Source organism: Microcaecilia unicolor, chromosome 2 (assembly GCF_901765095.1).
Source record: "Microcaecilia unicolor chromosome 2, aMicUni1.1, whole genome shotgun sequence".
Lineage (NCBI taxonomy): Eukaryota > Metazoa > Chordata > Amphibia > Gymnophiona > Siphonopidae > Microcaecilia > Microcaecilia unicolor.
Genome location: NC_044032.1, coordinates 226,581,339 through 227,158,054, shown reverse-complemented (window position 1 = coordinate 227,158,054; position 576,716 = coordinate 226,581,339). Strand labels below are relative to the sequence as shown.

The following is a 576,716-nucleotide window of genomic DNA, read 5'->3' as shown; positions in this document are numbered from 1 at the left end:
GGTTCTCTTACTGTTTCATCCTTCAGAAAATCAGTGATCATGGGAGTGCTTACAACTTGGGCATCTTGCATACCTAAACTTTCAATAAGCTCATTTATTTTCTGCTTCTGGCTTAGAAGATAAGAACCATCATTTTGTTTCTCAATTTCTATACCAAGATAGTATGACACATTACCCAGTTCTTTTATCTCAACATTGAGGTTTAAACACTTTACAATGTCCTTGTACTCTTGCTCACTTTTGCTTGCAATGAGCAGATCATCAACAAAAGCTAAAATGTATGCATATTGTCCATTTGTGCACCTAGTGTACAAGCATTTATCTGCTTCACCTTGCTTAAATCCTAAATTTGTCAATATTTCATGCAATTTTTCATTCCAACATTCTGCACTTTGCTTTAATCCATAAAGACCTTTGTTTAATTTACACACTAGCTGTCTTTGTTTTGTATTTATGAAACCTGTTGGCTGTTCCATGTACAAGTCTTCAGTTATATCTCCGTGAAGAAATGCTGTTTTCACATCAATGTGGTTGACTTGCATGCCTTTTGAGACTGCAATGCTCAGAAGTGTTCTAATTGTCGTGTGTTTCACTACAGGTGCAAACACTTCATCAAAATCTTCTCCATATTTTTGAAGATATCCCTTTGCCACTAATCTGGCTTTATACCTTTCCACTTTTCCTTGTGCATTCCTTTTTAACTTGAATACCCATTTGCATCCTATAGCTTTCTTGCCAGGAGGTAATTTTGTAAGAATCCAAGTATTATTTTTATCCAATGCATCAATTTCTTCTTGTGCAGCTTTATGCCATTCAGCAGCTTCTTCTGCTGGCATTTTCTCAATCTCATCCCATGTTAAGGGCTCTTGAGCTTCTGCTGACTTTGTTAGGTAAGACAGTCTTGGGGGTGGAACACCTTTGTTTTCCCTGGATGAGCGTCTGACAACAGGTTGGTCTGACCTTTCCGCATCCTCTAAATCTGAGAGTTCTTCTCCAATTGATTCCCCTTCTCCAACTGTACTGTCTTCTTCAATGATTCTTTCTGTGTCTGCTTCCTCTGCCTGTTCCTCGTTAGATACAGGTGAGTTGCTTTCAGACATCTGCCTTGGTATGGCATTTATATACACTGGCATGTCTATTATGGTTCTAGTTTCATATTCTGGATGATAAGGCTCATCTGGGATAATCCAGCCTTTATCAACCCTTTTGTTTTCATCAAAATATGTAACATGTCTTATGCCAACAATGCCAGTTTTCAGATTCAAAATTCTATATCCTTTGTGTCCTGGAGCATAGCCAACTAAAATGCCCCTTTCTGTTGTGGAATCCAGCTTATGCCTTCTTTGCTTTGGTACATGAGCATATGCTGTACTTCCAAATGTTCTTATGTGTGACAGGTTTGGCTTCCTACCATGCCATGTCTCATGTGGTGTGCGCTCAGCGCCTTTAGTTGGCATTCTGTTTTGTAGGTACACTGCTGTGAGAATGGCTTCCCCCCATAGTCTTTTAGGGAGATTGCTATCTGACAGCATACATCTGGTCATTTCCACAAGTGACCTAAATTTTCTCTCTGCAACAGAATTTTGCTCTGGTGTATAAGCTACTGTTGTGATATGTTGAATGCCTTCTTGTTCTAGAAATGTGCGCATGCTTTGTGAAGTGAACTCACCACCATTGTCGGTCTGAAGAACCTTTGGTTTTCTTTCAAATTTATTGCTCACCATGGCTACGTATTTCTTCAGCATGTCTGTGACTTGACTTTTTTCTTTCAGCAAATAGGCCACACAGTATCTAGAGAAATCATCCAAGAATATTAGCACAAATCTGTTATTTCCCAATGATGGGATATTAAACGGTCCACATAAGTCACTGTGTATTAAGTCCAGCACTTTATTACTCCTATTTCCTGTGTATGCAGGAAATGAGGGTCTTACACCTTTTTGAGTAACACAGTCTATGCATTTCTCCATTTTACCAGCATCTGCACTTATCTGAATGCCAGTGGCCAGTTGCTTACTGTAAAGATCCTGGATCACCTTAGAATCACGATGTCCCAGGCGGCGGTGCCAGATTTCCAGACTACATTTACCATCATTCTTCCTTACTTGCGCCATATGTGAGGCTTCACCTGAAATGTTCAGCTTATAAACATCATTATGCATAAAAGCTTCAGCATACACTTCATCATTTTTAGAGATTGTGCACTTACTGTTTTCAAAATGAATCACAAATCCCTTCTTATCTAATGTAGATACACTAAGCATATTGCAAACTGCTTGGGGAATATACAAGACATCACTTACAGGAATTTCTTTAACTTCATTAGACACTTTGCATTTTAAGAATCCAATACCTTTTGCTTGGATCTGAGCAGTCCCTGCGTTTGCAGTTTTAAGAATACCTTCCTCTGGACACATTTCCTGAAAGAAATCCTTACAATTGGTTAAATGGCATGTGCTCCCTGAATCCAAAATCCAAGTACTTTCATTTGAATTATTATTTACCATAGTCAAAGATTTTTCTGCCATTAGAAAGCCCTTGTGTTTATCTTTGTCCTTCATACATTTCCTGGTTTGAAAATTCTTTAGTTCCATTGGCTTAGGTGAGCTAGAGGGAGTGTTTTGTGTTTCCTTACACCATTTAGATACATGTCCCTCCTTTCCACATGAGTAGCAAATCAGCTTGCCCTTGGGTGGAGTTTTCCCATAGCTCCGCCTTCCTCTGTTCTTTGCCAAGAAATTTGTTTCATTTCTCTCTGACTGACTTTGAGAACACATCTCCTCAGAATCATTTATTATGCATTCCTGCCTTAGTTTTGATGTTGCCTGTTCAAAAGATTGCCCTTCAATGGCCTCATTTACAGACCTAAAAACATCAAACTTCTTTGATAGTGAGGTAAAAAGAAATGCTCTTTTCAATGCATCACACATGGGAATTCCAGAAAGTTCTAACTTTTGAAATGAAGACATAAGATGCATAATGTGATCATTACATTTACTTTTATCCCTTAATTTGGTTTCATTCAACTCTGCTAACCAAATTGGTTGCTGCTTTGCATATGTAGTTGCATACATAGTTCTCAGTTTATATAAAATGTCCTTTGGTGTATCTTTTCCCTCCACTAATATGGCTTGTTTCTCTGAGAGAGCTTCCAAAAGCATGCACTTCACATAATAGTTTGCATTGTCCCATTCAGCCATATTTTCAGCTGTTCTGTCTTGGTCTAAGCATATATTTAATCTTTTTGCTCGAAGGAGACATATGAATCTTAGTTCCCACTGCCGATAATTAAACTCAGTTAATTTAGGCACCTTGAGAGAATAGAAAAATGGTGAATTTCTTCCCTCAGCCATTTTCTTAGCCTTCTGTCTGCTGTGTGGGGGGAGAGAGAGACAGACTGAATCTTTCCTTTAAAACTTAAGAGAAAAAATGTGGCCTTTTTTTCTGCCTGGTAATATTTCTCTTCTTTTCAATTCCTGAGCCCTGGGCCCATAACCCTTTTGTTGGATTATTTGTAGTAAATAATTAGCAGATTTTAGTACACACAGCTTCAGCTTTAGAAATGTTAATTTCTTTCTTCATCTCTCTCTCATTCACCCCTGAATAATTCACTGCTGAGTCACTTTAAAGTTGAAGTAACAAAACATCTGTTTACTCACAGTTTGTAGTTAGATTATAATCAGACAGGCTTATATATACATATTACTATACATTTGTATTATCAGCTCCTTCCATGTGCTTAGATGGTAATGGATGCTCACACCACCATAGATCCTCTCAGGTTAGGAGAGATCATGAGCTCCATGTGCTCCATGTGCTGCATGTGCTGCATCTAACCCCCACAGGAAGTTGCATAGCTGTGTGACCTCTCTAAGTAATTCACATCAGAGGTCACAGAGTAATCACAGAGAAATAATAGGTGACAGGCAATGCATGTAAAATACAATTACATTCCAACAAACTTATCTCCCACCGTAACATCAGAAACACTCTCCCCGTTGTAAGCACCAGGTCTAGAATAGCTCCATCCTGCATGGGTTCTGTTACCCACTGCTGGAACAATTCTTCCTGTAGAGAATCCAAGATCCCCTTGCGTCTAGATGACCCCGCAGCTGGGACACCCCAATTGATTAAAATCACCTATCAGTAGTACTTCCCCTTTCTTAGCTATCTTGTGAATGTCTTCAATTAAATCCTCTGTCCATTTCTTCTGACTGTGAAGGAGGCCTGTATCACACCAATATAAATACATTTTCCATTCCCTCTTTCCAGTTTAACCCACATTACTTCTTCCTTACCCCATTATGTCCTGCAATTCTGTCACTTTAATATTATTCTTAACATATAATGCCACTCCTACACCATTTTCCCTACCCTGTTCTTTCTGAATAGAATATAGCCAGGTATAACTATATCCCATTCATGGTTCTCCATGAATCACGTCTCCATGACTGCCACTAAATCCAAGCCGGCTTCTACCATTATAGCTCTAGATCTAGAAATTTGTTTCTCATACTACGGGCATTGGTATATAAAGCTCTCCAGATATTATTCTCCCCCCCCCCCCCCCCCTTTCTATATAGGTATTTGATCTCTTAATGACTTTGGAGCTTTTCTCATCCATCCCCAGTGAATTTAGTTTAAAGCCCCCTTTAGTACATTAGCCTGTTACAGCACTACAATTGCATTAAAGTGCCATTCGACTCAATATGTAGGCAAACCCAACCATAATTTTCAAAGGCCTGCTCAAACCACAACATCACAGGGAATCCTTTTGTGGTATAAAAGTATAAGTGCTTAATGTCTACAGTGTTCAGGGTCCACAGTGATCGAAAAGATCTCTGGTCCACAGCATTTAAGACTGACAATCAAACTTAATGACACATACTATCAAGCAAAATATAACATAATAGCAAGATAACATTCACTTATCTGCGACAAAATCTCAAAGGTAAGTCCATAGGGCATCAGGGTTCTACAGAGCTCCATTCTGAGTATTACTCCCCTTCTTCAGGAACCCATATCACGTTTCAAACTGTTCCCTCAAAAAAATATCAATCCCAGTAGTAGTGGTAAAGATGGTGCAGCAGAATAGGAGGGTTGTTAAAACACATGCGGACTGTGAAAAATTGCAGGAAGACCTTATGAAACTGGAAGACTGGGCATCCAAATGACAGATGAAATTTAATGTGGACAAACGCAAAGTGATGCACATTTGGAAGAATAATCCATATCATAGAATTAGAGTGTGCTAACAGTTAATTTCCCCATATTCCCTTATTTGGCAGACTAAACCCACTAGGTTAGTGGGTCCCAGACCTGATCCTGGAGGTACCCCAGCCAGTCAGGTTTTTGAGATATCCACAAATGAATATTCATGAGAGAGATTTGCAAGCAGGAGGCAGTGCATGCAACTATTTCTTGAGAATATTCATTTGTGGATATCCCAAAAACCTGACTAGCTGTGGTGCCTCCAGGACCAGTTTTGGGAACCACTGCACTAGGTGCATCTCAGGTGCTGTTATTTTCCAAGGTAGTGGCATCGGAGGCAGGAGCAAGTGGGCATCAATCCTGCCCTGAGGGGTTGGTTGGAGGATCAGGGAGCCTGGTGGAGGGGTCAGGGTGTGGGAGATGCCACTAGACACTAGGGAATTGTTTTTACAGTCAGTGCAGGGGATGGGATGGGAGACTCCCAGGGATTAAGAGGCCCTTTTACAGAGCAGGCTGAATATTGGCAGGTAGGTTTTCAAATCTTTTTTAAACTTCTGTATAGTTACCTGTAAACAAAGATAGGAAGGAAGAGAATTCCATAAAGCTGGAACAAGATAGTACAAAGCAGAATTATAGGTAGAATTCAACTTTTTTTCTAGTGAGAGAAGGAATTTATTTATTGCAGTTGTATCCCACATTTTCCCACCTATTTGCAGGATCAATGTGGCTTACAGTGTTCCGGAGGAGTGGTTGCCAGCTCCGGTGTAGACAAATACAATGTGGTGCTGTGGTAAGAAAACATTAATGTGGTACAGCCACATTAAGGGATCATGTAGCAGGAGAATTGTGTGAGGTTCTTATCGTACTTTAGTTTTGTTGTGCTGTAGGGTCCAGACATGTTGTTGGATCGGTAGGGTATACTTTTTTGAACAGGTTGGTTTTCAATGCTTTCCGGAAGTCTAAGTGTTTGCTTATGCTTTTCAGAACCTTTGGTAATGCGTTCCATAGTTGTGTGCTTATGAAAGAGAAGTTGGACGCGTATGTTGATTTGTATTTGATTCCTTTGCAACTATACAGATCTGATTTTGTAACCTCAATAAACGCAATGGATAATATGGAATAAGCAGATTAGCCATATAGGGCTAGACTCTATATATGGCACCTTAAAAATCACCGCTGAAAAAATATGCCTAGGCGTATTCTCTAAACTATGCCTAAAATTAGGAATACGTCTAGCTCCCGTCCACATGACCAAATTGAGTTGTGGGCAGTTATGCCAAGTAAAACTTGGTGTAAATGTCTACATCTAAATTATGCACAGACCAGGTGTATTCAATAACACACAGTTTTTAGAAATGCTCATGACAAGCCCATTCCAGAACAGGCTTAGACAGTTCTGTGTGTAAATTCTAATTAATGCCAATTAGTGTCAATTGCTTAAGTGGCAATTATCGGCGCTGATTGGCTTGTTAAATAATTAAGTTGCGCACACAAATCCAGAATACGACCGGATTGTCACACACAACGTAAGTTGCGCTATATAGAATCCAGGGGATATTGAGTTTGCCTGGAAGTGCTGCAAAGAAAAGCTACCAAAATGGTATGGAATTTGTGTTGCAAACCATACAAGAGACTTGCCAACCTGAACATGTATACCCTGGAGGAAAGAAGAAACAGGGGTGACATGATACAGACATTCAAATATTTGAAAATTATTAATCCGCAAACAAACATTTTGCAGAGACGGGAAGGCGGTAGAACTAGAAGACATGAATTGAGGTTGAAGGGGGCAGACTTAGCTTAGCGGAGTTTAAAAAAGGTTTGGACGGCTTCCTAAAGGAAAAATCCATAGACCATTATTAAATGGACTTGGGGAAAATCCACTATTTCTGGGATAAACAGTATAAAATGTTTTGTACTTTTTTGGGATCTTGCCAGGTATTTGTGACCTGGATTGGTCACTGTTGGAAACAGGATGCTGGGCTTGATGGACCTTTGGTCTGTCCCAGTATGGCAACACTTACGTACTTACGTATATGAGTAATGTCAGGAAGTATTTTTTCATGGAAAGGGTGGTAGATACTGGAATGCCCTCCAGTGGGAGGTGGTGGAGATGAAAATGGTAATGGAATTCAAACGTGTGGGATAAACACAAAGGAATCCTGTTTTGAAGGAATGGATCCATGGAATCTTAGCGGAGGTTAGATGGCGACGCGACGCCGGTAATTGGGAAGCAAAACCGGTGCTGGGCAGACTTCTACGATCTGTGCCCTGAGAGCGGCAGGGACAAATCAAACTCGGGTATAAAGTATCACATACCATGTAAAATTAGTTTATCTTGTTGGGCAGACTGGATGGACCGTTCAGGTCTTTATCTGCTGTCATTTACTATGTTAGTATGTGATAAAGGAGTGTGTGGAAGGGTGCAGGGTCGGACAGAGAAGGATGTGTCTGTGTGGAAGGTGGAGAGGGGGGTGTGCAGAGGGAGTGTGTAGGGGGTGTTGAAAGTGGGTGGATGGTGCTTGGGTTTCTTTCTATGCAGGGGTGGGGGGGGGGAGGCTGTGGGTTGGTGAGTGTGTAGGGGTGAAAAGGAGCAGGAGGCACACACTTTCCATATCCCCTTCTTCCCACTATGCTCCTTCCCCCTCTCCCTACACAAACATGCCTGCTGAGAGGCAGACAGAATCTACTAGGGGCTGATGCAAAATGTACCTGAAAAGAAAGGACAGGAGTATGAATGAAAAGTAAAGGTCTGTACAGTCTAAAGGCATGAAGTGCAGGAGGCAGAGGGTGAAAAAGTGAGCGGACTTTTCAGCTGCCACTGATTTGCAGGAGCACTGGGAGGAGGAGAAAGAGGAGGAGGCAGCCCGGTTTGGGTTACACAGGAGGCAGGAAGTTGGCAGAGTTGAGAGAGGAGAGAGAGAGCCAGCCTCAGTGCGCCACCACTACCACCACAGGCACCGGGGCTGCCCAGCACATCATTCCCGCAGCCCAGCACTGCTCCAGCCCATGTCAGGAGGCAAATACAAACCCGAGGCGGAAGGACGGACCCTTTCTGTCACCACTCCTGCCCGGCCACCAGGTTCACTCCCTTGTGGTCTTTGAACAGAAACACGGCGCAATCTGCACTTTGCCGGAGAGAGGAGCCGGGAAGCAACAGCGGGGAACTCAGCGTGACCCTCTTAAGCCCCTTTTACACAATGATCTTGGTCCTTGCACTTGGTCCCTGCCACACTGGTGAACTTGCAAAGTGAAGACAGACAACTGACAGTTCGCAAAGGAAGATTATTCTACTGATTCACATTTAAACAGAGGGAGAGAAGCAGCTGGAGAGGGCTTGATCCGACTCTCCCCAGTCTGTCGGCAGAAGAGCGCACTGGTGTGTCCTAGGTAAGAGGAAAGTGGGGTTCACTGGAGCCCTGGGGGTGAATGGGGAGGAAGGTGGGTGGCACTAGTTCTTTAAGTGTGAATTTCTGCCTTCCATTCATCACGTGTCTCACTCACTCTTCTGTGATAATGGGTGGCCGATCTCTGAGAAACCTCAGCGGGGAGTCTGAGCCCCAAACACAACTTTAAAGGAAAAGGCAAAGGGAGGGAGGGGGAAAGTTTGAAATCAGAGGAGGGAAGGGGAAATTTATTACATTTATTACTTTTCTCGTGTGGATAGCGATCTGGAAATTGCTCGGGGCTGCTTTGCTTTTGATGATCTCTGGAGGACTTTAGTGCAGGATAAGGGCAAGAAAACCTGACAGCGAGGGAGGATGCGTTTCAGATGCTGGCCTCTGGCTCTTTTATTTGACCTGTCTTTGTAGCTGAATTTACTCGCATCTAACGCAGTAAAGGGGATCCCTGCACTGCCTCCTTTTACCTAATTCCTTCCTGGCTTGGTCTTGTTATGAAGAGAAAAGTTTAGCTTTTTTTTTCCACCCTGGGAGTCTGAAGCGTTCTAGGACTGGTGAAAGGCAGAACCAGAAGACAGGGATCTGCCTTGAAGTTTGGTAGCTTAAGTTATTCTCCTGGGATAATGCTTCCAATCCGTTTAGGTTTGTGCGCTGCTAGTCTTTGATGCTCTGTGTGCTTTGATGTTGAAGTCTACCAAATGCATCCTGCACTTATTTCTGCCATCCTGACAGAGGTGGCTGCTGCTGTGTGAAGGGATTCCGCCTTCAGGGGCGCTAACCCTTTCACTGCCGGATCTTTCTTGCCCCTTTGCAGAATTACTCACACCTATCCATTTGGGTCTTTTATTATTATTATCATTACTGCTGTCTCTCTAACTCTCCCATCTGGCCTGTAATGGAAGGGGGGAGATTTGTCTCCTTAAGAAAAAATATAAATCACACTTTTCCCCTAAATGTTCTTTGCCTTTATGAGTGTCATGACTTTCAAAGAATTTGGGCTTTTTAAAAATTTTATAATTAAGAAAATCTCTGGCATCCTCCACAGATGTGGACATAAGCAGGATTTTTAAGCTCAAGAACTCTGGTCTCATGGGGTGGGCTTAACCTTGGACTGGGCTCTCCCCCCTTGCTGCCCGATGGGGGGGGGGGGGGAAGGTTAGGGTAGAAGGAGGTGAGGAGGGAGAGAGTGAATACAAAGGTCTGGGGGCCTCAGGGGATTGGCTAATTCATGCTTAAGCAGCCTTTCTCGCTGAGACCCCCTTTGGGGATCGGTGAGGGACCCAGGTTGAGTGTGTGGATAGAATCTTACTTAAAGGGGGCCGCCTCTGGGTCGCAGGGTCGTCTTCCTGCTCCTTGGAGGTGGCTTATCCACCCCCCTTCCTTATGTACTGTTGGCAGACAGCTGACCTGATTACTTTGGGGTTTTGTGCTGAGGGATCTGCAATGAGGATCAGGTGACTCAGTAAATTGGCATAGAGGCCCATGCCAGTAACGTTGCCCTAGCTGTTGTGGTGGGGTGGCAAGGTTAAGGATATATTTTCAAAGTTTACGATACGTTATTGTAGCTCAGGTGGGAATTTGGTTAAGAGTGCTTATGGTTTGATGTTGCACTTAATAAACAAAGCTCTGGCCTATATATTTACCCTTGGTGAGTAGCTGCTACAATGTATATCTATATGGATTGTATTCATTTGAAAAGTGATTGTTAGAGGGGAACTCAGGAGTATACCAACTATGTGGGTTTAATTTACCTATCCCTGGAAGCCTCCCACTTACCTGAAGCATTCTTTGGCTGCCTTTAATTTAAAGGTTTGACTGTGTGCAGGAGGATCACAGAAGATTTGTGTGACTCTGCAATTCCCAGTGTTTCCCTGTGGTTTTTTTTTTTTATCACAGGGATAAGAACAGTGGCTTTATATTGCAGTGGAGTTTTTTTCTTTCTTCACTTGAGAACTTGTTGGATACAAAGATCAGCAATGTGTAACATTTGCTACAATTATTAAGAACTGGGTTTTGTGTGCCCTTGTGTTTTTTTAGGGCTCACTGACTGATCTTTATTGAGATTGTGCTCTGATGATACACAGAGACTGAAGAAACTGCAATTTAGGGTTTATGTTCAGTGTTCTTTGTGGGATTTACATATTTGATCAGGGTATGAGTCTGGTGTGGATGGCTGTGTGAGTGAGTTGCAGGGATACTATTTGGTAATTCTTTTAATGCACTGGTTTGTTTTCACTACTAAAGATTTTGTAATTTATTTAGAACAGGAGTACTGTTTGTTGTTAATGTTTTAGGTACCTCCTATTATATATATATTAGGATTAAGACTACATATTTACCACCAATCAGGCTTGTGAGTTTATTGTTTGTGAATGGGACTGCTGAGGAGGGAAGAGGGATGGGGGAAGGGGGTAATGGGCATGACGGGAAATAGTCCCAGATCCAAGAGTTAAAGCAGGCCCAGAACAGAACAAGATTCCATTTGTCTCCATAAATCTGCTGGTCATTCACTTTGTTTCTTTATTTTATTTTTCTTAAGAATTTTGTATTGTATGCTTCTGAGTGGAAGTTTCTGCCAGGCTGCTAAAAAAAATGAACCGACTAAATGAAAATCTATGGAATGCCATTCATGGGACTGTCAACCTTTTCTTATTACCCACTGTAAATATGGACCAGTTTCCTCTGATGAACTAAAGGTTTTCTCTTTTTTTAACATTTTAGGGCCTGATTCACTAAGACTTTTATCCCATTCTCTGTCTATAGGAATCATGCTTAACATATCTGGGGTTCGAGCAGGTCCCCTTTCTGCCATAAGGCACTGGTTAGATCCAGAGCTCTAAAAATTCCTTTTTGAAAATACGCTGCCCTCATGTTAAGCTGGAGCCAGCCTCTGAGTTAGTCACTTCCTAAAGTGCTTTTAATCGCCTTTCATAAGAACATTTAGATGGAAAAAGTGAGCAGAGGTCTGAAATACTCCAGAACAAAATGAGAGTCGAAAAGTTACCCTGCATTAGCAATCAGTCCGTTTACATTTATACTTCCAAACTAACTTATTGCAGGGGCGATGTTTTGTCTGCTGGTAATGAATCACTTTTAGAGCTATGAAATCACATTTCTTTTCTGAGACGAACATTTGCATTAGAGACCTGGAGGCCATGGAATATTCCTGAAGCAGAAACTCTGGAATTCAAGCTTATTCTTTACAATGAGACCCTTTTATTAGCATGTGCTGAGCAGGGTTGGCCCAGCCACCAGGTAGACCAGGCATCCACCTAGGGCAGCAGTGGCAGGACAGGAGTGCAACATCTCTTCTCTTTCCTCTTCCCTTTCTCCTGCCACTGCTGCTGCTACCACCCTTCCTCTTCCAGAGCCATAGAGGCGAGAAGATTCAGTGCCAGCACGGGGCCTTGAAGCACAGGCCCACACTCAAGCATAGTCAGATCCCACTTCATGTCTTCCAAGAGGAATTCCTGTGTCAGATGGTAATGAGACTTAGCAATGCTAGAGCACATCAAGGTCCCATACTGGTGCCAATCCTCTTGCCTCTATGGCCGTGGAAGAGGCATTGGCAGGAGGAAGGGAAAAGAGGGAGATGACATGTTGAATGGGTTGTTGGTAGGGAGGAGAAGGAGAGATGCTGGACTGTGGGGTGTGGAGATGTAGGAAGGGAAAGGGGAGATGCTACACTGTTGGGGAGGTAGGAAAAGGAGATGGGAGATGCTGGACCATGGGGGAAAGGGAAGGGGAGATGCTGGATTGTGAGGCAGGGGCACACGGCTGATACCCTTTGGCCAGCTGTGGTTCTGAGCAGTTAGCATCTTAATTAATGCACAGTAACTGTTATTATTTATTATTAGTTTAGATTTTGCTTGCACCTTTTTCAGTAGTAGCTCAAGGTGAGTTACATTCAGATACACTGGATATTTCTGTGTCCCAGGAGAGCTCACAATCTAAGTTTGTACCTGAGGCAATGGAGGGTTAAGTGACTTGCCCAAGATCACAAGGAGCAGTAGTGGGATTTGAATTGGCCACCTCTGGATTGCAAGACCAGTGCTCTAACCACTAGGCCACTCCTCCACTCCACTGTTAGCACACGGGCATGGTAAGCCTTACAACACTGGTATGAGAGCATATGCTAATTCATGTGCTAACTGCATACCCTGTTATGAGGTTGGAAATGGGTTGAACTGCATATTACAACTAGCACACAGGAACCCATTGCATACTATCATGCTTGCAGACAGCACAGATGCCTAGGCAGTATGTGTATCCGTGCTGTCTGTAAGTGCACTTGCTGCGTGTTAAGGGGGTAATTCTGAAAATGTCGCTGAACTGTAGACACTAGGATGCTGCATGTTCTGCAAATTTTGTGTCAGCCATTACGCGCAGAATTCTCATTGTAGAATACTAGAGAAAGTGGCCATTTATGCACCAACGTTTAAGTATGACCGCTTACAGAATGCCAATGGCTGGTGTACATAGCCATGACTATATGTTGCAGTTGCAAGGATCACGGACAGTGAACCATAGTGCAAAAGTGCTGGGGATGCCCTTAACCCGCCCATGCCCCACCCCAACCCACACCCTCGTTGCAATTGCACACTATAGATTTTCTGTGCTAATTGTCTGGAATAGCGACTAAATGCAGTTGCATGCATAATACAGATTAGTGCTAATTAATGCTGATTAGCTCCAATTGTTGGTGATCATTGGTTGTTAGTGCCAATTAGTGGTTCTTTTGCCAATTTACTAATGCATGTAACTTGCACCATTCTTTAATCTGCGTGAAAATGTGCACTCAAGATGATAGAATGAGGGGGTAAGTGCAAAATTTCACTGCACTTAGGAAAAGTTTTTGTTTTTACATTTTTGCTTTCTATTATGCTCTTATTCCTAGATGTTTTTCATCTGTTATAAGGAATTTATATTTTCACTTGTTGATATTGATTTTTTTCACTTTTTAAGTGGAAGATGTTATAGCATCTAAGCCCTTAGTTTTGTAATAAGGAAAGAAAAAAATGTCTTTCTGTAAATCTTCGCTTCAGCTGTCCATGTGCTTCACATACCTCCATGCAGTGTCACCAAGGCCTCTGCAAGGAATATGTGGAATCTGGTATTTGGCCCAGCAGTATAAATACAGTATAAAAGCAGAGCCCAGGAATGATGAGAATTGTAAGATCCAGTTGCACTGTGGACATTGCAGTTTTGCTTTCCCTCTTTCTTTATAAAATTACAAAACATCAAAACGGTGATAAAAATTGTAAAACCAAATTGAGGGAAGGGTCTTAGAATTGCAGACAGGGGTCGTAAAGTAGGTGAAGAGTGCACAACAGGGAGAGACACAGAACTGTGCTCTAATGTGCTAGCTGCCGTAGAAAAAACATCAAAGTCTTTTGGCAGAAAATTGGGACATTTCTTATAGAAGTTAATGACCTAATTAAATTCATTTTGGTTGGATTTATGGACTAACAAGTGGCTGGCATTTAGCTTGGTTAAAAAGTCTGCTAGTGAAAAGTGCTCTCCGTGAATGTATAAATACTAAAAATATACCATTATCGGCCCTCAGAAAAGTGTTTTCTTGTAGTTTGGGGTCTTTGCTTCCCAGTGTTGTGTATTCAGCTGTCCCTTAAGTCTATCAGGAATGCTGTGGGGATTCCTGACAGACTCAGCATGGTTTTACAATACTCATTTTTATGTTTATTAGGCATTTACTACATCACCTTTTCTGGTTAACAGGTCAGGATGATGTACAGACTAACAACTTTCATGAGCAGGCAAAGGGCTTCTGGTACTAACAAGTTCTTCTTAAGCACATGTACTTCTGTATTTCTTGCAGATATGCGTGGCAAAACATTTTCAGTTTGTGTTTTGAAGCATTTTAGAAATTTTTGCCAGTTATGTTTTTTTTTACCTCATTTCAGCAGTTATATGCACTAATTCAGAGATTTTTTTCATGCACATAAAGTTGGAGTTAATGTTCATTCTTTAGCTGCATAACATTTCCAAACTGAACACTTGCTAACAAATTTTCACCCCTAAAATTTCTGTCGTGCATCTATAGATTTAACATAGTAGGTTTTATGAATCATCTAAGCAGAAGCAATCTTTTCCATATCTTTCAACCATGAACTTGTGTCACCATTTTCAATTCTTTTCCTTAGCACTTTAACATTTGAGAATTCTAGTGTTAAGCATTTCATAAGAACCCAGCAGACGATAGTGAGCCTGCCAGCCTAAATAGTATAAATCAGGCTTGTCCAAATTCATTCTTGTAAGACTAGAAACAAGCCAAGTTTTCAGGATGCCCTTAATGAATGTGCATGAAAGAGATTTGCATATTCATTAGGGTATCCTGAAAATCTATCTTGTTTGAGGCCCTTGAGGACTGAAGTTGGACATGCTGATGATTAACACATGCCCCTGCCTAGGGATGTTGAATACAAGGACTCTCACGTGCCTTGAGGAGAACTTGTTGGGTTTACCAGTGACAAAGAAATAAAGATCAAGAAAAGAGTTGCACACATTGAAACATGGAATATGGTGACAAATGAGGACCATGGAGTCCATCTAGTCTGCCCAAACAGTGATGAGGCCTCCAGCTGATCTCCAAGTTCCCCCTCCACTTCAGGACTGAAAATGTGAATGGGAGAGAAGAGCAGTCAGCCAGGGTGCAAAGCATTTAGGAGCAAAAACAAATGACATTGGTACTGGATAAAAACCCAAGATCTGTGCCAATGACCTACCATTCAGACCTGGAGAAGAGGGAAGGGGGGGGGGGGGATAAAGACCTGGAGATCGGAGTGGATGAGGTGGTGGGAGAGAAGAATAGGGTTCAGGGCGGGGAATGGGGGCACAATGTGCTTGGCTGTCCTGGATGCTAAAACAGGAAAAAGAAGCCAGCAGATCAATATAACATCAGAACGATTTTATTGAAGATACCGTATGTAAACAAATTGCCCGACACAGGCCGCGTTTCGCCCACCAAGGGCTGCGTCAGGGGCTAATTTGAAACCTTCTGAAAGGAGCAACTCTAAAAACGGAAAACTTGTGGTGCATAATAGATTGGAAAAAACCATCTCATACAGCAGATGCCTAAAATGATGTGACTCTTAACACAACGCAAGCAGATGCACTGCTGTCAAACCTTTCAGAAGGTTTCAAATTAGCCCCTGACGCAGCCCTTGGTGGGCGAAACACGGCCTGTGTCGGGCAATTTGTTTACATACGGTATCTTCAATAAAATTGTTCTGATGTTATATTGATCTGCTGGGTTCTTTTTCCATATTGGATTTTGCAGATCGTTTGCCTTGTTGTTTTTTGGGACTCTGGATGCTAAAACATTCAGTTCCAGCTCCAATTCCTTTATTCACATTTGAGGATCCTCTGTGCTTATCCCATTCTGTCTTGAATTCTGCAAATTATTATTGGACTAAATCCATTTTATAACAGCTTTGGAAGCTCTGTTCTCTTTTTCAGGTCAGTGACATGAAATTGGGCAAAACTCTAGCTTATTTCAGTGAGCATCTAATCACTTTTACACAGGGCCTTATTGTTAATCCTTAACGCTATCTACTATCTAAAGTAATGTAAGGAATGCACCATTTGTTGTTCATGGTGTCATATTCAGCAGGGTGAGGAAGGAGATACATATCCAGGGGAGGGGGGAGGCAATCAGGGTAACTGCCTCAGGGTTCACCCTTTTAGAGCCCTGTGCTTTAGTCCTCTTCCTCCCTACTACTACTACTACTACTACTACTATTTAACATTTCTAAAGCGCTACCAGGGTTACGCAGCGCTGTACAACCCTCTAACCCTACCATGATCCACGTGCTCTTCACCCCCTCCATCCAGTAGGAAGAGCACAGTGTTCCTTACCAGGGTTAGTCTCTTCCTCTGCCAGCAAGAACAGACCCAAGGACCAGAACCAAGTGACCCCAGCTCAATCAACAACTCTGCCACTTACCCCACACAAAATCACCTAGCTCTTCTCTGCATCTCAGTACAACTACCCCTTGCCCCCCCCCCCCCCCAGCACAATCATTGTCTCACTTTCACTTACTTTCCCCAGCCGTACCTCCATCAACTTTCTCCCAAGCCCCCCTCTGGTGTAATCATCTTTTTCTACTCCCCCCTTCTCCCCTCTGGTGTGATCGTCTTTCATTCTTTCTCCCCCCCCCCCCCCCCCCTCCACCAAGCCTCTAGCCCAGTGTTTCTCACCTGTGGCTGCCTCCATTTTTGCTGGTTTCATGCAGAAATCTGAGCCGTGCAGAGCCAACAAAATTATGAGGCCTTGTGTGTTTCAGACTTGAGATTGAACCCAGGTGAGGAAGAGGAGCCAGTTGCAGGTAAGAACTGAAACACTACCCTCATAGTTAAGTGAAGCTGTTGATGCATAGTGGTATGATGTACTCCAAAGTGTTGGGCCTGAGGCAGTCATCCCTAAGGACAGCCCTGCTTTTGGCTTCAATCTGATGTCTCAATTGAGTGGGGCTGGTAAACTTGATTTCTCAATTGAGTGGGGCCAGACTACGGGACAATTGGTTTTGGACCTCAGATTGAAGTGGTTGAGGAGGAAGCAAGTGCTCATATGAACTTTCTCCTCCACGGTAGGAGAGAAAGAAGAGAGGACTGTACCTGGGAGAGGAGTAGAGGCTGAAGAGGATCATGCATGAGTAGGGGACGGGAGGAAATCATACCCTAGGTCAGTGGTTCCCAAAACGGGTCCTGGAGGCACCCCAGCCAATCAGGTTTCCAGGATATCCACAATGAATATTCATGAGAGTGATCTGCATGCAGTGGAAGCAGTGCATGCAGATCACTCTCTCTCATGAATATTCATTGTGGATATCCTAGAAACCTGACTGGCCAAGGTGCCTCCTGGACTAGGTTTGGGAACCACTGCCCTAGGTAATGGTTCCCAAACCTGTCCTGGGGGAACCCCAGCCAGACAAGTTTTCAGGATATCTGTAATGAATATTTATAAGTTAGATTTGCATGCACTGCCTCCATTGCATGCAACTCTAACTCATGAATATTCATTACAGGTATCCTAAAAATCTGACCGGCTGAGGTTTCCCCAGGGCAGGTTTTAGAACCACTGCCCTAGGGGGTCCATACAGGCCCCCTAGAATAAACCTTGGAAATACTGTATTCACATCCACACTGCTCTCTCTCTCTCTCTCTCTCTCTCTCTCTCTCTCTCTCTCTCTCTCTCTCTCTCATTCATTCATTCACCCACCCACCCACCCACTAAGTATTATAGTTTTACTTCCAAGGGATAGATAATAAACTCTTCACTTTAAATGTGTTTGATCTTGTGTAGGGGGAATAGGAGGGAGGAGCAGAGCACCTCAGGGAATTCAAAGCAATGATGTGGTTAATTACAGCAGGTCATTAATTTGGAGCTGTTTGAATACAATAGTTCCAATGTTATCAGCCTTGTTCTGCAGGGAATATGGGCCCTGCACACTTCAGTTTGACAAAGCCTCAGGTTTAACCCTAAATGGAAAGGAGCTGCAACACCTGCTTCATTGGTGGAATTGAAGTCTCAAAACGACTGCAGGAGTTTCTATTATTTCTTTATTAATTTGTTGAGTGGAAAGGCAGATCCAGAGAAATGTCTATTTTTTAAAAGGGTCTCAGAGGAACAACCCTTCACTAGAACAAGTTTATTAGTTCTAGGACTGCTTCTTAACCAGAGAGATCACTGCACTATTATGGAGAGAAGCTGTGGGATGGGACCCAGAAGGCAATGCCTAAATTCTCCCTTTTTTTAAATTCCTGTGAACGTAAGTAAATCAAAGTCCCCTCATGTCAAATACCCATCAAGATTATCACAAACTTGTCATTTAATTTAATTTTCATTTAATACATTTATGGCCCGTGTGTTGTAATGTTTCCAACAATAAATACGTGCAATAAAATGTTTATTTATTTATTTAAATGATATTGCCTTCCTGTCCAAATGAGAATGCCCAAGTTGATGTACATAATAAAAGGAAAATATCTATAGTACCTGAATGTACACTGCTTGCAGGCAGTACATAAGAAATAAGAATAAACAATAACCCCCAGATTCTATATGTCATGCAAAATCGGGTACTGATTCAAGGTGTGCACCCAATGAAATTGCACGCACTGTTGGGCGTGTGCCCTCTTTCACGTAGAGGGCATTTTCGAAATGACTTTGGACCTTTTGCTGAAAACGTCCAAAAATCAAGTCATGAAAATGACCATTTTCAAACCAGAAAAACCGTCTATCTTTTTTCTTTGAAAAAAGACCATTTCCTAGATGTTGTTGTGCTTAGTACGTCTATCTTCTTGGACCATTTTCTCCCAAAACACCCATCCAAGTGAGAAACACACAAAATCAAGCCATTGGGATGTAGGAGGAGCCAGCTTTCCTAGTAGACTGGCCACATAGGCATCCCAGCAGAGTAGTAGGGCACCCTAAGGGGCACTGCAGTGAACTTCACATAAAAGGTCCCAGCTAAACATCGTACCATTACCCCCTGATATTACATGGGGAGCCCTCCAAAACCCATCAAAAACCTACTGTACCCAACTATACATCACTACAATAGTCCTTATGGCTGCAGGGGTCACCTATATGTGGGTACAGTAGGTTTGGGGTTTTTTGGGGGGGGGGGGAATGACACTTTCCACCACAAGTGTAATAGTTAGAGTAGATTATGGGCCTGGGTCTCTACAGTGCACTGCACCAATCACTAGGCTAGCTCCTTTGAGCAGGGACTGTCCTTCTTTGTTAAACTGTACAGCGCTGTGTAACCCTAGTAGCGCTTTAGAAATGTTAAGTAGTAGTAGTAGTAGTACTCCAGGAATCTACCTGCTACTCTAATAGACCTGGCCATAACATCTCAAGCTGTCATAGAGGCTGGTATGTACTGTTTCACTTACATCTTTGCGGATGGGAGGGGGTCAGTGATCACTGAAGGAGTAAGGGAGTGTCATTCCTTTATTCCTGTAGTAGTCATCTGTAGGGCACTTTTTTGTGGCTTATTCGTTAATAAAACAGATCTAGACCAAAGCGTCAAACATATAGCCCTGGATGTCTTTGTTTTTGATTTCTTCCATTATGGCAGAAAAACGTCCAAGTTTTAGGAATGCCCAGATCCCACCCTTAACATGCCCCTTGTGATTTGAATGCAGTTCTGATGGACTTCATAGAAAAATGTCTAAAAAATGGTTTCAAAAATATCAATTTGGAAGTTTTTATAAGAAAAACATCCAAATGCAGATTTATACCACTTTTTGGACACATTTTTCTTTTAAAAATGAACCCCGTGGAGGGGCATAATCGAACGGGGCGCCCTTGGTCATGGGAGGAGCCAGCATTCGTAGTGCACTGGTCCCCCTGACATGCTAAGACAACAACTGGGCACCCTAGGGGGCACTGCGGTATATTTCAGAAAAAGCTCCAAGGTGCATAGCTCCCTTACCTTGTGTGCTGAGCCCCCCAACCCCCCCCTCCAACCCACTCCCCACACTTGTACACCACTATCATAGCCCTTAGGGATGAAGGGGGGCACCTAGATGTGGGTACAGTGGGTTTGTGGTGGGTTTTGGAGGGTGCACATTTACCACCACAAGTTTAACAGGTGGGGGGGATGGGCCTGGGTCCGCCTGCCTGAAGTACACTGCAGTACCCACTAAAACTGCTCTAGGGGCCTGCATACTGCTGTCATGGAGCTGGGTATGATATTTGAAGCTGGCATAGAGGCTGGAAAAATATTTAAACATTTTTTTAGGGTGGGAGGGGGTTAGTGACCACTGGGGGAATAGGGGGAGGTAATCCCCAATTCCCTCCGGTGGTCATATGGTCATTTAGGGCACATTTTTGTGGCTCGGTCGTAAAAAAAAGGACCAAGTCGGCCAAGTGTTCGTCAGAGACGCCTTTCTTTTTTCCATTATCGGCCGAGGACACCCATGTGCTAAGCACGCCTTCGCTACAGTTCCGACATGCCCCTGGGAACTTTGGTCATCCCCGTGACGGAAAGCAGTTGAGGGCGCCCAAAATCGGCTTTCGATTATGCTGATTTGGGCGACCCTGGGAGAAGGACGCCCATCTCCCGATTTGTGTCGAAAAATGGGTGCCCTTCTCTTTCGAAAATGAGCCCAACAGTGTACCTCCTTTGCAAAGGATGCACACTCTTGATGACATTCACTCCAGAACAAAAATAAAATAGAAAAAAAAGCACTAACTTGTTTTGGCTGCTTGTCCCTATTCCTTTTCCTATCCTTGTCTTCCTTGTCTTGCTTTAGCTAGCAGGGACCTCCTGCTCCACCATGTATGTATGCTTAGTGAAATCTAGGGAGGGTAATTTCCAGGCAGCCGGTTTATACACAGAAATCACTCTTTTCTGTTAGCAATACGGAACTAATGCTTCTTGCTCTTGTCTTTGGTGTCAAATAGTCATTCTTACTTCATTGTGATTCTCATGTTTAGCCAGGGCTTTTTTTGAGGGGGTATTTGGGGGTACTGAGTACCGGCACCTTTTTCATAGTCTGCTAAAATTGACCCATGGTCCCCAAGTTTTACTGAAAGAGCTCAGGCTCTACTCACCAATTCTGCCTTTTCATAGATTCTGTGACTGGTTGCAGGGGGCCTGGCTATTGTAGGGTGGGTCCCTCAGTGATCACCCAACTCCTAAAGGGTGGTCTGGCATTTGAGTACCGGCACCTTATTTTGCTAGAAAACACGCACTGTGTTTAGCTTGTGATTATTGTAGGAGTGAACGATTTGGATGTTTGAAGTTTATCAGGAAATTGTGCTCAGAGAAGTTTCCTTTCGTGTCCTTTTGCACAGAGGCTGATAAGGCTTAAGATCTCTGGTATTTTCAGATCTGCAGTGATGATCCCATTTGATTAAATATTTTGCTGAAAAAAAGGTCTGTGGGAATCCCAGATCTGACAACCAAACTCCATGTTTCACTCAACATTACAACTACAGGTCTTTATTTGCCGTCATTTACCACGTTACTATGTTACACATGCCTAATTATAAAGTACCCTCAATGAACATTACACTACTTGTATGTTGGAAATACAGCAAAGGGACAGGAGAGCTGAACACAACATACAGATTGACAGCATACCAAAAGATAAATAGAGATATCTGTTGAACCTTCCCATAGGGTCTGCAATCTAATAAACTATTTTGTATGAGTAGACACAAGTAAGTAAATCATAAGCAGAATACTGAAGGTATTCAAGGAATCAGAATAATCTCAGGTGTTGTACACTTGTTATTTTCTATAATCCATGAAGTCCAGCCTGCCTGGCACTTAGTTCAGCTCCATGGACAGTAATTCCCTCTTTTCCATGAACAGTATGTGTTTAAGATTCTTTCATAAATCTATTAGTCCCAAAATTTGCCCCATAAAATAACTCACTCAGATGTGGATATGCCCACATTCTCTCTGACCACCAGTTCCTGCTACCTGATACATTGAAATAAGGATCATAATTTCCGGGTCTGTACTTAATACAATCTGGGGGTAACTTTAAAACAGTGTACATAATATACTCATACTTTTCCCTGTGAACTAGAGAAGTTATTCATATATAAAGTTTAGCATGCACAAACTGCCCTGCTTAATTTACGGACATATATATGTGTATTTTACAAAAGTGTGGTATATGCAAACCCATCACCAGCCCCAATCCCAGGATCACCTTCTCCCAGTTTGGGTAAAATGTACACACATAGGCTGTCTTACCATACTCATGGAGATGACTTGTAAAATTAGCCTCCTCAGGACTTGCTTTTGAGAACTACAATCCCTTCAGTGGGGTCAGCACAGAATCAGTCAAGTCAGAATTCCAACGCTGAAAGGCAGCAGTTTTTTATGCTGCCCGCAAATCTATTCCATATTTTCAGTGCCATTATCTGGATGGCCAGTGGCACTAAATATATGCGGACATGGCATAGGAGCCAACTTTTCAAAATTATTGGGGGTGCTAAGCCAAATGGAAATGACCCCTCCCTGAACACATACAAGGAACTTTTCTCAATATTAGGGGTGCTCAAGCACCCACAGCACCCACAGAGTCGGCTCCAATGACATGGAGAACGATGGTATTCAGCCTCAATCCATATATTCAGTGCCACTTAGTGGCAATATTCAGTCCACTACCTGGGTAACTTCACCAGATAACTTATCGACAACCTTTTATCTGTCCTGAATATTTTTTGACTGCTGCAACTGGTATTTTATCCCTGTGATGGAGTACTGCCTCCATTTTTTGGCTGCATTTCAAAATACCACAACTTTGTGTGTTTGGAGAGTTGTTTTCGACTTCGGCCTCCACCCCAAGTGGCACTGAGGAGAATCTGTAATGATTCATTTCCTACACTGATGCCCCGATGATCAAAGGTAAAAGCGGGCACTAGAGACCACTAGCGCCGGACTAGCGCCCACATTTACCTTCTCACATATGATCAGAGGAATCTGGCACAGCAAACAGTGCCCGCGCCAGGCAATAGCACAGAGCTCATTTACATTAGATTTAAATGAACTCTGCAGTGTTCCGCCTCTATGATCAGAGAACAGCACTCCGATCATAGGGGTGGAATAGCGCCTTAACCCTACACCAGCTCGGTTAAGGCTCCCTCTGTTCCTGCCCACCCCTCATCAGAGTAAAGTAGCCCAGGTTGTCACTGTCAGCCCAGAATGCCACTGTGTCCTTGGGGTCCATTGGAACCCCAACCCCCCCCCCCCCCATCAAAGAGGCCCTGGTGGCCTAGTGGCCCTCCAAGCCCCCCCAGACAGCCTAGTGGCCTCCCTCACCCCCCCAAAATCCTTGGTCACCCAGTAGGCTGCAAATCCAACCCCCCACCAGCCCTGGTGGTCTAGTGGCTCCATTCCCCTGTACTTCCATGATGGAGGAAGGAGTAGCACTCCCTCCTCCTCCCGTGTTGCCTTCAAAGTGGCAGTGCCCTGCCCTGCCCAGTGCATCCTAGGATGCGTTTCCCTATCATATAAGGGATATTTGGGAAGCCACCAGCATGGGTGGGGTGTTGGGTTTGCAACCCACTGGGCCACCAGGGATTTCTTTGGTTTGGGGGGGGGCTAGGAGGGGCTGGAGATCCACTGGCTTTCCAAGTCCCCATTCCCTTGTGTCAGGGGGAGGGGTGTTGGGGAGACTGGAGGTCCACCAGCATCTGAAGGAAGTGTGCAACATTACTACTACTAATCATTTCTAAAGCGCTACTAGACATACACAGCACTGTACACTTGAACATGAAGAGACAGTCCCTGCTCGACAGAGCTTACAATCTAATTAGGACAGACAAACAAGAGATAAGGGAATATTAAAGTGGTATTGCAAGTATTGGAACACTTGGAATATTGCAAAGATCCCCTACAGATGAAGCACATGTTCTCCACTAAGCAAGAGTATTATGCATAGTGACAGATGGTATAGACATAACAATTAAGATTAGTGGATTCAGGAAGATTGGGATTCCATTTACAGACAGCACATTGAACTTTGAATTGTAATTTCTAAGAGAGCAATTACATAAGTGTTGTCATACTGGGACAGACCAAAGGTCCATCAAGCCCATCCTGTTTCCAACAGTGGCCAATCCAGGTCACAAATACCTGGCAAGATCCCAACAAAGTAGAAAACATTTTATACTGCTTATCCCAGAAATAGTGGATTTTCCCCAAGTCCATTTAATAATGGTCTATGGACTTTTCCTTTAGGAAGCCGTCCAAACCTTTTTTTTAAACTCCGCTAAGCTAACCGCCTTTACCACATTCTCTGATAACGAATTCCAGAGTTTAATTAAAAATTGAGTGAAGAACCATTTTCTCTGATTCGTTTTAAATTTACTACATTGTAGCTTCATCGCATGACCTCTAGTCCTAGTATTTTTGGAAAACGTAAACAGACGCTTCACTTCTACCCGTTCAACTCCACTCATTATTTTATAGACCTCTATCATATCTCTCCTCAGCCGCATTTTCTCCAAGCTGAAGAGCCCTAGCCGCTTTAGCCTTTCCTCATAGAGAAGTTGTCCCATCCCCCTTATTTTTGTCGCCCTTCTCTGCACCTTTTCTAATTCCACTATATCTTTTTTGAGATGCGGCGATCAGAATTGAACACAATATTTGAGGTGCGGTGGCACCATGCAGCGATACAAAGGCATTATAACGTCCTCATTTTTGTTTTCCATTCCTTTTCTAATAATACCTAACATTCTATTTGCTTTCTTAGCCGCAGCAGCACACTGAGCAGAAGGTTTCAACATATCATCAACGACGACACCTAGATCCCTTTCTTGGTCCGTGATTCCTAACGTGGAACCTTGCATGACGTAGCTATAATTCGGGTTCCTCTTTCCCACATGCATCACTTTGCACTTGCTCACTTTAAACATCATCTGCCATTTAGACGCCCAGTCTCCCAATCTCGTAAGGTTCTCTTGTAATTTTTCACAATCCTCCTGCGATTTAACAACTTTGAAAAACTTTATGTCATCAGCAAATTTAATTACCTCACTAGTTACTCCCATCTCTAGGCCATTTATAAATATGTTAAAAAAGCAGCGGAACCCCACTAACTACCCTTCTCCATTGAGAATACTGACCATTTAACCCTACTCTCTGTTTTCTATCTTTTAATCAGTTTTCAATCCACAATAGAACACTACCTCCTATCCCATGACTCTCCAATTTCCTCTGGAGTCAATGTATAAGATTGTTGAAGAAAGAAAAATTATTGCTGTACATGGAAGTTTATCAAAGTATAGAAGGATATAATTATATATATGTAATAGGAGATATGATGACTTCCATAGTGTGGTAAAGATTTTAATGAATGGAATGAGAAAGTATGAGTGGTATGAATGCTAGTGTTTATGAATAATATGGAATGAGGAAAGAGGACATTTCAGATTACTGCCATGGCGTGCATTTGGTTTCCTGACAGCATATACTTTTTAACATGGCATTAATTTGCATGCTCATTGCTTACTACATCGAGGCGCTAAACTTTTGCAGCAAGCTCACATTGCTCTAATCCACAGCTTTCTGCATAAGCCCCCAGAGCCTTTGGAGATAGAAATACCTTTTTATTTATAAACTTTGTATTATCACCATCAACATTTAACATCGAAATAGTTATTCATACAACAAGCAATTCAAATACAAGTTAATCATAACATTGTATGAAGAAAAACGTAACAGCCAGTAATGGTAAATAGGCTTTTTCCCTTTCTTTCTTTCCCATCCGAAAAAAGGCCTCCAAACAAAGGGCCAGCCTCAGGATGTTTCTTCACCAGAGTTGAACCTCAGAAAATACAGATTACCTCAGCTCCCCTTCCCACTATCCCATCTGCCCAATTCCCATAGTACCAGTAACCCAATTAAATATTCCACCATGCACTCCTTGCCTTATGCGGGAACATCTCCCTCATGATTCCCTGCCTCTGCCAGTTTATTCCTTTTGGGGTCCTCATTATGCCCTTAGTTCTACTTTGCCTCTGTCATAGAGTCCAGAGTGCTGTTGCCACTGTTAGGGCTGCTTTTTCCCCTCTCATAATATCTTGGAGTGTTCATACTACTATTCAGCCATAATACACAAAATAACTTAGGAGACTAAAACAGCAGGAACGAGTATACAAAGCAAAATAATGAAACATGCACATGCTTACCCAGCCTTACCATCATGGCCAAAGCAGGAGGATTAGTCCACCTGTTAAACAAACAAAAACACACACAGAATGATTAATGAAGTACTCTCTTCTGACCACTGATAATCAACAGATAAATGCGTCTTATGGCCCTAAAGGGCAAAAGAACTGGGAAGCCGTAACACAGTCTCCAGATATTGTTGGCTCATTGTTCTGCCCTACTGGCTAATGCTAACTCTAAGCACATGCATTGATTTGCAAAGCCTTCTATTTTCCAAGGATTTTATCCATGAGAAAGAACCTTTGGAAAATACAGCCTTTAATTACGATAATTGGGCAGGGTGGATGCTGGCACTGGAACGAAATAGCATTCCTTCAAAACAAGACTTTCTATCAGCCAGATTTCTCCTTCAGGGTCTTTCACAAAGGTACCTTGCAAGCTGAATTCTAACTGCAAAATGTTTTCCAGACGCATTGTATGTTTCCTGACCTTTACTGTGGCTCTTGGTGAAAGAGAAGGCACAGAAACTGTTTTAGATAAGGGCATTTTACCTCCTCTATTTATAGGCCACTGAAGTTCTATATTAAGATAGTGTAATTGGAGTTTTGTGGTTTTGGTTTGGCTCAGGTAATTTGTGGGCTTCCTAGGAACTGGCCTGCTTTGTTTGTGGGGATTTATTCACTCTGGCCAATAGAAGAGCTGTTTGTGGGCGTGGTGTAGATTTACTTACACTGGGCCTTTAAGGTCTTCTGTTTACAGAATTGTAGCAAAGTATTGTTTAATGGCTGTTGTAGTTCTCTGTAATTACAAAGGGTACTAATCAGGTTAACGAGACACCAAGGGACACAGGTACCGGTGAGGTTTCTCTGAAAAGGGATCTTGTTTTCTGTTCTGTATCTGGAAGGCCTTGATACAATACAACATTATTTACATGTGCACTGTTAAAAAGAAATGCAAAGCTTGTTTTCTGTCAAAACGTGAGCAATTGTAATAACATTTGGAACATATCATCCTGAAGGGGCGTAGCCAGACCTCAAGGTGGGAGGGGGCCAGAGCCCAAGGTGGGGGGGCACATTTTGGTCATTGCCTCGCTGCTGTCACCCCTCTCCACCACCCACCAGCGCCGAAAATACCTTGGCTGGCAGGGGTCCCCAACCCTTGCCAGCTGAAGACTTTGTCCAGCGCTGGTGTCCGGCACTGCCACCCTGCTTTCTCTTCCCATCATGCCCGGCACACTCCTTTTAGTGAAACTAATTTCAATAAAAGAAGCGTGCCTAACATGAGGGGAAGAGAGAGCAGGGCAGGCAATGCAGCAATGCAGCAATGCAGTCTTCAGCTGGTTGGGGGTTGGGGACCCCCACCAAGCAACCAGGGGCCCAGAGCAAATTTGGGGGGCCCAGGCCCCCATGGCCCCACCTAGCTATGCCACTGCTGAATACATTTGTAGTAAGCCTACACTCACGCTGGTCACCTCACCTAAACAACGGTCACTTCACTACCCGGTTCTTCAACTGTCACAATTTCTTTTAAGTGTGAACTGATCTGGCCCTGCCACTTCCTGACTGGTGATCAGTAGAGCCCGTTTCTCACAATTTCTTCAAAACATATTCTACACTTACCTTCTTCCATCTTTTTTCTGGAAACACTTGCACTAGTCTGTGAAAATCATAACCTTTCTCCAGATACAAATTTTAATAAGGATCAGATTCTCCTGACTGAAAACCATGATAACTGTTTAAAGCAACATGGCGTCTGCACGTATCATGACAATGATCACTAGGTGGTGATGTCATTTAAGTGAGGTGGACAGCGTGAGTGTAGGCTTATTGCAAATTTATTCAGGATGATACATCCCAAATTTTGTTGAAATTGGTCAAGTTTTGACAGTTATTCAGAAAAAAGCTTTGTTTTTGTATAGGTTTTTTTTAAACACAGTGAGCCATGGGTGGATTGACCATACGGGAAACAGGGCAGTGCCCGAGGGCCTAGAGGTTCTCCCACCTGCACACTACAGCCCCCCTGAGCCTCAGTGAGCCCTCCCCGGACCAACCTTGAAGGGCCCTGGGGGTCTAGCGGCCTCTTTTGGGGCAGGAAAGAACCCCCACTCTTTCCTGCCCACTGCCGCTACTCTGCCTTGCGCCGCCTTATTTAAAAAATGGCTGTTGAGACTTCCCTACTGCAGACTCACGAGAGTGCTGAGACCTGAGAGACTACCATAGGAAGTCTCAGCAGCCATTTTGAAAACACCGCAATGCCAGGCAGAGCAACGGCAGCGGACAGGAAAGAGTAGGTTTCTTTCCTGTCCCCGAAGAGGCCACTAGACCACCATGGCCCTTCAAGGTAGGAACGGGGAGGGTGCACTAGTGTGCGGGGGGGGGGGGGGGGGAACGATCTTTACTGCCCAGGGGACCAGAGCACTGTCTGTTTGCCCCTGCAGTGAGTCCAATATTCAAAATGATTTAAACAGGCTAACTGAGCATTTTCAGTGGCACTTAATTGGATAGTGCCACTTTAAATGGCTGGATAGCACCCAAGCTGAAACCAGCTGTTTTAGGGGCATTCCAGGTGCAGATTCAGCACCTACAGCAGGTTAAGCGTCAATATTTAGCACTTAACTGGCTAACATAATTGCATAAATAGGACCAGTGGCTTAGCAACGTGGGGCCATGGGGGTCTGGACCCCTCTGCCGACGACCCTCTCGACCCCCTCCCGCTGCCAACCCGCCATCGCTGTCCTTTGCTGGCGGGGGGACCCCAACCCCCGCCAGCCGAGGTCCTCTTCTTCCCGCAAAGGCTTCGTGCAGGATGTCAGAGTCAGAATGAAGCCTTTGCGCGGGAAGAAGAGGACCTCGGCTGGCGGGGGTTGGGGTCCCTCGCCAGCAAAGGTAAGCGATGGTGGGGGAAGGTTGGCGGCAGCAGGGGGGGATCAAAGTTGTTATTATTAGTGGTGGTGGTGGCGACGGGGGGGGGGGGCTGTCGGCAATGGTGGGGGGGGGGAGTTGTCGGCACGGGGGGGGGGAGCTAAAATGTGCCCCCCTCACCTCGGGCTCTGGACCCCCCTCCCGCCGAAGTCTGGCTATGCCCATGAATAGGACCACAGAAAAGTTAGTCCTATCTTTATGTGGTTCTTCATAGCTGGTTAACTGCTGAATGTCACACTTAGGGGCCTTTTTATTAAGCACCAGGAAGGCTAACATGTGGGTAGCACATGCCAAATCAACACTACCGCCTGGGTAGCGCAGGTGCCTGGCAGTAATTTTCGAAGTTGACATGCGTTGTTTCCCACAGTGGAAAATATTTTTTTCTATTTTCTACCATAGGGGGTGTTCCCAGCAGTAATCAGCAGCTCGTCAACACTGGCGCACGCTGCACGATTACCACGCTGTGAGACCTTACTGCTAGGTCAGGGGGTGGCTGTAAGGGCTCAGGCAGTAAGTAGCCACACACAATTTTTAATGTTAGCACACAGCCATTTATTGCCCCATTGAAAAAAGCCTTTTTTCCCAGTCATGGTAAAAAAAATGGCCCAGTGTGTGCCAATTTCATGTGTCCAAACTACCATAGGCCACTTTTTACCGCAGCCTAGTAAAAGGGCCCCTTAAATGACTATGTTTCGTCAGCTCCTTATACCCAGAACTTCAATGCCGGAGCCCAGACGTGACTTGGCATTGAATTTCTGGGTATAACACCAGTGGAGGTCAGCAAAACACTGACTGCCCTGGCTGAATATCGAACCTAGTGTATATAACATGTTTTCTGTTGGTTGGAAAAAAGTCTGATTTTCCCTGGGACCAGCATGACAGTGAACATTTTAACCTGTACTGATCTCAGAAGACTGACTGGTGACTTTTGAGCAATCTGTAATGTTGCTAACCTGTAAGCCCATGACTGGAATGTGCCCTTTCCATTTGAGGATTCCTATGGCAATTAGGAGGAAATAGGACTGCAGAGATACAATCTGTGGTTTATATCCTCAGGGAAGGGAAGTGATTGTTTCGTGTACAGGATACAAAATAAGTCCATAAAATGGTTTTCTTTGATCAGATATGTCAGCATTTATCATTTTAGGTTCCTGGAGGGATGTTTATGTAATTTTAGAAGGGACAAAAGGGCAATCCAAGCCACACCTTCAGCATTCACATTCAGGTTCTGTTCCTCCTAAATTAATTATGGCTTCTCCACTGGTTTAAATCCACACTACCTTTTTTGATGTGAGCACTTAAGGGTAATGAATGACCTGTATGGGTTTAATTCCCTACACATTTGAATACCAGTGTAGAGCTCTTCCAGTTAAATTGAGTCAGCATTATTGCCAAGCTTAGAGTGCCTTTGGGAATGTCAAAATGCATCTGGCATAAAATTCTACTTGCGAGGTATTTACAAATGAGGAAAAAGAAAAACTTTGAGAAAAACACAGTCACAGGAACCCAGCATCTTATAAAATTATAATTTCATTCAGCAATTTTTGAAGTGTCATAAACTGCACACCTTAAGTGCAGCAAGTAGAAACAGATGTTGAAAGTACTTGCTTGATTGTTTTAGAGCAATGTTTCTCAACTTCTTCAAGCCATGTATCCCCCAAGTCAAATAAATTTCAATTGAGTTCCCCTGAGCTCTGGTCAGTTCTGGCAGATGCACATTCCAAAAACTGGAATACTGCATTCCAATCATGAAATAGAAAATACAATGACTTTTTCTACCTTTGTTGTATGGTCATTTTATTTTTCTAATCATGCTGGTCCCAGTATCTGGTTTTTGCTTTTCTCTATCTTCTCTTAACTGTCTTGCAAGGCTGACCTGTCCATTTGACATTTCTTCTCTTTCCATGACCATCATTGATCTTCTCTATGTGTCCCTGTTTATCCCTATGCCTAGCATCTCTCCTCTGTGTGTGTGTGTCTCTCCTCACCCCACCACCCATCCTCTCTGTGTGTCTCTCCCCCAGCCATGCAGCATCTCTACTACTACTTATCATTTCTATAGCGCTACTAGACGTATGCAGTGCTGTACACTTGAACATGAAGAGACAGTCCCTGCTCGACAGAGCTTACAATCTAATTAGGACAGACAAACAGGACAAACAAGAGATAAGGGAATATTGTGTGTGTCTCTCTCCCTCATAGCCAACCAGAATCTCCTATCTCTCTCCCCCCTTTAATATCCAACATCTCCTCACTGTCCCCCCCCCCCCTTGTTTTGGCCATCTAGGATCTCATCTCTCTCTCTCTCTCTCTTCCCCCTTATCCAACATCACCCCTCTGAAACCATCCTGAGCTAATAATTTGTTTGCATGCTCAGCAATGCTGGCCTTGTTGATAGTTAAAAAATAACTAGATTGCTTCTAATTACTATAAAAAGGTTTCCAGAGGAGCAGAGCCGGGACTAGCAAAATTAGGAGGCCAGCTGGTGCAAAATCCATACATTCAGCAAGCTTCTCACCGTTAAAGCAGTCCACACAGTTTAATATGCTCAGAACTGTGATAGGCAAATAACGGACAAGTTTTCAACAACTATTTAAACCCCATGTATAAGTTTAAGTAAGTAAAATATTAATAGCTACAAGCCTAATAATTCTCCTTAATTCTCCTCTCTTGGGGGGGGGGGGGGTCCTTTACTAAGCCACAGTAGCGTTTTTATCTCACGGTAGAAATCAGCTGTCAATAAACATGGGTGTCTCGGCATTTACAGCCAGCTGATTTCTACCCCAAGCTAAAAACGCTATCACGGCTTAGTAAAAGACCCCCTTAGTTACAGTTTTCATAGTAATTTAATTTGGAAAATTCATAGTTCGCTTAACCATTAAGTTCTAGGCGGAGTACAATCAACTAAGAGCTAACAGTAAGCAGCCTTCTTACTTAGAACTGAATTACATCATACATAATAACTAGTTACATGATTGGGATCATATACAAAACTGGAGAGCACATGATAACTATATGATTGGAGTCATATATAGTTGCCGGCAAATGGAGGTGGACATGGTAGCCATCTTTAGAGCCCTCAGTCATCTCACCCTGTTTCCCTTTGATTACACATGTTGACATCTAATTCTACTTTGTTGAATTATGATACTATTTTTGAGTTTAAATTGACATGTTCCATCAGTTATTATATGCTACAAAAATTCTGATCATTAGTATTCAGTTTCTTTTCCAGTTTAAGCTTGTAATTGAATCGTTTTAAGTTCCTGTCAGGATGAACCTTTTCAAAAAACGTTGCAGCTTGAGTTGCTCAAGCTCTGTAGGGTGAGGTGAATAATGAAATGATTTTAAAATAAAGTATCTTACTGTGGCTTGTAAATCGCTCCCCCCCCCCCGCCCCCTTAAGTCAGTACTGTCTCTTTTCAGATTCAAACAATGTGTCACACCTACCTTCTACCTTCAGATGAAACATGAATTCCCTATCCAGTCACTGTAATGCTGCTGCAATGGCTGAATGTTCCTTGTGAACTTTTGCCTTCTGAGGGTTCCATACCCTCCCTCTACCACCCACCACCAAGTTAATGTCTTCACCTGGCATCAGCAGACAATGACGGGCACACATTTGTGGTGTACTACACCCATAGGAACGGACTTTTCTTAATGATTGGGGGGTGCTACACAAAACACAAATTATCCTTCCAGGACATAGTGAAGGAACTTGCTCAATATCAAGGGTGGTCAGCACCCACTCCGCCCACAGGACTTGCATCTATGATCATACCTTGAACACATTGCACATTTTAGCTGGAGTCAGGGATTTTGCTATTTGGACTTCTAGTGTTGTCCAAACAGCAAAAGCAAGGATTCAGGGGGTTAAAACTCCCATTCAGCAACAGCATAATGACATGGTCTGTTTTGATTGTAAATTCCTAACATTCTGTTGGCTCCCCCCCTCCCTGTTGAACTGATGCTTTTGAAGAATTACTACAATGATTTTCTGAATGGTATAGGCTAAGGCAAAAAAAAAAAAAAAGAGTCCAATACTATGCATGAGAAATTTGGATTGTTTTTCCTATGTGCTTCACTTTGCATCAATGTTGAAACTCATCCACCACTTTATTGGCGAAAGAGACGTGTAGCGCTTCACCGAAAGCTTTGGTTTTGATTAACAGAAATAATTTTCTATCACCTAAACTTTTTGCCACCTCACTGTTTGCTGCCTGGATGAATATTTGGAACATCACTGTTTATCTTCCTCTACTGTGAAAACTGACCACACCCTCCTCCCTCCTCTTTCCTAACTTTCAATCAGTTTTGATCTCTGACAGGATATTTCTTTCAAACCTTGGTTTACAAAGTGTAGAAACCAGAAGACAGGGTGTCCGGAGCACAGCAAAACAAACAAACGAATGAAAGAAGCAAAGAGGACCTTCAGAATTGTGTTGGCGTAGAGATGAATCTTTATTAAAGGACCCTACGAAAAACTTCACACAAACATACTGCTAGTTATCAAAAGCAAGGAAATAAGAACAACATTTAGTATCCTGAAATCTTCACACTTCGCGTTACCAGTGGCAGTCAAATGCAGCATATACATAGCAGTGCAATTTTTCAAATAGAAGGTTTTGTGGCACATCAAACTGCCTCAGGATAAATAGGAACACCATACAGACTCCTGACGCAGAAAGTTTTGCTGAAACACGGGCCGTGTTTCGACCTTTAATAAAGACTCATCTTTATACCAACCCGATTTTGAAGGTTCTCTGTGCTTCTATAACTTGTTAGTTTGTTTTCCTGTACTCCGGACTCCCTGTCTTCTATTCTTTCTTTTTATTTATTTATTTATTTATTTATTTAAATTATTACCAAATATTACACTTGAACAGAAAAGGTACTACATCAAGAAAATGTATACATAAAATAAATAAAGGCAAAAACAATCAGAATAAGTACACTCAAGTCCTCCATTTTTGATCCAAGATTAACTTATATGGAGTTTTACGTCAGAAATATTATAAAGAAAATTATTGAACCTGTCTAATAACTAAGTTCCATTTTTTATATTAAGCTCATTACATGTTAATATCAACCTTATATATCATCCTTGAGATCCTTTGGCTGCAAGAAATTCTGTAAGTTGTGAGGATTCAAAAAAACACATACTTCATCGCAGGGCCGTGCCGATGCGGTAAGCGAGGTAAGCGCTGCAGGGGGGCGCCCACCTCTGGAGGGCGCCGCCGCGGTGCTTACCATCGCCCCGCCGAGGCCTTTAAATCTTTTGGTTGCCCCGGGTGTCACCAGAAAGGGGGTGCCGCCGCTCCCGCTGCTCTTCATCCTGGCACCCCCCCCCCGCACCAGCCCTTTAAATTTATTTGCCGACGCGATAGCGAGCGCAGCACCTCGTGTGGAAGTAAAGGAAGCGGATCCGATCATCTCATTGGGCCTTCCCTCACTGTCCCGCCCTCCTCTGACGCAACTTCCTATTTCCTCTAGGGCGGGACAGTGAAGGAAGGCCCAATGAGATGATCGGATTCGCTTCTTTTACTTCCACACGAGGTGCTGCGCTCGCTATCGCGTCGGCAATTTCTTTTTAAAGACGGGTGGCAGGGAGAAGACGAGGCAGGGTGAGGGTGGGGGACAGATGGGGTGACCGTGAAGGTGGGGGAGGACTCGGATAGCAGAAGGGATTGGGTGGGAGACAGATGGGGTGAGGGGGACTCGGATGGGCAGAAGGGACTGGGTGGGAGACAGATGGGGTGAGGGGGGGGGGCACTTGGATAGCAGAAGGGACTGGGTGGGAGCCAGATGGGGTGAGGGGGACTCGGATGGGCAGAAGGGACTGGGTGGGAGCCAGATGGGGTGGGGGGGACTCGGATGGGCAGAAGGGACTGGGTGGGAGACAGATGGGGTGAGGGTGGGGGGCACTTGGATAGCAGAAGGGACTGGGTGGGAGCCAGATGGGGTGAGGGGGACTCGGATGGGCAGAAGGGACTGGGTGGGAGACAGATGGGGTGAGGGTGGGGGCACTTGGATAGCAGAAGGGACTGGGTGGGAGACAGATGGGGTGAGGGGGACTCGGATGGGCAGAAGGGACTGGGTGGGAGCCAGATGGGGTGAGGGGGACTCGGATGGGCAGAAGGGACTGGGTGGGAGACAGATGGGGTGAGGGTGGGGGGCACTGGGATAGCAGAAGGGACTGGGTGGGAGCCAGATGGGGTGAGGGGGACTCGGATGGGCAGAAGGGACTGGGTGGGAGCCAGATGGGGTGAGGGGGACTCGGATGGGCAGAAGGGACTGGGTGGGAGACAGATGGGGTGAGGGTGGGGGGCACTTGGATAGCAGAAGGGACTGGGTGGGAGCCAGATGGGGTGAGGGGGACTCGGATGGGCAGAAGGGACTGGGTGGGAGACAGATGGGGTGAGGGTGGGGGCACTTGGATAGCAGAAGGGACTGGGTGGGAGACAGATGGGGTGAGGGGGACTCAGATGGGCAGAAGGGACTGGGTGGGAGACAGATGGGGTGAGGGTGGGGGGCACTTGGATAGCAGAAGGGACTAGGTGGGAGACAGATGGGGTGAGGGGGACTCGGATGGGCAGAAGGGACTGGGTGGGAGACATATGATGGGGTGAGGGTGCGGGGCACTTGGATAGCAGAAGGGACTGGGTGGGAGCCAGATGGGGTGAGGGGGACTCGGATGGGCAGAAGGGACTGGGTGGGAGACAGATGGGGTGAGGGTGGGGGCACTTGGATAGCAGAAGGGACTGGGTGGGAGCCAGATGGGATGAGGGGGACTCGGATGGGCAGAAGGGACTGGGTGGGAGACAGATGGGGTGAGGGTGGGGGGCACTTGGATAGCAGAAGGGACTGGGTGGGAGCCAGATGGGGTGAGGGGGACTCGGATGGGCAGAAGGGACTGGGTGGGAGACAGATGGGGTGAGGGTGGGGGGCACTTGGATAGCAGAAGGGACTGGGTGGGAGACAGATGGGGTGAGGGGGACTCGGATGGGCAGAAGGGACTGCGTGGGAGACAGATGGGGTGAGGGTGGGGGCACTTGGATAGCAGAAGGGACTGGGTGGGAGACAGATGGGGTGAGGGGGACTCGGATGGGCAGAAGGGACTGGGTGGGAGACAGATGGGAGAAGGGGCATGGAGCTGGAACTGGGGTCTGAAAAGTGAGCAGGAGGGAGAATGGGGTCATGCCTGGGGCAGGGGTGGATGGGAGAATCAATGGATCTGGAACTAGGGGCAGCCGCAGGTGGGAACTGGGAGCCGAAAAGAGGGGGCAGTGAGAGAGGGGGGATAGATCCTGGATGGAATGGGGAGTGAGAGGGAGGGCAGACCCTGAATGGATGGGAGGGGGAAAGAGAGAGGGCAAATGGTGAATCGAAGGAGCAGAGAGAAAGGGCAGACAGTGGATAGAAGGGAGTGAAAGAGCAGACAGTGGATGGAAGGGGGCAGAGATAGAGGGCAAATGCTAGAGGGAAAGGAGAGAGAGAGAGAGGGCAGATGGTGGATGGAAGGGGGAGAGAGAGATGGCAGACTGGGGCAGATGGTGGATGGAAGGAGCAGAAATAGAGGGCAGATGTGGATGGAAGGGACATTAGAGAGGGCAGACACTTGAGAGCAGAGAGAGAGCGAAGACAGATGCTGGATGGAAGGAAAACGGTGAAAAGAAGATAAGGAAAGCAGAAACCAAAGACAACAAACTGTAAATATATATTTTTATTATTTTGCTTTAGGATATAGTATTTTAGCTGTGTTAATAAATGTTTATAAATAGAACATGTAAATAAGGTAATCTTTTTATTGGACTAATTTTAATACATTTTGACTTAACTTTCAGAGAACAAAACCCTCTTCCTCAGATCAGGATAGGATACTGTAACAGCACTATACTGTATTGACCTGAGGAAGGAGATTTTGGCCTCTGGAAGCTAAATGTATTAGTCCAATAAATTGGTATTATTTTATTTTCTGTATTTGTTTTATTTCTATTTGTTAATTTGTAAAGTGGTGATTGGTATTTGTTAGTTTTTTCAAATTTACATCTGCTGTCTTTATATTTTGCACAGTACTAGGGGACATTTTCTGTTTCTGTGGTGTTGCATTGTATGCAGAGTCTGGCATCGGGGGTTCAGTTTAATTTTTGTCTAAATAGAAAGTTTATGATTACTTATCCTATAGTGGATTTGGGTGTATCTGTGTTTGAAAAAGACATGGCTTTCAGTTGGCATTGACTGTGCAGGATCTACGATCTGTACTATTCTGTCTGGTTTCGTTTTACAATAGGTGAATTGATGTTCTAGTGCTCACAGTGTTTAAGATGCTTTCCTTTTCCTTGTGTAACTCGTAGAAATGACTGCTTATGGTATGGTAAAATTGCTCTATAGGTCGTGAGTGTTTTGTATTCTCGGTATGCCTAGTACTGGATTGGGGGGGGGGGTGTTAAACAATGACCGGCCCCGGGTGTCAACTACCCTAGCTACGCCACTGCTGCCGACGTCTCCCTTCCCTTGCACTCGTTGGTTCCCTCAGTGTCCCGCCTTCTTCTGACGTCAGAAGAAGGCGGACACTGAGGGAACCAAGAGCGCAAAGGGAAGGGAGACGTCGGCAGCGCTCCGCTTTCACTGACGCTGCTGCGACCGGAAGTAAAAGATTTAAAGGCCCCAGGGTGCGGAGGGAAGGGCAGAGAGGCATGGATGGGAGGGCAGGGCCCAGGGAGAGGACAAATTGCTGGAAGGGAAGGGGAGGGGAGAGAGGATTGCTGGCTATGGATGGAGGAGGGAAGGGCAGAGAGGGACAAGGATGGACATGGGGCCCAGGGAGAGGACAAATTGCTGGAAATGGAGGGGAGGGGAGAGAGGAGGATTGCTGGGTATGGATGGAGGAGGGAAGGGCAGAGAGGGACAAGAATGGACATGGATGGGAGGGCAGGACCCAGGGAGAGAGGAGAAATTGCTGGAAATGGATATAGAGCAAGAAATGAAGAAGAAAGGAGAAAAGTAAAGAAATAAATGGAAAGGAAGCCCTGGAAATGGAGTTAAGAGGACAGATAGCAGCAGACTCAGATACTGGGCCAGCATGATTGAAAAAAGAAAGTCACCAGACAACAAAGGTAGAAAAAAATTATTTTATTTTCATTTTAGCGTTTGGAATATGTCCACTTTGAGAATTTACATCTGCTATCTTATTTTGTAATGTATAGCAATTTGTTTCTAAGAATATTGCTGACAATTCCTTTCAGTGTGGCAAGTGGTGAGCGATCATTTTCATGGGGGGGGGCGTGATCATTTTCATGGGGGGGGGGCGCCAACTGATAGTCTGCAGGGGGGCGCCAGAGACCCTAGGCACGGCCCTGCTTCATCGATTGGTAACAGAAGGCTTCTATGCTTTCTAAACCTGGGTTTGAAAGTAATATACTGTCAGAGATCAAAACTGATTGAAAGTTAGGATAGGAGGAGCATGTGATCAGTTTTCACAGTAGAGGAAGATAAACTATGATGTTCAAAATATTCATCCAGGCAAGAACCAGTGAGGTGGCAAAAAGTTTAGGTGATAAAATCATTTCTGTTAATCAAAATCAAAGCTTATGGTGAAATGCTACACGTATCTTTCACCAATAAAGTGGTGGATGAGTTTCAACACTGATGCAAAGTGAAGCACATAGGGAAAACAATCCAAACTTCATTTCAAGCAGATGATACTGTGAACTGGGGACTTCAGTTGAAATGGGTAACTGCTTGAGGCACCACACCGGGGAGAAGACCACAGTGCCATGCTATGTTAACTTTAGCGGTTGTTTCCAACAGTTTTGGAAGTGTTGACATACAGTTAATGCAGAGATAATGTTGTTTAGCCTGAGTGGCTAAATTTTGTTGATCAGCCACACAATATTTAGCCACATAGAGGGAGAGGGTGCAGGAGATGATACGACGCAGTTGCAAAATACTTTCCTGTCTGCGCTGATAATGAGAGCTGCCCTGATCAGGGTGGATGGTTAAGTCTGCTCAGGGACGTGGTCTGGATATCATTATCCGAATATTTTCTAGAAAGTCCAGCTGAACATCTGGATAACTCTTACCTGCTTGCTGAAAATTGAATTCTTCATATCTGAATGTTGGTTTGTCGCGTGGTTTAAAATGCATGCATGCATACATTTAAGTGGAATTAAATAATTTAAAGTTTAATATGCACATGTGTTTTTCAAACATAACTATATTTCTTTAACTCACACCTTTGCACTGATAATTGTATTTCCCTATCCCAGAGGGCTAGTAATCTAAAGATAAAGTTTTGGATTTCAGTTTACTAATATACATTAACAGGTTAAGGTGTGTTCATGTGAGCTATGCACTTAATTAGACCCCTTTGACAATAATGCTGCTTGCATTCAATAATTTGCTTTTAATTACATTAATGCACATTAATACATCTAGTATTGAGGGAAAGGAGGGTAAAGTGAATTGCCCAAGGCCCATCAGTGATGGAGTTGCCTAGTGGTTAGAACACTGGTCTTGCAATCCAGAGGTGGCTGGTTCAAATCCCACTGCTGCTCCTTGTGATCTTGGGCAACTCACTTAACCCTCCATTGCCTCAGGTACAAGCTCAGATTATGAGTCCTCCTGGGACAGAGAAATATCCAGAGTACCTGAATGTAATTCACCTTGAGCTACTGCTGAAAAAGGTGTGAGCAAAAGTCTAAATAAATAAAAGAAGTAGGATTAGAGTCCTGTTTCCAGCCCACCAATGTAGGTGTATAGTTTCTAGCCATACTTTCTTTAACTACTTTCAAGGTGGTTTACATAGTATATACAAGTGCTTATTTGCCCAAAGTCACAAGGAGCTGCAGTGGGAATTGAACCCACTTCCCCAGGATCAATGTCTGCTGCACTAACCACTAGGCTACTCTTCCACTCCAGAAGCTGATGCTGATGTGCCATTAAAAGAAGAGGGAAGAATGTGAGCTGGAACTCCCCTTTCAATAGGGAGTGAAATCTTGGCTGAAGCACTCCCAAATTTCTGTGTATCTATTTGTCTATCTCCTGATTTAAGCATCGTTTTACTTCATACTTAAGATGGCTCAAGGAAAACTAGATGTCAGCTAATCCCAGAAGAAATTACTCACCATCAGCTTTTGCTTATTACACAAGGTGCAGTCAGCCAAAACTAAATCCATTTCTCTGTAAACATTGTGATGAAAGGATTATTATTATTAGGATCCTAATTGTGAAGATGGTTTTCTTTTCAGATATGCTGCTGTCAGTGTGCACAGTCATGTCAAAGAAAAGCAGAGAAATACAGGGATACAAAGAATGATTAAGACAAGATAGGAGGCAAATGTCCTGTTGTGAACCTGGAACTGCTCAAAAGATAGAAAACAGACCATAGCATTGAGGAGGCAGTTCTGTAAGTGGGCAGGCGCCCTTCTATGTTCCTTTATTGAATGCTAGTGTAATCCAGTAACAGCCAGGGCCGCAGAGAAGGGGGGCAGGGGGTCAAAATTCCCCAGGCCTGGGCCTCCAAGGGGGGCCCGGTGCCGGGGTCTCTCTCTCCTGCTTCTGAAGGGACCCGGGTAATCCAGTGGGCTTGGGTGGGCCAGGGCCCACCCATTTATGGCTCAAGCCCACCCAACAGTAGCACATGTTTAGTGGTAACTGGTGGGAATCCCAAGCTCTGCCTGCTGAAGATTTCCCCCTGATGGTAACGAAAATGCTACTTTTCACAACACCGGCACCTGCGCATACTCAGTTTTCAGTGCATGCCTGCTGCCAAGGTGGAAAGAAGTGTTTTCCCACCAGCTGAGATAATTTTTTTTTTTTTGGGGGGGGGACACTTGGTGCCCACCCAATTCTTGCCTAGGCCCACCCAAAATCTGTTGTCTGGCTACGCCCCTGGGGTGATCATGTCCCAACAGGAGCAGGAGAGAGAAAACTCCGGCACCGTGCCCCCTTTGGAGGGCGGAGAGGACCTGGAAGAACAGACACAGCAGGCTGCTCTTCTTCACAGTCTGCCGCATTGCCTTCCCCTGCAGGCTGCTTTTACCCTCAGTCCACACATGCGTGACCTGAGAGAAGAAGCAGCTGTAGGGGAAGGCCACACAGTAGAAGGAAGAAGTGCAGTGCTGGAGGACGAACTCTTCTGCTGGCAGGGCCTTGGGATCCCTGCCAGGTGGTGGCAGCAGCAATCAGGGAGGGTGGGGCGGCCGATCCTGGGGGAGGGGCCGGTGGTGGTGATGATGATCCTTAGGGGCCCGGCGGCGGCAGCGATCCTGCCCCGGGCCCAGCTCAGTTGGAGACCATGTTATCAGCAGTGTGACACTTAGCAGTTCTATGGCTGGCATAAGTGTGAGTGCCTAACGGGGCATCTGGTATCATGAACCCAGTGGAGCAGTAGCCATGCATGTGCATAAGTACAACAGAGATGTACAGTTGTCTATACATGATAGCCCTGCCTATGTCACACCCATGCTCCTCCCCTGTGTACCCTGTCTGAGGGTATTTACAGAGCAGTGCTTAAGTGCCATACTGGCATTTACATGAATAGGTGTATACATACCAGTTGCATAGCTATGGGGGGGGGGGGGGAGTCTGCTGGGCCTGGGCCCCCCACTTTTGTTTCAGGCCCCTCAAAATTGAGTTACTGTCTGCAGCTATGGCTGTTGGGGGTTCTTGAATTTTGAGGGAGCCCAAAGTTGGAAGCACAACATTTTGCCCTACCCCCATTCTCTGCCTCTAACCTGCTCTCCGTGCCACTCCCCATGACCCCAAATACCTGACCTGGTGGGAATCCCCAAGCCATTCCAGCGGAAGTGGTCCCCCACCAGCAGCCTGGTAGTCAGTGGCGCTTTCTATGGGTCACTGTCCCCACTTCACCCCCCCCCTCACGCATGCTAGGTTTTCACTTCACTGAGAATGCATGGGGGAGAAACCCACCTCTTGTATGCTTAGTTTTGCATGGGTTCAAAATTTGAGCATGTGGGGGGGGGGGGGCTAGTTTGGTGGCTGTCCATGGCCAAAGGTCTAGGACCACTTCAACTGACCGGGCTTGGGGATCCCCACCAGGTCAGGTATTTGGGGGTTGTGGGGGGGATGGCACAGAGAACAGGGCAGGGTCAGAAAGTGGAGGGTGGGGCAAAATGTTGTGCCTCCAACTTTGGGCTCAGCTCCTTTCTCAACATTCAAGGTCTAGCTATGCAACTGACACATAGACACATAAATGCTAGTAGTCTAAACATTTATGCATATTATAGGTTACAAGAATTGCCCTCTATCCCCCTCATTCATTAACACATTGCTTAAATTAATGCACCAATGTGTGCATAAATGTATAGAATAATGTCATCTAGGAAGTCAGGCGTACACCTAACTGCATAAATTGCAGCATGTTCTGTTTTCTTTTTTTTATTATTCAATTTTGTAAACTGCCTAGGACCATTTTTTTTGGCTTGTGCAGTATATAAACCTTAACTAAGATAAGAATAAATCAAAGAATAGCATAATGCCTCTGTGTCGCTCCATGACACTGTATCTTGAGTATTGTGTGTACTTCTAGTCACTGCATCTCAAAAAAGATATAGCTGAAATTAGAAAAGGCATAGAGATTGGTGACCAAAATGATTAAGGGGATGGAATAACTGTTCTATGAGAAAAGGCTAAGGGAAGATATCCAAGATGGCCGCTGCCTGGAAGGCTACATAGGCTGTAAGGGACTGTTCGTTGGACTTTTTTCTTCTTACCTTTACCTGAGTGATGTTTTGCAGATAATGGCCCCAAAATGGAGAGGGAAGGTTAGGAGCTACCTACTTAAGCCTCCTAAACCCTCTGCTGGCAAACAGCTGTTGATAACTTTTGCTGTTTCTCCATTATTGGTGTTTCTGGCTAAGGACCCGCTTGTGCAGGAGGCATTGGTTCAACATCTGCTGGAGTGCTCTTTGAGCCCTGATGCAAGGAGCCCTCCCCCCCACCCTCCGGCCTCCAGTCGAGAGAATGCACAGGACACTGTCAGGTCTGCCGAGGTGCAAGTTCCTGGAGTATTGTTCAGTAGGAATTCCAGCAGGTTGCTGGAACATGTGACTCCTTCAGGATCATCTGTATCAGGAGATTCCAGTAAGAGAGGGGAACATGTGCCTGTTGAAGGGATCGAGTGAAATGAGCCCAGTTTGCTATCTTTGGGCTTTAGGGCCCAAGTCCAAACTACTAGTGCTATGGTACTGAGTAGGAATTCGTTGGCTCTGCTGGTTAAGCCACCGGTAGTTACTTTGGATGCCATCTGGACAGCTCTTGTAAGGTTAGATACCGCAGTGACTAAGACTTCAGAGGATCTCGCGACACTTGCAAACAAATTGAAGCTAGATAAGGCCCAGCAGGAGGGAAAAATGGGGTTGTTATCTGGAAAGTTGCAGAAAGTTGAACAGACCCTGGATCAATATCATGGGATTATCAGTACCATAGTGCATGATAGGTTGTCATCACATCGCGGGATGGAAGTGGTGGAGAACAGACTGAGGAATCTCAATTTGAGATTTGTGAACTTTACCAAGGTCAAGGTGCCATATGAGTTATCATGAGATACCTTGATGTTCTTTGCAAATGTTTTGAAGATCACTCCTGATTTGTTTCCTCCTGTGGCTAAATGTGTTTTCTTGCCAATTCGATATGGGCGACGGAGTACTGAAAGAGCTAATATTTCTAGCGATAGTATTGATATATCAGCCATCCTTGAATGATCTGGCGAGGAAGAGATTAATAGGGCTATATTATTAGTAGCGTTTGTATTTGAGCAAGACAAGGATTGAATGTTTACACTATACTGCCATTATCATGCTACTTTATTTCTAGGTCATTTCCTGATTTGTAAAATTACACAGAGAGAGAAGGAAGAAAACTCCTGGCCATAGCCCAAGAGGGCAGGTAGTGGGATGCAAGTTTTCCTTAGATTTCCATTCAAATGTATTGTAACTTGTGGCATTTATAAGCATATTTTCTTTGAGCCCCAGCAATTTCAGAGTTTTGTAGAAAGTGAAAAAAAGGGCCTGTATCACAGTGGGGGGATGGTGATACCTCTGAAGCTGTAGTATCAGGGCCGCCCTTAGATACATAGGGGTGAATTCCATATATGGCAGCAAAAAATTGGGGCAGAAAAAAAGCATTATTCTAGAAACAATGTTTAAAGTTAGACACAGTTTATAGAATAGCGCTTATACCTGAGAATCATGACTAACTTTAGGCGTCTTCCTCCTCTGCTAAGATATGCGCAGAGAGCATTTTCTGACCGCCAGACCCTGAAGCAGGCTGACGAAACGCTAGGTCACGGTCTTTATTGATGAAAAAGGAAGCACCGGAAGAAGCTAAGACAAGCTACGTGAAAGCTAACAGCTGGTTACTGCTCTACTGAATATTTTTGTCTGCACTAGAGCATAGGCTATTAATTTGAAACAATTGTGGTCCAACATAAGATTGTTTGGCTCAACGTTTAAGGGGCGTGACTACGTTTATAATAGAAGTTTTTTTTAAGCCAGTGATGAAGCAGTCCTGCTCCCATAGCTACCGTAGATAAGGCTGGGAGCTCCTTGAGGCTTTTTTCCTCCTTCTGGCCCCTGATTAATCTGCAAGTTCAGACCTTGAGAAGAGTATCTCTTGCATTTTATATTTGTGGAGATGGACTAACTTTAGGCGTGGCCATTTGCACCTACTGAAACATTAAGTTAGTTGCGTATCCTCCTTATTCTATAACATCTCACATAAATGTTAGGAATGCCCCGCTCTGCCCATGACCCTCCCATTTCTGTGCCCCCTTTTTGAACTGATGCGTAAAATTTAGGAGTGGATCCCAGTCCTAAATTTATACAAATACATTTCAATTAAATCTAATTAGTTCCAATAATTGGTTAACAAGACAATTATTGGTGCTAATTAGCTCATTATTCAATTAAATTGTGCATGCATCCTAATTTGCACACAATTCATAGCGACTTTTATAGAACTCGGGGGATAGTGAGATAAGCTTTAATTGTTTATTTGGAACAGCCAAACTTTTTCTTTTTTTTGTTGAAATAATTGTCTCTTTTGCCTTTAATAATTCTCCTATTATCTGTTCTTGGGTCCAGGGATGGACTGACCATTCAGGCAACCAGGCAGTGCCCAAAGGCCCAGAGGCTCTAGAGGGCCCAGAGGCTCTGCCTGGTTGCCCACCACCACAGCACATTGCATCCCTCCCCGGTCCTACCTTGAAGGGTATGTGGGGGCAGGAAAGAATCCCACTTTTTTCCTGCCCGCTGCCTCACTACTCTGCATAATGACGTGTTTTAACAATGGCAGCTGAGACTTCCGAGACCCGCAAGACTACCACAGTAAGTCTCGCCAGCCATTTTGAAAAAACACTCGCTGCCACCGAGCATGCTAGACATAGTGGGCAGGAAAGAGTGGGGTTCTTTCCTGACACCGAAGAAGCCAATAGACCACCAGGCCCTTCAAGGTAGGACCAGGGAGAGTGGCAGTGGTGTGGGATGGGGGGCGGCAGTGCAGAGGTGGGGTGGCAGGCAGTGGCCGGGGGGGGGGGGGTACCCAATGACCTTCACTGCCTGGGGGCCCCAACCACTGTCAGTCCACCCCTGTTTGGGGTCTCTTCCTTTTTTTCCTAGGAGGATAGTCGGTTGTCCCCCACTAAATATTGGCGGATAGCTGGTTAAGCACTATTTAACTGGTCAGCAACTGTTCTGACAAATAGTGTTAAATGGAGTGGAGTGGAGGAGTGGCCTAGTGGTTAGAGCACTGGTCTTGCAATCCAGAGGTGGCCAGTTCAAATCCTACTCTTGTGATCTTGGGCAAGTCACTTAACCCTCCATTGTCTCAGGTATAAACTTAGATTGTGAGCCCTCCTGGTACAGAGAAACATCCAGAGTACCTGAATATAACTCACCTTGAGCTACTACTAATGGAAAAGGTGTGAGCAAAATAAAAATAACAGACAGTTGGCTTTTAACAATTAGGGCTCTGGACCACCCATTTAAAGGAAGATATGTAAGCACATATCTGTTATGCTACATTATTTAGAATTTACTCACACCTTTTTCAGTGGTAGTTCAAGGTGAGTTATATTCAGGCACACTGGGTATTTATTTCTCTCATAATCTAATTTTGTACCTGAGGCAATGGAGGGTTAAGTGAGTTGCCCAAGATCACAAGGAGCAGCAGTGGGATTTGAACTGGCCACCTCTGGATGTCAAGACCAGTTCTCTAACCACTAGGCCACTCCTCCACTCCACTGCATTCTTATTAGGGGGAATTCAGTAAACGGTGCCCAAAATTAGGCACCGGTATAACCTGCACTAAGCCAGTATTCTGCAAAGGGCGCTGTGCACGGAATGACCTTTCCAGAGTACTAGCTCATTGCTCATCTCGTGCCTAACTTTGGGCCTGAACACTTACACCTGGTGTAAATGCTGACACCCAGCTCACGGCAGTTAGGCTCGTAAATGACATTTTTCTAGAACATCGGGCCTAAATCCTGGGAATGCCCCTGACCCGCCCATGCCCTTTCCATGGCCACGCCCTCTTTGGGGTTGCACACCATAAGATGTAGGCATGTTATAGAATAGGGGGTAGGGCAGATCTATGCTGTTACTCCCAATGACTGCCAATTAACACCAATTATTGATTGTTGAATGCCTGATTAATTACTTTATGCATGAATCTGTGAAATTTGCACATCCAACCTTGGGTGACTTATACAGGAGCTGGGGGATTGTGTATGGGGAAGAGGGTGGAGGGGAGGTAGGGGGTTGAAAATCCAGCCCTGTTTTTCTATTGATTAGCCAGGAGTTTACCAAGCAGCTGTGGAAATCTCCTGAACCAGCTGCTCAGGTTCAACAGTTGTTCCTTTGAATCCTGCTGATGTAAAGCTGGAGTGACTCTGGTATGTTTGTTTCCTGTGTTCTGCTGTGTGAAGCTGTTTTTTTTGTTGTTGTTGTTGCTGTTTGAAAGCTGCATAAATATACTCCTTTCTCTGAACCCATCACTAGGCACCTGAGCTGGTCTGTGTATTCATCCTCCCCAGGCCCTTACAAAAACATTCGCCAATCTTGTAGATAACAGAATCTAATAATAATGAGAAGTAAGCCACCACAGATCTAAGCTTCACATAAAACACTGGGTTAAGGGGCCTCTTTATGAAATTGCAGTAAGCAGTTAGTGGGGGTGTTAATGTGTGGCAGCTGTTAGCCTTGACACATACTAATGGCCCTGCATACTAAAACCAGCCAGTAGAACTGGCCTTAAGCAGGGTCCTGTGCTTAACTGAGTCAGGTTTGTAACTGGCTGCTGACCAAAAGTTAAAGCTTCTTTTCTCTTTCCATCCTCAGCTCCTTCTCTCTCCTTCCCCTCCCTTTTGGCAATCATGCTCCTCAGCACTGATGATCTATATTCCTGGTCTGAACCCTTAAGTCCTGGGCAAGGGGGAGGGGCCACCAAACTGATCCACACACAGGGCTGGCCTTAGTGGGTGGTAAACAGAGCAATTACCCTGGACCTTCATACCATAGGGGGTCCCACACTTGCACAAGGCCCCGCTGCCAGCCAGTATGGGTTATCGGCAGAGATAGGGCACGGCCAGCACCCACAGTTAGTGTGTGGTACATTAAAAAAAATGGGCTGTTTTTTGGATAATTTGAGCCTTTTCAAGGTTTTATAGTTTACACTGTCAGGCTGAAGCTGAGCTGTCAATCCACAGCAAGGTGGGACAAGATTTTTAAAAGGGTTTTGCAGCTTTCCCAGTCTTTGATGTGTTAAAGAATCTGTTTACTGAAGTCCATGCTGGTTTTCACAGCTAATTTACGTTCCTTCTATCTTACAGCAGCTGCATTTTATTGTAAAACATAAATAATGGAATGTGAGAGAGTTTAATACTGAAGGAAGAGTTCTTTAAATACTATGATATTTTTCAAACTGCTCTGATTTTACACCCTCATCTTACCATTGAAGTATCAGTATAGCTGTTTGGCTCATTCAGGGGCCCTTTTAATCAAAGAAGGTATGAAAGCTGGGCATAGCGTGTTCTAACATGGGACTTTGCCGCATATGAGTTCAGATTTTTAAAGCTTGTTCATTTTTTCTCGGGTTGTATGCTAAGTTTGCATTAATGTGTAGAACCTGCAGGGAGCACTTAATGACTCTTATTTAATCAGAACACACTAGCTGGATAACGCTTTCATGCCTATTCTCTGCCCATGACACACCCCCTGCAAAAAAATATTTGTAAGAAAATAGCTAATGTGTGGTTTAGCACATGCAAACAGGCAAAATCTGGCAAAACATGTTACATAAGGACATAAGAATAGCCATACTGGGTCATAAGTACATAAGTATTGCTTACCGGGACAGACCGAAGGTCCATCAAGCCCAGCATCCTGTTTCCAACAGTGGCCAATCCAGGTCACAAGTACCTGGCAAGATCCCAAAACAATACAATACATTTTATGCTCTTATTCTAGAAATAAGCAGTGGATTTTCCCCAAGTCCATTTTAATAATGGTCTATGGACTTTTCCTTTAGGAAGCCATCCAAACCTTTCTTAAACCCCGCTAAGCTAACTGTAACATATATAGTAACATAGTAAACGATGACAGATAAAGACCTGAACGGTCCATCCAGTCTGCCCAACAAGATAAACTCATTTTACATGGTATGTAATACTTTATATGTATATCCGAGTTTGATTTGTCCCTGCCTTTCTCAGGGCACAGATAGTAGAAGTCTGCCCTGCACCGGTTTTATTCTCCAAATACCAGCGTCGCCACCCAATGTCTGCTAAGATTCCATAGATCCATTCCTTCTAAACAGGATTCCTTTGTGTTTATCCCACGCATGTTTGAATTCCATTACCGTTTTCATCTCCACCACCTCTCGCGGGAGGGCATTCCACATATCCACCACCCTCTCCGTGAAAAAATACTTCCTGACATTTCTCCTGAGTCTGTCCCCCTGCAACCTCAATTCATGTCCTCTAGTTCTACCACCTTCCCATCTCTGGAAAAGGTTTGTATGCGGATTAATACTTTTCAAATACTTGAACGTCTGTATCATGTCACCCCTGTTTCTCCTTTCCTCCAAGGTATATCTGTTTAGGTGGGCAAGTCTCTCCTCATACGGTTTGCAACGCAAATCCCATACCATTTTTGTAGCTTTTCTTTGCACCGCTTCCAGTCTTTTTACATCTTTAGCCAGATACGGCCTCCAAAACTGAACACAATACTCCAAGTGGTGCCTCACCAACAACTTGTAGAGGGGCATCAACACCTCCTTTCTTCTGCTGGTTATACCCCTCTCTATGCAGCCTAGCATCCTTCTAGCCATGGCCGTCGCCTTGCCACATTTTTTCTTCACCTTCATATCCTCCGACACCAACACCCCAAGGTCGCTCTCCTGGGTCGAGCTTGCTAATCTCTGCCCTCCTATTCGGTATCTCTCTTTTGGGTTTCTACACCCCAAATGCATCACTCTGCACTTCTTGGCATTAAATTTTTAACTGCCAGACCATTGACCATTCTTCTAACTTTCGGAGATCCCTTCTCATCGTTTCTACTTCCTCCAGGGTATCCACTCTATTGGCTATCTTCGTGTCATTCGCAAAAAGGCAAACCTTTCCTTCCAACCCTTCAGCAATATCTCTCACAAATATATTAAACAAAATGGGCCCCAGCACCGACCCCTGAGGAACCCCACTGCTCACCATCCTTTCCTCCGAGTGGATTCCATTTACCACTTAGCAGTAAGGTTTCACACGGTAACCATACAGTAATCATCTACATGTGTAGAATGACAATTATCGCCCGGTTTTTCCTGCGCACCAAAAAATAAAAATGATTTTCCAGCGCGTGTGGCGGTCGCACATCAAAAATGAAATTACCGCAAGGGCCGCACGGTAGCCAGGTGGTAACTCAAAACTGACAATCATTGAGCGCATGTAGGCGCCTACGCAGCGTAGTAAAAAGGCCCCATAATGTGCTAGCATCTGTTGAGAGTTCAGAGAGAAAACCTTAGTGAGTGACCCAGTGCAAGCCAGCATGACACATGATGCCAAGTTTTCTTCTTCAGTCTCCTTAGCCCAGATTTGACTCATGTGCTGTTTTTAAAGTGCTTGACTAATAATTGTTTATGGGTTTTTTTTTTGTGGGGGGAGCTAATACCAGTGTGTATGCTGCAAGTGCTTAATCTGGATAACTGTAATTGAAGCTGCACAGCCAAAACCAATGATGCTCTCTTGGAAGTCTACAAACTATTGCAAACAAAGTACTTTAAAAAATCTGTACTATCAAAACATATCTGATGCAGTAAAACAGTGCTAGATGACCATGTGGAAGCTCGTCAGGAAAGCTGACATTGGAGTTATTCTGCTGTCCATCTCCTGCAACAGCTGTATCATCTCTCCCAAGCATCCATTTGATTTTCATTTTTCGTGTATTTAAATTTATATCCCACAAAAGTCCGAATAACAGTTCAGCTCTATGTGGCTTACAGCACAGTTATACATAGCACATGAGATCAAAATAGATGTATAATCACACAAAAACAGAAATAGAATTAAGCTGAAATTTAAGACCTGAAAAAGGACTCACTAGAGTTCCCAAATCGAGCCTCATCCATCAGGAGTAATTTCCTGAAAAGGAAGGTGTTTAACAGCTTTCAAAATTTCACATAGCAGGAAACACAGCAGTTAGCCTTTGGGAGTTCATTTCACCATTTGGTGGCCTGATATATAAAATCTGCTGAAAAAAATGGATTTATAAATCAGACCTTTACAACTTGGAAAATGGAGGTCAAGGTAATCCCACAAAATAACCAATGATATTCTTTCTGGTGAACGTGCTAAGAATAGTACTTCTAGTATACTTAACCAGGATTTTTCCCCTGAAATGTCCAAGGTAAAGTTTATTTTCTGGTTTGGAGAAAAAAAAACCCATCATGTAGAGCTTTATTGGAGAGACAGAGTGAAAGAACCCCTTTTGGGCCTCACTGCATGAATATCCCCCCATCCCAGAATCTGTGCTGAAGATGCTGCAGTGTATGACCTGCCCTGCATAAAGACAGCTACAGCTGTTTTACAGTGTTTACCGCTTTGTCATGTGACAAGTGTCCCCACCCCCATGGCTCTGATTTCGCTCCCCTTCCCACTCTCTTCTCTTTTCATCTTCAGCACTGCTTGGTGCCCTAGGCTGTCACATGGTGCCAATTAGTGACTTCAGAGATTTTACCGCAGTTTTCAGTGGGTTTGAAGTTATGGTTGCTCCTAGTTAGAGTTCGATAAAATCGAGACAGAGGCAGTAGCCCTTGTAGAGGCTAGCAAATGCTGGCTTCCCAACGTGCAGGCATTCAGGTGCCTCTAAACGTATGGGGTCCATAGAGGTATTTAACTCAAGATCTTGAATCTATATAATCCTGTACAGACATGAATTTGCCTGTAAGGAACAGCCCACAGAGTGGTGTTCCATTGAAATTCTATGTATTGATATAATTGAATATATTAATTAAATCAAGCAACTCTTCTCTCTCTCTCTCTCCCCCCCCCCCCCCCCCCCCCCCCCCGGTGTCTTATATACGTAAGTATGTATTCTGCTTATCTAAAAGAGATTTCTTGTTCATTGGAACTTGACTGCTGAATATCTTTGCAGACTGCCATGGCCATGAGCACATGGTGCCTGGGTGGTCAACAGACAGCGTCGGGATGTAGACCAAAGTTATCTGGGCAGAGTGGATTTTAAGTGCTGTTACTCAGTTAACTGTTTGGATAAACTAGCATAGCAAAAAAATAAAACAAAAACCTATCCTAAGTGTATCCAGATAAGCTATCTGGTTAGCGGTTGACTATCACCACTACCCAAATGTGCAGACTGAATGGGAAGGTGTCTGAATTTTCTTTGTGCATGTTCTAATCCTTGCTACTTGAAATAAGCCCTTGGGAGAGACCGAACTTGCTCTGTGTTGGTGTTGGAAACTAAGCAGAGCAAGCCTGGCTAGGACTGGGACATGGGACCACCAGGGAAGACCAGGGGCCGTGGGCTGTAGAAGGCAAGAGCAGCCCTCTGAAATATTCTGCCAGAAAGGTCACAGACACAGTGGTGGGTCTATGATCACTTAACACCTGGCACCCAGAAATGACATTCAGCAATGCACCCTTCCAGGACAGAATTCCAGCACCCTTATATAGTGTTAATGGTATTCAGAAACATACCTTCTGGCGCCATGAGAGTGGAAAGTTTGGCTTATCATATTAATCTGCACACCAGCTTTCGAAAGGCAGTGGATAGGAATGTTGTGAATATTATTCAGCTCTAGCTACTCAGAAACATGCTGCTAAGTGACCTGAGTCCAAGAGTGCATGGTTTTTCCAGAAACAGAACCCCTCACCCTGACTGTAGTTCTGAAGTCACATTTCCTTCTTTAAATTCTCTGCTTCACCTCCTCTCACCGTTATTCTTCCACTGGAAACACTTGGCAGAAGAAAAGTAAATAATGTAACCTCTGAAGTATTACAGGCACTGGTACAAGAGCCCTGGAGCTAAAAAGTCAAAATTATGATCTTTTCCTCTTCTCAGCTTGTGAAAAGAGCTGAACGTACTGCATTAATCGAAGCCACTGGAAGCAAATTCTATCATTTCTCTGCAAACATTTATGCATGAGGTGATGGTCTAGACTTTGGACCTGTGCTGTAGTTCGTTCTTTGGCCATTGTGAGTTGGTTTCCTCAGCACACCCTGCTCATGAACTTTCAAATAAATAGAGCTTTCAGCTCGCTGAACTGCACGAAACATCTGGAATAGGTTAATCACATCCACCATAAGTAGATGGAATTCTGCAGTGTGGTGTTTCAGATTTCTGGAACATGCCACCTAGTCACCTCATGCATGCAATGTACTTGCCAGCTAGATGTGTTTGCAGTAAAATCTATAAATTATGGAGTAATATTCTGGATAGTAGTTATTTTCATGAAACCACATCCAGGTTGTTTCGGAGGTCATTCTAGAAGCCAGAGGCTTATACGCAGAAATGGCCTCTGTTAAAATTACCTGGACTCTATGTAGGTAAACGTCTGTGTATACAGCCTGTATGTGCCTAAGGTTAAATGAACTGAGTGGATATGTTTCCAGTGGCAGAGTTTTGGAGGATTAAGCATTTATATGTATAGTTTCTAAAATATATGCATATGTGTATATTAAAAGCATAGGAATTTCTGCACACTAAATACTACTACTACTTATCATTTCTATAGCGCTACAAGGCATACGAAGCACTGTACACCATACACCATAAATAGCAGGTGGAAATATCTGTGTGCACTGTGGACTAGATTCAGTAAATGGTGCTAAGAAAATAGCATACAAAAAAATCTGCACAGAAAGCAATTCTATTGCATGCCATTTATAGAATAACATTTAGAGCTCATTTCCGCACAAACCTTTGCTGCCCTTTTACTAAGCCGTGGTAAAAAGTAGCCTGCGGTAGTGCAAGCACGTCTTTTGGAGGTGTGCTGGGCTCAGGGGCCTAGCCAGACTTCGGTGGGAGGGGGTCCAGAGCCCGAGGCGAGGGGGCACATTTTAGTCCCCCCCAGCGCCGCCGACCCTCCCCCCACCATTTTTAAACCCCCTCCCGCCATTTTTGACCTCCCCGCCACCGCCACCACCACCTTTGACCCTCCCCCCCAGCGCCAACCCTTTCGACCCTTTCGACCTGACACAGCTGTGTTTCGGCATCAAAGCCTGCATCAGGGGTCAAACAAATCTTTTTAAGTTATCACTGAATATCAGACCAAGGGAAATGTGGCTGTAGGACTTCCTTAAAACATAAGAATTAAGCAGTGAACTGTGAAATGCCTCGGGTCGCCATTTTATCATTAATAAAGGTTTTTTGGATTTCCTCTTCAACTCGTCCTCACTTTTTGTGTCCATGCTCTAATGTCACCATTAGTGCACAGCCATTAAAATTTTTTTTTCTGCATTAGCCCTTATCGACACCTGTTTTCTAGGCAGTAATCCTGTACTAATCGGTGCACAGTAATGTTGCTGTGCTAAATGATTAGCACAGAAATGCTCAGTCTCTATCCCCAGATATGTCCCCTCTACACAAAAATAAAAAATATTTTTAGCGCGTGGGTAGTGCGTGCAGATTTTACTGTAGGACACCTGAACGCATTCCGCAGTAAGACATTTTAAGTTGCATTAAGTGTCTGCTAGCACTCTTTATTAGTGCATGGCTATTTACACGTGAGTCCGTACTGGCTATTAGCACGTGAGTCCTTACTGCTACCTATTTTATAGGCAGTAAGGGCTCACGCGCTAATCCTGTGCTAATCAGTTAGCATGCAGCAATGCCCATGCGTTAATCAATTAACATAGCCATGCCCCCAAACATGCCCCCAGTGCTAAAAATTGAAATTTTGTTTTTAGCGCATGGCATGGGTAGCATTCGCCGATCCTGAAATTACTGTGGGATGCCTGAGCATGCCCCACGGTAGTGCTTTTTAGCTTGCGGTAAGTACGCGTTAGTGCTTACCACAGCTTAGTAAAAGGACCCCTAAGTATGTTGTGTAAGTTGAAGTCTATGATCCCGATTGACAATTTTAGACCTGTCGTTCAGAGTCATGTACTCTCACGAATGGATTACTGTAATGCCCTTTATTTTGGTATCTCCTAGACACAATTGAAAGACTTGCAGCTTGTCCAGAACATGGTTGAACTATTGGTGACAGGGGTATTGTGAAACCATTATGTAACACGTTATCTTAACACATTACGTAGTCTGCCTGTGCAATTTTGTATTAAGTTTAAAATTTATTGTTGATCTAAAAGGCATTACAGACTGATCCTCCTACTGTATGAGCGTTGTTTTGAAGACGTATTCTCCTAATCAAACCCTGCAATTGGATGGGACGCAGCAGTTAACAATTCTATCTTTGGCAAACATTCACTTTCAGGAAACTCAGGGGCCCTTTTACTAAAGGGTTGCCATGCAGCAATCCGGAACTAACACCGGTGGTAGTTCCGCCCCCAGCACATGGCATTGCCAGACATGTTCAATTATTTTTACCACCGGGTTAGCACGGAAGCCCTTACTGCCACCTCAGTGGGTGGCAGTAAGGGCTCTCCCTGAAATGGCTGTGCGGCAAGTGTGAACTTACCGCACGGCCATTTCTTTTTTTAGCCTTTTACCTGCTGTGGTAGGCTGCGGTAAAAGGAGTCCCGGCACGCGGCAAAACCAGGCACCAATGCTACTGCAAGGCCCCTTTTACTGCGGGGCCCTAACGTAAGTGTTTTACTACTACTACTACTACTACTACTTAGCATTTCTATAGCGCTGCCAGGGTTACGCAGCGCTGTACAAGGGGAAGGACAGTCCCTGATCAAGAGAGCTTACAATCTAAAGGTAATAAGCTATGTAGTCAGTGTAGGTATCAGGAATGGGGAAGGTGGTTAGGCGCCAAAAGCAAGGGAGAAGAGATGGGCCTTGAGTAAGGACTTGAAAATGGGCAGGGAGGGTGCACGGCGTATGGGCTCAGGAAGTCTGTTCCAGGCATAAGGTGAAGCGAGGCAGAAGGGGCGGAGTCTGGAGTTAGCGGTGGTGGAGAAGGGTACAGATAGGAGTGATTTGTCCTGAGAGCGGAGGTTACGGGTGGGAACATACGGGGAGAGGAGGGTAGAGAGGTAATGGGGGGCTGCAGATTGAGTGCACTTGAAGGTCAATAGGAGAAGCTTGAATTGTATATGGTAGCGGATCGGGAGCCAGTGAAGCGACTTGAGGAGAGGGGTGATATGAGAGTATCGGTTCACGCGGTAGATAAGACGTGCGGCGGAGTTTTGGACAGATTGAAGGGGGGATAGGTGGCTAAGCGGGAGGCCAGCGAGGAGAAGGTTGCAATAGTCAAGACGAGAGGTAACGAGCGAGTGGACGAGGGTTCGGGTGGTCTGTTCAGAAAGGAATGGGCGAATTTTGCTAATATTATAGAGGAAGAAGCGACAGGTCTTAGCTGTCTGCTGGATTTGGGCAGAGAAGGAGAGGGAGGACTCGAAAATGACTCCGAGATTGCGGGTTGAAGAGACAGGGAGGATGAGGGCGTTGTCAACAGAGACGGAAAGTGGGGGAAGAGGAGAAGAGGGTTTGGGTGGAAAGACAAGGAGCCCAGTCTTAGCCAGGTTCAGTTTCAGATGCCGGGTTTTCTCATTTGTTGGTCCATTTGAATGGAATAAGTTACCCTTTTATTTGCTCAGGCTTTTGGTGTAAGGTGACTTGGCTGGTTGTTTAGTATTGCTAGCAGTAACAGGTTTGCTTATATCTAGTCCATCTGGTATGCTGGCAGTGCATGTGGCAATTCTTATTCTTCATGGTAGTTCATCAGGAATTTATTGTAGTGATATGTTGTTTATGTGGTCCTTTTCACTATTTTGTTAACTGTAATTCCTTAAAGTGTTGGTTTTATTGTATGGATGTTTTTGTTCAATTTGTTTTGTTTTTAAAGGGCCCCCTTTTTTCCAAGCTGCGGCAAAAGGGGGCTGGTGCTGGCATCGGTGCGTGTTTTACATGCGTGCCGAGGCCCCCTTTTACCGAAGTTGGTAAAAGGGAAGTCTCACTTTCTTACAGGAAATGGCCAGGCGGCAAGTAAAGCACTTGCCACATGGCCATTTGGGGGGCAACCCTTACTGCCACCCATTGAGGTGGCGGTAAGGGCTCCTGTGTTAACCCGGTGGTAAACGGGCAGTGCGCAGCACTGTCTGATTACCGCCGGGTGCACTCTGGTACTGCATAAATAAATAAATTTGTGTAGCTCCAGAAATTATGGCATACTAGAGGTGGGAAGTACCGCCGGACTGCTGAGGTTGCCCAGAGCCCTTAATGTTTTCAATTGTGTGGTTTGTGCTGTAATCTACCAATAGAATAGAAAAGGACAGATATAAACAAATAAATTAATTTAAAGGGTTCTATTTATTTTATTATTTAGATTTTGCTCACACCTTTTTCAGTAGTAGCTCAAGGTGAGTTACATTCAGGTACTCTGGTTATTTCTCTGTCCCAGGAGGGCTCAAAATCTAAGTTTGTACCTGAGGCAATGGAGGGTTAAGTGATTTGCCCAAGATTACAAGGAGCAGCAGTGGGATTTGAACTGGCCACCTCTGGATTGCAAAACCAGTGCTCTAACCACTAGGCCACTCCTCCACTCCTATGGGCATAAATGTGTGACCCACCCATGTTCCATCCAAACTCCACCCATGTGAATGCCCACCCTTAAGTTGCATACCATCACTTTTTAGCACCATTTTACAGAATAGTGCATGGTCAGAATAGCGCCATGTATGTATGCAAATGCCAGTATTCAGATAATTTAGATACGTTCTTGGTGCCCTTCTAAAAAAAAAAAATTACCTCCATAATATTTAAATTAGCAGTAATAGAATCATAACTAACTCTGCTAAAATTTGATCACCCTGTTTCCATACAGTCACAGTCAGCAGAGATCATGATGCCTTCCTCCCCAGTTTCAATGGCAATGATTTAATTATCTGATTCACCTTCTTTTCAAACCATCCAGACAACTCATCTGGTGTAGGTTGGTTTTCATTAGCAGAGGCATCTGGAAAAGACAACACTTTAGGTTGTGATACCACTTTTTACATGCACTCAGGAAAATAATCCTTCTTGGTGTAGCCTAACACATTCTTATGCTCTCTATAAACACCATAATAATGCTGCCCAGATCTAGGTTTACACCATCGTTTGTCATTTTACAATTTTCCTCTTGAAAGCCATGAAAGTTACATTAATTTCAGGAGCATACTTAGCTCATGAATGCCACAATGTGCCATTACACCCCACTATGAACAATAATGAGCAGTTTCATCATCCTAGTATTGAACTAATGGATCAATAGCCACGCTTTCATCAATACCACTATAAGAAAAATTACTCTTAAATAGCTCATAGTCAAAACCGAGATGTTTCATTGGCTTAGGTGACAAAAACAAGACATTATCACGACCCACTGGGAATAATCTCTCAAAACTAATGAGACAATAATCAGATCAGGGAAAATCAAATTTACTAATATTCTCATAATGACTACCAGATGAACCATCACTTGAGCTAAACAAAAAGTAAATTGTCTGTCATTTAACATGTTGGAACCTGAAATAATTGTTGAAATCCTAGCAATGCCATAATATATAATCTATCAGCAACCAGGGGAGAACTGCTGTATTCATCATACTGTAAATTTTATCCATAATTCAAGTGAATGAAGACTGCGACTCAAAAATCGTTCCATAAAAACTAATCTCATCTTGCACATTAATTTTCTAACACAACCTCCACAAAGCATGGGAATCAAAGTCAGTCAGAAAAAAGGAAAATTCTAAAGTAATTACACAGTGTACACATGTATGCTGCAAATATCAAAGACCTTCAGAAGCATAACTCACCCATGCAGCTAGCCAGAAATCTGGTTGCTAAAGAGGGTGGATAAATTTTGTCATTCATTGGGTCCTTCACACTGCAATCCAAGGCAGTTAGCCAACCTTACCTTCACGATAAGCAGTGTGGGAAACAAACAAAACTTGGCCAGGATTCCCTGGGCATGGCTACTATAGCTGGCTCTCAGGTTTTACTGAGGTAAGCCCCACACCTGCCTTCCTATCAGTAGTATGACTCTGCACCATAACAAAGTGTGGCTCAGGCCTTCTGTAGCCCATGTCTGTAACCTCCCCTCATGTGACTCCAACTGTACATGCCTGGTCTTTTCCCCAATACCTTAAGGCAATTTTCCTGTACTAAGCCATGATTCTGAGACAGGAGGAGTGGTACCAACTTGGTGGGGGGGGGAGTTTTGTCGGTTAAACCCTGTTTGTTCTGACCACTTGGCATACCACTGAACTCTGTAGGGGAAGTATTGCATTTTCATAATTCATAGGCGTCATGTGATTAGGCAGCCAGCATTTCACAGGAGTGAATAGCATGCCAGCAGAAAAGTCTTCTTTGGCACTTGTGCCAAGGGTTCCCAAGCCCCCACTCTAGCCTGCCTTCATATGAATTGGCCCAAACCTCACTATTACAGGTCCTGTTTGCACAGCAGAAGAGCTAAAACTGGATGGGGTATTAGTAACATAGTAGATGACAGCAGATAAAGACCTGTATGGTTTATCCAGTCTCCCTAACAAGATTTTAAAAAATCTCATGGCATAAGGTATGATGTGATACTATATATGCATACTTGATCTTGACTTGTCTTTGCTGTTTTCAGGGCACAGACCATAGAAGTCTGCCTGGCAGTGGCCTTGTTCTCCAACTTCTGAAGCTATTTTTATTTTAGTTACATTTGTACCCCGCGCTTTCACACTCATGGCAGGCTCAATGCAGCTTACATGGGGCAATGGAGAGTTAAGTGACTTGCCTAGAGTCACAAGGAGCTGCCTGTGCCTGAGGTGGGAATTGAACTCAGTTCCTCAGGACCAAAGTCCACCACCCTAACCACTAGGCCACTCTCACTCCAGCCCAGTCAAATCTGTCCAGCCTTGATTGGTGCACAGACCACAGAAATCTGCCCAGCTCTGGCTTTGCTTTCCGTATACTGGTGTTGCCATCAAATCACTGCTAAGCTTGTTTGGTTCCATGCCTTCTATACAGGATTCCTTTGTGTTTATCCCACACATTTTTGAATTCCATTAGTTTTCATCTCCACCATCTCCTGCGGGAGGGCACCCTCTCCGTGAAAAAGTACTTCCTGACGTTATTCCTCAGTCGGCCCCCCTGCAACCTAAATTCATGTCCTCTAGTTCTACTGCTTCCTGTCTCTAAAAAAGGTTTGTTTGTATATTAATAACTCTCAAATATTTGGATGTCTCTATCATATCACCCCATCTTGTGGCGCAAATCCAATACCATCTTTGTTGCGTTTCTCTGAACCGCTTTGAGTCTTTTTATGTCCTTAGCAAGATACGGCCTCCAAAACTGAACACAATATTCCAAGTGGGGCCTCACAAACAAGTCAGATAAGGTAAATCAGAGCCTACCAGACACGCACATATATTACATTTGTGTTAATTTTGTTTGTTTTGGTTTTGCATGTGCTGTAAATAGTTTAAACCCTTAAGCCTAATACCACAAGCTTAATGCTTTCCAGCCTAGCTTTGAAGTCCAAATACTTTTGAGAAGTTCCAGGCACAGAGTCTGTGAAGGTCATTATTTTTCTTTGCCAATAGGGAAGGAACATTAGGTCTCTGTTTTCCTCTTGGTGGTAAGCAGCCACAGCGCTTTCTCCTTGGTATTTCTGAACATTGTCTTACAGTCCTCCTAAATCATTTGGAAGTCCGTTGCTTTGTCTTTATATGGAGGCAGGTTCCTGTATGTCGAACAAAAAATTCAGTACGTAAGAAAATGGTTCAGTATCGTAGCTTGGTAACTTGGGTAAAAGCAACTGGCGAACAGGATATAATTTATTCATTTTCTGGTCATCCTCCGGGCACCTCTCCTGGGTTTTTGCATGTGCAATTCAGTTTTGTTGGCCCCATCTGTGGAAATGGACAGAACAGCCTTTGTCAAGAATACCTTGTTAACGTGCAGTTTTCAAAGCCAATGAAAAGCAGCGAATGGTCCATTGCCCCTGTGAATTTTTCTAGGCAAGTTGGCTTTTTCCTACACATCTGCATTTGAGTTATGTTTCTTTCCTTTTGACCACATGGTGTGAGTCGTTCTTACAACATCTGGCACAGCAGGCGCAGGCTGCGAAAGAAACAGGGTTTCTTTTGTGCAGACTGTCCTGAATTGAGCAGATCTAGGAACTGCCAGGGAAGATATGTTGTTTTTTTTAATATGTGTTTTGGAGTGATCACATGGATAGAAAGCCTGTGAGTCTGAAGGTTGGACTGACACATCTGTATTTACACAGCTGGCTAAACTTGGTCGTGGTGTGCAAGACAGAGGATTCCCTTGAATGATGGGTCACATGAATTCAGGGCACAAATTTGGCATCATTTGCCATTGAAGAATTACTAAGAAATAAGATACACTTCATCCACAAGAGGGCACATTTATAACAAGGTGCCTACATAAACATTAAAAAACACAACTATAATATACCTGTTCTCTGAAGGCAACATACGACAGTATGGGAGCAGATGAAGACCTGCACAGTCCATCCAGTCTTCCCAGAAAGATGGCCAGGGTTGCACCTCCCATTCCATGCTGGTCACCCTTTCCCCTTTTGTTGCTGTGTTGTAACAGCTGCTCCATGCAGGTTACCCTCTTCTATATCTTTTTTTAAAACACGAAAGGGTCAATATTCAAAGCGATTTAACTGTCCAGAAACAGCTCCTGGCTAGTTACATCACTTGTCGGTGCTATGCACTGATATTCAGTGGTACTTAATCAGTTACTGCAACTGAATATCACCACAGACCACTAAATCCAAAGCTGGCTATTTTGTGCGCAGTCCATTGGTGGAGTCGGCACTTACGTTGTTAAGTGCCAATATTCAGCACAACCCTATGTTAAGCAGTTGTATATTGACTGCATAAAACTCAGTCCTATCTTTATCAGTGCTGTTTAGGCGATTAAGTGCTGAATACTGTACACGAGATAGCCGGATGCACAAACCTGGACATTCAGTGCCCGTTCGTGGACATGGCCCAGCAGGGGCGGAATGACAGCGGTCGGGGCCCTGGGGAAGTAAGGGTCATTGGGTGCCCTCATCCACTGTTTACTGCACCACCACCCCTTTCCCACACATCACAACCCCCCACCGTCATTGTTGCTGCCCCCTCCCACACACTACAGACCCCTGCAAGTGGGTCTTACTTTGAAGGGCCCAGGTGGTCTAGCAGCTTCTTCAGGGGCAGGAAAGAATCCCACTCTTTCCTACCTGCTGCTGCTACTCTGCCTATGCCTGGTGCCATGGCTGCTGTGTTTTCAAAATGGCTGCCGACATAGGCGTAGACTGGGGGGGGCGAGGGGGGGCAATGCCCCCCCAAACGACGAGGACGTGGACTGGCGCTAGAATGAAAAAAAAAAAAAAAACAAGCAGGCACGCGCTCGTCTCCGTCCGCTTTGCTGCTTCCCTGCCCTCTCTGTCTGCATCCCGCCCGAAAGGAAATGACATCAGAGGAAGGCGGGACGTAGACAGAGAAGGCAGGGAAGCAGCGAAGCGGACGGAGACGAGCGTGTCTATCTACCCCCTCTCTTCCTACCCTCCGGCGCAGGCAGCACCAATCTTCTCTAAGTCTTTCTTGTTCCTGGCAGCGGTAGCGACGTACACGCTGCCTTCAGCTCTGCCCCGAAGCCTTCTCTTCAAGTTCCTGTTCCCGCATAGGTGGGAACAGGAACTTGAAGAGAAGGCTTCCGGGGCAGACCGAAGGCAGCGTGTATACGTCGCTACCGCTGCCAGGAGCACAGAAAGGTTGAAGAAGACTGCTGCCTGCACCGGAGGGAGGGAGGAAGAGAGGGGGTAAACGGAGTCACGATCCTGGACCTCGCGGGGGGGGGGGAGCAGAGGGAAGATGAATGGGACTGGGAGGGTGGAGAGCAGAGGGAAGGAGTAAGAGATGGATGGGACTGGGAGGGTGGGAAGCAGTGGGAAGGAGCAGGAGATGGATGGGACTGGGAGGGGTGGGAAGCAGAGGGAAGGAGCAAGAGATGGATGGGACTGGGAGGGGTGGGTGGGGAGCAGAGGGAAGGACCAGGAATTGGATGGGACTGGGAGGGTGGGAAGCAGAGTAAAGGAGCAGGAGATGCATGGGACTGGGAGGGTGGGAAACAGTGGGAAGGAGCAGGAGAAGGATGGGACTGGGAGGGGTGGGAAGCAGAGGGAAGGAGCAAGAGATGGATGGGACTGGGAGGGGTGGGTGGGGAGCAGAGGGAAGGACCAGGAATTGGATTGGACTGGGAAAGGAGGTGAGCAGAGGGAAGGAACAGAAGATGGATGGGACTGCGAGGGGTGGGGAGCAGAGGGATGGACCAGGAGATGGATGGGATTTGGAGAGGTCAGGCACAGCAGAGGGAAGGAGCAAGAGATGGATGGGACGGAGGGATGGTGAGCAGAGGGAAGGAACAGAAGATGGATGGGACTGGGAGGGGTGGGGAGCAGAGGGAAGGAGCAAGAGATGGATGGGACTGGGAGGGGTGGGTGGGGAGCAGAGGGAAGGACCAGGAATTGGATTGGACTGGGAAAGGAGGTGAGCAGAGGGAAGGAGCAGGAGATGGATGGGACTGGGAGGGGTGGGGAGCAGCGGGAAGGAGCAAGAGATGGTTGGGACTGGGAGGGGTGGGGAGCAGAGGGAAGGAGCAAGAGATGGATGGGACTGCGAGGGGTGGGGAGCAGAGGGATGGACCAGGAGATGGATGGGATTGGGAGAGGTCAGGCACAGCAGAGGGAAGGAGCAGAAGATGGATGGGACGGAGGGATGGTGAGCAGAGGGAAGGAACAGAAGATGGATGGGACTGGGAGGGGTGGGGAGCAGAGGGAAGGAGCAAGAGATGGATGGGACTGGGAGGGTGGGGAGCAGAGGGAAGCCTACTGGAAAGAAGACACTGCATAAAACAGAAGACACTGGGATCAAAGCGAATAGAAAAACTACATGATCAGACAACAAAGGTAAATAAAAGTTTATTTTATTCATAATTTATTAATTGAAATGTATCAGCTTTTTGAAATGTGCATCTGTGATATTTTGCCTGTAAATTTCATTTCCTTCCTCCATATTAGCATATTCATTTGCATATGTATATATGCAAATGATATGCTAATATGCTCCGCCCATTTTTTGCCCCCCCAAATGAAACAGTCAAACTACGCCTATGGCTGCCGAGACGTCCCACGGTAGTCTTGCGAGACTGACGCAGGAAGTTTTGACAGCCATTTTAAAAGCACAGCGGTGCCAGGCACAGGCAAAGTAGCGAAAGCAGGCTGGAAAGTGTGACATTCTTTCTTGCCCCCACAGAGGACAGTAGACCATCAGGACCTTTCAAGGTAGGACCGCCGGGGAGGGCTGCAAGGTTGCCCGAATGGTCAGTCCGCCTCTGTGGCCCAGCACTGAATACCCAGGGATAACACTGCTGGCTAAAAAAAAAATGCTCAATACCACCTGCTGAATATCTACCCGAAAATATTTTGCTTTGAGTAGATTACTCTATAATTTTATTCCATCCTCTTGTCATATAGGAATCCTCTAGGTTTATCCCCATGTCTTTTTAACTTCTGTCACTGTTTTTGTCTCCACCACTTCCTGTGGATGAGCATTCCAGGCATCCACCACTGTTTCCACCATTTATTTCCTGATGTTTGCCTTTTAAATTTCCCTTCTTGCAGCTTCATTTCATATCTTCTGGTTCTATAGCCTCTCCGTTGTTGGAAAAGGTGCATTTGCTCATTAATATCTTTGAAGTATTTAAAATGTCTGTGTCATATCTACCCTGTCCCTCATCTCCTCCAGGGTACAATGGCGTATTTAAGGTAGGTGCATCCTAGCGTATGCATCCCCTGTCAGACCCATCCCCCCTCTTAAAGTCCTCTCGGCATCTTCACCTGGCAGCAGCAGTGGCACTCGTAGGCTGCCTGAACTTCCTCCTAAACAATCCTGCAGGGGCGGAACGGTTTAGGGAGGAAGTCCCAGAACAGGAAGTGGGCAGACTATGAGTGCCACTGCTGCTGCCAGATGAAGATGCCAAGAGGACTTTAAGGTGGAGGTGGGTGTGACAGCGGTGGGAGGGGAGTGAAGGGGAGCGGCAGGGGGGTGGCGGTGGTGCAGGGGGGCAATACAGGGGCGGAGAGAGATGCATTCCCTGTAAAATGTTCCTGGCTGTGCTACTGCCAGGGTATATATATATTTAAATCTTCAAATCTTGACTCATAAATTTTCTGGCTTCCAGTCTTTTAGAGGGCAATTCTTTAACACGGTGTCTCTAAAATTAAGCACCCACAGGGCTCCTGGGAGGAGTCTATTCTATAAAGGGTATATATGTGCTTAATAATTAGGTGTGAGCACTTATGTCAGCCATAATGTCAGAGAGATGCATGGAAATGATAACATTCTAGAATTTACATGTGTAAGTGTGAGCTCTGCCCATGCTCTACCCATATATATGGCCCCCTTGCAAATACACACTATGGAGTTAAGCAGGGATTTACAGAATAATGCTTAGGTGGAATTTTGGCATGTAAAGCACGCACACACACACACATTCCACTGCTCTAAATATTTACGCTTACAGGACTAGATATAATATATATCACGCAGTTTATGGAATACGCCAAGCTCCTGTCTGTGTGACTAAATTCAGTTGCGGGTAGTTATGCCAAGTAAAACCTGGTATAAATGATGACGCCTAAATTAGGTGCTGACAGGGTGTATTCTATAATGCCATGCATAGATTTTAGAAACGCCCATGACCCGCCCATTCCACGCCTATGGCCACTCCCCCTTTCCAACGGTGCAACTTAGAATTTACATGCATCACGATATAGAATACACTTAGACAGTTCTGCATGTAAATTCTAATTAATGCCAGTTAATGTCAAGAATTGCTTGCTAATTGGCAAGTATCAGCGCAGATTGGCTTGTTAACCGATTGGGTTATACGCATTGTTATGGAATACGCTTTGATTTCCACACAGAATTCTTGGCGTGATATATAGAATCTGGCAGATAGGAGTGAATTCAGTAAATGGCACTCAAATTTGGGCACCGAAAACAATAAGCACAGTTTTCTATAAACTGCACTCCGAGTTGGGCACCATTTATAGAATAGCAGTTGGTGAATTCTATAACACTGCGCACAAATTCTAGGAATGCCCCTGACTCATCCATGTCCCTCCCATGGCCATGCCCCCAAGCAGAGCAGAGGCGTTCCCAGTAATGGGGCTAGGGAGGGGTTTGCATTTATACATATACTTTTGAAAATACACACGTGGTGACATAAATCAATCTGGAACATTTGTGCATGGTAAAAAGGATGTAACATAGTAGATGACGACAGATAAAGACCTGCATGGTCCATCCAATCTGCCCTATAAGATAAACTCATAGCATGTATTGCAATATAACATATATTTTCTTGATCTTGATCTGTCCCTGCCATTTTCAGGGCACAGACTGTAGAAGTCTGCCTGGCACTGGGCTTACTCCTCAAGTACTGGAGTTGCCATCGAAGCCCACTCCAGCCCATCCAGATGTGTCCAGCTATAATTGGGGGCACAGGCCTTAGTTCCCAATTATTGGGGTTATCGTCTAAGCACCCCTAAGTTTTGTTTTGCTTCCATTCTCTTTCCGTATAGGAATCCTGTCCCCCCAATATTCAAAACTCCTGGCCAATAAAATAGAATTTAAGCGCCTAGCCACAGATATTCAGTGGGAGATAAATGGTTATCTACCACTGAATATCCCGATCAGCGGGTAGCCGCCAACTGGCTATATCGCACAACATAGCCGGTTAGGCATGGATATTCAGCGCCAAACCGGCTATGTTGAGCAGTCAAAATAGGCATCTTAACGAAATGCTAAATAGTAGTAGTAGTAGTAGTAGTAGAGCCTATCTTTGACTGCTAAAACGTTAACCAGTTAGCGTTGAATATTGACATAGCCGGCAGTGGACAGAAAATGCATGTCAAGCCCTTTGAGGCCAGATTCTATATATGGTGCCTAGATTTGCGCGCAGAAATCCAGGTTCATTCTAAAGCTAGCGCATAACTTAATTGGCTCAACAAGCAAATCAGTGTTTTTAACAGTGCTTAACAAGTAATAATGAGCACTACTTGACAATAATTGCAAGTTATTATGCAACTGGGTAAGCGCATTCTATAATGAACTGCACTTAAATGGTGAAGCGCGCAGTTCAAAATAAATGCACGCAGTTCAAAAGGGGCGTGCTTATGGGCATTTCATGGGCATTTCAAAATTGACACCTGTAGTTATAGAATACGGCGCAGTCTGCCTAAACCTACGTGCTAGGATTTACACCAGGTTTTTGTTGGTGTAAATGGGCACATGAGGATTTAAGCACGATGATATCAATTAAGAGTATGCTATATACTGTGTGTAAATCTTATAGAATGTGCTTAGGTGAAACTGACTTCCACGTGGAATTTTTAGGCACCACATATAGAATCCATCAACTCCCACAGGAGGGCATTCCAGGCATCCATCTCCCTTTCCTTGAAAACGTAGTTCCTAACATTACTCCTAAGTCGATCCCTTGCAACCTCAATTCATGTCCTCTAGTTTTACCGCTTCCTCTTCTCTGGAAAAAGTTTGTTTGCATATTCATACCATTCACATATTTAAATGTCTGTATAATATCACCCCTTTCATTCCTTTCCTCTAGATCCTCAAGTCTATTCTCGTACGTCTTTTGATCCAAACCCCATATCATTTTTGCTGCTTTCCTTTGAACCTCTTCAAGTCTTTTTACATCCTTAGCGAGATACAGTACAAATATACAAATGTAAGTGTACAGAGAAGGATGAAGAAAATGATAGAGGGGATGGGACGACTTCCTTATGAGGAAAGGCTAAAGCGGCTAGCCACCTTATAATTGAAAGAGAAAAACGCCTAGATTTCGACCCAAATCGGGAGATAGATGTTTATCTCACAAAAACGAATAAATCGGTATAATGGAAAGCCGATTTTGGACGTTTTCAACTGCACTCCATCGCGGAAGCGTACAAAGTTGACGGGGGCGTGTCGGAGGCGTGGCGAAGGTGGAACTGGGGTGTGGTTATCGGCCGAGGAGAGATGGGCGCCTTTCGCCGATAATGGAAAAAAAGTATGCGTTTGTAGCTAGAATTTAGGGCACTTTTCCTGGACCCTGTTTTTTCACGAATAACGCCCTCAAAAGTGCCCTAAATGACCAGGTTACCGCCAGAGGGAATCGGGGATGACCTCCCCTGACTCCCCCAGTGGTCACTAACTCCCTCCCACAACAAAACATGATGTTTCACAACTTTTTATTTTCACCCTCAAATGTCATACCCACCTCCCTGGCAGCAGTATGCAGGTCCCTGGAGCAGTTGTTAGGGGGTGCAGTGGACTTCAGGCAGGTGGACCCAGGCCCATCCCCCCCTACCTGTTACAATTGTGCTGCTTAATGCTTAGTCATCCAACCCCCCCCCCCCAAACCCACTATACCCACATGTAGGTGCCCCCTTCACCCCTTAGGGCTATAGTAATGGTGTAGACTTGTGGGCAGTGGGTTTTGAGTGGGATTTGGGGGGCTCAACACACAAGGGAAGGGTGCTATGCACCTGGGAGCTCTTTTACCTTTTTTTTTTTGTTTTTGTAAAAGTGCCCCTAGGGTGCCCGGTTGATGTCCTGGCATGTGAGGGGGACCAGTGCACTACGAATCCTGGCCCCTCCCACGAACAAATGCCTTGGATTTATTCGTTTTTGAGCTGGGCGCTTTCATTTTCCATTATCACTGAAAAACAAAAACGCCCAGCTCACAAATTGTCGAATAAAACATGGACGTCTATTTTTTCGAAAATACGGTTCGGTCCGCCCCTTCACGGACCCGTTCTCGGAGATAAACGCCCATGAAGATAGACGTTTTCGTTCAATTATGCCCCTCCACGTCTCTTCAGTTTAAAGAAGAGACGGCTGAGGGGAGATATGATAGAAGTCTATAAAATACTGAGTGCAATAGAAAGGTTAGATGTGAATCACTTGTTTACTCTTTCCAAAAACACTAGGACTAGAGGGTGCACAATGAAGCTAGTAAGTAGTAAATTAAAACAAACTGGAGAATATTTCTTCACTAAATGTGTAATTAAACTCTGGAATTCATTGCGAGAGAATGTGGTAGATGCAGTTAGGTTAGCAGGGTTTCAAATTTTTTTTTTATAATTTCCTAAAAGAAAAGTCCACTGCTTATTTCTAGGATAAGCAGCATAAAATCTGTTTTTCTGTTCTGGGGTCATGCCAGGTATTTATGACCTAAATTGGCCACTGCTGGAAACAGGATACCGGACTTGATGGACCTTTGGTCTGTCCCAGTATGGCAACACTTATGTTCTTATGCTTATGTTCTTATGTTTTTAACACTTGAGAGCCCAGGAACATTTCCATTTTAAGGAAGTCAAAAATTTTAATTTGGCAAAATGTGAAAGAATTCTTAGAGTTTATGGAGTTAAAAGAGAAACAGGACTGCAAATTAAATTTAAATGAGCAACATGTCATGTCAGTTACTCTTCCTTGTTCTTAGCAGAACGTAATTACAGGATCTGAAAAGGTACAGCTTAGTAAATCCTGGTGACATTTATTAAACCACAGTGACCCTAATAAATGTGTTCACACTTCATTTACCCTTCACAAGTGCTCTTGATTGTGTGTTTTGCTTTTTTTATGTTGAAGCTTTAAATTTGATGTATGTCCAAGATAAAAAGCTTGGTGGTCTCTTCGCTCACTGCAGGGAGTAATTATGCCCAAAAACTTGATCAATACCACTTTGTCTCAGTTATATATTGAAAAGACAAGCAAGAAATTAGATTACTCCTTCAGCTTTGTATAGTGCTCATTTTGGTTCCCTCTCAGGATGCTAAAGCACCAATCCACATAGAATTCTTTTAATCAGTTTGCATTCTATAAGTGTGTTATAGACAAAATAAAATAATAAATATGTTGTATGGTGTTTTCATGTAACTTGGAACAAATCTGAAAAAAACAATTTATGTATTAAGGGGCCCTTTTACAAAGTGGCGGTAATCCCAATAGCTACATAAGTACATAAGTGTTGCCATACTTGGACAGACCGAAGGTCCATCAAGCCCAGTATCCTGTTTCCAATAGTGGCCAATCCACGTCACAAGTACCTGGCAAGATCCCTAAACAGTACAATACATTTTATACTGCTTATCCTAGAAATAAACAGTGGATTTTCCCAAGTCCATTTTAATAATGGCGTATGGACTTTTCTTTTAGGAAGCTAACAAAACCTTTTTTAAACCCCGCAAAGCTAACTGCTTTTACCACATTCTCTGGCAATGAATTCCAGAGTTTAATTACACATTGAGTGAAGAAATATTTTCTCTGATTCATTTTAAATTCAATTCATTTGTAACTTCATTGCGTGCCCCCTAGTTGGTATTTTTGGAAAGAGTAATCAAGCGATTCACATCTACCTGTTCCAGTCCACTCATTATTATATAGACCTCTATCATATCTCCCCTCAGCCGTCTTTTCTCCAAGATGAGGAGCCCTAGCCATTTCAGCCTTTCCTTATAGGGAAGTCGTCCCATCCCCTTTATCATTTTCGTGCCCTTTACTGTACCTTTTCAAATTCCACACATCTTTTTTGAGATGTGGTAACCAGAATTGCACACAGTATTCGAGGTGCGGTCGCACCATGGAGCGATACAAAAGCATTATAACAACTTCGTTTTTATTTTTCATTCCTTTCCTAATAATATTTAACATTCTATCTCCTTTCATAGCCGCCGCCGCCGCACACTGAGCAGAGGGTTTCAGCGTATTATCAACGATGACAAATAGATCCCTTTCCTGGTCGGTGACGCCTAATGCGGAAACTTGTATCATGTGACTGTAGTTCGGGTTCCTCTTTCCCAAATGCATCACTTTGCACTTGCTCACATCAAGCATCATCTTCCATTTAGATGCCCAGTCTTCCAGACTTGTAGGGTCATCTTGCAATTTTTCACAATCCTCTTGCAATCTAACAGCTTTGAATAACTTTGTGTCGTTGGCAAATTTAATGACTGGCAGTAGTTCCAGCCCCAGCATGTGCCTTTTCCTATGCTGGGGAAAATAGAGCTGTATTTGTTAGCACGACGCTAACCCGGCGGTAATCAGGTAGCGCAGGAGCCTTTACCACCGCCTCAGTGGGTGCCAGTAACTGCTCCCCCTCGCATGGCCGTGTGGTAAGAGCAATCTTACCGCATTGCCATGGCTATTTTCAGCCTTTTTTTACCTGCTGTGGTAAAAAGACCCACAGCGAGTGGCAAAAATGGCCCCTGCTGTTTGCATGGGGCCCTTTTTACCTCAACTTTCGTGAAATATAGTATGCCCTATCAGACTGACTCTACACTTGTCTTTTGACTGTACACTTGTCTTTAGATTGTACACCTGTCTTATAGATTGTAAGCTCCTTGAGCAGGGACTGTCCTTCCATGTTAAATTGTACAGCGCTGCGTAACCCTAGTAGCGCTTCAGAAATGTTAAGTAGTAGTAGTAACTTAATACAAGGGCCCCTAAATAAAAAAGAAAAATGTAAAGACAAACTGATCTACCATAATGACCTAAAATTTCCAATATTGATTCACTATGGAAGTAATTTCATAAGAATTTGAGGACCCCTTTTACAAAACAGCAGTAAGCCTAATGCGAGCTTACCGCATGCTAAAATGGAACTACCGCTGGGCTACCATAGCAGCCTGGCTGTAGTTCCCACCCTCAGAGTGCCGTCATATCCGGCGCTACAAAAATACAAAAAAGTAAGATTGCTCTTACCGCATGGACTTGTGAGAGGGAGCAGTTACTGGCACCCACTGAGGTGTGGTAAGGGCTCTCGCGCTAACCTGGCAATAATTGGGTAGTACATGCCGCTGCCCGATTACCGCGGAGTGCATATCCACATCTAAATGTAGGTATTTGGAACTGGGCCTGCTGCAGACACCTACATTTAGGCATGATTCTGTACTTACACTTGCACGTTTTGGGAACACCCCGGAATGCCCCTAACCACACCCCTATATTGTTACACACGATAAAACTTAGGCACCGTTTGGATGCACGTATAACATTATAGGTGCAGATCCAACGCTCACCTAACTCCTAATTAAGCCCAATTAGCACTGATAATTGGTTGTTACCACCCAATTATCAGTGCTGATTGGCTTGCTATTCAATTGTTACACATGTAAATTGGGTGTGCACCCAATTTAATGCACATAGCTTTAGGCGCTATGGGGGGATTCTATATATGGTGCCTAAAAAGTCTGCATGGAAAACATTTCTGTCTAAGAGTATTCTATAAGCATCGCCTAGATTTAGGTGCAGTATATAGAATACGCTTAGTTCATATGTCAGCATCTAAAACTATGTGCATCCATTTATGCCAATCAAAATATGGCATAAATCCCGGCACGCAGATTTAGGAGCACTGGGCCCTATTCTATTGCTACGCACGTAAATTTCAGAACACCCAGGAAACGCCCATTTCCCCACCTATAAGCACGCCCCTTTTGCCTGTACACGTTAGAAATTAGGCACACTGCATTACAGAATACGCTTACTGACTTGTGCGCGTGAATTGTAATTATTGCCAATTAGTGCTCATTATTGCTTGTTAAATTCTGTTATCAACGCTGATTTGCTTGATAAGCCAATTAAGTTACGCGCGTTGTTAAAGAATACACTTGGATTTCAGCACAGATCTCTAGGTGCGCTATATAGAATCCGGGGTTATATACAGAATTTAGGGGGAAGAGCGTGCATTCACATGGCATTGACACATATGAAAGTGGGTTGGTACATAAGTACATAAGTAATGCCACACTGGGAAAAGACCAAGGGTCCATCGAGCCCAGCATCCTGTCCACGACAGCGGCCAATCCAGGCTAAGGGCACCTGGCAAGCTTCCCAAACGTACAAACATTCTATACATGTTATTCCTAGAATTGTGGATTTTTCCCAAGTCCATTTAGTAGTGGTTTATGGACTTGTCCTTTAGGAAACCGTCTAACCCCTTTTAAAACTCTGCCAAGCTAACCACCTTCACCACATTCTCCGGCAACAAATTCCAGAGTTTAAATATGTGTTGGGTGAAGAAAAATTTCTCAGATTTGTTTTAAATTTACTACTCTGTAGTTTCATCGCATGCCCCCTAGTCCTGGTGAATCTAGCCTTTCAGTTTGTACCTGAGGCAATGGAGGGAAAAGTAACTTGCACAAGGTCACAGAGAGTGTCAGCAAGATATGAACTATTGCTTCCATGGTTATCAGCCTGCTGCTCTGCCACCAAGCTGTGACTCCACTCAGGAGTGGAAGAGTGGCCTAGTGGTTAGAGTGGTTCGATTCCCACTGCAGGCCCAGGCAGTTCCTTGTGACTCTGGGCAAGTCATTTAACCCTCCATTGTCCTAGGTACAAATAAGTACCTAAGCCACATTGAGCCTGCCATGAGTGGGACAGCACGGGGGTACAAATTAAAAAAAAAAATTATTTGATGCCATCATTCAACCTGTTCTTCTATATGCTGTTTGGCATGGACAAATTCCCTGGCTTAATTCATGTGCACATTTCATAATGTAATGATGAAACAAAGAGGCTTGGATTTACAAACAATCACTGTATACTGTGCTCATGGTCAGCCTAATCATGCATACATTTCCAAATCTGTTATTCATATAATACAGAGAGGGAGTCATTTAAAAGTTATTTCCAAGAGTAAAAATTTTGTTTTACAGGCAGAAATAAGGTTTCCTAATACCATTCTCCTGATGTGAGCATTAACTTATATTCATAAATGTACCCAGACTCAGCAGAAGTGTTCCCAGGGGATGAGTTAGGGTGTGGATAGCATTTACATGCATACATCATAAAACAGCATAGAGCAGACCAGTAGACGTGGCCACGTTTCGCCTCAACAGGCTGTGTCAGGGGTAGAGGGGATTGTTGTCAAAACTTTCCCCAAAAGCCCAAATCAATAAATTTGGCATTTTCCAGACAGGAGAGCAGTACTTTTCCTTACCAGCAGTAAAGAAGTGCTGTATTCTCTTGTCTGGAAAGCGCTGAGTTTGTTGAGATTTGATTTTGGATTTTGGGGAAAGATGTGACAATAATCCCCTCTAGCTTTACTCCTGACACACGCTGTTGAGGTGAAACGTGGCCACGTCGGGTGCTTTGGTTTTGAATAAATTGCACTTTTTCTACATCTACTGGTCAGCTCTGTGCTCTCTTATGATGAATGCATATAAATGCTATCCACACCCTAACTCATCCCCTGGGAACACTTCTGCTGAGTCTGGGTACATTTATGAATATAAGTTAATGCTCACATCAGGAAAATGATATTAGGAAACTTTATTTCTGCCTGTAAAACACTATTTTACTCTTGGAAATGACTTTTAAATGACTCCCTCTCTGTATTATATGAATAACAGGTTTGGAAATGCATGCATGATTAGGCTGACCATGAGCATAGTATACAGTGAAAAGGCAAATAAGTCTTTTCTATGAAAACTGAGATTGGGTGTTCATCAGAGTTTAGTACAGTGTGGACAGGTTACGTATCTTGCAGAATATTTCACCTATTGTGCTCCTTGCCCCTTCTTTCTAAGGAACAGTACCCCGAACTCTCCTATTTACTTATTTATTTATTTATTTATTTATTAGGATTTATTTATCACCTTTTTGAAGGAATTCACTGAAGGCGGTGTACAGTAGTAAGAATAGATCAAACATGAGCAATAGGCAATTAGAGCAGTAAAAATATTTGAATGACAATACAAAGTATGGCATGGTATGCTACTGGCAATGACAACACAATAATGTCCTAGGTCTGCAGACACCACAGTGCGTTATAATGGCTAGAATGTCTGTGAACTGTTATTTATGGTTAAATGTGACAACATGCTATATGCTTTTATTTCTGGAGTTAGTGATGTAGAAGTTGACAAATAGCTTACTTGTATGTTAGATTTGATGTTCTATCAGCTAACTTTAAAAGGACCTGTGAACATTTTTTAAATAAAAGTTTTGTTCTTGTACCTCAGATTTTGGAGAATGTGCTGTAATGGGAGGATATACATAGAACAGAGAGACAGTATTGAATGGTTTTAAGCTGTTGTAGCATGTACATTGTTTGGCTATGGCATATTTGTATTCATGATAACATACATGTATTAGTATGATTATTAAGGTGTACAAGTGGCATTTTTAAGTTTCACACATACTACTATACAGTTTATTTATTTATTTATTTATTTATTGCATTTGTATCCCACATTTTCCCACCTCTTTGCAGGCTCAATGTGGCTTACAATATATCATGAATGATGGAAATGTATAGGAGAATATACATTTAGTATAACATAAGGATCTTGGGTACTATGATAGTGATGAAACATGATAGTAGAGTAACAAGCAAATGTTGTAAGACAATTCTGGATATATGTGTAGGGATTCACATTTGTTGATCTTTGTGATATGCCTTGTTAAAGAGATGAGTCTTCAGTAGTTTGCGGAAGTTAGTTAATTCGTAGATCGTTTTCAAGCTGCGTGGCAGCTCGTTCCAGAATTGTGTGCTCAAGTAGGAAAAGGTTGACGCATGCGTTAGTTTGTATTTTAGACCTTTACAGTTGGGGAAGTGAAGATTAAGGAATGTGCGGGATGATTTTTTAGCATTCCTGGGTGGTAAGTCTATCTGGTCTGACATATAGGCTGGGGCATCTCCGTGAATGATTTTGTGAACTAGGGTACATATTTTGAACGTGATGCGTTCTTTGAGTGGGAGGCAGTGTAGCTTTTCTTGTAGGGGTTTCGCACTTTCATATTAAATTCACCATCAGTACTTTGTTTTTTAATGGCATCTTTATTCTAATGATGCATTCATGACATCAGTTGCATGTTTTTTTAATTGCCCACCTGATTTTAACAGCGGTTTCTCTGATAACTACTGAGATTGTTTGGTATTGGAGTTTGCAATATTTTGAGAAGAGTCGGACCAGTTGGCCCGATTCAATGATCTAATGCTACACTGCGAGTCCAAGCTCCATTGAGACTTATTTACTTTGCTTTCCTTTTCTGGCACTAGTAAACTCTAGATACATCTGTGATTTTGTTTGTATGCACGGGCTTGGTTTTTCTATCATAAGACCTGTCAGCGCTAGTGTTTTGCATTGTTTTTCATTCTTCTAAACACGCAATTGGGTGATGTAGGCTTTCAGAATCTTTGTACTTATTTTACATTTTTCACCTGTGTACACACCATTTTAATACTGTAGTTTCTTTTGTTCACATGTCAGCAGGAATATTTAATTCATTATGGGTGTTTCCATGTTATAGTGCTTAGTTTGTGTCACTGGTTTTATTTGTGATGCTTAGCACTAGTATAACATTTTTAAAGCGGGTGAATGTTCCCACTGTAAAATGAGGCATTTTTGTTTTACATTTTTGACCCATGATTACAACTCAGAACTCAATATTTCTGACCTCTACAAGGTGTTTTCTACCAAGTATATCCTGATAGGTAAATCTTTGGCTGTTTTCTGCCAAATAAGGGAGATTTCAATCCTTCATTCAAATCCACATTTAATGTAATTGGTGACAAATGAATAAGTCAAATGAATCACTTGTAATAGAATTAAATTGGAGTAGGATTCTGTCCATACAGAACAAGTCTATGTCTTTAACTTAATTCTTTCCCAGAGAGGAGAATTGTCAATGACTTATAAATGAAGTGCTGACAGACAAGCACCAGCAGACAGCAGTTATAGCAGCAGTCAGCAGCTAACAGTCAGCAGGTTAAAAAGCACTATATCTTTCTATGTCTGAGAGGATCATAAGCAACTGTCTGCTGCCTCAGTGTGGAGTGTTCAAGCTCTCTACACACTGGATTAATGCTTAAGGGACAGCTATAACAGCCAGTTATTATGTCCTTCTACGTTTCTCTTCGGGGGGAGGGGCACAAGCAGAGGCACAACCAGCACCTCCCAGCATGATCTGAGGCAGGCATCAAGAGCAAGCTCCAAGTACTGAGAGCATCACAGGTGCCTATAAAGGCAGAAATACAGGGACCTGGTCCATTCTACACAAATCAAATATACAGACCTGAAATCCGTCACACATGTATACAGCAAAGGCTATCCCATGCAATGGGGCCAACACAATCAAGCTCAATAATAGTATAAAGTTATGAATGTTTTGAGGTCTTTTATTTCCTCTGAATGAATAAGTCAATTTTATAGGGCAAATCTTAATGTATAGTTAGGTTTATAACATTAAGCTCATATCCTTGGATTCTATAGATGTCACCAAAACATAGGTACATGAATTTTTGTGCACTGGACAGGTGTACATGCAAATATATTAGTTAATGAGGCATTAGCAATCAATAATTAGTCTTAATTGGCACCAATTTGGTGCACACATCAGCCCTAGGTGCTACTCTATAACATCCATGCCTAACTTTTCTAGCACACAACTCAAAAGGGACATGGCCATGGGAGGAGTATGGGCGGATCAGGGGATGTTCCTAGAAAATAAGCACAATAGGCTTATTTTCGAAAGAGAAGGGCGCCCATCTTTCAACACAAATCGGGAGATGGGCGTCCTTTTCACAGGGTCACCCAAATTAGCATAATCGAAAGCCAATTTTGGGCGTCCTAAACTGCTTTCCATACGGGGATGACCAAAGTTCACGGGGATGTGTCGGAAGCATAGTGAAAGCGGGACTGGGGCATGCCTAACATATGGGCGTCCTCGACTGCTAATGGAAAAAAGGGCATCCCTGACGAGCACTTGGGCGACTTTACTTTGTCCATTATTTGTACGACCAAGCCTCAAAAAGGTGCCCGAACTGACCAGATGGCCACCAGAGGGAATCGGGAATGACATCTCCTTACTCCCCCAATGGTCACCAACCCCCTCCCACCCTAAAAAAAACTTTTTAAATATTTTTTCCAGCCTCTATGCCAGCCTCAAATATCATACCCAGCTCCATGACAGCAGTATGCAGGTCCCTGGAGCAGTTTTACTGGGTGCAGTGCACCAGGCAGGTGGACCCAAGCCCATACCCCTCTACCTGTTACACTTGTGGTGGTAAATGTGAGCCCTTCAAACCCCACCAGAAACCCACTGTACCCACATGTAGGTGCCCCCCTTCACCCCTTAGGGCTATGATAGTGGTGTACAGTTGTGTGGAGTGGGTTTTGGGGGGGCTCATCACACAAGGTAAGGGAGCTATGTTCCTGGGAGCAATTTCTGAAGTCCACTGCAGTGCCCCCTAGGGTGCCTGGTTAGTGTCCTGGCATGTCAGGGGGACCAGTGCACTACAAATGCTGGCTCCTCCAATGACCAAATGGCTTGGATTTGGTCGTTTCTGAGATGGGCGTCCTTGGTTTCCATTATGGCCGAAAATTGGGGACGACCATCTCTAAGGACGACCATCTCTAAGGTCAACCTAAATTTTGCGATTTGGGTGTCCCCACCTGTATTATCGAAACGAAAGATGGACGCCCATCTTGTTTCAATAATACGGGTTTCCCCGCCCCTTCGCTGGGACGTCCTGCAAGGACATCCTCAGGAAAACTTGGGCGCCCCTTTCGATTATGCCCCTCCACGATTTGCATGCTCAACTACTGAAAATTAGGTGCCAGCACTTAACCAGGTTTTAACAGGTATAAATGCTGGTGCCTAAAGTTAGACGGGGGAATCGGCTTTAAGCGCTATTCGGGCACTCATCTTGGAACATTATTTAAATGACATCAGATAAAGACCTGCACGGTCCATGTAGTCTGCTCAACAAGGCATCCAGAGCTGCACCTGCCACTCTGTGCAGGTCATAGTGATTCATTCTTAAACACTAGTTGGCAATTTGCCCTCATGAGAACCACATATAGGTAGTTAAATGTGATGCAGTCTTGGAGCCATATATGATAAAAACAAAAGTATTGCTAACAGTATTTAACTTGCTAATTTGAACATTAAGATATCTCCCCCTCACCCTTGAGCTGCACAGCACCCTCACCCATAGCATATAAAAATAAAATGATATATAATACGCAGACTTGATCTTCATCTGTCTTTTGCCATTTGTAGGACACAGACCATAGAAATCTGTCCGATACTGGCCTTAGTTCCCAGTTTCTGGAGTTGCCGTATATGAACCAAAATTACTGGAATACAGCTGGAACCCCCTCTCCTTGAGGAGGAGGAGCCATAACATGGTTGAACCAATCCCTCCTTCCTTTGCCCATGTGTTGCTACTCATTGGATCGGGGTGAGGTGGGGGGGGGGGAAGCTTGGTGTCAGAGGAGACCAATTGTGATTGGTACGCTAGGACTTTGGTAGTGTGTCAATCAACAGTAAAGGTTTTGTGTGGAGAATCGGTGGGCTGGAGAGTTTTAAGCTTTGAGAGCCTGGGGAGGGGGGTGGCAACCCTCCCTCCGTTGCATGGTGGAGGGATTTGGGTATTTCATGATTCTGTTTTTGGGTGGGTTTAGGAGACAATTATTTCAGCACTGATTTTTTGGTCATTCTACAGAGAATGGTACTCCTCAAGGGAATTTTGTGAGTCTGAGAATTTGGGGAGATATGGGATGAAGCTTTGGGAACATGTGCGGTGCCGCCATGAACCCACAGGGACAAGAACGGGGTTTTGCGTCATTGCAAACCCTGCCAATTTTTTTCCAGTGCAAAAGTATTTGTTAAAGTTCAGTTAGTTCATTACCATCTAACTGACAAATGCTTAACTGTTAAAGGTTTATTATATTTGAAATTTAACTTTTGGTGTGGCTGTGGAATATTTGATGAAAGGATATGATTAATGGGAATGTTTAATAAAGCTCCGCCCTGGAGTTTTGCCTCAAGCCTTCCTTCTTTTCAGTTTTATTTTATGGTTATACGTTGAGAGAAAATGAGGACTGAATGCAAATGCCAAAGTTATGGCTCGTGATTTCTTCCTGTTTCATAATCCTGAGCTACAGACAACGTCCATCATCCTCTCATTGTCACTGATTAGAGGTCGTCTCTCAGAAGCTGTGATGCTGCAATGGCATGAAGTACATTTTTCCCCATAGCAAACATAAACAACACAGGTTTGACTCCTTGTGACTGGTACTCAGCAGTGCCCCACTTGAAAATGAAATCCCTGCCCTCTCCCTATTTTGTTTGTAGTTTCACAAAAAAAAAAAATGCAACTGTCAGCAATTGGGAGGTGAGAACAGCACATTGAGCAATTACAGAGTCAATTTTTTCTGCATGTAGGAAAACAGAGAGAGAGATGTTTCAAATGGGAGTTTTTATGAATGTGCCTGGCAGTTTGAGAATTAAAGGGTAACAGGTTAGACTTCCACTGAGGCTGAAAGATAGAAACACAGAGGCCATAAGGGCAGTTCTATACTCTGGCGCCTCAGTCTAGACGACCCAATGCTGGGTGCTTAGTGCCAATTCTATAACCATATGTTGACGCCAAGAGTCTTTTGAGAATTGGTGCACCCATGTTGTAGGCACCCTCTTACACCATGTCGATAGCAGGCACAAGTTGGTGTGACTCATTTAAATTTATATTTATCTTTTATTACTTGTTCCGAACAATAAGATTTTTAAAACTTTATATATTTTTTAACAGTCTTTTAATGTTTATTGCTGTAATGCTGTGTTTTATGTATTTGTAATTTTATTGTTATATTATTCTATAGACTCCTGAGGCAAGCATGTTTGTGCCAAAACATGGTACCGTGTCAAGTCATCATTAAGAGTCATCAATAAAAGTTTTCATTTCATATTTGGCTGCTCCTTGGTCTGTTTTTGAAGTGCCTTGATCAGTCTCCCACTCCTGTTGTTTTTTTTTCCTGTGTGATTCTCTGTGGGGTTCTGGTGTTTTTTTTTTCCATATCTGTGGTTTTTCTGCACCTCTCTAGGCTCCACTTTATAGCATTTCCTCCATATGGCCAATCCAGTCTGCTTTTCTACACCGTCACTATCCTTTCCTCTCCCTCAGAGAGTCTATGTGCTTGTCCCACTTGAATTCAGATAGTCTTCATCTCCTCCACCTCCATCTCCACCAGTGGCATCCCCCCACTGGAAAGGCTTGTTTGTAGGATAAAGAAATACTTCACAGCTTTTGTTGTGGAGCTGCACTAAATATTCTGAGTCCAAGTAATGGTGGTGGGAGGGGGCTTGTTGGGAAGCTGTAACCTGCTCTGAGCACTTTGATGGTACCCTGTTTTCAAAACATACTCCTCATGCAGTTTTTTTTTCAGTACAGAATTTGATCCAGATAGCAATCCAAGTACCTATTTCTATGATAGGATTTTTGGTTTTTCATTTTTTAAAGACACATTTAAAAATGTCCCTGAAGGTGAAAAACAGAAATGTGCTGACAGATAACAACAACAAACATGATACAGGGGATGGGATGACAGAGAAGGGCGATGAAAATGATAAAGGGGATGGGAAGACTTCCCTGTGAGGAAAGGCTAAAATGGCTAGGGCTCTTCAACTTGGAGAAGATACTGCAGTGGGGAGATATGATAGAGGTCTATCAGAAAATAAGGGTTTAGAAAAGTTTTCGATAATTTCCTAAAAGAAAAGTCCATAAGCCGTTATTAAGATAGACTTGGGAAAATCCACTGCTTATTTCTAGGATAAGCAACATAAAATCTGTTTTATTGTTCATGGATCTTGCCAAGTACTTATGTCCTGGACTAGCCACAGTTGGAAACAGGACACTGAGCTTGATGGATCTTTGGTCTCTCCCAGTATACAATGCTTATGTTCTTGTGTTTTTATAATCCAGATAACGTAAGAACATAAGAATAGCCATACTGGGTCAGACTAATGGTCTATCTAGCCCAGTATCCTGCTTCCAACAGTGGCCAATCCAGGTCACAAATACCTGGCAGAATCCCAAACAGAAGCAAAATTTCATGCTACCAATCCCAGGGCAAGCTGTGGCTTCCCCCATGTCCATCTCAATAACAGACTATGGACTTTTCCTCCAGCAACTTGTCCAAACCTTTTTTAAACCCAGATATGTTAACAGCAGTTACCATATCCTCCAGCAGTGAGTTCTAGAGCTTAATTTTCGTTGAGTGAAAAAATGTTTCCTCCTATTTTAAAAGTATTTCCATGTAATTTTATTGAGTGTCCCTTGGTGGGTCTTTGTACTTTTTTGAAAGAGTGAAAAATCAATTCACTTTTACCCATTCCACCTCAATCATATCTCCCCTCAGCTGTCTCTTTTCCAAGCTGAAGAGCCCTAACCTCTTTAGCCTTTCCTCATATGGGAGAAGTTCCAGTCCCTTTATCATTTTGATCACTCTTCTTTGAATCTTTACTAATTCCACTATATCTTTTTTGAGATACGGTGACCAGACTTGAACGTAATAGTCAAAGTGAGGTGGCACCATACAGAGGCATTATAATATTCTTGGTCTTATTTTGCATCCTTTTCCTAATAGTTAATAGCATCCTGTTTGCTTTTTTGGCCACCGTCGCACACTGGGCAGAAGATTTCAGCGTATTATCTACAATGACACCTAGATCTTTTTCTTGAGTGCTGACTCCTAAGGTGGACCCTAGCATCAGATAACTATGATTCAGATTATTCTTCCCAATGTGTATCACTTCGCATTTGTCCACATTAAATTTCATTTGCCATTTGGATGCCCTGTCTTCTACTTTCCTAAGGTCTTCCTACAATTTTTTACAATCCGCATGTGTTTTGAGAACTTTGAATAGTTTTGTGTCATCTGCAAATTTAATCACCTTACTCTTGGTTCTGTTTTCCAGATCATTTATAAATATGTTAAATATCACCTATTCCAGTACAGATCCCTCCAGCACTCCACTATTCACCCTCATCCATTGAGAAAAAAAGCCATTTAACCCTACCCTCTGTTTTCTGCCCAATAACCAATTTCTAATCCACAGAAGGACATTGCCTCCTATCCCATGACTTTTTAATTTTCTCAGGAGTTTCTTATGAGAAACTTTGTCAAAAGCTGTCTGAAAATCCAGATACACTACATCAATTGGCTCACCTTTATCCACATGTTTATCTATGCCTTCAAAAGTAAATTGGTGAGGCAAGACTTCCCTTAGCAGAACCCATGCTGACTCTGTCCCATTAAACCATGTTTGTCTATATGATTAGTAATATTATTCTTTATAATAGTTTCCACTATTTTCCTTGGCACTGAAGTCAGGCTTACTGGTCTATAATTTCCTGGATCACCCCTTGAACCCTGTAAAAATATCAGCACTACATTGGCCACCCTCCAATCTTCAGGTACTACAGTTGATTTTTATGACAGGTTACAGATCACTAACAACATATCAGCAATTTAATGGTTGAGTTCTTTCAGTACCCTGGAGTATATGCTATCTGGTCCAGGTGATTTATCACTCTTTAATTTGTCAATTTGGCTCAGTAGGTCTTCCAGGTTCTCCAAGATTTCTTTCTGTTTAATGCTGTTTACTCTAACCCTCCCATCTTATTTTTTAGGCTTCTAGCATTTGTATACAGGCACTTCAAATTGTATATTTTCCTGCATCTACAAGCTGCTTAGACGTTGACGGGGATAATGTGCATCCTTTACTCCACTCTCTGCTTACACACACCTGGCTTTCTTTCACCTTTATTGAACCTCTCTATTTGGATTCCCTAAATGTCCTGTTTCAGTACTATCCTTTGAGGATACTCCAAACTGAACCATGTGCTCCTAGGTGACTGTCGACTCCCCCCTCCCCCCCATTTTAGTTTAAAACCTGCTACAACTTTTTTAAAGTTAGCATCATCAGCCTGGTTCCATACCGGTTAAGGTGGAATCCATTCTTTTGGAACAGGTTCCCCCTTCCCCAGAATGTTGTCCAGTTCCTAACAAATTTAAATCCCTCATCCTTGCACCATCATCTCAGTTACTATACTCTCAGTTAGAAAATCAGCCTTTCTCTATTTCTTTGTATACCCAAGAAACTGCACGAGGAAATGGCCAGTTTTTGGACATGTTGACTCTTGAGTTGATAACCAAAATGAAATGTAGGCCATAGTGTGACATGAGGAGCTCAGGCTGAGCATGTTTGTGTTGAAGTATGATTTCTAGCAGCACTTAACAGAGATAACATTCCTGACCTATTACAAAAGAGTTTCTTCAAACATGTAGCCCCTACGTAACTTATAAAAGGGCAGAAATTTGAAATGATTTAACTGAGCAAGAGAGACTTCTGCCTGGTTTAAAGTAGTATGACTGGGCCAAACTCTCAGTGATACTTACCTGAATAGTACCACTGACCATTTATTTATTTTGACATTTGTACCCCACACTATCCCGAACATACTCAAGTTCAGTGTGGCTTACAATATATAAAACAACAGGCAAGATTTAGAAAACCATAAACAAAATATCATGCAAGAGCAGAGTAGCACAAACAAGATACAAATAAGAACTAAATAATAAACAGTTACTATCTAACAGGAAACATCGAAGGTGACTCAAAGAGGAGGATTGGACAGTGCTCTTAAATATAGAGTTTATTGATCAATCTACAGACTCAACATGGCCGTGTTTCAGCCAGGGGGCCTGCCTCAGGCGATTTTAAGTGCTGTAAATGGTGCCTATATCTCGACTTAGGATGGTTAAGTTGGAGTCAGTCAATGCAGCTAGCGGGTTTTGGTGGGAAGTTAAAAAAAACCACCATTGCTAGTGGAGCTGTAGTACTCAGAAGTAATACACTGTCAACTCGCAGATGACACGAACGTCTCTGATCTTTTTTTTTTTAATTTTCTCTTTCCGGTTGCGGTCCTCCATGAAGCACAAAAGAATCCACAGGACCAGAAAGTGGGGTTGGAGGGTTAGTTGACGGTTCTGAGGGAAAAACCCTCACCTTAACCTTCTTCTTCTTCACCATTTTGCAAAATGCTCAGCAGAGCCGACACTATTCTGCTCTCGCCATCTTGGCTCCTCCTGCTTGTGCATTTTAATTGATTAACGAGCAAATTTGCACCAATAACTGGCTTTTTAGCAAGCAGTTGTCGGCCCTGATTAAATTCAATTAACATGTATGCATGCAAATTTAGGTGCAAGATCCGCACCTAAATTTTACGCGCGAGTTGGAAAAAAGGGTGTAGAAATGGGAGGGCCATGGGTTGATCGGGGCGCATCAGGGACGTGACATTTAGTTATGTGCATATAGAATAAGGGAGCTCCACACCTAAATATAGGTAAAGGCATTTGCACCACGTTTTTGTTGGCGCAAATGGCCATGCCTAAATGTAGGTGTGATCCCTGGGCTTAAGCCTAACCGCTCGAGATATATAGAATGCCCCAACCTATCCACCCTATTAGATTAACTGTTCACTCGTCCTCTAGATTGTTCACTTGTCTTTAGATTGTTCTCTTGTCTTTTAGATTGTAAGCTCTTTGAGCAGGGACTGTCCTTCTATGTTTAAATTGTACAGCACTGCGTAACCCTAGTAGCGCTTTAGAAATGCTATTTAGTAGTAGTAGTAGTAGTTAAGCGTTATTCTATAAACTGTGCCTTACTTTAGGCGCGGTGTATAGAATACCACTATGCACCTTTTTTTATGGTGATTTTTTTACATTACATTATTTGCCATTTCTATCCCACATTAGCCGTAAAGTTCAATGTGGCTTTCAACTATAAATTGGAACTTGGTAAAACACAAGAAAATTTAAAGAAAAAGAACCCCACAGTGTTGCATTGTTAATCCAAAAATTTCTGGACTAAAAAAGATTTTAACGCTTTTCGAAACAGTCCGTAAGATCCCAAAGACCTGATTTCTTGCAGCACAGTATTCCACCATTGTGACAACGAATAAGGAAAGCTGGCTGAATGTAAAGATTTATAAATAATATTCCTACAGCTGGGAAAAGAGAGAGTTAAGTAATTCCTAGACTGAGCATTAATATTCCTATCTGACAACTGGATAAGGCCTTGCATATAACTAGGTGCAATTCCATATATTATTTGAAAGATAAACACTCACAGCTTAAAAAATGATCGATCCTCCAAGGTGCCATTAAAAGAATTCCCCCCCCCCCACCATCCCCCGGATTCTATATAACATGACTTAAGTTGCACATGCAAATCCGGACATATTCTGGATTTGCACATGCAACCTAATTAGTTAACAAGCCAATGAGTGCTGATAATTGCCAATTAACAAGCAGTTATTGACACCAATTGGCATTAATTAGAATTTATGCGCAGAACCGTTTTAGCATATTCTATAACATGATGCACGTAAATCCTAAGTTGCACAGATGAAAAGGAATGGGTGAGTCGAGGGGAATTTCTAAAATCTATGCGCATGGTTATAGAATACACCCGGTCTGCACCTAATTAAGGGGCCCTTTTACACAGCCGCAGTAAGCCCAACGCAGGCTTGCTGCTCCCTCTTCCAGGACTACTGCTGGCCCAACGAGCTGCTGGTGGTAGTCCCGCCACGAGCGTACACCATTTTCAGAGGAAAAAGAAAACTCCCAGAAATGGCTTGCATGGTGCTAACCCAGCGGTAATCGGGCATTGTGCTGCCCGGTTACTGCTGGGTTAGCGCAGAAGTCCCTATCGCCACCTTAGTGGGTGGCGGTAAGGGCTCCATGCCGCATGGCCATGCGGTAAGAGTTCTCTTACCGCATGGCCATGTGTGTCTAGGGGCTTTTTTACCCACTGCGGTAAAAAGGGCCCTGGCGTGTGGGAGAAACGGCCCCTGCCACTAGTGCAGGGCCCTTTTTCCTGCAGCTTGGTAAAAGGGCCCCTTAGGCACTAGGCATAACTGTCACACGGACAGGCGCTTAGCGTATTCTATAAACCACACAGAAATTTAGGCTTAGTCTATAAAGTACACCTAAATTTAGGCATACTTTATAGAATACACCTAGGCATATTTTGTATCGGTGCCGATTTTTTAGGCACGATATATAGAATCTAGTCCTATGTGTGCAGATGTGTACAATAATGGCATTTGTGTGAGTATGTGTGCACATACACCCTTAAATGTCAAAATTCCACCTATGTGCTAGGGGCGTAGCCAGACCTCGGGGGAGCCAGCGCCCGAGGTGGGGGGGCACTGTTTAGACGCCTCTCCTCATCGCCAACCCCCCCTCGCAACTTTGGACTCCCCACCGCAAATGCAACCCACCCCGCCACCGCATCAGGTACCTTGTTTGCTGACGGGGGTCCCCAATCCCTGCCAGCCGAAGAGTCTTCTTCAGTGCCAGTCGACTCCGGCGCCTTTGTTCTGTGATCTTCTGTTTCTGACGCCTTACGTCCTGCACGGGGCTACATGTACGGTGCAGGACGTAAGGCGTCAGAAACAGATGATCACACAGCGATGGCGCCGGAGTTGACTGGCGTTGAAGAAGACTCTTCTGCTGGCGGGGTTTGAGGACCCCGCCAGCAAATAAGATACCTGATGCGGTGGCGGGGTGGGGGGCGGGCAGCGGCGGGGGGGCAGATGTAGAGGGGGCCAGGGCGTAATCTGTGGGGGCCCATGCCCCCCTGGCCCCATGTAGCTGCGTCCCTGCTATGTGCTATCCTATAAATAGTCACTTAACTTACAGAGCACGTATTTTACAGATGGACATATTCATGGCTGGACTCACACTTCTGCCTGAAATTTATAGAATACGGCAAGTTACATGCATATCTCTGATGTTTGGATGCGAGTATTTATGCAAACTCTATGGCTTATGTAAGTGCTTCTGTCTAAATCCAAGCTGCATATTTCACCTGTTAGGCTAGTATTCTATACAGTGGGAGTGGGCAACCCAGAGGCATAGCTAGGTGGGTCACCAGGACTTCTGATGCCACCAGCGCCTATTTTTGATGTGATCAGTCACATTTAAACTAAGCCTGTCCGCTCCCCCAGCGCCCTCAACTTGGTAGCGCTTCTGGGGCAACCACAGGCCTCGAGAGCCACAGCCCAATCGGGTTTTCAAGATTTCCTCAATGAATATGCATGAGATTGATTTGCATGTACTGCTTCCATTGTATGCAAATAGATCTCATACATATTCATTGGAGAAATCTTAAAAACCCAACTGGGTTGTGGTCTTCAATAACCTTGGTTGCCCACCCCTACTATAAAGGAAAATAAGCACCCCTGCTTTCTCTTCTTTTTCTTTTTGTCTTTATGAATTTTCAAATATGATCACCACATGATGTTGTGACAATAGAAATTCAGAAAAAGCTAAGAAAAGTACATCTTTATACAAATAGGAAAAATCAAATCCAATCTTCGCCCACAATAATAGAAATGAGGCAACAAATTAGGACATTTAAGAGGAAATAACATGGATACAAAATAAAGTTATCCCAAAGGAGATACTAAATATTGCTCATTGTCTCCAGCCAGCCTTAACAGTAGTATTCTTGGACATCATACAGCTATATTTAATCCTTCCTTAGCCACAATAAACTGTAATAACTGCTTTGGGTCTAGAAATAAGTAATTTCTTACCTAAAACCTCACAATACAAGGACGCTAGAGTCCTATCATGCAAAGCCAGAAACTCCTGATGCCTTTTTTGAGGCAACCTAGATAAATCAGGGAACATTCTAACTTTTGCCCCCCAAAACACAGAATGAATAGAATGGAAGTATAAACGTAGCACAACATTCATGTCATTCTCAAATGCAAAAGTCACTAGTAAAGTAGTTCTCTCAGTTATAACATCTAACGATGACTCCAAAAACTATGTAAGGTTCATTACTGAGGGGGTGTTGTCCCACTGTTCTTCCGTGATAAATGCTGAGCTCCAGGTGTAGGTGGCAATGCCTTTGGTGGGAAAACTTCAAATGAGGAAGAACATGCTGAGATTTTAAGTTTTCCCACCAGAGGCATTGCCACCTACACCTGGAGCTCAGTATTTCCACAAACTCCAATCTTTTATCCACAGCAGTCCCCTCTTTAATCAGAGCACCAGTCACAGATTGAATATCCATCACCTTAGAGTTCCAGTGTGTTGTTCCAGCGTTTGAGCATCAACTTCAGCATTCTGCTTAATAATATTAATATCACCCACAAATTTAGAAGACAGCTGATGAAGGGACCCTTTTATTAAGCAGCACTAAAAAGTGGCCTGTGCTCTTTTTAGCAGGAGGTTTCCCATGGGCTGAGGCACTTTTAGTAAGGCAGTAAAATGGCCGCAGTTCCTAATTTTGCATTCATGGCCACGTGCTAATTTGGAGGGAAAAGTTTAGGGGTGAGTTTGGGGTATAGGTTGAGGGGAGGGGTTGGATGGGTATACTGATGTTTGCTACATTTTCTGTTTTTTTCTTTCTCTGTGTTCTTCTATATCTTGAAATTAATAAATATATTTACCTATAAAATAAAAACTTCCTTGTTTATCAGTGTATTCAGCTGCCACTTTATACATCAGACTACTTGGACTTTGTTAGGACTGACAAGGGCAGCTTGTTATGTGTATCTTTTTCTGTTATGATTTGAATACAATAAAAATTATGTAAAAAATATAAAATAAAATAGTTACCCAGTTGTTATGATTAATAGAAAAAGCAGGTAACAAAACCATAGAAGAATAGAGATTCTACTACTTTCAATAATCAGTTCCTTCCCTTAATGTCTTCCCCTCTCTCAAGAAGGTGCAATAATTTGGTTAGTAGCTTAACAGATCAGAAAGGTCATTCACCTACCTTCAAAAGGTGTGGAGGAAGCATGTTTGGGAGAAGGTTATGCATTATTTGTAAAGTGAAAGATAACCAACAAGGGCTAGATAAGATAAGCTTTATAGTGGAAGGCTTTGAAGGCAGACCTCAAATAAGAGGTTCAGGAGAGCTTTTCTCTTCACTCACATCCAGGATGTGAGAAACCTTTAACACAGTCATCTGGACAAGGATAAAGGGATGGATTCAGGCAAGTTAGGAACTTAGAAAAAGCTGCCAATAGCAAGTTATTGGCCTCCTTCAGTACCTGAAACACAATTTCATCCAGTGGCATCTATGTATCCTATATAATAAAACGCACCTCCAACATTCTGAAACTGACTGCATGGCTGAGGCATTCCTGCTCTCTGTATCCATCTCCTGAATTGACATCACGTACTTCCGGGTTCGTCACAAGCAGAAGTGACCAACCACATGAGGTTTCTCGGCTTCAGAATGTTGGAGGTGCATTCTATTAAATAGGATTGGTCAATTCCTTGAAGCACAGCCAGAGCTCAGCGTCCTGCACACCAGAGAGAGAGAGGGGGGGCCTGACACCAGAGAGGGGGGGAGGTATCTCTGTCACACACACACTCTCTCTCTCACAGTCAATGTCTTTCTCTCTCTCACTCTCACACACTGTCTCTCACACACTCTGTGTCTCACACTGTATCACATTCACTCTCTATGTGTCACACAGTCACTCACACACTCTCTTGGTCTCATACACTCAGTCTCACAGAGAGTCTGTGTCTCACACACACTCTGTCTCGCACACACTGTATCTGTGTGAAACACACACTCTCTCTCTCACACTGTGTCTCACATACGCACTTGCACACACTCTCATTCTCACACACACACTCTCTTTCACAGACACACTCTCTCTCACAGACACACTCACACCCAGACTCTCTCTCTCTCTCTCTCTCTCTCTCACACACACACACGCTCACACATTCACTGTCTCACACACAGTCACTCTCACATACACTCTCTCAAACATACACACTCCGAGGAAAACCTTGCTAGCACCCGTTTCATTTGTGTCAGAAACGGGCCCTTTTTTACTAATGAATATATAAAATCTTTTATACTGTCAATATGGCATTTGTCATTCAAGGTAGTCTTTTGGCACAAACCCCCTAAGACGTATAAGAAGAGGCTTGAAGATCTCAATATGTATACCCTAGAGGAAAGGAGGGATATGATACAGACCTTTCAATACTTAAAAGGTATTAGTATGCAAGCTAAATTTTTTCAGAGACAGGAAGCAGTAAAACTAGAGGTCATGAGTTGAGGTTGCAGGGTGGGAGACTTAAGAGCAATGTCACAGAAAGGGTGGTGAATGCCTGGAATGCCCTCTCACAGGAGGTTGTGCAGACAAAAACAGTGACAGAATTCAAGAATGTGTGGGCTAAATACAGAGGATCACTGTATAGAAAAAGGATAGAATCCAATTCAGGCTAAACTTAAATTATCTCAGGCTTGTATTCTTTAACACCAGACTAGTCAATGTAGATTAGAACATATTGTAAACAATTAAATAATGCCTAAAATATCACCATGCCAATAACAACAAAATTAAAAACCTAAATCCTCACTCAACGTTTTTATTTTCACATTCACCAATTTCCACTTTCTAACATAACTATAGTTGTAAGAATCAATTCTTCATTCAGTACTAATGAGTGCTTTCCACAGCTAAAATGCCTTACCACAAGGCATGGTCAGGCATCCCATGGTAATTTTGGAAATACAGCGCTAACCAATTACCATTTGGTGAATTCATGAGCCCTTTCTGCTTACAAAATAGGGGACAGTAGGGGCTCATGAGCTAATGGGAAAATTAGTACGTGGCCATTAATAGAAAAACTCAGAAATTCAGCCATTTTACCCATGTGGAAAAAAATGGCCGTAGCACACAAGAATGACCCACATAAGCGCACGCTAAGGCCACTTTTTATCACAGTTTGGTAAAAGTGCTCCTTACTTATTTTAGATGAGAGTTCTGTGGATATAACTTAATTTCAACCTTCAGCATGTTGTACTGAATTCTTTGGTAAGTGGGGAGTCAAGCTCTTAAAAGCATGTTCTGTTATCTATGTGCTTCGATAAAGGGAAGGTATGATGGGATTTCTCTAGGAGCATTTATTATCAACGTTAGAACCTTGTTTCAAGGTTTCTCTTATTGGTTTTGAATACTGTCGCTGTTACAAAATTAGGACCTGTGTAAAAGCATTCATAGGAGCCGAATCTGTGGGTGCTGTGGGTGCTTGAGCACCCCCAATATTGAGAAAATTCCTAGTATGTGTCCAGGAAGGGGTTATTTCCACTGGGCTTATCACCCCCAATAATTTTGAAAAGTTGGCTCCTATGAAAGCATTCATTTTGCCACTTTTATTAACAGAAGGATCCAGAATTGCTATCGTCATTCCGTGGGGCAGAATTCAGCTGGTGGCAGGTGAGAGAAACCAGCAGAATGCCCTTTGATCATCGATCAATATCTTAAAACTCCCCTGTATGAACTTTCTGAGGTTTTTCTGTCCCCTGGATATGCATTAATCTTAAGGAGACCGGGCTTTGGTGCCCTTTAAAATTAATTACAGTGTAGCTCCCTGTACAAGCAGAGCATATCTGGTACTGCTATAAATGTGATAAGCAGTAGAGTAATAGCAACGGAATTGATTCTTCCTATAAGGCTGTAATGCCTACACCAGTGGTTCTCAATCCTGATCCTGGAGGCACCACAGCCAGTCAGGTTTTCAGGATACCCACAATGAGTATTCATGAGATAGATTTGCGTGCAGTGGAGGCAGGGCATGTGAATCTCTCTCATGAATATTCATTGTGGGTATCCTGAAGACCTGACTGGCTGTGGTGCCTCCAGGATCAGGATTGAGAACCATTGGCCTACGCTATCCCCCGGATTGTATATATGATACCCGAAATTGGGTGTCCATTCAAGATGTGTGCCCAACTAAATTGGCTAGCAAAACAATTAGTGACAATAATTGGGTGTTAATTGGTAACAATTGGCACCGGTCTGAATTTGGGCGCACATCTTGCTATGCAGTGTTCTATAACAATGCGCACCAAAATCCCATAGCGTGCAACCCAAAAGGGAGTGTGGCCATGGGAGGTGCGTTGGTGGTGAGGTGAGGAACCATGGGAAGTGGAGTAATTGTAATCCCTATGAGCATGGTAGACAAACTGAAAACGTAGGGTGAAGGGTAGACGCTTCCAAAGATCACAGGAAAGATGGAAAGCAGCTTGTATCTGAATTTGATTAAAAGAACACCAAAAAGACTCTTTTTAGTAATCTTTTAATAAAATTCAGATACAAGCTTCTTTTCGTCTTTCCTGTGGTCTTTGGAAATGCCTACCCTTTCACCCAACTCTTTAGGTGTATGTAACATAGTAACATAGTAGATGACGGCAGAAAAAGACCTGCACGGTCCATCCAGTCTGCCCAACAAGATAACTCATATTTGCTGCTTTTTGTGTATACCCTACTTTGATTTGTACCTGTGCTCTTCAGGGCACAGACCGTATAAGTCTGCCCAGCACTATCCCTGCCTCCCAACCACCTGCCCCTCCTCCCAACCACCGGCTCTTGCACAGACCGTATAAGTCTGCCCAGCACTATCCTCACCTCCCAACCACCAGCCCTGCCTCCCAACCACCGGCTCTGGCACAGACCGTACAAGTCTGTCCAGCACTATCCCCGCCTCCCAACCACCAGTCCCGCTGCCCACCACCGGCTCTGGCACAGACCTTACAAGTCTGTCCAGCACTATCCCCGCCTCCCTACCACCAGCCCCGCCTCCCGATCTTGACTAAGCTCCTGAGGATCCATTCCTTCGGCACAGGATTCCTTTATGCTTATCCCACGCATGTTTGAATTCCGTTACCGTTTTCATTTCCACCACCTCCCGCGGGAGGGCATTCCAAGCATCCACTACTCTCTCCGTGAAAAAATACTTCCTGACATTTTTCTTGAGTCTGCCCCCTTTCAATCTTATTTCATGTCCTCTCGTTCTACCACCTTCCCATCTCCGGAAAAGGTTCGTTTGCGGATTAATACCTTTCAAATATTTGAACGTCTGTGTCATATCACCCCTGTTTCTCCTTTCCTCCAGAGTATACATGTTTAGTTCAGGATGGGTATGGGTGGGTATGGGGTGTTCCTAAAATTTGTGTGCAGTGCTATAGAATACCGGGGATGTGCATCCAAGGCACCGGGAATTACACTTGGTTTCAGCAGGAGTAAGTCCTGGCATCCAAATCGGCACTCAATGCTATTCTACAAGAGCGCTCATCTTTCAGTTTCCATTATAGAATAGCATTGAGCACCAATTTTTTTACTGATTCTATCCCTATATATATAAGATGTAATTCCTAAACCGCATAATATAGCAGGGGGCTATTCTTTGGCAGAATTCATTATTAACTGTCTGAAAATAAATTGTTTAGTTATTTTTATGAAAAACAGTATTGATAGTGGTGCGGTTCTGGGATACCTTTGGACTCCCAACCCAAATAACTAAAGAATGGTTTAAAGGAACTCTGTGGAACTATAGAAGTCAATATCGACTGCATTTATGTACCTAGGTTAGGTGCTTAAATTTGTCCCCTAATTTTAGCTAAACTTAAAAGCCTTATGGCTCAGGGATCAATATTCACCGTGGTTTAAGCAGGCAGAAGAGGCCAATATTCAGTAGCAATTAATCTGAGCAATACTGCTGAATATTGGCTGCTCAGGCATAGTCCCTGCAGTGCCGGGGCGGAATCGGGGAGCAGCCAGCCCTTATGTAGGCAGAGGGCATATTCAGCACCAGTGTCTGCATAGCTAACAGGCAGCTGATCAAAAGCCCCATGCTGTTCCAAACAGTGCTCTAAAAATAGCGCTGGAACAGCGTGGGGCGTTATTAGACCTATGATCAGAGATAATGACATACAAATTAAAGCATGCAATTATCTCTGATCATGGGGTAGAAGTGCGGGAGAATTGTACCTGAGCATGCGCTCAGCACAATCCTCCTGCACTTGTTTGACAGGTCTGGGCTGTCAAAAGCCCAGACCTCTCAAATACAGTGTCTGGAGGTTCATGGGACCACCAGACCCCAACTACCCCTTCCCCGAGCAAGGAAAAACAGAGGCTGGAGGTCCAGAGGACCTCCGGTCCCCCCGACGATACCCCCCAGGTTCAAGAAGGGCTGGAGATCCGGTGGGTCTTCAGCCCCCCTACTCCCCTCAGCATTTCTTAAAGGTCCCTGGTGGCCCAGTGGGTGACCGACCCCCCCCCCCTCCCCAGCGACAGGTGGGATGGAGGTCCGCCAGACCTCCGGTCCCCCCGACACCCCCCGTCACAGTTCAGGGAGGGCTGGAGATCTGTTGGGTCTCCAGCCCCCCCAACCCCCTAGCATTAACAAGGGGTCCCTGGTGGTCAAGTGTCAATCCCCCTACCCCCACCACCGCCTACCTTGAGTTGGAGGAGGGAAGTAGCCTGCTTCCCTCCTCTTCCTTCGACGCTGCCTACAAAATTGCGGTGCCCAACCCTGCCCAGTATATCCTGGGATGCGTTGGGCGAGGCTGGGTGCCACCATTTTGCAGGCGGTGTCGAAGGGAGGCAGGCTACCTCCCTCCTCCAAGGTGGGGGTAGGGGGATTGACACTGGACCACCAGGGACCCCTTGTTAATGCTAGGGGGTTAAGGGGGGCTAGAGACCCACCGGATCTCCAGCCCTCCCTGAACTGTGTTGGGGGGGTGTCAGTCACCCACTGGGCCACCAGGGACCTTTTAGAAATGCTGAGAGGAGTTAGGGGGGGCTGGAGACCCATCGGATCTCCAACCCTCCTTGAACCTGGGGGGGATCGTTGGGGGGACTGGAGGTTGGCTGGACCTCCAGTCCTCTGTCACTGGGGGGGTCTTTGGTTGGGGGGTTTGCTTTGTTGGGGGGAATGGGGGCCTGCTAGCATGTAAATGCATGCTGGAAAGGGTTCACCATTCCTCCCCAATGGTCTGCAAACCCTAATGCCAGCTCGGAGCTGGCACAGGGTTTGCCGCAGCCAGCAACCCAATCTTTGGCGCGCTGGTCGCAGATCATTGGGGATGAATAGGTTTAGCCCTGTTTTGCATGCATTTCCATGCTAGTTGCCTTTCAGAGCCCTCGAGCGCGTTGTTTCACGTGCTTGGGGACTCTGATCATGGGGTGGTAGCAAATGCAGGCGCTAGTATGGCGCTAGCAGCCTCTAGCGCCAGCATTTGCTTCTGATCATCCGTATATAAGTGGGCAGATTGGGCTGCACAAAAGGTAGTTCTAATTTGTTCGTTAAACTATGCAGGCGTCGGCATTGTATTGGCTTACACTTGTATAACTTTCATGTCATAGCCTCATCCCCCTACCCATCCCATCCCCATTTCAGTTTCCCACCCCAATCTCCTCACTTTGATCCCCCAAATCACCTCCCCCAATATCTGATCTTACACATATCCCCTTTTCCACTTTGATTTCCTATCCCAATCTCCCTAATCCCCTTATGCTGATCCCTAACCCCCTTCATATCAGATCTTCCCATACCCCCTTTTCCACTCCTCCTGATCCCTCCCCATTCTGCTTGCCTAACCCCGCCCCATGGTTTTAATCCCTTCTCTCAGATCCCTAATCTCCCCCTTAAAAACCCCTTCCTACTTCCTCAATTCTCCATTCTGAAGCCCCAAACCTCGCTGTCCCTCTCCTCCCAAGACCCCCTGCCACCCTTGGGACTTATCTGGAGGTGATCCCTGGTAGTCTAATGATCCAGTGAGAGGGTAGTCCCCCTCCATTCCTGCCCTCTCTGGCTCCGGGTTCAAAAATGGTGGTGACGACCTCTAGTGGTAGTCTCGCAGTAGTATTGATAAGATTCAGCCTTCCATATAAAGCCAGTTTGCCATATTTTGAGGATTTCCTGGGCAAATAGGGGGTAATTTTATAACAGGGTGCCTATGTCCAATGTCCAAAACTGTATCTATTTTAATCCTTTTTTCTAAAGGCAACATTGGCGTCTGTGTACCTTTATAAAGTAGAAATTCTCACATGCAAATATATACCTGCTCCTGAGATGTAAATTTATACATATATTCTATGTGCATACACACAAATGGGGAATCTCTCTCATGTTGTTTATGGACACTCCTAATTTAAATCCAGGCCTGAAAAATAAGCATGTGCTACTTTTAAAGTGGAAGCCAAACCAAACAAAATAGATTTAAACTCATCATTATGTACTGCACAGCCTGCTGTACTAGAGGAAAAAAACATTTGCTTACACAGGATTTCCAGTAATATCGGTTGCATTAAGCCTGTATGAGGTTTTCTGCCAATCCAAATGAATACAACACTTGAAAAGGACAGACAAACTTTTCAGCGTAGCAAGGTTTCTGTTACTGTGATATCCTACTCTGTGCTGCAACATGAATTAGGGCTAAAGCCTGAGAGTGTATTTCCCTTTTTCTTTTAAGCTACAGTAATTTCACAAAGGCAGTGTCTTCTCCCAAACCATGTGACTGTTTATATTTGCCATGAGCTGTGGGCGGAAGGGCACCCTCCTCTATGTTTTACACCCAGTCCTTTCCCTTTAGGATGGATATTTACAGCTTTCTTTTGTATGGAAATTGACAATGGATACCTAAGAAGGAGAAAGGTCAACATCCTCTTGGGTTTTCTAGACCATTTGTGGAGGTTGTAATCATAGTTTACAGCAGGATCTTCATCTCTTGTGGATTTTCCTTTCCTGTAATAAAACTATTTTACTCTCTAGAACTGTTCGTCTCAACCCTGTCTTGGGGGCACGCCTAGCCTATTGGATTTTCAGGATTGCCACAACAAATACGCATGAGATAAATTTGCATCTACTGGAAGCCCTCTGTGTGCAAATCTAGCTCATCTGGTATTATGACCAGAATCTCTGACCTGGAATGATTGTTTAGGGGTCCTTTTACCAAGCTTCAGGGAAAAGGGCCCTCCGCTAGCGGCGGGGGCCATTTTTCCTGTGTGCCAGGGCCCTTTTTAGTGCAGCGGCTAAAAGAGCCCCCAGACACACATGGCCATGCGGTAAGAGGATTCTTACCGTATGGCCATGCGGCAGGGAGCCCTTACCCCCACCCATTCGGGTGGCGATAAGGGCTCCCGCGCTAACCCGGCGGTGATGCCCGATTAGCGCCGGGTTACTGCCGCACAAACCATTTCCAGGGGTTTTCTTTTCCCTGGAAATGGTGCATGCTCGGGGCTGGACTACCGCCAGCGGCCGCATTGGGGCGGCGGTATGCTTACCGCCGCTCTGTCAAAGGGGCTCCTAAGTGGTTTTTATGATCTGTGAGTTAACATCTTTTAGTGTTTTGTGTATTTGTGTTTTATGTGCTTATTGGAATCACCTTGTATAAAGGATGTATAAAAATAATAAACTATGAACTATAAAATGTCTTATAGAATTCCAGCTAGTAGGAAAGTACGTGCTATGTTGTGATGGTGCATTCTTTGCCAGTGGGAATACACATGGATGGAGTTTGAAAATATATTATTGCATTCTATTTATGTATTTGTTACATTTGTAGCCCACATTTTCCCACCTATTTGCAGGCTCAATGTGGCTTACATAGCGCCATGGGGCAAAAGCCTCCTCCGGTGAAGAAACAAATATAGAGTGATGTTATTTTAAATGAAATAGATATGTACAGACACATTAGAGAAACATAGAGAGGGAAGTTATATAAAGTTCATTAAGTTCAAACAAATTTGGGTTTCTATAATGTAGTGCATTCTACCTAACATCTAGGCATGGACATTTACACTAGCCATAGACCATAAATGTACAGGAAGCATGTTTTCTGCGACTAGTATCAATATTCTACATAGACGCCTACTTTTCTTGGTAGAATAGGCTCAAAATAGGCTCCTGCTTACTCTTATCCTAGACACCCTGTTACAGAATTACCTTCTATATGTCTAATTCTGGAGTTTATTTTCCAAAAGGATATAGGCAAAGCAGAAGTAATCCAGAGAAGGGAGACCAAAAGGCAGAGAGTCTGGCCCACAAGCCCTATTAAGTGAAACATAAGGGTGAACATGTACACCTTAGAAAAGTAAAGGAAAACAGCTATGTAATCCCTGGCTGTTTCATGGGCCAATGATCAGAAGCAAACACGGGCTCTAGAGGCTAATAGCACCATACTAATGCCTGCATTTGCTCCCACCCAATGATCAGAGCCAGTGAGCGCATGTAATAACTTGTTTGCCGGCTATGAACACTAATCACATGCAAATGCATGAAAACAAGGGTCTCTCGCATTCCTCCCTCATGATCAGCGGGCAGTGTGCCAAACAAGGGCGCTGCTACCGCTGCAAACTTTATGCCAGCTCGGAGCTGGTGTTAGGGTTTGCTAGCGAAGAAGGAATGAGGGACACCTACTGAAGAGGTTTGACAGGTCCAAGATTTTCTCCCAGACCTGTCAAGTCTAAGCCTGCCCCCCCCAAAACACAAAACCTGGAGATCTGGTGGACCTCCAGGCCCCCCACTCCCAAAGCACAAAAACACTGGTGGTCCAGTGGGACTGCTATCTATCTGCCCCTCCCCTCGGCAGCCTACCTCTCCGTAGTAGTAGTAGTTGGAGGAGGGAGGGACTAACACTCCCTCCCTCCTCTTCAGGCGCCTTCCCAAAATGGTGGCGTCCCACCCTGCTCAGTGCATCCTGGGATGTGGAAGGTGGGGCTTAACCCATATATGGAAGTTAAGCCCCTCCCAGCATATCCCAGGTTGCACCGGGCAGGCCAGGATACCACCATTTTGGGAAGGCTCCCGAAGAAGAGTGAGGGAGTGCAAGTCCCTCCCTCCTCCAACTAACATGACTACAGAGAGGTAGGCTGCTGGGGGGAGGGAGTGGATAAGTGCTGTTATCAAAGCTGATTAGCTTGTTATGACAAATAAGTTATGTGCACTGTTATAGCATATGCCTGGATTCTGACACGGATCTCTAGGTGTGCTATATAGAATCCAGGGGGAAATGCATGTTAAGCTGGTATTCTACAAATGATGCTCTGCACAGAATACTCTTTACAAAATACTAGTTTAGTGCGGATAATCCTGGCATCTAACTGTGGGTGCCATTTATTGAATTTAGCCCTATACGTGTCAGTGGGAGCTCCACCTGTTGCCCACCCATGCTCTGCCTACTTGCATACCCCCTTGCGTATGTGCACTAAGAGGTCCTTTTAGTAAGGCACACTAACAGATTTAGCGTGTGCTAATGATTAGCACACACTAAATGATAAGATGCCCTATCATTTAGCGTGTGCTAATCATTAGTGTGCATTAAACCACTTGCATGCACAATTACAGACCAGCGTTTAGGCACCGCGCTAGCACTTTTGTGGAAAGGGGAAGTTATGAGCATTAGTGCAAGTATTCTGCAAATTTAGGTGTGGAATGAGTGTGAAAATGCAGGTGCCCACTTATTAAAATGCCCTTGATTTAAACCATATCAAACCAATACTGCAACACCAACATTCTTCAGATGCTGCAGAACATGACGGCTGTCAAAGTCTACTGAATTATCTAAAAAAACACTGCCATTGCAGCCAGATAACTTTCAAGACCACATATCTCTCATGCTATCCAGTAATGTTTCAGCATTATATCATTCATGAAATCCATTTTGGCCTTCATGAAACAAAGTATGAGCCTCAATATAGTTTATCAGCTGCACATACATCACATATTCAATTAACAGATGGCAACTAACCCTCATGTAGTGAAACATTAGTAAGATCAGTCAGTACTGGCAAAATCTTCTCCTTCGTATCTTTCAACATTCAAACAGTGCAAGGATCACTGGTACTAGTTGTTTGATACCACTTGCAGCTTTCACCTTCTCCAAGCTCACTTCCATAACATTTGCCGAGTTCCACGGTTACACTTCTAAGACTTTCAATAAATGCGGAACCCACTGCACAACACAGTGTACAGTGAGGGCCTTTGACTGTAGCCAATCACAGATAAGAAACAGAGGACTGAAAATTAGCAATCGATTTCACAGTAGTCAACTGCTTTACAATGTCAATTAATTCTCTTCATTTATTCAAAGCTAGTGAGATTCTAGAAGTAAAAAAAATGTCAATCTTTTCTTCGGGATTTTCTTCTTGTACAGTGTTCTGAATTTACAGTTTTATAAGGTGCTCGATCCTCTCCTTTCTACTTTTATGTCACTTTCTTTCATGTATCTTCAGAGCCCTTTTTTGTTTACCAGAAACAATTTACATAAGTACATAAGTATTGCCATACTGGGAAAGACCAAAGGTCCATCGAGCCCAGCATCCTGTCTCCAACAGTGGCCAATCCAGGTCACAAATACCTGGCAAGATCCCAAAAATGTACAAAACATTTTATACTAACATTTCTCTCCCTCTGTCTCTCCCCACCGACTACCTCGCCCTTAATGTGTCTGTTTGTCTATTACTTGATTGATGTGTCTTTTTATACTGCTGTTAACCTTTTGAACTAATGTAAGCAACATTGAGCCTGCCCATGGGCGGGAAAGTGTGGGATATAAATGCCAAAAATAAATAAATACTGCTTATCCCAGAAATAGTGGATTTTCCCCAGTCCATATTTTACCATTGATCTGTTCAATGCAGTCCCAACATGCAAAATCAGTGGATGCTTCACCATCAGCTCCTAATCAGTAACTATTACACCTAATATACAGCCCCCTTGTATAATTTAATCCAAAGTGCATTTTATACACAGGCAATAAAGTTCCCTTGCTCAGTTGGTCTGACCCTCTATTGTATGACCTACAGCTAAGGAGCTTTAGGGGCTCATTTTCGAAACAGAAAAAACATCTAAACAATGGCACCAAGAAGCAGATGGATTTTTTTATTTTTGTAAAAACATCCAGATTGCTATTTTTGAAACTCATTTGTAAGATGTTTTTCTATACAGTTCATCTAAATCTCAAGGAGGCGTGTTGGAGGCATGTTTTGGGTGGGACTAGCGCGGGCTTATGATTTGGTTGCTTCTGCAATAATGGAACATTGTAAAAACGTCCAGGACAAAAAAATAGGATGTTTTTGGCTAGACCTTTTTCATTAATGACTAAGTACCAAAAAGGTATCCAAACTGACCAGGTGACCACTGGAGGGATAAAGGCATGACCCCCCTTAATCCCCTCCCACCCCGTAAAAGGTACATACAGGCTCTATGACAACTGCAGAGATAATGGTCATTCTTCTTAGAGCAGCAAGCAGATCCCAGGAGTAGCCTAGTGGTTGGTACAGTGGACTGTAGCCAGGTCCATACCCCACTCTAACTTTTACACTTGTGGTAGAAAGTGTGAGTGGTTCAATAACCACAAAATACCTACTGAACCCACATATAGGTAACACCTGCAGGCATAAGGGCTATTGTAGTGGTGTACAGTTGGGAAAAGTAATTTTTTTGCTATTCCTGGAGAGCTCACCACAGAGTATATGGGTGTTATGATGTGATGTGTACCTGTGACCTGTTTTTTGAAGTTCACTGCAGAGCCCCCTAGGCTGCCCCACTGCTCTGCTGGGATGTCTCTGTGGCCAGTCTAGTAGGACTGCTGGCCCCCAGACATCCCAATGGCTTGTTTTTGCGTGTTATTCCCTTGGACGTTTTTTTGTTTGGAAATGGCCCTAAAAGAAAGATGCACTGAGCACTAAAACAGCTAAAATAGGAACATTTTTGAACTAAAAAGATAGTCCAAAATCAGATTTGCACATCATATCAAAAATGTCCCTCCACATGTGCCATTAACTTTCTTTTTGCTAATGTATCATTTTTAGCGTGTCTATCTTTGCACAGCATAGGCCTCATCCTCAACATTAATCTATTGGGAGGATACTTCACCCTGTGCTCCTGGTCAGTAACTTTTCAATCCCAGATATAGCTCTCTGACAAAACTTTATTAAAAGGTGTATTTCTAATAGCAATGAGGCTACCTCTTCCATCTTTTTTTAAAAATTTATATTTATCGGCTTTATAACATATTCAAGACTTTACAAATCTTGATGTGAAACTCTCCAAATCAAAAGAAATAACAAAATTAGGAAATTTAACACATCAAATATGACAGTGTTAGAGATTCTAGTCCACAACAGTAGACATCCAAGAATAAGAAAAATTAGAAAACTATAACAAGGAAATATTACACCATTAAGAAAAACTACTAATTAGCCTCAAGCCTAAATTTATAATTCCCTACTCACAACCAGCCAACCTAAGTGCTGGTGTGCTTGATGACTGACTCTGTACAAAAACCCACAATTGCTCTGGTTCATAAACAACAAAAGAGGCTTCCCTCAGAAACAAGAAAGAAAGTAGTTCTTCCAGTTACAAAATCAGCAGATGTTTCCAGTAATAACCTAGCTAAATACTAAAAGGTTAATTATTCTGCCCCATAGCAGAAGATGATACATAATACACACTATACCTCTTCCTGCTTGACTGCCTTTCCTCCACAGAGACTTTGAAACTACCTTGATCTGATTAGGCTATGCAGTATGTCAAATTTTAATAAACCATAAACTACTAGGTGAATGCTTCAATGTAGCTTCCAATCAGGACCTTTCACGGTCAACACACTACGCTCCTGTCAGCTTCCCAAAAAACACTGTTCTTTAATTGCTTAACAAGATCTGTAGCGGTATTCTTTCCAGGGCTTTTTTTGAGGGGGTACTTGGGGGTACTGAGTACCGGCACCTTTTCCATTGTCTGCTAAAATTGACCCATGGACCCCAAGTTTTAATGAAAGAGCTCAGGCCCTACATGCCAATTCTGCCTTGTCACAGATTCCGTGACTGGTTGCAGGGGGTCTGGCTATTGTGGGATGGGCCCCTCAGTGATCACCCCATCCTGAAGAGTGGCCTAGCATTTGAGTACTGGCACCTTTTTTGCTAGAAAAAAATGCACTGATTCTTTCCATCAAACTCTTACCTTACTTTAGGGTTTGACATCTAAGCCCAAGCATCTTTGAGTATTTCTACTGTCCATCCTTCCTCTTGCTTCTCTTACAAACAATTTGGCTTTTGTTTCATTCCAGCAGTTTTCCAAATTGGTTCCAGGTGCTTATCCACCTTTACCTCTGTTCTTCACCTAAGATGCTTCCTCACTACATCTCACGGACTGCCTTCTCCAATGTGAGCTCACTTCCTGCCAATGTAGAACCTCCTAGACTATTTCCCCTAGTATTTCCATGAGCTAATTTCCATTCTAAACATTTATATGGTCTCTTGAGCTGCCTTGGGCTGTGAGCTGCTATATAAGCTGTAACAAGATGTCCAAAGTGTTGCAAGGAATAATATGTATACTATAAGATCCTTATTTGCATCTCTAATCCAGAGAAATAATCTTATATTTTTCCTTGTATAATGTATATGCTTTATCCAAAGACACAATGCACTCTTCAGTATCCCCTATTCAGAGACACAAAATTAATCATAACTTCTTCTTACATTTGCCAGTCTTCCTGCAGTAGTACAAGTGAGACATTCAGATAATTCAGCATTATAAATAAACACAGAGAAAGCATTTTCCAGTGGAAAGGAAAGCCAAAACCAAGGAAGCATGGGATAGATACAGCAAATCCTTAGTTGTAAGGAAGTAGAGGTATTTTATTTATTTATTTTAAAATTTTATATACCACCTAAAATCTAAGTGGTTTACAAATGAAAACATACATAATCATGCCCTATGTACCATAATCCTTAAGACTGGCATTGTATCAGAAATGGGAAGCTTAGATGGGTTCTGTGACTCTAATCTGCCCTTATTTTCTCTTTTTCAATCATGCTTTCTGCTGAAATCGAATTCTATATAGTGCGCCAAATCCACTTTGGGCTCAGGCCCACTCAGTAGCAGCACACCTATGATGTGTCTGGCAGGGATTCCCAAGCCCCACCAGCTGAAAACTCTCAACAATGGTCCCTCCTGCGTACCTTGTAAATAGCAGATCTTCGCCTGCAGCAAGCAGCGACTGATACATACTACTCGCACTGACTCCACAGCCTTCCCTGTGACATATTCCCGCCTATGCGGAAACAGAAAGTTGCATCAGTGGGAAGGCTGTGGGGCCAACATGAGCAGTGTGTTTTAGTTGCTGTTCACTGCCGGTGAAAATCTACTACTACTACTACTACTATTTAACATTTCTAAAGCGCTACTAGGGTTACGCAGCGCTGTACAATTTAACATAGAGGGACGGTCCCTGCTCAAGGAGCTTGCAATCTAAGAGACAAGTGAACGGACAGTCCGATAGGGGCGGTCAAATTGGGGCAGTCTGGATTTAGTGAGTGGTAAGAGTTAGGTGCCAAATGCAGCATTGAAGAGGTGGGTTTTAAGCAAAGACTTGAAGATGGGCAGGGAGGGGGCTTGGCGTAAGGGCTCAGGAAGGTTGTTCCAAGCATAGGGTGAGGCGAGGCAGAATGAGCGGAGCCTGGAGTTGGCGGTGGTGGAGAAGGGTACAGAGAGGAGGGATTTGTCCTGTGAACGGAGGTTACGGGCGGGAACATAGGGGGAGATGAGGGAGGAGAGGTAGTGAGGGGCAGCAGACTGAATGCATTTGTAGGTAAGAAGGAGAAGCTTGAATTGAATGCGGTATCTGATTGGAAGCCAGTGAAGTGACCTGAGGAGAGGGGTGATATGAGTAAATCAGTTTTGGCGGAATATGAGACGTGCCGCAGAGTTCTGAACAGATTGAAGGGGGGATAGATGGCTAAGTGGGAGGCCAGTGAGGAGTAAGTTGCAGTAGTCAAGGCGAGAGGTGATGAGAGCATGGACGAGAGTTCGGGTGGTGTGTTCAGAGAGGAAAGGGCAAATTTTGCTGATGTTAAAGAGGAAGAAGCGGCAGGTCTTGGCAGTCTGCTGGATATGCGTAGAGAAGGAGAGGGAGGAGTCAAAGATGACTCCGAGGTTGCGGGCAGATGAGACGGGGAGGATGAGGGTGTTATCAACTGAGATAGAAAGTGGAGGAAGAGGAGACGTGGGTTTTGGTGGAAAGACGATGAGCTCGGTCTTGGACATGTTCAGTTTCAGGTGGCGGTTGGACATCCAGGCAGCAATATCGGATAGGCAGGCTGATACCTTTGCCTGGGTCTCTGCGGTGATGTCTGGTGTGGACAGATATAGCTGGGTATCATCAGCATAGAGATGATACTGGAAACCATGAGATGAGATCAGGGCACCCAGGGAAGAGGTGTAGATTGAGAAGAGAAGGGGTCCAAGGACCGATCCCTGGGGAACACCAACAGATAGGGGGATAGGGGTGGAGGAAGATCCATGAGAGTGAACTCTGAAGGTGCGGTGGGAGAGATAGGAGGAGAACCAGGAGAGGACAGAGTCCTGGAACCCAAATTAGGACAATGTGGCAAGAAGTAAGTCATGAAAATCTGCTATTTAAAAGGTAAGCGGGAGATGGGGGGATGTTTGAGAGACCATATGGCATGCAAGTGAGAGGAGAGACCAAATTACCTGTGGGATGGGACAGGGTTCTTCTGCCCACCCATCTTTGGCCCAGGCCCACCCAAAATTGGGTGTCTGGCTACGCCCCTGCACCAAATTAATTAGCAGTTACATGCGGATCTACCCCGCTGCCCTATTCTATAACTTACGCACCTAAATTTCATAGTGCACAACTCCAAAGGGGGTGTGGCACTCAAAAGCTAGGTGCCAATAAGGGACCTCAATGCACAAAGGTACCATTCTATAACTTGGTGCCTAAGTGTTCTAGTGTGTAACTATGAAGGGAGTGTTCATATGGGGGCAGTGGTGTGCTGGAGCAGGCTCTCACAGGCTCGCAAGAGCCGGTTGTTAAGTTTTTAAGAATTTTGGGAGCCGGTTGTTAAAGCAGGGCCCTCCATGGCTTCTTTAACAACTGGCTCCCAAAATGTGGGCTTGGGCCCCCTGCTGAATTATCTTTTACTTTGCTGGTGGGGATGCTGAGCCCTGCAAGCCAAGTAAATAGACTACTGCTGCTCCCCGCTCCTTGTTTCCAGCTCTGGGCAGCAGGCTGGGTCTTCTCCAGCATGTGAGAGAAGTTCCAGCATGCTGCTCAGAGCAAGACATTGGGAGTGGTGACAGTCCATTTATTGGCTGCCAGCAAAGGTATGCCTAGCGTGCCCGCACGAAGGGAGGGAGGGAGGAGAGAGAGGCAAGTGTTGCTCCCCACCCCGGCCACCCCTGGCCCTTCCAACTGCAGAGCTGGCTACGTCCGGAGAAAGAGCCTGTTGTTAAAAATTTACCAGCACACACACCCCTGTATGGGGGGCATGGGTGGGGTATAGATATTCTGACTAGTTTAGTGAATACTGTCAGGCGCTTAGCTGCTGCCTTAAGGTGCGCCATTTACACCTGCCATAGATCAAGGGTAAATGGTGACACCTAATTACTGACTTTGCAGAGTATACAGGAGCATATTAGGAGCACAACCAAATCCTTTTCAGATCAAGAAGAGAAAGCTAGATTGGAAACTTCTAATGCATGGAATGAATACACCTGCCAAGTGTCTGAAAAATCAAGCCAGACATTTTTAGCTGCTGGATAAGAAAACGAAATTCTGATGTCAATTTCAGTTCTTCATTCCCAAATGTCTCCATGTTGTGTGGTTTGACAGACATTGCAGTTTATATTAACTTAACCATACAGACCAACTATATGTCTTCAAATCATTCTTTGCAGTTCGTAAATGCGTCGATATTCAGCACTGTTTGACTTACTCTCACATTAGATCATCTGTGTCTCAATGTATGTCAGCTTTTGTGGTGTTTCATGACATCAGCACCTCAATACTATTCAGTCCTTCAGCTAGTTTTTTTTGTTTTTTGCGGTCTTGGCAGCATGAAGGCATACACATACACAACCACAAGTCTCTTGCCAAGCAAGCTATTTTGACGTGATTTTGTCCAGTTCCCAGGAATCATGTTCATGCTGCTCATAGATCTGCCTTTAGAATATATTCACTCCATGCTGAAGAACATTGAGCTGTTTATAACTAAAAAAACAGCATTAAAGCATGGCTTGGCAGAGTAGGCCCACAACATCTCCAAAGGCTGGAGAGCAAGACCCTGATGAGATCCTACTTCCAAATCCTAACAAAATGCATTGCTAAAATGATGTTTACACCTTTCAGCTTAACTGCCTGCCGAATTTCAGAAGCGCCCATAGTGTACACATTGTACATCAGTAAAGACAGGCAGAATGAGTTTGGATGGCATGCCTATTGGGTATTTCCAATCCCTGAATTTGAATATGTGTTGTTACTTTAGATTGTTTTTGTTTCCTAAGATCTGATGTTTTTTTTTCTTTTTGTTTCTTGTAGACCACAGCCATGAATGAGCCGCAGTGTTACTACAATGAAACAATTGCCTTCTTTTACAACAGGAGTGAGAAATACCTAGCCACAGAATGGAACACAGTCAGCAGGCTTGTGATGGGACTGGGAATTACCGTCTGCATCTTCATCATGTTGGCGAATCTATTGGTCATGGTGGCTATTTACGTCAACCGCCGTTTCCACTTCCCTATTTATTACCTGATGGCTAACTTAGCTGCTGCAGACTTCTTTGCTGGGCTGGCATATTTTTACTTAATGTTCAACACAGGACCCAACACTAGGAGGCTGACTGTGAGCACCTGGCTACTCCGCCAGGGCCTTATTGACACTAGCCTGACGGCATCAGTAGCCAACCTGTTAGCCATTGCTATTGAGAGGCACATTACTGTCTTTCGAATGCAGCTCCATACGAGGATGAGCAACCGAAGGGTGGTCGTAGTCATCGTCGTCATTTGGACTATGGCTATTGTGATGGGTGCAATACCAAGTGTGGGCTGGAACTGTATCTGTGACATCACACACTGCTCCAACATGGCACCACTCTACAGTGACTCCTATTTGGTCTTTTGGGCCATTTTTAACTTGGTCACCTTCGTAGTCATGGTGGTCCTCTATGCTCATATCTTTGTCTATGTTCGGCAGAGGACTATGAGGATGTCTAGGCATAGTTCTGGACCCCGTAGGAATCGGGACACCATGATGAGCCTTCTGAAAACTGTTGTCATTGTGCTTGGTGAGTAGCTCTTAATGGATCACTTTTTCATCTCCACTTTACAGAATTAAAATCTAGTCAGAGAACAGGTGGTAGAGCATTAGTAGAATTAATGAAATGGGCACACTGAGCTGGTCCACAGAATCTCTTACTCCTACCCAGCCTAGCCTACTGCTCTCTTTTCCAGGTGAGGATTCTCCCTGGCTTATGCACAGTCCTCTGTCCCTGCTAGCTGTGAGCTCAGGAAAGGATTCTGCTGATCTTAGGGAGCTGTCAACTTTGGGAGTCATGATTTGGTATTGTATTTTGAGTAGCGAAAATTTGATCTTCCCTAAATTGTAAGGTTTGGAATTTGACAAAGAGATCATGCCCTTTATCTTTTTTTATACATTCATTTCATAGAATTTGTTAATGTGTTAGTAGAACTCAGAAATTAGTCAAAATACAATTTGCTAAATTACAGTATTTTCAACAAAGTAGTTAGGTAAAGATGATACCTTTAAAAGCTAATGAATGCTTAAAGATACAACAGAAGAAGGCACTGAGGATGGGATCTTTAGCAGTCCTACAGGCTTGCAACCTTACTTCACTGCTTTTGTGACTTGCTATCTTCCCAACTTATAGAAATCTGAAGAAGTCTCTGGCAAGGATCCATGCTACGTCTCCTTCATACCATGTAGGCCAACACAGTAGCCACTTGTTTGCCAGTGCCACTAAATGCCTCGTACTGTGTGCGCACATAGCATCTCAATGCCATTCTCCCCAAGGACATCGGCACACAAAAGCTCCTTTACATGACTTCACTGGCTGCCTGGGTGTTTGGCTGAAAGCAGGTTTCTTAAGATGAATTATTGTCTAATCACTGAAAAGGACCTGAAATCAAGTTTCAAGTATATTAAGAGATTTTCTATCCCACCAATCTACAGTGTGTCTAGATGGCGTACCAGGGACATAGCCAGAAAATGGATTTTGGGTGGGCCTAGGCTAGAAGTGGGTGGACACCAAGTGTTCCCCCCCCCCCCCCACCACCACCACCACCATCACGAAAAAAATATCTCAGCTGGCGTGAAAATGCTTCTTTCCACCTTGGCAGTCTGCAGCAGGCATGTGCTGAAAACTGAGCATGTGCAGATGCCTGCATTGTGGAGAGTAGCATTTTCGTTACAATCAGGGGGAAGTCTTCAGCTGGCAGAGTTTGGGAACCCCCACCAGCTAACGCTAAATGTGTGCTACTGTTGGATGGGCCTGAGCCCGAAGTGGGTGGCCCCAGCCCACCCAGGCCCACCTGTGGCTATGCCACTGTGGCGTACAGACTAAGAGAGAGGGAGGAAAAGGAAATAACATGTAGCCACAGCAGAAAAAAAGGACAGACGGGTGCAGGAGAGACTGGGGAGATCTACAATATTGAATAGGAAACAAGAGAGAGGGAAGGAAAACACATGAAGAGATGACAAACTAACAATATATCATGTAACCTCAGCTAGTGGCCAAACGCCTCCAAAAAAGATATGTTTTAAGGCGACCACTTGACATCATCACACAGACTTGCCAGGATATTGAGTGCTGAGACCAAAGCAACGTATGGAGCAGGTCTACCATTTTTACATTATATTTTCTTTTTTTTTTCTAGTAAAATATTTTGCATAGAAAGAAGTTACAGGATTGTCCAAGCTCTAACAAATTTAGATGAAGTGTGCAAAATTAAAAAGAAAACCCCCAGGCCAGAGCTCTTTTCATATACCGCGAGCTTAGCTTGGAGGAGGAAAGAGAATTAGTTTGCACAAACTGTATTTGTTGTATTTAGGTTTGACAGATGACAAATGAGGCTCTAGATCAGCAGCAGTTACAATAAGAGCACGCTTAAGTTCTATATGTGTGTGTTTCTCTTAAATAGAAACCACTCCCTACATTTAGAGAGTTTTTAACAACTCGTCCTAACATAGCATTATGTATCATAAGGCTGCTCTGGTATGATTTTCCTCACAGCAATATACTTTGTCTTGCTAGGAAAAACTACGTAATAAAGTTTTTATTTTCTTTTTTCTATAAATAAGAGCAGCTAAGGGCGTTAATTTGACTAGTGGTACTAAAAATAGTCTGTAAAATGAGTGTAATGGAAGAAAAATACAGTTCTGAGTCTAATATTTCTATGCAAAATATGATAACTCCGATATTAAAAGTTATGTGAGTTAAAGGGGGGAAAAAAGAGTCAGGGAGGTAGATGAAGAAACAGCAGAAGAAAGAGAAGCATGCAAGGGAGGACATGTTAGAAAGGAGATGGAAAAGGAGAGAGACCATGGCATAGAAAAGATAAGAAAATGAGGGGAAGAGAGATGTACAGTATATAGAGAAAGAAAGGAGAGGACAAGCAAGGGAGGAAAAGAGAAGGCATGTAACAATGAAGGTGAGTAAACATGTTTTCCAAGTGAGACTATGGCAGGGCTGGGAGTAGGGGTTGGCAAACGGGGTGGTTGCCTCATGTATCATGCAGCAAGAGACACCAGGCAACATTCTTTCTCCTAAATCCCCCCATCCTTGCCTCCTTTCTTCAGTTCTCCACCCTCCCCATCCTCCCAGGCTGAATGGGCTCCTGCAGGTTACCCACACTTGATCCTCTTCCCACTGTGCATCCCTACAGACTCACAGGAGGTGACATGTTTAATCTGAGATCATCCCCTACTGCCTAGGAGCCAGATCTCACCATAAGAACTATGAGATTTGGACTCACATCAGCAGGAAATGATATTCAATGAAATGCATCTCCTGCTATAGATGGAGTGGGGTTATAATTCTGAATTTCTGCCTTGGATCCCAGTTCTAGACTATGGTGCCAGAGAGAAGATGACTTGGGCCATCTTTTCTGTGGAACAATATCGCATTCATCTCTTGCGCAGATGGAACATTTCAGGGTGTTACTGGGAAATGAAGGCCCATATGACTACAAATGTGACAACTAGTAATCAAGAGTCTTCAGCCTGTAACTTAGGGTGTTTGAATCCTATCATCATTCACATGTGAATTCTCATGTGCACATGTCCTGATTTCCTATATATGACTTCTTAAATGTTAATATAACTGAACATCAAGTTTCAACTAGGAGGCGTATATAAATGAAAAAGGTTTAATACTAATATTTTTATAATCAATGTACATTATTTGTTTGTTTATTGATTGGCATTTATTACCCACCTTTATGAAAATATTCATCCTTTGGAAGCCCAGGTTGGCTTTAAACAGCTGGCTAAAGCTAATCTGTAATGCTGGTTGGCTGTAAGTTAGGAAACTACCACTGCATGCAGCAATGCAGGTAGAGCTGGATGACGTAGCAAAATTTACATTGGGCATTTAAATATCAGCATTTAAACATATGATATGTGCATAGGATGATAAATATCCAGGACACTAAAGAATTTGGCAATGCCTGTGTCCAAATCACTAACAAAATATCATCAAGAATACTGGTGTGTAGCCCCCTCCAGTCTGATCCAGTTCAGAAGGCTCTAATGGTCTAGTCTAGATTATCAAGTATGATTCCGTAGGAGACAGACCAGCTTATTTTCGAAAGAGAAAGACGTCCATATTTCGACCCAAATCGGGAGATGGGCATCTTTCTCCTGTGGGCGCCCAAATCGGTATAATCGAAAGCTGATTTCGGACGTCTTCAACTGCAATGTGTCGCGGAAACGGGCAAAGTTGATGGGGGCATGTCAGAGGCGTGGTGAAGGCGGGACTGGGGTGTGTTTATCGGCTGAGGAGAGATGGGCGCCCTCGGCCGATAATCAAAAAAGAAAGGCGTTTTTAACGCGAATTTGGTCACTTTTTTGGACCCTTTTTTTTCACAAACAAGTCCCAAAAAAGTGCCCTAAATGACCAGATGGCCACCGGAGGGAATCGGGGATGACCACCCCTGACTCCCCCAGTGGTCACTAACCCCCTCCCACCAAAAAAACTTTAACAACTTTTTTTCCAGCCTGTATGCCAGCCTCAAATGCCATACCCAGCTCCATCACAGCAGTACGCAGGTCCCTGGAGCAGTTGTTAGTGGGTGCAGTGGACGTCAGCCAAGTGGACCCAGGCCCATCCCCCCCCCCACCTGTTACTCTTGTGGTGGTAAATGGGAGCGCTCCAAACCACCCCCAAAACTCACTATACCTACATCTAGGTGCCTCCCTTCAGCCATAAGTGCTATGGTACTGGTGTAGAATTGTGGGGAGTGGTTTTGGGGGGGATTTGGGGGGGCTCAGCACCCAAGAGAAGGGAGCTATGGACTTGGGAGGTATTTTACTTATTTTTTTTAATTGTTACAAGTGCCCCCTAGGGTGCCTGGTTGGTGTCCTGGCATGTGAGGGGGACCAGTGCACTATGAATCCTGGCCCCTCCCATGACCAAATGCCTTGGATTTGTTCGTTTTTGAGCTGGGCGCCTTCGGTTTCCATTATCGCTGTAAGAAACCGCCCAGCTCAAATCCGCACAAATCCGATGCATTTGTCCGGCACAAACCGTATTATCGAAAAAAAAGATGGACGCCCATTTTTTTCGAAAATACGGTCTGTCCCGCCCCTTCACGTATCCGTTTTCAGAGATAGACGCCCATGGAGATGGGCGTTCACGTTCAATTATGCCCCTCAGAATGTCCTTGTGATACCCTGGAAGATTTGCGTGTATGGCAGTAGCTTTCTGTCATTAACTCAATTCAAGGTTTGGAGACCCTGTAGGGCAAGTTTAAGCTCCAGGAAGGTTAATGTCATCAGACCTTGCTGGTGTCTCCATTCTGAATGATGCTATGGATAGTTATTCAATACTGAGTAATGTAGGCCTTTTTAGCATAGCAGTAGACGTTGGAGTTACTCAGATTGAAACCAACAGACAGTCCACAGTCGGAAGGTAGTTGGAAAAAAAATCAAGAAACAAAATGGTATGGTAAAAAGTCTTGAATAATGTTTAGTTCATTCGCTGGTCCAAAAGTCATCGACTTTTGGACCAGTGAATGAAGTAAACATTATTCAAGACTTTTTACCATGCCACTTTGTTTCATGATTTTTCCAGCTCTGTCTTCTTTCTGTTACTCAGAACTGAGCAAGGGGTAAGTATGATGCCCTTGAAGTGCCATAAAAGCTGAAAAGTGATAGCATATTGCATCAGGATCAATTGACTTCCACTGTCCTATCTACTGTAGTGTCTATTGTGTGTGAAATCAGTAAATAAAGCAAGAGAACTAGAACTTAATTGAGTGCAGTTCTATGCTTAATTTCATTGTACAACTGTATGGCAATGTTACTAGCAAAGAGAAGAGTGTCCAAGGTCCTCTTCCAGATAGATCTGAAAGACTGATTTAAAAAAAAAAAAAAAAAGAAAAGAAAACAGAGCTATGATAGGAGCTAAAACACTTCCACGGTTCTGGAGCTGTTCCTCTGGAAGGAAATTGACAGAGTAGAGATACTGAAAGAAGAACCACTAAAATGGTGCAATCTTCATTAGAAAAACCTATAAGACAACACTTAAAAATCTAAATACACACATGGGAGAGGAGAAGGAGCATAGGGGGAATAGAACAGGAACATCTAAGAGGCAAGCATTTCGAGGAAGGTCATGATATGAGACTGGGGGAAGGCAAATTCCAGAGTAATATTTTTTAAAAAGCATTTCTTCATAGAGAGAGTGTTGGATGCATGGACCAGCCTCCAAATGCAGATAGCGGTAGAATTGTTGATTCAGAATTCAGGAAAGTACTGGATGAGCACAGAGGATGCTTAGCAGAGAAGGCATATCAGAGATAAGCATGGTGTGCTGAAGGAAAGGGAAAGGAGCAGATTAGTTGCTCCCTGTGGTTTTGTGTGTCATCACTCATCATCATCTCTCTCTCTCCCTCTCTCTTACACCCCCAATGTTTCTTTATGCATTTGGGTACGATTCATCCGGACAAAGGCCATTGGCTACTGTTTGACCTAAAATGCCCAGTTTTCTTCAAGCTAGAGGCTTCAAACTGAGACTGTCTCTGTCTGTCTCTCTCTCCTTCTCTTTCTTTCATTCTCTGAGAAATATATACCCATGAGAAGGGTCATTCTCTTGATATTTTTGCTGTCTCCCCTCATTTTAGCTAATTCAGCTAGATGGCTATAGTTCTAATGATTTCTTACTTCAACTCAATTTAAATGTTTGTTTGTCCAAATCTTTGAATAGAAAAGCTAGTAAAATAATTATGCTGAGCAAGAAAAGAGACACTTATATTTTGGGATGTAAGATCATTTTTTGTTTGTCCCCTGTGACACTTAAGTCTTATTCCCTAAAGTATTATTGGGACTGAGTTTCTACTGTGGTATTAGATGAACTATCCCAATCGATAAAGAAGACAGTAGTGTTTAATAAATTACCTTCCTGGTTTACTGAAGAGCTTATGAATAAAAAAACGTAATTGTAGACTTCTTGAAAATAGGTGGCGAAAAACTAGAGATTTTAATGCTGAAGTTTTATGGAAGAAAGAGCTTAATCAATATAAGAGGAAAACTGCTGAGGTTAGGAGAAAGAGTTATAGCGAAATAGTTGAATCTAACTACTTACATACTGAAAAGTTGTTCCATCTAGTCAAAGATTTAACATGTATTCCTTCCTCAATGAATTTGATTTAGCTGGGCTCTCCAGCTGCTCAAGATGTAGCTGATTATTTCAAGTCTAAGATTGGTCAAATAGGGTTGAATTAAATATAAATAATAATACTCCTGTATTTGCTTCAACTGTAGAAACTTTAGAATGTTTTGATAGGTTATCTATGGCATTTCTTTCCTCCTATTACTGAGGAGAAGGTTAAAACATTATTGAATAAAGTTTCCCACTCTCAGATGTAGTTCCTATGTATCTAATATCAAAAGCACCTGATTACTTTGTTCATTTTGTCATGTTAGGGGTTAATGAATTACTGCAGCAATGTTTCTTACCTTTAGATATGGGCAATATTATTCTGACCCCTATTCTTAAGGGTACTGGTCTTGATTCTATACCTTCTCATTTTCGACCAGTAGCGAATATCCCCTTTCTGACTAAACTAATTAAATCCTATGTAAGTGGAGTATTTTCTGAGCAATTGGCAAGTTTTCATGTTTATATACATCTCAGTTTGGGTTTTGGTGTGTCATAATATCGAATCTTTGTTAATGATGATTGCTTCCCATATGAGGAAATTCCTGTGCCAAGGAAAGTGTTATTACTGTTTGACATATCTGCTGCTTTGACACGGTGGACCATGACCTGTTATTAAGAATGAGTGCTGCTGGAGTGTGTGTGTGTGGGGGGGGGGGGGGGGGGGGGGGGGGGGGGGGATAGTTTTGCAGTGATTTCAAGTATTTCTGCAACATTGGAATTATGCTGTAAGAAAAGACAATGTTCTTTCTTGTTGGTGGTCCCCGGGTTGTGGAGTTCCTCGGTCGCCCCTTCTTTTAATTTTTTGATATGTCTTCATTGGATGATCTTTGTTTTATTTATTTATTGCATTTGCATCCCACATTTTCCCACCTTTTTGCGGGTTCAGTGTGGCTTAGTAGTTCAGGAGAACTACTTTTATCTTACACAGATGATATTCTACTTTGGGTTCCCAGCTTAAAACATTTGCAGGACACCAGGGATAGGCTTTCAGTTTCTATGAAGAAGATTCAAGATTGAGCTGTTATGAACTTGTTGAAACTAAATTCAAATAGATATAAACGTTTTGTGGTTCTGCAACATGGGTTCAGCTGTCCCTAAAGAAATCACTTTAATACGGAATTTAACATTTCCTGTTGAAACTGAATCTAAAGTACTTGGGGTAATTTTGGACTGTTCTCTGTCTTTTGAATTACCTGTGGAAGAAAACATTTTTCAAATTAAGGCAACTAAGATTTGTCAGATCTTATTTTAATCAATCTGCCTATGCTTTACTAGTTCAAATTCAAATTTTAGCACACTTGGATTAATGCAATGTGCTTTATTTATACAGCTTTTCTAGATTGGTGTGAAAATTGCAGTTGATCCAAAATACTGCTATTAGGTTGATTTTTAATCTTCAGAAGTTTGATAATATTTGAGGTTACCGCATTCAGTTGCATTGGTTGCCAGTTCAACAAAGAATATTGTTTAAATGTCTTTGATTAATTTTTCAGGCAATCTATGGGTTTTCTTCTATGTTATTGACTGATTTAATTTGTGTATCTTCAGGCAGATTGTCAGATCAAGTGGTTGTTGATACTTCATCCAATTTCTATGAAGGGAGTATGATTTTCTATGTTCTCCAATTTTTTGATTTCTTATTGGAATGCTCTCCCTGTTTCTATCAGAATAGATGCAAATTATTATTCTTTCCATAAGAAAATGAAGATATATTTGTTGTCTTAATTTGGTAGGAGCAGGGTAGGCTGGGTTTTATACACATTTGTATAAGGTATTAGTTTTCTGTTGATGTTTTAATTTGTTTAACGATCTTTGATGCTGTAAACCACCCCGGACCCATCAGGAAAGGCTGGCGGTATGTAAATCTGTATTGACTTACATACTTTCTCTCTCTGAACTTCTGTCTCTGATGCTCTCTTTGACAAACGTGCACTCACTCTCTATCAGTAAAGCTCTAAGATAGCCTCCATTTAAGCACATGGATACCACACACTGGACACCAATTCTACAATGGCACACGCCAAGATGTCATTTTAGAATAGTAGTGTAAGTCAGCATAAATGGGCGTGCCTACATGCACCAAGTGATGTGCATAAAGAGTACTTAAAGAATAAGTTAACCCTTTACACACCTTTAAGGGTGAAGGATCATCACTATCTGTATCCTCATCAAAAGAAATTGTACGATGTGATACTTGCCAAACGAGCCTTCTCAGAATTAGCCTCCACGCTTTGGAATTTACTCCCAGAGGGGCTACGTATAACTTGAGACTACCTTTACTTCAGGAAGCAGGTGAAAGCCTGGCTCTTCTCCTAAGCCTTTAATACATAGGGTGACTGACTATACACCCATTCTGCACCTAAACTAGGTTTCTACACACATTGTAACTTAGATCAGTTCCTTATCTCTTGCTTAACTATACAAAGAATTTGCCTTGATTTTAGCTAACCATCAAATTATCCCAACTGACTCTGTACCACACATCTTGTTCCCATCATATATCTGCTCTTGGTCCCTCAGATATTCGGGTAAGTTGTATTGTAGAAAGTATTTAGCATTATATCTATGTTAGTTGAATGCTCTAATGTATGCTCATTAGTATTATGCTAACATTGTATTATATCTCTGGTGTTTGAATTCCACTGCTTTTAAATGTGTATATTTTTGATACTGTTCCACTGTAGTTCTATTATTAGGTTTCAATTTACTGTTTTCAAGTTTACTTCATGTATGGTATTTATGTTTATTCTTGGTTATTTTACTATTGTTATACAGTTAACAAAATTGTAAGTTTTATGTTAAAGTGTACCTGCTGTACACTGCCTTGGGTGAATCTCTTCATAAAGGCAGTTAATAAATCCCAGTAAATAAATGATAGTATTCTATGTTATGTGCATCCCTTAGAGACATGCCCATGGCCTACCCATGCTCCACATAATGCAAAAATGATATCCCCTGTTATATCTGATAATTGTTTTTAATTATTGGGAGGAAAAACCTCAAATCATAAAGGAACACTCCTTCGTTGATAACACCAACATTAGGGAGGACCTTTAAATCATCACGGGTAAAAAAAACCTCCTTCTGTTTTTTGTTATTTTACAAAATATATATTGGCTTTTGCGCCTTTACTTTAATATTTCAAAATAACAATAACCATCTATTTAAAATAGTATGGGATAGTTGCACTTATCTTTTTAATCTACAGTCGATTAGACACCTCCCATGCTCCACCCACATATATGCTCCCCTGGAGTTACATTCTAGGCACTACCTTATGGCTTACAATAAGAACCTGATATATAATTTACAAAGTTTATTTAACTTTGACCATTTTATAACATGTCAACTAACACATACTGGATTTCCCAAGCAAAGCTGAATCTCTCAGCTAGTATTCTATGTTTTTGCTTCATTCATCTCTCTTATTTTGCTTAGAAGTATTGTAATGCTTAATAGATTACACAAGACCTGAGCTTTTATTTAGATGTTATCAAAAAAGATTGCTAAATGCTAATCATATGTTGCGCTCCTCATCATAATCATGCAGGAAAAAATGGTAACAATCAACATTACAATTTTTAGTAATGAAAATACTTGAACAAAAGATATGTCCATATACTTCCATTTTATTATTTTAGAACTCTATCTATCTATCTATCTATCTATCTATCTATCTATCTATCTATCTATCTATCTATCTGTCTATCTTTTATGTGATTAGGTCTAAGGCTGCCACTGGATCCAGATTCGCAGGACAGGGTTGATCCTGGGCTTTGTAGTCTTACTTTTCTTAGAAAATGCAATGGGGTAAACCCAGGAAGGGATCAACCCTATCCTTCGAATCTAAATTCAGTGACAGCCTTAGATTAGGTCCCCAGTTTTCCTTCTTCCTGAGGCCATGGCTAGGGCCACAAAGTCTGACCCTTACCACAATATTACTGGGTTCTGGCAGAAACACAAGAAACCAAAGTTAGGCAGCCACGGAGGAATTCAGGAAGCGTCAGTGCTCCTCTTTCTCCTTTTCTGATAATGCTCCAAACCAGAGCCAGCAGTTTAAGAACAAAATAAATTACCCAGACACTTAAGATAAGGTTAGCGAGTATCCTAAGGTTAACAGTATTTAATGTTGCAATATATGAGCAGTTGATTGATGGGCTGATAGAACATGGCAGGAGCTAAAGACCACACAGCCTGTCCAATCTTTAAGACTTTTTCTCTCTTGCTTCAGAATCCTCCCTTGAGTTGCAGGAAGTAACTGGAAACTGTGCATATCCCATTCTCATTTTGTATCTTGCAATTATAAAGATGAATAAAGTTCAAATTAGAATACGTTCCCACTGCAAGATGATTAAAATTTGCATATGTTGTCATAACCAATCCTATAAAAGCAAGGCCCATACCAACAGACACCGATCTCACCCCCCCACACACAAAAAAGCAGATTTAAGAAAAATAATAATAAATTATATTGAACTGCAAATTATGAGCTTAAAACACTTATCCACATCATATATCATCTGTAATACTTATTATATTTATGTAATCATATATCAGAGTCCAGGTTATAACTGTCTACCAGTAATTCAAATAGTCTGATACTTTTTATTTTATTTTATTTTCCTAATAATTACTAGCCTTCTGTTTGCATTTTTGGCTGATGTTACACCCTGAGCAGATTTGTGCCTAGATCCTTTTCCAAAAGTGTCGCTATAATTAGAGTTATCCGTCCCTATATGCATCACTCTGCGCTTGCCCACATTAAATTTAATCTGCCATTTGAACACCCAGTTTTACCCTATCATAAGATCCTCCTGCAATTTCTCATACTCTGCATGCAATTTAATTGTAAATCTGATCACTTCACTTGTTGTTCCCATTTGCAGAAGATTTATAAATATCTTACAAAGCACTGGGCCCAGTCCATATCCTTGGGGTACTCCACAATTTGCCAGCTTCCATAGAGCAAATTGCATAATTTTTGCATAGCTGCTCAGATTATGTACTACTAATTAAAGAAAAAATTCACAGTTATGAACCCTGCCTAAATTCTGGGCAGCCACCAAGCTGAAATGTATTGGGCCATAATCCCAGATCATGATAAGATTCTAGGAAGTTGAGCAATAATAGCAATTTGCTATAATTGCTTTATGGTCTGTGTTGTGAATTGTGATGGACGCATATCAGAATGAGCAAACTATCTTCTTATGACAGAAAGGGTCCTGGATAATAAATGAGACTGCTGGCATAGACTCAAACATGGAAGAAAATGCTGCAAGCCTTGTAGCTAGTGCCAAAACGGCAATTTCACAATCTTTTATATATATCTGACAAGACCTTGTCCCTCTGCAGTATTGCGTGCGTCCCCAAAAATATACCTCTGTTTTTATGTTCTGTATTTAATGTTGGCCAGCCTGTGTGAGAAGTAAGGTGACTAGAGCTGTCGACAGCCATGACTGTGATCGAGGTCTAGACAGAAGTACACTAGACATTTACTTAAACTCTGACGGCCCTTCTCCACTAATAAAAGGTTGTTTGCTGGTCCAAAAACAAAACATAGAGCAGTAGTGGTATTAGGCTACACCTCTCGCAGGAACTTTTAGAGCAGTGATTTTCAGTGTGTCGGAACACACTGATGTGTTCAAAGAGTTGTGAGGTGTGTCACCAAAACTTTAGCATACTGTAAACAGTAAGCCTGTGCTTTCCTTATAAACCATCTCTCTGGGCAAGCTGGGGAGACCAGGGATCCTGAAGGTCATTCTGCTTCCCCACTACACCCAATCATAACTGCTGCTACCAGCCCCAGCTAGATATGTTGTAAGTCTTCTGTCCATTTCTGTTTGCTACATAGTTTCTGAGTCGCATATTTGCAGGGTTTGGTGTTGCTTCACAGTGCCTGGCAGTGGAGGGATTTTGTGTTGCTGTTACTGAGGTGACACCAGAATTTTAATATATATATTTGTTTTGTATGACAAGTAAGAAATTTGGGACTGATGTGTTGCATCCTGTTTTTCTGATATGGGATTGAATGGTAGGTAAATTCATACTAAACTTAGGGCACTATTTACTAAGTTACGCTAAGGGCGTAATGGCGTTTTTAGCATGCACTAAACATTAGCACATGCTAAACGCAAAAGATACCCATACTTTCCTATGGGTGTCTCTAGTGTTTAGCGCATGCTAATTTAAGCACACACTAAAAACACTAGCACACCTCAGTAAACAGGGCCCTTAGTGTCAACAATGAAATATTTAGTTTTTTAGTTCAGCTGTGAATTTTAGTGTTCAGTGTGTCACATACATGAATATTGTCTGTCAGGCATGTCACAACAGAAGAGAGGCTGAGAACCACTGATTCAGAGCTTTAACTTGACATCCTGTGACTCTGAACTGAGGAAGGGGATGTTAGCTCCAGAAAGCTAGTTAAGATAGGTATTAAGTTGCTCCAATACATAGGTATCGCTTTATATTTTGGTATTTTATTTATCAACCTTTGGGGCTGTTTTACTAAGCCGCGGCAAAAAGTGGCCTGCGGCAGTGGAAATGCATCTTTTGGGCACACGCCGGTCCATTTTTTACTATGTCCTGGAAAAAGGGCCTTTTTTTAAGGGGCCGGAAATGGATGTGCGGCAAAAATGAAAACAAGTGCGCATCCATTTTCGGCCTGAGACCTTGACTTAGCAGTAAGGTCTCACACACGACCCGGGCGGTAAGTGTGCATCGTGTGCCCACTGCTGTTTACCGCCAGGTAAGCACCCCACAATCCAAAATAGAAAATATTTTCTACCGCGTGTTTTCAGCATGTGCCAAATTCAGAATTAACGCCCAGGGACACGCAGTAGCTGGACAGTAATGCTGATTAGGAGCACGCTGGAAATGCGTAGGCCAGTGGCATAGCCAGTATGGGGCCATGGGGGCCTGGGCCCCCATAGATTTGCCCCTGGACCCCCTGCCGATGACCCTCTCAACCCCCCTCCCGCCGCCAACCCGCAGTCGCCTACCTTTGCTGGCGGGGGACCCTAACCCCCGCCAGCCGAGGTCCTCTTCTTCCCAATCCCATGCAAGGCTTCGTTCTAGTCTGACGTCCTGCACGTTGTATGTGCAGGACATCAGACTAGAACGAAGCCTTGCGCAGAATTGGGAAGAAGAGGACCTCGGCTGGCGGGGGTTAGGGTCCCCCGCCAGCAAAGGTAGGCGATGGCGATGGCGACGGCGGGTTGGCAGCGGGAGGTGGGTCGAGAGGGTTGTCGGCGGGGGGGGTCAAAGTTGGTGGCGGGGGGGTCTGGCAATGGCAGGGGAGGTCAAAGTTGGTGGCGGGGGGGTTCAGCAATGGCGGGGGGGGGGGTCGGTGATGCCAGGAGGGGCTAAAATGTGCCCCCTCACCTTGGGCTCTGGACCCCCCTCCCGCCGAAGTCTGGCTACGCCCCTGACGTAGCCCCTTACCCACCTTTGTAAAAGGGCCCCTTTATTTCTGTGCATTCAAGTGGACTCATACTGCAAACACATTACTTTATGTAGAAACTCAAGATGTCTTCTGCTAAGTATGTGTGTAGCCTGGGAGTGATTCTGGACTCTGCCTTGATGATGAAACTGCAGATAAAGAAGATGACAATAGACTATTATTATAAGTTGTATTTGTTGTACAGAATAAAGACTATGAGACTCATTTTCAAAGCACGTAGCCTCCCAAAGTTCCATAGAAACCTATGGAACTTAGCCTCCCAAAGTGCTTTGAAAATATGCCTCTATGGGTTTCTTTGACAAAGCTGTGCTAGTGATTCCCGTGCAATAAATGAGAGGAAGCCCATAAGAATTGAATGGGATTTCTCTCATTTGCTGCACTGAGAATCGGTAGCGTGGCTTTGTAAAAGAAGCCCTATGTTGCATCCCAAGGTAGTATTACAAGGTTTGACTCCAACAAAACTTGAATTTTGCAATTCCGTTTACTTGGGTCTGTATGCATCTGCTTTGCAGTCCTTGTAAATGGCACAGAATACTGTTGTGAGGTCTTTGGCTGGTCTCCGGTGCTCTCTGTCACTTCCCAGTTGAGTAAAGGAATCGTCTAGTGGTTTGTACAGTGGGCTTTGATCCTGGTGACCTAAGTTTGGCTCCCACTGCAGATCCTTGTAACCTTGGGCAAGTCATTTAACCCTCCATTTTCCCAGGTACAAAAACTTAGATTGTGAGCCCTCTGGGGACAGAGAAAGTACTTCTATATAGGACTAAAGTCTATATTTGGTGCCAAAAAAATCAGCGCAGATACAATAGGAGAAAAGGCGGCTGAGGGGAGATATGATAGAGGCCTGTAAAATAATGAGTGGAGTTGAACGGGTAGATGTGAAGCATCTGGTTACACTTTCCAAAAATACTAGGACTAGGGGGCATGCACAATGTAAGGGGAAAAGCAGCTGCAGGGCAGGCAATGCAGCAGAGAACAGGGCTGGAGGAAGGCTTCTGCTAGCGGGCCTTGGGGACCCCCACCAGCCAAACCAGAGGCATGTGTCCTCTGAAAAAGAGGACACATGCCCTGCCCCTCTGCCCCGCCCACACCCCACCCATGCCCCGTCCCCTGTCACATATTCCCTTCCCCCCGGGTCACATATTCACCTCCCCTCCCCTTACTTACTATCTACTGCCCTGGTGGTCTAGTGACCTCTTCGGGGCAGGAAAGAGCCCCCTCTTTCCTGCCCGGAGCTCTGTCCTTGCCCTGCATCCTGTTACTGTGATGGTCTCGGGGTTCAAAATGGCCACCGAGAGTTGAAGTCTCGCGAGGCTGCTTCAACTCTTGGTGGCCATTTTGAATCCTGAGACCATCACAGCAACAGAATGCAGGGCAAGGCAGCGCTCTGGGCAGGAAAGAGGGGGCTCTTTCCTGCCCCGAAGAGGTCACTAGACCACCAGGGCAGTAGATAGTAAGTAAGAGAAGGGGAGGGGATGCTAGGATAGGCCCACCGCCCGCCCGCCCGTTTGTCCAGAAATCCGGACAAACATAAATCCGGACGTATGGTAACCCTAAACCAGAGGCCCCAAAGCCCTGTGTGTGCTGCTCCCCAACCTCTAAGGTGGGCCCGGTGCTGGAGTTTTCTCTTTCCTGCTCTTGTCAGGACGCGGTCACCTGGGTCCCGTCAGGAGCAGGAGAGAGACAGACCACGGTGCCAGGCCCCCCTTGGAGGCCGGGCCCGGGGGAATCTTGCCCCCCTGCATCCCCCCCTCGGAGGCCATATTTAAATGCGAGTGGTTTGTTGCACTTCTGCAGTCTCTCAATCCCTGTGGCACAATGAAGCTGCTTGTGTACTGACTGAAGTGTACAGGAAAAGCAAAGCTGCACACACAGAAAGTAGCCTTGGTGTTATACTGCGCTGCCTCTGCTCATGAATGAGCTTCTGTTCTAAGACCTCATGTTTGGACTTTTGGTAGATCTGTATATAGATGTGGATATGTCTGCCAAGATGTGTGTATGCCTTCTTGCACTGCTTAATTTAGGTCATTGCACTCAACTAGAACATTAAAATCTATTAAACAGTTTTTGTTGTTATCATTTATACTTTTATTAGTTTTCAGCCAAAGACATACAGCAAATTAGTCCAACATAACTTGCAACTTACCAAGCAGCAATAAAAGTACCAGCACTTACTGTCCAGAGGAAGGTATTGATGCCAAGATATTAATACATTAAAGGCAGGGTTTAGCCATACTCAGCTGAATTGGGATAGTGCTTTGAGGAGAGGGAGAGGAGGAATGGGGAAGGGTCAACCTGTTTGGTAAGTTGTAAATTAAACTTTTTAATGATCTTATTTTCCAAACAGTTCTGTCAGTACGAAAAATCTTTGAAATGTGGTGTGTTTATAAAGTCTAAATGTATATAATCTTATGCATTAAAATTCTCACTGTTTGGGAATACTTTAACATTTGAAGTGACTTTACTTGTTTCTTGGTTCCATTTTAACCAGAGTTAACACATTTTCAGATAACCCTCTGCCTCTTTTGGGGAAACTGATAATATTTCCAGTGGCCTTTTACTCTTTATCATACAGGATACACTGCTCTTTCAGGACATGGGCTCTTTTCTTGGTTCTCCTCCCCCCATGTAAACTTTTGTGCTCTAGAGAACAGTTAATTATATCGATGCCACAGGGGAAGAAACAGTGAGGTACTGCTATCGACTGGAAGTTGTGGGGTCCTTTTGCTAAGCTGCGGTGCCAGTAAGCACTAATGCATGCTTACTGCAGCTTATACAATACAATACAACAGAACTTATATTCCACTATACACCAACTAAGGGTCAATACGGATTACAATTTAAGTAAAAACTAGGCCATCACTAGGAAAAATACAAAAAATACAAAATTATGTATAAACCAATCAAACTATCTCAGTACAATAAATAAACATAAAATTATGTTAAATAAATAAGCCTTTAACAACTTAAAAAATCGTAAATAGGATTTTACTAGTCTCAACTCCAAACGAAGGGAGTTCCGACATTGCACTGAACAATAAACAAAACCAGAACTATGATAGGACTTATACTTCACATGCATTACAGAAGGAAACTGCGACAAGCAACGGTCCTTAGATCTAAGAGAACAAACTATTAATCCCACAGTGAATAGCTCCACCAAATAATGTGGAACAAAACCATAAAATAATTTGTGGATAAGAATACAAAGCTTAAATTTACATTAAGCTTCAATAGGAAGTCAATGGAGAGATCGTAACAAAGGAGTGACATGATCGTACTTATGTCTTCCACAAAGACTAGGGGACCCTCAAAGAAGTTACATGGAAATACTTTTAAAACAAATAGGAGGAAATATCAACGAATAATTAAGCTCTAGAACTCTTTGTTGGAGGATGTGGTAACAGAAGTTAGTGTATATGGGTATAAAAAAAGGTTTAGACAGTTCCTGGAGGAAAAGCCCATAGTCTGCTATTGAGACAGACATGGGGAAGCCACTGCTTGCCTTGGGATTGCTAGTATGGAATGTTGCTACTATTTGGGATTCCAGAGTGTTGCTCTAACTGGGTTTCTATCGGGTACTTGTGACCTAGATTGGCCACTGTTAGGATACTGGGCTAGATGGACCGTTGGTCTGACTCAGTATGGCTATTCTTATGTTCTTATATTCATAAAATAAATCCGGAAGCCGTATTCTGCAAAATTTGCAAATGTTTTAAAGATGACTGAGAACATCCGGTATAAAGCGCATTACAATAATAATCAAGTTGACACAGCACCAATGCCTGAACCATTACCTGAAAATGGGTTTTACTTATCAAACATTTAATATGCTGGAGCTGTGGTAATTTTGGTATCACTGGGGCAGGTCTGGGGATGGAGAGTAGGCATGTTCTGTGCTAACTGGCTAGTGCAGTCACATTGCCACATACTAACCAATTAGCTCATGATTAGTGCATGAGCACTTACTGCCTACAAACTAGGTTGAGGTAGGGGCTCATGTGCTATTTAGCACGTGGCCATTAATAGAAAAAATTGGAAATTTGGCCATTTTACCCATATAGTAAAAGTGGCCTTAGCGTGTGGGAATGACACGAATAAGGATGCGCTAAGGCCACTTTTTACTGCTGTTTATTTATTTTTATTTTATTTATTTAAAAGCATTTATATCCCACATTTTCCTACTGGATGCAGGTTCAATGTGGCTTACATAAGCTAAATCAGGAATACAATATTCAGTAAAAGGGCCCCTTTATTGTTTGTTCTAATGGTTTCATTGATATAAAAATGCTGATTACTGAATCTGTTCTCCGAAGTAGTCTGCTGATACCAGGCTCTGTTCATTCTAATTTGAAATGTCATTAGCAATGATATTATTTATTCATTCCATGGAAACATCGAGCAAAATAACATAGATATGTGCCAAAGTGTGTCAGTGCTGTGACGTGTAACTGCAAGAGGGTGTACACATAGGCAGAACATGGGTGCGCCATGGGCATGTGGCAAGCAACCTGCACAATTGATAGAATACTATCAGTTGTATGTGTTGCGTAGTGGACTCTGTTGTAAGGGATCGTGCTTAACTTCTGGTGTGCCAACGTGGATTTGCACTCCTCCTACCCTAGCTAAGATAATGTTCAAGCACCTTTCTGACCTCATTTGCAACTTTCTTTAAATTAATCCCCTTATTTTCTTACTCCTGTTACTCTATCTCATCCACACTGTCATCACCTCTCGCTTGGACTGCTGCAACTTGCTTCTCACAGGTCTTCCACTCAGCCATCTCTCTACTCTTCAATCTGTTCAAAATTCTGCTGCACGATTAATATTTCGCCAAAGTCGCTATGCCCATATCACCCCTCTTCTGAAGTCACTTCACTGGCTCCCTATCCGTTTCCGTATACAGTTCAAGCTCCTCTTAATAACCTATAAGTGCATTCACTCTGCTGCTCCTCACTACCTCTCCACCCTCATCTTTCCCTACACTCCTTCCCAGGAACTCCGTTCACTAGGCAAATCTCTCCTAATTGTACCCTTCTCCTCCATCGTTAACTCCAGACTCCGTTCCTTTTATCTTGCCACACCTTATGCCTGGAATAGACTCCCTGAGCCATTACGTCAAGCTCCATCCCTGGCCGTCTTCAAATCTGGGCTAAAGGCCTACCTGTTTGATGCTGCTTTTAATTCCTAACCTGTCACCTGCTCGTAACCTTATCTTGTCTTCCTCTCTTTAATAATCCCTTTCCCCATATGTCCTATCTGTCTGTCCTACCCCTTATCCCTTATTTGTCCTGTCTGTCTGTCCTGATTTAGATTGTAAGCTCTTTTGAGCAGGGACTGTCTTTCTTCTTGTTAAATTTTGAAGCGCTGCGTACGACTGGTAGCGCTATAGAAATGATTTATAGTAATAGTAGTAGTCTATCTTACTTATCTATATGTTCCATCTTTGCTTACATCCTAGGCCTTCTATGAAAATGTTTGATTATGTATTGTAAATGTCTGTTGCTTATATTTGACTTATTTTTGGTGTACACCGCCTTTAGGGACCCTTTTACTAAGCTGCCACAAAAAGTGGCCTGCGGCAGTACGAGCTCTTATTTTGGGCATGCGCCGGGCCAGTTTTTACTTCTTCCTGGAAAAGGGACCTTTTTTTTTAAGGGGCCGGAAAATGGACATGCGGCAAAATAAAAACCAGCGCGCATCTATTTTCAGCCTGAGACCTTACAACCACCCATCGACTTAGCGGTAAGGTCTTATGCGCTACCCGGGCGGTAGGCATGTAGCACACGCCCATTGCCTTTTACCGCTAGGTAAGCACCATTTTCTAACACGTGTTTTTGGCGCATGCCAAATTCAGAATGGTAATGCTAATTTGGTGCAAGCTGGACAGGTGTAGGCCCTTACACACCTTTGTAAAAGGTCCCCCGAGTGAATTCCTTCAAAAAGGCAGTAAATAAATCCTAATAAATAAATAAATAAAACAAACATCTTAGGAAGTGTTGTTCTAGAATTGGCGTTCATTGCAGGGGCGTAGCTACAGGGGGCCACAGGGGCCTGGGCTACCACAAATTTCGTCCAGGCCCCTGGTTTGGCTGGCAGGAGTCCCCAACCCCCGCCAGCTGAAGTCTTCTTCAGCGCCGGTCTCCGGTACACCTGCGTTTGCTGCCTGCCCCCTGCTTTTATTTCTTCTTGTTCCTCCTGTGCATGCGGACGCTCAGCAAAGGTATTTGTTTGTGAGGGGAAGCAGTGAGGCAGTGGGGGGTGGGGTGAGGCGAGGTGGTGGGGCCGAGGAGGTGAGGCGGTGGGGTGGGGCGGTGGGGTGGCACTCAAAATGTGCCCCCAACCTCAGACTCTGGCCCCCTCCCACAGTGAGCTGTGGCTATGCCCCTGGTTCATTATGCTCCATTGTGGTGCCTAATTTCATTCCTGTGCCCTGCTGCTGCCCTTTAAAAACTCACTATCTCACAGTGGTGTTCCTAGGGGGGCTGACACCCGGGGCGGATCGCTGATGCACCCTGCCCCCCAGGTGCAGCGCCCCCCGGATGCAGCGCGACCCCCCCCCTGGCGAAAGGACACCCCCCCGCATGCCGCTGGGGGGGGGTGCCGCGCGCGCCTGTCCGTCGTTCGTTCCATGCTCCCTCTGCCCCGGAACAGGAACTGTTCCGGGGCAGAGGGAGCATGGAACGAACGACGGACAGGCACACGCGGCACCCCCCCCAGCGGCGTGCACCCGGGGCAGACCGCCCCCACCGCCCCCCCCCCCCAGGATCGCCACTGCTATCTCAGTTGAATCTTGAAGATGTTCACATCACTTTCTGAAAGCCACACACAGAGTGATGGAAATGCTGTGCTAAACATGTGACACTGAACATAAAAGTATTATAAAAATTGGTAAGTTTTCGTTGTACTGGTATCTATTTTGAAGCAGTTAAAAAAAACCCCACATGAAAATACTTTCACGATCACACCGAAGCACTTACTGAGGTCAAACATTTGTAGTTTAACAGAACCTTTTGGTGTGAAGAAAGGGGCAGGGTGACATGTAAAGATGGCTCTCACTAACTGTGCTGCTGTGGCAGTACAACAGCTTTGAATTGTCTTTTTCATCAGCTTTGTTTGACCCTCCCTCCTGTCTCTTTCATGGGCCTCCAGTTTGTAACAAAGCCAGGGAGGAGAGCTTGCCTGCCGAGACACCTGCCAAAAAGCATGTTTCATGTTAGAAATATTTACTTTGGGAGAAAATACAACCACTATTAAACATTTTTTATAGTGCACTCCCAGAAAGACTTTGCCTAATGCAAGACTATCTCTGCTTCGGGAAGCAGTGAAAGCCTGCCTCTTCTTCCAGCCTTTAATGGAGAAAACAACTAACTAGCTGGTCACACATGCAAAGACTCACCAGCTGCACTTGCTTAGGGTTACCGTATGGCTCCAGAAAAAGGAGGACGGATTGAGCCAGCCGGGTTTTACTTCCATTGCTTTCAATGGAAGTAATTGAGCCAGCCGGGTTTTACTTCCATTGCTTGAAAGCAATGGAAGTAAAACCCGGCTGGCTCAATCCGTCCTCCTTTTTCTGGAGCCATATGGTAACCCTACTTATGATGCATACGCCATTTATGATTTCATGTGCAACTTTATCAAGTTAATTATGCTTATCAAACTCCTGTTACTCTATTTTATGTCTATATGTTCCTCCTCCACTTACCTCCTGTGCTGTCTACTACAATATTTTAATATGTGTTGCATTGACAGTGGAAGTAGCATACATGCCTGCTTATTTTCGAAGGAGAAGGCCGGCCATCTTCCGACACAAATCGGGAGATGGCCGGCTATCTCCTAAACCTCCCTATCAACCCACTCATTACTTTACCTCACCCATTTCTATTCTTCTATCACCTTCTCCCACTACTCCAACCAGAGTTACACCTAATCACACTGACCACCCTTCAACATCTTCTGTCCTTCTGTGACTGTTCTCTTGTGCTTGACTGCTTAAATATTTTAAATTTAAATGCTTTACTTTTTGTCTATTAGATTGTAAGCTCTTTGAGCAGGGACTGTCTTTCTTCTGTGTTTGTACAGCGCTGCGTACACTTTGTAGCGCTCTAGAAATGTTAAATAGTAGTAGTAGTAGTAGTAAACCCGGCCAAATCGGTATAATCGAAAGTCGATTTTGGCCGGCTTCAACTGCTTTCCATCGCAGGGCCGGCCAAACTTCAAGGGGGGCATGTCAGCAGTGTAGCGAAGGCGAGACGGGGCATGGTTAAGAGATGGCCAGCCTCGGCCGATAATGGAAAAAAGAAGGCCGGCTCTGACGATCATTTGGCCGACTTTACTTGGTCCTTTTTTGTTCACAACCAAGCCTTGAAAATGTGCCCGAACTGACCAGATGACCAGCGGAGGGAATCGGGGATCACCTCTCCTTACTCCCCCAGTAGTCACCAACCCCCTCCCACCCAAAAAAAAAACATTTTTTTGCCAGCCTCTATGCCAGCCTCATGTCATACCCAGCTCCATCACAGCACTATGCAGGTCCCTGGAGCAGTTTTAGTGGGTACTGCAGTGCACTTCAGGCAGGCGGACCCAGGCCCCCCCTACCTGTTACACTTGTAGTGGTAAATGTGAGCCCTCCAAAACCCACCCGAAATCCACTGTACCCACATCTAGGTGCCCCCCTTCATCCCTAAGGGCTATGGTAGTGGTGTACAGTTGTGGGGAGTGGGTGTTGGGGGGGTTTGGGGGGCTCAGCACCCAAGGTAAGGGAGCTATGCACCTGGGATCAATTTGTGAAGTCCACTGCAGTGTCCCCTAGGGTGCCCAGTTGGTGTCCTGGCATGTGAGGGGGACCAGTGCACTACAAATGCTGGCTCCTCCCATGACTAAATGGCTTGGATTTGGCCGGGTTTGAGATGGCTGCCATTAGTTTCCATTATCGGCGAAAACCAATGGCAGCGATCTCTAACGCCGGCGATCTCTAAGGCCGGCCCAAATGTTGAGATTTGGCCGGCCCTGATCGTATTATCGAAACGAAAGATGGCCAGCCATCTTGTTTCGATAATATGGTCGGGTATGCTGCTTTACGGGGCCGTCATTAGAGATGGCCGCCCTTATAGATGGGTGGCCCCGTTCGATTATGCCCCTCCACGTTACCTGAATGACTAGGATATTCATGCTGTACACTGCCTTGGATGAATTTCTTCAAAAAGGTGGTAAAATAAATCCTAATAAATAAATATTTATTGAACTGCTAGATATGCACAGCACTGAACAGACACATAATATAGAAACAGTCTCTGCTTTGTGGAACTTACAATCTAGTGGTTGCAAGGAGGGAAACATGTTTAACTGGAGACAGTCAGGCTCATGAAAACTTTCAGGGGGGATTTGGATGTAAAAGCACTTCAACATGGCCAGAGACAGGACAAGACAAGACACATCCGTTCCAAATGACTACTTGTTTACTTTTTATAAAAAATAGATGCAGGCACATCACATCTGTGAGACACAGGGCAGCATATAACATAGTAACATGGTAGGTGATGGCAGATAAAGACCTGTATGGTCCATCCAGTCTGCCCAACAAGATAGAATCATAGTATAAGGTATAATGTGATACTACATGCGTATACTTGATCTTAATTTGTCCTTGCCATTTTGGGGGCAAGGATAAATCAAGAAGTTTCCGTGATCACTTTGGCTAAGACACATGAAGCAAAACCTTTAACGTTAAGAAAATGAAGCCCTGTGTATGATGACACCTTTTATTCTTTAAATGGATCAACAAGAAAGATATTCTAGTATATGGTTTCTAAGACCACTTGGGTCCCCTCTTTAAATGCAAAAAAACCCCCAAACTCCAAAAAAACAAACAAAATCTAGTGGATGCAAGACTGATGTGAAACCAGATTATAGCCATACTGTATAAATTGGAATTGAGACATCCAGGTTGGGATGTGTCAAATTCCAGAAGAATGTTAAAAAAGACACTGAATTTCCAGGTTTCAGGAGCTGGCTGATGTATAGCCCATAGCAATATTCAACATTTAATCAGCTATGGGTTACCATCTAAAGATAGGACTGACTTTATATGATCCTATTTATGCAGTTAATCTGGTTGGTTGGTTAGTGGCGAAATGCCGACCCTGCCTCGGAACGCTCCCAAAATAGGTGGTTTTCAGTTTGGTGTTAACTGGTTAATTGCCACTGAAAATTAGCCATCAGCCCCGAACAGGCAATTTAACCAGCCAGGAGCCATTTCTAGCCAATTGAATTGCTTTTAATATTGACCCCTTAGATTGTGAGCCCCCTAGAGACAGAGAAAATTCCTGCAACCACTTTGGTTGTACCATAGGTGGTATATCAAATCCATAACCCTTTACCTTTTATTTTATGAAATAGCAACATAAATATTTATGCTTTAGGGATGATGGGAGGTGGGTATTAACCACTAGGAATGACCTCCATAACCCTCCAGTAGAATAGTGCGCGATAGTTAGTTGCTTCTTCCATTAAAGACTTGGGAGAAGAGCCAGTGTTTCACCTGCTTCCTGAAGTAAAGATAGTCTTGTATTAAGCAAAGCCTTTCTGTGAGTATGTTCCAGAGTCTGGGGGCTACTCTGGAGAAGAATCGCTGACGTGTGTCACATTGGAGAGTAATTTAGCCCTGTATTGTACTGGTAGCCACTAAAGGTTTTGTAGGAGTGGTGCGATGTGATCACGCTGCTTACAACCTTCTATCGGTCTTCCTGCGGGATTCTGAATCAATTGGAGCTGGTGTAAGCACTTTGTAGTCGCACTAATGTACAGTGCATCACAGTAATCCAGCCTTGATGTTATCATGGCATCAATCACTGTAAGAAGACTTGCTTTCTCATTCTATGGAGTGAGGCAATGTAATTGTTGCAGAAGAATGAGGCAGCTTCTGAAATTTGCTTGGATTTGAGAGATCAGCGTATTGTTCACTCTAGCTGTACACCAGGGTTCCTGACTTGTGATTTAAGGATGACCACAAAGGATCAGATTCTATATACAGTATGGCGCCTAAAAAAAATCCACATGGTAAAGATTTCCGCCTAAGCCCAAATCTCCGCATGTAGATTTACAATCACTGGGCAATATTCTATAACTGCGCATATAAATTTTGGAATGCCCTAGAAATGCCCATAGCCATACCCCTTTTGAACTGAGCACATTAGAATTAGGCACCGTTCATTCCAGAATACGCTGAGCGAGTTGTGCGCATAAATTCAAATTTTTGCCAATTAGTGCTCATTATTGATTAAGTGCTATTATCAACGCTGATTATCTTGTTAAACCAATTAAGTTACGCACATTGTTACAGAATACGCCTAGATTTTGGCACGGATCTCTAGGTGCATTATATAGAATCCGGGGGAAAGCTCCCAAAAGGGATTTTGAAGTCAGGTATGTGACTGCTTGTGTTAGGTACTCACAGGAGCTCAGATTTATTTGTGTTCAGGCAAAGATTTTGTTTTTAGCCCATTCTTGAATTGTCGAACAGGTATCCAGTTTATTCAGGGCTGTAGGTAAGTTTGGTTCAATGAATAGCTGCATGTCATCCGCATAGATGTAGAACTGAGTATCCTTTCATCAAATCAGTTCAGCTAGTGGCTTGAGGTAGATGTTAAACAAAATAGGTGACAGTATCAAACTTTGAGGTACTCTGAAGGTCAGCAGCACCCATGGTTATAATAAGGTGCTGCCAAATATTATGGATTGCTGTCTATCTGATAGAATCTGAACTAGACAAATACTGTGCCATTGATCCCTGTGTCTGCCAGTCATGCTAGCATGATATTATCCAGCTTATAATCAAAAGTGATTGCCGGCCATCTTCCGACACAAATCGGGAGATGGCTGGCGATTTCTTAAAAGCGGCGAAATCGGTATAATCAAAAGCGGCATTTTTGACAGCATCGCCGCTTTCCCGTCGCTTCGCCAGCGAAAGTTCAAGGGGGTGTGTCGGTAGATTAGCGAAGGCGGGACATGGGCGGGCATGGGCGTGGCTATCAGATGGCCAGCTTTCGCCGATAATGGAAAAAAAAAAGCGGCGTTAAGTAGTATTTCGCCGGCTTTACTTGGTCCTTTTATTTTCACGACCAAGCCTCAAAAAGGTGCCCCAACTGACCAGATGACCACTGGAGGGAATGGGGGATTACCTCCCCATACTCCCCCAGTGGTCACCAATTCCCTTCCAAACTAAAAAAATAAAACTAAAAACCTTTTTTGCCAGCCTGTATGCCAGCCTCAAATGCCGTACCCACCTCCATGACAGCAGAATGTGTTGTATCCTCCGACAGCCTTTCCCTGGTTGCGATATGGCTCTCGGGTGAGTGTGACACCTTTTCTGTTAGGTGCTCTGCAGAGTCACATTAGCAATGCATTGTGGTGGGTGTAGGGTACTGGGCTCTACTCCCATGGTGCTTTTCCCCCCTGCTAACTGGGTCAGAGTGTGCCCTGTTTTGTTTCCTGTTGTTGTAGTCCATGCGGTAGTGGCCATTTTTGTAAGCCAGTTTTAGTTCCCTTTCCTGTGTTACCCACGTTAGAGAACGTAGTTCTTACCTTGAATGGTGCTGAAAGAGGGCATTGTACACCATTGTGCCAGCTCTGACCTACTGCTAATCTTAGTACCAGGGGACTCTTTGCCAGTGGGGCACAACCTCTGATCTGCAGTTAACTGTGAGTAAACGTGGTTATTTCAAGAAAGGACTTTTTCAGAGATTAGTCTTCAGGTGTGAACTGGTGTGCCAAAGTTATACAGCAGCAATAAGTCCTAGAGGCTGTATGCAGGTCCCTGGAGCAATTTTAGTGGGTGCAGTACATTTGTGGGTAGTGGGTTGGGGGGGGGGGGGTTGGGGGGCTCAGTTCCCAAAGTAAGGGAGCTGTGCACGTGGGAGCTTTTCTGAAGTCCACCGCAGTGACCCCTAGGGTGGCTGGTTGGTGTCCTGGCATGTCAGGGGGGCCAGTGCACTAAAAATGCTGGCTCCTCTCATGGCCAAATGCCTTGAATTTGGCTGGGGTTTGAGATGGCCGACATAACTTTCCATTATCGCTGAAAAACAAACCCGGCCGTCTCAAACCCGGCGAACTCCAAGGCATTTGGCCGGGCTAAACCGTATTATCGAAAAAAAAGATGGCCGGCCACCTTTTCGATAATACGGTTCTGGCCAGCTGTAGCGCCACCGCCAACATAGATCGCCGGCGATCTATTTGGCCGGCGACGTTTGATTATGCCCCTCCACGTGTCAAAAGCTGCTGATAAATCCAGTAGTACTAATATCGAGCCAAATCCCCTGACGTGGTTTCTCTGAAGATCATCTAGTAGGGATACAAGGACTGTCTCCATTCCATAATTGGGTCTAAATGTAGATTGCCATGGATCTAGCCAGTTTATCTCTTTTAGCCAGTCACTGAGCTGAATGCAGACTGCTTGTTCTATAAGTTTTCCAAGAAATGGGATGTTAGATACTGGTTGATACCTTTTGAGCTTGGCCTGGTCAAAGTTGTTCTTTACCAGAAGATGCAAACCTGCCCTTTATAATGCTGTTTGCAATTGTCTGTTTCAAGGGGATGAATTCACAATTTTTGTAGCTCCCTTTTATTAAGTCCCTGTTTGCCGGCTGCACTATCTTTGATAGGCAGTAGTGATAGGTAGTCATTAACAACAACTGAAGAAATGAAATGCTTGTTTAGAACCACTGCAATATTAAAACTCCTACTTTAGACGGTTTGGGGAGAAAGTCTGTCACACTTTGCACTGTCTGTGATGTACATAAGTGAAGTCTGACAGATACTTAAGAATGACTAATATAACATCATTATAGGAATTTTATGTAAAAATGTGTATCCTTGTGAATCCACAGGAGAAAGTCTGTAAAATGATGTCACTCCTATTTTATTCCTGAGACTTTTACCTTCCCAAACACTTGAAATCAGTGGTTGAATTTGAGACCACAGTTGATCCCAGACTCTCCCTCAATCTTCACATTTGGGGTTCCTCTATGTTTATCCCAGGCTTCTTCTCTTTTTTTTTAATTCTGTATTTATCTTTTCAAATAGTTAACATATCACCATCCACCTGGGATACAATAGAAATAATAAAAAATACAATACACTTATCATACAAATACAAGAATCAAGGAATTATAACTTATGTCCACAAAAAAGGAAATGGATCCAAGAATCAGATAACATATTTAAGAGTAACTGTGTTTACTCCAGAGGAGAATAAAATAACACCCAGAAAGGACAACTCCCCGAATCACCCTCCCCTGCTGGTCCTTAACAGTAAACATATGAGTCTTACACAATAACATTTACATCTTCCTTAGCTTTAATAAAATCCTCCAGTTGTTTGGGATCAAAAAACTCAAAAATCGTTAAGTATACACAAGGAAATCTGAGAACAAAATTGATGGCCAAGGATTGAACCCTGGACCAAAATGCCAAGAAAACCTTGAGCCTCATCTGCATCTCTCTTGCTAAGTCAGGGAAAACCCTTATTTTCGATCCTAAAAGCAACACACCCAAATACCTAAAGGAACGTGTCAAAATTGTAAAATGGTCCAGCTCCATTGTGATGGATACCAAAAACGTAGTTCTCTTTGTAATTGCATCCAGTGAGAATTCCAAAAATAAGACAAGATTCAAATTGCCCTCTCCTTGGCCTTGATGATCTCCCATCATCAGATCTTCCTGTGCCTAAAAATATAATGGGCTCTTGTAATAAGAGGCAATGAATCACCAGACATTTGTAGTCTCTCAACCAAGTATTTGTTAACCATATCTACAGCAGAAATCAATGGAGATTAACAGTCTCAGATTATGGGGGCTCATTTTCAAAAGAGAAAAATGTTTAAAAAGTGGCATAAAGCAGAATTTGGATGTTTTGATTGCCAAAACTTTCAAATCACTATTTTGGAAACCCAGTTTTTAAACGTTTTTCTATGCTGTTTGCCTGCAGTATGTTCAAATCACAAGGGGGAGTGTCAGGGGTGTGTTAACTGTGGGATTTGAGTGTTCCTAACACCCTTAACACACCCCTGACACTTGGATGTTTTTCTACCATAATGGAACAAAACAAAAATGCCCAGGACTAAAACTATGATGTTTTGAGCTAGACCTGGTTTAATAATGACTAAGCCAAAAAAAGAGCCCTAAATGATCAGATGACCACTGAAGGAATAAAATAATGACTCCCCCTTACTCCCCCATAGATGTGAAAGAAACAGTACATACCAGCCTTTATGACAGCTTCAGATGTTATGGGCAGTCCTATTAAAGCAGCAGGCAGAGTAGCCTAGTGGTTGGTGCAATGCACTGTAGAGAAGGGGACCCAGGCCCATAATCCACTCTAACTGTTACACTTGTGGTGGAAAGTGTCAGCCCATCCCCCCAAAAACCCCCACCAAAAACCTACTATACCCACATAGAGATGACACCTGCAGCCTTAAGGGCTATTGTAGTGGTGGATAGTTGGGTACAGTAAGTTTTTGGTTGGTTTTGGAGGGCTCACCTTACAATATAAGGGGTTAATGGTGAGATGTGCACCTGGAACCTTTTATGTGAAGTCCACTGCAGTGCCCCCTAGGGTGCCCCATTGCACCCTAGGGGGCTTGATTTTGTGTGTTTTTCACTTAGATGTTTTTTTTTCTCCGAAAATGGTCCAAAAAGATAAATGTACAGCAATGTCTATAAAAAGGCTATTTTAGAAACCAAAAAATTAATATTTTTCATTTTCAAAAATCATTGTATTTACTGTTGCCCCAGGTACAACAGTAGTACAATATACTACCTAGATTGTGAGTCCACTAGGGACTGACCCAGTACCTGTAAAATGAAATTGTAAACCACTTATTCTAAGCAGTATATAAATATTTAAATGAATGAATGAATGAATTATACTCGCCAGTTGGATTTTAGACATTTTGAGCAAAACTTTGAAAGTCGGATTTAAACGTCATATCGAAAATGCCCTTCCAAATACTCCAAGTGACGATGAGTATAATTCTCATCCTTTAAAGAGACTGTTTCTATATTTTCCAAAGTCTGAACTTTAAGCTCAAAGTCTCTACTTCCGAGGACTGTTGGTCAAGAAACTGAGCCTCGGTAAGGACAGCATCAGAAAGTAATTTCATATCATTAGAATTCTCCCTTGATATAGTCAGCAAGGAAGTATGCAAGCTATGTATAACATCCCACAGTGACTCTAGTGTCATGACAGCTGGTTTTTCTATAGCCCAAATATCAATGTTGGAAGCAGCCTGGTGCCTCACTCTGGTCAAGCTACTCACAGTTTCCTCACAGAAAATCCTGGTTGTGGCTTGAATCACTGAATCTCCCCCCTAAGGAGGAACCGTACTCATTGCAGCTGTCCCCCTTGCCACCTGATACTCGCTTCCAATTCCTGGGACATCATGGGTAGGCAGTGACCCACAAGATTCTCTAGTTTTCTGGTGCAATCTACCTGCACTATCCCCTGCTACTGACTTGAGAGGAGTAAAGGGGAGTCCTGGATTGCCAATTAGAAGGGGGCTGAAATCAAGAGCAGTTATTGTTGCAGAAACAGTAACTGGAGAAGGAGTAAGAGCTCTGGGAGGATTAGGGGGTCTTACCCAGGAGTGGGACTTAGAGCAGAAAAGGCTGGCGGTGGAGATGACTCAGTGAGGTACACCCAAGGAAGGAGGACAACCCAAAAGAGGCTTGTGCATGATGGAAGAGGAGATATTGGGAGTAAGAGAAATACAGCCCTAGACACGACATCTGCCTACCAGCATAGGCATGGACAGGAGCATGTGTCTATATATAAATAGCCCCTGAGTGAAAAGATTGCCTGTACATATGCCCTGAACAAGGAAAGAAACCAGATAGGGGTTCCCGCAAACATCAATAGTCTTGGCACTAAGTTATATTTTTTTGATGAGAGTTGAATCAACTGACTGTGAAGACGGAAAGTTCATGTTGTCATCTGTGTATTGTTCAAAGTTCAATAATAGTTAAGTTTATTTATAAAACATCCTGAAGTGCAAAGTGGTTTCTGGACTGGTGAACGGAGTGGAATCCTGCCCAGTAAAGTGGCTCCCAAACCCCCAGATCGCTATTCCAGATCATTGACCCACTCCCAGCTCGACTGGAGTTTGACTGAAGGCTCGAGTGTGGTAAGTGTGGCCTGAATGAGCTGTGACTGTTTCATGTAGCCATGCCCAGAGCTAGAACCGGGGGAGAACCAGGCTACACATAGATATATCACTGTCCTTTTCTTTAGCAGAGTCTCCATTTTCTTTTCCCATCACTGTAGTCAGGGTAATTAGTCTTTCCTCCCTGTTACTGCTTTTGTGAAGAGGAGTGTGGTAGCCGTGTTAGTCCACTCTTAAGGTTATCAATAGAAATCAAACAAAATAAAACATGGAAAAGAAAATAAGATGATACCTTTTTTATTGGACATAATACATTTCTTGATTAGCTTTCGAAGGTTGCCCTTCTTCCTCAGATCGGAAATAAGCAAATGTGCTAGCTGACAGTGTATATAAGTGAAAACATTCTTATGTTTTCACTTATATACACTGTCAGCTAGCACATTTGCTTATTTCCGATCTGAGGAAGAAGGGCAACCTTCGAAAGCTAATCAAGAAATGTATTAAGTTATGTCCAATAAAAAAGGTAGTGCACTGGTCCCCCTCACATGCCAGGACACTAACCGGGCATCCTAGGGGGCACTGCAGTGGACTTCACAAATTGCTCCCAGGTATATAGCTCCCTTACCTTCGGTGCTGAGCCCCCCAACCCCCCCAAACCCCACTCGCCACTGTACACCACTACCATAGCCCTAAGGAGTAAAGGGGGGCACCTACATGTGGGTACAGTGGGTTTCTGGTGGGTTTTGAAGGGCTCACATTTACCACCACAAGTGTAACAGGTAGGGGGGATGGGCCTGGGTCCGCCTGCCTGAAGTGCACTGCACCCACTAAAACTGCTCCAGGGACCTGCATACTGCTGTCATGGAGCTGGGTATGACATTTGAGGCTGGCATAGAAGCTGACAAAAAATATTTTTAAATTTTTTTTTTTGTTTAGGGTGGGAGGGGGTTGGTGATCACTGGGGGAGTAAGGGAAGGTCATCCCCAATTCCCTTTGGTGGTCATCTGGTCAGTTTGGGCACCTTTTTGAGGTTTGGTCGTGAAAAAAAATGGACCAAGTAAAATCATCCAAATGCTCGTCAGGGATGTCCTTCTTTTTTCCATTATGGACCGAGGACGCCCATCTCTTAAGCACGCTCTAGTCCTGCTTTCGCTATGCCTCCGACACGCCCCTGTGAACTTTGGTCCTCCCCGCTACGGACTGCAGTTGAGGATGCCCAAAATCGGCTTTCATTTATGCCGATTTGGGTGACCCTGAGAGAAGGACGCCCATCTCCCGATTTGTGTCGGAAGATGGGCGCCCTTCTATTTCGAAAATGCCCCTGATAGTGTACGGAACAAAGTGCTGCTGGAACAGCTCAGAATCCTGCAAAAAAAAAAAAAAAAACTGTATGTGTTTGTGGGCTGCCCAAAGTACTTTCACTGCTTTATGTGGAGCTCTGCTGACTGCATTAAAGCAAAGTGGCATACAAACCTACAATATCAAAAAGGCTCAGGGAAAATCTTCCAGAGAAAAATCTTTCTAAAAAGATTTGGAAATATATTTTTGAGGGGGGGGGGGGGGGGGGGGAGAGAGAGAGAGAGAGAGAGAGAGAACACAGATATCTCCACAAACATCTTCAAAACCCAAAATTTAATAATCACCCACATCCCTCTTAAAAATAATACAGTTAATGCAAAATCGTTTAAGTACACTGCAAACACATGATTGAAATCTGAAGATCTGTATCCAGATCTAATAGAAAGTACACAGAGGTCCTTTTACTAACGTGTGCTGAAAAATGGCCTACGGTAGTGTAGACGCATGTTTTGGGTGCGCGCAGAATCATTTTTTAGCGCACCTATAAAAAAATGTCTTTTTAAAATTTTTGCCGAAAATGGACGTATGGAAAATGAAAATTACCACGCGTCCATTTTTGTTCTGAGATCTTACCGCCAGCCATTGACCTAGCGGTAAAGTCTCACATGGTAACCGTGTGGTAATGACCTACGCGCATCAAATGCCACTTGACGCGTGTAGCTGATGCTCGCCAGAAAATAAAAAATATTTTTTGGACGCATGTAGCGGATGCGCGCCAAAAATGAAATTACCTCAAGAGCCACGCGGTATCCAGGCAGTAACTCAGCACTGGCGCGCTTAGGCGCTTATGCGGCTTAGTAAAAGTGCCCCATGGTGAGGTTCATTTCTGTTACAGTAGGTGCAAAACATAAGATAGTAGATGACGGCAGAAAAAGACCTGCATGTTCCATCTAGTCTGCCCAACAAGATAAACTCATATGTGCTACTTCTTGTGTATACCTTACCTTGATTTGTATCTGCCATTTTCAGGACACAGACCGTAAATGTCTTGCCCAGAACTAGCCCCACCACCCAAACACCAGCCCCGCCTCCCAATCTCGGCTAAGCTTCTGAGGATCCATTCCTTCTGCACAGGATTCCTTTATGTTTATCCCACGCATGCTTGAATTCCGCTACCGTTTTCATCTCCACCACCTCCCGCGGGAGGGCATTCCAAGCATCCGCTACTCTTTCCGTGAAAAAATACTTCCTGACATTTTTCTTGAGGCTGCCCCCCCCCCCTTCACTCTCATATCACGTCCTCTCGTTCTACCGCCCTCCCATCTCCAGAAAAGGTTCGTTTGCGGATTAATACCTTTCAAATATTTGAACGTCTGTATCATATCACCCCTGTTTCTCCTTTCCTCCAGGGTATACATGTTCAGGTCAGCAAGTCTCTCCTCATACGTCTTGTAACACAAATCCCATACCATTCTCGTAGCTTTTCTTTGCACCGCTTCCATTTTTTTTACATCCTGTAACCCATTTGGAGATTCTAGCCATGACATACAGACTGTGTCAGGACAACTAAACATAGAACAATTCAAGTAGCTCTGAAACTCTCAGAGTACAAGAAAATTTCACTTGTGTACACAAGCTTTCATCCTGGTCTACCATGGAATATATAACACTAATGCCCCTTAACATCTGTCAGCATAACCAATTCCCTGCTGTTTGCTCTGCTTGTTTGTTAAAGGTAGTTTCCTTGGCAAGAAAGGCTGAAGAGGAAATCCTCCTCTCCCCCCCCCCCCCCCCTTTTTTCACAAGCAGGGCAGACAGCAGTGAACTATCTAGGCTGATTGATGTAAGAGCCTTTTTTAAAAATGGCTGAAGAATACAGGAGAAAGAGGGAACTAAACAAGAGGAGGAACAGAGGCAAGATGGGAGAAGGCAAAGGATGAAAGGGACTACTGGGGTTGAATGCAAGGAAAACAAGGAGTTGGATTTTGCTGTGAGGAGGAAATTCTAGCTACAAGAAACGCATGCAGACTTCAGGAGGGTAAGAAAAGCTGCGGAAAAATTGAAGAGATTAGGAAAAGGGGAGAAATAGCTGGGCAAGAATGAAATCTTGGCATTATTCAGCATTTTGATGTATCTTGTATGTGGCACATGCCTGTACAAAAGGTGCATGTGAGTGTGAGCCTGCATAGTAATTTCTAGCACTGTTAGATAGACTAGAAATCACTGAGTGAAATTTATCATCTTTCCTCCCAACCTTGCCTTTCAATCTTTGAGCGGAGGAGTAGCCTAGTGGTTAGTGCAGTGGACTTTGATTCTGGGGAACTGAGTTTGATTCCCACTGTAGCTCCTTGTGACTTTGGGCAAGTCACTTAACCCTCCATTGTCCCCTGTACAAAATAAGTACCTGAATACATACAAACCATTTTGAATGTAGTTGCAAAAACCTCAGAAGCATGGTATATCAAGTCCCATTTCCCCTTTTTTTCAAGCTAATGCATGAACCTCAGGGTGAACAAAAACTCATTGGTTCCCAGGTATGCCTTTGCTCCAAGTGTCAACCACAGGCTCTCTGTCCAACATTTATTTATTTGGATTTTGCTCACACCTTTTTTAGTAGTAGCTCAAGGTACACTGGCTATTTCTCTGGACCTGGAGGGCTCACAATCTAAGTTTGTACTTAAGGCAATGGAGGGTTAAGTGACTTGTGATCACAAGGAGCAGCAGTGGGATTTGAACCAGCCACCTCTGGATGTTAAGACTGGTACTCTAACCACTATACTATTCCTCCATCCTATGTGATTTATTGACCCAGTTCTGAACTATGTGATCTCAGGGGGAAACTGTATCAGCAGGCAGCTAGGCTATTCCTTCCTTCAAACAGCCATTCTGTATTCTCCAGGTCTGCTGAAAATAATTCATATAAACTGGTTGAAACTGAGCTTATTTATATGAATGAATCTCATATTTCTGTGCTCCCCCCCCCCCCCCAGTTCAAATATTAACTGTTCATGCAAAAGTTCTGTATTTAAAAAACTGTACCAACTCAAAGTATTCATGTGAGTGTAAATAATTTTTCATTCCCTGTGAAATTTTTCATAGTAAAAAAACGGGCCTGTTTTTGGCACAGTTCCAATTTTCAGTGTATAAAACAGATGACGCAAGTGTTGGATGAGTTCAGCAGTGCTAAATGGCCTTTTCTACAGTACAGAACATACAGCATAAAATACTTCTAATCTGGTATGTATCAAGACATTTTTCATAGTGTCAAACCAACAAAATAAAAGCACAATGGGAACAGTAGCATCTTTGAATTACGTAGGATTTTTCACAATAAATCTTTGCCTGCACACAAAGGCCATTGGGGGAGTGAAGTTATCAATGAGGGCTACCTTAAGTCACTAATAACTAGTTACTAATAACCTGGGGTTAACAGTAAAATAACCCATCTTTATGGTAGCCCAGGTTGATAACTTTTCCCCTTAGTACATGCTAAAATGGCATGCTTTTAACTCCTAACCCCTATTCACTTGTTCAGTACCCATGTCTGTTTTTATCGTTCCCACCTTAAGTAATTTCCTTATCACTTATTTGCCCTGTTTGTCCTGATTAGATTGTAAGCTCTGTGGAGCAGGGACTGTCTCTGACATGTTTAGTGTAGAGCGCTGCGTACATCTAGTAGCACTATAGAAATGACAAGTAGTAGTAGTAGTATGCTCTCCAATGTTTTCATTCTGCATATTAAAATAGTTCTATAAAATGTCTGCCAGTGCATGGTAAAATTAGCGCCTTTTCAAATGTAAATAAAATTTTACCAGGTTCGCTCTCCTCTACATGCTAATTACCAGGGGTCTTATAAAGCCAAAAATTTAAAGGGTCATGGATATGATATACCACTTTTCTATAGGTGCAACCTAAGTGGCTTACGAATATTTATGCAGGTACTTTCTCTGTCCCTAGTGGGCTCACAATCTAAGTTTTGCACCTGGAGTAATGGAGGATTAAGGGGGTACTTTTACTAAGCTGCAGGAAAAAGAGCCCTGCGGTTATGGTGGGGGCCATTTTTCCCACGCGTCAGGGCCCTTTTTACTGCAGCAGGAAAAAAGCCCCTGCAAAAAATGGTCATGCGGTAAGATTATTCTTACCATATGGCCATGAAGGAGGGGGGAGCACTTACCGCCACCTATTGAAGTAGCTGTAAGGGCTCCCGAAGTAACTCGGCAGTAACCAGGCAGCACACAGTGATGCCCGATTACCGCTATAAAATTAAAAAATTTTCACGGCACACACTCAAGGCGGAACTACCACAGGCAGCTGCGTTGAGCCAGCAGTGATTCTGGGTTAGCGTGTGGTAAGCCTGCATTGGGCTTACAGATGCTTGTAACTCCAAAGGTCACAAGGAGCTGCAGTAGGAATTGCACTCAGTTCCCTAGGTTCTCAGCCACACTACACTAAATGTTTGCCTAGGGCCAGATGCTGACTTCTCAGCAGTCACACTAAGGATTAGGAGCACAGAACAACTGTTGGCGTAGTTCACCAGAACTGGAATGCTGCAAACATCTTCTGAATTCAGGAAATGATGACTGAGGAAAAGCAAAAGAAAAAAGCTTTTTCAGCTAATCTTGATTCCAAAAATCTGTAATCAACTACAAAACATTAAAAAGGTTCATTTAAGTGAAACATATTATGCACTAGCCAGTTTACTATCTACACAATCTTTCCAACTGCATCTTGAATACTGTGTGCAATTCTGGTGCCCACATCTCAAAAAAAGGTTTAAGGATTAGAAAAGGGACAGAGAAGGGCAAATGGTAAAAGGGATGGGACAACTTCCCTATGAGGAAAGGCTAAAGAGGCTAGGACTCTTCAGCTTAGAGAAGAGATGGCTAAAGGAAGATATGATAGAGATATATAAAATACTGAGTGGAGTGGAATGGGTAATTGCTTATTTACTCTTTCCAAAAATACAAGGACTTAGGGACACACAATAAAGCTACTAAGTAGTAAATTTAAAGCAAATTGGAGAAAATATTTCTTCACTCAATGTGTAATTAAACTCTGGAATTCATTGCCAAAGAATGTGGTAAACACTCTTAGCTTAGCAAGGTTTAAAAATGGTTTGGACAATTTCTTAAAGAAAAGTTCAGAAGCCATTATTTGATGGACTTAGGAAAATCCATTGCTTATTTCTGGAATAAGCAGCTTAAAGTCTGTTTTACTTGAGATCTTACCAGATAGTTGTGACCTGGATTGGCCACTATTGGAAACAGGATACACGACTTGATGGCCCTTCGATCTACCCCAGTATGGCAATGCTTGTGGTCTTATGGTCACAGGATAGAAAAACAAATTTCTCCTTAAACTGGTTTAAAGATGAAATGTTTGGCTTTTAAGAATGATTTATCAAAGGTTTTGTTTCTGGTTTCCATTCTTTGTCTGTAAGAAAAACCTTCCGTGAATCAGGTTTTTATTCTCTTGCATTCTTATTTTCTGAAGCATGAGGAAAACAAATTAAAAAGAAATTCAGATGAACTACAATTAGCAATGTTCTTGTAAATGGCCAGCTGTACCCCCCACCCCCACCCCCACCCTTTCCAAACTCAGTGTGCACAGAAGGGATGCTCATTTTGTCTGAGAGGAGAAAAGAGTACTGAAAAATTGCCAATGCTCAAGTTAAAGAGCAGAGCACATCTCAGTTTCCATGTAGAACCTGCCAGAATCACATGGAGAAGGTCCAAAGATTTTTTTTTCTGTTTGTTATTGTGGGTTAGATTTTTACTTTTTCATCCCGAGTACTGGATGAAAAAAAAAGTACCATAGTTACTCTAATGCATTTCTCCTGGAGTTCTCTCTGAACTGGGCCTCTATAAAGGATTCTTTGATTTAGAGACTTGCAGGTTGAATTATCATTTTCCTTTTCTTCTCATCAAAGCCCCTAATGTTCTGCCTCATCCCCAGCAGGCAATGGAATTCATACGTTTTTCATATGTGAATTACAGATTTTCACAGCAACCTACCCATTCTTTTCTGTAAATCTCAAATTATCTTAAAAGCTCGGCAGGAATAATAGGGGATTTCTGCAGCTTCGAAGAAGCTGAGTAAGATCTTTTTGCAAAGATCAAAGCAAATGGTCTTGACAGTAGGCTAAGCTGCACATTTTATGAAAAGGCGTATACTCTAACAAAACTGCACACTAAAGTCTAACAAAAGCATGCAACTCAATGGATGATTTCCTCATTTTCTTTCTAATAGCCATGGTGGTGGACCATAGGATATCTAGGACATTTACGCCCTTTTAGAGTTCTGTTTTGAAACCCAAGTCCAGTTTCCAACTGTTTTCTTCATATTTTTTGTGTGTGTTCTATTGTACAACCCCCCACAGTCTGCTCCTAGTGTTCTCTTCCTGCCAACAGCCTAAATTTATTCCACATGATCTCTTTCCATAGGCTTTTTTCTGCTGTAATCTAGCTTTTCACCATTTTTATAACATATACAAATATAATTTAGTTACAGTAGGTTTTTTTTTGCAAATATTCTTGTAATGGAGACTGGAGAAAACTGCAAAAAAAGCGCCATGCTAAGAGCTGAGGGTGCCAATGGGCAAGAAAGGCCAAAAGCAAACCAATAAAAACTGGAACTGTTGACTTTGAAATGAACGAAGAAAGTAGTTATCAGGAAAAGGTATAAACATTATTTAGCATAAAAAGGATATTTTGTTTAAAAAGAAAGCAAATGCCTGCCCCTTTTTGGTCAGATTCCATACAGCGCACCCAGAGACCTGCGCCAAAATCCAGGTGTATTCTATAACAACGCAAGTAACTTAATTGGCTTAATATGACAATCAGCATTTTAACAGCTCTTATCAAGCGATAATGAGCACTAATTGGCAATAATTAGAATTTACGTGCACAACTCGCTAAGTGTATTCTGTAATGAACTGCACCTAAATTCTAATGTGCACATTTCAAAAGGGGTGTGGCTACGGGCAGGGAAATGGACGTTCTGTGGGCGTTCCCAAATTTACATACAGTGGGGGAAATAAGTATTTGATCCCTTGCTGATTTTGTAAGTTTGCCCACTGACAAAGACATGAGCAGCCCATAATTGAAGGGTAGGTTATTGGTAACAGTGAGAGATAGCACATCACAAATTAAATCCGGAAAATCACATTGTGGAAAGTATATGAATTTATTTGCATTCTGCAGAGGGAAATAAGTATTTAATCCCTCTGGCAAACAAGACCTAATACTTGGTGGCAAAACCCTTGTTGGCAAGCACAGCGGTCAGACGTCTTCTGTAGTTGATGATGAGGTTTGCACACATGTCAGGAGGAATTTTGGTCCACTCCTCTTTGCAGATCATCTCTAAATCATTAAGAGTTCTGGGCTGTCGCTTGGCAACTCGCAGCTTCAGCTCCCTCCATAAGTTTTCAATGGGATTAAGGTCTGGTGACTGGCTAGGCCACTCCATGACCCTAATGTGCTTCTTCCTGAGCCACTCCTTTGTTGCCTTGGCTGTATGTTTTGGGTCATTGTCGTGCTGGAAGACCCAGCCACGACCCATTTTTAAGGCCCTGGCGGAGGGAAGGAGGTTGTCACTCAGAATTGTACGGTACATGGCCCCATCCATTCTCCCATTGATGCGGTGAAGTAGTCCTGTGCCCTTAGCAGAGAAACACCCCAAAACATAACATTTCCACCTCCATGCTTGACAGTGGGGACGGTGTTCTTTGGGTCATAGGCAGCATTTCTCTTCCTCCAAACACGGCGAGTTGAGTTCATGCCAAAGAGCTCAATTTTTGTCTCATCTGACCACAGCACCTTCTCCCAATCACTCTCGGCATCATCCAGGTGTTCACTGGCAAACTTCAGACGGGCCGTCACATGTGCCTTCCGGAGCAGGGGGACCTTGCGGGCACTGCAGGATTGCAATCCGTTATGTCGTAATGTGTTACCAATGGTTTTCGTGGTGACAGTGGTCCCAGCTGCCTTGAGATCATTGACAAGTTCCCCCCTTGTAGTTGTAGGCTGATTTCTAACCTTCCTCATGATCAAGGATACCCCACGAGGTGAGATTTTGCGTGGAGCCCCAGATCTTTGTCGATTGACAGTCATTTTGTACTTCTTCCATTTTCTTACTATGGCACCAACAGTTGTCTCCTTCTCGCCCAGCGTCTTACTGATGGTTTTGTAGCCCATACCAGCCTTGTGCAGGTGTATGATCTTGTCCCTGACATCCTTAGACAGCTCCTTGCTCTTGGCCATTTTGTAGAGGTTAGAGTCTGACTGATTCACTGAGTCTGTGGACAGGTGTCTTTCATACAGGTGACCATTGCCGACAGCTGTCTGTCATGCAGGTAACGAGTTGATTTGGAGCATCTACCTGGTCTGTAGGGGCCAGATCTCTTACTGGTTGGTGGGGGATCAAATACTTATTTCCCTCTGCAGAATGCAAATAAATTCATATACTTTCCACAATGTGATTTTCCGGATTTAATTTGTGATGTGCTATCTCTCACTGTTACCAATAACCTACCCTTCAATTATGGGCTGCTCATGTCTTTGTCAGTGGGCAAACTTACAAAATCAGCAAGGGATCAAATACTTATTTCCCCCACTGTATGTAGTTATAGAATATGGTTCAGTGAGTATAAATCTACACACAGGGATTTACACCACATTTTCATTTGTTTAAATGGATGCATGTAGCTTTAAGCACTGGTTGACCTGAATCTGAGGTTCGGACTCTCACTCCTTCCCTTCCTGTAGGTTCCCAGCCAGAGCTTCTCTTTCTCTTCCTGAAAGACATTCCATTCTACATTCAGTTTCTCACAGTAATGGAAAATTCACCTCCCTGGGACACACACTTAACTCCTGTTTGATATTCCAGGGGCACTGGAACGGAATGGCCCATGGGAATTCTGGCCCATCCAAATTTTAAATTCCCCCTCCCCTAGGGTTAACATACGTCCGGATTTACCCGGACATGTCCTCTTTTTGAGGACATGTCCGGGCGTCCGGACGGGTTTTGGCCAGCCTGCCCATTTGTCCGGATTTATGTACAAATGGGCGGGCTGACGCTGACGTGCGTGCGGGCGGTGGACCTCCCCTCCCCTTACTCACAATCTTCCCTGGTGGTCTAGTGACTTCGGGGCAGGAAAGTGCCCCCTCTTTCCTGCCCGGCGCGCTGCTCTGCATCCTGTATGCTGCCTGTGACAGTCTCGGCGAGATTCAAAATGGCCGCCGAGAATTGAAGTCTTGCGAGGCCGCTTCAATTCTCGACGGCCATTTTGAATCCGCCGAGACCGTCACAGGCAGCATACAGGATGCAGAGCAGCGTGCCGGGCAGGAAAGAGGGGGCTCTTTCCTGCCCCAAAGTCACTAGACCACCAGGGAAGATCGTGAGTAAGGGGAGAGGTGGTGACGGGGCTGGGGGGAGGGGAGGTGAGGTGAGAGGGTGACCAGGGGGAAGGGAAAATGTGACAGGGGGGCGGGGTGAGGTATGGAAAGGGGCGGGGAGAGTGCATGAAAGGGGCGGGGTGAGGGCGTGAAATGGGGCGGGGCAACAGTGACCACATTTCACCTACCCAGGACAGTGACAGTAATGAAACATTAGTGCTCACTGCAGAGCCTTTGAGCCCATAAACTCTCAGGCCTGCCGCCCTGGAAACAGGAAATATGCATCAGAGAAATTGCAGGGCAATGATGGTGAGTGGATAACCTGATTTATTATTCAGTGTAGACACTGTTCAGGATTTCCCTAATCAGAGACCACATCTCAGATAGTTTTACAGCTGCAACAAAGTTACCTGAAAGAATTTCTGCTGAAACCATTTTTTTTCCTCACTAGGTTAGGGTTATTTGAGGTCTTCCAGCATTGTTTCCTAGTGGCACACTACCTAGAATTAAGAACAAAAAATGGTGTCCTGAAGAAAATAAATGAATAGGATACCACAGACTCTTCAGGTCTGATTATTTTCTTTGTAACCAAGACCAGAGATTTTGTCTATGTTTTGGGACTGGAATAGGAGTATACAACTTGCCTTATTAACGTTGCAGCCTAACCATTGTTGATACATTTTTTAATTAGTGAGCTTTTTCTTAAGTGAATGATTTGTTTCAGCTGCTGAACATTTTTGAGTTACATTAACAGCCCTGAGGAATGAGTTAGTTTTCCCTGGGCTGTGTGAAATCATTGCATCCCCGTGAGGGGATGAGGGGCCAGGGTAGGTGTGCTGTAAATAAAGATTGTATTCTGTAAAAGGAAGAAAATTATAGAAAGAAAGGGCACGGACCTAGGAACAGTGTGAGGCTTGTTAATCCTCAGAGATTCCCAAATTCCTTCTGGATTATTTTCTTAGTGAACTGGCTAATTGTGTTTCTTTTTCCTTTTCTTCTATGGTGGCTCCACCTCCCATGGCAGCCTGTATCTTTATTGACCTGAAGGGACATCAAAGTTCCTATCTTTCACGTTTCAAAAACTATGTGAAAGATAGAAACCTGGATGACAAGGTTAATCGCGAACCTATCACACAATTATAGATGGTATGTATCTCGATGAATGTCGTCTACATTTTTGGTATTTACTATAATAATTGCATGTGTTTCAAAAGTATGTTCATTGTGTTTTGCAGTGGAATATAGCCCTGATGAAGGCTTATATTGAAACTTGGCCATGATGGGGGTTTTTTTTTGTTACATTTGTACCCCATGCTTTCCCACTCATGGCAGGCTCAATGTGGCTTACAGGTACTTATTTGTACCTGGGGCAATGGAGGGTTAAGTGACTTGCCCAGAGTCACAAGGAGCTGCCTGTGCCTGAAGTGGGAATTGAACTCAGTTCCTCAGGACCAAAGTCCACCACCCTAACCACTAGGCCACTCCTCCACTCAATAATAGGGAAACGTAAGAACCCTAATCATGATAGCTTTCTATTCCTGCTGGCAACAAAAACAATAATGATGATGGAAAAGGGATCTTCAGACAGGGAGCCAAGTGTAAATGCCCAGAGTTTCAAGCTCATTTTCGAAACTGAAAAACATCCAAAAAGTATCATAAAGCACTATTTGGAAGGACTTCTTCTCAATACGTCCAAATCAGTATTTTTGAAACCTGTTTTGCAGTCGTTTATCTAAGCAATTCATGTGCATCCAAATCACAAAGGGGCATACCGGGGGCATTATGAATGTGGGATTAGGGCGTGCCTAACATTTCAGCCATAATGGAACAAAACTAAAATTTCTAGAGCGAAAACCTCAATGTTTTGGTCTAGACCTGTTTTTCTAACAAATAAGACACAAAAACGTGCCCTAAATGACCAGATACCCACTGGAGGGATTCAGGGATGACCCCCCCCCCCCCCCCCCCCCCGAAATGTGAATAAAAATATTACTCTCCATCCTCTATGAAAGCCTCAGATGTTATAACCAAGTCCATTAGAGCAGCATGGAGGTCCCTGGAGCAGTATAGTGATGGCTCGATTTCTGGAGGACTCGTGGAGGAGCATTTTCAATCGGGGATGCCCATCTCTAAGGGTGCCCATCTCCAAGGAAGGCGCCGCGAAGGGGCAGGGCCAACCGTATTTTCGAAATGAGATGGGCGTCCATCTTTCATTTTGATAATACGGTTGGGGGCACCCAAATCTCAACATTTGGGTCAAATGCTGAGATCACCGTCTGTAGAGATGGGCACCCTCAGTTTTCAGCCACAATGGAAGCCGAGGGCGCCCATCTCAAAAACGAATAACTCTAAGGCATTTGGTTGTGGGAGGGGCCAGGATTCATAGTGCACTGGTCCCCCTCACATTCCAGGACACCAACCGGGCACCCTAGAGGGCACTGCAGTGGACTTCAAAAATTGCTCCCAGGTACATAGCTCCCTTACCTTCTGTGCCGAGCCCCCCAAAACCCACTCCCCACAACTATACACCACTACCATAGCCCTAAGGGGTGAAGGGGGCACCCACATGTGGGTACATTGGGTTTCTGGTGGGTTTTGAAGGGCTCCCATTTCCACCACAAGTGTAACAGGTAGGGGAGGGATGGGCCTGGGTCCACCTGCCTGAGGTGTACTGCACCCACTAAAACTGCTCCAGGGACCTGCATACTGCTGCGATGGACCTGAGTATGACATTTGAGACTGGCAAAAAAAGTTTTTAAAGTTTTTTTTTTTAGGGTGGGAGGGGGTTAGTGTCCACTGGGGGAGTCAGGGGAGGTCATCCCAGATTCCCTCCGGTGGTCATCTGGCCAGTTCAGGCACTTTTTTGTGACTTGGACCTAAAAAAAAGGGACCAAATAAAACGGACCAAATTCTCGCCAGGGACGCCCCTCTTTTTTCCATTATTGCGAAGAGGACGCCCATCTCTCCTCGGCCGATAAACACACCCCGGTCCCGCCTCCAACACACCCCTGTGAAATTTGTTCATCCCCGCGACGGACTGCAGTTGGGGCACCAAAAATCGACTTTCGATTATACCGATTTGGGTGCCCGCAGGAGAAGGACGCCCATCTCCCAATTTGTGTCGAAAGATGGGTGTCCTTCTCTTTCGAAAATAAGCTGGATAGTGGCCTTGTGGAATTTGAAGTCAGTTGTTCAATGTGCAGTTGAAGGAGCGCAAAATAAATGATATTATTTGAACGTGGCAGATAGGCATGATTTCAAAGGAAAACTGTATGTACAGCAGTAAATTCTACAATGGGTGAGAGAAAATCCTACAGCACAAACTTTGATGAGTCTATTCTTGTTTCCTGGAAGGAAGTATTCATGTTTTACAAAAGAATGCCAGTTCTTCCTGCTTCCATTCTTACAAAGTTACACAAAACCTTAAGCAAACAAATGCCTCATCCAGGATATGCTTCACAGGCATTCATTTCATGTAGCATCTTCAACTGTACTGCTGCATCAGCAAAACTCAGGGGTGATGTGAGGATGTATTTCACATGTTACGTATCATTTCATGCCAGCTTGTGAATTCTTCACAGGCTGTGATTCCTTTTATTGGACCCAGGGGGGTGTAGCCAGACCTCGCAGTGGGAGGAATCCAGAACCCAAGGTGGCCCCCCCCCCCCCCGCTGCCTCACGCCCCCTGCTGCCCTGCCACTCCCCACCTACTGCTGCAGCAAAGTACCTTGGCTGGCGGGGATCAATTTCACTAAAAGAAGCGAACAGGATGTGAGGGGGAAGAGAGGGCAGGGCAGGCAATGCGGTGGCGCTGGAGACCAGCGCTGGACAAGGCTTTAGCTGGCAGGGGTTGGGGACCCCCGCCAGGAAAACCAGATGCCCAGGGGAAATTTGTGGGGGCACAGGCCCCCGTGGCCCCACATAGCTATGCCACTGATTGTACCAGCTTAAGAATTATTCAAAGAGTGAGTTGACAGAATGTTTCAGGACCAATCTAAGTTCCTTCTGCTTGTCTGACTCAGTCATATACAAGGCCAGTGCAAGGCTAATAAGCACCCTAGACAAAAGTTCAGCCTTGCATTCCTCCTCTCCCCCTCTCCCTCCCCAATATTTTGATAATACAGCTCTAACATTTTGATAATCCTAATACCATTTCTCCCAGAACAGTCCTATAAAACTGCTTTGTACTACCCCCAGAACTTGCCAATATAGTCAACTGCCTAGCTGTGTCCAATGATTGAACCAGCCCTAAGAATGCAATACCAGTATAGGTAAGAGGATCACATCTAAGCCATTTTGTATAATAGCTGATTTTCTAAGCCCTTTATTAGTGTAATAAGACTGCCTTATATATTAGACAGAACATTCCATATAAAGCTATTAGTTATAACAGAGAGTGTTTTAATAAAGATGCCATAAAAGTTTGTATTTTTGTATCATTTTGTTTCACTCTCTAATAGCAAACATGACTTCATTTAGTGCTGACTTAAATAATGCACCTTATTACAAAATGACACAGAACTATACAAATATAAAAATAATGAAGCAAAAGGAAGTAAAAACAAAAACAAGAAAATTAAAATTTTCTGCCTGCACATCCCTATAAAAATTGCCGTATTATTAAAATATAATGATTTTTTTTTGGCACATTTCTCAGGTGAAAATGCCTACTGTTGATGTGTCTCTGTCCCTCTGTGTGCATGCTAGAATGGAAGAGATGCTGAACTGATTTCCCTGAAATTCATCATACGACATCTGTACTAACAATTATGAGGAATTCCAAGTTTGGTTCAGATCAATCCATTTTAGGAATCAAAGAAAATAGAAATGGGCCTATCTATTTTGCAATCAGGGCTGCTGAGAGGTGGGGCAGGGGGGACAAAATTCCCTGGGCCTCCAAGGGGGGCCCAGCGCTGCAGTCCCTGGTCTCACCCGCCCGCCCTCGGCTCTGTCGACAGCCCCTCTCCGTCTGGGCCCCCTGCATTCAAATTGACAGCGCCTCACTTCTGTGTGAAAGCTCAGCGGCAGATCACCTCCCTTCGGGCCTTTCCTCCCTGTTTCCCGCCCTCGTCTGATGTAACTTTCTGTTTCTGTGAGGGCAGGACACAGGGAGGGAAGGCCCGAAGTAAGGCGATCTGCTGCTGCGCTTTCACATGGAGGTGAGGTGCTGCCGATTTGAATGCAGGGGGCCCGATGGCGGATGGACGGTGGCTGTCGAAGGGGCTGGGTGGGTGGAGACTGGGGACTGCGACGCTGGCGGCCTAAGTAGTGATTGGGAGGGCGGCGGTGGCCTTGGGGAGGGGCGGCAGCGGGGCTCCGGGGGCAGCCTTGCCTCAGGCCCAGCTCAGTCTCTCGACGGCCCTTTTTGCAATGCATAACGTTTTCGAACTTGATTGTGGCTAATACTGATCATGACATCTAGAAATATGTGTGCAGCCCTTCACACTTTGAAACCACAGTTTTAATGAAGATATTAATATGGCATAGAGATCCTACATTCTACCATATTTGAAGCCTCTTCAGGGGTCAAAAAAAGGTCAAAACTGTTTGTATTCTGGTAGAGTGTTGCTAGTTCTGGTTCTGTTCCACAGTCCGAACTTTAGCCTCTCCACTATTTATTCATGTAAACTTGATATACTGCTTTTAGCATCCACAAGAGCAAAGCATTGTACAATGAAACAATAACACGAAAGAGGAGACAGGTAGGGAACAGGAAATGGGATGGTGGAAAGAAATGCATGGCTGTAGAGGGTGAGAAAAAGAGGGCTAAAAAGACAGGAGGAAGAGGATGGAAGGAGGGAGCGTGGTATATAGGAGCTTCTAGTCACCTAAGAGTCTGATGGGTAGTTATTACCAAAAGGTTTTCACTGCTTTCTTACCAGCCTCACACTGAAAACCTAGATTGTGGGCAGAGTATATGTTTATAATTCAAAGTTGGAATCCTTTGTTCATCTCTAGTGGAGACAATAAAGGAAAGCATAAAACTCGATTAGGAGGAACACTGATCTTTCCAGGAAAAGACAAAGTTCCTGTTAGGCAGAAATAAACAGCTATAAATTCAGAAAGACTTAACATGTGGTGGCAGAAACATCTTAGTGAAAGTAACGTCAATTTCTTAAACAGCACACACAAATCCTCTAGTGAACCATCCAAACTCACAGCTTAATTATTTCCTGAGTTTGACTAATAGAACTAATATATATACTATATACAGTTTAAATATGCAGCTAGGATGGCTTCTTGTGTGAACTGTATACACATGTACTCATTATCATAAAAGAGTGTGCACTTTTCTAAAAGAGAGCACACACTTCAAGTTGCACATTCTTTCCAGAAGAGGGCACACTACCAATGATATTGCTCTGGTAAGGACAAAATTGAAGATAAATGTGAACAAAATGAAAGCTCCCGGAAATGACACAAGAAATGATACAAAGTTTTTGGGCTTCACAACCCTACTTCTTTGTAATAAACAGTTGGAAATTAACTGGCCGATATTCAAAACCATTTAACCAACCAGGAATGGCACCTGGCCAGTTACATGGTACTTAGCTGGCTATCCGGCAATATTCAACGGGAGAGAGACGGCTATCTCCCGCTGAATATTGCCGGTTAATGCTTTGCACATATCGCACGATATAACTGGCTATCCATCGCCAGCTAAGTTTTGTGGCCAGATGTGGCCATGTCAATAGCAGGTCTATCTTTGGCCAATTCAAACGTAACCAGCCAGCACTGAATATCAGCTTGGCCAGTTAAGTTCATACTGGTCAAAAATAAACCGGATATTCAATGCTGGTCACCGGAAACAGCCCAGCATTGAATATCTGGGCTTAGCGCTGACTGCGGGAGGCAGTTCGGCTACCTCCCACATTCCGAATATCGGCCCCTTAGAGACTAAGAGACCTATTTTCAAAGCACTTAGACTTACAAAGTTCCATAAAAGTCTAAGTGCTTTGAAAATGAGCTCATAAGGGCATAGTTATCAATGTGGGCTACTGTTAAGACGGGTTATTTTACCACTTGTAGTTAGCCCACATGGATAACTTCCCCCCTTACTTTCCCATAGGTGGTCCTGAAGATGATATATATGGTGTAAATATAAGAACCAAATAAACATAAATGTAAAGAGGTGAAAGAAAGGAAAATTAAGGTATATTAGAATTAGAGAGGTGAAATGCATGGTTTAGATGAAATTCTATGGAAATACAGAAGAGCAAAACCTCACAAAGATGAGCACACTCGGGAGACAGCGAAGGTGGTAAATTGAAACGATGATGCTGTATGGCCAAAAGTCGAAAAAAGTTTCTAATCAACAATACTTGAGATACTACATCACAGCAAGCTACATTGACAGATCCATCTACATAACAGAGAAAGACTCCTGAGGCAGGCCTTTTGGCTGTCGAGTTGTACTTACTGATTAATAAATCTTCTAGACCATACAGCATCATCGTTTCATTTTGTCATCTTCACTGTCTCCCCAGTTGGATGAAATTCTCACAGCTGGGGTATACCAAAGCAATTTTTATAATCCAAATGGGAAAGCAGTATTTCAATTGGTATTTTGCATAGAAATGTTTAGCTAGTCTTTAAAAAGGGGAAAGCTAGTGTTTTTCCTGGTGTCATAGGCTGAGAGCACTGCTCCAGCCAGTTTTCCTTGTTTTCCCAAGCATGAAATCACTGCCACAGGTAGTACATAGCACTGTATAGCTTCAGCAGTGCTCCAGCCTGGACATACCCACCACTCACCAGGTCTGGTTGCTGAATTTCTTGGTTACTACCTTGCCCAGAGCTGGTGTGCAATTTTGTGCAAGAGATCATGTTGTTCTCTCTGGTGGTGTGCTACCATTGATACATTTTTTTCTCTACTCACTCCAACGCATTGTTAACAATTAAGATCCCCGAGGAAGACTTGCAGCCGAAACATGGTCTGTGTTAGGTCAAAATTGTCCATGCGACCTGTATACTTTGGAGAATTAAAGTTTTAATTCTAGAATATGCAGTGGATTTTCCAAAGTCCATCTTAATAACGGCTTATGGACTTTTCTTTTAGGAAATTATCCAAACCTTTTTTAAACTCTGCTAAACTAACTGATTTTATCACATTCTCTGGCAACGAATTCCAGAGTTTAATTACTCATTGAGTGAAGAAATACTGTATTTTCTCCGATTCATTTTAAATTTACTACTTAGTAACTTCTTTGTGTGCCCCTAGACCTAGTATATTTGGAAAGTGCTGACTCTGTCCCTGGAATACCCTGAAATAGCCGGTTTTGCTTTTGGCACTAACCAGTCATTTTCATCAGCATTAACCAGTTAAGTACTGCTATAAATGGCCAGCTAGCCTCAAGCAATCAATTTAACTGGCCAGGAGCCATTTCTGGCTGGTTACATCACGTTGAATATTGATCCCATAAATGTCAGTGGGTCATGATTTAAAATGGCTTTTTAAATGAACTCTTTCTCCCTTATATTCCAAACATTTGATTTTTGGATCATTTTTTGAGAAGATGCCATATATCTGCTTTTATAATAGTTTGCCTATATTATCCTCATAGAGCTCAAAAAGAGTGTGAATTGAGCATAATGGTATTTTCTGATGTGCCAAGGTTTAGCTTTATACAGACAAATCCCTGCTGCCGACAGCACAGTTTCCGCAGGGATTAAGCTATTGTGAGTGAGTAAATATTTCGAGGAGGCACTGGGAGTCTCTTTGAAGCCCAGGAGCCATGAAGAGCATGTGTAACAAATTGAGTCTTTGGTTGCCCTGCTGTAGCTGGCCAGTGTACCATCCTAAGCATCTGTGGTATGTCAAGAATTGTTTTCCAGGTGCCAGATTGATGTTGTGGTGTGCGGCAGAAGGGGTGCATGGGGGAAGGGGGAGTGAGGAGCTGACAATGTAGAATATTATATTCTAGTGTGAAATTTCAGAAATCATTGTAGAAATAGTTTGCTATATTTTGAAAATAACAGTTTCCAGCTAACAAATTACTCATCAATATTACATTAAAGGCATTTATTGCTCAGAAAACCACTTTAGTAACTACTATATGAAATGTGATGGAGGAAAGACGGAGAGCTAGACTGTTCTATGTATGCATGGTAATATTTAAATAAAGACCATACTTTACATAAATTTACTATTTATTTGGCCTTGAAGCCTAAACAGAATACAGAATCAAGTGCTGTGGTTGGTACAAGAGGTGAGATAGATGTGGATAGGCTGTGGAAAGATGCAGGAGCACAATTAATCCAGTTACTGCTGGAATCGCTGACCCCAAATCAAAAATTTCTGTCTTGGGGAAATGCGATCGGTAAAATTTTGGAAGAACATTAAAAAGGATAGATGTCATATATATCCCTGTATTCCCCAGAATTAGCTTTATTGAAGTATAAATGTAGGCAATTAGAACGGTGTTGGTCCAAGGTTTTTTCAGCCTTTACAGAGTCGCGAGGGTGTTTGACTGGTTTCACGTCACCACTCTTTATGATTATTCAGTTGAGCTGTTTTTTAACCTTATATTTGAGAAGATCTATGACCTCAGTCCCCTATACATTTATTTTTCATCAGTACATATATCCACTGATTTTGATAATAAAGGATCATTGTGTAGCCCCTGACCTGCTGGGCGAAACACGGCCTGTGTCGGGCTGATCTGAACATTTGGTTTTCATTTAATAAATTTGTGCTTATCTCCTACTGATCTGCTCTGTTGTTTTTCCATCTTGGAGTTTGCAGATCGTCTGCCTTGCATATTTCAGTATAAGACACAGGTAAAAGAATATAAAAAGAGGGGGCGGGGGGTTCCCGGATTGCATAAATGAGAGTACTAACCCAAGCAGAGAGTTATTTAAGATGGTTAAATCTCTCACTTCCCCACCTATTAGTAGAGTTTCCAGCACTCTTACGGCTCAGGATTTTGCAGACTCTTTCCAACTTTAAATTGCTATGATCCTGAATGCTATACTGACTGTGAATTCAGAAACTGCTGTATTTAAACCAGATATGGAAGACGTTATTCAAGATGTTCCAGTAGATCATATGTGGACTACTTTTAGGTCGGTGGATGAGGGGTTTGTAAGAAAAACATTAACTCTATTTGCTGAGGGATGGTGTTATTTAGATCCTAGTGCTGTTGATCTGTTGAGAGACTTACCTAAACAACAGAATTGATACATTTTTTTCTTGTTGTTCTTAATCCTTTACTAAATGGGGAGAAACTGGATCCCAAGGATTGTGATTAACTACCATCTGATTGCTAATTTGCCTACAGTAACAAAGATTTTGGAAGTGGTTGTGACAATCCAATTCTAAGAGTATCTTGATCAGTATGAATTGATGGACCCATTTCTATCTGGGGTCCATCAATCTCTGTATAGTACTGAAACAATACTTTGGCTCTTTTGTCTTACTTATACGGTTATCTGGATAAACAAATTGAAGTACCGGTAATGCAGCTAGACTTATCAGCCACCTTTGATGTAGTGAATAATGATTCACTCATGTGCAGTGGGTATTGGAGGAACTGTGCTGAGATGGTTTGAGGGCTTCTTGAAGAACAGGCATAATCGAGTTCGCTGGTAGGGTGCTTCATCAAACTCTTGGCATATGACACAGGGTGTGCCACAAGGTTCACCCTCTTTCTCCTACTCTTTTAACTTGTACATGAGTGAATTAGGTTATTTGTTACGGAGAAGGGAAGTTAAGCAGATGATATAGTTTTGATTTTTCCTATTATTTCTGATGTATCAATTGTGAAAATTTTGATGAATGATATCTTTATGGAGATATTTGTTTGGATGTCCAATCGTTCTCTGAAAATCAGTCCCAATAAAACAAATGTGCTATGGGTAAAAACTAACAATAGTGATTTGTTATTGGGATAGTGTGACTGTTTGATACTGATGTTACTATAAGAAATGAGATAAAGTCACTGGAGACTGGATGGAAGCAGATTTAACTACGGAGACTCCTATTGCAAATTTGGTTCAAAAGACTTATTTTAAACTGAAATTGTTATGTAGATTTAAATATTTTTTTGACTACCAACATTTTCTAATTATTATTCTTCTCATCATTGGATTACTGCTATATTTGCTATATGCACAGAGTATAGTCCCTTCAAAATGTGGCTGGCAAATTGATTTAGGGGGGGGAGAAAGTTTGACCATGTGACCCCCCCCCCCCCCCCCCCCCCCCCCCGTTTTTATCTGAATTACATTGGTTCCCGTTGTGAGCATGAATAGATTTCAAAGCATTGTTTTTTTATTTTTAAACGACTGAACCCAGGTTATCTGAATCCTATGATATCAATTTACCAGCCTCATCGATGTCTTTGATCGTCACAGGAGCTTTTGTTAGATTTTCCATCTGCTAAGTCATGCTGGCTTCTTAGTACGTAAAGCAAGACTTTGAAATTCATTTTCAAAGCACTTAGGCTTACAAAGTTCTGTAGTAACTTATGGAACTTTGTAAGTCTAAGTGCTTTGAAAATACACCTCTTTGTATAAGAAGGCCCCGGAACTCTTGAATGGCCTACCATCTTATATCAGGGGCACTGCACAATATATACCTTTTTGGAAAGCACTGACATGGTTGTTCAAGAAATTCTTATCCTATTAATGAATTCTGTTTTTATGATGTTTTTTAAATTTATGTGTTGACAACCTTGGTCATAGTATTAATCTTATGGTTAATCTTGGATGTAAGGTGCTTTGAATTTGAGGGTTTAGCAGGATATAAATGTTGATATTAAATTATCAAAAATAGAAAAATTATGTTGACGAAATAGATAGTCAATGCTCTAACCTCCAGCTCAACTAAGAACATTAGAAGAAACGGCGTCTCAAGGATCCAGAAACACAGATACATTTCTTTATATTCCCAAGATGTATGATACTAGTTTGGTTCTAGATAGAACTTCAGTCAAGATAAGTGTCACAACCAACACCAAATCTTTATTAGGAATTTTTCAGTTAGCTGGAGAAACTTGCAGGCCTTTGGATACTTCGTAATGATGGGCCTTTTGATTTTCAAAGGAAATTTCCTACAGAGTCCTCCTTTGAAAGCTGTGGTGGGTTGTTTCTAGAGGGGAGCCCACAGGGCATCTTTCACCCACAAGACAGTTAATTCCTTTCTTACCAGGCAAATCATATTGAAAATTGTTTTCATGAACTGCATCAGTGTCCTTGATAGATCAGAATGTCACTTTCTTTAACCCTTGTCAAAATTAACTTCAAAGGGCAGTTTAATCTACACTACTCATCTGGCCACATATAAATGGGAGGTTGGTGTGTTCAGGTGATGTTTGTCCACTTTCTGCACCCTGGCTCAGAGAGATCCAGCTGCAGACTCTGCAATTATCATCATTTATGCTTCTGTGGGTCAGGGGTCCCTAACACATTTGGACACATACCTGAAATCAAAATTCCTTTTTAGAGCTATGAACTGCCCCTTATATCACAGGTATTGATAGATTGAACACTTATCCTGATCCTCAAAATCTAAGCAACCTTTAGGATCTGCCTCTATCATCTGCAACAACTGTACTGTCTCTCACGGTACTTTCAGATGGCAAGTTTTGTCACTGTGGTTCATACCATGATAACATCGAGGCTGAATTATTGTAATGTACTCTACATTGAACTGATTACAAATGGTTTGTACCAGCTTCAGTTGATTTAGATGCTGCAGTAAGACTCATAGAATGTTGTAAACAATATGACGACATAACACCATTTCCGCAGAAATGTCACTGGCTACCAGTAAAATAAAGGGCTAAATTTAAAACTTTGTCTGATCTTCAAGGCCCTTAAAAGAAATGGGCCAAAGTTCTTGAAGAACAGGATCTCCTTCTTTACACCTCCAAGGTCTCTAAGGTCCTCCCAAGGAGTATCCCTAACCACACCCTCTCCAAAGGGAATCACAAAAAATGCTGTAAGAGTAAGCAGTGCAGGAATGCTGATTGATCTGACACCTTGAAGCAGCTTTTAGCAATACTTTGGCCAAAATCAGTGGGGGTCCGCAGAGATTTATTCCTTGATCACATTTTTTGCAAGCTACGTCTTTATTGAATTGAACTTTAAAGTATAAGAATTGAGGGTTACCAGTGAAACAAAACATTGCACAGAGTTTTAGTGCTGTAGAAGGAGGATTTTTATGCCAATGATTCACCCCTTAAGTCTTGTTTACTGCATTAGGAGGAGACGGGGTTCTGAGGCTTTTTCCTCCTATTTTTAGGGTACTCTGTTGCAAAGTTTGTAGTATTGAAGTTAGAGGGATGCTGTTGATGCTGGCTTATAAGAGTATTGAATGGGAAAAAAATACATTCAAATACCATAAAATCTATGTAGGGACTGTGTTGTGCAGTGAAGGAGGGATGGAGCCACACAGCCGGTAAGGAGGCCAGGCCTCACTAATGAAAGAGACCTCAAAGCAGGAAGGCCATATTTTCCCTCAGTCTAGGATGGGTGCCACTTTCCCCCCTTTTAATTAATATGAACAGCTTTAGGAGAGTGAGAACGGTTGGGATTCATGTTACTGTATCTATCTGGAAAATAAAATGGAGGAGAAAGAAAAAGAAACTTCTTTGACTGGGTGAACAGAGAGTTGGATCAAGGGAGAGTCTAGATGTGGTGAATTTAAATTTTATTAAAGTCTTTGACACAGTTCCACATAGACGACTAATAAATAAATAGCCATATAGTACTTGAGTCTATTTCAGCTAATGTGGGGTATAAATGTCTTGAATAAATAAATAAATAAATTGAGTGTCCTTGGTATGGGTCCTGCAGTGACTGACTGGGTTAGGAACTGGTTGAGTGGAAGGTGACAGAGGGTAGTGGTAAATGGAGTTTATCCATCTGGAAAAGGATGTTACTAGTAGTGTGCCACAGGTTCGGTTCTTGAGCCAGTTCTTTTTAACATTTTTTTTAGGCAATGTTGCTGAAGGGCTGACTGATAAGGTTTACCTCTTTGTGGATGATACCAAAATCTGCAATAGGGCAGACACCCCTGATGGTGTGGATAACATGAGGAAGGACTTAGCAAAGTTAGAGGAATGGTCATGCATTTGGGCTGCAAAAACCCAAGGTAACAGTACAGTTTAGGTAGTGAAGAACTTTTGTGCACAAAAGAGGAGCATGACTTGGGTGTGATCATATGTGATGACCTTGAGGTGGCCAAACAGGTAAGAAAGGTGACGCAAAAGATAGAAGGATGCTTGGGTGCAAAGGGAGAGGAATAGCCAGTAGGAAAAAGGAGGTGATGATGCCCCCCGTATAAGACTCTCATAAGACCTCATTTAGAATATTGTGTACAATTCTGGAGACCTCGACTTCAAAAAGATATAAACACGATGGAATCGGTTCAGAGGGCGGCTACTAAAATGGTCAGTATTCTTTGTCATAAAGCGTATGGGGACAGACTTAAAGATAACCTAATACAAAATTGAAGTTCCAGTGACGATTAACGTGCTCGTTAGAAAATGAAGAAAAAGCCCTCAGAAACCGTGGGTAAAATACCCAGGGTTTAGTGTGCGGTTATATAAACTTTTATGACACGCACCACGATTCGATCATTGGGCTAAAAAAACTTCATTCTATAGTGAGCTTGCAATTTTATAGCTTTTTTTACTATATTGTGATTATTATTTTTTTAAATTATTTTCTTATGCATTCTTATTCTTTCCCACGTTGGAATAATCAATTCAAATATCTAATCACTAAAAAGTGGTAATAAGACATGAAATGTTACGCTACTTAGCTTTGGAATCGGGCACTCTTAATTGTCCGTTCGCGCTGCTTTGGTTTAGAATCAGGCACTCTTCATTATCCGTTCTACGGGAACCCGTTTCGCCTAGAAATGTGGCTTCTTCAGGAACGGAGTGCTTTAGAAGTATTTAGGGAAGCACAAACATAATTCAAATACTTAAATATTAAAAAAAATAATAATCACAATATAGTAAAAAAAGCTATAAAATTGCAAGCTCACTATAGAATGAAGTTTTTTTAGCCCAATGATCGAATCGTGGTGCGTGTCATAAAAGTTTATATAACCGCATGCTAAACCCTGGGTATTTTACCCACGGTTTCTGAGGGCTTTTTCTTCATTTTCTAACGAGCACGTTAATCGTCACTGGAACTTCAATTTTGTATTAGGTTACCTTTTTGCTCCAGTGTTACTGCTACGTTCTATTGTTTAGTCTTATACAGACTTAAAGATCTCAAAATGTATACTTTGGAAGGCAGGCAGGAGAGGGGAGATATGACAGAGACATTTAAATACCTATGTGGTATAAATGCACAGGAGGCGAGTTTCTTTCAATTGAAAGGAAGCTCTGGAATGAGGGGGCATAGGATGAAGGTGAAAGGGGATAAACTTAGAAGTAACCTGAGGAAATACTTCTTCACAGAAAGGGTGGTGAATTTGTGGAATGGCCTCCCAATGGAACTGGTGGAGATGAAAACAATATCTGAATTCAAGAGAGCTTGGGACAAGTACATAGGACCTCTAAGAGAGTGATAGGGAGAGTGGATGACATGGCTGGGCAGACTGGATAGGCCATATGGTCTTTATCTGCCTACATTTTTCTATGTTTTTCTGCTTCTAACCAATCCATGTGGTTCAGTTTAAGAAAGGAAATTCCTGTGTATTATCTTTGTCTCCCAGGCATGATAAGGCTGTGATCACACTCCAGCAGAAAGTGCATTGCAAATAGCCACTACATATATAATATATAAATGTAGCGATTATGCGGCTATTTGCAATGCACTTTCTGCTGGAGTGTGATTATATATTATATATATATACACGCACACATACACACACACACACACACACACACACACACACACACACACACACACACACTTTTTCACTGGATAGCATCCCAGAAAAAACAAAAAGGCATCCCCATTTGCTAAAGAGATTCCAGGAATTCCTTGTGTACCCTGTTCATTAAAGGCACATGCCGCCTCAAGGTGATGTGCATACTATGGAAAGCTGGCTTCTTGCCAAAGAGACCTTGAACCAGGCATCAGTCTGCAACTGATTTGAATCTGTCAGATTTACCAGAAAAGCTTTATAGTTCTATACACACAGCTTGGTCACAGTGACAGATCTGCTCAAGGGTTGGTTCCCATTGTACACTATTGAGAGAAAAATCCTCAGGAAAATTAGTCCAGAATATGTTGGTTAGTGATGACCATATAAATATATAAAAATATAACCACAGGCAGTATTTGTTCATGTCATAATAGGGCAATTTCATTTCTGTTCAGTTACAGTGCCTTAAATATGCTGTAACATGAATTTTAAGAGACAGGTCAGCCGGGAATCTATAGCAGTAGGGGCTTAGCTACGGGTGGGCCTGGGTGGGCCCAGGCCCGCCCAATCTCAGCTCAGGCCCACCCAGGCAGCCGGCAGCTGTCCGGTCCTCCTCTGCCTAATTTTGTTTTTAGTGCAGCGGCTGCAGCCATTGTACTGTTAGACGCTGGCGCCGCTACTCTGTCGCTCACCTCACTCCCTGAGCTCTGCTCCTCCCCTCCCTCATGCGCAACGGCACCGCAGTGCTGCATGGGAGGGGAGTCTGTGCCGGCTATCGTCGCATCGCGGTCGCGGTTGCGGTTCCTGTTCCTCCACTCTGCCGGTCTGCCCTGCCTCAGCAGCACTCCCCCGTGGCCCCACAACAAAACACATGGAGCAAGAGCACAATTATTGCGCTCTGAGTCTGCTCCACTATCTTCCACCACCACCAAAGCCCAGCTGCCCAGGCCAGGTAAAACAAATATATATTTTTTAATTTTAACATCCTGTACAATGTAATGGTGGGTGGGGGTGTGCTCTTCACTGCCTAGGTAAAAAAAAAGGCATATTTAATAATTTTCATATACCTTTTTTCACTAGGCAGAGAAGAGCCCACCCTCACCCAGAAGCCCACCAGCAATAAATTTGTTATAATGCTCAGGTTGCAATCTAAAAAAGGTTGTATATTTTTCATGTTGATGAGTTTGGGGGGTTGTTCTCTGCAGGGCCCAGGTTACAAATTTAAAAAAAAAATGTTTTAAATTTAATATAGGCAGGTTTCTGGGTGGAGGTGGGCTCTGCAGTGCCCAGGACATAAAAAAAAGTCTTATATTTAATGCTGGTGTCCTTCATGGTTGGGGGAAGAGATCCCAGACCGTGGGAGGATGGGTAAGGGGTAGGACAAGGCTGATGCTAGGCTAAAGGGCGGGGTGGGGGGTTATGGTAGGGCTTATCTACGGGATGAATGATTGGGAAGGGCTGATACAGTGCTACGGGGAAAATGGGGAAGAGGGTAAGGTAGGAAGGGCTGATGCTGGGCTATGGAGATGGATGGTGGGGTGGGGTAGGGAAGGGAAAAGCCGATGCCAGGCTGAAGGGCATGGATGGACTGATGCCAGTCTACAGGACAATTGCTAATGTTTGGTCCTCTAGTCTGTAATTGATGAGAGTTGGTATGTGCTCTGCATGTGACCAAGGTGAGAGATTCTGCTGGCATGTAGGTTGTGTCGGGTTGTATGAGTCTGACTTGTCTGACTTTTCCAATGGGAAGTGTATTGCTGTTATGTATATGCACTGCTGCATTTATAAAAGTACTGTTATTAGTATTCGTGTTCAGAATTGGTGTTGAGATTTGCAACATAGGCTCTAAGAAGTTTCTTTGCAGGATTTAGTGTTACTTCACAAAGTACCTGACAGTTAAGGGATTTTGTATTGCTATTATTGAGGTGCTACCAGAATTTGAATACATCTTTCCTGTGTATTTATATTGCAAGATCCTGTTGTGTGTTGAGAGGTTTGCCACTGTAGTAGACTTATGTCGGGTCAATTTTAAGATATGGGAAAATGTAATTATATTTTAAAAAATTGGTTTTTCTGTTATGTATGTGGTTTACGCTGATGCAGCTGTTAGGGGGAGACTACTTAGAAATCCATCATCAAGTGCATTCTAAGGCCTTATTTTGTAGTATCCCAAGATACCTATATACATAGTGCCCACCCATATTAACTCTGGGCCCACCCAAAATGTCAAGTCTGGCTACGCCACTGGTATACCAGAGTGAAACTGGGCAGAGTAAATGGTCTTTATCTGCAGTCAGGTTCTGTTTCTGTAAACGTTTTGCAATTTGCATTGAATCCTCACAGGAAGTCTGTATCTGTATTGTCAACCTGTAACTTTCTATCTTTCCATGGCATTCTATTTTTAGCTCATGGCTAAAGCCCAGTCCTTCAGACACACCCAGTCAATCAGGTTTTCAGGATATCCACCATGAATATGCATGAGATAAATTTTCAGGCACTGCCTCCGTTGTATGCAAATCTATCTCATGCATATTTGTTGTGGGTATCCTGAAAATCCAGCAGTCTGGGGAACCCCCAGGGCATGTTTGGAAACCAATGAATTAGACGAAGACACCCAAAATAAATGTTTCTCAAATACCAAAGGGAGTTGGTTTAACTAAGAAAGTTAATATGAAATTGCTGATTATCAACCTCTTAATATATTAGGTGGCCTAATAGACCAAAGGAGTGAACAGAGAAATCCCTCTACCTTCCAAAAAGAATTGTAACTGAGAAGGTTCATAAAACACGTATGTTAATCGAATATAATACATTTACAGGGAAATCTCAATTGGAACCTAGCTTCCAAAGACACTACATGAGGTTTATATGCTAAGAACTTCTTCCTAATTGAGTCCACTTAGATATATCTGGAAAAATAGATAATTTCCCACCAAAAAAGGTGGAATCCGAGAGCCCGAAAAAGAGGTAAAGTAAGGATTTTTCTCCTCATGTAGTCTAATCTAGCTTAATTATAATTTTATCTTCCTGTTTTAGGATGACTCCCTATGGGTTTTTTTTTTTTGGGGGGGGGGGTCTTTCTTTTTTTCCTTTCCATAATTGATGCTTGTTCTGCATCAAGATTTTCTTGATGTAGTTGTTAAGTTCTTACATAATAATAAATTAAATAAGTATTTTGGTGGCATTAATATCTAACTCAGTGTGCAGTCATTCACTGTGTTATACTGCACACACCCCTTTCATATCCTCAAACATCTGTTTTTTGTTTTGTTACATTTGTACCTTGTGCTTTCCCACTCATGGCAGGCTCAATGTGGCTTACATAGGGCAATGGAGGGTTAAGTGACTTGCCCAAAGTCACAAGGAGCTGCCTGTGCCTGACGTGGGAATTGAACTCACTTCTTCAGGACCAAAGTCCACCACCCTATCCACTAGACCACTCCATCTGTAGCTGAAGTTATGTTTCCCTTACAGCATTTCTACAATACTCATGGGCTATAGATGATAGTTTGATCTCTTAAACTGCTTGAGGATGGTAGAACTACAGTATCAGCACATTATATGCCTGATTTTATGATGGAAGAGGAGCTGTGTTTTTGTTTTACATGGCAGCCAAATTTAAATGGTTGAAATGTTTGCTAGAACATTTTCTCCTAAAGGATCATGTTCTGTACTGTGAGTTTTTTTTGATACTTATCTTTAGAGGTTGCAAGAGGCACCCTTAATAGGCATGGACAGAAAAAGCAATATGCCTTACACTGTGAGTTTTGCTTTCCATAAATGTATTAAAAAAACCTGCCTCTACAAAAGATGCTTTGGAAAGGGAGCCAAACTCCAGGCACACCGTATAAAGGTAGTTTTATAAGGAGGCATGTACTTTCATGGTAAAATAGGCACCCATTTGGTCCTAGTTCTGTATATGTGGCCACATACGTGTATTAATGACCCCATAAAAGAATGGCCAGCGTCAAAATATTCACATTCACATGATGGCAAATATTCCGCTGGTGTGCCTACATTTGGGTGGAGTATATACAAGTATGTGCATAGATTTTAAAAACACAATAAATGCAGACTTGCAAAATATAGGAGCAGACATTTACATCAACTCTGAGGCTCGTGTAAACATCTACTACAAAAATATAGGTATATGTTATACCATTTATGCTAATATTTGATCAAGAAAAGTAGACGTGGAGGGACATAATCGAAAGGGATGCCCAAGTTTTCCTGGGGACGTCCTCGCAGGACAGCCCCGTGAAGGGGCGGGGAAACCCGTATTATTGAAACAAGATGGGCATCCATCTTTCATTTCGATAATATGGTCAGGGACGCCTAAATCCTGAAATTTAGGTCGACCTTAGAGATGGTCGTCCTTAGATTTTTGGCGATAATGGAAACCGAGGACGCCCATCTCAGAAATGACCAAATCCAAGCCATTTGGTCGTGGAAGGAGCCAGCATTCGTAGTGCACTGGTCCCCCTAACATGCCAGGACACCAACTGGGCACCCTAGGGGGCACTGCAGTGCACTTCATAAATTGCTCCCAAGTGCATAGCTCCCTTACCTTGTGTGCTGAGCCCCCCCCCCCCAAAACCCCACTACCCACAACTGTACATCACTACCATAGCCCTTACGAGTGAAGGGAGCACCTAGATGTGGGTACAGTGGGTTTCTGGTGGGTTTTGGAGGGTTCGCTGTTTCCTCCAAAAAAGTAACAGGTTGGGGGGAATGGGCCTGGGTCTGTCTGCCTGAAGTCGCTGCACCCACTAAAACTGCTCCAGGTACCTGCATACTGCTATGATGGACCTGAGTATGACATCTGAGGCTGGCATAGAGGCTGGCGCGACGTATTTTGAAAGATGGTTTTTCAGGGTGGGAGGGGGTTAGTGACCACTGGGGGAGTAAGGGGAGGTCATCCCCATTTCTCTCCAGTGGTCATCTGGTCATTTCGGGCACCTTTTTGTGCCTTGGTCGTAAGAAAAACACGACCAGGTAAAGTCGTCCAAGTGTTCATCAGGGACGTCCTTGTTTCTTTCGATTATTGTTCGAGAACGTCCTAGTGTTAGGCACGCCCAAGTCCCGCCTTCGCTATGCCTCTGACATGCCCCCTTCAACTTTGGCCATCCCTGCGACGGAGTGCAGTTGGGGACGTCCAAAATCGGCTTTCGATTATACCGATTTGGACGACCCTGTGAGAAGAACGCCCATCTTCCGATTTATGTCGAAAGATGGGCGTCCTCTTTCGAAAATGAGCCTGATAGTAACATAGTAGATGATGGCAGATAAAGACCTGTACAGTTCATCCAGTCTGCCCAACAACATAAACTCATTACAGAAGGTATGATGTGATATTTCCTATGTATACCTAATCTTGATTTGTCCTTGCCATTTTCAGGGCATAGACCGTAGAAGACTGCTTGGCACTGTCCTTATTCTAAAACTTCTGAAGTTGTCATCGAAGCCTCTGAAAAGATCCACTCCAACCCATTGAAATCTATTCAGCCAGGATCAAGGCACAGACCATAGAAGTCTGCCCAGTACTGGCTTTGCTTCCCAATTACTAGTATTGCCACCTAATCCCCACTAAGCTCCTTTGGATCCCTGCCTTCTAAACAGGATTCATTTGTATTTATCCCCTGCATTCTTAACAAACTGGGATGCAAGTCTGAGGAGTAGCCTAGTGATTTGTTAAGTGGACTGTGAACCATTCTGGTTCAAATCTCACTTTAACTCTTATTATATATTTTTTTATTATTTTGAGCCCTACAGGAACAGAAAACTACTTACTGTGCCTGAATATATAAGCCACCTGCAAGCTGGAAGGCTGTTGAAAAGGTTTACATTCAGGTACAGAAGGTAAAAGCCACTCCTTATTTCTAGGATATGCAGCATAAAATCTGTTTTACTGTTTTGGGATCTTGCCAGGTACTTCAGATCTGAATTGGCCCCTCTGTTCCTGGTGAGCTCACAATTACAAAAGAAAAGAATTAAAGCAGGAGTTGAACCTGAGTCCCTTGGTTCACAGTCCAGTGCACTAGTCACTAGGCTGCCCCTCTGCTCTGAACATACAGTAAGTGTTGCCATACTGTCCATCAAGCCCAATATTCTGTTTCCAAAAGGGGCCAATTCAGATCTGAAGTACCTGGCAAGATCCCAAAACAGTAAAACAGATTTTATGCTGCATATCCTAGAAATAAGGAGTGGCTTTTCCTAAATCCTTCTTAATAATGGCTTATGGACTGTTCATTAGGGAATTATCCAAACCTTTTTTAAACCCTGCTAAGCTTTTACCACATTATCTGGCAACGAATTCCAGAGTTTATTACACACTGAGTGAAGAAATATTTTCTCTGATTTGTTTTAAATTTACTATTTAGTAGCTTCATTGTGTACCCTCTAGTCTTAGTATTTTTGGAAGGAGTTGGGCTTACCACCGCTCTGTAAAAGGGCCCCTTTCTGCACAGAGCCCTAGTAAGACTTTCACTTCGATCTAAGTTCACTTGTTCGTATTTTTTTGACCCAACATTTCCCCCCTTTCTTCTTTTTCTTCCAACTCGATTGGAGTCAGGGCCTTAGCTTCATTCATAAAAATACCAAGAGAATTTCCCCCTGGTTTATAATGCCCCCCTCCTTTCCTCAACGTAATGCATTTGGTCATTGTAGTGATGGTTCTGGGTCAGAGGCCATGCACCAGGGCCTCTTTCTGAAACCCTGCAGTCAGGGCCCTGAATCTGGCCATTGCATGTTACACCTGGGAGATCATGTTTCTCTCCTACTCCACCTTGGCAGGCCTCCCCCCCCCCCCCCCCCCCCTCAACTGACTTATGGAGCAAAATATTCAACTCAGGGATTAAACTGAGGACCTCCTACATTGCATGTTTCATTTATTACTTCTTTAGTACGATCTATTTACTGCCTTTTGAAGAAATTCACCCACGGCAACAACAATCTGGATTATAGGGCAATAGACAATTTAAAATATTCAGATAATAATACACATTATGGCATAGCATGCTACTTACAATGTCAACACAATACACATTAAAACAACTTAATGGACAGCATAGGGGGGTAAGCAGAAGTGGAACATATAGACACAGTGGCGTACCAAGGGGGGGAGGTAGGTGCGGTCCGCCCCGGGTGCACGCCGCTGGGGGGGTGCCGCACGTCTTTCGGCAACGCTTGTTCCCTGCTCCCTCTGCCCCAGGTGTCAGCCACCCTAGGAACGCCACTGTATAGACAGATAAGAGAGTAACAGGGGTTAAGTAGAAAATAATGGCACTAACTTTTAAAGCAGAATTGAAAGAGCAGTGGCAAACTTTCTGTTGCGTAGTTTTCTGCTCAAGGCAAGTAAAGCTTTCCTGCTAGATCCGCAGTGCCCCATGCATACTGCAAGGGTTTAGATTGATGTGAGCTGAGGGCAAGCATACTTCATCCCAAGAGGAATCCTTGGTGCCATTTCAACTGCAGCACTCCCACAGAAAAGTCCTGCTTCAGCTGCTGTGAAATGTCATTTCCTCAGTTCATGGGGGCACTGGTTCCATCTTTCATTTCCATCTCCTTTCAGCACTCTTTCAGCATCTTCCTGTTGCCTGTACAAAGCTGTGGTAAGGAAAGTGTTAAAGTATACACCAGGCAAAGTATGCTGGTTTCCAGAGGTCATTCTTCTCTCCTCCTCTCTGCCAGGATTGCCTGCCACAGTGTAGCAAGTACATAGAAGCCAACTTTTCAAAATGATTGGGGGTGCTGAATTTTTTTTTCTTTTACAGGTGGTGCATTCTCCCTCCCCCTCCTCTCCCCTTCCCTCCTCTCCCCCTCTCCTCCCCCACCCCCTCTTCTCCCCTCCCTCTCCTCTGAGTTCCAGGCCCCCCTCTCTCTCCTCCGAGTTCCAGGACCCCCCTTCCTCCCTCCGAGTTCCATGCCCCCCCACCCTCTCCTCCGAGTTCCAGGCACCCCTCCCTCTCCTCCGAGTTCCAGGCCCCCTCCCTCTCCTCTGAGTTTCAGGCCCCCTCCCTCCCTCCCTCCCTCTACTCTGAGTTCCAGGCCCCCCTCTCCTCCGAGTGCCAGTCCGACCCCAGCCGGACCTCTTCTCCCACAACAGTCCTCTGCCCTCACCTTCCTGCGTGCCACCCAGAATTTAAAAGTCATCTTACCTCAGGGTCCCGGCGGCAGCATTGAAAAGCGAGCAGGCTCGGTGCTTCAGCCTTCCCTTCTCTCTCAGCTCTGGTCCCGCCCTCATTTCCTGTTTCCGCAAGGAGGACTGTTGAGTGAGAAGAGGGCAGGCAGGTCGGGCTGGCTGGGAACTTCCGGCGGGTCAAATATTGGCGGTGCTCAAGCACCCACGGAGTTGGCGCCTATGAGCAAGTGGATAAACATAATCTTGGTGTCTCTGTCATTTTGTTTCTGAGTTTCAGTTGTTGCTTGTCTAGGTTAGAATTAAAGCAAATGACCTTTCTTCAGTCCCAGAAAACCTGTGGACCTGAAGATGGATTTACACCAATTCTGAGTGCCTAACTACTAACCGAAAGCCCGAGATGCCCCCATAGTCTAGTAGCAGAAGATCAAAGAAAAATACCAGCCTGGTGTTCACCAAGGTTAGTTGGCACTGTGTAAATCATAGGCAGTGTGTAATGTGTGCTTAATGGAATGGATATTAATGGATGTTTAGTTGAGTGGTTAATAGCAGCACTCTGCAGGACTCTTTGTTTCAAGACCATCCTGGATACAAAGGCATTGGAGATTTTCCAGCTGGACTAATCGAGGGACAGAATGCTCTTGTGACATCACACATCTCACAATGATGGATTGTACACAGCTCCCCTGAGCAGAGCTACTTGCAGACTGGTATTCAGAATTGCGGAGAACAACATACAATAAACCATTAACAGAAAAATACACTTTTAGCATTATTAAAGGAATAGGTCACTGATTATAAAAATCGTTATGGTTATAGTTATGGTTTATTGAGGGGTCCTTTTACAAAGGTGCACTGAAAAATGGCTTCCAGTAGTGTAGGCGTGGGTTTTGGGCACGCGCCAGTCCATTTTTTAGCGCGCCTGTAAAGAAGGCCGCTTATTTTGCCAAAAATGGACATTCGGCAAAATCAAAATTGCAGCAAGTCCATTTTGGGTCTGAGACCTTACCACCAGCCATTGACCTAGCAGTAAAGAATCTGGGCGGTAATGACCTACGTGCATCAAATGCCACTTGGCGAGCGTCCGTTACGCGCACCAGAAAATAACAAATATTTTTCAGACGCGCATAGCGGATGTGTGCCAGAATTGAAATTACTGCAAGGGGTGGTAACTCTAATTTGGCACCCGTTCAGCATGCGTAGGCGCCTAAGCGGCTTAGTAAAAGGGCCCCCGACTTACATACCACTATATCTAAGCTGTTCACATAAAATTTAAAAAACGTGTTATATACACAAAATAAAATTTCACGAAATCAATAACATACCATACCATAGCATAAGAACAATCTCTAACAAAATATTTTACCAAACACATCACACATTATATAATAACAATAATTCTACAAAATACATTGTACACCCCATATAACGCAGCTTCATATAATGTGAGATCAGAAAAATGCACTATTAGTTTTGTTTATTAGATACTTGCTATACCACTTTTCAAATAATATCAAAGTGGGAACATTAATATTGGAACAGGTCACTGATTTTGCTATTTCATATTACCTTGAAACCACCATATAAAGTGGTTCGATATAATGAGGGAGCACCTCTAAAGTGATCAAGGATTGAACACTTGTTTTTTAAAATTTGTTATATTACCTATTACACTATAGACACCATATAAAGCAGATTCACTTATAACAGGGTGAAATATCTTGGACCCTAATGTCACTGTTATATGGAGTCTACAGTGTATGCCCTTCCCTTCTACTTTGCTCTGCTGTTTTCTTTAAACCTGCGCATAAAGAAGAATCACAAATATTTAACTATCAGAACTGTGTAAATACAATAATATCACATTTTTTTGTATTACCTGCTTTACAGCTAGGTGCTCATAGCAGGTTGCTTCAAAGTACAGAATCGTTTAAAGTACAGAAAATGCAATGAGAAATATAGAAAAACATTGCAAGATAAATCATAAATTTCATATTATCTATGTATAATTTTTACTGTGTATTAAGTAAGGAGGTGGGTTAGCCATGTTAGTACACTCTTAAAGGTAATCAATAGAAATCAAACAAAATTAGAACATGGAAAAGAAAATAAGATGATACCTTTTTTATTGGACATAACTTAATACATTTCTTGATTAGCTTTCGAAGGTTGCCCTTCTTCATCAGATCAGAAAAAATTTTTTTTTCTGATCTGATGAAGAAGGGCAACCTTCGAAAGCTAATCAAGAAATGTATTAAGTTATGTCCAATAAAAAAGGTATCATCTTATTTTCTTGTCCGTTTTAATTTTGTTTGATTTCTATTGATTACTGTGTATTAAAAATTGAGATATATATAACCAAGTCATTCAACTGATACCTCTGGAAGAGTGGGACTTGAGGGTGATTGTGTCTGGTGACCTTAAAGCTTCCAAACAGGTAGAAAAATCAATGGTCAAAGCCAGAAGAATTCTTGGGTGAATAAAAAGAAGGATGACCAGCAGGAAAAAGGTGGTGATAGTGCCATTGTATAAGTCTCTGATGAGGCCCCATTTGGACTACTGTGTGCAGTTCTGGAGACCACACCTACAAATAGATATAAATAGGATGGAGTCGGTCCAGAGGGCAGTTACAAAATTAGTAAGTAGTCTGGAATACAAAAATGTAGGGACAGGCTTATGAACCTCAACATGTATACGCTGGAAGAGAGGTGGGAGAGAGAGGGTATGATAGAGACATTTAAATATCTCAAGAGCATTAATGTACAGGAAGTGAGCCTTTTTCAAATGAAGGAAAACTTTGGAACGAGGGGGCATACAATGAAGTTAAGAGGGAACAGGCTTAGGAGTAATCTAAGAAAGTGTTATTTCATGGAAAGGGCGGTGGAAGCGTGGAATGGCCTCCTGGTGGAGGTTGTGGAGTCGAGGACTGTGTCAGAATTTAAAAAGGCATGGGATAAGCACGTGGGATCGCTTAGGAAAAGGAAGAGTTACGGGTTACAGAGGATGGGCAGACTGGATGGGCCATTTGGCCTTTATCTGCCATCATGTTTCTATGTTTCTCTGGGCAAAATAAATCATGTTCTAAGGCCATAGAAATTAAAGTAAAGTGCAACCATACAAATAAAACTATAGTGATACTAGGAATGACCAAAAATATGGTTGCAACCCTTCATTTTACCAACTGTAGCACATACTTGCTTTATTTCCTTACCTGGTTGGTTTAAAGCTGACTTGCATGCAGTTGTGGGCGTGTATGGGTGCATAACCTTTGGTGATTATCATTTAGATTCAAGGGACCTTGGTTAGAATGGTAGATGAAGGGAAAAGTGGAACCCTGGGGTTAGTTTCTGTGCAGTACTCTCCTGCCACCAAGGGAGTGTCTAATGACCTGACAGTAATGATTATTGCAGTTGAACACTAGCAGTGTTCCTGGAGAATTCATCTCAGCAGGTGGCAATAAACCTTCAATGAGTTCTGTAATTACTGGAAACCTATATGTTTGTTTACTGCCCGGTATGTTGATCGGTTGATGATAGAAAAGAATTCCTCTGTGCTATGTGTGTGGTACAGAGAGCTGCAGAGCCTCCATCCTGTTGGCATAATATTGCACTTACTGACTTGTCAGCACAACAACTGTTTTGTTTAGTTCAGGTGACCTCTTGTGGTAATCCCCAGCCTTGGCTTCAACATATTTTTCTTTCTATTCATACGTGACAGTGTCTGAGGGGTCCTTTTACTAAAGTGAGCTGAAAAATGTCCTGCGGTAGTGTAGGTACGTGTTTTGGGTGCACACATATCCATTTTTCAGCGTGCCTGCAAGAAATGCCTTTTTAAAATTTTTGCCAAAAATGGACGTACGGCAAAATAAAAATTGGCGTGCATCTATTTTGGGTATGAGACCTTACCCCAAGCCATTGACTTAGCAGTAAGGTCTCACGTGTTAACCAGGCAGTAATGACCTACGTGTGTCAAATGACACTTGGCGCGTGTAGCGGACACGTGCCAGAAAATAACAATTATTTTTCAGACGCACATATCGAAAAATGAATTTACCGCAAGAGACACATGGTAGCCGGGCAGTAACTCCAAATTGGTGAGTGTTGGACACACATAGATGCTTACGCAGCTTAGTAAAAGAGCCCCTCGGTTTTTATTTAAAGTAGCATTTCCATCTCATGGATCCCAGGCTTATCTATACCTTTGTACCCAGCAGAATGTTGACAGAAGGAAAATTTCAAAAGTTAAAAAGATTTCCTTCTTTGTGCAGCAACTCGTGATTTTGGGCAAGTCTCTTTTTAAAAAAAAAAATAAATGTTATTGAAGTTTTCAATAACAACATGCAATAAAACATAGATAAAAATACAACAACAACATAAGAATTAGAATGTCGTTGAATATGTAACAATATTCAATGGCACAATGGTAAAGCAGTTGTACTTAATTCAGAGAGAACTTAAATTGAAATGTTTAAAGTAAATAAGTAGGTAGATAAATAAAGAGAACTAAAGGGGGGGGGGGGGGGGAAGAAAAGATAGTGAATAGGGATGATGAAATGGCTACTGCAGGACAACAATGAGAAGGGAGGGAAAGCAATATTTAAGACCCAGTATCAGAAGTTCTTAAATAATGTTCAAGGGCCAACCAGACCTTATGAGTATGCAGTAGAGATTTATGTTTACTGGGAAGTGAAAGCTCAAATTTGTGTGCTTGTAGCACAGACTGCCACCAAAAATGAACATTTAGGGCTGGTACTGGTACTGGTCTCCGTATCTCAAAAAAGATATAGTAGAATTGGAAAAGGTACAGCGAAGGGCGACGAAAATGATAGTGGGGATGGGACGACTTTCCTATGAAGAGAGGCTGAGAAGGCTAGGGCTTTTCAGCTTGGAGAAGAGACGGCTGAGGGGAGATATGATAGAAGTGTATAAAATAATGAGTGGAATGGATCGGGTGGATGTGAAGCGACTGTTCACGCTATCCAAAAATACTAGGACTAGAGGGCATGAGTTGAAGCTACAGTGTGGTAAATTTAAAACGAATCGGAGAAAATTTTTCTTCACCCAACGTGTAATTAGACTCTGGAATTCATTGCCGGAGAACGTGGTACGGGCGGTTAGCTTGACGGAGTTTAAAAAGGGGTTAGATAGATTCCTAAAGGACAAGTCCATAGACCGCTATTAAATGGACTGGAAAAATTCCTCATTTTTAGGTATAACTTGTCTGGAATGTTTTTACGTTTGGGGAGCGTGCCAGGTGCCCTTGACCTGGATTGGCCACTGTCGGTGACAGGATGCTGGGCTAGATGGACCTTTGGTCTTTCCCAGTATGGCACTACTTATGTACTTATGTACTTATGTAGGGCCCTGTTTACTAAGTAACGTGCCTTAAGCTACAACTGTAAAAGACATGAGCTAAATCCAAAATCCCTTTCTTTTCCCCCTCCTAGCTCATATGCTCAGAAATCTGGGTGTCATGTTCAGCCCAGACACCTCTGGAGGCCAGGAGGCCTCTGTTCATAAACCACGGGGAACCCTACTAAGTAAGAATGAGCCTAATATTCAAAGTCATTTAAACAGGCAGGAGAGGCTCCAGGATATTCGGCAACACTTAACCAGTTAGAGGAATCAAATATCCCTGCTAATCCGCCATCTCCTAACTGGCTAAGTTGGGGGCAGGCCAATGGCAGGGCATGGGTGTAGTGTAAATTAGCTGGTTAGTGGCGATTTTCAGCCCGCTAACCAGGACAGCAGAAAACATTGTCCTAACTTGATGCAGTGAAATTAACCAGGCACCGGTTTGAATATCAGCCAGTGCCCAGTCATCTTCCAGGTGACTGCTAAGACCCAGATATTCAATGCCAGGACTCACGAATGTCCAGCATTGAATATCCAGGGTCAGTTTAGCCCTCAGCTAGTGGTGTACCAAGGGGGAGCGGGGGAGCGGTCCGCCCCAGGTGCACGCTGCTGGGGGGGGGGGGGGGGTGCCGCGTGTCTGTCAGCTCCGCTGGTTCCCTGCTCTCTCTGCCCCGGAACAGGTTACTTCTATAGTTTTTCTTCTCCTGGTTGGAGTAAAACCTGAGACAGAGGCAGTTCTGCTTGCTGTAGGACTCAAACATTGCATGCAGGCAGCTAAGGACAAAACCTGGAGTAGATTCATGTAGACCGGTGGTTCTCAACCCAGTCCTTAAAGTACTCCCGGCCAGTCAGAGTTTTCAGGATATCCAAAATGAATATGCATGAGATAGATTTGCATACAAAAGAAGCAGTACATACAAATCTATTTTATATATATATTTATTGAAGATATCCTGAAAACCCAACTGGCTGGTTGTGCTCCAAGGACTGGGTTAAGAACCAAAGAAGTAAACCATGCTAAGGGATCTCATAGGAAGTTGCTAGATTCATTCTGCCTCTACCAGTAGTGACAGTTAACTTCCTCAGGCTGTTTTGAACTCTGGGATGTCTCTGATGCAACTAGTGATTCACTTGGGGAGTTGAGACAGAGCCAGAGAAGAGACTGAATGGGGAGAAGCTGAGCCTCCACAATCCACAGCAGGAACCCCTGATCAGGGCTGCTGAGTGGGGGGGGGGGGGGGGGGGGGGGCAGGTGGGGCCCGGCACTGGCAAGCTTCTTCTGGGTCTATCTCTCTACTGCTCCTGCGTGCCAGCCAGGACCTGGATGATTGTATTAACGCAATAACCCGGGTGTCCCGGGATATCACGTTAATGCAATCATCCAGGTGCTGGCACACAGGAACAGGAGCAGTCAGACACAGAAGGTAAGGGAGCAGGTTTTATCCACCCTCCTTGGGCGGCCTGAATGTGGGTGTGTGTGGGAGTGATGCAAGTGTGTATGTGTGTGGGGGGGGGGAGGGGTGAGTGGGAGGGCCATGGCAGCGGCTCTGGTGGGGGGGTCTTGCCCTGGGCCCGGCTGTGTCTCTCGACGGCCTTGCACCTGATTCCCTGGGACTCAAGCAAGCTGGAGAAGTTCCAAAATTGGAAAGCAGAGTTGAAATGTTACAGAAGTTCAACTGAAAGGAGAAATATCTGCCTGAATTTTGCAGACAAAAGGCTTCATTAGGCCAAGTGTTGAGACCAGGAGTTAACTGATGGTGTTCTTGGCTCTCAAGCAATAAGGGTCATGGGCCCCTAACCACCTAACAATAATGATTACATTAGATGGAAGCTAGGGGAGAGTGGGACCCCTACTGCTGTGGGCCCTCAGGCACTGTCCTATTGTTTCAATGGTCAGTCCGCCCCTGGTTAAGCCACATCCTGCCTAAAAGCCAGAATAGACGCACTTACCTTCCAAAGGGAATAATCCCCACCACTAACCAGAAAACCTGTACCAATTTCACTCAGTAACTGGGAGTAGGAAGGAACAGCATTTGGGCCCAGTCAGTCCAGGGAGGGATACAGTCTCGGCAAGGCTCTGAGAAGGAAGTTTTCAACACAGCGTACAGAAAAGTTTCTCACCCCAAGTAAAGGTTTATTCACTATTACAACAGCTACAAATTTCCAATATCTCATTGTGGCCACCATTGGGCTGCAGACTGTTGTTTTCTGTAACCTTTAAATTTTTTTGCAGCCCTTTTGGCTGCCAGCTCTTTGTTGTCGGATAATTTGGCTTGGGACTGCATTGCAGTCATACACTAGTACTGTAAGACATACTTTTATTATGCATGAAACTATTTTGAATAATTTTTGTTAATGTCTGCTTAATGTTTAACCTGATTATTAATTATTCTCAGGGCTTTTTTGAGGGGGTTCTTGGGGGTACAAAGTACCGGCACCTTTTCCGTTGTCTGCTAAAATTGACCCATGGTCCCCAAGTTTTATTGAATGAGCTCAGGCTCTACATACCAATTCTGCCTTGTCACAGCTTCTGTGACTGGTTGCATAGGGCCTTGCTATTGTGGGATGGATCCCTCAGTGATCATCCCACCCCTGAAGGGTGGCCTGGCATTTGAGTACTGGCATCTCTTTTGCTATGAAAAATGCACTGATTATCCTGTAAATATGATTACCTGATACATAGAACAGTTCATAAGTATACTAGTAAAGCTGATTGTTGTTGAACACAACCTGTTCTTTGGTAAATTTTGGGTTGCAAGGGGGTTCATCACAGTGTTCAAGGAGCATCTGACCCTCTTGATACCGCGGCGTGTTTGCACTAATCAGTAAATCACCATGCGGGTTTAGTGCGGGAGTCACGTCTGCCTAGTTAATAGGTGGCAGTAAGGGCTCTCACGCTAATGGCTACACGCTAATTGGGAAATTAGTACGTGGCCATTCATGGAAAGAAATGAAATTGTGACTATTTTACAGGCATGCTTCAAGAGGATTCAGTGCACAGGAAACCCACGCACTAAAAATAGCGCAGGTCACTTTTCGGCGTGGCTTAGTAAAAGGGCCCCTTTAATCAGGCACAAGTCCCAGAACCCTAATTTTAGGTCTTGGAGAACGTATTCAAAGCACAAATTCTAGAAATCTGAAGCTATAATAATAATAATTATTATTATTAGCATTTGTATAGCGCTACCAGACGCACGCAGCGCTGAACACCTGATACAAAGAGACAGTCCCTGCTCAAAAGAGCTTACAATCTAAATAATACAGACAGACAAGACAGTTACGGGTGAGGGAAGTAATGGGTGAGAAGGGAGGAAGGGACAAGGAGAGGGCAATTGTGGCTAGGAGCTAAAAGCAGCAGTGAAAAGGTGGGTTTTCAGCATAGATTTGAAAACAGGTAAAGATGGAGCTAGACGTATAGGTCCAGGAAGTCTATTCCAGGCATAATGGGGTCTGTCTTCTGCAGTGCATAAGCAGCCATAGGGTGGATAGGATGGGCCTGGAGATTACATTTAATTATATCACATTTATATGCACAAAAAGTTATAAATACATATTCTAAGAATACCTATTCGTGAATTTCCTGTTTTCTTAGACAGAGACAGGAATATACATTCCAAATCTAGTCTTGTTTAATAAAGGAATACGGAATCTAGAAAAAAAAAATCAGTTTCCTGTTTCCAGCTGTACCATGGGTGCATGTGTGGAGTTAATAATTTCCTACCCATTCTTAAATGTGTCTTGATAATGTTATAATTACATTCATTATTGTGTCATCATTCATCTAAGTACCCTGTGTACATCTGTCTCCTAGAGAACATCCATCACAGTTTCCTTATTACTCCTGTAATAGCCTCTTCTTCTCTTTGTCACCATGTCTTCCTCAGTTAAAATTTCATCATATTTATTCAGGAGTATGTTATCGAGGGAGTCACAAATGCAAGCATGTGCAGAATTCAGTTTCACAGCACTACAGCCAACACTTCCATCCAAATAAGGATATTTAAGAAGGCAGTTTCTGAAACATTCTGGCCTATTGCAAGCAATGAAGCTACTAAGTAGTAAATTTAAAACAAACTGGAGAAAATATTTCTTCACTTAATGTGTAATTAAACTCTGAAATTTATTGCCAGAGAATGTGGTAAAAGCATAAACTCTGGAATTGCTAGAGAATGTGGTAAAAGCAGTTAGCTTAACAGGGTTTTAAAAAAAGTTTGGACAATTTCCTAAAAGAAAAGTCCATAAGCCATTATTAAGATAGACTTTGGAAAATCCACTGCTTATTCCTGGGATAAACAGCGTAAAATCTGTTTTACTTGGAATCTTGCCAGGTACTTGTGACCTGGATTGACCACTGTTGGAAACAGGATACTGGGTTTGATGGATCTTCGGTCTGTCCCAGTATGGCAATGCTTATGTTTTTATACATTCATGTGGTTCTGTCTCATTAATATTCCAAAAATAATCATAAAAATTAAAAAATTGGTATTTTGATCACCATTATTCAGATTAACTCTATATTTCAAATGCCATTATTAATGAGATGGAACAAATATTTGAAAGATCTATATTTTTAAATGTTAGAAGAAATTTCCTCTGCCTATTGGTGTGGGGTAACGAATTGCTTGACCAAAATGAAATGTGAAACCGCTGACAATTTACCAACATGCTGAAGAACAGGATGAATACATCTTGGCCCCTTCAAGCTATATAGGGCTAACTAGTAAACTGAGCAGTTGTTAGGATCTGCAGGTTTTATGGAAGCACATATTTACAATGTCGAGGGCTGACAGCTTAGACTTCAAACGGGTCATGATGTGCATTATCAGACCTTTTGGAGGAAAGCAGATGGAGAACAGGTCAGCAGATGTTAACAACGTTAAGGTAAGTGGAGAGACAGCAGAAATGAGAGCATTCAAATGAATGAAATCTCATGATATTGTACAGAAGAGAATTGAACCTACTGACACTTAATAAAGCACAAATGGGAATGTAGGCCACTTCTCACTAAAGGGGTAAGAGTAGCTCCAGAAGCATTATATAAAAGAAAAAAATCTGGAAAGATAAGGACAGACTAACAATAATTACCTGGATCAGGGGAGGTAAATATCTCAAAGCCTAAACTGGAAAACAAGGCAGTAAAAACATTCAAAAACTGGAAAAATAGTAGCTAGGCTATCATAAAATAAAATATCTTTTTGGGTGATTCCTCCCCCCTCCAAAAAAAAAAAGGATACACAGGACAAAAACTTGATTCTAATCACAAAGGAAACAAAATGGTAGAACTCAAAGTGAAAAAAGAGCTCTTGTTTCAAGTGCTTAGACATGAATAGACACCCCTGTAAATATCTCCTCCCTTCCTCTTTGACGATTAAGATGGGCTCCTCCTCTTCTTCAACAACCCAGAGTCCCAGGCTGGCCATCCCCAGACTCTATCAGTGAACTCTACAAAATATGTTCGAAGAACATCCTTCACCTCACAGTTCATGGAACAGTGCTTGGTTCAACTACTGTCAGTATCAAGTGCCCTGAACTCCACAAAACGATTAGTCCAAAACCTTTCCTTACTGCTTATTTCCTGGAAGGGAGATGTAAAATGGGGAATCACTGCCCTCCCCAATAAAATGAGAAAAAGAGAAATTTCTTGCACCCAAAATATCCAAAATTCCCTAGCCGATGTGTCCCTCACTGCACTGGCCAATCAGTAGTAAAGGTGGGCTACATCTCATTGGTCCATTCAAACCTCTGATGCAGCTGAACTCTTCTAGAATCCTTTTCTTGAGCCCTTACGGGGGAAGTTATCAACACAGGCTACTGTTAAGATGTGTTATTTTGCTGTTAACCCAAGTGATTAGTAACTAGGTCTCATTGCATAAAATGGGACCAGTGCTAAAATAACATGAGTTAGAAGTTAAAATAACACATTTTAATGGGAGCCCACATTAATAACCATGCCCCTTAGGGGAGGAATTATCAAATGTGGTAAAAGGCAAGCTTTTACCACACCTAGATTTACCATGGGAGTCAATAGAAATCAAACAAACTAAAACATGGAAAAGAAAATAAGATGATACCTTTTTTATTGGACATAACTTAATACATTTCTTGATTAGCTTTCGAAGGTTGCCCTTCTTCGTCAACCTTCGAAAGCTAATCAAGAAATGTATTAAGTTATGTCCAATAAAAAAGGTATCATCTTATTTTCTTTTCCATGTTTTATTTTGTTTGATTTCTATTGATAATCTTAAGAGTGGACTAACACGGCTACCACACTCCTCTACTTACCATGGGAGTCAGCAACCAACAATATATCAGTGGTCCAGCAGCATCAGGCCTCACAGTTGTGGCCCGATATTCCCAGGCCTGATCCTAAAGGGGCCTTGCCACCAGGGCCGTGCCAAGGGTCTCTGGCGCCCCCCTGCAGACTACCAGTTGGTGCCCCCCCCCCCGCACCTGCCTGGCTCCAAGGCAGCGATTCCCCTCTCTCCCCTGCCCTCCCGCTCCCATGTAGGAACTGCCCGCCCTCTTCTCCCCCCCAAGATCCCGTTCCTTTTTTTTTCTTTTAAATTTACCTTCCTCCGGCAGCGCAGCGTCAGTGAAGGAGGCGGCGCTCCCAGTCCCGACGTCTCTAGCCTTCCCTTGTTCGCTGCTCACTGCCCCGCCTTCTTCTGACGTCAAGGATGATGTCAGAAGAAGGCGGGGCAGTGAGCAGCGAACAAGGGAAGGCTAGAGATGTCGGGACTGGGAGCGCCGCCTCCTTCACTGACGCTGCGCTGCAGGAGGAAGGTAAATTTAAAAGAAAAAAAAAAGGAATGGGATCTTGGGGGGGGGGGGGAAGAGGGCGGGCAGTTTCTACATGGGAGCGGGAGGGCAGGGTAAGCACGCAGCGGCGGCGCCCCCCAGAGGATAGCGCCCCCTGTGGCGCTTACCCCGCTTACCGCATCGGCACGGCCCTGCTTGCCACCCCTCCCCCTGATCCAACCCCTGATCACATCGTCCCAACCCTAACCCCAATCCAACCCAACCCCCCCCCCCCCCCACTACCCTCTATTGTGAGCATACAAGCCTTTTACCTGGTAGTCCAGAGGTCCTAGATCAAGTGAGATTCCCAGTCGCTTCTACCAGCATGCTCTCTAAAATGATGCCCCTAGTGGTAGTCTCATGCTACTACCGCTAGATGTCATGTTTCCTTTTGCGGGACATAACCCCTCTGTTTCCAAATTTAATGCTGTCACTTTCATATAGTAAATGCTGATCTTTTTATGCACATTTAAATGTGTAAAATGGCTGCTGTCGCGATACATGCCAGCAAATACATATGCACTACTGCACTTCTGTATGTATATTTTACAAAAGGCTCTGTGTTCATCAGATCATTTTGTAAAATACTGCCAGAACTGAGAATGTGCTGTCCTCAATGGTCTGATCTCTACAACCTGTCTAAAATGGAAGCCGTAATCTTGAGAGTAAGCAAACCTCATTTTGTTGCATAATGAACAGACCAGTAAAAGCAAAATGTGGGTTGGCTGTGCAGTAAAAATGCAATTTATATTGACTTTAGTTTTCCTGACCTTGTGTTGGCCACTGTTGCATTAGTGATGTTGTCCCCTAGATATTTGGTTGAAAGAGAATACTAGTCTACTAACCTCAGCGCTTTGTTTGGCAGGCAGCACCTCATTTGTGGTGGTCCAGAGGAAAGCAAACAGCCCTCAGAGTTCTATTAGCTTATGTTTTCGAGGTCCGCATTTCTTTCTGACCCCAGAAAGGTGATTATTGGTGCCTGTTAACAAATTTGCTTCTAGAGGCAGAGTCAATCTGATTTATTTCTGTTTCAACTGAAACCGAATCTGTGTCCAAAACTGGCAGAACAGTTTTGGCCCAAACCAAAAATACCTCTGAAAATTTAAGTCCTATATAGGCTGGTTGGAGTAGCCAACCAGCCTCTCTCTTTGCTCCCAGCTCCCATATTCCCCCCCAAGTGCCATAACCTTACCCACCCATATGAATCTGCTCTCTGTATACCATAAACTAGGTGCCCATGTTTTCCCACACATTACACATGTTAATGATTAGAAGAACGGCATATATGTGCATACATACCACAGAAATGCTAGCAAGGTGCCTAAGCAGTATTCTGCAAATACCCGCTTAACTTACATAGCACACATTTGCAAGGGAACAGACATAGGGACTCAAGAACCTTCCTCGACCACAACATCACCTTGTATTTGTTTCTCTACCGGACTTGGCGAACGCCTTTACGGTACTATGTAAGCCACATTGAGCCTGCAAATAAGTGGGAAAATGTGGGATACAAATGTAAAAATTAAATAAGTAAATAAATATGGGCAGGACATAGCACATACTTACATAACTTACAGAATGTGGCATATTGATACCAGGTTTGATTAGTATTCTTTAACAATATTTAGGCCAGGGGCATAGCCATGGGGGGGGGGGGGGTTCAGGGGCCTGGGCTCCCCCACTTTGGGCTCAGGTCCCCTTCAAAATTACTGCACTAGATGCATGGCTGGTGGGGATACTCAAGCCTTGCTAGCCAAAGAGATTCGCAGCCCGAGCCCCTGCGCATGCTGCTTGAGTGGCAGGAAGTCGTAGGGTTGCTCCAGTCACCAATGCTGCACTTCCACTTATGCTGAGTTTATGCGTTGAACTGAGCATGCATGGAAATGCCAGAATCGGAGGCTGGAGCATCCTGCTGGCTTCTTTACTGCCCCCCCCCCCAAAAAAAAAAACAGAGCCACGCAGCAGGTGCTTCTCTTGCTGCATGGCCATTTCTTTAAAAAAAGAAAGATCTGCCTTTTACCTGCAGTTGTCATTACAAAAAAAAAAAAAGATGGCAAGAGGTGGAACCTCTGATTTCATACACTTGACTACCGGCTCTGCTGGTCATGCCCCCTCCGGAACAGGATGTTGATGTTGGAGGGGGGTGTGACCAGCACAGCTGGCAGTCGCGTGTAGAGAGATTGCAGCCCCACTTGTTTTGTTTAGGCGCTAAGCAGCAATAGTGGTGGAGAGAGGTAAGGAAAGACATGGTTGGGGCACCTATGGGAATGAGGAGAGCCTGGTGCACCGCCTGTCCACTCTGGAATTTTAGGGGTGCATAGCACCCGTGCCACCCCCCGTTCTGATGCCTATGCTTATATCTGACCTGAGGGTAGGCATGTTTGGTGTAAACATATCCTGAACTGGTGCAAATGTATATGACACATTTTCCCTTGGATTCTATATATAGTGTTCAAAATTGCATGCATAGATTTGGGTGAGCGCCCAATTTACACATGCAATTTAAATGAGTGATGAGCCAATCAGCACCAATAATTGTGTGCTAGCAATTATTGGCATTAATTGACAGCAACTTGGATTTGAACACACATCTTACCACGCACTACTCTATAAAGATCCACATGCAAATTTTTTAGCATGCAACTGAAAAGGGGCGTAGACATGGGAGGGGCATGAGAAGGTCAGGGGCATTCATGACTGATGTGTGCACTATTATAGAGGTTTGGGGATCTGCGCATAATTTACACACGAGGATTTAAACCAGTTGGTGCATATCCCAGCACTACGTGCTGTTCTATAAATGGCACTCAACTCGGAGCATCATTTATAGAAAAGCACTCGACGCAATTTTATATGGGCGCCTTTTACTGAATCTTATCCTTTAGCTGCAATTCTAAATGCTTTTTGATGCTATTTTATAAAGACACGTAGACGCTCATGTGTCCATATAAAAGCCTCAAAATAGGCACCCATTAGGCCACAGAGCCTGGGCAGCCTGTTGTAAAGCTATCCCTGCATAGACATGATGAAATATTGTGGTCCTTTTTTAAGCTTGCTATTTATTTGTATTGCTATCTATCTGTGCACAGCTTCAGTTTTTGACAAAGCCGTTTGGTTAGTTTCATGGCCTTTCAAAAGTGCACTGTTTCTAAATTCAGAGAAAATGAGTGCACTAATAAGGTTGTGTGATGCACAGGAAATGGCCGCTCAAATGGCCAAGATAAGTGCGGACCTTGGCCACTTTGCCTGTGTTTTTTTTTCTTGCTGCCTAATCTGACTGAGAGGTAGAGACAAGGAGGGCATTAAAGGAACAGAAAACAATGCAATGAAAGACAATCTTTATAAAAGTTGTATAAGTCTACTTGGCAAGTGTTAAATGGATTCAAAATAACTTGGATTAAAATAAATTGCTACTGATGTAGTATCCAGGACTCGGAGTGCAGTTGCTGTGGTTTATTTTGGCTGGGGGCAGGTAGCGTATTTTTTGCATGCTGATTGTTAGCTTGCTATAATTAATTGTGCACACTTCCTGAGCCAATGTGATTCCCTGAATCTAAATAAGTATAGATTTCAATTATAGACCAGTATGAGACTGCAACGCACAAAGCATGTTGGGATGGAGGAAGAGAATGAGCCAGAGCTTTTAGAGTGGTTTCAACACTGCTGCCATCTCATACTAGCCCACGATCATGGTTTCAGTGTTTTCATGCATGTCAACGCTTTGAACTTGAAGGCCTGGGATGGAAAATCCCTAAGATTTTGTATTTGTCAGGTTAATATTCAAAGTCACTGTGTGTTCACTGGCTGCTGGCAAATATATAATCTGTGTATTTTTAAAAATTGTATCAGGCTGTTTAAATTGCTAATCAAGCTGATGCTATATTTATGAATGTGGACCTGGTTAGGGATGCGACAAAGGCGCAGATACATTTTCCTTTAAATATTTGAATATTCAGTGCCACTATCTGGATAAAGCAGTTGGTAACTGGATAGTGGCAATATGAGGTCTACAATCTGGATAAGTTATCACAGCCTTCTATAGGTTCAAAGTTATCCAGATGTCATCCATGTCGCGGGCCAAATATTGTTACTACCTAGATAAGTTCTGGGAGCACCCGCACTCCACCCCGGCACTGTCAACATAGTGTCTCGAATATCCTGTTCAGCAGCACTTAATCCGGATGGCAGTGCTGTTATTCAGATATGTGCTTATTAACATTGACCCCACAGACAATAAAAACATCACTCAGCAGCCTACACAGATTACTGCCGGCCTTTGTATGTGAATTTGGATGCTACCAGAAGTTATCTAGTATCGCCAATATTCAGCACCAGTACCCAGATAGCTGTCGGGACAAGTTAGGACAGCTATTTTGCTGTCCTAATTTGCCCAGATAATTGCTGGCACTGAATAGCATTGGTACCCAAATGATTTCTGGCTTTGCCTGTGGACCAGTGGTGTAGCGAGATGGCTAATATAGGGTCAGCCCAAAAATGTATCTCTTACCCTGCCCTCCTCACCCCTCTTGCACCCCCCAAACCAAAAGAAATACCTGAGCTGGCAGGGATTCACAAACCCTGCTAGCCAAAGACCTCCTCCCGTCAGAAGGTACACCCTATGCAGCTGGCTGTCATGGCTTGCCTCCGCACATGCGTGGAAACTGAACATACACAAAGGGTGGGGTGGCAGCAGCTTGGGACACAGGGTGTAAGTGTTCCTTCTGCTGGGAGGAGGTCTTTGGCTTGCGGGGCTTGTGGATCCCTGCCAGCCACACCAACAGAGCACTGATTACGAGTGGGCCTGAGTCCAAACTGAGTGGGCCCCAGCCCACCCATGACTACGCCACTGCTATGGACTGCCCTAGCAGTCCTGATAAGGCTGAGGCAGTTAAACATGATATTCAGCAGGTCAGCACTAGTTGTCCCGGTAGCAAGAAGCCTGCCTCAGATGGGGGTCATAAAAAGTGGCATCTCAACACAGGTCTGTGCTTACAGTGCCTACACAGTGCTGATACTTCTTTAATCTTTAAGTTGGGCTGGGAGGATGGGGGGGGGCAGCAGTGGGATATCCGGCAGTGAGAATTCTGCCTAGTGATTGGACCCATCCCTGATTATATGACTATCTAGCAGAACCAAGAATGAGAGTTTAGTGACCAATCACCGGAAACTTCTGTAGATTTGTATTTTATACATTTATGGTTTTGTCTGGTCCAGGAAAATCTCGCCAAGGCGTAGCATTTCTCACTCAAAAATCCTACCAAGGGATTCCGAAAAATATATCTGCTTCTCTAGTAAAATCACGTTCTTAAAAAAATAAATCTGTTGTTCAATTTTCAGTTCAACATAAATGGAAGCAACTTGAAACAGCATTCAAAAATGTGATTGAAAAAAAGGTGAAAAATTTTGTATTCTAGAAATCTAATGTGAGGGAGGGAGGTAGTATTAAGTATGAGTATCCTTTGAAAGGTTTTGTTCTAAGGTGGCAAAAAGGCTCCAAAAAGCTTGTAGCCATCTTTGGAAAACTGACTGTACTTGATTCGGAGCCTTTTCTGCTGACATATCTCACATTTTGTACCTCATCCAAATAGTGATACAGAAACTGCAGGGCCTTGGTTGGACTAGGCCAAGTGTCCTCCTCCCCCACAGTTTTGCAGAAGCCTGACTTGTTCACTAACAAGGGTAATGACTTGAAATCCATTTTTTCCATAACTTGCTTTTTTGGATCTGTGGGATGTCTGTTTTTGCTTTTAAAAACAACAAAAAATTAATTAGAACTTGGAAATGCCTTGCATTTTCTTGACAAGACATTTGATATCTGCTTTCAGGACCGCTGCCATCTCTGAAAGATTAGCTTCTTTTTTTTTTCCAGACCTTAAACACTGGCTCTTACTAATTTAAAGTAAAACTGCTGCTTTAAGGAAAGCTGTTAGTAAACCAGCTTCTCAATGTTAAATTCATTTGTTTTAGGTAATGTAGAAACCAGGTTTTACGTATAGAAGGAGTATTTTGCTAAACTCACCACCACACAGATGCCTGTAGAAAAATAGATGCAGGGAATAATCATATGTATACTTTTAAATATATATAAACCCCCAAATTCAATAAAAGTTGCTAAAAATTGAGCATGCAATTTAATTGAATATCAAACCAATTAGCATTGATAATTGAATGCTAACAATTATTGGTGCTAATTGGCATTAATTAAAATTTATGCACGTAAATTTATGCATCCAGATCTGCGTGTAAATTTCACATGCAGATCCAAAAAGTGGGCGCAGCCATGGGAGGGTCATGGGTAGACCATGGGCATTTCCACAATTTACGTGCGTTATTATAGAATAAAGGGGATTTACGCCAGGGTTTCATTGGTGTAAATGGTTGCGCCTAAAAGTAGCTCTCAGGTTAGTTCATGGACAGTCCGGAGATAAAGTCGGGCAGACCTGGAAATTATGTGGGCACTGCAGATATTTTCGAGGCCAGTATCCGGATAAATAGCTAGGCATGTTGGACACACACATATACACCCAGATTCTATATGTGGTGCCTGAAAATCCGTGCGGAAACTGAAGCGTATTCTGTAGCACTGATTAGCTAGTTAACCAATTAACAGCACTGATTAGCTAGTTAATTGGTTAACTAGCTAATCAGTGCTGTTAATTGGTTGTTAAGCAATTAGCAGCACTAATTGGAATTAATTGAGATTTACAAACATAACTCGCTAGGGGGTCCTTTTATTAAGGTGCGCTGAAAAATGGCTTGCGGTAGTATAGACGTGGGTTTTGGACATGCGCCAATCCATTTTTCAGCATGCCTGTAAAAAAGGCCTCTTTTTTTGCCAAAAATGGACGTGTGGCAAAAATCAAAATTGCCACGCTTTCATTTTCGATCTCAGACCTTACCACCAGCCATTGACCTAGTGGTAAAGAATCTGGTTGGTAATGACCTACATGCATCAAATGCCATTTGGCACACATCCGTTATGCACATCTGAAAATAAAAAATATTTTTCAGATGCATGTATCAGACGTGCGCCAAAAATGAAATTACTGCAAGATCCATGCAGTAGTCGGGTGGTAACTCCAGTTTGGCGTGTGTTGGATGCACATAGACGCTTACGCGGCTTAGTAAAAGGGCCCCTAAGTGTATTCTATAACGTGGTGGGTGTAAATTCTAAGTCACATAGTTGAAAAAGGGGCATGGCCATGGGCAGGGCGTGGGTTTCTAAAATCTATGTGCATTATTATAGGACATACCCAATCTGTGCCTAATTTAGGCATCTGGATTTACACCAAGTAAAATGTGGCCTAAATGAACATGACCAAATTTAGTTGTATGGTGAGCCGCTCAGCATATTATATATACCGCATAGAAATTTAAGTCTATTCTATAAAATTTAGGAGTACTTTAGAGAATACGTCTAGGTATAATTTTTTTCTGTGTGGATTTTTACGGCACTATATACAGAATCTAGCCCATAATGCAGTACCAACTATGCTTGGCTAGTTGTCCAGGTTTGGTATTGAACATTTGCAGGACCCGGATAACTTGTGGGTGCCACCAAAGCCCAAAAGATTCAACGCTTCAGCCCAGATGAGAGCAGGCACTGAATACCCAAAACTAATTTAGCCAGTGCACCAGAGATTAAGAAAATACTGTCACCAGCTGAATCTTGACTGGTAAATGAAAAGAAATGTATTGGATCTTACTCAGACGTAGCGTTTTGCCAGAATTGCTTTTAAAATCTCATTATTCCACCAAGCAGCTTACTTTAATCTCTTTTTTTGTAAACAAGGATAGAAAGAGCTTAAATGAGCTCAAACTGTGTGCCGCTAAGCAATTTGCTTTGAAAAAAAAGTTCATGGAAGTGATCCGTGGTATACACAGGCAATCATTTTTTATAGCATAATTTCCACACTGAAGATTATAAATGTATTTTCTTTCAGATAAGTCCTGCAAAGGTAAATGCTTTTTTTGCAGCAGGTTGCGTCAACTCGAGAGCTACAAACAGAATTAGTTTCCAGAGTAAAAGGTCATGGAATTGATACACTAAAATGTCTTTCATATTAACATAGTAACATAGTAGATCACAGAGGGTAAAGACCTATACGGTCCACCCTGTCTGACCAACAAAATAACTCATAGTATAAGGTATGATACATACACTTGATCTTGATTTGTCCAGCCACGATCAGGACACAGGCTGCAGAAGTCTGCCCTGCACTGGCCTTGCTTCCCAATTACTGGTGCTGCCATCTAATCACCGCTAAGTGTGTTGGGTTCCATGCCTTCTATACAGGTATTTTCTCTGTCCCTAGTGGGTTCACAATCAAAGGGTCCCTTTTACCAAACGGTGGTAAAAGAGTCCTATACTTGTTTTCCAAATGCTTAAATCTCCCCATCTTACTCCTTTCTCATTCCCTCCTCTGGGATCCTTTCTAGGTAGGGAGTTCTCTCCTTTCCATGTGGCTTGACAGCTCTGTATTTGCTCCTGACATAAACACTTCACCATTTCTTTGTATATCTTCATTCCCTGCTAGAATACAGATAAGGGTCCTCTTTCCCTTTGACAGACAGACCCAGAATGAGAGGTTTACCACCTCAGGACATGAACACTCTCCACTTCACTGCTGGATCCTTCAGAGAGAAACACTACTCCAGGGACATTACTGTGTAGCACCTCCTCAATAACTATAGGCAGGGCAAATGCATGCAAATCTCTCTCATGAATATTCATTGTGTTATCCTGAAAACCTGACTGGCTGGTGTGCCTGCAGGACCAGGTTTGGGAACCACTGCATTATGACGTTTCCAAAAAACTGTTACAGTGCTTCATCAAATTCTCAGAGGACTCTTCTGAAAGGAAGAAACCCAGTTGTGGGGAAGGGGGAAGAGGTAGATGGTGGCTTGCATAGGGGAATTGTCCTGAGGGGAGGGCTTGCAGCAGGCACTTATACATGCCTTGTGGCAGCTGTAAATATAGAATCTACATCTATATTGTATGCCCATCCAAGATCCTCTTTTTCCCTGCTCTGCTTACACCCCCTTGACATCTTTACATAGTTACCTTCCCCACACGTAAATGGCCCCTTCTCTGAAATGCCATTCATACAAAGTTGTTATTAATTACTGGCTACAAGGGACCAATGCAACCCAATATTGTTATTACTCATCAGGTTTACTCCTTTTCCTCCTCTGTGAGGATTTTGGAGGTGTTTTTGGATTCTACAGGTGCTTTGGAGCTTCAAGTTAGTAAGGTGGTTCCGAAAACATTTTTTCTTATGCATAAATTACATTGTATTCGTAAATATTTTGAGGACCATTAATTTCATTTGTTGGTTCAGGCTTTGTTGCTTAGCTCTTTAGCCTATTGTAATATCATCTATTTAGGCTGTTCTCAAGCGCTAATGCGAAAGTTACAGACGATTCAGAATATAGCATTGAAGCTGATTTATTCTTTAAAACGTACTGATTGCCTGCCAATAGATTATTTCAAAGTTCACTGGTTGTCAGTAGCTGAAAGGGTTTCATTTAAGTTATCCTGTTTGATGTATAAGGTTTCTTATGGCTTAGCTCCATTTTATTTGACAAGATGTATTGTTTTGCCATTTATTTTCTTTTCCATCTATAAAGGGTAAAGTAAGAAAGAAATTGTACACATTTTTTGCTTTCTTATCAGGCAGCTAAATTAGGAAAAGACATTTCATCTTTGGTAATGCAGGCATTTATGTAGATTTCAGATGATTTCTTAAGACATATTTGTTTTTGAATTATGGAAGGAAGTGATTGTATTTGTTTTTAAATGATTAATTTTGAAGTTGTATTTCCTGGTTTGTCCAGTTTATTTGTATGTAACTTGTATCGAACTGCAAGGTATTGTGGGCTTTAAAAATAAAGTGTAATGTTATAGTTCTAAAATAAGGACCTTCATGTTTAGGTCAAGAGTAGAGAAATATATTTATGCATCAAAAGCATTATGGTTATCTTTGGAGCTAAAGAAATGGATGTGGCCATCCAGAGGGAACATGTGAAATGAACAAAAGAGTTCATCTGAAATAGAAGCACTGGGGAATTCGGCACACAGGGCAAGTGAGGTGATATGAACCCAGCAAGAGGAATATTAAAGAAATAGCTGTTGGAGAAATCAAATAGAAGACAGTGTTAAGGAGTGGAAGCAGTGGAGCAGAAGCTGATCAAATGTGGTTCGGGGGCTCCAAAATGTATGTAAGCCAAATATGAGCAAATATGAGCTCGGTCAACTTTGCACAGTAACAGCACTGGTAGAATCTGGGTTTTGAAATCTCACCGAACTGCTAATCAAATATGACTGTTTCAATCAAACAAAGCAAGTATTATTTTTTCTTTCACTATGTAGTTATTATAAAAGAGGTTTGCCATGATACCGCTGGCCAGCTATTGGCAGTAAATATTATGGGGTAGATATTCAACTGGTGGTGATCAGCATGCTTTTGTCCGCTGTCAGTTTTATGCAGTGCGTTTTTTTCTAGTGAAAAAGGTGCCGGTACTCAAATGCCAGGCCACACTTCAGGGGTGGGGTGATCACTAAGGGACCCACCCCACAATAGCCAGGCCCCCTGCAACCAGTCATAGAATCTATGACAAGGCAGAATTTGTGTGTGTAGCGCCTGAGATCTTTCATTAAAACTTGGGGACCATGGGTCAAGTTTAGCAGACAATGGGAAAGGTGCCATTACTCAGTACCAAGTACCTCTTCAAAAAAAAAAAAAAGCCCTGGCTTTATGTCTAAATATTCAATGTCGGGCCATGTCCGGGCACCAACATGGAATATCCAGGGGTATGTGGCCGGATAAAACATACAAAAGAAAAGTAACACTGGGCCTTTAAGACTGGGACAATTGAAAATCTGGGCGAATGAGATAGCTCTTTTACTGAGCTCTATTTTCGCCCGTGTGGCCATCAGCGAGTATTTTTACCAGACGTTGGGGCATTGAAGTGATACCACGTGCATGTTACAGAGTTTCTCTCTGACCCCTGAGGCAGGCATTGTTTCACGCCGAAACACGGCCCGTGTCAGGTCATCAATAAAGATTTTCAATTGTCCCAGTCTTAAAGGCCCAGTGTTGCTTTTTTTTTGTATGCTTTCTTTGTATGCTGTTGTACCCTCTCTATCCGGATAAAACATAGCCATTTAATTGTGATATTCAGCACTTAACTGGATAAAGATAGAACTGTGTTCTGTTTGGTCCTATTTAGGCAGTTATCTTAGCCGGTTAAGCACTGACTCCTCCCTGGAATGCCCACAAAGTAACTGGTTTCGACTTGGACACTATCCGGTTAAGAATTGCTGAATATGGTCTACCAGAGTAACATTAATATAGCCATTAATATTATTAATTATTTACCTATATTTTAGTCCCACATTTTTCCTTTCTCCCTCCAAGCCCTGTTGTGGTCGGATGTATCTACTTTGGGGGGTTGTTCTGGATCTTCTAATGATATTTTTCTGTATGTTTGTATCATACTCTGAAGTAGGTTATGTTTCTGAATCAAGTGGATATTCATAAGGTTTTGTTTGCAAATCCTAAAAGTAAAATAAAAAAAGATCTGCTGAATGTGTCCGATTAACCTTGAATAAGCAATTTAAACAACCAGGAGCATTTGTGGCCATTTTAAATTGCTTTGAATATCAACCCCTATAAAACTTCGTAATTCAAAACTATTGATTAATTGTTTTCTGTTTGTTGTTTTCCTCCAAGGTGCTTTTATTATCTGTTGGACTCCCGGACTGGTCTTGCTGCTTCTTGATGTGTGCTGCCCCCAGTGCAAAGTGCTCACTTATGAGAAATTCTTCCTGCTCCTGGCCGAGTTCAACTCTGCCATGAACCCCATCATCTACTCCTATCGGGACAAGGAGATGAGTGCCACTTTCAAACAGATTCTGTGCTGCCAGCGCAACGAGAATGTGAATGGCACTACGGAAGGGTCCGACCGCTCTGCCTCTTCCCTCAACCACACCATCTTGGCTGGGATGCACAGCAATGACCACTCCGTGGTATGAAAAGAACGGTGGTAACCGGAGGGACGAAAACAGGCCAGCACAAGAAAGAATGGAACCACCTGGGATGAATTAACTTCCAAAGACAAAGGCATGCATACGAGGACGCAAGGAAATAAATTATTAACACATTTACAAGGTACTTTTAAACACTAATAAGACTGCATGGTTCTCCAGACACCACGGACAGAGAGCCACAAGACCAACTTAATGTAAGAAACCAGCCATGCATATGCCTTTCCTCTCATGCTTGTGCTTGACAGATGAAGGCACTACCCATGTGCAGGGGAGCCTTTGAAAAAGTCTGTTTCACCCTACACTTGCACACGACTGTGCCTTTCCCAGGTGCCAGCTGGAATCAACACGGAATACCTAATTCAGCTTCTACCTGCCACCGTTACATGTAGAAAGAGAGATTTTTTTTTTTTTGTGATTAATGAGTGCATTTCATTTAATAAACATTCATATTTATCACCATCAGTATGATTGTGATGGATGTTTTCTGGGCAGGGAAAGGATCCATCACTTTTGTATTATCAGCTGTACTGCCGTTAACTAAAAGGAAAAAAAAGTATTTTTCTAATACAGACAACAGGAAAGTACTATAAATTCAGATCAGTGTTGTTTAAAATATAATAGGATGCTCATTGTGAAAGGGAAGAGCACGGAGCATCACATGCATTTCTTTAAACTAGCACAGATGTGACAGTATTTTAGTGGTCATTCTTTTTAACTTTCCTTCTTAAATGTGCTTTCGACATAGGAAGGTAATAAGCTAGTAAAAGCTCCGTGAAGAATATTTGCGTGTGTGTACGCTGTACAAGAGCTCCTGTTACTAGAGGTTTAACAAAGCACAATTAACCTGCTAACTTTCTCTGGTTTTTGCACTATGGAAACTACGGAAGTTGTTTATTAAGGCTTAGGATCCTATTGAGCGTTAGCATGTGCTATCTGCCACACAGCCCAGAGGAGTAAGAATGACTGACGGGCTCATTTTCAAAAGAGAAAAACGTCCAAAAAAGTGGCATAAAGCAGCATTTGGACGTTTTCCTCACAAAAATGTCCAAATCAGTATTTTCAAAACTTATTTTTAGACGTTTTTCAATGAAGTCTGTCAGAAGTATGTCCAAACCTCAAGGGGGCATGTTCAGGGCGGGGCTTGGGCGTCCCTAACACTTAGACGTTTTTCAGCCATAATGGAACAAAAACGTCCAGGACTAAAACTAAGTCATTTTGAGCTAGACCTGTTTTTATAACGAAAAAGGCACAAAAAGGTGCCCTAAATAACCAGATGACCACTGGAGGGAATCAGGGATGACCTCCCCTTATTCCCCCAGTGGTCACTAACCTCCTCCCACCTCCCAAAAATGTGATGAAAAACATTACTTGCCAGTCTCTATGCCAACCTCAGATGTTATAGTCAGGTTCATTAGAATAGCATTCAGGTCCCTGGAGTAGTCTAGTGTTGGGTGCAGTACACTGCAGACAGGTGGACCCAGGCTCCTACCTCCCCCTACCTGTTACACTTGTGGAGGAAACTGTGAGCCCTCCAAAACTCACCAGAAACCCTCTGTACCCACATATAGGTACCCCCTTCACCCGTAAGGACTATGGTAGTGGTGTACAGTTGGGGTAGTGGGTTTTGAGGGGCTGAGCAGACAAGGTAAGGGAGCAATGGTGAGATGTGTACCTGGGAGTTTTTTATGAAGCCCACTGCAGTGCCCCCTAGGGTGCCCTATTGCTGTCTTGGGATGTCAGGGGGACCAGTCTACTAAAAATGCTGGTTCCTCCTACATCCCAATGGCTTGACTTTGTGCGTTTTGCACTTGGACGTTTTTTTTTCTTCAAAAATGGAGCAAAAAAAAAAAGCACAAAAAACAAAACGTCCAAATCACAAAACAGTATTAAAAAAAAAAAAAGATAGCCGTTTTTCTTGTTCGAAAATTACTTTCTTTCCTATTGAGATTTTGGACATTTTTTGCAAAACATCCAAAGTCGTACTTAGACGTCATATCGAAAATGCTCCTCTGTGTGACAGACAGCACACGCTACTGGCATTGGCACACATTCAGTGTTAGAAAAAGACACCCCCCTCCCCCCATATCTGGTAAGCACCTATTTTTTGTTTACCTTTTCCAAAAGAAATCTGAATACTAAGGATTAATTGAAGTAAACGTTGTTTGAAGGGAAATAAATAGGGCAAGGACTAGCGCGGGAGCCCGTACCTCCTCCTAAAGAGGTGGCGGAAAGGGCTCCCGGTGGTAATGACCACGCACTAATGGGGGAAATTAGCACACGGCCATTACAGCCCCTCCCCCCAAATGCGGCCATTTTATACTGCCGCGCTAAAAGTGGCCACAGTGCACGGGAAACTCACAGACTGAGAGCAGTTAGTAAAAAGGACCCCTTTGTGATTTTCCTTTTTGCCGATAACGGTGCTGATAGTGTGTACATGCACCTTCGGGAAAGAGTGCACCCTCTATGCAAATAGTGTATACTATTTGTAAAACGCATGCATTCTCAACGATATTGATCCCATGATGATAGAAGAGAAAAATGAAAACAAACACAACCCACATTCCTGGAAATGACTCAAGAAATGACCCCCCCCCCCCCCCAAACAAAACTTTTCTGGCTGCTCATCCCTGGAAATAAATCAGTTTGGTTTTCACCTCGCCAAAGTCAATATGAACAGACTGACCCTATGCGGGATTTTCTCAGTTGTGTGCATGGAAATGTAATCCTACATTAGGGAAATCACAACTGCAACTCTATGGATTCTATGGGGCAAACTCAGGATTGGATTGCCTGTTTGGATTGTCCTGGGTGAGATGGTAACCCCACAAGTAGAGTACTCATGTAGCAGGAAGAGCAAAGAAGCCACACGATGCCAGTGCAGAATGCACACTTTGTACATGTAGCTTTAAAATATTCACTAATCACATACAAGAATCCTTTCTTCTATAAACAGCGTATTATGATCTTTTTAAAATCTGGAGGAAAAGCCTCCCGTGTCGTGAAGCAACTCCGAGCTTCGCAGTTGCACCGTCATATACTTTACGGAGTACTCACTTGCATCATCGGCATAAAAACCTCCAGTATATCATGATTATTGTTCATTCTATGTTGAATCTTAATCACTCATAATCAGAATTATGTATAATGTTCAAACTCTCAAAACTTATCTTTGCAGTCATACAGTCTAGTTACTATCCACGGCCAACTGTGGCCAGAGTTTTGGGTCCTGCTTCCGGGTCCGTGGTCACTGCAACTATTTCTTTTCTGCAGTCTCTGAAACAGTGCAACTGCGAAGTTCGGAGTTACTTCACGTGAGGCTTTTCCTCCAGATTTAAAAAAGATCATAACACGCTGTTTATAGAAGAAAGGATTCTTGTATGTGATTAGCTTGTGCAGTATATATAAAATATTCACTAGTCATTTGTGGATAGTGTCAGGAATAGCTACATGGCAGATTTAGGGGGAAAGTTATCAACGTAGGCTATCTTCAAGATGGGTTATTGTACTGTTAACCCCAGTTATTAGTAACTTGGTCTCTTTGCATAAAATGGTATTTGTGCTAAAATAGCACGGGTTAGTGGTGAAATAAGCCATATTACCGTAGCCCATTTTGATAACTTCCCTCCTTAAATATAGTCCTTTGTTTCATTAGCAATTTGTAGCCTTAAAAGGCACCTTAAAAATGAGAAAAGCTTGGGGATCCCCACAATACCGAATTGCATATGGGTGTCTGTGTATATATATAGAGAGAGTGCCACATTAAAACAAATACCAAATGTTTACATAGCTGTTAATGTCTTATGATAAACTAATTGAGTTATGACTCAGCAGACCACACGGTGGTTAAAGATGGACAGAATGTGACCAAGAATTTGTATGTGTAAGTAGAAGAAAGTTAATATGGACACGAAGGAGCAGAAAAGTGATAGAATTGGTTTCACATGCAGATACAAGGAACAAAGAAAGAAATCAGTGTTTTCGGAGAATGATAAGCAATGTACAGTGTTTGTGGAAGAAATGTTAAGTTATCTAGAAGATGTGGTTTGGCAGAACCTAAAGATTATATGCCAGGTAGTGACAAAAGAAACCTATACTTCAAATTTTTGTACAAGACAGACAGATGCATTCTTTACTGGAGCTGAGAAAATGAACCAGTTTTCTCCCTCTTGTATATATATTTCCACATAAAAGATGTTTTAACCAACATGCTAAAGCCACTAATAAAGTTTCCTCAATGAGTATAACAATGATTTTTAAGGGTGTGGGCCTTGTGATTTACCTTCATTTGGAATTAAAAGGGAGCTGTGATGGTCTGATTGTAAAGGGACAGAGACTGTGACCTTTCAAACTGCTTATTTATTTATTTATTTGTTGCATTTGTATCCCACATTTTCCCACTTATTTGCAGGCTCAATGTGGCTTACATTATTCCGTAATGGCGATCGCCATTTCCGGAATGAGAAATAGCAAAAGCTGGCAATGCTGTTATTCTGTTGTGCAAGACAGACAAATTCCCTCTCAGTTTATCAGCTAAGTAGTATAGGCAGAGATGTCCTTAAGGGTCAAATGTACTAAAGGGCCGATCCGATTTTGCTGATATGGAGGCCCTTTTACTAGGCTGCAGTAAAAGGGACCCTGTGCTAGCAGCAGCAGCCATTTTGCCACGCCCCAGGGCCCCTTTTACCGCAGTGGGTAAAAAGCCCCAAAAAAGAAATGGCCATGTGGCATGCTCGCACTAAATGTGTGGCCATTTCAGAGAGCACTTGCCACCACCTGTTGAGGGTAACCCCCTCTAATATTTCTGCTAGCACCGGAAATGCTGTGCGCTGGGGGTGGAACTACCGCAGGTGCATGCGTCGGGCCAGCGGTAGTTCCAGATTGCAATGCAGCAAGCCTTTAGTACCTTAAAGGTCCATATTTGAAGATTTGTCTGCATCTGAAGGGTTTGTGCAATTACATAAGTACATACAGGTACATAAGTATTGCCATACTGGGAGAGACCAAAGGTCCATCAAGCCCAGCATCCTGTTTCGAACAGTGGCCAATCCAGGTCACAAATACCTGGCAAGAGCCCAAAAAAGTACAAAACATTTTATGCTGCTTATCCCAGAAGTAAGCAGTGGATTTTCCCCAAGTCCATTTTAATAATGGTCTATGGACTTTTCCTTTAGGAAGCCATCCAAACCTTTTTTAAAGCCTGCTGAGCTAACCACTTTTACCACATTCTCTGGCAACGAATTCCAGAGTTTAGTTACACATTGAGTGAAGAAAAATTTTCTCTGATTCATTTTAAATTTACTGCTTTGCAGCTTCATTGCATGTCCCCCACTGCACTCATTATTTTATAGACCTCTATCATATCTCCCCTCAGTCATCTTTTCTCCAAGCTGAAGAGCCCTAGATGCTTTAGGCTTTCATTTAGCCTTACATTTCAGAGTCAGCTGAGCAAACGTCAGTGGATAAAATTCCCCCCTCCTTGACTCCTCTCATGATAAGTGTTGTCTGGAAAGGGTCATGGATTTGATATACCACTTGCATATTGTACAACCAAAGCGGTTCACATTTTTATTATATGCAGGTATGTTCTCTGTCCCTAGTAAGTTCACAATCATAGGGTCCCTTTTGCAAAGCAGCGGTAGTAAAACTGCATGGGTTGTGTGCGCAGAATCAGCAATATCGTGGGGCATTCTGAGGCATCCCACGTTATTTCTGAGATCAGTGAATGCCTTTTCCTGCACTAGAAAATATTTTTTATTTTCTATCACAGGTGGTGAGATTAGGTGTTCCCGGTGGTAATCGGGCAGCATGAGGACATTGCCCCGCGCTGCCCAATTACAACACGTGTAGCGAGTGAGCCCTTACCACCTAATTAATAGGTGGCAGTAAGGGCTCACGTGGTAATGGCCGTGTGCTAATTTGAAAATTAACGCATGACCATTTATGGCAGAATTGAAAATTTGGCCATTTTAAAGCCATGCTAAAAAATGGCTGGAGTGCACAGGAAACCCTTGCGCTAAAATTACTGCTGGCCACTTTTTAGCGTGGCTTATTAAAAGGACCCCTAAATCTTTCTACCTGGGGCAATGGAGGGTTAAGTGGCTTGCCTAGGATCATAGACATTATGGGGTAATTCTATAAATAAGGCGTTAACACTTACATGGCAAATACGTATGGAAATGACTAGAATATGAGGATATATGTACATACACGCTGAAAATTTGCTTATGTGTTATTCTTGAAATCTGCTCTTATTACATAGTATATATTTTACAGGTGCATGTGCACATGGGCGGAGTCTGGACAGGACACACACACACTTACATACACAACCTATGAGCCTAATATTCAGGCCAGGGGAGTTAGGACGCGGTCGGTGCTAAGCCCAGATATTCAATGCGGGCCGTTTCCGGTGACCGCCATTGAATATCCGGTTTATTTTTAGCCGGTTTGAAGATAACCGGCTACGCCAATATTCAGACTTAGCCGGTTGTCTTCAAACTGGCCAAAGATATTCCACTATTTGATGTGGCCAAATATGGCTGCTAAATCTGGTCTAAATATTGGCGGATAGCTGTTTATATCTTGCAATATAACCGGCTAGCCGCTAACCGGGGATATTCAGCAGGGAATAGCCTTTAAGCGCTATTTAACCGGTTGGTAGCCATTTTGAACTGTTAAATAGCGCTGAATATTGGGGTGTATGTGTATATTTTCAGCATCTAGGTGCGAACATTTACACCACTTCTATGGCTTGCGTAAGTGCTTCTGCCTGATTGAATACACATTTATATACCCAGTTACCCAGCTATTTAATAAAGGGAAATAGGTACTTACGTTCCTTTATAGAAGGGCTCCTAAATCTTAAATTGCCCTCTATCACTGGTACACAGTTTCACTTTGGCTTGTCAAGCCACCTTTTGTCCAGTTAACTATAGACTGAATATTCAGCATAAGTAGATTTGGGCTGATTACCTGACTAAAGTAAACTAGGTAAAGTGGTCCAGTTAATTCTACCCAGACTCAGCTGGATGAATATTGACCTCTTCATACAAATAGCCTCCTAGGATGCATTCCTGTACGATGGTTGTGACATACAGTCTCTTCAATTATTCCTGAATTAATGTTTATTTCTGCTTTGAATTTTCTCAAAGATAGAACCAGGGTTGGCCAGGTAGTAGGGATGGGTTGTCATTTGCCGATAATAATGCACTCTCTTCCTAAAGTGGATGCACTTCTCGTAAAGAGTACGCACTATGGACTCAATTCTGTACATGGCGTCCAAATTAGGGCGCCAAAAATGTGCACTAAGCGCTTATTCTATAAATGGCACTCCAAGTTGGATGTGCATCAAGATCTGTGCCCAGTTTTGGGCGTCAGGATTTACACCAACCGAACTCTGCTGTAAATCCCCATTCCTAAATTAGATGCGGGTCCCCCGAATTCTCTAATACTGCCCACAAATCCTAGAAGTACCCCTGACCCACCCATGTCCCTCCCATGGTTACACTCCATTTTTGGATCCATGTGGGAAAGTTTACACGCACATCTTTATAGAATAACGACTATAAAGATGCGCACGTCAAATTCCAATTATTGCCAATTAGCACTAATTGATTTAGTATCCAATTATTGTCACTAATTGGCTTGTTAAGTAATTAAATTGCACACACACATTGGGTGTGCACCCATATTTGCGAGTGCAGTTTTGAACACTATATATAGAATTAAGGTGAATGTGCAAAGAGGATGCACTCTTTCCTGATACTGTGCACAGGGATGCGCATGCATTTGCACATATGCACACTATCTGGAAAAGTGTATACACTTTTAAAAGAGTGCACCTTCTTTGCATATAGGGCCAGATTCTACTTATGGTGCCTAAAAAAATCCACACGGTAAACATTTCCGCCTAAGCATATTCTGTAAGCTGCATCTAGATTTAGGCACTGTATATAGAATTCGCTTAGTAGATATCCCAGCGCCTAAAACTACGTGTGTCCATTTCCACCAACGAAAACATGGCCTAAATCTTAGGCCATATTCTTTAACTATGCACGTAAATTTTGGAACACCCACAAAATGCCCATTTCCCAGCCCACAGCCACGCCCCTTTTGAACTTCATGCATTAGAATTTAGTCGCAGTTCATTTACAGAATAAGTTTAGTGAGTTGTGCACGTAAATTCTAATTATTGCCAATTAGTGCCCATTATTGCTTGTTAAGTGCTGTTGTCAATGCGGATTAGCTTGCTAAGCCAATTAAGTTATGTGCACTGATATAGAATATGCCTGGATTTCCACGCAGATCTCTAGGCACACTCTGTAGAATCCAGCAGATTGTGTGTTCTCTTTAAGATTGCACCCTCTTTCACATAATATGCACTCCTTTGCAAAGAGTGCATATGCTTGACAAAATTTGTTTGTGGACAAAAAACTGACCCAGAATAAGAGACACAAAAGTATTTTGGCTGCCCATCCTTACCAGTTACAGCCCAATGTTACTCCTTGACTTACTGTGAATGTAGCATGAAATGCATTTCGGCCTTTGCTCAACACCAACACTACCAGTAGCAGATTCTACCATACCGCCATGGAGATATCTGGGCTAGACAGAAAGGGAGAGAAAATTCAGCACTCCTGTCACAGGTGGCAGTGATCAGAGTCAGGGCATGTCTGGCATGAGATAGAACTCTAAGAAAAAGAGGAAACTGCTTGCTCAGAGAAAAGATGCTTTCAAATATCCAATAACTTTTAGCAAGTGTCAGATCAGTTTGTTTTCCTCGCAATACAAACATATCTAAAGTCACCACAAAATACCTTCATTATATACATTGAGGGGCATAATCGAACGAAAACGTCTATCTCCATGGGTGTTTATCTCCGAGAACGGGTCCGTGAAGGGGCGGACCGAACCGTATTTTTGAAAAAAATAGATGTCCATGTTTTATTCGACAATTTGTGAGCTGGGCGTTTTTGTTTTTCAGTGATAATGGAAAATGAAAGCGCCCAGCTCAAAAACGAATAAATCCAAGGCATTTGTTCATGGGAGGGGCCAGGAGTCGTAGTGCACTGGTCCCCCTCACATGCCAGGCCACCAACCGGGCACCCTAGGGGGCACTTTTACAAAAAAAAAAAAAAAAGGTAAAAGAGCTCCCAGGTGCATAGCACCCTTCCCTTGTGTGTTGAGCCCCCCAAATCCCCCTCAAAACCCACTGCCCACAAGTCTACACCATTACTATAGCCCTAAGGGGTGAATGGGGCACCTACATGTGGGTACAATGGGTTTGGGGGGGGTTGGACGACTAAGCATTAAGCAGCACAATTGTAACAGGTAGGGGGGGGGATGGGCCTGGGTCCACCTGCCTGAAGTCCACTGCACCCCCTAACAACTGCTCCAGGGACCTGCATACTGCTGCCAGGGAGATGGGTATGACATTTGAGGGTGAAAATAAAAAGTTGTGAAACATCATTTTTTGTGGTGGGAGGGGGTTAGTGACCACTTGAGGAGTCACGGGAGGTCATCCCCGATTCCCTCTGGTGGTAATCTGGTCATTTAGGGCACTTTTTGGGGCCTTAGTCGTGAAAAAACAGGGTCCAGGAAAAGTGCCCTAAATTCTAGCTACAAACGCATACTTTTTTTTCCATTATCGGCGAAAGGCGCCCATCTCTGTGCGGGTGATAACCATGCCTCAGTCCCGCCTTCACCACGCCTCCAACACGCCCCCATCAACTTTGTACGCTTCCACGATGGAGTGCAGTTGAAAACGTCCAAGTTCAGCTTTCGATTATACCGCGTTATTCGTTTTTGTGAGATAAACGTCCATCTCCCAATTTAGGTCGGAACTTGGGCGTTTTTCTCGTTCGATTATAAGCAGGATAGTCACTTAAATATCACGACATATATTAATTGAGGAAGGAAAAAAAAGCCACAGTGAGCTGGATAGAGCATTTGCTTCTTTAAGCTCTTCACTTAATCAATATTCTAATCATTCATAGGCATAAAAAAGCCTTCCTCAAACAGAGCAAATAAACTCTTGCCAATCCAACTTTTAGATTTCCTAAATAAAGCACTTAAGTGCCATGTCCTGTAAATTCATTTTCAATGCGTTTCGTGGTACAGAACCACTGCTTCAGGGAATTAGTAAATCGGTGCTTTTAAATCTGTAAAACAGCAGAAACTTTGTTAAATAACAACAACAAAAAAAAACCTTAATGCTCGGAAAGAAGAGAACCAGTTTAGAACAGTACCAGACAGAGATAAGGCTGAGAGATGGGGGTAAAAGTAGATAATGATCAACTAGATTAAATACAGCTGATAAATCAAGAGAAATGGCTAGGATAATCTGACCTTTATCTAGGTGGGAATGGATTTGGCTTACAACTGTGGTTAGAACCATCTTTGTACTATAATGCAATCTAAACCTTGAATGCACTTTTCCCTTTCACACATAGAATTTGTCTTCATAAAGATTCTAGAGTGCAGTTTCTTATCCTGCAGAATTTAGAAGGGTAATGGTAAGAGTCATGTATTTGATATACTGCCTTTCCGTGGTACAACCAAAGCGGAAAGCTCTTTCAATGCAGGGGGGAGCGGCAGTGGTGACCTCGGGCAGGGGGGCGAACGCCTTCTATAAAGGACGACCATAAGGACGTCCATAAGCACGTCATTTTTTGTTTGTTTGTTTTATTTTTGACGTCCTTGGCATGCGCAGAGCAGCCAGCATAATGCTTGGCTACTCTGCGCATGCTCTACCGGCCAATTCTCTAACCATTTTACGAGGGATTAGAGAATGCAAGTGAGCTGCAACGAGCAGCTCATTTGCGTTCCCTTTTTTTGATGCATTGCCGTTCCCTACCAATTCGCTATGGAACGGCTCTAACGACGACTTTAGTGCATCTGGCCCTCAGTAATCAACGATGGCTTCCAAACTTCCTGGTAGCAGCAGAGAGAAGAGAAAGTGAGTGAATTTAAGTATGAAGAAGAATAAAAAAAATTGGAAAGTGGACAATCAATTGTCCAACTTTGTGCAGAATATGGCATCAAGAAACAAACCATTTTGGATATTTAAAAAAATCAAAGCTGAAACTGAGTTTGCTAAGTATAGTGTCGAAGGTGCAAGTGGTGTAAGAGCTAGAAAAGATATGAAAGTAGCAAGAGATAAAGATTTAGAAGAGGCAGTGTACAAATGGTATGTTTAACAAATCAAAGTGTGCAGGGCAGTGGCGTACCTAGGGTAGTTGACACCCGGGGCCGGTCATTTTTTAACACCCCCCTCCAAAATCCAGTACTAGGCATACCGAGAATACAAAACACTCAGGACCTATAGAGCAATTCTACCATACCATAAGCAGTCATTTCTATGAGTCACACAAGGAAAAGGAAAGCATCTTAAACACTACAGTGAGCACTAGAACATCAATTCACCTATTGTAAAACGAAACCAGACAGAATAGTACAGATCGTCGATCCTGCACAGTCAATGCCAACTGAAAGCCATGTCTTTTTCACAAACACAGATACACCCTAATCCACTATAGAATAAGTAATCATAAACTTTCTATTTAGACAAAAATTAAACTGAACCCCCAATGCCAGACTCTGCATACAATGCAACACCACAGAAACAGAAAATGTCCCCTAGTACTGTGCAAAATATAAAGAGAGCAGATGTAAATTTGAAAAAAAAACTAACAAATACCAATCACCACTTTACAAATTAACAAATAGAAATAAAACAAATATAGAAAATAAAATACCATTTTATTGGACTAATACATTTAGCTGTCAGAGGCCAAAACCTTCTTCCTCAGGTCAATACAGTATAGTGTGTTAGTGTCCTAACCTGACCTGAGGAAGGGGGTTTTGTTCTCCGAAAGTTAGTCAAAATTTATTAAAATTAGTCCAATAAAAAGATTACCTTATTTACATGTTCTAATATAAACATTTATTAACACAGCTACAATACTACTTTATCCTAAAGCAAAAAAAAAAATAAAAATATATATTTTATTTACAGTTTGTTGTCTCTGGTTTCTGCTTTCCTCATCTTCTTTTCACTGTCTTCCTTCCATCCAGCATCCGTCTTCGTTCTTTCTCTGCCATCCAGTGTCTGCCCTCTCTGCTGTCCCCGCCATCCAATGTCTGCCCTCTCTCCCTGCCCTTTCCATTCACTGTCTGCCCTCTCTCTCTCCCCCTTCCATTCACTGTCTGCCCTCCCTCTCCCCCCCCATCCATCCAGGGTCTGCCCTCCCTCACCCCCTTCCATCCATCCAGGGTCTTCCCTCCCCTCTCCCCCCATCCATCCAGGGTCTGCCCTCCCTCTCCCACCCTCCATCCATCCATCCATCCATCCATCCATTGTCTGTCCCCTCTCTCTCTCTGCCCCTTTTTTCAGCCACCAGTTCCAGCCCTCTTATCCCACCTGCCCCTAGTTCTAGCCCCAGCCCACATCTCCCACTTGCCCCCCATTTTCAGTCCCACTATCCCACCAGTCCGCAGTTTCAGCCCCAGCCCTTTTCTCTCACCAGTCCTGAGCTTCAGCCCCAGCCACTTCTCCCTGTCCCCTTTTCAGCTCCCAGTCCCCCCAGTTTCTGCCCCTGCCCCCTTTCAGCCCCCAGTTCCAGTACTAGCCCCCTTATCCCACCTACCCTCCTTTTCAGCCCCAGACCCATTTTCCCACCAGCCCCAGGCATGGCTCCCATTTTCTCGCATGGCCCCTTCCCCACCCCCCCTTCTCCCCACCCGTCCCCTTCTCTCCTCTTCTCCCATCTGAGATCCCCCTCCCCACCCCAGTCCCCTTCTCCCCCTTCTCCCATGTGAGACCCCCTCCTCACCCCAGTCCCCTTCTCCCATCTGAGACTCCCCTCCCCATGTCCCCTTCTCCCATCTGAGACCACCCACCCCCTTCTCCCCACCCCCTTCTCTCCTCTTCTCCCATCTGAGACCCCCCCACCCCCCTTTTCCCATCTGAGATCCCCCTCCCCACCCAGTCTCCTTCTCCCCTCTTCTCCCATCTGAGACCCCCCTCCCCACCCCAGTCCCCTTCTCCAATCTGAGGCCCCCCTCCTCAGTCCCCTTCTCCCATTTGAAAACCCCCTCCCCAGTCCTCCTCTCCCATCTAAGCCCCCCCAACTCGACCCACCTGCCACCTTTGTGTAGAGACGACAGCCCTCGTCTCCTGTCTCCATCCTGCTGTGCCTTAAAGAAAAATCTGAAAAGCAGCATGGCAGGCATGCTTCGTGTCTGCCCTGCCTGCTTGTAAAAGAAAGCAGCAAATCTCCTCGTTGACGTTGCGACGTTGCGTCGGGTCTTCCCTCACTGGGTCCCGCCTCCGCGAGGGCGGGACCCAGTGAGGGAAAACCCAACGCGACGTCGTGACGTCGACGAGGAGGTTTGCCGGCGCTTTCTTTTACAAGCCGGCAGGGCAGACACGAAGCATGCCTGCCATGCTGCTTTTCAGATTTTTTTTAAGGCACAGCAGGATGGAGGCAGGAGACGCGGGCTGCCTGCAGTGCCGACGGAGCACCCCCCCCCACCCACTGACACCCGGGGCGGACCGCCCCCACCGCCCCCCCCCCTTGGTACGCCACTGGTGCGGGGTGGAATTAAGTGTCGCTGCACAGTAACTCGCAAAACATATGAACATCAACTTTCAAGCAAGTGATGGATGGTTGTGAGAATTTCAGAATCATCACAGATTATACAACAGTCTTGCACATGGGGAGGTAGGCAGCGCTGACATAGAAAGAATTGAGCCTTTCCGAAAGCAGCTGAATGATTTAGAGGGGCATAATCAAACGGCGCCGGCCATCTATTTGGCCGGCGCCATAAAGCGGCGGCCGAACCATATTATTGAAAAAGATAGCTGGCTATCTTTGGTTTCGATAATACGGTTGGAGCTGGCCAAATGTCAGCATTTGGGCCGGCTTTAGAGAGGGCCGGCATTGGTTTCCGGCTATAATGGAAACTAATGCCGGTGATCTCAAACCCGACCAAATGCAAGGCATTTGGTCATGGAAGGAGCCAGCATTTGTAGTGCACTGACCCCCCTGACATGCCAGGACACCAATCAGGCACCCTAGAGAGAACTGCAGTGGACTTCACAAATTGATCCTAGGTGCAAAGCTCCCCAACTGTACAACACTACCATAGCCCTTAAAGGGTAATGGGGGGCACCTAGATGTGGGTACAGTGGGTTTGTGGTGGGTTTTGGAGGGCTCCCATTTACCACCACAAGTATAACAGGTAGGGGGGATGGGGATGGGTCCGCCTGCCTGAAGTGCACTGCAGTACCCACTAAAAACTGCTCCAGGGACCTGCATAGTGCTGTCAGGGAGCTGGGTATGACATTTGAGGCTGGCATAGAGGCTGACACAAAAATGTTTAAAAAACTTTTTGGGGGGTGGGAGGGGGTTGGTGACCACTGGGGGAGTAAGGGGAGGTGATCCCCGATTCCCTCCAGTGGTCATCTGGTCAATTGCGGCACTTTTTTTGAGACTTGGTCCTAAAAATAAATGGACCAAGTGAAGCCGGCGAAATGCTCGTCAGGGCCGGCTTTCTTTTTTCCATTATCGTGCAAAGCCGGCCATCTTGTAACCACGCCCTTCCCGCCCCCATCCCGCCTTCGCTACCCTACCGAAACGCCCCCTCGAAGTTTGGCCGGCTCCGCGACGGAAAGCAGTTGGCGCTGGCCAAAATCGGCTTTCCATTATACCGATTTGGCCGGGTTCAGGAGATCGCCGGCCATCTCCCAATTTATGTCGGAAGATGGCTGGCGATCTCTTTCGAAAATAAGCTGGTTAATCACAAAGGAGGAACTGCACCTGTGGCAAGTGTACAATGCGGATGAGACGGGGTATGCTGGCAGGCTCTGCCACGAAACACTCAAGTCATTAAACATGAAGACCTGGTAGAAAGATAAATAAAGAGAGGATCTCTATGCTGTTATGTGGAAGTGTTGATGGTATGCATCACCTAAGATTGTTGTGGTGAGGAAATCAGTTCGCCCATGTGCTCTCAAAGAGTGAGTTCTCAGTTCATTATTTTTATTCACAGAGGGCATGGTTTACCTCACATATTTTGTAGAGTGGATTTTCAATCACTTTGTTCCAGAAGTTTGCCATTACCAAAAAGAGGTAATGGCAAACTTCTAGATAATGCACCTGTCTGCCCTCATGCAGACAAGTTGGTTAGTCGAAATGGCATGATTTGTGCCCTTTTTCTACCCCCTAATACCACTTTATTTATTTTTTTAACTTTATGTTTATTGAAATTTTAACAATAATCACACTTGCTACAGAAAAGAAAACATTGGTCAGGAAAAAGAAATACAGACAGGTATCGTATAAAGGAATAAACTTAACACCAAAGTCTACACTAGTCCATAATTATAGGGGGAGAACCAAAACATAAAACATAACTAGAATTTTAATGAAGATATGACGTCAGGTCTAAGTAAGCAGCATATCTCTATACCAAGGGCCTCCAGATGTCAAACTAGTTGACTATTTAGTTGCAGCTTCAGCAGAAGATACAACCCCAACCTGGGTTTCAGGTAGCTTGGCAGCGACAAATTCACATAACTGTTGAGGTTCATAAAACATATAGCGTGCATCCTGGTACTTGATAAGGCATTTACATGGATGGCATAAAAAGAAAAGTGCTACCAACTTCAACACCACAGGTTTCAAAAGAAGAAACTGTCTCCTCATTCACTGAGTGTCCTTCGACACATCTGGGAAGAGCTGAACTTTTGCATTCATAAAATTAGTATCTTTAGACCAGAAAATCATTCAGAGTAGCCAGTCCCTATCTGGGTCTAACACAAAAGTCACTAATAACGTAGCAACTGCAGAGTCAGAGTCTGATCTTTGTAAAAAAAAAAAAAAAAAATCTGCTAAATCTAAACTGTCCAAGTCTAAGGAGAGAATTTTCCCAGTTCTCTCCTTTTTCTTCGCCTGTGGGAGATAATAAGCTCTGGAAACTGGTGGAATGGATTCTACAGGCACTTTCAAAACTGCCATATACATCTCAAGAGCAGATACAGCTGATACTCTGGGGAAGCCCCTAATACCACTTTATTGATCCAACTCATGGTTCAAGGTGCTATGATATCATTTAAGTAAGCAAAGATACCTTCAAAACACTAGAAATACAATACAAAGTCAGCAATTCACAATCTTGCAATTGCATGGAAGGATGCGAAAGTCACAACTTTAGCAAACTGCTGTAAAAAGTTATTTATTGATACAGGTCCTGAATATGACTTTGAAGATTTTGAGGCAACTGATTTTCATCATATGCTATGAGAGGAGGTGGGGGAGAATGATGTAACTTTAGATGACATTCAAGATTGGTTGCATGAAAGTGAAGTGGATTCAGGTTGTCAAATGCTCTCAACTGAGGAGCTTGTACAGAAAGTGTGTACAGGAGACAAAGAGGAAGAGGATTCCTATGAAGACACAGACGAACTGGTGATGAAACCCAAGATGTCTCATGTTTGCAAATGCAATGATACTCTTATCTGACATTTCTAAGGTTGAGCCTTACTGTGAACATTTGAGAGGTTTAAAAGAAATATGTGATCCAGGAGCAGTATAAAAGTGGGAAGCAGCTAAAGCTTGATTCTTTCATCCTGTAATGCCTGTGGAAACACAGTCAAGTGAGCATGAGGTGGCAAATAGCTCATGTATTTCTATTCATATGATTTTTTTTGTATTTATTTTTATTTTTATTTTTAGGACTGCCCCCCAGAAACAACGGACAACTGGCAATCATAGGCCCTCTCTTACCCAATTAAATCGAAAGTCGACTGTATATGATTTTTGAGAATTATGTTTTCAGTAGTATTGTGATTTTATTGTACTCATTTATATGATTATGAATGTTTTATTGTGAACCACCCCACCCAGTGGCGTTCCTAGGGGGGCTGACACCCAGGGCGGATCGCCAATGCGCCCCGCCCCCAGGTGCAGCGCCCCCCTGGAACAGCGCGATGCCCCCCCCCCCGGGTGCACACCGCTGGGGGGGGGGTGCCGCGCGCCTGCCGGCTCTTCGTTTTCATGCTCCCTCTGCCCCAGCTAGGAGATATAATACTGCTGTGAGGGTTTAGGGGAATAACCAAAAGAAGGAATTCTGGCTAGGAGAGAAAGAAAAGAACCGAGGGGAAGGGGATAGAGAAGAATCTGATTGTGGGGCTATTGGCATGGGAGAAGAGCTGAGAGCTGGAAAACATGAGTTGTGAGGACAAGAGAGGCTGAGAGAAGAGACGGGCTGTGAAAGGGAAAATATAGCTAAAGAGAATGCAGGCTGGGGAAAGGGGGGGGGGGGGACATGGGCTGTGAAATAAAGAGAAGTGGGTGAAGGGTTGGTTGAAGAATGAGAAGCAGAAATTCAAGAGGACTGGGAGAGGAACTTTCCTAGACTTAGAGAAGAGGACGCTGATAAGGTAGATAGACTGAGAAGAGGGTTCTGAGGAGAGTGGATCATGGTTGGAAGAAAGAAATACTAATGGGCAAAGAGAGGGATGGAAGTGGGGAGCTGCTCCCCACAACTGAGCAAGCCCAAAAGTCACTGGGTGGGTGATATAATATTTATTTATGTATTCATGATTTGATATACTCCCTTAACTGACGAACAGAGCAAAGCAGTTAACAATACAATTAATTAAAAGCAAAATAAAAAGAACTACAATATATAATAGAAAAGTAACACAAACAACCAAGAAATAACAGTACAAATAATCACTCTCACTCTCTCCCAGGCATCAGTACCCCACCGTACCATCACTCATCAACATAGGCCTGCTGGAACAACCACGCCTTCAACCCTGACTTAAAATTTGTCAAAGGCACAGAGTTCCACAGGTGAGGAACAGCAAAGAAAAAAGCACATTGACTCCTGTCGAGCAAAATGAGGCTCCGGTAACACCATGCGATGATCATTAATGGAATGCAAGACTCTCACTGAAGAATACAGAATGGTCAATAAAGATAAATAGGAAGGAGTACCTTGGCGAAAAGCCCAAAAAGAATAAAGCCTTAAACTGAATGTGATATGAAACCGGTAGCCAATGATGATCCTGTAAAACTGATTTAACATGGTCATATTTCTTTAAATGGCAAAGTAAACGAATAGCTGTTTTCTGTAAAGTTTGTAACCTTTTAAGTAAGGATTTAGAAATTCCTAGATAATATTACAGTACTCCATGTTCTGTCCTCCGTCAGCCTCACAATAGTTTATAGTGTGACCAAAATGGTTCTATTAGGTATTAATATGTACAATTGGAGATAATCAAGCAATCAGGGTATATTACATGGACATTTAACAGGCTCTGGGTAATCTACTATAATAAAACTCACCCTCAACGTTCTGAGGACACTGACGTCAGTGAAGCCAAGCCCTGACTTCCTTTAAAAAGGTTCAAAGGTTCGTGGTGGTGAAGCCACCAAAATCGCTCCGGGCCCCGGCCTCAAGGGCGGAGCAATGGCAGAACAACGAAGGGGTTGGCAGGGAGGGTGGGAAATCGCAACAGGCCCCGCCCTCACATCAAACGTCATGACGTTGGGGGCGGAGCAATGGCAGAACAACGAAGGGATTGGCCAGGGAGGGGGGGGGGGTTCCCGATGAAAACCTTGCTAGCGCCCGTTTCATTTGCTCTGAAACGGGCCTCTTTTACTAGTATATTATATTATAGGTTTCTTATGCATTATTCTTTGTTATGTATCCTATACTGTTTATTGTAAGCCACATTGAACTCAAATTTGTTTGGGATAATGTGGGATATAAATGTCACAAATAAATAGCTCTTAGCGCCATACTAGCGCCTGTGTTTGCTACTGCCCCATGATCAGAGCCCCCAAGCGCATGAAATAACGTGCTCGAAGGCTCTGAATCAACTAGCATTGAAGTGGTAGGTGAGCCAAACCTGCATGGTAGAGCAACTGGCTAGGGAGAGGTGCACTGAAGCTTGTTGGGCATAGAGAAACAAAAGGCTGAATTAAGGGAACACTCTAAGAGAACAAAGGGAGTGAAGCAGGCCAGGAGCTATTAAATCCCCTGCCTCCAAATATAAAATAACAAATTTTGTCTGTGCAGGAGACGAAAAATTAAAAACTGCAGAAAGGAGTAAGGAGAAGATAAGAAGGAGAAAGGAGCAAGAATAAATTAGTGTAAAGTGAAAGAATGCATGAAAGAGTATGGAGGACTGGATGGCCTGAAGGGAGAGATAGAGAATATGATATTGACTAGCTGCAGGAGATGAGGAGGCGAGACTTGCAGCTTTTGATTTGGCCACATGAGTCTTTGCCATGTCTACACTACCTGCCCTGCTCTTGACATTTAGATAAAGGCTGGCCACTTACTTTGTTTTTCCTTTCTTTTTTTTTTTTTTTCAGTTTGCTGGGCAAGGGGAAATTTTTTGTGGGCTCATGAGTTCAACATCCCCAATCATTTTCAAACGTTGGCTCCCATGAAGAGGATGCCAAGTCTGGTCATCTGCATTTTTGTCAGGTGCATTAATAAGTCTGTCAGCAGTTGAGGAGTGCAGATAGTCAGACTAGCAAAATGGACTAGATTCGGTAAATAAATATGCATGCTGAGTGCTATTCTATAAATGGCGCTCTGAGTTGGGCACTGTTTCTAGAAAAGCATGCAGTGCCAGGATCCTCTCCCACATTTGGGCGCAAGGATTTATACCAAACGAAGCCTGGTGTAAATCCTAGCAACATAAGTTGGACGCAGATCTCCTGAGTTCTATAATAATGCACGCATTTTTAGTGAACGCCCCTGACTGGCCCATACCCCTCCCATCACCATGCTCCTTTTCAGTTGCAAACTAAGAGACAGAGGCATCTACGTGCGTCCAATGCATGCCAAATTGTAACCACAGCCTGGCTACCGCATGCCTCGAGTGGTAATTCCATTTTTGATGTGTGTACAAAACACGCGGTAGAAAATATTTTCTATTTTCTACCATGTGGTGCTTACACGGCAGCAAGTGGCAGTTTACTCACGCTGACGCTTACCACCTTGTTAGCGTGTGAGAGCCAATTAGCTGCAATAAATGGTTTTTAGCATCCAATTACTACTAGTTGTTGGCTCGTTACTCAATTAAATTGTGTGCACAAATTGGGTGGGCACCTAAATATGTACATGCAATTTTGTGCATCATATATAGAATCCGGGGGTATGTGGGTAGGCCTACTTGTTTACCCATAAGTATGCCAGCAGATTATGGCACCTGCATAAAATGGTGTGTACTGTTTTCTTGACACAGAATGCACTTACTCCCAAATTCTACATATGGCACCTTAAGTTGTGCACACTAATTTGGCCGCATGGCCAAACAGCGTGCATAACCTAATTGATTAACAAGCTGATCTGCACTGATAATTGGTACTTAGCAACCAATTAGTGGCACTAAGTGACTTTAATTAGAATGTATGAGCACAATTTTCTAAATGTATTCTACAATGCGGTGTGCATAAATTCTAATGCACACAGTAGAAAAGGGGGCATGGCCATGGACTTGGAATGGGTGGGTTGTGGGCGTTTCAAAAACTATGCGCACTATTATAGAATATACCCGATCTGTGCCTAACATAGGTGCAGGTATTTAGGCCTGGTTTTAGGCGGCCTAATGGGTGCACCTAAATTTTATTTGCAAGAGTGGCGTGTAGGCGTATTCTATAAACTATGCCTAACTTTAGGCATAGTTTATAGAATCACACTAACCGCGTGGTGTTTCAGCACCAATCTGTTAAGGTGCCATTAATAAAATTTGGCCCTTAGACCTTCCATGGACGTTCACAAAGCGGGGATCCTTTTCCAGCATGTTCCATCCATAGTGGCATGTCACAAGTATTTTTATCATGAATCAATCCCTTACTGTCCTTTTTCCCTTCAGTAGAAGGTCATAGACCAAAGCAAACTGGAGGAATTCCAAGAAAATGTGTTTCTCATTAGCAGTAAGAGGGGGAAAAATATTCCAAAAATGTGAAAGCATATGGCTCACTATGAACAAATGATCAAGTATGCATGATTCTAATTAGGATTAAATTAACATATGTACCTTTATTACTTCAGAATTCAGGTCCAGTCATTCATTAGGGAATTGTGTAAGCTTGCATGTGAGTACTGGCATGTAGCAATCAACAGTCAATAGGAATGTCAAAACATACAATAGTACCAGCTGCAATAACTCTAGGATATCTATGTGTAATACTAATAAGTGCTATGTCACCCTACAGATACAGTATATAGAGTAATTGGTGGACAAAGCATAACCCTGGTATAAATTGTTAGAAGAGAGTAGAACCCCATGTAACTGGAAAGAACGCAATCCACCTTATAATTGAAAGAGAAAAACGCCTAGATTTCGACCCAAATCGGGAGATAGACGTTTATCTCACAAAAATGAATAAATCGGTATAATGGAAAGCCGATTTTGGACGTTTTCAACTGCACTCCATCGCGGAAGCGTACAAAGTTGATGGGGGCGTGTCAGAGGCGTGGCGAAGGTGGAACTGGGGCGTGGTTATCGGCCGAGGAGAGATGGGCGCCTTTCGCCGATAATGGAAAAAAAGTATGCGTTTGTAGCTAGAATTTAGGGCACTTTTCCTGGACCCTGTTTTTTCATGAATAAGGCCCCAAAAAGTGCCCTAAATGACCAGATTACCCCCAGAGGGAATCGGGGATGACCTCCCCTGACTCCCCCAGTGGTCACTAACCCCCTCCCACCACAAAACATGATGTTTCACAACTTTTTATTTTCACCCTCAAATGTCATATCCACCTCCCTGGCAGCAGTATGCAGGTCCCTGGAGCAGTTGTTAGGGGGTGCAGTGGACTTCAGGCAGGTGGACCCAGGCCCATCCCCCCCTACCTGTTACAATTGTGCTGCTTAATACTTAGTCGTCCAACCCCCCCAAACCCACTGTACCCACATGTAGGTGCCCCCCTTCACCCCTTAGGGCTATAGTAATGGTGTAGACTTGTGGGCAGTGGGTTTTGAGGGGGATTTGGGGGGCTCAACACACAAGGGAAGGGTGCTATGCACCTGGGAGCTCTTTTACCTTTTTTTTTGTTTTTCTAAAAGTGCCCCCTAGGCTGCCCGGTTGGTGTCCTGGCATGTGAGGGGGACCAGTGCACTACGACTCCTGGCCCCTCTCACGAACAAATGCCTTGGATTTATTCGTTTTTGAGCTGGGCGCTTTCATTTTCCATTATCACTGTAAAACAAAAACGCCCAGCTCACAAATTGTCGAATAAAACATAGACGTCTATTTTTTTCAAAAATACGGTTCGGTCCGCCCCTTCACGGACCCGTTCTCAGAGATAAACGCCCATGGAGATAGACGTTTTCGTTCAATTATGCCCCTCATAGTGCAGAGCGAGATCTTCGAGCTGTGAGGAAGGGAAATGTTCCCTCGCCCTCTTTTGAAAAGCTCTCACCTCCGGACTGTTTATGTTAATGTATTTATTTTTAGGTGCTGGTGAACATAATGCAAAACGTACTGTGGGAGCATTACATATAAACTTTGTATAAAAAGCCAAGAGAGAAATGGAGCCATTAAATAATGAAGTAACGGGGGCTCTTCAATGTGCAGAGCTAAGGACAAGAAGATATTTGCCACCTTTGGTTCAAATTAAAATTCTTTTATCATGCATATTCTTTCATATATTTATTTGCTATATGCTGAATAATTTAATATAAGAAAAACTAACAACAAGGTGTTTGGCAAGGTTTTATTCAATGCACTCATACTATCTGGCTGTACTCCAGAGCAATAGTACTTCAACATCAATCCAAATAAAGTGGGCCATTACCCGCACATGATACATCATTGACAATGAAGAACAAGAAGCATAATTGACAACCATTAAGCAATTTATTAAGCCAAACAACTTAAACAATCAGCAAGAGTTTTCATGGTAGAAGAGAGCAGCCAGCAGTAATGACATAATAAAGCACCAGATGATCAAAACTCCAGCGCTATTCTCAATAGCGCCGTAAAAATAGCACTGGAACAGCACAGAAGAGCAATGCTTTAATGCTCAAAGCTAATGAGATGCAAATATAGGTAGGCTCATAGCTTTGAGCATTAGGGAGTTGTGTGGGAGGATTGCGCAGAAGAGTTCAGCGGTAAGCTCAGCTCCTGTGCGTATGCGCCTGATAAAACCCGAACATGAAACACACATTGGTGTCTGTTTCCTGCAGCCTAAATATAAGCGTTTTAATTTTTTTTTTCTGAATGCTTATTTAGATGCAAGTAACAGACACCAATGTGTGCTTTATTTATTTATTTGTTTTTTTAAGCATGGCCACTTTAAATTTAGATGCGGGACAAAAACGCCAATGTGTGATTTATGTTCAGGTCTGCTGTTTCTCACAACCAGCGCTCAAGGGCTTGCACGGGCTTCCTTCTGCTTCCAAAAGCAATCCAAACTGGTAGAGTTTGCAGAGAGAAGCATGAGAAGCATGGGAAATCCTCTCTTCCAACACCTGCTTGGATCTGGCATTATTTTATACAGTGGTAAGGCAACCTTGTTTCGGGCGCTCTTTTCTGATCATTGGGGAGGAACACAAAATGACCTCATTTAAATGAGCGTGACTACATTGGCATGCTTCTGCGCTAAGGCCTGGCGAGCTCGTTGTTTACTACTCTAGATCCCTCTGATCATTCTGCGCTGCTAAATGCGAGTGCTAGTACAGCGCTAATGGCCTCTAGCACCCGCATTTACTTTTGACCATCAGGGCCTAAGTAAATAATAGCCTGAAAACAAGAGGCATAATATAAAGACACTCCTTTCTTTATTGTTTCTGGCAGTGGCGTAGCCAAGGGTGGGCCCTGGTGGACCCAGGCCCACCCACTTTAGGCTCAGGCCCACCCAGTAGCAGCACACCTATGATGTGGCTGGCAGGGATCCCCAAGCCCCACCAGCTTAAAACTCCCAACAACTGTCTCTCCTGCATACCTTGTAAATAGCAGATCTTTGCCTGCAGCGAGCAGCGACTGACACATACTGCTCACACCGGCCCCACAGCCTTCCCTCTGATGTAGTCCTGCCTATGCAGAAACAGGAAGTTGCATCAGAAGAAAGGTTGTGGAGCTATCATGAGCAGTGTGTATTAGCTGCTGCTCGCTACCGATGAAAATCTGCTATTTAGAAGGTATATGAGGGAGGGGGGATGTTTGAGAGACCATATGGCATGCAGGCGGGAGAGGAAGAGACCAAATCACTTGTGGGACAAGGCAGAGTTACCCAAAATTGGGTGTCTGGCTATGCCCCTGGTTTCTGGCATTTTAGGGCAAATAAGTGAAGCCTTGAAAGGCAACATGTGCTTTAGATTTTCAAGTACTCACAATTAAGTTCACAACTGTGAGGGATCTTCTGCTCTACTGGTGTCCCTTCAGTAGAGGTGAAGCATGTCTTGCAAAAACAGGTACACTGCCTTCATGTCTGCAGGGTCATGGCGCTGTGGAACCTAGCAAAATGCAGAGAGTGAAGGCAAACATTCTATTGGAGACTGTGCAGTAGAAGGTCTAGAAGATTTAGAGCAGGTCCAGACATCTGCACAAGGGGCAGTTGAAGTGCAATCCTGCTAAGAGGTAGCTCATGGCTCAGGCTGTCATGCTGATGGAATTGATGGTTCCATTACACATGCACAAGGCCATTGTGCAAAGAATGGGCAGAACATGATGAAGCTGGTTGCACAGTGGGAATCATATCACAGAAGCAGAGTGACCCTGAGCAAGAGAAGTGCAGAATGGCCTGGGAACCAACACAGAAGTAGAGCAAGAAGGAGAGAACTCATTGGATTGTTCCTCTATATCTGGACCTCTGGGGCCTGAGCGTAGGCAGAAAGTATATGACTTTGGCAGAGTATCAAAATGACTGAATGGAGTGCAATGATTTCTTTATGACTTGGGCGGTTTGGTGAACCACCGCTACAGAAAGAAAGTTGATGAGCTGGTCATGTAATGGCAGAGATGTTGAAGCCATTGTTATTTCAATGGGATATAGACATGACTATGCATAACATGCAGCTTTCTGTGTCATGACTCAGCCCCTGGCAGCCAACATAGAGCGGATGAATGTCCTCCATATGTTTATGTTTATACAGGACTTTCTATACTACCCTTCATTAAAAACAGCAGAGCAGATTACAATTATATACTAAAATAATAGCAAATGTGAAAAGGAAAAAAGGAAATCCTGAGGACTCTAGTACAGTCCACTGAATTCAGTCTAAGAAGTCACCCCTCTCCAAAGACTGGGGTAAAATACTACTACTACTACTTATCATTTCTATAGCGCTACTAGATGTATGTAGCGCTGACTTGAACTTAGGAATAGAGTCTTCACAATGGAACCACGAAGTAAAAAGCAGAGTTAGCAAGTTATTTCATGGTGGGCTCTAGCTGGTGGAAGGACAAACATAGAATCATAGAAAAATGTAGGCTGAAAGACCACATGGTCTATTCTGTCTGCTCATCTGTGCCATCTCCTCTCCCTTTCACTTCCTTAGAGATCCTATGTACTTCTCCCAAGCTGTCAAGAATTCACATACAGTTTTCATCTCCACCACCTCCACCAGGAGGCCTTCCATAAATTTATCACCCTTTCCATAAAGAAGTATTTCCTCAGGTTACTTTTGAGTCTATCCCCTTTCACTTTCATTCTATGCCCTCTTGTTACAGGCCTTCCTTTCAATTGAAAGTGTCTCGCCTCCTATGCATTTATGCCACATAGGTATTTAAATGACTCAATCTTATCTCCCCTCCCCTCCCTTTCTTCAAAAGTACACATATTGAGATCTTTAAGTTTTTCCCCATACTCTTTATGATGAAAACCACTGACCATTTTAGTAGCCACCCTCTGGACAGACTCAATCTCCTTATATATTTTTGAAGGTGTGGTCTCCAGAATTGTACACAATATTCTAAATGAGGTCTCACATACAGGGGCATCATCACCTCCTTTTTCCTACTGGCCATTCCTCTCCCTTTGCACCCGGGCATCTTCCTAGCTTTTACCATCACCTTTTCTACCTGTTTGGCCACCTTAAGACCATCACATATGATCATACTCAAGTCCCTCTCCTCTTGTATGCACAAAAGTTCTTTACCCCCTAAACTATACCACTCCCTCAAACTTATGTAACTCAAATGCATGACCCTGCATTTTTATTATCCACAAAGTGGCAAAGCTTATGAAACTGCTCTTCAGCAATATTGCTTACAAAAATGTTAAAAAGAACCAGTCCAAGACCTGAACCTTGAGGCACACCACTGGTAGCATCCCTTTCCTCAGAGTGAGCTCTACTTACCACTGCCCTCTATTGCTTTCCACTCAACCAGCTCCTAACCAACCAGTCACATTAGGGCCCATTCCAAGAGTACTCACTTTATTTTTTATTAGTTATTTATGCGGAACTGTCAAAGGCTTTTCTAAAATCTAAATACACCACATCTAGTACTCTTTCTTGAGCCAACTCTCTGGTCACCCAGTCAAAGAAATTAATCAGATTTGTCTGACAAGACCTGTTTCTAGTGAAACCGTGTTGCCTTAAGGTCCTGTAATCCATTGGATTCCAAAAACTTAACTATTCTCTGTTTTAAAAGTGTTTTCAATAATTTACTTATCATAGAAGCCAGACTTACTGGCCTGTAGTTCTAAACCTCTTCCTTACTTCTGTTTTTGTGCAGAGGGACCACATCTGTCCTTCTTCTGTCCTCCGGGACCAATCCCAACTCTAGAGAAGCATTGAAAAGGTCAGCCAAAGGAGCCGCAAAAACCTCCCTACATTATTTCAGTATCCTTGGATGTATGTCAACCAGCCCCATCACTTTGTCCATTTTTAGTTTAGCTAGCTCCTCATGAACACAGTCCTCTGAAAATCGTTCAGGAACTACCACCCCTCCATTCCTATTTGTGTTTGTCTTCTGCAGTCCTGCTCCTGTAATCACAGAACAGAAATATTTATTAAGCAATTCTGCTTTATCTTTATCAGCTTCTATATATTCCTCCCCCTCACCTTTGAGTCTCAAAATTCCACTTTTGCACTTCCTCCTATCACTAACATATCTAAAAAATGTCTTCCTCCATTTTACCATATTGGCTACAAAAAAAACATATGTGTTGTCATACTGGGAAAGACCAAAGGTCCATCAAGATCAGTATCCTGTTTCTGACAGTGGCCAATCTAGGTTACAAATACCTGGCAAGATCCCAAAACAGTACAATACATTTTATGCTACTTATCCTAGAAATAAGCAATGGATTTTCCCCAAATCCATATTAATAATGGCTTATGGACTTTTAGGGCGTTTTCCAAATCTTTTTTAAACCCTGCTAAGCTAACTGCTTTTACCACATTCTCTGGCAACAAATTCTAGAGTTTAACTATACGTTGAGTGAAGAAATATTTTCTCCAATTTGTTTTAAATTTACTAATTTTAGCTTCATGTGCCCCCTAGTTCTAGTATTTTTGGAAAGCATAAACATTCACGTCTACCCATTCCACTCCACTCATTATTTTATAGACCTCTATCATATCTATCCTCAGCCATCTTTTCTCCAAGCTGCAGAGAACTAACCCTTTGCTCATAGGGAAGTCATCCCATCCCCTTTATCATTTCCTTGCCTTTCTCTGTACCTTTTCTAATTCCACTGTATCTTTTTTGAGATGCAATAACCAGAATTGCACACAGTATTCAAGGTGCAGTCGCACCATGGAGCGCTACAAAGGCACTATAACATCCTAATTTTTGTTTTCCATTCCTTTCCTAATTATACCTAACATTCTATTTGCTTTCTTAGCCATCGCTGCACACTGAGCAGAGGTTTCAACATGTCGTCAATGATGACATCTAGATCCCTTTTCTGGTCAGTGACTCCTAATGTGGTCCTCTTTCCCACATGCATCACTTTGCACTTGCTCATATTAAACATCATCTGCTATTTAGACGCCCAGTCTCCCAGTCTTGTAAGGTCTTCTTGTAAGTTTTCACAATCCTCTTGTGATTTAACAACTTTGAATAACTTTGTGTCATCAGCAAATTTAATTACCTGACTAGTTACTCCCATCTCTAGATCATTTATAAATATGTTAAAAAGCAGCGGTCCCAGCACAGACCCTACTACTACTACTACTACTACTTAACATTTCTAGAGTGCTACTAGGGTTACGCAACGCTGTACAGTTTAACAAAGAAGGACAGTCCCTGCTCGAAGGAGCTTACAATCTAAAGGACGAAATGTCAAGTTGGGGCAGTCAAGATTTTCTGAATAGAGGTGTAGTGGTTAGGTGCCGAAGGTGACATTGAAGAGGTGGGCATTGAAGACCCCTGGGGAACCCCACTATCTACCCTTCTCCATTGAGAATACTGACCATTTAACCCTACTTTCTGTTTTCTATCTTTTAACCAGTTTTTATTCCACAATAGGACACTACCTCCTATCCCAATGACTCTCCAATTTACTCAAGAGGCTTTCATGAGGTACTTTGTCAAATGCCTTTTGGAAATCCAGATACACAATACCAACCGGCACACCTTTACCCACATGTTTGTTCACCCCTTCAAACAAAGTGCCCTTTAAAGAAACGTAGTAGATTTTTTTTCCATTTGCATCTTTGCTTTCCTGACTACTCTACCAGCTTCACTTAGCTTTTCCAGAATTGTTGTCTGACCCTCTTTCTGTGATTTCTTGTAGTTTTTCCAAGACTAACTGCTTTTTCCTTACCTTTTCAGCTACTACTTTTGAGAACCAAAGTGGTCTTCTTTTCCACATACTTTTATTTACTTTCCTTACAAAAAGGATTGTTGTCCTTATAATAGCTCCTTTCAGTTTTGCCAACTTCTTTCCTACTTCTTCCACGTGTTCCCATCCAGACAACAATTCCTTGAGGTAATCCCCCATTTGAACATAGCTTTGTTTTTTTTTTAAGTCTAGAACCTTCACTTTTGAATTAACCTTCCCCACACCTATCTTAATATTAAACCACACCACTGGTGATCACTGGATGCTAGATACTATAACATCAGAAACACTCTCCCCATTTGTAAACATTATGTCCAGTATGGCCCCATCCCATGTGGGTTCCATTTTCAACTGCTTGTTATTCCTTTAGGGAGTCCAAGATCTCCCTACTTCTAGAAGACCCCACAAAAGGGATACCCCAATCAACATCTGGCATAATAAAATCAGTTTTGGTAGTACTTCTTTCACAGCTACAGTTTGAATGTCTTCAATTAAATATCTGTCCACTTCTGTCTGTGAAGGCGGTCTGCATATCATACCAATGTAAATATATTTTCCATTCCCTACTTTCAAATTGACCCACAGTGCCTCTTACCCTGTAGATCCTGCAATTGTGTGCCTTTAATATTATCTTTAACATATAATGCCACTCCCGCTCACTACCTTGTCTTTCCTGAACAGATTATAGCCCGGTATAACTATATCCCAGTCACTGTTCTCTGTGAATCATGTCTCTGAACCACTAAAGCCAAAAGGTAGTCATTGTGAAACCGTAGTAGATGGCCAGGGGTATAACGAATGAGAATATCAAAATGTGCTATAGAGTCACCTTTAAATCAAGAAGTAAGACTTTAAACTTATTCCTATAGGCTATCAGCACCCAGTGAACTTCTTTAAGGTAAGGAGTGATATGATCAGATCCTCAGAGTTTATACAGGAGACAAATGGCAGTATTCTGAACAAGCTGAATAATTCTAAGTAGTGATTGAAAAATACTATTCTAAAGAACTTTACAATAGTACAGGTGAATAGCATGAAGTAAATTAAGCAAGGCTTCTTGATCAAGGAAAGGTTGGAACAGACCTAATCTAAGGCATGGAAACAGGATTTGACAACAGCAGCAACTTGCAAATCAAAGGTTAAGGTGGAGTCATATATAGCTCCCAAAATTCTTAATGGGGATGTGATACTGTCAGTGAGGGTTGAGCTGGGCCTTCACAATAATACAGCTGGACAAGGTTGTAAGCAAGAAAATAAGTGCTTTATTAATGTAAATCTGAGTCCTGTTACTTCACAGGCCTAGGAACAAAAGTAAAATCTCTTACCTTCAGAGAGGGAAAAAGTCCTAGCATGGGTATGTGGCTAACAGGGCCCAAAACAAGTATATGGCCTGTGACTGCCATGCCCCAAACACAGTTTGTAGTTTCTATCTTTCTCTCTTGGGATTTATAGGTCTAGCTCCAGCCAGACTTCAAAACAAGGTTCACAAGTCTTTAAATAAAAGATTGGCTTACCTTAGCCAGGTCACAGCAGCTAGACGTACTCAGTAGAGGTGTAGGCTGGGGTTTCAGTTCTTCCTTCTCTGGGCTTCTTTAACCCCACTCTGGTCCTGACTTTTATACTCTGTGATTCTTGTCCTTTCATCTCTACCCCTCCCGTCTCACTTCCTCCCTGGATGGGACTAGTGAGTTTAAGATGGCTCAGTCTACCTGAGGGACTATTCTTAAGGGTGAATGGCAGTGTTCTAGGAACCCCCTCATATACCCTCCCCCTAAGCTCAACCCTGCCTGGTTGAGCACCTGCCATATCAGGGTCCACCTCCTGTTACAAAAAGTCAGCATAAGCATGTTCATGGCCCTCCCGATGTTCCACTCAATAACTAAAGAGATGTAAGCTAAAGAATAAGTGCATGATACTAGCATTTGAGTCTTTATATCAAGCCATCCACTGAAAGAGTTGTTGCTTGGAGACCAGCAGGAAGTGTCGCCCCAACAAATAATATTGAACTGTTTCAAGGGCCCATATGACAGCTAGAACTTCCTTCTCAATTACCACATAATTTTTCTCTCTCGGGAACAGCTTCTGACTAATATATGCCATTGGGTTCAACCTCTGACACATCGGTCTGCATGATGAAGAGCCAGTTGAAGTCCGGGCTGACCAGCACTGACTCTAAAGAAATGTCCCTTTTCAGGGTTTGGAAGGAAACAACCAGCTTTTTAGTCCTGTGTGTCTTTTCTGGAGCCTTCTTCTGCAGGAGGAGCCATGAATAAACTGGCGGTAATAACCAATGAGCCCGAGGAAGGATTGTATTTTCTTCATCTGGAGTACTGGCACCTGGGTGATTGCTTCTACCTTCTGGATCTGGGATCTCACTTGTCCTTTCCTGACTGAGTACCGCAGGTACTGGACTTCTTGTCTTCCCGAGAAGTACTTTTTAGGATTCGCTGATAGTACAGCGATCCGCAGACTATCTAGTACTGCTTCTACCTGGATGAGATGGGTTCTCCAATCCTTACTGTAGATGGCAATGTTCTCTAAGTAGGCAGCAGTATAGTTGCCATGTAGTTTAAGTAGGTAATCCACAAGGCATTGAAAGATAGCTGAAGCCCCATGAAGGCCAAACGGCAACACTGTAAACTGGAACAAACCCTGGGGTGTGGAAAAAGCTGTATTCTCCTTGGCAAGTAGCAAAAGAGAGGGTCCAAAAGTACAGAAATCAGGACAACAAACAAAAGCACAAAAAAGCCCTTAAGACTGTAACAATGGATAATCCTTTAATGCAATGGACTCGACATGGGCTGTGTTTCAGCGTAAAAGGATACCTGCCTCAGGGGTCAAATAAAATACTCTGCAGTGGTAAAAAAAAAGTCTGAAAACGTCCTTCTAAACATGCTGCATCAGGGTATACTGCAGGACACACTGAGCACATCTTCAATGCAATGATAGCTTCCAACAAACCACCAGGCAGCCATGGTGAGGGGTACCTGCCAATATCCCTTAGTCAGGTACAAAGTCAAGATGAATTGGGCTCCTGAGTTCATCTATCCTCAGCATTGGATGTCTCTAGTTTGGAGACAGCATTCAGCTTCTGGAAATCAATACAAAACCAGATGCTCCCATCTAGCTTTGGCACCAGAACTATGGGAGATGACCAATTATTGGTTGACTCATTGATGACACCCAGTTCCAGTATTTCAGCAACTTTTTTCACCACAGCTTGCTGCTGGGCTTCTGGAATCCAATAGGGATGTTGCCAGACTACCACTCCCAGCTTGGTGAGAATGTCATGTATAGCAAGGTGAGTCTAGCATGGCACTCTGGAAAATATATCTTGATTCTGGCACACCAACTACTCTAGGACAGACTGGTGTTAAGACTGAGCCCTATGGGACCCAAGGACACAATCCCCAATGGATAGAGAACAATGAATCACATAAAGTGGATGCAAACCAATTACAAACAGTACTCCCATCCCTAATTCAGTTAGACACTGAACCAGCAAGTCCAACAGATCAAATGCCACTGTAAAACCAAGCAAAACTGATGTTAAAATATTTGCCAGAATCGAGATATCACCTAATGTCACTGACCAAAGCAGCTAGACATGTTTCTGTGCTATGATGAGCACAGAAACTGAACTGACAGGGCTGAAGAGCATTAATCTTTAGTGTAAAAGAGTGCAGCTGAAGTAGAACAACCTTCTCCAAAACCTTGGAAATAAAATGCATGTTAATGATTATATGCAGGAATCTGAGGATCAACATTAGGTTTCTTTAACAGTGGACAAAGCATAGCATTCTTCCAATAATCTGGAAAATTGCCCTTTATAATATTAGGGTTGGCAAGAGAAGGATAAATTGAAAAAGACCCATTTCATGATTTTTAATATAGTAAGATGGAATGGTATGAAGTAAAGATGTTGCCATGGTCATAATTGCCTTAACCTTAGAAAGATATAAGGGAAATTTGACTAAAAACAGTCTACAATGCTAAGGAAGAAAAACAATCCAAGGTAACATTCTCACCACCTTGATGGTCAGAGGTGAACTAACTCTATGGAAAATACGTGCCAATACATTATCCTTTTCCACAAAAAAACTGAGCTAGAATCTCAGGCTCAGGAAACTGAGACAGAGTTAAATGTGATGAATTCAAATTAGTCAGAAGAGAGAACAAATATTTAGAAGGGTTGCCACAAGATGATATGAATTTAGTAAAATACTCGTTCTTAGTCTGCTTAAGGGCAGTGTGATAATTACATTGCTTTTCTTTACAGGTTCTTTCAGCTTTCCAGGCCATTGGTTTGAGAAGACAAAGATAAGAGTGAAACTAAGGATGTGACTGCTTCATAGAATGATGGCATGACCGAATAGGAGCAGCAGTGTTTAGTACAGAGTGCCAAGACAATGCTTTATCTTCCAAAGATGCAGCACAGAAATTACTTAGAGACTGACAAAGAGGAGCTAAGACACATGGGGGTGAGAGATCTCAGATTTCTAAATGATCTAAACAAGCTGTTGAGTAGGCATAGGGAGGACTGTAATATCAATGGAAAAGAAGCCAAGAAAATGATCAGTTCAGGATACAGGAGTAGTATGGACTGAAACTGAAGAGTCTGTAGATGACCCCATGATAGATACAAGATCTAACCTGTGACCAGTATTATGAGTAACAGACTGTACTAAAGATTCTATAAGAGGTATAAATACCCCTTTCTCTAGAAGAAACATGCATATCATAATGGATAGTAAACTTTCCCAAACCTGCAAGACTAGAAAAACATGAGGAAGCATCTGAAATAGTAGCCAACAATTTATCCCAATCTGTTGACGAAACTGCTGGGGGATAATATATAAGTATGAAAAAGATAGGGTCAAACACACCTACCTGAACTAATAGGACCTCTGGGCAGACCAAATTATGATTTCTAATTTCCACAAATGGAAGGGAGTCATGAGAAAGGAAAGCAATAACACCTACCTGTTTGGCCTGGCAATGCTTGGTCAGGAAAGAAAAGGCAGGAGGCAAGGATTCTTTTAGATAAGATTCCTCACCAGATTTAAACACAGTTTCATCGACAGCCAAGATAGAGCATTTGTGCTCAGAAATCAAATCAATAGTTTATAAAATTTGATATACCACCTTTCTGATAAACAAAATGGTTTACAATAAAATTCTAAAGAAAATATAAAGAAAAAGAACTCTATAAAATGATAGGAAAGCTCATACACCACAAGACCAAACACTCAACCTTACTGTCATGGCTGTGGCCGTGCCTTTATGTCCAGACCTTCTGATTCTCTGTATGTGGCTCTATGACCCCTCCAGACTCTTTCCCTGCTGTTGATGTTCCTGCTAGCCAAGCCTCACTTTGGTGTCGCTGAAGCCAAGCCTTTCTTTGATCTCTCTGCTTCCAAGCCTCATTGCCCAATTTGACATCATCAGCCATCTCCTTTATAAGGGTCTGGGTTTAAGATCTTGAGAGCAGCAGGTGGAGATAAGCAAGATGATTTCCCCCGAGAGGGCAAGAATACAGAGTTCACGGAGTAAGCTGAGACGCATTTGGAGAGTGTTTCTTGTTGCCTCTGGGCATTGGTTGATGACATCAGCAGCTACCCTTCTTTAATCAAAGTATCAAGGGGTGAAAATGCTGTGGAAGAAAAGTGTGAATCTACAGAATATGTAAATTCATTTTTTCTGGTGGAGAGAGATTTACAACAGTCTTTTCAGCGAATGGAGAGACATTTACAACAGACTGTTTTTTCAATGACCTTTATAGATCTGCAGGAACTTGTAAAAAGGATTAAAGAGGACTGCCTTGAGTTGTTTAGAACTTTCAAGCATTAAGCAGTAAATGCAGAGTTTATTCAGAGGTAGTTTTGCATGTGTATTAGTTTACGACATTATGCATGTTATTGTCTTTTTCAGCAAGCACCGTTGTGCACTGGTATAGAGAGTAGTATGAGAGAGTGAGTGAATGATAGTATGGTTACTAGTATTATGCACTTGATTTAAAGATGAATAATTGAGTAAATTTGTTTTGCTTATATTTGGAAAGCAGTTGTTAAATTCTTAGAACTGTTATCATTAGTCAAAAGGACCCGGGAAATTTTCCTGGGTTGCCTTTGCAACAGGTCTATTTTCCCTTGTTAGTTGTACTGTGCTTGAGTCTGAGGGAACTGGTCCTCTTGTTAGCTGTGCCTCTTGGCACAGCCTTGAGCTCTGTGTGTGTGCTTCTGGTCTGAACCCAAATGGATTACTTTCCTGTTAGCTTTGCTCTCAAGCAAGCACTGCTCTGTTTCCCTGTGTGTGTGCTTCCGGTTTGTACCTGAATGGATTATTTTCATGTTAGCTATGCTCTCCAGCAAAGCTCTGTTCTGTGTCCCAATGTGTGTGGTTCTTGTTTGTACCTGAATGGACTACCTTCCAGTTAATTTTGTTTTCTAGCTTTGCCTGTACTGTTTCTGGGTGTGTGTAGTTCTTGCCTGTTTGTTCTGAGAGTCTGTAGAAGCCAGCCTCGTCCTTGATTACTTCACTGCTGTGCAGCTGTGGCTGCTGCCTCTCTGTCTGCCTTGCCTTTCCCTTCCTGGCTGTGGGTGCTGGCTAGTTCGTGGTAAGCATGTTTCTTCTTTGATTGTTTAGTCTTCCCTGTAGCCTGCTTTAACTCTTTGTGTGCTGTGTTTGTTCTTTGGCTCTTGTGAACTCTGCCCCTTTCCTGACATGTATTTAGAAGCAGCTGTTCCCTTTAGTCTGCTTTAACCCTTTGTTTGCTTCCTGGATCCTGTGAGCTGTGTTCCTGCTTTGTGTTTTAAACCAGGTTCTGCTCCTGTTCTGTGTTTAAGCCAAGCCTTGGTCCTGCTCTGTGTTAGGGTCAAGTTCTATTCCTGCTCTGTGATAAAGTCAAGCTCTGTTCCTGCCAGATTCTGTTCTTGCTCTGTGTTTGCCAGGTTCTGTTCCTGCTCTGCATTAAAGCCAAGCTCTGTTCCTGCTCTCTGTTAAGCCAGATTCTGTTCCTGCTCTGTGTTAAAGCCAAGCTCTGTTCCTGTTTTTGTGTTTAAGCCAGGTTCTGTTCCTGCTCGGTGTTAAAGCCAAGTCCGTTCCTGAATCTTGTTCCAGCAGCCAAGCCAAGTCCGTTCCTGAATGCTGTTCCAGTTGCCAAGCCAAGTCCGTTCATAAGTACATAAGCACCGCCATACTGGGAAAAGACCAAGGGTCCATCAAGCCTAGCATCCTGTCTCTGACAGCGGCCAATCCAGGCTTCAAGAACCCAGCAACCCCCCCCCCCCCCCCAAAAAAAAAAAAGTAATAATGTTCAATGGACTTTTCCCTCAGGAATCTGTACAAACCCCCTTTAAATTCCATAAGGCCAGCTGCTGTCACTACATTGTCCGGCAACAAGTTCCAGAGTCTAATTACACGCTGAGTAAAGAAAAACTTTCTCCTATTTGTTTTAAATCTACCATATTCTAGCTTCTTGAATTCTGTTCCAGCTGCCAAGCCAAGTCTGTTCCTGAATCCTGTTCCAGTTGCCAAGTTAAGTCCGTTCCTGAATCCTGTTCCTGCCTTGTTTTGTCTGTCTACTTGTGCCTACCCTGTCTTGTCTTATTCTAGTCCAGTCTGTTCTGTTTCCTGCCTCTGCCAGGCCAGGTGGCTTGTCTGCCAAAGCTCTGGCTTTGGTCCAAGGGCTCACATCCTGTATCCATGATTGCAAGGGCCCTTGAGGCTGTGACACTTACGCACTCTAGAATCTACCCTAATATATATTTAAAAAAACAAAACAAAGCAGAAGATCCTACACCTCTTCCCCTAACACTAAGTTCCCTCAAAAGCTTTCTGAAAAAAAAAAAGCTTTTAAATTCCCCTTGAATAATTTCAACAAGGCCTATGTCCTATAAATCAGACTTGACTTTATTTTTACTGCTTTTACGTTAGGACAAATCCTAACTTGCTGACACTGACTAGAGCAAGAGCAAACCAAATGAGTGATCCTAATCAGGGGATCTGGAATACAGATAATAAAGATGTCTTTCCTGCCTCAAATACCAATACAGCCACATAAAAGCAGGTCTGTGACCCACAAAGAAAGGGATAGCTGGCAGCATCAAAATTCACAATAGCGAAAGGCTCAAATAAACCTGAGTTCTAGTAAGAGCTCTACAAGAAAAAGCTGAAGCACTCAAGGAGCACGACACGCTCATGGAAGTTATCAGCCCATAGAAGGCATGACCAAAGAGTTGTTATATTAAGAAAACATGTCATGATATTTTGAAAAGATGATAAACTTTGATGGTATTGTAACAGGGGTTTAAAAAGGTGAAAAAAATAAAGTTTTTTTTTGTTTTTTTACTTACTTGAATTATCTGGATCCGGGGATCTGGCTGTGCAGTGGACTGGTGTGGCCTTGGGCTGTTTTGGGAAGGAGGGATAGCGATGCCATGGGAAGCTGTTTTCTGACCCGTTCAGGGGGGGGCTGATTCTGGCTGGGGTCGGCGAAGCGGCGCTGTGAGAAATAGCGCTGAACTGCAGGAGAAAGCATTGCGGGTGCTGGCGATTGGGGACCGATTCTGGGCTGTTTTTGGGCCTGCCGGGGAGGGGAGGTCCGGTGAAGTGCTGCAGAATGCAGCACCATGATTTTCGGCACCGAAGAGATGCTGGGAGGTCCGGGAACGATTTGATACGTTCCCGGACGGGAAGAGAGTAATCGGGCTCTGCTTAGATCTTCGGGGCCCCGTTTTGGGCCGGATGGTGGCGATTTTGGGTGCTGGGAAGGGCAGTCCGGCGCGGGAGAGAAGAGTTTTCAGCGGCGGGCTGTGAGGAGAGGAAGGAGGAGTCATCGTGAGTGTGCATGAGGTGGCGAGCCTCATGCACAAATCGGCGGTGCGCGTTTTAGCGAGTAGACTGAAGCCAGGGCCTAAATTTTGGGCCGGCTTCGGAGCTTTTTTTGTTTTGGCTCCGTTTTCGCGTTGGGACGTCCGGGACCGGAATCAAGGGAAGTCATCGTGTAAGGAGAAAATCCCGGATCAGGTAAGGGGTCACTTGACCCAAAATGTTAATTGGTTGATTTTAAATTTGCATAAATAGCGGTTTTTATTTTTAAAAATTCGGGGTTTCAAGTTATTTAAATTTAGTTTTCAGATTTGGGTTCTGGGAATTTTTTAGGATTTTTGTGGTGATTTAGTTTTTCAATTTTTAATTTTTAGATAGGGGTTTTAGACGAGGGGGGGGGGTTTAACAGGGATAGGAAAGGGTTAAATTGTTAAATTCGATGGGGCAGGTTAAGGAAGTATTTATTGAATTTTTGGAATGGTTTTCACTGAATTTGGGATTTTTGGAAGAAGTTTAAGTGGAATAATGGCGGGTGGACATTGGAATATTTAAATTATAAAAATACAGTTAGGTAGGGAATGGGAAGTTTAGTGGGCATAGGAAATATGGGGTGATTTAACATAAATTTATTGGTGTTTTGAAGTGATTTAGGAATTTCCCATAGATTCCTATGGGGTTTTCCTATTTAAAATGGAGATTAAGTTGTGCTGCTCAACATTCCGCTTGTCAGCAGGCAGGTGCGGAATGTTGAGCAGGATTTAGGATTAGCTGCTCGGGTTTGGAACCCCAAGCCGAAGGGTCCGTTTCCTAGGAAACGGCTTGGCTGGCAGTTGGTCAGAGTGATTTGGGACTTCAGTGAGGGAGGAAGTGTTGTGGTGTTTGTGAGAGTAAGGGTGTGATGTGGTGAGTGTAAGGGGAGAAAGAGTGTTTATAGGGTATCTTGATAATTAAGGGGAATAAGGAAAAGTGTTGATACAAGTGGGAAGCGTGTTCTTTTGTGTTTGATTGCTTAAGGAGTGTGAGTGGTGTTTGATTAGTGAGGGTGTGTTAGAGCAAGTTTGATTAAAAAGGGGATGGGATAGATGACAGTGTTGTGCAGGATTAAAGGTGGATTAGGAAGCCGGAGTGGTGCATATGGGAAGTGAAATAGGGTGCAAATAGGGGTGCATATGGGAAGTGAAGGAGTGGAATGTTGTAAGCCTGGTAACAGATTGTGGTGAGTTGCACTGCATCGCTACAAGAAGAACAAACACTCTGTTTATGTTAGGGAATTAAAGTGGAAAGAACAGGTTTGAAAAGGACAGGGTAATTTATTTAAATTTATTTTCTTGTATCTAATGGCCCCAGTTATGATTAAAAACCCTTATTGACGACTTCCAGAAAAAGTAGGAAGGCAGGGTATTGCTTCCTTTTTATTTGTTAAGTGAGAAGTGTAGCTGGAGAACAACACCGCTGGAGAAAACATCTGTCCAAAGGGCCCCACCACAAGAAAGACCTCGAGAGCAGCTCTACAGCTAAGTACATTTGGAAAAGAGCATTTTTAACAATTATTATCACAAAATTGTTAGAGTTTATACTTACCTTAATTCCGGAAGAGAAGAGATACCTGAAAAAGAGAAAAGTGGAACAAAGAATCAATTTCTTAATTGAAATATTCAGGAGTCAACTATGCAGAAGGGTTTTTTTAAAAAAAGGTTGCATGACTGTTTGCACATAGAGAAGAGGTTTTAAGAGAAACAAACTTATCTGATAGTTGCTGGACTCCGATGGTAAAAAGTTGTTGACCTGAAAGAAAGGAAAATTTAAGTTCAACGGGTTTCACTCTTTAAAAAAAAATGTATGACAAACCAAGGATAGTTGATACTTCTGAGTTCTGAAAAGATTTAATGTTATTTCAATGCTTTTGTTACTAATATTTTTATTAAATGTAAATTGTTTAACAGTAAAAGTCTGATTTCTTCCAAAATCAGGAACAATCCAATTTAGATTATTTTCCCTCTCCACTTCATGGAATTGGTGAGCGTGGTTAGTGACCTGTTCAGCTTTCTGACGCTCGGTGGTGTGAAAGTTGGGAGATGGTCACGACTAGTTACATCAGACTCCCAGCAAAGCACTATTAACCGAGCGTGAGCATAGCTGATTACAGTATACAATATAGAAATATGAGAGAAAAGAAAAACAGTCATTATTTTTTGGAGGGAGCTTTCTCATGCATCTGTTTGGCAGAGTGGAAGAAACAAAACTGATGAGAGCGTTGAACCATTATACTAAATTCAGAGTTCTTGAAGAGCTGTTAAATCTCAGGGACATGTAATATCACTCACCTGTGTACCTGACTCATTCCTGCTTGTCATCAGAAAAACTAGGTGTAACAGCAATATCTTGGTTGCAAGATGGCCCATAGATGAGTTCACACCCCAAGGTCTCCAAAGAGCATTTATCTGCTCCCGGTCCTCTCCCTTCTTTGCTCAATGCATGCACACTCTGCTCCAAGTGAGCAAGTTTTCTCTGAGGGGAAGGGATTTCCTTTTAAGGCCATGATATGGATGCCCCTGAGAGATATGGGATACTCCAGCACTTTGCAGAAGACAAGCAGAAATCAAACACTGCTTTTAAGTAGTCTCTTCTATTACACCACACTCTTCTTTTATTTGTGTCTGTTATCCCTTTCAAAATTGCCAGTCTTTTGGGATTATGGATTTCCCGGATAGAGAACAGGCCACCCCTGTCTAATTTACCCTCCACAAACATCTTTCCACACAGGAATTAGTTTGCACACAATAACTTCTCCAATAGTCCAGCTCCTGAGTGGAGCTTCTCTCTCTCTGTGTGCTTATGTATTTGAGGGTCAGACTGCTGCTCCACTCCTTAATTCGATAGAAGGCAGAGGGGTGGGTAAAATCTCTCTGGCCAATATTCAAAGAGATTTAAGTGACAGGAGAGGCTGCTACCTGCTTAAATTGTCTTTGGTTGTGCCACAGAATATCGTCTCTGACCGCCCATGTTAAACGTGGGCAGGTCTGGGTCAGTACAGGGGGAGGTGTTGGGGAGGAGCCAGTTGTCCTAGCTTGGCCGATGTAGCTATGCGGGTCCCAGCATTGAATGTCAGTTGGGACTCGCATAACTGTGAAAACCCTTTGTGAAGACTTCCAAGCCCCATCTGGTCCACAGAAAGATACTTCTACGCCTGTTCCCTCTCCCCCCAGCCTGCAACCTTAACAACCCCCTCCCACCCCCCAAATGGCCCCCCCAACCCCTAAGGCCTACTTCTGAGCATTGGTAATCCAGTGGAGGCGATGAGGGCAGAAGTGAAGCTCCTCACTCCTGCCCCTAGTGGTAGCATCCTGAAAATGACTGCCACGACCCCTCGTGGTACCACAGCACAACAAGACTACCAGGAGATGTCACGACAGACATTTTCAGGATGCTGCCACTAGGGGTGGGAGCAAGGGGGGTTTGCTCCTGCCCCCATTGCTCCACTGGACCACCAATGCTCAGATGTAGGCCTGAGGGGCCTATCAAGACCTTGGGGGTTGGGGGGCTGTTTGGGGGGTGGGAGGGGGATTGTTCAAATCAAGGGATGAGGGGAGCAAGTATGGGAGGTCCCTTTTTGCAGGCTGGAGGGTGGAGGCTCTGAGGGCTTCACAAAGGATTTTCACAGTTGTTTGGGTCCCAGTCAATATTCAGCCAGGGCCCGCATATCTGTCTTATGCAGGCCCTAGCTGACTATCGCCAGGGACCCGCATAAGATCTGAAAGCTAGAGTAGCTTAAATTAGCCCTAGAAATGCAGTGTCAGGGTCCACACATGGCCCAGCACTGACTATCCAGGGCTAATTTAGCTAGCCACAGTCAGCATTTAAAAAAATGCTGACCACCGCTGGCTGAATATCACCCAGCCTGTCTTTTGCACAGGGCCGGTCAAACCCGGTAAGCAGGGTAAGCACTGCAGGGGGGCACATGCCTTCAAGGGCGTCACTTTGCAAGCAATCAAGCTCTGCTGAGTATCTAATCTCTGCTGCTCATCTCAGTCTGGCTCCAAAGCTGTCAGCTCTCTGTCCCATCCCCTCCCCCTCCCAAGCAGAGAAATATCCTCCTTGTGTTTGTCAGAGGAGGTCACTGCTCCAACTGAATCTGGCTCTGAAATAACTTGTGGGAGCTCAGCTAACCTCTGTCCTCTGCCCAGAGAGGGCTCAGACAGAGACAGTGTAATATGGTTAAAAACAAAATACAAATGTTACCTTTTTCTTTTGGAGTGCTAGAGGGGTCCTCAGGGCTGCAGAGATGGGATTTTTAGGGGCAGGAGTTGTTTGTGACCAGCCCTGATGGATGGCTGGCTGGCTTTAAGTGAAGGAGAGGCAGAGAGCATTACTGGCAGGGTTGCCAGGTAGAAATTTTTTTTCCAGCCCAATCCAGGCCAGAAACCAGCCCAAAACCCGCCCAAACACAAACCCCGCCCCTGACACCCCCACCCCCGCGTCACCGGCCCCGCCCCCGCCGTCACCGGCCCCGCCTCCCACGTCATCGGGCCCGCCTCCCCGTCATCAGCCCCGCCTCCACGTCATCGGCCCCGCCTCCCACGTCATCGGGCCCGCCTCCCCGTCATCAGCCCCGCCTCCCACGTCATCGGCCCCGCCCAAAACGTCACTAACCCCGCCCAAAAACGTCACTAACCCCGCCCCCCGCGGCCGAAAAAAATCAAAAAGCCGCCCAAAAAGCCGCCCGGAAGCCCAAAAAACCGCCCAAAAAACCACAACCCGCCGCGGGCAAAAATTTCCCGCGGCGGGTCGCGGAAAACCGCCCAATTGGGCGGTAAAACCGCCCACCTGGCAACACTGATTACTGGGTAATGGCAGGTTCTGCACATGCTCAGTAAGGTTCTGAAGCTCTGAGTAGGCCTGAAATCGGGGCCTGGACAGGGCCTTGGGAGGATTAATTAATTCAACTTTTTTGGGGTAGTAAGGGCATTTGGGGGTCCTGTTTGGGGGAATTAGGGGGATCTGGCAAAAAGAATATTGTTTTTAAGTTATCTATAGGGAGATACGCAGTTTCAAGGAGGCTGCGCATCTTTGGGGGGGTGTTTTAGAATTTGAATGGTTATATAGGATGGAGGGGGGTGTAAGGGAAATTATTAGATGGTGATCAGAGAATTTTATAAGTTATTTTATGGGTTTTTTTTAGGAAAATACGGTGTGGTCAGGAGAAAAGGTATTTTTAAATTCGAAGGTTATCAGGGAACCAGGAGAGATGTGCTACACCTGCTCAGCGAGCGGGAGGGATGTGACATGAGCGGATGTCAAAATATTTAGGAAAGGTTTCTTCTCAATTAAAGTCTATGGGTCTGATGGTTTTAAAATGGAGCTGACACCAGGGAAATTCAGATTCCATATTCTTAGCGCAAACTGTAGCTTAAGTGCTGGAGAGGTTGATTGGCTCAGAAGGGACCGATGATGTCATCTGATTCTGGTTACCTGGACTACGGCTTGGGGAAGCAGGGAGAAGGATAGGAGAAAGAGAACTGACAGGGAGGTTTTTTTCTATGCTGAGAGAAAAAAAAAGTTTTCTTTCTGTAGAGTCAGCTGATAACTCAGAGGCAGTACTGGTAAGGGAAGGGACTTTTAAGGGGACTCTCCAGTACTCCAAAAGAAAGGGGGGTTTAGCTGTATTGGAAAAGCCAGGGTGAAAGGTTTCCATCAATAAGTATTGGAATTCAGAGAGAGCACCTTGAAGGTGATGAGCTGGGAAATTCAAGCTACCAGCAAAGTTATTATTACAAAAGGAGGAATAAGTGTTAGAGCATTGCATATGATTCTTGGACAGAGGGTATGGTCAAGTGAAGAAACTGGACCAGAGTTTGGGAGTTAGCTAGCATTAGTTTCAGAACTCCTGTATCAGAGTCAAAATAGAGTTGAGGTTTTCCTGTTCCTGTGCATCAACTGCAGCAAAGCGGATTCCTAGGAATTGCAGCAGTAATTCTGAGGGGCAGCTGCTGATTCCTCCAGAGTGGCGGTGTTTCCTTGTGGCAGCAGTGTTTCCTGGGATCCAGTCTCAAGCAGCAAGAGGTTACCGGATCAAAACGGGAAGGAGTGGATAAGTTATTTACCTTTATGCATTTTTGAATAATTTTCTAGAACTATTTTTTTTTGTGTGCACACATAATTTTAACTTTGAACAGCTGAAACAGTAAAGGTACCTTATTGTTGTTTCACTCTACCTGTGAAAGAAGATAAACAATTGTTTTTTTTTAAACCAAAGGAAAATTGCTTTTAAGGTTTAAAACAGGAGAAAAAAAGTCCTGGACTGGTAATAATGATATGCTGAGGTTTGAGTTTTACTGGGTTCCGGTCTCCAAACATTTCTGAACTTAGTTTTCAGGAATCTTTGAGCTTGGGTCCATGAAATCCAGAAAACCCTAAGAAGGGAGTAAATTCCTTTGCTAGTGCACAAATTAATGCTTTGTATTCTTGCATTTCTTTCAGTATAAGCATTTAAAGGTTCTATAAGGTTCTGAAGGTTGAAAAGTGTAAACAGGAATAGAAGCTACTTTGAGCTGTTCACATAATGCTTAAGTAAATGTAACTGTTAAACAAATGTGAGTTGCAGAATAAATTAAACATGTTTGCTTGTTAAAGGTGGTGATACACATTTCTTTGCCAGCGTGAATGGGGTTCCTCACACTCTGAAAATAATCGACTCTGTTAATAAAAATTATTTAATTTTAGTTATTTTATTCCTTATTAAAAACCAGTAGCGCTGGGCGGAACTGTGCTCCGCTTCAGGGGAAACATCTTACCCCGGTGCTGTGACCAATAGCAGATTCTGTTATTGTTGCAAAGCGAGGCAGCGCTGAAACCTAGGGGGCGTTACAACAGCACAGCAGAGCCTGGACCCTTGTTTTGTCAGAGACTGCTGTTTAGTGCTGCACCTGACCAACCCTTTTCCACCCCCACCCCCAAGACAGCAACTCACAGGACAGGAGGGCTAGATGCCTGCTTTCAATTCCTAACCATCACCTATTTCTCATTCCCACTTCAGTAACTCCTGTTAGTCTGTCCAACTCATGTTAGTTTATGCTGATTAAGTCTGTCCTAGCTAGATCCTAAGCTGTGCTCGATGGGAAGGCTATTGTGCTGCATGCAGAGTCTAACTTCTTAGGATTTCAGGTTAATTTTTGAAGAATTTGAAGAAGGGCTATCTCTGTTCTACATGTGTGACTGCAAGGCCAAGTGTCTGAATAGGGATCTGTTTGTTAGATTCTGAAATTTTGATAACACATTGTTTTTCAGAGTTGCAAGACTGTCTGTTCTCCTAATTCCTGGTCTGTGTGCTAAGTTATTTTTCTTCTATACTGGTGTAATATTTTCAATGATGCCATGGCTGGTAAAAGGGGTGTGTTTACTGTGGGGGCAGAGCCATAGTGATCCCGCCTCTGGATGGGTAGGGACGCCGACTAATAGACTGCAGGACTCGGAGGGCGCTAGAAACCCTAGGGCCAGCTCTGCTTTTGCACACACTTCACACTGGACACAAACATAAAACAAAAGGAAGGCTCCACACTAAACCAGGCTCAAAGGCCGAGCATTAAGTGTGGACAATCCACATACTACCACCACATACTACACACACTCTAGGGCAGTGGTTCCCAAACTTTCTCAGGTCACGACGCCCCTAGGCTACACATTTCCTCTCAGGTCTCCTCCTTCCACCCACCACCACTGATGCTGCTGTTGCTGCTGACACCACCAACAGTATTGAGTCCTACCTTTGCTGGTGGGGATGCCCAAGCCCTGCCAGCTGAAGAGGTCCACTGCTCCAAGGTCTGAGTTCCAGAGCAAATCTGTGGCATACTTCAGCCACTAACGCCAGCATTCCCACATATTCCCTCCTTCTCTTCCTCCTTTCCATCCAGCATCTGCTCTCCTTCACTCCCTCTCCATCCAGTGTCTGCCCTACTTCACTCCCCTTCCCATCTAGTGTCTGCCCTCTTTCCTCCTCCACCCAGTGTCTATCTTCCTTCTCCCATTGACCACCATCTCTCTCTCTCCCTCCCTTGTGCCCCAGGTCCAACATCTCACACAGCATCTCTCCCTTCCACCCCTCTATCCAACATTTCTCCCTCCCCCCTCTCCCCTCTCCATGCAGCATCTCTCCCTCCCCTCCACCCCTATGTCCAACATTTCTCCTTCACCCCTCTCCATGCAGCATCTCCCTCCCTCCAACCCCATATACAAGATTTTTTTCACTTTCTCAGCCTTCACCACCTCTTTGCTGCATCTCTCCCTTCCTCTCCCTCCACCCTAACAATTCTGCCCCTCCCCCTATGCAGCATCTCTCCTTCCCTTTCCACCACTTTGCTGCATCTCTCCCTTCCTCCCCCTCCACCCTAACAATTCTGCCCCTCTCTCCCCCCATGCAGCATCTCCTTCCCTCCCCCACCCCACCCACAACTCTCCTTCTCACTTCAATGGGTCCCTGTCAGCAGCAGCAATCCCCAGACACTACCTGCCACTAACCCGGAAGCCTCCTGCCATGTTCTGTTCCTGGGTTAGTGGCAGGCAGCATGTAGGAATCGCTGCTGCTGCCAGGAACCTTTCTACTGCTGCTCCTCATCCTCCAGCGGTGGGGGGGGGGGGGGGGGGGGAGGAGGGGAGAGGGCAGTATTCGCTGCTCCTTTGCACTCTTCTTCCAGTGTGATGGGGTCCAGGATTCACTGCGGCCATGTGTGCATCTCCCAACTCCCTCTGCAGCACCCCTGTGACTTCGCAGGGTACACAGTTTTGGGAAAGAGGATGCTGAAACCAAATGATACACACCTCTGTATCCTGAAATGGAATGGTCCTGAATGTAGCAGCATGCTGGGCTAGGGAGTCTCCTGAAAGGTCCCTTGCATAGGTTTCCCAACTGGCTAAAGTTTTTCAAGGCCTGATTTTACCGTGTTGCATACATGGACTTGTGGTCCTGTTTTTCTAAGACAAATCTATACAGCAATTTGACTCTGGATTTTAGATTTCTTATTTGCCTTTTCCCCCATCCATGTTCAAGGTGAGTTGCATGCAGGTAGTCAAGTTATTTCCCTGCTAGTGTGGATTTACAACTGAAGTCACAAATATTATCCATGGGAGAAACCGCCCTTGAACCCTGGCCTCCCTGGTTCACAGCCTACTTTTCTAACCACTAAGCTAGTCCTCCATAGAAATCCATATATGCAAAGGGGTAAATCAGGCCTATTCAATTTGTTCTTAAAAAACAGACCTGGTAGGCAACCGTACTGAGAAGTATTTCAGGCCTGTAACCAAAATGAGGAAAAATTCCTTTTCAAGAACTTTGCTCAGTAATGGGAGATTGGAAATAGTATGGTAAAAAAAAAGAAGAGGAAGTGTAAATCAAAGGGGGGAGGGATAACAAAAAAGGCCTATTATAGGTCTATGTGTAGAACTTTTTTTTGTAGAAAATGACCTTTCCTGTTCTGATTTTGGACGTTTTACAAAAAACGTACAAATTCAGACTTAGATGTCATATCCAAAAATACCCCTTGTGCATTTGACTTGCCCAAAGTCACAAGGAGCAGCAGTGGGAATTGAACCCATGTCGCCAGGATCAAACCCCGATGCACTAACCATTAAGCCACTCCTCCTCTGTTTTGGACAGCTTGCATTTGGACGCCTTTTGTTCAAAAATGGACCAAAACAAAGGATGTCCATAGTATTTTCGAACACAAAAGTTAGACGTCCATCATTTTTGACCTTCTTTCCTGTTCGGAATTTGGACATCTTTGTAAAACCATCCAAATTCTGATTTAGACATTTCTTTCGAAAATGCCCCTCCTGGTCTCCAGAGATAAGAAGTAGAGAGAAAGATAAGAATAAGTTGTTGCCCCAAAAGGAAAAGTAACTGGGAGAACTTTCTAGATTATGTGATAGCAACTAGCTAGGGGATGGAGGTACAGAAGATGTCCACCTGCTGAACATCAGCATGCAAGATGAATATCTGTAATTCACTCTATAATATTGGTTCCACAATTTTTCCTATAAAAAGTGGGCTTCACATTCTGTAATTTGGCAAACATCGGACCTAGGGAGAGCTTTGTCACTCTGGGTTCTAATCTTCTTCCTTGCCTGGCAATGTCAGTATGCACAGTGATGAATAAAAGCTGTCGATTTTAATTCATATGTTATACTCATTCTTTTCACAGCACTTCTATTTCCACATATGGAATGCGGGGAAATTGCCAGCGACAGAAAGAGTCAATGAGAATGGCATTAGTCCACAGAGGAAAAGGTTCAGTATCTAGTGAAGTTGAAGGCTCTGTTAGAAATCATCCTTGGAACAAGGTACTGACAACACACAATACAGCAATGACTTTCACATCTTTCTAAACATAGTGGCACAGCTCACTTTTCAGGGAGAATTCTGAAGGTTAGAATACCCTTTGACAATCTCTCTTTATCGCAGTGCACTGTCCATTCCCAAAGTTCCTAAGAAAGAAGAGGAGACGGTCTGGGAAAATTTTCGGCCTGCAGAGCCTGCCCTGATGAAAATTCCATATGACTAGGAAAAAGGCTGCAAAACCAAAGGGCTTCTTTTCTGCAAGTGCAAGGGGAACAGTCTTGTGTATTTCAGAAATACAAACCTTCTTATTTTTATCATTGTTTTCCACATTTTCCTACTGGCTGCAAGATTCTACTTTGCAATTTCCTCTATGTCATAGGAGGAAAGGATAAGGATAAATACAGATGCCACTTCCATGGAAAAGCTCTTTTTGACTACCTTGTACAACCCCACCCACTCCACGCATCCTCCCGAAGCCAGTGATTCACATGTCTATTGCCCTTCTTTGAAACATGGTTCAGCAATTTTTAATCTCCTTCCTACATCCTCCTTTTCTGCTGGTACCATAGCAGCAACAGCGACAGGGCTGCCTTAACCATTAGGCAAACCAGGAATTCACCTAGGGTAGTAGCTTCTGTGGTGTTAACAAAGAGCAGCTGCAGTCAGTAGCATAAGTTCAAATGAGGGTTCCTAAGCAAAATTTTACTGAGGGCCCTCTTGGGAGGGGAGGAATGTCCCCTCCCCCTTTTCCATCTTTCCCCCCTCCTCGAACCTTTGGGTTTCAGAAGACAGAGCACTGTAAATATTACTTTTAAAAACGCTAGCCTGCTACCTCCCACCAGCTTTCTTTCTCCTTCCTGTCAGCTGGAGAAGTGATTAAGCGCCATGGGCCAAAGTTGCATGGTAACTGTTGTTATTGTGAAAATTCACCCCCAACAGCAAGAGACGAGACAAAAAAATGTTTCTGAGTGGTACAATAGTGCTCCGATGTTTTTGTCTTCTATAAAGGGGCTCAGCTTTTTCTCCCTTGACTAATGCTGCCTGTCACATATCCCTAAGTACTGGTGCAGGGTCATAGCCCATCCCCCCTTCTCAAAGCTTTGTTGTCTAGTGCATCTATGCAGCACTATTCATCCTGTGCTCTCCCTCCACTCCCTATCTTTGCACTTATCTTTATTTTTTCCCTTGAACTCTTTCCTAGAGTCAGGAGTGGTTCTGGAGGACTGGAGAGGGCAGATGTGGTCCTTCTCCACAAAAGCAGAAGTAAGGAAGAGTTTAGGAACTACAGGCCAGTAAGTCTGACTTCTGCGGTAAGTAAATTAATGAAAACGCTTTTAAAACGGAGAATAGTAAAGTATTTGGAATCCCATGGATTACAGCACCCAAGGCAACATAGTTTCACTAGAGACAAATCTGATTAATTTATTTGACTGGGTGACCAGAGTTGGATCGAGGGAGAGCACTAGATGTGGTGTATTTACATTTTAGCAAAGCCTTTCACACAATTCTGCTTAGATGACAGAAAGGGTAGTGGTAAATGGAGCTCACTCTGAGTGAGGAAAGGGATGCTACCAGTGGTGTGCTTTAAGGTTAAGTTCTTGGGCTGGTTCTTTTTAACATTTTTGAAAGCGATATTGATGAAGGACTGTCTGTTAAGGGTTGCCTCTTTGTGGATGATACCAAAATCTGCAAAAAGATAGATAACCCTGATGGTGTGGCTAACATGAGGAAGGATATACCAAAGCTTGAACGATGTACTATAGCTTGAAGAATTTGGAAGGTAAGATTTAATGCTAAAAAAATGCAGGATCATGCATTTGGGCTGCAAAAATCCACATAGTACAGTTTAGGGGGCGAAGAATTTTTATGCATGAAAGAAGGACAGGACTTGGGTGTGATCATATCTGATGATCTTAAGGTGACCAAACAGATAGAAAAGCTAAAAAGATGCTTGGGTGCATATGGAGAGGAATGGCCAGAAGTAAAAAGGGGGTGATGATGCCCCTGTATAAGACTCCAGTGAAACCACATTTAGAATATTGTTTATTTATTTAGTTATTTGTTACATTGGTATCCCACATTTTCCCACCCATTTGCAGGCTCACACAGTACCGGAGAGGCGCTGGCAGACTCCGGTGTAAACAAACATAAAGTGACGCTGTGGCAAGACAAAGCCCACACTCGGGAATCGTTCAACGGAAGAGCTGTGCTATGTTCGTTCTATACTCTAGGTTTGTTGTGTTGCAGAGATCAGGCATTTATGATGGATTGGTAGGGTATGCCTTTTTTAACAGATTAGTTTTTTTTCCCCAAAGTTTAGGTGGTGGAACGTGGTTTAATAATAATAAAATAATAATAATAATAATATACTTATACCCTGATTTCCACAATATCTTATTGGCTGTCTTGGTAGTAGCAATTCTCTGCTCAGGATGGAAGATCCTGGATGAGGAAACAAATGCACAAACTCATGGAGAAGGACATGAAATGAAAGAGCCACCTCTGTTTTCTTTCCAGTGCAAGAAAGAGCATTATAATTCTGGAGTCTGCACTTTCAAAAAAATATAAACAGGATGGAGTTGATCCAGAGGACAGCTACTAAAATGGTCAGTGGTCTTCGTCTTATAGTGTGTGGGGACAGACTTTAAAGATCTCAATAGGTATACTTTGGAAAAAAGGTGAGAGAGGGGAGATATGATAGAGACATTTAAATACCTATGTGGCATAAATGAAAGGAAGTTCTGGAATGAGGGAGCATTAGATGAAGGTAAAAGGTGATAGACTCAGCAGTAACCTGAGGGCATTTTTCTTCAAGGAAAGGGTGGTGAATTCATGGAATGGTCTTCTGGTGCCAGCGGTGAAGACAAAAACTGTATCTGAATTCACAAAAGCTTGGAAGAAGTACCTAGCATTTCTAAGGGAGTGAAAGGGAGAGTAGATGGCATGGATAGGCAGACTGGATAGACATATGTGGCCCGATATTCAGACTGCAGGAGGCAAGCCGGCTAAGTCCTGCGGTCGATGCTAGTCTGGTTATATAATGCCGGGCCATTTCTGGTGACTGGCATTGAACACCGGAGGGTGGGGTGGGGGGGGGGGGAGGGTTGGCCACTATAAAGTTAACCGGCTAAGTTAATATTCAGCACTGGCTGGTTAAGTTTTAGCGGCCAAAGATAGGTCTGCTATTTACGTGGTCTGATATGGTCACTTAATTTAGCAGGCAAAGTGCTGAATATTCGTGGCTAGCCGGCTCTGACATGCGATATAGCTGGTTAGCCACTATATGCCGACCGCAATGGCTATCCCCTGCTGAATATCTTTCCTGTTTTGTTACATACTCTGCTAAAATAGTGATTTGCATGTCCCAATCCTTAGAGCTGTACACCTGGACATTTCTTCTGGTGAATTTAAGTGCAGCTCTTCAGATAGGTTACAGAGGAGACATTCCTACAGTCTTAAGCTTAAGCCCACCCACCCCAAGACGCACACTTCATAAATAACTTCCCCAAATACACTAATTATCACAATTTAACTCCACCCATATTACAACTGTCTCTGAAAAGAAAACCCCCTCATTATCACAGGAATCCCCAGTCTTCTACTCACCAGCTAAGGATTACTGCTCTAAAAATAAGAATCTCAGCCAACAGACCCATAGGCTGCTGTTCTCACTATATCATACCTGTTCATACCCATTTCAATCACTCAGGATGACTTTTATTCTCTGTAATAATTGTGGTGCTTTAGTTTCAAGACCAATTATCTGGAGACTTAAGGCTTGTCCTATCTGTCTGCAACTCACTAGATTAAAACACGAGCTCAGTAAAGTAAAACAGGAACTAGATGCACTTAAAGCAGCATCTAGGACCGCACAATATCATACTGCACAGAATCATACCAAATTATCACCACTACCACGAAGGATAAAACCACCTAAAAATAGATGGATCACTGTAGGCTCAGGCAGACTTCGTTATGTGACAAGAAAACATCCGACCTCACAAGTGTTACCCCTACAAAATTCTTTTACTCCATTACAGCACTGTGATGTTCTTGAAAACAGAACGGAAGCCAAAGAAAAAATAATAAAAGTGGAACAAAAAGATATGAAGGTACCCAAAGAGAAAAGAAACCCCCAAATCACTAATGTTGAAACGCATACCAGGAAATGTAGATGGAAAGCGATGACCACAAATGCTCGCAGTCTAAGCAATAAAGTTCATGGCCTTCAGGCCCTGATGTTGGAGGCAGACTTGGATGTTGTTGCAATCACAGAGACGTGGCTAAATGGTTCACATGAATGGGATGCAAACATACCAGGCTATAATCTATTTAGGAAGGATAGAGAGGGTCGTAAAGGTGGCAGAGTAGCTCTGTATGTGAGGAATGATATCACTGCGACTGAAATGACAGGGACCTGGGGAAAGGAAGAAGCGATATGGATCACCTTAAAAAGAGATGATAGAACCTCTGTCCACGTGGGTGTTGTCTACAGACCTCCGACACAATTGGAGGAATTAGATAAAGACCTGATCGCAGATATTCAAAAGTTGGGAAGCAAGAGAGAGGTGCTGTTGCTGGGAGATTTCAATCTGCCGGATGTAGATTGGAAGGTTCCGTCTGTGGAATCGGAAAAAAGTAGAGGGATCGTGGATGCTTTCCAAAGTGTTTTGCTCAGACAAATGGTGATGGAACCCATGAGGGAGGGAGCGACACTGGATCTGGTGCTCACAAATGGGGATAGCGTGTCAAATATCCGAGTGGGTGCCCACCTGGGCAGCAGTGACCATCAAACGGTTTGGTTTGATATAACAGCTAAAGTGGAGAGCAGCCACTCAAAACTCAAAGTCCTGGATTTCAAGCGTGCTGACTTTAGTAAAATGGGGGAATACCTGAGGAAGGAGATGATGGGCTGGGAGGAAATACAAGAAGTGGAGGGATAGTGGTCCAGGCTGAAAGAAGCTATAAATAGGGCCACAAACCTTTATGTAAGGAAAGTAAATAAAAGCAAGAGAAAAAGGAAACCGATATGGTTCTCCAAGCAAGTGGTTGAGAAAATAAAGGCTAAAGAGTTGGCGTTCCAGAAATACAGAAAAGAAAAGGAACACATGGAGGAATACCGGATGAAAATGAAAGAAGCCAAGAGAGAGATACGACTGGCAAAAGCGCAAGCGGAAGAACAAATGGCTAGAAATGTAAGGAGGGGTGACAAAACTTTCTTCAGGTATATTAGTGAAAGGAAAATGACTAAAAAGGGAATTGTGAGACTAAAAGATACTGCGAACCGCTATGTGGAAAATGATGAAGAAAAAGCAAATTTGCTAAATAGATACTTTTGTTCTGTTTTCACAGAGGAAAATCCTGGAGAAGGACCGCGATGGACTGGAAATAATACAATTGAGAATGAAGTGGATAGAGCACCGTTCACAGAAGAAAGTGTGTATCAACAACTTGAAAAGCTAAAGGTGGACAAAGCCATGGGACTGGACGGGATCCACCCCAGGATATTGAGGGAGCTCAGAGAGGTTTTGGTGAGTCCTCTTAAAGATTTGTTTAATATATCCTTGCAGACGGGAAAGGTTCCGAGGGATTGGAGAACGGCGGAGGTGGTCCCTCTTCACAAAAGTGGTGATAGGGAAGAAGCTGGAAACTACAGGCCGGTAAGCCTCACTTCGGTTATTGGAAAAGTAATGGAAGCGATGCTGAAGGAAAGGATAGTGAATTTCCTGGAAGCCAATAAGTTGCAAGATCCGAGACAACATGGTTTTACGAAAGGGAAATCGTGCCAAACGAATCTCATTGAGTTCTTTGATTGGGTGACAGGAGAATTGAATCAGGGACGAGCTATGGACGTAATCTACTTAGATTTCAGCAAAGCTTTTGACATGGTTCCCCACAGGAGGCTCTTAAATAAACTGGAGGGGCTGAAGATAGGACCTGAAGTGGTGAACTGGATTAGGAACTGGTTGACGGACAGACGCCAGAGGGTGGTGGTGAATGGAATTCGCTCGGAGGAAGGAAAGGTGAGTAGTGAAGTGTCTCAGGGATCGGTGCTGGGGCCGATTCTGTTCAATATATTTGTGAGTGACGTTGCCGAAGGGTTAGAAGGTAAAGTTTGCCTATTTGCGGATGATACTAAGATCTGTAACAGAGTGGACACCCGGGAGGAGTAGAAAACATGAACAGGATCTGAGGAAGCTAGAAGAATGGTCTAAGGTTTGGCAATTAAAATTCAATAACAATATATCCAAATAGGGGATACACTGCAATTCCCAGAGCCAAACTCACAATCTATTTCAAAAAAGCTCCAGTATTAATTCAAAAAACTTTTAATTATTCTATTATATTAAAACATATCTCTCTAATCTTTATCTCTAACTTCTTGCCCTGCGCTGCACTAAACAATATCTACAATGACAATAAAAATGGCATTCATATGGAATTATATGCACTTTACAATCACACAACAATCTTAGTTGATATCACAATACTTAGTCTCTATAAATCAGTGATTAACGCCACGCTTTCCGCGTGACCACTGTGTTGTAATCAGTCAGTTGTGTTTGTCCCAGATGTGCCGCTGTTCAGTTCAAGCAAGAACACTCCATTGGCCGTTCATGCTCACACATCCCACTTGTGCAGCATTGTACAGGAAATTAAGAAGCCAGTGAAAAACTCCTTATTCAACTTCTGATGTTTTCAGTATATACCGGTTCCCCAATGCTGATCCGCATTTCACTAGATCTTCCTCAGGAGGAACCACCGTTATATCTCTATTCGGCTACATGCCGGTTAAAGGCTCCCTCAGGCTTGGACCTCATAACGCTGCATCAGGAGTTCATGATCATGTAATCAGTGAAATGCGGATCAGCATTGGGGAACCGGTATATACTGAAAACATCAGAAGTTGAATAAGGAGTTTTTCACTGGCTTCTTAATTTCCTGTACAATGCTGCACAAGTGGGATGTGTGAGCATGAACGGCCAATGGAGTGTTCTTGCTTGAACTGAACAGCGGCACATCTGGGACAAACACAACTGACTGATTACAACACAGTGGTCACGCGGAAAGCGTGGCGTTAATCACTGATTTATAGAGACTAAGTATTGTGATATCAACTAAGATTGTTGTGTGATTGTAAAGTGCATATAATTCCATATGAATGCCATTTTTATTGTCATTGTAGATATTGTTTAGTGCAGCGCAGGGCAAGAAGTTAGAGATAAAGATTAGAGAGATATGTTTTAATATAATAGAATAATTAAAAGTTTTTTGAATTAATACTGGAGCTTTTTTGAAATAAATTAAAATTCAATGCCAAGAAATGCAAAGTGATGCGCTTAGGGATTAGAAATCCATGGGAGACGTATGTGTTAGGCGGGGAGAGTCTGATAGGTACGGGTGGAGAGAGGGATCTTGGGGTGATAGTATCTGAGGATTTGAAGGCGACGAAACAGTGTGACAAGGCGGTGGCCGTAGCTAGAAGGTTGTTAGGCTGTATAGAGAGAGATGTGACATCCCAGCTGGTTTTACTGAAGAGGAGTTCCATCGCTACGTAGCTATTGATTATGATCTACAAACAGCTGAAGACAGCACTGATGTTGAGATATTGTCATGGTTGTGCCCAGGTTCCTGGCTCACAGTCACCGTGGTCCCCGGTGGTTAGACCTGGGGAATGCAGTGAATTGATGGTTTACCGTTTCCCATGTGCCAGAAGATATGCTGGTCCGGTCCGGTCCGGTCCGGATCTTCCAGCCCACCAGATTGTTTTGGGAGTTTTTTGTAACTAAGCAGTACCCGTACCTGGTGAACACCCTTGTGGGCTGCCTTTATTAACCACCTGGGAAGGTTCCTAGTTGCCTTGCAACAGTGTTCTTCAGAGGTGTTCCTTTGGTGTGAGTTGTTGCAGTGCCTTTGTGCTTTTACTCTTTTGTGACTTTGACTCTGCTTGGCTACTGGACTTTTCTTCTGCCTGCCGCCTGCCTAGACCCGGATTGTTACTGGACTATTCTTCTGCCTGCCACCTGCCTGACCCGGCTTGTTTCTGGACTATTCGTTTGCCTGCTGTTTCCCTGGAACCCAGCGTGTTTCTAGTGTTTCCTGCTGTCTGTCTGCCTGCTGCTGTGTCCTGCAGTCCGGCCTTCCTGTCCTGTCCGGTAAGTCCTGCCGGCCGCCTGCAGCCCGGAGCTTAACTCTGGGTGAAGGGTGGCTAAGTGTAGGTGAAGCCTTGCCCCGATCCACTGTGTTCCAGTTCTGGTCTGCCTTGTCCTGTGTCTGGGTGATTCTCCTGCCGCTGTCGCTCCTCGGCAGTGGCCCAAGGGCTCACAAACCCAGTTACCTGTGGAGTATACGTGACAGATATGCTCCTACATGCAGGCAACAATGGCTGATGATGGAACAGATGAAGAAATGAGCAGCGAGGCACATGCTGATGAAATTCAACAACCTTCTCCTGTCACTTTTGCAAGAGCGCTGGAGAGTCTCAACACTGTGCGGGCCTATCTGGAGGCCAATGGATGTCAGTGCTATGACAGTTTTTACCCTCTGGCAGATGTAGTTTATGGAACTCACAGACCCAAGACTGTACAGAGGACTATAACTGATTACTTCAAGCCAGCCTAATGTCAGTTAACTGAGACTGTATACTGTACATATAATAATAAACAGTACTGTACATATGTTTATCAGATGTCAAGCTTCTTTGGGTCACAACGGTTAAGTGCATGCTCTGGTTAACTGCATGCATTTCTTTGGTCCCAGACCCTTGCACTTAAGCGGATTGCACTGTACATAGTAAAGTAGTAAGCATGTAAGAAACGTAAGTATAAAGCAACAAAGAAATAGAGATGGGGTGGTGACTATCTAGACAAGACAGTCAAACAGACAGAAAAGATAATGAAACACTGAAGATAATCAGGGAAAAAAAAATCTAAAGTCTAGGTAAGTTAATAAGTGGAATTAATTTAAAGACAGGAACCATTTTATGCAATAGGGTAGAACTATGAGAACTGAACCTGCCACCCAATCTATGGTGTGGCATAAGAAAAATAAAGGGAAGGGGGAGAGTGACAGGACAGCCAGAAATCCTCACTCCTAGGAGCATATAATTCTGAACCTACAAAAATTGTCGTCTTGTTTTTATTAAAGAAAATTTACAGGTCAATATTCAAATATTGTGGTCAGGGTTCATTTTAAACGCCGGCTGCAAAATTTAAAGTGGCGTTACCGAGATAGCAAGTGGCACTGAATAGGTGTAGACAGCGATGACTGCCACTGGCTCTACATAGTGGCAATATTCAGCAGTGATCCATAGGGCTATGCAAGTTGGGACATGGCTACACAGCCAGCAGCTATATATTGCTGACTATCTGTAGAGCTAGGTGGAATGCCCACACTCCCCTCCAGCACTATTCAGATAATGCCAGGGCACTCCTTAAGAATTTTCAGCAGCATTATCTGGATAGCACTGCTGAAAATTAGGAGATAGGGAATTTATGAATTTAGGGGGAGATTCTATATATAGCTCCTAAAATATCGGCACGGAAATCAGTGCCGAATAAGCGTATTTAGGTGCAATATATAGAATACACTTAGTCGATATCCCAGCACTATAATTACATGCCTCCATTTATACCAACGAAAACGTGGCATAAATCCTGCAGTGTAGATTTAGGCGCACTGGGCCATATTCTATAACTAGGTGCATACATTTCAGAACACCCATGAAATACCCATTTCCCCACCCACAACCACACTGCTTTTTGCCTGCGTGAGCTAGAAGTTAGGCGCACTGCATTACAGAAGGCACTTAGCGAGTTGTGCTCGTAAATTCTAATTATTGCCAATTAGTGCTCATTATTGCTTGTTAAGTGATGTTATCAATACTGATTAGCTTGTTAAGCCAATTAAGTTGTTATAGAATACGCTTGGATTTTGGCACAGATCACTTGGAGTTCTATATAGAATCCAGGGGATAGTGGCTGCTGCTGTACAGACAAGAGCTTGTTAATATTGACCCATTAAACATTTTAAGCAACTGGTAACAGGGCAAACACATTACAAAAGTTTGTTTGTTAACTTTGATCCCACAAGGAATTTTTCAGTGTGTAGAGAGCATTCTGCACAGAAAATATGCCACATTTGTACCTTATTTGTTTATTTAATGAGATTTAATAACTACTTTTGTTATGAGATTAACCCAAGGCAGTGTTCAACATGTATAGCTTAACACAAACAACTTATAAGGTGTTAACGGTGTAACAATTCTAAAATGACAATATGTTAAGTATGTTAAATACAATCAATGATGTAAAATTGGAGATGGACCAATTGAATCTGAGTAGTAGCAATGCCATGATAGAGTATTAGAAATAACCATATTAAAACAGCACAGTACAACATTCATTTATTTATTTTTATTTGTTACATTTGTATCCCACATTTTCCCACCCATTTGCTGGCTCAATATGGCTTACATAGTACCGTAAAGGCATTCGCCAATTCCGGTATGAACAAATACACTAATGTTGTGGTAGAATAAGGTTCGTGTGTACAGACACATTGGGGAATCATAGAGAGGATCGTAGAGAGGAGGAGTTATTATATGTCCATTACGAGCTTTGGTTTCGTTGTGTTGTAGGGTACAGGCATTTAAGTTGGGTCGGTAGGGTATGCCTTTTTGAACAGATTGGTTTTTAGTCATTTCCGGAAGGTTAGGTGGTCATATGTTGTTTTCATGGTGCTTGGTAGTGCGTTCCATAATTGTGTACTTATATAGGAGAAGCTGGATGCATAGGTTGATTTGTATTTGAGTCCTTTGCAGCTTGGGTAGTGGAGATTTAGGTATGTTCGTGTTGATCCTGTTATGTTTCCGGTTGGTAGGTCTATGAGGTCTGTCATGTATCCCGGGGCTTCGCCGTAGATAATTTTATGAGCCAGGGTGCAGATTTTGAAAGCAATACGTTCTTTGATTGAGAGCCAGTGCAGTTTTTCTCAGAGGGGTTTGGCGCTTTCGAATCGCGTTTTTCCAAATATAAGCCTGACTGCTGTGTTTTGAGTGGTCTGAAGTTTCTTTATAATTTTTTCTTTGCATCCTGCATAAATTCCATTGCAGTAGTCTATATGGCTTAGTACCATTGATTGTATCAAGTTGCAAAATGTTTCCCTCGGGAAGAATGGTTTCATGTGTTCGCAGGCAGCATACAGACAGCCCTGGCAGCGCGCGGATCCGCTGCAGATAAGCAGCAGAAGAACAGACAAAGATGGAGTCGTAGGGCAGCAGTGTAGCGGTAGGAAGGACGACCCGGTGCAGCTTTGCTGTAGTGTTAGACTGCGCTGCCTAAGGGAGGGAGGGAGGGGAAAGAAGGCCTGCAGGGTCCAGCAGCAGATCAATTATTTTGGCCGCGGCGTCTCTCTCTGCACCGTTGCTGAGTGGGCCTGAGCCCAAAGTGGGTGGGCCCAGGCCCACCCGTGGCTACGCCCTTGCTTCTTGAGCAGACTGGATGGACTGTGCAGGTCTTTTTCTGCCGTCATCTACTATGTTACTATGTTACTATTAAGAAATTCCAGACTGCCCAGAACACCGCAGCCAGACTCATATTCGGAAAGGCAAAATATAAAAGCGCCAAACCCCTTAGAGAAAAATTACACTGGCTTCCATTAAAAGATCGAATTGCATTCAAAATCTGCACCTTAACTCATAAAATCATTCATGGAGAGGCCCCATCATATATGTCAAACCTAATTGACTTACCAGCACGAAATACCAAAAGTTCATCACGTACTTTCCTAAACCTTCACTACCCCAATTGCAGAGGACTTAAATACAAATCAATACATGCATCTAGCTTCGCCTACCTCTGCATACAATTATGGAATAAACTACCGAATACGCACGACTTGACAACCTTCCAGAAGTTACTGAAGACGTACCTGTTCAAAGAGACTTACAAAAAGATGCTCCTTAATGACTTGATTCCTAATCTATACCAGAACCAGCCAATATTGATCCCTTCTAATTTGATTATTTTATCATATTATCATTATTGAACATTATATCTTATCCTGCTCTCACTTATATGTTATGTATTATCATTGTATTTACCCTATTTACCTGTTATTCTTGCACATTAATTGTAACAATATACTGAACCTCTTACTCTGTTAATTGTGATGCCATTGCAACATAATGTAAGCCACATTGAGCCTGCAAATAAGTGGGAAAATGTGGGATACAAATGCAGCAAAATAAATAAATAAATGATATTTTACTGTATTCTTTATGTATGATATGCCTTGTCTCCCCCCCTTTCTCCCCTTTTTCCCTCCCTCCCTCTTTGTGGGCAGGCAGCCCCCCTCTTCTTCCCTTAGCACATCCCCTCTTTCTCAAGTAGGTAGCCCACTCCTCTAATATTTTAAGTGTTGATTTCACCCCCCCCTTTTTTTTTAAAGTAGATAACCTCCTTAATTGTCTGTATAACGAACCTCCTTTTGCACTATCATTAGTCACCTCTCACATATGTTTTAAATGCAATATACAACAATCACCTTATTATTGCATAATATGCCATCAGTAATGAGCATCACAAAATAAGTTCTCCTATTATTAATTTTAATTTTTGCTCACTCCTTTTTCAGTAGTAGCCAGGGCTTTTTTTGAGGGGGTACTTGGGGGTACTGAGTACCGGCACCTTTTCCATTGTCTGCTAAAATTGACCCATGGACCCCAAGTTTTAATGAAGGAGCTCAGGCTCTACACAACAATTCTGCCTTGTCATAGATTCTGTGACTGGTTGCAGGGGGCCTGGCTATTGTGGGGTGGGTCCCTCAGTGATCACCACAATCCCCTGAAGGGTGGTCTAGCATTTGAGTACCGGCACCTTTTTTACTAGAAATAACACACTGGTAGTAGCTCAAGGTGAGTTACCTTCAGGTACACTGGATATTTCTCCATCCCAGAAGGGCTCACAATCTAGGTCTGTACCTGAGACAATGGAGGGTTAAGTGACTTGCCCAAGCTCTCAAGGAGCAGCAGTGGGATTTGACCTGGCCACCTCTGGATTACAAGACTGGTGCTCTAACCACTAGGCCACTCCGCCACTCTGTTCAAGTTATAGTTATCTTTTATTTCATATTGGTTTTAGCAGTATTATCCCCCCCCCCCCCCCTTTTCACTTTGTATCACTGTTTACATTATATCGTGTGTGTGAGTGTATGTGGTGTTTCAAAACTTATTTATTGGTGTCAGATTTTTGGATGTTTTTTCAGACCATGATTTTTCCTGGCCTGGATTATTGTAATGTAATTTTTGTTGGCCTTCTTTCACTGTTGCTTAAAGCCTTGCAAGTTGTACAAAACATGGCTGTTATAGGAAAATCAAAGCTGAATCATATCACTCCTTGCTTAATCAAACTGCATTGCCTTCTGTTTCAATTTCATTTGAGGTTTAAGCTGCTGCTGCAGATATTTGAAGTTTTTCATGGTATATCTTCTTGTGTTTACAATCTCTTATGAGGTTGTATCAGGCCAGACAATGTGGGTGTGCTTTCACAATTCTCTGGAGATTCCTTCACTAAAGAGTTTTAGAAAACCTACAACATGAGCCAGAATGTTTTTAACAATTGCTCTAAGCATTTAGAATCAACTGCCAAGTGATGTAAGATAACTTTCTGATCCTGTTTTTCATAAGAAGGTTAAAGCTTTTGTGTTTGCTCAGGCTTCGAATATCTAGTGTATTGTAAATGGGGTAATACAATGTTCCTTGCTGTTTTGGGTACAAGTCAGGTTAAAATTGACTTTGAAACTCTCTATATAGGAAGTTTTGCAGTAACTTCTATGGGGGAGGGAGATTCTAAACAGATCAGAGAAAAAAAACCTGTCTTTCTCTGACAAGCTGATTGGTTGAGTGATGTCAGATGTTCCTCTAGGGGGGGTGAGTTGCCAGGGAGACTGCTGAGTGAACTGAAGACCAGAGCAGGGAATGACTGGGAGAGCAAGAAAGGGAAGAAGCTGAAGAAGTTTTGCAGCAGATTTGCAGCTAAGTACTTACCTGCTCGAGTTTTGCACTGAAATTTTAATTAAATTAAAAGGTTAAAAGAAATAAGCTGAAATACTGTATACTTACCTTCGGATTTTTGATGGTGAGACCTGGAGGAAAAGAAAACAACACAAAGAATCAGTTCTTCACATAGGAAAACAATTCTAACATTATTAAGTGTTGGTTGAGAGTTAAAATTGTTGAATAATTATCTGACACAGGTGTTAGATTAATTCGCTAGGATTGCTTGCTGTTAAAGGAAAGAAATAGACATTAGTAGATCTGTTAATACATGAAATTATACAAGAGTTGAAAGTTATCGTGAGCTGAACTTATTTGTTATTCTCAAACATTCATTGCACCTTAAAACTATCTTGTGCAATAAATTATTTAAATCCAAACTTTAGTGTGCAAAATTGTCATCATTAAAATTTTGTAACATCTAGGGAAATTTGCTTAACATCTTGAATTGCACCCTGTATAATATACAGAATTTCCCCATCTTTCTTTGTACCTTCCCTAAGTGGTGAGCGTTTACCGTGGGACCCTATACCGTGATTTTATTATTGTACCACCCTCTTTTAAAAACCTCACCCATAGGGGATCTACAGTATGTTGTTTATTTTTATTTTAATTAGTGTTATTTTAATTCTAGAAGTTCTTTGTAACCTAGGTAGAACTTTAGCTGAATAAGCGAGATATAAAAGCTTCAATAAAATTAATTGATTTCAAGTCCACAATGACACAAATTCAATTTATTTATTTTATATTGTTTATGGAGTCCTGAGGCAGGCCCCTGCGGCTGAAACACGATTCGTGTCGAGTCCAGTATTTTTTGTGAAATAAACTTCTGATGTGAACTCATTGATGTTGTCATCATCTTTCTTGTCTCCTTCGCTGTGCTTGTTTGCCTAATTTTACCTGTGCAGAGGCTCCTCGTTCTTCTGTGCTTGTCGATTTGACAAAATCAATTGGACCAATATTCAGCAGTGATGACCACTGTCTTAAATACTGGTGCTAGTTTTTCGTAGAACCCTGATGCAGGCCTTGTGCTAAAACACAGTCCCGATTTTGACGAAAAAAGACTGATCAGTGTATTCTCTAGTGTATGTTTGTTTCAAGTTAGAAGACCTATCCACTACTGGGCAGCACCAAGGCCTGGAGCAGACAGGGCAGGGAGTGACACAGAAAGCAGAGGCAGCAGCAGCAGCAAAAAGTAAGAGTAAGGGGAGATTTTACTCTTTTTTTTTTTTGTTATTTTGTATGTGGCCCTTCCCCCTATTCAAAGTGGCTCCAATTTGTGTGCCCCCCAACCCCAGCCATGTCACTGCTGAGAATGACTGGCATAAAAGGAGGATTCAGTTTATTCTTTCCCTCAGTAATTTGGTTCATTTAAGGTATACAAAAGAAAATGCCCTTGTTCATTGAGTTTTATGATTCATCAGAAAATGAATGCACATCTCTATAACATGACAAATAAATAAAAGCAAAAGACCAATCTGAGTATCATTTTCCCTCACATGATGCCTCATCCTCCAGTACAACCCCCGTCTCAGATTATCAAAAGACTTTTGAATCAGCATCTGCCCCGGTGGTAGCGGGAAACTGCATCCCTCATAAGGTCTAATGCAGAGGTTCCCAAGCCAGTTGCATTTTCATGATATCCACAATGAATATGCATGAGATAGATTTGCATACAAAGGAGGCAGTGCAGAGTGAAGGAGTGGCCTTTAGATTGTAAGCTCTTTTGAGCAGGGACGGTCCTTCCCCATGTTAAACTTGTACAGCGCTGCGTAACCCTGGCAGCGCTATAGAAATGCTAAGTAGTAGTAGTAGTAGTGGTTAGAGTGGTGGACTTTGGTCCTGGGGAACTGGGCTCAATTCCCACTACAGGCACAGGCAGCTCCTTGTGACTCTAGGCAAGTCACTTAACCCTCCATTGCCCCAGGTACAAATAAATACCTGTATATAATATGTAAGCCTCATTGAACCCGCTATGAGTGGGAAAGCATAGGGTACAAATGTAAGAAAAAAAAAAATCTATCTTATGCATATTCATTGTGGATATCATGAAAACCTGACAAGCTGGTTGTGCACCAAGGACTGTGTTGAGAACCACTTGCCTAATGGACTGACCACAAGGTTGTTAATTTTTAAGATAAGGGGCATTTGCAGCTTGTTGATACATACAGGAATTGCTATAAAGTTACTGCCACAGATATCTTTGATAATTTAGAGTTGTTTTCTTCAGATTTATTGTGGGGAGATGAAGCAATTCAGGTTGATTTATGGAATGAAACATTTCAGGAGTTGTGTGGTAGTAACCAGACTGGGTCACAGACATAGGAAGTATGTTGTTCAGTTTTATGAGGAGTCTATATTGTTAAAACAGCAGGGAAGACATCTGAAATGTTACTGGTAAAAAAATCTACAGCAAAAATTGTGAATATGGCCAGATGTAGAAAGTGCTATAGGTTGTATAAGCACAAGATATGAAGAAGTGGATCTAAATGGGTAGGAAAGAGTGGAGGAGTATCAGCCTATGGATATTTATTTCATAAATATGGAATAACAATAAAATAAAACACACTACCCCAATGCAAAAATGAGTCACACAGAGCTCATAAAAGTCCATTCAAAGTTCATTTTAAAACAAGGCCTGATATATGGGCAGATTGGATGGGTCATATGGCCTTTATCTGCCGTCATGTTTCTATCTATATGTGATTACAGGAGCGATCCACATGAAGAGTAATTTTATAAAGTAGTGCCTAGAGGTAGGCCCCAATTGCACATGTCAAAGGCACCATTAATTGACAGGCATCTGTGTACACTAGGTGAAAGCCAAGGTAGCTAGTCATGTCATTTACGTTAGATGGTAATGTATAGTACAGATCCTGTATAACTAAAAGCTCTCTTCCTTGTAGTAGACAGTTTTGTTTTTTTTCCCCCACAATTTGAAGTGAAGAAAGTTGTAACAGACTGACAACACTGAGAAGAATGCAAGAAAAAACATTGTTTATCTTGCCTAACTAGCACATCAGAAAGATATTCACGTAAATTTAAAAAGAGAGCTTTAAAAAGCAAGCATAATATTTTTAAATGAATTCTAGCAGAGATAGACAGCCAGTGTACATCTTTCAAAATAGGCGTCATGTGATCTGTTCTTCCATTTACCACCATGAGCGCTGCAGTATTCTGGACAAGCTGAAGCTTCTTCAGACTATGGCATAAGTGGGCACACCTAAACATGGGTGCACCAATGCCGACATTATGCCAGTATTCTATAATGGTGCTTAGCCCCTCCCAGTGCATCCCAGGATGCACCGGGCAGAGGCTGAGTGCCACCATTTTGAGAAGGGCGGGTCCAGTGCAGGAGGGAGTAGGTGTTGCTCCTGCCCTCCTGCCATCAATGCTTTCAAGGTATGTGGAAAGGAGGGGAGGGAGGGGGTCACTAGACCACCATAGAGTTTGAGTTTTCTGGGGAGGGAAGCTCGAGAGGTGGTCCACTGGACCAACCAGGCATTTTATTTTTTTGGGAGGGTGGGCCTGGGGGTGGTAGAGGGTCTGCTGGACCACCAAAGAGGTTTTAAAGGTTGGGGGGTTGGGGTCCACTGGACCACCAGGAGGTTTTAAAGGTTAGGGGGGTTGGAGGGGTCCACTGTGTTGGATTATTTGTAGTAAATAATTAGCAGATTTTAGTACACACAGCTTCAGCTTTAGAAATGTTAATTTCTTTCTTCATCTCTCTCTCATTCACCCCTGAATAATTCACTGCTGAGTCACTTTAAAGTTGAAGTAACAAAACATCTGTTTACTCACAGTTTGCAGTTAGATTATAATCAGACAGGCTTATATATACATATTACTATACATTTGTATTATCAGCTCCTTCCATGTGCTTAGATGGTAATGGATGCTCACACCACCATAGATCCTCTCAGGTTAGGAGAGATCATGAGCTCCATGTGCTCCATGTGCTGCATGTGCTGCATCTAACCCCCACAGGAAGTTGCATAGCTGTGTGACCTCTCTAAGTAATTCACATCAGAGGTCACAGAGTAATCACAGAGAAATAATAGGTGACAGGCAATGCATGTAAAATACAATTACATTCCAACAAACCCCTTCTCATGCATAACTGTCATGCAATTATTTATTCATACAAAGTCCAAGCTTTATACGCAAATTCACAAAATGTTCTCTGGGTAACGGTTTGGTCATGATGTCAGCTGTCATCTCACTGGTGTGACAATAGTGTAGACTGATGACCCCTTCTTTCGCCAACTCTCGCACGTTGTGGTATTTCGTTGCGATGTGCTTGGTGCGTGACTGAACCTTGTCATTCTGTGACAGTCGGATGCAGCTCTGATTATCTTCCATTATCTGGATTGGTCTTTTTTCAGCTATTCCAAAATCCAGCAAAAGTTTTTCAATCCACATCAGTTCTCTGCACGCTTCCGATACGGCCACATATTCAGCTTCTGTAGAAGACAAACTCACGATACTTTGTTTATGACTGGCCCATGAAATTTGTACATTTCCATACATAAACACATATCCACTTGTGGATTTATAGTCAGAATGATCCCCTGCCCAATCTGAATCACAGTAACATATTAGTTTTGGATTACTATTGGCTGAAATCTTTAATTTACAATCAATGGTACCCTTTAAATACCTTACCATCCTTTTAACTGCAGTCCAATCTGATTTGGTAGGTGAGCTGACCCTTCTGCTCAAAATTCCTACTGCATTTGCTATATCAGCCCTGTATGTGGTAGCTAGATATAAAAGCTTACCTATGGCTGATCTATATTGGATGTTATCTGGTAAAGGTTCTCTTACTGTTTCATCCTTCAGAAAATCAGTGATCATGGGAGTGCTTACAACTTGGGCATCTTGCATACCTAAACTTTCAATAAGCTCATTTATTTTCTGCTTCTGGCTTAGATAAGAACCATCATTTTGTTTCTCAATTTCTATACCAAGATAGTATGACACATTTCCAAGTTCTTTTATCTCAACATTGAGGTTTAAATATTTTACAATGTCCTTGTACTCTTGCTCACTTTTGCTTGCAATGAGCAGATCATCAACAAAAGCTAAAATGTATGCATATTGTCCATTTGTGCACCTAGTGTACAAACATTTATCTGCTTCACCTTGCTTAAATCCTAAATTTGTCAATATTTCATGCAATTTTTCATTCCAACATTTTGCACTTTGCTTTAATCCATAAAGACCTTTGTTTAATTTACACACTAGCTGTCTTTGTTTTGTATTTATGAAACCTGTTGGCTGTTCCATGTACAAGTCTTCAGTTATATCTCCGTGAAGAAATGCTGTTTTCACATCAATGTGTTTGACTTGCATGCCTTTTGAGACTGCAATGCTCAGAAGTGTTCTAATTGTCGTGTGTTTCACTACAGGTGCAAACACTTCATCAAAATCTTCTCCATATTTTTGAAGATATCCCTTTGCCACTAATCTGGCTTTATACCTTTCCACTTTTCCTTGTGCATTCCTTTTTAACTTGAATACCCATTTGCATCCTATAGCTTTCTTGCCAGGAGGTAATTTTGTAAGAATCCAAGTATTATTTTTATCCAATGCATCAATTTCTTCTTGTGCAGCTTTATGCCATTCAGCAGCTTCTTCTGCTGGCATTTTCTCAATCTCATCCCATGTTAAGGGCTCTTGAGCTTCTGCTGACTTTGTTAGGTAAGACAGTCTTGGGGGTGGAACACCTTTGTTTTCCCTGGATGAGCGTCTGACAACAGGTTGGTCTGACCTTTCCGCATCCTCTAAATCTGAGAGTCCTTCTCCAATTGATTCCCCTTCTCCAACTGTACTGTCTTCTTCAATGATCCTTTCTGTGTCTGCTTCCTCTGCCTGTTCCTCGTTAGATACAGGTGAGTTGCTTTCAGACATCTGCCTTGGTATGGCATTTATATACACTGGCATGTCTATTATGGTTCTAGTTTCATATTCTGGATGATAAGGCTCATCTGGGATAATCCAGCCTTTATCAACCCTTTTGTTTTCATCAAAATATGTAACATGTCTTATGCCAACAATGCCAGTTTTCAGATTCAAAATTCTATATCCTTTGTGTCCTGGAGCATAGCCAACTAAAATGCCCCTTTCTGTTGTGGAATCCAGCTTATGCCTTCTTTGCTTTGGTATATGAGCATATGCTGTACTTCCAAATGTTCTTATGTGTGACAGGTTTGGCTTCCTACCATGCCATGTCTCATGTGGTGTGCGCTCAGCGCCTTTAGTTGGCATTCTGTTTTGTAGGTACACTGCTGTGAGAATGGCTTCCCCCCATAGTCTTTTAGGGAGATTGCTATCTGACAGCATACATCTGGTCATTTCCACAATTGACCTAAATTTTCTCTCTGCAACAGAATTTTGCTCTGGTGTATAAGCTACTGTTGTGATATGTTGAATGCCTTCTTGTTCTAGAAATGTGCGCATGCTTTGTGAAGTGAACTCACCACCATTGTCGGTCTGAAGAACCTTTGGTTTTCTTTCAAATTTGTTGCTCACCATGGCTACGTATTTCTTCAGCATGTCTGTGACTTGACTTTTTTCTTTCAGCAAATAGGCCACACAATATCTAGAGAAATCATCCAAGAATATTAGCACAAATCTGTTATTTCCCAATGATGGGATATTAAACGGTCCACATATGTCACTGTGTATTAAGTCCAGCACTTTATTACTCCTATTTCCTGTGTATGCAGGAAATGAGGGTCTCACACCTTTTTGAGTAACACAGTCTATGCATTTCTCCATTTTACCAGCATCTGCACTTATCTGAATGCCGGTGGCCAGTTGCTTACTGTAAAGATCCTGGATCACCTTAGAATCACGATGTCCCAGGCGGCGGTGCCAGATTTCCAGACTACATTTACCATCATTCTTCCTTACTTGCGCCATATGTGAGGCTTCACCTGAAATGCTCAGTTTATAAACATCATTATGCATAAAAGCTTCAGCATACACTTCATCATTTTTAGAGATTGTGCACTTACTGTTTTCAAAATGAATCACAAATCCCTTCTTATCTAATGTAGATACACTAAGCATATTGCAAACTGCTTGGGGAATATACAAGACATCACTTACAGGAATTTCTTTAACTTCATTAGACACTTTGCATTTTAAGAATCCAATTCCTTTTGCTTGGATCTTAGCAGTCCCTGCGTTTGCAGTTTTAAGAATACCTTCCTCTGGACACATTTCCTGAAAGAAATTCTTACAATTGGTTAAATGGCATGTGCTCCCTGAATCCAAAATCCAAGTACTTTCATTTGAATTATTATTTACCATAGTCAAAGATTTTTCTGCCATTAGAAAGCCCTTGTGTTTATCTTTGTCCTTCATACATTTCCTGGTTTGAAAATTCTTTAGTTCCATTGGCTTAGGTGAGCTAGAGGGAGTGTTTTGTGTTTCCTTACACCATTTAGATACATGTCCCTCCTTTCCACATGAGTAGCAAATCAGCTTGCCCTTGGGTGGAGTTTTCCCATAGCTCCGCCTTCCTCTGTTCTTTGCCAAGAAATTTGTTTCATTTCTCTCTGACTTGCTTTGAGAACACATCTCCTCAGAATCATTTATTATGCATTCCTGCCTTAGTTTTGATGTTGCCTGTTCAAGCTTGCCCTTCAATGGCCTCATTTACAGACCTAAAAACATCAAACTTCTTTGATAGTGAGGTAAAAAGAAATGCTCTTTTCAATGCATCACACATGGGAATTCCAGAAAGTTCTAGCTTTTGAAATGAAGACATAAGATGCATAATGTGATCATTACATTTACTTTTATCCCTTAATTTGGTTTCATTCAACTCTGCTAACCAAATTGGTTGCTGCTTTGCATATGTAGTTGCATACATAGTTCTCAGTTTATATAAAATGTCCTTTGGTGTATCTTTTCCCTCCACTAATATGGCATGTTTCTCTGAGAGAGCTTCCAAAAGCATGCACTTCACATAATAGTTTGCATTGTCCCATTCAGCCATATTTTCAGCTGTTCTGTCTTGGTCTAAGCATATATTTAATCCTTTTGCTCGAAGGAGACATATGAATCTTAGTTCCCACTGCCGATAATTAAACTCAGTTAATCTAGGCACCTTGAGAGAATAGAAAAATGGTGAATTTCTTCCCTCAGCCATTTTCTTAGCCTTCTGTCTGCTGTGTGGGGGGAGAGAGAGACAGACTGAATCTTTCCTTTAAAACTTAAGAGAAAAATGTGGCCTTTTTTTTCTGCCTGGTAATATTTCTCTTCTTTTTCAATTCCTGGCCCTGGGCCCATAACCCTTTTGTTGGATTATTTGTAGTAAATAATTAGCAGATTTTAGTACACACAGCTTCAGCTTTAGAAATGTTAATTTCTTTCTTCATCTCTCTCTCATTCACCCCTGAATAATTCACTGCTGAGTCACTTTAAAGTTGAAGTAACAAAACATCTGTTTACTCACAGTTTGCAGTTAGATTATAATCAGACAGGCTTATATATACATATTACTATACATTTGTATTATCAGCTCCTTCCATGTGCTTAGATGGTAATGGATGCTCACACCACCATAGATCCTCTCAGGTTAGGAGAGATCATGAGCTCCATGTGCTCCATGTGCTGCATGTGCTGCATCTAACCCCCACAGGAAGTTGCATAGCTGTGTGACCTCTCTAAGTAATTCACATCAGAGGTCACAGAGTAATCACAGAGAAATAATAGGTGACAGGCAATGCATGTAAAATACAATTACATTCCAACACACTGGACCACCAGGGATACCATTCTAAACTTAACGACAGCTCCAGACCTGCCATTAAGTTTTGCACATTAAAGGTAGGTGCTCAGTCCATGGAAATGTCTGTGTATTTGGCCAGAATGCTCATTTTAATAATGATGAGCTTGTTGTAATAGATTTGCATAGGGTTATCGGTAGCTGCTGGAGGAAATGGTAAAAGGGATACAGAACCCCTTTGTGCATTAGACATTAAGGGGCCCTTTTACAAAGGCACAGTGAAAAATGGCCTGCGGTAGTGTAGATGCATGTTTTGGGCGCATGCAGAATCATTTTTCAGCGTACCTGTAAAAATGCCATTTTAAAATTTTTGACGAAAATGGATGTGCGGCAAAATGAAAATTGCCGCACATCCATTTGGGGTCTTAGACCTTACCGCCAGTCATTGACCTAGTGGTAAAGTCTCATGTGGTAACCGGGTGGTAATGACCTATGTGCATCGAATGCCACTTGGCACGTGCCCAATATGCACGTCCAAAAATTAAAATTATTTTTTGGACGCACATATCGGATGCACGTCAAAAATGAAATTACCACAAGAGCCACGCAGTAGCCAGGCGGTAACTCTATTTTGGTACACGTTAGGTATGCAGAGATACTTACACGGCCTAGTAAAAGAGCCCCTAAATAACGTTTGCTTTAGACTGGCTACAACCAGTCTAAAGAAAACATTGCTAGCACGGTAAGCTTTGTGCATCAGGCCCAGAGTCAGTTACCAGGTCATTACCAGATTCCTGCAATGGATTATGGAGGGTGATGTCCTGTCTCCAATCTCCCGTGCTTAGTAAGTATATCAAAAGGGTGGTTTATAGTCAATCATTTCATTGTCATGAGGTGGTCCAGTACACCAAATGTAATCAAGATTTAGGAAATTTAATGGGACTAAATAGCATCCTGGTGGCATTTTTTTGTTGAAGGGGAGGTGGTGTGATTTGGGAACTGGAGTTGGTTTAATTCTTTTCTGGATGAGAGAAAACAGCAAGCCTTGCTCAGCAACAGTTTTGTGATAAGTGAGTAATGTCATTTGGAGGGGCATAATCGAACGCGAACGCCCATCTCCATGGGTGACTATTTCCGAAAACGGGTACGTGAAGGGGCGGACCAGACCGTATTTTCGAAAAAAATGGGCGTCCATCTTTCGGTTCGATAATACGGATTGTATGGACCAAATGTGCCATGGATTTAGTCGTTTGTGAGCTGGGCGTTTGTTTTTTTTTAGCGATAATGGAAACTAAAAACGCCCAGCTCAAAAACGTCCCAATCCAAGTCATTTGGTTGTGGGAGGGGCCAGGATTCATAGTACACTCGCCCCCCCTGACATGCCAGGACACCAACTGGACACCCTAGAGGTCAGTGCGGTGAACTTTAGACAATGCTCCCACATGCTTAGGTCCCTTACCACGGGTGCTGAGCCCCCAACCCCCCTCTCCCAAAACCCACTACCCACAAATGTACAACACTACCATAGCTCTTAGGGGTGAAGGGGGCACCTACATGTGGGTATAGTGGGTTTTGGAGGCCTCCCATTTACCAGCACAAGTGCACTGCAGTACTCACTAAAAGTGCTCCAGGGACAGGACTTGTTGCTGCTGTATAACCTTGGCATAGCAGTTGACACCTGAAGACTAATCTTGCTGAAAACGTCCTTTATTTGAATAAGCACCTTTACTCACAGTTAACTGCAGATCAGAGGTTGTGCCCCACTGGCAACGAGTCTCGCTGGTACTGAGATTAGCAGTAGGTCCGAGCTGGCAGAATGGTGTACAATGCCCTCTTTCAGCAACATTCAAGGTAAGAACTAAGTGCTATAACGTGGCTAACACATGAACAGGATCTAAAACTGGCTTACAAATTTGGCCACTACCTCGTGGACTACCGGAAACAAAACAGGGCACACTCTGACCCAGTAAGCAGAGGGAAAAGCACCATGGGAGTAGAGCCTACCAATTACCAACATCGTGAGCATTTAACACAAGCTAGTGGAATCATGGAGCCCAATACCCTACACCCAGCACAATGCATTGCTGATGTGACTCTGCAGTGCCCTTAACAGAAAAGGTGTCACACTCACCCAAGACCCACATCAGAACCAGGGAAAGGCTGTCAGAGGATAGAACACATTCTGCTGTCATGGAGGTGGGTACGGAATTTGAGGCTGGCATACAGGCTGGGAAAAAAAGTTTGTAAAGTGGGGTTTTTTTTGGTGGGAGGGGGTTAGTGACCACTGGGGGAGTCAGGGCAGCTGATCCCCGATTCCCTCCAGTGGTCATCTGGTCAGTTGGGGCACTTTTTTGGGACTTGTTCGTGAAAAGAAAAGGGTCCAAAAAAAGTGACCCAAAATCGCGGTAAAAATGCCTTTTTTTCAATTATCAGCTAAAGACGCCCATCTCCCCTTGGCCGATAACGACGCCCCAGTCCCACCTTCACCACACCTCCGACATGCCCCCGTCAACTTTATTCGTTCCTGCGACGGAGTGCAGTTGAAGACACCCAAAATTGGCTTTTGATTATACCGATTTGGGTGCCCGCAAGAGAAAGACGTCCATCTCCCGATTTAGGTCGGAATATGGGCATTTTTCTCTTTCGATTATAAGGTGGATAGTATACTACATTACAATGTCATCACAATACACAATAAAACATTTTAATAAACAGCATAGTGTGCAAGCAAAGATGGAACATATAGATAGATAAAATATGGGGTTCTTTTACTAAGGTGTGCTGAAAAATGGCATGTGCTAGTGTAGGTGCATGTTTTGGATGCACGTATATCCATTTTTCAGCACGCTTGTAAAAAAGGCTTTTTTTTTGCCGAAAATGGATGTGCGGCAAAATAAAACTTGGCACGTGTTCATTTTGAGTCTGAGACCCTACCGCCTAGTAGCATAGCCAGAGTTCAATTTTTAGATGGGCCTGGAGGTGGACTGGGTGGGCAAGGCCTTGCAATTCCTCTCCACCCGCTACCCTCCTCCCCCCCTGAACTGTTTCAAACCCAGGGCATTTGGCAGTGTTCTTCCAGATGCCGACAGCCCCCTGCACATGGTCAGTTCTGGTCATTTTTACTGCCCTGAAGTGCCATTCTCCCTCCAGCACCGGCGATTCCCATAGTCAGCTTTCTGCCAGCATGCGTCGTCGGGGCCTTTCCTCAGGCGCGTGTCCCACCTTTGCGGAAAACAGGAAGTTGCCGAGTAGGCAGGACGCACCGGTGCTGGAGGGAGAACAGTGCTTCAGGGCAGTAAAAGTGAGCAGACCAAGTGGACGGGGAGAACGGCAGGAAAAGATTGGAGCCTCACTTGGGAGAGCTATGCCACTGGTTGGGTTGGGGCTAGTTAGGGTGGGCGGGCCTGGAGCAAAGGTGGTTGGGGCTGGGCCCGTCCAGGCCCGCCTGTGGCTACGCCCCTGCTACTGCCACCCATTGACTTAGTGGTAAGGTCTCATGCATTAACTGGGCGGTAATCATCAGCGCACGTACGCTGCCGATTACTGCCCAGTTAGTGCCATGCATTGGAAAATAAAAAAATATTTTCCGACACGCGTATAGGAAACGTGTAAAAAATGGACTTACCACCCTTTGTAGTCAGACCAGTGTAGTGTATTACAGAAATCCACAGTGTTGGTCAAAGTACTAGTTCAAAGTACTTAAGTAAAAGTAAAAATAAATGTATATTTTAATATTTAAGTAAAAATAAAAGTACAATGTAGAACACATTAAAAAATGTACTTAAGTAAAAGTGAAAAAGTTACTGCCTAATACTTTTTGAGTAAAAAGTAAAAGTACTGTAACTACAGTGAATGCAACTATTGTTAACATTTTTATCCCAACAATTTTATTGCTCTACAATTCAATCTACGTCGCTTTTAGTAAAACTAATTTTTGAAAATGGCTGTCACTCACGTGAGTGTGCTTGTGAGTCTTTAATTCACCACAGCTAAAAAGGTGTTCAACAACTGCACTATCAGGAAATGGATTGCTCAGTCTGATAAAAAGTTCCTTCAAATCAGGCCAGGCTGCAATATTACTGATACCTTTTAAGTGAGTCTGCAGGTATTGATCAAAGGAATCTCTGTCTGAAGCACTTGACTTGCTTATAGCAAAGAATGCTATATCATCATCGTTGTCATTATATCTGCATTAGTAGTAGTGCTAATTACTTGAATCTTCAACTTCATCTTTGTTATCATTCTCATGCTGTCCAATTTTCAGAGAAGGCTTTCACAAAGTTGAAATCATTGTCTGTTGTTGTCCTATTTTTAGTCTGATGGCAAACTCTGAATATCTTCAAGAACTGATACAAGAATGTCAAATGTAGGGAAACTCTTCAGTCTTAAGGCCAGACAAGCAGACTATCAATCCACTGGGCTGTTGCACCAATGTAAAATTTTCCATGGGATGTCCAGCAGTCTGTTTTGACAGAGACATATGTCTGTTCACCAAAAATTGCAACCAGCTTCAGCTTCATCTCCGCTTCAAAGTGACCAAACTCATCACTGTTCTGTTTGGCTGAAAACTAGTAACCCAGTGTACCTGAATGTAACTCACCTTGAGCTACTACTGAAAAAGGTGTGAGCAAAATCCAAATAAATACTACTAATAAAAATAATAATAACCAGTTCAACAAGCACAGGCAACTCTACTGTTCTCATAGGCTATATTCCCTGAACATCAAAAAAAATTTTTTTTTTTAGTACCCTGTGCTTTCCCACTCATGGCAGGCTCAATGTGGCTTAAGTACTTATTTGTACCTGGGGCAATGGAGGGTTAAGTGACTTGCCCAGAGTCACAAGGAGCTGCCTGTGCTTGCAGTGGGAATTGAACCCAGCTCCCCACGACCAAAGTCCACCACTCTAACCACTAGGCCACTCCTCCACTGTTTGTGTGATAAGGTTTGCAATAGCAAAATTCTGTTCCAGATTTTGCTGTTTCATTTGGTTTACTGAGGAATCATCATTTAGGTCTTTCTGCCATTTTTACATTTTAGTTTTAACTGCAAGCATCAGAAGTAACTAGGTAAAAGTAGTAAAAATTGGTAAAATTATTACTTTGGTAAAAGTAAAAGTAACAAATGTTTCCTGTACTTGTTTACAAGTAAAAGTAACAAAACTTTTACTTCAGCACAGTAACTAATTACATTTACTTAACTGCTATACAATGCTGGTAATCCAGTCTTGATAAGAACATAAGCGTTGACATATTGGGTCAGACCGAAGGTCCATCAAGCCCAGTTTCCTGTTCCCTACAGTGGCAAATTAAGTCACAAATACCTGACAAGATCCCAAAAGAGTAAAACAGATTTTGTGCTGCTTATCCTAGAAATAAGCAGTGGATTTTCCCAAGTGTATCTTAATAATGGCTTATGGACTTTTAGGAAATTGTCCAAACCTTTTTTTAAACCCTGCTAAGCTAACTGCTTTTACCACATTCTCTGGCAATGAATTCCAGTGTTTAATTACACATTGAGTTTTTAACATCCTTTATGCATTGGCTGCACTGCATTTATAAGATTTGTTGGCCCTGAGTCATGTTCTTCACTCAGATAGTAGGAATTTGTAAAAGGTCCTTTCGCCCAAAACATTCCATTTACAGCACAGCAGGTAAAGGATATTTTCTATACAAGAGCTAATTGGGTAGAAAAAGTTGTTAGAGGAGATCAGGCTGGAGGCTATCTGCATTTTCCTAAGCTGGTAAAGCTTGGTTGTGGATCATAGCCTTTGGGGGTTTGAATGGGGAAACTGGTTTATCTCAATGAATCTTCTGGTTCTGGTCTAACAGATGGGTTCTGCCTCATTATGGAGATATACTTAAACCTCCACCCCCTGATATATAGCATTTTTTAAAATGCTGACCACTGCATTCTTTTTCTAACTGGATATTCTGTGCCTTTGTGTAGATGGCATTGTATCTAGTCACTTGTCTTTCCTAACTTTGTTCAGATAGCTACAATGCAATACAATATAAGGTCTTAATGGTTTAGTGTGGGTTACAAAATTTAAAGAGATCAGAGAATAATCACCTCTGATAAACAATATAAAATAAAAATAGTTGAACAGATATTTCCATATCATAATATCAAAGGGAAGAATAAACAATTATCAACAGATATTTCATAGATGAGTCTTCAACTTTTTCCTAAATCTCAAGTAGGAATACTACTTTCTTATTTCTTATGTCATCAAATTCCAGCACTTGACAATCTGATAAGAAAACGAGAAAGCATGAAAGCGTTTATAATGTATATTATGCAGAGAAGGGAAAAGTAATAGGTTATGGTCTCAAGTATGTGAACAACTGGTCAGAGATAAAGGGGGCATAGAGCCAGGAGCTAATCCATGTATTATTCTAAAAGCTGTAGTAGCTATTTTAAAAATATAACAGGCTTTGACAGGGAGCCAATGAAGCTCTATCAAAAGCAGAGTAACCCTGTCAAAACAATGGGTACCAAAAATCAAATCATGCTGCCACATTCTGTAGAAGTTGAAGTCGATGAAAAAAAGTATCCGAACACCCAATGTACAGAAGATTACAATAGTCCATGACAGAAAGTTTTATAGCTTGGACCAGTAGAATCCATTGTTCCTGAGGAAAAAAAGAGTTTAACTTGATTAAGTAGTTTAAGTTTATTAAAAAAAATACCGTTATCAATTTATTTAACTCCCAGAATACACAAAGATGTGTCTAGCTTAAATTCTAAACCACCTAAACATATTTTAGAAAATGGAGTAGAGACAGAGGGAGGACCAAACCAAATCATCTTTGCCTTTTCACGGTTCAGTTTCAAGAGCACAGACCCAGCCCAATCCTCTATCAAAGAAAGATTGGTTTGAAGTTGAGTCCCAATATCATAAACTGAAGTAGAAACAGGGATTACTAAAGTAATATAATCTGGGTATGAAAAATAGGATAGCCCTTTAGCTTTTAATGAGTACAGAAAGTTGCCATAATCAAATTGAAAAGTATTGGGGAGAGTGAGGACCCCTGAGGGACCCCATAGTCTAGTCTCCAGCTTTTTGAAATTTGAGTAATTTTGTTACACAGAAAACCTTTAAACCAGGTAAAAACTCTCCCCAAGACTCCAATAAGATCCAAAAGATAAAGCATCAAAGTATGATCAATCAAATCAATCAGGAAGCAGGCAAAAGCCTGGCTTGTCTCCCAAGCCTTTAATACATAGGGTGACTGACTATGCACCCGTTCTGCACCTGGACTAGCTTAGTACACGGTACTGTAACTTAGATCAGTTCCTTATCTCTTGCTTAGCTATACAAAAAACTTGCCTAACCATTAAATTATCTCAACTGACTGTACCACACATCTTGTTCTCATCATATGTCTGCTCTTGGTCCCTCATCTATATGGTAAACTGTATTGTAGGCTTGCTTACTAGGTATAACATTAGTATTACACTAGCATTGTATTATATCTCTGGTACTTGAATTCCAGTGCTGTTAAACGTGTATATTTTTGATACTGTTTTCATGGTAGTTCTATTATTAGGTTTCAATTTACTGTTTTCAAGTTTACCTCATTTATTGTATTTATGTTTATTTTTGATTGTTTTACTATTGTTATGCTATTATCAAAATTGTAAGTTTTATGTTAAACTGTACCTGCTGTACACTGCCTTGGGTGAATCTCTTCATAAAGGCAATTAATAAATCCCAATCAATAAATAAGTAAATAAAATTGAATACTGCAGAGAGATTAAACTGCAGTAATAACATTTGATGTCCCTCAGTCAATTGGGAATGTAGTTCAGCAAGCAGGGTGCCTAACAAGGTCTTTGTGCTTTAACCCTTTTGAAAAGCACATTGCCTGGGGAGAGACTAGTATGAGTCTCTTAATAACTAGTTGAGAAGCAACAATGCTTTCAGCAATTTTTGCAAAAAGTGGAATCCTAGCAATTGGTCTGTAATTTGATGGTTCAGAAAGATTTTGTGTTGAATATTTGGAAATAGGAGTCAAAATAATATCACTAAGGGATCTAGAGTAGAAACCTTGAATAAAAGACTCTACCAAGGAGATGTCAGATGAAGCTACAAAATCCAAAGGAGCCGAATTGTATAAAAAGGAAGGGCACACATCCAAGTGATGCTGAGATTCAGAGAAGCATTTCATAAAACTTGAATCTCAGCGATAGGTGGAATAGTAAATTCTTGCCAACAACAATCAACTGGTATTGACAAGGTATCATATGTAAGAGGTAAAGTAAAATCAAAGGTGAAATCTGAGGAACCTTGAACTTTAGTTGTCATAGAGAAATGGAGATTAGAACTCTTTTCCACAATAAAAGTCTGCCAGCTTTTGACAGATTACAGAAGAATTCTTATCAGCCATTTCAGGAGTCAGAAAAGCCTGTGGTTTAGAAAGAATCTCAAAAGTTCAAAACAATTTTTATTTATCTGGACAAGTAGAACCAATTTTTTTCTGAGTAAAAAGATTGTTTCATTTTTTTAAATCTGAGCCCTATATCCATCAGAAGCTTCCTTCCACATGAGTTTTAAATCAGAATCCTGAGATTTTCTCCACAGACACTAAAGCCTCCTGAATTTCCTTTTAAGAGTCAATAGATCTAAAGTAAACCACAGGCTGGAATGCCTCCAAGAAGCATATTGTTGCTTCAGGTGGGCAATCCCATCCAAGTGGGATATGATAAGAGTGTTCCATTTATCTAAAAACATAGCCTCAGAAAGAGGCAAGCCAACAAACAAGTAGCCAAAACAATTGTGAGGAAACAGTACCACGAGTAGTAATATTCAATTTAGGTTGACAGTTTCTTTTCTTAGTTAAAGACCAAATAAAAGTAAATTCAAACAAATAGAGATCTGTCCAAACCAATGGAGACCAACCAATACTCTCTACAGACAATGAAGATCCTGAACTAACTAAATATGCAAAAATATCTAATTGATGTCCCTTTAATATTCGAGCAGCAATCTAAGGTCTAGGAGGTCTGCAAAAAAGGATCCAGCAAAGACTACTTTCCAAGGAACGATTTGATATTTTGCAAGCTATTGCTTCACAGGCTGGAGTTAGTTACTAAGGAATTATATAAAAATACAGTAAAAAAAAGTCTTTATAAATAATTGCCACATCTGCACCTCGATGGTCTAGCAGAGGCTGATGAAGAATCTTGTAGCTCGGCAGACAGAGACTTAAAATCAATGAATCAGGCAATTACAGCCAAGATTCAGTCGCAAGAACCAAACCTGGCTCATTAAATACCAGCCAATCATGAATTATGTGAGATTTGTTTCAAAGTGATCTTGTATTAGTATAAAAACAAGGAACTGGTATCGGTTTTTCAGAAGGCTGATAAAACTGATCCTTTTGCATGGGCGTAGAAGAGTCCTGTCTCATCGTTGCTTACATCTAAAAATATATCTCTTCCCCAGACTAATTATTACAGTTGGTATTCATTGAATGTACAATGAACAATCAATTGATGATATTGAGGTAACTTCTGGTATTGGTAATTAGGCACATTGTAAAAAAAACATTATTATTGTTGAATTTAAGTGGCCCTGTTCAGACAAACTTTACTGTAAACTTGTGCTAAGTCCTAGACAAAATAGGAAATAAATAATAACCCAATCCATAGTTGTAGAAGTGAACATACCTAATCTCCAGGAATCAGCTAAAAACCTCAAACTTCCTCATTAAGGGGTACACTAAGGGGAAATACACTCCCATTAGGCATGCCCCTACAGTGTGCCTCAAGGTAGACATGTTGATATCATGATGACTGCACTAGTGACGCTAGTAATGTCACTAGGAGGCAGGGCCAGATGCCATACTGCCAACAGCAGCTGTTGCAGGTGGACAAATAGAATGAAAATCAGCGTAGGCTCAAAAGATGGTACAAGACTTTAAATTTCCCAAAAGCCAATAGTTGTTGCACAGATGACAGCCACTTCCTCAAGATGGGCACACTCATATTGTGATGACTGCCCTAGTAACGCTGGTGATGTCACTTGTGCAGTTAGCAGTTAACAGAGTTAATATCACTGCTAACCAGATAACTCCTGGCTCCATCCAAGCTCTGACCGTGGACTGCCCCAATGTTACTCAGGTAGTGCCAAGGCAGTCTAACTGTATATTCAGCAGCATTATGCAGATAATGCCCCTGAAAAACTGTTTATGGACCCAGCCAGTGGGAATTATCTGGGTAGGAGCAATTCCTATCAGGACAAGTCCCACTGAATATCAACCCTAAAGTGGTCAGAGAGGATTTTCACCTAAATAGTATATACTGGAAGAAGTGACTGAAGATTTTGTATTTTAATTGATGTCAGAAATCACTGCAAGATGTTTTGTTTAGTGGTGATTAATAAATCAAGCTGAACAAATAAACAAAGAAACAGAGATGAGCCTTGGGCTCCGATATCCTGCTGCCAGGCCCCAAAGCCATTCAGTACAAGTATTGGGGGAAGGGGGCTAGGGAGTGGGGAATTTTATACAACCGGTATTAATACATTTTTTTCAGAGCAATAACAACACATGAAGCATCCAGAAATTACTTCTCTCTCTCTCTCTCACAAAACAAAACCCTCGTTTATAGATACCCCAATGTACGGTAGCTTCACATCTACAACTTTTCTTTTTTGTTCCTCCCATCCTCCCGCCCCTAGAGTTCTTAATTATAAAGGATTGAGCTCAGAAACTAGTAGACTGTTTAAAACCACGTGTCGCCACTGTTACGCATATAAAACGGCATCATTGAAATGTCCGATGTCTCTTAAGCAGCATCTCCTATGCATTAGAAAGGCTGACTAAGTTTCAGGTCCTTCGTGTTTCTGGAAAAATTGCTTAGCACATCTGGCTTTTCTGAACAATAAGCAAGCAATAAACCATGGCTGGGTGTGTTATACAATGAATTTTAGTGAATGCCAAGATGTGTGTGAAGTATGAGATACAGGCTAACCAGGAAATGAGGTAATATCTGCTTTACATAAACAAAAGATAGATAGGTCGAGGCTCAATGAACATCTGCTTTCATGATTACATTGAAGCTGAAATCCAAAATGCTCAATATTTACCAGAGCACAGGCAATAAGCCCTAACAGAGCCATAGCTCCATATCTAGGCAGTACAGTGGCACAAGATGTATGTTTCAGAGGGACAGCCTGATCTGAAAGAGAGGAAAAGTAATTGCAGAATTAGCTGAAATAATGACTTCATGAAGGGTGGCAGGGGAGTGCTTCAGAACTGCACCCCTCCCTCCCTCCACACACAAACACACAGTCATAGCTTTCACATAATTTCAGATTAAAATAAGTACAACTAGTTTATTCAGTTTTGCAATTTACGTACTGGAGGAAAAAATCCAAGGTGACATCACATATAGTCTTGGAAAAATGAACTAAGCACCAGCAACAAGCTTTTCCCAGTGGCTTTAGTTCTCCAGGCATAGTAATTGTATTCACAATTCTCATTTTTAATTAGACATGTTTTGCATCAGGTGATACCACCTATTGTAGAAGGTCAGTCAGTCTGTCTGTCTGTCTGTCTGTCCATACAACCACACTTATCTGTGTCCTTATTTGGAAATGTGACTACTAATGATAGTACTGCGATATTACCATTAGGGGGTCAGCTAGCACCATATTTTTATAGGTAGCAGCCAGGACAGGAGTGAGTGGGTTCCTAAGGGTGAGTCAGGATCCCAGCAGGAAGTGGGAGAACCAAACTCAACTTATATAAGAGTCAGGGCTTTAGTAGGGGGGGGGGAGGAAGTTACTTTACTAATTTTAGACCTGCATTGGGGCTAGAGAGGGAGGAAAGGGTAGCCTATTGCACCACCAGCGATCAGAGGTCTCTCAGTAGAGTGGATCTGGGGACTGTCCAATTTGAGCCATTGAGCTCTTTAATTTTCTCTAGCCACCGTTGCAACTTAGGCCTGATCATTGCAAATGGGAGCTTGGGTCTCCATGTAACAAAACACTTTTTGAGCAATGCTTAGGTAACAAATAGAAATAAAACAAAATAAAAGGAGGTGATATCTTTTTTATTGGACTAACAATACGTTTTTGACAAGCTTTTGAAGGCAGAGCCCTCTTCTTCAGGTCAGATATGAGCAAGAAATTACCATATCAATATACATCTCTCTCGATAGATAGATAGATAGATAGATAGATAGATAGATAGATAGATAGATAGATAGATAGATAGATAGATGAAAATCATTCAATGACATTCTCAAGACAAAAATAGGGGACATGGGGAGGAATGATATAGAGAAACAGAGAGAGATGAATGAGTAACCAGAAGGTGACAAGGCAGTATACTTTTATGGTTTGTAATATGAAGGAAATCCAGATCCTTGTTAATTCCTGTCTGGTAGATGTCAAACTATTTCATCATTCTAACTTCAAAGGTCTTACTGGATTGTTGAGATGTTCACCAACAGAAGTGTCACCCTTTATCATCTTGTGGTATTTGATGGTGTCAATGTGAGTTGATTCTTGTTTTTAGCATCTGTTCTGTTTTTCCAATATAGCACTCTTCTTCTCATTTTCTACATTGAGTAATATATACACAACAGTTGAGGCATGATTAAGATCCCTTTATGCTGAATGTTTTTCCAATATGAATAACTGTGGGATCCTGCGATATGTGCTGGAACAATTTCCAGTTTACTATATAGCAAGGATTAATGTCGTGTGTTTTGTTTTGAGCTTTTGTTGGGAGTTTGCTTTTCACTCATTTATTCTACAGATTAGGTGGTTGTTGGAAAGCCAGCATTGATGGAGCTGGGAATATCTCAGTAATTCATCTTCCTTAAATTGTGACTGTAGATCTTTGATGATTTTGTTCAGTATTTCCAGATATGGATTGTGTGTCACTATAAGGGACACTCTCTCTGAGGTTTTCCCTCTGTGTGTTAAGTGAAGAAGCAATTTTCCTGGAAATCATATTGGGGTTGTAGCCTTTATGTGAAGGATTTAGTCAGAGTTTTGAGGCGTTTATCTCTGTCTCTTGGGTCAGAGCACATACAATGGTATTATGTGTGGTGTGGCAGTGTATAATTGACTTTTTTGTATGTGAAGGGTGAAAGCTGGAATTGTGGAGGTGGCTACCTGTATACAGATGTTTGTATATTGCTAGAAACTATGGTGTCTAGAAAGTTAACTTTTTTTCTGTGGAACAGTGGTGTAGCTATGTGTGGCCTCAGGGGTCTAGGCCCCCCCAAATTTCCTCTGGGCACCTGGTTTTGCTGGCATGGGGGCCCCAACCCCTGCCAGCTGAAGCCTTGTGCAGTGCTGGTCTCCGGCGCTGCCACTTTGCCTGCCCTGCTCTCTCTTCTCCTCACATCCAACACACTCCTTTTAGTGAAACAGACCAAAATGTGCCCCCCCCCCACTCGGGCTCTGGCCCCCTCCCACCGCAAGGTCTGGCTAGGCCCCTGCTATGGAATAGTCAATTTTGAATCTGATTGAACGATTGAATTCACTGAAGGAATTGTTATTAAATTGTTTCAGAGTTTCTTCTCTTTCAGTCCAATTCATAAAAATATCACCAAAAGTACCAAAATATTTAACGCATTTAATCTGATATGCATTCAAAAATGTATTTTCCAGTTCTGCCATGAAGAGGTTTACATATTGTGGTGCCATCCTGGTGCCCATAGTTATGTTCATGATTTATAGATAGATTTTATTGTTGAAGCAGAAGTAGATGTGTGATTAATTTTGGAATAGTTTCTAGTGGGTATTGGTGGTCCAGAATAGAAGTTTTTAGGAGTTTGTCACATGCAGCTGTACCATCTGCATGGGGAATGTTGCTGTCTAGTGATTCTATATTCATTGTGACCAGGAGAGTGTCAAGTTGTAGCTGCATGATGTTTTTTAATTTGTTCAATAAGTTGGTGGTGTCTTACATAGTGTCCCGTCCGTGGCCGTGACAACCCTCAGACTTACCCTGTTTCTGGGAGTCAGTGTCTGTGCTGGCTTCTGCTTGTCTCTGTGTCTGTGTCTGTCTTAGGTTCTCTCTGGCTCTGTGTGCTGATTGCCTTACTGAACCTCACCTGTGTGGGCTTTGCCTCTTCCAAGATGGCTGCCGCCTCCTCCTCCTTGCCAGTATCCAAGATGGCTCCCGCTGTTCCTTCCTATGGGCTGACTGCTCTGAGTGTCAAGCCTCTGTTTAGTCACAAGGTGATTGCTGCAGCTGTGGCTCTGGTGTTGATGGGCTTTATTAGTCACTTGGAGACTACAGTCCTGGCCTTTGCATCTCATCTAAAGGTCCTGGTGTATAGAGTGCTCTGTACACAGTTTCAGTGTTTGCTCTGTGTGAGTTTCTATGTTTGTTTAGACTAGCTAGCTTAGGCACCGTGTGGCTTGTAGCCTGTGTATAGCTTTGCTAGTGCTCTGTGTTTGTGTAGACTAGCTAGCTTAGGCACCGTGTGGCTTGTAGCCTGTGCATAGCCCTGCTAGTTCTCTGTGTTTGTTTCCAGAGCATGACTAGCCAGCTTAGGCACCGTGTGGCTTGTAGCCTGTGCATAGCCCTGCTAGTTCTCTGTGTTTGTTTCCAGAGCATGACTAGCCAGCTTAGGCACCGTCTGGCTTGTAGCCTGTGCGTAGCTCTGCCAGTTCTCTGCGGTTGTTCCTAGGGTTAGACTAGCCGCCCTTGCTAGCCACTATCCCAAGACTGTGTTTGTTCCTAGTGTTAGACTAGCCGCCCTTGCTAGCCACTATCCCAAGACTGTGTTTGTTCCTAGTGTTAGACTAGCCGCCCTTGCTAGCCACTATCCCAAGACTGTGTTTGTTCCTAATGTTAGACTAGCCGCCCTTGCTAGCCATTATCCCAAGACTGTGTTTGTTCCTAATGTTAGACTAGCCGCCCTTGCTAGCCACTATCCCAAGACGGTGTTTGCTCCTAAGGTTAGACTAGCCACCCTTGCTAGCCACTATCCCAAGACTGTGTTTGTTCCTAATGTTAGACTAGCCGCCCTTGCTAGCCACTATCCCAAGACTGTGTTTGTTCCTAATGCTAGACTAGCCGCCCTTGCTAGCCACTATCCCAAGACTGTGTTTGATTCTTAATGTTAGACTAGCCGCCCTTGCTAGTCACTATCCCGAGACTGTGATTGTTCCTAGTGTAGACTAGCCAGCTTAGGCACCGTCTGGCTTGTAGCCTGTGCATAGCTCTGCTAGTTCTCTGTGTTGGTTCCTGGTGTTAGACTAGCCAGCTTAGGCACCGTCTGGCTTGTAGCCTGTGCATAGCTTTGCTAGTGTTGGGTGTTTGTTTCCAGTGCATGACTTGTTAGCTTGGGCACAGCTTAGTTGTTAGCTGGTGTATAGCTTTTCCAAGTCTCCTGAGTTTGCTCTGTGTATGTTCCTGTGTGTGACTGGTTTGCCTGGGGATAGCGTTCCTATTAGCCTGGGTACAGTTTACTAGTCACTGTGTTGAATCCTGCCGACTGCCAGAACCCAGACAGTCCCTGCTTGTCTGCCTTGCCTTCGCCTAGGTGCCAGGGGGCACTCCTGGATCTTCATTCCTGTTGTTCCTGTAAGTCCTACCGGCTGCCAGAACCTTAGGGCTCAACCCTTGGGGAAAGGCAGTCAAGTGTAGGTGAAGCCTAGGTCCAGGGTGTTCCAGTTCCGCGGGTTCCGCTCCAGTGTGTTCCAGTCCAGCGGGTTTCACTCCTGTATGTTCCAGTCCAGTGGGGCCACTCCAGTGTGTCCAGTCCAGTGGGCCCCACTCCAGTGCGCACCCGTCCGGTGCGTTCCAGTTCCGAGTATCCCTGTGTAGAACTCCAGTCCGGGGTTCCTGTCCAGGGTTGTCCCATCTCCACCTGGAAGGTGATCTTGCCTGCCACTGCTGCTCCACGGTAGTGGCCTATGGACTCACAAACCCCGCGCTCCCGAGGAAGAAGCCTGAAGGTATACCAAGGTCCTCGAGAGCGCGGCAAGCGCGAGAGACGCGACAGGATGCAAAGGCCATGAGTCCGGCAAGATCATCCGTCCGGCGGGGACTGCCGTCCATGTTCGAGTTCCTCACGAACCATCCGGAGGTAGTCCTTAATTTGTGGTCAGATCCCTATATCAACCCAATTTTTTCTGTGAATCGTTTTTGGACCCTCCGCGACTACCGGAAGAGACTTTTGTCTGATCCAACCCTGAGAGATACTTTGGAAGCGGCAGCTGAGAGAAAGCGTCTCCAGAGGTGTGGGGTCCGCCATAGTCCAGTTTCGGATATTGATCCTTTGACTCAGGTTTATAGATACCGCTACAGACTTCTCGCGGAGCCAGCCCTGTGGGATACTCCAGAAGCGGAGGCTGAACGAATACGCTGTGGAACCCCCACGCTCGGGGCTTCCCAACGGGTGGTACAGAACAATCGGGGTGCCCCTCACAGTTCAGTTCCTGTTCGAGATGTCAAGTCCAGCCAAGTTCCTAAGCCAGTCCGAGGGGCACTTTCTACCAAGCCCCGGACCCCAGTTCAAGTAGCGCTGCCTCCTAAGCCACTGAGTCCAGTCCAGAGGATGCTTCATACTGAACCTCCAATTCCAGTCCAAGTAACGAGGAAGCTTAAGTCTCCGAGACCAGTCCGAGGAAGGCGTTCGATGGAGCCTCGGATTCCTATGCAAGTGGCACTCCAGGTCGAGCCTCCGGTCCTCGTTCAAATGGTACGCCCCTTGAAGTCTCCGAGTCCAGTCCGAGGGAAGCTTTCGATGGAGCCTCAGATTCCTGTGCAAGTGGCGCTCCAGGTCGAGCCTCCGGTCCTCGTTCAAGTGGCACGCCCCTTGAAGTCTCCGAGTCCAGTCCGAGGGAAGTTTTCGATGGAGCCTCAGATTCCTGTGCAAGTGGCGCTTCGGGTCAAGTCTCCGGTTCTTGTCCAAGTGACCCGTCCAGTCAAACCTCTGAGTCCAGTGCGAGGGGTGCTTCTGACGGAGGCTCCGAGACCTGTGCAAATGGCTTCCGTTTCGTTTGTCAGACGCCCACGCAGTGGATCGGAATCGCCACCTCCAGAGATTGTGCCCTCTTCGCTAGCCGTCCTTGCTAGCCACCTCCAGAGACTGTGTCCTCTTCAGCTAGCCGTCCTTGCTAGCCACCCCCAGAGACTGTGTCCTCTTCAGCTAGCCGTCCTTGCTAGCCACCTCCCGAGACTGTGTCCTCTTCAGCTAGCCGTCCTTGCTAGCCACCTCCAGAGACTGTGTCCTCTTCAGCTAGCCGTCCTTGCTAGCCACCTCCCGAGACTGTGTCCTCTTCAGCTAGCCGTCCTTGCTAGCCACCTCCAGAGACTGGGTCCTCTTCAGCTAGCCGTCCTTGCTAGCTACCTCCAGAGACTGTGTCCTCTTCAGCTAGCCGTCCTTGCTAGCCACCTCCAGAGACTGTGTCCTTTTCAGCTAGCCATCCTTGCTAGCCACCTACAGAGATTGTGTTCTGCCAAGCCTCAGTTAAAGTTCCGTCCCTGCCAGGAGGCAGAAGGCGTCGCAAGTTGCAAGTCCAGTCAAGATGCTGAGTCTGGACCGAGTTGCAGTTCCAGTCAAGAGGCTGAGTCTGGATCGAGTTGCAAGTCCAGTCAAGATGCTGAGTCTGGATTGAGTTGCAAGTCCAGTCAAGATGCTGAGTCTGGACCGAGTTGCAGCTCCAGTCAAGAGGCTGAGTCTGGATCGAGTTGCAAGTCCAGTCAAGATGCTGAGTCTGGATCGAGTTGCAAGTCCAGTCAAGATGCTGAGTCTGGATTGAGTTGCAAGTCCAGTCAAGATGCTGAGTCTGGACCGAGTTGCAGTTCCAGTCAAGAGGCTGAGTCTGGATCGAGTTGCAAGTCCAGTCAAGATGCTGAGTCTGGATCGAGTTGCAAGTCCAGTCAAGATGCTGAGTCTGGACCGAGTTGCAGTTCCAGTCAAGATGCTGAGTCTGGATCGAGTTGCAAGTCCAGTCAAGATGCCAAGTCTGGACCGAGTTGCAGTTCCAGTCAAGATGCTGAGTCTGGATCAAGTCGTAGTTCCAGTCAAGATGCTGAGTCTGGATCGAGTTGTAGTTCCAGTCAAGATGCTGAGTCTGCACCGAGTGCAGAGGTCAGCCAAGATTTTGAGTCTGCTCTTGAGGATGAGATGACGTTGCAAGAGGACTGTGATAGACCTTGTTTTGATTCAGCCTGGGAGAAGACCTCCGAAGCAATAGCTGAGAGAAGATGTGTTCACCGGCTTGGGGCCCGGAGAAACCCATTTTCTGCATTTCAGCCTGCTAGCATGCTCTGGGGATCCCAGGGCCGTCTCCTCTTGAACCCTGCTCGGCAGACGCTGCCTGAAGCTAATGTTAGAGAGACGTCCCAGTCCGGCCAGAGGGGTGCGTCCAGCCCTGCAGCTGAATCTCTTCCAAGTTCCAGTTCTAACCAAGGGGTTGAGGCCAGTCCGGGCTCCTATCCCGGCTCCGTGTTGGATGCCAACCCGGGGGCTAGTTCCAGATCCATTTCTGTTCAGACTTCTAGCTCCTGTCAAGATGGGAATGCCACTTCGAGCCTCAGCCCAGCTTCTGATGTCAGCTGGGGTAGTGACTCCAGCCCTGTTCTTGTCATTTCATGGATTTGCCAAGAGGTTCAGGACATTGTGGGTTCCCTCAGGGAAGGGTTACTTTTGAATTGTGTTCCTCTTGATGCATCCATGTTCCTGAGGTTGCCCCGTGGTGACTCGAAGGAGCTTCCTGGTCACAAGTTCTACTTTGGTCTGCCAGTTTTGAACTTCATTGTGACTTCCAGTCCAGTGATCTATGTCTGGCTTTTGAGACCTATCAGGAAGTTTCACCATAGTTACCCCTGGATACCGGACCGCCTCCGGGAGACCGAGAGGGGGGTCTTGATGAGGGGATACTGTCCCGTCCGTGGCCGTGACAACCCTCAGACTTACCCTGTTTCTGGGAGTCAGTGTCTGTGCTGGCTTCTGCTTGTCTCTGTGTCTGTGTCTGTCTTAGGTTCTCTCTGGCTCTGTGTGCTGATTGCCTTACTGAACCTCACCTGTGTGGGCTTTGCCTCTTCCAAGATGGCTGCCGCCTCCTCCTCCTTGCCAGTATCCAAGATGGCTCCCGCTGTTCCTTCCTATGGGCTGACTGCTCTGAGTGTCAAGCCTCTGTTTAGTCACAAGGTGATTGCTGCAGCTGTGGCTCTGGTGTTGATGGGCTTTATTAGTCACTTGGAGACTATAGTCCTGGCCTTTGCATCTCATCTAAAGGTCCTGGTGTATAGAGTGCTCTGTACACAGTTTCAGTGTTTGCTCTGTGTGAGTTTCTATGTTTGTTTAGACTAGCTAGCTTAGGCACCGTGTGGCTTGTAGCCTGTGTATAGCTTTGCTAGTGCTCTGTGTTTGTGTAGACTAGCTAGCTTAGGCACCGTGTGGCTTGTAGCCTGTGTATAGCTTTGCTAGTGCTCTGTGTTTGTGTAGACTAGCTAGCTTAGGCACCATGTGGCTTGTAGCCTGTGCATAGCCCTGCTACTTCTCTGTGTTTGTTTCCAGAGCATGACTAGCCAGCTTAGGCACCGTCTGGCTTGTAGCCTGTGCGTAGCTCTGCCAGTTCTCTGCGGTTGTTCCTAGGGTTAGACTAGCCGCCCTTGCTAGCCACTATCCCAAGACTGTGTTTGTTCCTAGTGTTAGACTAGCCGCCCTTGCTAGCCACTATCCCAAGACTGTGTTTGTTCCTAATGTTAGACTAGCCGCCCTTGCTAGCCACTATCCCAAGACTGTGTTTGTTCCTAATGTTAGACTAGCCGCCCTTGCTAGCCACTATCCCTAGACTGTGTTTGTTCCTAATGCTAGACTAGCCGCCCTTGCTAGCCACTATCCCAAGACTGTATTTGATTCCTAATGTTAGACTAGCCGCCCTTGGTAGTCACTATCCCGAGACTGTGATTGTTCCTAGTGTAGACTAGCCAGCTTAGGCACCGTCTGGCTTGTAGCCTGTGCATAGCTCTGCTAGTTCTCTGGGTTGGTTCCTGGTGTAGACTAGCCAGCTTAGGCACCGTCTGGCTTGTAGCCTGTGCATAGCTCTGCTAGTTCTCTGTGTTGGTTCCTGGTGTTAGACTAGCCAGCTTAGGCACCGTCTGGCTTGTAGCCTGTGCATAGCTTTGCTAGTGTTGGGTGTTTGTTTCCAGTGCATGACTTGTTAGCTTGGGCACAGCTTAGTTGTTAGCTGGTGTATAGCTTTTCCAAGTCTCCTGAGTTTGCTCTGTGTATGTTCCTGTGTGTGACTGGTTTGCCTGGGGATAGCGTTCCTATTAGCCTGGGTACAGTTTACTAGTCACTGTGTTGAATCCTGCCGACTGCCAGAACCCAGACAGTCCCTGCTTGTCTGCCTTGCCTTCGCCTAGGTGCCAGGGGGCACTCCTGGATCTTCATTCCTGCTGTTCCTGTAAGTCCTACCGGCTGCCAGAACCTTAGGGCTCAACCCTCGGGGAAAGGCAGTCAAGTGTAGGTGAAGCCTAGGTCCAGGGTGTTCCAGTTCCGCGGGTTCCGCTCCAGTGTGTTCCAGTCCAGCGGGTTTCACTCCTGTATGTTCCAGTCCAGTGGGGCCACTCCAGTGTGTCCAGTCCAGTGGGCCCCACTCCAGTGCGCACCCGTCCGGTGTGTTCCAGTTCCGAGTATCCCTGTGTAGAACTCCAGTCCGGGGTTCCTGTCCAGGGTTGTCCCATCTCCACCTGGAAGGTGATCTTGCCTGCCACTGCCGCTCCACGGTAGTGGCCTATGGACTCACAAACCCCGCGCTCCCGGGGAAGAAGCCTGAAGGTATACCAAGGTCCTCGAGAGCGCGGCAAGCGCGAGAGACTCGACACATAGTAACATAGTAACATAATAGATGACGGCAGAAAAAGACCTGCATGGTCCATCCAGTCTGCCCAACAAGACAACTCATATGTGCTACTTTTTGTGTATACCCTACTTTGATTTGTACCTGTGCTCTTCAGGGCACAGACTGTATAAGTCTGCCCAGCACTCTCCCTGCCTCCCAACCACCAGTCCCGTCTCCCACCTCCGGCTCTGGCACAGACCGCATAAGTCTGCCCAGCACTATCCCCGCCTCCCAACCACCAGCCTCGCCTCCTGATCTTGACTAAGCTCCTGAGGATCCATTCCTTCTGCACAGGATTCCTTTATGCTTATCCCACGCATGTTTGAATTCCGTTACCGTTTTCCGTCTTGTATGAAGCTGTTTGTCTCGTGCACTTGGGGTTTAAGAATTCCCTCTGAAAGTCCAGACACTTCCTCTGTCAGTGTGGCAGTACCAGTTATGACTGGTGTAAGGCTTAGCTAAGTGTGTATTCAAAATATCAACCTGTTGTGACACTGCAATTGTCTTTTCATCCACATTTACTCCAAAGATTCTAGGAAATTCTCAGCAGTCAGATTTTTCTTGTCTCTCATCTCCTTCCAAACTCTGGAAGGCACCATACCCTTCAAGTAGTCAGAGAAAATTTGATTAGAAAGTGGTCTGGTTGGGTTTGGCATTCTAAATATCGAGTCCTTCCCTAGAATTAGGATATTCAGAGGTATTGGCACAGGATGTGGGCCGTTCTGAGCAGTACAGCATTCTGTAGTTGAGAGACGGTGATTTTGTCAATACCCAGTGTGTTCAGATATTGTTCCAGGTCTTTCAATATTGCTTCAAGGGAACCAATTACTACAAGAACCACAACTGCAGGTTTTCACTAGAGTCACTCAACTTCAGTCTTCATGTCCGAGGTATATAGCGGAAAATAAGTTATATTGTTAATGTTATACTATTAATGTTTGTCTTCAATACAGCTGTTTCTTGGTATTGCCACATCTATGATCCTATTATTATGATTACAAACTTTTGATATATCACCATTGGTACTAATAGTTCAGCAAAGCAGTGAAGAAGAAGAAGAAGAAAATAGAGGACACTAAATAAGTGACCAGAGAAGACAGGTGAGTAAAAAAAAGAGATTAGAAGAGATAAGGGGAACAAGGGAAGGGGGTGACAGGGAAAAGGAGAGTGGAAGGGCTGAGAAATGTAGATGGAGATGAGAGGGAGAGGGAGAGAAGTGGAGGGATAATGGATCAGCAGAGCAGAGAAGGGAAGAAATAGCCTAATGGTTAGCACAGTGGACTTTGATCCTGGGGAACTGGGTTTGATTCCCACTACAGCTCCTTGTGAGGCAGGTCACTTAACCCTCCATTGCCTCAGGTACAAATGTAGTTGCAAAAAACACATAAAGGTGGTATATGAAGTCCCATTCCCTTTCCGTTAGAGAAGCAGATCCACTCAGAAGACCAGTATTCTAGATAGCGTCCTGTTGCAGGCATTTATACCAGTTCTATAATGGGTGTAAATACCCATGCCTAAATGTTAGCCAGAATGTACATAAATCATAGAATAGCTTAGGCCTGGAATCTCCAGAAAGGAGTAAAACTGAAAAGAGATAGGAAGAGATGTTCAGGGGAGATTGTGAAATATTTGACACTATTCATTATTTTCCTTGCCTTTCTTGACATGTCAGAGAAGTGAAAGTGTAAGAAAGTACAGAAGGAAAAAAAGGCCATGACATGGTAGAAGGACAAAACAACATTGGGCTTCCTTTAGAAGTCATGAGTAACAATTCTTCTTGGTCTCCCAAGAAAGGAAAGGAGCTTGGGAGGGTTCTAAACCATGTTGCATATTCCAAGCCCAGTTATAAAATTGCCCCAAAAGAGGAAATAGTGATGAAACTGTAGATAAAGATGTAAAGGCTGTATCTAGTTCTATGTTCTAGATTCATGTTGGAGTATTTGTGCCCTTGGACTGTAGGGATGAGCAACCAAATCATTTTTGTGTCATGCTTTTTCCAGGGTTTTGTTTTCATTCCAGAATGAATATCATTAACAGTGTGCACTGTATGCAAACGAGTGCTCACTATGTGTAAAGGGGATACACTTTTTTTATTTTTTAAAGTGTGAACTCTTTTCCTTATAGTGTGTGCAATCGTGAACAGTCACACATGCAGCACGGCATGCAAACACTATCAACACAGAGTGCACATTCTTTAGGAAAAGTGCACCCTCTTTGCACATAGTGTTAACTGCTAGACCAGACAGATTGCTTCATGCAAACAAACTTGATTTATCTTTCTGTTTGACAGTGGAGGAAATTCTACATATGGTGCCTTAAAAATTGGCGCCATAAAACCATGCGGTCAGCGTGATTCTATAAATTACACCTAAAGTTAGGCATAGTTTATAGAATATGCTCAAGTGCTGTTCTTGTGCCTAAAACCAGGCCTAAACACCTGTGTCTAAGTTAGTCGCAGATCGGGTGTATTCTATATGTTGGGGGTCTTTTACTAAGGCGCGCTCATGTTTTTAGCACGTACTAAAATTGGGCGCATGCTAAACATTAGAGATGCCCATAGGAATGCATTCTCTTATATATATATGCTCTACTTCAGTCTATTTATTTTCAACAATACATAATTTCCATCAGATCCACTGAGTCAGGAAGTCATAATATTTTTTATAGGATCAGTCAGATCAGCGTACCCTCCCCTAATTAGGCTAAATGAGCCTAGCATATATCAAGAAGGGGCGTAACGCAATCCTCATCAATCGTTAAGAATACTTCGTTCAGAATTTTCTTAAGGATTGATGAGGATTGCGTTACGCCCCTTCTTGATATATGCTAGGCTCATTTAGCCTGATTAGGGGAGGGTATGCTAATCTGACTGATCCTATAAAAAATATTATTATGACTTCCTGACTCAGTGGATCTGATGGAAATTATGTATTGTTGAAAATAAATAGACTGAAGTAGAGCATATATATATATGAGTCTGATTGTGAGCTCCCTTCTATATAAATAAAAATTGGTACTTATTCACATAGGAATGCATTGGCATCTCTAACATTTAACGCAGACCCAATTTTAGCACACTCTAAAAACATCAGCGCACCTTAGTTTTTTGAAACGCCCACACCCTGCCATGCCCACACCCCCATTTCAACTGTGTTAAAGAATACACCTAGAAAGTTGTGTGTGTAAATTCTAATTAATGCCAATTAGTGCGACTAATTGGTTCTAAGTACCAATTATTAGCATTGATTGGCTTGTTAATTATCAGGCTTATTTTCAAAAGTAATCGCCGATGATCTTCCGACATAAATCAGGAAATGGCTGTCGATCTCGCAAAAGTGGCAAAATCGGTATAATCGAAAGCGACATTTTTGACACCATCGCCACTTTCCTGTCACCGCGCCGGTGAAAGTTCAAGGGGGCGTGTTGGTGGTGAAGCAAAGGCGGGACATGGGCGGGCATGGGTGTGGCTACCAGATGGCCGGCTTTTGCGGATAATGGAAAAAAAAGCGGCATTAAGCAGTATTTTGCCGGGTTTACTTGGTCCTTTAATTTTCACGACCAAGCCTCAAAAAGGTGCCCCAATTGACCAGATGACCACCGGAGGGAATGGGGGATGACCTCCCCATACTCCCCCAGTGGTCACCAACCCCCTCCCACACTAAAAAAAAATAAAAATAAAACACTTTTTTGCCAGCCTCTATGCCAGCCCCAAATGTCATACCCAGCTCCCTGACAGCAGTATGCAAGTCCCTGGAGCAGTTTTTAATGGGTGCAATGCACTTCAGGCAGGCAAACCCAGGTCCATCCCCCCCTACCTGTTACACTTGTGGTGCTAAGTGTTGAGCCCTCCAACCCCCCCCCCCCCAAATCCACTGTACCCACATGTAGGTGCCCCCCTTCACCCATAAGGGCTATGGTAATGGTGTAGAGTTGTGGGGAGTGGGTTTGGGGGGATTTGGGAGGCTCAGCATCCAAGGTAAGGGAGCTATGCACCTGGGAGCTATTCGTGTATTTTTAAAACATTTTTAGAAGTGCCCCCTAGGGTGCCCGGTTGGTGTCCTGGCATGTCAGGGGGACCAGTGAACTGCAAATGCTGGCTCCTCCCATGACCAAATGCCTTGGATTTCGCCAGGTTTGAGATGGCCGGCATTTTTTCCATTATCGCTGAAAAACAAACCCGGTGATCTCACACCTAGCGAACTCTGGCATTTGGCCGGGCTAAACCGTATTATCGAAAAAAAAGATGGCCGACCATTTTTTTCGAAAATATGGTTCCAGCCAGCTGTTGCGCCGCCGCCAAAATAGATCGCCGGCGACCTATTTCGCCGGCGACATTCGATTATGCCCCTCCATGTGTGCAATTTGGCTGTGCGGCCAAATTAATGTGCACAACTTAAGGTTCCATATATAGAATTTGTAGGTACGTGTTTATTATCAACCCATAGATAAGGTTTTGTTGCAGTTGTTCCCTAATTCTCCTCCATTAAAAATCAGATTAGAATCCATTATATTTGTTTTCATAACCTATTGAAAACCCGGTAATTTAAAAAATATATATTTCTTTATAATATACTTTCTATTATTAGTTTTTAAGATTGTGAGCCATATAGAGCTTTGTGGTGATGACGGTATTTAAGAATCATAGTATTAGTAACTCTTAAAAAGACTGTGTACTATTATCAGAGAATGACATTACATTGCAACTGACTGCCATCCCTAGCAATCCTCTGTTTAAGAACTCTCAGTAATAAGTAATTGTCTTCTGTCCACAAGCAAATTGTGCAGCCTATTTCTTAGGACATGGAAATCAGAGAGATCCTGGAAGGCCCAACAGATGAATCTGTCCCTTCAGGGAATGATCCTGCACGAATGAGCAGGTGTTGGCATGGCTTGCTTAGCCAAGGGGGTTACATGATATTTCTCTCTTGAGTATCTAATCTCATTAGCTTTCATGGTAACAAATGGAAAGAAGAACCCACAGTATCACAAATCTGTCAACAGCTGTCCTGAAATGCCTGAGAAATTGCTCATTTTTGGAATAATAGAATGACCAACAAACAAAAAAATAGGTACAGTGGCAGAAGTTCAAGCTATGAACCCCCCATTAACAACTTTGAAAGGGTTTATAGAGTAGGGAGAATCCACTCAGAAAATCCAGGCACAGGAGCAAGTAGGTTCCCTTTTTCCTCATGGCTTCCCTGCACCACAGGGGTTGCTTGGGTATAATGTATGCCGCTTCATATAAAAGATATCCATAAAAGCAGGATTGCTTATCTGAAGCACAGAAATGGAGAAAACTAATAACTGACTGCAAGGGAGCTCCCTGGTAGCAAGAGATCCACTGCACCAATTGTCCTTGTGTTGAAATAGAGACGGTTTCATATGCATATCTGTTAGCTGAAATGAACTATCCTTGGGGTGCTCAGTACTAATTTGATGGAGAAATATTGGTGCTTTAGAAAAATTCTGCAAACATTCTAGCATCCCATTTTATACTGTAAATGAAGTTAATAAGAGTGTCACAGACAGCAACACAGCTCACCTGTAATAGATCATATGTTTCCATAGACAGCAGGATTAAACAGGCACACAGAACTTAGTGTACGCCACTGGCAGGGACTCGTATAACTTACAATATTCTGCAATTTGGATATGTAAATGTTAGTCCTGCCCATGCCCCTCTCATGCTAACACTCCCCTCCCACCTGTACAGAACAGCGCTTAGTCACTTTGCTGCCACTTGAGCACATAAGTGTACCCTTACCCATGAAAGTGCTGGGTTTCTGTGCATTTATTTTTATTTATTTATTTGTTACATTTCTATCCCACATTTTCCCACCTATTTGTAGGCTCAATGTGGCTTACATAGTACCGGAGAGGCATTTGCAGACTCCAGTGTAAACAAATACAAAGTGATATTGTGGTAAGAAAAAGTTCATGTGGCACAGCCACATTAGGGAATTGTACAACGGAAGAGTTGTGTTATGTCCATTATGTACTTTAGTTTTGTTGTGTTGCAGAGATCAGGCATTTATGTTGGACTGGTAGGGTATGCCTTTTTAAACAGGTTAGTTTTTAGTTTTTTTCTGGAAGTTTAGGACGTAGTTTTCAAGGCTTTTGGTAATGCGTTCCACAGTTGTGTGCTTATGTAGGAGAAACTGGATGTGTAAGTTGATTTGTATTTGAGTCCTTTGCAGCTTGGGTAGTGCAGATTTAGTTACGTTCGTGTTGATTCGGATGTGTTTCTAGTTGGTAGGTCGATCAGGTCTGTCATGTATCCCGGGGGTCCAAGAGGCACATAAAATGGGGGTATGCAGTTATAGTGGAAAGGGGAGGGGACTCTGCCTTTCTGTAGATACAATCAAAGTGGTTTACACAGTAGCAGCCCTACCATTAGGCCATCTGAGGCGGAGGCCTCAGGCAGCACTCTTTAGGGAGCAGCACAGCCTCCCACACCGGCTGCATTCTGGCATCTCCCCCCTTCCTTTTTCAGTCAGTCCCCTTCCCCAAGCCTACCTTTGTTTATTAAAAGGCGGTGGTAGCAGTAATTCTCATTGGCTGCCCTGCTACCACCACCAGCCTCTTCTCACTACTGTGGCCCGCCTCTGACATAACTTCCTGTTTCCTCAGAGGTGAGCCACAGTAGAGAGAAGAGGCCGGTGCTGGTGGCAGGGCAGCCTATGGGAATCGCTACCGCCAACATCTTTAGGAAACAAAGGTAGGCTCGGGGAAGGGGGTTGAAAAAAAAGAAGGGGTGATTCCTGATCATGGCTGGTGGGGAGGGCACCATCTCAGCCCTTACTTCAGGCGGCAAATTGCCTTGGTCTGCCCCTGGGTTTGCATATTATATGCAGGTACATATTTTGTACCTGGGCAATGGATGGTTAAGTGACTTGCCCAGAGTCACAAGGAGCTGTGAGAATTGAACCCAGTACCCCTGGTTCTCAGGCCACTGCACTAAACATTAGGCTACTCAATTTGCCCTTAAAAAGAGTGTCAGTGACAGAAGCAGTGAATTTGAAGACAAGTATTCTCGTTGATGGTATATATGGACACTAAGCTCAACGACCAATGATTACTATTATTGGTGTCATCACTGATATTCTTGATTACAAAAGTCCAACAATATTCTTTAAAAAAAACTTGTGAAATTTGATTTATACGTTTGTCATATATTTGTGATACGTTGATATACAGAGCTATTTTATAAAGGTAATGTAGGCGTATGTGTGCCTTTATAAACCAGGCTTATACACTGACCTGAGTGGCACACAAATCTTCTCACACAGATTTACAGTTTTTCTAAACAAACAGCAGTGTTGACAATAATAGTCTTTTTCCTATTGCAGTGCAATAATCCATCATTCCTATTGTCTGCACCCTCAGTACACTGTTCAGAGAATAAGCAGCCAGGTACAGTAATGTTTAGCCAGCTAATGAGAGCAGTTATCAATGTGGACTACCATTAAGTCATCTTATGTATTTAGATTTGCTCACACCTTTTTCAGTAGTAGCTCAAGGTGAGTTACATTCAGGTACACTGGATATTTCTCTGTCCCAGGAGGGCTCACAATCTAAGTTTGTACCTGAGGCAATGGAGGGTTAAGTGACTTGCCCAAGATCACAAGGAGCAGCAGTGGGATTTGAACTGGCCACGTCTGGATTGCAAAACCGGTGCTCTAACCACTAGGCCACTCCTCCACTTATTATTATATTGTTAATCCCAGTTATTAGTAACTAGTCTCACTACATAAAATGGGACCTGTGGCAAAATAACCTGTCTTAATGGTAGCCCACATCGATAATTATGCCCTAAGTGACCTAAATGACCGGACATGTTATTGCTTAGCTAGTAATTTAACCATACAGTATCTGGTTTCTATTTTTAATTCACTGTATTCTCACTGCTAAGCCCATTTGTCTTTCATGCAATTAAAACTTTCTCCCCATAAAATAAAACGAATGCTCCAAACACAAACGGAATCTTAGGCCATTGCTGTGTAATATTTCTTCCTCTGAAAAGCTTGCATACAGCACTGTGCAGTCTACGTGCAGTTTTGTTTAACCCCAATAAAGTATTATTTTACCCTCAATAATTTTGTAATGTAATAAAGCACAGCATTACATCCAACATAGCTTTACAACCAAATTTTGAACAATCCTAATGCAGCCTCATAGTTCCCATTCTAGCATATGAAACCAAGGTTTTCTCTAGAAAGGCAAAGAAAAGAAATTTCACGTGACATGGGATAATGTACCTCTTTATTAGTAGGAGGGGGACATTTTGAATGGGAGGGAGGGATACGAATGGGCTATGTATAATAGAACTGACACTAGAAACTAGACAGGGAGAGGGAGGGGAGGGGATTGGAGAGGGGTGGGATGATCAAGAATCTGAGCAGCTTTGTATGACAGAATGTAACAATAAAACATTATTCATCACCATATTGCAATAATTGTCCCAAATTATATGTCCTCTAAGTATAATGTTATATTTCCGATACTGTATCAATGTGACCTAAAAGTCTCAAGTGCAAAGTCACTCTGCCATGTTTTCTCCTGTGCTTAATGTTGCAAAAGTTGTCAGGCATTTCCTGTTTGTTACCCCCTGCCAGATGGAAATTTGCTCCCCATCTCTTCCATGGAGCCACTTCAGTATGTTTGGAATGCAAAGCATACACGGAAGGCATTTCATGAAGACAAGACAGTCAGACCGCAGTGAAACAGGCCTGGAGGATCAGAGGAGCCAGAGGAACGACAGCTGAAGCCAGCATTCTTCTGTGTGCATGGTTATTATTCATGCAGAAGGCAAAAGGAATGCTGACTTTATGTCGGCAAGACTATGAAAAATTGCGCTTTGCTTGTCAAAATGCAGGACCTTATGTTAAAGAGAATTGTAACACACTTTAGTTCCAAAAATGTAAACTTTGTAAAGTTGCTGCGCTTTCTGTTTAAGCCCTTTCTATTTTAACACAAATTAACTAAACTAAAATCTGCTAGGCAGATCCCTGGTGAACAATAAAATAATCTATAGCGGAGGCCTCGAGATTCACAACCCAATTGTGTTTTCAAGATTTTGACAACAAATATGATTTGCATGTGCTGCTTCCATTGTATTCAAATAGATATCATGCATATTCATTGTGTAAATCTTGAAAATCCAACTTGGTTGGGGCCCTCAAGGACCATGGTTACCCTCCCCTGATCTACATAAGAATAGCCATACTGGGTCAGACCGATGGTCCATTTAGCCCGGTATCCTGCTTCCAACAGTGGCCAATCCAAGTCACAAGTATCTGACAGAAACCCAAATAGTAGCAATATTCCATGCTACCAATCCCAGGGCAAGCAGTGGCTTCCCCATTTCTACCTCAATAACAGCCTATGGACTTTTCCTCCAGGAACTTGTCCAAACCTTTTTTAAAACCAGATATGCTAACCGCTGTTACCACATTCTCTGGTAACAAGTTCCAGAGCTTAACTAAGTAAAAATAAATCAGTGCAAGTCAGAGAGGCAGAGAGGGGCATAATTGAAAGGGACATCCTCGTTTCGATTTGGACGTCCTCGCAAAACGTCCCCATCCAGGGGCGGGGAAACCTGTATTTTCAAAACAAGATGGACATCCATCTTTCGTTTCGATAATATGGTCAGGGATGCTCAAATCCTGAAATTTGGTCGTCCTTAGAGATGATCATAGAAACATGACGGCAGATAAAGGTCATATGACCCATCCAGTCTGCCCATCCTCTGCAATCCCTAATTCTTCCTGTTCCTAAGCGAGCCCACATGTTTATCCCATGCCTTTTAAAATTCTGGAACAGTCCTCGACTCCACCACCTCCACCGGGAGGCCATTCCACGCCTCCACCACCCTTTCTGTGAAATAATACTTCCTTAGGTTACTCCTAAGCCTATTCCCTCGTCCCTAGACTTGGTCGTTTCTGATTGTCGGTGATAATGGAAACGAAGGACGTCCATCTCATAAATGACCAAATGCAAGCTATTTGGTCATGAGAGGAGCCAGCATTTATAGTGCACTGGTCCCCCTGACATGCCAGGACACCAACCGGGCACTCTAGGGGGCACTGCAGTGGACTTCATAAATTGCTCCCAGGTACATAGCTCCCTTACCTTGTGTGCTGAGCCCCCCAACCCCCCCCCTCAAAACCCACTACCTACAACTGTACACCACTACAATAGCCCTTACGGGTGAAGGGGGGCACGTAGATGAGGGTACAGTGGGTTTTGGAGGGCTCACTGTTTCCTCCACAAACGTAACAGGTAGGGAAGGGGATGCACCTGGGTCTGCCTGCCTGAAGTGCACTGCACCCACTAAAACTGCTCCAGGTACCTGATACTGCTGTGATGGACCTGCATATGACAACTGAGGCTGGCATAGAGGCTGGCAATCAATATTTTTAAAGATTTTTTTGAGGGTGGGAGGGGATTAGTGACCACTGGGGGAGTAAGGGGAGGTCGTCCCCAATTCTCTTCGGTGGTCATCTGGTCATTTTGGGCACCTTTTTGTGCCTTGGTCATAAGAAAAACATGACCAGGTAAAGTCGTCCAAGTGTTCATTAGGGACGTCCTTGTTTCTTTCGATTATGGGTTGAGGATGTCCTAGTGTTAGGCACGCCCAAGCCCTGCCTTCGCTACGCCTCCGATACACCCCCTTGAACTTTGGCCGTCCCTGAGATGGAGTGAGTTGGGGACATCCAAAATCGGCTTTCGATTATACCGATTTGGATGACCCTGTGAGAAGGATGCCCATCTTCCGATTTATGTCAAAAGATGGGCGTCCTTCTGTTTTGAAAATGAGCCCAAGAGTGAGCCTGAAAGAGGCTTGCTTGGGGAAAATCAGCAGAGATTTCCAGAGGATAAAAGTGAGGATCAGCTAGAATCCAGTGCTGAGATGGGCAGACTTGCAGTATCCCAATCTGAGGCTGATGCAGAAAGGTGTGCTAGGCTTTACACGCTGGTCAGCTTGATTTTAGCACATACGTTTTTGGCCATATAATGCAAAAATGGGTTTTGTGCACGAGCTAAGTGTGTCCAAAGCATTGCATAGACATCAGGGCACAGCACATTTAAATTGATGCTAATGAAGCTATTCGCCATTTGGTGCAGGTGCAGAGAAGTGCACAGAAAAGCAAAAGATTGAGCGCAATGTCGTGGCTTTAATGCAAGGTCTAAGAAGAAGTAAAAGGTTGGTTCACTCTTTAGTGGTCAGCATTACCACAGCTACTACTACTGCTTATCATTTCTATAGCGCAACTAAATGTACACAGCACTGTACACTGATCACTTAAAGTCCCTGCTCGACAGAGCTTACAATCTAATCAAGACAGACAAACAAGATAAATAAGAAATAAGGGAATTACTTTGGTGGGAATGATTAAAACAAACATGGGTACTTTGCAAGTGAATAGGAGTTAGGAGTTAAAAGCAACCACAAAAAGATGGGGTTTTAGCCTAGATTTGAATACAGCCAGAGACAGAGCTCGACAGGAAGTCTTTTCCAGGCATATGGTGCAGCAAGATAAAAGGAACGGAGTCTGGAGTTGGTAATGGAGGGGAATGGTGCAGGTAAGAGAGACTTACTTGATGAATGGAGTTCCTGTGGAGGAGTATAGGGAAGGAAAAGAGTGGAGAGGTACTGAGGAGCTGCAGAGTGAATGCACTTGTAAGTCAATAAGAGGAGTTTGAACTGTATGCGGAAACAGATAGAGAGCCAATGAAGTGACCTGAGGAGAGGGCTAATAGCATAGCAACACTGGTTGAACATAAGTCATGCAGCAGAATTTTGAACAGATTGAAGGGGAGAGAGATTGCTTAGTGGGAGACCTGTGAGAAGCAAGTTGCAATAGTCTAAGCGAGAGGTGATAAGCGTGTGGACTAAGGGTTCTGGTAGTGTACTCAGAAAGGAAGGACAAATTTTGGTGATATTGCAGAGAAAAAAAAAGACAGGTTTTAGCAGTCTGTTGGATTTGTGCAGAGAAGAGAGAGAAGAGTCAAAGATGAGGATCCAAGAAGGAACAGCCAAACAGATAAATTACTGGCTGAACAGTTCAATAAAGTCTACTAAAAAGCAACCTTTTATAAAACAGTGTGTTTGCATTGTACTACCCTATAGATGTGTTAGAAAAAGCAATTCTATAGTTAGGTGCAGATATGCCACAAGCTGAGCACCAATTCTATAATGGCATAAAAATTCCATTATAGAACACTAGCACAAATCAGCATTGAGGCACCTACAATTAGATTCAGCCACTTATGCCATAACAATTTATAGTATTCTACAAGATGTATGCGCAAGTAGAAGACACACCCATGTAGTACACATGCTCCACCCATGTGTACGCCCCTTTGCAGTCACACGTTATAGCACACGTACTCTCCCTTATAGAATACATCTTAGAGCACTTGTACACATAAGGCACCCTTTCACATGCAAGTCATGTGTAACTGCACATGCTGTCACTGGTAAGAGAAGCAGGATGTCATCTGCATAGGATAATAGTAGTTCATTTAGACCCAGGTGTATTGAGGCAAGGGATGACATAAAGAGATTGAACAGGATAGGTGAGAGGGGAGATTCCTGCGGGACCCTGCAGTTAGGAGACCAGTAGTTGGAAAGTTGGTTGTTTTGCTTGACAGAATAGCTTCGATTTGAAAGGAACTCACTGAACCATTTGATCACAGTCCCTGTTATTCTTATCTGATCCAGGTGTACGAGTAGCAATGTGTGGTTGAATGCCGCCGATATGTCGAATTGGAGAAGAATTACTTGGTCACCTTTGCATAGGTGTTGTTTGACATATGTAGTTAGAACTAGCAGCAATGATTCCATAATACATGATCTGAAGCCAAATTGTGACCAGTGTAATATAGAAAAATTTTCCAGATATAAAGAGAGTTGTTTACTGATGTAGGTTTCTAATACTTTAGTAAAAACACTGGATGGTAATTTGCAGGCGATGTTACATTTATCCCAAATCCCTTCAACAGCAGAGTGAGAACAATTTTGCCCATATCAGGAGGAAGAGAGCCAATTTTTAACAGCAGTTTACTGCTTCCACAGGGATGGATTTGAGTAGGTATTTCGGGCATTGATCTAGGGAGCAGTTGGCTCGAGAGTATTTCAACAGCAGTGATCTTACATCCTCAACAGTTAGTGGTTGAAACGTTTCCCAGTTTTGGTCCGTTTTGAGTCCTTGGATTGTAGGATCTCCAGCAATTGAGGCTGAACTATTGGACTATTTTCGTCTGTTGGAGTAGCTTTAGATAGTTCAGACCTAACTTGGAGGATCTTATTGGCGAAATAATCAGCTAGGTCTTGGGCGGTGGGATGTGTTTTCTGTGAATGTTCATCATCATTAGTGGAAGCTAGATTTTTAACTAAGGAGAAATGTTTTTGTTATTAAGATCATGTTGACCTATTAGGCTGCTATAGTACTGACGTTTTGAATCAGCTACCTTCTTTAGTGTCAGAAGGCTGACTTCCATTTGGATTTATCAGTAGTATCTTTATTCTTTCTCCATTGCTTTTCAAGGTGTCAACACTCCCTTTTTAGAACAGATAGTTCCTCTGTAACCATAGTGAATTTCTGGACGTCTTGTTCTTTTTAGTGATAAATGGAGCAATGGCCTCCACATCCACCTGGACTCATACTGAATTTTAATAATGGTGCAAGATTCCGTAAGCATTATTTGGAAAGGAGTTTAAACATAATGCGAAAAAAAAAGACTAGAACTAATATTGGAATTGTGTTTTGTATGCCTCCTCTGTATTCTGCAGTTTTTTTTCCCTTTTTACTTCTTAAAGCCTAACTCACAAGTCTTTTCTCCATTCTGTGCCAATGGAAAACAACCTTGATGAATCAGATCCTGTATGTGTTGCTTTGGCAAGACATGGACAAAAACACATTGTGCCAGTAATGTAGTTCAATCTTGAGTTAGTGCTGTGAGAATGACATATTTTGTGAGGCACTTGTTTTGAGTTGTGTGTTGCACTGTAACATTGAACATAGTGTAGAGTGATGGGGATTGTTACTGCTGTACAGTTTGTTCATTTTAAGAGGTAGTATGTCTTAGCAAAAGAACACTATGATATTTGTTGTCCTGTTCTTGTCTGCTAGTAGAGATGAAGAGATGTGTAAGACCTAGGCTAAGACTTTTCAGTCAGCTATGATGCAAATTTCCACATATTTCCTCTTGATTTGTTCTTTAATCCAAAACAAAGACAATAGCCTTTTTGTAGAGTTTGAACTCTTATGGCAGACCGCAGGTGTCCATCCATCTGTCACGATAACCATGGAGTATGTGTGGAAGTGTAGCACAGCTGCCCTCCATGCATGCCGGCAAAGCCAATGGAGAAAGTCAGGAGAAGCAGAGTAGACAAAGGGTCTGGATGCTCCTTCTACTCATAGGACTCATAGTCCCCCCTCATGTCATCACTCAATGCCTTCTGCTACCCAAGCCACTTTCAGTCCTTGTTGGCAGGTCACTCTTTGTCCTTGGTATGCCTCTTCTTTGCTTATCTGCCTCCTTTCCCACCCCTCATGCTCATTATTCCTCCCATGCTACAACTTTTCCTCTTTCTTTCTCTTTGTTGGTGATGCTGTCCATCCCTGCTGATTCTTGTCCCATGCAGACACAAAATGCTGCCCCCACGTCTCACACCCCCAGTGTCACTACTAAGCCCCACTCCCTTCTTGCCACAAGAAATATCTCTGAGCTCTAAATCTACTTCTGGTTTGGAAGCCTGCCCAGTATGGCTGATGAGATGTGCTTCTCCTATATTTGTGGCTTCTATGACTGATCGCCTTAATTATCATATGCTGAAGGGCATTTTTCTTGAACATGGAGAATGTATTATTTTGACACCAATACCCAAAACTGCCAAGGTCAATATGCAAGAGATATCAAATTATACGTTGGTCGAATCTATACCACTGTTAATTAAAATAATGGAGGGCTGGGTAAGTATCAGTTGGTATCATACATGGATTATTGCATCTGTCCCAATCAGGTTTCGTAAGGGTATAGCATGGAAACTGTGTTGGGGGCTCTAATGGTGCAGGGAAAGCAACTGCTGAATCAAGGTAGCAAGCTATTGATATTCAATTTGGTTTATCAAGAGCCTTTGATTTAGTAGACCACAAGATTTTACTATTCATGTTGGATAAGTTTGGTGTACAAGGGGTAGTGTTGGATTGGTTTAGGAGTTTCCTCATAAGCCGTAGTAATAGGGTGAAAATGCGGAGGGCTTTGTCTGAGATCTGGGCTACCTTTTGTGGAGTACCGCAGAGCTCTCCTCTTTCCCCTGTTCTGTTTAATTTGGTGTTGCCACCTCTGGGTAGGGCACATGATAAGATGAAAGTTTATATGTTATATATACAGATGATATCACTATTTGATAGCAACAATAAAGAGGGACATAAACCTTCCACAATAAGTCAGAGAAAAAGGAAAAAAGTGTGGAAGAAGAATGTTCCAAGGAATCAGACAAAACAAAGTCTAAGCTTCTGAAAACTCTTTATTCTCCAGTCTTGACCCGCCAAAGGTGTAAATAGGATTGTTTATGACCTTGGTGGGTTCAAGAATGTACTTCGTTTATGTCTGATGTCCTTGGAATATCCTTTTTCCATCACTATTTTGATGCCATCCCTAAGGGGATATGATGAGATGATGTGGAATAGGGAACTGTCTTAAATTATCAAACAGTGGGTGATGTCTTTCTGCTTAAAGTTGAACCCAGATAAAACATTTTTTTAATGAATAGGCTTCCCTAAGCATATATTAGGTAAAGAGAGTTTTTCTATAGTGCAGAATAATTTTAAGATTGAGTTTGCAACTCACTTATTAGCCTTAGAGATGGATAGTAAGCTTACAATGATAAATCAAGCAATTATAAGTGGTTAAGGTTCCTTTGGATTGTTAAGAAAGTTAGGAGCTATTAACTTGCTTTAGATTATAGTGCAAGCCTAGTGTTATCTAAACTTAGACTATTATAATCTTGTTGATGTAGGCGCACAAAGGAAGTGTTGAGAAAGCTTCAGATATTCAACATCTTGCTGTACGAATTATTTTTTCACTGAAAAGGAATGTTGATATATCATCTTATTTTCGCAAGGTTCATTGGCTACCTATGATGGTAAGATCTTATTTTAAGTTGTGTCTGTAGTTTTTCGATTCCCATGTTGGAGATATGCCATCTTATTGACTGATTATTTTTCCTTGCTAGATAGACAGTTAATCAGAGGACATGTTGTTTAAAGTTTCCTTTGGTTTAAACTGGTTAAAAGTATCAGACATTTGAACTCGTCACTGTCCTATCAAGCTGCCCTCGATTTGGAATTCTCTCCCTGGTTCAGTTCGTGCTCTTAGGGGAGATATTTAAAGTTCAGAAACAAGCAGAAGAAGCCAAACAAAATCTTTCACAAAGGAGCATCAAGCAAAGCCAAAAGGGTGGAATTTTTAATTTGTAATCATAATCCATGGAACTCACCTTATAAACTCTGGTTTTGGTTTTGCACAGAAATGTAATAATACTTTCTTGTGCACTTGTTTCTTTGTAGGAGAGCAATCATGATAGTAGCTATTTATGTAGACATTATCTATAACATAGTAACATAGAAAGTGACGGCAGAAAAGTCCTGTATGGTCCATCCAGTCTGCCCAAGAAGATAAACTCATATATTCTACTTTATATGTATACCTGACCTTGATTTGTATCTGCCATGAGTTATAGTTTTGCATGCTGTTTCTAGATTTTAAGATTTCTTTGTATGAGAGCAATCATGATAGCAGCTGTTTATGTAGATATTAACTGTATTTTTATGAGTTACACTTTTTCCATGCCGCTTCAAGATTTTTAGATTGCTCCATTTTTTATTATATCCTGTTATAACAGCTATATTTACTGCGGTGTAGAGCCTCATAATTACACCATAATTGTTTTTTTACATTTTATGTCTGGTATAGTTTGTAGTATTTTAGTCTCCTGAGTCTAGCTGCGACATGTATGTTCTTTTATTTCTTAGTTTTTTTTCTGTCTGTTATAGTGGAGAGCGTTTAAGCTCACTGCTCAATATTCATACAGGTATTCTTATGTTCCTCTATGAATAAGGTTTCATTTTAGTACAACATTATGGTATCTAACATGGGGTTTCTTTTTCACACATTTTTTCATAAATGTTGCAATATCTTTTTGGCGCATGCTGGGCCACTTTTTACTATGGCCGGGAAAAAGGCCATTTTAAGGGCTAGGAAATGGGCTCTGAGCAATATTAAAACTAGCATATGCCTATTTATGGCCTAAACCCTTACCGCTAGCCATTGACCTACCTATAAGGGCTCACGTGCTACCCACACGGTAACTATGCATGTACCAACATGGCCACGCTGCCAATTACCGCCGGGAATGCCCCCTGCAGTAGAAAATAGAAAAATATTTTCTACCACGGAATTTGGTGCACGCCAAACTCATAATTACCGCTGGGCACACGCGCTACCCCTGCAGTAGTGCCAATTTGGTGTGCACAACTCACGTGTTGGCCCTCCTGCAGCTTTGTAAAAGGGCCCCTATCTTCTCTCCCACTGGCTTCTCTCACATTTTTTCACAAATTGCCATATCACTTTGGTTTGGCTATATATTTTATAAATATTGAATTATGGATTTCAATTAATGTGTATTTACTTTACCGACAAGTGAAAAAATGGAGCCAAAAGACCTCTCTCAGATGGTGTCCACAACAGTCTTTATTCAAATCGATAAAATCAGCGACCCGACACGAGTCGTGTTTCAGCCCTATCGGCCTGCGTCAGGGGTCTAGGAATTAGTTAGACAGTATATATTCCTAGAGCAGTTGGATTACAGCCAAATCTCATGGTTTCACACACAAACCTCACAAAAAGAAATAGTGATCTCTCTGTAACACGCTTGCTACTACAAGATCGCTGTTTGTTTTTGTGAGGTATGTGTGTGAAACCATATGAGATTTGGCTGTAATCCAACTGCTCTAGGAATATGTACTGTCTAACAAATTCCTAGACCCCTGATGCAGGCCAATAGAGCCAAAACATGACTCTTGTCGGGTCGCTGATTTTATCGATTTGAATAAAGACTTTGTTGTGGACACCATCTGAGAGAGGTCTTTTGGCTCCATTTTTTCACTTGTCAGTTGATCTTCAGTGGAGTGGTTACCTTCTGTTGGTGTTGATGTTGTATATTTACTTTTACATCTATTATCATTGTTATATGCATACAGTTTTCTTTTTCATTTATGGGTATTTATGTTTGTGTTTTTCTATGAGGACCCCTGATGAAGGCCTGCATGCCAAAAGATGGCCTGTGTTGGTTTTTGCCTGTATCCACTAATGGTGAATAAGTATTTTGGAATATCTTAACTGCATTTTCTTGAAACTTGTGGTCTTTTAACTTGTGAGTTTGGTGACTTCCAGCCCTTTGGCTTTTGTTTAAAGTTCAGAAAACAGCTGAAAGCTTTTTTATTTAACAAATATGAGAGTTAGGGGGCCTTTTACTAAGCTGCGTAAGCGTCTATGTGCGCCCAATGCATGCCAAAATGGAGTTACCGCCCAGCTACTATGTGGCTCTTGCGGTAATTTAATTTTTGGCACATATTCGATACGCGGATCTAAAAGATATTTTCAGATGCACGTTTGGACGTGCGCCAAGTGGAATTTGACATGCGTAGGTCACTACCGCCCAGTTACTACGCGAGACTTTACCTCTAGTTGAATGGCTGGTGGTAAGGTCTCAGACCCAAAATGGACACATGGCAATTTTCATTTTGCCACAAGTCCATTTATGGCAAAAAAATGTAAAAAGGCATTTTTTTGCAGGTGCGCTGAAAAATGATTCTGCACGTGTCCAAAACGTGCGTCTACAGTACCGCAGACCATTTTTCAGCGCACCTTAGTAAAAGGACCCCTATATTTCTTTGGTCAGATTTTTTAAGATTGTACCTCCCAAATTATGTTTTGTTTTTTTTCTTTTATGCTCCACATAGAACTGCGTAGGCTTTTGCAGAATATAAGAATGATGTGTAATGTAACGTAATGTAATTCCTCTTTGGTTGATTTGTACATACGGTGGCAGGCTAGAGAAGGACACCGCTAGAAAAATAATAAATGAAATCGCTTGCCACATCCAACAGATTATGTACCACTACCTCAACAGAGGACAACAACATCAGGGTGGGGCTTGTATTCAACCTGCTTACTGGTAATATCCTAAACTATCTAGCCTCCATAACCACCTGGATTCATACCTTATTTCCAGCTGTCCTTCCTCTCTCTTCCTCCTGATTATGTTTTAAAATAATATTTTCTCTCTTCACTGTCTCTCATTGTCAGTTTTTGTCTTTCCCTCACTTTTCTGCTTCTATCTTTAGCTCTTTTTCTGTTTCCACTCCTTACCAGCACACAAAGAGTTGCTTATCTTGAAATTTCTTTCAGAGATATTCAAAAACAAGGAAGGAGACAGAGATGAGAAATTTCAGAACCACAGAGGCTGAAATAACATGATTTGAATCAGGAATGATCTGATAAATGGCGTCTTTGTGATTTGTGGATTCAGCCTGCTGTGATCCACCCCTCCAAAATATTTTTGGATTGTGATTGTTCACAGCTCTCAGACTGAAGGAATTTGGATATACTCTTTTATAAAATCTCACCTATCTTTAATAAAAATTTTATCTCAGCTTGTTGTACATCTTAACCGTGTAAACATTAATTCTGTTTGCTTTATCCATTTCAGCGTTTGTTACAGACCTTTTCTCCAAGACAGAAGGTCAGCCTCATGTGACATGTGATATTTTGCACTGGATGGAAAGTGAAAACATGTGCTTTTGAGGATCCTGAGCAAACCAACCAGACTGTAAAGCTGTCTCAGAGTTCTGACATGATGTGTTTAATGAGGAGCCAGCTCTCGTGGGAATGAATATCCAAATTCTAATAAGCAGATGGTAAAATACACAACTGGTGATTGTTCTTGCTGGCTTAGAAAACAACAAAAGATACAAGGAAACCTTACTATATTGAGGTCTGATCCAGTGAACATTTGCTCAAGTTCAAATTCTTTCCAATGTAAAAACATGTCTTTTTTGAAATACCAGTTTAAGTGGAGGCATATTTTCAAAGCACTTAGACATACAAAGTCAGGGCCGGTCTTAGGCAGAGGCGACCAAGGCGACTGCATAGGGCCCCGCGCCTAAGGGGGCCCCGCACAGCGCCTCAACTCTGCCTCGCTCATGCCTCCGCTCCGACCTCTACCGCTGCTCGCCTTAGTCGCCTGAGATGATCCCCAATCCCGCGGCTCGGCCACTCCGCTCCAGCCACCACCGGCGCGGCATTCACCCCCGGCTTGGGCCCGCTACTAATTGTAGTGGACTTGAACTGAATAATTTCTGGGGAGGGGAGGTTTCATGATAGCATTGTGCTTATTATTTCAATCAGGTTTTTTTTTGTACAAGTTTAGCTTCATTTGTCTTTATTTGAAATTTCGTAAATAAAAAAATGTTCTAAAAATGGAATAATCTTATCAATGGGGCGGAGCTAGGGTGGGGGCGGAGCTAGGGTGGGGCGGGGCTATGATGGGGCCCCACCAAATTGGTCTGCATAGGGCCCCGCACTTGCTAAGACTGGCCCTGTACAAAGTTACACAGTAACCAATAGAACTTTGTAAGTCTAGTGCTTTGAAAATGAGCCCTATAGTAATCAGGGGCATAGCCAGACCTCGCGGTGGGAGGGGACCAGAGCCAGAGGTGAGGGGGGCACATTTTGGTCTGCCCCCCCCCCCCACTACCTCACTGCCCTGCCGTAGCAAATACCTTGGCTGGTGGGGGTCCCCAGCCCCCATCAGCTGAAGCCTTGTCCAACGCCAGTCTCCGGCGCTGCCGCATTGCCTGCCCTGCTCTCTCTTCCTCTCACGTCCTGCACACTCCTTTTAGTAACATAGTGGAGGAAGGCACAAAAAGGTCAATTGGTCTATCCAGTCTTCCCAGTTCCTTCTGTCTCAACTGCAAGGATTCTGTATGTTCCAGCTTCTAGCTGCATTAGACTGGGGCCACAATTACATAAAAACAAAAGAATGGTGTACTGTTCTAGGCAAGGTATATAGCTAAACATCCCCAAGTAGAAGCTTTACCAGTAGACTCTCAGTTCTTAAGCAAATCAGTTAGATTAGAACAATCATACCCTCTTTTCCGTAAAGCTCTGAAAACGTATTTTTACCAAACAGCCTTTGATATGTAATATTGTATTTTAATAGGAAGACCATATAGGCGCTTAGAGTGCTTAACACTGTACAAGATGCTAATCATCAGATGGTAATCATCAGATAACCATGTATGACTGTTGGTTGAGTCCCTATGTTATTATTCTCAGTATGGAGGTTTTGTCTGTTTCTGTCTTATCATATAATGGATTTCCTAGTTTAAACAAATGTGTGTGTTATTGTACAATTTTAGATTTGTAAACCATTCTGGCTTGCTATGCAATAAGTGATAGTATAGTAAACAAATGATTGTAGTACTCATAATAAACAAAGAAAATCCAACTTATATTTCAGTTGCTTAGAAGAGAATTGTTGCCTTCTGCACATAGTGTCTATATCTAGTCACTCCAGAGACTAGGAGATGGCCACAACCTCAGCCCAGCTGAGAGGAAAAGCTGTAATACTCAAAATAAGGAAGAGAAACTCAGTGAAAATAAATGGGGAATGACTTGGGGAAATGGTGAAAAATCTTGATGGAATTACAGTAGATTAAAGAGGGATCAGCCCCCTAGAACAGCTGCCGATCACAAAAGCATGCTAGCAAGACTGGGCTCTCTCACACAGCATGTGGGTCACAGAGGGAAGGCTGGCCCTAGCTCAGAGCTAACAGTCAATAGGGAAAGCTCACAAAGAGTCAATCACAGGATACTACAAACTATAGGGGGGTAAGTCCCAGTACACAGTGCTATCTATACACAGACAATGCAATTGAATATAAATAATACTCATATTAAATATACATAGCAATACACTCCTGCCTCCATGAATATGGGGGAAGAACAAATAGCCATACTGGATCAGACCAATAGTCTATCTAACCCAGTATCCTGTTTCCAACAGTAGCCAATCCAGGTCACAAGTACCTCACAGAAACCCAAATAGTAGCAACAATCATGATTCTTATGCAAGGAGCAATCAAACACACTCAGACACCCTGGAATAGGTATAATTATATACACAGCTCTTTATTATGTTCAGGTGATAAATCAGGAATCACAGCAATCAGGTAGGTTCTCAGGTGCAGCTGTTATTCATCAGAGGGCAATCATAGAGCAATTAGAAGATAAACAAGTGGATAATAATAAATACATAAGTACATAAGTATTGTCATACTGGGACAGACTGAAGGTCCATCAAGCCCAGAAATCTGTTTCCAACAGTGGCCAATCCAGGTCAGAAGTACCTGGCAAGATCCCAAAATAATACAATACATCTTATGCAGCTCATTCTAGAAATAAACAGTGAATTTTCCCCATTTTAATAATGGTCTATGGACTTTTCCTTTAGAAAGCCATATAAACCTTTTTTAAACCCCGCTAAACTAACTGCTTTTACTACATTCTCTGGCAACGAATTCCAGAGTTTAACTACATGTTGAGTGAAGACAAATTTTCTCTGATTTGTTTTAAATTTACTACTTTGTAGGGTCATTGCGTGCCCCCTAGTCCTAGTATTTTTGGAAAGAGTAAACAAGCGATTCACGTCTACCTGTTCCACTCCACTCATTATTTTATAGACCTCTATCATATCTCCCCTCAGCCGTCTTTTCTCCAAGCTGAAGAGCTCCAGCTGCTATAGTATTTCCTTATAGGGAAGTCATCCCATCCCCTTTATCATTTTTGTCGCCTTTCTCTGTAACTTTTCTAATTCCACTATATCTTTTTTAAGATGCGGTGACCAGAATTGAACACAATATTCAAGGTGCGATCACACTATGGAGTGATACAAAGATATTATAATTTTTGTTTATCATTCCTTCCTAATAATACCTAACATTCTATTTGCTTTCTTAGCCACCGCTGCACACTAAGTAGAGGCTTTCAACGTATCATCAACGCCTAGATCCCTTTCCTGGTCGGTGACTCCTAATGTGGAACCTTGCATTGTGTATCTATAATTTGGGTTCCTCTTTCCTACATGCATCCTTTGCACTTGCATATTAAACGCCACCTGCCATTTAGATGCCCAATCTCCCAGTCTCGTAAGGTCCTCTAGTAATTTTTCACAATCCTCTTGTGATTTAACAACTTTGAATAACCACGTGTCATTAGCAAATTTAATTATCTCACTAGTCACAGTGATCTGGTACAGAGAAACAGCTCAGGACTCTCTGCCCAGCTCTGGAGAATACAGTCTGGGCAGTGGCGTTCCTAGGGGGGCGGACACCCGGGGCGGCGCCCCGCCCCCCGGGTGCAGCACCCCCCCCCCCCCCCCCCGATGCAGCGCGGCCCCCCCGGTGAAAGAACCCCCCCGGGTGCATGCTGCTGGGGGGGGGGGGGGTGCCACAGCGCGTGCCTGCTGTGAGTTTACTAACTTTGCTCGTTCGCTGCAGCTCCCTCTGCCCCGGAACAGGAAGTAACCTGTTCTGGGGCAGAGGGAGCTGCAGCAAACGAGAGAAGTTAGCGAACTCTCGCAGCAGGCGCGCCCCGCGGCATCCCCCAGCGGCATGCACCTGGGGCGGACCGCCCCACCGCCCCCCCTTGGTATGCCACTGAGTCTGGGAAATACATGAATGAAGGCAAATCACAAATGCCAGCTCCAATGCCACAAAACCCAATCTGCACAGGTTTTGGCACCAATGTCTGTATACAAGATGTTTCAACAAAATGTCCCAAAATGGAGTCCCAGAGAAATGTTTCTGAGAAATGTCTCTGTCTGCCAAAATAGAGTCCCAAAAAGTAAAAAACTACACTAATCAGTAAACTTTCTGCATTCAGGAAGCAATTGGGCTCATTTTCAAAACAGAAAAATGTCTAAAAAGTGGCACAAAGCAGCATTTGGACGTTTTTCTCACAAAAACGTCCAAATCACTATTTTTGAAACCTAGTTTTAGATGTTTTTCTTTGAAGTCTGTCAGAAGTGTGTCCAAATCTCAAGGAGGCGTATCAGGGGTGTGTTCAGGGCAGGACTTGTGCGTTCCTGAGACTTGGAAATTTTTCAGTCATAATGAAAGAAAACAAAAATGTCCAGGACTAAAACTAAGACGTTTTGAGCTAGACCTGTTTTTATAATGAATAAGACCCAAAAAAGTGCCCTAAACAGTGGTGTACCAAGGGGGGGGGGGGGGGGTGGGGGCGGTCCGCCCCGGGTGCACGCTGCTGGGGGGTGCCGCGGTGCATGCCTGCTGTGAGAGTTTGCTAACTTCTCTCGTTCGCTGCAGCTCCCTCTGCCCCGGAACAGGTTACTTCCTGTTCCGGGGCAAAGGGAGCTGCAGCGAATGAGCAAAGTTAGTAAACTCGCAGGAGGCGCGCGCTGCGGCACCCCCCCCCCCCAGCGGCATGCACCCAGGGGGGCTCTTTCACGGGGGGGGGGTCTTTCGCCGGGGGCGGTCTGCGCTGCATCGGGGGGGGGGGGCGCCGCCCCGGGTGTCCGCCCCCCTTGGAACACCACTGGCCCTAAATAACCAGATGACCACTGGAGGGAATCAGGGATGACCTCCCCTTATTCCCCCAGTGTTCACTAACCTCCTCCCACCCCCCAAAAAATGTGATGAAAAACATCGCTTGCCAGCCTCTGTGCCAGCCTCAGATATTATACTCAGGTCCATTAGAATAGCATGCAGGTCACTGGAGTAGTCTAGTGGTGGGTGCAGTGCACTGCAGATAGGTGGACCCAGGCTTCTACCTCCCCCTACCTGTTACACTTGTGGAGGAAACAGTGAGCCCTACAAAACTCACCAGAAACCCACTGTACCCACATATAGGTGCCCCCTTCACCCGTAAGGGCTATGGTAGTGGGGTACAGTTGGGGGTAGTGGTAAAGGAGCTATGGTCAGATATGTACCTAGGAGCATTTTATGAAGTACACTGCAGTGCCCCCTAGAGTGCCCTATTGCTTTCCTGGGATGTCAGGGGAACCAGTCTACTAAAAATGTTGGCTCCTCCTACATCCCAATGGCTTGATTTTGTGCGTTTTGTACTTGGACTTTTTGTTTTTTTCAAAAATGGACCAAAAAATAAAGCGTCCAAATCACAAAACCTTCTATTTTCGAAAACAAAAGACAGACGTTTTTCTTTTTTGAAAATGACCTTCTTTGCTATTCAGATTTTGGACATTTTTTTTTTTTTGCAAGACGTCCAAAGTCGGACTTAGATGTCAAATCAAAATGCCCCTTCCACGTCTCTTGTAGCCAACCAGGAAACACAGAAACATAAAAAGCCACCAGTGCGCACCATTTTGCTGACCCCTGCTGGGGTTATTGTTAGATATTCCATGCCAGGCTCTGTCTGGGTTTCAGCACTGAATATCTGGTTTTGCAGAGCTGAAAATGAATAGCTGGTTATGGGCCTCTTTTACCACACTGCACTAGTGATTCCTGCACAGCAATGCCGACAAAGCCCATTCAAAGTGAATGGGCTTTGTTGGCATTACTGCACCTGGAATCACTAGTGCGGTTTAGTAGAGGCCCTAAGTCTGATATTTAGCACTTAAGCGGCTATGGATTACTGTATAAAGATAGGACTGACTTTTATGCGGTCCCATTTATGTGGCTAACCTGGCCAGTTAAGTTCTGAATATCAGCACTTAACCAGCCAAGTGCTGACTGTGCCCCCAGAATAGCTGCTTTGCAGTTCCGCGCTAACCGGTTATTTTCAGTGGCAGTAACCGGTTAAGGCCACTGAAAATTAGCGGTTAGCGCCAAACAAGTGATTTAACTGGCCAGGAGCCATTTCTGGCTGGTTAAACCACTTTGAATATTGACCTGCATGTTTATAGCAGATGTTTTCCTCCAAACTGTGCCTTTTAGTGTCTCTCTCAAGGACTGATAAGAAATAGTCAAACATGTTTTTCTGTACCAGCTGGAAATGCTTTCTCTGAAACAGAACTATGCAGAAAATATTATGTTTTTTTTTTTTTTTTAAAGTACTTTAGTACATCAGCTAGGTCGAAAAGCCAAACTTTCACTAAAATAGCCATGATTTTTTCGGTGTGCATTGCTAGATGTAGAGCATGATGCCTTGTAAGATAGCTCTCCTGTTCTAGGATAGCATTTATAGTCTTGCATTTTTTTGTGCTATATGTACGCTCTTGGGACAGATGAGCACACAAGTTCTCCCACCTATTTCACACCCAGCATGCCTTTCATCTACTACTACTACTACTACTATTTAGCATTTCTATAGCGCTACAAGGCATACGCAGCGCTGCACAAACATAGAAGAAAGACAGTCCCTGCTCAAAGAGCTTACAATCTAATAGACAAAAAATAAATAAAGTAAGCAAATCAAATCAATTAATGTGAACGGGAAGGAAGAGAGGAGGGTAGGTGGAGGCGAGTGGTTACAAGTGGTTATGAGTCAAAAGCAATGTTAAAGAGGTGGGCTTTCAGTCTAGATTTAAAGGTGGCCAAGGATGGGGCAAGACGTAGGGGCTCAGGAAGTTTATTCCAGGCGTAGGGTGCAGCGAGACAGAAGGCGCGAAGTCTGGAGTTGGCAGTAGTGGAGAAGGGAACAGATAAGAAGGATTTATCCATGGAGCGGAGTGCACGGGAAGGGGTGTAGGGAAGGACGAGTATGGAGAGATACTGGGGAGCAGCAAAGTGGATACATTTATAGGTTAGTAGAAGAAGTTTGAACAGGATGCAAAAACGGATAGGGAGCCAGTGAAGGGTCTTGAGGAGAGGGGTAGTATGAGTAAAGCGACCCTGGCGGAAGATGAGACGGGCAGCAGAGTTTTGAACCGACTGGAGAGGGGAGAGGTGACTAAGTGGGAGGCCAGCAAGAAGCAGATTGCAGTAGTCTAAACGAGAGGTGACAAGGGTGTGGATGAGGGTTTTGGTAGAGTGCTCGGAAAGAAAGGGGCGGATTTTACGGATGTTGTAAAGAAGAAACGACAGGTCTTGGTGGTCTGCTGGATATGAGCAGAGAAGGAGAGAGAAGAGTCAAAGATGACCCCAAGGTTTCGAGCTGAGGAGACAGGGAGAATGAGAGAGCCATCAACAGAAATAGAAAACGGGGGGAGCGGGGAGGTGGGTTTGGGGGGGAAAATGAGAAGCTCGGTTTTGGTCATATTTAATTTCAGGTGGCGTTGAGACATCCAGGCAGCAATGTCAGACAAGCACGCTGAAACTTTGGTTGGATGCAAGGTGAGATATCAGGGGTAGAAAGGTAGATTTGGGAGTCATCAGCATAGAGATGGTAGGAAAAGCCATGGGATGAGATTAATGAACCAAGGGAAGAAGTGTAGATAGAAAAGAGGAGGGGACCAAGAACAGAACCCTGATGTACGCCGACAGGCAGAGGGATAGAAGTAGAAGAGGATCCACCAGAGTGAACACTAAAGGTGCGGAGGGAGAGGTAGGAAGAGAACCAGGAAAGGACAGAGCCCTGGAATCCAAGTGAGGACAGGGTATCGAGAAGTATGCTGTGATCGATAGTGTCAAAAGCAGCGGAAATCACAAATCTATATATATATATATAAAACTCACCCTCAACGTTCTGAAGACAGTGACGTCAGTGAAGCCAAGCCACTGACTTCCTTCAAACAGGGTTCGAAGGTTTGTGGTGGTGAAGCCACCGAAATCGCTCCGGGCCCCGCCCTCACGGAGCAATGGCAGAACAACAAAGGGGTTGGCAGGGAGGGGGGGTGTTGGGAAATCGCTCCGGGCCCCGCCCTTGCGTCAAATGTCATGACGTTGAGGGCGGAGCAATGCCAGAACAACGAAGGGGTTGGCAGGGAGGGGGGTGTTGGTGACAAAAACCTTGATGGCAGAACAACAAAGGGGTTGACAGGGAGGGAGGTGGGGGGGTGTTGGGAAATCGCTCCGGGCCCCGCCCTCACGTCAAACGTCATGACGTTGAGGGCGGAGCAATGGCAGAACATTGAAGGGGTTGGGCAGGGAGGGGGGGTGTTGGCGATGAAAACTTTGCTAGCGCCCGTTTCATTTGCTCAGAAACGGGCCTCTTTTACTAGTATAGTAATAATCTAAAGCCGCTATAGAAATGATAAATAGTAGTAGTAGCCTATAAGATAAGCACTGTTGTTTCCCCAAACATTAGGCAGCCTCTATCTACTGTGACTTCATGGGATTTTGCCAGCTACTTGGATCTGGAATGGCTACTGTTGACAACAGGATACTGGCTTGATGGATCTTTAGTCTGACCTGTTATGGATTGCAAGATAGAACTGGCTATTTGACCACCTATGTTGGTGTTAGGACTTCTTTCTTCTCTCGTTCTCTCTCTCTCTCTCTTTATTGGGAAGTATAGTGATCATCAAATAATCAAAACAAACAATGTATTGTTATGCGAATATTTTTACTGCTCTAATTGCCTACTGCTCATGTTTGATCTATTCTTACTGTACACCGCCTTGAGTGAATTCCTTCAAAAAGGCGGTACATAAATCCTAATAATAAATAAATATAATTTAACCAGAACTACTACAACAGCACTATAGAACAATGATGTGTAAAAGATCATTGAAATCAGTTAACATTTATATATGGTTCAAGGAATTGACAAAAATGTGCAGACTTGTTTCTCTGGAGTAGCTTTTCAACTGCTACTAATTCAAACCTATTTGTGTGTTCCACCATAGAGTAAAATATCTCACTGTATTACCTTTCCAGTGATTCATAAAAACCTTTATTGCAATAGAAATCAATATAGTAGAAAGTTGCAGAGCCGTAGCGAGGGGAGCTGACACCCGGGGTGGGTCGCCGCTGCGCACCCCCCCCAGGTGCAGCACGGCGCACCCTCCTCCCGCTGGAGCGCACCCCCCCCCCGGAGCACATACCTGCGTCAAGGGACGGGCGGGAGGGCCGATCCGCCCCGACTGCAAGTTGCTGGGGTGTGTCAGCTCCGCGCTGGTTCACTGCTCTCTCTGTCCCGGAACAGGAAGTAACCTGTTCCGGGGCAGAGAGGGCAATGCACCAGCGCGGAGCCGACACCCCCCAGCGGCGTGCACCCGGGGCGGACCGCCCCCCGCCCCCCTTCCTACGCCACTGGAAAGTTGTGAATCTTCTTTAGAATAAGAAGATTACAGCGCTACTCTAAGCCCTCAAGCAGGATTGACCCCACCACAACCTGGAAGTAGAGGAGGACAGGAGAAAGTGCTGTTCGAGCAGGCGTCCGAAGAGGGCGACCTATCATCGGCGGTAGGAGGTCCGGTTCTGGCTTCTACTCCAGGTACGAGTACAGCGGTAAGGGGATATTTGCCCCCAGCCTTAACCCAAGAAATGCTGTTTCCTGGGTTGGGAGGTGACGTGGAAAAACCAGCAATAATCACGATGGATGTGATTTGGGAGGCCATACAAGGGGTGAATGTATCCCTCCAGCGTATGTTTAACACTACTCAGACTGAAATAAGACAATTGAAAGAAAAATCTGAACAGCTTACCACTAGACTGGACTCTTATCAAGAGAAATTGCAAACTTTTGTTTCTAAATTGCAGTCTATTCAAACAACAGTGGTGGCTGTGATAAAGGAGAACAAAATCCAGGCAAGGAAGTTGGAATATATAGAAAATCAGAACAGAAGAAATAATCTTAGAGTACTTAATTTTCTAATATCTGCATTTATTACACCAGTTGAGTTATTGAAAAAATATTTTTTGGAAGTTCTGGATATTCCTGTTGAAAGCCACCCCACGGTGACTAAAACGCTATATATTAAAAAACCTGTATCAACTACAATTGAACCAGAAACTCTCCAAGATAATTTTACTGATTTTCTAGAGCGGTCTGAAATTCCAGATCGAGCTACATTGCTTGTGACATTTGCCTTAGATTCTGATAAAAGTTTCATTTTGTGTTCTTATTTCAGGAAAATGAATACTAATTTTATGGGCGGGAAAATCCGTATTTTTCCAGATTTTGCTAAAGAAACTCAGTCCAGAAGAAGGGAGATATTGGCACTCAAGCCGAGAATCCTTTCCCTGGGCGGAACTTTTACTCTTAGATATCCATGCAGATGTATGATTTCTTTAAATGAAGTTAATTACCTTTTTTTCTGTCCTACAAAATTAAGAGATTTTATTATAGCTAAGGAGGGTATGTGTGATACTCCTGTGATGACCTCCCCTACTTAATTGTACTGTCTAGGCTGCAAGATCTTGACGTCCTTCCATTTTATTTTTGAAAAAAATACGTCTATGTGTTTAAAGTTAAATTTCCTAATCTTGGACCCGTTTGTTGTGGACAAATAATTAGGATTGTTTTTTCCTGTATAAATATTTGTAGTTATTTTTCAAATATCTACATTTCGATGTATTATCATTGTAATGTAAATGTTGTAAATTCATAAATAATAAAAAAAAAAAAGATTACAGACTAGGGTTGCTAACTTGCCGGTTTTCTACAGGCCAGGCATATCCTTAAAACTGACAAGAAAGAAGGGCTGAGAAAGAACAGGGTTTGAGTAGGCGAAACTGACCCTGAGCATCTAATATTTTTGCTTCAATAAGTTATCCATTGTTTTGTAGATATTTCTGTCTGCATATCTTTTTCCTAGACTTTCTGAGTATCTGCCATTTTTGTTTTGCCCTCATTTCTCAAGATTATATAAAATGTAATTCCCTTGGCAGCTGATGGTTTGTTACAAATTCCTTTCACAGTCCATTCATCATCCAGGCTGTCCTCTGTTAAAAAACAAAACAAAACAGAGTGTAGACATTGCAAAATTGAGATCTATTGGGAAAAAGGCCTTATTAAGGAGCCCATATTCCTTTAGTAACTCTATAAATGATTTAACTTTTTTATCTTTCATGACTTGTCCTCTTCGTCAAATGCCTGTCCTTTGCCAGGAATGCAAGTTGAGGGCAGTTTATTTATCCTTCAAAGTTTATTATGCCATAGAGGCATCTGTGGGGCTAAAATCTCCTGAGTTTGTGTGGCATAGGACATTTTCTGAAAAGACAGTAACATTACAACAAGCACTTGATAGGTTCCAAAGGGCTTTGGAATCATGCCAGGGACTAGGTCTGTGGGGTATGATGAGACAAAAATCCCTTCCTTATTTATACCGTGTCTGATAGTGCATATTCCTTTCATTCTGGACCCAGAGCACCCCGTGGCATAGCTTAAAGGCAGTATGATATCTCTGGAAATCTGGAAAATTAATACTTCCCTGAGCTTTAGTTAGATTAAGGGACTTTTTGCTAAATCACGTTAAAGGCATTAGAAAAAAAAACTTACTGCAAAACGCATTAAAGTGTTTTGTGGTAATTTGTCTGTCAATGGATGCTAATCATGTTTTGGGTGTTTGTTTGGTTTTTTTTGTAATTTGTTCAGGAGGAGCTTGTCATGGGTGGGGAAGGTGCGTAGCAGTGTTATCCAGCTAGTATGTTCATAGTAGCACACACTAACTGGATAACTCATGCACTAAATGTTCCTGCATTAATATTTTGCAGGTCTCATGCTCCCTTGGCGTATCTTAGTAAATGGGCCTCTAACAGGCTCATTTTCGAAAGAGAACGGTGTCCAAAAAATGACACAAAAGGCACATGGGTGTCCCTATGAAAGAAGGTCGCCCAAATCCAATAATTGAAACAGGGCCATAAGGACGTCCTCAGCGTGAGGACGCCCATCTATGGTCGTCCCCACAGGGGGCGTGTTAGGGGCGTGTTATGGGCGGCGTTATGAGATGGGTGCCTCCAACATATAACGGCTAGCGAAATGATTTTGCATGGGTGGGAACATGGGTGTCCTTAGTTAGACCTGAAATAAAAGCTACCAGGATAAGGGGGAAGTCATCTTTAGACCCATTAGCAATTTTGTGGAGTTGGAGAGTGGCGAGAGCGTTGTTGGGAGAGAAAGCTGAATCGCTGTTTGCAGAGAAAGCTGAGATTTTGTTCAGTACCTATTACCTTTGTCTGTGTGCTGTAGTCGGAACGTTTTTACCCTCACCTGCCTCTTTGTGTTTTACCTTTTCAGCTTTCCCTACCCCTTCTAGCCCCCAAACCCAGACACCACTACTCCTTCCTCTATCTCCCCCATCCCCTTCCCCTATCCCTCTCCATTCACTGTCCCCAAGTTTATATTTCATTCCCTTACCTGTTTGTAGTCTCTGTTTGTCTCTTTGTCCTATGTACTGCTGCAGCATGTTTGTGAAGACTGCTTGGAGAGTGAGTGGCTAGAGGGTGTGGCAGGAGAGTTTACATAGTAGGTGACGGCAGAAAAAGACCTATACGGTCCATCCAGTCTGCCCAACAAGATCTACTCATATGCGCTACTTTATATATATACCCAGGGCTTTTTTTGAGGGGGTACTTGGGGGTACTGAGTACCGGCACCTTTTCCATTGTCTGCTAAAATTGACCAATGGTTCCCAAGTTTTAATGAAAGAGCACAGGCTCTACACACTAATTCTGCCGTGTCATAGATTCTGTGACCGGTTGCAGGGGGCCTGGCTATGGTGGGGTGGGTCCCTCAGTGATCACCCCACCCCTAAAGGGTGGCCTGGCCATTTGAGTAACGGCACTTGTTTTCGCTAGAAAAAACACACTGTGTATACCTGACCTTGATTTGTAACTACCATTTTCAGGGCACAGACCGTAGAAGTTTGCCCAGTACTAGCCCCGCCTCCCAACCACCAGTGCTGCCACCCAACCTCCACTAAGCTTCTGAGGATCCATTCCTTCTGAATAGGCCCTTCTCATCCTTCTTCCAGTCCCTGCAACAGCCCCCAACCCCCATCTGCCCCTTGTCCAACCTCAGTCCCCTCTCTCAGGCCTAGCACTAGATCTGTTTTTCCATTACATCCCCATCCCCAGTCTGATAGCTCTAAGCCTCCCCCCCTGCCTGCCCCAACCCTAGCATCAGCCCCCTTCTGGCATCTGCCCCCATCATCAGACCATTGCGATTCCCAGCCTTGCATAAGCCCTCAGCCACCTTCAACTAGCCCCTAAATCAGAGCCATTTCCAGGCCTCAGACACAGTGTTTTTTAAAGTACTAGGTCAAAGTACTTAAGTAAAAGTAAAACGATAAATGCATATTTTGCTACTTAAGTAAAAGTAAAAAGTACAATGAAGACTGAATTAAAAATTGTAGTGGGTCAGAGAGTGCTTGCAGTGTGGCTCTGCTGTGTGTGACCGCATTGTTTGTGGGAGAGTGAGTGTCAGTTTCTGTTTGTTGCTGCTGTGTTTCACCAAGCTGGTAGGGAGAGGTGAGCACTGGTGTCACTGCATTGCACCTGTAGTGTGGGGAAATAGAGGCACTAAATGCACAGGTGACTTACATGTTGGAGGAAGAGGGGAGGCACCGCAGGAGGTACTGACGCCCCAGAGTTTTCAGGCCCAGTAGCAGTTTCCTAGACCTCACTGACCTGCAGTGTCACTAGGTACTGGCTTGATAGGGCTGCCATTCAGCACCTTTGTGACCAACTCCAACCCCTCCTGCAGCCCAGGACCCATAGGAACAACCCCATCCTTGTGCACCTAAAGATCACTGCTTCTCTATCTTTTCTGGCCACTGTGAGTTTCCAATCTGTCTTAGCTGTGAACACGGGTCTCACGCAGGCTTCCAATTCTAACTGCCTCACCCAGTTCCTCGATGCCTTCCTTACCCACACCTCTGAGTACATCACCTTCTCCATCACCCCCAGGCCCTGCAGAACAACATAGCTGACTTCTATGCCGTAGTTCGCTTCCCCTCGGTCATAGGTGCCATTGACTGTACACATGTCACACTCAGACCAACTCCCCCCCCCCCCCCCCCCCCCATCCCAGGCACGAGAGGCCACTTATAGGAAGAGGAACGCATTCCACTCACTCAATATGCAAGTTGTGTGTGACGCCCGGGGGAGATTCTAGACGTGTGTGCCCGATACCCAGGTGCCACCCATGACGCCTATATATTGCAGCACTCAGGAATCTTCCACAGGTTTGACCGAGGGGAGATCACCAGTGGATGGCTCCTAGGTAAGTGCAGCATGGATCTCCCAAACTATACCTCCTCCACCGGGCAACCCTCAGAACTGTCTCCCTCCAGCTCACTCCACAAACCTTCTATTCCCCCCCCCCCCCCAACCTCCACAAGGTACCCACTCCAAACAATCTTTCTCATCCTGCTTTTCCCCAAAGGTGACAGAGACTACCCACAGTAGAGTTGGCTCATGACCCCCATAGTGCACCCACAAACAGGGTCAGAGGAGAACTACAACAGTAGACATCGGACCACCCGTGGCATCATCGAGCGCACCTTCGGACAACTTTAGAACAGGTTCCGATGTCTGGACCATTCTGGAGGGGAGCTCCTATACAGCCTCCAAAAGGTGGCAAAGATATTCCTGGCCTGCTGCATGCTACATAATTTGGCAATGCGCAGAGGACAGGCCCTCCCAGAAGAGCCACAGCAACCACAGCAGCAGGCCCCAGATGAACAGGATGAGGAGCCCCCTCCACCTCCCGCCCACAGAGCAGAGCAAAGTGCACACAAGCTGGGGGTCAACTGATTGAGACAAGTTTTGTGTGAGAGTAAGTTGACATTTATTTCTATCACATAGTACTTACACACCACCATTCTATCACATAGTACTTACACACCACCACCACCACCCCCTCCCACCACCATCACCCGCTCTGTGCATATTCTCCTCCCTCCAACCCTCACCCTCACTCCTCCAGCATGTCCCATCACTTTCCCCACCCTCTCCCCTGGCCCCGTCCCCTCCTACCCCTCCCACAGTGTTCCTTTGCAGCTGGAAGTCCAGCCACCTTGCAGTCTGTGGCTTGCCCTGCAACCTGGGCACAGGACTCAGAAGGGGAGCTGGTGTGGTGGCTGCTGGACCAGTGGCTGGGGAGGCTGAGGATCTCAAGCTCCTCTTCTTTGCAGGTGGTTTCTGTGCAGTGGTGGAAGTCAACGCCAGTTGTTGTTGCTGCATCAGGGCTGTACTAGGTGCTTTCAGGTCACAGCGTAGGCCCTCGATGCTGTGCTCCAGCCATTGGAGCTGCTGTAGCACTTCACGTTGGGCCTGTACCGCTTCCCGTTGCACCTGGAGCACTTCCCGTTGCACCTGGAGTGCTTCCTATTGCAGCTTCAATTTCTGGTGCCGATAATCTTCCATGTGCACATTCTGGCCCAGCAATTGTGTGGTGAGGCGCAGTAGCTGCCTCCTCTAGTTGGATGGCCTCTGCCGAGGAGGTGCCCCCCTTCTGCATCTTCTTCTTCTGTGCCACCATCGGCAAAGGCTGTGGGTGGTGGAGGGAGAGCCTCTGCTGTGGGTGGTAGAGGGAGAGGCAGCGCTGCTGCTGCTGCTGCAGCAGCTGCTGCTGGGTCCTGTGGTACCACCCCATGGTCCTGTGTGCTTTCTTGTGCAGACCCACTAGTTTTCTGCTCTGTATGCTGGGGCTGGTGGCCACTAGGGCCAGCTTCTTCCTCTGACTGGCTGCCATCACCTGCATAGCAAAAGGGGAGGAAATGTGTTGGTCAAAATAGCCCACTTTTGTTTTTCAGCATTCATATACATAGCTAGGGATACCATACGCAGGGCTTTTTTTGAGGGGGTACTTGAGGGTACTGAGTACCGGCACCTTTTCTGTTGTCTGCTAAAATTGACCCATGGACCCCAAGTTTTAATGAAAGAGCTGAGGCTGTACACACCAATCCTGCCTTGTCATACATTCTGTGGCCGGTTGCAGGGGGCTTGGCTATTGTGGGATGGGTCCCTCAGTGATTACCCCACCCCTGAAGAGTGGCCTAGCATTTGAGTACTGGCACCTTTTTTACTAGGAAATACGCACTGACCATACGTCCGGATTTACCCAGACATGTCCTCTTTTTGAGGACATGTCCGGGCGTCCGGACGGGTTTTGGCCAGCCTGCCCATTTGTCCGGATTTCTGGACAAATGGGCGGGCTGACGCTGTCGTGCGTGCGGGCAACGGACCTCCCCTCCCCTTACGATCTTCCCTGGTGGTCTAGTGACTTCGGGGCAGGAAAGAGCCCCCTCTTTCCTGCCCGGCGCACTGCTCTGCATCCTGTATGCTGCCTGTGATGGTCTCGGCGAGATTCAAAATGGCCGCCAAGAATTGAAGTCTTGCGAGGCCTTCATTTCTCGGCGGCCATTTTGAATCTCACTGAGACCGTCACAGGCAGCATACAGGATGCAGAGCAGCGCTCCGGGCAGGAAAGAGGGGGCTCTTTCCTGCCCCAAAGAAGTCACTAGACCACCAGGGAAGATAGTGAGTAAGGGGAGAGGTGGTGATGGGGCCGGGGGGAGGGGAGGTGAGGGCCAGGGGGAGGGGAAATGTGACAGGGGGGCGGGGCGAGGTGCAACAAGGGGTGGGCGAGGTGTGACAAGGGGCAGGGAGAGGGTGTGAAAGGGGCGGAGTGAGGGCATGCAATGGGGCGGGGCATGAGCGGGGCAAGTGTCCTCTTTTTTTAGGTCAAAAAATGGTAACCCTATACATAGCTCCACACGCGAAGACCCAGCAAAGAGATGGTGAGGAATGGGATTGGCAGGCAAGCCACAAATGTCATTGTACATGGTACTGAGCTGGAGACGAGGAGCACAGTGTACTAGAGAGACTGTTGTGGAAGAGAGCCACACAGGCAGGTGGGTAGACATAGAACTGTGGAAGGAGTGCAGAGGACACAGTGGCTGCAGCACAGAGATGTGGGAAGGAGATATGCAGAGTTTGGTGATGGGGAAAAGAGGAGGGAGTGGGGAAGGCCCCCAAAGCTGTGAAACAGTGGTAATCTACACACACATTGCTGGAAACCTTCCCCTCCCCCCACTCCCTCCCCCTCCCCCCCAGCTACTCCCTGTGTCATGGTCTGTAATGAATAGTGATTTGAATTGCATGTGGTGTTCTCACCCCTTCCCCTACTTAGGAGCACCACACTGTTCCCCACTTGCGTAAAACAGAGTATAGTGCAGCACAACAAATACCCCAGCTTCCTAATGGTGAACCTGCCTGAGCCCTCAGGCTGTGCTGATGTGTTAAGGGACCCAATGCCATGGATCCTCTCCTGGGGCAAGAGCCCATGAATGATGCGCTCGATGGGGGTCAAGTTAGCAGTTTCATCTGCTGGGTGGTTGGCATGAGCCTTCCTCCTGACATCACGCCTCAGCCGGTGCCACTTCCATTTGCAATCTTCCACATTCCTGCCACAGAGGAAGACCGCGTTGAGCCGGTCCCTTGCTGCCTCCCATTCTCTCTGCTTCATTGTAGCAGCCAGCCTCTGGCCCCGTGGGAGCAAAGAGATGCGTGTGCCTTCTCTGGATTTCCTGAACTAGCAGTTCAATTTCAGGGTCGCTGAAATTACCCTTGCAGGTGGATGGTCGCTTTGGTGCCATTGTACCAATGCAATGCAAAAAATACTGAGAAGGGTGCTTAAATACTATCCCAGGGATGCCCATGTAAGATCTCACAGGGTGCAGATCGGCACCAGAAGCCCAGTGAGGAGGTAGTCCTGGTGAGGGCAGTTGGCTCTTGGAGCTTGGCAGTGGGGCCAGGCCAAGCCAGTTCGACTCAGTGGACATTTAGCAGCCACCAGCCCAGAGAACTCCAGCAGGAGGATGAGACTTGGGGACTTGGTGGGGGAGGACCAGGAAAGGACATAAGGAAGGAGTAAGTGGGTGGGACAAAGGCCACTCTGCCATGCCCACACAAAGACTCAGTCTAGAGTGATAGGAAGGAGCCAGGAGTTCCTGCTTAGACAATATGACTGGTGGATTGAAAGAGTGTTAAACTAATTGGTTCAAAGTACTGGCTATAAGAAAAATTAATTGGTTAATAGTGATGGTATTAGATTGTGTGAAATATGGTTTATAGTCTTCATATTGCAGTGGTTATCTCAAACCAAAGCTTTAAACACTGCTAATCTTTCAATGCCTCTACATATCTGTATAACCAACCCTTTATATAGTTCAACCTTTTGTTTACAGTCTTGTTCACAGAGGCCATTTTTTGGTTTCTTAGAGAGGGGAGGGGAATCCTCCCTCTAACCCTTTTCTTTCCCAACTGGAGGCACCAGGCACCAGAAGCTTAAGGGACAGATGGAGCCTGCCCTAGAGGGACTCCAGCCAGTCTTTAGAGACTGCTGCCGGAGATCCTAGAAGCCATTTTGAGATTGAAGCTGCATGAGCAGGAGCATCTGGGGATCACTCCTGCCCATGCCAGTGCCAATCTCAAAATGGCTGCCATGATCTCCAACAGTCTCATGAGACTGCCGTGGGAGGCACCAGCACCCATTTTGAATGTGGAACTGATGTGGACAGGAGTGCCTGGAGATTGTTCCTGCCCCAAATAAGCCACTAGACCACCAGGGCTTCTAAGGTAAGCCTGGGAAGGGTCTACAGGTGATAGGCAGGGCCGCCGAGAGCCAGAGCCGGGCCCGGGACAAGGCCGCCCCCGGTCTCCCCACCCGAGGTCGCTGCCCACCCAAGATCGCCGGGCCCCGCCCACCCGAGGTCGCTGGGCCCCCCTCCACCCGCTATCGGGCCGGGGCCTCAGAACTAACCTTAAGCCTCCTTTCACTTTGCAGCAAGCAGCGGCAGGGCAGACCTCTCCTCCTTCCTTCCGTGCCCTGCCCTCACGGACGTTACATCAGGTGAGGACGGGACATGGAAGGAAGGAGTGGCCTGACCTGCTGCTGCTTGCTGCGAAGTGAAAGGAGGCTTAAGGTTAGTTCTGGGAGTGACGGAGGGCGGGCCAGGCGGCGACAGAGGGCGGGCCAGGCGGCGGCGCCGGGCCCCCCTGGAGGCCTGGGCCCCGGGACTTTTGTCCCCCCTGTCCCCCCCTCTCGGCGGTCCTGGTGATAGGAGTGTGGCACTTTTGGTTGGAGGGGCAGCTTTTTGTCAGGGGCGGGGGGTGCAGCTCACTTTTGGTTGAGGGGCAGTGCCATAATGGTTTTGGATGAAATTGTATGGCGAATTTTGGCCACAGCTTTGGTTTTGGCCTAAACCGAAAAATCCAGTTTTGGTTGTTTACCTGACACCTTTTACCAATTGACGGGCTTATTTCCAAAACCCATTAAGTCCAATGCACCTAATATGGACCTAGCGAGTTTTGGAAATAAGCCCTTCAATTGTAGTTTAAGGCGAATTACAATCAGACACAATAAGTATTTTCCTGTCTTCGAAGGGATCACAGTCTAAGTTTTGTTGAGGTTTTTTTTTCCATAACTGCCTTGGAATTAAGATAGATTTGTGTTTACTAGTAAAACATAATTAGCCTCAATTATATATGAATTTTCACATTTTACTGGATCATTACAGATAAACAGTTGCTGAAGTGTAGGAAGCCTCAGCATTATGAAGTCATATTTTTAACAAGCTAAACTTATTCTGAAGTATGAAAGATGTTGGCTGAAAAAAAAATCATTCAATGAGATTTTATTGCTTATGAGTTCCACTGTTGTGAGAACAGCTATAATATCATGTGAGTCTACCCATGAGTAATGAACAACAGAAATTGTTACCAAAGTGATAAAATAATTTTCATTATCACAGTGGCGTTCCGAGCCTGGATGCCCCCCCCCCCCCCGGGTGCAGCGCGCCCCCCCACCTGCGAAATGACACCCCCCCTGGGTGCACGCCGCTGGGGGGGGTGCCGCGGTGCGCGCCTGTGGGCTCCGACTTCGCTAACTTCGCTCGTTCGCTCATTTGCTGCAGATCCCTCTGCCCCGGAACAGGAAGTAGCCTGTTCCGGGGCAGAGGGAGCTGCAGCGAACGAGCGAAGTTAGCGAAGTCGGAGCCCACAGGCGCGCGCCGTGGCACTCCCCAGCAGCGTGCACCCAGGGCGGACCGCCCCCCACCCCCCCTTGGTACGCCACTGCATTATCATGCATATGATACTAGATGAGAATTAGAGATCTTTATTCAGTGCTCAGAATTCATGTTTACAATAGAGAGGTGTGGTAGCTGTGTTAGTCCACTTTTAAAGGTAATCAATAGAAATAAAACAAAATAAAACATGGAAAAGAAAATAAGATGATACCTTTTTTATTGGACATAAATTAATACATTTCTTGATTAGCTTTCGAAGGTTGCCCTTTTTCGTCAGATCGGAAATAAGCAAATGTTGGTAGATGACAATATATATAAGTGAAACATCAAAGCATTCCAGTGACAGTCTAACAGGATGGGGGTGGATAGGTGAGAGACAGGAAGAGGGACAGGGAGACATGCGTGGAGACAGGAGGGTGACAAAGCAGTACAATTTTCAAAGCAGTACAATTTTATGGTTTATAATGGGCTAGAAAACCCAGATTTTAAGTCCTGTCTGGTGGGTGTCAAAATATTTAATCATTCTGACTTCAAAGGTCTTATGTTCCTGTATTGTTTTAAAGTTCCCATTTAGGATTCTTACCATGAAATCACTGGTACAGTGTTCTGGTTTTGTAAAGTGCTGCTCCACAGGCATATTGGTACTGGTATTTTTCATATGGTGTCTATGTAAATTAAATCTCTTCTTTAGCATCTGACTGGTTAGCCTTTGTTGCATTTTTTACACTGAATGATATATACCACACTGGAAGATGAGCACGTGAAAGATTCCTTAATGTTGTTCTGAATATCAGCTGGTATATGTTTATTTTTCTGAAATGGATGTTTATGCCACCTGCACTCGGCACATAAATATCCATTGCTCTGTATTTTAAAACAGCCTCCATGTCACCAGATTCTGTTCTAAATCACTATTGAAACCAAAAACATTCTAACGTAGATGTCTCAATTTTGACTTCTATGTCCTTTCTAAAATTGTGCTACACGTGTATAAGAGTTAAATCAATGATGAACACAAGTAATTTACTGGGCAGGGTGTGTCATCTGAAGATATGGGCTCTCCTTCCTCCCCCCCCCCCCTCCCCCTCAACCCTAGCTCCTTTCTGGGTCCTTTCCCTCACCATTTCCAGTCCTCCTTTCACATCATTTCATTGGTTCCAGTGCCAGACCTTGTAGAAATCTATAGGCAATGATAGTAGAGTTAGTAGCTCCTCCTCTCCCCAAAACATGGTCACAAGCCATCCCTCTACTGCACTCCCCCCCCCCCCCCCCACCAGAGTTTTGGGGTGCAGGATGAATTAATCATCTAAAGATGATTCCAGCACCTATACTGATTTTAATCCTGAAACAAAGTGTCTTGACATCTACGGTTCATAGCAGGAAATGTGCTCTTTGACCACCACTCAACTCAAATCAAATCAAATCAGCACTTATATACCGTTAACATCCTTTATTTAAGGTTCAGTGTGGCTTACATAAATTAAATTACATTGGGGAGTCTTTTATTAAGCGGCACTAAGCCCAATGTGGGCTTACCGCTCGCTAAACCGGAAGTACCGCTGGGTTACCGCAGCAGCCCAGCAATAGTTCCCACCCCCAACACATCATTTCCAGTGCTACAAAAATATTTACCCAGCAGTAATTGGGCAGTGCCATGTGCTACCTGCCCCCCCCCCCCCAAAATGGCTACACTTTAAGTGCATCTCTTGCCACACGGCCATTTCTTTTTTAAAAACAGCCTTTTACCTGCTGCAGTAAAAGGGGGCCTCAGCGCACGTCAAAAACAGGTGCCGACAGCAGCGCAGCCCCCCCCCCCTTTTTGCCACAGCTTAGTAAAAGGATCTCATTGTAAGGTAGGGCATGAGAGGGGAAAGGGATAGCATTTTGAAAGGTCTGTGGGTAATTAGCTGTTAAGGTGCATTAATGGGTGATCATTTCGGGAGGTTTTTGCAACTACATTCAAAGCGGTTTACTTATATTCAGGTACTTATTTTGTACCAGGGGCAACGGAGGGTTAAGTGACTTGCCCAGGGTCACAAGGAGCTGCAGTGGGAATCAAACTCAATTCCCCAGGATCAAAGTCCACTGCACTAACCACTAGGCTACTCCTCCACTCCAGCTTTTGGGAATAAATATGCTCTTAACTTCCTCCTAAAACTACTATCTACTATTCAGGAGTACAGTTTAAAATATAGCTCTTGGAACATAGCCCCTCTGGCCTAGCTCCAGCCCAGACTGATTTTGTCTTTTGTTCATACTGAGTGACAATTGCTGCCTTCTGCATCTGAGTCTTATTTTAGAGCTCATGTCATGCTGAAACCCATGCAGTCACCAAGGTTACACACTCCAAAAACTAGCCCTGCATTAAGAATAGCTTGAGTTACTAATGTAAAACTGCCTGTGTGCTAGATAGACAGGAACACGCAGCACTTGATATGACGCCTAGAAAAAAAATAGCTTGGATGACTCTACCAACTGCCCACACAGTGGACGGGAAAAAATCTTAATGCAAAAAACTGAACAGCATTTAATAGTTTACCATGTGTGTCCTGGCAATAGCAAGCTTCAGATCATTCTTTAATTTGGTCAGTAGCTGCAGGATGATATAACATGGGAAAATGATATCTGGTTTTCAAAAAAATAAACTCTCTTCTTCCCCTCTTCTCGTCCTTCTGCACTAAAGCAAATCTACATCACTACCTTTATCTCACAGAATATAGAGAAACCATGGCTGTTGTCTGAAAATCAAAGGAAGAATGGATTTTAGACTTTGAACCAGGGGCATAGCCAGACAGCAGATTTTGGATGGGCCTAGTCAAGAAGTGGGTGGGCACCGAGTGTTCTCCTCCTCCTCCTCCTCCCCCCCCCCCCCCCCCCCAATGCGATGAGGCCAGTATCAGTAGCTTAGGAAGCTTAGACTGCTGAAGTGGAAAGCAGTGTTTTCAGCACCATCAGGGGGAGGTCTTCAGCTGGCGGAGCTTGGGATCCCCACTAGCTAGCACTAAATATGTGCTGCTGTTGGGTGGGCCTGAGCCCTAAGTGGATGGGCCCCGGCCCACTCAGGCCCACCTGTGGCTACGCCACTGCTTTGAACAGTCATGTTAGTCTTCCCATTTGTCAGTATACCACACTTGAAAATATGCTAGACTTTCACATTTTATCAAATATGACTTTCCTTTGTAAAAGGCTAAGTAAGGCACCCTTTTACAAAGCCATTTCAAGTGCTAATGCATGCTTAATGCGGAAAAAAGGGCCTAACGCAGTTCAATCATTAGCGAGCGGTAATCGTGTGGTATTTTTAGAAACATTTTTCTGGCTGGGGGCATGTCATAGGTAGAAAATGGGCATGGAAATATAAACCAGCTAGCATGCTGACATTACGTGTGATAACTGGTTTATGCAGGCTTAGGGTCCTGTTTACTAAGGGGGTCTTTTACTAAAGCTTAGTTCGAGTTATCTGCAGCAGGGCCCATTTTATTCCTATGGGTCCTGCTGTAGATAACTCAAGCTAAGCTTTAGTAAAAAAAAAAAAAAACCTAAGCCATGCTATAGGCATGCTAGCATTTTTAGTCTGTGCTAAAAATTAGCGTACGCTAATGCTAGAGACGCCCATAGGAATATATGAGTGTCTCTAGTGTTTAGTATGCACTAAAAATGCTAGCGCACCTTAGTAAACAGGGCCCTTAATGAGGTATTGGACAAGTTAGGAGTTAAAAGCAGCCTCAAAAAATGGTTTTTTTAGCCTAGATTTGAAGTTAGTCAGAGCTGGAGCTTGACGTACTGACTCAGGAAGTTTATTCCAGGCGTATCGTGCAGCAAGATAGGAGGCAGTAAGTACTCCCGCCTTTTTATTTTTGCAGTTTTCATGTACTCTTGCTGGAAAAAATGGACTTAGCGTATGGAAATATCCCATATTACTACATGCTAAGGCCATTTTCTAGTGCAGATTAGTAAAAGGACACCTAAGTGATATAACAACATTAAGGCATAGGGTAAATGTACTAGAACATGATACCTTTTGGTAACTAATTGTGGGTGACAAAATTATTAAATGAAAACTAAATTACAATGTTGAGCTATATATATACCAAAATACCATGTTATTTTTCCTTGCCACTACAAAGTAACAGAATTACCACATGATGAAAAATGAATGCCCAGTAAAAGTACATACCACATGGAAATACCATGATAACCAAGCACGACCCATCAACTGAGTGCAAAAGCTCACCATAAGCTCCTAGAAGCACCCATAGCCACTTACTATCGATGCTTCTCGGAGTGTGTGGAGAGCTAGTGTGCTCAGGTTAGGAGGACAGGTTTGTGTTCAGAAAGAGGGTAGAGAGAAAACAGATTGTGAGTATGTGCTTTATTATAGGGCTAATCCCATTCTCTTGGCTTGTCTCTGTCTGTTAAGAATCTGGAAGGCTCTCTCAGTTTGTCGTTGTCTTGCTGATTATTTTTCAGCAAGGCCGCCGAGAGGGGGAGCAGCGGTCAAAATTCCCTGGGCCCGGGCCTCCAAAGGGGGCCCGGAACCGGGGTCTCTCTCCCTCTTCTGCTCGGAGTAACAGCGGCAAGGGGGGGGGGTGGTTCACCCCGCGTAAAAAAAATTTCTCAATCGGCAGCACAGCGCCAGAGTGCAGTGCCTCGCATCTGGGTGAAAGAAGCAGATCGCCTCGGGCCTGGCCTTCCCTCACTGTGTCTCGTCCTCCTTTGTGGGCCCAAGGTGATCTGCTTCTTTCATCCAGACGCGAGGCGCTGTGCTGCCGATTGAGAGATTTTTTTAAATACAGGGGGCCGGGTGGCAGACAGAAGGGGGCTGTCGAAGGAGCTGAGGGTAGGCAGGTGGAGACTGGGTGGGGGGGGGACTCAGATGGGAAAAGGGGACTGGAGCTGGAACTGGGCTCTGAGAAGGGGCAGGAGGGCGAATGGGGCCATGCCTGGGGCAGGGGCAGGTGGCAGAACGGTTCTGGAGCTGAAAAGGGGGGGGGGGGGGGGAGAAAAGAGAATGGGGCTGGGGCTGAAAAGGGGGGTCATAATTCAAGACAGGTGGATGAAGGGGACTGGAACTGGGGGCTGAAAAGGAGAGTAGGTGGGATAAGGGGGCTAGTACTGGAACTGGGGGCTGAAAAGGGGCAGGGGCTGAAACAATGGGGACTGGGGGCTGAAAAGGGGACAGGGAGAAAGTGGCTGGGGCTGAATCTCAGGACTAGGGGTGGGAGAAAAGGGCTGGGGATGAAACTGGGGACTGGTGGAATAATGAGGCTGAAACTGGGGGCAGAAAGAGAGAGAGAGGGGACAGATCCTGGCAAGAAGGGAGAGAGAGGGAGGGCAGACCCTGGATGGATTGGAGACAGAGGGCAATGGTGGATGGAAGGGGCAAAGAGAGAGAGGGTAAAATCTGGATGGAAGGGAGAGAGAGAGCAGACAGTGATTGGAAGGGGGAGAGAGAGAGGGCAGATAGGGGCAGATGGTGGATGGAAGGGGCAGAGATAGCAGATGCTAGATGGAAGGGAAAGAGAGGATAGACGGCCTGAGGGGAAAAGCAGACGCAGGGGAAGGCCACGCAGCAGAACGAAGAAAAGCAGCGCTGGAGGATTATCTCTTCTGCTGGTGGGGCCTTGGGATCCCCACCAGCCAAGATACTTAACAGTTGCGGCAGGCGGGTGGCAGGCGGGCGGCAGCAGCGATCGGGGAGGGTGGGGTGGAGGCAGCAGCGATCAGGGGGGTGGCGACAGCAGTAGTGATTGGGGGTGCTGCAGCAGCAGTGATCGGGGGTGGCAGCGGTGACGATCCTTGGGGGGGGGGGGGTCTGACGGCAGTGGCAACGATCCTGGGGGGGTGCCCAGCGGCAGCCTTGCTACGGGCCCAGCTCAGTCTCTCGGCGGCCTTGATTTTCAGGATGCTCGACTGGAAGGTATATGCCATGATAATGTCTGTAGCACAAGAGGAAGGTGGAAGAGAGAAGTAGTTGAGAGAGTAGGAGTGACCAATGGAAGTGGAGGTTATAGAAGGAGAAAAGCAGGAGAGGCAAGAAGGGAAGGAAAGATGAAGAGAGACGAGAGGAAAGGGGCGGTAGGAAAATGGAGGCGACAGCATTATGGAAAGAGCTCCTCAGAAAGTAGAATCCCCAGATGTAGGGATCATCAACAATCAGCAGCGGAAGGAAGTCATGCTCTATCCGGCTCAGTGCCTCTGGGCTGGGTGAACAACATCCACTCCAATTCCCCCTTTCTTGCCCCAAGAGTCACCTCTGACTGCCAACATTGATGTCTCCCCAAATGTACTTAAAATCAATAGACTGCATGCACCATCTTTCATACGGTCCAACAACAATAAAATCAGAAGAGAGGAGGAAAATTACTTGATATCATTCATACCCGAGCAACCCTCATTTCCTTCTTGACTGAAAAAGATAACTCCCTGGTATTAAGATTTTTCTTCAACGAAAAAAGATTTATTGTTTTATGGCCCAAAAGTGCAGGTTTTTCTAGATGTTGTTCAAGCTACTCACTTGTGGAGCAAGTGTTTACTTCAGTTGAAGGCTCAGGTGTTTCCTTAAGTGCAATCTTTAAAATAAAAAAAAATAAAAATTACCTTGCAAGTATCTGGTACATGTTAAAGAAAATAGATATGTCTTTCTGGATCCTGTACAGCTAGATACATTTATTCAGTTAAGAGGCTTAGAATAATTCCCTGTATGGGAGTATAGTTGGCATGAGTGTGTTTAATGGGTATCTCTCTCTCTCACTTGGTCCCGTGTCCACACGCACCAAGCTACAAATGGCTTATGGGGGTTACCACAAGCATGACAGTTTCCATGGCAGGCCCTAAGCAGGGTGAGGTTGTCAATCACTTGGCAATAGAGGGTTGAGTGGTTTGTCCAAGGCCACAAGGAGCTGTTGTAGGATTCAAAGCTGGGTCTTCCAGTTCCCAACCTGCTGCTCTAATTATTAGGCTACTCCTCCTAATGGTTATATGAAAGAGGGGGAGACACAAGCAGCACTCTGTGATTGAAACATATACTCCTATCAGTATGGCTTTTTATCTTCTTGACTCTTTAATCTTGGGCATAGATGATGAGACTTCTGACACTTCCAGGACAAGTTACTCTACAGTTCTCTGATCAATCTTTCAGTTGAATTCATTGCATTTTGGATCATTGGAATCACCTATTTCCTAGAGTAGAGTCAACTGTCTCATTTATGTTTCCTGTTTGCAGACACAGAGAACAGACTCAGTTTCCAGAGTATAATGGATAAATAGGTGCGGTAACCATGTTAATCCACTTTCAGGGATAATAAAATAGAAATAAAACAAACAAAAAATAAGATAAAATAATATCTTTTTTTATTGGACTGACGATACATTTTTGAAGACCGTACCTTCTACTTCGGGTCAGAAGAAGGTATTGCCTTTGAAAGCTACTCAAAAATGTATTATTAGTCCAAAAAAAAAGGTGTCATTTTGTCTTCTTTCTGAGTGTATGTGGAATTTGTTGTGTTAGTTTCCATATGGTAAACATGACATTGCTTTGATGAAGCATTTCCAGGGACCACTGGTTGCAAAATTCTTTGGCTGCCTATATTTTTCAAATGATAAGATAACTTCTGCAGGATTTGGCACTAGAAAATGGAAGATAAATAACATGTTGTTAATGTCAAGGCTTTCAGTACCCATCACAGTAGTGATAGGAAACAGGGGGTTTTCCATATAAAATATTAGTAGTGAAGTAAAGCACTGTAAAATTACCAAACTCGAATCAAGCAATCAAAAATATGCAACACATTCCATGAGAGGTTGTACAGCTTACAGATGTTAGTGTGTTCATCTGGATCATGTTTTTGTGACATTACTAGGAAAGACTGTTGTTAAAACTCAATTTTCCAACAAAGTCCAGACTTTCTAAAAATGTTCTTGTTTTTGCCTTAGCATACGCCATACTAGAGTTCAATGTCCCAAATGTGCAACATTCCAGCAAATGTTTACATAGTTCTAGCAAACTTCCCTCTCTTTTTCAACAGTGATCGTTTACAGCGTTGGGCTTTCTACATTACTGTCTGTTACCAAATCTTCCAGGAACACACCCAAATGTGTCAGTAGACAGCTGAGGATCATGGCGTTCATTCCAATGTTCAAAAACAAAAGTCAGAAGTGACTCAAATAAAACTAATCAACATAAACTGATCTCTACTTGTCGTGGTGCTGATATCTCTTCAAAAGGAGGAAAAGCCTCAAACAATAAGGTACTCCTTTGTCGATCAGTTAATCAGGGAGACCCATTCATTCATCCTAGGCTGAAAAACCTCCCGTTATTGTTTACTATGCAGTGATTCTTTCAAGTAAAGTTACACTTTATTCAGCTTTATTCAGCTTTATCCGTCCTTCTTTGTTAATTTGTACAGCGCTGCGTAACCCTAGTAGCGCTCTAGAAATGTTAAGTAGTAGTAATAGTAATAGGAAAAAAAACTTATCTCTGCAGCTGTTCAGTCTCTTCTCGCTACCCGACTATCTTTACTTCAGGAAGCAGATGGAAGTTTAGCTTTTCAACCAGGCCTTCAGTAGAAGAAGAAGTAACTAACTTGTTAGTCTCACTCACACACTCAAGTAGGGAGACAAGCTGCACATACTGCAACAGAACATGTTTATCCACTCCTACCCTAGCTGATTAACCATCTCTCTGACCTCATGTGCACCTTTCTTTAAATTAGTCACCTTATTTTCTAACTCCTCTTACTCTCTTACCTATCTATATGTTCCATCTTTGCTTATACCCCACGCTGACTATTAAAATGTTCTATTACGTATTGTGTTGACACTGTAAGAAGTATAGTATGCCATACTTTGTATTGTCATTTGAATATTTTTACTGCCATAATTGTCTATTGCTCATGTTTGATTTATTCGTACTGTACACCGTCTTGAGTGAATTCCTTCAAAAAGGTGGTAAATAAATCAAATGTAATTGTAGTAGCAATAAAGTACATCATAGCAAATAAAGAATCATTCAATTATAAATCAAATTTAAAACTAGGAACAGTACATGCCCATTTTAAACAAATCTTTATCATGTCCTTTCCTGATTAACCACTACAGTGTTACGCATAAGAAATAAAGCAATGTTTCCAGACTACTTGGCATAGCAAAGCCATCGCTGAACTACTGTGTCCTAATATGGGACTCAAATTTTAAACAAGATGACGAAGAATAGAAGTAAGTTCAGAGGGGAGTAAAACAAAATATTAGACTATTAGACAATAGAGCCTATCTGGAAAGGCTGTCAAGGCTGGTTTTATCATGTCTTCATAACCAACATCTAAACCTAAGGGGGGGGGGGGGGGGGGGGAGATGAGGTTGGAAAGTTCATGTTCATCTGAAACACAGAAATAATAGTGAAGGATTTCAGAAAAAGTGGATATACATAGAATATCCCCAAATGATGAGAGCATAGAAAGCAAGCACTGACCATTTCAACTCAAAATAGCAGTGAAATTATTTTCACCTTCTTAACAAGATAAGGAGGAAATCTGAATGAAGCGGCTGATACTGCCCTAACTACTTTAATGGGCAGAATATTCTGGGCCTTATTTCCCATTATTTACTATGATGCTGCAGATGTTAGGATGATGTATCAAAATGCAGCTGACTGAACTGAGCCGGCATTAACTTCGAAGCGCACCTGCTGAATTAAGTGCTGCTTGTGCACCACAGGTGTGACTCACGCAGGAGGTGTCTTTGGATGGTGGGATTTGACATCTTTGCTAGCAAAGGTAATATTTTATTACGACAGCTATGTGGGGGAGAGAGAAGGGGGAGAGAATATCAGGCCCCCTCAGTCCACCTTTGGGAACTCCCAAAAATGGACTTCTGGCTGCACCCCTGATTCGGACAGGTAATAGGTGAAAGGCAGGACAGCCTTTTTGCTGTACTAACTGTATCCAGGTTGTTACCCAGTTTGTTCCTGCCTCTACCCAAATTCCATCCTCCTGATAGTGCTGAAACAGCCTGCTCAAATTTTCAGCTGCACTGTTTGGGAAAATGCCATTGAAAAAATCAGCTATGAATCCGGTCAGCAGGATTTTATGTGGGTAAGAGCCTGTCATACCTGGCTAAGTCCTCTTGAATATCGTCCCCTGGGTGTTCTTTGAGGCATGGTTTGGTTAGGTGTGGGATGAAGATAGACCAAGTTCCATGGCTATTCCTGTATACAGGAAGATCTTGCATGAATCTCATTGTGACCCACACCGCCTATCCGACAGTGTAATCCAAGGGTTTCCCACCAAACGCCGTTTGCTGAAGAGCAAACCAAAGCCACAAGGCACCACTTGCCGAAATGCAAGTCAAAACTACCATCCACTGCTTACCGAAGCGTATGCCAAAATCCGAACACTGCTTACTGAAATACAAACCAAGCTCACCATCCACTGCTTACCAAAGTGTAAGCCAAAACTGAGAACACTGTTTACCAAAATGTAAACCAAATCCATCATATGCTACTTACTGAAATGTAAGCCGAAATCCAGACCTCCAACATGGTCAGACTCAATCTCCTAGGACTCCTGGGCTCCTGGGTCCTCTTTACAGGCCACTTTTCTTCTTAGGATGAAATGGATCAACTCCAAAACCCTCCTGTGGATCACCCCCCCCCCCAAGTTCAGAGGGTCTCAGCTCTCCCCCTCCTTGCCCTGAGAGCTGCAGAGTCCAGATTTGCTTCTCCTAGGCTTTAAAATAGTCCCAAATTTTTGCCAGTCCAAATATGCAAATATGTATGTAAATCAGTGTTCAGGTCAACATTAGATATCCACAGTTTTCTCCCACAATAGGTATTCCACTCCTTGCCTTTCAGGACTTGGTTAGTCTGTCCCTGCCCTTCCTTGGACTACAACTACCACACCAGGGTCCCTGTGTTCTACCCAGGGACTATACCCAGGTGGTCTTCCTGTGTTTGGCTGGAGACACTCTCCCTTGTCTGGGGATCTACTTCACATCAGCTTTGTTTTAGCTGTCTCCTAGGTCGGTGTTAGAGGGGCGGCAAACAGGGCAGCTGTCCTGGGGACCCCGGCCAGGCAGATCTTCCCCTTCTCCTCACCAGTCTGTCTCTTCCTCCCTTCCTCTCACCTTCCCAATCATCTTTAAAAATCAATTCCCCTTCTCAGAGGGGCCCCGGTGTGGAGGCTATCCCCACAAGCTGCCTGCTGCTGCCCTGAAGCTTTTCCTCTGCCATGATCCGCCCTCCTCTGATGCAACTTCCTGTTTCTTCCTGAGCGAATCAAGGCAGAGGGAAAGTTGCAGGGCAGAAGAGAAATGCATTTTAGGTTGGAAGCGGACAGTGGTGGGGAGAAGGTTAAGAGATGCTCGAACCGCATGGTAGTTTTGGCAGTTGAGGAGGTCAGGGGGGAGGGAGGTGAGGTGATCGGGGGCCCCCTCCTTAATTTCTGCCCTGGGCCCCAGCATGTCTAAAACTGGCTCTGGCTGTCTTGATCACTGCTACTCAAGTGGTGGTCAGCAGACCATTGACAATACACTGACCAAAAGCATCTGGTCTACAGCACAGATTTCATAGTTAAGGCATCCCTGCTGCATTCCTTTGGCTTTTCTCTACCCTGATTTCATATTGTCATGTGTTTTCCCAGTGTCTTCCTTCTAGTGCCTTAATTTCCTGTTATTATGCATCTGATGCAACCTAGCTCCTTTTGTCTTCGGGTGTTTTCTTTTACCCTCATAATTTTTACATGTATATTGTAAATCACGTATCTGTACTGCCGATTGTTGATGATGATGATGGTGGGTAAAATATTCTTTATTTGTATCCAGTTGTGTGCCATCAGGGGATTCAGTGAATCCCCAGCCCTACTGCTATCTTTTTTTTTTTTTTAAATCTTTAGCAGCACAACAGACTGGATAATGGTGCAGCCTCGGTAAGGAACTCTTTTGCACCTTCTGTTCTGTGCCTGCTCTCAAGATACCATGCCAGTTTCTTCATGCTCAGTCACAGTATGTTGTGATCAAAGCAGCAAGAGTCCTGCGTTGACCATAGCACTGCTCCTCCCCTACCTCTGTATGATTGGCAAATTGTGGACTTCACTGGACTACGGTTTAGCCATGTCTTAGTTTGGTTATCTTCATGGCTTCTGGCAGGAATATACTTTACAGCTTCTATGAACTTCCTTCTTCCAGGAGTTCTTTAAAATTATTATCATTTGGGGGGAGGAAGTGACGTCACAGGGAAGCATGGTCGCCTAGCTTCTTAGCTCCCTCACCCTCCACTGAATCATTGGGAAAAAAAGCGATCTAACGAGAGAAAGGCATATTAAAAGCTAGCGGATTCCTCCTCTAAACATCTGACAACATGAGTAAAACCGTTTCTACGCGGAAAAAAGAAGCGGAAAAAGCGGAGAAAAGCATGGCGAGTAAGGCCGCAAAGCACCGCGAATCCCCTGAGCGCGCCTCCCCGTCGGACTCGGATTCAGCGCTATCCATGTCTGAAACGCGAGCCCCTCCTCCAAAAAAAGGTATGACCGGCGAACTCCGCAAGTTTCTCTCCAATATTCAGATGGAGATTAAACATTCCAAAGACGAAATATTGGAGCGGATGGACACGCTCAGTGCCGACCTTAGGGAGCTGGGGGGCCGAATGGAGGAGGCAGAACTGAAAATAGACGAACACGCTGAAACTTTACATAAACATGCAACTCTGCTACAAGAGATGGAACATAAAAATGCGCATTTGGAGTACAAATTAGATGACATTGAGAATCGGGGACGGCGGAACAATCTTCGCTTTCGTGGCGTCCCTGAGGGCGGCGAAATTGAAAATGTAGTGGAGATAGTGCAAAATCTTTGTTCCACCTTGCTGGGCCCTGAGGACGGAGAATCCCGGTGTGAATTGGACAGAGCACACAGAGCACTGGGGGCGCGAAAGGAGCAACAGACACGTGACATCATCGTGAAGTTCCATAAATATGAGACCAAGGAAAGGGTTTTGGCATCGGCCAGAAAGAATAAGACCTTGGAATACGGAGGAGCTCAGATCCAGGTTTACCAAGACCTGTCGCAATACACCCTCCAGTTAAGAAGGCAGATGAGACCAGCGCTGGAGATCCTTAACAAACATCAAATACAGTATAGATGGGGATTTCCCTTCTCCCTGAATTTTACGTTGAAGGGCACTAAGCATCGGGTGCAAACCCTACAGGAGGCATGGGAGGCCTTGCATGCTGCTGACCTTGTGCCTGCAAAAGCCCCTTCTGGAGCGGTGGCGCCCGCCACAAGGGTGAAACTTCAACGGTGGCAAAGAGTTCCAGAATCACCTAAGAGAAGCAAGCAGAACCGCTGAGCAGGACTGTGTAGGTTCGATGGGGAAGCAGAGACTGTGTTTTCAAAGATCTGGAGAGTGGAGGGTTGTCGTGAGCGCCGGTTCTGACCGGTGGATTGTGAGGCCTGTGATGAAACGGCCTCTAGTCATATCCTTAAGACTTATGTGAAGAAATGAATAGGTAATGACATGAATAGGATGTATATTGAACTATAAGGGACCTGGATGGGGGCTCAAGGTGGGGGAGGAGGGGGAATTAGTGACTGTTTAGATCTGTTAAGAGTGGAGGGGGGGTTGGACTCGGGGCCGGGGACTGTGTGGGAGCTGGGTAACTTCCTCGATTCCCACTTGAGGGTCATAGGCCTCTCATGTGGTGAGAATGATTGGGATGGGGGGAGGGGGGCTTCAAGGGGAAGGGGCGGGAGGGAGAAGGGGATATTGGAAGGGGAAGGGGAGGACAGGGCTGAGAACAAAGCTGATGTGGTACAGAGGGGTCATGGAAAGATGTTACAGGCTAACCCTGATTAATTAACCAGTGATGGGCACAGATTTAAAGATAATATCCTATAATGTAAAGGGGCTAAATATGCCACAGAAACGACAGAAATTTTATACAGAATTGAAACAGCTTAGGCCACATGTGGCTCTCCTGCAGGAAACACACCTGAGGGGTAGACATGAAAGACTTCTCTCCCATTCAGAGTATCCAGTGGTGTACCACGCCTCAGCAGCAGAATCTAAAAAGGGGGGAGTAGCGATATTAATCCATGGAGCAGTTGGGGCACAGGTGATTAAGGTAAAGAGGGATCCGGGAGGACGTTATATCTTTTTACATATTAGAATTGAACAGGTGGACCTAACAATTGCATCTATATATGCACCAAATACCGGTCAGGCACATTTCCTTGAGAGAGTTAAAAATTCTTTGGCCACTTTTGCACAGGGCTCCCTTGTCATTGGTGGGGATTTCAATGCTGTGATGGATTCGAAACTAGATCGTACAGGAGTCCCTAGAGCTGAGGGTCAGAAGGACTCAGCGGCATTGAGATCTCTAGCATTATCACTAGGCACATTGGACTTGTGGAGGGTGAAACATCAGAGAGAGCGGGATTATACATTTTACTCACCAGTCCACAACTCCTACTCCCGTATCGATTATATTTTTCTAGATGCCACACTAGTGGAGCGGGGACCTGCGGCGGGGATAGGTAGCATGACCATTTCGGACCATGCCCCAGTGTGGGTAACTTTGCCAAATATCAGAGCAGAGCATAAGGATAAAAGATGGTCGTTAAACTTAGGCCTACTGCAGGTAGGGGAAGCGGTGGAAGGCTATAAAAAGATGCTACAAGAATATCTTGAGTTCAATCTGGAATCAGGGCCCCCGCTTAGCACGGTGTGGGATGCGATGAAGGCTGTGTCTCGGGGTTACTTTTTGCAATTGGCTAGCAAACAATCCAAGACCCGTAAGGCACAGATAGCGCGTTGTACGGAGGGCATTCGCCGGTTAGAGGCTCAACATAAGGCTAGCGGGTCTGCACGAGTCTTGCGGGAGCTTACTGCACAGCGGGAGCTACTCGATTCTATCTATTCAGAACAACTTGGTCTGTTACAAGCAAAGATAAGAGTGAGCTCGTATGAATTTGCCAATAAGGCTGGGCGTCTCCTAGCCATCAGAATGCGTCGGCAAAAAGCTGAGCGGACTATTTTAAAGGTACGTGAAGTAGGGGGGAGGGATTTAGATAAATCTGAACACATACGTAGGCGGTTTAGGGAATTCTACCAAGAATTGTACGCCCAAGAACTTAACCCCTCTCTGGACTTGGTAGACCAATATTTACAAGGCAGTGAGTTGTCCTCTTTGAGCCATCATCAGCAGGCTTTTTTAGAAGAACCAGTAACCCCCAAGGAAATTCAGGAGGCCATTCGTAGCTTACCATCAAGTAAATCACCTGGGTTGGACGGCCTGCCCAACGAATTTTATAAGAAATTCGCCCCAGAATTAGCTCCCCTTTTAGCAGACTTGTTTAATCAGGTGGGGAGAGGGGGATCTCTGCCGATGTCTATGATGGAGGCATGGATAGCAGTATTACCTAAACCAGGAAAAGATAAGTGCGAATGTGGATCCTATCGACCTATATCGGTCTTAAATGCGGATGTAAAAATCCTGGCCAAGGTGCTGGCAAACCGGCTGGCCCCTATCCTCCCAGTGCTTATTCACCCAGACCAGACAGGCTTTGTCTCATACAGGAAAGCGATGGACAATATTAGGAGAGTGGTGGACATCATGTATCTAGCTAAGCGAAACCAGAAGCCGCTCTGTATTTTAAGCCTCGACGCGGAGAAAGCCTTTGACCGGGTTCACTGGCCCTTTCTGCATAAGGTATTGGAAACCATGGGGTTTGGATTGCAGTTTAGGAGGTGGATTCAGGCTTTCTATGAATCCCCAAGGGCCTGTGTCCGGGTCAATGGTGGAAATTCTGAGATGTTTACGTTGTACAGAGGCACCAGACAGGGGTGCCCACTGTCACCCTTGTTGTTTGCCATGGTAATGGAACCCTTTGCAGCCCGAGTGCGCTCGGATCCTAATATCTCTGGAGTCAGAATAGCAGATAGAACCCATAAAATAGCCTTATTCGCTGATGACGTACTGATGCTGATAACACGGCCTTTAACCACCTTTCCACATCTTGAGAGCATAATAGCGGAATACTCTGCAGTATCAGGGTTTAAAGTTAACATGGCCAAATCAGAGGCCCTGAATGTGACGCTTCCTGAGGATGTGGTGGCAACTCTAAAGATCTCCACCCCATTCCGATGGGCTCATAAACAAATCAGGTATTTGGGAGTCAACCTGACTGGGGATTATTTGGAGCTCTTTAATGCCAACTATAAGGGTTTGGGTAAAATTATTGCGGAGGACCTAGAGCGTTGGGGAGAATTGGGAATATCATGGTTTGGGCGAATAGCTATTCTTAAAATGAACATACTACCACGCCTACTCTATCTTTTCCAGGTGCTGCCTGTGATGATGCCCAGGCGATTTATAGCGTCCTTACAAGATAAAATGGTGCGGTTCGTCTGGGCCGGAAAGCACCCTAGGTTGGCGAGGTCTCTGTTATACAAGGAGCGGAAGAGGGGGGGGCTGGGGGTGCCCAATCTTGCTTGGTACTATAGAGCAGCACAAGGGAAAGCGGCACTCGAATGGCATCAGGATTATCCTGACCGTCAGTGGGTGCATATAGAACAACACTCCCTGGGCGAGAAGCCGCTGAGTGCAATTATGTGGTTACCAAAGTCTTTCAGAACTCTGGAGGAGCGAGCCTGCCCCTCTATAACTACACTTTATTACTGGGACAGCTTATTCCCTAAGGGACAGTGCATATTGACCCGAGAAACTCCTATAGCCTTTAATCCTCTATTCTTACCAGGTACCACTAAGGGGATATTTACTAAATGGTACGAGACAGGGGTGAGAAATTGGGGTCAAATGTTTGACGGGGACTCACTGCTGTCTTTTCAGGCCTTGAAGGATAGATATCCAGGGGTAGAGGGGGGCGAATTTGCGTATCGTCAATTAGCACATTTTCTCCAGACTAAAGCGGTACGAGAAGTGATGAAACGTCAAACGCTGGAGCTGGAGGAAGTGTGCGAGAAGTTTGCTACCTCTCGAGGCCTAATCAGTCACCTATACCTCATCATAAGTAAGCAAACAATTTGTAGTGAGGAGCACAGGAATAGATGGGAAAAGGAACTGGGCAAGTGGTTGGAAGAGCCTGAATGGGAGAGAATAGAAAGAAGCGTGGTGAGAGTGTCGACACATGTACCCCTGCAGGAGAACGCAGTGAAAGTATTATACAGGTGGTACCTTACACCTGCTCGTTTACAGAGGATATTTCCGTCTTCCTCGGGTATGTGCTGGCGGAGATGTGGCCATAGGGGCACAATGGGGAACATATGGTGGGGTTGTATCAAAATTCGTGCATTTTGGAGAGCGGTCCACTTTAGGATGCAGAAATGGATGGGAGGTACAATACCATGGGCCCCTGAGGTGTTTCTGTTCTCTGCTCGGATTGCAGGCTTAACAGCATGTAAGCAGATCCTGGCGAAACATGTAGTGGGAACGGCAAGGGTGGTCGTAGCCTCACATTGGCGAAGGGAGGGGGTTCCCCCAATAACAAAATGGCTTCGCAAACTGAGGTATGTAAGTGAAATGGAGAGACTGATGGCTGAACGCAAAAATCAGATGGGAAAATGGAAATTGGTTTGGAACAATGTCCCCTCTGAAGATCTATCAGTATAGCATGTTGATTATCCGAATGTACCATGACTGTTAATGGTCAGCTGTGTCCTTTTGGAGGGAGGGTGGGTAGTGGGGGGGGGGGGGGGAATTGTTAGATCGGGGGGAAGGGAAGGGGGAATAAAATGGAATAAAAGATAAAATTTGAAGTTACGCGATGTTAATAATTGAATGATGAAACTGTTACTCACCACAGTGAAGAAACTGTTATTAGATTCTTTGTACTTACAATAGAGTAGCACTTAATTGATGTTTGTGCAATGTATGTTATGTTATGTTGTTTCATTGAACAATAAAGACTTCTTTCAAATAAAAAAAAAAAAAAAAATTATTATCATTTGTATCGCACATACCAAATGCATGCAGCTCAATGGAGCGACAGAAAAGAGATTGTTCCTGTTTCTTGAATCTTTTATCTAGTCAATGTAGACAAGACAAAAAACTAACTGAAGGTTTTGAGGGAAAGTAGTGCTGCTGTGATTAGGAAAAACTAAACTAAGTGGGAAGAGGAAACTTTAATTGATTTAAGCTGTAAGGAATGAGGCTTCTTACAATTCTGTGTAAGATAATCTGCTGGTCAAGTGGGTGAGTTGGAATCTAAGTGGGCCACTTAAATGCTGCATCCTGTCTGCTCCCACATCTCATTTCACAAAGAATTAAGCATGTTTATAGAAAATAAAACATAAACTGGCCAGCACAGCAAAATTATTTCTCTTTCCAGCATGGTGAAGCAGGCTCAGAACAGCCAAGACTGTGCACAACTGGCTTCTTCTAAACTGGAATTGGAAACATTTAGATCTGTACAGCTGGAATCCCTAGGCCAGTGGTCTTCAGTAACTTTTTTGTCAAGGCCACTCTGGATCAAATTGAACTGAAGGAGAGCCGCCAATTATCTTCCCATGCAGGGCATTGACACAGCTGATCAATGTTTGCCAATAACATCCACCCCCACCAGAGCCCTTCAAACTTTGCATAGGGGTATCCTCATAGAGGTGAGCATTTCCAAATGCATTCTCTTCATTTACAGTATTGAGAAATGCATGTGGCTGTACCCCTTTCTGTCATGAGCTTGGGTAAAGAAGTGTGTACCCGGAGGTAACTGGGCAGTGCCTCGTGCTGCCTGGGTATTGCTGGGTTAGTGCGGGAGCCCCTACCAACACCTCAATGAGTGATGGTAAGAGCTCCCCTAAAAATGGCCATGCGTCAAGTGCTTCACTTGCCACATGGCCATTTCTTTAAAAAAAGAAAGACCTACCTTTTACCTGCTGTGGTAAAAGCGGGCCTCGGCACATGTCAAAAACCTTTTGCCGCAGCTTGGTAAAAGGGGCCCAAGCTTTATCTTGCTAAATTTTGCACACAGAAACTTGACCACACAAAAGTTAGCCAGTCAGCAGAGGACAGGAGCTTTACCCACAAACATTTGTTTAACTAAGCCCTGATGTCAGCTGGACAAACCTTTTAAATAGCAACCCCAGTGTAAAATATAAGAGGAGATGAAAGAAAGGGAAGAAAAACAATCATTGTAAAACAAAAATGTAGAAAATAGAAGGGAAAACAAAGTGAAAAACAAGCATTACTGTAATAAAACTGTAGTAGAAATGTGAAAGTAAAATATGATGCAGGAATCACAAGAGAAAGGAAAATTATACAGAGAACCGAAAAAAAAAAAGAATAATGAATGGGCAAATAAAACAATGAAAAAATAAAATAAAGGAAACAAGAAACGACAAAAATAGTACATGAAGTTTCTTCATTTTTCTTTTTTTATCTGAAATAGTATACCATACGTAACATTACACTGTAATTCTTAAAGGAAAAGAAATAAGACCTTCTTGTAATGCAGTTGCTGATATGAAATACAAATTTTGCCTTAGAGATAAGCAAAATGTTTCTGTTTTCCATTGAACTGCCCAACCTTCAAACAATATGTAAAACAATACTTTCAAGAGAGTTCTTGGCCATGTAAAAGTTCCATCTTTTCTGCTTCTGTAATGCGCATAAACTCTAATAATATTAACTACATCCCCAGACCTCCCTGAACCTAGCTTGACTTATGCTCAGAAGATCACAGAGGAGGGTGTAGGATGAGGGTGTAATATATACTAAAGAAAAAAAACAGCACCAAGGGTGGTTGAAGCATGGGAAAGTCAACAGTCCTTTATTAGACCCGACACAGGCCGTGTTTTGGCGACAAAGCACCTGCATTAGGGGTCAACAGAATCAGGGGTCCTTTTACTAAGGTGCGCTGAAAAGTAGCCTGCACTGGTGTAGAAGCATGTATTGGAGACGCGCAGGTCCATTTTTCAGTGCACCTGCAAAAAAGGCCTTTTTTTTTTAGCCGAAAATGGATGTACAGCAAAATAAAAATTGGCACACATCCATTTTGGGCCTGAAACCTTACCACCACCCATTGACCTAGTGGTAAAGTCTCACACATTAACTGGGCGGTAATTGTCAGCACGCATACAATGCTGATTACCGTCCGGTTAGCGCTGTACACCAGAAAGTTTCCGGGGTGTGTAAAAAATTAAATTACCACCTGGGCCATGTGGTAGCCGAGTGGTAGTTCAGAATTGATCCGCGTAGCACGTGCGTACGCACCTATGCAGCTTAGTAAAAGGGCCCCTCAATGTATATAAATTATTAGGCTAAAAGCCCATAAAATCATCAAACCAAAGCAAAATAACAATGCCAATTTCTGAGACACCTAAGTGCTATGACAACACTTTGCTACCTTGTGGATACTACGCCATTGTTTTGCTCTGGTTTGCTGATTATATGGGCTTTTAGCCTAGTAATTTATATAAGCTGATACTATTGACTCCTAACGTAGGCACTTTGTTCCCAAAACACAGGCCCATGTCAGGTCTAATAAAGGACCCTTGACTTTCCCATGCTTGAACAACTCTTGGTGCTGTTTAATTTCTTTATTGTTGTGTGTGCTTCGACCCTCTCTTCTGCTGCTGTGATGTAATATATACTGCAATACACACATCAGACATGAATAGCAGATACAGCCCTCTCATACATGCGCTCCAGAATGCGATAAATACAGGCAAAACTAGGTCTCTCAGACGGAATCTTGCTCCAACAAAGGCGCATCAAGTTGTAGAGCTCCAAGGGGCAGTTTTCTGGGCAGGAAAGAATGTGTCCATCTCTCACATAGTAGATAACTTCTTCATGGGCCATCCCATAGTAAGGTTGCATGCCATAGGAGAATATCTCCCACAAAACCACTCCATAGGCCCAAACATCTGACTCAGATGTATAGCGATTGTAGAAGATAGACTCAGGGGGCATCCAGCGGATTGGAATCGCATCATTCTCATTGGCTTTATAATAGTCTGCTGAATAGATGTTCCTGGAGAGGCCAAAGTCGGCAATTTTTACCACCATATTTTCACCCACCAAACAATTCCTGGTGGCTAGATCCCGATGGACAAACTTGCGCTCAGAAAGGTAAGCCATACCAGCTGATACCTGCTTGGCAATTCTAAGGTGATCAGTGCAGCAGAGAGGATATGGATTAGGGTCGGAGAGTCTGACTCTGGGAGCAAGGCTGCTGTGGCTGAGACTGCACAAAGCCTGGGGCGATCGATGACGAAGGTATTCATTGAGATCTCCATGTGCCATATACTCAAAGAGCAGGCACATTGGCTTTCCAACAGCACAGACACCTGAAATCGAGACAAAAAAACCCCCCAAAACATTACTTGCAATAAACTCTAGCACCAAGAGAAGAAAACAAGAGGAGCTCAAAGGTCTATCCTATTTACGTAGACTGAATTGCAGGAATATAAAGTCTGGGAGTAATTTACATAACAATTTCTACATGTAAAATATGTTTTCCATGCAGACTACTACTATTATAAAATGATTTGAGGGTATGCATACACAAGTGCCATCCAAAATGCCAAACCTGATGCCTCCTGCCATTAGCACCCTTTCTACCTCCAAAACTCAACCTTTACTATAGGATCTCTCTGCTCCAGGATGTAGTATGAGCAAATCCATGATTATTCTTGTACCATTACTCCATCATCAAAAATGACTGACCCAAGACTCCCCTTTTTTAGGTAGTCAACTTTGGCCATTTTGAATCAGCGCCGAGATCACGAAGAGGAAGGATGCATGCAGAGCAGTGCTCCGGGCAGGAAAGAGGGGGCTCTTTGCTTCCCGAAGGCGGAAGAGGTCACTAGACCACCAGGGCAGTAGTAAGTAAGGGGAGGGAAGGCTAGCAATCTGCCCGTTTGTCCAGAAATCCGGACACACGGGCAGATTGGCAAAACCCGCCCGGTTGCCCGGACATGTCCTCAAAAAGAGGACATGTTCAGGTAAATCCAGACATATGGTAACCCTAGCCTTATCAGAGGATATATAGGCCCAGAACCCAGTGTCTGGATCTCACAGACAAGTAGTGCCTCAGCAGGTTACATTTTGATAAGCCTGCCATCCACCATCTCAACCCCCTCCTCTAGCCAACCACACAGAGGGGAACCCTTGCCAGTCCATCTGACTGTTACCACAGCCACCTACTGAGAGCTTTCAGTCTGTGTTGGCATATCACTGTAGTCCTCAGCCATTCTGCAACCTCAATCTGCAAAACATGGTTTCTGGGGACTTTCTCACCCACACCTCTGACTTCCCACACACTGAAAACTCCATCAGCAAATTATGACTCAATTTTATGAAATAGCCCATTTTCATCTGTGCTTGGTAGGGGTGGGGGTGGGATTTCATAGATTGCATTCACACATATGGCCATCCAGTTACCTTGAGAAAGTGCTTTCACTCTCAAAGCACACCCTGACCATGCCCTCTTTCATCTGCACATTCCTCAGGTTTAGATGTGTCTATCCCTGCTTTCAAAAATTAGAACTTGAATGTATACACAAGATAAACTTTTAAGTGCCAGTTTATGCACATCTACGATGCAAATGATGCTTCTAAAATAAGCACCATAACAAACTATGGGCTCCTTTAACCACACTGCAGTAAAAAGGACCCTGCATTAGCAGCGGGGGGCCATTTTTGCTGTGCACTGAGGTCCTTTTTACCGCAGCCGAAAAATTTCATGGCCGTATGGTAAGATGCTAACCCAGCAGTAACCGGGTAGCATGATGCACTGCCCGATGACCGCTGGGTTAATGCTTGTGGAAGTATTTTTTCAATATTTCCGCTAGCGTGGGAAATGGCATGCGGTGGGGCTGGAACCACCGCCAGCACCCGCATTGGGCCGGCCATAGCTCCAGATTAGCATTCAGTAAGCCCGTGTTGGGCTTACTGCCACTTTTTAAAAGGGCTCCTATCTTGTTAAGATAAAGACTTTTGAAACATTTTTTGATTACACAATCAACCCTACCCCATCCCCTCACAAGCACAGCATCGCTGTGAAGAATACCTAAGAGTTTCACAATGTTCGGATGATCGAATTCTGCCATGAGCGCTGCCTCCCTTTGAAAGTCTGCTTGCATGTCAGCTGAAGCTTCTTCTTTAAGCATTTTAACTGCCACCATAGTAAACAGTTCATATGGAAGGAGTCCAGGAGCCCTAGAGTAACAGACATAGAAAGCAATGTATTGGTACATTTCAGGGAATTAAGAGCCAAAAATTGGAAAATTATACATTTTTATATAATAATTAACTAGTATATTATAGATTCCCTTCAGGGATGAGGGATGTAGTGTGTGTACTGTGGGAATGCTGAAATTATACAAACTATATGTGTGCTGCACAGGACCAAAAGGAAGGCAAAGAGACTTTTACAAAGGTGCGCTGAAAAATGGCTTGCTGTAGTGTAGACGCAGGTTTTGGGCGCACGCTGATCCATTTTTCAGCACGCCTGTAAAAAAGGCCTCTTTTTTTTTTTTTTTGCTGAAAATGGACGTGCGGCAAATTAAAAATTGCCGCGTGACCCTTTTGGGTCTGAGACCTTACGTCCAGCCATAGACCTAGCGGTAAAGAATCTGGGTGGTAATGACCTACGCGTATCAAATGCCACTTGGCATGCATCCATTACGCACACCAGAAAATAAGAAATAGTTTTCAGACGCGCGGCAAAATTGAAATTACCGTAAGGGCCACGCGGTAACCGGGCGGTAACTCCAATTTGGCATGTGTTTGGCATGCATAGGCGCCTACGCGGCTTAGTAAAAGGGGCCCAAAGAGAGTGTGAAACAGAGAAGAAAGAGAAAGCAAGAGTGAGAAAGGGAGAGATAGAAAGAGAAAGAAAAAGAGAAAGAAAGAGAAAGATTATGAGAGAGATATGTGGCAGATATGATGAGCATATAGTGCAGTTAATAGGGCAGGAATTCACCTATTTGTCTTTATAAATTACTAGCACAAAACACACTTTAGTTGAAGGTATAGGCATGATACCAGCTCTGGAGCATATTTTATAAAATCTATATAAATAAAACCCACCTCGAACGTTCTGAAGCTCACTCCGTGGCAGTAAAGCACTGAACTCCTGCACTCTTGGTAGGACTCTTGGTAGGCTAGGGTATCAGGAACACTCACCCTCACTCATAGCTCCGCCCTCAGCCACGCCCCATCTGTACATAAAACGCACCCTCAACGTTCTAAGGCACACTTTGTGGCTTCAGGGTTCGTAAGTTCGAAGCTCTGTAGCCACTTTTAAAGTGCCCCGCCCTCGCGTGAAAACGCGGTGACGTCGTGCCCGCCCACAGTCAGCTTCACAACATACACGTCGTCTCCTATACAGATTACAACGCACTGACGTCTGTGACAGCTGATTCCAAACCAAAGGGGAGGAGTAGGGAAACACGCTCTGCATGTTTCCCTACTCCTCCCACTGTCTCGACATCAGCTGTCACTGCACCGGAGTAAGTATCAGGGAGCCGCCAAACATAGACTCCCCCCCCCCCCCCCCCCCCACTAGCCGCATGAGTCCCAGGGGCGTAGCCACGTGCGGCCCTGGGTGGGCCTGGGCCCACCCAATTTGGGGTCAGGTCCGCCCAGCAGCAGCACAGCGATTCCGGTCCCCATCATCCCTTCCCCCGTGGCGTGCAGGAACTTTCACCCCATCTTCCCTCACCCTCCTTGCTGGCCCGCCCATTCATGATCCTAAAAGGAAAAAATCCCCCACTCTCTTCTTTCAAGGATGCTCACCTCACTGTAACGAGGAGGGGTTCAGTAATAGCCTAGAAACCCTCATACACAAACGCTCTGTTCGTGCAGTAGCCAATCGCCTGTGACGCTTCATGGCTCCGCTCCTGGCCAATGGCGTGTGCTGTTGCTGCAGGGTGCGGTTGGTAGGATTCAAACGGGACTGTATCTGTGGTTGCCTTCACTTTGAATGCGGCGGCCTTTGGGACACAGAAGAGCGAGCAGCCAAGTGCTTAGCAACGGCAGATGGAGAGTGCCAGGAGCCGAGTGTCTGCAGGGCAGCGTGGAGTCAGGTAGGATCGCGAGAGAGGCGACAGGGCCCAGTTGCTGAGAGACAGAAGGATGGTACAGACCAGTGCCACCTCATGCGGCGCACACTATAAGGCCTCGGCACTGTGAAACCCCATATTTCACTACAATAATACCTCGACAGGACGTACGTCTCTACCACCTCAGCTCTTGCCCCACTGTGCCCTTCAGCTGTTCAGTTTGTGACTGGACAGAAGGTGGAGAGCGAAGGAAGATGTTGGTGTAAGGGAGAGAGAGAGAAAGGGGACATGCTGGATGGAGGTGAGAGGGGAGAAGCTGCATGGAAAGAAAGAAGAGGGGGGGAGGCGCGATGGCACCCTGTCGGGGGGGGGGGAGATCAGCGGTTGCGACTTCGGCAGGGGCGTGGCGGCAGGGGTCGGACCTCAGACTACAGAGGCGTAAGGGGTCCTCAGGCCACAGGGGAGGGGGTCCTCACACCACACAGGAGGGGGAAAATAAACATGAGAGGGAGGGGGCATAGGGAGGATGAGGTCCACAACGGCTCTTCACACCACAGATGGGGGGGGAGGGGGTCCTGAGAGCAAAGACGAAGGACGGATCAAGACACCTGACAGGAGGGGTGGAGGGAGACCTGTGAGAAGGGCAGGAGACACACCACACAGCACGGGGGAGGGGTCCTGCGACCACACAGCGAAAGAGCCAGGGGGAGCGGGTCTACCCAACACAGAGAGGCAGGGGCGAGGTATCTCTGTCACACACACAATCTCTCTCTCTCACTCACTCACAGTCAGTGTCTCTCTCACTCTCATACACTCTCTACAACACACGCTATGTCTCACACTGTATCACATTCACTCTCTCTGTCACACAGTCACTCTCAAACACTCTCAATCTCATACACTCGATCTCACAGACAGTATGTGTATCGTACACATACTCTCTCACACTCTGTCTCACACACACAGTCTCTCAAACACTGTATCTGTCTGAAACACTCTCTCACTCACTGTGCCTCACATACGCACTCGCACACACTCTCAGTCACACACACATACTCTGAAACAGACACACTCTCACTCACACAGACACTCTCACACACACTCTATGAAACATACACACTCCCAGGAAAACCTTGCTAGCGCCCGTTTCATTTGTGTCAGAAACGGGCCTTTTTTACTAGTATACACATAAATCATGACTCTGTCCACACTCCATCCAAACTCTGCCCTTATGTGCTGATTTGCACTGTGCTTTCTTTTAGGCATGACCTAATTTAATGAGATCCCATTTGTAAGCATTTTACTGTTGAAAATTGTTTATAAAACTAACTTCAGTACGTGTAGGCTGTTTCACAGGTGCGGAGTTCCAACTGGCTCCAGATCTGCCTGACAGGTTTGTTTCTGACCTGGGTTTATCCTACTGTCTGCAGAGACCTTAGTTCTGATTTCCCAGTTGCATTCCAGAAACCCATGCATACAGGGCCAGATTCTATATATGGCTCCTAAAAACTCCATGCGGAGCTAAGCGTATTCCTCATCTATATTGATATGGTGAAGTCCTAAACAATATTCAGTCAGCAACACTTAATTGGATTCCGAGGATGCATACAGCTCTGACCGCCACGGCACTCTCTGGTTAGTGTCAGGATGCTCCAGTGATGGGATCAGAGTAGACTGGAAGTTAGCTGGGCACTGCTGATATTCAATGTCAATTCCTAGGTAACTAATGGGGCTAGTCCAGGGGGTTTCCAAACGTTTTTGGTTTGTGGCACCCCCCCTCCCCCCCCCCGGCCACATGATTCTCTGCGGCACCCTCCCCCCAGCCACGTGGGTTTCTGCGGCACCCCCCCCCCCCTCACACACACACACACACATGGGTCTCTTTTTCCCCCACAGCTCCCTTCTCTCACACCAGCACACCTCTGTCTCCCTGCAACCTCCTCCTTTCACACCAGCACACCTCTGCCTCCCTGCAGCCCCCTCCTCTCACACTAGCACACTTCTGCCTCCCTGCAGCCCCCTCCTCTCACACCAGCACACTGCTACCTTCCTTCCTGCAGGTCCAGGATCGCCGCTGCTTCCTTCTCCTTCCCCCGCCGCAGCTGCAATGTTTGCAGCTTACATTTTCGGGCTGTCAGTGATTCACCCAGGCACTCCAGGGCCTTCCCAGTCTGCTGCATCCAGTTCTTTCTGATGCAACTTCCTGTTGCAAGGGCCAGACACAGCAGAGGGAAGTCCCCACAGTGCCTGTGTGAATCACAGATGGACCGAAAATGTAAGCTGTAAGCACTGCAGTGGTGGCGGGGGAAGAAGTTGGAAGTGGCAGATGCTGATCTGTGGGAGGAGAATGTAGGGAGTGATGCACCGCGGCATCCCTGAGAGTTTGATGCGAAACACCAGAGTGCTGCAGCGCACAGTTTGGGAACTGCTGGACCAGGGGCGTAACCAGACTTCGGCGGGAGGGGGGTGCAGAGCCTGAGGTGAGGGGCACAGCCGCCGACCCCCCCCCCCCCCCCCCCCCCACCATTGCCGACTTTGCCCCCGCCGCCACCAACCCCCCCGCCACCGACCCTCTCGACCCCCCCCCTGCCGCCGCCAACCCGCCGTCGCCTACCTTTGCTGGTGGGGGACCCCAACCCCCGCCAGCCGAGGTCCTTTTCTTCAGAGGCACTTGCATGCTAAGGAGATTTTCCCCGGTACAGAGATCGGTCGATAGCCATATCTGATAGAGTTATCGTCATACAGCTGACAATTGAATATATACCACCAACTATATTTTACAAGACTCCTGATGAGAGTCAGAGTCAAGTATGTCAGTGTTTTCAATTGAATAAAGATTTGACTTTCTACATACATCATCTCCGGTTCCTTTGGAAGAGCCTACCTTTCCTACTCCTTTCCTTGATCATCCAGGCACCCACACTGAATATCAGTCGGGACATGGATAATTTCCAGTTGCTCACAAACCGGATATTCAGTGTTGGTAGCCACAGGCTGAATATTGACCCCACAGAAGTAGTTTTTTTTTTTTTTTTAATATGGGGCCCAGAGTGTTTAGAGCATTATTCTTTTAGACTGGAAACACAATACAATTTGGAGGTCCTTTTACTGAGCTGTGTTAGGCACAAATGTATACCTAACACAGGAAAAAAATGGACTAACCTGGGACACACTAAAGCATGACGTGTTATATTTGCATTTGCGGAGGCAAGATGGCGGCAGAGTAAGTCGTACGTGAAGCAGCTCTTCTGACATTTTGGATTTTCCTCAAAAAAATTATCCTCTGATGCCCAAGAGAAGAGGGAGGTAGCGCACTAGCCCTGCGGTGCTGCCAACACTGTCTTTTGGACCCCTAGACCGCTTCATGGTTCCGGGTGCAAGTTCGGGAATGCTCGCTTCGCAGCCGCACAATATGGAGAGAGGTCTCACATCTTCGCGGCTTGAGGCTGAGATATCTTGGAGCCCCGAAGAGCGTAATCCCCCCTTGATACCGGCGAGAACCCCGGAAGCAGTTCAGGAGTCTCAGGACGTTCGAATGTCGATGGGGTCTCCTAGCACGGGCGCTGCTATGGGATTGCAGACGCCGACACTCCCCGCTTTGGAATTAGCGGGTGAACAAGGGGAGACGGCCACTGGAGAAAATCTGGCGACACAAGAGGCCCAGCTAAAGAAGAACCCGATGGAATTAGGCTTACCAAGTAAGTCGTTATTGCCTCAGAAACCTAAGGAGATTTCGTTAGATTCAATTTGGGAAGCTCTAGTTTGTCTAGAAACTTCCTTTGCCTTGAAATTTACATTTGTAAATCAGCAAATGGAACTCTTGTCTAGAAAATTACCTACTATTGAACAAAAGTTGGAAACTTTGAGTAATAATACAGAAAATAATTTTTAGCTATCCAAGGATGTCAACAACTGCAAATCAATTTAATTAAAGAAAATCTTCTACAAAATAAGGTGGAAATGCTTGAAAACTTTCAACGCTCTAATACATTGCGGTTATTAAATTTTCCAAAACAGCCATTGATATCACCTCTTATTACCTTTAAAAAATATCTCACAGAAGTTTTGAAGGTACCTGAGCAGTCATATCCTCCTATTTCAAAAATCTTCTATATAACATCTTCTTTGAAGAGAGTTCCTGAACAATTAGAAAGAGTAGAACCCCCAGCACCAGCCGGGGACATGAACTTGACACAAATGATAGAAGATGATATGGCTGGCCTTACATCAGCAACGCTCAAAGTTACATTTATTCTACAACCTGATAGAGACTGGGTACTAAAACAATACTTTTTACATAGAGAACAGAATTTCCTTGGTTACAAAATACGAATGTACCCTGATGTTTCAAAGGTTACGCAGAAAAAGAGACAAGAATTTCTTAAATTGCGCACAAAGGCTCTTCAATTGGGCACATTATTTTGGTTAAACTATCCTTGCAAATGTGTTATAAAATTTAATTCTGTAAAGTATATATTCTATGATTCTAAGCAACTGAACTCTTTTTTGGATTCTAAATTAGCTGGCTCACCTATTTCGCCACCAGGGCCTGTAATAACTTCTACGCCATAATGTTGGAACACTTGGACTTCTTGCTCTACCTTCCTTTTTCTTTCCTTTTTCTTTATTGAAATTGGAGCAATTTTCCTAGATTATAGTTAGTAATGCCTCCAAATATAGTGGACTAAAGATGAGTAAGGATCATATTGTGATTTATTTGGGATTGTAACAATATTTCTTATTAATATATATGACCAATGACATCTTTTCTGATTTCAAGATTTGAACTTGAATAATAATGTAAAATGTGATAAATAAAATAATTTAAAAAATGTTTGTATTTGCCAGTGCTAACCATGCACTCAATAATTTTTTGTATTTTTTATGATGACCGTCAGAGGCAGAGAATGGGTGCTCCTGCGATCATCAGTTAGCGCATCTACATTATCACATGCTAACTGGTGAGTGCATGGATAACGTGGGAGCCCTTAGCACCTACAAAATAGGTGGTGGTAAGTGCTACTATGGTAATTAAAAGAAAATGGCAGTGCGCTAACGGCAACCATAGTTCATGGCCATTAATGAAATAATTAAAAAATCGGTGTTTTTATGGCCGCAGTAATAATGGCCTTAGCACACGGGAAAGACTCATGTAAGGGTGTGCTAAGGCCTGTTTTTACTGCAGTTTTGTAAAAGGACCCTTCCTTTGTAGAAAATTATACCATGATGTGAATAAATCACACATGACTATACTAAGGAGCCCTTTTTCTAAGCTGCGGTAAAAGTGGGCCTGCGTTAGCATCAGCACATACTTCTGACGCCAGCTGAGGCCCCCTTTTACCCCTGCAGATAAAAGGTAGTCTTTTTTCTTGCCATTGAGTGGCAGTAAGGGCTCCCGCACTAACCCAGCGTCTGCCCGATTACTGCCAGGTAAGCACCGGCACTACAAAAATAGAAAATATTTTTGCAGCGCTGGAAATGGCACCCGCTGGAGGTGGGAAGTACAACCAGGCTCTTGCGGTAGCCCAGTGGTAGTTCCGGACTGGCATGCAGCAAACTCATTGCTGTGCACCAATCCTTGCGTAAAAAGGCCCCTCAGATACTTGTAAAATAAAAATCTATGTTAAAGAACAGTTTCAGCAGAAACTGTAGCTGGTGCCAAGGTTATCACAGTTTAAAATAAGAAAAGCTTAAAAATTACCCTGGCAAATTTGTTTGGTTGTACTTTATGAAAGGACTTATTTAGAACTGCTCTGGTCAATGGTTCTTCTTTGTCAGATATTCAAGTAATTAGCCGTATCATGATTTCATGCACTGGGATTATTAAACATGCTAGCCCTTCAGAAGAACTTTGTAATTAATAGTCACTTCCTTCTGTCATATTCCTTGACCCCAGAGTAATTAAACACTGATTCAGAATTCTATGTAAGCCAATTGGCAAAGGCATCATTGGCCTTCCATAAAGGGGAATGTCTCCTGAGATGAAATATTGTACATAGAGCAGAAAGAAGGATATTAAATTTAGTCTAAGACATTCATTCAGCTTAAGTCAGTGCTACTATTTCAAGAGAAATAGAAGTTGATTGCTTTGATAATTATAACGTTTTATCAGATACGATCATGGTGACGCTGCAGATATAATTCAGCAACTGGTTATTTGTAGTTCATGAATGAAAGACTTCCCTAAATATATTTACTAGATTCAGTAAATGGCGCTTAAAATTTGGCACTAAAAAAATCTGCGCGGAAAGATATTCTATAAAGGGCTCTCCGGGATGGGTGTCCTGTATAGAATAGTGCGTAGCACTGGGAAAAAACACTCAACTATGGGCACCAGGGATTTACATCAAGTGAAACCAAGTAAAAATTCTGGCATGTAAGTTAGGCGCAGATCCCGGTATCCAGTAATACTGTACACATCTTTAGTGAACGCCCCTGACCCACCCATGCCCCCTTTTGAGCTGCAGGAAAAGGGGACCTGCGCTGGCATCAGTGAATGTTTTTGATGCTCGCCGAGGCCCCCTTTTACCACAGCGAATAAAAGGAAGGCTTGCTTTTTTTTTTTCAAGAAATGGCTGTGCAGCAAGTGAAGTACTTGTGTGGCCATTTTGGGGGGAAGCACTTACCGCCACCCACTGAGGTAGCAGTAAGGGCTCTCACGTTAACCCAGCAGTAATCGGGCAGCACGTGGCACTGCCAGATTACCGCAGGGTACATAACATATTTTTGTAGTGATGGATATGGTGCGCGCTGGAGGAGGGAACTACTGCCGGGCTGCTGTGGTAGCCCGGCGGTACTTCCCTTTTAGCAAGTCGTAAGCTTGCAATGGGCTTACTGCCACTTTGTAAAAGGGCCCCTATAAGATTTACGCACGGATCTTTATAGAATAGAACCTAGTAAGATGCACACGCAAATCCAAATTGCTGCCAATTAATGCTGATGATTGTTAGTACCCAATTATTGGTGCTAATTGGCTCATTTGCCAATTTATTTGCATGCTTCTCAGAATAGTGTGCAATTTTGAACATGTAAATTTGCACAAAATTTATAGAATTGCCCTTTCTCCCCTGGATTCTATATATGACGCCTAAAAATCCACACGGAAACCAAAGTGTATTCTATAGCAATGCACGTTACTTAATTGGATCAGGCGACCCTCAGGGGGAGGAATGCTGGCTTCGGCCTAACCCCTGGTAAGCCTTTCCTCAGCTGAGAGGTGCCCAGCTCTACCACCGGCTGCCTTTCAGGTGCTGTGGAGGACTTGCAGCTCATCTGCAGATCCTTACAGCCTTCTCCGGGGTGACACCCAGGTCCACTCCGATCCACTCAGGGCCTCCGCTCTAGGTGCCATTAGGCGCGCAGGGCATTTTTCTCTTTACATCTAATCTTCTTCCCAGTTGCTAAAGTACCTCAGTCATTTATGGCCCCTATTCACATTCTCTTCCTAGCCCTGTCCCTTCCAAATCTTTTCCCTCACCCCCTACCTCTCTCCGCTACAGGAACTCACTGCCCATCCATCGACTTCATCACCTCACCTTCTCTCCTACCCTCTTCCTCCCTCTTGGTTTTTAATCTCCGCCTCTTTCTTCCGTCCATTTTGCCTTCCCCATTCCACCTAAATACCTCTCACCTTCGACACCTTCGTGGCCACACCTCTCCTACTCTCCTCCGCTCTCTTTTACTCCTTCTCTTACTCTCAGCCGGTGACATCAATCCCAATCCTGGCCCCCCTCACCAACTATTATCCCAACTCTACAGATCTCACCGCGACCTCTCTAACCTCATCTCTATTTCTCTACTCCCCTCCTCTTCTCTGCCCTTCTATTGCGCCCTATGGAATGCCCGCTCTATCTGTAACAAACTCGCCTATATCCAGGACCTCTTTATTTCGCGTCACCTCCATCTGCTTGCCATAACAGAAACCTGGCTCTGCCCTGATGACTCTGCTTCAGTCGCAGCCCTGTGCCATGGCGGTTATCTATTTTCACATACTCCTCGCCCTGCTGGCCGTGGGGGCGGTGTTGGACTACTTCTCTCTCCCTCCTCCAGATTTCAACCCCTTCTTCCACCTCAATCTCACTGTTTTTCCTCCTTTGAAGTCCACTCTATCCGCCTTTTCTCTCCTCTGCCTCTTCGAATAGCGGTCATTTATTGTCCCCCTGATAAGTCCCTTTCATCCTTTCTCAGTGACTTTGACGCCTGGCTTGCCTTCTTCCATGATCCTTCCTCCCCCTCTCTCATCCTTGGTGACTTTAATATTCCTGCTAATGATCCTTCCAACTCTAATATTTCCAAGTTACTCGCTTTAACGTCCTCCTTTAATCTCCAACTATGCTCCACCTCCCCCACTCATCAAAATGGTCACTGTCTTGATCTCATCTTCTCCTCCAACTGTTCACCCTCTAGTTTCTTTGCCTCTGATCTTCCCTCCTCTGATCACCATCTTATAACTTTCACACTTAAATCTCCTCCCTCCCAGTCCCGTCCTATCTTATCTAATTTATCTAGGAATCTTCACGATATTGACCCTTCATCTCTATCCTCCCATGTTTCAAACCTCCTCTCTACTGTGGCACCATCCAAATCTGTCAACGAGGCTGTTTCTTCTTACAACAATACTCTATCCTCTGCCTTAGACACTCTTGCACCTTTGATGACCCGCCCTGTAAGGCGTACAAAACCCCAACCTTGGCTGACTTCTAATATCCGCTACCTACGTTCCTGTACCCGCTCCGCCGAACGCCTCTGGTGGAAATCTCGGGCCCTTGCTGATTTCTTACACTTTAAGTTCATGCTGACCTCCTTCCAATCTGCTCTTTTACGTGCCAAACAGGATTATTGTATTCAACTGACCAACTCTCTTGGCTCTAATCCTCGACTTCTCTTCACCACATTGAACTCTCTCCTCAAGGTGCCCCCTCCCCCAACTCCCCCTTCATTATCTCCTCAGACCCTTGCTGAATTCTTTCACAACAAGGTCCAAAAGATAAACTTTGCTTTCTCTACCTCACCACCTCTCCCTCCACTAGTCCGTTCCCCTCTCTCTCCTTCCCCTCATTCCCTTTCCTCCTTTCCTGAAGTTACTATTGAGGAAACTACACTTCTCCTTTCTTCCTCAAAATGTACCACCTGTTCCTCTGATCCCATTCCCACCCACCTTCTTAATGCCATCTCTCCTGCTCTTATTCCTTTTATCTGTCACATTCTCAACCTCTCACTTTCCACTGCGACTGTCTCTGCTGCCTTTAAACATGCTGTGGTCACATCTCTCCTTAAGAAGCCTTCACTCGACCCTACTTGTCCCTCTAATTACCGACCCATCTCCCTCCTTCCTTTTCTCTCCAAATTACTTGAGCGTGCTGTTCACCACCGCTGTCTTGATTTTCTCTCCTCACATGCTATTCTTGACCCACTACAATCTGGTTTTCGCCCTCTCCACTCAACCGAAACTGCGCTTACTAAAGTCTCCAATGACCTATTACTGGCTAAATCCAGAGGTCAATATTCCATCCTCATTGTTCTTGATCTTTCCACTGCTTTTGACACTGTCGATCACAGCATACTTCTCGATACCGTGTCCTCACTTGGATTCCAGGGCTCTGTCCTTTCCTGGTTCTCTTCCTACCTCTCCCTCCGCACCTTTAGTGTTCACTCTGGTGGATCCTCTTCTACTTCTATCCCTCTGCCTGTCGGCGTACCTCAGGGTTCTGTTCTTGGTCCCCTCCTCTTTTCTATCTACACTTCTTCCCTTGGTTCATTAATCTCATCCCATGGCTTTTCCTACCATCTCTATGCTGATGACTCCCAAATCTACCTTTCTACCCATGATATCTCACCTTGCATCCAAACCAAAGTTTCAGTGTGCTTGTCTGACATTGCTGTCTGGATGTCTCAACGTCACCTGAAATTAAATATGACCAAAACCGAGCTTCTCATTTCCCCCCCCAAACCCACCTCCCCGCTCCCCCCGTTTTCTATTTCTGTTGATGGCTCTCTCATTCTCCCTGTCTCCTCAGCTCGAAACCTTAGGGTCATCTTTGACTCTTCTCTCTCCTTCTCTGCTCATATCCAGCAGATTGCCAAGACCTGTCGTTTCTTTCTTTACAACATCCGTAAAATCCGCCCCTTTCTTTCCGAGCACTCTACCAAAACCCTCATCCACACCCTTGTCACCTCTCGTTTAGACTACTGCAATCTGCTTCTTGCTGGCCTCCCACTTAGTCACCTCTCCCCTCTCCAGTCGGTTCAAAACTCTGCTGCCCGTCTCGTCTTCCGCCAGGGTCGCTTTACTCATACTACCCCTCTCCTCAAGACCCTTCACTGGCTCCCTATCCATTTTCGCATCCTGTTCAAACTTCTTCTACTAACCTATAAATGTACTCACTCTGCTGCTCCCCAGTATATCTCCACACTCGTCCTTCCCTACACCCCTTCCCGTGCACTCTGCTCCATGGATAAATCCTTCTTATCTGTTCCCTTCTCCACTACTGCCAACTCCAGACTTCGCGCCTTCTGTCTCGCTGCACCCTACGCCTGGAATAAACTTCCTGAGCCCCTACGTCTTGCCCCATCCTTGGCCACCTTTAAATCTAGACTGAAAGCCCACCTCTTTAACATTGCTTTTGACTCATAACCACTTGTAACCACTCGCCTCCACCTACCCTCCTCTCTTCCTTCCCGTTCACATTAATTGATTTGATTTGCTTACTTTATTTATTTTTTGTCTATTAGATTGTAAGCTCTTTGAGCAGGGACTGTCTTTCTTCTATGTTTGTGCAGCGCTGCGTACGCCTTGTAGCGCTATAGAAATGCTAAATAGTAGTAGTAGTAGTAGTAGTAATTGGTTAACCAGCTAATCACTACTATTACTACTTATCATTTCTATAGCGCTACTAGACGTACGCAGCGCTGTACACTTGAACATGAAGAGACAGTCCCTGCTCGACAGAGCTTACAATCTAATTAGGTCAGACAAACAGGATAAACAAGAGATAAGGGAGGATGATAAAATAAGGGTTCTGAACAAGTGAATAAGGGTTAGGAGTTAAAAGCAGTATCAAAAAGGTGGACTTTTAGCTTAGATTTGAAGACGGCTAGAGATGGAGCTTGACGTACCGGCTCAGGAAGTCTATTCCAGGCATATGGTGCAGCAAGATAAAAGGAATGGAGTCTGGAGTTAGCAGTGGAGGAGAAGGGTGCAGATAAGAGAGTTTTACCCAGTGAACGGAGTTCCCGGGGAGGAATATAGGGAGAGATGAGAGTGGAGAGGTACTGAGGAGCTGCAGAGTGAATGCACTTATAGGTCAATAAGAGGAGTTTGAACTGTATGCGGAAACGGATAGGAAGCCAGTGAAGTGACTTGAGGAGAGGGCTAATATGAGCATAATGACACTGGCGGAATATTAGTCGTGCAGCAGAATTTTGAACAGATTGAAGAAGAGAGAGAGATGGCTAAGTGGGAGACCTGTGAGAAGCAAGTTGCAATAGTCTACGCGAGAGGTGATAAGAGTGTGGATGAGGGTTCAGCACTGTTAATTGGATGGAAGTGAGCAATTATCAACATTAATTGGCATGGTGCTTATACAGGAAATGTTGGGGCCACTGGGGAATGGAAGATATTGAAATTGTTATTCTGCAATGTAATTGTTGCAAGCTGTTCATTGTACCAGTGAAAATAAAGAAAAAATGTTGAAATAAAGATAAAGTTAAAAAAATATATATTAGACAGATATATGCACACATGCAAATATGCATGCATACAACATCTATACATTTATGCAATCTGAGGGCAGCATTTATATGGAGCTAGGGTAGAGTTGCAATATATGTGTATGCTTTACAAAAACCTACGCGTAGAGTGCACACATACATTTCCGCCTGCCTGAGAACAAAGGTAAATTTGTGTGAGAATTGTTGACCTATGGGAATATTCTAGGCGCCTATTTTGAAAGCCACAAGAAGCTATATTGTCTTCATAGAATAGTCTCAGTTCTGAGAATCTTCATAGATGTCTTGATATAACATTAGGCAAAAAAAAAAACAGTAGAGGAACAAAAAGGAAAACCTTTCACAGATGGTGTCCAAAATACTTCTTTATTTCAGTAAACTTCAAAAGCAATAGAGGAGACCCGACTCATGTTTCAGCCCTACTGGCCTGCATCAGGGGTCTAGGAATTTGTCATATCATACATATTCCCAGAATGATCATCAGAAAAAGACTCCACTTGGTACTTTCTTGGACAACAACACGCTGGCTTGACGCCGTATAGATAAAGCTTATTCTGATTTTCCAAGTAATTTAACTCACGCTGAAATGCTAGCCATACAAGAATTAAGAAATCGTCCTTCTTTGGTTATCAAACCAGCTGATAAGAGTGGTTAAGTCATTGTGATGGACCGCCAGAAGTATATACATGAGATTGAATCTCAGCTAGCTCAAACCACATTTTATCAAAGAGTTGACAGTGATCCCACAGGCCAAGTCAAATTTCTTGTTGATGCCTTGATAAGAGAAGGGTTAGAACATCAGTTCATTACACAACGTGAAAGTCAATTTCTATGTGTCCCTTTCCCTATTATGCCTATAATCTATGCATTTCCCAAGATCCATAAGAACCTTTGTCACCCTCCAGGACGTCCTATTATTTCTAGAAAGGATTCCTTGCTGGAGCCCCTTCTGATTTATATTGATACATTTTTGAGACCTTTGGCTTGCCTGGCACCCTTCTATTTGAAGCATTCCACAGATTTAATGTTGCAACTAGATGCTTGCTCTTTTGATCCAAACAGGGAGATGCTGCTTGTCACAGCTGATATTGAAGAATTATATACGAACATCCCTCAGGAAGAGAGTCATCGAACACATATTAAACACTCAAAGGCATGATTTACATCCACCCATGCAATACCTTATCAGCTTGTTGAGATTGGTCTTTACAAGAAAATTTTTTATGTTCCAAGACAAGTATTTTTTTCTGATTAAGGGTACTGCTATGGGTGCCACAGTCACACCTGATGTGGCTAACCTATATGTCTCTGATATTAAGAAAACTTTTTAATCCACCACTCCCTTTCACCAACAGATTTTGTTTTGGAAGCATTTCATCAATGATGCATTCCTGTTATGGGCTGGGGATACTTCAAGTTTGGCAACGTTTTTTGTCTGGTTGAATAATTGTGACCCACAGTTAAAGTTTTCTTATGGATTTCATGTACATCATATTTCTTTTTTGGACCTTTGGGTATCTAAGACATCAACTGGATTTGCCTATACAGTTTACCATAAACCCACTGATCGGAAGACTCTCCTCCATTTTCAAAGTGCACATCCATGGAAGCTTAGTGAGAGTGGGGCAATTTAAGACTCAAGCAACTTTGTTCCACTACTGCCGAATTTAAGACAAGACAGAGACATGTCTCAGAGATTTATTCAACGTGGGTACCCGACAAAAATAGTAAAAAGAGCATATAAGTGAGCTAAATGGGCTGCCTGCGAGCATCTTCTTTTACCACCATCTCATGAAGATCTGGAACGAGTCACATGTGTATTGCTTTATTCTCCTGGAGCTAGCACAGTACATTCACTCATCTTGAAACACTGGCATACATTGGGATTACACCCTAATTTACAATCTCCCCTATTGTTTGCATTTAAAAGAGGCAGAAACCTCCGTGATATGTTGGTACATTCTTATTTACCAGTTCCCACCACATTGGTGTCTCAAGGTGCGATCGGACATTTTCCTTGAACACAGAACAGTATTTGTTGCAATTCTTTTTCAGGAACTACTCTGGATCTAAATGGTCGTTCTATTAGCCTGAGGGTGTTCACAAATTGTAACACTCCCTGGGTGATTTATGCCCTTTGGTGCACATGTCCTCTAGTATACATAGGGAAAACAATGCATCCTTTGAAGCTAGAATTTTGGAGCATAAAAATCATTTGAAATGTCAAGATCTTGCTGCTCCTATAATAGATCATTGCCTTTCAGTTGGGCACACACATTTGCAGATTTATGTTTTGTGGCTTTGGAACAAGTTCAAGTGTCGCCACAAGGAGGTAATGTAGATGCAATCTTGTGTACCAAGGAGCATCGGTGGATATATTTTTTGGATACAGTTACACCAAAGGGTTTAAATCAGACTACAGACATCTGATTTGATTTATTTGTAAGGTATATCTACTTTGCAGTATAGTTTGTTTGTTTTTTGGTTTGCATACGTCACCACGTTGCATGGGTCCCTTTATATTCAGCAGTTTTATCGTGCCCGCCCCTTGAGTCAGTCACTTTGGATGGCAATTGCCACGGTTTGAATTCTTTCAAATTATTATTTTTGTTTTTTCTGTGACAAATGCTTTTACATTTACTTTTATATTTTGTTTTTTAGTACAGCGACAGTTCAAAAATCCCCAGAAGCAGGTCTTTTGATTGAAACATTGTATTCCATATGAGCATCAGCGTTGGGTGCAAGAACTCTTTAGCCAGAGCTGAGAGTAATCGCTTTTTCCAATTTCTTGTGTTTGCTTTATGAGCAGTTGTTTATTGAAACTTTAATGAGGTTCTATGTTTATGCTTCATTTGAAGTCACTTTAGAAGCTATTTGTGCACATTGATTTTTTGCTTCAATAAGTTTTTTCAATATACTTGGATTTGAAACATATTTATAATTAAAGTAAAAACAAAATGTTATTAAATAATATAGAGGTTTTGGTCTTTGGAGGCAAATGATTGCTTACATACAGTAGGCTCAAGGGTTTAGAATAGCCATGCGCTATAGGAGACGTGGAGGGACATAATCGAAAGGGGCGCCCATGTTTTCCTGAGGATGTCCTCGCAGGACATCTCGGGGAAGGGGCGGGGAAACCCGTATTATCAAAACAAGAAGGGCATCCATCTTTCGTTTCGATAATACGGTCGAGGACACCCAAATTGCAAAATTTAGATTGACCTTAGAGATGGTCGTCCTTAGAGATGGTCGTCCCCGATTTTCAGAGATAATGGAAACCGAGGACGCCCATCTCAGAAATGACCAAATCCAAGCCATTTGGTCATGGGAGGAGCCAGCATTCGTAGTGCACTGGTCCCCCTGACATGCCAAGACATCAACCGGGCACCCTAGGAGGCACTGCAGTGAACTTCAGAAATTGCTCCCAGGTGCATAGCTCCCTTACCTTGAGTGCTGAGCCCCCCACCCACCCCAAAACCCACTACCCACAACTGTACACCACTACCATAGCCCTTATGGGTGAAGGGGGGCACCTACATGTGGGTACAGTGGGTTTCTGGTGGGTTTTGAAGGGCTCACATTTACCACCACAAGTGTAACAGTTAGGGGGGGATGGGCCTGGGTACGCCTGCCTGAAGTGCACTGCACCCACTAAAACTGCTCCAGGGACCTGTATACTGCTGTCATGGAGCTGGGTATGATATTTGAGGCTGGCATAGAGCCTGGAAAAATATTTAAAAAATATTTTTTTTGAGGGTGGGAGGGGGTTGGTGACCACTGGGGGAGTAAGGGGAGGTCATCCCCAATTCCTTCCAGTGGTCATCTGGTCATTTAGGGCACATTTTTGTGGCTTGGTCGTAAGAATAAAAGGACCAAGTAAAGTCGTCCAAGTGTTCGTCAGGGATGCCCTTCTTTTTTCCATTATCGGTTGAGGATGCCCGTGTGCTAGGCACGCCCCAGTCCCGCCTTCACTACGCCTCTGACACACCCCTATGAACTTTGGTCGTCCCCACAATGGAAAGCAGTTGAGTCTGCCCAAAATCGGCTTTCGAGTATGCTGATTTGGGTGACCCTATGAGAAGGACGCCCATATTCTGATTTGTGTCGAAAGATGGGCGTCCTTCTCTTTCAAAAATAAGCCTGCTAATAGCCTTGCCACTGACGGACATCTGATGCCTCCAGGTCCTTTTTCCTCTTTTCTTAGTGATATGTCACAGTGTTTTTTGTTCCCTGGGATTCTGTCAGGCACTTGTGACCTGGCCACTTTTGGAAGCAGGATACTGGGCTAGATGATCTGTTCTTATGTTTTTATGACCTCCACTCTGCTTTTGACACTAGAAGAGCTGTTTCTATCAACCTGTTTGTTTTAACCTAATCAATAACAATATGCTCTTGACTAGACTCAGTGACATCAGTATCTCATACTGTCTTCAGTTGGTTCTCCTCTTTTCTTTACCATTACACCCTCTCTGTATCCTTTCCATCTTCCAGGTCACTTATATCCACTCCCTTGTGGCATGCCTCAGGGATCCATTCTGGCCCCTCTTCTCTTTAACATTTTCCTCAGCCCTTTTGCTACTCTCATTCAAGATCTCTCAGTTTCTGTCTACTTCTACACTAATAATATTTAACTAGTTTCTTATCAGGACTTTGATATCCCAGAGCTTACACCCAATTCAGCTCTGCCTTGACTTGATCACTGACTGGCTTCAATCCCGCCATCTCATGCTCAATCCTGACAAAATCATTGCTTCTCTGATCACTGGCCACCATCTTTGTCTCTCATATGCCCCCACCATGTGTAGTAGGCCTGCAGCTCTTGTTCATTTATTTTATTATTTAGATGTCTACCTGGACTACCAACTCTCCTTTGATATCTAAGTTATTTCAGTTGTGAGATCCTGTTTTCATGTCCTTCGCCTCATTCAGTCTCTTTGTAGTTGCCTTGATGAAAATACTTGCACCACTTTACTTTATACTTTGGTTGTGTCTCGCCTAGATTACTGCATTGTCATTTTTGCGGGCTTCAGTTCAGCTCTTCTTTAAAAGATTACAGTTGGTCCAAAACACCTCTGTCAGGCTTTTAACCAATGAATAGCGTTTCAACTGAATTACCCCTCTTTTCTATCAACACCATTGGCTGACAATCTTTTATAGAATTTATCATTAAATCCTTACCATACCTTACATAGCTCTTCATACTAGGTCACATCCTTACTTAACCTCATTGATCTCTAATTATATCCCAACTAAGATTTTTCTCTTGATCTACTTGCCAACCCCTCCGTTTATCACTCTCGAATTGACTTAACAAGGAAAATGCTTTTCCTTGGCTCCTTCATTCTGGAACTTCCTTCCACTTTCCCTTTGGGTAGAATTGTCCTACCCAAATATTAAATCTACCTTGAAAGCTCACCATTTTTCTTAAGCTTTTCTTGGCTGGGCTGGTTCACGGTGATTTGCACTGGCAACACTTAGTCATATTTAGTCCTTGTAAACCGCTTTGCTTGTGCCCATTGAAAAGAAGTGTATAAAGAATCAAATAAATGACGGTTCAGAGTGGCCAGGTATCAAGGGCCAGTTCTATAACACCGGTGTTAAAATTTTCATGCATGTTACATTCTATAAATATGTACGTAACTTGCATAGTGCACATTTGCAAAGAGGGCATACAATTGGGTGGAGTGTAGGTGGAGAGTGGGTGTTGTTCATATATATAGCTGTACCTTATAGAATACTATAACATATGCATATATCTCCAGCACTTACAAGCAATCACTTACACCAGCTCGATTGCTGGTGCAAGTTACAATTAGTTATTTAACTTATAGCCCGTTAAAGCTGACAAAGCAGTTCAAAGTGGATTACATGATTAAAAATGCTAGATAAAAGATCTAGGATGCAACATAATAATAATAAAACAATTAATAACTCATTCATTCATAAAAAACAATTAACAGCTCATTTTTCATCAAAACATTTTCCCGGAATAGAATTGGTTTAAACTTTTTTTTAAAGTATCAATACTGCATATTTACTGCAGATATTGTGGAAGGATAGACTATACACTAGCTGCTTGATATGTAAATAAAGATGTAAACACTTAGGTTTTTTCAGAAACAATCCCTTTAGTTTTTGGGAAAGACAATGCCATTGTATTCTGTGCATTATAGAATCGGCCAACCACTGGTCTACAAACAAGAGGAATCATGAACTTAGCTACTAGACCATGCAGAATTGTAAAAACCAGCTTATTTCAAACAATATTCTAGCTTCTATTGGAAGCCAGAGTAAAATCACAAAAAAAGGAGTAATCCTATCTGACTTTTTTAAAAGGAAAAAAAATCTATGATCCAAGGTAATACCTAAAAGTTTCAGTGAATGATCCAGTACATAAACTTCTCCATCAATTTTAATATTTCATTGCACAACTTGATTCAATCTAGGAAACATGGCAAAACATGGCTCATCTTGGTGTGGATCCAATCTTACAACATATGACACAGATAAGTTTTAGAAGTTCTAAGTAAAGTCTGAAAGTTTGATATTGCTTAAAACATTGATGGAAATAAATGGTGAAAGTAGAAAAGTCATAATATGTGGGAGCTTTTTTTTTTACTTGTGTGTAAAATTTAGGTGCAGATCCTGCACCTAGCACACATAAGTACTAATTAGTGCCAGTAATTGCTCGTTAATCAATTAAATTCTGCACATGCCCAAATTTGCACATGTAATTTTTGGCAACTTTTATAGAATTCGGGGGATAATGTGCACCACCACCCCTGAGAATGCCTTCCTTGCAAGGTATAGTTAACTGATTCTGCATTATCTACCATGGCACTAACAATCATTAAAGGGCCTCTTTTATCAAGCTGCTCTAGCGGCTCCCAGTGCGGTAATGCTGACAAAGCCCATTCACTTTGAATGGACGCCGTCGGCATTGCCATGCGGGAACCACTAGCACGGCTTGATAAAAGAGGCCCCACCCAAAGACTTTGCTTTACACATTTATTTTATGGCTGTCTGCACCAAATGTCAATCATGCCCCCATACGTTACTATGGAGGTTTGCTATAAACTTACATTCAAAATTGCCAAACTTTACCATATTTTGGTAAGTAGGCCACTAAATGTTACTTTGAATTGTATATGAATTCTTTAAAATTGATATATTTTGCATGCTACTTTTTATGAGGTTGCATATGATTGTTCTTTATGTACATTTACATATTTATTTATTAATACAAATTTGTTCATCCCCTTCCCGACATTACTTTCAGTAAAATTATTTTTCGGAAATGCAAAATAAAACCAAACATTTCACTGCTAATTACCTCCTACAGGTAAAATCCACTGGCAGTGAATCAACTTTATAATGCAATTCAAAGATGAATAACACTACCTTGCTTGAAAGACCCTTCCAAAGGCTCCTTCCCCAATATCTCTCACATATTCAATATTGTTTCTTCGGTACTCTAGGGAGAGCAACTTGGTGTTAAGGAGAAGTGGCACACGCTGGTACATGGGGTTAGGATGGAGTCTGTCCAACAGTAGCTCTGATGGAAGGGCTGTGAGTGCTGGCAGGTCAGTTTCCCTGTAAATAAATTAAAAAATAAAGCTTCAATGATGATGCACACTCACTTTGTCATAGGAAGTTTCTATGTACTCATATTTCCTAAGAGCAAGACTCATTCTTATGACATTGTATAGAATAAAATCTTTAAATGAGCAAAGAAGATGGGCCTAGGTATGTGGAGGGCAATTTTATAAGAGGGAGCCTTATGAAAGAACTTTTTTAATGAACCTAAATCATGCCTATTTGATATGGACAAGTAGGCGTCTAATGTGCCTTGAATTAAGGTGTGATCACTTACAAAATGTTTACATTTTGCATGTATGCGTTTAAGTTACCATGTTGTTCATTTTTAAAGCACTTAGACTTACAAAGTTCCAAAGGTTACTATGGGTAACTTTGTAAGTGTAAGTGCTTTGATAATATGCCTCCATATTTCATAATCATTACATATTAGCTGATACTACTCCTGGTCCAATCAAACTCCACCCATGTGCATGCCCACAGTGACAGCGCACACCATACAAATACCCCCTAATTCTATAAAAGCCACTAAAATTGCGCACACAATTTAATTGAATATTGAGCTAATTAGCGCCAACAATTGGCTTGTTAACACCCAATTATTGACACTAATTATATTTAATTGAATTTTACAATTTTACATTTATGCAAAAGATCTGCACCTAAATTTTACCCACAAATTTAAAAATGGGGTGCGGAAATGGAAGGTTCATGAATGGAGTGGGGGCGTTCCTAACATTTACACACACTCTTATAGAATGAGGGGGGTAAGCGCCTAATTCAGGCTCCTAAATTTGCACCACGTTTCAGTTGGTGCAAATGGCTGTGTCTAAAGTTAGCTGCGATTCCCTGGAGTAAGCGCTATTCTATAAACCGTGCCTAACTTTAAGTGCGGTTTATAGAATAGTCCTTTTTCGGGGCTGTTTTTTTTCGTGCCATATAGAATTCACCACATAATATGTACTGTTAAGCTGGTCAGTATCTTATGATAAACTATATACAGCTTCCCCTGGATTCTATATAGGTCACCCAAAGTTGAGCGCAACAATAATTGGTCAATAAACAGCAGAAAAAGGGAGGTTATAAACATTCATGTTTAAACACAGGAAGGCAATTTGCCATCAAGCCAACCACATATGATGGGATCTTGGGACAATCTTTTATAATCAAATGTATTGCTAACAATATTTAATTTGCTAAACTCAACATTAAGATATCTTCCCCTCCCCCTTGAGATGCACAGCACCCTCTCTCGTAGCATATGATAATAAAGTCAGGTTTTCAGGATATTCACAATAAATATGCATGAGATTGATTTGCATATTCATTGTAGATATCCTGAAAAGCTGACTGGCAAAGTGGTACTCAAGGACGGACTTGGGAAGCACTGTAATAGAACAGTGTCATTTACATGCACAACCACCATGAGTTGCATGCCAGCATTTACAGCAGGCTTTAGCAGGTGTAAGTGATCGTACCCAAAGTAAGGCTCTTCATGCTTACATGAGTCCTTTAGCTTCTTATCACCATTCTTGCACTGAAACCTTTGGCGGTCAATATTTAAGAGACTTGTCAAGATAGCTTTGAGAGTTACCAAAATAAACTAATCGGGTTAAGCCAGGGATCCTCATGAATTTTTAAGCTTTGGCCACTTTGGTTTCTAATAAGCTGAAGGAGAACCGTCAAATATCTTCCCATGAGGGCCACAAGCTGGTTTGTCATTGACATCCATCTCCCCCAGCCCACCTTCAAACTTCATTGTGGGGTATCCTCAAGGTTGTGAGCATTTCCAAATGAATTCTCCTTTCTCTATTGAGAAATGTCTTGTCCTCCAGGCATGAAGCTATTTCCCCCATCCACTTTCCATTTTTTGTCCTGAGCCTGAGTAGAAGCAGGGTAGCAGAAAAAACCCAGAAAGACAATGGGGGTTACCCCAGAGGTCTATGGGGGCTGTCATTGGCCCTCAGGCCTTGCATTGAAAAACATTGGGTTAAGAGAAGGTGACATTAGGGACATTCCAGACTCATGGTTAGAGTTCAGCTGGACAATGCTGCCAGTCAGCTCTATATGGATAGGGGCAATTGTATAAGTGGGCGCCTCCTTTTAGATGCCCCAATGCTGCATGCTAACAGCTTATTCTCTAACAGCATCCAGGTGCCCAGATTCTGTTGTAGAACACTACATTGGTGCACCTAACATTTATGCACCCACCATTACAACAGCCATAGACCTGGCATAACTGCAGTCATATGAATGCAGCAAGGGAGTATGTAACTTCCAGTATTCTGTAAGTTGTGCACATAACTGGAAACACCACCCATCCCCCCATATTCCACCCATGTAAATGATCCCCTTGCATTTATGCACTATGCCACTTACAGGCTTAACCATAATGCTGCCACATGTGTAAGAGTACACTTACCAGTGCACTACAAATGCTGGCTCCTCCCACGGCCAAATGCCTTGCATTTCGCCAGGTTTGAGATGGCCAGGTCCGGTTTCCATTATGGCTGAAAATCGGACCCGGCCATCTGCTGGCGATCCTATTCTAAATCCGGCAAGTGATTTGGCCGGCACCAAGCATATTTTGAAAATACGCTTGGCTCCGCCCGCTTATGGCGCCAGGCCCGAAGATGGGCAGCCATCAATTTCGCTGGCGCCGTTCGATTATTCCTCTCTAAATTGACTTCACTGATTCTTTAAAGGTACAAGACCCTGGTACCAGTAAAGATAAGGTTACATAGTTTATTGTCTTAAGGACACAGTGTTACTGAAATCTGGTATGCATTGAGGGGCATTTTCGATAGTGCGCCTAAATCGGACTTTGGACGTTTTGCGCTAAACATACCAAATCCAAAAAGGAATACACCAACTTTAGAAAACATTATTGACATTAATCGGCTTTAATTAGAATTTATGCACAGGAGTGGCCTAGTGGTTAGGGTGGTGGACTTTGGTCCTGAGGAACTGAGTTTGATTCCCACTTCAGGTACAGGAAGCTCCTTGTGACTCTGGGCAAGTCACTTAAACCTTCATTGCCCCATGTAAGCCGCATTGAGCCTGCCATGAGTGGGAAAGCGCGGGGTACAAATGTAACAAAAACTATTCTGTATTGTGATGCACATAATTTCTAAGTCACATAGCTGAAAAGGGGGCATGGAACCGGCAGGTCATGGGCATTTCTAAAATCTATGTGCATTGTTATACAATACAGCCAGACTGCGCCTAATTTAGGCATTGGCAATTACACCAAGTCTTACTTGGAGTAACTGCCCATGACTAAATTTACTTGCATGGACGGGTGCACCGCATATTCTATAAACTGTGTAGAAATGTAGGCGTATTCTATAAAATATGACTAAATTTAGGTGTAATTTATAGAATACGCCTAAACGTATTTTTTTAGGCATGATATAGAATCTAGCACTATATGAGTACATGGGTGTTCTATCCACATTCTGCCCAAGCTCCATCCATAAGCATGCTCACTAGCAAAATATGCATATATTTCCAATACTTGATATTCTATTAGAGGAAATTTATGAGCATAAGTATCCACTCGTGCATGCAAATGTCTAAAATACTTCCATTCATGTTCTTGACGCCTAAATCTAAACAGCTCCATATAGAAGTACCCCCAGAGAGGGCAATGTTACAGGTCACCGGGGTTGTGAGGCCAGGTAGGTGACTATTTTGGGTCTATTTTATAAGGGCACAAACTTAAGGGTCCTTTTACTAAGCTACAGTAAAATGTAGCCTTAACGCACCCTTACACAAGTCTATCCCGCGCACTAAGGCCATTTTTACTGCAGCCTGAAAATGGCCAATTTTCAATTTTCCCAATTAATGGCCATGCACTAATGTTGCCATTAGCGCATGGTAGTGTTGTTCAAAGTACTAGCTCAAAGTACTTAAGTAAAAGTAAAAAATAAATGTATATTTTAATACTTAAGTAAAAGTACAGTGAAAAGCACATAAAAGAATTTACTTAAGTGAGAGTAAAAAAAAGTTATTGCATAATACTTTCTGAGTAAAAAAGTAAAAGTACCACAACTACAATGAATGCAACTATTGTTAACGTTTTAATCCCAATAACTTTACTGCTGAACAATTCAATCCACTTTGCTTTTAGTATAACTAAATTTTTGAAAATGAGTATCACTCATGCGAGTGCGTTTGTGAGTCATTAATCCAGCACAGCTAAAAAGATGTTCAACAACTGCACTATCAGGTCTCTCAGCTCCAGTACTCCAACCCCCCCCCCCCCCCCCCCCCCCCCCCCAGTATCTTTTACAGCCTTCATTTCTTCGATAGTAGCGAACAGCGACTCATTTCTTAGTTGTATGATTTTACTCAGCAAACTGTGCACAAATTAGTAGACATGAAAAGTACATTTTCTACTTCTGAAAGCAGGATTAGTCAGTGTAAATTTGCAAGCTGCTATTGTATCAGCTGTAAAATATAGTTTGGTAATTCATAGGCAACTGAAAATCGTAGAACATATGTTTAGAGTTAAGACATGGTATTTACTGAATTCTCCTGATTGTCATCTCTTGTCTCCAAAGATATTGTTGTGAAGATACTTTAAGGAAGTTCTATTATTGCAAAAGAAATAGATATACATTTATTTATTTATTTATTAGGATGTATTTACTACCTTTTTGGAAAAAAATTCACTCAAGGTGGTATACAACAAAAAAAAGTCACACACAGGCAACTGACAATTACAGAAGTAAAAATATTCAACAATACAAGGTACACAATAAAACATTTTAATAGACAGCATATAGTTGTTACTACATTGGTAAAACTCAAGTAGAGGATGCTGGAGGGACAGAAGAGGCAGCTCATATAGATTTCCTTGACATAGCTCCTTTTCTAGAAATGTCCTAGGATGTTATTCTCTCGTAAGTATTCCTTCAATTTAAAAAATAGTTGTGTTGGAGCCTTCCTTTTCTTGTGGTCGCAATGCAAGTGCATAGTTAAATCTCAAGATAGTTAATATGCTTTCTTTGACCCTTAAGTGTTTTTTGATTGATAAAGAAATAGCCTCATAGGGGGAAGTGATTTTGGGCCTTAATGTTTTGGTGGGCAATTTTTGGAGAGTAATTCAAGTACTAGATGATTTCCTTATGTTTGATTTACTCTTCTTTTCCCATTAATGTGGTCATGATGTTATTTCTTTCAATTTTTTTGGGATTGCATTTTCAAAAGAAACTAATAAAAAAAAAATTCAGCACACTTGGATGAAAAGGAAGAAGAGAAAAAGAAATACACAAAAGCACTAAGTCAATATAAAATAACCCTACGAATGCTATAGCTTTTTAAAATATTTCTCTTTCCACTGCATCATGCTGATGATATACGATAAAACATCAGTAAAATAGGCAGTGCTCCAACCACGTATAAAAACATAATTCTTTTTTATTAGAACCTAATGTTATCTTTGTTTCTTTTTCACTTTACACTCCAAGCTTGCTCATAAATTATCCAAGGGGCTCAAAAATTCTTGATGGAGAGATATAAACCCATAAAAAAGTATGTTCTTTATTTAACTGTAAACTTGGTCACAGGCTCCATTAAAAGAAGCCTATGGAAACGAGTTTGGACAAACCTACAAAACCCATCTTAGAAACAACAATATAATTTTTATAAATGCAAGCCATTGCATTTAAAGCTTATGCATATTCAGCACTTCTATACAACTAGGAAGGGGGACTGAATATACATACAAGGCAGTAACCACCACCGGCTATTCATAACCTAGCGATATTCAGCTGCTAAGTATATAGCTGCGTGCGTCTGGTAGCGCTATACAAATGCTAATAATAATAATATATAGCTAAGCCTTCAGATATCCAAGACATTGTAAGCCTTACCTGCTTATGTTGTTCCACTTCTTTTGTCTCCGGCAACAAACAATGGCCATAATTATGAGAAATGCTAACACAGCAAAGCTGGAGATGATGGAAATAATGATTGTCATGGAGTGAGTTGGAGAGAAGGAAGAAGATGAAGGCGAACTGGGAGTCTCAAAACTTGCTTTCGCTGTCACTAGAGAAGAGGCTATGGGAAGAAAAAGGGGGAGTAAGGAGGTATACTTATTGTACGGATTGACTGTACCACATAAGGGTTAACGCATCCTACAGCCAAATCTGTTGTCATCTACTTTTTTTGAAATTAAAGCAGCTGAAAAAAAAATGAAGGGGAAAGTCTCCAAAATGAGAAAGCAAAATTTCTTTACCTTTAAATCAAGGTCAATAAACAAACAGGTAAATTTTTCAAAGGGATTAATACAGTTACCCCCAGATTCTATAAACAGCAACTAATGTTGTGTTTGCAAATCAGCTTGCACAGCCGATCTGTGCATGATGCAGCTTACTTGCTTAAAAAGCCAATCAGCACCAAAAATTGGCTAACAACCAATTATTGGCATTAATTGGCCTTAATTAGGATTTCCGTGCAGATCATATTTTATAATGCATGTAAATTTGGGGGGACATGGCTTTGGGCACTTTGGGGTGTTCTGGGGTGTTCCAAAATTTTATGTACATAATTACAGAATTTGACTGAACTGCGCTTAATTTAGGCAGCAGCATTTACACCAACTTGTAGCAAGCGTAATTGCTGGTGCCTAATATTAGGCACACTTTCAGGCTCATTTTCAAAAGAGAAGGATGCCCATCTTTCGACACAAATCGGAAGATGGGTGCCCTTCTCACAGGGTCGTCCAAATCTGTATAATTGAAAGCCGATTTTGGACGTCCCCAACTGCTTTCCGCCACAGGGACAGCCAAAGTTCAAGGGGGTGTATCGGAGGTGTAACGAAGGCGGGACTTGGGCATGCTTAACAATTGGACGTCCTCGACCCATAATGGAAAAAAAGGGCGTCCCTGATGAGCACTTGGACGACTTTACCTGGTCCTGTTTTTCTTACGATCAAGGCACAAAAAGATGGCCGAAATGACCAGATGACCACCGGAGAGAATCGGAGATGACCTTCCCTTACACCCCCAGTGGTCACTAACTTCCTCCCACCCCCAAAAAACATCTTTAAAAATATTTTTTGCCCGCCTCAGATGTCATACTCAGGTCCATCACAGCAGTATGCAGGTCCCTGGAGCAGTTTTAGTGGGTGCAGTGCACTTCAGGCAGGCGGACCCAGGCCCATTCCCCTCTCTACCTGTTACGTTTGTGGACGAAATAGCGAGCCCTCCAAAACCCACCACAAACCCACTGTACCTACATCTAGGTGCCCTCCTTCACCTGTAAGGGCTATGGTAGTGGTGTACAGTTGTGGGTAGTGGGTTTTGGGGGGGGGGGGGGTTGGGGGGCTCAGCACACAAGGTAAGGGAGCTATGTTCCTGGGAGCATTTTATGAAGTCCACTACAGTGCCCCCTAGGGTGCCCGGTTGGTGTCCTGGCATGTGAGGGGGACTAGTGCACTAGAAATGCTGACTCCTCCCATGACCAAAGGGCTTGCATTTGGTCGTTTCTGAGATGGGCGTCCTTGGTTTCCATTATCGCCGAAAATCAGAAACAACCAAGTCTAGGGATGACCATCTCTAAGGATGACCTAAATTTCAAGACTTGGGCGTCCACGACCGTATTATCGAAATGAAAGATGGATGTCCATCTTGTTTCGATAATACAGGTTCCCCACCCCTCCATCAGGACGTTTTGCGAGGATGTCCTCAACAAAACTTGGGCGACCCTTTAGATTATGCCCCTCTATATCTCCTAAGCGCTATTCTATTAAGGACACATACTCCCAAATTCTATATATGGCAAATTAAGTTGTGTGCACACAAGGCCAAATTACGCGCACAACTTAATTAACAAGCCAATCAGTGCCAATAATTGGTACTTAACCAATTAAGGGGTCCTTTACTAAGTTGCGCTGAAAAATTGGCCTGCAATAGACACATGTTTTGGGCGTGCATAGAATTATTTTTTAGCGCACCTACAAAAATGCCTTTTTTAAATTTTTACCAAAAACGGACATGCAGCAAAATGAAAATTCAAAGAAACAAATGGGGTTCACACTCTCCACAGTAACGGAACACAACAGTAAAGGGGTGGAAAGGACCCAAAATCAAATGATCAGTCAACCACACAGGGGTAAGATGCTCCAAAAGAACCCTTTATTCAGACTCAACACGGTCCGTGTTTCGGCTAGAACAGCCTTCTTCAGGGGTCAATCTATTGGTGTTCAGTAATATATTGATTGATTGATGGAGCATTTAGATATCTTGGCAAGCTTTTTGTGTAACGTGCTGCCTGAACAAATGCAAAAATTTGGAGCATCTTACCCCTGTGTGGTTGACTGATCATTTGATTTTGGGTCCTTTCCACCCCTTTACTGTTGCAAAATGAAAATTGCCACACGTACATTTTGGATCTGAGACCTGTTACTGCAAGCCATTGACTTGGCAATAAGGTCTTCACGGGGTAAATGAACGGTAATGGTCTACGTGCGTAGCTGCCGCGCATCAGAAAATAGAAAATATTTTTGGGACATGCGCAGCGGACGTGTGCTAAAATTTTAATTACTGCAAGGACCACATGGTAACTGGGTGGTAACTGCAATTTGGTGTGCGTTTGGCGCACTAGGTGCCTACGCAGCTTAGTAAAAGGAGCCATAAAGGCACTAATTGGGCACTAACAATCAATTATTGGCATTAATTGGCAACAATTTAGATTTACATCCACATCTTACTAAGTGCTATTCTATAAAGATCTGCATGCAAATTTTATAGCGTGTAACTCAAAAGGGGTGTAAATTGTGGCATGTAGATTTAGGTGCAGAATGCCCATTTTCCCATCCATATCCATGCCCCTTTTTATTTGTGTGCATTAGAAGTTAGGCACAGTGCGTTACAGAATACGCTGAGTGAGTTGTGCACGTAAATTCTAACTATTGCCAATTGGTGCTCATTATTGCTTGTTAAGTGCTCTTATCAATGTTAATTAGCTTGTTAAGCCAATTAAGTTACGTGTGTTGTTATAGAATCCACCTGCATTTTGGCATGGATCTCTAGGCACGCTATAGAGAATCCAGGGGATAGTGATCATATTGGGCAAATATCCATGTAACTAAGCAGTTTAAGTTAGGCCAGGAAAAAGGCCACTCTAAATTAAACTGCTTAGCTATATATTTACAAGTGAATAGTACTGGTCTGCAAATGGCCAGTGGCGACAAAAGCCTTATATATGTATTCAGGACCAAATTGCCTATTCGTAGAGCAGTGCAGAATATACAAATCACTATGGCTGGAATTTGTAAAAATGCAGATTACTGCTGCTATTCAAAATTGATGCAAAAATGTATAAAGTGGTGCTTCTTTATTAGACTAATTGTGGGCCCAATATTGAGTAGCATGCATGTGATCAGAAGTACATGCCAATAATATAAGTACTTTAAAAAAAAACATGATGCCACTTACACTCATATCTTTGTGCCATATAAACTGCTGTGTGGCCAAAATTACTCATTTTAAATTGGGGTGGAATTGAGGCATTCTAGAAACGGGGTAAAAAGGTTATGTCGAGGGCAGCATTTGGAGGAAACAGGAGGAAAGAATTTAAACAGATACGTTATCCATTTAAAATATGCTGATATCTTTAGCACTCAAACTTGAATGTGAGACTGCTCCTTCCAGGGACCTGCATACTGCTGCAATGACCTGAGTATGACATTTGAGGCTGGCATAGAGGCTGGCAAAAAATATTTTTAATAATTTTTTTTGAGGGTGGGAGGGGGGTTAGTGACCACTGGGGGAGTAAGGGGAGGTCATCTGGTCAGTTTGGGCACCTTTTCGTGGCTTGGTAAAAAAAAAGCCCTGCTTATAGATGACACTTCTGTCTGCCTGAGGTGTCAGTAGAGGGCCTTGAGGGTCATCTCCTTCTCGAAGATTGGGGAGGCCAAAGCAGGAGAGCTTTCAGAAGGAAAAGAAAAGGTCTTCTTGGGTACTCAAAAGTAGTGATGACAAAATGCCATCAGTCTCAGAGACTGTTGCAGATGAGACTTGAGTAGGAAGGCTGAACTCACCTCTGGATCAAGCCTTTTGCAAGGGTGAATGTAATAGATTCTACACCAACAAAGATTGGTGTTGTGCCTTCAGTGCCTCCCCTGGATGCTCAGGGTCAACTACCTTCAGAGCCAAATTTGAGGAAGGCCAGTGGTAAAAGTGGGAATATTCCCTTCCCTCCTTCTGGGCTTTTTCTTGGATCTTGATTTTAAGGAAGATGACCTTTTTCTCAGTGTTGAAGGACTGCCTGCAGTTGGTACAACCCCCTACTTCTTTGATATTAATGCTTTTGACACCAATGATGGTGCCACAAACTTCAAAGTCTTTCAAAAAATGTCTAGCACTCTGGGCACAGTCTTTGGAGCTTGGTGGCTCTGGCTGACATCCTCAAACAGATACTACAGTCAGGGTCATCAGGCTGTAAACCCAGGCAGTAGTGGCTTTTTTCAGTTTGTTTCATTTTTTGTTTTTGTGCACACCATTTGAAATAACCTGTGGTATTTGCAAATAACACATATTTAAAAAGAAAAAAAAGATATAAGAAAACAAAAAAAACTGAATACCCAATACAAAACAGAAAAAAAAGAGTGCACACCGCTGCTATGCAGTAGATACAGTCAACAAGGTAATCTGTTATAGACATTTAGGGGATGAATCTATATTTGGGTGTCTCCAAATGAGTGCCCGGAGTAGCCTGTTCTACAGTGGAAAGTAGGTGGGTACCTTCTTTCCTTTATTGAGGTTTCCTTTTACAAAGCAACGGTAAGACCCTGGCGCAGCAATCCGAAAGTACTGCCAGCTCAACACAGGTGTCTGTGGTAGCTCCATCGCCAGAATGCGCCATTTCCCTCCTCTTGGAAGAAGGCGGTCATTCATCTGTTACTGAAGAAACCCACTTTGGATCCCACTCTTCTTACCTAACTGCCTTAATGAAGAGATTCACCCAAGGTGGTGTACAGCTGTTGTTTCTCTTGACCATTCAGCCACATTTAACCTGGTGAACCATTCTTTTGTGCTTTCTCATCTTGCATAGATTGGTCTCTCTGGAACTGTTTTAAATTGTTTTTCTTCTTTCTTACCTGACCAAACTTTCTCAGTCCTCCACAATTCCTCTACGTCTCCATCCTATCCTATCACCTGTGGGGTACCTCAGGGTTCTATCTTGTCCCCCATTCTTTTTAACATTATTCTTAGTCCACTTGCTATCCTCATCCAGTCTCACAATACCAAAAGTTTTCTTTATACAGATTATATTTTACTAATTTTCAAATGCACTCCTTTCAACATTGATCTTTCTTCATTACAACAATGTCTTCACTCACTGGTCTTCTCAACCCAGACAAGACTGTTACCTGTTGAGTCACCAGTCCCCTCTCCCAGTAATCTATTAATCTTATTCTTTTCAATCTTCCTTTCCTGGCAGTTACTTCTTTTCACTACCTTGGTGTCATACTTCATTCTAAGCTGTCTTTTCAATCCCACGTTTCGTACATTTTTCAACTTGGTTTTCTCACTCTTCGCAGGTTATGTTTACTATGCTTATTCCTTGACTTTGATTCATTTCATACCCTTGTTCACACCCTTTTAATGTCCAGATTAGAGTATTGTAATGCTGTACTTGCAGGTGTCTCTTCCAATCAACTAAGGCAACACCAAACTCTTCAAAACACTTCTATTCGACTTCTTCATTATGTCCGTAAGTTTGATCATCTTATGCCCCTTTTTATTAAACTTCACTGGTTGCCGGTCTGGTTCCATATTCCTTTCAAGATTCTCTGTCTCACCTACCATTCTGGTCAACCACGTTACCTTGCTAACCTGATCACTCCCTATACCCCTTCCAGTGTTCTCAGATCATTTGATTCTCATAGATTGGTCCTTCCTAACCTTAAACAGGCCCACTATGAATCCACACACTCTTTTGCTTTTTATTATCTTATCATTTCTAAAGCGCTACAAGATGTACGCAGCACTGTACACTTGAACATGAAGAGACTAGCACCCAAGTTGCGAAATGACCTACCTTCCGCCATCCGAGCTGAGAATTCTCTCAAGATTCAAAGTTGCCCTTAAAATATAATTTTTTAAACTTAGCATTTAGTGGCGCCACATAGTAGTTAGCGGCTGGAGCATGAATGTATTGAATTTCATGTTTTTAGCTTGTTAGTCCTCTCTTGTCGGATAATTGTGTGCTTTCCTATGTGATTGTTGGAGTTCTCATTTTATGTTTTATGCTCCTAGTATATTGTAAACTAGTGTTTGCCAGCACTTGTTTGTACATGCCAATCAGTTTTAAGGATTACTGTTTGCCATGTGGTTTCTACTTGGCTCAATAAAATATTATGGGGGAAAAAAAGGACTGAGCAAGCTCAGATATCACAGTGGCTGATCTGGAAACTCTGTGCATACTTGGAAAAACCTTTACAAGAACACTGATCCTATTGGTACTGCTAGATGATGTCAGTGAGCTGTATGGCTGCATTACCCTCAAAGAAAAACTACTACCTCTAACTGAACTGAATTTAATCCCAAATAGATAGGTGCCTGATATGGGTAACAACTAGTCATATGCAACATTCCCATATTACAAATGTTGCCTAATTGTTCACAGTGCTCTCTGCCACAACTGCAAGTTAAAATTATCTAGGTCTTGTGGGCAGAGTTTTGACCTTGTTAACTGCTGTGTAAGGTCTATTCACCCCATCACAGTTTACCGACAAGAACCGAACAGTATTTGTATATACTGTAATGCAACTAGCACCGTGACATTTACAGTCATTTTTATTAATGCAATATTCATCTCAAAAGGAGCTAAGGTGTCATATTGTAAATTAGCTACACACATTGGGCTTGATTATATAACATGTGTCTCCTCTATGTAAGTATCAGTGTATTTTATAAAATGTGCATGTACATGGCACATTTTACCTTCGCTCTACTCAAACTCTGCCTCTGGGAACACATACACACAGATCACATAAACTCCTAATGCTAAGGTGCCAAATATGTGCATAGATTATAGAATACTAAATACTACTACTACTGCTACTACTTATCACTTCTATAGCCAGCATTTACGCACTTTACTGGGCACCAATAATTAGCATTTATGCAAATAAGTGCTAGGCGCTATTCTATAAGACAATAGTTTTCAACCCAGTCCTCAGGAACCACCTTGTCAGTCAGGTTTTCAGGATATCCACAATGAATATGCATGAGATGTCTTAGGATGCACTTCCTCCATTGCATGTAAATATCTCTCATGCATATTCATTGTGGGTATCCCAAAAACCCAATTGACCAGGTGGCCCCTAAGGACTGGGTTGAAAATCACTATTATAAAATACACACCAAGTTCAATTATTGCATGCCTGCAAGGGGGTGTACATGTGGGCGAAGCATGGGCGGGCCAAGGGCATGTCACTACGTGAAATCTGCAACTTATAGAATGCTATCATTTGTGTGCGTTGTATGGTGCACTAAGCTGTGCCAACTTATACCAGCCATGAGTGGGCGCACTGAAGTTTTGGCACGCCATTGAGCCTTTATCTAGTATTCTATAATGGCTTAGATGTGTCTAAATAGCATTATAGAATTGGTGCTGTGTCCCATTGTGGTGTTTATATCAAGATACCAAGTTATAGAATTGCCCGATATTTTCCAGCCACACAGTTTTACAAATGCCCCTTCTACATTTAAAACATCCTTTACGTGCAGAAAAACTGTTCTAAAATTATCCACATTCCTCTGATTCTATATATACAGTATCCAGATTTGTACCCGTGCCCAAGATATGGTGCCTATCTCTACTAGCATGCAACTCAAAGGGGGTGTGGCCAAGGGTATTCCGAAAAGTTGCATACGTAGTTCTAGAATACCGCCTAAGCGCGCCTAACATAGATGCCAGCATTTACACCAGATTTCAGCAGGCATAAGTCTGGCGCCAAGCATTATTCTATAAAGGGTACATGCCCATTATAGAATCACGCTTAGCCCTGATTTTTGCCAGAGCTCATTTCTTAACACCATTTATAGAATTCCCTCCATTGTGATTTTAAATAGTTACCTTGTCCACACAGGGGCACATCACAGTATTCCCATCGCACATTCTTGTCCATTGTATAACACCAGGGGCGATCATTCTCACCTCCCGGATTACGGCAATAATTTTCCGAGTTTGAAAGTTCTAGGAAAACCTGGGGAGATTTTCTGTGTGGATGTGGTATCTAGACAAAAAAGAAAGCTCATGTTTTACTCAAGTATAACACCTCTTCTTGCACCTCCCCTCCCCCCTCCCTCTCCTCCTCCCTCCGAGTTCCAGGCCCCTCCGAATTCCAGGCCCTCTCGCCCTCCCAATTCCAGGCCCCCTCCCCTCCCTCCCTCCGAGTTCCAGGCCTCCCTCCCTCACTCTGAGTTCCAGGCCCTCCCTCCTACCTGAGTTCCAGGTCCCGTCCCTCCCTCTCAGTTCCAGGCCCCCTCCCTCCCTCCGAGTTCCAGGGTCCCCGTCCCTCCGAGTTCCAGGGCCGGCCCCCCTCCCTCCCTCCGAGTTCCAGGGTCCCCGTCCCTCCGAGTTCCAGGGCCGGCCCCCCTCCATCCCTCCGAGTTCCAGGGCCAGCCCCCCCCCCTGAATTCCAGGGTCTCCCTCCCTCCGAGTTCCAGGGTCCCCTCCCTCTGAGTTCCAGGGACCCCCTCCCTCCCTCTGAGTTCCAGGGCCAGCCCCCTCCCTCCCTCCGAGTTTCAGGGTCTCCCTTCCTCCGAGTTGCAGGGCCCCTCCCTCCGAGTTCCAGGGCCCCCGTCCCTCCGAGTTCCAGGGCCGGCCTCCGTCCCAGGGCCGGCCCCCCTCTCTCCCTCCGAGTTCCAGGGTCGGCCCCCCCTTCCTCCCTCTGAGTTCCAGGGCCTGCCCCCTTCCCTCCCTCCCTCAGAGTTCCAGTGTCTCCCTCCGTCCGAGTTCCAGGGTCCCCCTCCCTCTATCCCTCCCTCCCAGTTCCAGGGTCCCCCTCCCTCCCTCTCTTCGAGTTTCAGGGCCGGCTCCCTCCCTCCGTCCCTTCGAGTTCCGGGCCCCCTCCCTCCGAATTTTAAAAATCATCTTACCTCGTCGGGATTACAGCGGCAGCAGCAGTGAAAGCGTGCAGGCTCGGCGCTTCAGCCTTTCCTTCTCTCTCTCTCAGCTCTGGTCCCGCCCTCATTTCCTGTTTCCACAAGGGCGGGACCAGAGCTGAGAGAGAGAGAGAGAGAAGAGAAGGCAGAAGCGCCGAGCCTGCATGCTTTTCACTGCTGCTGCCACCGTAACCCCGAGGTAAGATGACTTTTAAAATTCGGAGGGAGGGGGCCCGGAACTCGAAGGGAGGGAGGGAGGGACTTTTAAAATTCTGGGCTGGTGAAGGGAACTTCCGACGGGTGAAATATTGGGGGTGCTCGAGTACCCACGGAGTCGGTGCCTATGTCCTAGTTGGTATGTCACACATAATGAGGCATATTTTCAAAGCACTTTGGGAGGCTAAGTTCCATAGGTTTCTATGGAACTTTGGGAGGCTAAGTGCTTTGAAAATGAGCTTGTTAGACATCCATTTCTCATGAATTTTAGAACATTATATGCTGGCATATAGCCTGTTCTAAAATACATGACATCCAAATGCTGGCTACATCCAGCATGAACATCTATTTTACAAACTGAAAGGTCCAAACTATGAATGGGACAAAACAGGAAACACTGACATCTCTATGAGAGTAGAGGAACATCCATTTTGTAAAATAGTCACCGAGGGGCCCATTTACTAAACTACGTAAGCATCTATGAGCGCCCAACATGCGCCCAACGCACTCTTGCAGTAATTTCATTTTTGGCGCGCATCTGATATGCGCGTCTGAAAAATATATTTTCTTTTCGGTTGCGCGTAATGGACACGCGCAAAGAGGCATTTGGCGCGTGTAGGTCATTACTGCCCAGTTACCATGTTAGTCTTTACTGCTAGGTCAATGGCTGGCGGTATGATCTCAGACCCAAAATGGACGCGCGGCAATTTTCATTTTGCTGTACGTCCATTTTCAGCAAAAATTTTAAAAAGGCCTTTTTTACAGGCACTCTAAAAAATGGATTGGCACACGCCTAAACCCCACGCAAGCCATTTTTCAGCGCACCTTTGTAAAAGGACCCCATAAACCTTTAACTGGAAGAATAACCTAATGGTTAGAGCAGCTGGCAAAAGAGAAAGAGAGGATGCCAGTTCAAATCCCACTGCAGCTCACTATAATTTTCTTTCCCCCCCCCCTTTTTTTTTTAAGTGTGAGCCTTCCAGGGACAGAAAAATATCTACCATGACTTCCCTTACTCCCTCAGACGAGAACTACTCCATCAGTGCACCTTTCTGTAACCTGGACGTGCCAAGTACCAGTTCTAACAATGGATGTCCATCTTTTTGGTCATGTATGTCCCTTCCTCTTCTGCAATCAGAGTTCATGTCCATATTTTGGCCATTCACTAGTCCCGCCCCAAACTTGCCCAGATCATAGGAACGTAATACAGTTTTAGATGTCCACATCCTGGCTTTATAAAACCAGGATTTGGACATCCAGGCAATGCTAGATTTCAGATGTCCGAAACACGAATAGAATTTCTAAAATAACCACCAAAATTATTCAGCTTATTTTGGGACAATTTTCTGAATTTTTCCCTCATTTTCAGGCATTTTTTTCTGTTGTTTTACTCATTTGGTTTAACATGCATTGGAGAATATTACTGCACACAAATCAACTGAATGCATGCCAGTTTGTTGATTAATATAAACTATATTGATTTTGCATGCATTAAAAGTTTTAGAGTGCGCTAATGAACCACATAAATACACTAATGAATACACATCCCTAGTTTTTCCTGATTTGCTACTGCAATGGTTAGCATCATAAACTAATTTTATATATCTATATATAAAAAACATGTTCTTGTAATTTTGCTTTGTTTTATTTCACACATTGTATGTGCTTGCACCGCAATAAATCAGTTATTCTATCATACGAGTTCTCAACCACTCAACCCAGTCCTGAGGACACACCTAGCCAGACAGGGTTTCAGAATATCTACAATGAATTTATATGAGATTGATCTGCATACAATGAAGGCAATGCATGCAAATCTTTCTCATGCATATTCATTATGGATATCCTGAATACCTGACTGGCTGGATGTGTCCCAAGGACTGGGTTGAGAATCCTTTGTCTATAAAGTGCCAGCAGCGCCTTGGCAGTTTTTAAAATGAAATAGCATATGCCAATTTTGTGTAAGCACACACTAAAATATCACATGACATTTTTGTAATTTAAAAAAGAAGCATTAAGACCCCCCCCCCCCCCCCCCCGCAAAAAAGGAAACTTGAAACAACATTTAACTCAGTGCTTCTCAACCCAGTCCTTGGGGCACACCCAACCAGTCAAGTTTTTAGGATATCCACAACAGGGCCGTGCCTAGGGTCTCTGGCGCCCCCCTGCAGTTGGCCCCTCCGGCGCCCCCCCCCCCCCCGAAAACGATAGCTACACTACCCGCCCTCTTCTCCCCAGATCCTTTTCTTTTTTGTTTAAATTTACCTCTCCGGCGCGCGGCAGCGTAGCGTTAGTGAGAAGGAGGCGGCGCTCCCCTGCCCCGACGTGTCTTCTTCCCTTCGCTCAGTGTCCCGCCTTCTTCTGACATCATTTCTGATGTCAGAAGAAGGCGGAACCGAGCAAAGGGAAGAGACTGACACATCGGGGCGGGGGAGCGCCGCCTCCTCACTAACGCTACGCTGCCACGCGCCGGAGAGGTAAATTTAAACAAAAAAAAAAGGACAAGGATCTGGGGAGAAGAGGGCGAGGTAAGCATGGTGCAGCAGGGCGCCCCCCAGAGGATGGTGCCCTCCTGCCATGCTTACCTCGCTTACCGTGTCGGCACGGCCCTGATCCACAATGAATAAGAAACAAACAGGAGACAGTCTACTGCAGAAGCAGAATAGACAACCAAACAGCAGCAATCGAAGGAAGGACAAACACTACAAGAGTTTATCCAAATGTCAACTTTAATGGAAACAGGACCCAACCTAGCCAAGTTTCGGAAAGCCTTTGTCAGGGGTCACATAAGTTTCCACAATACATTCACAGATTCAATGCCCTATTTGATTTTAATGAAAATGAATGGAAAGAAGATGACTAATGATTAGGCATCTGAAAATACATTGAGTGGTTACTTAAACTGAATACAAACAGAACCAAAAATGTTTCCTGTGCACAACCTGAGGGGTCCTTTTACTAAGGTGCACTGAAAAATGGCCTGCAGTACTGTAGACATGTGTTTTGGGAGCACGCTGAATTATTTTTTAGCACACCTACAAAAAATGCCGACTTGTACGCCAGGGCAAAGGGAGGGGAGAGCGTGAGTGTGTGGCATTCTGATTTCTTTGTATTATCTGCGAATAGACAACAGTCAATGAGCACCATGGACCTTGAGGCAGATATCAAAACTCGGGCCGAAGTCGGGCCGTGGACAGTGAAAAGCGACTGAAGAGCTGGAGAGATAAGTGAACCTTACAACACTAACAAAAAGCATTACAAAGTGTGGTTTGGGGACCTTATACTTAAAATTAAGGAGGTTTTTCAGCCTATGATGAATGGATGGAACTCCCTTAGGAGATCAACAAAGGAGTATCCTATCATTATTTGAGGCTTTTCCTCCCTTAAAAGAACAGTACATCATTGTTAAGATAATTGGATGGGTATCTTTTTGATGAGCATATATTGTCTCTGATCATAACAGTGCTGAGTTTAACCATGTTTAAATGCTTCTTGTCTCTCTTGTCTGCATATCTTGACTATATGGTAAGCTCCATGGAGCATGGGGTGACTTTCATGCGTATTTGTAAATTGACACTACCACATGTAGAAGAACTATAGTAATGGTAGTTGATGGCAGTAGTAGTAGAAAAATAACTTTCTACGAAGAACCCAAAATGATTAATTTACTTTTTATGGTAGGCTAATGCATATTCAGAAAAAAAATAGGCAACTTAATATTTCACACTATATGCATTTTCTCTGTGAAGGGTTTTTATAACCTCTGGCTTATGAATCTTCGTCATCAATCTACTGTACATAGACCGGGACTCACCTGTTCTGTCCACTTTTGACAAGGAATACCAGAAACAGTAACACTCACAAAACCTTGGTAAAACCTTCCATTTTCTTTGTAGCAGAGTCCTGGAAATAGATTTTAGAAAGAATTGTGATAACACACGTTGGACATTGTTCATGTTCATGTCAAACCAACATTACAGTGTCTTGCTGCTGTAAGGGGTCATTTTATAACAGGGTGCCTAAGTGAAATCAGAAAAGCAGGGGCGTAGCCAGACAACAGATTTTGGGTGGAACTAGGCAAGAATTGGGTGGGCACCAAGTGTTCTCCCCCCCCCCCCCCCCCCCCCCCCGTCCAAAAAACATTTATCTTAGCTGGTGGGAAAACGCTTCTTTCCACCTTGGCAGCAGGCATGCACTGAAAACTGAGCATGCGCAGGTGCCGGTGTTGTAGAGAGTAACATTTTCGTTACCATCAGGGGGAAATCTTCAGCTGGCGGAGCTTGGGATTTCCACCAGTTACCACTGAACACGTGCTACTGTTGGGTGGGCCTGAGCCATAAATGGGTGGGCCCTGGCCCATCCAAGCCCACCTGTGGCTATGCCACTGCAGAAAAGTGCCTGATTTTTGCCTATTTTAGAAGGGCTTTCTATAGCATCCAATAAACTGAGAGAGGTTTAAATAACTACACTAAAATCATAAATCTTCTAATCAAAAAGTGGAAAAAAACTTTAACATGGAAAATTCCCTAACAGTGTATCTTCACCATTGTCATTTCATCATAGGTCTTTTACGTATTTTGAAATATGAGCTTTTATGCTGAATTAAAATATGCTTAAGATGTCAATATATTCTTATTGTCCATTCAATTAAATATATCAAAGTTATCCTTGAAAATTCTCTTTTATATTTGAAATTAGATAAATGAAAATTTGAATAAAAATATATAATGAAATTAAGTATAGCAAAAGAACATTATAAAAACATTTTAATTTATCATCTGACATTTTTGAATATTATACCACCAGTGTCACTGGGATCAGGACCCAATCCCTATGGATTTGCATCCTAAACAGTATAATAAGGATTTATTTGAGTCAGAGGAGTCCTCTGACTCACAGGACAGTGAGTGAGCACCAGAAATGCAGAGACAAGTCATTAAAAAAAGCCAGAAGATTGAGCCATGGAAGCAGCCACACTCAGAACATACCAGGACCAGCAGGAAGAGAAATGGAGAGGGTCTGCCTTTCCCTCTGAAAGTTCTGCCATACCCCCAGACCTTGAAAGACCTAGGCCTAAGGAGCAGAGTGGAGCCATCAGAAGCTCAAGAAGCAGAGAATTGAGGGGTGCCCAGAACAAGACAGAGCTATCAAGTCCTGCAAGCTCTCAGCTAAGCCTGGGGCCTACCAGTCATTGAAAGAGCCCCCTCCTAACAGTCACTAAAGCATCCTATCTTGGAAAGGCCATCTTCCAGTGAGTTTACAAAGCAGCCCTGGAGAAGTGTGACCTATGCTGTCTATCACCAGCTACATCTCAACAACTACCAATGCAGTAGGCCTAAAAAGATAGAAGCATGGTGGGATACCAGTAGTTTGGTATCTTGCAGCACTGCCTTTGTATCCAGTGGGTGTCTGCAAAAAAAGAAAGCTGTGGACACTAATTTTACCAGCAAATCTGTTTGAATGCATGTGTTTGGCTTTGGGCAGTCTGAAAGACATTTCAAGCTCTGGAGTGTTCATGGACAGGACTGCCTCCAGCCCAGAAATAGATCATGTGCAATTGGAGAGTTGTGAATCCATGGAAGGTGGGAGCAGTAGAATAGGATCCCTTGCTTAAGCCCAACAACGTCTCCTGAGGGAGTGGACATAACTACTGTGCTCATTCTGCCTAAACTTTTATGAGGCCCCTGGATAGAATGCAGAAGAAGAGGAGAAAAGAAGCTACTCAAGTGGAGCTGTCAGCCCGTTTCCTTAAAAAATTGGTATGGGATCTATGGAAAGTCTGGTATCCCTATGTTAACCTTCCAGTAATGTGAGTAGTGGAAGCCAAGTGGAATGCCTGGATTCGGAACAAAATTTACCACAGGATGAGACCTAATCCTATATACTGTGAAGAGTCCAGGAGCATGGATTTGGAAACAGACAAGGAGGGAGGGAGAAAGTCCCCTTTGCACCCTAAAACCTCACAGGAGTACAGAACATGAAGACCCAGGTCCACGAGGTTCAAACATGTCAAAGAGAGCAGCTTGTCACCTTCCCCAGTGAGAGCATTGAGATCCAAAGACTATAATTCCCAGCAACCCTTGAGGGAGACACAGGATAGAACCAGAAAGAGCTCCCCACACTACCAGCCCCAGAATTCCAAGTGGGGGGTGGGGGGTGGAGGAGGATCTGGGGAGGATTAATCATGAGGATGAGAGACAGCTGGAGGAGGGCCATAGAGCAGCCTATGGATGGCAAACGGGAGAGTGGAAGGTTGTCAGAGAGAGGACAGATCTTAGAAGAGGAGCCTATGCACATTTCTGCTCTGCCTGGAGTCAAAGGTAAACAATTAAAAGGGCTTATGGCAGCGTGGTTCTCTGACCTAATGAGGGGAGGGACAAGGTGGCTAGGACCACAGTGAACTAATAAACGAAGGTTTCAGCCTGGGCCAAGTGGGAGGTTGTCAGGAGTTGGTGCTGACAAGGAAAGGGTGGGGGCCCTTTCATTCCCTAGTCTGGTAGTAGGAGGGGAATGAGGAAAGGGTGGAAGCCGAACAAGCTGCATGGTAAATACCTGGACTGTGTTGAAGAAAAGGGAAAGAAAAGCAAGAGGACTGATTGATTTATATTTATAGACAAACGTGGTCTTTAACAGGACTAAGAGGTGAAGGGATCTGGTGGTGGGGAGTGCAGACACCCCCCCCCCCCCCCCCATTCTCCTTACAGGGGAAGGGGAAGAAAGAGAGACTGGGGGGGAAGGGACTGCCTCAGTCTGTCTGCGATTTGAAATGCTTTGGAATTTATTGTGGATCCTGTGTGAAACACTGAGAGACTCGTCCCGCTGAGGAACTCTTATTACCTACAGTGGGAAAAGGCTGGTAGAGGACAGCTAGAGAAGCCCCAGTGAAAGCTCAATGTCTCAGCAGCAGCTCTAGGTGGCTGCCTAGGTCTGCATTGAGTGTTTAAGTTGGAGTTAAAGCCGGAAAGGGAGAGAAGGCATTTTTTTACCACCCCAGTTTTGCCTTGTAAGAGGACTGCCAAGCGCAGGGATTTGGGGCAAATTACAGTATACTGTGGATTACAAACCTCACTATATTCCGTGGATTACAATACACTGTTTTCGACCTTGAAGATCTGAAAATGAAAGCTACTATCGAGACAGTTTAAGGACTGGCAACTCAGGCGATCCATTCAAAAAAAACTCTGTAATGGTGGTGGATGGTGGTGGAAGACCCAAACACTACTATCAGCATACCTGGCCCCCACGTGGTATAGCGCCTGAGTAGAATGACTGGAAAAAAAAAGTTCCTGTGAAAAAAGACTTCAAATGACATGGACATTCCTATTTTTTCTTTTATATTACATGTTGTCTGTAATATGAGTCTATGCTTCCTTCCAAGTACAGCAATACAGCACAGACACAGTAGGTGTCAGCACTGGGCTTAATGCCTGCAGGAGAGTGCAGCCATCAGAGGGAGGCGAAAGGGGTATCTTGTGTTGGCCCAACCATTAGGCAGGACTAGGAGATCACTGAGGGCAGCAGCTTCTGGGGAGGGGCAACCAAAGAGCAGCTGGAGTCAAAGCAAAATAGATCATGACAACACAAACTGAAAGAAATCACAGGAGATACGTTTACCAGCATGGAGGGAAGGCAGTTTTCAAACAGCCCATTTACCCAGATTATTCTGGGAGGGGTAGTATTGGGGTGATCAAGACTGTTGGGGAACCAAGGGGCCTAAAAATTAATTGGAGGGGGCACATGGGTGAAGGTTTGGCTAGGGTACCTAATCCCTTTGCACTGGCTCTAGGGCTATCCAAAACAAGACTAAGCCACCTAGTCCAGCAAGCTCTCAGCTTGGCCTGAGACCTACTAGTCAAAGAAGGGGACTCTCTCTAAAAGTCCCTAAAGTTGTAAGAGACATTGATTTATGGTATTTTTGCAATTTGTATAAATTATGTGAACGTTCTAGAGTCTCCAGGGGTTAGCCCTGAGACTCAGGGATTAAGGTGTGGAATAAATTTGTGCTATTTCAAACAAAGAATTGTTATTGGTTGCTGTGACAAATGAAATGCGCTGCTTAATCACTTTAGGGTCCTTTTACTAAGCTGCAGTAAGCAATAATGCGTGCTTACCACAGTAAAAAGGCCTTACCGCGAAGTGCACTCAAGCGTCCTGCAGTAATTTTGTAATTGGTGTGCGCTTCCCATGCATTAGAAAATATATTTTATTTTTTAGCGCTTGTCGGTGAGGTGGGGGGGGGGGGCAGAGAGCAGGCATGTTTCACTATAACTAAGCAGGAACGTGGGTTGGGGAAAGCAGGGCAGGCAGCAGGGCAGGCAGCAGGGCGGCGAACATCACTGGAGAAAGGCTTCTGCTGGTGGGGTTTGGGGACCCCCGCCAGCCCACGTATGTGAGATTGTGATGGGGGCAAAAAGCAGTGGGGAGGCGGGACAAAATATGCCTCCTACTTTGGGCTCAGACCCCTCCCCCCCAAAATTGAGGTCTGGCTACACCCTTGCTTCAATGACATCTTGTTTAGTGAACAATGTAGTCTTTTTACCAAGCTGCAGTAAAAAGGGCCCTGCAGTAGCGGTAGCAGCAGGGGCCGTTTTTGCCGTGTGCCAGGGCCCTTTTTACAGCAGTCGGTAAAAAGCCCCTAAAAAAGACATGGCCATGCGGTAAGATTATTCTTACCGCATGGCCATGAGAGAGGGAGCACTTACCTCCACCCAATGAGGTGGAGGTGTTAAGGGTTCCCCCAGTAACCAGAAATGGTACGCACTTGAAGCGGAACTACCACCAATGGCTTGTTGGGCTGGCAGTAGTTCTAGGTTGCCATGCGGCAACCTTTTAGTAAAAGGGCCCCAATGTTTGTTAGGTATACATTTACCTCTGGAATAATCTTCCCCCTCTCATTAGAGCAGAGGTCTCCTTGCCCAGATTTAAATCCCACTTTTTTTCAACAGGCATTTGATTTTCTCTTGAGTCAACCAGATATCGAGTTTTCTATTTCATAGCTCCAGCCCTTTGGAATTCCATGCCATTAACCTTTCGTGCTCAATCCTCCCTAAAGCAGTTTAAAATTGATCTTAAAACCTGGCCTTTTAATCTTTCTTTTTCCACTGATTTGAGAATTTATTTTCCTCGATTCACAGGGTTTCCTGCCACTACTTTTCTCCCTCGCTTTTGCTTTTTTCTCAGCTAGCTGTTTTTCATTACTGAGTGTTTGTCTTATCTATTCTATTTGATACTGTAGTTCCTTTTCATTCTCATTCTCTATGGTAATTTTAGATTGTACACTGCCTTGGTCTGCTAGTCGGTAAAGGTGATATAGAAAGTAAATAAAATGAATGAATGAATGAATGAATGAATGAATGAATCTCTAGGGTTACACCCTTTCCCTTCTCCCCCTCTTTTAATTCCTGCCTTGAATTAATTGTTATATATGATGCATGAATGCATGCTCTGTCCCGTTTTAATTGGAGTTCCTTTCCTTTTCCATTTTTATTCCGAGACAATCGTTTTATAAACCACCTTGATCTTTTATTAGTAAATGTAGGATATCAATTTTACAATAAACATAAACCTTTTAAATGGATCAAGAAAAGAGAATTCAGGTAAACGTGGTGCATTGCAACTTAGAAATGTGTCCTACCAGGCTGCCATGATTTGAGGATTATTATAAGTATGTGGGATGCCACTTTAAGATGTGTCCAACCATTCTAAAGTATTGACAGAGTTGTATGGAGATAATGGGTTGATATTCCACTTAAATCTTGAGAATGCTTAAAAGGGGGTTTCTCTTAACAGGAAGGCCCACATGTATTTATAAATATGCAAGGTTATCTCCAATCAGGAGACTAATCATGGATTGTGGAATATAAAATTGCTGAAAGAGGTTACATGGTGATGTCTTTGGCAATGATAGGCAGAAACTATGTAACACAGGACTTTTCTGATTGGGTGTCCTTTATATGATTCCTGCAGCCAAGACCTTTTTGGGAGTCTACTATGCCTTTCTCTCTCATGCAGAAAGCTATAAGTGAACCTCCAGGCATTAGAGAAAGCTACGCAACCAGCCTATCATGCATGGAGACATAAGTGAATCTCTCTATCCTATGAATTCTGATGTCATTAGTGAAAAATCTTCCCAGTTAAATGATGTTTGCATATAAGTGATGGCCACACCATATGCTTGTGACATGCAGTCTGCAGTTACAACCAGAATTTAATTTTTCCAGCCATTTGGAAAAGTGTTGCACCTTTCTTCTCATATGCAGAAAAACATGTGACCCTCCAGAGATTTTTGAGAGAGCTCTATGTCCTTTCCATTTCACACTAGAAGGACTTCTGAGAGAACTATGTGACCATCTTGATTCATCAGTGGCGTTCCTAGGGGGGCTGGCACCCCGGGTGGATCGCCGATACGCCCCGCCCTCCCGGGTGCAGCGCCCCCCCCGATGCAGCGCCCCCCCCCCCCGGCGAAAGGACACCCTCGCGAAGGAACCCCCCCGCCCACGCCACCAGGGGGGTGTGCCGTGCGTGCCTGTCCTCCGTTGTTCCATGCTTCTTCTCTGCCCCGGAACAGGAAGTAACCTGTTCCAGGGCAGAGAAAAAGCATGGAACAATGGAGGACAGGCACGCGCAGCACCCCCCCCCCCCCCCCGGCGGCGTGCACCCGGGGCGGACCGCACCCACCGCCCCCCCCCTAGGAACGCCACTGTGATTCATGGACACCTATCATAATGTGAATCCCTCCCTAACTCCTGCCCACCTCTAGCACATCTCTTTATTTATAGTCTTAACTAATAGTCAATTATTCTAATTAGGATCACAAGAGGGGAGTTTTCATTAGAGTTGTAATTACATTTAATTACTTTCTGAGATGCAAACACTAAATAAATAAATCAAACAATATACCATATAATCTTAAGGTTCTTTATATTAATCTAATATCTCTACTATCTTAAGAAGTTTAAACAACACAATAATAAGATGCAGATAGCAGTCCAGCAGCAAGAGGTGTGAGATCCAGTTTTTTCACTGAGTGTAACATGTATGATTATCTCCCAGTTGGCAAGAGGTTATATGTTTGTGCTCGACGCGAAAAGTTCCTAGCCCTCAGAGAATGAGTCCGTTCTCTTGAGGCTAGAGTAGCAGACTTAGAGGAACTGAGAGAGACACAGGGGTACATAGAGGAGGCCTACAGGGACGTTATGGAGAAGTCCCACACACAGGACCCAAGAGGCAGGCAGAGCTCCGCAGTCTCAATGAGTGGTGGAGATGATGGTGCAAAGATGAGGGATTTAGATCTGTTAGGAACTGGACAACATTCTGGGAAACAGGGAGCCTATTCCAAACAGAGGGACTCTACCTTAACCTCAAAGGATACTATTGCAACAGGCCATTTAGGGAATCCCAATAGAGAGGTTTCAATAATGGTGAAAGAAAGCCAGCAGTGTTTAAAGGACAATCAATGGGACACTGTGTTATCAGGGTACAAATTTTATCGCAATGATAGAGTGGATCAAATTGGAAGGGGGGGTTGCATTACATGTTAAAGAGGAAATTGAGTCAAATAAAATAAATATTCTACATGAAACAGACAACAGCGTGGAATCCTTGTGGATAGAAATTCCATGTGCGAAGGGAAAGAGTATATACTGGTAGGGCTGTACCACCATCTTCCAGGAGAGAATGAACAGACAGATGAAAAAATGTTTACAGAAATTAGGAAAGCTGGCAAATTAGGCAACATTATAATAAAGGGTGATTTCAATTACCCTAACATTGACCGGAAAAATGCTACATCAGGGAGCGCTAGGGAGGTAAAATTCTTAGAGTAATAAATGACTAATTCTTAGAGTAACTGGTCCAAGAACCAACACGAAGGAGAGATATTTTAGATCTAGTCCTTAGTGGAATGCAGGGCATGGTACAAGAGGTAACGGTGTTAGATTTGCTCAGAAACAGTGATCATAAAATTATCACATTTGAGCTGATAATCTGGAGTGAACTCGCTAAAGAAATCTACTATAGCAGCATTCAATTTTTGAAAGTGTGACTATGACAAAATGATTAAAATGAAGCTGAAAGGGTAGGCCACAAAGGTTAGAACTTTAAATCAGGTGTGGACGTTGTTTAAAAATACCATCATGGAAGCCCAGATCAGATGTATTACATGTATTAACAAAGGTGGAAAGAAGAGCAAATGACATCCAGCGTGGTTAAAAGGTAAAGTGAAAGAGGCTATTAGAGCCAAAAGAGCATTCTTCAAAGAATGGAAAAAGAATCTGAATGAAGACAATAAAAAGCAATATAAGCAGTGTTAAGCTAGATACAAAGTATTGATAAAGGCTGCTAAAAAAAGAATATGAAGAAAAACTTGCCTTGGAGACAAAAACTCATAGCAACACCTTTTTCAAGTACATTGGAAGCAGAAACCCTGTGATGGAATCCATGGGACCATTAGATAACAAAGGACCAAAAAGGGCATTCAGGGAGGACAAGGCCATAGCACAAAGATTGAATAAATTCTTTGCTTCAGTCTTTACAGAAGATGTAAGAGATCTACCTGTACTGGAAATGGTTTTCAAGGGTAACGATGCAGAGGAACTGAAATAAATCTCGGTGAACCTGGAAGACGTACAGAAACAAACTGACAAGTTAAAGAGTGATAAATCACCTTGACTGGATGGCATACACCCCAGTGCACTGAAAGAACTCAAACATGAAATAGCTGATCTGTGGTTAGTGATCTGTAACCTCTCGTTAAAATAATCTGTAGTACCTGAAGAGTGGAGGGTGGCCAATGTAATGCCGATTTGTTTTAAAGGGTTCTAGGGGTGATCTAGGAAAATACAGACTGATAAGCCTGACTTCAGTGCTAGAGAAAATAGATTTTTAAAAAGGGTTACAGGGGTGATCCGGGAAAATACAGACTGGTAAGCCTGACTTCAGTGCCGGGGAAAATAGTGGAAACTATTATAAAGAATAAAATTATGGAATACGTAGACAAACATGGTTTAATGGGAGAGAGTCAGCATGGGTTCAGCCAAGGGAAGTCTTGCCTCACCAATTTGCTTCATTTCTTTGAAGGCATAAATATGCATGTGGATAAAGGTGAGCCAGTTGATGTAGTGTATCTGGATTTTCAGAAAGCTTTTGACAAAGTTCCTTATGAGAGACTACTGAGAAAATTAGAAAATCATGAGATAGGAGGCAATGTCCTTCTGTGGATTAGGAATTGGTTATTGGATAGAAAATAGAGGATAGGGATAAATGGCCATTTTTCTGAATGGAGGAGTGTGGATAGTGGAGTGTCACAGGGATCTGTACTGGGACCGGCGCTATGTAACAGATTTATAAATGATCTGGAAAATAGAATGACTAGTGAGGTGATTAAATTTGCAGATGACACAAAACTATTCAAAGTTGTCAAAATACGTGCGGATTGTGAAAAATTGCAGGTACACCTTAGGAAACTGGGAGCCTGTGCATCCAAGTGGCAGATGAAATTTAATGTGGACAAGTGCAAAGTGATGCACATTGGGAAGAATAATCCGAATCATATAGGTGTCATTGTAAACAATATGCTGAAAACTTCTGCCCAGTGTGTGGCGGCAGCCAAAAAAAAGCAAACAGGATAGGATGCTAGGAATTATTAAGAAAGGGATGGTAAATAAGACCAAGAATATTATAATGCCTCTGTATTGCTCCATGGCGCGACCTCACCTTGAATATTGCATTCAATTCTGGTCGCTATATCTCAAAAAAGTTATAGCGGAATTAGAAAAGATTCAAAGAAGAGTGACCAAAATGATAAAGAGGGTGAAACTCCTTACATATGAGGAAAGGTTAAAGAGGTTAGGGCTCTTCAGCTTGGAAAAGAGACGGCTGAAGGGGGATATGATTGAGGTCTATAAATCCTGAGTGGTGTAGAACAGGTAAAAGCAGTGCTTTTTTGTGCCGGTACGCACTGGTACGGCGTACCGGCACCTTTTTCTGAGGGCCGGCTCACCTGCCGGCCCTCAGCTCCCCGACTTTCCATTCTGCCTCCTGCAAATCTTCTATTTACCTGAAGTCGCAGGGGCGAACCAGCATCAGTGAAAGCAGCAAGAAGCAGGCTCGCCTCCTCGTCACTACTCGCTTCCCTGCCCTCTCAGCGTCCCGCCCTCGCGGAAAGGAAATTACATCAGAGGAAGACGAGACGATGAGAGGACAGGGAAGCAAGTAGCGATGAGGAGGTGAGCCTACTTCTTGCTGCTTTCACTGATGCTGGTTCGCCGCTGCAACTTCGGGTAAATAGAAGATTTGCAGGGGGCAGAACAGAAAGTCGGGGAGCTGAGGGCCGGCAGGTGGGGATGGGGTTGGAATGATCTTGGGGGCAGGTGGAAGCTGGGATGAGTCACTGGACATGGAAGGGAGGGGGAGGATAGGGGGCAAAGGAGAATCGCTGGAATTGGATGGGAGGGGAGGGCAGGGGAGAGAGGAGAGTTGCTGGACATGGATGGATGGAGGGGAGGGCAGGAGAAATGCTGGACATGGATGGAGGAGAGGACAGGGAAGAGAAATGTTGGAGGGAAGGAAAAACAGAGGAAGGAGATGCACACGGATGGAGGGGAAGGAAGAGAGGAGAAATACTGGACTTGGATGGAGGAGAGGGAAGACAGAAGAAGGAGATACATATGGATAGTGGGGAGGGGAGAGAGTTGAAATGCTGGACATGGATGGAGAGGAGGAAAGAGAGAGGAAGTGAGATGAACATGGATGGAGGGGAGGAAAAACAGAGGAGGAGATGCACATGGATTTAGGGGAAACAAGAAATTCTGGACATGGATGGAGGGAAGAGAGTTGAAATGCTGGACATGGATGGAGGGGAGGGAAGAGAGAGGAAGTGAGATGAACATGGATGGAGGGGATGAGAGAGGAGAAATGCTGTACATGGATGAGAGGGAAGAGAGAGGAAGGACAGGAGATGCATATGGATGGAGGGGAGGGAAGAATAGGAAAGAGATGCATACTGACGGAGATGAGGGAAAGGGAAAAGAGGAGAAAAACTGCACATGGATGGAGAAAATAGGCAAAATCTGGATCCACTCTATATATCCTCCAGTCAAGTCTGTGGAGGACCCAGCTTTTACCTATGGATGTAGAACAAGAAATGAGGAAAGTAAAGAAACCCTGGAAATGGAGTTAAGAGAACAGATAGAGAGCAGCATAATCAAAGACTGGGGCCGACATGATCAGGAAAACAAAGTCACCAGACAACAAAGGTAGAAAAAATCATTTTATTTTCCTTTTAGTGTTTGGAATATGTCCACTTTGAGAATGTACATCTGCCATCTTATTTTGCACTAGGTATACTAGAGCTGTAACATCTTAGAGAAATTATTTATAATGAAAAAAATTCAAGTTATTTTTTTCTCCTATACTGGATGCCTGTTTATATGCGCCATGGTTGGCATAAGAGGTGTGGCTAACATGGGTGTGGCTATCATAGGGGCAGAGCCATAGGTGGTGGCCCCGCCCATAATGAGTACCAGTACCTTTTTTTCTACAAAAAAAGCACTAGGTAGAAGTGAATTAATTTTTCACTCTTTCAAAAAGCACAAAGACCAGGGGACACTCGATGAATTGAAACAGAAATACTTTTAAAACAAATAGAAGGAAATATTTTTTCACTTAAACAATAGCTAAGCTCTGGAACTCACTACTGGGGGATGTGGTAACATCAGTTACCATATCTGGGTTTAAAAAAGATTTGGACAAGTTCCTGGAGGAAAAGTCCATAGTCTGTTATTGAGATGGACATGAGGAAAGTGACTGCTTGCCCCGGGATTGATAACATGGAATGTTGCTACAAATTGGATTTTTGCCAGGTACTTGTGACCTGGATTGGCCACTGTTGGAAGCAGGATAGTAGGCTAAATGGATCATTAGTCTGACCCAATATGGCTATTCTTATTTTCTTATGAGTCTCTTAATTATAACTGTAACTTTGCTTTTGCTTGTAGGTGATGGCTGCACCAGTGGCTTACAGTTTGCAACACAGACTTTTACCTCTTCTTCCAAAAGCAGGCGGCCTAATGGCTAGTGCAGTGACTTGACAACCTTGGGGGGGGGGGGGGGGGGGGTTCAATTCCACTTACAGCTCATGTTGACTTTGGGCAAGTCACTTAACCCTTCATTGCTCCAGGTACAAACGAAGTAATTGTATATAATATGTAAACCACTTTAATTGTCACCATAGAAAGGCAGTATATCAAGTCCCACCTCCTCCTCCCCCATCTGACTGGGTAAAGTGGAATGTGATTTTTAACTAGGTGTATCTTACTGTAAATACTTTTTCTTAATGATTATAGAGAGTCCTTTTGGGGACAAAAAAAAATATGGTTTCACTGTAACTTTACCATTTCCCCCCTATGAAGGCAGGTTCTGCTTTTCTAAAATTGCACAGCAGAGACCTCTAGTGACTCTACCAGGATAAGGAATGTGACCTTTTTAATTAGATAATGCTCACAGATTAAAGGGGTCCTTTTACAAAGGTATGCAGAAAAATGGTTTGCAGTATTGTAGGCACGGGTTTTGGGTGCACGCCGATCCATTTTTCAGCGCACCTGTAAAAAAGGCCTCTCTTTTCTTTTGCCGAAAATGGCCATGTGGTAAAATCAAAATTGCTGCGTGTCCTTCTTAGGTCTGAGACCTTACTGCCAGCCATAGACCTAGCGGTACAGAATCTGGGCAGTAATGACCTATGCGCATCAAATGCCACTTGGCACACGTCCATTACACACGCCAGAAAATAAAACATATTTTTCAGACACGAGTATCAGGCACGCACTAAAATTGAAATTACCACAAGGGCAGGTGGTAACTAGGCAGTAACTCCAATTTAGCATGTGTTCAGCGCGCGTAGGTGCCTACGCGGCTTAGTAAAAGGGGCCCTTAGTGAGAAATTCTAAACAAATCCTCTTCAAACCTTCAACATCACCCTCAAACTGGTAGTAAGTTTCCAGTGTTAAGGGCAGCATTTGTTTCTGTGCTGTTCTCTGAGCATTGGGAAGGAATACCAAATGAACTCATTAACATCCGTTTGAGTACATTTTAAATATAATTTGCAGCCATTTTTGACATGCACATTGTTTCCCACGCTAGAGCCCTCTGAACATTATGAGAACATTAATGAGTGCACTAGTCTGGTGCTAATTGCCTCTTACACCAGCAGTGGGTTTTGAGCATCAAGGGCCTAGCTTAGCACACTTTCTATAAAGTAGCAAGGGGAGAAAGAGTAACAAGATCAAGCCTGAAGAAACAGGATAAAGAAAACTCTAGTAGCTGTGTATTTCCCATTGCTCTATAGGTGTTTACCAAGGAAGTGTGATTAACAGGAGACAGCAGGAGTGTGCTTGGCCCATTATCGGGCCTGAAGCCAGTAGGAAGCGCTTGTCACCCTATCAATTGCATTGTTTTGAGAGTACCAAGATGGTGGCAGCAGCATTAGGGAGAATTAAAACTTCCTTGGATGGACAGGTTTCAACCTTGTGACGTCATGCCATTTCCTGTCCATCAAACCTCCTTGGTGTTTACTATAAGCCTTTAGTAAAATCAAACATATAAATGGCGAGTGTCGTACTCACTCGCAAATGCGCAGTAGAGGCCCTCTCTGCCCCGCCCCGCGTCAATATGTGATGACGAGGGCAGAACAGAGATGGTCTCTACTGCGCATTTGCGAGGGACGAAATCGCTGTCGCTAACGCTCCCCCCACCCGGAGTCGCCGCCGCCACCACCCACCCTCCACCCGGCCGGGCCCTCGCTCCGCTATTGAAACAGCGAGGGAACGCAGCACACAGCTCTGCTGAGCTGCCGTCCTTCCTTCTTCTTCTCTGCCTGTGTCCCGCCCTCGATGACGTTACATCACACGAGGGCGGGACACAGGCAGAGAAGAAGAAGGAAGGCCGACGGCAGCTCAGCAGAGCAGAGCTGTGTGCTGCGTTCCCTCGCTGTTTCAATAGTGGAGCGAGGGCCCAGCCGGGTGGAAGGGTGGTGGCGACTCGGGGGGGGGGGCGAGCTCAGCGGCGGGGGGGGGGTCTTGCAGCGGCGACGGGAAGGGGCTTTCAACCCCCCCCCTTTCCTATACTAGCCCGTTTTTACGGGCTCAACGGCTAGTACTCTATATACTGTGAATGTCCTATCTTAGGCATCTCTTCTCCTTTCTAGATGGTTGGCTGCAATCCCTGGGCAATTTACTGACCCATCATGAGTGAGTTTAAGATTTTTATAAGGGGTCTTATCACTCTGATGGAGTCCATTTGTCAGATGCTAGAACTGATTTATTTCATAATATCTTCCAGGCACAGTGTATTAAATACTTTTCATAAAGTGTTTTTTACACTTGCATGCTTTTCAAAGATCACAAATTATCTCAGAATAAGGGAACAACAAATCTACTTACTTGTGACATTTTCCTTCATCATATCTGAAAACAAAGGAAACATTATATAAGAAAATGTCACAGTGGGTTGGAATTTTAGAATTAAACTGCAATGACAATCTAATTTTATGTAAAACGGCATATTTTAAAACTTCAGAAAAAGATTCTTTCATGCTTTTTACATTTAACAGTTTCTAAAAGCTAGTTGTAATACCATGAGAGTTTCTATAGAAAAATTACGCCCTCCCCCCAACTACAGCCACCACCTTTATTAGGCAACATATTTGCATAACATCCAGTACTGTGAAAAAAGCCAAAGACTGACCAGAATGCAATAAAAAAAAATGTGCCAAAATCCAAGCTAATTTGTAGCTTGCAGTTTCATCAAAATGTATTTAAAAAAAAAGTCCTACCACCCAATGCACTAAGCTAATATAATGGTAATGCACTGTACAATAACAAATCCATGCTAAGAAAAAATCCACACTAAAAACCCAAGTTAAAATGTGTGCTTCCATCAAGGTAAATGTGCTAAGAGTTATTATTATTATTAGCATTTGTATAGCGCTACCAGACGCACGCAGCGCTGAACACCTGACACAGAGAGACAGTCCCTGCTCAATAGAGCTTACAATCTAAAGTAGTAGCATGAAAGGTCTATGGGAGCAATTCTATAGGTTTAGGTTTATTGGACTTGACTTGATTTCATGACTTTGCATGCTAATCAGTTTACAAACTAAATCAAAGAAACGAGGCACCTTCAATTAAGCACCCAGAGGACATCTTGTAGGAGCCCATTCTATAAATGAACATAAGTGCCTACATTTAGGGCTGGTGTAAGTGTTAGTGCCTAAGTGCCACAGGGACATGAGTAAGTTACAGTATTCTATAAGTTGCATGCTTAAGTGGGAGCCCCATTTATGTCCCACCCATACTCTGCTCCTGTGCATAAGTACATACAGTGGGGGAAATAAGTATTTGATCCCTTGCTGATTTTGTAAGTTTGCCCACTGACAAAGACATGAGCAGCCCATAATTGAAGGGTAGGTTATTGGTAACAGTGAGAGATAGCACATCACAAATTAAATCCGGAAAATCACATTGTGGAAAGTATATGAATTTATTTGCATTCTGCAGAGGGAAATAAGTATTTGATCCCCCACCAACCAGTAAGAGATCTGGCCCCTACAGACCAGGTAGATGCTCCAAATCAACTCGTTACCTGCATGACAGACAGCTGTCGGCAATGGTCACCTGTATGAAAGACACCTGTCCACAGACTCAGTGAATCAGTCAGACTCTAACCTCTACAAAATGGCCAAGAGCAAGGAGCTGTCTAAGGATGTCAGGGACAAGATCATACACCTGCACAAGGCTGGAATGGGCTACAAAACCATCAGTAAGACGCTGGGCGAGAAGGAGACAACTGTTGGTGCCATAGTAAGAAAATGGAAGAAGTACAAAATGACTGTCAATCGACAAAGATCTGGGGCTCCACGCAAAATCTCACCTCGTGGGGTATCCTTGATCATGAGGAAGGTTAGAAATCAGCCTACAACTACAAGGGGGGAACTTGTCAATGATCTCAAGGCAGCTGGGACCACTGTCACCACGAAAACCATTGGTAACACATTATGACATAACGGATTGCAATCCTGCAGTGCCCGCAAGGTCCCCCTGCTCCGGAAGGCACATGTGACGGCCCGTCTGAAGTTTGCCAGTGAACACCTGGATGATGCCGAGAGTGATTGGGAGAAGGTGCTGTGGTCAGATGAGACAAAAATTGAGCTCTTTGGCATGAACTCAACTCGCCGTGTTTGGAGGAAGAGAAATGCTGCCTATGACCCAAAGAACACCGTCCCCACTGTCAAGCATGGAGGTGGAAATGTTATGTTTTGGGGGTGTTTCTCTGCTAAGGGCACAGGACTACTTCACCGCATCAATGGGAGAATGGATGGGGCCATGTACCGTACAATTCTGAGTGACAACCTCCTTCCCTCCGCCAGGGCCTTAAAAATGGGTCGTGGCTGGGTCTTCCAGCACGACAATGACCCAAAACATACAGCCAAGGCAACAAAGGAGTGGCTCAGGAAGAAGCACATTAGGGTCATGGAGTGGCCTAGCCAGTCACCAGACCTTAATCCCATTGAAAACTTATGGAGGGAGCTGAAGCTGCGAGTTGCCAAGCGACAGCCCAGAACTCTTAATGATTTAGAGATGATCTGCAAAGAGGAGTGGACCAAAATTCCTCCTGACATGTGTGCAAACCTCATCATCAACTACAGAAGACGTCTGACCGCTGTGCTTGCCAACAAGGGTTTTGCCACCAAGTATTAGGTCTTGTTTGCCAGAGGGATTAAATACTTATTTCCCTCTGCAGAATGCAAATAATTCATATACTTTCCACAATGTGATTTTCCGGATTTAATTTGTGATGTGCTATCTCTCACTGTTACCAATAACCTACCCTTCAATTATGGGCTGCTCATGTCTTTGTCAGTGGGCAAACTTACAAAATCAGCAAGGGATCAAATACTTATTTCCCCCACTGTAAGTATTGCCACACCGAGACAGACCAAAGGTCCATGAAGCCCAGCGTCCTGTTTCCAACAGTGGCAAATCCAGGTCACAAATACCTGGCAAGATCCCAAAAAAGCTCAATACATTTTATGCTGCTTATATCAGAAATAAGCAGTGGATTTTCCCCAAGCCCATTTAAATATTGGTGTGTGAACTTTTTCTTTAGGAAGCCATCCAAACCTTTTTAAAACCCCGCTAAGCTAACTGCTTTTACCACATTCTCTGGCAACGAATTCCAGAGTTTAATTACACATTGAGTGAAGAAAAATTTTCTCCGATTCATTTTAAATGTACTACTTTGTAGCTTTATCGCATGCCCCCTAGTCCTAGTATTTTTGGAAAGAGTAAACAAATGATTCACGTCTACCTGTTCCACTCCATTCATTATTTTATAGACCTCTATCATATCTCCCCTCAGCCATCTTTTCTCCAAGCTGAAGAGCCCTAGCTGCTTCAGCCTTTCCTCACAGGGAAGTCATCCCATTCCCTTTATCATTTTCATCACCCTTCTGTGTACCTTTTCTAATTCCGCTATTTCATTTTTGAGATGCGGTGACCACAATTGCACCATGGACCGATAAAAAAGGCATTATAATGTCCTCATTTTTGTTTTCCATTACTTTCCTAATAATACCTAATATTCTATTTGCTTTCTTAGCCGCCGCAGCACACTGACCAGAGGGTTTCAACTTATCATCAATGACGAAGTCTAGATCCCTTTCTTGGTTGGTGACTCCTAACGTGGAACCTTGCATTACGTAGCTATAATTCGGGTTCCTCTTTCCCACATGTATCACGTATTACCTCATTAGTTACTCCCATCTCTAGATCATTTATAAATATGTTAAAAAGCAGCGGTCCCAGCACAGACCCCTGGGGAACCCCACTATCTACCCTTCTCCATTGAGAATACTGACCATTTAACCCTACTCTCTGGTTTCTATCTTTTAACCAGTTTTTAATCCACAATAGGACACTACCTCCTATCCCATGACTCTCCAATTTCTTCTGGAGTCTTTCATGAGGTACTTTGTCAAACACCTTTTGAAAATCCAGATACACAATATCAACTGACTCACCTTTATCCACATGTTTATTCACCCCTTCAAAGAAATGTAATAGATTGGTAAGACAAGATTTCCCTTCACTAAATTCACGTTGGCTTTGTCTCATTAATCCATGCTTTTGAATATGCTCTGTAATTTTGTTCTTTATAATAGTCTCTACCATTTTGCCCAGCACCGACATCAAGTACACCGGTCTATAATTTTCCGGATCTCCTCTGGAACCTTTTTTAAATATCAGCGTTACATTAGCCACCCTCCAATCTTCCAGCACCACACTCGATTTTAAAGATAAACTACATATTACTAACAATAGTTCTGCAAGTTCATTTTTCAATTCTATCAGTACTCTGAGATGAATACCATCCAGTCCAGGAGATTTGTCAAATTGTCCCATTACATCCTCAAGGTTTATAGAGATTTCATTCAGTTTCTCCAGCTCATCAGCTTTGAATACCATTTCTGGCACCGGTATCTCTCCCAAATCTTCTTCGGTGAAGATCGAAGCAAAAAATTAATTTAATCTCTCCACAATAGCTTTGTCTTCCCTGATTGCCCCTTTTACCTCTCTGTCATCTAGCGGTCCAATCGATTCTTTTGCCGGCTTCTTGCTTTTAATATACCTAAAAAAAATTTTACTATGTGTTTTTGCCTCCAACACAATCTTTTTTTCAAAGTCCCTCTTTGCCTTTCTTATCAGCGCTTTGCATTTGACTTGACATTCCTTATGATGTTTCATATTATTTTCAGTCGGTTCCTTCTTCCATTTTCTGAAGGATTTTCTTTTAGCTCTGATAGCTTCCTTCACCTCACTTTTTAACCATGCCAGCTGTCGTTTGGTCTTCCTCCCTCCTTTTTTAATACACGGAATATATTTGGTCTGGGCTTCCAGGATGGTATTTTGGAACAGCAGCCATGCCTGATGTAAATTTTTTTCAGCGTTTTATCATAGTGTCCTTTTTTAAAGTTAAATGCTAACATATTGGATTTCCTGTGTATACTCCAAATCTAATATCGAATCTGATCATATTATGATCACTGTTATCAAGCGGCCCCAGCACTATTACCTCCTGCAGCAGATGATGCACTCCACTAAAGACTAGGTCTAGAATTTTTCTTTCTCTTGTCGGCTCCTGTACCAGCGGCTCCATAAAGCAGTCCTTGATTTCATCAAGGAATTTTACCTCCCTAGCATGCCCTGATGTTACAGTTACCCAGTCAATATCGGGGTAATTGAAATCATCCATTATTATTGTGTTGCCCAGTTTGTTAGCCTCCTAATTTCCAATAACATTTCTACATCTGTCTGTTAATCCTTGCCAGGCAGATGGTAGTACACTCCTATCATTATCCTTTTCCCCTTTACACATGGAATTTCAATTCATAGGGATTCCAAGATGTGTTTTGTTTCCTGCAGAATCTATTTGATTTTCGATCTATTTGATTCAAGGCCCTCCTTAACATACAATGCTAGCCCTCCACCAATTCGATCCACCCTATCACTACGATATAATTTGTACCATGGTATGACAGTGTCCCACCCAATCCTTTACAAATACACACCGCTTTTGAGTTCTACACAATCCAATTTAGGCACCCATTGTTACAGAATATCGGGTAGCCAGATCGGCACCCAAATATAATTAATGCCAATTAATTTTTTTTATTTGTTGCATTTGTATCCCACATTTTCCCACCTCTTTGCAGGCTCAATGTGGCTTACAATACATCATGAATAATGAGAATACATGAGAAAGTATACATTTAGTAATAGCAGAAGGATTTTGGGTAACATGATAATGATAAAACATGGCAGTATTTTAACAAGCAAGCATAGTAAGAGATATTTAAGAAATACATATGAATTTTAAAGAAAATGTACATTTAGTAATAGTAGAAGATCTTGGGTAACATAATAATGAAAAAACATGAAAGTAGCTTGGCAAGCAAATATTGTAGGGGCAATTCTGGATGTGTGTACAGGAATTCATATTTGTTGATCATTGTTGTATGCCTTGCGGAAGAGATAGATCTTCAGTAGACTTCGGAAGTTGGCTTGTTCATATGTTGTTTTTAGGTTTCACGGTAGCGCATTCCAGAATTGTGTGCTCAGGTAGGAAAAGGTTGACGCATGCGTTAGTTTGTATTTAAAACCTTTACAATTTGGGAAGTGAAGATTAAGGAATGTACAGGATGATTTTTTAGTATTCCTGGGTGGTAAGTCTATCAGGTCTGACATGTAGGCTGGTGCGTCTCTGTGAATAATTTTGTGAACTAGGGTGCAAATTTTGAACATGATACGTTCTTTGAGTGGGAGCCAGTGCAGTTTTTCTCGTAGGGGTTTGGCGCTTTCGTATTTTGTTTTACCGAATATGAGTCTAGCTGCTGTGTTCTGAGCTGTCTGAAGTTTCTTGATTATTTGCTCTTTGCAGCCAGCGTAGAGGGCATTGCAGTAATCTAGATGACTGAGTACTATTGATTGTACCAGGTTGCGGAAGACAGTTCTTGGGACCGTGCTTGTTAGCTCCAATAATCAAATCATTGGAGCCCATTACTTATTTTGGGTGCTGATCTGGGATCCGTGCCCAATTTTGAGCACACATATTTGGGCGACCTTTATAGAATCTGGGATGTAAACATTAGCAGCTCATTTATAGAACTGCCCCATTTATGTACTTTCCTGCATTGGAAGTAATTCCATAAGCAGGTCTTCTGCATTCGTTTGCATGGAAGAAACTGTGTGCCATTCATTTACACTAAACAAATTGCATTTGTGCTTTCCACAAAAAAACCATATTAAATACAGGATTAAAATTAGCATGGAAACATCCTACAGCATGAATAAATCTCAGCCTAAAATCAGTATGCTTTATTACACTGAAGACACTATTTTATAATAACAGTATATATGGTTACCAGATGGCTCAAGTCATGGAGGATGGATTGAGCCAGTCTGGGTTTTTACTTCCATTGAAAGCAATGGAAGTAAAACAAGACTGGCTCAATCTGCCCTTCATGACCTAAAGCCATCTGGTAACCCTAAATGAGACACCTATGTTTAAATGTACCAACTAAGACATGTTTCTCATTTAAGAGGTACCACTTTCCTCTATCTGTGGGTGTGCTATAATTATTTAAAAATATGGGAGTGAATCTGTAGCTGGCTCACCCCGCTGGCTGGGTTGTGGCCAAGGAAAGAGTGATAAGCCACTGGGTCTTTAAACTGTGAATAATGGAGGGAGGGTGTGTTTTGCCTCTTTTTTTATCTACTAGAAGCAGAATAGGGGATCATGGAAAGGAGCCTATGCATTTGTGTTTTAACTCCTTCTGGACCAGGAAAAACATGGACTGGAATCTGCAGAGTGGCTTGCCAATGTTGGGAGTCCCAGACAAGAAGTGTGCCTACCGGTGTGCTGAATCCCAGCTGAGTACCTTATGTTGTCTGCAGAGCCCCCCAAAACCCACTATCCCCAACTGTACACCACTACAATAGTCCTTAGGGATGAAGGGGGCACCTATATGTGGGAACAGTGGGTTTCTAGTGAGTTTTGAAGGGCTCACAGTTTCTACCACAAGTGTAACAGGTATGGGGAGGTATAGGCCTGGGTCCACCTGTCTGCAGTGCACTGCACCCACCACTAGACTACTCCAGGGTCCTGCATGCTGCTCTAATGGACCTGAGTATAACATCTGAGGGTGGCATAGAGACTGGGAAGTAATGTTTTTAATCACATTTTTTTGGGTGGGGGGGTTGGAGGGGGTTAGTTACCACTGGGGGAGTATGGAGAGGTCATCACCGATTCCTTCCAGTGCTCATCTGGTCATTTAGGGCACTTTTTTGTGGCTTATTCGTTAATAAAACAAGTCTAGACCAAAACATCCAACTTATAGCCCTGGATTTATTTTTTGGTTCCATTATGGCAGAAAAATGTTCAAGTGTTAGAAATGCCCAGATCCTGCCCTTAATATGCCCCTAATACGCCCCCTTGTGATTTGAACGCACTTCTGACAGACCACAGAAAAAGTCTAAAAGTTGGTTTTGAAAATACCAGTTTGGACATGTTTGTGAGAAAAACATCCAAATGCCGATTTATGCCACTTTTTGAACAATTTTCTCTTTTGAAAATGAGCCCCCCAGTCTTCCAGCAAGGGCTGTGGAGTCTGTGGAAGTGGCTGTGTGCTCTGAGGAAGAGGGTGAGAGAAACTGGCTGTATCAAGTTCACAGCCAGTGAAGTAGGGCCTTAAAGACAATATTTCCCCTCCCTAGCAAGCTGGCAGGATCCCCACACAAGGAGGCAAGGAGCTCTCCCCCTCCACAAAACTGTCTGTAGGCCCATGGCACTGCGGCACACATGCTACCTGGGGACTAGCTATAAGCAGGGGCGTATCTGCGTGGGGCCACAGGGGCCTGGGCCCCCGCAGATTTCGCCCTGGCCCCTCTCCCGCCGCCAGCCCTCCCCCGCTGCCGTTTCTTACTTTTGCGTCCGCTTCCTCCTGCGCCTTTAAAAATATTTATTCAGCTGGCGGGGGACCCCAATCCCCGCCAGCCAACCCGAGGTGATGTCTTTCAAGTTCTTCCTCCGCCGTGGCCAACGTGCTGGAGTTGAAAGCGTCTGAATCCAGTTCGGAGTCTGACATTGCAGCACGTTGTACATGCTGCGACGTCAGACCCCGAACTGGATTCAGCCGCTCAACTCCAGCACGTTGGCCACGGCGGAGGAAGAACTTGAAAGTTGTCACCTCGGGTTGGCTGGCGGGGGTTGGGGTCCCCCGCCAGCTGAAGAAATATTTTTAAAGGCGCAGGAGGAAGCGGACGCAAAAGTAAGAAACGGCAGCGGGAGAGGGCTGGCGGCGGGAGGGGGGTGGAGAGAGTCATTGGTGGCGGTGGGGGGGGTCCGGTAATGGCGGAGAGGGGGTCGGTGGTGGCGGGGGGGGGGGTAAAATGTGCCCCCTCCCTCTGGCTCTGGCCCCCCCTACCGCCGGAGGCCAGATACGCCCCTGGCTATAAGTATGCTGTGTGCTAAACCCTGAGGCCATGATGTTATTCAAGGAGCACATGTCAGAAAATTATTTTCACAGAAAAACTGATTTGTATGCTCTAAATAAGAACATGCTAGATTAATATTATAATAATAAGAAACATTGTATATCGCCGCTCAGGTATAAAACACTAGAGTTTTATACCTTGTGATTCATCATGAATTAAACTCTTGGACCCAGATGCTCAAAACCTAACACTGGTGATAGGAGCGATTAGCACCGGAACTGTGCACAGGTTAATGTGCGCAGCATGCACAAAACCCTCCAGCGCGGCTGCTAATCTGTGTGCTGAAGATCAGAGCAAATTGTATTTAAATGCATCAAAATGGAGTCAAATCAGGTGATTATTTAATGCTCAGAAGACAGTGCAGAAGCTAATGCTGGACTTAATGCTGAAAACACACCGCTAGGTTGGGGATGGCACTCGGGTTTTGAGGAGAGGATTTCTTCTGCATTTTTTCATGTTAAATTGCTGGAGTTTGGCTTCTTTTGAAAGGAGAAAGACGTCCATGTAGCCTCTAGCGCTGATAGTGAGAAAAAAAATGTCTACAAGTCCGAGTAAAACCCGGGGTGAGGGGGTGGCATTGGGGCCTGTTTTCTTGTGCTTTGGAGTTAGCCCCTTAAGTGATTTAAGCTGCAAAAATTGGGGGGGGGGGGCTTATATTTCATAGCACAGGGAAAGGGTGCCAATGTGCTCTTGCACTTCCTGTTTTGCCTGGCGCATGTGCACAGGAGTTTTGTAGTAAGCGCAGCCCTTGTGCACATGCATCAGTCACATTCCTCCCCCTTGCTTTCACTTTACTAGTGCGTATAAAATTTGCATCCCATTTGCTTTGGGCATTGGAGGGGCTAGTTTTCAGCACTGTTTTTGCCTCTAGCACCAGAGTTTTGAGCATCAGGCCCTAGATCTTAACTACTCTGCCCCATTGCTTACATAGTAGAACAACAAGCAGGCTAATCCCTAGACAAATTCTAAGAATTAATTACCGAAATATGGAATTCTTGTACAGGCCGAAGCACTCTGGTGCATGCTGGGAAGAATGCTGCAGTCAGGAAGAGCCAGCAACGCTAATCCCGGTTTGTAAATCCCTTTGTGAAAAGTTTCCGCTAATGAATCCCACTCGTTAAAGCAGTACAAATCTTTTACAGCAAGGCAGTGCTCCCTACAAAAATGGTATAACAGAGTAAATACATCAAAATCTAAACAGAAACAAAACTGTTTAAACTATTCCCTTCTAGGACAGCACTTACTAATTTTCATTTCTTTAGTTCATGTTAAATTACTCCTACAACTGATAGTAGTGTTTCTGAAATGTACTTTGATAGCTGTAAAATGAAACAAAGAATAATTTAAATAAAAATAGAATAAATTCTTTCATGTGCCATTTCCAGGGTTGCCTGTGGCTTCTCTTCCACACTCCCTCCATGGAACTTGCCTCAGATCAAACATAATAAATATAGGGTAAATATTCAATTAATAGCAGTTTGCTGACCACCACAGGTGTTTCTGGATATTCAGTTCTGGGCCATGTCCGGGCTTCGGTTGAATGTCCAGTTTATGCGGTGCTGGCTAATATATGGCCGCTTAAGTCAATTTTCAGAACTTAGGCAGCTATGGGTTGCTGCATAATGACTAAAGATAGGACTGTGTTTTATGCGATCTTATTTATGCAGTTAACCTGGCCAGTTAAATGCTGAATATCGGCATTTAACTGTCCCAGTGTTGACTCTGCCACCGGAACGCCCCCACAATAACCATGTTTCTCTTAGGCACTAACTGCTAATTTTCATCAGTGCTGATGAAAATGAGCAGATAGCTCTGAACAAGTGTTTTAATCAGTCAGCGGCTGTTTCTGTCCAGTTAAATCATTTTGAATAATAACCAGATAATGTTTTATTTGTTAGTAATAACATTCATAGGAGTATTTAGTAGTACTTTCCAAATGTTAAAGCAGAATGTTCTGCGTAATCTGATTCTATAGGTTTAGGTTTTAATATTTAAATACTGCAGCTGGCAATTCTTTTAAACGCTGGCCATGGTGTTTAAACATATACCTGAATATCCAGCACCACCAGATATCTAGATATTGGCACTGGATATCTGTGTATGGTGGAACTACTGCCATCATCTGGATAACTGCAGTATTCAGTGCCATTAGCCTAATATCTACCCATGCAATTTATCATAATGTAACTCACTTTCAGCTCATATTTGGAAAGAAGGCAAGCAAGATTTCCAAAACCCATATGGTACTAAGAAATATGAGAATTTATATGACAGCTGACGTGAATTATGCATTCAATATATTCATAACATTCAATATACATGAAGGGCAATTCTGGGTGAGTGCAGTTGCACATGCCTTGCAAATGTAACTGGTGCCTTAACTGGCATTTACATGCACAAGTGCACTAAGCACTAAGGAATCCTGTAAGTGTTATAGTGAATAACTGCAAGGGGATCTACACATGGGTGGAGCATGGGCAAGAGCTAAGCGTGTCTCCTACCTGTGAGCGCACCTTATGAAATTAATTTCCACCCCATATTCAAAGCAATTTAAGCAGCTTAGAAAGGCTCCACAGTATGGCTAACCGCGAACATTCAACGGCACTGAACCGGGCAGTGTCGCTGAATATTCGCGATTAAAGCCTGTTAACTTGTGGTTGTTCTAAGGGTGGAGTTGGCACTCATGTGGTGAAGTGACGATAGTCAACCTTTGACCACATAAGATAACTGCTTAAATTGGGTCGCATAAAAAGCAATTCTACCTTATGTGGTTAAGGGTTGCATATTGCACTTAACTGTATAACTTTTAGCGGCCAACGAAAAAGGAAGGGAGTGGGAACAGAGTCAGGCAAGACTCTGTTCCCACTCCCTTCCTTTTCCTGTGTTTCTTTGTGGGACATCTGTGTCCTTCTACTTCAAGTGGTTTTGGTTTATAACTTTTAGTGGCCAACATACAACTGGATATTCAATGCCAGTGCCCAGGCATGGCTAGGCACTGAATACCAGGAATATAGCCGGTGGTGGATGTAAAAATGCTGACCACCACAGACTATCGGCATGCCAACTTAGGACAACCATAGGCCTAGCATAAGTGGTATGCCTAAATCTAGGTGCATCACTGCTGACATACACTAGTATTCAATGATGGAATCTTGGCACCAAGATGTCATTATGCTATTGCCGTTCAATGTACGGCATCGAAGCACCTAACTTGAGGTGCCAAGTTATAGAATTGCCCCCTGCTTTTATTTTTAATTTTATGGGATAACAACTAGATTCTATATATCATGCCTAAAAAATTGGCGCAGAAACAAAACACACCTAGGCGTATTCTATAAAGTATGCCTAAATTTAGGTGTACTTTTATAGAATAAGCCTAAATTTCCATGCAGTTTAAAGAATACACCAAGCACCCATCAACATGGCTACATCTAGTCATGGGTAGTTATGCCAACTAAAATTTGGTGTAAATGTTGACACCTAAATTAGACACGGACTGGGTGTATTCTATAACCACGCACATAGATTTTAGAAATGCCCATGACCCGCCCATTCCATGCCCATGGACAAGCCCCCTTTTCAACTGTGACTTAGAATTTACGCGAAAGTTCTGAGCATAAATTCTAATTAATGCCAATTAGTGTCAATAATTACTTAAGTGGCGATTATTAGCGCTGATTGGCTTCTTAACTAATTAAGTTGCATGCATAAATCCAGAATACGACTGGATTTGCACACGCAACTGAAGTCACACTATATAGAATCTGGTGGTAAATGTCTAAAAATATATTAGTTCCTAGGCTAGGTTTGTAATTTAGGTATAATTTTAAGCTTAATATACTCCAAAATTTCAGCTTACATTTCCCTTAAACTTAGGTATCAAAATTAAACTCCAGTTCATTTGATTCGATCTAAGCGCCTAAGGAATTATAAAGCAGTATACTACTATTATTTTCAGTGGGGCTAATTCTCTAAAATCATGGGCCTGATATTCAAATAAAGCTCCGTTCCTACTTTTAGGTGCTTATTTTAGACGCTCTGTTCATTTTTTGGACATCTGAAAACCAGCATTTAGATGCCCATATTGCACGGATGTCCAAATCCTGATTCTATAAAGCCAGATGTCTAAAATTGCCGTATGTCCAAGTGGCAAGAGAGTGTGGTCTGGGTATGTTTTGGTGAGACTAGGAAGAGGCCAAAAGATGGATTTCTCCAACTGTAGAAGAGGAAGGGATGTTCCTGTCAAGGACATCTGTTTTAGACCTGGTACTAGGCAACTCCAGGTTATAGAAAGGCACTCTGATTGAGCAGCTCTCCACTGAATGGAGTAAGCGAAATCGCAGTAGGTATTTTGTTTGTCCCTGGAAAGCTCACAATTAAAAAAAAATTACAAAAAGCTGCACTTGGACTCAAACCAACAACTTCTGGCTCTCTGTTCTGTTTTTTTTTTTTTTACCTGGTTGATGTAACCATTAGTCTATTCCTCCAAATGAATGACTGCATGGCGATTTTATAATATGGATGTTCCTCTGCTGTCTTGTCCATATCCCTTGTTTTGCCCCTTCATAGTTTAGATGTTTCAGGGGTCCTTTTACCAAGCTGTGGTAAAAAGGGTCCTACACTAGTGGCGGGGGTCATTTTTGCCACTCGCTGCGGTCTTTTTTACTGCAGTGAGTAAATAAAGCTGAAAATAGCCATGGCCATGAAGTAAGATTGCTCTTACCACAAGGCCATGCAAGGGGGGACACCTACCGCCACCCATTGAGGTGGTGGTAAGGGCTACCGCGCTAACACAGCAGTAACCAGGTAGAACGCAGCACTGTCCAATTACTGCCAGGTTAGTGAAGGAGTGGAACGCCGGTGCTGCCTGAATACTGCTGAGCAACAGGACAACCTCATGTTTTGTGCCTACTGATGGACTTTTACTTATGCACTCTACCTCTGCTTTTGGCTGTTTGGCCACACCTTATTACTGCACTGGACATTTGTGCCTTATCCAGTTTTACTGTTTACTAACAAGACAAGTTTGCTGTTTACTAATGTACAGACAGAATGCAGGGCTATTAGATATATAGCTTGTAACAGTAGTTTGCAAGGCCTATACAAGACCAGCTTGCACGTAGCAACGCCATCTGAATAGGCGACCTTGGAGGGTGCTGACACCCCCCCTGCATTCCTGAGCCGCACCTTATCTCCTGCGCTAGAAAGGAGCAGTGTGTGTGTACAGAATAAGCTGCTAAGTTTCGTTTTTCTTGCCAGTATCATTTCAGTGTTATGACGTGTGTACGTACTGGGACTACAATTTTGTACTGTAAGAACTACAAATGTTTACTGCGCATGACAGGTATGACGTGTAAGGGGCCAAATGCGCAGGCCCAGTAGGGAAGTATAAATGTAAGCGTCAGATGATTTATGACACACAGTGTCCCGAGGCTACTCGGTGCTGTTCACTTGCTAGCAATAAAGTTGCCTTGTTTGGAACCAAAATTTGCCTTTCGTCTCCTGATTTCCCACCTGTTTCATTGGCGACCCAGATGGGACAGAAGTAGAAAGGGGAATCGGATTATATTCTTCCCCTCCCCCACTGCGGTCGGATCGGGTCATCGACCCCCACCTGAGAAGGTGGTGAGTGGCCACCGCTGATTTCAGCGTCCATCTCCCGGAGGAGGGCCGATCCACTCCGCCTGACTGTAGAGGGGGCTGTGTGGTTCCGATAAGGCACCTTTTTCCATTTCAGAGAGAAGCGTACGACGGCGCAGCCTGCGACCCCGGCGGACAGGCGAGTATACTCTACGTAGTGACCGGCCCAGTAAGGACCGAAGAAGAGGCGTGATCACCCTCTTTTAGCCAGTGACTAATACGGACTATTGGTATCCGACTAGGTCCTGAAACTCACTAGGCTCCGGCGACGAAACCGAGCGGCGAACGAACGGGGGGGTTTCTTGTGGCGTATGAAAGTGTGTGAGTGGGCTTGCAGTTCCAGGCCGGGCGACCGCGTCCTGGTCAGGCCGAGTGTTGACCCTTCTGTGTCTGGTGGAACGAGACCCCTTACTCCTCCACCTCCCTTTTCCCCCTTTGTCCGTCACCTGTCCTTTGGCACTCAGGTTAGGATGGGCGGGGGTGGGTCTTCACCGTTAGATTTAATGACGGAACACTTTAGCGAAGTGTTCGACCTAGATAAATGTAGCAGGGCCGGGATGATACAGAGATGTCAATTTATGTGGCCAGGGCTAGGAATTGCTGGATGGCCCCCGGAAGGGTCATTCGAGTATGAAAAAGTGGCGGCGGTCATGAATATTGTTATAATTGAGGGGAACCCAGGCTGCCCCGAGGACATTCCATACATAGAAGCGTGGTTGGATGTAGTCCGGGATCCGCCGGCTTGGGCCCAACGGAAGGTAGAAAAGGCCGCCCTTATGTTGGTAAAGCAGAGAAAAGGCCGGAAAACCAAACTTAGAACCCTGCCGACCCATGCCTTCGCTCTCCAAAGCTCGGCAACCGTTGCCGTCCCGAAGGCCGCAGGGACCGCCCCCATACGGCCTACCGCCCCTAGCACTGAAGCCACTGAGGCCACGCCCCCTGCTACCAGAGTTAAGGCAGGAACTACGCCCAGTACTACCAACACACTTTCTAGGAAAAAACCCCCAAAGAAAACCGCAGGGAAAGTTCAGGGTTCGGCCGAGAAGAAGCCTCCAAAAGCCCCGATACTTGCTACGGCGGAAGCATACGAAGACGACATTGCGCCGCCGCCCTATGCTCCTATGTACCCTGACCTTACGGGCCTAGCGAAGGCCCCGCTGACGCCGGGACTTCCGGGTCAGAGTCGGATGCCGGGGAGACGTCCCGCCCAGCCTCACCTGAGTCACCTGGCCTCGCAACCACACGGAAGAGTAAACGGGTTGTGAAGAATATTACTCGGTTCCCCCAATCGAGTCCGCAACAGGCCCTTCCGTCCAGCCGAAAAGGGGGAACCTCTCACTTATTCCCAGTCCGACAGTCCACCACCTATACCCCTAACCCGGCAGAGGGGGGGGGGCCAGCCCATCGAATCAACAGTCTATAGTCACGTTCCCTTCTCAAGTGCCGATTTGTATAACTGGAAATTCCATGGGCCGTCCTACGACCAGAAACCCGAGCAGCTGATAGAGCTGGTGGAAGGCATTATATACAGCTACAATCCAACTTGGGCCGACCTTAGGCAGTTGAGCGCCCACATCCTGACCTCTGAAGAACGCCGCCTTTTACAACAAAATATGGAGCAAGCCATCCGGGATGCGAATCCGGCCCATGCCAATTTACAGAACCTACTAGAAACGGAGGCGCCTATCGCTGCCCCCACGTGGGATTACCGAACCGCCGAGGGCCAAACCTTTATCCGCCGATACCAACAGGCGTACCTGGCCGCCTTAAAGAAGGGGAAGCAGAAGGTTACCAACATGGGAAAAATCCACAGTGTAGTCCAACAAAAGGACGAGAGTCCAGGGGACTTCCTTGAACGACTTATGGAAGCATTCAGAAGGCACAGCCCGATAAATCCCGAAGACCCTAAGAACCTCCCAACCGTGGTTATGAGTTTTGTTAGCCAGTCAGCACCGGATATACGAAGAAAGCTACAGAGAACGGAGGGGTTCGAAGGGATGAGCCTAAGCCAACTGAAAGCTATAGCTGATCGCGTATTCGGATATCGCGACCAGGAGGAGAAGGTGGAGGCCCGGAAGGAATCGACCAGACGGATGCGGGAGAAGGCAGATGTGTTGGCCACGGTGCTGGAAGAACGAATGAGGTCTAGACCAAAGGGGAGGGGCAGGAGAACAAGAGGAACGCGGTCCCCCATAGGGCGTAACCAGTGTGCAAATTGCCGACAAGAAGGACACTGGTGGGCTGATTGTCCAGAGGAGATACGGGACAACCCGAGAGAAGAGGAATCATGGGACCGGCAGAGAGAGGAGGAGACCGGCGACCGCACGGGGGCCCCTAGGCGAGGCCGTGGAAGGGGCCGAAGAGAGAGAGGACGGGATGACCGGAGGGAATGGCAGATGGCTGTGGACGCTACCCGAGACGGCACAGCATGAAGAAACCGGGAGGGCAGAGTCCCCACTGACCCTCTGGTGGAAATTCGGGTGGGGACAGAATCTATGAAGGCCTTACTAGACACAGGGGCCCAGCGATCTGTTATCACCACAGCCATAGCCCCAGCCACGAAAGAAACTATACCAATTGTGGGAGCCTCCGGGAAATCCCTTGCGGCTCCCCTCCTCAAAGAGCGCCAAGTCCAGATCGGAGGGACGATGGTGTCCCATCAGTTCATACACATCCCTGGATGCCCGGTCCCCTTGATTGGTCGAGACCTACTCTGTAAGCTCCAGGCCACCTTGAAGTTCAAGACTACGGGTGAAGTGGAAGCTCGCTTTGAAGATCGGCCAGTGACACTTATCTGTCCAGTAAGAGAAGAATGGAGACTACACGTTCCCCCAACTGTAGGACCCGGCGACTGCCGGTACGACCAGAACACCCCTTTCGCCCAGCAGAGGCGAGCCATAATGGATGAAGTGCCTGATGTATGGGCAGAATTGAACCCCGGCGGACTGGCCGTTAACGCTATCCCCATCTGGATTGAGCTCAAACCAAATGCTCAAGTTGTCAACCAAGGACAATACCACATCCCCTATGCAGCCCGGCATAGTATGCATACACATCTACAGAAACTCCTTCAACAGGGAGTCCTTAAACCAATCAGATCCGCATGGAACACCCCATTGTTGCCCGTTAAGAAACCAGGAACATCCGAGTACAGACCCGTCCAGGACCTGAGGAAAGTCAACAACCAGGTAGCCGACATAGTTGCCCTCGTACCAAATCCATACTCCATCCTAGCCCAAGTGCCATCTCAGACCAAGTGGTACAGTGTCATTGATTTGAAGGACGCCTTCTTCTCCATCCCTCTTGCTGTCGACAGCCAAAAGTTGTTTGCCTTCACGTGGGAAGACTTGCAGACGGGAACCAAGCAGCAATATACATGGACCCGTCTTCCCCAGGGGTTCAAGAACTCGCCTACCCTCTTCGGCGACCAACTCGCCCAGGACCTGAAGACGTACCAGGACGAGTATGGGCCGGTCGTCCAATACGTGGATGACCTGTTGGTGGCCCGTGAAACGTACACGGACTGTGCAGAAGCTACCCTTTACCTCTTGAAGACCCTGGAAGCCCAGGGGTACCGGGCCAGTCGCAAGAAGGCACAGATATGCGAGATCGAAGTCGAGTATCTGGGGTTTCGCCTCCGAGAAGGAACCCGAAGGCTCGGTATCCCCCGAACCCAAGCCATCCGCAACCAACCCACTCCTGCAAATAAGAAGGAACTACGGGCACTCCTCGGAGCCGCTGGATATTGCCGCATTTGGATTATCAATTTTGCCATCCTGACCCACAGTTTGTACGCCAAGCTGAAGGGGCCTGAACTCGAGGGCCAGGATCTCCAGTGGGAGAAAAGCGAACTGAAAGCCCTTCAGGACCTTAAGGATGCCCTTGCGGCTCCACCAGCGCTCGGACTGCCAGATGTGACTAAGCCGTTCCACTTGTTCATCGACGAAAAGAAGGGATTGGCACTTGGAGTCCTCACCCAACTGGTCGGTACCTGGCAACGCCCTGTAGCATACCTCTCCAAGAGCATGGACAACGTGGCACGAGGATGGCCGGGCTGCCTACGAAGCATTGCGGCTGCTTGTCTCCTGATACACGAGGCCAATAAACTCACATTCGGCCAAACACTTTTTGTGACCACACCCCACACCATCCGCGGCCTACTCGAGAGCCACGGACCCAGATGGATGACCAACTCCCGATTGGTCAAATACCAAGCCCTCCTGTGCGAAAATCCGGAGGTGCGGATCCTGGACACGACCAACCTCAATCCTGCCACCCTCCTTCCGGCCCCTGAACCACCACTCCACGACTGTGAAGAGGTAATAGCCACTGTGCACTCGAGCAGACCTGACCTGAAGGATCAACCCTGGCAAGGGGGCATCACCCTTTTTACCGATGGAAGCAGCCAGGTGATAGAGGGAATTCGAAGAGCTGGCTATGCGGTGGTATCTGAGGACCATGTGATCGAGGCTATGGCTCTGACACCCGGAACATCAGCCCAGAAAGCGGAGCTAATCGCCCTCACCAGAGCCCTCCTGTGGGCTGAAGGAAAAGTTGTCAACATTTACACCGACTCCAAATACGCTTTCCTCACCCTCCAGGTGCACGGAGCCTTGTACAAGGAGAGGGGATTTCTGACAGCTGAAGGGAAAGGACTTGCAAATGCCGCTGAGATCTGCCAATTACTCGAGTCGGTATGGAAGCCGAAGAAGGTGGCTGTGATGCACTGCAGGGCCCACACTGGAAGAACAGACCCTATCGCCCGGGGAAATCAGCGGGCAGACGACGCTGCAAAAAGGGCAAGTCAGCTCCCCTACTCCTCTCACCCTCCTGACCCCGTACTCGTCGTCCAGCTCCCTACGGAGACCCCTATTACACCCCCCAAGAAACGGAATGGGCCCAACAAGAGGGTCTACAGTCACGCAATGGCTGGTGGATACTACAGGATGGGCGCATATGGATACCCGAAGCCTTGGCCTGGACGGTGGCCAAGGAGGCTCACGACCGCACCCACCTGGGAAGGGACGCCCTGGGGCGCTTACTTGAGAAGACCTACTACATCAACAAACTATCCCTGTGGACCAAAAACGCTTCCAGCCGATGCGCGACTTGTGCCCGGAACAACCCTCGAACGGGGCCCGGCCCTATGCCAGGACATGTTCTCCGAGGCACCAGCCCTTTCCACGTGTGCCAGATTGACTTCACACACATGCCCCCGGCGCGCGGCTACAAAGCTATCCTCGTCGCCGTGTGTACCTACACCGGATGGATTGAAGCCCAGCCTACTAGAACGGAAATGGCTAAAGAAGTTACCTCCCTACTGCTTCATCAAATCCTACCCAGATACGGCCTCCCCAAGCAAATAAACTCTGACAACGGTCCCGCCTTCGCTAGCGAAGTAACACAACAGCTCAGTACCAGACTGGGCCTCGATTGGAAGTTGCATTGTGCCTGGAGACCCCAAAGCAGTGGAGTAGTGGAGAGGGCTAACCGATCCCTGAAGAACCAGCTAGCCAAGCTATGCCAAGAAGCAAAAGCCAAATGGCCCGACCTGCTTCCACTGGCCTTGCTGCATCTTAGGTGTACCCCCAAGGCTACCGGCCTTACTCCCTACGAGATGATGTATGCTAGGCCACCACCACTACCCTCCTTTCCCGACTCCTTGCAGATACAGGGTGAGAGTTCCTTAGTGAAACAGATGAGAGCCTTACACCAGGTAGTGCAAGACATCCAGCAGTACACTGAAAGAGTAGCTCCCTTGGTCCTCACCAATCCTACGCACAGGTTCAGGGTGGGAGACGAGGTCTGGGTAAAAGAGTGGGATGAATCTGACTGCCTAAAGCCAAAATGGAAGGGGCCCTCCCTTGTTCTCCTAACGACCTCCACCGCTGTTAAAATTGCAGGAAGCCCAGTGTGGATACATTGGACCCGATTGAAGCCTGCTGCTCCCACTAGCAGCACCCTGAAGCGTTGGACTGCGCACCAACATCCTGACGCTCCATTACGGCTGACTCTAAGAAAGACGTGAACCACCAGATTCATGCCTGCCCAGCAACAGGAACTCAGTTTCTGGACCCACTGCGTTTTTGGCTCTCTCTTTATCGCAGCCTTCATCGTGGGCCTCATTATCTTCTTGCTGCAAAAGCTCGGATACCTCCCACCACATATATAATGCTGACCATTTTCCTTCTCCTGTGTGCAGTTCCGAGCTATCATCCTGCCACCCTGAGCCTGAATTGCACTGAATGTTTGCGCCTCGTGCGCCACCGTATAGAGGGAGGATATCACCTAGTCACTACCCTCATTCACCAGACGCAGCCCCCGGAAGGCGATTGCCAGTTTCTCCCGACTTGTGCCCTCATCACTCCGAATGGCCTCCAACAGTTCCACAGATGCCTCCAAGGAAATCTCACTATCTGCCACAGCCCTACCAAACCAAGATACTACAATGTCACCCTCAGCGTAGGACTCCCTGCGTATGTGGCCGGACCTCCGGGAGTCGAGGGAGATGGCATTCTGTATTACATTAATTCTACTCGTATCCTTGTCGGTGGCATCCAAACTGTAGCAACCCTCACCTTCGACGTCTGTGCCGCCATGGACAAGCACCCTTGGTCTCGCAAGTGTGGTAGCCAGAGTTGGCGTGAGGCATACGTTAAGGACCACAAGTATGTCTGCCCCTTCAGTCCAGACATGAGATGCTGCTCCCCGTGGGTGTGGCTCCCATGCGCCGGCGACACTCGAGCCTCGGGCTGGGACCGAGTATGTGCTTATACGGGAGGAGGATATGCCGGATGCGCCGGCCTGGGCGAATTTCGTCGAGGTTCTGGTAACTATCCTGCTTATAATCGAACGAGAAAAACGCCCAAGTTCCGACCTAAATCGGGAGATGGACGTTTATCTCACAAAAACGAATAAAGCGGTATAATCGAAAGCCGATTTTTGGACGTTTTCAACTGCACTCCGTCGCGGATGCGGACAAAGTTTATGGGGGCGTGTCAGAGGTGTGGCGAAGGCGGAACTGGGGCGTGGTTATCTGCCGAACAAAGATGGGCGCATTTCACTGATAATGGGAAAAAAGTATGCGTTTTTAGCTAGAATTTAGGACACTTTTCCTGGACCCTGTTTTTTCACGAATAAGGCCCCCAAAAAGTGCCCTAAATGACCAGATGACCACTGGAGGGAATCGGGGATGACCTCCCCTGACTCCCCCAGTGGTCACTAACCCCCTCCCACCACAAAAAAATGATGTTTCACAACTTTTTATTTTCACCCTCAAATGTCATACCCACCTCCCTGGCAGCAGTATGCAAGTCACTGGAGGAGTTGTTAGGGGGTGCAGTGGACTTCAGGCAGGTGGACCCAGGCCCATCCCCCCTACCTGTTACAATTGTGCTGCTTAATGCTTATTAGTCTCCAACCCCCCCAAACCCACTGTACCCACATGTAGGTGCCCCCCTTCACCCCTTAGGGCTATAGTAATGGTGTAGACTTGTGGGCAGTGGGTTTTGAGGGGGATTTGGGGGGCTCAACACACAAGGGAAGGGTGCTATGCACCTGGGAGCTCTTTTACCTGTTTTTTTGTTTTTGTAAAAGTGCCCCCTAGGGTGCCCGGTTGATGTCCTGGCATGGGAGGGGGCACGAATCCTGGCCCCTCCCACGAATAAATGTCTTGGATTTATTCATTTTTGAGCTGGGCGCTTTCATTTTCCATTATCGCTGAAAAACAAAAACGCCCAGCTCACACATTGTTGAATAAAACATGGGCGTCTATTTTTTCCCAAAATACGGTTCGGTCCGCCCCTTCACGGACCCGTTCTCGGAGATAAACGCCCATGGAGATAGGCGTTTTCGTTCAATTATGCCCCTCTATGTGTCCCTAGACTGGCCCATCCGAGGACACGACATGCCCTGGAGAGGAACGTGGGGCCTCGGCATTGACGGCGGAGGAATGGATCCGTTGACATATATTACCATATATCAGAGTCTCGAAACGAAGCCTCCTACGCACTACCAGACTACTGTTGTCGGCTACCAAGACGTATTTGATGAAATTGCTCGTGCTGAGCAGACCGAGACTAAATTCCCCATTTCCCCAGAAGCCCGAAATATGTTCCTCAATTTGGCTGAAAACATCGCCCTCTCCCTCGGAATTGCCAACTGTTTCGTCTGTGGAGGTACCGACATGGGTGAACAATGGCCCTGGGAAGCGAGAGAGATCCGACAACACACATGGGATGCACTCAACACCACTAACATTACCTTTCCCCAACGGCCGAAGCCGTACGAATGGGCCCTGAGAACAAATATCATAGGTACCCTCTGCGCTAGTCGAGCGCCATCGAAGCGTTACTCTGTACCAGTGGGAGACTCTGCTTGTACGGGGGTTCTTCAGTATAATGGCAGCCGGACGACCTGGTGGCAAACGGACAACCTGCCCGCCCCGGAGCCTATCTGGACAGAACCCACCTTGAACACGACATGGACATACGGAGGGAACGCCTCCCTCAAGTGGGTAGCCCCGGCGGGCTACTACTATATCTGCGGATGCAGGGCCTATGAACAACTCCCGACCCGCTGGTACGGTACCTGCCTCTTGGGCACGGTCCGACCTAGTTTTTTCCTTCTGCCCATACAAGTCGGCGAAACTTTGGGAATCCCCCTATACGTGGAAAAGGGGCCTGATAACCCTACCCGACGAAAACGGTCTTTCCCAATCATCAAGCCCAAAGTACAGATTGGAGACTGGAAGGACAACGAGTGGCCGCCTGAACGTATCATTCACTACTATGGACCGGCCACATGGGCTGAAGATGGTACATACGGGTACCGCACCCCTATCTACATGCTGAATCGCATTATTCGCCTACAGGCCGTACTCGAAATCCTTACTAACGATTCTGCCCTGGCCCTCAATATCCTAGCTCGACAGAACACTAAGCTCATTACCGCCGTCTACCAAAATCGCTTGGCTCTTGACTACCTCTTAGCCCAGGAGGGCGGGGTGTGTGGCAAGTTTAACCTCAGTAATTGCTGCTTACAGATTGATGACCAGAGCCATGTCATCAGGGAGATAACTGACCGGATGGTCAAACTAGCCCACGTCCCCGTCCAGACCTGGAACAGTGCGTGGGATTGGACTTCCTCCCTCACCAGCTGGCTCCCAACCTCCGGGAGCCTGCAAGGCCTCCTCGTCATGGGTGGCCTGTTTTTGCTGTCCTGCCTATTAATACCTTTGTCTCTCCCCTTAGTTTTCAGGTGTCTCCGCTCCACCATGGAAAGCATCGCTGACCGCCGTGCTGCTGCCCAACTTATGGCTCTCCAGATGTACTCCCCCATTCCCCAGTCTGATGAAGCTGACGATGAAGCACCTTGTGGCTGATATGCACTTTGAACCCCCTGAGTCACTCAATGGGCCATCACCCTTGTGCCAGCAAAAGACCGGCTACAAAGGGGGGGGGATTCCACTAGGGGCCCTCCGTCTCAACCCCGGCGAAGCAACCAACGGCTGCGCAAGGGCTTAGGGCTCGCTTGTTGCCTCCCTCGCTAACTATCCTTGTCCTTTCTTTCCTTTTCAGGGTTCATGGAGGTGATACTCTCCACCAGAATGGATGTTCAAGTATCAAAAGGGGGGAATGAAGGAGTGGAACGCCGGTGCTGCCTGAATACTGCTGAGCAACAGGACAACCTCATGTTTTGTGCCTACTGATGGACTTTTACTTATGCACTCTACCTCTGCTTTTGGCTGTTTGGCCACACCTTATTACTGCACTGGACATTTGTGCCTTATCCAGTTTTACTGTTTACTAACAAGACAAGTTTGCTGTTTACTAATGTACAGACAGAATGCAGGGCTATTAGATATATAGCTTGTAACAGTAGTTTGCAAGGCCTATACAAGACCAGCTTGCACGTAGCAACGCCATCTGAATAGGCGACCTTGGAGGGTGCTGACACCCCCCCTGCATTCCTGAGCCGCACCTTATCTCCTGCGCTAGAAAGGAGCAGTGTGTGTGTACAGAATAAGCTGCTAAGTTTCGTTTTTCTTGCCAGTATCATTTCAGTGTTATGACGTGTGTACGTACTGGGACTACAATTTTGTACTGTAAGAACTACAAATGTTTACTGCGCATGACAGGTATGACGTGTAAGGGGCCAAATGCGCAGGCCCAGTAGGGAAGTATAAATGTAAGCGTCAGATGATTTATGACACACAGTGTCCCGAGGCTACTCGGTGCTGTTCACTTGCTAGCAATAAAGTTGCCTTGTTTGGAACCAAAATTTGCCTTTCGTCTCCTGATTTCCCACCTGTTTCATTAGCACCATGCTAAACATTACAGCCCTATTTTCACCCAGCATGGGAAATGGCCTGTGTTGGGCTGGCGGTAGCTCCAGGTTAGCGTGTGGTAAGCCTGCATTGGGCTTACCACCGTTTTGTAAAAGGGCCCCTCAGTTTGTAAATGGATGTTCATGCTGAATATAGCCAGCACTTGGATGTCCATTTCTCAAGTATTTTAGAAGAGGTTGTATGTCAGCAGATCCTGTTCCAAAATGCATAAGACTTGGATGTCCATATTCTGTGTTGGCCATCCTTTCTAAAACATTTGCTCAACACCTCCTAAATTTTGCCCTATTTCCAGCCAAATTAAGGAGCCTACATTTTCAGCTGAACATTCATCTTAATTTAGGAGCTAAAAAGTTATGCTTACAAATTTAGGCCTGCCATTTCTTTACCTATATTTAAGAGCCTAATTAGTGCTAAGCTCCTAGGTTGTTTCCCCCTTGCTACACCTGTTGCGACCCACTTTTAATGCTCCTATGTTTAGTAGTTTAGTGAAATTTTGAGTATAAATTTAGGAACTCAGCCCTAGTAAATTTTCAGATATGCTAATTTATGAGCATGAATCCTTTGACTATCAAGTCCCATGTGGCAACCCACATTAATGTCACTGCAGATTATTGTGATTTACTGAATCAGCCTCTTAATAGATGTCTGGCAATAAAAATGAGTTCTAAGTGCCTCACCAGCTTCTCCCTTGTAGCCACTTTAGATACCTATATTAAGGCTTCTAAATTTAGGAGGATTAGTTTAATTTAAATGTCAATGTCAATGGAAGACTTGTACACTGCTATATCCTCTTTCAGGTTCAATGCGGTTCACAAATATAGAAGTCACAATAACAATAAAAGGAATCAAAAACAATCACTTAACATGCCCAAAACTGTATCACTTATTGAACAAAAAGGTTTTTAGTTTCTTTCAGAATAACAGTTAGGTAGATTCTAATCGTACCCATGACGGTAACAAATTCCAAGAGGCAATTATGGAAAACAAATATAAAATGTTTTAAAAATTCACAGATACCGAACACCTCTAGAGCAAGGGGGTTGAAAGATCAAAGAAAGCTGTAAATGAGATGAATGTCCATATAGGGCAGTATTCAATAGACCGCTTAATAATTCAGAGGTAACTCCATAAACCATATGAAATAATATACACAATGATTTAAACTGAATTATCTGATTTACGGGAAGCCAATGTAGTGTTTTCAAACAAGGTGACACACTATCAAATTTTTGGAGGTCTATAAATCAGCTTAGCTAAGATGTTTAGGAAGATTATTTTAATTTAAATCTATTCTTATATCCATCACCATACCCTGTCATATGGATCTAGATGGTACATATAACAATGCTTAATTACACATTCCATAAAAACAATCATGCATAATTTTTAAACATCAATACAGTTAAGGGGCCCTTTTACGGAGCTATGTTAAGCAGCTAGTGCAGGTTTCAACATGTAGTAGTTATTAGCCAATGGCTACAATACACAATAAAAAAAACCTATGCTAGCTGCTTAACATAGGTAGGCGTGGGTTGTCGGCAAGATAGAGGTGGTCAGATGCAACAGGTAGCACACAAGTTGGTGCCATGCAGAAGCAGTCACAAATGCCAATAATGCAGCTGCTCTTAAAGACACCTGAAGACGTGGTGTTCAGTGTAGCCATGCTATTGGCAATCTGGCAGTATGGCCGCTATCCCAATTGTTAAACAATAGGTAAAACTATGGCAACACCTGTGGCAGCAGTGGTGAGTTAGACCCATCTCATTCCTCCCCCTGTCACTACCCACTATCTAATTTTGTTCATCTGATCCACGTACAGCATCCCCCCCCCAAAACAAACCCTGAACGTGTGAACTCCCCAACATCAGAATGCCCAACATCTGATCTCCCCCAAAATATTAGAACCCTCAGGCATCCAATCCAGTGATGTGCTGGAAACTTTTTAACAACAGGCTCTCTCTCCAGGTGTAGCCAGCCCTGCAATTTGGGAGGGAGCGCATTCCTCTGCCACCCTTCATGCGGACACACTAGGCATATCTTTGCTGGCAGGGATGCCGAGACCCACCAGCCAAATAAATGGACTGCTGCCGCTCCCCACTGCTTGTTTCTGGCTCTGAGCAGCATGTCGGGACTTCTCACGAATATTCAGTACAGCCCTAGTACATACTGTTTCTTTGGGCAATCTTCAGAGTATTTGCCATTTGAAAACAAGCACCCACTGGTTTTGCACCAGTGGAGATGGCTGGCAAATTGCCCTCAAGCACAATTAAGTATCATAAGTACCGTACTTCAACAAGCCTTCTAATCCCCTAAATTTCCTGCAGACTTTTAAGCACAAATCATGCAGTACATCACATAACTCCAGTGATACACACATTTCAAAAGTAAACACTCCTACAGAGTACATCCAAATTTTTATTCTTATTTTCTAATTTCCATCTTCCAAAATTTCAGACAGCAGATGTACAGATCAGCAGGACCCAAAGCACTCCAAAACAAGTAAAGTCAGTAACAACGCAGTTTATACCTAATTGTTCAACCATCCTTAGGATTCACCTTTGGATTTACAAAGCAAAACCACGTGCATGTAAGTCTGGATGAACAAATTAAAACAATCAAAGTTTAAAGCAAATGCCTATAATATGTAATACGTGGTATAGCAATAATTAAACAATGATGGGATATTCACATAGCAGGCAGCCTAAGCCAACAAATGTATTTTCCACTGAACATAATTAACTTTGTAAGAACTTGGTGGCTAACAGTGTGCTGAACTGGACAATATTGGCACATTTAGACTGATGCTGGACAGAACTTCTGCATAAAGGAAGCCCTTCCCTCATTATTCAATACATCTCTGTGCAATATTAGTAATATAAAAAGAAAAGTGCATTTTTATAATATACCACTGCAATCCATAAAACATGCCACCTTTTTCTTTTGATGTAGGCATAGGAAAAAAAAGATTTTAAATGCTCCCAGGTTTCAACCTAATTTATATTTAATGTGGGATATAAAAATGTCATAAATAAGCAAATAAATAGATGGATAGATAGAAACTCTGAGGGATCTTTTATTAAGGTCTTTTCCTATGGGCATCTCTAGCGTTTAGCGACTGCTAAAATTGCTAGCACGCATTAGTAAAAGAGCCCCTGAATGTTGAGCACCTGATTCTCATAACATGATGTCTGTTTTAGTGGCCCTTTTACCAGGAGACAAAAATAATCTCTGCACAAATATAACAGTGCTAGGGTGTCCCTATAACCAGCCCTTCCAAATGGCACACTGATTACGATTCATAACAAATTACTATTCTACCTCTGAAAAGTTATTCCGTTATTATATCTTTTGTGTGTACATCCGTATGCTCCACAAGCTGGCATGTTTGAAAATATAAGTGAGATTAAATAAAAATGCTACCAACAATAAAGAACGACAACATGGGTGCAGCAGCTCATAGGTTTGCTTTGTTTTGAGTATATGCAGAACGACGGCTATGCGGGGAAGGGGAAACAGAGGCTTACCTAATTGGCTTCAACTTTTTAACAGCACCCTGTCACCTGTTTTTATCCAACATCCTTGTTCCCTATGCGATGCAGCACCTCTTCTTCTTCTTCTTCTTGGTGTGATTAACTTTTTTTAAGCAGCGCTGCCAGAAAAATCAGGCTGCTTCACCACTCCTACCAATCCTTCACCAAAGTAGCTACTTTAACAACCGGCTCCCAAAATTCTTTAAAAAACTAACAGACAGCTCTTGCAAGCTGGTGTGAGCCGCTCCAGCACAACACTGATCCAATCTATCCTACATCAGAACCCCCAACATCCAATTTCCAAAGGAGAACCACCCCAACATGAGAATCCCCTAAACATCAGAATACCCCCAACATACGGGTCTCCCCAGAACCCCCCTAATATTAGAACCTCCTAAGCAGACCCTGACTCTATCCCACCCCCCCCAACTGTCTCCCCATCGGACCCCTGATGGTAGTCTTGCTGCAATTTTGAAACCCAGAACCAGATGAGACAGAAATGGAGTCAATACAGGACAGATGCTGGGCAATCCCCTTGCATTTACCACACAGGCTTTGCACTTAATGCACTTTAACAGCAATTCTAGAAATTGGTGCTTCATTTTAGGTATCACACAGGGGTGCGTTTAGTGCCAATTCTATAAGGGCACACTTAAGTCATTATAGAATATTAGTGCAAAGCCACACTGGTATGCCAAAAATTAGGTGTGTCTACTTAGGACAGGTCAATGACTGGAGTAAGTAGGCGCGCCTAAATATGCCATGCAATGTGTCACTTTTGGTGACACTCCAATGACACACACGTACTCTGTCCATGTATATGCCTGATGACAATTGCACACTAAGCAATTTAGACACAGTCCCCCCTGACATTTAAAACCATTTAACCAGCAGGAAAGGCTCCTGGCCAGTTAAATGGCACTTAGCCGGCTATCCGTCTATATTCAGCGGAAGATAGCCAGCCAGCTGTCTCCCGATGAATATCACCGGTTAGAACTTAGTGGATAGAAGCTAATATCACATGATATAACCAGCTATCTTCCAATATTCAGTGCATCGCCAGCTAAGTTTGGTGGCCAAATTAGGCAGTCAAAATAGCAGGCCTATCTTTAGCCAGTTTCATCTTAATCGGCCAACACTGAATATCGGCTTGGCCAGTTAAATTGAAACCAGTCAAAAATAAAACAGATATTCAATGCCGGTCTCCAGAAACGGTCCAGCACTGAATATCTGGCTAGCGACTAATACTCATGTAACTGCTAATTATTGGCACAAATCACTAGGCACACTACTGGCACCTAAACTTATAGAATTGCTTTTTTAAAGTTTTGCAAAACCCTCCCACACCTTAGTAAAAGTGCTCCTAAGTGAAACATAAAACAATCCAACATCAATACATTAAAATTAAAATACATAATCTAAAATAAAATATAATAATATACATAAGAGACTGAACAGTTTGAGTTCAAAATTTAGACTCCTCTATCAGTAGTTTTCAAAGAACCTGATCTACGTGCCTAGCTATGCACAAAAACCCATAACTGACTCATCTTACGGGTTAGAAGTCCATCACATTTAATTTTCTTCATATTACTTAACAGCTATCTTCAGCTGGTATTGCAGGGGAAGGCCAAAAAAAAGTATCATCTTATTTTTTTGTTGTTGTTCTATTTCTATGTATTAACCTTTAAAGTTGGCTAACATGGCAATCACATCATGTTATGTACTTTTGTTCTGAAATGATGTAAATGATGTGAGTATTGTAGTCTTAGCAGCCTTTGCTGGAAGATAGGGAAACAGTGCAGGTGCTGGACATGGAAGGTGGAAATTGGAAAAGATATGCTGGACTCAGGGAGGCATAGGACGATAGAAGGCAGATGCCGGACACAGAAGAAAAGCAAGTGAGGGAGATGCTGGACAATGTAAGAATAAAGGTGCTGGAAACAGGGAAGATATATATATATATAGATATATATATATATATATATATATATATATATATATATATATATATATATTATATATAGAAAGAGAGAGAGAGAGAGAGAGAGAGAGAGAGATGCTAGACACAGAGATACATGCGAGACACAGAGAAGAGGGAGAGAGAGAGAGAAATGCTAGACACAGAGAAGGGATAGAGAAAGAGAGAGAGAGATGCTAGACACAGAGAAGGGATAGAGAGAGAGAGAGAGATATGCTAGACACAGAGAAGCGAGAGATGCTAGACACAGAGAAGCAAGAGAGAAAGAGAGAGAGAGAGATCCTAGACACAGAGAAAGGATAGAGAGATAGAGAGAAAGAAAGATATGCTAGACACAGAGAGGGATAGAGAGAGAGAGAGAAAGAAAGAGATGCTAGACACAGAGAAGGGATAGAGAGGAGAGAGAGAGAGAGGACAGACAGAATGCTGGGCACAGGGGAATAGGCAGAGAGAGCAAAAGAGGGAAGATGTTACATGGAGGAGAGTGAGGGGAGATTTTGGACTGAGGGGAGAGTTGCTGGACACTGAAAGGCTGAGGAACAAGATAGATGGAGAATGGTGCTAGGATGAGGGGAAAAAAGATGAAAGCTATAGTTAGATCCAGTAAAGAGAGGGAGATTGAGGAGCAGATGGCAAGGAGGAGAAGTGAAACCATAGTGGATAGAGAAAGAAAGAGAGCATACTGAATGCAGAGTGTGACTTCTTAGGGGTTCAGTTTAATTTTTGTGTATATATTTCCATTTTTAATTTGTGGTCACTTATTCTGTACTCTCTGAGGGTCTATCTGTGTTGTAAATGTGTGTCCGAAAATAGGTATTCTGTTAGCATGGAAATTCTATGTAGGGATGTTTAGTAATCTGACTTATTTAGTTTTCCCAATAGGTGTATTGTTGTTATAGAACATTCTTCAAAATAGTGCCACTGACCCCCTGACTTCAAGCTGCCAAATAAAGAATTTCTTCTCTTGTACGGCAGTTTGAAAATCCCCTAACCCTAGTGGTGCCATTTTAAAGAAGGCAGCCACCAGGGCAAGAGTAAGTGGGAGATCAATCCTGCTTCATCCCTCCTAGAATTCCTGGGTGAGTCAGGCTTATGAAGGTGGGTGGGTGGGCTGGCTGGCTAGAAGAGAGCTGATATGGGGAGTGCCAAATTGGGGGGTGGGGGGGGGTGGGGGGGCACTGAGCAGGAGAAGTGCCAAGTAAAGTTTAGGCTGTCATATTTTTTAAATCTGTGTTTCCCAATCCATAAATTGCAAGAAATGGAAACCTTAAGAAAAAAGATCCACTATTTTAAAGCTACAGTATGTGAGCAACCTGACATATTACATTTGTGTATTCTTTTACCATACTTTTCCCAGAACTATTCTGACCCCATGGTTATATATGATAGCTGAAGAAGTGCAGATAAAAACTAATGGCAGTCAGAGCAAGTAAATACTTGAATGTTAAATACAGATTCAGATCGCTTTATTGGCAGACAATTTCCATATGTGTTGCCAGAGTAATACATTTAGCAGTTAAGATACAGAGAGGACAAGAACAGGCATAGCTTCCAGATTCTGCTTCTGGTCTCTATTATCTCTGGTCAGCTTCCATTTCTTGCCGGGTGGAAGAATGAAACCTGTTTTGCTGTTGCAGCTCCTGTTTCTTCTGATTCCACCAGGATTAGGCAGTGTTTTTCCTGCTCATTCTTTTATGAGAAATCTGATTTTCTTTGTCAGTTTTGGGGAAATGTACAGGAGAAAATGCATTTCTATTTCTGCATGTAAAGTCTAGCTTCTTTGAGTTTCCAGTTCAGCTTTTAGCTGCATTTTCCATTTCTAGTCTGTGATCACTTATTCTGGATCCGATGAGGGTCTTTCTGTATCTGTAACTGAGGTCAGCTATTCGGTTAGGGGGTATTCTATAACTTGGGTCTTCAGTTAGGTGAAAATGCTGTGCACTGAGCACCAATTCTACAATGGCATCTGTGCACCAAGATACCATAATGGAATCAGTGTGCCTAAATTTAGGTGCACCATTTATGTCAGGTCAATAACAGATGTAAACGAGAGCACCTATGTGTGCCATGCATTGCATATAATTTATTGTATTCTATAAGTTATACATATAAGTAGGAGATGTCTTTGTCCCTCCCACGCTTCGCTCATGTGTATGCCCTTTTGCAGTTATGCACTAAGGGGTCCTTTTACTATTATAGCCACATTGAGCCTGCAGATAGGTGGGAAAATGTGGGATACAAATGCAATTAATAAATAAATTAAATAAATAAATAAGGTGCACTGAAAAATGGCCTATGGTAAGTGTAGACACGTGTTTTAGGCACCTGCAGATCCATTTTTCAGCGGGCCTGCAAAAAAAATGCCTTTTTTAAAAACTTTTTGGCCGAAAATGGACATGCGGAAAAATGAAAATTGCCGCGCATCCATTTGGGGTCTGAGATCTTACCACTAGCCATTGACCCTAGTGGTAAAGTCTCATGCGGTAACGGATGGTAATGACCTACACGTGCCAAATGCCACTTGGCGCGCATCCGATAGGCGTGTCCAAAAATAAAAATCATTTTTTGGACGCACATATCAGAAGCACGCAAAAAATGAAATTACCACAAGAGCCACACAGTAGCCGGGCGGTAACTCCATTTTGGTGCACACATAGACGTTGGGCACACATAGACACTTATGCGGCTTAGTAAAAGTCCCCTAAGGCACTTAGCGTGCTCTATTATAGAATAGCACAAAGGGATAAATTCTATATATGGTGCCAAAAAAGCATATTCTACAAAATGCACTTATAGTTAGGCGTGGTTTATAGAACAGTGTTTATGAGGAATCGAGCCTAACATTAGACATAGATTTCCTTATTCTCTAACTGCACATGTAACTTAAAGGAATGCCCCCGATCCGCCCATTTCTACAACCCCCTTTTTTGACTCACGTGTAAATGTATGCGTGTACATTTCAATGAAATCTAATGCCAATAATTGGTTTGTTAACAAGCCAATTATTGGCACTAAGTTCGTTATTCAATTAAATTGTGTATAAAATTTTTAGTGACTTTTATAGAATTAGGGGGCTAGTGCACTTATGCATATAAATGCCAGTTTCCTCAGAACTTAAATGCACAAGGTGTGCATAAGTACAGATACCCAGTTCTAGAATTGCCCTTTCTGTGCAAGGATCTGTAGCAGTCCATTAAAAAAATATATGTTCTCATCTATTCCTTCTAATAGAAGGTGTATTGGTACTCTAGGACTTTTCATAGGCCATGTTGTAGCTATTTGAGTTCTGCATGTTAACACTGCATACAGAAAACTGTATGCAAAATAATTTACACAGTCATTAGAATGGATGAGACTTTCTGCCTCTGCATTAGATCTCAATTAAATTCCGGAGACGGTAAGAAGAACCTAAGGAGGTGGCTAGGGTTTTATGGGTAGAAATCTGAAGCAAGAAAGACCCAACAATATAGTATCTGGTTTGCGTGAGGGTTCATCAAAATTATAGTGGAGAATGAACTAAAACTATTAACCATGACCTGCAAGCTGGAAGAAGGATTAACAGTGGTGGTAGATGCTATATTCCAGACACAGACCAGGATGAGGAAACATATGTCATTCAGTGAAGTGGGCAAGGGTCCAGTTTCCCAAGGAATACTCCCTCTCGCAGCAGTTATGAAACACCAGCAAAACAGGAGTGATTGTGGATCTTGTTTTCTTCATGAACTTAAGGGGAACTCCGTAGGGTCTGCATATCATAGGAGAGCTACAAGAAAATGGCTATTAAAGTCTGATGAATTTAATTTCATATCTTAGAAAGAGAGAAAGTCCAGTACTAAATTTCAAAAAAGGCCAACGATAAACAGACTCACAGCCCGCTGCCTTAAATTATACAGGGATGCAGAACTCGTTAGAAAGGAAATCAAAAAGAAATTCAAGTATGTTGCATATACTGTTCTGTTTTACTCATATCATCCCACTGACTTTTTTTTTTAATTTAATATATTCCATATTATATGTTGCTGTATGTTTTCAAAAATACTATCTTGCTTTAAAATTAGATAAAGTTAAAACAAAAAGAAATTCAGTAGTAGAGATATTTGAAAATATGCTTCTGAGAAAGTAAGTGGACTGTAAAAGACAGGAAAATCATTTTATTACAGGCTATCTAACTTGAGAAACCAGTAAGCCCATAAGTTACACAGATTTTCTAAGGGGCCAGTGTGAATGTAGTTTTCCTTTGAGCATTACCCTACCAGAGAATACCCACACCCATCTACACCTGCGATTTAGTGCACACAACATTTTCTTTAAAAACTGCCATTCATACTTTGAAATTCCAAAATACATGCACAGAACCCAAACATCTTGTCATTCAGCCCCCATGAACAGGTCTGCTAATCCGGGTAAAAGTATGCTACCTGTATATTTTCCAGGCAATTTTAAAGACGTATTTTTCAGTATGTTAACCTCAGTTTTATATTTATAAATGTCTATAATCGCCTTAACCAGCTAACGAGCAGTCAAGCACATCACCTTGCTAATACCATTCCTGCAGGAAGAATGGTGAATACAGAATCATGTTGTGAGAACCGGGAGCTTGTGAGAGACTGACAGAAAGATGCAGGTGAAAAGTACAGAAAGGTCTTGGAGTAAAATCTGTTCCAGTCTTCCACATACCTGGGACTGAGAGAAGATTCATCTTTTAGCGGACGACTGTACTAAGCACAAGCAAAATAACAGTGGAGTGACTGAACAAGAGAAGGTGAATATCCTCAGAAACCCAGTCAAAACTCGACCTAAAATCCGATAGAAATATTTCTGTCAAGAAAGAGTTATTCTGCCAAGATAAATGGAGAAAAATTGCACCATCTCTCTGTTCATAGATGCTTATCTAAAACAACTTAGAGGGGAAATGATCAGGTGTGGTAAAAGGTGGCTTGTATCAATCTTGATTTACCAGGGGAGTCACCAACCTGCGGTATCCCAGTACCGTGTGACTACTGCTAAGGGGTCGCCGGTGCCATTTTGAAGGAGGTGCTAGTAAGGGGCAGGAGTGACTAGGAATTGGGTCCTGCACAGGGACCCAATGGACCACCAGGGATTGCACCATGGCCCAGGGGGGTGGTACTTCTCTGATTTAATAAGGGCACCCTGAAAGCAGTAGGTTAAACCCTCCCTGCAGTTACCAGGCTAAATATTAGTTGGATAACTGTTGGTGGCCGTTAAATATCTAGACAATCAGCGCCAATATCTAAGTGCAACCCAGCACTGAATAACCACTATAAAAAAAAAAAAAAGCATGCAACAGCCAGCATTTATAAAATGTTGCTGCAGACTTGACTACTGAACCAATGCTGTAAACTTTTAATATCATATACAGTAGTACATGCTATTTCAATGCTCTTACATTATAAAAAACAGAACACAAAACTACAAAAATATTGTATTGGAAAGGACATCACAATATCATTATCAAAAGAGGTGTTAATGCCCTGTACTAGTCATTGATAAGTTCTCACGGGGTATCATGTTCAGTTCTGGAGGAAAGGTGACAAAAAATGGTAAGGGCTTTCGACATAGGTGTATGAGAAGAGACTGGAAGACCTGAATATACCCTAGAGGAAAGGAGAGATAGGGAAGATAATTGAATGGTATTAATATAAAAACAAATCTTTCCAGAGACAAGGAAGCAGTAGAACCAAAGGACATGATTGAGGATGCAGGGAGGTAGATTAGAAGTAACAGCAGAGTACTGATCAAAAAGAGGATGATGGATGCGTGGAATAGCCTTCTGGTCGAGGTGGTGGAGCAAAAATATGGGGGATGAGCACAGAGGATCCTGTATAGAAAGGGATGGAATCAAAATAAACTTAGCAGTGCCTAGAGGGCAACTCCAGTAGTTGGAAGTATCAGGATCAGTATGCATATTTATAACCCCATTCATATCATATATTTTTGTAGTGTCAGTAATGTGTGTCTCAATGGAGGTGGGACTGACATCTTAAGGTTAAAATTAGCAAATAAAATGTTGATCGTTAGCAACATTGTTGGATTGTTGGTTTAATCATGCATTGACAATGAATGTCCTGTTCTAAGCAAAATATAGTGTAGCTAAACAGCCATCTTAAACCATCCCCAAGTAGAAGTTTTACCAGTAGATTCTCAATTCTTAAAACAAATCTTCTTTATTGTACGCACTCAAATTAAACAAAGAAAATCCTATTCACAGTTCAGTTGCTTAGACAGAATTGTTGCCTTTTGCAAAGAGTCTGTATCTAGCCACCCCAGAGGCAAGGAGATTGCCAGAACCTCAGCCCAGCTGAGAGGCAAAGTTGTAACACTCAAAGGGGGAATGAATATCCAGCTCAGTGCCAATCGCGGCCTGCCTCCCACAGGCTGAATATCAGCCAATATCTGCTTAGCATTGAGCATCACTACTAAATAGATAACGGTGGTGCCACCTTCGCTCTTCCCCAAAGGCAGTCCCTTATATGAAATAAAAGCTGAATGTTTAGAATGTTAAAGGGTCAGATTTTATGTATACAAATGGATGAGACCAGCATTTGCCACCTGCTGGCAAACACATAATTTGCTTTGAATATCGTTCCTCTTTTTCAGTGACATTGTTAATCCTGTTTTTTGTGTACACTGTAAAAGCTGATTTAGAAAACAATACAGTGATTTTATTTACATGATAGGCAGGGCAGTTTTAGAACTGGGCACATGCAGTTATGTATGTCTACAGACAGAAATGCCACCTTAATTGGCATGCATGGGAGTGCACTACACCTGTTCTATAATGTAGCACATAAGCATCATAGCGTGTAATGGGCGGAGCATAGGAGGAGCATGGGCGTGTCTCCAACTTATGCACATGACTTATAGAATACTTTCAGCTATGTGCATCGCATGACAAAATTTAGGTGTACCCATTTACACCTGCTATTTACCTGGTGTAAATGGTCACACCTAATGGGGTCATACAAGTGTGCTATTAGGGCATCTTGGAACACAGATGCTTTTTATAGAATTGGAGCTAAGCACACAACATCACCCCCATAAGACTTTATTCAAAAAAGGGCTTTTTCCTCCATAGGTACGATAGAGCAAATGGATTCCCAAGAGGCATGATTGCTAGCTGTCTTTTCATTCATTATCTTCCCAAACACATAGAGTGAAAGAGGCTTATTTGTTACCTGCACACAGACTTTGGAGTTGGTCCATCCGCTGTGGGGTTGCACTCCTGAAAAAAAGTAGTTTGCACAGCAGTGACTCGGCAGCTGACGACAGAATGGACTCACACCTTTCAACTCACTCCAGGCAGTGTTAGCAAGTGCTTCCTGAGTCTCTTCGGGGATCATCATTGGACAAGTTGAAGAAAACGAGAGTATGCTTCATCAAGAAACTATTACACACCTCCCCTCTGTATGTACTGCAGTACCCTGTGTCACGCTTGTACAATCTGCTAAAGGAAAAATCAGTGAAATCATTGAATATTGTTTATATGTAAATGCACACAAAAGTGAGGACCAAGTCTATGTGTTCTTTTCAGGTCTGTTAGATAACTTGTAATTTTACGCTGTGTACAGGGGTCAAGTATGTGTATACTTTCATCTGTGAGGGCTTGGCTAGAATTTCAACATCAATGTATTCATTGCAAATTACCCTAGAAAAACTATACATTCATATTTATACCTGTTCTTTTCCGGCACACAATACTTTGGTTTAGTTTACACAAATGCATGACTTTTCACAAGTGTGGTGTAACTGAATCCCCCCCCCCCCCCCCCCCCCCCCCCACAGTCCTGCCCCTGGGAACACCTCTATTCTCTGAGGGTATGAACGATATAGGCTAACTGCACATATTTTTACCCACATAACATATGATATGAGCAACTTTTTGAAGAAGGATATCTATGAGTAGCTAAACTGGATTATCATCAGGATTGCAAACACTTTGGGTTATTTCATGATAAGTAGTATGTGAAAATATTGACGTGGCAACTGAGTATTTTTTACGATATTTCCTTAGCTTATTCTGTATCGGTAAGTTCTTCTGCTGGGTTTTTTTTTTGGCTATTTGAAGGAGTATTTTGGGGTCCATATATAGTGGAGTGTTTTTTTATGACTGATGGTTATATGAGTTACCTATATTATGGAAGCTTGCCTTACAATTAGATGTGTCTCCTTTTCTACTGAGGTCTTTTTTCACCACTTTAGATTTTTGTTTTGGGTGTGAAGTTTGAATTCTACAGATTCCTTGTGTTTGTGGATTTTGCCAACTTTTTCAAGGCCCACTTCCATGGGTTAAGCACTGTTTACCTGTGGAAATATCTTGGAATACTATCCTCCGATGTTTTAGTTTCTCATATTGGTATAACACTCACTACAATACGTCTCATTTTGAGTACTTGGGGCAATGGCGGGTTAAGTGACTTGCCCAGATTCACAAGGAGCTGCAATGGGAATCAAACTGTAGGGGTCTTTTCCTGCTGTCTCGCCTTTGCTGTCTGGGTCTGGTTAGCCTAAACCATCTTTGCTGAACCAATATGGATGTTGCACCCTGAGGCCTCAATACAACATGAACCAGCTTTTCTACAAAGGAAAACTACTTCTCAGCACAGCTGTGCTAGTGATTTCATTCAACATGTTAACATGAAACTAACCTTCCAGTTATCTCCTGGGAAGGTGTGTAGGAGCGTGCCTTACAGAGACAGAGTCTTCAGGAATATCTGTGAACCATGGAGGAGAGTTTGGTACTGACTGATAAGCTGTTCTTGCTGGATGCCCACAAGGGCCTCTCATTGTCATGAATATATGTGACCTGGACAGACAGCATGTGATTGGTCCATGATGGTCATCTGTGACTCAGAGGGGAGTGCCAAAGCTGGGCATGAAAGGGAGGGAAGGAAGAACAAGTGGAAGAGAAGAAGATTTCTTGGTGTACGGATCTCTTTCGGAGGGGACACTGATTGCCAGAACACCTGTGAACTGTATCTCTGTGCTGCTGAACACAGCACAAGATCAAGTTCAGAAGCAGCTCTGTGGCTTCCCCAAAGACTGTGTAACCAGCTGCTCACCGTGCAAGGACATTGGACTAATATCTGATCAGAAGTGACTGGCAGGAGGAATGTCTGCTGTAGCTTGAAAAGGGAGGAGCTGATTCATCACCCCATTTGGACTCCGAAGCTACAGACCACAAGGGTAGGATACAGGACTTTTCCTCTTATGCTCAGTACATCTGAGACTGTGCTTTGGAAGATGTTTTGGGACTTGGTTATTTCTCGACAAATTCTATCTATGCAAATATCTCAGATGAACTGCTGGGTATAACCAACCAACCTTTATCAATACGTATATACATTATCTGATCATGGGGTGGTCAATTTAGAAGCCCTACTTACATTTTAGACATGATTTTTGCCTGTGAAGGACTGGTTGTCTCAGGGCTTGTGGTCAGTAGCCTAACTTTGCTGCTAAGTTGGTAATCTCTTCTCAGGACATATTGTAGTTACATAATACATTTTTACATATATATTCATATATCTGTTGGGGTAATCTTTAGTATTTATGCACAGTTTCGTATTTTTGTATTTTGTTTGCCATATTGCATTATTTTCTATAATAATATATTTCCATTTTAGCATTATTCCTTTCATTGCTGGACAGCCTAACAAGAATCTAAGGGCCAATTTAGGTACTGGTCATCTCCTTAGACAAATGAGTCCAGAGTAATTGCTGTCTGGGTGATTTTCAGATATATAACAGTGCCTACAAAACCTAGTTCCCCTTGTTCTCTGCCTGCTGCACTAACCATATACTAATTCCACCACTCCTGTACTATCTGGTTAGGTACCACTGAATATCCTGTTTGGGCCTAGTTAATGGGAAATAACTGAGTAGGAGCTGCTTCTACCCATATCTCTCACTGAAAATCGACCCTACAATATTGATAATTGCCCTTTATGTAAAAATGATATTTTAATCTAAAGCTTTATATAACTCCATTTTCCAGTGGCAGTTCATGTATAGTTTGTGGTTGTGCAATTGCATTACTGAAAATAAATTAGTGCTCAATATTAAGTAGTGGCAGTGAGCATGTTTTAAAAATACATTTATTTAGTGCCACTATACAGATAGTCATTTACACAGATTCCAAGATACCCAGTTCCAGACTGGAAACATTTTGCCAGTCTTGTTTTTGAGCTTACAATCCCCAGCAGTGCAGAATTTGCAGTGCCTGATCCTGTCCATTGAAATCAATGCTGCAAGTCCCATAATGCACCTTGATGGGGTGCGTCAGAATCCAGGACTGTATAATAATCTCCAGCATGGGAAGCTGGGTAACTTGGCATCTCTACATTACAGCACTCACTAGACATGTAGCAGCCACTATAGTAAGTAGTTTAAAGTAACGACATTTTTTCCATCCTGATTTAAACCCACTTAATGATACAGTTAGTGGCTGGATACCATCACTATCCTCTTAGCAGCGAAACAACCCTTGTTTTCCCTTGCTCTGCTCCAGCACTATATAGATAGTGCCCCTGAAACTTTACAGATAGGGGACTGATACATTTAGTGGCTGCTGCTAAATGTATAGTCCTTTGAATATCAGACCCTAAGAGACCAGAGACACAACATGATATTTTCTTACCTCCATTCTATAGGGAATGCATAAATTCATCCAAGATCCACGTGCCAGGTGTGTGGAGAAAAAGAGAGGAAAGAAAATATTATTAGTTTCATTTTCACTCAAGAGCATCTAAAGTGTCTTTTTCAGGGAGCCTGCCTAATCTTCTTGCTGCTGTGTGTTTTCTGACACAGAGGTGGTGCTTGGCTTTGCTTTGAAGGGTCTGTTGAGAGCAAGGATAGCAGATCTGCTAGGAAAATCTTACTGGCTCAATTATCAGCGATGGTGGATGTGAAACTATAGAAGACAGCAGGTGACTACGAAACACAGCTGCAGACATCTGAGACTGCGCTTTTGAAGATGTTTTGAGACTTGGTTATTTCTTCAGACTGAGGGGGAAGAAACTCTGAAACAATTTTACAATTCCTTCAATACATACCATCCTACAATCAGATTCAAAATTGACTACTCCCCAGAAAAAGTCAATTTTTTGGACACCACAGTCTCAATCAGCGATGGCTATATACAAACATCCATATACAAGAAACCCACAGACAAATGCAGCTACCTCCACAACTCCCGCTTCCACCCTTCACATACAAAGAGATCCATTATTTACAGCCAAGTCCACAGATACCACCGTATCTGCTCTGACCCAGGGGACAGAGACAGACACCTTGAAATCTTGACTGCATCCTTCGAACAGAAGGGTACAACCCCAAAATAATCTCCAAGAATATTGGCTCCTCCCTCAAAACACCCAGGGAAATCTGCAACAGTACAAAGAAAAAAAAGCCACAGACAGAATCCTCCTTATACTGACATACAACCCAGAGCTGGAAAAATTAAGAAAAATCATACAAGATCTGCAGCCTCTACTCCAGGAGGATGAATTACTGAAAAAGATATTCCCATCCCCACCAGTGTTGGCCTTCCGACAGCCACGCAACTTAAAACACAAGCTAATTAGAAGTAAGCTCCCAACACAGACTCAAAAAGAAAAGAATGGCACACATCCTTGCAATATATCCAGCTGCAAACTATGCAAAATATTTCACAGGACCCCACGGTCATTCACAAAGAAAAAATATTCAACATTAAGGAATCTTTCACGTGCTCATCTTCCAATGTGGTATATATCATTCAGTGTAAAAATGCAACGAAGGCTGCTACATTGGAGAAACAAGTCAGATGCTAGGAGCCATTCCTGGCCGGTAAAATAGTTTTGAATATTGGGGGGGTGGGGGGGGTGTTAAAGTTCTGGGCTCCATTAAAGAGTTGTTGACTGTCTTTGACCTATGCTGGGACAGGCTCAAGAAAAGGCAGTAGATTGAAAAGAGAAGTGGGTCACTGTACTATCAGCCAGGAGAGGGCATTGCTGGAAAAATTGCAGGTACACATACCCCTTTAACAATACGCACTTATGATTTAGGCATGAGCACTAACGCCAGTTAAGGAGCTGGTGTAAATGCTTGCATCTAAATGCGGAAGATAGACGTGTAACTTAGAGTACTATATTATACCCTTGTAAAGCCCACTTGGGGATACATGTGCAGTTCTAGAATAGCGCTTAAGCTGCTTTCTCAACATTTATGCATGTATTTGCACACGTAAGTGGGTAAGTACTGGTTTTCTAAAACTTGTGTACAATGCACCCACGTGTAGAGTTACCCCCCATAATGCAATACATATCATCAAAATTGTCAAGTGAATGAATAAAGACAGGGTTAAATTACTAATCTCCATCTGTTGTTGGAAAAACAAGCTGGCCTATATTCAGCCGGCGATGGTCAGCATTTTTTTTTTAACTCTGACTGTTGTCAGCTAGATTAGCCCTGGATATTCAGTGCAGGCCACATGCAGGCCCCAGCACTGAATATCTGGGGCTAATTTTCTTGATGCTGGCCATCAGGGCTTATACAGGACCTGGCCAATATTCAGCTTGGGCCCACAAAAGACAGTTATGCGGGTCTCAGCTGAATATCGGCCAGGACCCGCATAACTTTTTTTGCATTAAAAAACTTCCCCTATCCCCCTCCTGACCCCCTGACAAAGCTCCTTTCTTCCCTCCCCCTCTCCCCAGCCCGCAATCATCAATCACGGCCTACACATTCTCCAGAAACATACCCTGCCTCAACCCCCCCTGCTGTATAGGTAGGCCCTCCCCCGAGCCTACCTGATGTCCTTGATGATCTGTGGGGATCGTTGGTGGCAGGAGCAAAGGCCACTCCTGCCCCTTGCAGCTTCCCTGAAAATATGGCTGTCGAAACCTCTTGCAGCAACTAACAGTACTACACAAAACCTCAAAAGCTGTCCTAAATTATGCCACTTAGCTATGTGGGTGCCGGCACTGATTAGTGCCAGCACCTGTGTAACCCTGGGATCTTCCCTAACACCTCCCCCCCCCCCCCCCCCCCCTCCTCGTACCACCCCTGACCTGCCCCCTTTTTTATTTTTGTGGCGGTCAGTGGCAATATTCAACAACACTGCCTGCTTTAGTGCCACTGAATATTGGGGGTTAGAAGGCAAAAGCTGATTTAAGGAGCCTCTCCTCCCACTTAAATGGCTTTTCATATCAGCCGGACGGCTTTTGCAGCCCTGCTTTATACATTTGCTTTTTGTGCTTGGAGGGAGACGCAAAGCCTGGGAATCTCTGTTATAACCAGCCAAGAAGTTGATGACTGCCTGTGTTGTAGCTCCATCATCTGTACAGGAAGCTACTGAAGCTATTTTGACACTGCTGCTAGAAGATATTAATACCATTGTCGCTTCCTCTCCAGGCATCATGAACCCTTACAGAATGCTTCTGGGGAGCTACATTGAAGAAATTAATGATGAGTCAGAAAGCAACAGGTGCAGCAACCCTCTCAAGTGTAACAATATCTGAGTAAATATTATTGCAGGGTGTTAGGGAACTAGTGGTTTAGCGGCAGGTGTCGTCCCTAAGAGCACTCCCTCACTGAGGTTTCAGCTTAGCCACCTTTCAAGCAGGTGGCACTAAACCAGCCAGGTCAGAGACTGAAGCTTTTCAAGTGAGCATAGGGATGTTAGGCTGTCTGGCCAGGAGGGCAGTGCACCAGTGTAGCTCAACAGTGAGCAGGAAGTAAAAGCCCTTTGGCAGAACAGAACAGAGGGGCCACCCTATAGTTTAAGGGCTCCCCTGCTGATGTGTAAGCTACCAGAACCTGGCTGAGGTAAGCCAAGTTTTAACTCTAGAATTCTGTTCTTGAGGGCTGGTGGGAGCCAGACCTGTGTTTGTGCAATCCTGCAAGTAGCTTGTACGTCTAGCCCCGTCTTTGGCCGTTTTCAAATCCAGGCTAAAAGCCCACCTCTTTAACGTCTGTTTGTCTGTCCTGTTTAGATTGTGAGCTCTTGAGCATGGACTGTCTTTTCATGTATGGTGTACATCTCTGCGTATGCCTTGTAGCACTATAGAAGTGATAAGTAGTAGTAGTAGTAGTAGTAAGTAGCTGTATGCAGGGGCGTATCTGCGTGGGGCCACAGGGGCCTGGGCCCCCGCAGATTTCGCCCTGGACCCCCTACCCGCCGTTAACCCTCCCCCGCCTACCGCCGTCACCTACCCCCGAGGTCCGCTTCCTCCTGCTGGTTTTTTAAAATATTACTTCAGCTAGCGGGGGACCCCAACCCCCGCCAGCCCAGCCGAGGTCTTGTTTAAGTTCTTCATCCTCATGCTGTGAAAGCTGCATCCTTCCAGTTGGACGGAGTCTGACATCGCAGCCCGTTGACGTCCTGCACGTACAACGTGCTGCGACGTCAGACTCCGTCCAACTGGAAGGATGCAGCTTTCACAGCACGAGGATGAAGAACTTAAACAAGACCTCGGCTGGGCTGGCGGGGGTTGGGGTCCCCCGCCAGCTGAAGTAATATTTTAAAAAACCAGCAGGAGGAAGCGGACCTCGGGGTAGGTGACGGCGGGCAAAGGGTTGACGGCGGTAGGCGGGGGAGGGTTAACGGCGGTAGGGGGGGAGGGTTGACAGCGGTAGGGGGGAGGCAGCCGGGGGGGGGGCTATAATGTGCCCCCCCATTCTAGCCCCTGCCCCCCCCCCACCGCTGAACCTCAGATACGCCCCTGGCTGTATGTACTGTTAATTTGGGACCTGTCAGCTACAGACCTGGGCCAAGTTTACATTTGAAACTGAAAATGACCTTATTCTTTATTTACCTGTGAGGTAACAGGGATCAGTATTTGTTTAATAAAGAGGGTTTGCTTCACTTTTATACTTGTCTGGCTGTATTTTATGAAAGACTCCCTGCTCCAACCACACTCACACTATTACACACGGGTTAAAGACTTGCTAATCTTTAACCCGTCATAAATCGTGATACACAAAGGAACCTATAGCGAGAAATCAGGTGGAAAAATTGAAAGATCTTTTTGCAAAATATGTTCTTTTCCCACGTACCTGAAATACTGATTATTGCTGCAGCTTTTGTAGTGCCAAAACTTCCACTGTGTTTGTTATTGGCCATGCAGGTAAACAGTCCCGGCCTAGTGACATATATAAGCAGTTTAGAGGTAATAGCTCCTTCTTTGACACTCTCCTCTATAGATCCTTCTGAAACCTGCATTTAAAAAAGGATACGATTTATTTTAAAAACTGTACCTCAAAATAAGCAGTTGGTTCAATTATTATTCTGTAGCATTTAGGAGTCAATAAAAACATAGCAGTTAATATTCAGCCAGCAGAATTCAGTGTTTCTGGTTGCTGGCTGTATTAGACCTGAATATTCAGTGCCAGGCCCTATCCAGTCCCCAGCAATGAATATCCAAGTCTTTGGGGGGGCCCTGAAGGTATCCGGGTACTGCCGATATTAAGTGCTGCACCTGCAAAGCTAACCAGGCAACCGGGCAAAGTTAGGACTGCTGTTTATGGGGTCCTACTTACAGAGTTAGCTCTGTGGGCTCTGGTAGGGAATACCGTCAGTGCCTGCATGACACCCAGCTCCGCCCAGACTCCATCTACTACTACTCTAGACTGCCCTGGCACTAATTGGCGAGTGCTACGGTGATCAGAATGGATATTCAGTGGCACTGTTAGTTATCCATTTCTCCACACATTCAGCGCAATTTAACCAGTCAGGAGCCCATTTAATTCGCTTTAAATATCGACCCCATAAAGTTATAAATTTATCAAGCACTCCAGTTGTACAACTTTTGTTACCTACTAGGAGTAAGTATTCAACAATTTTGGATGCCAATTGATGAGAACATGACTGTCCAGTCTGCAACATGTACAGTTAACCCACGTGAACGAGTGTTGCCATGGTACAGGTTGACAGGGGTTGCTACAAATAACATGGGATGCTAGCCAAGACAGATGACAGAAAGGTCATTCCCCTTCGCCTCTGCATTGGTCCTGAGGTTTTCCTACACATATGGAGATAGTTTTACCAGAGGACTTCTCTGTTAAAGTTGGGAAAAGGTGTCTGTTTCATAAAGGTAGTATAGACACCTATGTACCTTTATAACAGAAGCTCCCAGAACCATGCAAATGCTCACAAAAAATTTTACACCACTCTGAAGAAGGTGTAAATGTGTGTGGGTGCTCTAAGCATGCACCATGTATTTTATAAAATATATTTATATATTGCAACTGACCACCCCCCCCCCCCCCCCCCCCCCACTGTGTCCAAACTATATCGCCAGGAATGCCTGCACAGTGCATTGCTAAGCTGTATTGCAGTAAAGCAATAGCATCATTTCTATGTTATTGAATGTTCTAATGCATGCTTATTAGATGTTTCATTAGTACCCTTCTCCTCCATCCCTAACTCCAGACTCCGTTCCTTTTATCTCGCCGCACCCTATGCCTGGAATAGACTTCCTGAGCCATTACATCTAGCTCCATCCCTGGCCGCCTTCAAATCCGGGCTAAAGGCCTACCTGTTTGATGCTGCTTTTAATTCCTAACTTGTCACCGGCTCGTAACCTTTATCTTGTCTTCCTGTCTTCAATAGTCCCTTTTCCCTATGTGTCCTATCTGTCTGTCCTACCCTTATCCCTTATTTGTCTTGTCTGTCTGTCCTGATTTAGATTGTAAGCTCTTTTGAGCAGGGTCTGTCTTTTCTTCATGTTCAATTGTGAAGCGCTGCGTACGACTGGTAGCGCTATAGAATTGATTTGTAGTAGTAGTATTTTGCTGACATTGTATTATTTGAATTTCGATGCTGTTAAATGTGTACATTTTTCATACTGTTTCATGAAAGTCTTATTATTAGGTTTCAATTTGCTGCTTTCAAGTTTACCTTGCTTTCTCTACCTCACCACCTCTCCCTCCACTAGTCCGTTCCCCTCTCTCTCCTTCCCCTCATTCCCTTTCCTCCTTTCCTGAAGTTACTATTGAGGAAACTACACTTCTCCTTTCTTCCTCAAAATGTACCACCTGTTCCTCTGATCCCATTCCCACCCACCTTCTTAATGCCATCTCTCCTCGTATTCCTTTTATCTGTCACATTCTCAACCTCTCACTTTCCACTGCGACTGTCCCTGCTGCCTTTAAACATGCTGTGGTCACACCTCTCCTTAAGAAGCCTTCACTCGACCCTACTTGTCCCTCTAATTACCGACCCATCTCCCTCCTTCCTTTTCTCTCCAAATTACTTGAGCGTGCTGTTCACTGCCGCTGCCTTGATTTTCTCTCCTCACATGCTATTCTTGACCCACTACAATCTGGTTTTTGCCCTCTCCACTCAACCGAAACTGCGCTTACTAAAGTCTCCAATGACCTATTACTGGCTAAATCCAGAGGTCAATATTCCATCCTCATTCTTTTTGATCTTTCCGCTGCTTTTGACACTGTCGATCACAGCATACTTCTCGACATCCTGTCCTCACTTGGATTCCAGGGCTCTGTCCTTTCCTGGTTCTCTTCCTACCTCTCCCTCCGCACCTTTAGTGTTCACTCTGGTGGATCCTCTTCTACTTCTATCCCTCTGCCTGTCGGCGTACCTCAGGGTTCTGTTCTTGGTCCCCTCTTCTTTTCTATCTACACGTCTTCCCTTGGTTCATTAATCTCATCCCATGGCTTTTCCTACCATCTCTATGCTGATGACTCCCAAATCAACCTTTCTACCCCTGATATCTCACCTTGCATCCAAACCAAAGTTTCAGCGTGCTTGTCTGACATTGCTGTCTGGATGTCTCAACGCCACCTGAAATTAAATATGACCAAAACCGAGCTTCTCATTTACCCCCCCCAAACCCACCTCCCCACTCCCCCCACTTTCTATTTCTGTTGATGGCTCCCTCATTCTCCCTGTCTCCTCAGCTCGAAACCTTGGGGTCATCTTTGACTCTTCTCTCTCCTTCTCTGCTCATATCCAGCAGATTGCGAAGACCTGTCGTTTCTTTCTTTACAACATCCGTAAAATCCACCCCTTTCTTTCCGAGCACTCTACCAAAACCCTCATCCACACCCTTGTCACCTCTCGTTTAGACTACTGCAATCTGCTTCTTGCTGGCCTCCCACTTAGTCACCTCTCCCCTCTCCAGTCGGTTCAAAACTCTGCTGCCCGTCTCGTCTTCCGCCAGGGTCGCTTTACTTATACTACCCCTCTCCTCAAGACCCTTCACTGGCTCCCTATCCGTTTTCGCATCCTGTTCAAACTTCTTCTACTAACCTATAAATGTACTCACTCTGCTGCTCCCCAGTATATCTCCACACTCGTCCTTCCCTACACCCCTTCCCGTGCACTCCGCTCCATGGATAAATCCTTCTTATCTGTTCCCTTCTCCACTACTGCCAACTCCAGACTTCGCGCCTTCTGTCTCGCTGCACCCTACGCCTGGAATAAACTTCCTGAGCCCCTACGTCTTGCCCCATCCTTGGCCACCTTTAAATCTAGACTGAAAGCCCACCTCTTTAACATTGCTTTTGACTCGTAACCACTTGTAACCACTCGCCTCCACCTACCCTTCTCTCTTCCTTCCCGTTCACATTAATTGATTTGATTTGCTTACTTTATTTATTTTTTGTCTATTAGATTGTAAGCTCTTTGAGCAGGGACTGTCTTTCTTCTATGTTTGTGCAGCGCTGCGTACGCCTTGTAGCGCTATAGAAATGCTAAATAGTAGTAGTAGTAGTACCCCCCTATTTACAAAGCCACACTAGTGTCTGCCGCACGGCAATGCTGACTTAGCCCATTCAAAGTGAATGGGCTGTGTCGGCTTTACCGTAGCAGCAGCCGCTAGTGCGGCTTTGTAAACAGGGAGTTATGTATTTATGTTTATATTTGGTCATTTTACTATTGTTCTGTTGTTAACAAAATTGTAAGTTTTATGTTAAACTGTACCTGCTGTGCACCGCCTTGGATGAATCTCTTCATAAAAGCGGTTAATAAATCCCAATAAATAAATACATACATACAATCTTCATGATGCATGTTCTTAAATGCCCCTATGTGGCCATGCTATTTTTGAAAAGGTCAGGTCTTTTCCCCATGTAAAACAGGCTTCAAAGCTTTTAAATTTTACCCCCACACATGCTGTGAAAACAGATCCCTCAGATGAGCCCCTTCTGCTGCTGCACTGACTGGGAAGATCACATCATAAGATTTCACAGATGCACAAAAATCCCAGCTCATAGCATATAGCCGAAACCCAATTGCCATGTAATTCTACGACCCACAACAATTACATTCACTTATGTGTAAATGTTGCTTGACTTAATATATTGAAATGTTTTAGATTGGCCAGAAAAGAGTGAGTTCAGTGTAACAGTCTGTGCAATTACCCAGTCATGGCAGCTGATTTCAAGTCCCAGGCTTTCCCTTTCTTTGAATCATGATGCCTTCACTTTGTTTTTGTTTTGTTTTTATAATGACAAATTCCAAGAGACAAGAAACATAAAATAAAAATGTAGATATTGCTTAAGATAGTTGGCATCTCTGCTCATTTACAATGTCCATTCATATATGGCTGAAGAATGCAAGAGTGGAATGTGCAAACTTATCTTTTCCTCTACTATTCTGCATATTCTCAACATTCTAAGATGTTCTGTCAACATTTAATTCTTCTGTGTAGATGCATGGGCCTCAGGTCAGGTTGCCTGGAATTCATGGAGGCTATCACAGTACAATGGACCAGCTGCTGAAGCTAAATGCAGAATCAGTTCCATACTGGAAGATCCATGCAGTTGTCTGTGTGTGGTATCAGCTGCTCCCTGAATCCAGAGAACATTCTTTCTGTAGTGGTTACTTGCATGTACAAAGTAATGGCTTGATATTTAAAACGGCCAAGGCTGCGGCCCTCAGAGTTTATTTTTATTGGTTTGTATAGGATAGTCAGTGTTCAAAAAGCACGGCAGGCTGACCTTATTCCTGGTGGAGTGGACCAGGGTAACATCTGATGGATGGGTCTTGGAGGTTATCAGAGACGGCTACAAGTTGGAATTGGCTCGTCCGATAGTAGACTCTTTTCTGGAATCTCCTTGCAAATTTCCCGCCAAGGTTCGGGCAGTTCGTCACACCCTCCTCAACTTACAACGACTGGGTGCTGTCCAGCCTGTACCCCGAGCAGAAAGAGGGTGCAGTCGATACTCCATTTATTTTGTAGTGCCAAAAAATAGCAGGTCCTTGGCGACCCGTCCTAGATCTCAAGTGCGTCAACAGGTCCTTACGGGTTCGGCATTTCCACATGGAAACCCTCCACTCAGTGATCAAAGCGGTACAGCCAGGGGAGTTTTGATGTCTCTCGATCTCGAAGCCTATTTACACATTCCAATTTGGCCTCCCCATAGGTGTTTTCTCCGCTTTGCAGTACTCGGTCGTCATTTTCAATTCAAATCAATGCCCTTTGGCCTAGCCACAGCACCTCAGACTTTTTCCAAGTCCTCGTCGTGGTGGCAGCCTATTTCAGAAAGGAAGGGATTCAGATCCATCCTTATCTAGATGACTGGCTTATGCGGGCGTCTTCTTTCGATGAGAGTCAACGGGTAACCGACAGAGTGGTTGGGTTGCTTCAGTCGCTTGGTTGGGTGATCAGCTTCCCAAAGTGCAACCTTACGCCCTCCCAGACGCTGGAATACTTGGGAGTGTGCTTCGATACCCGAACAGGGATAGTTTCTCTTCCTTCAGCTTGAGCACAGCGGTTGCAGGGTCAGTTGTGAGCTCTGTTCCAAACTCCAAACCCGTGGGCTTGGGATTATGTACAAGTTCTGGGTTCCATGGCCCCTTGGTTTTTTCCCAGTGTGGCATTACTTATGTACACTCCAGTTCATGCTGGGACTGTATTAGAGATGCTGATCTAGTATCAGTGTAACACTTACCACTTTTCCATTTTCAAACCATCGGATGGTGGGGATTGGAATGCCTGCTGCCGTGCATTGCAAAGTCACTTCAGAACCAAAGGTGACATTGAGTGACTCAGGAGCCTTCAGAATTCTGGCGACAGCTGCTGGCAGGGAAAATGAATGTTTACATTAATGGCTGAGTTTCAAAAATAAAAGTTCCATATTTCTTTGCTAGCAATTTTATTTATACATGAATGATACAAGTTAAATTTTTAAAATATATGCAGATTCATTGAATGAACTGACACCTTGACAATCAGCATTTTCAACAAAGCCCTATGGTTTCTCTTCTGCTAAAGTCATGCATACAACAAAGGAAGCATACTGCACAAGAGTATTCACCCTGGTTAAGAGTCAAATATCCTTCAAGCCAACATGCGGCACAGCTAGCTAACAAAGATGTTTTAAAAACAAATGGTAGCAAGTTAGCCAAAAGACCACACACTTATTTATTTAAAAAAATTGTTAAACTGTAAGACAAATATCTAAACGAAGGAGGGCTACTACTACTACTTATCATTTCTATAGCGCTACTAGACGTACGCAGCGCTGTACACTTGAACATGAAGAGACAGTCCCTGCTCGAAAGAGCTTACAATCTAATTAGGACAGACAAACAGGACAAACAAGAGAAAAGGGAATATTAAAGTGAGGATGATAAAATAAGGGTTCTGAACAAGTGAATAAGGGTTAGGAGTTAAAAGCAGCATCAAAAAGGTGGGCTTTTAGCTTAGATTTGAAGACGGCCATAGACGGAGCTTGATGTACGGGCTCAGGAAGTCTATTCCAGGCATATGGTGCAGCAAGATAAAAGGAACGGAGTCTGGAGTTAGCGGTGGAGGAGAAGGGTGCAGATAAGAGAGATTTACCCAGTGAACGGAGTTCCCGGGGAGGAATGTAGGAAGAGATGAGAGTTGAGAGGTACTGAGGAGCTGCAGAGTGAATGCACTTATAGGTCAATAAGAGGAGTTTGAACTGTATGCGGAAACGGATAGGAAGCCAGTGAAATGACTTGAGGAGAGGGCTAATATGAGCAAAACCACACTTGTGGAATATTAGTCATGCAGCAGAATTTTGAACAGATTGAAGAGGAGAGAGATGACTAAGTGGGAGACCTGTGAGAAGCAAGTTGCAATAGTCTAAGCGAGAGGTGATAAGAGTGTGGATGAGGGTTCTGGTAGTGTGCTCAGAAAGGAAAGGGCGAATTTTGGTGATATTATAGAGAAAGAAACGACAGGTTTTAGCAGTCTGCTGAATATGTGCAGAGAAGGAGAGGGAGGAGTCGAAGATGACCCCAAGGTTACAAGCTGAGACAGGAAGGATGAGAGTATTATCCACAGAAATAGAGAATGGGGGAGGAGGAGAGGTTGGTTTAGGGGGAAAGATAAGAGCCCAGAGTAAGCCCAACAGAAAGAAGAAACAAGCAAAATAAACTTTGAGGGTTTCTTTTACAAAGCCACGCAGCAAATGAGAGGAAGCCCTTAGGGATTGAATAGGCTTCCTCTCATTTGTCGCACCAAGAATCGGCAGCGCGGCTGTGTAAGAGAGGCCCTGAATGATTCAAAATATTCACTTCTTTAAAAAATTCTTTAATTAAAAAAATAAAAACCTAAATTAATTTACTTTGTAAAAAGAATCATACCACTTTGAGTTAAAGGTCCTTGGACCTTGCCTTAGGCTTTAAACTCTTAGGGGCCCTTTTACTAAAGCTTAGCATGTACTAATGGAATTATCACATGCTCAATGCTAAGAAGCCCATTTTATACCTATGGGCTTCTTAGAACTTAGTGTGCGCTAATTCCTTTGTCCCACATTAAGCTTTAGTAAAAGGACCTCTTAATTTAATGCATTCACTGCTGGTGCAGAACATATCCATTAGCGATGATTTGTTAGTTAACACATTACAACTGAGTAACTATCCAAAGCACCAAAGGAAATTCAAATAAGATTTTTCTTCCTCCAACTTTGTGCACGTCTGTACCTCGCTTGAAACTAGGGATGGAAATTGTCAATGACACATCCCATGTTGTTGTATGTTGTAAATGAGCAGAAAAAGCACATTTTGTTTTTTTGTTTGCTGATTATAGTGCATACTCTTTTGAAGAATGTGCAATCTTTTCAATTAGATTTAGATTTTAGATTTATTATTTATAACTCACCTTTACCCAAGGCAAGGTGCAAAACACAAAAATAATAAAACATTAACAACTATACCACTCACGCATACACAACCAAACAAAAAAATCAAAAATCACAAAAGTGCATCCAGTAATTCCAAAAAGCTCAGTGCTTTGTAAAGGCAGACTGTAAAAGATAATGCTTGAATAACGTCTTAAAAGAAGAAACAGGTGGTAGTCATGGCTCAGCGGTTAAGGTGACAGACTTGCAATCCATTGGGGTCTCCCTGTGCAGGTTCAAATCCTGTTGACTATGGGGCAACAATTTTTTTTATAAAAAGCTCTGGAACCCTTTGCCAGAGGAGCTGGTAACAGCGGTCTGGGTATAAAAAAGTTTTAGACAAATTCCTGGAGGAAAAATCCATAGTCTGCTATTGAGGCAGACATGGGAAGCAACTGCTTGCCCTGGGATTTGTAGTATGGAGTGTTGCCACGATTTGAGTTTCTGCCAGGTACTTGGGACGTGGCTTGGCCACTGTTTGGAAAACAGGATACTGGGCTAGATGGACCACTGGTCTGACGCAGTATGGCTACTCTTACGTTCTTATGTTCTAACAGTTTGTGGTTGTCATAGCAACAAAGGTAAGTGATTCCATTCGCAAGGTTCAGTCACTGAGAAAGCCCTTCGCCGTGTCGCTTCAAGCCTTGATAGTTAAAAAGTGGCACCAGCAGCCTAAAGGCATCCTGTAAGATTTCCTGATGGTGCACCCATTCGAACTATCATACATCCACAAACCACTGCACCTGTATGCACTATCAGGAAAAAAGTGTGCCCTCTTTGCAAACAGTGTCTACCCTTTCGAAAGAGCAGGCACTCAACACTTTGCTCCCGTGGTGACAAAATGACCAAACAAAATGAACATTCCAGGAAATGACATGGGAAATGAAAAAAACATGTTCTGGCTGCCCACCCCTACTTGACACTGTTTGAGATGATCCGTAGTTGCTGTCTATATTCATTGGATATGACACTAGCCATGGTATCCCTCTGTCTGCAGAGCAGCTGAGCCTGGAATTTGTAATCTTGCTTGTCGGAAGGCTGAAGCAATGATGAAAACTATACCAGGACAGCCTTAAGGTTTTACCTTCTTGATTGTGACAAGCAATCTTACAACATGTTAATTGTGGAAATTTGTACAGATTTTATAGCAATAGTATTTGGAATTTCCATTTCCAGATCCTCTTCTGATGGATGGATGGATGGATGGATGCTAGAACCATTTGTATTAAGGAGCTATCCTGTGCACTGGTATCACATATTACTGCTTTGAAAGTCTAAAAATAAACTTAGTCTTTTGAAAGGTTAAAATAACTACATGTTCAATGTAAATAGATAGCTAATATCCTGTGTGACTACATAAAACCAGTGTAGTACTAGAACTTAGTTCTAAATACAGAACAGCTTGAATTACTCAACAAAGCAAAAAGCTATCTGCACTTCCTGGGGACTGGATGGCTCAGGGCCAATGGTTACAAAGTTCCAGGGCCATTCACCTGTGGTTTTCCCCCACCCTTCAGTCCCAGCACATTAGCCTATGTGAAATGAGATGGTCTGCTCAGCTCAGCTCCAGAGAGGCCATTCAGACCTACACTTTGTGTTAGATTCCTTCAAATCTATGAATTATGCTGCTCGCTTCCTTACTTAAGACAAGATAAGAAGTGCAAGCCATGTTTCAAAGGGAAGCAGAGGGAAGAGAAATAAATCCAGGAGAGAAACAGGAAGTTCTGGAGATTATTTGCTGATAAATATTTAATAGACTACTCATCAAGGTAGCCCTTCTCTCAGTGGTGTGCAATATAACATTCACATCCTTAAAAGCTTATGTAATTGCACCAAATTGTATCAATTTTATGAACAACTGTGAATAGAAGAACTTAGGCTAGCTAGGCTCTGAAAACTGTAAGGCTGTAAGGCAAAACTTTGATGCACAAAGGAGCAGTGACGTAGCAGGGGGGGCTGCCACCCGGGGCGGTTCGCTGTTGTACCCCCCCCCCCCCGGGTGCAGCATAATGACATCCCCCCCCCCTCGGCACATTGACACCCTCCTCCCCCCGACCAGCTCCCGCACCCTACCTTTAAAAAGAATGTCAGAATCCGAGGCGAGGTGCAGCCCCTCGCGCCTGCCCTGCACATAAAAGAAATGTGGACCGTTGGGCCTTCCCTCGCTCTGTCTGTCCTGCCCTTGCGGAAATAGGAAGTTGCGTCAGCGGAGGGCGGGACAGATAGAGCGAGGGAAGGCCTGACAGTCCACATTTCTTTTACGTGCAGGGCAGGCGCGAGGCGCTGCGCCTCGCCTCGGATTCCGATATTCTTTTTAAAGGTAGGGTGCGGGAGCTGGTCGGGGGGTGTCGATGCGCCGAGGGGGGGGGAGCTGGCAAGGAGCACCCCCCTGAGCTGACACCCAGGGCGGACCGCCCCTCCCGCCCCCCCTTGCTATACCACTGCAGAGGAGAGATTATAAACCAACCTCCCTGCTCTGCAGAAAAAGCTAGACTGCTGGTCCTACACTCGAGTGTCGGGTGGAAAGGTACCTGTGCATGCATGGTGGGGGCACTGCATACATTTTTAGAGTGACAGTGTACTGTGGCAGTGCCTGCACCAGGCTCCATGGATGACATCACCCACATGTGTGAATATTATGCCTGCTTGTCCTCGGAGAATAACAAGATTGAATGTACTTTTACTTGACTGGTGTAGGAGTGTTCAGGGGCAAAGTGTGGGCGTAGTGTAGTCCCACCTGTCTAAAAGTCTAACCCCAGATTCTATATATGGCACGCAAAGTTGCGTTCCAAAATTTGGACGCTTTGGAGATGTGCGTGTAAATAAACTGGATAATGAGCTCTGAACCATCAATAATTAGGTGCTAACAACCAATTATTGATATTAATTAACACTCATTAAAATTTGCTTGTGCTTCTGGATGTGTGCTTTCTATAAGGCACAGCTCCTAACTCCCATGGTGCATATCGCAAAGGAAGCATGGCCATGGGCATGTTGAGGGTGTTCTAAAAAGTTACATGTGGAATTACAAAATACTACCTAACTTAGGCATCAGCATTTACACCAGGTTTCAGGAGGCATAAGTCCAGCACCCAAAGATTTGGCACAGAATCCATGCTAAATGCTATTCTATATAAGGCATGCACCCTTATATAAAATTTAGTGCTTAGGGCTGAATTTTTTTGGTGCCCAAGTTTCAACACTGTTTATTGAATTCCCTCCTAAGTGGGTAATAGTTAACATAAAATATGTGTGTATGTGCGTAGTTTACATGTGAAGATTTATATCTGTTTCCGAGGAAGTATCTGCAGCTTTATTTTAGTCATAATTTCTGCCTGGTTTGTTGGGGAAATTTTATAAAGATACATAGGTGCCTATCAGGCTTATTTTCGAAAGAGAAGGGCACCCATCTGTCGACACAAATCGGGAGATGGGTGTCCTTCTCTCAGGGTCGCCCAAATCGGCATAATCAAAAGCTGATTTTGGGCATCCCCAACTGCTTCCCATCGCGGGGACGACCAAAGTTCCCGGGGGGGGGGCGTGTCGGAGGCATAGCAATGGCAGGACTGGGGTGTGCCTAACAGATGGGCGTCCTCGAGCGATAATGGAAAAAAAGGGCGTCCCTGAGGAGCACTTCGGCGACTTTACTGGGTCCATTTTTTCTTATGACCAAGCCTCAAAAAGGTGCCCGAACTGACCAGATGACCACCAGAGGGAATCGGGGATGACCTCCCCTGACTCCCCCAGTGGTCACAAACAACCCTCCCACCCTGAAAAAAACAACTTAAATATAGGCGCCCGGTATAAGAGGCTTGGGGAGACTATGCCTCCCCAGCCAGAGCAGGATGGATCAGCTGTTTCTATAGAAATGCTAAATAGTATTAGTAGTAGTATTTCTCCTGCGAGTCCTGCTGCTCTGGGGGGTTTAAATAGCAGCAGCTGCAGTGAAAGCGTCTCTAGCCTTGTGTATAACCAATTGTAATTTGATTATCTTACTGCTGGGAGAGCAGAGCAGGGGGGTTGGCTGGAGGTGTCCTGGGTTGCCAGGGAGATATTTAACTAGGATCATGAATTCCTGCACATGAGCAGTTCACACCAAAGAGACTTGCACTGACCCCTGAAATTTTAAAAGTGCTAAAAATAAGTTTTAAAAGTATTTGCATTAAATCTAATTACAGAATTTAGGTGCTAGGAAGTGGGGGATTGGTATGCTATGTACTCAAATTTGCTCAAGTCATATGCAAATTAGTCCATTTTTGGGAGATTCTCATTTGCATATTTATGGGTAAAAATTGTTGGAAATGTTTACAGCCTTAATGTTAGGGCATGGCTCTGATCAAAAATGTGAACTTTGATCCAAAAACAAAGGGTTTAGCTAGTGTTTTTGACTAAAAATGCCCATTAGAGTGTCTGTATGTTAATCTGCATTCAAATAGAGCTCTCTGATTGGATGAGCAGCTCCTGTTAGAAAATCTGCCCGGGAACAGAGAGGAGAGGAGAGAATCAATGGGTGGGCAGGTGGGTATGGAGGGGGGGCAGGGGAGAGGAGAGAATCAATGGGTGGGTATGGATGGCTGGAGGGGGGGCAGGGGAGCGAGGACAAGAAATGAAGAAAGGCAGAAAGTAAAGAAATAAATGGAAAGGAAGCCCTGGAAACGGAGTTAAGAGGACAGATAGCAGCAGAATCGGATACTAGACCAGCATGATCAGAAAAACAAAGTCACCAGACAACAAAGGTATTTTATTTTCATTATAGTGTTTGGAATATGTCCACTTTGAGAATCAGGTGCTCAACATTAAATGTTTATATTTATTTACTTATGTATGGCATTTTATCCCACATTAAACATGAATTAGGATGTTTTGTGGCTCTACATGAGAATTGTGATATTATGATCCTTGTTTCATATTGTTGACTGTCTGCATTTTCCGTATGGGTGGTATATTGGTGTATTAGGTTCTGCCCAGTGTAATATTTATGGTACAGTAAGGTTCTGAGTGTGTTTTTGCACAAAGTTGTGCATAGTGTTTTGTAGTTGAGCGATTGTGGTTAGTATATGCTTTGAGCAACCACTTTATTCTTTGACATATGATACATATCTAATATCTAAATTTAATAAAAGGTATTAATTGTGACTTTTATTTTTATTTATTTATTTTTTCTGTGTGTTATCAGACAATTATGGATTTAAGCTCCACCCCTAACCCTGCCCCCTTTAGCTTCCCCAAACAGTTGGGCCACCGACCGCCTATGACTTTAAAAACTTTTTTGACAGCCTGAAATATCATACTCAGGTCCATCACAGCAGTATGCAGGTCCCTTGGGGGGGGGGGGGGGGGGTATGTGTGTGCCAGTGGAGGCATAGCCAATGCATGGACATCCTTCCTTTAAACATTTTGGACATCCTGAACTGCCCCCCACACACATACACACACAGGGATGGCCAAATTTCAAGGGAGTGGCTTGGAGTGGAGGAGTGGCCTAGTGGTTAGAGCACTGGTCTTGCAATCCTGAGGTGGTCAGTTCAAATCCCACTGCTGCTACTTGTAATCCAAAATCCAATGCAATAAAGAGGACATCAGAGGCATAGCAAAAGCAAGGACATCCTTCTCACAGTAACATCCACATTTTGGAAAGCACGTCCTTCACCCATACTCTAAAAAAAAAAAAAAAAGAAGTCCCTGATGAGCACTTAGACGTTTTCACCTGGACTTGTGTTTTTCTAAGGTTGTAGACAGCTATTATACACGCAGCTTGTCTGCATGTATGAAGCCATCTTTGGCATGTGCAGAGCAGCCACGCATAATGCTTGGCTGCTCTGCACTGGCTTCCCCTCCTTAGGAAGGAAATCATGTGCAAATGAGCTAACAGCGAGCAGCTCATTTGCATACGATTTCCTTCATGCATGCCCGTTCCTTTCCGAATCGCTAAGGGATCGGTAAGGGAAGGGCTTTTTCCATTTAGTTAGTGCATCTGGCTGAAGGTAAGGGAGCTATGTACCTGGGAGCAATTTCTGAAGTCCACTGCAGTGCCCCCTAGGGTGCCCGGTTGGTGTCCTGTCATGTCAGGGGGACCAGTGCACTACGAATGCTGGCTCCTCCCATGACCAAATGGCTTGGATTTGGTCATTTCTGAGATGGGCGTCCTCGCGTTCCATTATCGCTGAAAATCAGAAACGACCAAGTCCTAGGGATGACCATCTCTAAGCTCGACCTAAATTTCGTGATTTGGGCGTCCCCAACCATATTATCGAAATGAAAGATGGACGCCCATCTTGTTTTGATAATATGGGTTTCCCCGCCCCTTGCTTGAGCCATCCTGCGAGGACGTCCCCAGGAAAGCTTGGGCGCCCCTTTCGATTATGCCCCTCCACATGTTTTTATAAAAATCAGCTTGAAATAGGCACCTACTTGGCCTTCACACATAGGCAGCCTATTACAAATTTAACCTCTAAGTAGCGGACAATTCTATAACTGGGACCTCCATTTAGGCACCACAAGGACCCTACTGTACAACAGAACCAAGGTATAGAGCAGGGGTGTCCAACCTCGGTCCTTGAGATCCACAACCCAATTGGGTTTTCAGAATTTCTCCAATGAATATGCATGAGATCTATATACATACACTGCCTCCATTGTATGCATATTCATTGTGGAAATCCTGAAAACCTGACCTGGCAAGGGCCGAGGTTGGACACCCCCGGAATAGATCTTAAGTGTATGTACCTAAATTCGGCAGGGATGTGTGTAACTTACAGTATTCTATAAGTCAGTGATTTTCAACCCAGTCCTCAGAGGCTACCTGGCCATTCAGGTTTTCAGGATTCTCACAATGAATAAGCATGAGAGATATTTGCATGCAGTGAAGGAAGTGCACGCTAATACATCTCACACATATTCATTGTGAATATCCTGAAAAACCTGATTGGCCATGTGGTCCCTAAGGACTAGGTTGAAAACCACTGCTATGTTATGCATGTAAATGGGAACTGAACTTATGTCCCACCCATGCTCTAACCCTATATATGCCTCCTTGCAAAGACCTGTCATGTAAATTAAGTGGGTATTTGCAAAAAAAAGCACTTAAGTGCCACACTAACATCCATTTATTGGGATTTATTACCCTCCTTTGTGAAGAGATTCACTCAAGGCGGTGTACAGCAGATACAGTTTAACATAAAACAATTTTGTTAAGAGCATAACAATATCAAAATGACCACATATAAACATAAATGCAGTAATTAGGTAAACTTGAAGATGGCAAATTGAAACCTAGTAATAGGGCTGACATGAAACAGTATCAGAAATATACACATTTTAACAGCACTGAAGAATAAAGGATAAAAAGATAGTGCTGAATATCATTACAGAGCACTGGGGCACTATCCAGTTAGTACTGGAGCGGTCCAGGGGCAAAGTCTGGATGGAGGCAGGACTTACCCAGATAGCAAGGCCGCCGAGAGGGGGGGGACAGGGGGGACAAAATTCCCGGGGCCCGGGCCTCCAAGGGGGCCCGGCGCTGCAGTCCCACCCGCCACCGGGCCCCTTCCACCTGAACTTCCGCCAGCAGAAGTGCTGTCTTCTGTTCTGACTCCAGACTCTATGCGTCTGTGCATCTGATGTGCAGGACGTCAGACGCACAGAAACCCTGCAGAGTACAGCGAAGATCAGCTGAGAGGAGCGCATCTGTGTGGGCCGCGCACGCCGGAGTCAGAAGACAGCACTTCTGCTGGCAGGGGTTTGGGTGGAAGGGGCCCGGCCCGGTGGCGGAGGCGGGTGGGACTGTGGTACCAGGCACCCCTCGGGGGGGGGGGCGACAACAACCTGGGGGGGTGGCAGTGGGGGCAGGGCGGGGCTGGGGGCCCGGGGGCGGCCCTGTCCCGGGCCCAGCCCAGTCTCTCGGCAGCCCTGCCGGATATAACAATTTCATTCCGCCGGACAAAATCAGGCAAGCAAAAAGACAGTCCTAACTTTATTCTTGCAGTTATCCAAGCAGCAGTCTGAATATCGCCAGCACCCAGATAACTTCGGTCAGCCACCGAAGACACAGATATTCATTGCTTGAATATATGGATCAAAGTCTGTCTGCGGTGGTCAGTGCCTCTCTAATAACTGACCGCTAGGGCTCGATATCCAACTGACATATTTGAAAGGAATGTTACACCCACTTTCAGCAACTCTGCTTAGCACAATAGTCTAGAGAGGGCTTTAACAGAACTTTATAACATATTCAGAGGGATTTGTTTAAAAAGTTACCTCATATGACAACTTGACAAGTGCATGTGGGAGGAAAACTCTCAAGAGAAGAAATGGGAAGAAACATACAGTATGACAAAATGGGATACACCTCTATTTCAACTGCATTAAAAGAGAACACCTATAAAATTCTTTATCAAAGGCTGCATGTTTGATAACTGGGTCTAAGAGATCTGATCCTATTACACCTTGCTGCCACTGACTGCTGGAGACAAGAATATTTTAAAACGTAAATGGGAGGAGGGGGGCAGAGACAAGGGAAGATGCCTGGTCTCTGTCTGGAGAGGAAACAGGAGGGAGAGATAATGGACTATTTATGAGGATGTGGGGGGGGGGGGGAGGAACAGAAAGTAAATGCTGGACTATTTAGTGGGGGGAGAAGGTAAAATGCTGGACCATGTGTGTGGGGGCAGGTGGAGGAGGGAAGAAGGTAAAATGCAGGACCATGTGTGGGTGGGGAAATGGGGTGGGGTGGAAGGTTAAATGCTGGAGCATTTGTGGAGGTGTGCCTTGACAATTTTAGCACCATGTAAGAGTGCAGTGAGATGAAAAAGGTTGAAAATCTCTTATATAATAGTGCATAGTGCAAATATACTCATAAATGCCAATTATCTTGGCACTTACGCACGTAAGGCACATGTAACTACATGTGTGCAGTTTTAGAATTGTCCTTTGAGTGTGCTCATATCCCTGGATTGTATATATGGTGCCCGGATTTGTATGCCAATAGTTGTGTGTGCTCCCAAGATGTGCAACCAACATAACTGGCTAACAAGCCAATCAATGTCAATAATTGGCACTAAGAACCAATTACTGATGTTAATTGGCACCAGCTGGAATTTGTGCATGCATCTGGCTGCACACTATTCTGTAACGCTGAGCACCAAACTCCCAAAGCATGCAGCTCAAAAGGGAGCATCGCAATGGTAGGGGTATGGATGAATCAAGGACCTTGCTAAAAACAGTGCGTCCAACTTGGCCGCCAGCATTTACACCAGATTTCAGCAAGTATGGTGGCCAAAGTTAGGGCGCAGGAATTGCTGCTAAGTGCTATCCTATAAAGGCCGTGCACCCTTTACTGAATACTGCTTAGCGCTGATGTTTTCCGTCGCCCATCTTTGAGTGCCGTTTATAGATTCCAGCCCATACTGCATAAATGCTAGGTTATAAAACTGCCCTTCATGCACATAACTCTTATTAACATGCATTATTGTGCATTAAAATATTGACATTGATTACTACACAAGGCTCAAAGATCGTTAGGATTTTATATGACAAAGGTATCTCAGGTAAACACTACTCAAATATTACCCATTCAGAGTTAAATTAATAATAATTTTGCCCACTAAACTAATTATGTCATTCTTTCCAGCATCCTTCAGTTGACCCAAAACATCCCTTCCTATGTAAAATAGTTTCCTGTTTCTTTTTTGTTCTTCCTCTTCACATCTTTCCTTCCTGATCTGACTCCTGGTTTGGGGACTGCTTGGCAACACTCCATTTTTCATGTTGTTTTGCACCTGGCCACCTCAGAATTTAAATAAGTATTTATCTCACCTTATTTGACTTCAATAAAACAGATATTAACTAAGATTTGCTCATCTACAGCAAAACATTATTATTACCATGCCTCTCCCCCACCCTTTAGGAGACAAATGATTTCTAGACCATACTTAGTTTTTATATCTGGAGATTATAATACTTTGACAATCGTATTGTCACCCTAGTCTTCCACAGTACCACAGAGTTACCAGATGTACAATACACAGAAAATGTTTGAATGTAATAACCATTATTAAGGGCGCCACTTTGCTCTAAGAAACTAGAACTAAAATGATTTCACCAAAAAATAAAATCTGTATCTAACTATGTACTATACCAAGAGCCAGTGCAAGGGGAGTGGGCACCCTAAGCAAACCATCCGCTTTACACCTTCCCTCAATTCACTTTCATACCTCTATCCTTTGCCCCCTCCCCCAAGACTGTGATAACCAAACTCAAAGGGGTCAATATGCAAAGCAATTTCACCAGCCAGAAACGGCTCCTGGCTGGTTAAGTCACTTGGTTGAGGTTAACAGGGATAGTGCCAGTGAAAATGGCCAGTTAGCACCCAATGCAAAACTGGCTATTTGGGGAGTGTTCTCGGGGCAGAGGTAGCAACTTGGCCAGTTAAGTGCCAATATTCAGCACTTAATCAGCCAAGGTAACCGCATAAAAGTCAGTCCTATCTTTATGTGGTTAATCAAGGCTGGTTAAGTACTGAAAATTGCACTTAATTGGCTAATTTTAGCCAGCTCCATATCCCGAAAATTCAATGCTGGAGACCAGACATGGCCCAGCACTGAATTTCCAGAGATAACACTGGCAGCAGTTAACAAAATGCTGATCACCACCTCTCAATAGCCCTCCCATACAAGGAATACCTCCCCACATGTTAAAGGCCTCAACCGTCCCCCCCCCCTCCCCATATAGAAGGAGTTCCCCCCCCCCCAATCAGAAGACCCTCGCACTTGGAAATTCCTTTTGAACTACCTCCCCCACTTGGAAATACTCCAAAAATTGTTAGAGTCCACCTCCACCCTCCATCCCCCATCCCCCAGGAAGGACGCTTTACTAAGATCGTTTGTAGTTATCCCATCCTTTATTACTCCAGTACTGCTTTTGGCTGCAACACTTCAACTGGGAGAAAGTTTTATAAGTCTATCCTCCCTCTGAGAAGAAATTCTGTCTTTCTTTATGATACTTCTCAATCTATCCTTTCAGACCTGTGTATCATGACCCCTTGTTTTCTGTCTTCCTTTTGAAACAAAAATACTTGCTTTGTATGCTATTTGAATGTATCTGCCATAACTTCCCTGTCTATTTCTACATAGTCACAGAGTAAATGATGGCAGATAAAGACCTGTATGGTCCATCCATTCTGCCCGACAAGGTGGCCAGAGTAGTACCTGTCACTCCGTGAGGGTTAAACTCCTCTTTGCCTTGTTTAAAGTGTAAAGGTTATTTAAGTTTTGCTTTGATCTTATGATATTTCTGTATAGGGATCCTCTGTATTTATCCCATGCATTTTTTTAATTTGGTCACTGTTTTTGTTCTCGCCACACCACTTCCCCCAGGCATCCACCCTCCACTCCATGAAAAAGTACTTTTCTAGGCTATACAGTGGGGGAAATAAGTATTTGATCCCTTGCTGATTTTGTAAGTTTGCCCACTGACAAAGACATGAGCAGCCCATAATTGAAGGGTAGGTTATTGGTAACAGTGAGAGATAGCACATCACAAATTAAATCCGGAAAATCACATTGTGGAAAGTATATGAATTTATTTGCATTCTGCAGAGGGAAATAAGTATTTAATCCCTCTGGCAAACAAGACCTAATACTTGGTGGCAAAACCCTTGTTGGCAAGCACAGCGGTCAGACGTCTTCTGTAGTTGATGATGAGGTTTGCACACATGTCAGGAGGAATTTTGGTCCACTCCTCTTTGCAGATCATCTCTAAATCATTAAGAGTTCTGGGCTGTCGCTTGGCAACTCGCATCTTCAGCTCCCTCCATAAGTTTTCAATGGGATTAAGGTCTGGTGACTGGCTAGGCCACTCCATGACCCTAATGTGCTTCTTCCTGAGCCACTCCTTTGTTGCCTTGGCTGTATGTTTTGGGTCATTGTCGTGCTGGAAGACCCAGCCACGACCCATTTTTAAGGCCCTGGCGGAGGGAAGGAGGTTGTCACTCAGAATTGTACGGTACATGGCCCCATCCATTCTCCCATTGATGCGGTGAAGTAGTCCTGTGCCCTTAGCAGAGAAACACCCCCAAAACATAACATTTCCACCTCCATGCTTGACAGTGGGGACGGTGTTCTTTGGGTCATAGGCAGCATTTCTCTTCCTCCAAACACGGCGAGTTGAGTTCATGCCAAAGAGCTCAATTTTTGTCTCATCTAACCACAGCACCTTCTCCCAATCACTCTCGGCATCATCCAGATGTTCACTGGCAAACTTCAGACGGGCCGTCACATGTGCCTTCCGGAGCAGGGGGACCTTGCGGGCACTGCAGGATTGCAATCCGTTATGTCGTAATGTGTTACCAATGGTTTTCGTGGTGACAGTGGTCCCAGCTGCCTTGAGATCATTGACAAGTTCCCCCCTTGTAGTTGTAGGCTGATTTCTAACCTTCCTCATGATCAAGGATACCCCACGAGGTGAGATTTTGCGTGGAGCCCCAGATCTTTGTCGATTGACAGTCATTTTGTACTTCTTCCATTTTCTTACTATGGCACCAACAGTTGTCTCCTTCTCGCCCAGCGTCTTACTGATGGTTTTGTAGCCCATTCCAGCCTTGTGCAGGTGTATGATCTTGTCCCTGACATCCTTAGACAGCTCCTTGCTCTTGGCCATTTTGTAGAGGTTAGAGTCTGACTGATTCACTGAGTCTGTGGACAGGTGTCTTTCATACAGGTGACCATTGCCGACAGCTGTCTGTCATGCAGGTAACGAGTTGATTTGGAGCATCTACCTGGTCTGTAGGGGCCAGATCTCTTACTGGTTGGTGGGGGATCAAATACTTATTTCCCTCTGCAGAATGCAAATAAATTCATATACTTTCCACAATGTGATTTTCCGGATTTAATTTGTGATGTGCTATCTCTCACTGTTACCAATAACCTACCCTTCAATTATGGGCTGCTCATGTCTTTGTCAGTGGGCAAACTTACAAAATCAGCAAGGGATCAAATACTTATTTCCCCCACTGTATATATGTTTAAATCTGTTTATTGACGTAAAAATCATCAAATACAGGCATAACACACCAACAGGAGTATAAAACAGGAGTAATTAACCGTTTCCAAACTTTCTTCTGCCGTCAAGGAGTTTTCCTTTTATCCCCAATCAACCCACCCCTCCCCCCACCCCCTCCCATTCTTATTTATGTTTATTTCCATCAGTTTTATTAGTGTTAACTGATACATCACAGGAAGTAAATTCAGGGTACTGTAACTACACATGTCCTGCCAGCTTGCCAAATGTAGATATTCCGCACTCTCGACTCATTTACTCCTCTCTCTCTCTCTCTCTCTCTCTCTCTCTCTCTCTCTCTCTCTCTCTCTCTGTATATATATATATATATATATATATATATATATATATATATATATATATATATATATATATATATATATATATTTAGGTCCTTAACTGTCATTTTATAGGACTTGGATGTGCCATATGAAAAGGAATAAAAAAAAGAACTCACAAAACTTACAATTACCCTTATTTACAATATTACAAGTCTGGGATAAGACAGTGACACAACACAGGAAGTGCAAAATAGTAATTAACTAGTGAGCAGTCACTTCTTAATGACAATGTTCAATGTCAAGGATATTCCAAACACTATGGGACTGAATTACTGGACTTCTCTTCCCACAGACACAGACAAGAAAGCATAGTGATCCAGATCCTTGGGAGATGTTTCTAGACACACAGACTACGTTTTTAAAAGCTTAGTTTAGTTTCATGGCCAAATTTTCAAATTGCAAATGTAATTGCAAATGACACGGACCTGATATTCAGCAGGCCCAGCCAGTATATAAAGCTAAAAGCCTGTACCAATGCTTAACGTGATTTCTCTGTACTACAGTGCTAGTCATTGAACTAGAGCCACTGAATATACATTTGACTGGTGATCATGCCAACGACTATCATTTAAAATTAGGTCTGCTATTTTACAGGTCTAACTTTAAATGCATAACTTATCCATTTACCCCTGGATTCTACATAGTGTGACCGGAGTAGTGAATGCAAATCAGGTCATATTCTGATTTGTGCATGCAACTTAATTATCTTAAGCCAATCAGCACCGATAATTGCCACTTCACAGGCAATTGACACTAATTGGCATTAATTAGAATTTACACGCAGAACCTGCTAAGCGTATTCTGCAAAGCTCTGCATGTAAATTCTAAGACACAGAACTGAGAAGGAGGTGTGACCATGGGTGTGGAATGGACGGGTCATAGGAATTTCTAAAATCTATGCACATTGATATAGAATACACACGCTTCGCGTCTCTACTTAATCACCACGAGCTTTACTTGGTGTAAAAATCTATGACTAAATTTAGTCATGTGGACGGGTGCTAGGCATAGTTTATAGAATAAGCCTAGGTGGGGGCTTTTTAGCACTGATTGTAAAAGAATGATATATAGAACCTGGCCCTTAGGGAGCAATTTGTGCTGAAAAACGGTGCCGAAAAAAAATTGGTACTAAGTGCTATTCGATAAAGGGCACTTGATGAAATTGCGTGGAAATACTTTTAAAACAAATAGGAGGAAATATTTTTTCACTCAAAGAATAGATAAGCCCTGGAACTCTGGGTTTAAAAAAGGTTTGGACAAGTTCCAGGAGGAAAAGTCCATAGTCTGCTATTGAGATGGACATAGGAGAAGCAACTGCTTGCCCTGGGATTGGTAGCATGGAATGTTGCTACTCTCTGAGATTCTGCATGGAATCTTCTTGCTCTTTAGGATTCCGAAATCTTGCTATTCTTTGGGGGTTCTACATGGAATGTAGCTATTATTTGGGTTTCTGCCAGGTACTTGTGACCTGGATTGGCCATTCTTAGAACCAGGATACTGAGCTAGAAGGACCATTGGTCTGACCCAGTATGGCTATGCTTATGTTCTTCAATTGCCTTTTGTAAAATAACACGTTAATACTGATTCCCACACCTAACTTTGGGCATCAGACTTACTGAAACCTGGTGTAAATGCTGGAGCCCAAATTAGGCACGCTTACCTAGTATTCTATAACTATGCACGTAACTTTTTGGAATGCCCCTGACATGCCCATGCCTCTCCCATGGCTATGCTCCCTTTTGGGATACACGCTATGGGAGTTAGCCGCCCTGCTTCATAGAACAGCATGCGGCCAGATAAGCACACAAATTTTAACGAGTGCCAATTAACATCAATAATTGTTTGTTTGTTTGTTTATTTATTTATTTATTAGGATGTATTTACCACCTTTTTGAAGGAATTCACTCAGGGCGGTGTACAGTAAGAATAGATCAAACATGAGTAAAAGACAATTAGAGCAGTAAAAATATTCGAACAACAATACAAAGTATGGCATGGTATACTACTTGCAATGACAACACAATCCTGCTTATAATCGAACGAGAAAAACGCCCAAGTTCCAACCTAAATCGGGAGATGGACGTTTATCTCACAAAAAACGAATAACGCGGTATAATCGAAAGCCGAACTTGGACGTTTTCAACTGCACTCCATCGTGGAAGCGTACAAAGTTGATGGGGGCGTGTCGGAGGCATGGTGAAGGCGGGACTGGGGCATGGTTATCACCCAAACAGAGATGGGCGCCTTTCGCCGATAATGGAAAAAAAGTATACGTTTGTAGCTAGAATTTAGGGCACTTTTCCTGGACCCTGTTTTTCCATGAATAAGGCCCCAAAAAGTGCCCTAAATGACCAGATTACCCCCAGAGGGAATCGGGGATGACCTCCCCTGACTCCCCCAGTGGTCACTAACCCCCTCCCACCACAAAAAAATGATGTTTCACAACTTTTTATTTTCACTATCAAATGTCATACCCACCTCCCTGGCAGCAGTATGCAGGTCCCTGGAGCAGTTGTTAGGGGGTGCAGTGGACTTCAGGCAGGTGGACCCAGGCCCATTCCCCCTACCTGTTACAATTGTGCTGCTTAATGCTTATTAGTCGTCCAACCCCCCAAACCCACTGTACTCACATGTAGGTGCCCCCCTTTACCCCTTAGGGCTATAGTAATGGTGTAGACTTGTGGGCAGTGGGTTTTGAGGGGGATTTGGGGGGCTCAACACACAAGGGAAGGGTGCTATGCACCTGGGAGCTCTTTTACCTTTTTTTTTGTTTTTGTAAAAGTGCCCCCTAGGGTGCCCGGTTGGTGTCCTGGCATGTGAGGGGGACCAGTGCACTACGAATCCTGGCCCCTCACACGAACAAATGCCTTGGATTTATTCGTTTTTGAGCTGAGCGCTTTCATTTTCCATTATCGCTGAAAAACAAAAACACCCAGCTCACAAATTGTCGAATAAAACATGGACGTCTATTTTTTGCGAAAATACGGTTCGGTCCGCCCCTTCACGCCCATGGAGATAGACCTTTTTGTTCGATTATGCCCCTCCACATGTACTAGAACATTATAATTGGTAGTGAAGGGTAAGGCAAAGTTGTAACATATAGATGAGTAAGAAAGTAGGAAGAATTAGAAAGTAAGGTGATTGATTTGAAGAAAGTTGCACGTGAGGTCAGAGAGATGGTTAAATATTACCTCAGCTAGGGAAGGAGTGGATAAACACGTCTTGCTGCAATATGTGCAGCCCAAGTCAATCCTTGTGTGTGTGAGTGAGACTAACAAGGTAGTTACTTCTTCCATTAAAGGCTTGAAGAGCCAAGCTTTCACCTACTTCCTGAAGTAGAGGTAGTTTTGTGTTAAGCGGAACCTTTCAGGAAATGCATTCCAGAGTGTGGGGGCTACTCCAGAGAAGGCTGACTTGCGGGTATCACATTGTGTAATGTCTTTTGGAGAGGGTGTAGTTAGTGAAAGTCCTTGGGAGGACCTTAGTGTCCTTGACAGTGTGTGGAGGATCATCCTATTCTTCAGATACTCGTGGCCATTTCCTTTCAGGGCCTTGAAGATCAGACATAGAGTTTTAAATTGAGCCCTGTATTGAACTGGTAGCCAATGAAGTTTTTGCAAAAATGGTGTGATGTGGTCACGTCGCTTGCAACCTTCTATGAGTCTTGCTGCTGCATTCTGAATCAACTGGTTGTTGGCACTCAAATATTGATGGTTAGAACTCATTAATTAATTTGCATGTACATCTCAGAAGTGTGCCCAAATTTGGATACTGTATATAGAATCCAGAGGTTAGTGGCTGAAAATTGCTGCCATATAGTATTACAAAAAACCTCTAGTATAATGGCAAAATAATACTCTTCAAAAGACTAAAATTCTGTGGAGTGCATCAAGCTACAATAGGTAGATAAGGGAAAAAGCCTCTGAAACCAGCCCAACCTCCAACCTGAATAATTGTTATTGATAACAAAGGTTGGAAAAAGTCAATGGGTTCTCCTTGTCATCATCGGCATAAAAAAACCCTTAAATTCTACAATGCAAAAATGCTAAAACTCCATAGAATTAACTAGGGATCCAAAAAAGAAGGGAAAGAATTTTTAACTTAGCTTTAACTTCCAAGTGCAGGTGAAAAGCAATGTGTAGATCATTGGTCCAACACACTGACTTTGGCCAGAGTTTCGCTATAAAGTAGCTGTCTCAAGGTGCGAGAAACATGCTTTCTGACCCTGGAGCAGGAGGCACGTTACTCACGCCTTCAGACAGCTACTTTATAGCGAAACTCTGGCCAAAATAAGCCTAAATTCTCACACGGTTTATAGAATTCTCCGAGCACCCATCCATGCAACTAAATTTAGTTGCAGGCAGTTACACTAAGTAAAATTTGGTGTAAATGCTGAAGCTTAAATTACGTGCAGACCAGGTGTATTCTACAAAAATGCACATAGATTTTAGAAATCCTCACGACCTGACCATGACCACACCCTTTTCTTAACTATGTGACATGGAATTTACACGCATCATGTTATAGAATACGCTTAGATAGTTCTGCGTGTAAATTCTAATTAATGGCAATTAGTGTCAGTAATTACTTGCTAAATGACAATTAATCATGTTGTGAAAACAAATCCAGATTACTACTGGATTTGCGAGCGCAACATAAGTTGCGCTATATAGAATCTGGAGGATAAAGGCTGAAAATACATGAGTGAGTTGCTGGCAAATGCATAATTTGCTTTGAATATTGGCTTTTGGTGGCTCATACACTGCATGCTGTACAGAAATTTCCAAAAAGAAACTACTTACATTGTTTCACTTTGAAAATCAGTAGCTCCCAGATTTTATATAGGTCAACAATATTTGTGTGACCTAATTTGAGTGTAGGGGGCAGATGCACGCACAAATGAATGAATGAATGAATGAACAATGTGCTAACAATCAATTTAAGTTAATTGGCAACAATTTGCATTTGTTGATGCATCTGCCCTAGTTGTTATTCAATAACATTGACGCCTACAATTTCTAGTGTGCAAATGAAAAGGGGCATGCCTGGAATAGACTTCCTGAGTCAGTACGTCAAGCTCCATCTCTGGCCGTCTTCAAATCTAGGCTAAAAGCCCACCTTTTGATGCTGCTTTTAACTCCTAACCCTTACTCACTTGTTTAGCTCCCATTTTTATCATTCCCACCTTAGTAATTCCCTTATCCCTTATTTGTCCTGTTTGTCTGTCCTAGTTAGATTGTAAGCTCTTTCGAGCAGGAAGTCTCTTCATGTCCAGTATACAGCGCTGCGTACTTCTAGTAGCATTGTAGAAATGATAAGTAGTAGTAGTATGGCCACGGGAGGGGTATGAGTGCATCAGGGGGCATTCCTAGAAGTTAGGCGTCATGTTATATAATACTGCCATTTGTGTGCCCAACTGCTGAAAATTAGGCACCAGCATTTACACCAGGATTCAGTAGGTGTAAATGCTGGCACCTTAGGTTGAGCGTGGGAATCCATCCTAAACATTATTCTATAAAGGGCGCTTTACGCAGAGTGCCCTTTATAGAATATTAGTTTAGCATGGACCTTAGGCGCTTTTTTGTAGTGGCACCAGTGTGCCGAGTGTTAGCGGTATTGTGAAGGTTAGTTTGCTGCTTGTGATCACAGATTTGTTCCATTTAGAAAGCCTCTCATCGTTTTTTGACCCCTGATGCAGGCACTTATGCCGAAACACGGCCCGTGTCAGGTCTTTCCATAAAGAGTTGTTATCCCAGCTCCGAAGGCCCCGGTGCTCTTTGTTTTTCTGTTTGTGGTTTTGTGCTTGGATTCCCTCTCTGCTAGACTGATTTTTTAATGCCATTTACTGAATTACACCCTAAGTATCTGTTGGAATGTAATTGTATTTTACATGCATTGCCTGTCACCTATTATTTCTCTGTGATTACTCTGTGACCTCTGATGTGAATTACTTAGAGAGGTCACACAGCTATGTAACTTCCTGTGGGGGTTAGATACAGCAGACACATTAGATGCAGCACATGGAGCACATGGAGCTCATGATCTCTCCTAACCTGAGAGGATCTATGGTGGTGTGAGCATCCATTACCATCTAAGCACATGGAAGGAGCTGATAAGACAAATGTATAGTAATATGTAAATATAAGCCTGTCTGATTATAATCTAACTGCAAACTGTGAGTAAACAGATGTTTTGTTACTTCAACTTTAAAGTGACTCAGCAGTGAATTATTCAGGGGTGAATGAGAGAGAGATGAAGAAAGAAATTAACATTTCTAAAGCTGAAGCTGTGTGTACTAAAATCTGCTAATTATTTACTACAAATAATCCAACAAAAGGGTTATGGGCCCAGGGCTCAGGAATTGAAAAAGAAGAGAAATATTACCAGGCAGAAAAAAAGGCCACATTTTTTCACTTAAGTTTTAAAGGAAAGATTCAGTCTGTCTCTCTCTCCCCCCACACAGCAGACAGAAGGCTAAGAAAATGGCTGAGGGAAGAAATTCACCATTTTTCTATTCTCTCAAGGTGCCTAAATTAACTGAGTTTAATTATCAGCAGTGGGAACTAAGATTCATATGTCTCCTTCGAGCAAAAAGATTAGATATATGCTTAGACCAAGACAGAACAGCTGAAAATATGGCTGAATGGGACAATGCAAACTATTATGTGAAGTGCATGCTTTTGGAAGCTCTCTCAGAGAAACAAGCCATATTAGTGGAGGGAAAAGATACACCAAAGGACATTTTATATAAACTGAGAACTATGTATGCAACTACATATGCAAAGCAGCAACCAATTTGGCTGGCAGAGTTGAATGAAACCAAATTAAGGGATAAAAGTAAATGTAATGATCACATTATGCATCTTATGTCTTCATTTCAAAAGTTAGAACTTTCTGGAATTCCCATGTGTGATGCATTGAAAAGAGCATTTCTTTTTACCTCACTATCAAAGAAGTTTGATGTTTTTAGGTCTGTAAATGAGGCCATTGAAGGGCAATCTTTTGAACAGACAACATCAAAACTAAGGCAGGAATGCATAATAAATGATTCTGAGGAGATGTGTTCTCAAAGCAAGTCAGAGAGAAATGAAACAAATTTCTTGGCAAAGAACAGAGGAAGGCGGAGCTATGGGAAAACTCCACCCAAGGGCAAGCTGATTTGCTACTCATGTGGAAAGGAGGGACATGTATCTAAATGGTGTAAGGAAACACAAAACACTCCCTCTAGCTCACCTAAGCCAATGGAACTAAAGAATTTTCAAACCAGGAAATGTATGAAGGACAAAGATAAACACAAGGGCTTTCTAATGGCAGAAAAATCTTTGACTATGGTAAATAATAATTCAAATGAAAGTACTTGGATTTTGGATTCAGGGAGCACATGCCATTTAACCAATTGTAAGGATTTCTTTCAGGAAATGTGTCCAGAGGAAGGTATTCTTAAAACTGCAAACGCAGGGACTGCTAAGATCCAAGCAAAAGGTATTGGATTCTTAAAATGCAAAGTGTCTAATGAAGTTAAAGAAATTCCTGTAAGTGATGTCTTGTATATTCCCCAAGCAGTTTGCAATATGCTTAGTGTATCTACATTAGATAAGAAGGGATTTGCGATTCATTTTGAAAACAGTAAGTGCACAATCTCTAAAAATGATGAAGTGTATGCTGAAGCTTTTATGCATAATGATGTTTATAAGCTGAACATTTCAGGTGAAGCCTCACATATGGCGCAAGTAAGGAAGAATGAAGGTAAATGTAGTCTGGAAATCTGGCACCGCCGCCTGGGACATCGTGATTCTAAGGTGATCCAGGATCTTTACAGTAAGCAACTGGCCACCGGCATTCAGATAAGTGCAGATGCTGGTAAAATGGAGAAATGCATAGACTGTGTTACTCAAAAAGGTGTGAGACCCTCATTTCCTGCATACACAGGAAATAGGAGTAATAAAGTACTGGACTTAATACACAGTGACTTATGTGGACCGTTTAATATCCCATCATTGGGAAATAACAGATTTGTGCTAATATTCTTGGATGATTTCTCTAGATATTGTGTGGCCTATTTGCTGAAGAGAAAAGTCAAGTCACAGACATGCTGAAGAAATACGTAGCCATGGTGAGCAATAAATTTGAAAGAAAACCAAAGGTTCTTCAGACCGACAATGGTGGTGAGTTCATTTCACAAAGCATGCGCACATTTCTAGAACAAGAAGGCATTCAACATATCACAACAGTAGCTTATACACCAGAGCAAAATTCTGTTGCAGAGAGAAAATTTAGGTCACTTGTGGAAATGACCAGGTGTATGCTGTCAGATAGCAATCTCCCTAAAAGACTATGGGGGGAAGCCATTCTCACAGCAGTGTACCTACAAAACAGAATGCCAACTAAAGGCGCTGAGCGCACACCACATGAGACATGGCATGGTAGGAAGCCAAACCTGTCACACATAAGAACATTTGGAAGTACAGCATATGCTCATGTACCAAAGCAAAGAAGGCATAAGCTGGATTCCACAACAGAAAGGGGCATTTTAGTTGGCTATGCTCCAGGACACAAAGGATATAGAATTTTGAATCTGAAAACTGGCATTGTTGGCATAAGACATGTTACATATTTTGATGAAAACAAAAGGGTTGATAAAGGCTGGATTATCCCAGATGAGCCTTATCATCCAGAATATGAAACTAGAACCATAATAGACATGCCAGTGTATATAAATGCCATACCAAGGCAGATGTCTGAAAGCAACTCACCTGTATCTAACGAGGAACAGGCAGAGGAAGCAGACACAGAAAGGATCATTGAAGAAGACAGTACAGTTGGAGAAGGGGAATCAATTGGAGAAGAACTCTCAGATTTAGAGGATGCGGAAAGGTCAGACCAACCTGTTGTCAGACGCTCATCCAGGGAAAACAAAGGTGTTCCACCCCCAAGACTGTCTTACCTAACAAAGTCAGCAGAAGCTCAAGAGCCCTTAACATGGGATGAGATTGAGAAAATGCCAGCAGAAGAAGCTGCTGAATGGCATAAAGCTGCACAAGAAGAAATTGATGCATTGGATAAAAATAATACTTGGATTCTTACAAAATTACCTCCTGGCAAGAAAGCTATAGGATGCAAATGGGTATTCAAGTTAAAAAGGAATGCACAAGGAAAAGTGGAAAGGTATAAAGCCAGATTAGTGGCAAAGGGATATCTTCAAAAATATGGAGAAGATTTTGATGAAGTGTTTGCACCTGTAGTGAAACACACGACAATCAGAACACTTCTGAGCATTGCAGTCTCAAAAGGCATGCAAGTCAACCACATTGATGTGAAAACAGCGTTTCTTCATGGAGAAATAACTGAAGACTTGTACATGGAACAGCCAACAGGTTTCATAAATACAAAACAAAGACAGCTAGTGTGTAAATTAAACAAAGGTCTTTATGGATTAAAGCAAAGTGCAAAATGTTGGAATGATAAATTGCATGAAATATTGACAAATTTAGGATTTAAGCAAGGTGAAGCAGATAAATGTTTGTACACTAGGTGCACAAATGGACAATATGCATACATTTTAGCTTTTGTTGATGATCTGCTCATTGCAAGCAAAAGTGAGCAAGAGTACAAGGACATTGTAAAGTGTTTAAACCTGAATGTTGAGATAAAAGAACTTGGTAATGTGTCATACTATCTTGGTATAGAAATTGAGAAACAAAATGATGGTTCTTATCTTCTAAGCCAGAAGCAGAAAATAAATGAGCTTATTGAAAGTTTAGGTATGCAAGATGCCCAAGTTGTAAGCACTCCCATGATCACTGATTTTCTGAAGGATGAAACAGTAAGAGAACCTTTACCAGATAACATCCAATATAGATCAGCCATAGGTAAGCTTTTATATCTAGCTACCACATACAGGGCTGATATAGCAAATGCAGTAGGAATTTTGAGCAGAAGGGTCAGCTCACCTACCAAATCAGATTGGACTGCAGTTAAAAGGATGGTAAGGTATTTAAAGGGTACCATTGATTGTAAATTAAAGATTTCAGCCAATAGTAATCCAAAACTAATATGTTACTGTGATTCAGATTGGGCAGGGGATCATTCTGATTATAAATCCACAAGTGGATATGTGTTTATGTATGGAAATGTACAAATTTCATGGGCCAGTCATAAACAAAGTATTGTGAGTCTGTCTTCTACAGAAGCTGAATACGTGGCCGTATCGGAAGCGTGCAGAGAACTGATGTGGATTGAAAAACTTTTGCTGGATTTTGGAATAGCTGAACAGAGACCAATCCAGTTAATGGAAGATAATCAGAGCTGCATCCGACTGTCACAGAATGACAAGGTTCAGTCACGCACCAAGCACATCGCAACGAAATACCACAACGTGCGAGAGTTGGCAAAAGAAGGGGTCATCAGTCTACACTATTGTCACACCAGTGAGATGACAGCTGACATCATGACCAAACCGTTACCCAGAGAACATTTTGTGAATCTGCGTATAAAGCTTGGACTTTGTATGAATAAATAATTGCATGACAGTTATGCATGAGAAGGGGTTTGTTGGAATGTAATTGTATTTTACATGCATTGCCTGTCACCTATTATTTCTCTGTGATTACTCTGTGACCTCTGATGTGAATTACTTAGAGAGGTCACACAGCTATGTAACTTCCTGTGGGGGTTAGATACAGCAGACACATTAGATGCAGCACATGGAGCACATGGAGCTCATGATCTCTCCTAACCTGAGAGGATCTATGGTGGTGTGAGCATCCATTACCATCTAAGCACATGGAAGGAGCTGATAAGACAAATGTATAGTAATATGTAAATATAAGCCTGTCTGATTATAATCTAACTGCAAACTGTGAGTAAACAGATGTTTTGTTACTTCAACTTTAAAGTGACTCAGCAGTGAATTATTCAGGGGTGAATGAGAGAGAGATGAAGAAAGAAATTAACATTTCTAAAGCTGAAGCTGTGTGTACTAAAATCTGCTAATTATTTACTACAAATAATCCAACAGTATCAAGTGTGTGTATGCAGAGTGCCTGCTATATGTTTAAGCTGCCAAGTGTGGAAAAAAATTGAACTTGTAAATTTGAAAATTAAACTTATGAATGCTGTTTCATCCCACATCCTAACCATGTCCATAAGCATGTTTCCGTTTCCTGCACCTAAATTTAAGTGCATACTTTTAACCACATGTGAAAAGGGCAATTACCTGTATCTGTTGGGCCATTTCACCCAGTAGATAACCTTGAAAGTGCCCTCAATATCAAGGATCTCAGCTCAGTCCTCAAGACACAACCAGCCAGTCAGGATTTCAGGATATCCTCAATGATTATACATTCACAAAACATGGGTAAAAAAATTCCAATACAGTTATAACATACCATACATGTTATATATTACCACAGCTATATTTCAGAATTATTTATTATGTATTGCAAAATATACTAAAAACTATCAAATCTGAAATCACATAACGATGTGATTTCAGATTTCATAGTTAATATATTTTGAAACAAATACATAATAAATAATTCTGAAATAACTCATAGTTGTGGTAATATACGACATCAATGATTATACATGAGACATATTTATATGCACTGCCTCTATGGTATATTTGTGGATATCCTGAAAATCAGCCTGGCCTTGGCTGGGTGTATCTTGTGAACTGAGTTACCCCCTTCTCTAGATACATATAATAAGGAGTTATCCATATATATCAATTAGACATATAATTTTGCATGTAATTTTAGTATACCCATAATTTCCATGCACAGAAAAGGGACATTTTGAGAGGTGTTTTGGGAATCTTTATGGCTTTCATATGTAAAAGAAATATCATACAATGAATGTATGTATCTTTGTGTCACATGTTCAAACAGATAAAGGTATAGATATGTATTTAGGTGCACATCAACCTAAGTTTTCCAGTCAGCATATGCCTTTATCTATGTTTGAAAATCAGTTATGGGCAATGGTGTGCTGGAGTCAGCTCACACGAGCCGGTTGTTAAATTTTTTAAACATTGTGCAAGCCCGTTGTTCAGGCAGGGCGAACCGGTTATTGTTGTTCAGGCAGGTCTCTCCCACCTACACCCTGTTGTAGCATTTTTATTCCACATTAAACATGAATTAGATTGGAACCTGGGAGCATTTAAAATCTTTTTTTCCTGGAGAGAGTAATGAATTGCCCCCACCCCCCAGGCTCTCTCCCCGGGTATAGCCAGCCCTGCAATTTTTTTGAGGGGAGGGGTGGCGCAGAGGTGGACTGGGGCAGCCAGAAGCGAGCAGGATAGTTGAGAGCACAGCATCAGACATTGCATGGCTGGGTCTCCAGAAGAAGCCATCGCGAAACGGGTCCCCGTTGGGACCTCAGCCTAAATATAAAGACAGAGATTTTCATGCTACACAGCCAATCAAAAGTATCATCTTTATTAACGTGAAGACTTGAAATTGAAGCCCTGGATTTATTTGAATTGTATAGCAGACAACAGTCAAGTACACAACTATGCCACTTGCTGTGCGTCCAAAGTTAAGCACTTGGTTTTTTCTACATTAATATTGATGGGAAGCTTGATATATACATATTTTACACATATGATTGGTAGATATTATAATTGATTATTAAAGTTTTATATATTTTTAAGTCTACCTTACAAGATTTTCTTTGGGAGGTTTTTCTTGACCTATGATTACTTATTGACCGATCACATTACAAAATGGCTGTAATTTAAAAAAGCCTAAATGTTGTTCATATTGGTCATTATGAGGTCTTTTCCTCTCTATTAAAAAAAAAATCATTCATAGTCCTGTATTTCCACATGGAATTACAACACATACATCATTGTTTAGTTTAGATAACTCTATTTTTGTATGGTATATTTGATCCTTTTTTTTGTTATGAGTGGAATATAGTAGCAGGCCACCTATGTGTGAAAGCTGAGTAGGCACTTAGTTCCAGCCTGTTTTAGAAAGACACATACAGGGGCATTTTCGAAAGAGAAGGGTGCCCATATTCCGACACAAATCGGGAGATGGGCGTCCTTCTCTCAGGGTCGCCCAAATTGGCATAATCGAAAGCCGATTTGGGGCGTCCTCCACTGCAGTCCATCGCGGGGATGACCAAAGTTCACAGGGGCGTGTTGGAGGTGTAGCGAAGGCGGGACTGGGGCATGCTTAAGATATGGGCGTCCTCGGCCAATAATGGAAAAAAGAAGGGCATCTCTCACAAGCATTTGGTCGACTTTACTTGGTCCATTTTTTTTCATGACCAAGCCTCAAAAAGGTGCCCAAACTGACCAGATGACCACTGGAGGGAATCGGGGATGACCTCCCCTTACTCCCCCAGTGGTCACTAACCCCCTCCCACCCTAAATTTTTTTTTTGCCAGCCTCTATGCCAGCCTCAAATGTCATACCCAGCTCCATGACAGCAGTATGCAGGTCCCTGGAGCAGTTTTAGTGGGTGCAGTGCACTTCACGCAGGCGGACCTAGGCCCATCCCCCTACCTGTTACACTTGTGCTGGTCAATGTGAGCCCTTCAAAACCCACCTGAAACCCACTGTACATGTAGGTGCCCCCCTTCACCTCTTAGGGCTATAGTAGTAGTGTACAGTTGTGGGGAGTGGGTTTTGGGGGGGGGTTGGGGGGCTCAGCACCAAAGGTAAGGGAGTTATGCACCTGGGAGCAATTTGTGAAGTCCACTACAGTGCCCCCTAGAGTGCCCGGTTGGTGTCCTGGCAAGTGAAGGGGACCAGTGCACTACGAATTCTGGCTCTTCCCACAACCAAATGCCTTGGATTTGGTCATTTTTAGATGGGAGTCCTCAGTTTCCATTATCGCCGAAAACCGGGGACGACCATCTCTAAGGATAACCTAAGGATGACCATCTCTAAGGCAGGGGCGTAGCTATGGATGGGCCTGGGTGGGCCCTGGCCCACCCAATTTCGGCCCAGGCCCGCCCACCCAAGCGAACGCACAATGCAGCAGCAGCCTCCTAGTGTACGGCAGACAGACTGACAGAGATGGCACTCACCCACTCGTGCTCTGGCTCAGCTGATTCCTGAATCCTTCCAGCCCGATTTCAGCTCAGGCCCGCCCCACCACGCCACTCTGACAGACTGCAGCAGCGGAGGCTGGAGCTGAGCAGCCTACCGTAAGCGCTACCCCACATCGCGGGCACCCACTCGGCTAAGGGCATGGAGGGCCGGCTCAGCTGAAGATCTCTGGCGTGTCATGTTCTCTTCTTCCCATCCATCCTACGCGGATGTGGATGTGTACGGAGGCGGGCGTGCTCATCCGCGGGTGAGTATTTTTGGTCTTTTTCCAGCACTGAGTTTTAAAAATAATTTGCCGGCACAACGCATGGCTGCAGAGCGAGTCAAACACCGCTCCCGCTGTAGAGCAGCATTGGGACAGTGTCAGGGGAGCTGTGTGGAAAGCTAGTGTCCCATCGATGATTTCTCACGCAGCTGAGGCACGGGAAGACTCCGTTGGATGCTGAAGGTCTGGTGGCCATTTTGCAAGGCGTGTCGGTCGGACACCGCGATTGCAGGCCCGTTCCCTTCTAATTTTTCTCCTGCATAGCTCCCTTCTTTGACGGACCCATTTGGGGCAGCTGAAGGGGTGGGGCTGTTGAGCCCTTCTCTCTCGATTTTATTTTATTGCACCACAAGGCCTATCTTTCAAGGAGTGTTCTCTCCACTTGCCCTAGCACAGCCTTCAGAGGATCCGGTCCAGAAGCACAGAAAGCAGATCCAGAGTCTCTGGTGCCATTGTCCCCTCGGCCTTCGGAGGGAGGGGTCTTTCAGGCTTCTCTATCCTCACAGGCACAGCTAGAATTGGAAGAGGGAGAACTTATTTGTCCTGTTTGTCTGTCCAAATTAGATTGTAAGCTCTGTCGAGCAGGGACTGTCTCTTCATGTTCAAGTGTACAGCGCTGCGTACATCTAGTAGCGCTATAGAAATGATAAGTAGTAGTAAGTAGTAACTTGCTTAATTTTTAAATCCGGGTCAGAATGGAAGTCTGCCGCTCTAGCGCCACTGCTGGGCTACGTGGATGGATGGGGAGGTAGGGGAGGGCTGACATCGGGCCACTGGGATGGATGGGAGGGGGTAGGGAAAGGAAGGACTACAAGACAAATTTTAATTTTTGGTCCTTTATTTTGTAATTGATAAGGTTGGTCTATGTTCTACCTGTGACCGAGCAGGTGAGAGATTCTGCTGGCATGTGGTTTATGTGAGGATCTATGAGTCTGACTTGTCTGACTATTCCAATGGGATGTGTATTGCTGCTGTGCATATTCACTGCTGCTTTTTTAAAGGCACTGTTAACTGGTATTCCTGTTCAGAATTGGTGTTAAGGTTTGCAGCATAGGCTCTAAGAAGCATCTTTGCAGGATATAGTGTTACTTCACTAAGTGTGATGGGATTTTGTGTTGCTGTTATTGAGGTACTATCAGAATTTGAATACATTTCTCCTATGGAAAGCTATTAAGAGGAAACATTCTAGCTATGCTCTGTATGTATCCCAAGAAAGGCTACTTATAACCTATATACATAGTGCCCACCCATGTTAGCTCTGGGCCCACCCAAAATGTCAGGTCTGGCTACGCCACTGCTCTAAGGTCGACCTAAATGTTGAGATTTGGGCGTCCTCGACCGTATTATCGAAACGAAAGATGGATGTCCATCTTGTTTCAATAATAGTGGTTTCTCCGCCCCTTCACCGGGACGTCCTTAGAGATGGGCGCCCTTAGAGATGGTCGTCCCCGTTCAGTTATGCCCCTCATAGGCATCTATGTATCTTTATAAAATACTAGGGCTAAAAGCAACAGAAATCTTGGATAGAATGAAGCTGCAGATATTTATACCTGTTCAGTAACAGCTGGAAATGTTCTTGTGTAAAGTGCAAGCACACACATACAGCCGGGCATTTTTGAATAGTTCTACCATCACCAAGGCTTTCCTGATAGACCACGGTATCTGCATTGTGAACTGTGATTATTACATTGCATCTCAGACATACTATTAACATGATTATGCCTTGCATAAATGTTTCAAACATTCCAGACGGACAAGAAGAATAATGACACATTTTAATTATATGTTCTTTGTACAGTAGGCAATTGTGGTACACTAATATATCATACTATAATATCTTTTGGGTTTACAATGAATACCCGTTATACAGTGATTTGACCATATAGTCTATGGGATAAAAATGACAGTGTCAAGACAAAGTCACAATCACAAAGCCCTTGCAATTAGAATATACTGTTACCCTGCTGTGTGATAATGTCATGTTACTTATGTCATTCAGAAAAAGATAAAAATTCTATTTTTCCCACTTTTCCCATACATTTTATATATATATGTTAAGAATTTTTGGTATAGCTACAGAATCACGCATTATAACAACAGATTTATACGTTCACCATAACCAGGGATACAGTTTCATACGACACTCTTTGAGTCAAACCCTCTGATGCATTAGGTTGATGGTGATAGGGTACTATGTGCAAAGGCTTAAGGGCCCTTTTACTAAAGGATTGCTGCGCAGCAAATCGTAACTAAGACAGGCGTAACATGGCATTCAGCGGTAGCTCCACCCCCAGCACGCAGCATTTCCAGCACCACCAGAAATTCCAGAAAAATATTATTACAGAGGGTTACTCGGCGGTAATCAGGCACCACCATGTGCTGCCCAGTTACCGCCAGGTTAGTGCAGGAGCCCTTACCGCCACTTGCCCTTACCGCCACTTCAATGGGTGGCAAATAAGTGCTCCCCCTGAAATGGCCACGTGATAAGTACAAACTTACCATATGGCTACGTCTTTTTTCAGGTTTTTTTACCCATGGCAGTAAAAAGGGCCTCAGCGTGCGGCAGGGGCATAGCAGACTTCGGCGGGAGGGGGGGGGGTCCAGAGCCCGAGATGAAGGGCACATTTTAGGCCCCCCTGGTGCCGCTGACCCCACCCCCCTGCCATTGCCGACCCCGCCGCCGCCACCACCACCAACTTTGCCCCCCCTTGCCGACAGCCCTTTTGAACCCCCCTCCCGCCGTCACCTGCTTTTGCTGGCGGGGGACCCCAACCCCCGCCAGCCGAGGTCCTCTTCTTCACACAAAAGGCTTTCTTCATTTTCTGACGTCCTGCACGTTGTACGTGCAGGACATCAGACTCACAGAACGAAGCCTTGCAGATCAGTTGTACATGCAGGACGTCAGAAACAGAAGGAAGCCTTTTGTGGGAAGAAGAGGGCCTTGGCTGGCGGGGGTTGGGGTCCCTCGCCAGCAAAGGCAGGCAACAGCGGGAGGGGGGTCGAGACAGTCATCGGCAGGGGGGTACAGGGCCAAATCTACAGGGGCCCAGGCCCTCCCTGGCCCCACGTAGCTATACCACTGGTGTGCGGCAAAAACAGCTGCCGCTGCTAGCGCAGGACCCCTTTTAGCACAGCTTCGTAATGAAGCAGATGTTTGGCAATGGCTATACTAGTACTGCTGGCTATTTTAATTGCTACAAATGATTCAGTTTGGACAGGGGAAGGAAGGGATGCTGAGTCCATACCAAACAGGAGATGGAAAAAGGGAAAATCACAGAAACACTTTTGTATAAGGACTGATACCTTATAAGGGATAACCCCAGTGCGTTTTTACTAGCAAAAAAGGTGCCGGTACTCAAATGCTAGACCACCCTTCAGGGATGGGGTGATCACTGAGGGACCCACCCCACAACATCCAGGCCCCCTGCAACCAGTCACAGAATCTATGACATGGCAGAATTGGTGTGTAGAGCCTGAGCTCTTTCATTAAAACTTGGGGTCCTTTGGTCAATTTTAGCAGACAATGGAAAAGGTGCCGGTACTCAGTACCCCCAAGTACCCCCTCAAAAAAAGCCCTGGATAACCCTGTTGGTTGAAAGAATAGCCTAACAGAGTAGTGGGCTGAGAACCAGAAAAGCCAGATTCAAATCCTACTGATGCTCATCATTATGTTGGGCAAGTCACTTAACCATCCATTGCCTTGGGTACCAACTTAGATTTTAAGCCTTTCAGGGCCAAGACAATATTCACTACCCCCTGGGTTTCTATATATGGCACCCAAAATTGGGCACCGATATTTGGATGCAAATCTAAGATGTGCGCCCAACTACATTGTCTTGCAAGCCATAGTGCCAATAATTGGGTGCTTATCAGTACTAATTGGCACTAATTTAGATTCATGTGCATATCTTGCTGCAGTGGCGTAGATACAGGTGGGCCTGGGTGGGCAAAGGCCCACCCAACTACTGCACCACACTGCTCTCTTCCCCCTCTCCTCCATGGCTTCCTGACATCTGCACTCCAGTCTCTGAACCCCTCCCTCCCCAGTGTCAGTACAGGTGTCCTCGGTGCCTGCAGCGATTTATTCCTGCTGTTTGCGCCAGCCCTGCAGGCTTCCAATCTGCCACATTCTGCCAGACAGGAAACCGGCAATGACATCAGCGGAGTGGAACATGGTGGATGGAAGCCTGCAGGGATGGCACAAGCAGCGAAAATGAATTGCTGCAGGCGCCAAGGACGCCTTTATTGACATTGGGGAGGGACAGAGTTCAGAGAGAGAAGCACAGATACTGGGACGTCACAGAGGAGAGGGAGAAGAAGTGGGTAGGTGAAAACCCCCTCTTCTGTTCTTAAAAAAATATCTCCAGGAAGATATTTGTGGTGTGTAGCTGGGGGGAGGGGGGGCACGTGCGTGTGGAAGGGCCCATCCAATTTACCTCTGGGCACATCCAAAATACCGAGTCTGGCTACGCCTCTGTCTTGCTGCACGCTAGTCTAGAACAAGGTGCATCCGAATTCCATGGCGTGTAACTCAAAAGAGGCATGGCCATGAGAGGTGAATGGGCGGGTCAGGAGTGCGCAGGAATCTGTGCGCAGTGTTATAGAATACTGGGGCTCTGCGCCTAAATTAGGGGCTGGGAATTACACCAGGTTTCAGTGTTGGCACCCAAACTTGAGCGCCGGAATCAGCTCTCAATATATTCTATAATGGGAGCTCATCTTTGAATGCCCTTTATAGAATAGCGTTGAGCATCAATTATTTTTGGCATCAATTTCTGGGCACCATTTACTAAATCTAGCCCTATACCTCTATGTAACTTACCCTGGGCTACCACCACAGAAAGCATGAACTAAGTCCCCCCCCCCCCCCCTCTAAAGAATAACTGGGCAAACTGAATAGATCAATTTCTTTATCTGCATTTATCTTCTATTTTACCTTTTTTCCAAAATTTTACCATGATTGATTAGAGCCTATTAAAATATGTTTTCCCAGTGCTATAGCTGGCAATTTGTTGACACCAGAGGGTGGGTTTCCCCTCTATTTGCAGCAATCATAATATAGCAGAAGGAAAATATGCCCCCATGATACAACTAAGCTAGACTTTCATGAAACTCAACTTATATCCCATACAGTTAATGTAGTTACTCTCTTTCTGCATCAGTTTCTTCACCTGAGTATTCTGAAAATTTGTGAACTGGTCTGCACAGGGCCTCGAAATTGCTAAGACCGGCCCTGCCACCATTGATTCACAGGAAGAAATCTAAAGTCTTTCCAATTTATCATTATAACTTTTATTGCCAGGGCTATAACAATATTAAACAATTTCCGAAGATCTCAGATATTTCTTCTGGTCATATCAGTGAGCGTAGTATCAGAGTTTAAAAATGTAAGAGAGATCCTACAGGGGATAAAGCATTGAGGGGTCCTTTTACTAAGCTGTGGGAAAAAGGGCCCAGCAGTAACAGTGGGGGCCGTTTTCCCATGCGCCAGGGCCATTTTTACCGCAGCGGGTAAAAAGCCCCCCCCCCCAAAAAAATGGCCATGCGGCAAGATAACTCTTACCGCATGGCCATGCAGCAGGGAGCACTTACCACCACCCATTGCCCGATTACCGCCAGGTTAGCGCCATGCTAGACAAAAATTTTACGGGGAGCGCCAGAAATGGCACGCACTCAATCTGAAACTACTGCCGGTGGCCGAGTTGCCCCAGTGGTAGTTCAGTTTTAGTGTGAAGTAAGCCCAACACTTTGTAAAGGGGCCCCTGAATAAGAGACCAAATTTCTATCCAGAAGGTTCTCAACAGTGGACAATCGAATAACATATGTTAGAATGTGCTGGACTTCCTTGACATGACCAGCATTGGCTGGACTCTTGACTTGAGCAATTTTGCTGCTTGACAGAAGTCCTTATACTTTAATACATCATAAAGAAAATGGTTTGTAGAAGAGAGGATGAACTCTGGCAGTCACCAAAACCAACAGCAAAAGAGTGACAGCAGTGGAGAAAAGAATTAAAATAAACCATCTTAGCAACTCACCTATCAGCAAGAATTGTAGATGGGGAGAATAGGCAGAAGGATAAACAGAGGGTGAGAGAGACTTTGAGGCATATTTTCAAAGCACTTTGGGAGGCTAAGTTCCATAGGTTTCTATGGAACTTTGGGAGGCTAAGTGCTTTGAAAATGAGCCTCAATAAGTAACTGGAAAGGTATGTACACAAATGCTCGCAGTCTATGCAATAAAGTTCAAGATCTGCAAGCCCTGATATTACAAGCAGACTTGGATATTGGTCAATGGTGATCATCACACTGTATGGTTTGATGTAAGAGCTAAAGCGGAATGCGGACACACAAAGCTCAAATTTCTGGATTTTAAGCATTCTGACTTTGTAAAAATGGCGCACTACCTGAAGAAAGAGCTGATGGGATGGAAGAATATACGAGCAGTTGAGGATCTGTGGTTCAAACTGAAAGGAGCTATAAAATCAGCAACAGATCTTTGTACAGTAATACCTCGGTTTTCGTTGACTTCGGTTATCGTCGGTTTCGGTTTTCGTCAATTTTTTTCCGCAAAAAATTTGTCTCAGATTTCGTCGGCATGCCCACGTGACCTCGCCGCTAATTTTGCGAAAACAAAGGGCGACCCACGCGTTCTCCTGCTCATTGATTCATATGGAAATAATTGCCTCGGTTTTCATCGGTTTCAGATTTCGTTGATTGTTTTCGGACGGATTATCGACGAAAACCGAGGTATCACTGTATAAGGAAGGTAAACAAGAACAAGACAAAAAGGAAACTGATATGGTTCACCAAACAAGTCACTGACAAATAAAAGCAAAAGAGGTGGCATTCATAAAATACAAAAGAATGCAAGAAGAGGAACACAGAAAAGTTTATTGGATAAAACTGAAAGAAGTGAAGATAGAAATATGGCTGACAAAGGCTCAAGCAGAAGAACAAATGACTAAAAACAAAGAAGGGTGACAACACTTTTTTCATGTATATTAGTGAATGGGGAAGGCTGGAAATGGACTGAAAGATGCTATGAGACACTATGGGAAGAGTGATGAGGAAAAGGCAGATGTGCTTAACAAATACTTGTGTTCTTCACCGAAGAAAATCCTGGAGTAGGACCTTGGTCGGTTGATAAAGGTACATATTAAAAGGAAGTTGATATTGCACCATTTACGGAAAAAAAGCGTTTATGAACAACTATAAAGTACGCCTAAATTTAGTTATACTTTATAGAATAAACCTAAATTTCCACATGGTTTATAGAATACACCAAGTGCCCATTCTCATGACTAAATTTAGCCGTGGCCAGTTACACCAAGTAAATGCCGACACGTAAATTACGAGCAGACCAGGTGTATTCCATAACCACATTCATAGATTTTAGAAACACCCACGATCCACCCATTCCATGCCCCCTTTTCAACTATGCGATGTAGAATTTACATGCATCACGTTATAGAATACGCTTAGACAATTCAGCGCATAAATTCTAATTAATGCCAATTAGTGTCACTAATTGCTTGTTAAGTGGCAATTATTGGTGCTGATTGGCTTAACTTATTAAGTTGGGTACAATTAAGTTGTACACGCAAATCCTGGATTTGTGCACGCAACTTAAGTCATGCTATATAAAATCTGGGAGAATATGTGATTATGCCCCTGCCTCCTGGAGTGCCTTAAGAATATATGGCTCAGTGATGTACTTTTGGGAAGTTAAAGGGCTCTTTTACTAAAGGCTAGCTTGAGTTATCTGCAGCAGGTCCCATTTTATTCCAATGGGCCCTGCTGCAGATAACTCGAGCTAATCTTTAGTAAAAGACCCCCAAAATATTTTACTCTTGGATCCAGTTTGCTCATTAGCTGATGATAAAGGTTCTTCCGTGACTTTAGCTATCTCTATAGCTGTGACATTACCAAAAGTGGTTGTTTGCCAGCTGCTTTTGCGGTTTTTTTTCATGAATACTAATTCCGCAGAATGTTTCTCTAATGGACATTTGAAAGTTTGTAAATAGTGTGGAAGGACTGCTCTAAGAAACTGTGAATCAGTTATGTTCTTTTACGAATGAAGCTGTGGCAAAGTCTGGGGGACATGATGCCATTATAGCCTCTTTAGATAGATGATTTTCAGTGTTGGAATCACATATATCTTGTCTACAATCTGTAACTACATTGCCTATTCAAGATAGCATTTATATGTACTGTAAGATTAAAGCCATAGGAATCTTTTGAGATAAAACAATTTACATTTTTAAAATTTTCCCTCAAACTCATTTGCTTTCTCCTCAAATTCTCTTGAAATATTTTAGTGATGTATTGAATATATCTCATTCAGAACAGATTGTTTTATCAAAAATGTATTAGTTTTTAGGAGAATGATGAGGAAGAGGGTAAGCTTAATTTTTTTAGTGTGAGCAGGAAATAGGAACTTTATTGTTTTTAGAGGATTCTTTATAAACACCATTTCAACAAGGTCTACACTCAGCCACCTTCTCCACAGAGGCAGGTAAAATGTTGGTTATAAAATTGTACTTTATGAAAAAAAAAGACTCCATGTTTTGTAGGTAAAAACTTATGGAGGAATTGTTTTCTTTTAAAGTCTCAGGTTTGTATGACACATTTATTTTCTATGACCCAGTGCATTTTGAGAACTTTCTTCAAGACAGAGATTCATGATTTGGCTGATATTTAGATTTAAAGGGAGGGAAGTTAGGAGACAGTAGAAATTAGATGCCGGCTAAGAAATGTGGGATTTTTCCCATAATTTCTTATGGCAATTATTTCTTCATTATACGGCTCTCTGTTGTCTTTGAATTGTGGACTGTAGTTGCTTAGTACCAGTTTGTATTTCCTTATCTTCTTTCTTCCCCCCTTTTAAGGCTGACAATTTTCCCGTATTATAATTTGGACAATTTATGTATTTTTCAAAAAGGTCAAAAATAGGATTTGAAAAAGGTAAGTCATAAATCTAAAATCCAGATGCAGTTCTTTTTGGGTTGGAATATCATTCATTGCACTAGCATTAGAATTAAGAACATAAGAATAGCCATACTAAGACCAATGGTCCATCTAGCCCAGTATCCCGTTTCCAACAGTGGCCAAGCCAGGTCACAAGTACCTGGCAGAAACCCAATTAGTAGCAACATTCCATGCTACCAATCCCGGGGCAAGCAGTGGCCTCCCCATGTCCATCTCAATAGAAGACTATGGACTCTTCCTCCAGGAACTTATCCAAGCCTTTTTTAAACCCAGATACGCTAACCGCTGTTACCACATCCTTCAGCAGCAAGTTCCAGAGCTTAAATATTCTTTGAGTGAAAAAATATTTCCTCCTCATTGAGTGTCCACTGATCTTTGAATTTTTTTGAAAAAGTGAAAAATCAATTCACTTTTACCTGTTCTAAATCCTCACCTACCTTCAGCCTATTATCGATTGTATTTAAGATCATGTAATGACTACATCATAACAACACTCTGTAAGCCACATTGAGCCTGCAAAAAGGTGGGATAATGTGGGGTACAAATGCAATAAATAATAATAATATACCACTCAGGAGTTTATAGACTTCAATCATATTGCCCCCTCAGCTGTCTGTTTTCCAAGCTGAAGAACCCTAACCTCTTTAGCCTTTCCTCATATGGGAGGAGTTCCATCCCCTTTATCATTTCATTTTGGTCGCTCTTCTTTGAACCTTTTCTAATTCTGCTATATCTTTTTTGAGATACGGCTATCAGAATTAAACGCAATACTCAAGGTGAGGTCTCACCATGGAGCTTTACAGAGGCATTATAGTATTCTGAGTCTTACTTACCATCCCTTTCCTAATAATTCCTAAAATCTAAGCTGCTGCAGCACACGTGCTTTCAAGACCACACATGTCCTTTCTTCTGAGGATGGAGTAATGCAACTGTCTCTGCTGGTGAATGTCACTTCTATAAACACTGCTGCTAATCCAGTTCTTAGAACAGTAAATGTTTGAAAACTTCAGTAAAAGAAGCCCAGAAGAGATCACTTTCTGTGAATCACCATGATCTCAGCATCTAAATGATTCATATACCCTTTATAATCATTCATATATGCTCACTGGGAAAATATTTTCCTGGCCTGTGTTTACTAGTGGTATACACTGCTAAAATCAACAACATTTTGGGAAAGTAGACACAGAAGTCATAATGTTTATGTACATCATATAGTGGCACACCATACTGGATATTGCCAGAAATTAATTCCTGGAGCTAAGGATTTGTACTATGGTCTGCTTAAACTTCTACTATGGAAGCTGTTATTGTTTAAAATATTCCATGTTTATCGTTATATAAACCTGGCAATTTTGGAACCACCATTTCCTTGTTTGGATGTCACTCCTTGCCTTGGGTTTGGGTTTGATTGATGTGGAGGTTGCAAGCTGAGTATGCATGGGAAAGCCATTTACTTAGGGATATAAAGGCCTTTATTATAGAAACGTATTCACACGTATATAGTGTCGTTTATATGTGTAGACTGCATAAGCATATAAACTTACACATGGAAATATCCACCATGCAGGGATTTCAAGGGGGTGTGGTTCTGGACAGGGCCTGGGAGGGACAAAAATCTACACATATATTCCCCATTATAGAACGGGAATATAGATTTATTTATTTATTTACTTTATTTATACTAACAAAATATACACAAAAGCAAATAAACTACATCTAAATAAATAAATGTACTTTAAAAAGAGGTTAAGTGAAGTAAAATCCTCAAATCACCACAAAATACCTTCACTATATATTTTTGTCACTTAAATATTAGGGCATGTTACATCCTCTTCAGACAGGGTGCTGTACTAACCATAGCTCTGAAACCACACTGACTGCCCTACTGAGCAAATTACATTCTTACCATAATTCTGTAAAATAGTCTTCATCTGCCTTGACATTTCCTCCGCATTTGCCTTGGTTGATCACACCCTTCTCCTTGCCCATCTCCCATCTTTCCTATCTGATAGAAGTTCCTCAGTTTCTGTCCCTCCTTCATCTTCCGCTATTACCCCTCTGAAATGTGGTGTACCACAAGGCTCTATTCTTTCCCCCCTATTGTTCAACATTTTCTTAAGACCATTAGCCCTCCATATCCAGGACTTTAATATCAAATTCTTCTTTTACACAGGCGACATAGAGCGGCATAATCAAATGGGGGCGCCCATCTATAAGGGTGCCCATCTCTAAGGACGGCCCCATAAAGCGGCGTCCCTGACCGTATTATCGAAACAAGGTGGGCGGCCATCTTTCATTTTGATAATATGGTTGGGGACGGCCAAATCTCAACATTTGGGTCAACCTTAGAGATTGCCGACATTGGTTTTCGCCGATAATGGAAACTAAAGACAGCCATCTCAATATCAGCCAAATCCAAGCCATTTGGTCATGGGAGGAGCCAGCATTTGTAGTGCACTGGTCTGCCTCACATGCCAGGACACCAACCGGGCACCCTAGGGGGCACTGCATTGGACTTCAGAAATTGCTCCCAGGTGCATAGCTCTCTTACCTTCTGTGCTGAGCCCACCAAAACCCCCCCAACCCCCCCCCAAACCCCACTACCCACAACTGTACAACACTACCATAGCCCTTAAAGTGTAATGGGGGGCATCTAGAAGTGGGTTTCGGGTGGGTTTTGGCGGGCTCCCATTTACCACCATAAGTGTAACAGGTGGGAGGGTGGGCCTGGGTCCGCCTGCCTGAAGTGCACTGCAGAACCCACTAAAAACTGCTCCAGGGACCTGCATAGTGCTGTGATGGAGCAGGGTATGACATTTGAGGATGGCATAGAGGCTGGCAAAAAAATGTTTTTTAATTTTTTTTTTGGGGGGGGGGGGTAGGAGGGGGTTAGTGACCACTGGGGGAGTAAGGGGAGGTGATCCCTGATTCCCTCCGGTGATCATCTGGTCAGTTTGGGCACCTTTTCAAGGCTTGGTTGTGAACAAAAGGGACCAAGTTAAGTCGGCCAAATGCTCGTCAGGGACGCCCTTCTTTTTTCCATTATCAGCCAAGGACGGCCATCTCTTAATCACGCCCCCGTCCCGCCTTCGGTACACTGCTGACACACCCCCTTGAACTTTGGCCATCCCTGCAATGGAAAGCAGTTGAGGATGGCCAAAATCGGCTTTCGATTATGCCGATTTGGCCGCCCTTAGGAAAAAGGCGACATCTCCTGATTTGTGTCGGAAGATGGGCGCCCTTCTCCTTCGAAAATAAGCTGGATAGTAACATGGAGGGGCATAATCGAACATCACCGGCGAAATAGATCACCGGTGATCTATTTTGGCGGCGGCGCAACAGCTGGCCGGAACCGTATTATCGAAAAAGATGGCCGGCCATCTTTTTTTCGATAATACGGTTTAGCCCAGCCGGGTTTGAGATCGCCGGGTTTGTTTTTCAGCAATAATGGGAAAAAATGCTGGCCATCTCAAACCCAGCGAAATCCAAGGCATTTGGTCATGGGAGGAGCCAGCATTTGTAGTGCACTGGCCCCCCTGACATGCCAGGACACCAACCGGGCACCCTAGGGGGCACTTCTAAAAATGTTTAAAAATACACAAATAGCTCCCAGGTGCATAGCTCCCCTTACCTTGGGTGCTGAGCCCCCCCAAATCCCACCCTTGTGGGTGAAGGAGGGGAGTGGGTTTTGGGGGGGATTGGAGGGCTCAACACTTAGCACCACAAGTGTAACAGGTGGGGGGGGGGGGGGGATGGACCTGGGTCTGCCTGCCTGAAGTGCCCTGCACCCATTAAAAACTGATCCAGGGACTTGCATACTGCTGTCAGGGAGCTGGGTATGACATTTCAGGCTGGCATACAGGCTGGTACAAAAAGGTTTTTAGTTTTATTTTTTTAGTGTGGGAGGGGGTTGGTGACCACTGGGGGACTATGGGGAGGTCATCCCCCATTCCCTCCGGTGGTCATCTGGTCAGTTGGGGCACCTTTTTGAGGCTTGGTCGTGAAAATAAAAGGACCTAGTAAACCCAGCAAAATACTGATTAACGCTGCTTTTTTTTTCATTATCCGCGAAAGCCGGCCATCTGGTAGCCACGCCCATGCCTGCCCATGTCCCGCCTTTGCTACGCCGCCGACATGCCCCCTTGAACTTTCACCAGCGCAGTGACGGGAAAGCGGCAATGGTGTCAAAAAAGACGCTTTTGATTATACTGATTTCGCCGCTTTTGAGAGATCGTCGGCCATCTCCCGATTTATGTCGGAAGATCGCCGGCGATCACTTTCGAAAATAAGCCTGATAGTAACACCTGTACGGTCCATCCAGCCTGCCCAACAAGATAAACTCATTTTACATGGTATGTGTTTCTTTATATGTATATCCGAGTTTGATTTGTCCTTGCTTTTCTCAGGGCACAGATCGTAGAAGTCTGCCCAGTACTGTTCTTATGCTAAATTCTGAAGCTAACGTCGAAGCCCCTTAAAATTTACACTCCAGCCCATCCCTATCTATTCAGTCACGATGAGGGTGTATACTGTAGAAGTCTGCCCAGCTCCCATTTTATTTCCCCAATTACCGGCGTCGCCACCCAATCTCCGCTAAGATTCCATGAAACCATTCCTTCTAAACTGGATTCCTTTGTGTTTATCCCACACGTGTTTGAATTCCATTACCGTTTTCATTTCCACCACCTCCCACGGGAGGGCATTCCACATATCCACCACCCTCTCCTTGAAAAAATACTTCCTGACATTAGTCTTGAGTCTGCCTCCCTTCAACCTCAATTCATGTCCTCTAGATCTAACGCCTACCCATCTCCGAAAAAGGTTTTCTACAATAGCAAGGAAAATGGCTCTGGCCTTTTAAAGGAGTTTGGGAAAAACAAACAAAAAAGAGGACTTTCAAATTAAAAGAACCATGCAACATTTTCAAAAAGTAGGGATTTTTTTTAATTTAAAGTAAGTGACAGGATATCAATAACCAAAAGAAAATATTTACAGAACATCAAGAAAATATTTTACAAATATTATAAAAGCCTCTGTTACAAGTGAGCCAGGTCATAAGATTTGTGATTGCATTGTAATACAAGAAGAGACAAAAAACTGTAATTTGTAGATTGCAAACTGAGATGATTACCTTGATTGAAAGGCTGATCTAGTCAACATTCAATAGGGCATTGAAAGAAAACGTGGAGGGGCATTTTCAAAAAATGTCTAAGTCCCAAAAAAAATAAGTCCTGTTCATAACATCCATAAATACACCCCTTTCACAGTCATAATAAAACAGGAAAAACATCTAGATTTCCTGTTCGAATATAAGTACATAAGTACATAAGCACTGCCATGCTGGGAAAAGACCAAAGGTCCATCAAGCTCAGCAGTCTGTCTCCGACAGCGGCCAATCCATGCCCCAAGAACCTGGCAAAAAACCCAAAATTTAATAACGATATGGCTGTGAGATGGATGTTTTTGTAGTGAAAATGTCCAAAATGAATAGCCATTTTCAAAAGTGAAATGTCCAACTTTTGAATGACAAAAAACCGACATGAATGTCTATCTGGCATCATTTTCAAAAATATGGTCACATGGACATCCCTGCAGAGCAGAGAACTAGCCTAGCGGTTAGTACAGTGGACTGTAAACCAAAGGACACAGGTTCAAACCCTGCTATTACTCTTTTCTTTTCTTTTTTTCTTTGTAAATATGATCCCTCCAGGTCCTTAAAAATACATACAGTACCTGAATGTACACCACTTCAATAGCCTTCAGGCTTGCAGGTGTCTTGTATATGTAGGTACAGTAGGTATTTTTCTGTTTCTGGAAGGCTCAGAATTATTTAAAAAAAAAGTTGAAGTGGGACTTGGACCTGGGTCCCTTGGTTAATTTACTAACCACTAGGCTACTCCTCTGACCTGCCTATTGTTTTGTTCAGAATGGTCAGAGTACCTGCAGCTGACATAGATCCTGTTTTTCCTTTCCAGTTTCACTTTCAGGTGACAGTAACCACTGGGGGACTAAGGAGGAGTCATGCTTTAATCCCTCCAGTGGTCAGCTTTTCAATTAGAGCAACTTTTTATAACTTTGACGTGACTGAAAAGGTCTAGTTTTAACAAATGTCCTCCTTTTTAAACAGGGATTTCTCATTCGAAAATCTCTGTTGGACGTGCTACTTGTGGACCCTGCCTAGTTCTGCCCAAAAGATGCCTACAACACGTCCCCTTGCTATTTGGAGAAATTGTAATGTGAAATGTCCAAATTCTGACTTTCTGAAATCAGGATTTAGAGGTTTTTTGCAGATGGATTTTTTTTGGCATTTTAAGACGACCATCTGCTTTGAAAATGAGCACTATAGTGTTTTGGAGATTCTAAGACTAAACAGCAGTAAATGGATGGTATATGCTCATATGGCACTGGTGAACGGCATTTTGATGTAAAAATGGCAAAGAATATTAATTGCAACATGTATGAGCTGTTTCCAAAACAGTTTGAAAAGCAGCTCTCTAGATGAATGGGGCTGCAATACAAAACAATACATAAATCTTATATCATCAGATACCCAAATCTCAAGACGGTTACAAAATAAAATGATCATATAAAATCAAAACATCTAAAATAGCACACCAAAACTGTCAAAACAAGATTAACAAGCTATTGCATAAAATGATTTTGAAATAACCAAGTTTTCAACTGTTTACAAAAATGAATATAATTAGATTCAAGCCGGTGGCAGCCATCTTAGCTGGTGGGATGTATGAGGATTCTAGTGACTCAAACCTGGCAAGCAAAACCCTGTAGCCTAAAATAGGTTGGTGAATACAAGTACAGGTATACATTTCAATGAACAGCTCAGTTAATTAAATGTGATCCAATATTCTACTATTACTTATCATTATTCTAGTACTATTTATCCTTTCTATAATACTACTAAACATATGCAGCGCTTACACAAAAACTTAAGAGAAAGTCTCTGCTCAACAGAGCTAACAATCTATTCAAGACAGACAAACAAAATATATTCATCACAAAGCACTTTGGGGCCCTTTTACTAAGGCACATGGGTGCCTTTGGGCGTCCAACACACCTCAAATTGGCACTACTGCTCGACTACCCGGGCGGTAATTCTGTTTTTGGCGCACACCCAAAAGCACGCAGTAGAAAATATTTTCTATTTTCTACCGCATGGCGCTTATCCGGCAGTAATCGGCAGTTGGTGTGCGCTGGATACTTAGCACCCGGATAACGTGTGAGACCTTATCACTAAATCAATGGATGGCATTAAGGTCCCAGGCTGAAAATGGACACGTGCTGGTTTTCATTTTGTCACACGTCCATTTTCTGGCACAATAAAAAAAATCCTTTTCTTTCAGGCACGCTCAGAAAATGGACCAATGCACGTCCAAAACACACGCCTACACCAGCGCAGGCCACTTTTGGGCATGCCTTAGTAAAAGGGCCCCTTATTTTTTCCATTTTGCCTGTGATAATTGTGCTTCTTTGGACAGTGTGCTAGATTTATGTGTGTGTGAACAGCCTACATAAATACAGGGCAGCATTCTCCGAGCATGAACTACAGCTCTGCATCTGTTTACCAAGTGAAAAGACAATTTTGGGATATGGTCCATTTCACTGTACAATTAAAAATGTGTAATTAAAGAGAACACGTAGCAATGATAATTTTTTTCATATCAGGGTAAAATAAAATGTGCCACAACTCCTTCAGATGAAAAACAACACAATGAAGAATGTGATGCATCACGGTTTGGAGTCAACAAAATATATGGGTCTACCAAAAATGTCTGGCAAGATAAAAGGCAATTTTAAAATTATGATTAATGAGTTTGTAAATTAGTTTATACTTTGACCAACAACAATAATCAACTCCAAAGTTATAACCAAAAAGTGGTTAGAGACTTTTGAGTATCTCTAAAAAAAAAAAAAAGCCAGGCTCCAAATTTATGCTTTTATGTTAGGTTTCTAAATTTGTGCACTAATTTCAGTCAAGCTTGAGAGCCTAAGCATTAGGCTTTAACACTCGGTTTGGCGCAAGGGCCTTATTCTATAAAGGTTATGCTCCTAAATTTATGCTTCTAAAATTTAAGCTCCTAATTTATGAGCATAATTTACGCTCCTAAATTTATGCGCCTAAATTAGGAGCGTAATCTATTTTGGAGAATAAATTTAGGTGAATAACCTTTATAGAAAAAGGCCCTAAGTGCTTCTATGCTAACTGCAAGCTACACACCACATGTTAATAGGCATTTTAACATGTTAACAGCCTGGAAGATAGGCTGCTTTTAACTCCTAAATCCTAGTCACCTGTTCAGTACTAGGAGTACAGTTTTAACCATTCTCACCATAAGTAATTCCCTATTCCCTTATTTGTCCTTTATGTTTGTCTTCAATAGATTGTAAACTCTGTCAAACAGGGACTGTCTCACATGTGTTTAGTGTACAGCTCTCCTTACATCTAGAAACAATGTAAAAATGACAGGTAGTAGTAGTAGTACTTGCTAGGTACCGTACATACTAGTTTTGCACTTGGTGCATGTTAATTTCCCTTGTTTAAGCATGTTAAGTGCAAAATCTGATGCACTTTATTAAAAAGGGCCCCTAAGCTTTCAGCTGAAAATTCATCTTAATTTATGAGCTTTAAAGCTATGCTTATAAGTTTAGGCCTTTCATTCATTTGCCTATTTAGTGGGGGTCCGGGTCTCTTGTTACCCCTAGATAGTCACTAGCATAGGCATCGACTCCGTGGGTGCTGTGGGTGCTCAAGCACCCCCAATATTCACCCACCGGAAGTTCGTTCCCTCCCTCCCTCCTTCCAAGTTCCAGGGTCGTCGTCCATCCCTCCCTCCCTCCCTCCCAGTTTCAGGGTCAGTCATCCCTCCCTTCCAGTTCCAGCCGGGTCCCCCCTCCCTCCCAGTTCCAGGATCGTCGTCCCTTCCTTCCTCCCTTCCAGTTCCAGGCCCCCTCCCTTCAAATTTTAAAAGTCATCTTTGTCTTCCTTATCAGCGCTTTGCATTTGACTTGCCATTCTTTATGCAGTTTCCTAATATTATTTCCTATTATTAGTTGGATCCTTCTTCTGTGTTCCGAAGGATTTTCTTTTAGCTCTAATAGCTTCCTTCACCTCACTTTTTAACCATGCCTGCTGTCGTTTGGTCTTCCTTCCTCCTTTTTTAATACACGGAATATATTTGGCCTGAGCTTCCAGATGGTATTTTAGAACAGCATCCACGCCTGATGTAAATGCTTGACCTTCGCAGCTGCTCTTCTAAGTTCTTTTTCACCGTTCTTCTCATTTTATCATAGTCTCCTTTTTGAAAGTTAAATGCTAATGTATTTCCTGTGTGTACTTCAAATATAATCATGTTATGATCACTGTTATCGAGGCCCCAGCACCATTACCTCCTGCACTAGCTCATTCGCTCCACTAAGGACTAGGTCTAGAATTGTTCCTCCTCTTGTTGGCTCCTGAACCAGCTGCTCCATAAAGCAGTCCTTGATTCCACCAAGGAATTTCACCTCTCTAGCATGCATTGATATTACATTTATCCAGTCAATATCAGGGTAATTTAAATCACCCATTATTATCGTGTTCCCCAGTTTGTTAGCCTCCCTAATTTCTGATAATATTTCTACATCTGTCTTCATCCTGACCAGGTGGAAGGTAGTATTTATTTATTTGCTGCATTTATATCCCACATTTTCCCACCTATTTGCAGGCTCAATGTGGCTTACAATATAATACAACTACAATCACGTTGATGGAATAGAAAAACAGAGTATATATAACGGATAAGGTGCATAGGAATATTGTGGCAATCGTATTAACGGAGAAGGATTTCAGAATTATTGCTATTAAGGTGCATACGAGAATTATGCAGAGTAAGAAGTGGATAAATGGATAACAACATAACAGAATGATATCAGGACAAGGTATAATTTTTCTCAGTAATTAGGGTGTAAATTAAGATAGACAAATTAAAAGAGTTCCAATATAATTGTGTCTGGTGTAGTTTAGGTGTCAAATCGTTATGAAGGATCCATTTTGTACGCTTTTTTAAACAAGTAAGTCTTCAGTAGTTTCCGGAAGGTCATCAAGTCATGTGTTTTTCTTATGGTGGCTGATAATTCATTCCATAGTTGTGTACAGATGTATGGAAGCTAGATTTATGTATTGATTTGTATTTAAGTCCTCTGCAACTGGGATAATGGAGGTTTAAGAAAGTACGTGATGAACTTTTGTTGTTTCTCTCTGGTAGATCTATAAGGTCTGACATGTAAGATGGGGCATCTCCATAAATAACTTTATGAACTAAGGTACATATTTTGAATGCAACTCGATCCTTTAGTGGAAGCCAGTGCAATTTATCTCTAAAGGGTTTAGCACTATAGTGTTTCGCCTTTCCGAATATCAGTCTGGCTGTGGTGTTCTGGGCAGTCTCAAGTTTCTTGATGGTTTGAGCCTTGCATCCCGCATATAAGGAATTGCAGTAGTCCAGATGACTCATTACCAGTGATTGCACCAGTTTGCGGAATGTCTCTCTTGGGAAGAAAGGTTTTGCTCTTCTAAGCCTCCACATTGCATAAAACAAGTTTCTTTATAATATTTTTAACGTGGTTATCTAGATTAAGGTTTCAATCGATTGTTACACCCAGGAGTTTCAGGTTATCAGCAACAGGAAGATTATGATTTAGTATATTTATGTTGGTATAGTTGATTTTATTATACTGCGATGATAATATTAGGCATTGTGTTTTTTCCGCGTTGAGCTTCAGTTGGAAAGCATCCGCCCATGAATTCATAACTTGGAAACTAAGATTAATTTTATCTGCAATTTCAGATGTCATTTTTTAATGAGATATATATCGTTACATCGTCAGCATAAATGTGAGGGTTAAGGTCTAGGTTGGATAAAGATTTGGCCAGTACACTCCTATCACTATCTTTTTCCCCTTTACTCATGGAATTTCAATCCATAGGGATTCCAAGATATGTTTTGTGTCCTGTAGAATTTTTAGTCTATTCGATTCAAGGCCCTCCTTAACATACAATGCTACTCCTCCACCAATTCGATCAACCCTATCACTGCGATATAATTTGTTTCCTGGTATGACAATGTCCCACTGATTATCCTCCTTCCACCAAGTCTCAGAAATGCCTATTATACCTATTTTTTCATTTAGTACATTATTTTCTCCCATTTTATTTCTTAGGGTTCTGGCATTCACATATAGACATTTCAAACTATGTTTGTTGTGTTTACATCTTGCTCAGCAGTTGATAGTGATAATGTGCAATCTTAGAAATCTGCTTTTTATTTAAAGACACCTGGTCTATTATGCTCTCTACTGTAACCTCACTATCGGGATGCCCTATCTTCCCTGTTTTGGTAACATCTTTGGAAGATACCTTATTCCAAACCATGCGCTTTTGAGCAACTGTTCACCTTTGCTCAATTTCTAGTTTATAAGCTGCTCTATCTCCTTTTTAAGAGCCAATGCCAGCAGCCTGGTCCCACCCTGGTTAAGGTGGAGGTCATCCTTTCGGAATAGTCTCCTCCTTCCCCAGAATGTTGCCTGTTTCCTAACAAATCTAAAACTCACTTCCCTGTATCACCATCTCATCCATGCATTGAGATTCCACAGTTCTGTTTGTTTCTTGGGCCCTTGGGTTTATTTCCTCTGTCCTATTGATATTTGCTTTCCTTTCATATTTTTTTGTTGGTTTTTGTACACCTCTTTGATTTTTTGTGAAAGGCAGTATATCGTCTTCAATAAACATAAACATAAACTCCTACCACAACCTATTTTGTAGGCAGTGAGGGTTCACATGCTAACAAAACGCAAATCGGTTGGCATTCAGCAATGTAGGTGTGCTAATTGATGAGTGCAGAACATGCCCACTCTCCATCCCCACCTCTGAGCACCCAACAAAATGGGCAGGACAGGGGATGGCACTGGGAGGGGGAGCTGACAGGTATGTGGGTGCCAGCAATATTCAGTGCTGGCACCTGCATAGCTAAGTGACAAATTTAGGTCAGCTCAAAAGCATCCTAAATTCACATGCTTAACTATGCAGGCCGTGACTGAATATTGGCCGGGCCCTGCAGAACTTGTTAATCATCATAGCAAAAGCCAATTTTACTGGAAATTGTCTTCGACATAATGTAAATGGTAGGGCTTGTAGGCTGGTCAGCATTGCTGGGGGGGTCGGGTGTTTGTAAGAGTGCTGTTTTCAGTTTATTTCTTTGGTGTGGTTTGTTTTTTGAGGGGTGAGGTGAGCTGGAATGAGTGCCTCTGTGAGAAAGTGAGGAGGGGCTCAGCATTACTGGGGGGGGGGGGTGTCAGTGATTGAGTGTGTGATACAGAGAGAGTGAGTGTCCATGTATCCATGTCCTGCATCAGTGTCTGTATGTGTGAGATTGGCAGGGGGGGGGGGGGGACTGGGATCCTGCATCAGTGTGTGTGTGAGTGACACAGAGAGTGTGGCAGGGTTGATGTTTCTTTACGGGAAAGGGGTGGCGGGGGGGCTTGGAGGCAGGTCAGTGTTGCTGTAGGGGTGGGGTGTCAGTGATTGAGTGTCACATTACTGAGACACATAGAGGCATATTTTCAAAGCACTTAGCCTCCCAAAGTTCCATAGAAACCTATGGAACTTAGCCTCCCAAAGTGCTTTGAAAATATGCCTCATAGGCGAGTACACAGAGTAAATTTTTATGCATATCGTATAATGGGTATTTGACTTTTAAGTCATACACGTTCCTTCTGCGCTCCCAACTCAAGAGCCAAACACACAGCTAGGCCTGTCTTCGCTTCCGTGCTACCCATTTGTTATCCACAGGGCTCACCACAGTTGTGTTTCACTCTGTAAGAAACACTTTGGTTTCGTACAGTGCTTTCCCCAAAAGCTACTGAGAGCTACTCGTAACACACCACTGGTTTCGTCCGTGAATTATATAACTCCTCTTTTCTTTTCTCATCCCTTCCCTAATTCCTGCCCCCAAAAGCGCTGTATTGAGACAGGTGTCTGCTGAGGTGCTTGGGGGGGGGGGGGGGGGGGAGTTGCTATTCGCTGTCAACCTAACGACACACTGCTTCTCCCGTCCACCAGCAAGTCCTGGCCTGACCCACAGCCAGCAGGAACTCCCTCATACTCTTTCACTCACACATATTGACAGGCAATGGCAGGGCCAACGCAGTCAAGGGCACTCACCAGGATAAACTTCGCCTCCTGGTCTTGTCTCCGCGTATGCCACTCGCCTTCAGCTACAGCTGTCAGATATTTCCGTCTGGCTTTCACTGCCACACCGCCTTTCTTGTTTGCCTAGTTCTTCTCTCGCTCACCAAAAACCAGCAAACGACTACCGCCTGTCAGTCCGCAAAAGGACAGCTGGTGCAGTGCGCGAGACAGAAAGGGTAGGCGGTGCGCAGGTGCGCTTGGTGTGGGCACGTGAATGGCGCGATTCTTTGAGGCCGTTGGTTGGTTGCCTTGTGCTGCTGTCGTACCGTTTCTTTCCCTCTGATAGGTCCCTCATGCGTGTGACGTCGCTTACCTTTGCCTGGCAACTCTGCAGCGTTCCCTTCACTCTCACTGTTCTGCCCTCGACATCATCACATTTTGACGCGAGGGTGGGATAGAGAGAGATGGTGACAGATTTACGAAAGTTACGAACCCTTCACTAAAGCCACGGAGTCAGCTTCAGAACGTTGGAGGTGCTTTATTGTAAGCTCTTTGAGCAGGGACTGTCTTTCTTCTATGTTTGTGCAGCGCTGCGTATGCCTTGTAGCGCTATAGAAATGCTAAATAGTAGTAGTAGTATAGTAGATTCGTGATTAGAATATGTCAATTTTTAGAATGTCCATTTCAAAATCTCTGCTTGAGAGTATCTAAGCATAGCTTAATAAGAACATAACCGTTGCCATACTGGCACAGATCAAAGTCCATCAAGTCCAGTATCCTGTTTCCAACAGTGGCCAATCCAGGTCACAAGTACCTGACAAGATCCCAGAATAGTAAAACAGATTTTATGCTGCAAGCAGTGGATTTTCCCAAGTCCTTCTTAGTAATGTTATGGGGACCTTTATGTTAGGAAATTATCCAAACCTTTTTTAAACTCCATCGTTGGCCATTTAAATGCCCATTTTTGTCCAGACTTTTCACATTTATCTCCTTAGCTTCAGTCTTACCAACCTTATCTCCATTGTCACTCCAATGTTACCATGAGTGGTTACTATGGAAATCACATGGTGACACCAATCAGGTGTCAAGTTTCTGCTTGGGTTTTGGTTTGGGCCGGCAACTGCACTGTTTAGAAAGTAGCCAAGTTTGAATTACCTTAAAACCATTTTTTCTCATAAAACCATTCACAGCCACATTTTACACTCACCAATCCTTTCAAATGGGTATCCTAAATTCCTAAATAGCACTCTCCAGTTTTTCCAACCTATTATTGGTACTATCCCTTTAAGAAAGCTATTTTTGGTCCCCTTAAGTTCTGCTGGGTCCCCTAATATTCCACCAAGTGAACCCAGGCCTTTTTTATTTTCCTTTTTTTTTTTTTTACCTCAAAAAATGAACTTGTTAAAATGGTATATGGCTGCCTTTAACTTTAAAATTGGGCTTACAGCACTGCTATGGGCTGTTTCCTTACCTGCAGCCCACATGTCCTGGAAGACACTCTCTCTTAATCTTTCCCTGAGGTCTCTAACGCCCAACCCTATGAAGGTTAAAAAAAAAAAAAAAACAGGTATAGCCCATTTTATCTTTGTGGTTGTCAGTGCAGCTCTGCTGCTGCTTGCTGCTGGTTTTTTTAAGGCCATGACTTGTCAATTTGGCTGCCCTAAGCTTGTCCCTGCAATTGCAAGCAAGTTACTGTTGCAGATCTCCACAGCTGTAATTATAGCCTCTCCTGCAGGTCCCAGCTGTATTTTAGAAATGCTGCCTGTGGTTTTACTTCTAAATCAGCCTTGCTGTTATATCAGCCCTGGCTCTACCTCACATGGACTCCAAACCCCTTCTGCACTTATCCTGTGCTCCCTCTCCAGCCACAAGCTCCCAGAGACCCCCAGAGGAAATGTATTTTTATATTTTCTTCTTATCCAGAGAAGATATATCAAGGTACAGGAAGGCATTTGGCTCACAGTAACGGATTATCACAGGTCCTTGTGGGACCCCAAGACATCTATCTGATCAGGGCTTCTGCCATGCAATACAGATTATATGGCACCCAGCAGTGAGGCCGAAACTTGTACCATTATATACCCGGTCAGAACAGTAGAGTATAAGGGGACTCCAACATCTTGGTTTTCTCATTCTTATTCACTGTTCACCCCCCCCCCCCCCCCCAGTCTTAAGAGAGAAAAAATAAAACTTGGTTGAAATACCTCACTTCTGTCTGGTATTTCCAACTATCATCCCCTTCCTTTTACAATAACTTTAATCATTTATTCTAATGTAAGCCCCCTCTCCAGCACCTAATTTATTTCTGACATTTATATCCCACATTATCCCAACCAAGTTTGAATTCAATGTGGCTGACAATAAACAGTATAACAAACAGTATAACAAAGAATAATGCATAAGAAAGTCATTTGTAAGAATCCATTTTTACAATACAGTATCATAATTAACCTTTAGAGTGGAGGAGTGGCCAAGTGGTTAGAGAACCAGTCTTGTAATCCAGAGGTGGCCAGTTCAAATCCCACTGCTGCTCCTTGTGATCTTGGGCAAGTCACTTAACCCTCCATTGCCTCAGGTATAAACTTAGATTGTGAGCCCTCCTGGGACAGAAAACTATCCAGTGTACCTGACTGTAACTTTCCTTGAGCTACTACTGAAAAAGGTGTGAGCAAAATATAAATAAACATTATGAATGAGAAATTGTACATGAAGCAAAGAGAATGTTAAATAAAGTAATAACCAATTCAGGTAATATTTCACTCTTTGAGATATGGTTGTTTTTTGTGAAGATTTGTTTGAATAGGAACGATTTGAGGATTTTGCAGATTCTAGTATATTCCTGTTAATTTCTTATTTTGGGTGGTAAGGAGTTCCACCATTTGATTCTTAGGTAAGTGAAGTCAATCTCAGAGGAAACCTTATGTCAGCATAAATTGTGACCTCAAGGAGAGATGGTGTCCTTTGCCAGCAGGTCAGAGTCCCAAAGCACTACTCTGTCACCAGTACAACAGGAAGAAGGGGATACCGGCCTGCCTGCCCTGCCCACCTTGGCACAAGGGCCATACCAAGCATAAATAATTTTTGGCATTGTATCATCAGTAGCAGTAAATATCCCAGAAAATATTGAACTTATTCTCTTTGATGATGCATAAAGAAAATCAAACACAGCTTTCATTTGCTGTACAAGTTTGACTCAGCATCGAGATAAGCATTAGGAGTATGCCTCTCAACCAATCAAAAATCAGAACTAGGAATAAACATCATAGAGCTAATTTATTTCTGGTACCCTGTGGTCTAATTTTTACATTGACTTGTTTTATCTCATTATGACAATAGGGCTGAGGTTATAATAGGTCAATGACTCACCTTCAATTTCCAGCATCACAGGTTTGGAATACACCATGCCAAGGCTATTCTTTGCTACACACCGGTACTGCCCAGCATCCTCCCTTTGAACTTTATGAATCCTTAAACTTCCAGACTCCAAAATAGCAATTCGAGCATTTTCCTGCCATATGAAAGTATGGTGCAAAATGTAAATATTTATGTATTGAATACCAAGACGGAAATCAATAGCCCTCACATAATGGAACATTGTTTTTCCTCCCAGTCTATGAAGAACAAATGCAGTACTGAAGGAGTGATAGTAAAGAACTCAGTCCTCAGTCTGGTTCAGATTTACTCATATTATACATGTGAGCGGAGTTTTTTGACTGGTGATGTTCTGTATAAAACACAGGCTTTTTTAGGCTTGAGCTTGATTGAGTGGAAACTGAGGTCTTTTTTCTCCACTTTTTCAGATCTCATCAATGAGTATTTGTATCAAATTCTAAGTGGTCCTGAGATTTACTTTTTGGGAAATTATTGTGTGCTATGTGCTTGAGCCTTCGAAATGGGCTTTAAAAAAACTGGCTAGTAAAAGTAGGCATGAAGGTTTCACTTTTTAAAAGCAGATGCATATTTTTTCTCAGAAAAACTACCCACATAAATTAGGTGTAAATTTGTGCAAGTACTTTTCCTAAGTAGTTTTCAAAGTGAAAATATGCACAAATTATTATTTTGAAAATTGGTGCAAAATCCACAAATGAAAAGCACCCATAGAATTTGGGCCTATCCAAGTTGTCGTAAAATTATCCCCCTCTCCCAATACTAAGAAATGATAGCACCCTATCATCACTGTATTCACAAAGCACTTAGACATACAAACTTACATGGATTGGCATTTTCAATAGTGCATCTAAGTTGGACTTTGGACGTTTTGTGCTAAACATACCAAATCCAAATAGGAAATATACCCATTTTTTAAAAAAGAAAAACACGTTTTTTATAAAATACCATTTCAAACAAGGTTTTCTGCTTTGTGCTTTTTTTCTTTTTAGGCCATTTTTGAAAAAAAAAAAAACTGCACAAGTTAAAAATGCACAAAATCAAGCCATTGGGATGTAGGAAGGGCCAGCATTTTTAACAGACTGGTCCCCCAGACATCCCAGGAGAGCAATGGGGCACCCTAGAGGGCACTGCTGTGGAATTCATTTAAATGCTTCCAGGTACACATCTCACTGTTGCTCCCTTATCTTGTCCGCTGAGCCCCCCAAAACCCACTATGCCCAACTGTACACCACTGCAATAGCCCATATGGGTGAAGGAGGCACCTATATGTGGGTACAGTAGGTTTCCACCTCACAGTTTCCACCACACGTGTAACAGGTAGAATGAGGTATGGGCCTGGGTCCACCTGTCTACAGTGCATTGCACCCACCACCACACTACTCTAAGGACCTGCATGCTGCTCTAATGGACCAGGCTATAACATCTGAGGCTGTCATAGAGGATGGTGAGTACTATTTTTATTCACATTTTTGGGAGGTGGGAGTGAGAGGGGAACTGCTGGGGGAGTAAGGGAGGCCTACCAAAGAAAGAGATAATCTGGTTATAGCACCTGGGCTGTATGGTATGTCCAAGAGAGTTGGAACCCCTGTGTTTTGAGCCCTAGTGGTAGCACCCAAGAAATGTTATGAGCATGTTTTGAGGGACTGTGTTCAGTGAAGTTCACTTGAACAAAAATAGGAGGTCAGTGTATAAAGCAAGTAGTGAATGGAGCTGTCAGACAGGTGCAAGAGAAAATACTTTGGGGCCGATATTCAGACCACAGGAGTTAGCCTGGTTAACTCCTTCGGTCACTGCTAAACCTAAATATTCAATGCCGTGCTGTTTCCAGTGACTGGCATTGAATATCCAGTTTACTTCCAGACTTAGCCGGTTATCTTCTAACCAGCCAAAGATATCCCTCATATTCATGCAGCCGAATATAACCATTAAAGTGGGGCTGAAAATTGGCGGATAGCCGGTTATGTCGGCCAATATAACCGACTATCTGCTAGCCCCAAGGAGGAAATTTTATATATGGCGCCTAAAATGGTGCTGAAATCAGCAATGGTGCTGAAATCAGTGCCAACTAAGCATATTCTATAATCGGCACCTAGATTTAGGTGTTGATTATAGAATATGCTTAGTTGATATTTCAGCACCGATATCTGCGTGCATCCATTTACGCCAGCAAAAACCTGGTATAAATCTCAGCACATAGATTTAGACGTACTGGGCCATATTCTATAATGGGGCACCTAAATTTTGGAACGCCCATGAAACTCCCATTTCCCCACCCATAACCATGCCCCTTTTTGCCTCCGTGCTTTAGAAGTTTGGTGCACATCGTTACAGAATACACTTAGCGAGCTGTACGCCTAAATTTTAATCAGTGCCAATTAGTGCTTATTATTGCTTGTTAAGTGCTGTTATCAGTGCTCTTTAGTTTTTAAAGCCAATTAAGTTACACTCAGTGATATAGAATCCATGCCGATTTCAGCACCTAAATCTAAGTGCACTATATAGAATCCGAGGGTAAAGCCTTTTACTGTGCACTAAGCATGTTTTAGGGTTTAATGCCCTTCAGTAAATGGGCCCCAAACTTAGTCCTAACTTTATGCAGATACTTAACCCATTAACGGAATGAATGACACCACGAACCTGCTAAGTTGACACTCCGTCCCTGGCCCACCCCTAACCTAGCCAGTTAGGGGATGGCCAGTTAGTGGGGATATTTACCAGTTAAGTGCTGCTGAACATCCGGTACTGGTTAACTCAGCAGGGTTTAACCGGCAGGATCCTCTCCTGCCCTGTTAAACTCTTTTGAATATCTATTCCTAAATATCGTCACATACACTGTATAAATATTCATGTTATATTGGCTAATGTAATTGTCATTTTTTCAAAAAGTATTTCAGTTTTTGAGGAAAAAAAGTGGTACAGCTCCTTTAAAAGTAACCTTCGTGAGAAAACATTTAGGAAATGTATAAAAATAAGTGTAGCGTCTTATAAAGACTTATTTGTCATGTGTTGGCGTAAAGTTGATTTTGATACAGGTAGTTTTGTTATATCTGGCCTCAACTAATGCCAGCCTAAAGCAGGAATAAATACATTAGTTCTGAGGGCCGATGGAAACAATATGAAATACATGCATGCATTTGGGTGTTTGTGTCAGGTCGGTGGCTAGGTGGAGGGTACAAATGAAGGTCTTTCCTCACACTTCAAATATCTTCTTTGCAATGTGCCTTGCAATGTGCCAAACTGGAATTTTCCACAGTTCCCCCACCAGCGGCCAAAGAGAATTTAGGTGAATTGGGCCTGAAATAAATGAATTCATGTATGATGGTATTCTGTGGGCGTCCATAGTATCATAACCTGAAAGATGTGACACTGATTTTTGTGAGTTATTTATGATTTGCTATACCTGCTAGAACTTTTCAGTGCATCCTTCCACTATATTTGTCTGTTTTGGGGAATGAGTGGGACTCCCCAAGGTACAAATACAAGGCCCAATATTCCAAAACAGTTGAGCTCCTGAATTTATACTCCTAAATTAGGATCCTAAATGTGTGCCCAAACTTAGGAACCCAAGTTTTCAGTTGAAAATGCATCTTAATTTAGGAACTTAACATTTATACTTATAAATTTAGGCCTGCCACTCATTTGTCTAGATTTATAAGCCTAAATTATGAGCCTAGTACTGGAAACCAGTGCTAAGCTCCTAACATTTTCTCCGCCCTAAATCTATTCTTGTTGCTACCCACTTTTTATTCCCCTAAATTTAGGAGTTTAGCGCAATTCTGAGTAAAATGTTAGGCACCAGCCCTGGCAAAGCTTTCAAAGTTAAGAGCATAAGTTCTTTGAATATTGGACCCACAAATATTTCTTTTGCCCATCAATGCAATTTCAGACCTGTTCCTTCAAAAGGAACTGTGAATTTCCTGTTGTGTATGCTCTGCTGGAAGACACCTGCTTTCCTGAGAAACAGGAACTGCCACAGAGTCAGAAAACTTGGAACAGACGGATTTTGATGTAAAAGAAGCCCTTAGTAGATTGATAGTATTGTTGTTAAAAAATGAATGTGTTTCTCTACCCACCTTTACTGTCGTCTCTCCCTTGAGCCATGAAACGGAAGGCTTTGGGTTTCCTAGAGTAGTGCAGGGCAGGACTGTCTTCACTCCTTCTACTATTTTTACATCTGTAGGAGGCCGAGTAATTTTAGGTTCTAAAACAGATAACACAAAAACAAGTTAAAAAAATTCTATTTTTGAAAGAATGAGGGCAGGGTACGGGCAGGGCTAAGCATGAGACTGAACATTACAAGGCAACAGGAGGAAGCTGAGACAGCAGGAAAATAAAAATAAGAAAGCTGAGGGAGGAATGAGAGAAAAACTGTGAAAGAAGGAATGAAACAGCAGGGGTTTCAAGATGGGACTAGAAGAGGGGGTGAGGTAAATAGAGAGCTCAAAGAACAATATTGGTAAGATTGGAGGAGAGGTTGGAAAGGAGGGAATGAAGGAAAAAAAAAAGAGATGGGTAAGAAATGAGGAAATGAAAGGGTGAGATATATGAATGTGGGAGTGATGGAGCAGGAAAACTTTGAAAGAGGATGACAGAAAAAAAAAGAGTGGAGAAAAATAAAGATTAAATCTGTACCAAATAGCATATTTTACTATTTCACTGAACACAAATAATGAAAAATATTATTCAGCCAAATACGAATACTGAATACGAATAATGGAAATTGAGCTTTAACATAACAAATAATAAAAGAACTGCCATTGTTTAAAATCTTAACATTTTCTTAAAGTTACAGTTTTTCAAGATTTTTTTTTAAGGGGTTTTTTTTTTAGGAACCAAAGCTTTTTCTCCTTTGAAAAAAGGAGGTTTTTTTGCATTGGTTCTTTTTTTTCCCTCGTTTATATATAAGCCAATGATATGATCATGCTCCATAGGCAGTTGAGGTGAACCGAGTAATAGTACCGGTATTCAACACTGAATGTCCTCACTGGAAAGCTTTGAGGCTTGTTTTGTTTAAGAATGATATTCTTGAGGTAACTGTGGGGAAAATGTAGATTTTTTATACAAACTGATAGGGTTTGGTAGCGTTGACGATATTTCAGTTTGTTTTCCCAATAAGTATATTTTTGAAATAATAAAAGAAGCAATATGAAATCAGAGATCAACTAGCCAATATTCAGCAGTGAAACAGGCCAGGCTGGTTAAATGGTATCTAACTGGCTAAGCACTAATATTCAGAAAAAGATAGCCGGTTATCTACTCTGAATATTCACAGTTAGTGCATAGTAGCTAACCAGCTATATCGCACAATATAACCGGATAGCTGTGAACATTCAGCACGTCACTGGTTAGGTTTCGCAGCCAAAGCAAACCGCCTAAATAGCAGTCCTTTCTTTGGCCACTATAAACTTAACTGACCAGTGCTGAGTATTGACATAGCCAGTTAAGATTAAACCATCCCCCCAAAAAATGGATATTCAAAGACAGTCACCAGAAATGGCCTGGCATTCCATATCCGGGCTTAGCGCCGATCACAGGACTTAGCCGGCCTGCCTCCTGCAGGCTGACTATCAACCGGCAAGTGTTTATTTTAGTAGGATTAGAGCCCCAGATTATATGTATTCCAATTTAAATCACTATTCAGCCGAATACAAATAATGTATTCAAGGCACTATTTGTGGCTGAATTGAATCGAATACAGATATTCAGTACAGCCCTAGTAGATATACAGATGAAGAAATGGAAAGAAAAATCAGGAATGGTTAGAAAAGAACAGTGTAGGCTTGATACATGGGAAAGCTCCTCTAGATGGTTTCATTTGTAGTGTGGTAGCCATACTGGCAGGGGGGCTCTCCAGTTTTTCCTGCAGGTGAAGACGGGCGAGAGTGGGATCTCCAGGACAGTAAGTAGCCATGCTAGAGGAGAGGGAGAAGGTGGAGGTGCTAGCCAGGAACAACACATGGGCCTTTTTTCTGGGGAGTAGGAGGGAGTTTGTATTCAGTGAATTAGAAAACGGAATGTGTACTGGGACCGAGCTTTCACTTGGATTAAAAGGGGGAGGGGGTCAGGTATCAAATAGGGGTCTTTGATTAGGATCAGGGGGCCAGAAAAGGGTCTGCATTCATAGAGGAGCCTTCTGCTTGTGTTTGAAGGTTTGTGTTGGGCTCAGAGCGTTCTTTGATTTGAGGACAGACTCAAAGGACACAACCTCACCTCAGTGTTAAATGTAAATAACACACCAGCATGCTAATATTTACCATGTATCCTCAAGGTGATGCTAAATTTACCAGGACCCAACAGCTTTGGTAAATTTATCAGCACTTGGATACATTTTCAAAATGGTCTACCAGCTAACAGTGGGATTTAGCAATCTTGATTTGAGCTTTTGAAAAATATTCCTTGAATAACAGTTAAATTTAGTCACCTATGTTTGCTGGGTACTTATAGTCTCACTTTTTCCATAACAGTCCCAAAACCCATTACATCTTGTGAAATGGGCTCTCCTAAAAGTGATGAAAGAAGTGCTCATAAACTTTCAATGGACTGACACAGACCAAAAGATCTTAACCAAGTCCGTAGGTCTAATCATAGCACTTCTCGATGTGAAAATGTATTGTATGTATTTTCTTCTTATATCAAATCAAATTTGCTTCTACAATGTCATCACACAGTGAAATATAAAGTTTTAAAATTAGCTTAAATATAAAGTATCCTGGGTCCCAGGATACTTTATATTTAACCTAAGTTGCGTTTTACTGTTGCTTGTTTTCCCTCTATTACCTGTGATTTGGAGAATACCTATTCCCGGTGGGTTGCCATTATTGGATTATATAAAGTATAATAGTGATGTTTTATGTGGAGTTTTAGTAGTTTGAATTAGTGATATTAATGTGATGTTGTGAACTTTAAAAATGGTTGATTTATTTAGTTTCATTTATAGATAGATTGGCTACCCATGATGAAGAAACAACGAAACCAAGATCTGAGTTGGGGACTGAATGGGGTTGCATAAGGAAGAGTATGATTATGTGCATGTTTTGAATGGAGGAGCACCTAGAGACAGTGAGGGGCCCTTTTACTAAGCTGCGCAGGCACCTACGCATACACAACACACGTCATAAGTACATAAGTATTGCCATACTGGGAAAGATCAAAAGTCCATCAAGCCCAGCATCCTGTTTCCAACAGTGGCCAATCCAGGTCACAAATACCTGGCAAGATCCCAAAAAAGTACAAAACATTTTATACTGCTTATCCCAGAAATAGTAGATTTTCCCCAAGTCCATTTAATAATGGTCTATGGACTTTTCCTTTAGGAAGCTGTCCAAACCTTTTTTAAACTCCGCTAAGCTAACCGCATTTAGCACATTCTCTGGCAACAAATTCCAGAATTTAATTACACGTTGAGTGAAGAAAAATTTTCTCCGATTCGTTTTAAATTTTCTACATTGTAGCTTCATTGCATGCCCCCTAGTCCTAGTATTTTTGGAAAGCGTAAACAGACGCTTCACATCTACCCGTTCAACTCCACTCATTATTTTATAGACCTCTATCATATCTCTCCTCAGCCGCCTTTTCTCCAAGCTGAAGAGCCCTAGCCACTTTAGCCTTTCCTCATAGGGAAGTCGTCCCATCCCCTTTATCATTTTTGTCGCCCTTCTCTGCACCTTTTCTAATTCCACTATATCTTCTTTGAGATGCGGCGACCAGAATTGAACACAATATTCGAGGTGCGGTTGCACCATGGAGCGATACAAAGGCATTATAACATCCTCATTTTTGTTTTCCATTCCTTTCCTAATAATACCTAACATTTTATTTGCTTTCTTAACCGTAGCACACTAAGCAGAAGGTTTCAATGTATCATCAACGATGACACCTAGATCCCTTTCTTGGTCCGTGACTCCTAACGTGGAACCTTGCATGACGTAGCTATAATTCAGGTTCATCTTTCCCACATGCATCACTTTGCACTTGCTCACATTAAACATCATTTGCCATTTAGATGCACAGTCTCCAAGTCTCGTAAGATCCTCTTGTAATTTTTCACAATCCTCCCGCGATTTAATGACTTTGAATAACTTTGTGTCATCAGCAAAATTATTTACCTCACTAGTTACTCCCATTTCTAGGTCATTTATAAATATGTTAAAAAGCAGCGGTCCCAGCACAGACCCTTGGGGAACCCCACTAACTACCCTTCTCCATTGAGAATACTGATCATTTAACCCCACTCTCTGTTTTCTATCTTTTAACCAGTTTTTAATCCACAATAGAACACTACCTCCTATCCCATGACTCTCCAATTTCCTCTGGAGTCTATCATGAGGTACTTTGTCAAACGCCTTTTGAAAATCCAGATACACAATATCAACTGGCTCACCTTTATCCACATGTTTGCTCACCCCTTCAAAGAAATGTAGTAGATTGGTGAGGCAAGATTTCCCTTCACTAAATCCATTTGGAGTTACCGCCCAGCTACTGCGTGGCCCATGCGGTAATTTCATTTTTGACACTCGTCCGCTACGCATGCTAGAAAATATATTTTATTTTCTAGCACAAGACAAAAATTTGGCGGTAACTCCGACTTGGTGCACGTAGGCAATTACCGCATGGTTAACTCAAGAAACCTTACCGCTAAGTCAGTGGCTGGCGGTAAGGTCTCAGGCCCAAAATGGACGTGTGGCAATTTTCATTTTGCCACATGTCTATTTTTGGCAAAAATAAATCAAAGGCATTTTTTACAGGTGCGTTGAAAAATGATTCTGCACGCCCCCAAAACATGCAGGCCTTTTTTCAGTGCACCTTTGTAAAAGTGCCCCTAAGTGGGCTCCTGTTCCCCTAGCACACACATCAGTTTCTGGGGGAAATGTACTCCCACACCTTTGGATTTGATAATTTTCTGTAGGAATCCCCTCAGTGCCTATAGATACCCAAACTTTACATCTGGCCCCCTAAGATCTAATTTTAAATCCTATTCCCCCCGCTGTCTCTTTCCACTGTTCCATTGTTCTTTTCCTCGGTCCTATTCCCTTAATGATACTTTGACTTTGTCTCTGCATAACTTCTCATAATGTAATCCATAACTGAGTTGTAACAAATCGTATTTCCATCATTTACAATGTATTGTAAGCCACACTGAGCCCGCAAATAGGTGGGAAAATGTGGGATACAAATGCAACAAAATAAATAAAAATCTGTTTCTATTCAAGTATACTGTTTTCACTCTAGTTCTTTCATAGATGACAAAAAGAATGTTATCCTCATTGGGATGTTTATCTGTGCTGAATGTGATTAAATTGTGTTATGGTATATCATTTTTATTGATGACAAATAAACCTGTACAAATACCACTGGATTTGTTACACATCATAGAATTCCAAACATTTAACCTGACATGCAAAGTAATATCACCAAGCAGTGTCATAAAACTTTTTAACATATTCTTTCCCTCCCCTACTAACTCCCCCCTCTTCCCCTCCCGCCCTCCCCACTACTTAAATTGTATTAAATCTACTTGTGGCAATCTCTGTGAATTCTAAAACTGGTTTCTTTATTTTAAAAAAACTTTTAGATTCTAACTCATTTCCAATGCTTATTTGTAAAAAATATTTTTAAAAATCATCTGACATCTGAGGAAAAGCAGAGAACAAATATTGTGCCAAATTCTGTTTTCCCGGAATATGAGATTCTTTGCTTCTAAGTGCTGTAACTATTCTGTGCATACAGTAAATCTAGCTATCCAGCTTCTTGTCTTGTCAGCAGAGAACTTTTCAGGAGAATAAAATGCACTACAGCCTTTTTAGGAAAATATAGGGCTTCATTAACTAATGTGCGTTAATTAGTTAACATTCATTCATTTAAGTGCATAGTGGGCCTTTTACAAAGGCACACTAGCATTTTTAGCACATGCTAAAAATAAGCACATGCCAAACGCTAGAGATGCCTATCAGGCTTATTTTCGAAAGAGAAGGACGCCCATCTTTCGACACAAATTGTAATTTGGGCGTCCTACTCACAGGGTCGCCCAAATCAGCATAATCGAAAGCTGATTTTGGGCATCCCCAACTGCTTTCCGTCATGGGGACGACCAAAGTTCCTGGGGGCGTGTCGGAGGCGTAGCAAAGGCGGGACTTTGGCGTGCTTAACACATGGGCGTCCTCGACCTGGTCCAGTTTTTCTTACAACCAAGGCACAAAAAGGTGCCCAAACTGACCAGATGACCACTGGAGGGAATCAGGGATGACCTCCCCTTACTCCCTCAGTGGTCACTAACCCCCTCCCACCCTCAAAAAAGAACTTTTGTACCAGCCTCTATGCCAGCCTCAAATGTCATACTCAAGTCCATCGCAGCAGTATGCAGGGCCCTGGAGCAGTTCTAGGGGGTGCAGTGCACTTCAGGCAAGCGGACCCAAGCCCATCCCCCCCTACCTGTTACACCTGTGGTGGTAAATGTGAGCCCTCCAAAACCCACCAGAAACCCACTGTACCCACATCTAGGTGCCCCCCTTCACCCGTAAGGGCTGTGGTAGTGGTGTACAGTTGTGGGTAGTGGGTTTGGGGGGGCTCAGCACACAAGGTAAGGGAGCTATGTACCTGGGAGCAATTTCTGAAGTCCACTGCAGTACCCTTTAGGGTGCCCGGTTAGTGTGCTGGCATGTCAGGGGGACCAGTGCACTACGAATGCTGGCTTCTCCCACGACCAAAGTTCTTGCATTTGGTCGTTTCTGAGATGGGCATCCTTAGTTTCCATTATCGCCGAAAATCAGAAACGACCAAGTCTAAGGACGACCATCTCTAGGGACGACCTAAATGTCAAGATTTGGGCGTCCCCGACCATATTATCGTAACAAAAGATGGACGCCCATCTTGTTTCGATAATACGGGTTTCCCCACCCCTTCACCGGGACATCCTGTGAGGACATCCTCAGGAAAACCTGGGTGCCCCTTTTGATTATGCCCCTCTATATATTCCTATGGGCGTCTCTAGCATTTAGCGCACACACTAAAAACACTACCGCGCCTTTGTAAAAGGCCCCCATAGTTACTAAATAAACCTCATTGAGCATAGAGAGGTTTGCATTATTTACTGTCTCTTTTGTCAAACAGCACTAGCGTTTCCCGTATGGTAATGCAGACGAAGCCCATTCAAAGTGAATGAACTTTGTCGGCATTGCTGCACCAGGAATCGCTAGTGCGGTTAATAATGCAGGTTGGTAACTCCAGCCCATAGTTTGTTGACTTGCAATTAGGTTTTGAGGATTCCTTCTTACAATAAAATTCATTTTAAACTAGAGCTCCAATGTTGCTTTGTGGGTCCTTTTTTTTTTCATTTCTGTATTCTGTTTTGTCCCTACAGCAGAAGACTAGGTCTAAGGCCCTAATACCATGTTACAGAGAGACTAAAATAAAGCCAGAGTATATTCACAACTCTGCACCTGTTTTATGTACATAAAAATCCTTTTATAAAATTAGGTCCCAGTCGATATTCAAAATGATTTAACCGGCCGGAAACAGACGCCGACCAGTTAAATCGCTTGTTCGTGTCTATTCGGTTATTTTCAGCACCACTTAACCGGTTATCTCTGCTGAAAATGACTGGTTAGCACCAAATTCAAAAGCGGTTAACTCATGGGCATTCCAGGGGCGGATTCAAATTAAGTGCTGATATTCAGCCCCTCGCCGCATACATAAACTGCTCAAATAGGGCTGTATAAATAGCAGTCCTATGTTTAAGTGGTTGGCTTATGCAAACCATGGGTGAATTTCTTCAAAAAGTAGTAAATAAATCCTAATAAATAATGAATAAATGATGCCATGTCAGAATTGGAATCTTCTGGATTTGTGGATTTTTCAAGGTACAAATGAAAAAGTATTACCTTTTGAATGTTGATATTTGATACTGTGGATAAATGAATTATACATGGACATTGCAAGTTTTATACAATTTATAAAATGGACTGATGATGAATTTGATACCAACCTTCTAATGGGCTGATAATTAAAAAATGTATTATAGTGGCAGATTTTTTGTTTACCGCCAGTTGAAGATTTTCAATTCCACTTGTTATCATTTTGTTTTTAACTATGAGGATATTTTTTAGTGCTTTTTACTATTTTTGTAAAGATGCATAGAAACCTATGTGTCTCTATAAAATAAGCAAAAAAATAGGTTCTTTCTGCCCTAATAACCTAGGTGCCCTTCCTGAGCCAGTACATCAAGCTCCATCTCTTACCTTCTTCAAATCTAGGCTACAAGCCCACCTTTTGATGCTGCTTTGAACTCCTAACCCTTACTCACTTGTTCACTACCCATGTTTTTTCATTCCCACCTTAGTAATTCCCTTATCCCTTATTTGTCCTGTTTGTCTGTCCTAATTAGATTGTAAGCTCTGTTGAGCAGGGACTGTCTTTTCATGTCCATTGTACAGCGCTGCATACATAGCGCTATAGAAATGGTAAGTAGTAGTAGTAGTAGTACCATGTTCTAAAATTATCCTATTAGGAGATAATTCTATAAGGAGGGCAGCAAGATTTAAGAACCAAGAACACATGCAAATAACCTGAACACTGGCATTTATTCCCATATGTACACACATATGGGTGTAAATATCCTATTCTGCCTACGCACCATTTGGTAAAATGGCACCTAAATGTGAAGGTGTGTAGTTTGCATGTGGGCAATCCTATACGCTGCATAATTTTTTAGCAACCTACGTGTGAGCATTTACACCAGCTATGTGGCTTGTATAAGTGATCACACCTAGAATATTGGCACCTTCTTGGCATGTTATGTTGGTATTCTAGTTTCCTACTTTTCATTATAGAACAGGCTCCAAGTAGACGTGTTGTAGACAGCACTTAATTTCTGGGGGTACAGCCCGGAACGCAGTCTCGCCACTTCTTTTCAGATCAGAACAGCAAGGTGTTTTTTTCAAGCCCTCCTTTCTAGTGAAGAGGAGGGAAGGAGGTGAGCCTTGAGCAGAGCAGGGAATAGTCACTCTACTCCCTAATCAAGCCCCTCTTTTCCTGTTGTTTCTGACACACTTTGCCCATCTCCTCCGTCCCCAACTCCACAGTTCCACTTCCTTTTTTTCTACAAATTAAGCCCTCATTATAGAGTGCCTAACAATTACCCTCCATGTGTCCTTCTTATGTAACCTCCGAGGAGATATCTCTGCTGCAGTGCATGGAGGTGAGAATCTCCTGGGGTTCACCCTGTGGAAATGGGAGCTTAGCAGAGCTGCCTGTTGGAGGTGGAGTTTGGAGAAAGCCCAGCCTTGATGGGGTAGGGTGGAAAGGGAATAAAAGCATTGACGCTAACTGAGCTTTGGTTGCCCAACCCGTGCTGAGATCCTAAGTGCAGAGGGGGCATTCCAGACCCTTGAAGGTGAAATCTGTAAGGGAAATGAGTACTTCTTCTGCTAGGGAGCAGAGGGTGCAGGAGGAGATAGGAGCTGAATCCCCAAACTGGGAAAGTAGTGTGTGTGACGAGTTAGCCTGGTAGAAAAGGACACCTCAGGTGGGAGGGACTGAATGAGGAGAAGCCCTGCTCTTGGTGTGACTCAGAACTGTATCTAATGGATTCATCTGGTCTGGGATGGAGTGGACATTTTAAATATTTCATCTGGATTTGACATTCATTAAACAGAACTGTAAATATCATACCAATTATCCTGCAGCTGTTTACTTGTTCCCTTTGTTGTGATTGAACAGTATAGAGTTGTTATTAATGTTTATCTGCTATGACCGGCTGATTCTTTGGAGAGTGCTGGAGACAGAGAATTGGGTGGGATACTCTCTGGCCTACTGGAGACTACTGTGGCCCCAGCCTGTGCCCTACAAAAAGGACTTGGTTTTGAATGCCTGGCCCCAGCCCTTTCCATAGAGAGCTCAGTCGAAACCAACAATCCTCCGGGACCAGAGTTGAACGTATATTGTTACTTTCTATTGTAATTTCATTGTAATCGTACTGTGATTCTATTGTGTTTTCATTGTACCACACTTTAGATGAATAAGTTGTGAAGAGCAAAGAAACTACAAGCCCCAGAAGGCAGTGCAGCACCAGAGAGATTCAGAACCAAGGAACTACAAAGCCCAGAAGGCAGGGCAACGTCAGAGAAGCCAGGAGCTAAGAAACTACAAGCCCCAGAAGGCAGTGCAGCACCAGCAGACAGATCAGGTGAAGGGAGAAGAATCTATGCAAGGGATGGAGGAGCCGGGGTGTGATTGGGAGATGGAATCAGATGGGGGGAAGGGAGGAGCCCCTAGACCGGGAGTAAGGGGAGGAGAGAATGGAACTGGAGGAGGAAAAAGGAGGGGAGAATGAGGAGGAAATGGAAGTGCTGGTGGAGGGCTCTTAAAGTGAGTTATGAACTGAACTGGAGAGAGTGAATGAAGCCTTGGTGAATTGACCCTGTGGGTGGATGTCAGGTGGTTTTGTGCTGACAAATGAGGGAGGTGGGTCATTAGGTCTAAGAGTGAGAAAGTGACTTAGACCATATTGCCATTGAATTGAACTGTTTAATTTCATTTCTAAGATGAACTGTGTTTGAAGGCAATGCTAAACTAAACTGTGTTTGAAAGCAGTGCTAAAACTGAATTGAGGAGGAAAACATTGCTAACTGAACTGAATTGTGAGCAGTGCTCATTAGCTGTGGGAAAGAGCAGTGCTACTAAGTACTGGATTAGAAGCAGTGCTGGAGAAAACCATATTGAAAGCAGGGCCAAAGTGAACTGTGTGGAAAGCAGGCCCAAGCTGAACTGTATTGCAAACAGGGCTCCAATGAATTGTGTTTAAAAGTGGAGCTACACTGAGGAGAGGGAAAGGCCTGTGAAGCCTTAAAGCAGAGTAAATGTACTCAGGAGATAATAAAGCACTTCTGGTGATTTGCCTGTTGTCCGGAGACCCTGATTGCAGACTGTCGACTCGGGAGTGAAGGGCGTGCTTGGTAAAGAAAGGAAGAGACTGAGCAAGAGTGGTGCGGATCTGGCGGCTGAGCATGACAAAGTAAAATAAATAAATATACCCAAAGTAAGTTCAAATAGTCTAAAGTTATGTGCCCAGTGACACGATTTAGATGAGAGGCCATCTGATGTGGGACATATCTCAACTAGTGCAGCTTAAGAATTTCAGCACTTACTCATTTTCACTTGTAAAGCCCCGCAGCTTTCTGCAGGGACGCCAACTCCATTTTTAGCTGTGCAGCAGTACACACCATCATCACTGTCCTCAACGCTCAAGATGGTTAGGAGCTGGCCATTTTCCCGTATACTGTACCGTGTATCAAACAACCTGCAGGAAAGAGCATACCTCAGCATGAAAGGGTGTACCATTCAGTTGCAGTATCACATACAATACATCTCCATACTCCATCCCTTTCTTTCCAGTATCAGAGGACCTCTTGAAAAAGTTGTTTAGTATCTCTGACATTTTAAATTTCTGGAATGTAATACTGTTAACTTTATCACTGTCTAAATCATTATGTCTCTAATAATTATTATATTTCCATTATGTCTATGATGAAACTCTTTCATGGAGAGAACCCAAACAGGTCAACGTTCAGGGGTGAGACTACTATATAAATGTATAAGATAATTCTGTATAGGAATTATAGGCTACTAAATGGTCATTTGGGGAGGAAGGTAGTTATTAACGTGTGTTAAGAAAATAACACAATTTTTGCCCCTTAATGTACGTTAAATGTGCCTTATTTTACTATAACACTCATTAGTATGTCACCATGAGTTACATAATAATGAGGTGCAAACCATGCAAATATATGTAAAGCACCTCATTAATATGCAAATCTAATAACATAACTTGTCTTCCTGAGGGGCAGTGGCCTTGCCAGAAAGCAATTTCTGGGTGAGCCTGGGGTGAAATGGGTGAACCCACGCTTATCCTCTCTGCCAGCACACCTTGACTGCTCAGCACGCATGACAACTGAACATGCACGAGGAGTGATAGCTTCAACAGCAAAGAGCATGGCTGCCAACTGCCAGTATTCATATGGCCTGGGGGTTTCCGGCAGAGGAGGTCTTCAGCTGGTGGAACTTGATGATCCCTGACAACTACACTGTTGATGTGCACCGCTACTGGGTAGGCCTGAGCCCAAAGTGGGTAAGCCCCTGCCCACCATGGCTATGTCACTGTTAAAGGGGCCAGAGCTTTTTCAAATTAACAGTGCTCTCCCTCCTCCAGACCCCCCCCCCCCCAGAAGAGACCCCCCCCCTCCATAGAAGACTCTCACCCCCTGTAGGCCTCTGGGTCTACCTCTATCCATCCCCGGTGATCTAGAGAGGACCGGAAAAGAAGTGATCCCAGTCTCTCCTGCTCTTGCCAGTGCCAGCTTCAAATTGGTGCCAGCAAACCCTACGAAAATACAGAAGAACAAATCTCTGCAGTTCAAAGACAAACACAGTGAAGGAGACTAAAATAATCACCAGACAATGCTCAAAAAATAAATATTTATTAACATCCAAGACTCGACACAGGCCATGTTTCAGTCACTAAGCCTGCATCAGGAGTCTCAAAAGGATGCTTTTAAATTAATGAGTACTGTAGCACTGCACACCATGAAAAAACCCAGCGAACACTGGCTCCCTCCAAATGGTAGATGGATACAGATCTGGTAATTTGAGCTATGGAAAAATCTCCAACATAAATCTCTTGAACCTGAAAAGAAGAACACTGGCAATTACGCTAACCAAGTGCTCCAAACCTTCAACACAGTCTATTGCTACAATCCAATGTAAATGACTCTAACAGTAGTCTCACCATACTACTAAGGGTCAAGCCGTGGTAAATTAAGCTGCAGTAAAATGCCATAGTTTTTTGAATTTAATAACTTCTCCTCTTAGATCCATGTGTTTAAAACACACTAGTATGTTATAAAAATGTTCTGTTGAGTGCTTTGCCTTTATAAAATAAGTATAGAACAGCACGACACACAACACAACAGCCTATTTTATAAATCAACACATTCACAAAGGAACAGAAGGTTTTCATGTGTAAGTAGAACATATACGCATCGTAATTTTACAAAATAAATTTAGCATGTATCTGGCAATATGTGCATGTAAAATGGCTTTTATGAAGTAGGTCAGATGCTAAAGTATATGCATTGGCATGAACACAAGTATTTTTACTGTTGGCATTCCAAGGGTGCAGTGTGGATGGAAAAAGGACGTAGTCATGAAATGCATGCAGTGATTATGAAATATGCTAATTTATGCACTAACATTTACACCAACTCTTGAATGGGTGAAATCTTCACATCTCCCCCCCCCCCCCCCCTGCTGGCTTGACTTACATGTCTCTTATGTTACATCCTTGTCTTTCACTGGTGTCTCACCTGTGATCAATTCCAATTGTTCTAGCATCTTCCAAGCCCCATTTTACATAGATCGGCAATGAATATCTGAATTTGTGCATTCGGCTATCTCTTATGTGGTTAGGAGCGAAACTTAGCACTTAACCACCAAAGTGAATAGTGGATAAAAGATAAGACTGAGTTGTATACAGTCCAATTTGGTCACTTAACTTTGGCGGTTAAGTGCTGAATATAGTCACCACTTATGTAGTAAGTGGCAGGTTTTTGTAAGCCTGCACATCTCTGGGCAGCTGATTTCTGAGGGTTGTGATTTGGAATTTCAGACAGGTGAGCAAGTAATGTGAGCTTTGTGAGGCTGCCACAAGAGGTTGCAGTAGCCAGTTTTGAAGAAGCTACCACTAGGATCAGGAGCGAGGGAGAGTCAATCCTGCCCTGACACCCCACAGGACCACCAGGGAGTCAGGTAGACCCCAGATGGTCCTATCCTGACAAGAAGTGTGGCTCACAGTTTCCACGACAAGTTAACAGGTAGGGGGAGGTATGGGCCTAGGTCCACTTGTCTGCAGTGCACTGCACCCACCACTAGACTAATCCAGGGACCTGCATGCTGCTCTAATGGACCCGAGTACAACATCCGAGGTTGTCACAGAGGCTGGTAAGTAATATTTTAAATCCCATTTTTGGGGGGGTGGAAGGGGAGTAAGGGGGTCATCCCTAATTTCCTACAGTAGTTATCTGGTCATTTAGGGACCTTTTTGTGGCTTACTCATCAAAACTAAGCTGAAGATGCTTTATTCAGGAAAGCTTACGCTACAACCCCGCACTGCCTTAGTGCTTTCTGACCTGTTACGTGGCCGTATTGCATTCTTTATCACCTTTCTCTCTTCTTTCCCTCTGTCTTTCCTCACCAACTGCCTCGCCCTTAATGTATCTGTTTGTTTATTACTAGATTGATGTGTCTTTCTATACTGATGTTAGCCTTTTTGAACTAATGTAAGCCACATTGAGCCTGCCCATGGGCGGGAAAGTGTGGGATATAAATGCCATAAATAAATAGATAAATAAATAAATAAAACAGGTCCTAGACCAATCATTCAACGTATTAGCCCTGAATGTTTTTGTTTTGTTCCATTATGGCAGAAAAGTGTTAGGAACGTCCAGATCCCGTCCTTAAAATGCCCCTGACACACCCCTTTATGACTTGAATGCACTTCTGATAGACTTCATAGAAAAACATCTAGAAATTGGTTTCAAAAATACCAATTTGGATGTTTTATGCAAATTTGTGGATGTTTTTCTCTTTTAAAATTAGCCCCTTTGTCACTTTTACTTGTAAAGAAGTACAAGAAGCATTTTTTACTTTTACTTTTACCAATTTTTACTACTTTTACTTAGTTACATCTGATGTTTTCAGTTAAAAGTAAAAAGTAAAGCAGAAGCGAGATGTAAATGGCAATGCCATGGTAAAACTGGAACAGGAGTTTGCTAATTCAAATCTTGTTAATCTCAACTTAAATTTTGCTGTTCAGTGAATTTGCCTGTGTTTATTGAACTCGTTACTGCTGTCCAACCAAACAGAACTGTGAAGAGTTGGGTCACTATGAAGTGGAGATGAAGCTGAAGCTGGTTGTAATTCTTGGTGAACAAACATGTGTCTACCACAACAGGCGGCTCGACATCCTATGGAAAATCTTACATTGGAGTGACTGTTCAGTGGACTGATAGAGTCTTTAGAGAGGAAGTCTCCATGTCCGACATTAGGAACATTGAAAGGTTTCACTCATTTGGTGTTCTTGCATCAATTCTCAAAGACATTCATGTAGGTTTTACCTACAGATGAAAAATGTTACAACAACAGACAATGATTCCAAATATGTGAAATCCTTCTCTGTAATTGGACATTATGACAATGAATGATAACTAAGATGAAGATGCAAGTCCCAATCCTTGGGGCACACCCATCCAGCCAGGTTTTCAGGATCTCCACAATGAATATGCTTAAGATAGATTTGCATACCAAGGAAGCAGTGCATACAGATCTTTCTCATGCATATTCATTGTGGAGATCCTGAAAACCTGACTGGTTGGGTGTGCTCCGAGGACTGGGTTGAGAAGCATTGCATTAGACAACACTACTTCAAATGTAGATAATGACGATGATGATAAAGCATTCTTTGCTATAAGGAAGTCAAGTATTTCAGTCAGTCACTTGCATGTGGATGCCACCATTGGGCCCAGCTATTTTTTCTGCGTGCACATTAGCACGGTGCCAATATCCATATGTATACTGTAAAGGGGGGGAGTCTGCTTCCTCCTCTTGGGTGGAGCCAGCAAGCCTGCGGGGCTCCCAGGGTTCCAGGACAGAAGGCTGCTGATACTGGGACTCAGGGCCAAAGTATTTTATTATCAAGGCAATTTCATACCAAAAATCATAATATATTCTACAAAACAAAAGGTACAGCCCTCTTAATATAGTCTTCAAAAGAAAAAGGTACAGTCCTCATAAGATAATCTTCAAAAGAAAAAAAAGGTACAGTCCAGGTCCCAAAATCCCTCAGCAAACGCTCAGGTCTTCTATTAGGGCATTAGCTTTCCCTTCCCCCTCCTTCAGAAGGGTTTAGTAAGAGTTCAGCACATTTCCAATATAGCACAACAGTTCAGAAAAAATCTTCATGGACAGTCTTTGCACATCAAACCAATACCACAAATCACCTGCTTTTCACAGCAGGGTTGGCAGTTTCTCCCACCTCTCAGCACCACGCCCGGTGTGGCCTCCTCCACTGCCTTCAAGTGCCGGGCAGGGCAACCTTTGAATTCTCCCACTCCATGGTAGCTGGCTCCTCTCCCTTAGGCAGCTGTAGTGGCAGGCTACTTCCTTCCTTCCTTCACATACTCCATGGAATCTCTCTCTCTCTCTCTCCATTCGTCTCCCCTCTCTCCTGGTGACTGAGAGCCTCCAGGAAATCTGCTCTCCCCTTCTCACATCTGGGGGGAATTATATACTGATGGCGAAGCCAGGGAAACTGAGCTTCATCCTTCCCTCTTCCTCTAATGGGGAAGGGAATAACAGGCTCACCCTGCCTCGAGCCATTGCTCCCCCTGCTGGGGCTGGGAATCTATTCCATTTTTTTAGAACTACTCTCTTCTCTCATTCTTGCAAGGACTTCTGGGACCCGTAGTTCTGGGCTCAACTGCTTCACTGGGGAATCTCTGGGGCTTGCCTTGTCACAATACTAATCTTCCGACCCATGTGCTACCACACAAAATCTGTTTGTCATTTTGAAATAGTTACACATAGATGTCACTGCTCTGAAAGTTGTTTTTCCATGTCATTGCCGGAGGGTGAAGATATGTCTGTTTTAGATTCATCTCCAAGTTCACCATTATTTTTGCAAAATGATGCCTCTGTATGCACACATGGGCATCTATGTCCTCATTTACATATTCTCTCCAAAACAGTGATCCACATCCCTTGCACCAAATACAATTCTTAAATTAGTGTTGTTAGAACAATTAATGCTTGTCATTTTGAAGGTAATTTTATAACAGATCGAATGGGCTAAGAGGGTAAGAGGAGGCCTATTTGTGGTCTGATTTATAAAGACCAAACAAACAGAAAACAAACTCCACACTCCGCAGCGGAACTCAAGAAACAGTGGAGAAGATAAAAGTGATCAATGGTGCATGTAAATCCTTTAATAGATATCTTCAAAGCAACACAACGACTTGACACGGGCATTTCAGACAAACCACGGTGGACTGGCTCAGATGCTGTGGATACAACTCTGACTGCTGCTGCTGAGTGCACTCCACCAAAACTCACCAAATCGCACTCAGCAGCAGCAATCAGAATTGTATCCACAGTATCTGAACCAGTTCACTGTGGTTTTTCTGAAACGCATATCATTTGGATGTTTTGTCTTTGTCTATTTGAGAACACTGGGTGCCACATCTGTTGAGCAAAAACATCTTCAGACTCCTGAGGCAGGCCTATCTGCCGAATCACAGCCTGTGTTGAGTCGTTGTGTTGCTTTGAAGATACATATTAAAGGATTTAAGTGCACCATTGATCGCTTCTGTTGTCACCACTGTTTATAGTTCTGATTTATAGAGACACATAGATGCCTTTGTGGCCTTATAAAATATAAGTACAAATCCAGAAGAAATCACAGCTAAAGTGATTACATGTACATTTATGAGTGTTTTATAAAGTACATGACTCAGCCTAAATTCTGCCCAAAATCTGCCCTCAAACATGTCTACACTAAAGTCGTCTACAAGTGCATGCATTGGGGTTATCATACAAGGTAATGCTATAAGTGATATTGTACGTACATGTACTTGAATACTCTCCACAAGTGCAATTTTCAAATCACCCCAGTGGTTGTAAAATACGCAAGTGCTTGTAGAATGCATACTTCATTCTAAATTTATGTTGTTTCTTTTGGAAAATTAATGTAACATGTTTATCTTAAAAGTGCCCATTTTCTTTGCACCTGCGATTTCAAGCAAATGGTAAAAGAGGGCCAAATAGCTGGCACAGTTTTCAGAGCATCATGGACACATACCGCCCGATATTCATCCAGCAGTGGGCAGCATTTTGACTGCCCAATGCTGCCGTTCAACCCAGCGACCGTCATTGAATATCTGGGTTTTTCAACACCGGCTAGTGCATGAGTAGTTAATTCGATATTCTGACTTAACTGGCCATGGCTTAGCAGGCAAAGATAGGCTTTGCTTTTTATGCAGCCTTATTTGGCCGCTAAGCCTGTCCGATTAAGTTCCAAATATCAGGACTTAACAGTTCATGCCTTCAACGTCAACGGATTTATTTTTGGAGCTAACCAGGCATTTTTTCTGGCAATAACTGGTTAAATGCCGCTGAAAATGACCAGTTATCAACCGATATATGAGTTAGCCAGTCAACAGCTGTTCCTGGCTGGTTAACTTTTATTTATTTATTAGGATTTATTTACTGCCTTTTTGAAGGAATTCACTCAAGTCGGTGTACAGTAAGAATAGATCAAGCATGAGCAATAGACAATTACAGCAGTAAAGATATTCAAAAACAATACAAAGTATGGCATGGAATACTATTTACAAGGGTAAAGCAAAGATGTAACATATAGAAGGGTAAAAAAGTAGGAAGAGTTAGAAAGTAAGGTGATTGATTTAAAAGAAAGTTGCACATGAGGTCAGAGAAAGGGTTAAATGTTATCTCAGCTAGAGTAGGAGTGGATAAACATGTCCTGCTGCAGTATATGCAGCCTGAGTACTCCTTGTGTGTGTGAGTGAGACACACTCACTTGCACCAATAGGTGAGTTAGCCAGTCAGCAGCTGTTCCTGGTAACCATTTTTCTCCTTTGACATAAACAAGTGTGCAGAAAGCTTTCTGTATATGCCTGATACTGGTGCAGTAGGGAAAGGGAGCTTGATATATCACCTTTTTGTAAGTTTTGCAACTACATTCAAAGTGGTTTATGTAGTATATACAGGTACTTATTTGTACCTGGGGCACTGGAGGGTTAAGTCACTTGTACAGAGTTACAAGGAGCTGCAGTGGGATTGAACCCAGTTCCCCAGGATCAAAGTCCACTGCACTAACCACTAGGCTACTCCTCCACTCCATTCTAGGTGACCCTCTTATCTTGTGCCTCCCTGAACCATCCTAGCCTGCAATCCAACGTATCACCGCTCTTTCTCTCCTACCCACAGTCCAGCATCTTCCTGTTTAACAACAGGATCTATCCCCCCCCCCAAAAAAAAAAAAACAACAACAACTGGTGCACCTAGAGCATCACTGCCCTTCCCTTACTGTGCTTAGCAAGAGGGAAACCCCGGGAACCCCACCCCATGGCACACGCACCCCATTCAATGTCTATCCATCATGTAGTTTCATGTGGTTGACCTTAGCCCTTCCTCTGAGGAGCCTGATACAGCCGTGTCCCACTTCTGCCATCCCCCATCCTGCAAACCAGCACTTTCTTCCTCATCTGCTCCCCCCTCCGCCCATGTTTACCTATAAAGGCATCTTTTTGCCCTCCAGAGGTTGCTGCTAGTGGTAGCATTTCACACACCGCTGCCAGTGCCAGTCCCAAAGCCCTCCCACCAGGGCCGTGCCTAGGGTCTCTGGTGCCCCCCTGCAGACTGTCAGTTGGCGCCCCCCCCCCCCCCCCCCCCGTGTGGCACAAGATGCAAAGGAAATAGGAGCTGAAAGATGGAGTGCATCTTTGTGGGATTGCTGAACATATATCATTCTCAATAGCAATCACGGCATGACCAGGTTTTGGGAACCACTGCCCTAGAGGTTGTGAACACCATCGGAGTATCCTAAGCACCACTGAAGTAAGGAATATTTATTTATATATTGTGTACAAGCTTGAAAGTCATTGAAACAGTGTATATTCTGGTAGAAAACCTGAGACAAAAATTGAACACAAATCCCTCTGCAAGACACTGAGCCTCTTGCATATCCCCTATACCAAAGTTTTTGATGTGGATGTCTTATTGCAAACTTTTAGCATTCTTGGCTAATGCTACTAGGAACCAACAGTCCTGCTGATGTTTGTCAACTTAATTGTACCTGTCAGGAATGTTATGGGGAAAAAAACCCCTGCCAATTCTTTCAGAAAATAAAGAATGGAATCTGCAACTACAAAAAAAAAGCACAGTTGAAGGGGTACTGTGTATTCACAGGCATAAATACCTACTTTACCAAAAAGTTGCTTACTGCATGCTTCCTTTCACACAATTAGCTTCTATTTGTGAAACAAAATTAAGCACATCAGACACTCACCAGGGGATCGGATCCACCATCAAAGCCCTAGAAAACTGGGCATAATAGTAGCAATAAGGGACGGCTCGCCCTTCAGAGAAAGTTTGGGACCCATTCAGAATGGCGCAGGGAAGGACCCGGATGACGTGCCCAGGTTGCGGAGAGAGCGGGGGAAGAGAGGCATTTGGAGGAGGCTCCCTGTCCCTACTGATTACTCTGCTGGGACCATCTAGACCAGTCATGAAAGCACTGCCACGTCTCCAGCCTTCCCTTTGCGCGTCATTCATTCCCTCAGTATCCCGCCTTCTTCTTGACATCATTTCCTTGCGAGGGTGGGACACTTGAGGGAACCAACGAGCGCAAAGAGGAAGGCTGGAGACGTTGGCAGCGCTTGTCACTGACGCTGCCAGCTGCTGCGACGTCGGGGCCCTCCGGAGGTACAAGATTTAAAGCCTCAGGGGCGGCATGGAGCTGAGGTAAGCGGCAAGGGTAAGCCACCGCGGCGGCGCTCATCCAGAGGTTGGCACCCCCCTGCGGTGCTTACCCCACTTCCCCACTTCCACAGTCCAGTTCCTGTGACATAACTTCCTGTTGCCACGGGGTCGAACACAGCAGTAGGAAGGCTTTGGGGAGCGGCGCCACAGCGGTGTGGTGAATGCCTACTTGCTAGCAGTGGATCTCTGGGGGGAAAAATAAATGCCCTTACAACAAGTAAACATGGGGGGGGGGGGGGGATTAGCCACCGTACCACAAGCAGATTGTGAAGAGGGATACACTCTCTCTTACACTTCCCCCACTGGCTATGGCAGGAGGAAGTGGCCCACGCACAAAACGTCACTAATCACTTCTTCCACCTGTGTCCAGAGATGCCAAGGGTGGCCCATCCCAATGCTGGAGATTTACCACCTCATGCTGGAGAAGTTGAAGGCCAAATGAGGTGAGATTTTCTCACAACCCCAGCCATGTCATATACTACTTCTAGCAGAAGAACATTCCAAAAACTGGCATATTCCAATCAATAAATAGAAAAAATAAAATTCTTTTTCTACCTTTGTTGTAGAGATGCCAAGGGTGGCCCATCCAGAGAGTGCTATGTACCACTCCAATAGGTGAAAATGACGGTCAATGAGTGAGGTTTTTTCTCACAGGCATTCAATTTATAATTTGAAATGGTAGGTGAAGGGACTGAGGTCCAAGGAAGGACTTGCTGGCTACACTTATTAAAAGTAATGTCTTCATGTGTCTTCATGGATATCATGTTCTACATTTTTCAAACACAATTATTTCAAACACAACACTAAACCACATACAAACCTATGGAAACAATTCAACTGTATTATAGATCCCTCATCTGGCAGTATCTCATGATTTAAACTTGATTACACACACATCTGCTATAAAGACAACTACCTCAACACACAACAGATTCTGCGACAATTTCTAAAACCCTGTCTGATGTTATGACAAACTAAAAATTATATTAAAGTTTTGGTGTCACCACAGTAGGCCAACATATAATCCCTCCACTACAAAACACTATACAGAAACTTGTGTAAAAACACATTCAGAACCTTACCGTACCTTAACAGCACTAACTCCCAAGACTCAAAAAGCGACAACCTTATGCATGAAAAGGCAGCACTATAAATATTATACTATGCTCCAAAACACCAATATACTACCTATTGAAAAAAAAACACAAAGCAAACATGACTGCAACAAGATCTCTACACAGGCATTATATGCTAGCAGAGTACCACACCTTATTCCAGTGATTCCCAAACTGGGTTCTTCAGAACCCTAGGAATCCTCAAACTCTCTTCCATAAGAAATTAGATTGTAGAATCTGTTTGTATGAACTTATACATGTTTACATAAATTGAGGGTTCCTCGGTGTATGAAAAAATATTTTAGGCATTCTGTCATATGCCATGTTTGGGGAATCACGTGCCTTAGTTGGACACAAAAAGAACCGACGACCCTCAACAAATATGAAACAAGGGACCACACATCAGTAATAGAGGTATGAAGGCATGAAACTGAACTGGAAACCTCAGGAAGTCAGACGCTGCACACAACCATAATAGAGAGATAGAAACTGAAATGCAAAATACCAGAGATAAGATATTTTCAAAAACTGACATATTCCAATTAATAAATTAAGAATAAAATACTTGTTTCTATCTTTATTGTCTGAGCATTTCATTTTTGTATTTCTATTGGTCCTGGTGTTTTCTTTTCTGCTTTGTTTCCAGTCTGTGCAGCTGGGAGACAAATATTACCCCTACACACACACACACACACACACACACACACACACACACACACACACACAACCTAATTTATGTTTAATGTGGGATATACATTTTATCAATAAGCAAATAAATAAATAGAAACTGAATGTTGAGCACCTGTTTCTCATAACATGATGTCTGTTTTAGTGGCCCTTTACCAGGAGAAAATAAATCTCTGCACTAATATAACACATGCTAGGGTATCCCTATAACCAACTCCTCCAAATCACACAACGATTACGATTTATAACAAATTACTACTTTACCTATGGGAAGTTATTCCATTATTATACTTCCTCTATGTACATCCATATACTGCACAAGCCAGCATGTTTGAAAATATAAGTGAGATTAAATAAAAATGCCACCAACAATAAAGAATGACAACACAGATATAGCAGATCATGTTTGCTTTGATTTGAGTATACGGTACAGCCGGGGAGATGGCTGCGAGCGGGGAAGGGAAGCAGAGACCCAACCGCTGTGACTGTCACTTTTGGCATGCCATATCCTGTTCTCTATGGCTTCCATTGAATCAGCCTGCCTCTGGGTTTTGGGCCTTCCCTGTAATGTGACCCACCCTTAAAGAAGCACTGAAGCAGGAAGTTACATCAGTAAAGGCAGGATGAGTCATACGGGAGTCCCAAAGCCCTGAGACAGGATGATTCAATGGAAGCACTGCTGCTACCGGGTCTGGCAGCAAGAAAAAAAAGTTACAGGAATGGGGGAGGGGTGGAGAAGGACAGACGCTGGAAATGGAAGGGAGGAGGAGGAAAGGGAAGATTACTGGATACCGGGGCGCCTGCCCATGGCCAGATGCCAAGGTCGCCTCCTCCTCAATGCATGAGAGGAGTGGGGCTTTGCCATGTGAGCTGGAATTGGGGTCCCAATGCATGTGACTTGGTATGTCGGTATGCCGACATAGACCGACCAACTATTTATATGAAACTACAGGATCACGTTTCACATAAACAGCTGGTCTAAGCTGGCGCAGGAGGAGGAAAGTGAGCTGCTGTGACCTCTCTTCGCTCCATGAGCTAGATGCTTATGAGGGCGCAACAACTGGCCTTGCAAAGTTCACATAAAAAATGTAACACCGTCTCGGTGAGCCGGTGCAAGCTGGCCTCAGCACACCACTCACCTATCCCCCCTTCCTCATGGATCGCAAATCCACCCTCTCTGCTCTTATTACCTTTTCCCTCCTAGCAGTTCCAGCATCTCTTCCCATAATCCTCATCCATCCCAGTATCCACTACTTGATGGTTCAGCATCTCCTTTCTTACCCTCTGTCCCGTTGCTGCGGTGTCAGTGTCACCTGCAGGCAGAACAGGGGAAGTAGCAGGCAATCCGCAGCTAAACAACAAGGTAAGGATGAGGCCTCAGCACATGCATGCACTGAAGGCTGCCATGTTCCACCCACTCCATAACAGGAAGTCTGCATCAGCATGGGCAGAGATGCAGCAGGCCTTCAGCTCACACATGTGCTGAGGTCCAATGCCTTTTTGTTTAGCTAATTGCTTGCCTAATTGTTTCCACTGTTCCACTGGCTGCTGATTGGGAAAGGAAATTCTCAGATTACTCTATATTCTGCCTCCCAACCCACCTCCAACCTTGGTACAGTAGGTGACCACCAAGTTCATCTAGTAGAAGTGTTGGCCCAGCTGATAAAAGTTTGTGTGCTACGGAAGCTCATGCCTACTTTTAACAGAGCTGAGTAAGGCGTGGTCAAACAGGAAGATCTTGGCATCTTAAGTTATTCATATGCAGATAGATTGCTTAGAAAATTACCCCATTTGTTCATAAGTGCCACCGATGTGCTGTGAACGACCATTTCATTTTATATATTTCTTTTATACTTTCATCAAATCTATTTCCCAGTGTGATATATAGCTACACACAATGCTTATTTCTGATCTGAAGAAGGGTTACCTTTGAAAGCTAATGAAAAAATGTATTGTTAGTCCAATAAAAAAAAGGTATCATCTTATTTTCTTTTCTATGTTTTGATTTATTTCTAATTATTAGCCATACATATAAACACAAACCTTAAAACATTCCCTAAACCAATTCTTTATATTTAAATCTGCACCACCCACCTTCCATTCCCTCTCACTCAGCCCACTACCCCTACACACCCCATTCCTGTTACAATGCACCCCAGAGTAATTTGCCCCTATCATGGCACAAAAACCACCTACCCCAATCCAAATGTTCTTCTTCCTCCAAAACATTCAATAAAATGACCTTTCAAATAGGATGTACAAATGCAAACGTGACTGCACCTGACATGCTCATCAGTCTTGAAAGCACCTACCTTATAGGAATGCTATTACGTGTCCAGGTTATTTCTGGCTCAGGGTAAGAGTCCACTGCACACATGAAGGTGGCGACCTCTTCCACTAATGCATCCAGTGTTTCAAGAGGAGTGGTGATGAAAGGTGCTAGGCAAAAAAAAAAAGGGGAAATAAAAGAATCTCAAAGGCCATGATAGCATGGGAGCAATGATAAAATATAGAACTATCTGCTTCCGATCTAGTCCTAGACTTATTCAAATCCATATGACTTACCCTGCCTCAGGTTTTGCGTTTCTACTACTACTACTACTTATCTCTGAGGTTTCATAATGTGATGATTTTCTTTTGGGGGGGGGGGGGGGGTAAAAGGTCAAAACTCTGATGTTTTTCTGATCTTCAAAAATTATTTTTAAAAAGCACAGACAGGCTATACACATGTAGTCTTCAGATCACAAAATGCTTGCAAGAGGCAGTTGGGTATATTCCAGCTGTGAGCATCTGCCTGCATCTGCTGGAACAGATCTGTGTAATTTAAATGTTGTGACTCCAGGTACAGTTATGAAGGCCATTGAGCTCTTGAATAATCTGTTTATTGTAATATATTTGTTAGGTTCCTTTCTCTGGATAATGACACAACCAAAGATACATATATTTAGGGGGGAATTCTCAAAAGGTCACCTAAAGTGTGTGCCCTAAGCACACATTTTATGATAGCAATTATGCGCATAATTGAAATTAAAGAATATTAGCGTAAATCTGCAGTTACACCTCCCTTTAGGCACAAGCACTTATACTGATGTAAATGTTTGTACCTAACTGACAATATTCTATAGTCTTAGAGCATTAAGTGGAGGAGTAGCCTAGTGGTTAGAGCACTGGTCTTGCAATCCAGAGGTGGCAGGTTCAAATCTCACTGCTGCTCCTTGTGAGCTTCAGCAAGTCACTTAACCCTCCATTATCTCACGTACAAGCTTAGATTGTGAGCTCTCCTGGGACAGAAAAAATATCCAGTGTACCTGAATGTAACTCACCTTGAGCTACTACTGACAAAGGTGTGAGCAAATCTAAATATATATATATATTAAGGGCTAGATTTTATATATGGCACCTGAAAAATCTGCGCAGAACAAATTTCCACCTAAGCATATTCTACACACATATTCTATAAGTGGCACCTAGATTTAGTTGATATCGCAGTGCCTAGAACGATGTGCATCCACTTACACCAAGGAAAATGTGGCATAAATACCGGTGTGTAGGTTTATTTATTTAACACATTTATACCCCACATTTTCCTGCTAGTTGTAGGCTCAATGTGGCTTACACAAGACCTACAGGCTACAGATCAATAAAATAAAATTAAACAATGTAATAGTAAAATAGTAAATATATAGGTATCAAATAGGACAACAAAGATAATAAAAATGAAAAAGATGATAAGGTCCATGGATTTTGCTGTATCAAAGAAAAGGTACGTTAGGTTGGGTCAGGAAGGTAAGCCTTCTTAAACAAGGTGGTCTTCAGTAATTTCCTGAAATTTAGATGGTTCTGAGTTGATTTTAAGATTTTGGGTAGTGCATTCCATAGCTGTGTTCCTATGAAGGAGAACCTGGATGCGTAGGTAGACTTGTATTTAAGGCCGTTGCAATCTGAGTAATGTAAATTTAAATAGGATCGGGAAAACTGGAACTGTTTCTGGGTGGTAGGCGCACTGGGTCACATTCTATTACAATGCACATAAATTTTGGGATGCCCATGAAATGCCCATTTCCCCATCTATAACCATGCCCCTTTTCGACTGTATTAGAGTTTAGTCACTCTGCGTTACAGAATACTTTTAGTGAGTTGTGTGCATAAATTCTAATGTTTGCCAATTGGTGTTCATTATTGCTTCTTAAGTGATGTTAAAAATGCTGATTGGCTTGTAGATAATACGTTGAAATCTTCTACTCAGTGTGCGGCGGTGGCCAAAAAAGCAAACAGGATGCTAGGAATTATTAGGAAAGGGATGGTGAATAAAACCGAAAATACTATAATGCCTTTGTATCGCTCCATGGTGCATCTGCATCTTGAGTATTGCGTTCAGTTCTGGTCGCTGTATCTCAAAAAAGATATAACAGAATTAGAAAAGGTTCAAAGAAGAGCGATCAAAATGATAAAGGGGATGGAACTCCTCTCGTATGAGGAAAGGCTAAAGAGGTTAGGGCTCTTCAGCTTAGAAAAGAGATGGCTGAGGGGAGATATGATTGAGGTCTATAAAATCCTGAGTGGTGTAGAATGAGTAGAACTAAATTGATTTTTTACTCGTTCCAAAAGTATAAAGACTAGGGGACACTTGAGGAAGTTACATGGAAATAGGTTTAAAACAAATAGGAGGAAATATTTTTTCACTCAATGAATAGTTAAGCTGTGGAACTCTTGGCCAGAGGAGGTGGTAACAGCGGTTAGCATACTGGGGATTCAGAAAGGTTTGGACAAATTCCTGGAGGAAAAGTCTATAGTCTGCTATTGAGACAGACATGGGAAGCAACTGCTTGCCCTGGGATTTGTAGTATGAAGTGTTGCCATGATTTGGGTTTCTGCTAGGTACTTGTGACTTGGTTTGGCCACTGTTTGGAAAACAGGATACTGGGCTAGATGGACCATTGGTCTGACCCAGTATGGCTACTCTTATGCTCTTATGTACTTACATCAACATGGATAGAAGAAATAGGGATAAGCAATTGGGGTTAACTCTGTACAGATATCCAAGTCTTTGAAAGTGCTACTGGTGTTGAGATTCTTTTTGAAATAGGTAAATTAGCCTCTAGACATATGTACTGGAGCAAGGAGTTCCATATAGCTGGAGCTTGATATAAAAATGCTGAATCTCTTGTTAGGTCTAATCTAGAGACAAGGGGATATGTCTGTCCTAATTAGATTGTAAGCTCTGTCGAGCAGGGACTGTCTCTTCATGTTCAAGTGTACAGCGCTGCGTACGTCTAGTAGTGCTTTAGAAATTATAAGTAGTAGTAGTAGTAGTAGTAGCAATAAGGAATCAATAAATTGCTTAGGTACTGTGGAAGTCCACGGTGGAATGCTCTATAGATCAAAACGAACATCTTATACTTTGCTTGATAAAGGTATGGTAACCAGTGTAACATGATCAGATCTCGTAGCCCCTGTAATAATTTTAATTGCTCTATTTTGTATGTTTTGTAAGTGAGTTATAGAATATTTATAGAATATTTAGGTAAACCATCCAATAAAGAATTTCCATAATCAAGTCTACTTAGGACTAATGCAGGTACAAATCTGGCTGCCATGTTGGGCAGACTGGATGGACCTTTCACTAAGCTGTACTATAAAGTGGCCTGTGCTATGACCAGCGGCGTAACCAGACCTCCACGTTTGGGGGGGGTCTGGAGCCCAAAGTAGGGGGGCACAGTGTGGTCTGCCTCCCTGCCGCAACCCTACATACCTTGGCTGGCAGGGTCCTCAAACCCCGCCATCTGAAGCCTTTCTACAGCATTGTTCTCTACACCCTACTTCCCCCTCATGTCACATTCATGCTTGGTTTTAGTGAAACTGAGCATGCACGGTCACATTATATAATTATAATAATTATGCATTATTCTTTGTTATGTATCCTATACTGTTTATTGTAAGCCACATTGAACTCAAACTTGTTTGGGATAATGTGGGATATAAATGTCACAAATAAGTAAATAAATAAGTAAACATCATACCAGCAGTCAAACATGATGGTGGTTGAGTTGTGGTGTGAGGATGATTTGCTGCCTCAGCACTTGGAAAATTTGCCATTATTGAAGTAACCATAAATTCTGCACAGTACCAGAAAATTCTTAAGGTGACTGGGATCTTGTTAGATATTTGTGACCTGGATTGGCCACTGTTGGAAACAGGATGCTGGGCTTTATGGACCTTTGGTCTTTCCCAGTATGGCAATACTTATGTACTTATGATTGTCTGTCATTTGTCTGTCAGCTGAAGATGAAGCATGATTGGGTTATTGCGGCAAGACAATGATCCATAACACAAAAGCAAGTCTAAATCTGAGAGATTGAGGACAAACAAAATTTGGGTTGTGGAGCGGCCTAGTCAAAGTCCTGACCTGAACCCAAAAGAGATACTGGGGCAGGACCTGAAATGAGCAGTTCATGCATGAAAACCTATGAATGTGTTTGAATTAAAGTTGTTCTACAAAGTAGAGCAAGCTAAAATTCCTCCACAGTGATGTGAAAGACTGATAACAAATTATAGGAAGCATTAGGTTGCAATTATTTCAGCTAAAGGTGGTGCAACCATTTATTAATTTAAAGGCCAGTTAATTTTTCACTTGGGTGATATGGGTGTTTGGTAACTTTGGGCTTCTTTTGCAGAGTGGTGGTAAACCCAACATGGGCTTACTGCTTGCTAGAAAGGTAGTTCTCACCCCCAGCGCACGTCATATCTGGTGCTACAAAAATATATTTATTTTTATAGTGCTGGTGTGTGGTTACCACTGGGTTAGCATGGGAGCTCTTACCGCCACCTCAATGGGTGGCAGTAAGGGCTCCCCCCAGAAATGGCCACACTGCAAGTGCTTCACGTACCGCTTGGCTATTTCCTGAAAAAAAGAAAGACCCTACCTTTTACATGCCGATGCCAGCGCAGGCCCCTTTTGCCGTAGCTTCATAAAAGGGGCCCCTTGTTTTTTAAATAAATGAAGTAATAATTTTAAAAAACTGTGTTATGTGTTTACTCAGGGTCCCTTTGTTTAATATTACATTTTGTCTAAAGATCAGAAATCATTCAGTGTGACATATATACAATAATAGGGAAATCGGGGGGGGGGGGAGGTAGGTGCTTTTCACATCACTGTAGATACATTGGGGGGGTCTTAGGAGGATATAAAATAGCGCTAAAACTGTGATTGGTGCCAGATGCCAGCTCTGGTTCTGACTGCATAAGTATTTCCACACTGGGACAGACCAAAGGTCCATCAAGCCCAGCATCTTGTTTCCAACAGTGGCCAATCTAGGTCACAAATACCTGGCAAGATCCCAAAAAAGCTCATTACATAGTATGCTGCTTATCAATAAGCAGTGGATTTTCCCCAAGTCAATTTAATAATGGTCTATGGACTTTTCCTTTAGGAAGCCGTCCAAACCTTTTTAAAACTCTGCTAAGCTAACCACCTTTACCACATTCTCTGGCAACGAATTCCAGAGTTTAATTACACCCAGATCTTTTTCTTGAGCGCTGACCCCCAAGGTGGACCCCAGCATCAGGTAACTGTGATTCGGATTATTCTTTCCAATGTGTATCACCTTGCATTTGTCCACACTAAATTTCATCTGCCATTTGAATGCCCAGTAGTTATGTTATTCTTTTAATGCTTAGAATTTTAACATGTTTTATTGCATGCTTTTATTTGATAACTGAAGTATTGTAAACCACTCTAGATGGGTGGTATAAAGAGTGGAATAAATAAATAAATAAATAAATAAATAAATAAATAAATAAATAAATAAACAATATCCACCAGTGATCAAAACAGGAGCATTAACACCTCTTTTCTTCTATTCAGGTTATGCCTGTCTCTATGCAGCCTAGCAGTCTTCTGGCTTTGGTGTTTCCCTCTTACCATTAATTTCCAGATATTCTTTACTTTCTCTAGCTGCACCTCAGTTGATTAATCAGTTAACAAGGAGTCATTTAGGGGTAAATTCTATATATGGTGCCAAAAAAAGCAGCACCGAAAAAGTGCTATGCTTTAAGCTGTGCTTAAAGTTAGGCGTAGTTTATAGAATTGTGCTTACGCCCGGGGATCATGCCTAAATTTAGGTGCAGCCATTTGCACCAACTGAAATGTGATGCAAAAGTACACACCTAAATTGGGTGCGTATCCCCCATATTCTATAACAACATGTGTAAATGCAAGGAACACCCCCATTCCACCTATGACCTTCTCATTTCCACATCCCTTTTGTTCACTCGCATGTAAACTTTAGGCGTGGATCCTGCACCTAAATGTACGCATATAGATTCTAATTAAATCTAATTAGTGCCAATAATTGCTTGTTAAAAAGTCAATTATATTATTCTATTAATTTGGCACATGCAAATTGGACACATGCCCAAATTAGTGTGCACAAATTTTGATGACTTTTGTAGAATTTGGGGGTTAGCTTTCAAAAATTGCATCCTCTACTGTCCACCCTTCCTTTCATTCAAGTCACATAAAAGTGTGGTCTCACTGCATTATATTTTCAATTTTGCATCCTACTATATCTAATAAGGGAAAGGAATGGGACTTGATATACTGCCTTTCTGTGGTTTTTGCAACTACATTCAAAGCAGTTTACATATTATATTCAGATACTTATTTTGTACCTGGGGCAATAAAGGGTTAAGTGACTTGCCCAGAGTCACCAGGAGCTGCAGTGGGAATTGAACACAGTTCCCCAGGATCAAAGTCTGCTGCAGTAACCACTAGGCTACTCCTCCATAAAGGGCAAAGAGGAACCCAAAATTACTCTTACTGGATAATTTTCTTTCTTTGAGTCCTCCAGACCAGTCCAAAACCCACTCTTGGACAACCCAATGTTGTTTATTTCACAACAATCACAGTACTAGGATAAAGGCAGAAGATGAAGGGTAAGAACAACTTCTTAGATTCTTTCTCCAGTTGCCCAAGGGAACTAGAGAGGAGTGGAAGGTTGGCAGTGCTGGCTAGTTGCCTGAGGCAGAGGCAACAAAAAGGTCAGCTGTAGGGATGTGCATTCATTAGCATATCTTCAAAAATGTAGTGCAAATGAAATTGATTTAACAAGCTTTCACCTAAGAATTCATGTATGTACAATCGATTTGCATGTGTTAAAAGGTTCTAATGCATGTTAAAAAAGTTATTAAAATATACCAAAAAACACCAGCTAGTTGAGAAAAATAAAAAAAAAAATCAGAAAATAAACCAAAAGATTTTACCTATGCACAGCCCCAGTCAGCTGTGGCAATAGAATTAGCTTCCCAGCTGCACCAACTTATATAGGAAAGACAGCAGTTTCAATCTGTTTCTATCTGAGGGAGGGAAAATCATATCCTGTCCATCTGGACTGGTGTGGCAGGAAGCAAGAAAAGAGAATTATTATTATTATTATTAAGAAAAACTTCACCTTTGCTGACTTAGCTGTTTCCTCCTTTAGGCTTATAATCAATCAAAACTGGCGTTTCTTGAGTTCTCACCCCAACAGTCTTTTTTGCAACTATATAAGAATTTTCCTCCTTTAGTTAATGCTCCCTTACCCCCAACTAGCTCCAGGCATTGTAGTAAAGGATCTTGTCAAAAATACACAATCCATAGAGGAAACAAGGGAAACTACCATATAATCAAAAACCAAAATTCCCTGCTCAACTTGCTGGCATACATGTGAATGATTTATACACAAACTCAAATATAATACAAAAAAAAAAAAACCCACCCCAGCACCAATGAAAAACGAAAAAAGACAGGAAGCATAGCCTCAAAGCTAAACACCCCCTCCGAGACAAAGTCTCAACAACAGGGAATACAGCAGATGATATCACAGGAAAACTAGTTGCCAGTACAACAATATAATTCAGGTGGAGACAACACCAAACAGAATTTTAAAAAATAATAAAAACTTCCACCACAAGGGGGGGGGTCACATGACTTCATCCAGCATGGACGCATAGAGCTTTCTCTCCTGCCAGCTTCCTTTCTAATAATACGATACAACAGCTCAGCACCTCTTTTTGATGCTAGGAAAGCCGTTCTAACAGGATGTCGTCAGACTCTAATAGGAATGAAGGCTCTTCTTCACTACATTCAGCCTCTTAAAGAAACAAAACTGATTTCTCCACGCCTGAGAAGGCCCTGCAGTTGCCATTACCACGCGATAAGGCTGAGTCTCTTGCGGACGACATTAAAGCGTTTCATATCCTAATGCAACAACATCTCAACACCACCTCTGAAATTAAGTCAGAATTAATCACAATTTCTACTCAACTTACTCAATTTAATGCCAGAATTGAATTTCTTGAAGACCGCATGTCAGCGAATGACGTACTTCACCTGGAAATGAACCATAAGCTGAACAAAATTGAACTCATGCAGCAGGAGTTCTAATCAAATTAGAAGAAATAATATCCAAATTTTAGGAGTATCTGAACAATCTGAGGGTAAGAACATGATACAATTTTTGAAAACATTCTTCATTAAAATCGCTGCTCTTCCAACCGACACAAGTTTAGATATAGAACGTGCTCACCGCATCGTGTCGAGGCCTATTCCTGGAAAAACCTATCCATGACCTATAATCACTAAATTTCTTCGACATGATCAATTATTGTTCTTACTGAATGCTATTCATTCAAAATCTCCTTTGATGTTCGCTGGAGTGAAAATTCTTTTAGTACCAGATTTCTCCAAGCCCACAGCCAAAAAAAAGGAAGATGTTTCTTGAACTATGCCCTAAACTTAAAGCTATTGGCACACAATACGGTCTCCTGTATCCTGCAACCATGAGGGTAACCTTTCAAAATAATACTAAACATTATAACGATCCTGCTGAGCTACAAAACGTTCTTGACAAAGATTCCTCTGACACCAAGTGTTAGCTTGGTCAATCAGCCTGTTTGTAAGTGCCATGCTAAAAGTTTCTCTCTCTGATGGCTTTCTAAAGCTAAATTCACATTCCTGTTATATGTGCTATCATATTACTTTATACTGGCTTAAGCTCTTTCTTTGTGTCTGATCTGGATACATGTGCCCTATAATTGGTTTTCACTCTCCTTATCTATGGACCAAATGGTCTTCTTGTCTTTATTCTCTTCACTTACCAAGATTAGTCTTCATTTTGTTTTACTCATTGATTTTTTTATATTTGAGGATCTTAAGCCTGCCAATTATTCACAATCTTCTCTTCATGCATATCTACATTGAACTGTTTAACTGGATGCTGAGCTTATATGTTATCAATGATGAAACTATGAATATTATCCCTTAATATTAAAGGGATCCTATTTTACCTGAAAAAGAAAAATTCTGATATTTGTTTCTTGCAAGAAACTCATTTAGATGCACAAGAAGGTTCCAAACTTCTAGATAACTGGTTTGATCAATGCTTTATAAGTCCAGCAAATGCTCGTAAAAATGGCGTTATTAGAAAATCCTTGCCTTTCCAACTAATTTCTCATATTAATGATAATGAAGGCAGATGGTCTAGGTTAGAAGGTTCTTTAGAGGGTAAACCTATAAAATTAATCAATGTCTATGCTCCAAATGTTGATGACCCTAATTGTTTCCACAAAATTAATATCTCTGGATCGAATGCTCTTACTTGTCACACTATAATTGGAGGAGATGTTAATTTTCCAATTGATCCTTTCAAACTGTAGACCTGCCAGACTCAAAGTTCGAAATTCACTAAATACTCTTTTGCAATCCAATGGATGGTCTGATTTATGGAGATTAATCTATCCAACATCTAGAGTTTATTCTTTTTTCTCCGCTCCATATCAAACTTATTCAAGAATTGACTATTTTTGGGGCACCAAAGACTTGATCCCTATGTTATCTGCTGCACAGATACATGAAATATCAATCTCTGACCATGCAGCAATATCTTGTGATTTCAATTGGTCTTTTAATAAAACAAATCTTCTTTTTTGGAGACTCAATACTACTCTGCTCTCGGATTCAGCATTTCTGCAACACATTTCCCAGAAATATACGGAATTTTTTGCAAATAACAAAGACTCTGTACCATCATATATAACAATGTGGGAAGCATTTAAGACTTGGCTAAGAAGTGAAATAATTAGCTATAAATCTCATCTTCGCAAAACCAACAATGCTAAAATTACTAAACTTGAGGAAGAAATTCACCAACTTGAAATACCTTTATACACATCATCATCTAAGTCTACACTTCAAAAACTCAGGCTTCTTAAAATGCAGTATAATTCCATTTTGTTAAGCATTACCAGTATCATCACTTTTAAACAAAATGCTACATATTATACAGAATCCAACAAAGCTGGTAAATTACTAGCATCTTATCTTAAAGGCAAAAGAACAAAGCAACGTATAACTACAATCCTATCACCTGCAGGAGCTTCCTTGGCTTCTTCTTCTCAAATACTTGAAGCTTTTGAATCATTCTATACGTCATTATATTCTTCAGAATGTATAGCTCAAGATACTGAAACTTCTAAATTTCTGTCATCATTAAATCTTCCTCGCCTCTCTGAGCAGCAAACATGCCAGCTTAATCAACCCATTTCTCATGAAGAGAATCTCTGCAATCAAAATATTGCCTCCATCAAAAGCACCAGGTCCTGATGGGCTGCCAGTGGAATTTTATAAATTATTCTCTGCTTCTATCTCAACTCATTTGATGTCTTATTATCAAGCTTTACTAGACTCATCATCTCCAGGCCATTTTTTGGACGCTAACATTGTAGTGCTTCCAAAATCTAATAGAGATTGTTCTCTTGTGCAGAATTATAGACCGATCTCATTGTTAAATACAGACTACAAAATGTATAGAAAACTATTGTGCTGCAGAATGGAGACCATTATCCAATCACTCATACATAGAGATCAAGCTGGTTTTGTAAAACTCAGATATGGTGCTGATAATACTAGATTATTGTGTCATCTCATCCACTCCACTCGGTCTATAGATTACCCTATCCTATCTGTTTCCCTAGATGCTGAAAAAGCCTTTGACCGGGTGGAGTGGAAATACTTGTTTAATGTACTCAGACATTTTGGTTTCCCTGAGCCCTTCCTACACATGTTACACCTATTGTATTCATTACCAACTGCATGAATTGCAGCTAATGGTGAGCTGTCTGCTACATTTACATTACACAGAGGCACCAGACAAGGTTGCCCTATATCTCCTCTACTATTCAATTTGGCTCTTGAGCCCCTTTTGGTAGCTATTCGAAATTCATATGATGTTGTTTGTGTTTTCATGGGGAGGGAGGAGTTCAAGCTTTCAGCATATGCTGACAATGATGTTATATCTTGCTAAACCACAGACATCTATGAAAGCACTTATTAAGCTAATCTCTCATTTTTCAAGGTTGTCAGGCTATAAAATCAATTGGGATAAAACTGGATTGATGCCTTTAAATGATACCTGTATTCCTTTTACTATTCCAGGTTATCCCCTTAAATGGGTAGTCTCCTCTATTAAATATTTGGGTGGTTTTTTTTGATAGGGATCTCCCTACCACCATCAAAATCAACTCTGACAAAATTATAGCTAAGGTTGAAAATTCTCTTTCATCCTGGTCCCTACTCAACTTAACCTGGTGGGGTGTAGACACTATCAAAATGATAATAGTACCTAAAATTACATATGCTTTGAGTATGATTCCTCTCCTTTTTCCTAGTATTTTTTATAAAAAGTTGGAAAAATTACTCTCTGATTTTCTGTGGAATTTCCTTAGGTAAACTAAAATTACCTAAATTGCAGAGAGGGGTAAGATTTCCTGATCTCTTATCTTATCATAAAGCATTTGTTATTCATCAAGGATTGCTCCCTCTAATATTACCTCCTCACCTAGATGGTTAATATTGGAGCAATCCATTATAGATCCATTAATACACTCTCATTTAATTGGTATGCATCTTCCTAAAAATATTGCCTCTAATCCCATTATCAATACTACTCATAAACTAATATCCTCTTTTGATAAGCAACTAAACATACCTTGGTCTACTACCACATATATACCTATATGGAATAATTCTAAATTTATAATTAATAAAAAACAAATCTGGTCACATTGGCAACACATAAGTATATGGGATCTTAGCAATTTTATTGATTTGAATAATCACACTTGGAAATCATTTTCAGCTATGAAAGTCGAATTTTCTTTGTTAGACACTCAATTTTATTAATGGCTACAGCTCAGTTCAATGTTAACAAAGAGCAACTTACAAATCCACAAGATGCATCATATTCCTGAGCTCATTGATATAACTAAGAGACTTCAATCTGCAAGACATGTTGCATCTCATATTTATACATTCATCTTAAGCAAATTTCCTATTAAATATATGGGCTTGTGTAGATGCTGGGAAGAGGATATTCAACAACCTATTATAGATAAAAATTGGGAACAGATATGGAGTTCACTATTTAAATGTTCTTTCTTTTTTCTCGCCTTTTCTTCTTCGTCTTCTCTATGCTCCCAATGTTGAATCTAAACTTTACATTTCATTACATTGTAATGTATTACAATTGCTGTTATCTGTTATTATTCTCTGCAGCAAAAATTAATAAAAATACTAAGACTGAAAAAAGAAAAAAATCTTCCACCACAAAAATATGAATGGTCACAGTATGTCAAACAAAAAAAGCCAGTGAGATACATTAAAAGCAGGAAACCGGCCAAAGAGTCGGTTGGGCCGCTGGACGAAAATGGTGTTAAAGGGGCGATCAAGGAGGACAAAGCCGTAGCGGAGAAATTAAATGAATTCTTTGCTTCGGTCTTCACCGAGGAGGATTTGGGGGGGACACCGGTGCCGGAAAGAATATTTGAAGCGGGGGAGTCGGAGAAACTAAACAAATTCTCTGTAACCTTGGAGGATGTAATGGGTCAGTTCAGCAAGCTGAAGAGTAGTAAATCACCGGGACCTGATGGTATTCATCCCAGAGTATTAATAGAACTAAAAAATGAACTTGCGGAGCTACTGTTAGAAATATGCAATCTGTCCCTAAAATCGAGTGTAGTACCGGAAGACTGGAGGGTAGCCAATGTTACTCCGATTTTTAAGAAGGGTTCCAGAGGAGATCCGGGAAATTATAGACCGGTGAGTCTGACGTCGGTGCCGGGCAAGATGGTGGAGGCTATTATTAAGAATAAAATTGCAGAGCATATACAAAAACATGGACTGATGAGACAAAGTCAGCACGGATTTAGTGAAGGGAAGTCTTGCCTCACCAATCTAATGCATTTTTTTGAGGGGGTAAGCAAACATGTGGACAATGGGGAGCCGGTAGATATTGTATATCTGGATTTTCAGAAGGCGTTTGACAAAGTGCCGCACGAAAGACTCCTGAAAAAATTGCAGAGTCATGGAATCGGAGGTAGGGTATTATTATGGATTAAGAACTGGTTGAAAGATAGGAAGCAGAGAGTAGGATTGCGTGGCCAGTATTCTCAGTGGAGGAGGGTAGTTAGTGGGGTCCCGCAGGGGTCTGTGCTGGGTCCGTTGCTTTTTAATGTATTTATAAATGACCTAGAGATGGGAATAACTAGTGAGGTAATTAAATTCGCCGATGACACAAAATTATTCAGGGTCGTCAAGTCGCAGGAGGAATGTGAACGATTACAGGAGGACCTTGCGAGACTGGGAAAATGGGCGTGCAAGTGGCAGATGAAGTTCAATGTTGACAAGTGCAAAGTGATGCATGTGGGTAAGAGGAACCCGAATTATAGCTACGTCTTGCAAGGTTCCGCGTTAGGAGTTATGGATCAAGAAAGGGATCTGGGTGTCGTCGTCGATGATACGCTGAAACCTTCTGCTCAGTGTGCTGCTGCGGCTAGGAAAGCGAATAGAATGTTGGGTGTTATTAGGAAGGGTATGGAGTCCAGGTGTGCGGATGTTATAATGCCGTTGTATCGCTCCATGGTGCGACCGCACCTGGAGTATTGTGTTCAGTACTGGTCTCCGTATCTCAAAAAAGATATAGTAGAATTGGAAAAGGTACAGCGAAGGGTGACGAAAATGATAGTGGGGATGGGACGACTTTCCTATGAAGAGAGGCTGAGAAGGCTAGGGCTTTTCAGCTTGGAGAAGAGACGGCTGAGGGGAGATATGATAGAAGTGTATAAAATAATGAGTGGAATGGATCGGGTGGATGTGAAGCGACTGTTCACGCTATCCAAAAATACTAGGACTAGAGGGCATGAGTTGAAGCTACAGTGTGGTAAATTTAAAACGAATCGGAGAAAATTTTTCTTCACCCAACGTGTAATTAGACTCTGGAATTCGTTGCCGGAGAACGTGGTACGGGCGGTTAGCTTGACGGAGTTTAAAAAGGGGTTAGATAGATTCCTAAAGGACAAGTCCATAGACCGCTATTAAATGGACTTGGAAAAATTCCGCATTTTTAGGTATAACTTGTCTGGAATGTTTTTACGTTTGGGGAGCGTGCCAGGTGCCCTTGACCTGGATTGGCCACTGTCGGTGACAGGATGCTGGGCTAGATGGACCTTTGGTCTTTCCCAGTATGGCACTACTTATGTACTTATGTACTTATGAATGCAAAGACCAAGGATCTTGACCAGAGGTTATATAAATACATAAGTATTCAGTGCTTTTTTTTTGTGTCGGTACATACCAGTACAGCATACCGGCACCTTTTTTGTGCGGTCCGGCTCACCTGCCCGCTCCCTTCCATTCGTGCTCCCTGCATTGCAAAACTTTTGTTTACCAAAGTCACGGCGAACCGGCAGTGAAAGCAGTCAGGCAGGTAGGCTCACCTCCTCGTCGCTCGCTTCGCTTCCCTTCCCTCTCAGCGTGTCCCGCCCTTGCGGAAAGGAAATTACATCAGAGGAGGGCGGGACTCATTGAGAGGGAAGGGAAGCGAAGTGAGTGATGAGGAGGCGAGCCTGCCTGCCTGCTTTCACTGCGGGTTTGCCACGACTTTGATAAACAAAAGTTTTACAACACAGGGAGAACGGCTGGGTGCACAAATGGAAAGGAGCAGGCAGGTGAGGGTGAGCAGGTGGGGCTGGGGTTTGAATGATCTCAGGGGCAGGTGAAGGCTGAGGTGAGTCAGTGGACATGGAAGGGAGGGGGAGGATAGGGGCAAAAGAGAATCGCTGGACATGGAGGGGAGGGGAGAGAGGAGAGGAGAATCACTGGACATGGATGGGAGGGGAGGACAGGGGAGAGAGGAGAATCGCTGGACATGGAGGGGATGGCAGAGGAGAGAGGAGACATGTTGGACATGAATGGGAGGGGAGGGCAGGGAAGAGAGAATTGTTGGACATGGATGGGAGGGGAGGGCAGGGGAGAGAAGAGAATCACTGGATATGGATGGCAGGGGAGGACAGGGGATAGAGGAGAATCGCTGGACATGGGAGGGGAGGGCAGGGGAGAGAGGAGACATGGACATGGATGGAGGGGAGGGAAGACAGGAAGGAGTTGCACATGGATGAGAGGAGAGGGCAGGGAGAGAGGAGAAATGCTGGAAATGGATGGAGAGGAGAGCAGGAGATAGAGGAGAATTGCCTGACATGGATGGATGGAGGGGTTGGCGGGGAGAGAGGAGAAATGCTGGACTTGGATGGAGGAGAGGGGAGAGAGAATTATTGCTTTATATGGATACAGGGGAGAGAAGAGAGCGAAGAAATGCTGGACATGGATGGAGGGGAGGAGAGAGGAGAAGTGCTGGACATGGCTGGAGGGAAGGAAAGAAAAAAGAAGATGCACATGGATGGAGATGAGGGAAAGGGAAGAGAGGAGAAAAACTGCACATGGATGGAGAAAATAGGCAAAAGCTGGATCCACGTTATACCTCCTCCAGTCAATTCCATGGAGGAGGACCCAGCTTTTTCTTATGGATGCAGGGCAAGAAATTAAGAAGAAAGGAGGAAAGTAAAGAAATAAATGGAAAGGAAGCCCTGGAAACAGAGTTAAGAGACCAGATAGAGAGCAGCAGAATCAGAGACTTGGACCAATATGGATAGAAAAACAAAGTCACCAGACAACAAAGGTGGAAAAAATCATTTTATTTTCATTTTAGTGTTTAGAATATGTCCAATTTGAGAATTTACATCTGCTGTCTTATTTTACACTGGGTATACTGAAGCTGTAAAAGCTTACAGAAATTATTTATAATGAAAAAAAATCACGTTATTTTTTTTGCTCCTATACTAAAATAATATTTTCAATGATGTCTGTTTATATGCACCATGGCTGGTATAAGGGGTGTGGCTAATGTGGGTGTGGCTATCTTGGGGGCAGAGCCATATGTGGTGACCCCGCTCATAATGAGTACGGCACCTTTTTATCTACAAAAAAAGCACTGGTATTGCCACACTGGGACAGACCAAAGGTCCATCAAGCCCAGTATCCTGTTTCCAACAGTGGCCAATCCAGGTCACAAATACCTGGCAAGATCCCGAAAAGTTCAATACATTTTATGCTGCTTATCCCAGAAATAAGCAGTGAATTTTCCCCAAGTCAATTTAATAATGGTCTATGGACTTTTCCTTTAGGAAGCCGTCCAGACCTTTTTAAAACCCCGCTAAACTAACTGCCTTTACCACATTCCCTGGCAATGAATTCCAGAGTTTAATTACACGTTGAGTGAAGAAAATGTTTCTCCAATACACTCTATTTCCCTACAGGGTCCAGTATGCTTAGATTGTAACCCCCCCCCCCCCCCCCCTTTCCACGGGGCACTGAACACTGCCTATTATAGCTTATCTTTTTCTGCCTTACCTTTTCAATCTCATTTTGTGCTCTTTGCAAGCACATTGTAGCTCATCTCTCTACTAAAACAAATAGTTCTCACCCATACCATTATATTATATAAGCATTCACTTGTGAGCAAATATAGATTTTTAATGAAATCAGGATTATTTGGAGCAAAATATTACAGTTTCTGTGGCTTTGACAGTGTTTCTATTTGGAAATCGTCTCAGCAAAAGTCAGTAACTTCTTATTACTATATCAGATGTTGAATCATACTATTTATAGCTCTGGAAATCTATAACTCTGAAAAGGAGAAGTTTAAACTTTCGAATAAGAACTTAACACTGATCACAACATGGCAACATCTGCTTTGCTCATAAAGTTGTCTTTTCATATGTTTATACTGGCAATGATGGCTTTCAACCAAGCCATTCCTGCTGCTGAATGCACTGCTAGATCACAGCCCAAGGTTTTCACTGAACTACTACCTGCTACATCTTTTCAACAGCTCAGTCACAATTTATTAAGTCTATTTTTACTAAAACATATGTCTGCATACAGAATATATAAGGGGTTAATTTTATCATGTCCGACATGTTTCTATGCAACTGATACATACACATGTAAATGATAGTAGAAGTCTGAAGATTTATGTCTCTGAAACCACCACTAATGGACGTTATTTTGGCACTATTTATAAGATGCCTCTGCAATTTTACTAATATGGGTTCACGAGGATAGTTATAACACACATGTATCTTAGTCAAAATCCTCTCAAAGTGAGTATATATCAGTAAGTTCTTATTTTTTTTTACTTTTTAAATTTCAAAAAACTTGCCAATACTTAGCTTTTAGCTTGTATCAAAGTGCTGGATGTTTTTTTATTTGAAATAATTGCATCATGAAAAGAGTTCAGGGAGGATTTTTTAGCCGATGATGACGATGTGAACTCCGTGAAGTGTTTGGCTTTTAGCCCTAAAGGAGTCAGTTGAGGCTTTTTCTTTCCTTTTTATGTGATGCTAATTAATTGATTAATATATTAAAGAAACTTAAAAAGAAAAAGAAAAAAATATATAAGAACTTACTACTATTTATAAGATGGCCAGATATCTTTTCATTACTGATAGACACCTGACAGTGAAGGAATTCTGCAAGATGCTGACGCTCCACTGCACTGAAGTGCTTCCACACCTGTGCTCATTTGTAAAATCACTTCTCTCTATCGTTAGTTGTTGCTGCAGAGCTGGAGTTGAGGGAAGATGAGCAGCTAAAAGGCCAGGTGTATCTCTCATGCTCTCAGCTATTGGCTCTAGCAATATCAGTCATTACTTCTATGGCTAAGTTACGTTCACTAGATATTTATTTATTTGATACTTGTATCCCATATTATCCGAATACAATTATTCAGCTCTTGTGGCTTACAAAAGTAACAAACAGTACAAGTTAATGTATAATATGTGTTATGCAAACTGAAGAGTAGCAGATCTCCTGGACCGGATGGTATTCATCCTAGAGTACTGATAGAACTGAAAAATGAGCTTGTGGAGCTACTGCTAGTGATATGCAATTTATCCTTAAAATCGAGCGTGGTACCGGAAGATTGGAGGGTGGCCAATGTAACGCCCATTTTTAAAAAAGGTTCCAGGGGAGATCCGGGAAATTATAGACCGGTGAGTCTGACGTCGGTGCCGGGGAAAATGGTAGAGGCTATTATTAAAAACAAAATTACAGAGCACATCCGAGGATATGGATTACTGAGACCGAGTCAGCATGGCTTTTGTGTGGGGAAATCTTGCCTGACCAATTTACTTCAGTTTTTTGAAGGAGTAAACAAACATGTGGACAAAGGGGAGCTGGTTGATATTGTGTATCTGGATTTTCAAAAGGCGTTTGACAAGGTACCTCATGAAAGGCTACAGAGGAAATTGGAGGGTCATGGGATAGGAGGAAAAGTCCTATTGTGGATTAAAAACTGGTTGAAGTATAGGAAACAGAGCGTGGGGTTAAATGGGCAGTATTCACAATGGAGAAGGGTAGTTAGTGGGGTTCCTCAGGGGTATGTGCTGCTTTTTAATATATTTATAAATGATTTAGAGATGGGAGAGCAAGGTAATTAAATTTGCTGATGACACAAAGTTATTCAAAGCCGTTAACTCGCGACAGGATTGTGAAAAATTACAGAAGGACCTTAAGAGACTGGGAGACTGGGCAGCTAAATGGCAGATGACGTTTAATGTGAGCAAGTGCAAGGTGATGCATGTGGGAAAAAAGAGCTCGAATTATAGCTACGTCATGCAAGGTTCCACGTTAGGTGTTACGGACCAAGAAAGGGATCTGGGTGTCGTCGTCGTCGATAATACACTGAAACCTTCTGCTCAGTGTGCTGCTGCGGCTCGGAAAGCGAATAGAATGTTGGGTATTATTAGGAAAGGTATGGAAAACAGGTGTGAGAATATTATAATGCCGTTATATCGCTCCATGGTGCGACAGCACCTTGAGTATTGTGTTCAATTCTGGTCGCCGCATCTCAAGAAAAATATAGTGGAATTGGAAAAGGTGCAGCGAAAGGCGACTAAAATGATAGCAGGGATGGGACGACTTCCCTATGAAGAAAGACTAAGGAGGCTAGGGATTTTCAGCTTGGAGAAGAGACGGCTGAGGGGAGACATGATAGAGGTATATAAAATAATGAGTGGAGTGGAACAGATGGATGTGAAGCGTCTGTTCACGCTTTCCAAAAATATTAGGGCTAGGGGGCATGCGATGAAACTACAGTGTAGTAAATTTAAAACAAATCGGAGAAAATGTTTCTTCACCCAACACGTAATTAAACTCTGGAATTCGTTGCCGGAGAACGTGGTGAAGGCGGTTAGTTTGGCAGAGTTTAAAAGGGGGTTAGACGGTTTCCTAAAGGACAAGTCCATAAACCGCTACTAAATGAACTTGGGAAAAATCCACAATTCTGTGAATAACATGTATAGAATGTTTGTACGTTTGGGAAGCTTGCCAGGTGCCCTTGGCCTGGATTGGCCGCTGTCGTGGACAGGATGCTGGGCTCAATGGACCCTTGGTCTTTTCCCAGTGTGGCATTACTTATGTACTTATGTTAAAGGAACATTCTTGAAAAAGTAGAAGCAAGGAGAAAGATCTTGGCTATAACCAATTTCAACATCAAGGAATTTATTGAAAAGAAAAGCCTTCAAGAATTTGTGAAAGGTCAGATAGTTATTGACTTGTCTTATTTCCCTTGGGATAGAATTCCACCATTTAGGGCCTTATCCTATAAAGGTTATGCTTCTAAATTTATGCTCCTAAATTAGGAGCATAATCTATTTTGGAGCATAAAGTATGCTCCTAATTTAGAAGCATAAATTTAAGAGCATAACCTTTATAGAATAAGGCCCTTAGTGCCTAAATGAGAGAAATCTTGAGTTAGAGTAGATTTGTATTTGATATTTTTGTAATTAGGGAAGTGTAGAATGAGGTAATCCCTTGCATTTAAAGTTAAGTTTCAAATTGGGAGATGTATCATGTCACACATATAGTCTGGAGCTATCCCGTAAATAAAAGTACATGTTTTGAAAATGATTCTAGCTTTAATAGGTAATCAATGTAGTCTAATGAGGAGTGGGTGACGCAGTCACATTACTAACCAGATTCTCCAAACTCACTGTAGCTACCAGATTTTCAGTAGCCCTCTGAATCTTCTTTACCGTAATCTGCTTTGCTGCATTTGTTTGTATAAAGTGGAATATCAAGTGTAATAAATCAAATCAAGTCTCAAACATAAAACCTGTGAATCAGTAGGTTCTTGAAAGATCTGATCTAGATACTGGTTGGTTGGAAGAAAGGAAGGAACCCTGCAACTTCTTCAGCTGCTGCACTTATTTTATTTTGTTTTAGGGGCCCTTTTATTACGCCGTGTAGGCGCCTACCCGCGCCCAATGCGCATCAATTTTGAGTTACCGCCCAGCTACTGTGTAGCCCTTGCAGTAATTTCATTTTTTACATGCGTCCGCTACACACACTGGAAAATATTTTTATTTTCTGGTGCGAGGGTGGTAATGGGCATTTTATGCACAGAGATCATTACCACCCGGTTACCATGTGAGATCTTTATGTTAGGTTAATGGCTGGTGGTAAGGTCTCAAACCCAAAATGGACACTCGGCAATTTTCATGTTGCCGCACGTCCATTTTTGGCCAAAATTTTAAAAAGGTTTTTTTTTTTACAGGTGTGCTGAAAAAATGATTCTGCATTCACCGAAAACACGCATCTACACTACTGCAGACCATTTTCAGCACACCTTTTTAAAAGGGGCCCTTTGTTATTATTGGGATTTATTAACTGCCTTTAAATAAAGAAATTCACCCAAGGCGGAGTGCAGCAGGCAGAGTTTAACATAAAATTTACAATTTTGGTAACAGCAAATGGAGTTAAGGAGTGGCCTAATGGTTAGTGTAGTGGGTTGCAGAACTGGGGAACTGGGTTTGATTCCCGCTGCTGCCTGATGGTCGGCAGTGAGTTGAGATCATGGGGAACCAGGTTCTGTTCCTTCTGCAGCTCCATGTGACCCTGGGCAAGTCACTTAACCCTCTGTTGCCCCAGGTACAACAGTAGTACAATGTACTACCTAGACTGTGAGCCAAATAGGGACAGACCCAGTACCTGTAAAGTAAAACTGTACACTGCTTAGGTCTAAGCGGTATATAAATGAATGAATGACCAAATAAACATAAATACCATAAATGAGGTAGATTTGAAAACAGCAAATTAAAACCTAATAATAGGACTACCATGAAGCAGTATCACAAATATACACAGCATTACAATTCAAATAACAGAGATATTATATGATATCAGCATAATACTAATGAAACATCTAATAAGCACACATTAGAACATGTGAATAACATAGATATGACACCAATGTCTTTCTACAATACAGCTTACCATGTAACTGAAGATCCAAGTGCAGGAACAAGATGGGTGGTACAGAGTAAGTTGGGATAAATAGATGGCTGGCTAAACTCAAGGCAAGTTCTTTGTACAGTTAAACAAGATATAACATTTTGTTACTGGTTTTTAAGATTCTGACTACTTGTGTACCTGCTGTACTTGCCTCAAGTCAGTGGCGATCCTAGGTCAGCTGCCACCCGGGGCAGACGCCACTGCACCCAGTGGTGTGCTGGTAAATTTTTAACAACAGGCTCTCTCCCCGGTCCACCTCGGCGCCCCCCCCCCCCCCCCCCCGTCCACCTCGGCACCCCCCCATACACCACTGTGCCCCCCCCCCGTCCACCTCTGCACCCCCCCCCCAAATTGCAAGGCTGGCTACGCCCGGAGAGAGAACCAGTTGTTAAAAATTTACCAGCACACCCCTGGCCTGCAGCAATATTTATTGTGTGCTCAGTAGATAGCACAAATGCTATAGTGAGAGTGATAGCGGGTATCCGCATACTGATCATAATTCTCCAGTTTTAAAAGGATTGCATTGGTTATCCATTATTTGGTGTATTAGGCTTAAATTTTTAGCTTTGATATACAAGGCATTGCGGAACAATGGTCCTGAAAGCATTGCTTCTACATTGAGAATTTATAGACTTCCCTACCAATCGAGTTCCTTAAACAAAGGATTAATTGATGTTCCATGATTTCGCCAAGTCTGTTCTGAAAGACCTTGCACAAGAACGTTTTCAGTAGCTATGAAATTCACTCCCTGAAGAGTTAAAAACAGTTCCTAATTTGTTGTCCTTTTATAAGAGCTTTAGACTTATTTGTTTTTACAAGCATTCAATGGATAGCCTTTTTTATTTATTATTTATTTATTTATGGGTTACTTATATCCCACATTTTCCCACTCATGCAGGCACAGAGAATTAAATAAGAGTACAAAGTTAAAAGCTTACGCAAGCATAAAAGAAGCAAATAGGGGAGGAGAAACTAACAGCGTGAACTAGGCAGGGTAAGGGACAAGGGATGCATCAATCAACATGGTAAGTTGGGGGGTAAGTCTTAGCAAAGAGGAATGTCTTTAACAACTTCTTAAAAAGGAATAGAGTCGATATATTGATTTTAATGCTGTTGTCTTATTTTTATGTTCTGGTGTTTTTTTATTATGTATGCTTTATTGTAAAGCACATAGACCTTTTGGATATTGCGGTATGTAAAATTTGTAAATAAATAAAAACAAATAAAAGTTTTCCCTCGTTCAAAAAATCACCTTTGATCTTAGCTATGGCACTTCTACTGCCCCACCTTTGCCAGCTGCTAACGCTGGCTACCACAGTTCTTGCTGGCCCAGCCTTCTTTTTCTGAAGGCTTCTGTGTTTTCCATGACCTATGCCCCCCCACTTAACACGACAGTCCGTCTGAAAAAAGAGAATTTTAAAAGGTAAAAGGTATAAAGGATAATGGGATTTCTGTGATACAATCAAAGCAGTTTGCATTTATTATATGCAGGTATTTTCTTTGTCCCTCGTGCAGGGACATGGCCATGGGTAAGTCATGTGAACTCTGAAAGTTGCAGGCATAGTTATAGAATACAGCCTCAGGATGCCTAGTTTGGTCACCAGCATTTACACCAGGTATCAGCAAGCGTAACTCTAGTGCCTGATGTTAGGCAAGGGAATCAATAATCACATTTGTATAATGGGCGTGTGCCCTTTATAGAATTTGGCTTAGTACCAAATTTTGAGCACCATTTATAGAATTTCCTGCAATATGTATAGGCAACCTATCTAAGTGTGCTTATTCTTTTTTAATTAGGCCTGTTGCTCCCAATACAATGAGAAATACTTCTGTATCTTTCGGCCTCCTTTTCTAAGACTTTGACGGCATTTCTTTAATTTAAAAATCTTCTCCCTGTCCACCTGATTCACAGCCATTGCTTGGGACTGACATTTCTATGATCAATGCCATTCTGGTATTTTTCCTCTATCACCACTATGCTCAGTTTCCAATGCATCCAGGTTTTTTCAATGGTTGGAATTGGGATGTCCCAGCTAATCATAATTTCTCCATTCTCTAAAATTCTCTCAAGGTCATCATGATCACAGTTCTTTTATGGTTTAATAATGTTGTAATGTTTACAAGGTTTCCAATGAATGAGATGTGCCATCTGCCCTAGGACAGTGGATTATGGACAAGATGGGGGTTTTCACAGAAGCATAGAAACTGCTGGTACTATGGACATCTGTACATAATGGCACTTACTGTATTTTCAAATGTCTCAATGAGAAAAATGTCTCAAAAGAGGCAAGAAGCAGCATATGGATGGTTTTCTCACCAAGGGGACCTTTTACTAAGCCGCGTAAGCGTCTACGCATGCCCAACGCACGCCAAAATGGAGTTAACGCACAGCTACCACGTGGCTCTTGTGGTAATTTCATTTTTGGCGCACGTCTGATACGTGAGGCTGAAAAATAATTTTTATTTTCTGCCCCACATATTGGACGTATACCAAGTGGCATTTGGCGTGTGTAGGTCATTACCGCATGGTTACCGCGTGAGATTTTACCACTAGGTCAATGGCTGGTGCTAAGGTCTCAGACCCAAAATGGACACGCGGCAATTTTGATTTTGCCGCACATCCATTTTCAGCAAAAATTTTTAAAAGGCCTTTTTTTTACAGGTGCACTGGAAAATGGATTGCTGCACTCCCAAAACCTGCACCTACACTACCGTAAGCCATTTTTCAGCACACCTTAGTAAAAGGACCCCCAAAACATCTAAATCGCAATTTTCAAAAAGACAGATTTGGGATGTTTTTCACTGAGCTCATCCAAATAATAAGGGGGCCTGATGAAGGAGTGTTGTGGGTGGGACTTGGGAGGGCTTAAAGTATAAAGGTTTTTCAGCAATAATGGAGCAGAAAAAAAGTCCATGGAAAAAAAGAAGTGCATTTTTATCTAGACCTGTTTCAGTCACAACCAAGTCAGAAAATGATGCCCTAACTGACCAGTTGACCACTGTAGGGATTAAGGCAACCCCTCTTAATCCCCCAGTGGTCACTGACCCCCTCCCACCCCCTAAAGACGTGACAGTAGGTACCAGGCTTTTTGACAGCTCCAGATATTATGGCTATTCCAAAGAAAACAACAAGTGAAAAGAGTAGCATGGTGGTCAGTAGAGTGGATAGTGAACAACGGGACCCAGGTGTGAGGATGTTATAATGCCGTTATATCGCTCCATGGTGCGACCACACCTTGAGTATTGTGTTCAATTCTGGTCGCCACATCTCAAGAAAGATATAGTGGAATTGGAAAAGGTGCAGCGAAGGGCGACTAAAACGATAACAGGGATGGGACGACTTCCCTATGAAGAAAGACAAAGGTGGCTAGGGATTTTCAGCTTAGAGAAGAGAAGGCTGAGGGGAGACATGATAGAGGTATATAAAATAATGAGTGGAGTGGAACAGGTGGATGTGAAGCATCTGTTCACGCTTTCCAAAAATACTAGGACTAGGGGGCATGCGATGAAACTACAGTGTAGTAAATTTAAAACAAATCAGAGAAACGTTTTCTTCACCCAACGTGTAATTGAACTCTGGAATTCGTTGCCGGAGAACGTGGTGAAGCTGGTTAGCTTGGCAGAGTTTAAAAAGGGGTTAGACGGTTTCCTAAAGGACAAGTCTATAAACCGCTACTAAATGGACTTGGGAAAAATCCACAATTTCGGGAATAACATGTATAGAATGTTTGTACGTTTGGGAAGCTTGCCAGGTGCCCTTGGCCTGGATTGGCCGCTGTCGTGGACGGGATGCTGGGCTCGATGGACCCTTGGTCTTTTCCCAGTGTGGCATTACTTATGTACTTATGTAATTCCCACTTTAATTCTTTCATTTCAGTACAAATATGTGAGCCCTCCTGAAACACAGAAATACCTCATCTACCTAAATATACAAGTGATCTGCAAGCCTGGGAGCTAGTATGGTGGTGGACATTATATATAATAGGTTTTCTCTACTCCTGGAGGACAAACCACACAATATGAAGGGGTTTAGGTGGAATTTGTACCTGGGTACCTTTAAGTGAAGTCTACTGCACTGACAACTAGGCTGCCCCCTGCACTGCTGGGATGTCTGTGTGGCCAGTTTACTAGGAATCTTGCCAGGCAGACCGCCCTAAGGCTTGTTTTTCTATGGTTTTCCCTAGGACTTTTTTTTCTCAAAAATTTTACTTATAGATGGATGTGCTGAGCATGAAAATGTCTAGCTCAAAGCTATAATTGAACCAGAAATTTGGCTGTTTTTCTGGTTCAGTTATGGCTGTGAGCTATATGTTTCTCTGAGACCTTTTTGGTAAAACATCTCAATTCGAACTTAAACATCATATTGAAAATGCCCCTCTATGCAAGAAAAATCTGGAACAGGTACTCATCTTGTGTCTGGCTATAAAGCTCTACTGACAGAAAGTTTCTATACAGAATTGCTATTCTACAATTCCAAAAATGTATGAGAACTTGTATCTTATTATGTGATGTTAATGCACTCTTCAGTATCAATTTTTGTCTCCTTTTAGTCTTTAGCATAAGTATTTAAGGGGCCCTTTTACTAAGCCCCTTAGACGCCTACGCGTGCCCAATGCATGTCAAATTGGAGTTACTGCCCGGTTACCGTGTCACCCTTACGGTAATTTCAATTTTGGCGCACTTTCGCTATGCAAGTCTGAAAAATATTTTTGTTTCTGGCACTCAGCAGCTACGCGTGTCAAGTGGCATTTGATGCACGTAGACCATTACCGCCCGGTTACCACGTGAGACCTTACCACTAGGTCAATGGCTTGTAATAAGGTCTCTGACCGTCACAGTTGTTTCTATCAATTAGGCCAGAGCACTCATGTCCAGTTTCCAAACATTCAATATCACACTGGATTGCAAATTACATTTGTTTTCGTTACCAGAATAATACTAACCATCAACATGACAAATTCCTGATAGACCTACCTACTAGGAACGCAAAAAGATCATCACGAACATTCCTCAATCTCCACTACCCCAGTTGCAAAGGACTAAAATATAAATCCATATACGCATCCACTTCTCCTTCGTATACACACAACTATGGAATGTATTACCGAAAGCCATGAAATCAATTCATGACCTAACAATCTTCCGTAGATTACTGAAAACGAACCTATTCAAGAAAGCTTACCATAATATTCCATCTTAAATACAAAACAAATAGACTTTACAAGAACTAGACAAAACCGAACTTTTGCCATTTAACTGTTTAACCTCACTGCTTTTAAAGAAAACTACATAATACGCATTACCAACCTACTTCCTAGATTGACAAGGTATCTTTATAGTCGATGACCTAACTTATGCTACAACTCATTTTATCACTAAGAAACCTCTATGCAATGCCATAATGCATTCCTCTGTACCATGTATGTATGCACCTTAATGCAAAATCATTTGTATGTAATACCAAAATGTACTCTTTTTTACCATACTGTATATGCATGCACCTAAATGTAATACCATCTGAAATTCTGTACCGTAAATGGTGAGCGCCATCACGGCATAATGTAAGCCACATTGAGCCTACAAATAGGTGGGAAAATGTGGGATACAAATGCTACAAATAAATAAATAAATGTTACGGCTCACAATCTTCGGGCAATGGCTACCTCTACAGCTCAACTACATCAAGCCTCGATGATTGACTTGTGCAGAGTATGGTCATCTGTCCATAGTTTTACTAAACATTACTGCCTGGATACTCCTTCAGCAGCTGATTCAAGTTTCGGTCAAGCAGTATTGGCTTCCAGTTTATGAATCGACATTTATCTTCCTCCACCAATCACAGGTACCAGACAATTTTATGCACTATTATAGTACATGATATACGTTTATGTCTATAGATTGGGAGTCTTCACCTGTGTGGCTATAAGAGCTTCTTGTCCAAGGAGAAATATAAGTTCCTTACCTGTAATGTTAGTTCTCCATGGACAGAAGATCTTATAGCCACACAGTCCCTCCCTTCCTCCCTGAACTGTCAATTGCTGATTTATAAAACTGAGTAGTGAGGTGTGGTTCTTACCTATATCTACCTGTATTTGGGTGGGATTTTAGGGACATGCGCATCAAACTTTTAAGTTTGCAGAGCTTGCACAATGACTGGGTGGGTGACATCACCGAGGTGACAATTCACCTGTGTGGCTATAAGATCGTCTGTCCATGGAGAACTAACATTACAGGTAAGGAACTTATATTTTCTTTCTACATTACTGAAAGCACTTCCGAGTTTGCAGCAGCCACAACACCACCTTCCTCCAACAGCAACATTCTGGGCCAGACTGACCAGCAGCACAATGGGGCTCCAATGTCCCCAAGGAGCCCAGTTATACCTGGACCCCCCCCCCCCCCCCCAATACTAGCTAGCCCCAAGTGAGCCTGCATTTTTTTAAAAACATTTTTAAACACCCCTTTACAATAGATTGTTTAGGACCTGTGATTAAAATAGTAACAGAGATAGCTTTGGCTGTCCTTTCTCTCTGAAATTATTTTATGCTGTCCTCTCTATTTACGTTTCTGTTTATTTTGAGTTGTACTGCATTGCCATTCTAGGTAATAACCAAATCAAGGTGACTTAGAATTAAAATAGAAGAAAACAGAAATAGAACTCCAATAAAAACAGAAAGAACCAGCCATTCCTAAGAGACATAGAAGCAAAGAACTCTTATGATACCATTCATACCACTCCCATCCCATTAAATGCAGTGCCTCAAGAGTTATCAAATGTCAGAGTAAATAAATGACTTTTTAGGTTTGCTCTTAATCAGTGTTTCCCAAATCCGATCCTGGAATACCCCTTACAAGTCAGGTTTTCAGGATACCCACAATGAATATGCAAGAAAGAGGTTTGCATTTAATGGAGGTAAGGTTTGAAAACAAGGGTATTTAACATTTTATCCTAAATTGGATGGGAAGCCAATGTAATCTTAAAAATAGAGGGGGTAACATGATCGCTACGCTTAGCTCTACATAAGAAACTGGTGACTGTGTTCTGCAACGATTGGTTTGAGATATACCAATATAAATGGCAATGTAGTAGTCTAAGCGAGAACTCAAGCATAATACAGCGCATGTAGGACTTCACCATCTAAATAATTCCAAACTGAATGAAGCTGATGTAGGGCGAAAAATAATTTAAAATAATTGTATTTTCTATAAAATTGGAAAATTGATGTGTACGGTGCAAAAACCTAAATAAATGATTGAGTGCTTTTTGGAATGACTCTAATAATATAGTATTACTCATTGCTATTGACAACAGATTGATTCACTATTGCTACTTTATAGAATAGGCACAAAACATGCATCTATATGCCTTGACCACTTAGGTATCCTTTTATAAAATGATATCCCACAGTGGACAGCCCCTTCTTAAAGCTTACAACCTAGTCATGATCAACACATCATACTGCTGGTGGTTAGCACAGGAGCATCTTGAGCTGGAATCATGCCCTGTGCAACATGCCCCCTGGCTCCCCCACCCCACCCACTGCGCCTGGCCACAGTAGGGGAAACAATGGACAGAGAGCGATTTTTGCATCCAGTCTCCCTTGCACCCTGTACGGCCACACTACCTTCACAGCCCTCGAGACAGCCCTGGGTTAGCATGTGCTATCAAGAAGTCTCTCTGCCATAATGCCAGCTTTGGTTAGACAGAGGAGAAAGTTTCAAGACTCAGATGCATTGAGCACTGCAGCTTTTATACTATACTACACTTTACTATTAAAAGCAGTCATGCTTCTGCTCCCTAAGAACAGATTAAAGAGTCTGAATATTACTCAGAGGCATAGGAGCCAACTTTTCAAAATTATTGGGGGGTGCTAAGCCCAATGGAAATGACCCCTCCCTGGATGCATACAAGGAATATTCTCAATATTGGGGGTGCTCTAGCACCCACAGCACCCACAGAGTCGGCTCCAATGCTCAGAGGGAGGTTTTAGCTACCTAATTTTCCCTAAATCAATGGTAGTTTTCTAGGTTCCATCCTATGTGCAATGCCAAAATAAAGAGCTTTGCTAGCAGAGAATTAGGCAGCTACGGAAAGCTTCCCTTTAGAATTGGCTGGGTTTGCTTCTTCACTTTTCTTTGCCAGCTGGGTATTCCTTGGGAGATGTGCCTAACAGCAGTATTCACAAGCAGCTTTATCAAACAGGAGTTACAAGCGCATGATTCAAACTGTTTAGTTCAAGTCACGGATTACGCTAAAATCTATGGAACTGGAAAAGTATAAAAGAAAAACATGTTTAATCCAGATTCAATAACAGGAAATTACCTAATCAATAGATATGGACTTTGCCTTCCTATTAATCCTATATATTTATGAAGCTTCTAGCAATAATTTGGCAAACTCCAAAATATGGCACTTACTTACCTTTGAAAGAGAAACACCACTGGAATAAAGAAAGCAAATACAAGATCAGTCATACAAACCTTTAGGAAGCTTCTCTGCCAGACTGACAGCCAGGACAAGGAGCTGCAGGAGCGGAATGTTTGCTGTGTCTTTCATGGTTAATCCAAAGACAGGATCCTTTAAGGAAAGCAACTTAAATCCTGGATCTGTTTCATTTTAGACCATGGCTGATTATGAGTTCGTCGAACTAATGACTGTCTCCACAGCAGGCCCTGTTGGATCTAAGTATATTCAGGAATTCCCGGACTTGCTTGGCATGATAGACAAGACCAGCTGGTATATATATCCACTTAGTTTGATGTGAAAATGTGGAGCTCATTGAACAAGGGAAAGCTCCCTTTAAAATCCTTTTTTATGAAATGAGCATGGAAGATAAGGCCAGACCCCTGTCCAAAACAGTAATCTCATATGGTATGCTTAAAGTTTTATTATCAGCTGCATTAGTCCATTTTGAGATGGAAGTATATTTTAAATGCTGAAACGAATGGGAAACCATTTTGAAAAAATAAACATCATAGCATTTTAGAGAGAACTCATATTTTTAGTCCAAACTATTCCAAACCTGACTCTTGTAAGTAATAAACCATGTCCTCCTACAGAACTGGAAGTCACTAGGAGGTTCATGTACTAACCTAACCTGTCAAATTTCCTGTGGGTTAGTGGTCTTGTTCATGCACAGGTTTGCTACATATGTAAATACAGATGGTAAGAACATACGTGCAAACATGTGCTTGTGGGACACCTGAATATAAACTACATTTCCTGACATGTAGTTAACTTTTTTTGCAAAAAACAATCCATGATGACAGTTTTGCATGATTAATGAGCTGCTTTGCATGATGCCACATTGTGGGGTCCTTTTACTAAGCTGCAGGAAAAAGGGCCCTGTGTTAGCGGCGGAGGCCATTTTTCTCACAGGCCCTTTTTACCGTAGCCAGTATCTAACATTACTCAAAGATGGAGTGGAATCTGATTCCACTCTCTTAGACCAGCAAATTGAAAATGTTCATCTTCTGGTCTCTTCATAATAAATAGTCCTAAGGGACAGAATGGATAAATACCAGGCAGACTCCGACCATAAATATCTGGTTGGCTTATATACTTTCAAGATAGTAGACAAATAATAAGTGTTGTGATGTATATTTAATATGAGTATTATTTGTATTTAATTACATTGTGTGTGTAATAGATAGCACTGTGTATTAGGACTGCTTTTCCTTTAGTTTGCAATTCCTGTGTGATTGATTCCTTGTGAGCTTTCCCTATTGGCTGTTAGCTCCGAGCTGGAGCCAGCCCTCCCTCTCTGCCCCTGCGGGCTGAGAGAGCCCAGTTTTCCAAGCATGCCTTTGTGATCACCAGCTGATCTAGGGTTTGATGATCCCTCCTTAATCTACTGTAATTCCGTCAAGATTTTTCACCATTCCTCAAGGCATTCTCCTCAAGATGTTTCCCCAGTCATTTCTCAAGACTTACCCATGTCATTCCCCATTTATTTTCTCTGAGGTCTCCCCCTTATTTTCCTTGAGTATTGCAGTTTTCTCTCTCAGCTGGGCTGAGGTTCTGGTCATCTCCTTGCCTCTGAGGTGGCTAGATACAGACTTTATGGGCAGAAGGCCACAATTATTTTTACAAGCAACTGAACTGTAAATTGTATTTTCTTTGTTTATTCTGAGTACTACAATAAAGAAGATTTGTTTAAGAATTGAGATTCTACTGGTGAAGCTTCTGCTTGGGGACAGTTTATGCTGGCTGTTTAAGCTATACTATACTTTGCCTGGAAAAGTACAGTATGTCCAAGTGTAGGTAGACTTAGGGCATTCTGATAGCTATAAAAGTATTTAGAAGTGACAATTAAACCTAGTGATTTGATGAGTAAATTTATAAATAAATTTATGTTTTAGTGGTGGATTTAATTCCTAGATCACAGATCTCTCATTAAAATCCTAATAAAGTACAAACGTTACATTCTTTTTTTTATGGTCCTAAATTACTGAGTTTTAAGTTTATTAAAAATGTTCTATCCCGCCCAACAGTACAACTGTCTGAGCAGCTTACACTGGAAAGAGTTAAAAAGAACAAAGGCCACATTGACAAGACACAACAGGTAAGGGGGTAGAACTACAAATGTGTATAGCAGGGGCGTATCTGCGTGGGGCCATAGGGGCCTGGGCCCCCGCAGATTTCGCCCTGGCCCCCCTCCCCGCCGTCAACCCTCCCCCGCTGCTTACTTTTGCTGGCGGGGGGCCCCAACCCCCGCCAGCCGAGGTCCGACCCGCAATCTCCATATTTCGTCTTCCTCCGTGGCCATGTGCTTCAAGGAAGTAACGCTGCAGTGCTGATTGGTTGAATCCAGTTCGGCGTCTGACGTCGCAGACGCCGAACTGGATTCAACCAATCAGCACTGCAGCGTTACTTCCTTGAAGCACATGGCCATGGAGGAAGACGAAATATGGAGATTGCGGGTCGGACCTCGGCTGGCGGGGGTTGGGGCCCCCGCCAGCAAAAGTAAGCAGCGGGGGAGGGTTGATGGCGGGGAGGGGGTGGAGAGAGGCGGCGGCGGCGGGGGGGGAGGGAGGCAAAAATGTGCCCCCCCTCTCTGGCTCTGGCCCCCCCTACCGCCGGATTCCAGATACGCCCCTGGTGTATAGGGAAGCTGGGAAAACAAGGGAAGAGCATTAGGAGAAAGGGAGCTGCCTGTCAGGTAGTCACGCCTGCCAGAGGTCGCAGGTCTTAGGAATAAGCATCCCTACAAAGGAAGGTTTTAAGTTCAGCTTTAAATCGAGGTAAAAAAAAAGTCCTTTCCAGGTTTATAAAAGTTATATACAAAACAATTGTATTCTTGCTGAGTGTATGCAGCTGTGGGAGTGGCATTTTTGTCACAGAACCCACTAAGTCGAAAATCTGCAATTGAAACTAGTACAACACCACACTCTTAAATCACATCAAAGCACAGCTCCTCCCTCCTGTCACTTTGCCTATGATACAAGGTTAGACACAAAAAAACTGAGCTTCCCCACATAAAGAGCAATTCTATAAGCGGGTGCTGTCAGTTATGTACATTTACATGCACAAATGATGCATAAAACTGGTACTTATGCACATAAGTGACAGAAAAT

General features: G+C 43.3%; 2 protein-coding genes across 4 annotated transcripts; one reads left to right on the top strand and one right to left on the bottom strand.

Moving 5' to 3' along the window:
* The first annotated feature begins 8,135 nt into the window (after window positions 1-8,135).
* LPAR1 (lysophosphatidic acid receptor 1) lies at window positions 8,136-199,829 on the top strand. 3 transcript variants are annotated; one of them, XM_030193749.1, is made up of 3 exons: window positions 8,136-8,590; window positions 107,948-108,695; window positions 198,476-199,829. In XM_030193749.1, the coding sequence occupies exons 2-3, from the start codon at window positions 107,957-107,959 to the stop codon at window positions 198,775-198,777; spliced, it is 1,041 nt and encodes a 346-aa protein (XP_030049609.1). In that variant the 5' UTR covers window positions 8,136-8,590; window positions 107,948-107,956; the 3' UTR covers window positions 198,778-199,829. The 3 variants fall into 3 exon arrangements, with proteins under 3 accessions (XP_030049609.1, XP_030049608.1, XP_030049610.1); XM_030193748.1 differs by having other exon boundaries at window positions 8,136-8,601; XM_030193750.1 differs by lacking the exon at window positions 8,136-8,590 and adding an exon at window positions 44,029-44,106.
* A 150,529-nt stretch (window positions 199,830-350,358) lies between these two features.
* Window positions 350,359-573,765, bottom strand: MUSK (muscle associated receptor tyrosine kinase). The gene is given in 19 exon segments (XM_030193747.1): window positions 350,359-351,617; window positions 353,342-353,490; window positions 374,466-374,657; window positions 380,540-380,726; window positions 388,758-388,917; window positions 393,819-393,907; window positions 408,439-408,462; window positions 418,089-418,264; window positions 445,804-445,859; window positions 445,861-445,962; window positions 445,964-446,069; window positions 449,265-449,271; window positions 453,665-453,824; window positions 459,527-459,654; window positions 514,989-515,130; window positions 519,086-519,213; window positions 530,153-530,304; window positions 543,730-543,856; window positions 573,621-573,765. Coding segments are annotated over 19 exon segments (2,844 nt in total). The 5' UTR covers window positions 573,697-573,765; the 3' UTR covers window positions 350,359-350,934.
* Window positions 573,766-576,716: the final 2,951 nt, after the last annotated feature.

What these genes read in the sequence shown, in the direction of transcription:
- LPAR1 (XM_030193749.1), top strand. Translation starts at nt 107,957, where the DNA reads ATGAATGAGCCGCAGTGTTACTACAATGAAACAATTGCCTTCTTTTAC. An exon ending in AACTGTTGTCATTGTGCTTG is followed by an intron (nt 108,696 to 198,475) that starts GTGAGTAGCTCT and finishes TTTTCCTCCAAG; the next exon opens with GTGCTTTTATTATCTGTTGG.